Source organism: Loxodonta africana, unplaced genomic scaffold (genome assembly GCF_030014295.1).
Source record: "Loxodonta africana isolate mLoxAfr1 unplaced genomic scaffold, mLoxAfr1.hap2 scaffold_97, whole genome shotgun sequence".
In the NCBI taxonomy this organism is placed as follows: domain Eukaryota; kingdom Metazoa; phylum Chordata; class Mammalia; order Proboscidea; family Elephantidae; genus Loxodonta; species Loxodonta africana.
Genome location: NW_026975671.1, coordinates 39322 through 610347, shown reverse-complemented (window position 1 = coordinate 610347; position 571026 = coordinate 39322).

Here is a 571026-nt window from a genome sequence, read left to right as displayed (position 1 = left end):
TCTTCCTCACTGATCACCTGGTGGTTCATAATGTGCATGGGGTCAAGGTGCTTTCAGAGGGCAGGCAGAGAAGGGCTAGCAGCAGTCAAAGCCCACCTGGCCAGCAACCAATAGCTGGGATAGACAGTCTCCCACACCTCCTATCATTGTCACCCCCACCCCTACTACCCCACAACCATGGCTCTTCCTCATATGTCCCTTGGGGCATTGAAGGTGGCCTTTGTGCTCATCTGAGTTTCTTAAACGTGCATATTCATTTCTTACTTAAAATGTGATGCTTTTGGTCATTAGTTCTTCAAGTTTTCTTTTGTTCCTATTTTTGTTCCTATTTTGGTGTACTTGATGATGAGCCATAGGACATTTAAACAAACAAAAAATACTTGCCATCAAATTAATTCCTACTCATTCTGAATGTTGAGGACAGAGTATAACAACCCCATAGGATTTCCAAAGATGTAAATCTTTATGGAAGCAGACTGCAATCCTACTCTTGCAGAGCAGATGGTGGGTTCAAAGTACAGACCGCCCACTCTTTGGCCAAACCCAGAGCCACTGCCTTGCATTCTTCCTGCTTACTTTTTTTTCTATGACTGGAAAATTTTAATTTTCTGTCATTAAAAGTGTATTGATTCCTTTTTCTGCCTGCTCAAGTCTTCTGTTGAGACTCCCTATTAAAGTTTTCACTTTAGTAATTTTACTTTTTAGCTCCCAAAAGCTCCCTTTTGTATCTTCTATCACTTTACTAGTATTCCCATTTTATAGAATCACAGATTTTTTTTCTCTCTTTAGTTCTTCGTCCATATTTGCCTTTTGTCCTCTGAGCATATTTAAGAGTGCCTTTATTTTTCTAGTAAGTTCAATATCTGTATTTACTCAGAGTTCTATCAGTTTTGTCACTGTGAATTAGCATTCTTCCCTGTTGTTGTTGTTCTTATGCATTCCTTTGATATTGCTGAGTTTGAGCAGTTTTAGTATTAGCTCTGGGAAACAGAGTCTTTACGCTTCTACGCATTTGCCCTACTTGCTGTTGAGAGTTGCTTTATTCTTCCATTCTGTAACTTCTCCAAGCCTTTTTTTTTTTTTATCTTTTTATGTCATTATGTTACTGTTGAGAATATACACAGCAAAATATACAGCAATTCAATAGTTTCTGCATGTACAATTCAGAAGCATTGCTGCCAAGTGGATTCCAATTCACAGCGACCCTGTTGAACCAAGAATGACTGCCCCATAGGGTTTCCAAAGATGTCATCTTTATGGAAGCAGAGTGCCACATCTTTCTCTTGTGGAGCCGCTAGTAGGCTTGGACCGCCAGCCTTACAGTTATCAGCTGAGTGCTAAACCACTGAGACAGCTTGGTCCTTATATACAATTTAGTGACATTGATTACATTCAAGTCATGCAACTATTCACCCTCCTTTTCTGGCTTTTCCTCCCCCATTTACACAAACTCACTCTTCCCTTATTTTCCTATCTATTCTCAAGTTACTGTTGTCAGTTTGGTCCCATATGTTGTTGTTGTTGTTAGGTAGGCTCAAATCAGCTCCTATCCGAAGTGACCCCATGTACAACAAAACTGGTCTTCGGTCACCAGTGTTCAATGCATCATCTCTACTCTTCAGATGATCTCTAAGTTCAGGTGGGACATGCTCAAGGTCATATTTTGGCTCTCGTGGTCTTGTTCTGATTTTCTTCAGCTTCAGCTTGAACTTGCATATGAGCAATTGATGGTCTGCTCCACAGTCGGCTGCTGGCCTTGTTCTGATGGATGATATTGAGCTTTTCCATCATCTCTTTCCACACATGTAGTCAATTTGATTTCTGTGTGTTCCGTCTGGTGAGAACCATGTGTATAGTCACCATTTACGTTGGTGAAAGAAGGTATTTTCAATGAAGAAGTCATCGGTCTTGCAGAATTCTATCATTCGATCTCTGGCATTGTTTGTATCACCAAGGCCACATTTTCCAACTACTGATCCTTCTTCTTTGTTTCCAACTTACACATTCTAGTTGCCAGTAATTATCAATGCATCTTGATTGCATGTTCAAGCAATTTCAGACTGCTGCAGCTGATAAAAATCTACTATTTCTTCAACTTTGATCCTAGTGGTTGGTGGCGTATTAACTGGTCTTCCTTGTAGGTGTATGGATATTATCCCATCACTGACAGTGTTGTACTTCAGTAATAGATCTTGAAATGTTCTTTTTGACAATCAATACAACACTGTTCCTCTTCAAGTTGTCATTCCCTGAATAGTAGGCTATAAGGTTGTCCGATTCAAAATGGCCAATACCAGTCCATTTCAGCTCACTAATGTCTAGGATATTGATGTTTATGCATTCCATTTCATTTTTGACAATTTCAAATTTTCCTAGATTCATACTTGTACATTCCAAGTTCTGATTATTAATGGATGTTTCCAGCTGTTTCTTCTCATCTTGAGCTGTGCCACATCAGCAAATGAAGGTCCCGGAAGCTTTACTCCGTCCACAACATTAAGGTCAACTCTACTTTGTGGAGTCAGCTCTTCTCCAATCATCTTTTGAGTGCCTTCCAACCTGCGGGGCTCATCTTCCAGCACTATATCAGACAATGTTCCACTGCTATTCATAAGGTTTTCACTGGCTATTGTCTTTCAGAAGTAGACCGCCGGGTCCTTCTTCCTAGTCTGTCTTAGTCTGGAAGCTCAGCTGAAATCTGTCCTCCATGGGTGACCCTGCTGGTATCTGAATACCAGTGGCATAGCTTCCAGCATCACACCAACACGCGAACCCTGAAAAGTACAACAAACTGACAGACACGTGGGGTGCAAAAACCTAGAGTACAAAAACCAAAACGAAAGAACATACTCACCATTTCTCAAGCTGAAAGAATCGAAATGGATTGACTCAGTGGCTGCAACAATGGGCACAAGCACAACAACGATTGTGAGGATGGCACAGAATTGGAAGTGTTTCGTTCTATCACGCGTAAGTTATCTATGAAAAAAAAATTTTTTTTTTTTTTTTGTTATCTATGAGTCAGTATTAATTCGATGTGCCTAAAACCAAGTTGCACTTGTGAAAGATTGTATGGGGAAAATATTAAACGACACGATGCATCAAAAGAAGATGGAAGGAGTACACAGAGTCATTGTACCAAAAAGAACTTGTTGATGCTCAACCCTTTCAGGAAGTACCATGTGATCAAGAACCGAAGGTGTTGAAGGAAGAAGTCCAAGCTTCACTGGAGGCATTGGTAAAAACAAAAAAAACAAGACTCCAGGAATAGACAGAATACCAAGTGAGATGTTTCAAAAAATGGACCCAGACCTGGAAGCACTCACTCATTTACACCAAGAATTTGGGAGATGGGAACCTGGCCAATCAATGGGAAGAAATTGATATTTGTGCCCAATCCAGAGCGAGGTGATCCAACAGAATGCAGAAATTATCAAATAATACCATTACTATCACACACAAGTAGAATTTTGCTGAAGATCATTTGAAACCAAATGCAGTAGTACATCAACAAGGAACTGCCAGAAATTCAAGCTGGAGACAGAAGAGGACATGGAATGAGGGATATCATTGCTGATGTCAGATGGATCCTGGCTGAAAGCAGAGAATACCTAAAACATGTCTACCTGTGCTTTAATGACCATGCAAAGGCATTCAACTGTGTGGATCATAACAAATTATGAATAACAGTACGAAGAATGGGTATTCCACAACACTTAACTGTTTTGATGAGGAATCTACATAGACCAAGGTATGGTCATTCTAATAGCATGAGGGGATACTGCATAGTTTCAAATCAGGAAGGTGACTTAGGGTTGTATCCTTTCACCATACTTATTCAGTCTACACGCTGAACAAAAAATCCATGAAGCTGGACTATATGAAGAAGAAAGGGGCATCAGGATTCGAGGAGGACTTACTCACTACCAGTGATATGCAGATGACACAGCTTTGATGGCTGAAAGTGAACAGCACTTGAAACACTTACTCATAATATCAAAAACCACAGCCTTCAATATGGATTACAATTTAAAGAAAACAAAAACCCTCACAGTCAGACCAGGAAGCAATGTCATGATAGAAGGAGAAAAGATTGAATTTGTCAAGGATTTCATTTTACTTGGATTCACAATCAATACCCATGGAAGCAGCTATCAAGAAATCAAAAGAACTGTTGCACCAGGCAAATTTGTTGCAAAAGACCTCTTTAAAGTGTAAACAAGCAAATATGTCATTTAAGCTATAAAGTGCACATGACCCAAGCCATGGTTTTTTCAATCACCTCAGGTACATGCGAAAGCTGGACAAAGAATAAAGAAGACTGAACTGATGCATTTGAATTACAGTGTTGGCGAAAAATATAGAATATACTGTGGACCCCTAGAAGAAAGAACAAATCTATATTGGAAGAAGTAAAACACAGCCAGAATGCTCCTTAGAGGAAAGGATGGTGATACTTTGCCTCACGTGCTTACGATATATTATGAAGGGACCAGTCCTCGAAGAAGGACATCATATTTGGTAAAGTAGTTGTCATTGTTGTTAGGTGCCATCTAGTCAGTTCCAACTCATAGTGACCCTATATAAAACAGAACGAAACACGGCCTGATCCTGCCTGGACCTTTCCCATCCTCACAATTGTTGTTATGCTTAAGCCCATTGTTGGAGCCACTGTGTCAGTCTGTCTTGCTGGGAACCTCCCTCTTTTTCACAGACCTGTAAAGTAGGTGGTCAGTTAAAAAGAGGAATACCCTCAACAAGGTTGGTTGACACAGTTGCTGCAAAAGCAGGCTCAAGCATAACAACAATTGTGAGGATAACAAAGGCCCAGGCAGAGTTTGTAGGGTCTTTATGAATCAGAACCAACTCTAAGCATCTAACAACAACATTGCAAATGATACTGCTTACTTGATTTCCTTTTCTGATCTCTTATCGTTGCAGTACAGAAAACCCAAGTGATTGGTGTGTTGATCTTGTAGCCTGCCACCTTCCTTTGTTTTTCTATTTGTTTTAGCAGATTTGTTGTGAAACCTTTAGGGTTTTATATGCATGTTGGGTCATTTCCATACAGTTTTATGTCTTCTTTTCTACTTTGGATACATTTTTTCTTTCTGTCTTTCTTTCCTCCCTCCCTTCCCTCCTTTTTTTCTTTATTCTTACTGTGCTCACTAGGACTTCCAGAACAATATTGAATATAAGTTGTGATAGGGGCCATCCTTGTCTCATTCTCCTTACAAAGGGAAGTCTCTGGACTTTCTTCGTTGACTTTGATATTGTCTCTTGGTTTTTCATAGATGCCCTTAATCGCATTAATGCCATTTCCCCTCTATTTCTATTTTGTCAAAAGTTTTAATAAGGAAATGGTGTAGGGTTTTATTAAAATAATTTCCTACATATATTAAGATGATCATACAGTGTTTCTTTTTTTTCAGTGTGGTATATTACACTGATTGATGCTGAATGGTGAGCCAGCCTTGGATCCCTGGAATAAATACAATTTGATCGTGGTACAATTTTTTGTTGAATGTGCTATTGGATTCTGTTTGCTAAAATTTTGTTGAGAGTTTTTATGTTTATATTTATGAGGGATATTGGTTATAGTGTTCTTTTCTGGTGATGTCTTTGTCTGGCTTTGGTATCAGAGTCATGCTGGCTTAATAGAACAAGTGAAGAAACACTCCTTTCTGTCCTGTATTTAGGAAGAGTTTGAGTAGGATCAATGTCATTTCTTCTCTGAAGGTTTACTAAATCCTCCAGTGAGGCCATCTGGTCATCTGGTTTTTTTTTTTTTTTTTTTTTTTGCTCGTTGGGGAGAGCGAGGTGTTTGATGACAGATTGAATCTCCTCTTTTCTTATGGGTTATTGGATATTTTTTTTATTTGTGTGTATATGTGTGTTAGTAGCAGTAGGTTATGTTCTAGGTGTATGTGCATTTCATTTAAGCATTCCAGTTTGTTGAAATGTGACTTTTCATAGTATTCTCTTATGTTCCTTTTCATTTATCTATTGCAATGTCTCTATCTTCATTTCTTATTTTGGTTATTTGCATTTTCTCAGTTTTTTCGTTTCAGTCTAGGAAGTGGATTGCCTATTTTATTGATTCTTTAAAAGAACCAACTTCTGGTTTCATTGACTCTTTCAATTGTTTTTCTATTTTCAAGATCATTCATTTGTCCCAGGATCTTTATTATTTTCTTTTTTTCTGATATTTTGGTCTTTTTCTGATGTTCCCTTTCTATTTCTTCATGGTGGAGTTAAACCATCGATTTGGGATCCTCATTCATTCTTAATGTAATCACTCAATGCTAATAATTTCCCTCAGCAATTCCTTCAGTATGTCCTATAGGTTTCGGTATAGTGTATCTTCATTCTTGTTTAATTCTAATTTTTTTTTAATATCTCCTCTCTTTTCTTCTATAATCCTTTGTATCTTTAGTAGTGTGCTATTAATTTCCTTGTATTATCCAGCCCCTTTACTTCCCTGTTTTGGTTTCTAACTTCATTCTGTTGTAGTCTCAGAAGATGCTTTGTATGGTTTCAGTCTCTTTATGTTTATTAAAGTTTGCTTTGAACACTAAAATATTGTCTATATTGGAGAATAATCCTAGTTCATTGGAGAAGAATGTATGTAGAGCTGCTGCAGGGCAGAGTGTTCCATAAATGCCTGTTAGGTCCACTTGTTTAATAGTGGTAGTTAAGTCTCCTGTTTCTTCATTGATCTGCTTTGTAGCTCCTTCCATAACAGAAAATGCTGTATTAAAGTTTCCTACTATTGTAACTTTTCATACATTGGTAGCACAATCATTAAGAGCTTGGCTGCTAACCAAAACGTTGGCAGGTCGAACATACCCAACAGCTCTGCAAGAGAAAAGACAACCTATTTTATTAAAAATTTAGCCTTGGAAACTCTGTGGGGCAGTTCTACTCTGTCCTGTAGCATAGTTAGGAGCTGGGATTGATTCAACTGCACAAAACAACAACTATTATTGCACACCTTTCCATTCTCTGCTCAATTCTGTCAGAGATTGCTTCATATGTTTTGAGGCTCTGATGTTACATGTGTATTTGTAATTGTTATGCCTTCTTGAATTGACATAGTTATTCTTTTATCTTCTATAATATTAATTTAATGCTTAATTTTTCAGATATTATCACACCTGTTTTGTTTCGGTTGCTATTTGCATTGACCTTTTTTTTTTCCATGTTTCAGCTTTTAAACTATGTATATCCTTCTTCCTAAGGTGTAGAGAGCATGTAGATGTATCATGCTTTTTTTTTCCTTTGTGTGTGTGTGTTTTCTATTTTTTAAATTCATTCTGCCACTCTCCACCTCTTGATAGGAGTATTTAATCTATTTCCGGTCATGGTGATTATCAGTTTGGGTGGATTTACTTCTGCCATTTTGTTATACTTTTTTCTTCTTTTAATTTTTGTGAAATTTATAGTTTCTTTGTTCTTTACTTTCAGTGCTGAATTCTTTACAAACATGGGCATTTCTTCATCTTATTTATTATTTTCCTATGAGTCCTGAGACATTTTGTTTGCTTTATTATTTATTTTCAGGACTGATTTCTTTTTATTTACTTTTTTGTGCTTTCCATGAGATATGTATTTAACACCTCACATTTATAACAAACTGATGTATCTTGATAACACCTGAACTTCCCTAACACAAATAATTCCGTGTTGACACTCATCTTCCCTGTTCTTTAGGTGCTATTATCAATTACATCCTAGTCTCTTTGCTTTCCTGTACTATGAATGTAAACTATTTTATTGTTGTATGTATTTAGCTCCTATTTTCTGCATATAACTTTGCCTTAGTTAAGTATTCTCCACCCAAAAGTATCTTAGGTGTCATGTTTATACTGACAATGCTTTTGTGCATGTACCCCTTCAGGCTCTCTTTAGTGCCATTACCTTTCTTTGTGGAAGAGTCCTTTTAGTATTTCTTAAAGGGCTGATCTGGTGCTAACAAATTCCCTTAATTTTTGCTCATCTGAGAATGTCTTAATTTCTTCCTTGTTTCTGAATGATATTTTTGCTGTGTATATTATTCTTGCCTTTTTTTCTCTTTCTGCACTTTAAATATGTCATCCATCACTTTCTTGTCTCTGTGGTTTCTGAAGATATAACCAAAACCGATTGCCACTGAGTCAGTTTAGACTCATAGTGATCCTACAGGACAGAGTAGAACTGTCCCATAGGGATCCTAAGGAGCAAATGGTACATCTCAACTGCCAACTTTTGGACAGCGAAGCACTGTGCCATCAGGGTCCTTTATGAAGGTAAGTCAGAGCACTTACTTGGGACAATTTGTATATAACAGTTCTCTTTTCTCACTCTCTCCAAATATTCTCTTTGTTCTTGGTTCTTAGGAGTTTGGTTGTGAAATGCCTTGGTGCATTTCTTTTAGGTTTTATCTTAAATGTAGTTCACTGAGCTTCTTGGAGATTATATTTCCTTTCTTTTGTGATGTTTGGGAAGTATTCTGCCATTATTTCTTCAAAAAGCCTTTCTGGCCCTCTCACTCTCGTCTCTGCCTGGTGCACTCGTAATGCATAAGTTATTTTTCTTCATGGTCTCCCACATCTCTCTTAGGCTTTGTTTGTTTTCCTTCATTCCTTTTTTTTTTTTCCTGTTGCTCCTCAGACTAAGCTTTCTCAGTGTTCTGTCTTTATGTCCACTGGATGTCTTTGTTATTTCCATTCTACTTTTGTGTCCTGCCATTTTGCAGATCATCTCTTGACCTGTAAAATTGTATATATATATTTTTCAGTTTTCTATCTTATTAAAGTTCTTGTTTTTTCTTTTTTGTATTGTTTTTTCTGATTCCTTTTAGATCTTTTTCTGTACGTTTCATTATTTCTTTGAACATATATAATAATAACAACACAATCTTTGTTGAGTATTTCCATTATATGACCTTTCTCAGGGACAATTTATTTCCTCTTATTTTGGTCATTGTATGAGCTATGCTTTCCTGTGTCAACGTATGCTTCATTACTCACTGTTGTCTTTTAGACGTTGAGATGTACTGATTTATTTAATTTGTTTGATTAATAAACCAGGAGAGTGACTTCGTCCCCTTCTCTTTAGGTTTCTCTTCTTTCTCATTGTTTCTTCTGGAGGTTCAAAGAACCTTCCATCCTAGCTGTGGTCACTCAGCCATACTGTCCCTAGACAGCTTCCTTAGATGTCTTGGTCAAACTTATGTCAACCTTACCTCTTTGTTTTTTAGGCTGACAGTTCTACTCTTCTGTCTTGCATTTTGTTCTTTGTAAGCTGTCAGGTGACTGGTAGGTGTTTCCTAGTCTTTTCTCTGTTGTAACAGAAGGCCAGTGGTATTGGATCTCCCCATGTTCTAGCCAGGGGAATAGTTTTTGTTTTTCTATATCACAGCTAGAATGGCACATTACCTGCATCGGTTCCAGGGAGATACGTGGCCATGTCACCAGTCATCTCTATGTCATAGCAAATTGTCAACATACTCTGGAATATGCTGCACCCTAGGAAATGTATCAGACGTGTCTGGAGCTTTGGGATTTTCTGTTGTGCTGGAAGGGGCAAAGGTGGAGTTTCTTCTGACATTATACCGAAGAGATTTGCTTAAGGGACTGGAAGTGCCAGTTGGCTTGGTGTGGCACTCTGTCACAGATGCATAAGGTGAATTGGTTCAGGCTCCCACAGAAAGGCTGAGGCATAGAGCTAGGGACCCTTCTCACCATAGGCTATGTGGTGATGGGGGCAGTGCCCTTCAGACAGTAGCTTGTTGTGGGGCCCTATCATGTGAATAAGTACTACTGGCTAGCAGTGCAGTGCTGCCAGTGGTAGGTCCCTGGCTCATTGGAGTCCATTGCATGTGATAGAGGCATGGCTAAGAGGAGGCAATGCTGGAGGACGATGGGTAAAACTTGCAACTCTGGGGCCAAGGACCCTGATTCACTTCTGTGGCAGTGGGTAAGTGGGTACTAGGGTTTGCCTGAAGAGTTGCTCTCCTACTGCTGGTAAGTGATCCCAAGTACTAATCCTGGACTCTCCTACCAATACCCTCACCTCACATTTTGAGCACACACCCTCATTGTTCCTCCTATCCTGCGTCCCTCCTTAGGGGTATATTCTCTGCCATTCCTACCATCTGCTCATGTATTTTACCCAGGCCATTCCGCACCACTTTACTCTGCCTGTATTTTCCTGGAGTTCCTGGAACTCAATTCTGTGCTGCATTCAAGCATTACTCTCTGTCAGGTCTGGCCAACGGCAGTGTATGCCTTTCCCATCTTGTTAAACCTTTCCATGTCTGTTTATTCTGTATCTAGGTCTCAGTCTGAGTCTTCCATTTTGCTCCTGCCCTGGGTCTTGTTTCATTTGGAGATGCCACCAACAGCCTTCTTAAAATGGCCATACTAGCTGGGCTGGTGAGTAGAGCATGAAAGTTCTACACATATCCTCCCCACTGTCCCTGCTACCACTTTCACCTAATTTGTGAATCAGGCTAGTTCTCCAGTCCTTCCTTGGAGAGAGTTCTGAGATTGCCAAATTCATCAATCTTGTTTTTTTCCTCTCATTGTCTTAGGGGGGCGTGAGTGTACCATATTAACGCTGCCTGCTCACTGGAAGTCCTCTTTCTGACCCTTCTTATGTCATCCTTTCTTTATTCAAAATCTACTTCATTGCCATGAATTTTTATTTTCTTTCAGATTTCTGACAAATGGCTTCTACCAGTTTGTTTGTTTCCTGGAATTTTTGTTCAGGGAAGGAATGTGAAGCACTTACGTGAACTCCTCCTCAATTAAATTAAACTAATAATTCTCGGGTGTGGGAGGAATTCAGCATGCATAGTCATTTAGAGAGGAGATAAAGGTTAAAAGGCTTGTAGGTACCTATGACCAAGAACCTGTGGGATTGAAGGAAGAAATTGAAGCTACACGGCAGGTGTTGGTCAAAAACATAGGAACTGACAGAATACCCATGGAGATGCTTCAACAAATGAATGTGGTACTGAAAGCGCTCACAGTAACCTGGCCAATCTACTGGAAGACATCCATATTTGATACTATTCTAAAGAAAGGTGATCCAGCAGAGTGCAGAAATTATCAAAACAATACCATTAATATCACATGCAGGTAAAATTTTGCTGAAGATAAATTAAAAACGGTTGCAGCAGTATATCAATTGGGAACTTCCATAAATTCAGGTTGGATTCAGAAGAGGACACAGAAAAAGTGTTATCATTGCTGATGTCAGATGGGTCATGGCTGAAAGCAGAGAATACAGGAAAGATATCTACATGTGTTTTATTGGCTATGCAAAGGAATTCAATTTTGAGGATCAAAATGAATTATGGATAACATTGTGAACTATGGGGATTTTAGAACACTTAATTTTGCCGATATGGAACCGGTACATGTACCACGCATCATTTCTGAGGTAGAACAAGGGAATACTGTGTGGTATGCACCACGGTTGTATCCTTTCACCATACATACTCAATTTATATGCTGATCAATTAATGCGAGAAGCTGGAGTGTCTGAAGAAAAATCTGCCATCAGGACTGCAGGAAGACTCATTAATAATCTGAGAGAGGCAGATGATACAGCCTTGCTTACTGAAGGCAAAGTGGGCTTGAAGCACTTACTGATAAAGATCAAAGACTACAGCCTTCGGCATGGAATACACCCCAACATAGAGAAAAGAAAAATCCTTAAAACTGGGCCAACAAGCAACATCATGATAAACAGAGAAAAGGTGGAAGTTGTCAAGGATTTCATTTTACTTGGATACACCATCAGTGCCAGCAGTCAGGAAATCAAATGATGTATTGCACTGGGCAAATCTTCTGCAAAAAGACCGCTTTTAAGTGTTGAATAGCAAAGATGTTACCGTGAGGACTAAGGTGCACCTGACCCAAGCCATGATGTTTTCAATTGCCTCATAAGCGTTCAAAAGCTGGACAGTGAATAAGGAAGTCTGAAGAACAGCTGATGCCTTTGAGTTATGGTGTTGGGGAATATTATTGAATATACTATGAACTGCCAGAAGAACGAACAAATCTGTCTTGGGAGAAGTGCAGCCAGAATGTTCCTTGGAAGCAAGGATGGAAAGACTTCATCTCACACACTTTGTACATGTTATCTGAGGGGAAGAACATCATGTTTGGTAGAGGGTCAGCAAGAAAGAAGAAGGCCCTCGACCAAATGAATTAGCACAGTGTCTGCAAACAATGGATTCAAATATAGCAGCCATTGTGAGGATGGTGCAGAGATAGGCAGTGTTTCATTCTGTGGTACACAGAGTCACTATGAGTCAGAATGGACTAAATAGTACCAAACAGCAACAACAACAAAGATGATAGAGTTGGTTACATATCCTGTTATGTAATGTTCAACAAGTACTGCAATCAGACAGCTAGAAAACTTATCCAAGGGAAAATAAGAGGCCAAAGTTCATACCAGCAGGAGCCTGCATTAATATCATAGCAAGAAACAGGTCATGGTTATTGCAGCCAGGAGATTAGCATCTATATCCAACTGAAGAGGAACTCAAGATATGTATACTTGGAAATTAAATCCACATCCCAATAGGAACCCTGGTGGCACAGTGTCTAAGAGTTACAGCTGCTAACCAAAAGGTCGGCAGTTCAAATCCACCAAACGCTCCTTTGAAAACCATGTGGCAGTTCTACTCCTTCCTATAGAGTTGCTGTGCATCAGAAACCACTTGATGGCAATAGTAAGGGGCAGCAGTAAATACGGCATATTTATTACAGTCAAGAGGTTAGCACGCATGCCCAAAGAAAAACACGATGGGTTAAAACAAGCTCTAAGACTAAATATTTACCTAGAATATAGTAATAATATTAACGTCAAAGTTGTTACAGCCATAAAGTTAGCACTCATAGCCAGTGAAATAAATTCATAAAACCTGGAACTCATCCATATCCTAATATAAAGTGGGGCACAATTTTACAAACTCTACAAACAAGGAGAAAGGAGGTTAGGGTTCAAAGAATCATAAGCCTGAAATCATATTTTAGTAGGAGCTACATCATGCTGCTTAAAGCCAGGAAGCTACATTCACATACTAGAGAAGATCAGAGTTCATAAAGCCCTGGTCTGACTCAGATTGTGCTAAGAATTGTGTTACGGTTGCTATAAGCAGGTAAGTAGCAACCACGTTCACGGACAAAAACAGATTAGGGTTCATAAATCTAACAGCCTACATCCATATTCTAGTGAAAACAGCCCATGGTTCTCATGGCCAGGGAGCTAGAATCCATATCCTATGAAACGTAAAGACAGAGTTTAAAGAATCCACATCTGAGTAAAAACCTGAAACCGGATCTGAGTGTTAAAGAGGCCGTGGTTGTTAGAGTCAAGAAACTCACATGTTGGGAGCTGAAGGTCAGGGTTCCCTGAGCCAGAAAAATGCATCCATAGCCAAGGGAAAAGGGGGTCAGAGTAGGTACAGCCAGATAGGTAGTATTCATATTCATGATTAAAGACGGTCAGAGTCCATATGAGAGGAAATTTGCATTAATACCCTACTTAAAAAAAGACACATGCCTTGTGAGGGCTGGAAATTAGCGTCTATACCCAGAGAAACATGAAGGCAGGATTCATAGAGAAGAACCTTAATGTATGTACTGGTGAGGAAAAGGTCATTTTTAACAAAGCTAGAAAGAGACCATCCATAACCTTAAAATAATATCTATGTCTTTACTAAGATATTGACACCATACTAAGGATTATAGCATGACTGTTACAAAAAGGAAGTTACCAAGCATATCCAAGAGGAAAAAAGAATAACAAAAAAGATCAGGTTTCATAGAGCCAGGAGCTTGACCCATATTCCGGTAATGAAATAGTCAAAGGCGGTACAGTTAGAAAGCTAGCATCCTATTCAAGCAGACAAAAGGCCAGGGTTCACAGAGCTTGTTACATGCACATATTTTTTCATAAGAAATATGACGTGAGTGTTACAGCCAGAATCTGCTAATAGAGAAGTTCATGATCCATAGAACCAAGAGACTAAATCAACACCCTATTAAGTTATGGGGCATGGTTCTGGAAACTGGTCAGGTTCTGGAAACTGGTCAGAGTGGCTGGATGCAAGATCTGTGTTGAGTGTAATGAGAGGTAAGGCTGGATGCATACACAGATTTGAATGTTAAGAGTATAGCAAATTGGGTTTTAGATAAAGATAATATTGGGAGTAATTATCAAAAACACAGCTGGGTGTTTCTTTAAGACCCTTAAGGAGTCCCAGGGTGGTGAAAATGGTTAACACACTTGGCTGCTAATCAAAAGTTTGGAGGTTGGAGTCTGCCCAGAGGTACCTTGGAAGAAATGCCTGGCAAGATACTTCCAAAAACTCAGCCATTTAAAACCTCTGTGCTACACAGTTCTACTTGGAGTTGACTCCATGGCAAAAAAAAAAAAAAAAAGTCTCTAAAGGAAACCCTGGTGGCATAATGGTTAAGATCTATGGCTACTAACCAAAAGGTCAGCAGTTCCAATCCAACAGCCACTCCCTGGAATCCCTATGGATCAGTTTTAGTCTGTCCTATATGGTCGCTATGAGTCAGAATCTACTGGATGGCAGTGGGTTTTGGTTTTAAAGGATATATTTCAGTTAATAGAAAATTTCACTTTTGTGTAAAACCATGCACTACTAATGGTATAGGAATAAAGAGATCTATTCTGAAACATCGAAATCTTTGAATCAGCAATTGAAAAAGTTTTCTTTCAGATAATGGAGGAATTTTTATCTTACTTGGCGAAAAATTCTTATGTACACAAACATGAGGACTAAAATGATGAAAAATTCCAATTGAAATCAAGTACAAGTGGAGACAGACTAATTATGGGAAGCAAAAGACTTATAGCCACTAAAAGAATGCCTTTCCCCCACAGCCAAAGATGGGTTTTGGTCCCAGGAAAGATTCAAAGCTGGACAAGTACAGCCAATAATAACCTGGTATATGAGTCGGAATTGACTCGATGGCCACAGGTTTGGTTTTTTGAGTATATATGGGAGTCCCTGGGTGGTGCAAACGGTTAACATGCTTGGTTGCTGGCCCAAAGGTTGGAAGTTTGAGTCCACCCACAGATGCCTCAGAGGAAAGGCCTGGAGTTCTACTTCTGAAAAAATCAGCCACTGAAAACCCTATGGAGCACAGTTCTACTCTGACACACATAGGTTAGAGTTGACACCGTGACAACTTTATATTTTATAGATGATACAGATGAAGACCCATGGGTTAAATATCAAAAGCTAATTCTGATCTTGTGACTTAACGAACGGTGTTCTTCATTGAAACGAAAGTACTAAGAACTTCTTTGATTATTAATTTTAAAATGAAGGTGATCTCCAACAAAGAATGAAAAATCGCACTACCAGAATTCCACTGGAAAAATCAAATAACACAGAAAAAGCAAAAGGTATATTATACCAAAAAAAAAAACTCATTGCCCTTGAGTTGATCCCGACTCAGAGTAATGCTATAGGTTAGAGTCAAACTGCCCCATAGTGGTTACAAGAAACAGCTCGTGGATTCAAACTACCAACTTTTTGGTTGGCAGCCAAATGCTTAACCACTGCCCCATCAGTGCTAAAACAAAACTCTAGCTCAAAAAAAAAAAAAAGGACCAGATTCACTGGCTTGACAGAGACTGGAGATACCTTGAGAGTATGGCCCGCAGACACCCTTTCAGCTCAGTAATGAAATCATTCCTGAGGTTCACCCTTCAGCCAAAGAATGGACAGGCCCATAAAACAAAATGAGACTAAAGGGGCGCACCAGCCCTGGGGCAAGGACTAGAGGGCAGGAGGGGACAGGAAAGCTGGCAATAGGGAACCCAAGGTCGAAAATGGGAGAGTGTTGACATGTCATGGAGTCAGTAACCAATGTTACAAAACAATACGTATACTAATTGTTTAATGAGAAGCTAGTTTGTTTTATAAACATTCATCTAAAGTACACTAAGAAAAGGAAAAAAGAACAAGTGGTTTTCTTGGAGCCTACTTTTTCCCGTATCTGTTTTTGTATGCTGAATATATACGTGTTGTTATTGTTAGGCACAGTCTAGTCCATGTTGACTCAGGGTGATCCCATGTGATAGAGAAGTACTGCTCTGTAGGGTTTTCTAGGCTGTAATCTTTACAGGAGCAGATCCCCAGATCTTTGGCCAGCAGAGCCACAGGATGGGTTTGAACCGCCGACCTGTCAGTTAGCAGTGGAGCGCTTAGCCATTGTGCCACCAGAGCTCTTTGAATATAAACATACCTGTTGAGACAGAATCCATTCCACGGCAACGAGTTTGGTTTGGGTAGATTAAAGAGAATCGTTTAGCAAAGGCAGAAATTAACATTATCTGAATTCTGAAATGATGTGCTCAAAATCACCTACGCAATGTCCTTTCCAAAAAGCTCAAACGGAATCTAATCATGAGAAAGCCATGAAACAAATTCAGGGCAAAGGGCACTCTATGCAATAAGCAGCATGCACTCTTTACACTTGTCAAATATGTGAAACAAACAAACCCAAAAGCAGAGGGACAACTCCATATTAAAAGAGAAGAAAAAGACGTGTCACCCAAAGGACAGGCACATCGTTTACGGAGTCAGGGTTTTAGAAAAAACAAGCATAATGGGCCATTTTGACACGATGGAAAACTTTTAATATGAGAGGGTACATTAGAGGACATTATTGTGTCAATTTTGAAATATCTTAGACATGACAGTGATAATTTTACTATGGTTACGTAGGAGAATGTCTTTGTTATGAGGAGATGCACCCTGAAGGATTCAGTATTTAACATGTCTCGGTGCATTACTTTTAAATGATTCAGAAGTATGTATAAAACCCACTGCTGTTGAGTCTGTTCTGACTCCTAGTGACCCTATAGGAAAGCGCAGAACTGTCCCCTGGAATTTCCAAGGAGTGCCTGGTGGATTTGACTGCCAATCTTTTAGTTAGCAGCCATAGCTGTTAACCTCTACACTACCAGGGTTTCCTAAACCACTATGTATATGTGTATGTATGTATGCATATATATGTGTGTGTGTATACACACATATATACACAATGGTCCTTAGAAGAGAGGATGGTGAGACTTCATCCCAACTACTTTGGACATGCTGTCAGGAAGGACCAGTCCCTGGAGAAGGACATCCTGCTTGGTAAAGAAGAGAGGCAGCGAAAAAGAGGAAGCCCCTCCACAAGATGGATTGACACAGTGGCTGCAACAACGGGCTGAAGCATAACAACGGTTCTGATCATGGTGCAGGGCCAGGCAGTGTTTCATTCTGTTGTACATAGGGGTGCTATGAGTCAGAAATGACTCAACGGTACCTAACAACAACAACATTGAAATATATATATGATATATGCACTCTGGTAGTGCAATAGTTAAGGCCTTGGCTGCTAAATGAAAGGTTAGCAGTCAGAACCCACACAAGAGGCTCTGCGTGAGAAAGACCTGGCAATCTGCTGCTGTAAAGACTACAGCCTAGGAAGCCCTATGCGTCAGTTCTCCTAAGTCACATGGGATTGCTATGAGTCAGAGGACCTGGACAGCACTCAGAACAACAATGTGTGTGTGTGTGTGTGTGTATTTGCACATGGGGAGAGAGACAGAACACAAGCAAACCTCTGTGTTGTTAGTTGGTGTCTAGTCAGCTCTGACTCACGACAACCCTATGCACACTGCCCGGTCCTGCACCATCTTCATGATTGTCGGTCGGCTTGAGTCCATTGCTGTGACCACTGTGTATTCTGGTCGGCTTCCAGCCCGAGGGGCTCATCATCCAGTACTGTATAGGACAGTGTGCTGTTGGGATCCACAGGGTTTTCACTGGCTGCCTTTCAGAAGTAAATCGCCGGGTCTTTCTCCCTAGTCTTAGTCCAGCAGCTGCACTGAAAGCTCTCCACCATGGGCGACCCTACTGGTATTTGAAAGGCCCATGGGATTGCTTCCAGCATCTCAGCAGCATACAAGGCACTGTGGTACAACAAACTAATAAAGGAGACAAAAAAGGTAAAATATTAATAATTAGTGAATCTCCATGAAGGGTATACAGGTGTTCATGGTATTATTCTATTTTTCTCTAGGTTTGAATGTTTTTAATGGGCATTTGAGGGAGAAGTGAAACAGGCCTGACGCTAAATGAGGAAAACACAAGTAAAAGTTAGTAAATACTTCCTACAACAACCTTTCCCTGTCCAGCCATCAACTAGCCCCTGGGTTTTGCTTATCCCATTTGGTCTCTGTATTTTAATAGCATTGAAATTGCTTTGAGAGACAACAAATTTTTTTTTTTTTCCTGTCTCAATGATGTGACATAGTTTTTAAATCTCTGACAGTGGCTTTCAGCCCAGGAAATAACTAAATTTATGCAGAGCTAACTCCCATGAATTAGGTGGGCAATCCAAATGGTAGCATCACAGAGTAAGACAGAATAGAAAGTGAGTTGGAATATCAGACAGAGCCGGTGAGTTCAGGTCTACCTCACAGAGCCACAATCATGGCGCCCCCATGTGTGTCGGAGTAGAACTGAGCTCCCAAGGGTTTTTCAGTGGCTGATTTTTCGAAAGTAGGTTGCCAGGCCGTTCTTCCAAGGCACCTCTGGGTAGACTCCAAACTCCCGGGTTGCCGCTGAGCTTGTTAATTGTTTGTACTACCTGGGGACTCCATAGAGTTGATAGGCGTAACATATATTAGCAAAGTGGGAAATACTGTCTTTGTTAAAATCTAGACATTTTAAAGCTATAAGACTGATTCTTTTTTGTACATCATGTACTATCCTTTCAAAACAATTTCTACCAAAGGAGTTTAAGAAATAGTTTGAATGATGACATTAACATTGTGGAATAACACGGGTTCGTAGATTAGATCCATCAATTTTAAAGCGCTATATTAACCAATGAAACAGGTAACAGGCATTTATATAGGATTACATTTGTATGTTCATATGCAGTTAGGCACATAGTGATAAAAGCGTCAAGTGATATTCTAAAAGCTGCAAAAAAGTGGGACAAAGTCACGAAAAGGAATGAGATAAAATAAATAAGGACAAATTCTGATTCGTCAGGTGTAAAATGAAAACTGTAATTTCTAGCAGACAGATTCAGGCAGATGGTGGGATTTAAAATAGAAATTGGTTCATGGAAACTATTGGTGAGAACTGACTGGCTGAATAATCAAGAACTCTGAAAGAAAAAAAATCACTTTTGTGGTTGTTAGGCGCCATCAAGTTGGTCCCGACTTACGGGAACTATAAATATGACAGAGGAGAGCTGCCCCATAAGGATTCACAGGCTGCAATCTTTACAGGAGGAGATTGCCAGATCTTTTCCCTCTTGACGGCACTGGCTGGGTTCACACTATCAAGCTTTTGGTGAACAGCCAAACACTTAACTACTTGCACAAATACAACCGTCATCTTCATTAATGAGTTGCTTTTCCGAGAGTTATTTTGCTATAACCACCATTAATACCTCTATCCGTGAGGCTCAAGAACTTAATGGATTAACTTTTATTTTCTTGAGATATGAAAGATGAAACCAGACCCCTGGCCAGGGAGTAAATTCTGACTCATAGTGACTCTACAGGACAGAGTACAACTGCTCCATAGGGTTTCCAAGGCTGTCATCTTTATGGAAGCAGACTGCCACATCTTTCTTCTGTGGAGCAGCTGGTGGGTTCAGACCGCCAAATGTTTGCTTAGCAACCAAGCGCTGAGCCGCGAATCCACCAGCCTAATCTCTCTACGTTGTCGATCACATTGTGATTTTCAAAACCACGCCCCTAGCATCACTCTTGTCAATATCCACGCAGGTCTAACAGTATATTTTGTTAACTTTCCCTTCCATAATATCTTGCTTCACCCAGAGCCCATTCCAACTCATGGCACCCCCCATGTGTGTCTGAGTAGAACGGTGCTCCGTAGGGTTTTCAAACGCTGATTTTTTGGAAGTAGATCACCAGGCCTTTCTTCCAAGGTGCCCGTAGGTGGACTCGAACCTCCAACCTTTTGGATAGCAGCCCCAAGCTTGGAACCATTCAGGGACTCCTGGGTTTAAGTCAGCCCAAAAAACAAACCAACCAACCAGCCCAATGCCATGGAGTCAATTCTGACCTATGCTGATCCCATGGGGTTTCCAAGGCTGCAAATCTTTAAGGAAGCAGGCTGTCACATCTTTCTCTCATGGAGCCACTGATGGTTTTGAACCGCAGAACTTTTGGTTAGCAGTTGAGCACTTAACCACTGTGCAACCAGGGCCTCAAAGTCAACAGAGAGTAATTTCTACTAAATAAAATACATCGTTGAAGGGGAAACCACACAGACATCCAGCAGCAGATAAATGGATAAACAAAATGTGGTCTACCCATACAACAGAGTATTACCTGGCCATAAAAAGATCACAGTACTGAAACATACACAACGTAGAAGAACCTTGAAAACATAGTATTAACTGAAGGAAGGCAGTCCCAGAATACCACATACGGTCTTTTTCCACATATATGAAATGTCCAGAACAGGCAAATTTATAGAGACAGAAAGTAGTTTGTTACTGCTGGGTGCTGTGGAGTCAATTCTGACCCCATGTGTTACACAACAGAAGTGCCCCAGGGGGTTTCCCAGGCTGTAATCTTTATGGGAGCAGGTCACCAGGTCTGTCTTCCTCGGAGCTGCTGTGTGGGTTGGAACCCCCAACTTTTTGTTTAGCAGCTAAGCACTTAAGCAGGGCTCCCAGAAGATAGATCAGTGTTATGCTTATTGTTGGAAGCTGGGAGTCATGGGGTGATAATTAAAGGGTAAAAGGGTATGGGTTTCTTTTGGGGGTGATGAAACTGTGCCGAAATTGATTGTGGTGCTGGAAGTCCTATTAACGACCTACAATAGAGGGAGGACACAACCCAGCTTGATGGGGGAGGGGCCTCACGGTCGCGGAAGTGGTCTTGATGCTCCAAAGGGAACATGATGCGAGGAGCTTGGAAAGACGATGCTCCCAGGCACAACCATCAACGCGAGATTGCCTGCCCTTTGGTTTGCAGCAGCCTTTAGACACTACGGCACCAGGGTATCCAACTGAGGACGGAGAGACAAATGAATACCTCTGGAGGTAGGCACAGAAGAGAGGCGCCACCATGTGCCTGTAGGTGCAGCCTGGACCTCCTGCAGCGCTAATGACCAGGGTCCAGCCACGTTCCATCTGGAAGGCCAAGATGACCCCCTCTGTCCTGTGCAGGGCGCCCTCTGCAGGCTGGGGCCCGGTAGTGCAGAGGCAGCTCTGAGTGGGAGGTGGGATTGGTTCCCTTCAGGATAACCGCCTGGGGCAGGGCAAAGCTGGTTCCCGCCGGAAGTGTGCAGACTGTGCATAGCCGGGGTTAGGCACCCGCGCTCTGTATCCACCAGGGGGCGCTTCTTAGAAGAGCGGCTTACCCGGGCCAGGTCGGTCTACCATCCCCGTGACACCTGCCCCAGGGGCCACCAGACCCCATGGTGAGTGAGGCACGGCCTGGGGAAGGCCGGGCTGCCCCGGGACCTTGGGAGGACAGCGGCCTACGAAGTGGCCCTTTAGAGGGACAGTGTGCAGGGTGTCCTGGGGAGCAGTCCCCGGGGAGCTGTAGCGCCAAGGGGGAGCAGGTCGCAGCAGGTGCGCAGGGAAGGACGAGACGCCTGAAGAGGCCGCTGTCTTCTGTGGGGTGCTGGTAGAGGAGAGCGGTGCCGGGAGGGGGAGAGTGGGGGCGCAGGGGGAGGTGGTGGTGGCAGGGGTGGAACTCCGGAGGTGGAGGTCGTGGCCGTGGGAGACGCGCAGCAGCAGGAACAGGCGAAGTAGCAGGAGCACCTCGAAGAGCCCGAGCCCAAGCTGGCCCAGCCTTGGCCTGCACCCTGCAGCCTCGGGCGCTCCCGGGAGGTTGTTCAATAGAGCTGAACGCCAGAGCCAGCAGGGCCTACTTCCGCCTGCGGTGTAAGCTGTTGCAGAGTTGCAAGCCATACCTGGTCCGGAGAAGACTCATCACCCCGTGCATCCCCGGCTTCTGGGTCCAAGCAGTATCCATTCTGTGGCTGCGTCCCAACGGCCTCCAAGGGGTGCAGAGTGGGAGACAGGGCTAAGAGGTAGGAAAGGGGGGTGGGGCTGGTGAGAAGAGACTTGGAAGGGCACAGGTCAGGGCAAAGAGCCAAGACAAGTGGCCAAGAGACACTGGCCAGGGACTGCTAGTGAATCTTTAGGTTCTGTACTGAGCAGGGAAAAAGTTCCCGGGGAAGTAGGTACAGAGTCCACAGAAAGCAGAAGAATTGCTCAAAGACCGGGACACTGTCAGCAGCAGGAGTTACCCGACAGGCCAGATGCACACGGTAGGAGTTTTCGGCCAGCGTACAGCACAGAGGAGACAGAGCTCAGGAGTCTCAGGAGAGAGACTGCTTGTAAGCCTTCGGAGAGCTTCAGATGAGCGCAAAGGCCAACTTCAATGCCCCAAGGGACGTGTGAGGAAGAGCCATGGTTGTGGGGTAGTAGGGGTGGGTGTGGCAATGATAGGAGGTGTGGAAGACTGTCTATCCCAGCCACTGCTTGCTGGCCAGGTGGGCTTTGACTGCTGCTAGCCCTTCTCTCCCTGGCTTCTGAAAGCTCCTTGACCCCATGCAGATTATGAACCACCCCCAGATGTCAGCCCTGATCAGTGAGGAAGAGTAAGACATGCTCAGCTACATGATCAATTTGGAGGTCAGGCCGGGGTCAGGTGGGGAAGGGGTGTGGGAAAGGATTCATCCATGAAAACAGACAAGGGCAGGGCTCCCTGAAAGGCGAGTCACCTAAAAAGATGTTTTTGCTGTCCCCATCTACTCCTTTCTCCCTGGTGGAAAAGCTCATCCATCTTAATAACCAAATGCAAAAATCACATTTCACTTTCAGGGCAGCCCCTATTTTCGGAATGAAGGCATCATCAAAGAGTATGGCCTTAACATCACTGGTAAGAATGGCTTCCTTGATGGGTAGCGGAGAGTGTCAGTATGACGCAGCCCCTTCCCTACATTCTCCTTTTTCTCCAAGGTGTACACCATCTCACTCCACTCTACCCCAGTGGTTCCAGGACCGTGAACATGAGGCTTAGAGCTGCAGGCATCATGACAGCAGCCTCAACTTCTTCAACTGGTTCTCTGGTCTGAACTTCTCAGGGTATAACAGGGTTGCTGAGGTGGGCCTCTGTAGGTAGGGTCAGAAATGGCTTTGGTATGTTCCTAGCTGTGTTTTGAAATGAGGGCTGAACCTGGCATAATCTGTTCTTTTTCTACTATCAGATCAGTGAGGACCTATGCATTAATTCCCTAAAGTACCACCTGAGAGAGGAAGGAAACAGGAGAGGTACTGGAGAGAACAGGTGATGAGCAGGTGAGAATTTCATTCTGTTGTGCATGGATTTGCCCTGAGGTGGAAGGGACAGGAAGCCATCTATCGGTAACAACATGAAAAGTGGAGATTGAGTTACGAATCAAAAACTGATCCACAAAGAAAAGCCCAAGACCATATGGCTTCACAGATAGATTCTGCTAAACATTTAAGGAATTAGCACAAATCCTTCTAAAATGTTTCAGAAAACTGAAGAAGAGGGATCACTTCTCACCTCATTCCATGAGGCCAGCGTTCCTGTGAAAAAAGAGCATAGGAAGACATTGCTAGTAAATTAGTGACCACTTTATTTTATGCTTATGTAAATATAAAGTTATTTTGTGTTAAATTTTGAATCAGTTTTAAGTGCAAATGTTTTAATGATTTCCTTTCAGAGTGCATATTACTGGTGTGGAGAAATACACTGGACTTAGTTCATTTTGTTATTGTGTCCTACAATCTTAATTTACTATCTCTGATGCTTTTTATTTTTCTTTTTTATGATTTTTATACAATTTTTTAATTGTAAGTTTATATGTGGAAGGAGATAGTTTGTCACTTCCGATTTGATGCCATCTATATCTTGCTAAATTTCTCTGGCTAGAGCTTTGGGCGTACTGTTGAATACAAACGGCAAAAGCAGGCATCCTAGCTTTGTTCTTGGTACTAGTGGGGTGCTTCTAGTATTTCTCTATTGAATGTGATGCTAGTTTGGGCTTTTTAATAAATTTCCTTTTGCGGTTAAGCATCCTTCTAATTCTAGTTCGAGGGTTTTCATGATGAAAGCCTGTTGGGTTTTGTCCAGTTTGCTTCTGCACTGAGATGTTGTAAATTTGCCCTTCATTCTCCAATGTGCTGTATTATGTGTATGGATTTTTATGTATTCAGCCAACTTGTATGATGGGAATACCTTCTATTTGAACATGGAATATAATCCTGTAATTATCTGATGGATTTTGCTAGCATTCTCTTCAGGATTTTTGCAGGCATATCCATAAAACGTATTTCTCTGTAGTTGTCTTGTTGTTCCCCTACTGGAGTATTTTTCTAGCTTCGATATCAATGTAATGTTAGACTCATAGAATGAGATAGAAAGTGTTCTCTAAGGTAGTGCTTTTGGAAGACCTTTACTTTGCTTCCTCTCTTGGTGTTTTACTGTCTTTATCGCAGTGCAACTTTTAAGTTTTGTTATAACTTTTTTCTGCATTTTTCATTTTCCTTCTTTATGGTTTCCCTTCAAATTATGTTAACACCTTAAGTTTAGAAAACCTTCATCGTACCTTAATACTAATTTAGTTTTAGTACTATACAGTTGTCCATCTTTTGGGTATGTTGTTATTGTCACACATTACATCTGAACATAATGCAAGTCCAATACCATATGCATAATAATTGTTTTGTACAGTTTTCCTTAAATAATAAATGAGTCAAAAGAGTCATTTCAAAGGAACTACAACAAAATGGTTTTAAATCTTAATTCTATTTATTATGTATAATTTATGCATACATATGTGTATTACATGTGTGTACATATGTGTATTATAATTGCACTGTTATTATAAATATACTCATATAATTATACTTCAGTGTCTATTCTCATTTTTTAGCAGTTAGAATCTTTTCCCCACTCACTTTGTGCTGTCTTTGTCCATGTATTACACATATATTAATTTTGTCCATAGTGTAGGTTCAACAATGCATATCATTTCATATGTTTTGTTTTAAAAGAAGAGGATAAAGAAGGTAGCACACGCATTTTTAACGTATGCATTTTTAAGGTGACCTTTGTCTGTACTGAGTTACCCTTTTAGTCTTTCTCATTAGGGATGAGCTGGAGACAAATTCTCTCCATATTTCTTTAACTGGAAGTTTTTTAATTTGCAATCATTTTTTTAAATTATGCCTTTACCGGATAAAAGGTCCTTGGCTGACATTTTTGTTTCCTTTGATAACTTGGCAGATAGTATCCCTCTGCCTTCTAGCCTCATGTCTTTCTTCTTAGAGATCACCTTTTAATCTTACTGTGTTTCTGTTGTCAATGATGTATTTTTTCTTGCTGCTTTAGAGATTTTCAGGTTGTATTTAGCTTTTAGCATTTCTATTATGCTATTTTATGTTTATTTGTAGATCCCTGCATTTTACCTCCTGGGAAATATTGGAGCTTCCTAGATGTACAGGTTATTTTTTTATATACATTTCTGAACTGTATAGAAATTATTCCTTTTAATTCCTTCCTTCCTCCCCCTTTCCCTCTCATTCTCCCTCCCTCCCTCCCTCTTCTCACTGCTCTCCTTACATTATTCCCGTAACCCATTCAGTGGTGTCCTTAATGGTGCCCCATCTTTTTCTGAGACCTGGTTCATTTGTCGTCATTCTTTATACAGTGTACTTCAGATTGAATAACTTCTGTCAATCTAACTTTAAATTTTCTGGTTACTGGCAAATTATACCCATTGCAACTCTATAATTTCCATTTTAAAAAAGTTATTTATATCTCTGCATTAATATTCTTCGTTAACATGACAATCTCATCACAGCTTTCTTTGCCTTTTCATTCATGCTTTCCTGTAGTTCTGTGAAATTGTTCTCTGTTACAGTCAACTTTTTGTTGGTCTCACAGGCAGTTATTTTGCCTGCATTATTGCTGATATACGGGTCATACTTCAATGTTCCTTTACATGTCTCATGATTTTCTTTCTTTTTTTCATTGAGGAGGAACTAGTCATTTCAGATAGTGCTTTGTACTAACTCTGGATACTGTCCATTCCTTGGTAGCTTGTTATTGTTTGTTTATTTGTTCAGTAACTGAACGGAGTATTTTAGTGAAGTGTGTTCCTTGCCTAAAGCTGTAAGACTCTGATGTTCCTCCTCAGGGAGCCATAAGTTTGGGTAGGTCCACAGTGACTGTGGAATGACAGTTGTACTGGTAGGACTTTGTTTCACTCTTTTCCTGACAACACACCGCACGCTTCAGTAAGCTCTGATTCATAGTGACCTTATATGTAAAGGAATGAAACTCCTCTTCCTGAACCATCCTCACAATAGTTGCTATATTTGAACCCATTGTTGCAGACACTGTGTTAATCGATCTCACTCAGGGTCTCTCTCTATTTTGCTGACCATCTGCTTTCCCAAGTACGTTGTTCTTCTCCAGCGACCAGACCTTCCTTATGATGTGTCCAAACTTACTGAGATGAAGTTTTGCCGTGCTTGCTCCTTAGGAGAATTCTGGCTGCACCTCCTCGATACTAATTTGTTCACTTTTCTAGAAGTCGATGGTATATTCAACATTCTTTGCCGGACCTACAATTTCAATTCACTGGTTCCTTTTGGGTCTTCCTTTTTCATTGTTCACATTTTGTATGTATATGAGGCAACTGAAAACAACATGGCTTGGTCATTAGGCATCAATGTGACATTAAGGTACCATCTATATTATTTCAGATTTAAAGAGTTTTGTTTTTTTTTTTTTTTACCAAATACTTTCTCAGTGTGCTACTTTGATCTTGAGTGCCGCTTACATTGGCAGTAATAGTTAATCCAAGTAGAAGGAAATCCTTCGCAAATTCAATTCCTTCTCTGTTTATCAGGATGTTGGTTATTGGCCCAGTTGTGAGGATTTTGTTTTTCTTCGTGTCCAGGTGTAATCTGCACTGAAGACTGAGGTCTTTTATCTCTGCCAGTAAATGCTTCACTCATCTTCATTTTGACAAGGAAATTGAGTCATCTGAATGTTTGTAATATGCTGATGAGTCTTCTTCCAATCCTCATGTCACATTCTTCATGTAGGCCAGGTACTTTTATTATTTGCTGAGCATGCAGGGTGAATAATTAAGGTGAAAGGATGCAGTCTTATCACAAACCTTCTCCAGTTTTAAACCATGCAGTATCCCCATGTTCTGTTTGAACACAGGCCTCTTGTTCCATGTACAGTTTCCATACTATGAGTTCTGGAGTTCCCATTCTTCACAATGTTATCCATATATATATGTGTATTTTATGATCCACACAGCAAAATGCCTTTGCATAGTGGATGGAACAGAGAAATATCTTTTTAGTATTAACCTGCTTTCCTTAAGATCCATCAGACATCAGAAATCATATTTCTTGTTCCATATCCCCTTTTGAATCCATGTTGAACTTCTGGCAGTTCCTGGTCAGAGTACAGCTGAAGCTGTTTTGAATTATCCTCAGCAAAATTTTTCTAGAATGTAATAATAATGATATTGTTTAACAATTTTCTAATCGATCACCTTCCTTTGGAATGTGCACGAATATGGATCTCTTTTACCTGGGTGGCCTGATACCTGTCTCTCAAATAGCTTGACATAGACAAATAAACCCTTCCAGCATTTTATCTGCTTGCTGAAACATATTAAATGGTAATCCATCAATTCCTGGAGGCTTGTTTGCGTGAATTTCTCCCTTCAGTACCAGCAGTTTTTCCTCATATGCAACCTCCTGTTTGGATGAACATTGACCACGCCTCTTGGTACAGTGACTGTGTATTTCTGACATCCTTTTTGTTGCTTCTTGTACCATTCAGCTTTTTTCCCATGGAATACTTCAGTATTGCAACTTGAGTCTTCTTTTCTGTCTTTTCTTTTATAGAAATGTGAATTTTTTTTTTTTTACTCCAGGACTTTGCATGTTTTGGAGCCCTGGTGGCTGAGCAGTTAAGACTCTACTGCTAACCCAAAGGTTGGCATTTTGAATCCACCAGCCACTCCATGGAAACCATATGGAGCAGGTCTCATCTGTCCTATAAGAGCCGGAATTTACTCAATGGCAACAGGTTCTCACATTTCATTACACAGGAAAACCTGCAAAAGCCAGAACCTGGGAAAGACAGAAACTGTCACAGAAGGAACACTCAAATATTTTCCACTAAGATGAGCAAGAGAAAAGTGGTAAACTGCACCTCATTGATAGTCATAGCAGTCATCCTGTTCTCAAGTGGGAGACTCTCAGTCTTCTCCATTCAGTGTTATGCTGGCTGTTGGTTTTTTACAAAAGCACCTTATTCATCCTCAAGAATTTCCCATCTATGCATATACTGTTGACAATTTTTATTAGGAAAGGGTGTTGAATCTTATCAAATGCCTCTTCTCCATCTATTGAGGTGATCATATAGCTCTGTTACTTTGCTCTGTCATTGTGGTGTATTACATTGATAAATTATACAATGTTGAATCATCATGTGTACCTGCAATAAATCGAAACTGTTCATGGTGTATAATTCTTTTAATATGTTCCTGTTTTCTGCTCACCATTATTTTATTCAGAATTTTTTTGTGTATATTCATGAGGGGTACTGGTCTATTTTTTTGTTTTGTTTTGTTGTTTCCTTGCCTGGCTTTGAAATCTGGGTAATGTTTCCTTTATAGAATGACTTACGGAGTATTACTATGTGTTCTATAGTTTAGAAGAGTTTGAGGAAGAAGGTGTTGCTTTTTCTCTGAATAATTGGTAAAGTCCCCCAGGTAATTTTATTTGGTCCCATGATTTCTTGTTGCTGGAAGGTTTTAGCTTCATTCTCTTCTCTTATGAGTTTGTTGAGATTTTCTACCTCTTTTGTGTTAGCTTAGGTAGGTTATGTGTTTCTGGGAATCAACCCATTTTATTTACATTTTCAAATTTGTTGGAATACAACTTTTTATGGTGCTCCGTTGTCCTTTTTTATTTCCATTTTATCTGTTGTAATGTCTTCAGTTTCATTTCTTATTTTTGTTATTTGCATCCTCTGACTTTTGTCAGTTTAGCTGAAGATTTACAACTTTACTGACCTTTTCAAAGAACCAACTTTTGGCTTTGTTGATTTTCTCTGTTGTTCTCCTGTTCTCCATTAATTTGTTTCTGATTTGATTTCTGTTTACCTCAACTGAAATGCTTTTTCATCTCTGTCAAAAATTATTTGTCTCAGCGGGGTCAAGGTGACAGAATAGTGAGATGCTTCCTGTGGTCCCACATATAACAAAGACCTGAAAAAATAAGTGAATTGAATATCTGTCACAATCTGGGGGCCCTGATCATCATAGACAAAGTCGAGGAGTCAGGCTGAGCAATAGCGGGAAGAAGTGTCAGCCGTAAGGTATCCAGAACCCTGTGGGTTAAGTTGCCAGGCACATTCAGGCCAAATCAAACAGCAGCACTCGGGACTTGTTTCTCATGTCAGGCAGTGGAGAGTATGCAGAAACCTCCAGAGCTGAGGGGAAGCAGCACTGGACCTTTGAGAGTTAAGTGCAAGTGTATAACCTACTACATGGGGTCAAAATAGCCCCACCCCCTTCAGGACTTTGACAGCAGAGAAGTGCTAATTTCCACTCACCCAACCCCCTCCCAGCTCTGCTTCTACACCCGATCTGGGAGTATTCAACAAATGCCACCCCCCTAAGCCAGAACTGAGGGCTACCCTCATCAAAACCAGTCTTGCAGCTTCAGAAGAAAAAAATTGGCAAGCTCCCTAAACCTGGAACTCAGGATAGTCTGCCCAAACCACTCTTGTACTTCAAAAATAGATACACCCTGCCAAGCCAGGAACCCAGGGCAGGCACTGCCCCTTTGCCTCGGCACTGGCATAAGGGTGAGTCCATGAACTTACGACACCCTTCAACCCTGCCTAGACCTGTGTAGGGTGATTCAGCACTGCAGGTCCTCATTAATGCCACACCCCAAGCTGGGAACTCTACATCATTCACCCCTAAACCAGTCTAATGCTTTCAAAAATTGCCATGCTCCCTAAGCCAGAAACTCAGGACAGGCGCTATCCCTTTGCCTCAGCATTGGCATAAGGAGTCCATGGACCTGTAACACCCTTCATCTCTGCCTAGACCTGCGTGGGCTGATTCAACAGTGTAGGCCCTCATTAACATAGAACAACAGCGCATGTACCTGAAGCCTATTTTTACAGCAGAAACCAAGGGGGAGTTGCAGATTCATGACATTTGACATCACCCTGCCCATTAAGCAGGGTCCTCACCCACCCACATAAGAGGCCTGAAGCCTGGTGATATTGCCCATTCCATATAGCTATAAGCGACAGAGGCCAGGAATAAGTGGTGCCTCCCAGTGCTTTTTGCCAACGGCACTGGGTACCCAAAGTCCAGTTGCAAAACCCACCCACCTACACACTCTAGGGGACATGGATATGTCTTCCACCCAGGGAGTCAGGGACAGCTCTCAGCCCTGAGCCTTGCTGAGCACATAGGCTCCTACTGTAACCAGATGCCTTTACCCACTCCAAACACCCCTATATATCCCTGCCCATCTAGGACGTTAGGATAGAGTCTGCAACACATACTCGGTGACTGATGACCAGGACACCAGAGCTGAATCTGCACAAGAGACCTGAACGGACTCCTGAACTCACATACCTAGTGACAGAACCTGAAAGCTTCAAAGACACCAATAAGAAAAACAGCTCTCATGCCCAGCCAACTACTTGGACATATCAGAACAAATGAAAAAGCTAGGAAAGAGTAAGCAAACATACAATAAATAAATATAATAACTTATTGATGGCTCAGAGACTGGAGTCAATATCAAATCACATAAAGAACCAGGTCAGGATGGCTCCAGAAAGCGATCAAAGAGCCAGGAAATCTTCCCAGTCAAGAAAAGCTCTTAGAATTACCAGAGTTAGAATTCAAAAGTTTAATATTCATAGCTCTTGAAGAGATCAGGAAGGAAATTAGGCAAAACTCGGAATAACCCAAGGAACACCCAGAAAAAGCAATAGAGGAATTCAAGAAAGCAGTACAAGAACAGAACAAGAAATTTAACAGGCTGCTAGAAATCGTAGAGAAACAGCAACTACAATAAAATTTCTGAGTTAGAGTTAGACAACCCAACAGGAAGTCTCAGGAACAGAATTGAGGCAATGAAAGTCAGAATTAGTGAGACTGAAGATAAATGCCTTGAAACTAATTTATTTGAAGAAAAATTAAAGACTTTTTTAAAAAATGAAGAAACTGTAAGAATTATGTGAGACACCAACAAGAGAAAAGATTTAATAATGATTGTAGTACCAGAACGGGCAGTGAGAGGAAATAATAGGAAATGCAGAGAGAATTGTTAAAGATTTGCTGGCAGAAAACCTCCCTGATATTGTTAAAGATGAGAAGATATCTATCCAAGAAATTTATTGGACCACACTCAGATTGGATCCCAAAAGAAAGACACCAAATCATATTATAATCAAACTTGCCAAAAACAAAGATAAGACCGATTTTTAATAGTAGCTAGGGATAAACAAAAAGTCACCTACAAAGGAGAGTCAATAACAGAAAATGCTGACCACTCAGCAGAAACAATGCAAGCAAGAAAGTAATGGGATGACATATATAAACCCTTGATGGAAAAAAAAAAAAGTATCAGCAAGATTTTATATATCTAGCAAAACTGTCTTTCAGATGTGGTGGCAAAATTAGGACATTTTTAGATAAACAGAGGGTAAGGGAATTTGTAAAAACAGAACAAGTATTATAAGAAATATTAAAAGGAGTTCTTCGGCTAGAGAACCAAGAATATCAGACAACGACCCAAGGTTAGAACACAGGACACAACAACCAGGTATCAACCCAGATAGGTTAGTTGCAAAAATAAATCAAATTCAAAAGACTGAAAATAGGAAATAGTGACATCAATATGTAAATGATAACAACATTAAAACAGAAAAAGAGGGACTAAATACTGTAGTCATAGAACTTCAATATGGAGAGAATGGTAAGGTGATACTGAGAAGTAAAAACGACTCAACACAGAAAATTAAGTAGAACAAAGAAACTGTCAACACCACACACACACACACACACACACAAATCAAAATGATATCACTAAACTCAATCTATCAATGATTACACTGAATGCAAGTGGATTAAATGCACCAATAAAGAGACAGAGAGTGGCAGAATGGATAAAAAACATGACTGTTCTATATGCTGCCTACAAGAGTCACATCTTAGACTCACAGAGAAAAAAAAATATCAAAGATAGAAAAAAAAATATATATCAAATGAAAACTAAAAAAGCAGGAGTGGCAATATTAATCTCTGACAAAACAGACTTTAACATAAAATATACCACAAAAGACAAGGAAGGACATAATATATTGCTTAAAGAGTCACTACACCAGAAGGACTTAACAATAATAAATACATATACACCAATGATAGGGCCCTAAAATACATAAAACAAAATCTAACAGCATTGAAAAGAGAAACAGAAGCTCCACAATAATAGTAGGAGACTTCAACACACCACTTTTGGTGAAGGACAGGACATCTAGAAAGAAACTCAATAAAGACACGTAAGATCTAAACGCCACAAGCAATCAACTTGACCTGATAGACATATACAGAACACTCCACATAACAGCAGCCAATTATACATTTTTTCCAATGCACATGGAACATTGTCCAGAGTAGAACACATTTCAGGCCACAAAGCAAACCTTAACAGAATCCAAAACATCAAAATATTACAAAGCATCTTTTCTGACCAAAAAGCCATAAAAGTAGAAATCAGTGACAGAAGTAGCAAGGGGAAAAAAAATCGAATACATGGAAACTGAGCAACACCTTGCTCAAAAACTACTGGGTTGTGGAAGAAACCAGGGATGGAATAAAGAAATTCATAAAATCAAATGAGAATGAAAACAAATCTTACCAGAACATTTGGGACATAGCAAAAGCAGCACGTAGAGGTGAATTTTTTGAGACAGGCGATACCACAGCAGACTCAACTGAAATGAAAATTCTCAGAAAAATTATACTCCAACAAATTTGAAAACCAAAAGGAAATAGACAAATTTTAGAAATACAGATATAAGTAAATTAACACAAACCCAGGTAGAAAAACTAAATAAACCCAAAATAGGAGAGATTGAAGAGGTAATAAGTTCCTCCAAATCCCCCTCCCCCTCCAAAAAAAAAAAAAAGCCCTGGCCCTGATGGCTTCAGTGGAGAATTCTTCCAAACTTTTAGAGAAGAGTTAATACCAGTACTACTAAAGGTATTTCAGAACATGTACACAGAAGGAACACTCCCAAACACATTCTATGAAGCCAGCATAACCCTGAAGCCAAAGCCAGATAAAGACACCACAAAAAAAGAACATCACAGATCAATATCCCTCGTGAGTATAGACACCAAAATCTTCAACAAAATTCTAGCCAATAGAATACAATAATGTATATAAAAAAAATAATTCATCATGACCAAGTGAGATTCATATCAGGTTTGCAGGGATGGCTCAACATTAGAAAATCAATGTCGTCCATCACATAAATAAAAGAACCACATGATCTTATGAAATGATTCAGAAAAGGCATTTAACACAGTCTAATGAACATTCCTGATTTAAAAAAAAAAAAAATCAGCAAAATAGGAATTGAAGGGAAATTCCTTGACATAATAAAGGGCTCTTAATTTTTTTTTTTTTTTTTTTTATACAAAGCCAACTGCCAATATCAATCTAAATGGAGAGAGTCTGGAAACAGTCCTGTGAGAGCGATAACCAGACAAGGATGCCCTTTATCAGCACTGTTATCCAGCATTGTGCTGGAGGTCCTAGCCAGAGCAACAAGGCAAGAAAAAGAAATAAAGGGCATCTACATTGGTAAGGAGGAAATAAAAGTATCCCTATTCACAGATGATATGATTTTATACACAGAAAACCTCAAAGAATCCACGAGAAAACTATGGGAAGTAATAGATTTCAGCAAAGTATCAGGATTTAAGATAAATGTAGGAAAATAAGTAGGATTTCTCTATATGAACTAAGAAAAAAATTTTAAAAGAAAATCATGAAATGAATACCATTTACAGTAGCCCCCTAAGAGATAAAGTACTTAGGAATAAACCTACCCAGAGATGTAAAAGATGTATACAAAGAAAACTACAAGACACTATTGCAAGAAACCAAAAGAGACCTACATAAGTGGAAAAACATGTTGAGAGGAAGACTCAACATTGTGAAAATGTCCATTCTACCCAAAGCGATCTACAGATACGATGCAATCAGGATCCACATTCTAATGGCATTTTTTATCAGGATGGAGAAACAAATCACTAACAGCATATGGAAAGAGAAGAGGACCCAGATAAGTAAAGCATTATTGAAGAAGAGGAACAAAGTGGGAGGTCTCCCACTACCTGGCTTTAGAACCTGTTATACTTCCATGGTAATCAAAACAGCCTGGTATTGGTACAAGTACAGATACATAGACCAATTGAACAGAATTGAGAACCTAGACATAAATTCAGTCACCTATTAGCAGCTGATATTTGGCAAAGGCCCAAAGTCCGCTAAATGGGAAAATGTCTCTTTAACAAATGGTGCTGGCGTAATTGGATACCCATCTGCCAAAAAAAAAAAAAAAGAAACAAGACACATATCTTACACCACGTAAAAAACTAACTTAAAATGGATCAGACCTGAATATAAAATCTAAATGATAAAGATCATTGAAGAAAAATTAGAATACTAGGAGCCCTTATACATGGCATGAATAGTATACAAACCATAACTAACAATGCACAAACACCATACACACACACACAATACTATACTAAAGAAAAATAAAATCATTATTACACACAAAAACTTGTACGTGGATATTTATAGCCATGTTGTTCATAATAGACAAAAGGTAGATACAACCCAACTATCTATAAATGGTTGATTGAATAAACAAAATATGGTAGTATGATGCACTGATACATGGCACAACATGGGTGAATCTTGAAAATATGCTAAATTAAAGAAGCCAGTGACAAAAGACTGTATATTACTCCTTTTATATTAAATATATAGAATAGGCACATCTATAGGGACAGAAGGTAGTGCAAATGGTTTTCATTGTGCTCATGAGAAACCTTTCCATAGATTGAGGCAGTTGTTGGGCAGAACAAGGGGATACTGATTGGTTTAAAGTCAGGAAAGGTGTGCGTCAGGGTTGTATTCTTTTACCATACCTGTTTAATCTGTATGCTGAGGAAATAATCTGAGAAGCTGGACTATATGAGGAAGAATGGGGCGTCAGGACTGGAGGAAGACTCATTAACAACCTGCGTTATGCAGATGACACAACCTTGCTTGCTGAAAGTGAAGAGGACTTGAAGCACTTACTAATGAAGATCAAAGCCCACAGCCTTCAGTATGGATAGCACCTCAACATAAAGAAAACAAAAACCGTCATAACTGGACCAATAAGTAACATCATGATAAACGGAAATAAGATTGAAGTTGTCAAAGGATTTCATTTTCCTTGGATCCATAATGAACAGCCATGGAAGCAGCAGTCAAGAAATCAAAGGATGCATTGCACTAGGTAAATCTGCTGCAAAGGACCTCTTCAAAGTGTTGAAAAGGAAAGATGTCACCTTGAGGACTGTGTAGTGCCTGACCCAAGGCATGGTATTTTCAATCACATCATATGGATGTGAAATCTGGACAGTGAATAAGGAAGACCAAAGAAGAATTGATGCCTTTGAATTGTGGTATTGCTGAAGAATATTGAATATACCATGGACTGCCAAAAGAACGAACAAATCTGTCTTGGAAGAAGTAAAACCAGAATGCTCCTTAGAAGCAAGGATGGCCAAGACTGCATCTTACAAACCTTGGACATGTATCAGGAGGGATCAGTCCCTGGAGAAGGACATCATGCTTGGCAACTAACAGGGTCAGTGGAAAAGAGGAAGGCCCTCAAGGAGGTGGATTGACACAGTGGCTGCAACAATGAGCTCAAGCATAGCAATGATTGTAAGGATGGCACAGGACAGGGCAGTGTTTTGTTCTGATGTGCATAGGGTCGCTATGATTCGGAACCGAATTGGTGGCACCTAATAACAACAACTAAAGCTAAAGTTTCTTGTTTCTAACCCATGCCTTGTCTCTGCAGAAGAAAGGCCTGGCAATCTGCTTCTATAACAATTACAGCCAAGAAAACCCAACTCTGCACAGTTCTACTTTGAAATATTTGTGATTGTCAGGAGTCAGAATCCACACAATAGGGACAGAAAGTGGTTACTTTGAGCTGGGTGTGGGGATGGAACAATTGGTAGTTGAAATGTACATGTTTCTTTTTAACATGATTAAAATGACTCTAAAGTGGAACTGATAATATTTGTAGAGTCCTTGGGTGGTACAAATCTCTAATGTACTTGCTAACCATAAGGTTAACAATTTGTGTTCACCCTAGAGGTATGCGGGAAGAAGGGCTTTGTGATCTACTTCCAAAATATCAGCCATTGAAATCCCTATGGTGTCCTCTGACATACATGGGGTTGTGCTGAGTTGGGATGAGTGTTAGAGTACTGGTTTTGTCATGGCTGCACACATCTCTGAATATATTTAAAAAACTGAAATGTTCTTTATATATGAAATGTATAAATTACATCTCAATAACACTGCTAAAAATCAGTTGCACGTGTTTGTGTAGTTTTATTTCAAGGTCCTCTGTGCTGTTGTTTTGATTAGTGTACCCCGTCCTTCACAGATACCACACTGTTTGATTACTGTAGCTATTTAGGGAGCCTTGACTTTTGGATGTCACCACCCATTTGTCATCTTGTTGTATTATTACCTCATAAGCAATTTTGTTTTTCTTTCAAAAACAGCTGCAAATAGGGAAGTGTATACATCGGGGCCATTTGGACAGCTCAGTACACCTAAGGAAGCTTTGATGACAAAGGACATTTCTTCTCTGGTCTAACTTGCCTGTTGCTATTGATGCGTGCCTTTGAGTTGATTCTAATGTACGATGACCCCATGTGGTGGAGCAGAGCCGACCATAGGGATTCCTAGGCTGTAATCTGTATGGGAACAGATCTCCAGGACTTTTCTCCTGCAGAGCGGCTCTTGGGTTCAAATCGCCAGCCTTTTGTTTAGGCTCTGAGCACTTAGTGATCTATGTGTCAAAGATATTCTTGAGATTGTTCTAACTTCATGTGGGATGTGCTCAAGGTCATACTTTGGCTCTCACGGACTTGTTCTAATTTTCTTCACCTTCAATTTTGACTTATATGTATATATGAAGTAAGCCTTCCTAGCCCTGAACAGAGAATGTCTACTTAGTCCTTTTCTGATTTCTCTTAATCATAATTTACAATTTTATGTGTATAATCTTTCACTTTTCTGGTTAAATATATTCCTAGATACTTTAGTCTCTTAGATGCTATCATAAATGCTAGTTGCTTTATTTTTCCCCTTGCTGATACTGATGTGTAGAAACCTGAGTGATCTGTGTATATTGACAATGAACCCTGATACTTTGGTAAATTAATTTACTAGGTCTAATAGCTGTTGGGGTTTTTATGTACAGAATCCTATCTGTTTTCTTTCCTTCTCCATTTAAATACTTGTTTTTTGGTAGCCTAAAAGTCATTTGTATCTCCAGAATAATTTCAGATGATCACTGGTGATAGTGGATCTACCTGTAGTTACAACAGAATTCCCCTCCCCACCCGCCGCTGCAAAATATATATTGTAAATCCTAACCTCTGTAAGTTCTAAGGAAACCCTGGAGGCACAGTGGTTAAGAGCTACGGCTGCTAACCAAAAGGTTGGTGGTTCGAATCTACCGGGTGCTTCTCAGAAACCCTATGAGGCAGTCCTACTCTGTCCTATAAGTTCGCTATGAGTCAGAATCTAGTTGATGGCAAAGAGTTTGGGATTCTATAAATCTTAACCTCCATAATCCCATTTGGGAATGGGTTTTCTTTGTTATGTTAATGAGGAAGTGTGTCAGGTGTGCCTTAATTCAATCTCTTCTGATATACAATAGAGCCAGGAAGTAGAGGAAACACTGGAGGCATAGTGGTTAAGAGCTGCTACAGGAAAGTTCAGCATCTTGGATTCACCAGGCGCTCCTTGGAAACTCTGTGGGGCAGTTCTACTCTGTCCTATAGGGTTGCTATGAGTCAGAATCGACTGGACGGCAATGGGTTTGGGTTTTTTGTTTCAAAGGAAGTAGAGATGGGAGAAGTTAAATGCCATGCCACATGTAGATCACTGATGAGTAGAAAAGAGGCTAGGACACTCCCCTAGAAAACCCAGAGACAGGAAGCCTTCCACTACCTGGCACCCTGAATTTCTCACTCCCACCCTGCTTATTTTGAGAAAATACATTTCTGTTAATTAAACCCACCCTCTCATGTCATTTCTGTTATAGCAGCACTAGATATCTGAAACACTTGCCTTGCTCCTTGTCTTAAAAAGAAAAATATCAGTCTTTCTCCACTGAGCAGTATTTTTTTTTAAGCCTTTATTATATCGAGAAACTTCTCTTCTAATCCTATATTATTCAGTGTTTTTTAACATGGAAGAGTATTAAATTCCGTCAAGTGCCTTCTCTGTATCAGTTGAGATGATCCTGTGTTTCTTTTATTTTGCCCTATTAATGTTTGTTTTTTGTCATTTATTTCCTCCAATAATACCTTGTTTTGTGCTAAGCTGATTTTTTAAAGCTATTTTGATTCCCTTCGCCTTTCCTTTTATGTATATCTTTAGATACTTTTTGTGGCAACCTTAGAATTACATTTAACATCAAAACTTAAAACAATTTAGTTAGTATTGTTACTCACTTAACTTCAAAAGCATACAAAGCCTTGTTCCTATGCAGAACTATCCTGTCCCTCTTTTTTTTATTTTTACTGTTATCACAAATTACACTTTTATACATTGTGTGCCCATTAACTTACAATTTTATTTTTATTCCAGCATTTTAAATATGCTATCTAACTCTCTTCTTGCCTCTTTGGCTTTTGGTGAGAAATTGGATTTTAATTTTATTAAGATCCTTTGTAAGATGATTCACTTTTGTCTTACTGCTTTTAGAAGTCTCTCTTAAACTTTGCGTTTTTTCTTATTGTGCTTTAAGTGAAAGTTTACACTTGAAGTCAGTCTTTCATACAAAAACTCATACACACATTGTTATGTGACCCTAGTGGTTCTCGCTGTAATGTGACAGCAGCACAGTCCTCCTGTCTACCCTCTATTCACCATGTCTGTTCAGCCAGCTCCTGTCCCCTTCTGCCTTCTCATCCCCCCTCCTAACAGGAGCTGCCCATTATGTTTCATGTTTCTACTTGTGCCAAGAAGCACACTCTTCACCAGCATCATTTTATGTCTCATAGTCTAGTCTAATCTATGTCTGAAAAGTTGGCTTTGGGAATGGTTCTAGTTCTGGGCCAATGGAGAGTCCGGGGACAGGCCTCCTGGGGTCCTTCCAGTCAAGTCTGGTATTTTTACTAGAATTTGAGTTATGCACCCAACTTTTCTCCTGCGCCATCATGGACTCTCTGCTGTGTTCCCTGTCAGGTGGTCGGTGGCGGTAGCCCAGCACCATCTAGTTCTTCAGGTCTCAGGCTGATTGAGATTCTGGCTTATATGGCCCTTTCTATCTCTTGGGCTCATATTTTCCAAGGGACCTTGCTGGAAGGGCTCACCAGTCCTGATTTCTAATTTGTTCCTCTACAAAGTGGCCTTCATCAGAACATTGTCTAACTTTTCTTTTTGAAGGAAAGAAATATGATTATAACCTTAAAAGAACTCAGTAGACATTAAAATGCTGTATTATTAGAAGCTGGACTTTGCATTTTGCCTGAGGCAGACTTCTGCAGATCACAGCTAACAACACCCTCACTCTCCTCAGGTCTGGGGAAGGAAAGAACAATCAGGAAATCCACTTGTGCATTTCTTTGATGTATAAGATTTTCACTCTCCACATTCAGCTCTGGGTATACAGGGCAAGGTGTCCGGTTTCTCCTCTTGCCTCCATAATTTTGAAATGTTGCCTTGTTTTGCATTCTGCTACAAATGCCACTGGTGATGCAGCAGTTAAGTACTCGGCTCCTAACCAAAAGGCTGACAGTTCAAGCCCACCCAGCAGCTCCACAGGAGAAAAGACCTGGCGATCTGCTCCAGTAAAGATAACAGCCTTGAAGACCATATGGGGCAGCTCTATCATGCCCTGTAGTGTAGCTGTTACTTGGAATCAACTTGGCAGCACACACAACAACAACTTGAACTTCCAAGAGTTGGAAAAAAACAAAATGAAACAAACATTCCAGTGAATATTGAAATGGGTTGATTTATTCATTGGGTCAGCAATGCTCAAGGACAATCCTACATCGTAAAACAACAACTGTTTGGGCAAAGTTAATGAAACACCTGAGCACAGTGCAAAGAGAGTCACATTGTCTTTCTAGATTCAGTGTTTAGATCCTATATACATACCACAAAGATGGTATTCAGTGGAGATAATGGGAGTTTAGACCCCAAAGAACTCGAAATATGATCAGTGACAAACTTTGTATTAAAAGGGCCATTACCTTTACCATCAAGTTGATTCCAACTCATAGCAACTCTATAGCACAGAGTAGAACTGCTGTATAGGGTTTCCAAGGCTATAAGTTGTTACAGAAGCAGACCGCCACATCCTTCTCCTGTGGCTGGAACCACTGACCTTTCAGTTAGCAGCCGAGTGCTTAACCATGGTGCCACCAGGGCTCCTAGAAATGAATATTAGGAACGTAAAGTCCCCATCATGCTTACACGTGATGGGCTTTCTGAAGCGCTCAGATATATAGACCCAACTATGGTGAAACATTATTGATTACAGATTTATAAGGAAAAAAAAGAAGAACTGTAACTCAGACCTCTCTCTGCTGGCTACATGATGTATGGGCACATTCATCCACTCTGTCCTGTTCAGAGCTTTTGTCTGGAATATTAAGTTTTTCCCCTGCAATTGAGCAGTTCCAGAATTTTGTATTCTCCCAGAGTCAAATGCCTCATTCTTCTTAACTGGCTCATTAAGTCCCTCTAACGTTCCTTGTAAAATATGTTATTGCCTTACAGTTTTCTATCATAATTAACTATTAGGGTGACTTGGGAGCTCTAAGTATTCAAATTCATCGCTGCATCTGTGAATTGTATTTTGGAAAAACAGAATGTATGTAGAGAATATATATATATATACACACACACAAATGTGTGTGTGTGTGTGTGTGTGTGTGTGTATATCTACCTGGCCCCCACATATCTGTCAGTTTGTCATACTGTGGGGGCTTGTGTGTTGCTGTGATGCTGGAAGCTATGCCACCGGTGTTTAGATACCAGCAGGGTCACCCATGAAGGACAGGTTTCAGCTGAGCTTCCAGACTAAGATAGACTAAGAACAAGGACCCGGCAGTCTACTTCTGAAAAGCACTAGCCAGTGAAAGCCTTATAAATAGCAGCGCAACATTGTCTGATATAGTGCTGGAAGATGAGCCCCCCAGGTTGGAAGGCACTCAAGAGATGACTGGGGAAGAGCTGCCTCCTCAAAGTAGAGTCAGCCTTAATGACGTGGATGGAGTAAAGCTTTTGGGACCTTCATTTGCTGATGTGGCATGACTCAAAATAAGAAGAAACAGCTGCAAACTTCCATTAATAATTGGAACCTGGAATGTACAAATTATGAATCTAGGGAAATTGGAAATCATCAAAAATGAAATGGAATGCATAAACATTGATATCCTAGGCATTAGTGAGCTGAAATGGACTGGTATTGGCCATTTTGAATCAAACAATCATATATAGTCTACTATGCTGGGAATGACAACTTGAGGAGGAATGGTGTTGCATCCATTGTCAAAGAGAGCGTTTCAAGATCACACAAAGGAGGGTTATTCATGTCTATATGTACATTTCAGCATTTAAAAAATTTGTGTATTTGTCTGTGCCCTATTTTATGCAAATAATGCATGCTGTACTGTTTTTTCCCCCATGTGTCTGTCCGTTTGTCGTACTGTGGGGGCTTGTGTGTTGCTGTGATGCTGGAAGCTATGCCACCGGTGTTCAGATGCCAGCAGGGTCACCCATGGAGGACAGGTTTCAGCTGAGCTTCCAGGCTAAGGCAGACTAGGAAGAAGAACCCGGCAGTCTACTTCTGAAAAGCATTAGCCAGTGAAAACCTTATGAATAGCAGTGGAACATTGTCTGATACAGTGCTGGAAGATGAGCCCCGCAGGTTGGAAGGCACTCAAAAGATGACTGGGAAAGAGCTGCCTCCTCAAAGTAGAGTCGACCTTAAATACGTGGATGGAGTAAAGCTTTTGGGACCTTCATTTGCTGATGTGGCATGACTCCAAATGAGAAGAAACAGCTGCAAACATTCATTAATAATCAGAACCTGGAATGTACGATTCGTACGATTTGGAATGAAGAACAGAAAAGGACGATATGTCTGCTAATGAAATAAAATCACCTCTTTTTTTTTCAAACTTACATCATTAAAGTCACTAAGGAGTTACCTGATATTAATGAATGCTGTTATCCAGATTTTTTTTTTTTTTTGCACGAATGCATGAAATGATGCCATATTACCAAACAGGATTTGACCCTCCAGGGGTTTGCCCTTCATTATAAAACCCTTTTTAATCTCTTCCATGAAATACTAGACAAAAGAAATCCCAAAGGAAACCGCCATATGAATACGCATAGGACAAAACCCACTTACTGGATAAATTATGGACTTTGCATAATGAGTTGTTCAATAAATGGTTTAAAAGAAAAAAAAAAAAACCCACATGATCATTGTGATGGAATGTAAAGGAAAGAAGACAGGCTCTGATATCAGAGGACAGGCCATTTGTTGGATGTGAGAATTCGCCCCAGTCTCTCAACTTCACCCAACTTCAACGCCATTCCTGTAAAATGGATGTAACTCTGTAAGGGTGAAGATGAGATTACATCAGGCAGTGAGGCGTGAGTGGGCAGTGTGCACTGTGACCCATTCTGGAAACCTGCATTGTTGCACAATTTGAACCTTTCTCTTGCTCTTGTGGTATTTTCTAGATTCTTACGTTTTGTACTTATTAAGTTCAATTAATGAGGCAATGGTGTTTCCCTAGTAAAATTCTCTCCTTCCATGTGGGACACTTGGGCTCTATTCCCAGCCAGTGCACCTTATGCCCGGCTACCACCTGTCTGTCAGTGGAGGCTTGTGTATGGCTACAATGCTGAACGGGTTTCAGCGGAGCTTACAGACTAAGACAGACGAGGAAGAAATGCCTGGCAATCAATCTACTTCTGAAAATCAGCCAGTGAAAAACCTCTGGAGCACAATGGTCCGATCCACAACAGATCATGGGGATGGCCGTTAGTCGGGGTCAACTCTCCAGCAGCTAACAACAATACCACATTGAGTATTGTATTTCACTGTCCTGCTAGTACTAGATACTTGGCGAAGATGCTTATCTCATGCCTGGATGGCTCGTATTTGATAATGTTCTTTACCCTCCAGGAATGGACTGGTGAAATCTAAGTAGTCCATTCCAGGGTCAGTCATCAGGGCGTGCTTCTTGCTGTAAGGGTCTGCAGGAAACCCAGGTAGCAGGTTAGGGCAGCTAGGACACAGAGGACTTACACTGAACAAGATGTTGTTAGTTGCTATATCAGCGGCTCCAACTTATGGCAGCCCTTGTACAACAGAACGAAACATTGCCTGGTTCTGTGCCGTCTTCTAAAGGATCATTGGGGGCTCAGTAGTTAAGCACTTGGCTGCTAACTGACAGGTCAGCAGTTCAAACCCACAGAGCGGTTCCTTGGGAGAAAAGACCTGGCAATCTGCTTCTGTAGAGATTACAGCCTAGGAGAACCTGTGGGGCAGTTCTGCTCTGTCTCACATGGGGTCGCCATGAACGGAAATTGACTGGAGGGCAATGGGTTTGTTCTGGCGCCGTCTTCATGATGGGTGATAGGTTGCAGTTCACTGTGGTGGCTATTCTGTCTTTCCATCTCATGGATGGTTTCTCTCGTTTTTACTGACCCTCTACTTTACCAAATATGGTGTTTCTTTCTAGTGATTGACCTTTCCTGGTGGTGTCTCCAAAGTAAGCGAGACAAAGTCTTGCCATTCTTGCTGGCCTTAAAAAAATGAATAAACATTGTGTAGTGAAGTACTACCAATACGTATATCTGTTTGATATTAGAAAATTCCATTAATTTTTTTTACTTCTCAAAGTTTAAAAAAAATTAAAAACAAAAATTCTGAAATGAAGATGTTCTTTGCTAAAGAATAAAACCCTGGAAATATGGTAATTCTATTACTGATCCCTTAAAATTATAAAGGTTACGGTTCTCCCATTATGCTTTAGTTGATGTTTAGATTTTTCTTAACATTTTTCTTGCATTGTGTTCAGACAGGGTGATGGTTGGGGCTGATTAGTATTCGCTGGTCTTTCTTGAAGAATGAGCTCTGTGGTTTCCATTTGATATTTCGGGATAGATTCCACCTGAAAGAGGAAGACATGGTCAGGTATTCAAGGAGCAGCAGAAATGGCTAAATAAAACCCCTACTCTCATCCCTCTGATGATTCAATTCCACTGTGTTTAGATTAGTAAAAAGTTAAGCTTTTGTCCCTAACACACATGAATTAAATCTCCAAAGTTCTCAAATAAATTTGTTCAAGATGTGTTGGGAAAATACAGGCCCATTTATATCATGTGAAGTGTAGTTGATTTTATTTGTTTAAAAGCCACAATAAAAAATAGACAACATCTTGGAACCGGTAGGAGCAAGCATAAATGTGTCTGTTCATGAGCAAAGCAAGCTGAACACTGATCTCTAAGCCCCATGAGGTCAGGGAGAGTTTCTGTCTTGTTCTCTTCTGCACACAAAGCGTTGGCCTTGTAGATGAAGAAATGCTGAAATCAGTGAATAAACTCATCCAACACAGTGGAGACCATCCAAGCAATTCAGTTCAGGAGCTCCAGACCCTAATATCAGAGTCCCCGCCAGCATTTCAATACCCATTGCCAAGGAATAAATGCCTTGCGATATTACTGAATTTGAAAATTATTAGTAGTTTCAAATCTCGTTCACTCTGAACAATACTAGAACAGCTCAGTATCTATTAAGGCCGTTCACTCTGATAATAAATCACAGACGATAAAAACCACAGTCTGTAATGTGCCAGAGTGAACCTGATAAAATTCAACATCTATTCTGACTCAAAAATATGTAATACAATAGGATGATAGTTTGACTATAGAAGAAATAAGTATTTTCAGCCAAGAACCAGCACCTTAATTAATATGGAAATCTTAGAAAAATTCCTGTTAATGTCAGGTGTAAGGTAAGAACGCCTTCGGCCATTGCTGTGGCTTCACATTTTTCTGAAATTGCTAGTCAATTCAGCTGGACAAAAGGAAGAAAGAAGAAGGACAATTATTGAGGATATGAATGTATATGTGAAAAAATAATCAAGAGTATTATGTGAATCCTGTTAGAAACAAGAAGGCAACGTACTAATTTTACACATATAATGAACTCTGTTGTGTGCTCGTGGCAACCTGAAGTACAACAGGACAAAACGCTGCCTGGTCCTGCACCATCTCCATGATCGTTGGTGTGTCTGTGTCTGTCGTTGAGGCCTTTGTGTCAACTCCTCTCATTCAGGGTTTTCTCTCATTTTTGCTGACCCTCGTCTTCACCAAACGTAACGTCTTTTTCTAGCAATTGGTCTTTCCTGACGACATGTCCAAATTTAGCAAGGCGAAGTCCTGCCATCCTCACTTCTAAGGAGCATTCTGTTTGTACACTTTCTAATATATATATATATGCAAAGCAGTCCTAGAGCATGTATATAGATATAGATATGACCTCTGGTGATGCAGTAGTTAAGCGCTCATTTGCTAACTGAAAGGTCAGCAGTTTAAACCCACCAAGCTGCTCCGAGGGAGAAAGATGTGACTCTCTGCTTCTGTGAAGATTTACAGCCTTAGAAACCTATGGGGCAATTCTATTGTATCCTATAGAGCTGTAGCATTGCTAAGGGAGTGCAGGGGTGTGGATCACGCAAGGTGACACCGTCAGAGGGGGTGACACCAAAATGACTCTCTATAAAATATCCTGTAGTTGGTTATCATGACAAAACATTTTTCATCAGCCAAGCTTACAGGTGTCAATGTACCTACAAGGCTGCAACTCCATGCTGACTTACTTTTTGAACCTTCTAATGCACTCTGTTCAGAGCTGTCATTATTACCCAATTATACTTTGAACTGGAAACCCTGGTGGTGCCGTGGTTAAGAGCTATGGCTGCTAACTCAAAGGTCGGCAGTTGGAATCTACCAGGCGCTCCTTGGAAACTCTATGGTACATCTCTACTCTGTCCTATAGAGTCGCTAGGAGTTAGAACGCACTTGAAGGCAGTGGGTTTACAAGTGGTTTCATCTGTACGTGCTCTTGTATTCTTTGCTGCCGGTGTTTTTACAGTCACTGATTTTGTCAAATTTCCCAGTGTTTTAGCTACAATATTGTGGTAATTCGTATTTGTGAACCTATGTCAATAACTTTTTTGAGAATGAAGTAGTAATTAAAGGAAAAGAAGGAGTGATATATGGGAATTACGATTTACAAGTAACATTAGTACAAAAGCATGACTAAGGATTCTGCATGACCAGGTACAGGAGGAGGTCCATGGGGCAGGGGAGGTGACACCATGAGTTACAGCACTGGGTGAGCCCAACCCTAGTGACGCCACTGCTAAAGGGTGGCTATGAGTTGGAATAGACTCGACAGCAATGGATTTGGTGTTCTTTGTTTGAGGTATATATATACATACATATATCTATATGGAGCCCTGGTGGCACAACGGTTAAGCGCTCAGCTGTGACCAAAAGGTAAGTATTTTGGACCAGCCCAGCCACTCTGAGGGAGAAAATACCTGCCAGTCTGTACTTGTAAATATTACAGCAGAGAAAACACTATGGGGCAGTTGTATACAGTCACTATGAGTTGGAATCAACTAGATGGCCCACAACAACAATATACGTATGTGTATACGCATTTATAATATGATGCTATACAAGTTCATAGGTATTAAGTTTATCTGGAAAAACAAATATGAGAATTACTTTTAAAATTTCTAAAAAAGATAAGTAAGAAGGCGAGGCTAGGCCACTTGATGTTGAAACATGGTATCCAGTAATGTTTATAAAAGTTGAGTATGGGTTCATGAAAAAACCAGAAAACAAAACCTGTTGCCGTCAAGTGGATTCCAAGTTATTGTGACCATATAGCAGCTCTATATACAAAGTAGAACTGAGTATGGTTTTCTTGGATGTAATCTTTACAGAAGCAGGTTGCCAGGCCTTTCTTCTGTGAAGCCACTGGGAGGGCTCAAACTGTTAACCTTTAAGTTAGCAGCTGCTCACAAATTGCTTGCACAACCCAGGCTCCCATGGTGGGAGTCTAATGTTCTGTTAAAACCAAAACCAAACCCGTTGTCGTCGAGTCGATTCTAACTCACAGTGACCCTAGAGGACACAGAAGAACTGCCCCATAGAGTCTCCAAGGAGCAGCTGGTGGATTTGCACCGCCAACCTTTTGGTTAGCAGCCCAGCTCTTAACCACTGTGCCACCAGGGCTCCCCATGAAAAGATAGATCAATTGTCCTTATTGTTAGGTATCATCAAAGTGGCTCTGACTCATGACAACTCGATGCATAACAGAAGGAAACATTACCAAGTCCTCTGCCCTCCTCACAATCTTTGATTTGTTTGAGCTTATTCCTACATGAATAGACAGATTAATAGGAGAACATAAAATCATGAAATTGCCCCAGTACATATGAAAAGTTTTTTTTAATAAAAACAGCATTTCAAACCAATGTCAAACACACAAATCTCCCTGCGTATGGCATTGGGTCAATTAACTGAAGGTTTGAGGGGAAAAACAAAGACGAATATCTATCTCAGTCCTTCTAACAAAATAAATTGTACGTGTTTCAAAAATTAAAGTTCAAAAGGGTAAAAAGCACAGACTAGCAGAGGTCGGAAAATATTTCTTGAACAATCTCAGGGTATACAAGGCATTTCTAGCAAATCAGAAAGCAGGAAACTGTAAAGATTTATAAATTTGATGATATAGAAAAAATTCCTGTCCAAATAGCAGGGGAAGGCAAGAGAATAAAATAAGGCAAAACATCATATGCGAAGCCTTAATATGCCTGATGTTTACATAGTTTTTATAAGTTAATAAGGGGACAAGAATCCAACAGGGGGAAAAATGGACGAAGGATGTGAACAGATATTTTTACAAAAAGAGAAAAGTATATATATAGATACAGTTTGCTTATAGACGGATGAAAGGTTGCTCAGCCACGTTCATAATATTAAAAGGAAAATTAAAATAGTGAAAAAAAGTACTTTTAACCTGTTTTTCTTTGACAAAGCTCAAAAGATCTGAAAATAAATAATGTTTCTAAAAATGTGGGAAAAAGAGGTTCACTTGTAGAGGATACTGGTGGGGATGTAAACTGGTGCAACCTCTTTGGAAGGAAACTTGATCTAGCAATTCCAAATCTAAGTATGTATGCTACACGTCCATTCAAATACAGGCATGATGTCCAACAGACAAAAGTATTCTTTCCAGCGTTGTTCATAAAGGAAAAGACTAGGAACAAACCTCATGGCCGTAACTGGGGACTAGTTACATCAGCTATACTACACAGCATAAATAGGATTGTTTTGATGCTATCATCTATGCGTGTGCAACAGTGAGCTGAAAGAAAAAAAAGCTACAAAATAATGTATATAAATGTGCATAAATATCTAACATTTGTGAAAAAAGACGATGCTGCATATATGTATATTTATTCGTTGCCATCAAGTCCAATCCGATTCATAGCGACCCCAAAGGACAGAGTAGAACTGCCCCATAGAGTTTCCAAGGAGCGGCTGGTAGATTCCAACTGCCGACTTTTTGGTTACCAGCCAAAGGCTTATTAACCACTGTGTCACCAGGGCCTCATATATATGTATAGGTATAGGTGTAAGGAAAAGAGGAAGATGCTTAACGAAGTGGATTGACACAGTGATTACAACAATAAGCTCAAGCATAACGATGATTGTAAGGATGGCTCAGGACCAGGCAGTGTTTTGTTCTTTTGTGCGTACGGTCACTATGAGGCGGAACCGACTCAACGGCACCTAACAACAACAACAAAGGTATAGGTATAGGACTGAGGTATGTCCCACCCAAACCATGGTGTTTTCAGTCACCTCATAAGCATGTGGAAGCTGAACAATGAATAAGGAAGACCTAAGAAGAATTGACACCTTTGAATAATGATGTTGGGGAGGAATATTAAATATACCACGTACTGCCAGAAGAACGAACAAATCCATCTTGGAAGAAGTACATCCAGGATGCTCCTTAGAAGCAAGAATGGCAAGACTTCATCTCATATAGTTTGGGCATGTTATCAGGAGAGATCAATCCGTGGAGAAGGACATCATGCTTAGTAAAGTACTGGGTCAGATAAAAAAAGGAAGACAATCAACGAGATGGATTGACACAGTGGCTGCAACAATGGGCTCAAACAAGCATAGCAACAATCTTGAGGATGGCACTGGACCCAGCAGTGTTTTGTTCTGTTGTACATAGGGTCGCTATGAGTGAGAACTGCCTCAATGGCACCTAACAACAGGAACAACATGTATATATATGTATGCGTGTATGTTGTAAATGGCAACTCCATGTACAAATGAATGAAACAATGCCCAGTCCTGCGCCATCTTGGTGATCATCAGTATGTATGCTCGAGTTCATTGTTACAGCCACTGTATTTTTGTATCGGACAGCATTCTGTTGTGATCCATGGGATTTTCCTTGGCTGTTTTTCAGAAGCAGACCGTCAGGTCTTTCTTCCTAGTCTGTCTGAGTCTGGAAGCTCCACCGAAACCTGTCCACCGTGGGTGACCCTGCTGGTATTTGAAATACTGGTGGCATAGCTTCCAGCATCACAGCAACATGCCAGCCACCACAGTAAGACAAACAGACAAGTGGTGGATATGTATACATACACATCCACAAAAATACACACCTACAAACACATGTACACACAATAAGAATGTACGAATAATATGAAAATAGTTCTTGGTATAAGACAGAGTTTTATTCTTCATTGCATATCTCTTTTTCCTTTTGAGTCCCCCCACCCCACGTATGTGTATTGCTTTTGTTTTTCTAACTAAAAAGCAAGTTAAAAAAAAAACAAACTAAACGAAAGCCCAACATTTAAATAAAATATATTCAAGTCACCTTACTCCTATTATTATTCTGTTTTACATCTTTTTACTCAAAGTTACTCTCTTTGGAGAGCCAAACAAAAGCTGACAACCTCTGAGTTTTTTTTTTTTTCTCTTGCACATAAAAACAGATTACTTGCTGGATATAAACTAAAATTAATCTCAGTTTTGTCCTGAGTGCATTCATAATTTAAGATTTCTGCAACAAATTGGAAGACGTACTGGGAATTTGCTGAGCCTTAGGCTCACGTGCAGGGCTATCAGTTACTGTTGTGCATTGGATGTCCTGACATCTAGGTCAATAATAAGAGGAGTACCTTTTGAGAGAATGCTAGTTAAGCTACCCTTTCCTGACGTTCTTGTTTATCTCTTTCTCTTCCCATTGATGATCTATTTTTGCTTTATCTTTCCCATCCCATGATCATCTCCCTGAGCGTAGCGCCATAGCCAGCCTGTTGTCCTTGTTGTCATCAGTCACTGTCAAGTGGATTCCGACTCATGGCGACCCCATATGTGCAGAATAGAGCTGAGCTGCTCCATAGGTTTTCAAGGCTGTGACCTTTTGGGAGCAGATCCCAGGCCTGCTTCCAAGACACCTCTGAGTGGGTTTGAATAGCCAACCTTTGGGCTAATAGTTGATCACTGAGTTGTTTTCACAACCCAGGGACTCCTATAGCCAGTCCCCACCTAGTACTTTTGGGTATGTAATAGTTAATAAACATTTCCTTAATGATTAAAAAATAAATACATAAAACAATATTCTTGGTAATAATGATTGTTGTCATTAGTTGCTGTTGAGTTGGCTCCAATTCATAGTGACCCCATGCAGAATATAGTAAAACGTAGCCTTGTCCGGCGTTATATCACGACCACTGGTATGTTTGAGGTCATTGTTATAGCCACTGTGTATTTTGAGTGCCTTCCAATCTAGGGGGTTCATCTTCCAGCACTATATCAAACTATATTCTGTTACGGTCCTTGAGATTTTCACTGGGCTGCTTTTCTTTAGCAGGTCACCAGGTCTTCTTTCCTAGTCTGTCCTAATCTGGAAGTGTTGTTGAAATCTGTCTACCACGGGTGACCCTGCCTGTGTTTGAAATACTTGCTAGCATAGCTTCAAGCGTCACAGCAACGCTCAAACCACCAAAATAAGACAGACTGACAGACGGGTGGAGGAATAATGATTCCTGTTAAAAACCCATTGCCATCGAGTCGATTCTGCCTTATAGTGACCTTATAGACAGAGTAGAACTGCCACCATAGGGTTTCCAGTTTCCAAGGAGTGGCTGGTAGATTTGAGCTGCCGACGTTTTGGTTAGCAGCCATAGCTTGCCGCGTAGCTCTTAACCACTGCGCCACCAGGGCTCTGCAATAAAGGTTAGGAAGGGCTAAAATTAAAACTCAGCACTAGTTTGCAGGATTTTAGTAGTCCATGAAAAGATCACCTCTGTCTACTTTGGGTTCTGTGAAGACAGGCACTACAGAAATACAAAATAGTATTACCTCTGTCACTACAGCACCAACCTGTCAAACAGGCATCCCCACCACGCTCCTTGGGTACTAGACAGTCACTTAAAAGCGGCCACTTCCTGCCTGCCCTCCCTCTCCAAATACAGAGCCTTATGTCATAGCATTAAATGTCTGTGTGTTTTTAATACACTGACTCCATAAAGAGGCTCTGCTGATTGGGAAATTATAGAATTAAACCACCACACATGTCACTGGAATCTACATCAACTGCAGGCATGTGTGTGGCCTTTTTGCTGATGACATTCCCTGTGTGATTATTTTTAGAGTTCAGCAGCACTTGTTGGCTATGCCAAAACCAAGTGAGTGACAAATAGAAAGGTTGAAAATGCAGCCTAGTCAGGGATGAGGACGGTTTAGGCTCTGTGACAGTTCCATGTGTCTTGTATTTAGGTCATCTGTCACAATCACAAATCAGGTGACCTATTTCGCCTACATTTGGGTGATGGACAGTGGATGTCAGCTCATCCACGTGCGGCTGGATGATGAAGAAGGGAGAAGAGATTCAGGCAAAGCTTGGACGCGGGAGCAGAGTGGAACATCCTGGTATCGGAGACCAGATAGTCATGGCAGATAAGGTTGGATAATTCCATCGGCTCATGAGGACATTCAGGGTTAGGGAACTGGATTCTTCTTTTTTGTCCCTTTTGGTTTTGTTCTTATGGTTTTTTGTTATCAGAGACTTTTAAGAGCAGCACAGCAATGGTTCTCAGGAACCTACCCTTGCGGTGTGAGGCAGTGGTGATTCAGCAGTAAAACTGTCCCCCTTCCACATGGGAGACCCTGGTTTGATTCCTGGCTGATGCATCTCACTCACAGCCACCACTGGTCTGTCGGTGAAGGCTTGCGTGTTGCTAGGGAGCTAAACAGGTTTCAGCAGAGCTTCCAGACTAAGACAGACTAGGAAGAAAGGCCTGGAAATCTACTTCTGAAAATCAGCCAATGAGAAGCCTAATGATCACAAGGGTGTGATCCATGACTGATCATGAGGATGGCACAGGACCACGGGGACAGTGTCATTCCTTTGTGCATGGAGTCGCCATGAGTCAGGGGTAACAGAGGTCCCACGATAGCACTTTCAACATGAATTCAATTAGCACCCTTATCAGACTTGAAAACCAAGTTTGTTCTCACTTGAATTGAAGATATTACTAATAAAACCAAAAAAACCAAACCGGTTACCATCAAGTCGCTTCCAACTCATAGTGACTCTATAGGACAGAGTAGAACTGCCCTGTAGGGTTTCCGAGGAGCGGTTGCTGGATTTGAACTGCCCACAATTTGGTTAGTAGCCATAGCTCTTAACCATTACGCTACCAGGGCTCCATGTTACCAACAGGCAGTAACAAAATCTGTTTTATAAGAATCTCCAACCCATAAGTTTCCCACTCTCAGCTTGGTTGTTGCTGTTACTGTTGCCGTTGAGTTGATTCCATTTCATGTTGACCTGACATAACAGAGTGAAACTGCCCCACCGGGTTTCCTAGGCTGTAATCTTGACTTGGTAGTTTGTGATTAATTACCTGCTCAGAGCAAATTAGGTAATCTCACTAATACTAATTCAGCAACAGGAAAAAACAGAGAAATTCTAGAGTTTTGTCTCCATCTGCACTAGGGGACTAGGTTAGTATAGTTAAGCATTTTGATAGGTTTGAGGGATAAAATCAAAGGTCATTGTCTTAGGCTGGGTTCTCTGGAGAAGCAAAAGCAGTCACTGTCCATATACATGCAGAAAGAGATTTATGTCAAGGAGATGGCTCATGCGGTTGTAGAGGCTGGAAAGTCCCAAGTCTGTGGGTCAAGCTGGAGGATTCTCCTGACTTACACAGCTGCAGACTCTGGTGAAGCCAAGATCAGCCGGTCAGAGAGCAGGCCTCTGGCTCACAGCCTGTGAAGATCAACGAATCCGAAGATGGGCAGGTAAGCCGCTGGTTCAAGTCCCCAGAATCAAGGTCAGATGAAGAGGAGCCAGCTGCAGGATCCAGAGTGAGCAAATGCCAGGGAGCCTTGACATCTGTCTATGTTGGATGCAGGCCACATGCCCAGGGAAACTCTCTTTCAACTGTTGGCTACTCACACCAGATCCTATCATCGAGGTGATCACATTATATTAGTTCTCATCATGGAGGTGATTACATCATCACACGACTGCCAAACTACATCGTATCTGCCAAACCACTGAGAATCATGGCTCAGCCAAGTTGATACACAACCTTAACCATCGCAGTCAATATACATCCTTTTAATATTTTTATAGAGAAAAACTTACATCATTTGTGCCAACGAGAGATAAATCACTGGAGTGTAAAATCCTTAACAATTTTAAATCCTCAAATTTTTTCTCCATGTGAAAAGTGTCTCTTAAATTTATAAAATGATTTAAAAAAAATTCTGGTCATACTTCTTCAGGAATTTTTTTCCCCCTCTGAGACTTTAAAGCAAAAAACCAAACCCATTGGCCATGGAGTTAATTCTGACTCATGGCGACTCCATGTGTTATAGAGTAGAATTGATCTACAGGATTTTCTATGCTATAGTCTTCATGGAAGCAGATCTCCCAGTCTTTCTTCTGAGCTGCTGCAAATCACAAACCTTCAGGTTAAAAGTCAAGCACAGTAATTGTTTTTGTCACCCAGGGACTTCCTGAGCCTTTAAGAATGGGTTATTAACTAGAAGAATAAAGAAAGAGCATAGTGTGATGTCTTGGTTATCTAGTGCTGCTATAACAGAAATACCACAAGTGGATGGCTTTAACAAACAGAAATTTATTGTCTCACAGTTTGGTAGGCTAGAAGGCCAACCTCAGGGCACCAGTTCCAGGGGAAGGCTTTCTCTCTGTCAGCTCTGGAAGAAGGTCTCTGTCATCAATCTTCCCCTGATCTAGGATCTTCTCAGTGCAGGGAACTTGGGTTCAAAGGATGCTTGTTCTTCTCCTGGCTCTTGTTTCTTGGTTGTCTGGGTTCCCTGTGTCTCTCTACTTGCTTCTCTGTTTTATCTCTCAAAAGAGATTGGCTTAAGACGCAATCTAATCTTGTAGATCTCATCAGCGTAACTTCCGCTAAGTGTGTGGTTGATAGGAATTGACTTTAGGCCTTTCGCTTTTTCTTTTGAAAGCAAATTTACTTTATCAGCAAATGTCTCAGGACCCCTCTGTCTGATAGAACCCCAACTCCAGGTCACCATATTTTTTCCTCATGTTATATTCAAAACAGCCTTCAAGTCTTGGATTTGATGAGGCAGCCTTTTCACTACTATCTTAGTTATTTAGTGCTGCTATTACAGAAATACCACAAGTGGGTGGCTTTAAGAAAGAGAAATTAATGTTTTTACAGATTAGGAGGATAGAAGTCTGAATTTAGGGTGCCAGCTCCAGGGGAAGGCTTTCTTTCTCTGTCAGCTCTGGGGGAAGGTCCTTGTTATCAATCTTCCCCTGGTCTAGGAACTTCTCAGCACAGGGACCCAGGGGCCAAAGGACACACTCTGCTCCTGGCTCTTGTTTCTTGGTGGTATAACGTCCCCCTGTCTCTCTGCTCACTTCTGTCTTTTGTGCCTCAAAAGAGACTGATTTAAGACACAACTTGATCTTGTAGATTGAGTCCTACCTCATTAACATGGCTGCTTCTAACCCTGCCTCATTAACATCATAGAGATTAGGATTTACAACACATAGGAAAAACAAAATGGTGGACCATCACACAATACTGCGAGTCATGGCCTAGCAAGGCTGACATGCATTTTGGGGGATACAGTTTAATCCATGACAACTGTGTAACCCCAAATGCCTCTTTCTTGGTTTGCAGGAACCTTGGAGGTAAGTTAAATCCTGTGTATAGACTCAATTATGTACGCACTGTAAGATAAGGCTCTTTTTGCTTTCTGAGGGAATTGTTCATAAAGTTGGTGGCAATAACAACTCCTTTCTTCTCAGGGCAGGTTTACATCTTAGTGTTCCATGTAATGCACCGAGGAGAAGTGCCAATGGCAGCAGCTGAACACCCCATGAGCTGGAGAATTGGAGGCACTAGTGTCATAATCCCGATCGCTGTACAATATAGGTATAGGGGAGGCTTTCTGGAAAATGTTTGTGGTTTTAGCTTCGGTTCTCAAAAAGTGAATTTGGACTTGAACTTGGCCATGTGGCCAAGACATTGTAGTTCAGACATAAGCTGATCCTCCCTCTGTAGATTTTACTTCACATTACGTAGTGAAAAAGCTGCCTCATTGAAACCAACACTGGTAGGCTATTCTCAACATGGTGGCGGGGAGAAATGGTGGCCTGGAGTTGCGTTTCTGTCAGGAATGTGTCTCCCTTCTCATCCCTCCATTGGCCTAGATAATGTATCCATAAAGTGTTAAGTATTTCACAGTTCACAAAAATATTTTTTCCACATGCCCCTTGTCCCATGATCTTCACAACGGATCTGCGAGGAGGCAGGTGGAACGGATATTTGTGCACTTTGCACTGGAAGAGACAGTGTTTTGGAGGTTTCACACATGGCCAATGTCATGTGTGGACGTTAAGAAGCAGCAGTGGAATTGGAGTGGGATATTCTGACCTTCAATCACATGTTCTCCCCATGATGTGACTCCGTCTCTGTTGTTGTTGTTGTTAGGTGCTGTTGCGTTGGCTCTGACTCATAGCGACCCTAGGTACAACAGAACGAAACACTGCCTGGTCCTGCACCATCCTCACAATTGTCGTTATGCTTGAGCCCATTGTTGCAGCCACTGTGTCAGTCCATCTCTTTGAGGGTCTTCCTCTTTTTTGTGACCCTCTACTTTACCAAGCAGGATGTCTTTCTCCAGAAACTGGGTTAGATGTTATATAAGAAAGCAACCATGCTTGGGAAGAGGAGCAGAAATGCAGTAATTTAGAGGAACAGAATGGTTCCAGGCTGTCTTCATAATCTTTTATGCTTGAGTCCATTGTTACAACTCTTATGCCAATCCATCTCACTTAGAATCTCCCTCGATTTCACTGACCCTCTACCAGCCCAGAGGTACTTTTCTAGCAATTGGTTTTTTCAGATGACATGTCCAAAGTAAGCAAACCAAAGTCTCTTCGTCCTCAACTCTAAGGAACTTTCTGGTTGTATTTCTCCTTAGACAGATTTGTTGGTTCTTCTGGCAGTCCATGGTATATTCAATATTCCTCACCAATACCACAATTCAAATGTATCAATTCTTATGTCCTCCTTGTATGGAATCTGTTTCTCTGTACATCTCTTTTAATGCCACTGAGCAAGTGCATGGGTTCATTGATGTACCAAGGGATGTATATTTAGGTGATACATTGACCCAGTTCTCTTGCCATTAAGACTGAAAATATTTGTTTCCTTTATTATTGGGTAACAACACTAAATTGTAGTTGTCTTGGGTACCTGGTGTTGCTATAACAGAAATACCACATGTGGATGGCTTTAATAAACAGAACTTTATTCTCTTACGGTCCGGTAGGCTAGAAGTCCAAATTCAGGGCATCGGCACCAGGGGAAGTCTTTCTCTCTCTGTCGGCTCTGGAGGACGGTCCTTGTCATTAATCTTCCCCTGGTCAAAGAGCTGCTCAGGACAGGGACCTTGGGTCCAAAGGATGAGCTCTGCTCCTGGTGCTTCTCTCTCAGTGGTGTGAAGTTCCCCCGTCTCTCTGCTCACTTCTTTCTTTTGTATCTCAGAAGAGACTGGCTTAAGACGCTGTCTAATCTTGTAGATCTCCTCAATATAACTGCCACTAATCCACTTCGTTACATCACAGTGGTAGGATTTACAGCACATAGGGGAATCACGTCAGATGACAAAATGATAGTCAATCACACGATACTGGGAATCATGACCTAGCCAAGCTGACAGATATTTGGGGAGGCACAATTCAACCCATGACAGTGGTTCTAATTTTTTTGCTGTTAGTAAATTTTCTGAAGTATTTTTTCTCCCATTTTTCTGCTTCAAAAAATCTTTGCACTCTAAAATCTGGGATATTTTTGAAATTACAAAGGGATTCCTTAGGGAATAGCTTTACTTCAAAAGTGGAATTTTAGTTTTAATTAGTTAGTTATTAACTGGTTAATTTTCAAGGCAATCTGATTCCAAAATGCCATCCAAAATATGACCTCTGTATTTTTCAGTTTTCAAGGAGACTGTTTATAGGTAAATACATTCTTATCTAGAAAAACTTGGTGGGGTTCTCTAAAAATATTGGTTGTGTCTAATTTTTATTAACACATACAACTTCTAAGCACAGTTAAGAAATTAAAAAAAAATTGTAGTTGTCTAGATATTAATTCGCCAAAGTGTCCAGTTGATGGCTATGGATTGACTTTGTATAATAAAACTCTTTTTTTCCCCAGAATTCCACAACTAGAAATATACAAATTGTCGATATTCTATACTGTTAGCATTACATAGATTTTTAATACTCATATTAGAATTATTTGCCTATGAGCCAACAGTGAGGCTGTCTCAGGTTGACCATATATTGCATGGTGACTAGTTAAAAATATTTGATAATATGATTTTCTCTTCTACATAAATCGACATTAAAAATCCAGTCCAAGAGCTGGCATAGAGCTGCCATGGACACAAAGCTATTTTTATAATAAAGATAAAACCAGCATCATTGCTTCATAATGATGTTTTGAGAATGTTCTGAATAGAACTGAACACTCCATTGTTCTAAAAAACATTGAGGTTATTAACCAAAGACAGTCAATTAACCCTTTTATGGATAAATTATTATTTTTTTGGAATTTTCTGGTGATGCAAAGTTTTTTCCACTAATGGAATGAAAGCTGAATCATTGTTTGCTGGTAGTGTTTTTTTATTTGAAAAAGTGGGATGACAATTGCAAATGGGACATATTGGTCCCATAATACTATCTCTCTATGACACATGTGGTACATATTGGTCCAATGGGGCATTACACATCCTGGTTACACTTCAGCCATAAAAGATCTTAATCAGCTTTCCAAAAGTACACACAAAATGTTAAATAAACATTGCACTTGCTGCACATAATTGTTATCAATTTGATTTAGAGTGGACCATATCGATCCCATGTTCCATGATGCACATCGCACATGTGGGACCTATTGGTCCCATGGCCCCGGGAGTGCTTCACACACTGCATTCCCAAATGCCAGCAATGGTACCTTCCCAATAACACAAAGGAAATAGTACACATACTTGCAAGCTTTGTCTCACTGGACAGAAGCCAAAAGACACGAAAGTTTCACACAATCACTCCTCCGGGAAGCATCCCCTCATTCGAGTGGCTCTCGGCACTCAAATGTGGTGCAAATCAACTTCCTTGTCTTTTAGGCAATCGCACCAGTATGTGCCATGACACCAGAATGTACTAAAGTGGCTCAAATGCCTAGCATTAAACGTCCAATGGTGAAAACATGTAACAGGAGCATTATCCCTTGGTCCATGAAAGGGCTAAGGAAAAATTAAAAAGGAGACTCTATTTGGATTAATGAAGAAGGGAAAAGTCTCATTTTTTGGAAATTACATGATATCTGAAGCCTGACTGAGTTGATCTATAATATTTAATGAAAGCTGACATACCCAAAGCCTTGCAGTAGTAAACTCAAAGAATCACTAAAACAGAAATGGAGAGAAGAAACTCAACATTTTCACAATTCAGCTGGGACCTTTCCTGAATTATTTAGATATGTAGGCTAAATGGCAGAAAACCCCAAAGGCTGTTGCCCATGAGTGCTGTGATTTTTTTTTCCCAAAGACAATCTTAGAATTTCTCTCATTTAGTAGATTAATTTTTAATTGAGCTGTCAGTGGTTCACATCTTCAGGGATGCCGTATGAGGGTAGGTAGTATAGAAGAGTGTTTTAAGGTGCAGATGGTAAATACCAACTCTATTACTGTGATCGTTAAGGTTGTTTGTCACCTTGGCTGGGCCGTGATTCTCAGTGGTTTGGCAGTTACGATGCAGTTTGGCAGCTGTATGAGGATGACAGCTATACACATGGACTTTGCCAAATGGAACACACAGGAATCAAATGGACTATACCTTTAGAAAGAGACGATGGAAAAGCTCAATATCATCAGTCAGAATAGAAAGAGACGATGGAAGAGCTCAATATCATCAGTCAGAACAAGTACAGGCACTGACTGTGGAACAGACAATCAACTGCTCATGTGTAAGTTCAAGCTGAAACTGAAGAAAATCATTGCAAGTCCACGAGGACCACAATACGACCTTAAGTATATCCCACCGGAATTTAGAGACATCTCAAGAATAGATTTGATGTGTTGAACACTAATGACTGTAGACCAGATGAGTTGTGGAATGACATCAAGGACAGTCATACACGAAAAAAGCAAGAGGTCATTGAAAAGACAGGACAGAAAGAAAAGACCAAGATGGGTGTCAGAGGGGACTCTGAAACTTGCTCTCCAACATTGGGCAGCTAAAGGGAAAGGAAGAAATGATGAAGTAAAACAACTGAACAGATTTCAGAGGGCAGCTCGAGAAGACAAAGCAAAGTATTATAATGACACATGCAAAGACCTGGAGATAGAAAACCAAGAGGGAAGAACATGCTCGACGTTTCTCAAGCCAAAAGAACTGAAGAAAAATTTCAGGCCTCAAGTTGCAGTAGTGAAGGATTCCATGGGGAAAATATTAAACTACGCAGGAAGCATCAAAAGAAGATGGAAGAAATACATAAAGTCATTATACCAAAAAGAATTAATGCATATTCAACGATTTCAAGAGGTGGCATGTGATCAGGAACCGATGGTACTGACAGAAGCCCAAGCTGCTCTGAAGGCATTGGCAAAAAACAAGGCTCCAAGAATTGATGGAATATCAATTGAGATGTTTCAACAAACAGATGCAGCGCTGGAGGTGCACACTTGTCTATGCCAAGAAATGTAGAAGACAGCTTCCTGGCCAACCGACTGGAAGAGATCCATATTTATGCCTATTCTCAAGAAAGGTGATCTGACCAAATGTGAAAATTATCAAACAATATCATTAATATCATGCAAGCAAATTTTTTCTGAAGACTATTCAAAAGCGGCTGCAGCAGTATATCAACAGGGAACTACCAGAAATTCAGGCCAGATTCAGAAGAGGATGTGGAACTAGGGATATCACTGTTGTTGTCAGATGGGTCCTGGCTGAAAGCAGAGAATACCAGAAGGATGTTTACCTGTGTTTCATTGACTATGCAAAGGCAATCGACTGTGTGGATCATAACAAATTATGGATAACATTGCGAAGAAAGGGAATTCCAGAACACTAAATTGTGCTCATGAGGAACCTTTACATAGATGAAGAGGCAGTTGTTTGGACAGAACAAGGGGATACTGAGTGGTTTAAAGTCAGGAAAGGTGTGCGTCAGAGTTGTATCCTTTCACCATACTTATTCAATCTGTATGCCGAGCAAAGAATCCGAGAAGCTGGACTATGTGAAGAAGAACAGGGTATCAGGATTGGAGGAAGACTCATTAACAACCTGTGATAGCAGATGATACAACCTTGCTTGCTGAAAGTGAAGAGGACTTGAAGCACTTACTGATGAAGAACAAAGACCGCAGCCTTCAGTATGGATCACACGTCAACATAAAACAAAAATCCTCACAAGTGGACCAATAAGCAACATCATGGTAAACAGAGAAAAGGTTGATGTTGGCAATGATTTCATTTTACTTGGACCCACAATCAACACCCATGGAAACAGCAGTCAAGAAAACAAAAGATACATTACATTGGGCAAATCTGCTGCAAAAGACCTCTTTGAAGTGTTGAAAAGCAAAGATGTCACCTTGAAGACTAAGGTGGGCCTGACCTAAGCCGTGGTATTTTCAATTGCATTGTGCTTGCATGTGAAAGCCGGACAATGAATGAGGAAGACCAAAGAGGAATTGAAGACTTTGAATTGTGGTGTTGGCAAAAATATTGAATATAACATGGACTGCCAAAAGAACAAACAAATCTATCTTGGAAGAAGTACAACCAGAATGCTCCTTAGAAGCAAAGATGGCGAGACTGAATCTTAAATATTTTGGACATGTTGTCAGGAGGGATCAGTCCCTGGAGAAGGACATCATGCTTGGTAAAGTACAGGGTCAGTGGAAAAGAGGAAGGCCCTCAATGAGGTGGATTGGTACAGTGGCTGGAACAATGGGCTCAAGTGTAACAATTGTAAGGATGGTGAAGGACCAGGCAGTGTGTTTGGTTCTGTTGTGCATAGAGTCGCTGTGAGTTGGAACTGACCCGACTGTACCTAACAACAGAACAACAACAATGATGATGTGATCACCTCCATGATGAGATTTGATATCAAAGATAATCTAAGAATTTCTGTCATTTATTAGATTGGTTTTTAATTGAACTATCAGTGGTTTGTGTCTTCAGGGATGCTGTATGAGGGTAAGTAGTAGAGAAAATTGTTTTAGAGTGCAGACGGTAATTACCAACTCTATTGGTGTGATGGTTAAAGTTGTGTGTCACCTTGGCTGGTCCATGACTCTCAGTGGTTTGGCAGTTATGATGTAGTTGGGCAGTCGTACGATGATGTGATCACCTCCATGATGAGATTTGATATAACGTGATCACCTCCATGGTGGGATCTGCTGTGATCAGCTGATCAGTTGAAAGGGAGTTTCCTTGGGAATGTGGCCTGCACCCAGTGTAGGTAGACTTTCTGGCAAGGCTCAAGGTTTTTGCTCACTCTGGATCCTGCAGCTACCCCATTTTTGTCTGATCTCTGGTTCTTATGACTTGAGCTAGCAGGTTACCTGCTGTCTTGCCTGCTGATCTTGGCATTCACCAGTCTCTGCAGCCTGTGAACCAGAGCCCTGCTCTCTGTCCTTTCGGTGTTGGGTTTGCCAGCCCCTGCAGCTATGTGAATCAGGAGAAGCCTGTATCCTGGCCCATTAGACTTATGATAAGATTTGGCCAATGAAAAACATTGTTTTATGAAGTCAGTGAACAATGAATGAAATGCTGTTTAAATGCTGTCAGAAGAAGAACAAGTAAGCCAAGACTAGAAGCTGGGACAGAGATGGCTCGGTCTGAATACTATGCTGTGTCTGAATGGGAGGTGTAGAGTACAGACAGAAGACTAAACTTGGGGAGTACTGCCCCAGGGGTTAAGAGCTCGGCTGCTAACCAAAAGATCAGCTGTTCAAATCTATCAGCCACTCCTTTGAAACCGTATGTCGTATAGGGTCTCTACAAGTTGGAATCGATGGCCGCAGGTGTGTGTGTGTGTCTGTGTGCGTGTATGTGTGTGTGGGCTAGTTGCTGTGAAGTCATTTCCAACTCATTGTGACCCCATGTGTTTCAGAATAGAACCACATTCCATATGGTTTTCAATAGCTGATCTTTCAGAAGTAGATTGACAAGCCTTTCTTCCTAGGTGCCTTTGTGTGGATTTGAACCACCAATCTTCTGGTTAGCAGCTATCTCAGTTATCTAGTGCTGCTACAACAGAAATACCACAAGTGAATGTCTCTAATAAAGAGAAATTTATGCTGTCATAGTCCAGGAGGCTAGAAGTTCAAATTCAGGCTTTCTCTCTCTGTCACCGTATCATAAAATAACGATTGCAAGGCCACCTAACTCTATATAACCCAGCCCCTAACTGAGGATGAAAAACACAGGGTTATTAAAATTATTCTTTATAAACATATTAGGCTATGGAGGGCCAATAACATCTTGCAGAAGTTCTTAGGCTGCCTTTCATATATGACACCTGAGCTCCCACCAGGAGGATATTTGTGGTGATCAAATAATAAACCTGGTGTTGCTCCAGAAATTTAGAGAAAGGCAGTTGGCCTCCACCTTGCACAGAAATGAATCCTGATACTCAGCTCAGCTTCTGGTAAGGAATTAACCTTGGAAGTCATCCAGGATGTAAACTCAAGTTTTATTTTGACTACAGAGTGACTGCTTCCTAGTCATCGTCACCACCATCATCACCATTACCACTGTCATCATCCCCACTACCATCGTCATCACAATCATCATCATCACCACCATCACCATCATTATCACCATCATCCTCACCTTCATCATCACCATTATCACCACCATCACCATCACTATCATCACCATCATCATCTTTATGATTACCACCATTATGACCACCATTACCATCATCGTTACCATCATCAGTGCCATCATCATGACCTTCATCACCATCACCATTATCACAGCCATCACTATCATCATCACCACCATCATTATCACCATCATCATCACCACCACCAACTTCATCACCATTACCATTATCACCACCATCACCATCATCATTGTTACCATCATCACTGCCGTCATCATGACCTCCATCACCATCACCATTCTCACAACCATCACCATCATCACCATCATTTCCACCATCATCATCACCATCATCAACACCATCAATATCATCATCACCAATATCATTGTCATCAACACTTCCACCATCACTCGTCTGATCTTTCCTGTTGAGAAAGCATTTTCATGTGATTTCTTGTTAGATGTAAATGGCGTGGCTGATTTCTGTCTTCAAGAACAGTAGGTGAAATGGGCGGGAAACTTGAGACTGATTAACAGTGAACAAGAGTTAAGTGCTGGCTTAATTACAATATATAAACACTCAGGAGTTAATAAGGGAAAGTGCCTTAGCACTGAAGAAAAATGAAAGATGTTAGGAGCAAACTTCTCGGAGAAGTGAGACAGTAAAATGCATTTTGGCTTCTTTTAGACATGTCGGCGGAAAACAGCAATTACTAGAAAAGATGTCATGTTGGTAGAGGGTCAGCAGAAATAAGGGAAGCCTCTATGAGATGGGCTGACACAACAGCCACAAAAATGAGCCCGAACAGCGATGGGCTCAAACATACAAACAGTCATGAAAATGACGTGGGAGTGGGCATTTCGTTCTCTTCGTTGTGTATAAGGTCGCCCTGAGTCTGAGCTGACTCAACAGCAACTACCAGCAACAGGGCTCCCCTGAAAGCAGAAGGAACGGTTTGAGGGCGGGCCATTTACGTAGGAACGTGGTCTACGGAAGTAAGAGTCTAAGACACAGGGAGTGAGATGGAGAAGGGGGAACGGCCAGTACAAAGATGCTTCATCAGTGGTGCAAATGGTCAAGCCCTCAACTGCAATCTGAAAGGTTGGCGTTTCAAACCCCCCCCAGAGGATTCTGAGAAGACGGCCTGGTGACCTGCTTCTGAAAGTTGACAGCCACCGAAAACCTTATGGAGCAGTTGTACTCTGCACACACAGGGTCGCCATGAGTCATGTCCACCTGATGGTAGCTAACAACAACAACAGAAGACTGGGTCAATCCACTGGGGACCTTCGTAGCAACGTTTTGAAATGCATCTCAGAACTGTCCACCTGCGGCCCAAAGGGAGCAACGATGATCTCCTGACTCTTGTTGACCATCGGCCAAGGGAGACCTCATGTGTGTTTACAGCTGTATGATTTGAAGTTGCATATCCGTGAGTACAAAGCTGGCTTTGCAGATGTCTCATTTTGAGGTGTCATAGGAACCCCTAGGCAGGCAGAAGGAAAGGAACACTCTCCAATTGTACCCAAGTGAGTCACTGGGTGGCACAAATGCTTAAGGCACTCAGCTGCTAACTGGAAGGTTGGAGGTTCAAGGCCACCCAGAGGTGCCTCAAAAGAAAGGTCTGCAGGTCTACATGCAAAAAATCACCCATTGCAAACGCTATGGAGCACAGTTCTCCTCTGACACACATGGGGCCCACACGAATCGGAGGCAACTCTACGGCAGCTGGTAAAGCACCGTAGCTGTGGTGGCTGGAGTTGAGAGGATATTGAAGCAGTACACACAAGATTTCTAACACGACCACATTATAGAAGTATCCATTCCATTCTTTATTAATGATACTCTTTCAAAAAAATACATACTTTTTCTTAATGCCAGCGAGGGGGGAATTTAACTTCGTTTTTTCTTGACAGGCAACCTTAAGATAACTGCTTAGTCTCTTAAATGACGATGAAAAGATTTGTATTAATTGGAAGATTATAAATATAGCCAGACACTCATTTTATTATTTGCATATTCTACAGTCTACTTTTCAAATAAGCCTTAACAAAGTTGATACCGATTTTTAATAAATAAAACAAATTAACGCCTCACAACATTGGAGTTAGAGCTTTTGGAGCGGATTTTCTTTCTAGACTATTAATCTTTATTATTTTTTTTTAGGCTCTCTTTTCTTAGAGTTCAGATAAGAAATATGTCTTTAAATAATACGTGATTTTTGAAAGAAAAAAGACGTACATTTTAGAGCGAGAATTGCAGTTATGTGAGTGATGGGTAGCCTGATAATGTGTATGAAAAGGCAACTTACCTAAAATGTCAGATTGAGATTAAAGTAGTGGCTCTTAACCTTGGCTGTGTATTAGAATCGCCTGGAGTATTTTTGTTGTTGTTTTGTTGTTCAGGCCACATCCCAGAGATATTCCATCAGATGCTTCCCAACAGACCCCGATGTACAGCTAAGACTGAGAACTATTGGTCTAGAGAACTATTTCTCAGACTTTAATATGCATTGGAATCTCCCAGTTATCTTGTCAAAACGGAAGGTCTAATCTAGTTGATCTGAGGTTGGGGCTGAGATTCTGCATTTCTAACAAGCTCCAGTAATTCCTGTTGTTATGGGTTGAGTTGTGTCCACCCATAAAAATAGGTTGTGGTCCTAACTCCTGGTACCTGTGACCTGGTTTGGAAATGTGACCTTTGAAGATGTTATCAGTTAGGTTAGCATGAGGTCATACTGGGGTAAGGTGCGTCCCAATCCTGTATGATCAGTGTCCTTATAAAAGAGAAGATACACAGAGACAAGGGAGATAGCGGAAGGACACCGAGTGATGCTGCAGCTGAAAGCTGAGGAATGCCTGGGACCAGCAGACGTTAGGAGAGATAAGGGAGAGTTCCTGACCCAGAGCCCTCAGAAGGAATCTACACAGCCGATACCCTGACTCAGACTTCCACTTCAGAACTGAGAGACAATAAATTTCGTTCTTACGATCCACCCAGTTTGCAGTCTTTTGTTATGGTGGCCCTGGGAGGTTAACACACCCAAGCTGCTAGTCTGTGAACCACACCGGAGGAGCAAGGGCAAGTGCTTGGACAACTGACCACATGATTGTCTGATTGAAAATGGCCAATACCAGTCCATTTCAGCAGTCTGAATCCAGCAGCCACTTATTGGAAACCCTACGGGGCAGTTCTACACTGTCCTGTAGGGCTGCTATGAGTTGGAATCGACTCGATGGCAGTGGGTTTGTTTTTTTGGAAGGGGCTGAGTATTGCTGCTATTTTCACAAAAATAATCTTAAAGGTCTGCAATCCTTATTAAAGCAAGTCAGCTGGAATGTTCTCTAGTTGTTCTTCTCATCGTAAGAATATGCTTTATGGTTGGATACCATCATTTTAAATATTCATGCAACCTCAGTTTAAACTCAGCTAAAGAAGAGTTTCCTTGCCAGTAAATAAAGCATAAAGTCCAAAGGAAGCAGTCTGAATACAGACTGAACCAGTAAAGTCTTACCTCTTGAACACGAGTGGCTTCGGAAGTGTGTCCTTTCTCCATATCCTAGCTTTTGCTCTGTGGCATTCAGGCTCAGCTATTCCAGTGTGCTATGAATGGAAGCCTTTTACCCTGGCACACAGTATTGAAAATTTAGCAATTGACCCTGTGATCTGATTGACAGGCCTGCATCAACTGTCTGCAAAGTAGCTTAGTGGCGTTTATTTTTCCGTATAAAAACCAGAGGTATTGAAATGCGGCACAGCACAATTTACTCCAGCTTAGTGACAACTGATTAACTACTTGGGTCCAATTTAGAATAACTCATTTCTACTAGAGATAGCCCATAAATCTTAAATTGAAGAGGACACAAATCCCCAGTGCCTTCTAGAGAATGGAATTTACATCATTTCCCTGCAAAAGACTCTCTGAAAAGTATTTGCTATTTGGAAGGGGACAGTTGGTCGAAATTACATAAAACATAAAAAAAAAAAAAAAAGGATTTTCATGTTGCAACTGAACAAAGCTGAAATCAGGTGAATGATTAACTTAAATTTCTGAGTTTCTTGCCAAGAAAACAAGAAGACACTGAGGAACTTAACATTCCCACCGATCTCAAGGTATATACCGGATGTCCATGTCAGAAAGATAAGATTTTTTTTCTCCCCAATAAATTGAATCATTTGAAAAGGCCCTGTCTGTGACTTTGAGAAAATCGCTAAATGGGTTTGACTTTTTCAAAAACCCATTTGGCATACAGAGCGGGAGATGTGGCATGGCCTTTCTCAAAGAGATGCCTGTTCTTAACAAAAAATTATCTAATCTGTCTCCTGAGTTCGTTCATCTTTACTTGATTAAGAATATAATTGTTTTCCCTGCTCACTCAGAGTAAACTGTTTAAAGGCCCGCCGAATAAATAAATGTGGGTGTGTGTCTTATAGGAGCCAGAGGCAGGACACGGCTGGGAGAAAATCATGGAAAAAACAGGGCAAGGGGAGGCTGGGGACTCATCAGGAAGAGTGGGTAGTGGGAGGGAAGTGAAAAGACCAGCCGCATGATACCCAAAACCCATTGCTCTCAAGTCCATTCCGACTCCTAGCGACCCTATAGGACAGAGTAGAACTGCCCGGTAGAGTTTCCAAGGAGGGCCTGGTGGATTCAAACTGCCGACCCTTTGGTTAGCAGCCGTAGCGCTTAACCACCATGCAACCAGGGTTTCTAGCTGCATGATAATTGGAGCCGTATCATAGTCACATCCATTTATCTGTGAAAGACCCCCACAGGGGAGCGCCGTGTTATTGAACACTCATTCCGCTCCCCACTTCCGCCGATTGCTGTTGTGGTCGAAAATAAGAACTTAACCAAAATCTAATTCTTACTTTTGCTTTGCCTGTCCAAGGAAGGCTCAGACACCACCCTCCTGTCAGTGGAGGCTTGTGTGTTGCTGTGATGCTGAACAGGTTTCCAAGGAGCTTCAGACCAAGACAGACTAGGAAGAAAGACCTGGCAATCTGCTTCCAAAAATCAGCCAGTGAAACCCAATGGCCCAGTTCAAAACCAATCATGGGAATGGAGCAGGACCAGCCAGCGTTTTGTTTTGTTGTGTGTGGGGTCACCATGAGTCAGGGCCAACTCGACGGCAGCTAGCAACAACAAGAGCGTTTAAGGAAGAGAGATAAAAGATATGTAGTTGTCGTTGTGGGCTGCTGTCGAGTCATCCCCCGACTCATGGAGACCCCATGTAGAATAGAACTACTCCACCGCCTTCTCTTGGCTGTAATATTTACCAAAGCGGATCACCAGGCCTTCTTCCACAGAACCTATGAGCAAGTTCAAGTAGCCATTCTTTAAGTTTGCCAAAAAAAAAAAAAAACCATTGCCATTGAGTCAATTCTGACTCATAGCGACCCTATAGGACAGGGTAGAACTGCCCCATAGGGTTTCCAAGGAGTGCCTGGTACATTCAAACTGCCGACATTTTGGTCAGCGGCTGTAGCACTTAACCACTGAGCCACCAAGTTTCCTTTAAGTTAGCAGCTGATGGCAAATCATTTGTACCACTCAGGCTCCTCTGATAAAAGATAAGCCTTGTGTAATTATAGATAACAACTAGGTCCCATTTGGGAAAGCAAGCATGCAATTAAAACCTGAACTGTTACCTAGTGTTATAATGGAACAAGGGGATTATTGAAGGGCCAAATTTTTTTTTTTTTGTAATAGGAAGCATTTGCTTCCTTGTTACTTGCTTCACACTCCCATTTGGCTGCAGCCAGTATCTGCCCACATTTTCTTTCAGAAAGATGCCAAACAAACAAACAAACAAAACCCACTGCCATCAAGTCTATTCCAACTCATAGCTATCCTATAGGGCAGAGTAGAACTGACCCATAGGGTATCCAAGGCTGTAATCATTTTTTTTTTATTGTACTTCAGATGAAGGTTTACTGAACAAACTAGTTTCTCTTTAAACGGTTAGTACACACATTGTTGTATGACATTGGTTAACAACCCCACGAAATGTCAACACTCTCCCTCCTCAACCTTGGGTTCCCTACTACCAGCTTTCCTGTCCCCTCCTGCCTCCTAGTCCTTGCTCCTGGGCTGGTGTGCCCTTTAGTCTCATTTCGTTTTTTGGGCCTGTTCAATCTTTGGCTGAAGGGTGAACCTCAGGAGTGACTTCATTACTGAGCTACAAGAGTCACCAGGGGCCATACCCTCAGGGTTTCTCCAGTCTCTGGTCAGGCCAGTAAGTCTGGTCTTTTTTTGTGAGTTAGAATTTTGTTCTACATTTTCCTCCAGCTCTGTCTGGGACCATCTATTGTGATCCCTGTCAGAGCAGTTAGTGGTGGTAGCTGGGCACCATCTCGTTGTACTGGACTCAGTCTGGTGGAGGCCGTGGTAGATGCAAGACAGTAATCTTTACAGAAGCAGACTGCCACATCTTTCTCCTGAGGAGTGGCTGGTGGATTCGAACCGCCGACTTTTCAGATGGCAGCCAAGTGCTTAACCACTGTGCCATCAAGGCTCCTTCGAATAGCAAGCAAAGAGATAAACATTCTAGACAAACCAGCATCGCGTCTGCTTCTGTACCATGTCCGTCTTGGTGTGTTCCTCTTGCCTTCTGTTACTTAATGCTCTTTGCTCAGTAGCCAGTTGCTGTGGTTTATGAATATTAAGTTAAAGTCTTTGTGTGTGTGTGTCTGTGTGTGTGTTTCAAAGTCCCAGACAGAAGCCTCTTTCTTGTAGCTGCCCTTCTCAGCACCTGCCAGCCCCTGACCGTGGAGTGACGTGAACATCAGCATTCAGTGACCAGGACACAGGTAGCTCTCTGCGTCCCCCTCCGCCCCAGATCTCCTTCCAAGTAGCCAGAGCAGCAGAGCACACAATTCCAAACCTGCACGTCTTGCGCTCTCTGGCACGCACCATCCATCTGGAAAGAAATGCTGCCACCTCTGAGCATGCACAAAAAGAAAAAGGCAGCTGCGGGCTGGGTCCCCAGCCCCAATCAGCTGCCACCTATAAGTAACTCCCATCATCATCTCTTGGAGCACCGTAGAGAATCCATTAACCCATTGTTCACAGCTCAACATATTCTGTCTAAACGTGACCATATCAAAGCCCAGCGTGTTTCTTTGCAGTTTGGTGGTGAGTCATGGTCATGCATCGATGTTAAGTAAATTCTGCCGTGTATTGACATCTCTGTCAGATGCATTTCAATTACAGATCCTACAGAAAAGAGGAAAAGGTGAAGAGCCTGTTGGGCCTTCTTTAAGTGTTTTTATTACCTTGTGGTGAGCAGAACTTGGTCAGGTTTTTTAAAGACTCCCAAATAAGCCTTACAGAGCAGGCAGCTTTATCACAAGCACAACTCTTTGTACTTGGGCGTGGGGATTGACAGGGAGGGCTCTGTCCACCTTATCATCTTCCCAGGAGCGTGCTACAGAGGGTGAAGAAATGGGCAATGGGAGGAACGTAGTGGTGACTTTGATTTACGTCTTTGCCACCTCGCTTTGGCTAGGGAGCTCCCTAAAGATGGGTGGTCTGAACCCACTCGGTGGCATCGCCAAAGAAAAGGCCTGTTGATCTGCGCCCATTAAGACTACAGCCAAGAAATCCCTGTGGAGCACAGCTCTATTCTGGCACATACGGGGTCGCCACGAATAGGAATGGGCTCAGGGACAACTGACGACAACACCTTCAAGACAAACCCAGCGACGGAATCTCTACCTTTCAGTGGCAAACGGTCATAACCGGTGGCATTTTTCATCCAGGTTACAGGGGTGAAAGTTCATTCTATTTACATGATTTTCGTAAATTTTTTTCCGTCGCCCCCTCCCTTGAATCACAAACCAGATACGATGGAGTCAGATCTGACTCCCGGCATCGCTATGTGTGTCAGAGTAGAGCTGTGCTCCCTGGGGTTTTCCATGGCTGATTTTTCAGAGGTAGATCACCAGGCCTTCCTTCCGAGGTACCTCTGGGTACAATAACCAGGCCTTCCTACCGAGGTAACTCTGGATACAGTCACAAGGCCTTCCTTCCTAGGTACCTCTGGGTACAGTCACCAGGCCTTCCTTCCGAGGTACCGCTAAGTAGAGTCACCAGGCGTTCCTTCCGAAGTACCTCTGGGTACAGTCACCAGGCCTTCTTTGCGAGGTACCTCTGGGTACAGTCACCAGGACTTCCTTCCGGCGTACCTCTGGGTACAGTCACCAGACCTTCCTTCCGAGGTACTTCAGGGTACAGTCACCAGGCCCACCTTCCGAGGTACCTCTGGGTACAGTCACCAGGCTGTCCTTCCGAGGTACCTCTGGGTACAGTCTCCAGGCCTTCCTTCCGAGGTACCTCTGGTTACACTCACCAGGTCCTCCTTCCAACGTATCTCTGGGTACAGTCACCAGGCCTTCCTTCCGAGGCATCTCTGGGTACAGTCACCAGGCTTTCCTTCCGAGGTACCTCTGGGTACAGTCACCAGGCTTTCCTGCCGAGGCTCCTCTGGGTACAGTCACCAAGCCTTTCTTCCGAGGTACCTCTGGGTACAGTCACCAGACCTTCCTTCAGAGGTACCTCTGGGTAGAGTCACCAGGCCTTTATTCCGAGGTACCTCTGGGTACACTCACCAGGCCTTCCTTCTGAAGTACCTCTGGATACACTCACCAGGCCTTCCTTCTGACGTAACTCTGGGTACAGTCACCAGGCCTTTCTTTCGAGGTACCTCTGGGTACAGTCAGAAGGGCTTCCTTCTGAGTTACCTCTGGGTAGAGTTACCAGGCCTTCCTTCCGAGGTACCTCTGGGTACAGTCACGAGGCCTTCCTTCTAAAGTACCTCTGGGTACAGTCACCAGGCCATCCATCTGAGATAACTCTGGGTACAGTCACCAGGCCTTCCTTCCGAGATACCTCTGGGTACAGTCACCAGGCCTTCCTTCCGAGGTAACTCCAGGTACAATCACCAGGCCTTCCATCCGAGGTACCTCTGGGTACAGTCACAAGGCCTTCCTTCTAAAGTATCTCTGGGTAGAGTCACCAGGCCATCCTTCTGAGGTACCTCTGGGTACAGGCACCAGGCCTTCCTTCTGAGATACCTCTGGGTACAGTCACCAGGCCTTCCTTCTGCGGTACCTCTGAATGCAGTCACCAGGCCTTCCTTCCCAGGTACCTCTGAGTATGGTCATCAAGCCTTCCTTCCGAGGTACCTCTGGGTACGGTCAACAGGCCTTCCTTCCGAGGTACCTCTGGGTGCGGTCACCAGGCCTTCCTTCCCAGGTACATCTGGGTACAATCACCAGGCCTTCCTTCCGAGGTTTCTCTGGGTACAGTCACCAGGCCTTCCTTCCGAAGTACCTCTGGGTATAGTCACCAGGCCTTTCTTCTGAGGTAATTCTGGGTACAGTCACCAAGCCTTTCTTCTGAAGTACCTCTGGGTACACTCACCAGTCCTTCCTTCCGAGGTATTTTTGGGTACAGTCACCAGGCATTTCTTAAGAGGTAACTCTGGGTACACTCACCAGGCTTTCCTTCTGAAGTACCTCTGGATACAGTCACCAGGCCTTGCTTCTGAGGCACCTCTGGGTACAGTCACCAGGCCTTCCTTCTGAGGTACCTCTGGGTACAGTCACCAGGCCTTCCTTGGGAGTTACCCAGGGTACAGTCACCACGCCTTTCTTCCGAGGTACCTGTAGGTACAGTCATCAGGCCTTCCTTCTGAGGTATCTCTAGGTAAAGTCCCCAGGCCTTCCTTCCGAGGTACCTCTGAGTACAGTCACCAGACTTTCTTTCCGAGGTACCTCTGGGCGCAGTCACCAGGCCTTCCTTCCGAGGTAGCTTTGGATACAGTCACCAGGCCTTCTTTCCGAGGTAACTCTGGGTACACTCACCAGGCCTTTCTTACGAGGTACATCTGGGTATAGTCACAAGGCTTTCCTTCTGAGTTAGCTCTGGGTACAGTCACCAGGACTTCCTTCCGAGATACCTCTGGGTACAGTCACCAGGCCTTTCTTCCAAGGTACCTCTGGGTATAGTCACCAGGCCTTCCTTCTGAGGTACTTCTGGGTACAGTCACCAGGCCTTCCTGCCGAGGTACCTCTGGGTACAGTCACCAAGCTCTCCTTCTCAAGTACCTCTGGGTAGAGTCACAAGGCCTTCCTTCCGAGGTACCTCTGGGTACGGTCAACAGGCCTTCCTTCCGAGGTACCTCTGGGTGCGGTCACCAGGCCTTCCTTCCCAGGTACATCTGGGTACAATCACCAGGCCTTCCTTCCGAGGTACCTCTGGGTACAGTCACCAGGCCTTCCTTCTGAAGTACCTCTGGGTATAGTCACCAGGCCTTTCTTCTGAGGTACTGCTCGGTACAGTCACGAGGCCTGTCTTCTGAAGTACCTCTGGGTAGAGTCACCAAGCCGTCCTTCGAGGTATTTCTGGGTGAAGTCACCAGGAATTTCTTAAGAGGTAACTCTGGGTACAGTCACCAGGCTTTCCTTCTGTGGTACCTCTGGGTACAGTCACCAGGCCTTCCTTCCTAGACACCTCTGGGTACAGTCACCAGGCCTTCCTTCCCAGGTACCTCTGAGTACAGTCACCAGGCCTTTCTTCCGAGGTACGTCTGGGTACAGTCACCAGGCCTTCCTTCTGAGGTACTTCTGGGTACAATCGCCGGGCCTTCCTTCCGAGGTACCTCTGGGTGCACTCACCAGGCCTTTTTTCCGAGATAAATCTGGGTACAGTCAACAGGCCTTCCTTGGGAGTTACCTTGGGTACAGGCACCAGGGCTTTCTTCCAAGGTACGTTTGGGTACAGTCACCAGGCCTTCCTTCTGAGGTACTTCTGGGTACAATCGCCAGGCCTGCCTTCCGAGGTACCTCTGGGTGCACTCACCAGGCCTTTTTCCCGAGGTAACTCTGGGTACAGTCACCAGACCTTCCTTCTCAGGTACTTCTGGGTACAGTCACCAGGCCTTCCTTCCGAGGTACCTCTGGTTACAGTCACCAAACTCTCCTTCTCAGGTACCTCTGGGTAGAGTCACAAGGCCATCCTTCCGAGGTACCTCTCGATACAGTCACCAGGCCTTCCTTCCGAGGTACCTCTGGGTGCAGTCACCAGGCATTCCTTCCGAGGTTACTCTGGGTACAGTCACCAGGCCTTCCTTGGTAGTTACCCAGGGTACGATCACCACGCCTTTCTTCCGAGTTACCTGTAGGTACAGTCATCAGGCCTTCCTTCTGAGGTATCTCTGGGTAAAGTACCCAGGCCTTTCTTCCAAGGTACCTCTGAGTACAGTCACCAGACTTTCTTTACAAGGTACCTCTGGGCACAGTCACCAGGCCTTCCTTCCGAGGTACCTTTGGACACATTCACCAGGCCTTCTTTCCGAGGTAACTCTGGGTACACTCATCAGGCCTTTCTTACGAGGTTCATCTGGGTATAGTCACCAGGCTTTCCTTCTGAATTAACTCTGGGTACAGTCACCAGGCCTTCCTTCCGAGAAATCTCTGGGTACAGTCATCAGGCCTTTCTTCCGAGGTACTTCTGGGTACAGTCACCAGGCCTTTCTTCCGCGGTATCTCTGAGTACAGTCACCTGGCATTCCTTCTGCGGTATCTCTGGGTACAGTCACCAGGCCTTCCTTACCAGGTACCTCTGAGTACAGTCGCCGGGCCTTCCTTCCGAGGTACCTCTGGGCAGAGTAACCAGGCCTTCCTTCTAAAGTACCTCTGGGAGGAGCCTCCAGGGCATCCTTCTGAGGTACCTCTTGGTACAGCCACCAGGCCTTCCTTTTGAGATACCTCTCGATACAGTCACGAGGCAATCCTTCTGCAGTACCTCCGAGTACACTCACCAGGCCTTCTTCCAGGTACCTCTGTGTACAGTCACCAAGCCTTCCTTCCCAGGTACCTCTGGGTACGGTCAACAGGCCTTCCTTCCAAGGTACCTCTGGGTGCGGTCACCAGGCGTTCCTTCCAAGGTACCTCTGGGTGCGGTCACCAGGCGTTCCTTCCAAGGTACATCTGGGTACAATCACCAGGCCTTCCTTCCGAGGTACCTCTGGGTACAGTCACCAGGCTTTCCTTCGGAAGTACCTCTGGGTATAGTCACCAGGCCTTTCTTCTGAGGTACTGCTGGGTACAGTCACCACGCCTTTCTTCTGAAGTACCTCTGGGTAGAGTCACCAGGCCTTCCTTCCGAGGTATTTCTGGGTACAGTCACCAGGAATTTCTTCAGAGTTAACTCTGGGTACAGTCACCAGTCCTTCCTTATGAGGTACCTCTGGGTGCAGTCACCAGGACATCCTTCTGTGGTACCTCTGGATACAGTCACCAGGCCTTCCTTCCTAGGCAACTCTGGGTACAGTCACCAGGCCTTCTTTCTATGGTACCTCTAAGTACAGTCACCAGGCCTTTCTTCCGAGGTACTTCTTGGTACAGTCACCAGGCCTTTCTTCCGAGGTACCTCTGGGTACAGTCACCAGGCCTTTCTTCCGAGGTACCTCTGGGTACAGTCAAAAGGCCTTCCTTGGGAGTTACCCTGGGTACAGTCACCAGGGCTTTCTTCCGAGGTACGTCTGGGTACAGTCACCAGGCCTTCCTTCTGAGGTACTTCTGGGTACAGTCACCAGGCCTTCCTGCCGAGGTACCTCTGGGTACACTCACCAAGCTCTCCTTCTCAGGTGCCTCTCAGTACAGAAACAAGGCCTTCCTTCCGAGGTACCTCTGGGTACGGTCAACAGGCCTTCCTTCCGAGGTACCTCTGGGTGCGGTCACTAGGCCTCCTTCCCAGGTACATGTGGGTACAATCACCAGGCCTTCCTTCTGAAGCACCTCTGGGTATAGTCACCAGGCCTTTCTTCTGAGGAACTGCTGTGTACACTCACCACGCCTGTCTTCTGAAGTACCTCTGGGTAGAGTCACCAGGCCTTCCTTCCGAGGTATTTCTGGGTACAGTCACCAGGAATTTCTTAAGAGGAAACTCTGGGTACAGTCACCAGGCTTTCCTTCTCAGGTACCTCAGTGCACAGTCACCAGGCCTTCCTTCTGAGGTACCTCTGGGTACAGTCACCAGGCCTTTCTTCTGTGGTACCTCTGGGTACAGTCACCAGGCCTTCCTTCCTAGTCACCTCTGGGTACAGTCACAAGGCCTTCCTTCCGAGGTACCTCTGGAGACAGTCACCAGGCCTTCCTTCTGAGATAGCTCTGGGTACAGTCACCAGGGCTTCCTTCCGAGGTACCTCTGGGTACACTCAACAGGCCTTCCTTCTGAAGTACCTCTGGATACACTCACCAGACCTTCCTTCTGACGTAACTCTGGGTACACTCACCAGGCCTTTCTTTCGAGGTACCTCTGGGTACAGCCAGAAGGGCTTTCTTCTCAGTTACCTCTGGGTACACTTACCAGGCCTTCCCTCCGTGGTACCTCTGGGTACAGTCACCAGGCCTTCCTTCTAAAGTACCTCTGGGTACAGTCACCAGGCCTTTCTTCGGAGGTATGTCTGGGTAGTCACCAGGCCTTCCTTCCAAGGTACCTCTGGGTACAGTCACCAGGCCTTCCTTCCAAGGTACCTCTGGGTACAGTCACCAGGCCTTCCTTCCGTGGTGCCTCTGTGTACAGACACCAGGCCTTCCTTCTGAGGTACCTCTGTGTAGAGTCACCAGGTCTTGCTTCTGAGATACCTCTGGGTACAGTCACCGGGCCTTCCTTCCGAGGTACCTTTGGGTACAGTCTCTGGACCTTCCTTCCGAGGTACCTCTGGGTAAAGTCACTATGCCCTCCCTCCGAGATACCTCTGGGTACAGTCACCAGTCTTTCCTTCGGAGGTACCTCTGGGTATAGTCACCAGGCCATCCTTCCGAGGTACCTCTGGGTACACTCACCAGGCCTTTTTTCCGCGGTACCTCTGAGTACAGTCACCAGGCATTCCTTCTCAGGTACCTCTGGGTACAGTCACCAGGCCTTCCTTACGAGTTACTTCTGGGTACAGTCACCAGGCCTTCCTTCTGAGATACCCCTGGGTACAGTCACCAGGCCTTCCTTCTGCGGTACCTCCGAGTACTGTCACCAGGCCTTCCTTCCCAGGTACTTCTAAGTACCGTCACCAAGCATTTCTTTCGAGGTACCTCTGGGTACGGTCACCAGGCCTTCCTTCCGAGGCACTTCTGAGTTAAGCCACCAGGCTTTCCTTCCGAAGTACCTCTGGGTACAATCACCAGGCGCTCCTTCTGAGTTAGCTCTGGGTACAGTCACCAGGCCTTCCTTCTAAAGTACCTCTGGGTACAGTCACCAGGCCTTTCTTCGGAGGTATGTCTGGGTAGTCACCAGGCCTTCCTTCCAAGGTACCTCTGGGTACAGTCACCAGGCCTTCCTTCCAAGGTACCTCTGGGTACAGTCACCAGGCCTTCCTTCCGTGGTGCCTCTGTGTACAGTCACCTGGCCTTCCTTCTGAGGTACCTCTGGGTACAGTCACCAGGTCTTGCTTCTGAGATACCTCTGGGTACAGTCACCGGGCCTTCCTTCCGAGGTACCTTTGGGTACAGTCTCTGGACCTTCCTTCCGAGGTACCTCTGGGTAAAGTCACTATGCCCTCCCTCCGAGATACCTCTGGGTACAGTCACCAGTCTTTCCTTCGGAGGTACCTCTGGGTATAGTCACCAGGCCATCCTTCCGAGGTACCTCTGGGAACACTCACCAGGCCTTTTTTCCACGGTACCTCTGAGTACAGTCACCAGGCATTCCTTCTGAGGTACCTCTGGGTACAGTCACCAGGCCTTCCTTATGAGTTACTTCTGGGTACAGTCACCAGGCCTTCCTTCTGAGATACCCCTGGGTACAGTCACCAGGCCTTCCTTCTGCGGTACCTCCGAGTACTGTCACCAGGCCTTCCTTCCCAGGTACTTCTAAGTACCGTCACCAAGCATTTCTTTCGAGGTACCTCTGGGTACGGTCACCAGGCCTTCCTTCCGAGGCACTTCTGAGTTAAGCCACCAGGCTTTCCTTCCGAAGTACCTCTGGGTACAATCACCAGGCGCTCCTTCTGAGTTAGCTCTGGGTACAGTCACTAGGCCTTCCTTCCGAGGTACCCCTGGGTACAGTCACCAGGCCTTTCTTCCGAGGTACGTCTGGGTACAGTCTCCAGGCCTTCCTTCCGAAGTACCTGTGGGTACAGTCATCAGGACTAGTTTCCGAGGTACCTCTGGGTACACTCACCAGGCCGTTCTTACGAGGTACCTCTGGTTACAGTCTCCAGTCGTTCCTTCTGAGGTACCTATGGGTACAATCACCAGGCGTTCCTTCAGGGGTACCTCTGGGTACAGTCAAAGACCTTCCTTCTGAGGTTCATCTGGGTACAGTCACTCTGCCTTCTTTCTCAGTTCCCTCTGGGTACAGTCACCAGGCATTTCTTCCGAAGTCCCTCTGGATACAGTCACCAGGCCTTTCTTCCGAGGTCCCTCTGGATACAGTCAACGGCCTTCCTTCTGAGGTACCTCTGGGTACAGCACCCGGGCTTATTTCTGAGGTCCCTCTGGGTACAGTCACCAGGCCTTCCTTCCGAGGTACCTCTAGGTACAATCACCAGGCCTTCCTTCTGAGGTACCTCTGGGTACAGTCACGAGGTCTTTCTTCTGAGTTAGCTCTGGGTACAGTCACCAGGCCTTTCTTCCGAGGTACTTCTGTGTACAGTCACCAGGCCTTCCTTTCGGAGGTATCTCTAGGAACAATCACCAGGCCTTCCTTCTGAGGTACCTCTGGGTACAGTCACCAGGGATTCCTCCCGAGGTACCTCTGTTTAGAGTCACCAGGCATTTCTTCCGAGTTACCTCTGGGTACAGTCACCAGGCCTTCCTTCGGAGGTAACTCTGGCTACAGTCAGCAGGCCTTCCTTCCGAGGTACCTCTGGTTACAGTCACCAGGCTTTCCTTGGGAGTTACCCTGGGTACAGTCACCAATCCTTTCTTCCGAGTTATCTCTAGGTACAGTCACCAGGCCTTCCTTCCGACGTACCTCTGGGTACAGTCACCAGGCCTTCCTTCTGAGGTACCTCTGAGTACAGTCACCCGGCCTTTCTAAAGGGGTACGTCTGGGTAGAGTCATCAGGCCTTCCTTCTGAGGTACTTCTCGGAACAGTCACCAGGCCTTTCTTCCGAGGTACCTCTGGCTGAAGTCACCTGGCTTTCCTTGGGAGATACTCTGGGTACAGTCACCACGCCTCATTCGGACTTACCTCTAGGTACAGTCACCAGGCCTTCCTTCCGAGGTACCCCTGGGTACAGTAACAGGCCTTCATTCTCAGGTACGTCTGGTACAGTCACGAGGTATTTCTTCTGAGGTACCTCTGAGTACAGTCACCAGGCCTTCCGTTCCAGGTACCTCTGGGTACAGTCAGCAGGGCTTCCTTCCGAGGTACCTCTGGGTAGTGTCATCAGGCATTTCTTCCCAGGTATCTCTGGGTACACTCACCAGGCTTTCCTTCTGAGGTACCTATGGGTAGAGTCAACAGGCCTTCCTTCAGAGGTATCTCTGGGTACAGTCACACGACTTTCTTTCTGAGGTCCCTCTGGGAACAGTCTCTAGGCCTTTCTTCTGAGGTACCTCTGGGTACAGTCACCAGGCCTTTCTCACGAGGTACCTCTGGGTACAGTCACCAGGCATTCCTTCAGAGTTAGCTCTGGGTACAGTGACCAGGCCTTCCTTCCGAGGTACCTCTGGGTACAGTCATCATGCCTTCCTTCTGAGGTACCACTGGGTACAGTCACGAGGTTTTTCTTCTGGGGTACCTCTGAGTACAGTCACCAGGCCTTTCTTCGGAGGTACGTCTGGGTAGTCACCAGGCCTTCCTTCCAAGGTACCTCTGGGTAGAGTCACCAGGCCTTCCTTCCGTGGTGCCTCTGTTTACAGTCACCAGGCCTTCCTTCTGAGGTACCTCTGTGTAGAGTCACCAGGTCTTGCTTCTGAGATACCTCTGTGTACAGTCACCGGGCCTTTCTTCTGAGGTACCTTTGGGTGCAGTCTCTGGACCTTCCTTCCGAGGTACCTCTGGGTAAAGTCACTATGCCCTCCCTCCAAGATACCTCTAGGTACAGTCACCAGTCCTTCCTTCGGAGGTACGTCTGGATATAGTCACCAGGCCATCCTTCCGAAGTACCTCTGGGTACACTGACCAGGCCTTTTTTCCGTGGTACCTCTGAGTACAGTCACCAGGCATTCCTTCTGAGGTACCTCTGGGTACAGTCACCAGGCCTTCCTTACGAGTTACCTCTGGGTACAGTCACCAGGCCTTCCTTCTGCGGTACCTCCGAGTACTGTCACCAGGCCTTCCTTCCCAGGTACTTCTAAGTACCGTCACCAAGCATTTCTTTCGAGGTACCTCTGGGTACGATCACTAGGCCTTCCTCCGAGGCACTTCTGGGTTAAGCCACCAGGCTTTCCTTCCGAAGTACCTCTGGGTACAATCACCAGGCGCTCCTTCTGACTTAGCTCTGGGTACAGTCACTAGGCCTTCCTTCCGAGGTACCTCTGGGTACAGTCACCAGGCCTTTCTTCCGAGGTGCTTCTGTGTACAGTCGCCAGGCCTTCCTTCCGATGTACCTCTGACTACAGTCACCAGGCCTTTCTTCCGAGGTACGTCTGGGTACAGTCTCCAGGCCTTCCTTCCGAAGTACCTGTGGGTACAGTCATCAGGACTAGTTTCCGAGGTACCTCTGGGTACACTCACCAGGCCGTTCTTACGAGGTACCTCTGGTTACAGTCTCCAGTCGTTCCTTCTGAGGTACCTATGGGTACAATCACCAGGAGTTCCTTCAGGGGTACCTCTGGGTACAGTCAAAGGCCTTCCTTCTGAGGTTCATCTGGGTACAGTCACTCTGCCTTCTTTCTCAGTTCCCTCTGGGTACAGTCACCAGGCATTTCTTCCGAGGTCCCTCTGGATACAGTCACCAGGCCTTTCTTCCGAGGTCCCTCTGGATACAGTCAACGGCCTTCCTTCTGAGGTACCTCTGGGTACAGCACCCGGGCTTATTTCTGAGGTCCCACTGGGTACTGTCACCAGGCCTTCCTTCCGAGGTACCTCTAGGTACAATCACCAGGCCTTCCTTATGAGGTACCTCTGGGTACAGTCACTAGGGATTCCTCTCGAGGTACCTCTGTTTAGAGTCACCAGGCATTTCTTCCGCGTTACCTCTGGGTACAGTCACCAGGCCTTCCTTCGGAGGTAACTCTGGCTACAGTCAGCAGGCCTTCCTTTCGAGGTACCTCTGGTTACAGTCACCAGGCTTTCCTTGGGAGTTACCCTGGGTACAGTCACCACACCTTTCTTCCGAGTTATCTCTAGGTACAGTCACCAGGCCTTCCTTCCGACGTACCTCTGGGTACAGTCACCAGGCCTTCCTTCCGAGGTACCTCTGAGTACAGTCACCCAGCCTTTCTTAAGGGGTACGTCTGGGTAGAGTCATCAGGCCTTCCTTCTGAGGTACTTCTCGGAACAGTCACTAGGCGTTTCTTCCAAGGTACCTCTGGCTGAAGTCACCTGGCTTGCCTTCGGAGATACCCTGGGTACAGTCACCACGCCTCATTCGGACTTACCTCTAGGAACAGTCACCAGGCCTTCCTTCCGAGGTACCTCTGGGTACAGTCACCAGGCCTTCATTCTCAGGTACGTCTGGGTACAGTAACGAGGTATTTCTTCTGAGGTACCTCTGAGTACAGTCACCAGACCTTCCTTTCCAGGTACCTCTGGGTACAGTCAGCAGGGCTTCCTTCCGAGGTACCTCTGGGTAGTGTCATCAGGCATTTCTTCCCAGGTATCTCTGGGTACAGTCACCAGGCCTTCCTTCCGAGGTACATCTGGGTACAGTAACCAGGCATTCCTTCTGAGGTATCCCTGGGTAAAGTCCCCAGGCCTTCCTTCCGAGGTACCTCTGAATACAGTCACCAGGACTTTCTTCCGAAGTGCGTCTGGGTACAGTCACCAGGCCTTCCTTCCGAGGTACCTCTGGGTACAGTCACCGGGCCTTCCTTTCCAGGTACCTCTGGGTACAGTCACCTGGCCTTCCTTCCGAGGTCCCTCTGGGTAGAGTCAGCAGGCCTTCCTTCCGAGGTACCTCTGAGTACAGTCATCCGGCCTTTATTAAGGGGTACGTTTGGGTAGAGTCATCAGGCTTTCCTTCTGAGGAACTTCTCGTTACAGTCACCAGGCCTTCCTCCCGAGGTAACTCTGGTTACAGTCACCAGGCTTTCCGTGGGAATTACCCTGGGTACACTCACCACGCCTTTCCTACGAGTTACCTCTTGGTACAGTCACCAGGCCTTGCTTCTGAGGTACCTCTGGGTACAGTCACCAGGCCTTTCTTACGAGGTACCTCTGGGTACAGTCACCAGGCATTCCTTCAGAATTAGCTCTGGGTACAGTGACCAGGCCTTCCTTCCGAGGTACCTCTGGGTACAGTCACCAGGCCTTCCTTCTCAGGTACCTCTGGGTACAGTCACGAGGTATTTCTTCTGAGGTACCTCTGAGTACAGTCACCAGGACTTCCTTTCCAGGTACCTCTGGGTACAGTCAGCAGGGCTTCTTTCCGAGGTACCTCTGGGTAGTGTCATCAGGCATTTCTTCCCAGGTACCTCTGGGTACAGTCACCAGGCCTTCCTTCCGAGGTACCTCTGACTACAGTCACCAGGCCTTTCTTCCGAGGTACGTCTGGGTAGAGTCTCCAGGCCTTCCTTCCGAAGTACCTGTTGGTACTGTCATCAGGACTAGTTTCCGAGGTACCTCTGGGTGCACTCACCAGGCCGTTCTGCGAGGTACCTCTGGTTACAGTCTCCAGTCGTTCCTTCTGAGGTACGTATGGGTACAGTCACCAGGCGTTCCTTCAGAGGTACCTCTGGGTACAGTGAAAGGCCTTCCTTCTGAGGTACCTCTGGGTACAGTCACCCTGCCTTTTTTCTCAGTTCCCTCTGAGTACAGTCAGCAGGCCTTTCTTCCGAAGTCCCCCTGGGCACAGTCACCAGGCCTTTCTTACGAGGTCCCTTTGGGTACAGTCACCAGACTTTTCTTAGGAGGTACCTCTGGGTAGAGTCACCGCCCTTCCTTCTGAGGTACCTCTGGGTACAGTCACCCGGGATTATTTCTGAGGTCCCTCTAGGTACAGTCACCAGGCTTTTCTTCCGATCTACCTCTGGGTACAGTCACCAGGCCTTCCTTCCTAGTCACCTCTGGGTACAGTCACAAGGCCTTCCTTCCGAGGTACCTCTGGAGACAGTCACCAGGCCTTCCTTCTGAGATAGCTCTGGGTACAGTCACCAGGGCTTCCTTCCGAGGTACCTCTGGGTACACTCAACAGGCCTTCCTTCTGAAGTACCTCTGGATACACTCACCAGACCTTCCTTCTGACGTAACTCTGGGTACACTCACCAGGCCTTTCTTTCGAGGTACCTCTGGGTACAGTCAGAAGGGCTTTCTTCTCAGTTACCTCTGGGTACACTTACCAGGCCTTCCCTCCGTGGTACCTCTGGGTACAGTCACCAGGCCTTCCTTCTAAAGTACCTCTGGGTACAGTCACCAGGCCTTTCTTCGGAGGTATGTCTGGGTAGTCACCAGGCCTTCCTTCCAAGGTACCTCTGGGTACAGTCACCAGGCCTTCCTTCCAAGGTACCTCTGGGTACAGTCACCAGGCCTTCCTTCCGTGGTGCCTCTGTGTACAGACACCAGGCCTTCCTTCTGAGGTACCTCTGTGTAGAGTCACCAGGTCTTGCTTCTGAGATACCTCTGGGTACAGTCACCGGGCCTTCCTTCCGAGGTACCTTTGGGTACAGTCTCTGGACCTTCCTTCCGAGGTACCTCTGGGTAAAGTCACTATGCCCTCCCTCCGAGATACCTCTGGGTACAGTCACCAGTCTTTCCTTCGGAGGTACCTCTGGGTATAGTCACCAGGCCATCCTTCCGAGGTACCTCTGGGTACACTCACCAGGCCTTTTTTCCGCGGTACCTCTGAGTACAGTCACCAGGCATTCCTTCTCAGGTACCTCTGGGTACAGTCACCAGGCCTTCCTTACGAGTTACTTCTGGGTACAGTCACCAGGCCTTCCTTCTGAGATACCCCTGGGTACAGTCACCAGGCCTTCCTTCTGCGGTACCTCCGAGTACTGTCACCAGGCCTTCCTTCCCAGGTACTTCTAAGTACCGTCACCAAGCATTTCTTTCGAGGTACCTCTGGGTACGGTCACCAGGCCTTCCTTCCGAGGCACTTCTGAGTTAAGCCACCAGGCTTTCCTTCCGAAGTACCTCTGGGTACAATCACCAGGCGCTCCTTCTGAGTTAGCTCTGGGTACAGTCACCAGGCCTTCCTTCTAAAGTACCTCTGGGTACAGTCACCAGGCCTTTCTTCGGAGGTATGTCTGGGTAGTCACCAGGCCTTCCTTCCAAGGTACCTCTGGGTACAGTCACCAGGCCTTCCTTCCAAGGTACCTCTGGGTACAGTCACCAGGCCTTCCTTCCGTGGTGCCTCTGTGTACAGTCACCTGGCCTTCCTTCTGAGGTACCTCTGTGTAGAGTCACCAGGTCTTGCTTCTGAGATACCTCTGGGTACAGTCACCGGGCCTTCCTTCCGAGGTACCTTTGGGTACAGTCTCTGGACCTTCCTTCCGAGGTACCTCTGGGTAAAGTCACTATGCCCTCCCTCCGAGATACCTCTGGGTACAGTCACCAGTCTTTCCTTCGGAGGTACCTCTGGGTATAGTCACCAGGCCATCCTTCCGAGGTACCTCTGGGAACACTCACCAGGCCTTTTTTCCGCGGTACCTCTGAGTACAGTCACCAGGCATTCCTTCTGAGGTACCTCTGGGTACAGTCACCAGGCCTTCCTTATGAATTACTTCTGGGTACAGTCACCAGGCCTTCCTTCTGAGATACCCCTGGGTACAGTCACCAGGCCTTCCTTCTGCGGTACCTCCGAGTACTGTCACCAGGCCTTCCTTCCCAGGTACTTCTAAGTACCGTCACCAAGCATTTCTTTCGAGGTACCTCTGGGTACGGTCACCAGGCCTTCCTTCCGAGGCACTTCTGAGTTAAGCCACCAGGCTTTCCTTCCGAAGTACCTCTGGGTACAATCACCAGGCGCTCCTTCTGAGTTAGCTCTGGGTACAGTCACTAGGCCTTCCTTCCGAGGTACCCCTGGGTACAGTCACCAGGCCTTTCTTCCGAGGTACGTCTGGGTACAGTCTCCAGGCCTTCCTTCCGAAGTACCTGTGGGTACAGTCATCAGGACTAGTTTCCGAGGTACCTCTGGGTACACTCACCAGGCCGTTCTTACGAGGTACCTCTGGTTACAGTCTCCAGTCGTTCCTTCTGAGGTACCTATGGGTACAATCACCAGGCGTTCCTTCAGGGGTACCTCTGGGTACAGTCAAAGACCTTCCTTCTGAGGTTCATCTGGGTACAGTCACTCTGCCTTCTTTCTCAGTTCCCTCTGGGTACAGTCACCAGGCATTTCTTCCGAAGTCCCTCTGGATACAGTCACCAGGCCTTTCTTCCGAGGTCCCTCTGGATACAGTCAACGGCCTTCCTTCTGAGGTACCTCTGGGTACAGCACCCGGGCTTATTTCTGAGGTCCCTCTGGGTACAGTCACCAGGCCTTCCTTCCGAGGTACCTCTAGGTACAATCACCAGGCCTTCCTTCTGAGGTACCTCTGGGTACAGTCACGAGGTCTTTCTTCTGAGTTAGCTCTGGGTACAGTCACCAGGCCTTTCTTCCGAGGTACTTCTGTGTACAGTCACCAGGCCTTCCTTTCGGAGGTATCTCTAGGAACAATCACCAGGCCTTCCTTCTGAGGTACCTCTGGGTACAGTCACCAGGGATTCCTCCCGAGGTACCTCTGTTTAGAGTCACCAGGCATTTCTTCCGAGTTACCTCTGGGTACAGTCACCAGGCCTTCCTTCGGAGGTAACTCTGGCTACAGTCAGCAGGCCTTCCTTCCGAGGTACCTCTGGTTACAGTCACCAGGCTTTCCTTGGGAGTTACCCTGGGTACAGTCACCAATCCTTTCTTCCGAGTTATCTCTAGGTACAGTCACCAGGCCTTCCTTCCGACGTACCTCTGGGTACAGTCACCAGGCCTTCCTTCTGAGGTACCTCTGAGTACAGTCACCCGGCCTTTCTAAAGGGGTACGTCTGGGTAGAGTCATCAGGCCTTCCTTCTGAGGTACTTCTCGGAACAGCCACCAGGCCTTTCTTCCGAGGTACCTCTGGCTGAAGTCACCTGGCTTTCCTTGGGAGATACTCTGGGTACAGTCACCACGCCTCATTCGGACTTACCTCTAGGTACAGTCACCAGGCCTTCCTTCCGAGGTACCCCTGGGTACAGTAACAGGCCTTCATTCTCAGGTACGTCTGGTACAGTCACGAGGTATTTCTTCTGAGGTACCTCTGAGTACAGTCACCAGGCCTTCCGTTCCAGGTACCTCTGGGTACAGTCAGCAGGGCTTCCTTCCGAGGTATCTCTGGGTAGTGTCATCAGGCATTTCTTCCCAGGTATCTCTGGGTACACTCACCAGGCTTTCCTTCTGAGGTACCTATGGGTAGAGTCAACAGGCCTTCCTTCAGAGGTATCTCTGGGTACAGTCACACGACTTTCTTTCTGAGGTCCCTCTGGGAACAGTCTCTAGGCCTTTCTTCTGAGGTACCTCTGGGTACAGTCACCAGGCCTTTCTCACGAGGTACCTCTGTGTACAGTCACCAGGCATTCCTTCAGAGTTAGCTCTGGGTACAGTGACCAGGCCTTCCTTCCGAGGTACCTCTGGGTACAGTCATCATGCCTTCCTTCTGAGGTACCACTGGGTACAGTCACGAGGTTTTTCTTCTGGGGTACCTCTGAGTACAGTCACCAGGCCTTTCTTCGGAGGTACGTCTGGGTAGTCACCAGGCCTTCCTTCCAAGGTACCTCTGGGTAGAGTCACCAGGCCTTCCTTCCGTGGTGCCTCTGTTTACAGTCACCAGGCCTTCCTTCTGAGGTACCTCTGTGTAGAGTCACCAGGTCTTGCTTCTGAGATACCTCTGTGTACAGTCACCGGGCCTTTCTTCTGAGGTACCTTTGGGTGCAGTCTCTGGACCTTCCTTCCGAGGTACCTCTGGGTAAAGTCACTATGCCCTCCCTCCAAGATACCTCTAGGTACAGTCACCAGTCCTTCCTTCGGAGGTACGTCTGGATATAGTCACCAGGCCATCCTTCCGAAGTACCTCTGGGTACACTGACCAGGCCTTTTTTCCGTGGTACCTCTGAGTACAGTCACCAGGCATTCCTTCTGAGGTACCTCTGGGTACAGTCACCAGGCCTTCCTTACGAGTTACCTCTGGGTACAGTCACCAGGCCTTCCTTCTGCGGTACCTCCGAGTACTGTCACCAGGCCTTCCTTCCCAGGTACTTCTAAGTACCGTCACCAAGCATTTCTTTCGAGGTACCTCTGGGTACGATCACTAGGCCTTCCTCCGAGGCACTTCTGGGTTAAGCCACCAGGCTTTCCTTCCGAAGTACCTCTGGGTACAATCACCAGGCGCTCCTTCTGACTTAGCTCTGGGTACAGTCACTAGGCCTTCCTTCCGAGGTACCTCTGGGTACAGTCACCAGGCCTTTCTTCCGAGGTGCTTCTGTGTACAGTCGCCAGGCCTTCCTTCCGAGGTACCCCTGGGTACAGACACCAGGCCTTCCTTCCGAGGTACCTCTGACTACAGTCACCAGGCCTTTCTTCCGAGGTACGTCTGGGTACAGTCTCCAGGCCTTCCTTCCGAAGTACCTGTGGGTACAGTCATCAGGACTAGTTTCCGAGGTACCTCTGGGTACACTCACCAGGCCGTTCTTACGAGGTACCTCTGGTTACAGTCTCCAGTCGTTCCTTCTGAGGTACCTATGGGTACAATCACCAGGAGTTCCTTCAGGGGTACCTCTGGGTACAGTCAAAGGCCTTCCTTCTGAGGTTCATCTGGGTACAGTCACTCTGCCTTCTTTCTCAGTTCCCTCTGGGTACAGTCACCAGGCATTTCTTCCGAGGTCCCTCTGGATACAGTCACCAGGCCTTTCTTCCGAGGTCCCTCTGGATACAGTCAACGGCCTTCCTTCTGAGGTACCTCTGGGTACAGCACCCGGGCTTATTTCTGAGGTCCCACTGGGTACTGTCACCAGGCCTTCCTTCCGAGGTACCTCTAGGTACAATCACCAGGCCTTCCTTATGAGGTACCTCTGGGTACAGTCACTAGGGATTCCTCTCGAGGTACCTCTGTTTAGAGTCACCAGGCATTTCTTCCGCGTTACCTCTGGGTACAGTCACCAGGCCTTCCTTCGGAGGTAACTCTGGCTACAGTCAGCAGGCCTTCCTTTCGAGGTACCTCTGGTTACAGTCACCAGGCTTTCCTTGGGAGTTACCCTGGGTACAGTCACCACACCTTTCTTCCGAGTTATCTCTAGGTACAGTCACCAGGCCTTCCTTCCGACGTACCTCTGGGTACAGTCACCAGGCCTTCCTTCCGAGGTACCTCTGAGTACAGTCACCCAGCCTTTCTTAAGGGGTACGTCTGGGTAGAGTCATCAGGCCTTCCTTCTGAGGTACTTCTCGGAACAGTCACTAGGCCTTTCTTCCGAGGTACCTCTGGCTGAAGTCACCTGGCTTGCCTTCGGAGATACCCTGGGTACAGTCACCACGCCTCATTCGGACTTACCTCTAGGAACAGTCACCAGGCCTTCCTTCCGAGGTACCTCTGGGTACAGTCACCAGGCCTTCATTCTCAGGTACGTCTGGGTACAGTCACGAGGTATTTCTTCTGAGGTACCTCTGAGTACAGTCACCAGACCTTCCTTTCCAGGTACCTCTGGGTACAGTCAGCAGGGCTTCCTTCCGAGGTACCTCTGGGTAGTGTCATCAGGCATTTCTTCCCAGGTATCTCTGGGTACAGTCACCAGGCCTTCCTTCCGAGGTACATCTGGGTACAGTAACCAGGCATTCCTTCTGAGGTATCCCTGGGTAAAGTCCCCAGGCCTTCCTTCCGAGTTACCTCTGAATACAGTCACCAGGACTTTCTTCCGAAGTGCGTCTGGGTACAGTCACCAGGCCTTCCTTCCGAGGTACCTCTGGGTACAGTCACCGGGCCTTCCTTTCCAGGTACCTCTGGGTACAGTCACCTGGCCTTCCTTCCGAGGTCCCTCTGGGTAGAGTCAGCAGGCCTTCCTTCCGAGGTACCTCTGAGTACAGTCATCCGGCCTTTATTAAGGGGTAAGTTTGGGTAGAGTCATCAGGCTTTCCTTCTGAGGTACTTCTCGTTACAGTCACCAGGCCTTCCTCCCGAGGTAACTCTGGTTACAGTCACCAGGCTTTCCATGGGAATTACCCTGGGTACACTCACCACGCCTTTCCTACGAGTTACCTCTTGGTACAGTCACCAGGCCTTGCTTCTGAGGTACCTCTGGGTACAGTCACCAGGCCTTTCTTATGAGGTACCTCTGGGTACAGTCACCAGGAATTCCTTCAGAATTAGCTCTGGGTACAGTGACCAGGCCTTCCTTCCGAGGTACCTCTGGGTACAGTCACCAGGCCTTCCTTCTCAGGTACCTCTGGGTACAGTCACGAGGTATTTCTTCTGAGGTACCTCTGAGTACAGTCACCAGGACTTCCTTTCCAGGTACCTCTGGGTACAGTCAGCAGTTCTTCTTTCCGAGGTACCTCTGGGTAGTGTCATCAGGCATTTCTTCCCAGGTACCTCTGGGTACAGTCACCAGGCCTTCCTTCCGAGGTACCTCTGACTACAGTCACCAGGCCTTTCTTCCGAGGTACGTCTGGGTAGAGTCTCCAGGCCTTCCTTCCGAAGTACCTGTTGGTACTGTCATCAGGACTAGTTTCCGAGGTACCTCTGGGTGCACTCACCAGGCCGTTCTGCGAGGTACCTCTGGTTACAGTCTCCAGTCGTTCCTTCTGAGGTACGTATGGGTACAGTCACCAGGCGTTCCTTCAGAGGTACCTCTGGGTACAGTGAAAGGCCTTCCTTCTGAGGTACCTCTGGGTACAGTCACCCTGCCTTTTTTCTCAGTTCCCTCTGGGTACAGTCAGCAGGCCTTTCTTCCGAGGTCCCTCTGGGTACAGTCAACGGCCTTCCTTCTGAGGTACCTCTGGGTACAGCACCCGGGCTTATTTCTGAGGTCCCTCTGGGTACAGTCACCAGGCCTTTCTTAGGAGGTACCTCTGGGTACAGTCACCGCCCTTCCTTCTGAGGTACCTCTGGGTACAGTCACCCGGGATTATTTCTGAGGTCCCTCTAGGTACAGTCACCAGGCTTTTCTTCCGATCTACCTCTGGGTACAGTCACCAGACCTTCCCTCTGAGGTACCTTTGGATACAGTCACCAGCCCTTGTTTCCGAGGTAAGTCTGTGTACCCTCACCAGACCTTTCTTACGACGTACCTGCGGGTACAGTCACCAGGCTTTCCTTCTGAGTACGTACGGGTAGAGTCAACAGGCCTTCCTTCAGAGGTATCTCTGGGTACAGTCACACGGCCTTCTTTCTGAGGTCCCTCTGGGAACAGTCTCTAGGCCTTTCTTCTGAGGTACCTCTGGGTACAGTCACCAGGCCTTTCTCACGAAGTAACTCTGGGTACAGTCACCAGGCATTCCTTCAGAGTTAGCTTTGGGTACAGTGACCAGGCCTTCCTTCCGAGGTACCTCTGGGTACAGTCATCATGCCTTCCTTCTGAGGTACCACTGGGTACAGTCACGAGGTTTTTCTTCTGGGGTACCTCTGAGTACAGTCACCAGGCCTTTCTTCGGAGGTACGTCTGGGTACTCACCAGGCCTTCCTTCCAAGGTACCTCTGGGTAGAGTCACCAGGCCTTCCTTCCGTGGTGCCTCTGTGTACAGTCACCAGGCCTTCCTTCTGCGGTACCTCCGAGTACTGTCACCAGGCCTTCCTTCCCAGGTACTTCTAAGTACCGTCACCAAGCATTTCTTTCGAGGTACCTCTGGGTACGATCACCAGGCCTTCCTTCCGAGGCACTTCTGGGTTAAGCCACCAGGATTTCCTTCCGAAGTACCTCTGGGTACAATCACCAGGCGCTCCTTCTGACTTAACTCTGGGTACAGTCACTAGGCCTTCCTTCAGAGGTACCTCTGGGTACAGTCAACAGGCCTTTCTTCCGAGGTGCTTCTGTGTACAGTCACCAGGACTTCCTTCCGAGGTACCCTTGGGTACAGTCTCCAGGCCTTCCTTCCGAAGTACCTGTGGGTACAGTCATCAGGACTAGTTTCCGAGGTACCTCTGGGTACACTCACCAGGCCGTTCTTACGAGGTACCTCTGGTTACAGTCTCCAGTTGTTCCTTCTGAGGTGCCTATGGGTACAATCACCAGGCGTTCCTTCAGGGGTACCTCTGGGTACAGTCAAAGGCCTTCCTTCTGAGGTCCCTCTGGGTACAGTCACTCTGCCTTCTTTCTCAGTTCCCTCTGGGTACAGTCAGCAGGCCTTTCTTCCGAGGTCCCTCTGGGTACAGTCAACGGCCTTCCTTCTGAGGTACCTCTGGGTACAGCACCCGGGCTTATTTCTCAGGTCCCTCTGGGTACAGTCACCAGGCCTTCCTTCCGAGGTACCTCTAGGTACAATCACCAGGCCTTCCTTCTGAGGTACCTCTGGGTACAGTCACGAGGTCTTTCTTCTGAGTTAGCTCTGGGTACAGTCACCAGGCCTTTCTTCCGAGGTACTTCTGTGTACAGTCACCAGGCCTTCCTTTCGGAGGTATCTCTAGGAACAATCACCAGGCCTTCCTTCTGAGGTACCTCTGGGTACAGTCACCAGGGATTCCTCCCGAGGTACCTCTGTTTAGAGTCACCAGGCATTTCTTCCGAGTTACCTCTGGGTACAGTAACCAGGCCTTCCTTCGGAGGTAACTCTGGCTACAGTCAGCAGGCCTTCCTTCCGAGGTACCTCTGGTTAAAGTCACCAGGCTTTCCTTGGGAGTTACCCTGGGTACAGTCACCACTCCTTTCTTCCGAGTTATCTCTAGGTACAGTCACCAGGCCTTCCTTCCGACGTACCTCTGGGTACAGTCACCAGGCCTTCCTTCCGAGGTACCTCTGAGTACAGTCACCCGGCCTTTCTGAAGGAGTACGTCTGGGTAGAGTCATCAGGCCTTCCTTCTGAGGTACTTCTCGGAACAGTCAGCAGGCCTTTCTTCCGAGGTACCTCTGGCTGCAGTCACCTGGCTTTCGTTTGGAGATGCCCTGGGTACAGTCACCACGCCTCATTCGGACTTACCTGTAGGTACAGTCACCAGGCCTTCCTTCCGAGGTTCCCCTGGGTACAGTCACCAGGCCTTCCTTCTCAGGTACCTCTGGGTACAGTCACGAGGTATTTCTTCTGAGGTACCTCTGAGTACAGTCACCAGGCCTTCCTTCGGAGGTACCTCCGGGTATAGTCACCAGACCATCCTTCCGAGGTACATCTGGGTACACTCACCAGACCTTTTTCCGCGGTACCTCTGAGTACAGTCACCAGGCATTCCTTCTGAGGTACCTCTGGGTACAGTCACTAGGCCTTCCTTCCGAGGTACCTCTGGGTACAGTCACCATGCCTTCCTTCTGAGATACCTCTGGGTACAGTCAACAGGGCTTCCTTCTGCGGTACCTCCGAGTACAGTCACCAGGCCTTCCTTCCCAGGTACTTCTGAGTACCGTCACCAAGCATTTCTTCCGAGGTCCCTCTGGGTACGGTCCCCAGACCTTCCTTCCGACGTACCTCTGGGCGCGGTCACCAGGCCTTCCTTCCGAGGTACATCTGTGTACAGTCACCAGGCATTCCTTCTAAGTTATCTCTGGGTAAAGTCCCCAGGCTTTCCTTCTGCGGTACCTCTGAGTACAGTCACCAGAACTTTCTTCCGAGGTGCGCCTGGGTACACTCACCAGTCCTTCCTTCCGAGGAACCTCTCGGTGCAGTCACCAGGCCTTCCTTCCGAGGTAACTCTGGGTACAGTCACAAGACCTTCCCTCCGAGGTACCTCTGAGTACACTCACCAGGACTTTCTTCCGAGGTACGTCTGGGTACTGTCACCAGGCATTCCTTCTGCGGTACCTCGGAGTACAGTCACCAGGCCTTCCTTCCCAGGTACCTCTGAGTGCTGTCACCAAGCCTTCCTTCCGAGGTATCTCTGGGTACGCTCAACAGGCCTTCCTTCCGATGTACCTCTGGGTACAATCCCCAGGCCTTCCTTCCGAGGTACCTGTGGGTACAGTCACCAGGCATTCCTTCCGAAGTACCTCTGGGTATAGTCACCATGCCTTTCTTCTGAGGTGCTTCTTGGTACAGTCACCAGGTCTTTCTTCTGAAATATCGCCGGGTACAGTCACCAGCTGTTCCTTCCGAGGTATCTCTGTGTACAGTCACCAGGCATTTCTTAAGAGGGAACTCTGGGTACAATCACCAGGTTTTCATTCTGAGGTACCCCTGGGTACAGTCACCAGGCCTTCCATCTGAGGTTCCTGTGGGTACACCCACCAGGCCTTCCTTCTCAGGTAACTCTGGGTACAGTAACCAGGCCTTCCTTCCGTGGCCACTCTTAATACAGTCACCAGGCCTTTCTTCAGAGATACGTCTGGGTATAGTTACCAGGCCTTCCTTCCGAGGTACTTCTGGGTACAGTCACCAGGCCTTTCTTCCAAGGTACGTCTGGGTACGGTCACCAGGCCTTCCTTCCGAGGTACCTCTGGGAATGGTCACCAGGCCTTCCTTCCGATGTACCTCTGGGTATAGTCCCCAGGCCTTCCTTCCGAGGTACCTCTGAGTACAGTCATCAGGCTTTGTTTCCGAGGTACCTCTGGGTAGAGTCACCAGGCCTTCCTTCTAAAGTACCTCTGGGTAGACTCACCAGGCCATCCTTCTGAGGTACCACTGCGTACAGTCACCAGGCTTTCCTTCTGAGATACCTTTGGGTACAGTCACCAGGCGTTCCTTCAGAGGTGCCTCTGGGTACAGTCAAAGGCCTTCCTTCTCAGGTACCTCTGGGTACAGTCACCCGGCCTTCTTTCTCAGTTCCCTCTGGGTACAGTCACCAGGCCTTTCTTCCGAGGTCCCTTTGGGTACAGTCACCAGGCCTTTCTTAGGAGGTACCTCCGGGTACAGTCACCCGGGATTATTTCTGAGGTCCCTCTAGGTACAGTCACCAGGCTTTTCTTCCGATCTACCTCTGGGTACAGTCACCAGACCTTCCCTCTGAGGTACCTTTGGATACAGTCACCAGCCCTTGTTTCCGAGGTAAGTCTGTGTACCCTCACCAGGCCTTTCTTACGAGGTACCTCCGGGTACAGTCACCAGGCTTTCCTTCTGAGGTACCTATGGGTAGAGTCAACAGGCCTTCCTTCAGAGGTATCTCTGGGTACAGTCACACGGCCTTCTTTCTGAGGTCCCTCTGGGAACAGTCTCTAGGCCTTTCTTCTGAGGTACCTCTGGGTACAGTCACCAGGCATTCCTTCAGAGTTAGCTCTGGGTACAGTGACCAGGCCTTCCTTCCGAGGTACCTCTGGGTACAGTCATCATGCCTTCCTTCTGAGGTACCACTGGGTACAGTCACGAGGTTTTTCTTCTGGGGTACCTCTGAGTACAGTCACCAGGCCTTTCTTCGGAGGTACGTCTGGGTAGTCACCAGGCCTTCCTTCCAAGGTACCTCTGGGTAGAGTCACCAGGCCTTCCTTCTGAGGTACCTCTGTGTAGAGTCACCAGGTCTTGCTTCTGAGATACCTCTGGGTACAGTCACCGGGCCTTTCTTCCGAGGTACCTTTGGGTGCAGTCTCTGGACCTTCCTTCCGAGGTACCTCTGGGTAAAGTCACTATGCCCTCCCTCCGAGATACCTCTAGGTACAGTCACCAGTCCTTCCTTCGGAGGTACCTCTGGGTATAGTCACCAGGCCATCCTTCCGAAGTACCTCTGGGTACACTCACCAGGCCTTTTTTCCGTGGTACCTCTGAGTACAGTCACCAGGCATTCCTTCTGAGGTACCGCTGGGTACAGTCACACGGCCTTCTTTCTGAGGTCCCTCTGGGAACAGTCTCTAGGCCTTTCTTCTGAGGTACCTCTGGGTACAGTCAACAGGCCTTCCTTCAGAGGTATCTCTGGGTACAGTCACACGGCCTTCTTTCTGAGGTCCCTCTGGGAACAGTCTCTAGGCCTTTCTTCTGAGGTACCTCTGGGTACAATCTCCAGGCCTTCCTTCCGAAGTACCTGTGGGTACAGTCATCAGGACTAGTTTCCGAGGTACCTCTGGGTACACTCACCAGGCCGTTCTTACGAGGTACCTCTGGTTACAGTCTCCAGTCATTCCTTCTGAGGTACCTATGGGTACAATCACCAGGCGTTCCTTCAGGGGTACCTCTGCGTACAGTCAAAGGCCTTCCTTCTGAGGTCCCTCTGGGTACAGTCACTCTGCCTTCTTTCTCAGTTCCCTCTGGGTACAGTCAGCAGGCCTTTCTTCCGAGGTCCCTCTGGGTACAGTCAACGGCCTTCCTTCTGAGGTACCTCTGGGTACAGCACCCGGGCTTATTTCTGAGGTCCCTCTGGGTACAGTCACCAGGACTTCCTTCCGAGGTACCTCTAGGTACAATCACCAGGCCTTCCTTCTGAGGTACCTCTGGGTACAGTCACGAGGTCTTTCTTCTGAGTTAGCTCTGGGTACAGTCACCAGGCCTTTCTTCCGAGGTACTTCTGTGTACAGTCACCAGGCCTTCCTTTCGGAGGTATCTCTAGGAACAATCACCAGGCCTTCCTTCTGAGGTACCTCTGGGTACAGTCACCAGGGATTCCTCCCGAGGTACCTCTGTTTAGAGTCACCAGGCATTTCTTCCGAGTTACCTCTGGGTACAGTCACCAGGCCTTCCTTCGGAGGTAACTCTGGCTACAGTCAGCAGGCCTTCCTTCCGAGGTACCTCTGGTTACAGTCACCAGGCTTTCCTTTGGAGTTACCCTGGGTACAGTCACCACTCCTTTCTTCCGAATTATCTCTAGGTACAGTCACCAGGCCTTCCTTCCGACGTACCTGTGGGTACAGTCACCAGGCCTTCCTTCCGAGGTACCTCTGAGTACAGTCACCCGGCCTTTCTGAAGGGGTACGTCTGGGTAGAGTCATCAGGCCTTCCTTCTGAGGTACTTCTCGGAACAGTCAGCAGGCCTTTCTTCCGAGGTACCTCTGGCTGCAGTCACCTGGCTTTCCTTGGGAGATACCCTGGGTACAGTCACCACGCCTCTTTCGGAGTTACCTCTAGGTACAGTCACCAGGCCTTCCTTCCGAGGTACCTCTGGATACAGTCACCAGGCCTTCCTTTCCAGGTACCTCTGGGTACAGTCAGCAGGGCTTCCTTCCGAGGTACCTCTGGGTAGTGTCATCAGGCATTTCTTCCCAGGTATCTCTGGGTACAGTCACCAGGCCTTCCTTCCGAGGTACATCTGGGTACAGTCACCAGGACTTTCTTCCGAATGCGTCTGGGTACAGTCACCAGGCCTTCCTTCCGAGGTACCTCTGGGTACAATCACCGGGCCTTCCTTTCCAGGTACCTCTGGGTACAGTCACCTGGCCTTCCTTCCGAGGTCCCTCTGGGTAGAGTCAGCAGGCCTTCCTTCCGAGGTACCTCTGAGTACAGTCATCCGGCCTTTATTAAGGGGTACGTTTGGGTAGAGTCATCAGGCTTTCCTTCTGAGGTACTTCTCGTTACACTCACCAGGCCTTCCTTCCGAGGTAACTCTGGTTACAGTCACCAGGCTTTCCGTGGGAATTACCCTGGGTACACTCACCACACCTTTCCTACGAGTTACCTCTTGGTACAGTCACCAGGCCTTGCTTCTGAGGTACCTCTGGGTACAGTCACCAGGCCTTTCTTACGAGGTACCTCTGGGTACAGTCACCAGGCATTCCTTCAGAATTAGCTCTGGGTACAGTGACCAGGCCTTACTTCCGAGGTACCTCTGGGTACAGTCACCAGGCCTTCCTTCTCAGGTACCTCTGGGTACAGTCACGAGGTATTTCTTCTGAGGTATCTCTGAGTACAGTCACCAGGACTTCCTTTCCAGGTACCTCTGGGTACAGTCAGCAGGGCTTCTTTCCGAGGTACCTCTGGGTAGTGTCATCAGGCATTTCTTCCCAGGTACCTCTGGGTACAGTCACCAGGCCTTCCTTCCGAGGTACCTCTGACTACAGTCACCAGGCCTTTCTTCCGAGGTACGTCTGGGTACACTCTCCAGGCCTTCCTTCCGAAGTACCTGTTGGTACTGTCATCAGGACTAGTTTCCGAGGTACCTCTGGGTACACTCACCAGGCCGTTTTGCGAGGTACCTCTGGTTACAGTGTCCAGTCGTTCCTTCTGAGGTACCTATGGGTACAGTCACCAGGCGTTCCTTCAGAGGTACCTCTGGGTACAGTGAAAGGCCTTCCTTCTGAGGTACCTCTGGGTACAGTCACTCTGCCTTTTTTCTCAGTTCTCTCTGGGTACAGTCAGCAGGCCTTTCTTCCGAGGTCCCTCTGGGTACAGTCAACGGCCTTCCTTCTGAGGTACCTCTGGGTACAGCACCCGGGCTTATTTCTGAGGTCCCTCTGGGTACAGTCACCAGGCCTTCCTTCCGAGGTACCTCTGAGTGCTGTCACCAAGTCTTCCTTCCGAGGTACCTCTGGGTAAAGTCACTGGGCCTTCCCTCCGAGATTCCTCTGGGTACAGTCACCAGTCCTTCGTTCGGAGGTACCTCCGGGTATAGTCACCAGACCATCCTTCCGAGGTACATCTGGGTACACTCACCAGACCTTTTTCCGCGGTACCTCTGAGTACAGTCACCAGGCATTCCTTCTGAGGTACCTCTGGGTACAGTCACCAGGCCTTCCTTCCGAGGTACCTCTGGGTACAGTCACCACGCCTTCCTTCTGAGATACCTCTGGGTACAGTCAACAGGACTTCCTTCTGCGGTACTTCCGAGTACAGTCACCAGGCCTTCCTTCCCAGGTACTTCTGAGTACCGTCACCAAGCATTTCTTCCGAGGTCCCTCTGGGTACGGTCCCCAGACCTTCCTTCCGACGTACCTCTGGGCGCGGTCACCAGGCCTTCCTTCCGAGGTACATCTGTGTACAGTCACCAGGCATTCCTTCTAAGTTATCTCTGGGTAAAGTCCCCAGGCCTTCCTTCTGCGGTACCTCTGAGTACAGTCACCAGGACTTTCTTCCGAGGTGCGTCTGGGTACACTCACCAGGCCTTCCTTCCGAGGTACCCCTGGGTATAGTCACCAGGCCTTCCTTACGAGGTACCTCTGACTACAGTCACCAGGCCTTCCTTCCGAGGTACCTGTGACTACAGTCACCAGGCCATCCTTCCGAGGTACCTCTGGGTACACTCACCAGGCCTTTTTTCCGCGGTACCTCTGAGTACAGTCACCAGGCATTCCTTCTCAGGTACCTCTGGGTAGAGTCACCAGGCCTTCCTTACGAGTTACCTCTGGGTACAGTCACCAGGCCTTCCTTCTGAGATACCCCTGGGTACAGTCACCAGGCCTTCCTTCTGCGGTACCTCCGAGTACTGTCACCAGGCCTTCCTTCCCAGGTACTTCTAAGTACCGTCACCAAGCATTTCTTTCAAGGTACCTCTGGGTACGGTCACCAGGCCTTCATTCCGAAGCACTTCTCAGTTAAGCCACCAGGCTTTCCTTCCGAAGTACCTCTGGGTACAATCACCAGGCGCTACTTCTGAGTTAGCTCTGGGTACAGTCACTAGGCCTTCCTTCCGAGGTACCTCTGGGTACAGTCACCAGGCCTTCCTTCCGAGGTACCCCTGGGTACAGACACCAGGCCTTCCTTCCGAGGTACCTCTGACTACAGTCACCAGGCCTTTCTTCCGAGGTACGTCTAGGTACAGTCTCCAGGCCTTCCTTCCGAAGTACCTGTGGGTACAGTCATCAGGACTAGTTTCCGAGGTACCTCTGGGTACACTCACCAGGCCGTTCTTACGAGGTACCTCTGGTTACAGTCTCCAGTCGTTCCTTCTGAGGTACCTATGGGTACAATCACCAGGCATTCCTTCAGGGGTACCTCTGGGTACAGTCAAAGGCCTTCCTTCTGAGGTCCCTCTGGGTACAGTCACTCTGCCTTCTTTCTCAGTTCCCTCTGGGTACAGTCAGCAGGCCTTTCTTCCGAGGTCCCTCTGGGTACAGTCAACGGCCTTCCTTCTGAGGTACCTCTGGGTACAGCACCCGGGCTTATTTCTGAGGTCCCTCTGGGTACAGTCACCAGGCCTTCCTTCCGAGGTACCTCTAGGTACAATCACCAGGCCTTCCTTCTGAGGTACCTCTGGGTACAGTCACGAGGTCTTTCTTCTGAGTTTGGTCTGGGTACAGTCACCAGGCCTTTCTTCCGAGGTACTTCTGTGTACAGTCACCAGGCCTTCCTTTCGGAGGTATCTCTAGGAACAATCACCAGGCCTTCCTTCTGAGGTACCTCTGGGTACAGTCACCAGGGATTCCTCCCGAGGTACCTCTGTTTAGAGTCACCAGGCATTTCTTCTGAGTTACCTCTGGGTACAGTCACCAGGCCTTCCTTCGGAGGTAACTCTGGCTACAGTCAGCAGGCCTTCCTTCCGAGGTACCTCTGGTTACAGTCACCAGGCTTTCCTTGGGAGTTACCCTGGGTACAGTCACCACTCCTTTCTTCCGAGTTATCTCTAGGTACAGTCACCAGGCCTTCCTTCCGACGTACCTCTGGGTACAGTCACCAGGCCTTCCTTCCGAGGTACCTCTGAGTACAGTCACCCGGCCTTTCTGAAGGGGTACGTCTGGGTAGAGTCATCAGGCCTTCCTTCTGAGGTACTTCTCGGAACAGTCAGCAGGCCTTTCTTCCGAGGTACCTCTGGCTGCAGTCACCTGGCTTTCCTTGGGAGATGCCCTGGGTACAGTCACCACGCCTCATTCGGACTTACCTCTAGGTACAGTCACCAGGCCTTCCTTCCGAGGTTCCCCTGGGTACAGTCACCAGGCCTTCCTTCTCAGGTACTTCTGGGAACAGTCACGAGGTATTTCTTCTGAGGTTCCTCTGAGTACAGTCACCAGGCCTTCCTTCGGAGGTACCTCCGGGTATAGTCACCAGACCATCCTTCCGAGGTACATCTGGGTACACTCACCAGACCTTTTTCCGCGGTACCTCTGAGTACAGTCACCAGGCATTCCTTCTGAGGTACCTCTGGGTACAGTCACCAGGCCTTCCTTCCGAGGTACCTCTGGGTACAGTCACCATGCCTTCCTTCTGAGATACCTCTGGGTACAGTCAACAGGGCTTCCTTCTGCGGTACCTCCGAGTACAGTCACCAGGCCTTCCTTCCCAGGTACTTCTGAGTACCGTCACCAAGCATTTCTTCCGAGGTCCCTCTGGGTACGGTCCCCAGACCTTCCTTCCGACGTACCTCTGGGCGCGGTCACCAGGCCTTCCTTCCGAGGTACATCTGTGTACAGTCACCAGGCATTCCTTCTAAGTTATCTCTGGGTAAAGTCCCCAGGCCTTCCTTCTGCGGTACCTCTGAGTACAGTCACCACAACTTTCTTCCGAGGTGCGTCTGGGTACACTCACCAGGCCTTCCTTCCGAGGAACCTCTCGGTGCAGTCACCAGGCCTTCCTTCCTAGGTAACTCTGGGTACAGTCACAAGACCTTCCCTCCGAGGTACCTCTGAGTACACTCACCAGGACTTTCTTCCGAGGTACGTCTGGGTACTGTCACCAGGCATTCCTTCTGCGGTACCTCGGAGTACAGTCACCAGGCCTTCCTTCCCAGGTACCTCTGAGTGCTGTCACCAAGCCTTCCTTCCGAGGTATCTCTGGGTACTCTCAACAGGCCTTCCTTCCGATGTACCTCTGGGTACAATCCCCAGGCCTTCCTTCCGAGGTACCTGTGGGTACAGTCACCAGGCATTCCTTCCGAAGTACCTCTGGGTATAGTCACCATGCCTTTCTTCTGAGGTGCTTCTTGGTACAGTCACCAGGTCTTTCTTCTGAAGTATCGCCGGGTACAGTCACCAGCTGTTCCTTCCGAGGTATCTCTGTGTACAGTCACCAGGCATTTCTTAAGAGGGAACTCTGGGTACAATCACCAGGTTTTCATTCTGAGGTACCGCTGGGTACAGTCACCAGGCCTTCCATCTGAGGTTCCTGTGGGTACACCCACCAGGCCTTCCTTCTCAGGTAACTCTGGGTAGAGCAACCAGGCCTTCCTTCCGTGGTCACTCTTAATACAGTCACCAGGCCTTTCTTCAGAGATACGTCTGGGTATAGTTACCAGGCCTTCCTTCCGAGGTACTTCTGGGTACAGTCACCAGGCCTTTCTTCCAAGGTACGTCTGGGTACGGTCACCAGGCCTTCCTTCCGAGGTACCTCTGGGAATGGTCACCAGGCCTTCCTTCCGATGTACCTCTGGGTATAGTCCCCAGGCCTTCCTTCCGAGGTACCTCTGAGTACAGTCATCAGGCTTTGTTTCCGAGGTACCTCTGAGTAGAGTCACCAGGCCTTCCTTCTAAAGTACCTCTGGGTAGACTCACCAGGCCATCCTTCTGAGGTACCTCTGCGTACAGTCACCAGGCTTTCCTTCTGAGATACCTTTGGGTACAGTCACCAGGCGTTCCTTCAGAGGTACCTCTGGGTACAGTCAAAGGCCTTCCTTCTCAGGTACCTCTGGGTACAGTCACCCGGCCTTCTTTCTCAGTTCCCTCTGGGTACAGTCACCAGGCCTTTCTTCCGAGGTCCCTTTGGGTACAGTCACCAGGCCTTTCTTAGGAGGTACCTCCGGGTACAGTCACCCGGGATTATTTCTGAGGTCCCTCTAGGTACAGTCACCAGGCTTTTCTTCCGATCTACCTCTGGGTACAGTCACCAGACCTTCCCTCTGAGGTACCTTTGGATACAGTCACCAGCCCTTGTTTCCGAGGTAAGTCTGTGTACCCTCACCAGGCCTTTCTTACGAGGTACCTCCGGGTACAGTCACCAGGCTTTCCTTCTGAGGTACCTATGGGTAGAGTCAACAGGCCTTCCTTCAGAGGTATCTCTGGGTACAGTCACACGGCCTTCTTTCTGAGGTCCCTCTGGGAACAGTCTCTAGGCCTTTCTTCTGAGGTACCTCTGGGTACAGTCACCAGGCCTTTCTCACGAGGTACCTCTGGGTACAGTCACCAGGCATTCCTTCAGAGTTAGCTCTGGGTACAGTGACCAGGCCTTCCTTCCGAGGTACCTCTGGGTACAGTCATCATGCCTTCCTTCTGAGGTACCACTGGGTACAGTCACGAGGTTTTTCTTCTGGGGTACCTCTGAGTACAGTCACCAGGCCTTTCTTCGGAGGTACGTCTGGGTAGTCACCAGGCCTTCCTTCCAAGGTACCTCTGGGTAGAGTCACCAGGCCTTCCTTCTGAGGTACCTCTGTGTAGAGTCACCAGGTCTTGCTTCTGAGATACCTCTGGGTACAGTCACCGGGCCTTTCTTCCGAGGTACCTTTGGGTGCAGTCTCTGGACCTTCCTTCCGAGGTACCTCTGGGTAAAGTCACTATGCCCTCCCTCCGAGATACCTCTAGGTACAGTCACCTGTCCTTCCTTCGGAGGTACCTCTGGGTATAGTCACCAGGCCATCCTTCCGAAGTACATCTCGGTACACTCACCAGGCCTTTTTTCCGTGGTACCTCTGAGTACAGTCACCAGGCATTCCTTCTGAGGTACCTCTGGGTACAGTCACCAGGCCTTCCTTACGAGTTACCTCTGGGTACAGTCACCAGGCCTTCCTTCTGCGGTACCTCCGAGTACTGTCACCAGGCCTTCCTTCCCAGGTACTTCTAAGTACCGTCACCAAGCATTTCTTTCGAGGTACCTCTGGGTATGATCACCAGGCCTTCCTTTCGAGGCACTTCTGGGTTAAGCCACCAGGCTTTCCTTTCGAAGTACCTCTGGGTACAATCACCAGGCGCTCCTTCTGACTTAGCTCTGGGTACAGTCACTAGGACTTCCTTCCGAGGTACCTCTGGGTACAGTCACCAGGCCTTTCTTCCGAGGTGCTTCTGTGTACAGTCACCAGGCCTTCCTTCCGAGGTACCCCTGGGTACAGACACCAGGCCTTCCTTCCGAGGTACCTCTGACTACAGTCACCAGGCCTTTCTTCCGAGGTACGTCTGGGTACAGTCTCCAGGCCTTCCTTCCGAAGTACCTGTGGGTACAGTCATCAGGACTAGTTTCCGAGGTACCTCTGGGTACACTCACCAGGCCGTTCTTACGAGGTACCTCTGGTTACAGTCTCCAGTCGTTCCTTCTGAGGTACCTATGGGTACAATCACCAGGCGTTCCTTCAGGGGTACCTCTGGGTACAGTCAAAGGCCTTCCTTCTGAGGTCCCTCTGGGTACAGTCACTCTGCCTTCTTTCTCAGTTCCCTCTGGGTACAGTCAGCAGGCCTTTCTTCCGAGGTCCCTCTGGGTACAGTCAACGGCCTTCCTTCTGAGGTACCTCTGGGTACAGCACCCGGGCTTATTTCTGAGGTCCCTCTGGGTACAGTCAACAGGCCTTCCTTCCGAGGTACCTCTAGGTACAATCACCAGGCCTTCCTTCCGAGGTACCTCTGAGTACAGTCATCAGGCTTTGTTTCCGAGGTACCTCTGGGTAGAGTCACCAAGCCTTCCTTCTAAAGTACCTCTGGGTAGACTCACCAGGCCATCCTTCTGAGGTACCTGTGCGTACAGTCACCAGGCTTTCCTTCTGACATACCTTTGGGTACAGTCACCAGGCGTTCCTTCAGAGGTACCTCTGGGTACAGTCAAAGGCCTTCCTTCTCAGGTACCTCTGGGTACAGTCACCCGGCCTTCTTTCTCAGTTCCCTCTGGGTACAGTCACCAGGCCTTTCTTCCGAGGTCCCTTTGGGTACAGTCACCAGGCCTTTCTTAGGAGGTACCTCTGGGTACAGTCACCCGGGATTATTTCTGAGGTCCCTCTAGGTACAGTCACCAGGCTTTTCTTCCGATCTACCTCTGGGTACAGTCACCAGGCCTTCCTTCTCAGGTACCTCTGGGTACAGTCACGAGGTATTTCTTCTGAGGTACCTCTGAGTACAGTCACCAGGACTTCCTTTCCAGGTACCTCTGGGTACAGTCAGCAGGGCTTCTTTCCGAGGTACCTCTGGGTAGTGTCATCAGGCATTTCTTCCGAAGTACCTCTGGGTATAGTCACCATGCCTTTCTTCTGAGGTGCTTCTTGGTACAGTCACCAGGTCTTTCTTCTGAAATATCGCCCGGTACAGTCACCAGCTCTTCCTTCCGAGGTATCTCTGGGTACAGTCACCAGGCATTTCTTAAGAGGGAACTCTGGGTACAATCACCAGGTTTTCATTCTGAGGTACCGCTGGGTACAGTCACCAGGCCTTCCATCTGAGGTTCCTGTGGGTACACCCACCAGGCCTTCCTTCTCAGGTACCTCTGGGTACAGTAACCAGGCCTTCCTTCCGTGGCCACTCTTAATACAGTCACCAGGCCTTTCTTCAGAGATACGTCTGGGTATAGTTACCAGGCCTTCCTTCCGAGGTACTTCTGGGTACAGTCACCAGGCCTTTCTTCCAAGGTACGTCTGGGTACGGTCACCAGGCCTTCCTTCCGAGGTACCTCTGGGAATGGTCACCAGGCCTTCCTTCCGATGTACCTCTGGGTATAGTCCCCAGGCCTTCCTTCCGAGGTACCTCTGAGTACAGTCATCAGGCTTTGTTTCCGAGGTACCTCCGGGTAGAGTCACCACGCCTTCCTTCTAAGGTACCTCTGGGTAGACTCACCAGGCCATCCTTCTGAGGTACCTCTGCGTACAGTCACCAGGCTTTCCTTCTGAGATACCTTTGGGTACAGTCACCAGGCGTTCGTTCAGAGGTACCTCTGGGTACACTCAAAGGCCTTCTTTCTCAGGTACCTCTGGGTACAGTCTCCAGGCCTTCCTTCCGAAGTACCTGTGGGTACAGTCATCAGGACTAGTTTCCGAGGTACCTCTGGGTACACTCACCAGGCCGTTCTTACGAGGTACCTCTGGTTACAGTCTCCAGTCGTTCCTTCTGAGGTACCTATGGGTACAATCACCAGGCGTTCCTTCAGGGGTACCTCTGGGTACAGTCAAAGGCCTTCCTTCTGAGGTCCCTCTGGGTACAGTCACTCTGCCTTCTTTCTCAGTTCCCTCTGGGTACAGTCACCAGGCCTTTCTTCCGAGGTCCCTCTGGGTACAGTCAACGGCCTTCCTTCTGAGGTACCTCTGGGTACAGCACCCGGGCTTATTTCTGAGGTCTCTCTGGGTACAGTCACCAGGCCTTTCTTAGGAGGTACCTCTGGGTACAGTCACGAGGTCTTTCTTCTGAGTTAGCTCTGGGTACAGTCACCAGGCCTTTCTTCCGAGGTACTTCTGTGTACAGTCACCAGGCCTTCCTTTCGGAGGTATCTCTAGGAACAATCACCAGGCCTTCCTTCTGAGGTACCTCTGGGTACAGTCACCAGGGATTCCTCCCGAGGTACCTCTGTTTAGAGTCACCAGGCATTTCTTCCGAGTTACCTCTGGGTACAGTCACCAGGCCTTCCTTCGGAGGTAACTCTGGCTACAGTCAGCAGGCCTTCCTTCCGAGGTACCTCTGGTTACAGTCACCAGGCTTTCCTTGGGAGTTACCCTGGGTACAGTCACCACTCCTTTCTTCCGAGTTATCTCTAGGTACAGTTACCAGGCCTTCCTTCCGAGGTACCTGTGGGTACAGTCACCAGGCCTTTCTTCCGAGGTACCTCTGAGTACAGTCACCCGGCCTTTCTGAAGGGGTACGTCTGGGTAGAGTCATCAGGCCTTCCTTCTGAGGTACTTCTCGGAACAGTCAGCAGGCCTTTCTTCCGAGGTACCTCTGGCTGCAGTCACCTGGCTTTCCTTGGGAGATGCCCTGGGTACAGTCACCACGCCTCATTCGGACTTACCTCTAGGTACAGTCAGTAGGCCTTCCTTCCGAGGTACCCCTGGGTACAGTCACCAGGCCTTCCTCCTCAGGTACCTCTGGGTACAGTCACGAGGTATTTCTTCTGAGGTACCTCTGAGTACAGTCACCAGGCCTTCCTTCGGAGGTGCCTCCGGGTATAGTCACCAGACCATCCTTCCGAGGTACATCTGGGTACACTCACCAGACCTTTTTCCGCGGTACCTCTGAGTACAGTCACCAGGCATTCCTTCTGAGGTACCTCTGGGTACAGTCACCAGGCCTTCCTTCCGAGGTACCTCTGGGTACAGTCACCATGCCTTCCTTCTGAGATACCTCTGGGTACAGTCAACAGGGCTTCCTTCTGCGGTACCTCCGAGTACAGTCACCAGGAATTCCTTCCCAGGTACTTCTGAGTACCGTCACCAAGCATTTCTTCCGAGGTCCCTCTGGGTACGGTCCCCAGACCTTCCTTCCGACGTACCTCTGGGCGCGGTCACCAGGCCTTCCTTCCGAGGTAGATCTCTGTACAGTCACCAGGCATTCCTTCTAAGTTATCTCTGGGTAAAGTCCCCAGGCCTTCCTTCCGCGGTACCTCTGAGTACAGTCACCAAGACTTTCTTCCGAGGTGCGTCTGGGTACACTCACCAGGCCTTCCTTCCGAGGAACCTCTCGGTGCAGTCACCAGGCCTTCCTTCCGACGTAACTCTGGGTACAGTCACAAGACCTTCCCTCCGAGGTACCTCTGAGTACACTCACCAGGACTTTCTTCCGAGGTACGTCTGGGTACTGTCACCAGGCATTCCTTCTGCGGTACCTCGGAGTACAGTCACCAGGCCTTCCTTCCCAGGTACCTCTGAGTGCTGTCACCAAGCCTTCCTTCTGAGGTATCTCTGGGTACGCTCAACAGGCCTTCCTTCCGATGTACCTCTGGGTACAATCCCCAGGCCTTCCTTCCGAGATACCTGTGGGTACAGTCACCAGACATTCCTTCCGAAGTACCTCTGGGTGTAGTCACCATGCCTTTCTTCTGAGGTGCTTCTTGGTACAGTCACCAGGTCTTTCTTCTGAAATATCGCCCGGTACAGTCACCAGCTCTTCCTTCCGAGGTATCTCTGGGTACAGTCACCAGGCATTTCTTAAGAGGGAACTCTGGGTACAATCACCAGGTTTTCATTCTGAGGTACCGCTGGGTACAGTCACCAGGCCTTCCATCTGAGGTTCCTGTGGGTACACCCACCAGGCCTTCCTTCTCAGGTACCTCTGGGTACAGTAACCAGGCCTTCCTTCCGTGGCCACTCTTAATACAGTCACCAGGCCTTTCTTCAGAGATACGTCTGGGTATAGTTACCAGGCCTTCCTTCCGAGGTACTTCTGGGTACAGTCACCAGGCCTTTCTTCCAAGGTACGTCTGGGTACGGTCACCAGGCCTTCCTTCCGAGGTACCTCTGGGAATGGTCACCAGGCCTTCCTTCCGATGTACCTCTGGGTATAGTCCCCAGGCCTTCCTTCCGAGGTACCTCTGAGTACAGTCATCAGGCTTTGTTTCCGAGGTACCTCCGGGTAGAGTCACCAGGCCTTCCTTCTAAGGTACCTCTGGGTAGACTCACCAGGCCATCCTTCTGAGGTACCTCTGCGTACAGTCACCAGGCTTTCCTTCTGAGATACCTTTGGGTACAGTCACCAGGCGTTCGTTCAGAGGTACCTCTGGGTACACTCAAAGGCCTTCTTTCTCAGGTACCTCTGGGTACAGTCTCCAGGCCTTCCTTCCGAAGTACCTGTGGGTACAGTCATCAGGACTAGTTTCCGAGGTACCTCTGGGTACACTCACCAGGCCGTTCTTACGAGGTACCTCTGGTTACAGTCTCCAGTCGTTCCTTCTGAGGTACCTATGGGTACAATCACCAGGCGTTCCTTCAGGGGTACCTCTGGGTACAGTCAAAGGCCTTCCTTCTGAGGTCCCTCTGGGTACAGTCACTCTGCCTTCTTTCTCAGTTCCCTCTGGGTACAGTCACCAGGCCTTTCTTCTGAGGTCCCTCTGGGTACAGTCAACGGCCTTCCTTCTGAGGTACCTCTGGGTACAGCACCCGGGCTTATTTCTGAGGTCCCTCTGGGTACAGTCACCAGGCCTTTCTTCCGAGGTACCTCTGGGTACAGTCACCGCCCTTCCTTCTGAGGTACCTCTGGGTACAGTCACCCGGGATTATTTCTGAGGTCCCTCTAGGTACAGTCACCAGGCTTTTCTTCCGATCTACCTCTGGGTACAGTCACCAGACCTTCCCTCTGAGGTACCTTTGGATACAGTCACCAGCCCTTGTTTCCGAGGTAAGTCTGTGTACCCTCACCAGATCTTTCTTACGAGGTACCTGCGGGTACAGTCACCAGGTTTTCCTTCTGAGGTACCTATGGGTAGAGTCAACAGGCCTTCCTTCAGAGGTATCTCTGGGTACAGTCACACGGCCTTCTTTCTGAGGTCCCTCTGGGAACAGTCTCTAGGCCTTTCTTCTGAGGTACCTCTGGGTACAGTCACCAGGCCTTTCTCACGAGGTACCTCTGGGTACAGTCACCAGGCATTCCTTCAGAGTTAGCTCTGGGTACAGTGACCAGGCCTTCCTTCCGAGGTACCTCTGGGTACAGTCATCATGCCTTCCTTCTGAGGTACCACGGGGTACAGTCACGAGGTTTTTCTTCTGGGGTACCTCTGAGTACAGTCACCAGGCCTTTCTTCGGAGGTACGTCTGGGTAGTCACCAGGCCTTTCTTCCAAGGTACCTCTGGGTAGAGTCACCAGGCCTTCCTTCCGTGGTGCCTCTGTGTACAGTCACCCGGCCTTCCTTCTGAGGTACCTCTGTGTAGAGTCACCAGGTCTTGCTTCTGAGATACCTCTGGGTACAGTCACCGGGCCTTCCTTCCCAGGTACTTCTAAGTACCGTCACCAAGCATTTGTTTCGAGGTAACTCTGGGTACAGTCACTAGGCCTTCCTTCCGAGGTACCTCTGGGTACAGTCACCAGGACTTTCTTCTGAGGTTCTTCTGTGTACAGTCGCCAGGCTTTCCTTCCGAGCTACCCCTGGGTACAGTCACCAGGCCTTCCTTCTGAGGTATCTCTGACTACAGTCACCAGGCCTTTCTTCCGAGGTACGTCTGGGTACAGTCTCCAGGCCTTCCTTCCGAAGTACCTGTGGGTACAGTCATCAGGACTAGTTTCCGAGGTACCTCTGGGTACACTCACCAGGCTGTTCTTACGAGGTACCTCTGGTTACACTCACCAGGCGTTCCTTCAGAGGTACCTCTGGGTACAGTCAAAGGCCTTCCTTCTAAGGTACCTCGGTACAGTCACCCTGCCTTTTTTCTCAGTTCCCTCTGGGTACAGTCAGCAGGCCTTTCTTCCGAGGTCCTTCTGGGTACAGTCAACGGCCTTCCTTCTGAGGTACCTCTGGGTACAGCACCCGGGCTTGTTTCTGAGGTCCCTCTGGGTACAGTCACCAGGCCTTCCTTCCGAGGTACCTCTAGGTACAATCACCAGGCCTTCCTTCTGAGGTACCTCTGGGTACAGTCACGAGGTCTTTCTTCTGAGTTAGCTCTGGGTACAGTCACCAGGCCTTTCTTCCGAGGTACTTCTGTGTACAGTCACCAGGCCTTCCTTTCGGAGGTATCTCTAGGAACAATCACCAGGCCTTCCTTCTGAGGTACCTCTGGGTACAGTCACCAGGGATTCCTCCCGAGGTACCTCTGTTTAGAGTCACCAGGCATTTCTTCCGAGTTACCTCTGGGTACAGTCACCAGGCCTTCCTTCGGAGGTAACTCTGGCTACAGTCAGCAGGCCTTCCTTCCGAGGTACCTCTGGTTACAGTCACCAGGCTTTCCTTGGGAGTTACCCTGGGTACAGTCACCACTCCTTTCTTCCGAGTTATCTCTAGGTACAGTTACCAGGCCTTCCTTCCGAGGTACCTGTGGGTACAGTCAACAGGGCTTCCTTCTGCGGTACCTCCGAGTACAGTCACCAGGAATTCCTTCCCAGGTACTTCTGAGTACCGTCACCAAGCATTTCTTCCGAGGTCCCTCTTGGTACGGTCCCCAGACCTTCCTTCCGACGTACCTCTGGGCGCGGTCACCAGGCCTTCCTTCCGAGGTAGATCTCTGTACAGTCACCAGGCATTCCTTCTAAGTTATCTCTGGGTAAAGTCCCCAGGCCTTCCTTCCGCGGTACCTCTGAGTACAGTCACCAAGACTTTCTTCCGAGGTGCGTCTGGGTACACTCACCAGGCCTTCCTTCCCAGGAACCTCTCGGTGCAGTCACCAGGCCTTCCTTCCGAGGTAACTCTGGGTACAGTCACAAGACCTTCCCTCCGAGGTACCTCTGAGTACAGTCACCAGGACTTTCTTCCGAGGTACGTCTGGGTACTGTCACCAGGCATTCCTTCTGCGGTACCTCGGAGTACAGTCACCAGGCCTTCCTTCCCAGGTACCTCTGAGTGCTGTCACCAAGCCTTCCTTCCGAGGTATCTCTGGGTACGCTCAACAGGCCTTCCTTCCGATGTACCTCTGGGTACAATCCCCAGGCCTTCCTTCCGAGGTACCTGTGGGTACAGTCACCAGACATTCCTTCCGAAGTACCTCTGGGTGTAGTCACCATGCCTTTCTTCTGAGGTGCTTCTTGGTACAGTCACCAGGTCTTTCTTCTGAAATATCGCCCGGTACAGTCACCAGCTCTTCCTTCCGAGGTATCTCTGGGTACAGTCACCAGGCATTTCTTAAGAGGGAACTCTGGGTACAATCACCAGGTTTTCATTCTGAGGTACCGCTGGGTACAGTCACCAGGCCTTCCATCTGAGGTTCCTGTGGGTACACCCACCAGGCCTTCCTTCTCAGGTACCTCTGGGTACAGTAACCAGGCCTTCCTTCCGTGGCCACTCTTAATACAGTCACCAGGCCTTTCTTCAGAGATACGTCTGGGTATAGTTACCAGGCCTTCCTTCCGAGGTACTTCTGGGTACAGTCACCAGGCCTTTCTTCCAAGGTACGTCTGGGTACGGTCACCAGGCCTTCCTTCCGAGGTACCTCTGGGAATGGTCACCAGGCCTTCCTTCCGATGTACCTCTGGGTATAGTCCCCAGGCCTTCCTTCCGAGGTACCTCTGAGTACAGTCATTAGGCTTTGTTTCCGAGGTACCTCTGGGTAGACTCACCAGGCCATCCTTCTGAGGTACCTCTGCGTACAGTCACCAGGCTTTCCTTCTGAGATACCTTTGGGTACAGTCACCAGGCGTTCCTTCAAAGGTACCTCTGGGTACAGTCAAAGGCCTTCTTTCTCAGGTAACTCTGGGTACAGTTACCCGGCCTTCTTTCTCAGTTCCCTCTGGGTACAGTCACCAAGACTTTCTTCTGAGGTACTTCTGTGTACAGTCGCCAGGCCTTCCTTCCGAGGTGCTTCTGTGTACAGTCGCCAGGCCTTCCTTCCGAGGTACCCCTGGGTACAGACACCAGGCCTTCCTTCCGAGGTACCTCTGACTACAGTCACCAGGCCTTTCTTCCGAGGTACGTCTGGGTACAGTCTCCAGGCCTTCCTTCCGAAGTACCTGTGGGTACAGTCATCAGGACTAGTTTCCGAGGTACCTCTGGGTACACTCACCAGGCCGTTCTTACGAGGTACCTCTGGTTACAGTCTCCAGTCGTTCCTTCTGAGGTACCTATGGGTACAATCACCAGGCGTTCCTTCAGGGGTACCTCTGGGTACAGTCAGAGGCCTTCCTTCTGAGGTCCCTCTGGGTACAGTCACTCTGCCTTCTTTCTCAGTTCCCTCTGGGTACAGTCAGCAGGCCTTTCTTCCGAGGTCCCTCTGGGTACAGTCAACGGCCTTCCTTCTGAGGTACCTCTGGGTACAGCACCCGGGCTTATTTCTGAGGTCCCTCTGGGTACAGTCACCAGGCCTTCCTTCCGAGGTACCTCTGGGTACAGTCACGAGGTCTTTCTTCTGAGTTAGCTCTGGGTACAGTCACCAGGCCTTTCTTCCGAGGTACTTCTGTGTACAGTCACCAGGCCTTCCTTTCGGAGGTATCTCTAGGAACAATCACCAGGCCTTCCTTCTGAGGTACCTCTGGGTACAGTCACCAGGGATTCCTCCCGAGGTACCTCTGTTTAGAGTCACCAGGCATTTCTTCCGAGTTACCTCTGGGTACAGTCACCAGGCCTTCCTTCGGAGGTAACTCTGGCTACAGTCAGCAGGCCTTCCTTCCGAGGTACCTCTGGTTACAGTCACCAGGCTTTCCTTGGGAGTTACCCTGGGTACAGTCACCACCCCTTTCTTCCGAGTTATCTCTAGGTACAGTCACCAGGCCTTCCTTCCGACGTACCTCTGGGTACAGTCACCAGGCCTTCCTTCCGAGGTACCTCTGAGTACAGTCACCCGGCCTTTCTGAAGGGGTACGTCTGGGTAGAGTCATCAGGCCTTCCTTCTGAGGTACTTCTCGGAACAGTCAGCAGGCCTTTCTTCCGAGGTACCTCTGGCTGCAGTCACCTGGCTTTCCTTGGGAGATACCCTGGGTACAGTCACCACGCCTCTTTCGGAGTTACCTCTAGGTACAGTCACCAGGCCTTCGTTCCGAGGTACCCCTGGGTACAGTCACCAGGCCTTCCTTCTCAGGTACGTCTGGGTACAGTCACGAGGTATTTCTTCTGAGGTACCTCTGAGGACAGTCACCAGGCCTTCCTTTCCAGGTACCTCTGGGTACAGTCAGCAGGGCTTCCTTCCGAGGTACCTCTGGGTAGTGTCATCAGGCATTTCTTCCCAGGTATCTCTGGGTACAGTCACCAGGCCTTCCTTCCGAGGTACATCTGGGTAGAGTAACCAGGCATTCCTTCTAAGGTATCCCTGGGTAAAGTCCCCAGGCCTTCCTTTCGAGGTACCTCTGAATACAGTCACCAGGACTTTCTTCCGAAGTGCGTCTGGGTACAGTCACCAGGCCTTCCTTCCGAGGTACCTCTGGGTACAATCACCAGGCCTTCCTTTCCAGGTACCTCTGGGTACAGTCACCTGGCCTTCCTTCCGAGGTCCCTCTGGGTAGAGTCAGCAGGCCTTCCTTCCGAGGTACCTCTGAGTACAGTCATCCGGCCTTTATTAAGAGGTACGTCTGGGTAGAGTCATCAGGCCTTCCTTTTGAGGTACTTCACGGAACAGTCAGCAGGCCTTTCTTCCGAGGTACCTCTGGCTGCAGTCACCTGGCTTTCCTTGGGAGATGCCCTGGGTACAGTCACCACTCCTCATTCGGACTTACCTCTAGGTACAGTCACCAGGCCTTCCTTCCGAGGTTCCCCTGGGTACAGTCACCAGGCCTTCCTTCTCAGGTACCTCTGGGTACAGTCACGAGGTATTTCTTCTGAGGTACCTCTGAGTACAGTCACCAGGCCTTCCTTCGGAGGTACCTCCGGGTATAGTCACCAGACCATCCTTCCGAGGTACATCTGGGTACACTCACCAGACCTTTTTCCGCGGTACCTCTGAGTACAGTCACCAGGCATTCCTTCTGAGGTACCTCTGAGTACAGTCACCAGGCCTTGTTTCCTAGGTAAGTCTGTGTACCCTCACCAGACCTTTCTTACGACGTACCTGTGCGTACATTCATCAGGCTTTCCTTCTGAGGTACCTATGGGTAGAGTCAACAGGCCTTCCTTCAGAGGTATCTCTGGGTACAGTCACACGGCCTTCTTTCTGAGGTCCCTCTGGGAACAGTCTCTACGCCTTTCTTCTGAGGTACCTCTGGGTACAGTCATCAGGCCTTCCTCACGAGGTACCTCTGGGTACAGTCACCAGGCATTCCTTCAGAGTTAGCTCTGGGTACAGTGACCAGGCCTTCCTTCCGAGGTACCTCTGGTACAGTCATCATGCATTCCTTTTGAGGTACCTCTGGGTACAGTCATCATGCCTTCCTTCTGAGGTACCACTGGGTACAGTCACGAGGTTTTTCTTCTGGGGTACCTCTGAGTACAGTCACCAGGCCTTTCTTTGGAGGTACGTCTGGGTAGTCACCAGGCCTTCCTTCCAAGGTACCTCTGGGTGGAGTCACCAGGCCTTCCTTCTGAGGTACCTCTGTGTAGAGTCACCAGGTCTTGCTTCTGAGATACCTCTGGGTACAGTCACCGGGCCTTTCTTCCGAGGTACCTTTGGGTACAGTCTCTGGACCTTCCTTCCAAAGTACCTCTGGGTAAAGTCACTATGCCCTCCCTCCGAGATACCTCTGGGTACAGTCACCAGTCCTTCCTTCGGAGGTACGTCTGGGTATAGTCACCAGGCCATCCTTTCGAGGTACCTCTGGGTACACACACCAGGCCTTTTTTCCGCGGTACCTCTGAGTACAGTCGCCAGGCATTCCTTCTGAGCTACCTCTGGGTACAGTCACGAGGTCTTTCTTCTGAGTTAGCTCTGGGTACAGTCACCAGGCCTTGCTTCCGAGGTACCTCTGACTACAGTCACCAGGCCTTTCTTCCGAGGTACGTCTGGGTACAGTCTCCAGGCCTTCCTTCCGAAGTACCTGTTGGTACTGTCATCAGGACTAGTTTCCGAGGTACCTCTGGGTACACTCACCAGGCCGTTTTGCGAGGTACCTCTGGTTACAGTCTCCAGTCGTTCCTTCTGAGGTACCTCTGGGTACAGTCACCAGGCGTTCCTTCAGAGGTACCTCTGGGTACAGTGAAAGGCCTTCCTTCTGAGGTACCTCTGGGTACAGTCACCAGGCCTTCCTTACGAGTTACCTCTGGGTACAGTCACCAGGCCTTCCTTCTGAGATACACCTGGGTACAGTCACCAGGCCTTCCGTCTGCGGTACCTCCGAGTACTGTCACCAGGCCTTCCTTCCCAGGTACTTCTAAGTACCGTCACCAAGCATTTCTTTCGAGGTACCTCTGGGTACGGTCACCAGGCCTTCCTTCCGAGGCACTTCTGAGTTAAGCCACCAGACTTTCCTTCCGAAGTACCTCTGGGTACAATCACCAGGCGCTCCTTCTGAGTTAGCTCTGGGTACAGTCACTAGGCCTTCCTTCCGAGGTACCACTGGGTACAGTCACCAGGCCTTTCTTCCGAGGTGCGTCTGTGTACAGTCCCCAGGCCTTCCTTCCGAGGTACCCCTGGGTACAGTCACCAGGCCTTCCTTCCGAGGTACCTCTGACTACAGTCACCAGGCCTTTCTTCAGAGGTACGTCTGGGTACAGTCTCCAGGCCTTCCTTCCGAAGTACCTGTGGGTACAGTCATCAGGAATAGTTTCTGAGGTACCTCTGGGTACACTCACCAGGCCGTTCTTACGAGGTACCTCTGGTTACAGTCTCCAGTCGTTCCTTCTGAGGTACCTATGGGTACAATCACCAGGCGTTCCTTCAGGGGTACCTCTGGGTACAGTCAAAGGCCTTCCTTCTGGGGTCGCTCTGGGTACACTCACTCTGCCTTCTTTCTCAGTTCCCTCTGGGTACAGTCAACGGCCTTCCTTCTGAGGTACCTCTGGGTACAGCACCCGGGCTTATTTCTGAGGTCCCTCTGGGTACAGTCACCAGGCCTTCCTTCCGAGGTACCTCTAGGTACAATCACCAGGCCTTCCTTCTGAGGTACCTCTGGGTACAGTCACGAGGTCTTTCTTCTGAGTTAGCTCTGGGTACAGTCACCAGGCCTTTCTTCCGAGGTACTTCTGTGTACAGTCACCAGGCCTTCCTTCCGACGTACCTCTGGGTACAGTCACCAGGCCTTCCTTCCGAGGTACCTCTGAGTACAGTCACCCGGCCTTTCTGAAGGGGTACGTCTGGGTAGAGTCATCAGGCCTTCCTTCTGAGGTACTTCTCGGAACAGTCAGCAGGCCTTTCTTCCGAGGTACCTCTGGCTGCAGTCACCTGGCTTTCCTTGGGAGATACCCTGGGTACAGTCACCACGCCTCTTTCGGAGTTACCTCTAGGTACATTCACCAGGCCTTCCTTCCGAGGTACCCCTGGGTACAGTCACCAGGCCTTCCTTCTCCGGTAGGTCTGGGTACAGTCACGAGGTATTTCTTCTGAGGTACCTCTGAGGACAGTCACCAGGCCTTCCTTTCCAGGTACCTCTGGGTACAGACAGCAGGGCTTCCTTCCGAGGTACCTCTGGGTAGTGTCATCAGGCATTTCTTCCCAGGTATCTCTGGGTACAGTCACCAGGCCTTCCTTCCGAGGTACCTCTGGGTACAGTCACCAAGCCTTCCTTCTCAGGTACCTCTGGGTACAGTCACGAGGTGTTTCTTCTGAGGTACCTCTGAGTACAGTCACCAGGACTTCCTTCCAGGTACCTCTGGGTACAGTCAGCAGGGCTTCTTTCCGAGGTACCTCTGGGTAGTGTCATCAGGCATTTCTTCCCAGGTACCCCTAGGTACAGTCACCAGGCCTTCCTTCCGAGGTACCTCTGACTACAGTCACCAGGCCTTTCTTCCGAGGTACGTCTGGGTAGAGTCTCCAGGCCTTCCTTCCGAAGTACCTATTGGTACTGTCATCAGGACTAGTTTCCGAGGTACCTCTGGGTACACTCACCAGGCCGTTTTGCGAGGTACCTCTGGTTACAGTCTCCAGTCGTTCCTTCTGAGGTACCTCTGGGTACAGTCACCAGGCGTTCCTTCAGAGGTACCTCTGGGTACAGTGAAAGGCCTTCCTTCTGAGGTACCTCTGGGTACAGTCACCCTGCCTTTTTTCTCAGTTCCCTCTGGGTACAGTCAGCAGGCCTTTCTTCCGAGGTCCCTCTGGGTACAGTCAACGGCCTTCCTTCTGAGGTACCTCTGGGTACAGCACCCGGGCTTATTTCTGAGGTCCCTCTGGGTATAGTCACCAGGCCTTTCTTAGGAGGTACCTCTGGGTACAGTCACCGCCCTTCCTTCTGAGGTACCTCTGGGTACAGTCACCCGGGATTATTTCTGAGGTCCCTCTAGGTACAGTCACCAGGCTTTTCTTCCGATCTACCTCTGGGTACAGTCACCAGACCTTCCCTCTGAGGTACCTTTGGATACAGTCACCAGCCCTTGTTTCCGAGGTAAGTCTGTGTACCCTCACCAGACCTTTCTTACGACGTACCTGCGGGTACAGTCACCAGGCTTTCCTTCTGAGTACGTACGGGTAGAGTCAACAGGCCTTCCTTCAGAGGTATCTCTGGGTACAGTCACACGGCCTTCTTTCTGAGGTCCCTCTGGGAACAGTCTCTAGGCCTTCCTTCTGCGGTACCTCCGAGTACTGTCACCAGGCCTTCATTCCCAGGTCCTTCTAAGTACCGTCACCAAGCATTTCTTTCGAGGTACCTCTGGGTACGGTCACCAGGCCTTCCTTCCGAGGCACTTCTGAGTTAAGCCACCAGGCTTTCCTTCCGAAATACCTCTGGGTACAATCACCAGGCCCTCCTTCTGAGTTAGCTCTGGGTACAGTCACTAGGCCTTCCTTCCGAGGTACCTCTGGGTACAGTCACCAGGGCTTTCTTCCGAGGTGCTTCTGTGTACAGTCGCCAGGCCTTCCTTCCCAGCTACCCCTGGGTACAGTCACCAGGCCTTCCTTCCGAGGTACCTCTGACTACAGTCACCAGGCCTTTCTTCCGAGGTACGTCTGGGTACAGTCTCCAGGCCTTCCTTCCGAAGTACCTGTGGGTACAGTCATCAGGACTAGTTTCCGAGGTACCTCTGGGTACACTCACCAGGCCGTTCTTACGAGGTACCTCTGGTTACAGTCTCCAGTTGTTCCTTCTGAGGTGCCTATGGGTACAATCACCAGGCGTTCCTTCAGGGGTACCTCTGGGTACAGTCAAAGGCCTTCCTTCTGAGGTCCCTCTGGGTACAGTCACTCTGCCTTCTTTCTCAGTTCCCTCTGGGTACAGTCAGCAGGCCTTTCTTCCGAGGTCCCTCTGGGTACAGTCAACGGCCTTCCTTCTGAGGTACCTCTGGGTACAGCACCCGGGCTTATTTCTGAGGTCCCTCTGGGTACAGTCACCAGGCCTTCCTTCCGAGGTACCTCTAGGTACAATCACCAGGCCTTCCTTCTGAGGTACCTCTGGGTACAGTCACGAGGTCTTTCTTCTGAGTTAGCTCTGGGTACAGTCACCAGGCCTTTCTTCCGAGGTACTTCTGTGTACAGTCACCAGGCCTTCCTTTCGGAGGTATCTCTAGGAACAATCACCAGGCCTTCCTTCTGAGGTACCTCTGGGTACAGTCACCAGGGATTCCTCCCGAGGTACCTCTGTTTAGAGTCACCAGGCATTTCTTCCGAGTTACCTCTGGGTACAGTCACCAGGCCTTCCTTCGGAGGTAACTCTGGCTACAGTCAGCAGGCCTTCCTTCCGAGGTACCTCTGGTTACAGTCACCAGGCTTTCCTTGGGAGTTACCCTGGGTACAGTCACCACTCCTTTCTTCCGAGTTATCTCTAGGTACAGTCACCAGGCCTTCCTTCCGACGTACCTCTGGGTACAGTCACCAGGCCTTCCTTCCGAGGTACCTCTGAGTACAGTCACCCGGCCTTTTTGAAGGGGTACGTCTGGGTAGAGTCATCAGGCCTTCCTTCTGAGGTACTTCTCGGAACAGTCAGCAGGCCTTTCTTCCGAGGTACCTCTGGCTGCAGTCACCTGGCTTTCCTTGGGAGATACCCTGGGTAGAGTCACCACGCCTCTTTCGGAGTTACCTCTAGGTACAGTCACCAGGCCTTCCTTCCGAGGTACCTCTGGGTACAGTCACCTGGCCTTCCTTCCGAGGTCCCTCTGGGTAGAGTCAGCAGGCCTTCCTTCCGAGGTACCTCTGAGTACAGTCATACGGCCTTTATTAAGGGATACGTTTGGGTAGAGTCATCAGGCTTTCCTTCTGAGGAACTTCTCGTTACAGTCACCAGGCCTTCCTCGCGAGGTAACTCTGGTTACAGTCACCAGGCTTTCCGTGGGAATTACCCTGGGTACTCTCACCACGCCTTTCCTACGAGTTACCTCTTGGTACAGTCACCAGGCCTTGCTTCTGAGGTACATCTGGGTACAGTCACCAGGCCTTTCTTACGAGGTACCTCTGGGTACAGTCACCAGGCATTCCTTCAGAATTAGCTCTGGGTACAGTGACCAGGCCTTCCTTCCGAGGTACCTCTGGGTACAGTCACCAGGCCTTCCTTCTCAGGTACCTCTGGGTACAGTCACGAGGTATTTCTTCTGAGGTACCTCTGAGTGCAGTCACCAGGACTTCCTTCCAGGTACCTCTGGGTACAGTCACCGCCCTTCCTTCTGAGGTACCTCTGGGTACAGTCACCCGGGATTATTTCTGATGTCCCTCTAGGTACAGTCACCAGGCTTTTCTTCCGATCTACCTCTGGGTACAGTCACCAGACCTTCCCTCTGAGGTACCTTTGGATACAGTCACCAGCCCTTGTTTCCGAGGTAAGTCTGTGTACCCTCACCAGACCTTTCTTACGACGTACCTGCGGGTACAGTCACCAGGCTTTCCTTCTGAGTACGTACGGGTAGAGTCAACAGGCCTTCCTTCAGAGGTATCTCTGGGTACAGTCACACGGCCTTCTTTCTGAGGTCCCTCTGGGAACAGTCTCTAGGCCTTTCTTCTGAGGTACCTCTGGGTACAGTCACCAGGCCTTTCTCACGAAGTAACTCTGGGTACAGTCACCAGGCATTCCTTCAGAGTTAGCTCTGGGTACAGTGACCAGGCCTTCCTTCCGAGGTACCTCTGAGTACAGTCATCATGCCTTCCTTCTGAGGTACCACTGGGTACAGTCACGAGGTTTTTCTTCTGGGGTACCTCTGAGTACAGTCACCAGGCCTTTCTTCGGAGGTACGTCTGGGTAGTCACCAGGCCTTCCTTCCAAGGTACCTCTAGGTAGAGTTACCAGGCCTTCCTTCCGAGGTAGCTCTGGGTACACTCACCAGGCCTTTTTTCCACGGTACCTCTGAGTTCAGTCACCAGGCATTCCTTCTGAGGTACCTCTGGGTACAGTCACCAGGTCTTGCTTCTGAGATACCTCTGGGTACAGTCACCGGGCCTTCCTTCCGAGGTACCTTTGGGTACAGTCTCTGGACCTTCCTTCCGAGGTACCTCTGGGTAAAGTCACTATGCCCTCCCTCCGAGATACCTCTGGGTACAGTCACCAGTCCTTCCTTCGGAGGTACCTCTGGGTATAGTCACCAGGCCATCCTTCCGAGGTACCTCTGGGTACACTCACCAGGCCTTTTTTCCGCGGTACCTCTGAGTACAGTCACCAGGCATTCCTTCTCAGGTACCTCTGGGTACAGTCACCAGGCCTTCCTTCTGAGATACCCCTGGGTACAGTCACCAGGCCTTCCTTCTGCGGTACCTCCGAGTACTGTCACCAGGCCTTCCTTCCCAGGTACTTCTAAGTACCGTCACCAAGCATTTCTTTCGAGGTACCTCTGGGTACGGTCAACAGGCCTTCCTTCCGAGGCACTTCTGAGTTAAGCAACCAGGCTTTCCTTCCGAAGTACCTCTGGGTACAATCACCAGGCGCTCCTTCTGAGTTAGCTCTGGGTACAGCCACTAGGCCTTCCTTCAGAGGTACCTCTGGGTACACTCACCAGGCCTTTCTTCCGAGGTGCTTCTGTGTACAGTCGCCAGGCCTTCCTTCCAAGGTACCTCTGGGTAGAGTCACCAGACCTTCCTTCCGAGGTACCTCTGGGTACACTCACCAGGCCTTTTTTCCACGGTACCTCTGAGTACAGTCACCAGGCATTCCTTCTGAGGTACCTCTGGGTACAGTCACCAGGTCTTGCTTCTGAGATACCTCTGGGTACACTCACCGGGCCTTCCTTCCGAGGTACCTTTGGGTACAGTCTCTGGACCTTCCTTCCGAGGTACCTCTGGGTAAAGTCACTATGCCCTCCCTCCGAGATACCTCTGGGTACAGTCACCAGTCCTTCCTTCGGAGGTACCTCTGGGTATAGTCACCAGGCCATCCTTCCGAGGTACCTCTGGGTACACTCACCAGGCCTTTTCTCCGCGGTACCTCTGAGTACAGTCACCAGGCATTCCTTCTCAGGTACCTCTGGGTACAGTCGCCAGGCCTTCCTTCCCAGGTACCCCTGGGTACAGTCACCAGGCCTTCCTTCCGAGGTACCTCTGACTACAGTCACCAGGCCTTTCTTCCGAGGTACGTCTGGGTACAGTCTCCAGGCCTTCCTTCCGAAGTACCTGTGGGTACAGTCATCAGGACTAGTTTCCGAGGTACCTCTGGATACACTCACCAGGCCGTTCTTAAGAGGTACCTCTGGTTACAGTCTCCAGTCGTTCCTTCTGAGGTACCTATGGGTACAATCACCAGGCGTTCCTTCAGGGGTACCTCTGGGTACAGTCAAAGGCCTTCCTTCTGAGGTCCCTCTGGGTACAGTCACTCTGCCTTCTTTCTCAGTTCCCTCTGGGTACAGTCAGCAGGCCTTTCTTCCGAGGTCCCTCTGGGTACAGTCAACGGCCTTCCTTCTGAGGTACCTCTGGGTACAGCACCCGGGCTTATTTCTGAGGTCACTCTGGGTACAGTCACCAGGCCTTTCTTCCGAGGTACTTCTGTGTACAGTCACCAGGCCTTCCTTTCGGAGGTATCTCTAGGAACAATCACCAGGCCTTCCTTCCGAGGTACCCCTGGGTACAGTCACCAGGCCTTCCTTCTCAGGTACGTCTGGGTACAGTCACGAGGTATTTCTTCTGAGGTACCTCTGAGGACAGTCACCAGGCCTTCCTTTCCAGGTACCTCTGGGTACAGTCAGCAGGGCTTCCTTCCGAGGTACCTCTGGGTAGTGTCATCAGGCATTTCTTCCCAGGTATCTCTGGGTACAGTCACCAGGCCTTCCTTCCGAGGTACATCTGGGTACAGTAACCAGGCATTCCTTCTAAGGTATCCCTGGGTAAAGTCCCCAGGCCTTCCTTTCGAGGTACCTCTGAATACAGTCACCAGGACTTTCTTCCGAAGTGCGTCTGGGTAGAGTCACCAGGCCTTCCTTCCGAGGTACCTCTGGGTACAATCACCGGGCCTTCCTTTCCAGGTACCTCTGGGTACAGTCACCTGGCCTTCCTTCCGAGGTCCCTCTGGGTAGAGTCAGCAGGCCTTCCTTCCGAGGTACCTCTGAGTACAGTCATCCGGCCTTTATTAAGGGGTACGTTTGGGTAGAGTCATCAGGCTTTCCTTCTGAGGAACTTCTCGTTACACTCACCAGGCCTTCCTCCCGAGGTAACTCTGGTTACAGTCACCAGGCTTTCCGTGGGAATTACCCTGGGTACACTCACCACGCCTTTCCTACGAGTTACCTCTTGGTACAGTCACCAGGCCTTGCTTCTGAGGTACCTCTGGGTACAGTCACCAGGCCTTTCTTACGAGGTACCTCTGGGTACAGTCACCAGGCATTCCTTCAGAATTAGCTCTGGGTACAGTGACCAGGCCTTCCTTCCGAGGTACCTCTGGGTACAGTCACCAGGCCTTCCTTCTCAGGTACCTCTGGGTACAGTCACGAGGTATTTCTTCTGAGGTACCTCTGAGTACAGTCACCAGGACTTCCTTCCAGGTACCTCTGGGTACAGTCAGCAGGGCTTCTTTCCGAGGTACCTCTGGGTAGTGTCATCAGGCATTTCTTCCCAGGTACCTCTGGGTACAGTCACCAGGCCTTCCTTCCGAGGTACCTCTGACTACAGTCACCAGGCCTTTCTTCCGAGGTACGTCTGGGTAGAGTCTCCAGGCCTTCCTTCCGAAGTACCTGTGGGTACTGTCATCAGGACTAGTTTCCGAGGTACCTCTGGGTACACTCACCAGGCCGTTTTGCGAGGTACCTCTGGTTACAGTCTCCAGTCGTTCCTTCTGAGGTACCTCTGGGTACAGTCACCAGGCGTTCCTTCAGAGGTACCTCTGGGTACAGTGAAAGGCCTTCCTTCTGAGGTACCTCTGGGTACAGTCACCCTGCCTTTTTTCTCAGTTCCCTCTGGGTACAGTCAGCAGGCCTTTCTTCCGAGGTCCCTCTGGGTACAGTCAACGGCCTTCCTTCTGAGGTACCTCTGGGTACAGTCACCCGGGATTATTTCTGAGGTCCCTCTAGGTACAGTCACCAGGCTTTTCTTCCGATCTACCTCTGGGTACAGTCACCAGACCTTCCCTCTGAGGTACCTTTGGATACAGTCACCAGCCCTTGTTTCCGAGGTAAGTCTGTGTACCCTCACCAGACGTTTCTTACGACGTACCTGCGGGTACAGTCACCAGGCTTTCCTTCTGAGTACGTACGGGTAGAGTCAACAGGCCTTCCTTCAGAGGTATCTCTGGGTACAGTCACACGGCCTTCTTTCTGAGGTCCCTCTGGGAACAGTCTCTAGGCCTTTCTTCTGAGGTACCTCTGGGTACAGTCACCAGGCCTTTCTCACGAAGTAACTCTGGGTACAGTCACCAGGCATTCCTTCAGAGTTAGCTCTGGGTACAGTGACCAGGCCTTCCTTCCGAGGTACCTCTGAGTACAGTCATCATGCCTTCCTTCTGAGGTACCACTGGGTACAGTCACGAGGTTTTTCTTCTGGGGTACCTCTGAGTACAGTCACCAGGCCTTTCTTCGGAGGTACGTCTGGGTAGTCACCAGGCCTTCCTTCCAAGGTACCTCTGGGTAGAGTCACCAGGCCTTCCTTCCGAGGTACCTCTGGGTACACTCACCAGGCCTTTTTTCCGCGGTACCTCTGAGTACAGTCACCAGGCATTCCTTCTGAGGTACCTCTGGGTACAGTCACCAGGTCTTGCTTCTGAGATACCTCTGGGTACAGTCACCGGGCCTTCCTTCCGAGGTACCTTTGGGTACAGTCTCTGGACCTTCCTTCCGAGGTACCTCTGGGTAAAGTCACTATGCCCTCCCTCCGAGATACCTCTGGGTACAGTCACCAGTCCTTCCTTCGGAGGTACCTCTGGGTATAGTCACCAGGCCATCCTTCCGAGGTACCTCTGGGTACACTCACCAGGCCTTTTTTCCGCGGTACCTCTGAGTACAGTCACCAGGCATTCCTTCTCAGGTACCTCTGGGTACAGTCACCAGGCCTTCCTTCTGAGATACCCCTGGGTACAGTCACCAGGCCTTCCTTCTGCGGTACCTCCGAGTACTGTCACCAGGCCTTCCTTCCCAGGTACTTCTAAGTACCGTCACCAAGCATTTCTTTCGAGGTACCTCTGGGTACGGTCAACAGGCCTTCCTTCCGAGGCACTTCTGAGTTAAGCCACCAGGCTTTCCTTCCGAAGTACCTCTGGGTACAATCACCAGGCGCTCCTTCTGAGTTAGCTCTGGGTACAGCCACAAGGCCTTCCTTCAGAGGTACCTCCGGGTACACTCACCAGGCCTTTCTTCCGAGGTGCTTCTGTGTACAGTCGCCAGGCCTTCCTTCCAAGGTACCTCTGGGTAGAGTCACCAGACCTTCCTTCCGAGGTACCTCTGGGTACACTCACCAGGCCTTTTTTCCACGGTACCTCTGAGTACAGTCACCAGGCATTCCTTCTGAGGTACCTCTGGGTACAGTCACCAGGTCTTGCTTCTGAGATACCTCTGGGTACACTCACCGGGCCTTCCTTCCGAGGTACCTTTGGGTACAGTCTCTGGACCTTCCTTCCGAGGTACCTCTGGGTAAAGTCACTATGCCCTCCCTCCGAGATACCTCTGGGTACAGTCACCAGTCCTTCCTTCGGAGGTACCTCTGGGTATAGTCACCAGGCCATCCTTCCGAGGTACCTCTGGGTACACTCACCAGGCATTTTTTCCGCGGTACCTCTGAGTACAGTCACCAGGCATTCCTTCTCAGGTACCTCTGGGTACAGTCGCCAGGCCTTCCTTCCCAGGTACCCCTGGGTACAGTCACCAGGCCTTCCTTCCGAGGTACCTCTGACTACAGTCACCAGGCCTTTCTTCCGAGGTACGTCTGGGTACAGTCTCCAGGCCTTCCTTCCGAAGTACCTGTGGGTACAGTCATCAGGACTAGTTTCCGAGGTACCTCTGGGTACACTCACCAGGCCGTTCTTAAGAGGTACCTCTGGTTACAGTCTCCAGTCGTTCCTTCTGAGGTACGTATGGGTACAGTCACCAGGCGTTCCTTCAGAGGTACCTCTGGGTACAGTGAAAGGCCTTCCTTCTGAGGTACCTCTGGGTACAGTCACCCTGCCTTTTTTCTCAGTTCCCTCTGGGTACAGTCAGCAGGCCTTTCTTCCGAGGTCCCTCTGGGTACAGTCAACGGCCTTCCTTCTGAGGTACCTCTGGGTACAGCACCCGGGCTTATTTCTGAGGTCCCTCTGGGTACAGTCACCAGGCCTTTCTTAGGAGGTACCTCTGGGTACAGTCACCGCCCTTCCTTCTGAGGTACCTCTGGGTACAGTCACCCGGGATTATTTCTGAGGTCCCTCTAGGTACAGTCACCAGGCTTTTCTTCCGATCTACCTCTGGGTACAGTCACCAGACCTTCCCTCTGAGGTACCTTTGGATACAGTCACCAGCCCTTGTTTCCGAGGTAAGTCTGTGTACCCTCACCAGACCTTTCTTACGACGTACCTGCGGGTACAGTCACCAGGCTTTCCTTCTGAGTACGTACGGGTAGAGTCAACAGGCCTTCCTTCAGAGGTATCTCTGGGTACAGTCACACGGCCTTCTTTCTGAGGTCCCTCTGGGAACAGTCTCTAGGCCTTTCTTCTGAGGTACCTCTGGGTACAGTCACCAGGCCTTTCTCACGAAGTAACTCTGGGTACAGTCACCAGGCATTCCTTCAGAGTTAGCTCTGGGTACAGTGACCAGGCCTTCCTTCCGAGGTACCTCTGAGTACAGTCACCCGGCCTTTCTGAAGGGCTACGTCTGGGTAGAGTCATCAGGCCTTCCTTCTGAGGTACTTCTCGGAACAGTCAGCAGGCCTTTCTTCCGAGGTACCTCTGGCTGCAGTCACCTGGCTTTCCTTGGGAGATACCCTGGGTACAGTCACCACGCCTCTTTCGGAGTTACCTCTAGGTACAGTCACCAGGCCTTCGTTCCGAGGTACCCCTGGGTACAGTCACCAGGCCTTCCTTCTCAGGTACGTCTGGGTAGAGTCACGAGGTATTTCTTCTGAGGTACCTCTGAGGACAGTCACCAGGCCTTCCTTTCCAGGTACCTCTGGGTACAGTCAGCAGGGCTTCCTTCCGAGGTACCTCTGGGTAGTGTCATCAGGCATTTCTTCCCAGGTATCTCTGGGTACAGTCACCAGGCCTTCCTTCCGAGGTACATCTGGGTACAGTAACCAGGCATTCCTTCTAAGGTATCCCTGGGTAAAGTCCCCAGGCCTTCCTTCCGAGGTACCTCTGAATACAGTCACCAGGACTTTCTTCCGAAGTGCGTCTGGGTACAGTCACTAGGCCTTCCTTCCGAGGTACCTCTGGGTACAATCACCGGGCCTTCCTTTCCAGGTACCTCTGGGTACAGTCACCTGGCCTTCCTTCCGAGGTCCCTCTGGGTAGAGTCAGCAGGCCTTCCTTCCGAGGTACCTCTGAGTACAGTCATCCGGCCTTTATTAAGGGGTACGTTTGGGTAGAGTCATCAGGCTTTCCTTCTGAGGAACTTCTCGTTACAGTCACCAGGCCTTCCTCCCGAGGTAACTCTGGTTACAGTCACCAGGCTTTCCGTGGGAATTACCCTGGGTACACTCACCACGCCTTTCCTACGAGTTACCTCTTGGTACAGTCACCAGGCCTTGCTTCTGAGGTACCTCTGGGTACAGTCACCAGGCCTTTCTTACGAGGTACCTCTGGGTACAGTCAACAGGCATTCCTTCAGAATTAGCTCTGGGTACAGTGACCAGGCCTTCCTTCCGAGGTACCTCTGGGTACAGTCACCAGGCCTTCCTTCTCAGGTACCTCTGGGTACAGTCACGAGGTATTTCTTCTGAGGTACCTCTGAGTACAGTCACCAGGACTTTCTTTCCAGGTACCTCTGGGTACAGTCAGCAGGGCTTCTTTCCGAGGTACCTCTGGGTAGTGTCATCAGGCATTTCTTCCCAGGTACCTCTGGGTACAGTCACCAGGCCTTCCTTCCGAGGTACCTCTGACTACAGTCACCAGGCCTTTCTTCCGAGGTACGTCTGGGTACAGTCTCCAGGCCTTCCTTCCGAAGTACCTGTTGGTACTGTCATCAGGACTAGTTTCCGAGGTACCTCTGGGTACACTCACCAGGCCGTTTTGCGAGGTACCTCTGGTTACAGTCTCCAGTCGTTCCTTCTGAGGTACCTCTGGGTACAGTCACCAGGCGTTCCTTCAGAGGTACCTCTGGGTACAGTGAAAGGCCTTCCTTCTGAGGTACCTCTGGGTACAGTCACCCTGCCTTTTTTCTCAGTTCCCTCTGGGTACAGTCAGCAGGCCTTTCTTCCGAGGTCCCTCTGGGTACAGTCAACGGCCTTCCTTCTGAGGTACCTCTGGGTACAGCACCCGGGCTTATTTCTGAGGTCCCTCTGGGTACAGTCACCAGGCCTTTCTTAGGAGGTACCTCTGGGTACAGTCACCGCCCTTCCTTCTGAGGTACCTCTGGGTACAGTCACCCGGGATTATTTCTGAGGTCCCTCTAGGTACAGTCACCAGGCTTTTCTTCCGATCTACCTCTGGGTACAGTCACCAGACCTTCCCTCTGAGGTACCTTTGGATACAGTCACCAGCCCTTGTTTCCGAGGTAAGTCTGTGTACCCTCACCAGACCTTTCTTACGACGTACCTGCGGGTACAGTCACCAGGCTTTCCTTCTGAGTACGTACGGGTAGAGTCAACAGGCCTTCCTTCAGAGGTATCTCTGGGTACAGTCACACGGCCTTCTTTCTGAGGTCCCTCTGGGAACAGTCTCTAGGCCTTTCTTCTGAGGTACCTCTGGGTACAGTCACCAGGCCTTTCTCACGAAGTAACTCTGGGTACAGTCACCAGGCATTCCTTCAGAGTTAGCTCTGGGTACAGTGACCAGGCCTTCCTTCCGAGGTACCTCTGAGTACAGTCATCATGCCTTCCTTCTGAGGTACCACTGGGTACAGTCACGAGGTTTTCCTTCTGGGGTACCTCTGAGTACAGTCACCAGGCCTTTCTTCGGAGGTACGTCTGGGTAGTCACCAGGCCTTCCTTCCAAGGTACCTCTGGGTAGAGTCACCAGACCTTCCTTCCGAGGTACCTCTGGGTACACTCACCAGGCCTTTTTTCCACGGTACCTCTGAGTACAGTCACCAGGCATTCCTTCTGAGGTACCTCTGGGTACAGTCACCAGGTCTTGCTTCTGAGATACCTCTGGGTACAGTCCCCGGGCCTTTCTTCCGAGGTACCTTTGGGTACAGTCTCTGGACCTTCCTTCCGAGGTACCTCTGGGTAAAGTCACTATGCCCTCCCTCCGAGATACCTCTGGGTACAGTCACCAGTCCTTCCTTCGGAGGTACCTCTGGGTATAGTCACCAGGCCATCCTTCCGAGGTACCTCTGGGTACACTCACCAGGCCTTTTTTCCGCGGTACCTCTGAGTACAGTCACCAGGCATTCCTTCTCAGGTACCTCTGGGTACAGTCACCAGGCCTTCCTTACGAGTTACCTCTCGGTACAGTCACCAGGCCTTCCTTCTGAGATACCCCTGGGTACAGCCACCAGGCCTTCCTTCTGCGGTACCTCCGAGTACTGTCACCAGGCCTTCCTTCCCAGGTACTTCTAAGTACCGTCACCAAGCATTTCTTTCGAGGTACCTCTGGGTACGGTCACCAGGCCTTCCTTCCGAGGCACTTCTGAGTTAAGCCACCAGGCTTTCCTTCCGAAGTACCTCTGGGTACAATCACCAGGCGCTCCTTCTGAGTTAGCTCTGGGTACAGTCACTAGGCCTTCCTTCCGAGGTACCACTGGGTACAGTCACCAGGCATTTCTTCCGAGGTGCTTCTGTGTACAGTCGCCAGGCCTTCCTTCCCAGGTACCCCTGGGTACAGTCACCAGGCCTTCCTTCCGAGGTACCTCTGACTACAGTCACCAGGCCTTTCTTCCGAGGTACGTCTGGGTACAGTCTCCAGGCCTTCCTTCCGAAGTACCTGTGGGTACAGTCATCAGGACTAGTTTCCGAGGTACCTCTGGGTACACTCACCAGGCCGTTCTTACGAGGTACCTCTGGTTACAGTCTCCAGTCGTTCCTTCTGAGGTACCTATGGGTACAATCACCAGGCGTTCCTTCAGGGGTACCTCTGGGTACAGTCAAAGGCCTTCCTTCTGAGGTCCCTCTGGGTACAGTCACTCTGCCTTCTTTCTCAGTTCCCTCTGGGTACAGTCAGCAGGCCTTTCTTCCGAGGTCCCTCTGGGTACAGTCAACGGCCTTCCTTCTGAGGTACCTCTGGGTACAGCACCCGGGCTTATTTCTGAGGTCCCTCTGGGTACAGTCACCAGGCCTTCCTTCCGAGGTACCTCTAGGTACAATCACCAGGCCTTCCTTCTGAGGTACCTCTGGGTACAGTCACGAGGTCTTTCTTCTGAGTTAGCTCTGGGTACAGTCACCAGGCCTTTCTTCCGAGGTACTTCTGTGTACAGTCACCAGGCCTTCCTTTCGGAGGTATCTCTAGGAACAATCACCAGGCCTTCCTTCTGAGGTACCTCTGGGTACAGTCACCAGGGATTCCTCCCGAGGTACCTCTGTTTAGAGTCACCAGGCATTTCTTCCGAGTTACCTCTGGGTACAGTCACCAGGCCTTCCTTCGGAGGTAACTCTGGCTACAGTCAGCAGGCCTTCCTTCCGAGGTACCTCTGGTTACAGTCACCAGGCTTTCCTTGGGAGTTACCCTGGGTACAGTCACCACTCCTTTCTTCCGAGTTATCTCTAGGTACAGTCACCAGGCCTTCCTTCCGACGTACCTCTGGGTACAGTCACCAGGCCTTCCTTCCGAGGTACCTCTGAGTACAGTCACCCGGCCTTTCTGAAGGGGTACGTCTGGGTAGAGTCATCAGGCCTTCCTTCTGAGGTACTTCTCGGAACAGTCAGCAGGCCTTTCTTCCGAGGTACCTCTGGCTGCAGTCACCTGGCTTTCCTTGGGAGATACCCTGGGTACAGTCACCACGCCTCTTTCGGAGTTACCTCTAGGTACAGTCACCAGGCCTTCCTTCCGAGGTACCCCTGGGTACAGTCACCAGGCCTTCCTTCTCAGGTACGTCTGGGTACAGTCACGAGGTATTTCTTCTGAGGTACCTCTGAGGACAGTCACCAGGCCTTCCTTTCCAGGTTCCTCTGGGTACAGTCAGCAGGGCTTCCTTCCGAGGTACCTCTGGGTAGTGTCATCAGGCATTTCTTCCCAGGTATCTCTGGGTACAGTCACCAGGCCTTCCTTCCGAGGTACATCTGGGTAAAGTAACCAGGCATTCCTTCTAAGGTATCCCTGGGTAAAGTCCCCAGTCCTTCCTTCCGAGGTACCTCTGAGTACAGTCACCAGGACTTTCTTCCGAAGTGCGTCTGGGTACAGTCACCAGGCCTTCCTTCCGAGGTACCTCTGGGTACAATCACCGGGCCTTCCTTTCCAGGTACCTCTGGGTACAGTCACCTGGCCTTCCTTCCGAGGTCCCTCTGGGTAGAGTCAGCAGGCCTTCCTTCCGAGGTACCTCTGGGTACAATCACCGGGCCTTCCTTTCCAGGTACCTCTGGGTACAGTCACCTGGCCTTCCTTCCGAGGTTCCTCTGGGTAGAGTCAGCAGGCCTTCCTTCCGAGGTACCTCTGAGTACAGTCATCCGGCCTTTATTAAGGGGTACGTTTGGGTAGAGTCATCAGGCTTTCCTTCTGAGGAACTTCTCGTTACAGTCACCAGGCCTTCCTCCCGAGGTAACTCTGGTTACAGTCACCAGGCTTTCCGTGGGAATTACCCTGGGTACACTCACCACGCCTTTCCTACGAGTTACCTCTTGGTACAGTCACCAGGCCTTGCTTCTGAGGTACCTCTGGGTACAGTCACCAGGCCTTTCTTACGAGGTACCTCTGGGTGCAGTCACCAGGCATTCCTTCAGAATTAGCTCTGGGTACAGTGACCAGGCCTTCCTTCCGAGGTACCTCTGGGTACAGTCACCAAGCCTTCCTTCTCAGGTACCTCTGGGTACAGTCACGAGGTATTTCTTCTGAGGTACCTCTGAGTACAGTCACCAGGACTTCCTTTCCAGGTACCTCTGGGTACAGTCAGCAGGGCTTCTTTCCGAGATACCTCTGGGTAGTGTCATCAGGCATTTCTTCCCAGGTACCTCTGGGTACAGTCACCAGGCCTTCCTTCCGAGGTACCTCTGACTACAGTCACCAGGCCTTTCTTCCGAGGTACGTCTGGGTAGAGTCTCCAGGCCTTCCTTCCGAAGTACCTGTTGGTACTGTCATCAGGACTAGTTTCCGAGGTACCTCTGGGTACAGTCACCAGGCCGTTTTGCGAGGTACCTCTGGTTACAGTCTCCAGTCGTTCCTTCTGAGGTACCTCTGGGTACAGTCACCAGGCGTTCCTTCAGAGGTACCTCTGGGTACAGTGAAAGGCCTTCCTTCTGAGGTACCTCTGGGTACAGTCACCCTGCCTTTTTTCTCAGTTCCCTCTGGGTACAGTCAGCAGGCCTTTCTTCCGAGGTCCCTCTGGGTACAGTCAACGGCCTTCCTTCTGAGGTACCTCTGGGTACAGCACCCGGGCTTATTTCTGAGGTCCCTCTGGGTACAGTCACCAGGCCTTTCTTAGGAGGTACCTCTGGGTACAGTCACCGCCCTTCCTTCTGAGGTACCTCTGGGTACAGTCACCCGGGATTATTTCTGAGGTCCCTCTAGGTACAGTCACCAGGCTTTTCTTCCGATCTACCTCTGGGTACAGTCACCAGACCTTCCCTCTGAGGTACCTTTGGATACAGTCACCAGCCCTTGTTTCCGAGGTAAGTCTGTGTACCCTCACCAGACCTTTCTTACGACGTACCTGCGGGTACAGTCACCAGGCTTTCCTTCTGAGTACGTACGGGTAGAGTCAACAGGCCTTCCTTCAGAGGTATCTCTGGGTACAGTCACACGGCCTTCTTTCTGAGGTCCCTCTGGGAACAGTCTCTAGGCCTTTCTTCTGAGGTACCTCTGGGTACAGTCACCAGGCCTTTCTCACGAAGTAACTCTGGGTACAGTCACCAGGCATTCCTTCAGAGTTAGCTCTGGGTACAGTGACCAGGCCTTCCTTCCGAGGTACCTCTGAGTACAGTCACCCGGCCTTTCTGAAGGGGTACGTCTGGGTAGAGTCATCAGGCCTTCCTTCTCAGGTACGTCTGGGTACAGTCACGAGGTATTTCTTCTGAGGTACCTCTGAGGACAGTCACCAGGCCTTCCTTTCCAGGTACCTCTGGGTACAGTCAGCAGGGCTTCCTTCCGAGGTACCTCTGGGTAGTGTCATCAGGCATTTCTTCCCAGGTATCTCTGGGTACAGTCACCAGGCCTTCCTTCCGAGGTACATCTGGGTACAGTAACCAGGCATTCCTTCTAAGGTATCCCTGGGTAAAGTCCCCAGGCCTTCCTTCCGAGGTAGCTCTGAATACAGTCACCAGGACTTTCTTCCGAAGTGCGTCTGGGTACAGTCACCAGGCCTTCCTTCCGAGGTACCTCTGGGTACAATCACCGGGCCTTCCTTTCCAGGTACCTCTGGGTACAGTCACCTGGCCTTCCTTCCGAGGTCCCTCTGGGTAGAGTCAGCAGGCCTTCCTTCCGAGGTACCTCTGAGTACAGTCATCCGGCCTTTATTAAGGGGTACGTTTGGGTAGAGTCATCAGGCTTTTCTTCTGAGGAACTTATCGTTACAGTCACCAGGCCTTCCTCCCGAGGTAACTCTGGTTACAGTCACCAGGCTTTCCGTGGGAATTACCCTGGGTACACTCACCACGCCTCTCCTACGAGTTACCTCTTGGTACAGTCACCAGGCCTTGCTTCTGAGGTACCTCTGGGTACAGTCACCAGGCCTTTCTTACGAGGTACCTCTGGGTACAGTCACCAGGCATTCCTTCAGAATTAGCTCTGGGTACAGTCACCAGGCCTTCCTTCCGAGGTACCTCTGGGTACAGTCACCAGGCCTTCCTTCTCAGGTACCTCTGGGTACAGTCACGAGGTATTTCTTCTGAGGTACCTCTGAGTACAGTCACCAGGACTTCCTTTCCAGGTACCTCTGGGTACAGTCAGCAGGGCTTCTTTCCGAGGTACCTCTGGGTAGTGTCATCAGGCATTTCTTCCCAGGTACCTCTGGGTACAGTCACCAGGCCTTCCTTCCGAGGTACCTCTGACTACAGTCACCAGGCCTTTCTTCCGAGGTACGTCTGGGTAGAGTCTCCAGGCCTTCCTTCCGAAGTACCTGTTGGTACTGTCATCAGGACTAGTTTCCGAGGTACCTCTGGGTACACTCACCAGGCCGTTTTGCGAGGTACCTCTGGTTACAGTCTCCAGTCGTTCCTTCTGAGGTACCTCTGGGTACAGTCACCAGGCGTTCCTTCAGAGGTACCTCTGGGTACAGTGAAAGGCCTTCCTTCTGAGGTACCTCTGGGTACAGTCACCCTGCCTTTTTTCTCAGTTCCCTCTGGGTACAGTCAGCAGGCCTTTCTTCCGAGGTCCCTCTGGGTACAGTCAACGGCCTTCCTTCTGAGGTACCTCTGGGTACAGCACCCGGGCTTATTTCTGAGGTCCCTCTGGGTACAGTCACCAGGCCTTTCTTAGGAGGTACCTCTGGGTACAGTCACCCGGGATTATTTCTGAGGTCCCTCTAGGTACAGTCACCAGGCTTTTCTTCCGATCTACCTCTGGGTACAGTCACCAGACCTTCCCTCTGAGGTACCTTTGGATACAGTCACCAGCCCTTGTTTCCGAGGTAAGTCTGTGTACCCTCACCAGACCTTTCTTACGACGTACCTGCGGGTACAGTCACCAGGCTTTCCTTCTGAGGTACCTATGGGTAGAGTCAACAGGCCTTCCTTCAGAGGTATCTCCGGGTACAGTCACACGGCCTTCTTTCTGAGGTCCCTCTGGGAACAGTCTCTAGGCCTTTCTTCTGAGGTACCTCTGGGTACAGTCACCAGGCCGTTTTGCGAGGTACCTCTGGTTACAGTCTCCAGTCGTTCCTTCTGAGGTACCTCTGGGTACAGTCACCATGCGTTCCTTCAGAGGTACCTCTGTGTACAGTGAAAGGCCTTCCTTCTGAGGTACCTCTGGGTACAGTCACCCTGCCTTTTTTCTCAGTTCCCTCTGGGTACAGTCAGCAGGCCTTTCTTCCGAGGTCCCTCTGGGTACAGTCAACGGCCTTCCTTCTGAGGTACCTCTGGGTACAGCACCCGGGCTTATTTCTGAGGTCCCTCTGGGTACAGTCACCAGGCCTTTCTTAGGAGGTACCTCTGGGTACAGTCACCGCCCTTCCTTCTGAGGTACCTCTGGGTACAGTCACCCGGGATTATTTCTGAGGTCCCTCTAGGTACAGTCACCAGGCTTTTCTTCCGATCTACCTCTGGGTACAGTCACCAGACCTTCCCTCTGAGGTACCTTTGGATACAGTCACCAGCCCTTGTTTCCGAGGTAAGTCTGTGTACCCTCACCAGACCTTTCTTACGACGTACCTGCGGGTACAGTCACCAGGCTTTCCTTCTGAGTACGTACGGGTAGAGTCAACAGGCCTTCCTTCAGAGGTATCTCTGGGTACAGTCACACGGCCTTCTTTCTGAGGTCCCTCTGGGAACAGTCTCTAGGCCTTTCTTCTGAGGTACCTCTGGGTACAGTCACCAGGCCTTTCTCACGAAGTAACTCTGGGTACAGTCACCAGGCATTCCTTCAGAGTTAGCTCTGGGTACAGTGACCAGGCCTTCCTTCCGAGGTACCTCTGAGTACAGTCATCATGCCTTCCTTCTGAGGTACCACTGGGTACAGTCACGAGGTTTTTCTTCTGGGGTACCTCTGAGTACAGTCACCAGGCCTTTCTTCGGAGGTACGTCTGGGTAGTCACCAGGCCTTCCTTCCAAGGTACCTCTGGGTAGAGTCACCAGACCTTCCTTCCGAGGTACCTCTGGGTACACTCACCAGGCCTTTTTTCCACGGTACCTCTGAGTACAGTCACCAGGCATTCCTTCTGAGGTACCTCTGGGTACAGTCACCAGGTCTTGCTTCTGAGATACCTCTGGGTACAGTCACCGGGCCTTTCTTCCGAGGTACCTTTGGGTACAGTCTCTGGACCTTCCTTCCGAGGTACCTCTGGGTAAAGTCACTATGCCCTCCCTCCGAGATACCTCTGGGTACAGTCACCAGTCCTTCCTTCGGAGGTACCTCTGGGTATAGTCACCAGGCCATCTTTCCGAGGTACCTCTGGGTACACTCACCAGGCCTTTTTTCCGCGGTACGTCTGAGTACAGTCACCAGGCATTCCTTCTCAGGTACCTCTGGGTACAGTCACCAGGCCTTCCTTACGAGTTACCTCTGGGTACAGTCACCAGGCCTTCCTTCTGAGATACCCCTGGGTACAGTCACCAGGCCTTCCTTCTGCGGTACCTCCGAGTACTGTCACCAGTCCTTCCTTCCAAGGTACTTCTAAGTACCGTCACCAAGCATTTCTTTCGAGGTACCTCTGGGTACGGTCACCAGGCCTTCCTTCCGAGGCACTTCTGAGTTAAGCCACCAGGCTTTCCTTCCCAAGTACCTCTGGGTACAATCACCAGGCGCTCCTTCTGAGTTAGCTCTGGGTACAGTCACTAGGCCTTCCTTCCGAGGTACCACTGGGTACAGTCACCAGGCCTTTCTTCCGAGGTGCTTCTGTGTACAGTCGCCAGGCCTTCCTTCCCAGGTACCCCTGGGTACAGTCACCAGGCCTTCCTTCCGAGGTACCTCTGACTACAGTCACCAGGCCTTTCTTCCGAGGTACGTCTGGGTACAGTCTCCAGGCCTTCCTTCCGAAGTACCTGTGGGTACAGTCATCAGGACTAGTTTCCGAGGTACCTCTGGATACACTCACCAGGCCGTTCTTAAGAGGTACCTCTGGTTACAGTCTCCAGTCGTTCCTTCTGAGGTACCTATGGGTACAATCACCAGGCGTTCCTTCAGGGGTACCTCTGGGTACAGTCAAAGGCCTTCCTTCTGAGGTCCCTCTGGGTACAGTCACTCTGCCTTCTTTCTCAGTTCCCTCTGGGTACAGTCAGCAGGCCTTTCTTCCGAGGTCCCTCTGGGTACAGTCAACGGCCTTCCTTCTGAGGTACCTCTGGGTACAGCACCCGGGCTTATTTCTGAGGTCCCTCTGGGTACAGTCACCAGGCCTTCCTTCCGAGGTACCTCTAGGTACAATCACCAGGCCTTCCTTCTGAGGTAACTCTCGGTACAGTCACGAGGTCTTTCTTCTGAGTTAGCTCTGGGACAGTCACCAGGCCTTTCTTCCGAGGTACTTCTGTGTACAGTCACCAGGCCTTCCTTTCGGAGGTATCTCTAGGAACAATCACCAGGCCTTCCTTCTTAGGTACCTCTGGGTACAGTCACCAGGGATTCCTCCCGAGGTACCTCTGTTTAGAGTCACCAGGCATTTCTTCCGAGTTACCTCTGGGTACAGTCACCAGGCCTTCCTTCGGAGGTAACTCTGGCTACAGTCAGCAGGCCTTCCTTCCGAGGTACCTCTGGTTACAGTCACCAGGCTTTCCTTGGGAGTTACCCTGGGTACAGTCACCACTCCTTTCTTCCGAGTTATCTCTAGGTACAGTCACCAGGCCTTCCTTCCGACGTACCTCTGGGTACAGTCACCAGGCCTTCCTTCCGAGGTACCTCTGAGTACAGTCACCCGGTCTTTCTGAAGGCGTACGTCTGGGTAGAGTCATCGGGCCTTCCTTCTGAGGTGCTTCTCGGAACAGTCAGCAGGCCTTTCTTCCGAGGTACCTCTGGCTGCAGTCACCTGGCTTTCCTTGGGAGATACCCTGGGTACAGTCACCACGCCTCTTTCGGAGTTACCTCTAGGTACAGTCACCAGGCCTTCGTTCCGAGGTACCCCTGGGTACAGTCACCAGGCCTTCCTTCTCAGGTACGTCTGGGTACAGTCACGAGGTATTTCTTCTGAGGTACCTCTGAGGACAGTCACCAGGCCTTCCTTTCCAGGTACCTCTGGGTACAGTCAGCAGGGCTTCCTTCCGAGGTACCTCTGGGTAGTGTCATCAGGCATTTCTTCCCAGGTATCTCTGGGTACAGTCACCAGGCCTTCCTTCCGAGGTACATCTGGGTACAGTAACCAGGCATTCCTTCTAAGGTATCCCTGGGTAAAGTCCCCAGGCCTTCCTTCCGAGGTAGCTCTGAATACAGTCACCAGGACTTTCTTCCGAAGTGCGTCTGGGTACAGTCACCAGGCCTTCCTTCCGAGGTACCTCTGGGTACAATCACCGGGCCTTCCTTTCCAGGTACCTCTGGGTACAGTCACCTGGCCTTCCTTCCGAGGTCCCTCTGGGTAGAGTCAGCAGGCCTTCCTTCCGAGGTACCTCTGAGTACAGTCATCCGGCCTTTATTAAGGGGTACGTTTTGGTAGAGTCATCAGGCTTTTCTTCTGAGGAACTTCTCGTTACAGTCACCAGGCCTTCCTCCCGAGGTAACTCTGGTTACAGTCACCAGGCTTTCCGTGGGAATTACCCTGGGTACACTCACCACGCCTTTCCTACGAGTTACCTCTTGGTACAGTCACCAGGCCTTGCTTCTGAGGTACCTCTGGGTACAGTCACCAGGCCTTTCTTACGAGGTACCTCTGGGTACAGTCACCAGGCATTCCTTCAGAATTAGCTCTGGGTACAGTGACCAGGCCTTCCTTCCAAGGTACCTCTGGGTACAGTCACCAGGCCTTCCTTCTCAGGTACCTCTGGGTACAGTCACGAGGTATTTCTTCTGAGGTACCTCTGAGTACAGTCACCAGGACTTCCTTTCCAGGTACCTCTGGGTACAGTCAGCAGGGCTTCTTTCCGAGGTACCTCTGGGTAGTGTCATCAGGCATTTCTTCCCAGGTACCTCTGGGTACAGTCACCAGGCCTTCCTTCCGAGGTACCTCTGACTACAGTCACCAGGCCTTTCTTCCGAGGTACGTCTGGGTAGAGTCTCCAGGCCTTCCTTCCGAAGTACCTGTTGGTACTGTCATCAGGACTAGTTTCCGAGGTACCTCTGGGTACACTCACCAGGCCGTTTTGCGAGGTACCTCTGGTTACAGTCTCCAGTCGTTCCTTCTGAGGTACCTCTGGGTACAGTCACCAGGCGTTCCTTCAGAGGTACCTCTGGGTACAGTGAAAGGCCTTCCTTCTGAGGTACCTCTGGGTACAGTCACCCTGCCTTTTTTCTCAGTTCCCTCTGGGTACAGTCAGCAGGCCTTTCTTCCGAGGTCCCTCTGGGTACAGTCAACGGCCTTCCTTCTGAGGTACCTCTGGGTACAGCACCCGGGCTTATTTCTGAGGTCCCTCTGGGTACAGTCACCAGGCCTTTCTTAGGAGGTACCTCTGGGTACAGTCATCGCCCTTCCTTCTGAGGTACCTCTGGGTACAGTCACCCGGGATTATTTCTGAGGTCCCTCTAGGTACAGTCACCAGGCTTTTCTTCCGATCTACCTCTGGGTACAGTCACCAGACCTTCCCTCTGAGGTACCTTTGGATACAGTCACCAGCCCTTGTTTCCGAGGTAAGTCTGTGTACCCTCACCAGACCTTTCTTACGACGTACCTGCGGGTACAGTCACCAGGCTTTCCTTCTGAGTACGTACGGGTAGAGTCAACAGGCCTTCCTTCAGAGGTATCTCTGGGTACAGTCACACGGCCTTCTTTCTGAGGTCCCTCTGGGAACAGTCTCTAGGCCTTTCTTCTGAGGTACCTCTGGGTACAGTCACCAGGCCTTTCTCACGAAGTAACTCTGGGTACAGTCACCAGGCATTCCTTCAGAGTTAGCTCTGGGTACAGTGACCAGGCCTTCCTTCCGAGGTACCTCTGAGTACAGTCATCATGCCTTCCTTCTGAGGTACCACTGGGTACAGTCACGAGGTTTTCCTTCTGGGGTACCTCTGAGTACAGTCACCAGGCCTTTCTTCGGAGGTACGTCTGGGTAGTCACCAGGCCTTCCTTCCAAGGTACCTCTGGGTAGAGTCACCAGACCTTCCTTCCGAGGTACCTCTGGGTACACTCACCAGGCCTTTTTTCCACGGTACCTCTGAGTACAGTCACCAGGCATTCCTTCTGAGGTACCTCTGGGTACAGTCACCAGGTCTTGCTTCTGAGATACCTCTGGGTACAGTCCCCGGGCCTTTCTTCCGAGGTACCTTTGGGTACAGTCTCTGCACCTTCCTTCCGAGGTACCTCTGGGTAAAGTCACTATGCCCTCCCTCCGAGATACCTCTGGGTACAGTCACCAGTCCTTCCTTCGGAGGTACCTCTGGGTATAGTCACCAGGCCATCCTTCCGAGGTACCTCTGGGTACACTCACCAGGCCTTTTTTCTGCGGTACGTCTGAGTACAGTCACCAGGCATTCCTTCTCAGGTACCTCTGGGTACAGTCACCAGGCCTTCCTTACGAGTTACCTCTGGGTACAGTCACCAGGCCTTCCTTCTGAGATACCCCTGGGTACAGTCACCAGGCCTTCCTTCTGCGGTACCTCCGAGTACTGTCACCAGTCCTTCCTTCCCAGGTACTTCTAAGTACCGTCACCAAGCATTTCTTTCGAGGTACCTCTGGGTATGGTCACCAGGCCTTCCTTCCGAGGCACTTCTGAGTTAAGCCACCAGGCTTTCCTTCCCAAGTACCTCTGGGTACAATCACCAGGCGCTCCTTCTGAGTTAGCTCTGGGTACAGTCACTAGGCCTTCCTTCCGAGGTACCACTGGGTACAGTCACCAGGCCTTTCTTCCGAGGTGCTTCTGTGTACAGTCGCCAGGCCTTCCTTCCCAGGTACCCCTGGGTACAGTCACCAGGCCTTCCTTCCGAGGTACCTCTGACTACAGTCACCAGGCCTTTCTTCCGAGGTACGTCTGGGTACAGTCTCCAGGCCTTCCTTCCGAAGTACCTGTGGGTACAGTCATCAGGACTAGTTTCCGAGGTACCTCTGGATACACTCACCAGGCCGTTCTTAAGAGGTACCTCTGGTTACAGTCTCCAGTCGTTCCTTCTGAGGTACCTATGGGTACAATCACCAGGCGTTCCTTCAGGGGTACCTCTGCGTACAGTCAAAGGCCTTCCTTCTGAGGTCCCTCTGGGTACAGTCACTCTGCCTTCTTTCTCAGTTCCCTCTGGGTACAGTCAGCAGGCCTTTCTTCCGAGGTCCCTCTGGGTACAGTCAACGGCCTTCCTTCTGAGGTACCTCTGGGTACAGCACCCGGGCTTATTTCTGAGGTCCCTCTGGGTACAGTCACCAGGCCTTCCTTCCGAGGTACCTCTAGGTACAATCACCAGGCCTTCCTTCTGAGGTAACTCTCGGTACAGTCACGAGGTCTTTCTTCTGAGTTAGCTCTGGGTACAGTCACCAGGCCTTTCTTCCGAGGTACTTCTGTGTACAGTCGCCAGGCCTTCCTTCCCAGGTACCCCTGGGTACAGTCACCAGGCCTTCCTTCCGAGGTACCTCTGACTACAGTCACCAGGCCTTTCTTCCGAGGTACGTCTGGGTACAGTCTCCAGGCCTTCCTTCCGAAGTACCTGTGGGTACAGTCATCAGGACTAGTTTCCGAGGTACCTCTGGATACACTCACCAGGCCGTTCTTAAGAGGTACCTCTGGTTACAGTCTCCAGTCGTTCCTTCTGAGGTACCTATGGGTACAATCACCAGGCGTTCCTTCAGGGGTACCTCTGGGTACAGTCAAAGGCCTTCCTTCTGAGGTCCCTCTGGGTACAGTCACTCTGCCTTCTTTCTCAGTTCCCTCTGGGTACAGTCAGCAGGCCTTTCTTCCGAGGTCCCTCTGGGTACAGTCAACGGCCTTCCTTCTGAGGTACCTCTGGGTACAGCACCCGGGCTTATTTCTGAGGTCCCTCTGGGTACAGTCACCAGGCCTTCCTTCCGAGGTACCTCTAGGTACAATCACCAGGCCTTCCTTCTGAGGTACCTCTGGGTACAGTCACGAGGTCTTTCTTCTGAGTTAGCTCTGGGTACAGTCACCAGGCCTTTCTTCCGAGGTACTTCTGTGTACAGTCACCAGGCCTTCCTTTCGGAGGTATCTCTAGGAACAATCACCAGGCCTTCCTTCTGAGGTACCTCTGGGTACAGTCACCAGGGATTCCTCCCGAGGTACCTCTGTTTAGAGTCACCAGGCATTTCTTCCGAGTTACCTCTGGGTACAGTCACCAGGCCTTCCTTCGGAGGTAACTCTGGCTACAGTCAGCAGGCCTTCCTTCCGAGGTACCTCTGGTTACAGTCACCAGGCTTTCCTTGGGAGTTACCCTGGGTACAGTCACCACTCCTTTCTTCCGAGTTATCTCTAGGTACAGTCACCAGGCCTTCCTTCCGACGTACCTCTGGGTACAGTCACCAGGCCTTCCTTCCGAGGTACCTCTGAGTACAGTCACCCGGTCTTTCTGAAGGCGTATGTCTGGGTAGAGTCATCAGGCCTTCCTTCTGAGGTGCTTCTCGGAACAGTCAGCAGGCCTTTCTTCCGAGGTACCTCTGGCTGCAGTCACCTGGCTTTCCTTGGGAGATACCCTGGGTACAGTCACCACGCCTCTTTCGGAGTTACCTCTAGGTACAGTCACCAGGCCTTCGTTCCGAGGTACCCCTGGGTACAGTCACCAGGCCTTCCTTCTCAGGTACGTCTGGGTACAGTCACGAGGTATTTCTTCTGAGGTACCTCTGAGGACAGTCACCAGGCCTTCCTTTCCAGGTACCTCTGGGTACAGTCAGCAGGGCTTCCTTCCGAGGTACCTCTGGGTAGTGTCATCAGGCATTTCTTCCCAGGTATCTCTGGGTACAGTCACCAGGCCTTCCTTCCGAGGTACATCTGGGTACAGTAACCAGGCATTCCTTCTAAGGTATCCCTGGGTAAAGTCCCCAGGCCTTCCTTCCGAGGTAGCTCTGAATACAGTCACCAGGACTTTCTTCCGAAGTGCGTCTGGGTACAGTCACCAGGCCTTCCTTCCGAGGTACCTCTGGGTACAATCACCGGGCCTTCCTTTCCAGGTACCTCTGGGTACAGTCACCTGGCCTTCCTTCCGAGGTCCCTCTGGGTAGAGTCAGCAGGCCTTCCTTCCGAGGTACCTCTGAGTACAGTCATCCGGCCTTTATTAAGGGGTACGTTTGGGTAGAGTCATCAGGCTTTTCTTCTGAGGAACTTCTCGTTACAGTCACCAGGCCTTCCTCCCGAGGTAACTCTGGTTACAGTCACCAGGCTTTCCGTGGGAATTACCCTGGGTACACTCACCACGCCTTTCCTACGAGTTACCTCTTGGTACAGTCACCAGGCCTTGCTTCTGAGGTACCTCTGGGTACAGTCACCAGGCCTTTCTTACGAGGTACCTCTGGGTACAGTCACCAGGCATTCCTTCAGAATTAGCTCTGGGTACAGTGACCAGGCCTTCCTTCCGAGGTACCTCTGGGTACAGTCACCAGGCCTTCCTTCTCAGGTACCTCTGGGTACAGTCACGAGGTATTTCTTCTGAGGTACCTCTGAGTACAGTCACCAGGACTTCCTTTCCAGGTACCTCTGGGTACAGTCAGCAGGGCTTCTTTCCGAGGTACCTCTGGGTAGTGTCATCAGGCATTTCTTCCCAGGTACCTCTGGGTACAGTCACCAGGCCTTCCTTCCGAGGTACCTCTGACTACAGTCACCAGGCCTTTCTTCCGAGGTACGTCTGGGTAGAGTCTCCAGGCCTTCCTTCCGAAGTACCTGTTGGTACTGTCATCAGGACTAGTTTCCGAGGTACCTCTGGGTACACTCACCAGGCCGTTTTGCGAGGTACATCTGGTTACAGTCTCCAGTCGTTCCTTCTGAGGTACCTCTGGGTACAGTCACCAGGCATTCCTTCAGAGGTACCTCTGGGTACAGTGAAAGGCCTTCCTTCTGAGGTACCTCTGGGTACAGTCACCCTGCCTTTTTTCTCAGTTCCCTCTGGGTACAGTCAGCAGGCCTTTCTTCCGAGGTCCCTCTGGGTACAGTCAACGGCCTTCCTTCTGAGGTACCTCTGGGTACAGCACCCGGGCTTATTTCTGAGGTCCCTCTGGGTACAGTCACCAGGCCTTTCTTAGGAGGTACCTCTGGGTACAGTCACCGCCCTTCCTTCTGAGGTACCTCTGGGTACAGTCACCCGGGATTATTTCTGAGGTCCCTCTAGGTACAGTCACCAGGCTTTTCTTCCGATCTACCTCTGGGTACAGTCACCAGACCTTCCCTCTGAGGTACCTTTGGATACAGTCACCAGCCCTTGTTTCCGAGGTAAGTCTGTGTACCCTCACCAGACCTTTCTTACGACGTACCTGCGGGTACAGTCTCCAGGCTTTCCTTCTGAGTACGTACGGGTAGAGTCAACAGGCCTTCCTTCAGAGGTATCTCTGGGTACAGTCACACGGCCTTCTTTCTGAGGTCCCTCTGGGAACAGTCTCTAGGCCTTTCTTCTGAGGTACCTCTGGGTACAGTCACCAGGCCTTTCTCACGAAGTAACTCTGGGTACAGTCACCAGGCATTCCTTCAGAGTTAGCTCTGGGTACAGTGACCAGGCCTTCCTTCCGAGGTACCTCTGAGTACAGTCATCATGCCTTCCTTCTGAGGTACCACTGGGTACAGTCACGAGGTTTTTCTTCTGGGGTACCTCTGAGTACAGTCACCAGGCCTTTCTTCGGAGGTACGTCTGGGTAGTCACCAGGCCTTCCTTCCAAGGTACCTCTGGGTAGAGTCACCAGACCTTCCTTCCGAGGTACCTCTGGGTACACTCACCAGGCCTTTTTTCCACGGTACCTCTGAGTACAGTCACCAGGCATTCCTTCTGAGGTACCTCTGGGTACAGTCACCAGGTCTTGCTTCTGAGATACCTCTGGGTACACTCACCGGGCCTTCCTTCCGAGGTACCTTTGGGTACAGTCTCTGGACCTTCCTATCGAGGTACCTCTGGGTAAAGTCACTATGCCCTCCCTCCGAGATACCTCTGAGTACAGTCACCAGTCCTTCCTTCGGAGGTACCTCTGGGTATAGTCACCAGGCCATCCTTCCGAGGTACCTCTGGGTACACTCACCAGGCCTTTTTTCCGCGGTACCTCTGAGTACAGTCACCAGGCATTCCTTCTCAGGTACCTCTGGGTACAGTCATCAGGCCTTCCTTCTGAGATACCCCTGGGTACAGTCACCAGGCCTTCCTTCTGCGGTACCTCCGAGTACTGTCACCAGTCCTTCCTTCCAAGGTACTTCTAAGTACCGTCACCAAGCATTTCTTTCGAGGTACCTCTGGGTACGGTCACCAGGCCTTCCTTCCGAGGCACTTCTGAGTTAAGCCACCAGGCTTTCCTTCCCAAGTACCTCTGGGTACAATCACCAGGCGCTCCTTCTGAGTTAGCTCTGGGTACAGTCACTAGGCCTTCCTTCCGAGGTACCACTGGGTACAGTCACCAGGCCTTTCTTCCGAGGTGCTTCTGTGTACAGTCGCCAGGCCTTCCTTCCCAGGTACCCCTGGGTACAGTCACCAGGCCTTCCTTCCGAGGTACCTCTGACTACAGTCACCAGGCCTTTCTTCCGAGGTACGTCTGGGTACAGTCTCCAGGCCTTCCTTCCGAAGTACCTGTGGGTACAGTCATCAGGACTAGTTTCCGAGGTACCTCTGGATACACTCACCAGGCCGTTCTTAAGAGGTACCTCTGGTTACAGTCTCCAGTCGTTCCTTCTGAGGTACCTATGGGTACAATCACCAGGCGTTCCTTCAGGGGTACCTCTGGGTACAGTCAAAGGCCTTCCTTCTGAGGTCCCTCTGGGTACAGTCACTCTGCCTTCTTTCTCAGTTCCCTCTGGGTACAGTCAGCAGGCCTTTCTTCCGAGGTCCCTCTGGGTACAGTCAACGGCCTTCCTTCTGAGGTACCTCTGGGTACAGCACCCGGGCTTATTTCTGAGGTCCCTCTGGGTACAGTCACCAGGCCTTCCTTCCGAGGTACCTCTAGGTACAATCACCAGGCCTTCCTTCTGAGGTACCTCTGGGTACAGTCACGAGGTCTTTCTTCTGAGTTAGCTCTGGGTACAGTCACCAGGCCTTTCTTCCGAGGTACTTCTGTGTACAGTCACCAGGCCTTCCTTTCGGAGGTATCTCTAGGAACAATCACCAGGCCTTCCTTCTGAGGTACCTCTGGGTACAGTCACCAGGGATTCCTCCCGAGGTACCTCTGTTTAGAGTCACCAGGCATTTCTTCCGAGTTACCTCTGGGTACAGTCACCAGGCCTTCCTTCGGAGGTAACTCTGGCTACAGTCAGCAGGCCTTCCTTCCGAGGTACCTCTGGTTACAGTCACCAGGCTTTCCTTGGGAGTTACCCTGGGTACAGTCACCACTCCTTTCTTCCGAGTTATCTCTAGGTACAGTCACCAGGCCTTCCTTCCGACGTACCTCTGGGTACAGTCACCAGGCCTTCCTTCCGAGGTACCTCTGAGTACAGTCACCCGGTCTTTCTGAAGGCGTATGTCTGGGTAGAGTCATCAGGCCTTCCTTCTGAGGTGCTTCTCGGAACAGTCAGCAGGCCTTTCTTCCGAGGTACCTCTGGCTGCAGTCACCTGGCTTTCCTTGGGAGATACCCTGGGTACAGTCACCACGGCTCTTTCGGAGTTACCTCTAGGTACAGTCACCAGGCCTTCGTTCCGAGGTACCCCTGGGTACAGTCACCAGGCCTTCCTTCTCAGGTACGTCTGGGTACAGTCACGAGGTATTTCTTCTGAGGTACCTCTGAGGACAGTCACCAGGCCTTCCTTTCCAGGTACCTCTGGGTACAGTCAGCAGGGCTTCCTTCCGAGGTACCTCTGGGTAGTGTCATCAGGCATTTCTTCCCAGGTATCTCTGGGTACAGTCACCAGGCCTTCCTTCCGAGGTACATCTGGGTACAGTAACCAGGCATTCCTTCTAAGGTATCCCTGGGTAAAGTCCCCAGGCCTTCCTTCCGAGGTAGCTCTGAATACAGTCACCAGGACTTTCTTCCGAAGTGCGTCTGGGTACAGTCACCAGGCCTTCCTTCCGAGGTACCTCTGGGTACAATCACCGGGCCTTCCTTTCCAGGTACCTCTGGGTACAGTCACCTGGCCTTCCTTCCGAGGTCCCTCTGGGTAGAGTCAGCAGGCCTTCCTTCCGAGGTACCTCTGAGTACAGTCATCCGGCCTTTATTAAGGGGTACGTTTGGGTAGAGTCATCAGGCTTTTCTTCTGAGGAACTTCTCGTTACAGTCACCAGGCCTTCCTCCCGAGGTAACTCTGGTTACAGTCACCAGGCTTTCCGTGGGAATTACCCTGGGTACACTCACCACGCCTTTCCTACGAGTTACCTCTTGGTACAGTCACCAGGCCTTGCTTCTGAGGTACCTCTGGGTACAGTCACCAGGCCTTTCTTACGAGGTACCTCTGGGTACAGTCACCAGGCATTCCTTCAGAATTAGCTCTGGGTACAGTGACCAGGCCTTCCTTCCGAGGTACCTCTGGGTACAGTCACCAGGCCTTCCTTCTCAGGTACCTCTGGGTACAGTCACGAGGTATTTCTTCTGAGGTACCTCTGAGTACAGTCACCAGGACTTCCTTTCCAGGTACCTCTGGGTACAGTCAGCAGGGCTTCTTTCCGAGGTACCTCTGGGTAGTGTCATCAGGCATTTCTTCCCAGGTACCTCTGGGTACAGTCACCAGGCCTTCCTTCCGAGGTACCTCTGACTACAGTCACCAGGCCTTTCTTCCGAGGTACGTCTGGGTAGAGTCTCCAGGCCTTCCTTCCGAAGTACCTGTTGGTACTGTCATCAGGACTAGTTTCCGAGGTACCTCTGGGTACACTCACCAGGCCGTTTTGCGAGATACCTCTGGTTACAGTCTCCAGTCGTTCCTTCTGAGGTACCTCTGGGTACAGTCACCAGGCGTTCCTTCAGAGGTACCTCTGGGTACAGTGAAAGGCCTTCCTTCTGAGGTACCTCTGGGTACAGTCACTCTGCCTTCTTTCTCAGTTCCCTCTGGGTACAGTCAGCAGGCCTTTCTTCCGAGGTCCCTCTGGGTACAGTCACTCTGCCTTCTTTCTCAGTTCCCTCTGGGTACAGTCAGCAGGCCTTTCTTCCGAGGTCCCTCTGGGTACAGTCAACGGCCTTCCTTCTGAGGTACCTCTGGGTACAGCACCCGGGCTTATTTCTGAGGTCCCTCTGGGTACAGTCACCAGGCCTTTCTTAGGAGGTACCTCTGGGTACAGTCACCGCCCTTCCTTCTGAGGTACCTCTGGGTACAGTCACCCGGGATTATTTCTGAGGTCCCTCTAGGTACAGTCACCAGGCTTTTCTTCCGATCTACCTCTGGGTACAGTCACCAGACCTTCCCTCTGAGGTACCTTTGGATACAGTCACCAGCCCTTGTTTCCGAGGTAAGTCTGTGTACCCTCACCAGACCTTTCTTACGACGTACCTGCGGGTACAGTCACCAGGCTTTCCTTCTGAGTACGTACGGGTAGAGTCAACAGGCCTTCCTTCAGAGGTATCTCTGGGTACAGTCACACGGCCTTCTTTCTGAGGTCCCTCTGGGAACAGTCTCTAGGCCTTTCTTCTGAGGTACCTCTGGGTACAGTCACCAGGCCTTTCTCACGAAGTAACTCTGGGTACAGTCACCAGGCATTCCTTCAGAGTTAGCTCTGGGTACAGTGACCAGGCCTTCCTTCCGAGGTACCTCTGAGTACAGTCATCATGCCTTCCTTCTGAGGTACCACTGGGTACAGTCACGAGGTTTTTCTTCTGGGGTACCTCTGAGTACAGTCACCAGGCCTTTCTTCGGAGGAACGTCTGGGTAGTCACCAGGCCTTCCTTCCAAGGTACCTCTGGGTAGAGTCACCAGACCTTCCTTCCGAGGTACCTCTGGGTACACTCACCAGGCCTTTTTTCCACGGTACCTCTGAGTACAGTCACCAGGCATTCCTTCTGAGGTACCTCTGGGTACAGTCACCAGGTCTTGCTTCTGAGATACCTCTGGGTACACTCACCGGGCCTTCCTTCCGAGGTACCTTTGGGTACAGTCTCTGGACCTTCCTATCGAGGTACCTCTGGGTAAAGTCACTATGCCCTCCCTCCGAGATACCTCTGGGTACAGTCACCAGTCCTTCCTTCGGAGGTACCTCTGGGTATAGTCACCAGGCCATCCTTCCGAGGTACCTCTGGGTACACTCACCAGGCCTTTTTTCCGCGGTACCTCTGAGTACAGTCACCAGGCATTCCTTCTCAGGTACCTCTGGGTACAGTCATCAGGCCTTCCTTCTGAGATACCCCTGGGTACAGTCACCAGGCCTTCCTTCTGCGGTACCTCCGAGTACTGTCACCAGTCCTTCCTTCCAAGGTACTTCTAAGTACCGTCACCAAGCATTTCTTTCGAGGTACCTCTGGGTACGGTCACCAGGCCTTCCTTCCGAGGCACTTCTGAGTTAAGCCACCAGGCTTTCCTTCCCAAGTACCTCTGGGTACAATCACCAGGCGCTCCTTCTGAGTTAGCTCTGGGTACAGTCACTAGGCCTTCCTTCCGAGGTACCACTGGGTACAGTCACCAGGCCTTTCTTCCGAGGTGCTTCTGTGTACAGTCGCCAGGCCTTCCTTCCCAGGTACCCCTGGGTACAGTCACCAGGCCTTCCTTCCGAGGTACCTCTGACTACAGTCACCAGGCCTTTCTTCCGAGGTACGTCTGGGTACAGTCTCCAGGCCTTCCTTCCGAAGTACCTGTGGGTACAGTCATCAGGACTAGTTTCCGAGGTACCTCTGGATACACTCACCAGGCCGTTCTTAAGAGGTACCTCTGGTTACAGTCTCCAGTCGTTCCTTCTGAGGTACCTATGGGTACAATCACCAGGCGTTCCTTCAGGGGTACCTCTGGGTACAGTCAAAGGCCTTCCTTCTGAGGTCCCTCTGGGTACAGTCACTCTGCCTTCTTTCTCAGTTCCCTCTGGGTACAGTCAGCAGGCCTTTCTTCCGAGGTCCCTCTGGGTACAGTCAACGGCCTTCCTTCTGAGGTACCTCTGGGTACAGCACCCGGGCTTATTTCTGAGGTCCCTCTGGGTACAGTCACCAGGCCTTCCTTCCGAGGTACCTCTAGGTACAATCACCAGGCCTTCCTTCTGAGGTACCTCTGGGTACAGTCACGAGGTCTTTCTTCTGAGTTAGCTCTGGGTACAGTCACCAGGCCTTTCTTCCGAGGTACTTCTGTGTACAGTCACCAGGCCTTCCTTTCGGAGGTATCTCTAGGAACAATCACCAGGCCTTCCTTCTGAGGTACCTCTGGGTACAGTCACCAGGGATTCCTCCCGAGGTACCTCTGTTTAGAGTCACCAGGCATTTCTTCCGAGTTACCTCTGGGTACAGTCACCAGGCCTTCCTTCGGAGGTAACTCTGGCTACAGTCAGCAGGCCTTCCTTCCGAGGTACCTCTGGTTACAGTCACCAGGCTTTCCTTGGGAGTTACCCTGGGTACAGTCACCACTCCTTTCTTCCGAGTTATCTCTAGGTACAGTCACCAGGCCTTCCTTCCGACGTACCTCTGGGTACAGTCACCAGGCCTTCCTTCCGAGGTACCTCTGAGTACAGTCACCCGGCCTTTCTGAAGGGGTACGTCTGGGTAGAGTCATCAGGCCTTCCTTCTGAGGTACTTCTCGGAACAGTCAGCAGGCCTTTCTTCCGAGGTACCTCTGGCTGCAGTCACCTGGCTTTCCTTGGGAGATACCCTGGGTACAGTCACCACGCCTCTTTCGGAGTTACCTCTAGGTACAGTCACCAGGCCTTCGTTCCGAGGTACCCCTGGGTACAGTCACCAGGCCTTCCTTCTCAGGTACGTCTGGGTACAGTCACGAGGTATTTCTTCTGAGGTACCTCTGAGGACAGTCACCAGGCCTTCCTTTCCAGGTACCTCTGGGTACAGTCAGCAGGGCTTCCTTCCGAGGTACCTCTGGGTAGTGTCATCAGGCATTTCTTCCCAGGTATCTCTGGGTACAGTCACCAGGCCTTCCTTCCGAGGTACATCTGGGTACAGTAACCAGGCATTCCTTCTAAGGTATCCCTGGGTAAAGTCCCCAGGCCTTCCTTCCGAGGTAGCTCTGAATACAGTCACCAGGACTTTCTTCCGAAGTGCGTCTGGGTACAGTCACCAGGCCTTCCTTCCGAGGTACCTCTGGGTACAATCACCGGGCCTTCCTTTCCAGGTACCTCTGGGTACAGTCACCTGGCCTTCCTTCCGAGGTCCCTCTGGGTACAGTCACCAGGCCTTCCTTCCGAGGTACCTCTGGGTACAATCACCGGGCCTTCCTTTCCAGGTACCTCTGGGTACAGTCACCTGGCCTTCCTTCCGAGGTCCCTCTGGGTAGAGTCAGCAGGCCTTCCTTCCGAGGTACCTCTGAGTACAGTCATCCGGCCTTTATTAAGGGGTACGCTTGGGTAGAGTCATCAGGCTTTTCTTCTGAGGAACTTCTCGTTACAGTCACCAGGCCTTCCTCCCGAGGTAACTCTGGTTACAGTCACCAGGCTTTCCGTGGGAATTACCCTGGGTACACTCACCACGCCTTTCCTACGAGTTACCTCTTGGTACAGTCACCAGGCCTTGCTTCTGAGGTACCTCTGGGTACAGTCACCAGGCCTTCCTTCCGAGGTACCTCTGAGTACAGTCACCCGGCCTTTCTTAAGGGGTACGTCTGGGTAGAGTCATCAGGCCTTCCTTCTGAGGTACTTCTCGGAACAGTCACCAGGCCTTTCTTCCGAGGTACCTCTGGCTGCAGTCACCTGGCTTTCCTTGGGAGATACCCTGGGTACAGTCACCACGCCTCTTTCGGAGTTACCTCTAGGTATAGTCACCAGGCCTTCCTTCCGAGGTACCTCTGGGTACAGTAACAAGGCCTTCCTTTCCAGGTACCTCTGGATACAGTCAGCAGGGCTTCCTTCCGAGGGACCTCTGGGTAGTGTCATCAGGCATTTCTTCCCAGGTATCTCTGGGTACAGTCACCAGGCCTTCCTTCCGAGGTACCTCTGACTACAGTCACCAGGCCTTTCTTCCGAGGTACGTCTGGGTAGAGTCTCCAGGCCTTCCTTCCGAAGTACCTGTTGGTACTGTCATCAGGACTAGTTTCCGAGGTACCTCTGGGTACACTCACCAGGCCGTTTTGCGAGGTACCTCTGGTTACAGTCTCCAGTCGTTCCTTCTGAGGTACCTATGGGTACAGTCACCAGGCGTTCCTTCAGAGGTACCTCTGGGTACAGTGAAAGGCCTTCCTTCTGAGGTACCTCTGGGTACAGTCACTCTGCCTTTTTTCTCAGTTCTCTCTGGGTACAGTCAGCAGGCCTTTCTTCCGAGGTCCCTCTGGGTACAGTCAACGGCCTTCCTTCTGAGGTACCTCTGGGTACAGCACCCGGGCTTATTTCTGAGGTCCCTCTGGGTACAGTCACCAGGCCTTCCTTCCGAGGTACCTCTGAGTGCTGTCACCAAGTCTTCCTTCCGAGGTACCTCTGGGTAAAGTCACTGGGCCTTCCCTCCGAGATTCCTCTGGGTACAGTCACCAGTCCTTCGTTCGGAGGTACCTCCGGGTATAGTCACCAGACCATCCTTCCGAGGTACATCTGGGTACACTCACCAGACCTTTTTCCGCGGTACCTCTGAGTACAGTCACCAGTCATTCCTTCTGAGGTACCTCTGGGTACAGTCACCAGGCCTTCCTTCCGAGGTACCTCTGGGTACAGTCACCACGCCTTCCTTCTGAGATACCTCTGGGTACAGTCAACAGGACTTCCTTCTGCGGTACTTCCGAGTACAGTCACCAGGCCTTCCTTCCCAGGTACTTCTGAGTACCGTCACCAAGCATTTCTTCCGAGGTCCCTCTGGGTACGGTCCCCAGACCTTCCTTCCGACGTACCTCTGGGCGCGGTCACCAGGCCTTCCTTCCGAGGTACATCTGTGTACAGTCACCAGGCATTCCTTCTAAGTTATCTCTGGGTAAAGTCCCCAGGCTTTCCTTCTGCGGTACCTCTGAGTACAGTCACCAGGACTTTCTTCCGAGGTGCGTCTGGGTACACTCACCAGGCCTTCCTTCCGAGGTACCCCTGGGTATAGTCACCAGGCCTTCCTTACGAGGTACCTCTGACTACAGTCACCAGGCCTTCCTTCCGAGGTACCTGTGACTACAGTCACCAGGCCATCCTTCCGAGGTACCTCTGGGTACACTCACCAGGCCTTTTTTCCGCGGTACCTCTGAGAACAGTAACCAGGCATTCCTTCTCAGGTACCTCTGGGTACAGTCACCAGGCCTTCCTTCTGAGATAACCCTGGGTACAGTCACCAGGCCTTCCTTCTGCGGTACCTCCGAGTACTGTCACCAGGCCTTCCTTCCCAGGTACTTCTAAGTACCGTCACCAAGCATTTCTTTCAAGGTACCTCTGGGTACGGTCACCAGGCCTTCCTTCCGAAGCACTTCTCAGTTAAGCCACCAGGCTTTCCTTCCGAAGTACCTCTGGGTACAATCACCAGGCGCTCCTTCTGAGTTAGCTCTGGGTACAGTCACTAGGCCTTCCTTCCGAGGTACCTCTGGGTACAGTCACCAGGCCTTCCTTCCGAGGTACCTCTGGGTACAGACACCAGGCCTTCCTTCCGAGGTACCTCTGACTACAGTCACCAGGCCTTTCTTCCGAGGTACGTCTAGGTACAGTCTCCAGGCCTTCCTTCCGAAGTACCTGTGGGTACAGTCATCAGGACTAGTTTCCGAGGTACCTCTGGGTACACTCACCAGGCCGTTCTTACGAGGTACCTCTGGTTACAGTCTCCAGTCGTTCCTTCTGAGGTACCTATGGGTATAATCACCAGGCATTCCTTCAGGGGTACCTCTGGGTACAGTCAAAGGCCTTCCTTCTGAGGTCCCTCTGGGTACAGTCACTCTGCCTTCTTTCTCAGTTCCCTCTGGGTACAGTCAGCAGGCCTTTCTTCCGAGGTCCCTCTGGGTACAGTCAACGGCCTTCCTTCTGAGGTACCTCTGGGTACAGCACCCGGGCTTATTTCTGAGGTCCCTCTGGGTACAGTCACCAGGCCTTCCTTCCGAGGTACCTCTAGGTACAATCACCAGGCCTTCCTTCTGAGGTACCTCTGGGTACAGTCACGAGGTCTTTCTTCTGAGTTAGCTCTGGGTACAGTCACCAGGCCTTTCTTCCGAGGTACTTCTGTGTACAGTCACCAGGCCTTCCTTTCGGAGGTATCTCTAGGAACAATCACCAGGCCTTCCTTCTGAGGTACCTCTGGGTACAGTCACCAGGGATTCCTCCCGAGGTACCTCTGTTTAGAGTCACCAGGCATTTCTTCCGAGTTACCTCTGGGTACAGTCACCAGGCCTTCCTTCGGAGGTAACTCTGGCTACAGTCAGCAGGCCTTCCTTCCGAGGTACCTCTGGTTACAGTCACCAGGCTTTCCTTGGGAGTTACCCTGGGTACAGTCACCACTCCTTTCTTCCGAGTTATCTCTAGGTACAGTCACCAGGCCTTCCTTCCGACGTACCTCTGGGTACAGTCACCAGGCCTTCCTTCCGAGGTACCTCTGAGTACAGTCACCCGGCCTTTCTGAAGGGGTACGTCTGGGTAGAGTCATCAGGCCTTCCTTCTGAGGTACTTCTCGGAACAGTCAGCAGGCCTTTCTTCCGAGGTACCTCTGGCTGCAGTCACCTGGCTTTCCTTGGGAGATGCCCTGGGTACAGTCACCACGCCTCATTCGGACTTACCTCTAGGTACAGTCACCAGGCCTTCCTTCCGAGGTTCCCCTGGGTACAGTCACCAGGCCTTCCTTCTCAGGTACGTCTGGGTACAGTCACGAGGAATTTCTTCTGAGGTACCTCTGAGTACAGTCACCAGGCCTTCCTTCGGAGGTACCTCCGGGTATAGTCACCAGACCATCCTTCCGAGGTACATCTGGGTACACTCACCAGACCTTTTTCCGCGGTACCTCTGAGTACAGTCACCAGGCATTCCTTCTGAGGTACCTCTGGGTACAGTCACTAGGCCTTCCTTCCGAGGTACCTCTGGGTACAGTCACCATGCCTTCCTTCTGAGATACTTCTGGGTACAGTCAACAGGGCTTCCTTCTGCGGTACCTCCGAGTACAGTCACCAGGCCTTCCTTCCCAGGTACTTCTGAGTACCGTCACCAAGCATTTCTTCCGAGGTCCCTCTGGGTACGGTCCCCAGACCTTCCTTCCGACGTACCTCTGGGCGCGGTCACCAGGCCTTCCTTCCGAGGTACATCTGTGTACAGTCACCAGGCATTCCTTCTAAGTTATCTCTGGGTAAAGTCCCCAGGCCTTCCTTCTGCGGTACCTCTGAGTACAGTCACCAGAACTTTCTTCCGAGGTGCGCCTGGGTACACTCACCAGGCCTTCCTTCCGAGGAACCTCTCGGTGCAGTCACCAGGCCTTCCTTCCGAGGTAACTCTGGGTACAGTCACAAGACCTTCCCTCCGAGGTACCTCTGAGTACACTCACCAGGACTTTCTTCCGAGGTACGTCTGGGTACTGTCACCAGGCATTCCTTCTGCGGTACCTCGGAGTACAGTCACCAGGCCTTCCTTCCCAGGTACCTCTGAGTGCTGTCACCAAGCCTTCCTTCCGAGGTATCTCTGGGTACGCTCAACAGGCCTTCCTTCCGATGTACCTCTGGGTACAATCCCCAGGCCTTCCTTCCGAGGTACCTGTGGGTACAGTCACCAGGCATTCCTTCCGAAGTACCTCTGGGTATAGTCACCATGCCTTTCTTCTGAGGTGCTTCTTGGTACAGTCACCAGGTCTTTCTTCTGAAATATCGCCCGGTACAGTCACCAGCTCTTCCTTCCGAGGTATCTCTGTGTACAGTCACCAGGCATTTCTTAAGAGGGAACTCTGGGTACAATCACCAGGTTTTCATTCTGAGGTACCGCCGGGTACAGTCACCAGGCCTTCCATCTGAGGTTCCTGTGGGTACACCCACCAGGCCTTCCTTCTCAGGTAACTCTGGGTACAGTAACCAGGCCTTCCTTCCGTGGCCACTCTTAATACAGTCACCAGGCCTTTCTTCAGAGATACGTCTGGGTATAGTTACCAGGCCTTCCTTCCGAGGTACTTCTGGGTACAGTCACCAGGCCTTTCTTCCAAGGTACGTCTGGGTACGGTCACCAGGCCTTCCTTCCGAGGTACCTCTGGGAATGGTCACCAGGCCTTCCTTCCGATGTACCTCTGGGTATAGTCCCCAGGCCTTCCTTCCGAGGTACCTCTGAGTACAGTCATCAGGCTTTGTTTCCGAGGTACCTCTGGGTAGAGTCACCAGGCCTTCCTTCTAAAGTACCTCTGGGTAGACTCACCAGGCCATCCTTCTGAGGTACCACTGCGTACAGTCACCAGGCTTTCCTTCTGAGATACCTTTGGGTACAGTCACCAGGCGTTCCTTCAGAGGTACCTCTGGGTACAGTCAAAGGCCTTCCTTCTCAGGTACCTCTGGGTACAGTCACCCGGCCTTCTTTCTCAGTTCCCTCTGGGTACAGTCACCAGGCCTTTCTTCCGAGGTCCCTTTGGGTACAGTCACCAGGCCTTTCTTAGGAGGTACCTCCGGGTACAGTCACCCGGGATTATTTCTGAGGTCCCTCTAGGTACAGTCACCAGGCTTTTCTTCCGATCTACCTCTGGGTACAGTCACCAGACCTTCCCTCTGAGGTACCTTTGGATACAGTCACCAGCCCTTGTTTCCGAGGTAAGTCTGTGTACCCTCACCAGGCCTTTCTTACGAGGTACCTCCGGGTACAGTCACCAGGCTTTCCTTCTGAGGTACCTATGGGTAGAGTCAACAGGCCTTCCTTCAGAGGTATCTCTGGGTACAGTCACACGGCCTTCTTTCTGAGGTCCCTCTGGGAACAGTCTCTAGGCCTTTCTTCTGAGGTACCTCTGGGTACAGTCACCAGGCATTCCTTCAGAGTTAGCTCTGGGTACAGTGACCAGGCCTTCCTTCCGAGGTACCTCTGGGTACAGTCATCATGCCTTCCTTCTGAGGTACCACTGGGTACAGTCACGAGGTTTTTCTTCTGGGGTACCTCTGAGTACAGTCACCAGGCCTTTCTTCGGAGGTACGTCTGGGTAGTCACCAGGCCTTCCTTCCAAGGTACCTCTGGGTAGAGTCACCAGGCCTTCCTTCTGAGGTACCTCTGTGTAGAGTCACCAGGTCTTGCTTCTGAGATACCTCTGGGTACAGTCACCGGGCCTTTGTTCCGAGGTACCTTTGGGTGCAGTCTCTGGACCTTCCTTCCGAGGTACCTCTGGGTAAAGTCACTATGCCCTCCCTCCGAGATACCTCTAGGTACAGTCACCAGTCCTTCCTTCGGAGGTACCTCTGGGTATAGTCACCAGGCCATCCTTCCGAAGTACCTCTGGGTACACTCACCACGCATTTTTTCCGTGGTACCTCTGAGTACAGTCACCAGGCATTCCTTCTGAGGTACCGCTGGGTACAGTCACACGGCCTTCTTTCTGAGGTCCCTCTGGGAACAGTCTCTAGGCCTTTCTTCTGAGGTACCTCTGGGTACAGTCAACAGGCCTTTCTCACGAAGTAACTCTGGGTACAGTCACCAGGCATTCCTTCAGAGTTAGCTCTGGGTACAGTGACCAGGCCTTCCTTCCGAGGTACCTCTGAGTACAGTCATCATGCCTTCCTTCTGAGGTACCCCTGGGTATAGTCACCAGGCCTTCCTTACGAGGTACCTCTGACTACAGTCACCAGGCCTTCCTTCCGAGGTACCTGTGACTACAGTCACCAGGCCATCCTTCCAAGGTACCTCTGGGTACACTCACCAGGCCTTTTTTCCGCGGTACCTCTGAGTACAGTCACCAGGCATTCCTTCTCAGGTACCTCTGGGTACAGTCACCAGGCCTTCCTTACGAGTTACCTCTGGGTACAGTCACCAGGCCTTCCTTCTGCGGTACCTCCGAGTACTGTCACCAGGCCTTCCTTCCCAGGTACTTCTAAGTACCGTCACCAAGCATTTCTTTCAAGGTACCTCTGGGTACGGTCACCAGGCCTTCCTTCCGAAGCACTTCTCAGTTAAGCCACCAGGCTTTCCTTCCGAAGTACCTCTGGGTACAATCACCAGGCGCTCCTTCTGAGTTAGCTCTGGGTACAGTCACTAGGCCTTCCTTCCGAGGTACCTCTGGGTACAGTCACCAGGCCTTCCTTCCGAGGTACCCCTGGGTACAGACACCAGGCCTTCCTTCCGAGGTACCTCTGACTACAGTCACCAGGCCTTTCTTCCGAGGTACGTCTAGGTACAGTCTCCAGGCCTTCCTTCCGAAGTACCTGTGGGTAAAGTCATCAGGACTACTTTCCGAGGTACCTCTGGGTACACTCACCAGGCCGTTCTTACGAGGTACCTCTGGTTACAGTCTCCAGTCGTTCCTTCTGAGGTACCTATGGGTACAATCACCAGGCGTTCCTTCAGGGGTACCTCTGGGTACAGTCAAAGGCCTTCCTTCTGAGGTCCCTCTGGGTACAGTCACTCTGCCTTCTTTCTCAGTTCCCTCTGGGTACAGTCAGCAGGCCTTTCTTCCGAGGTCCCTCTGGGTACAGTCAACGGCCTTCCTTCTGAGGTACCTCTGGGTACAGCACCCGGGCTTATTTCTGAGGTCCCTCTGGGTACAGTCACCAGGCCTTCCTTCCGAGGTACCTCTAGGTACAATCACCAGGCCTTCCTTCTGAGGTACCTCTGGGTACAGTCACGAGGTCTTTCTTCTGAGTTAGCTCTGGGTACAGTCACCAGGCCTTTCTTCCGAGGTACTTCTGTGTACAGTCACCAGGCCTTCCTTTCAGAGGTATCTCTAGGAACAATCACCAGGCCTTCCTTCTGAGGTACCTCTGGGTACAGTCACCAGGGATTCCTCCCGAGGTACCTCTGTTTAGAGTCACCAGGCATTTCTTCTGAGTTACCTCTGGGTACAGTCACCAGGCCTTCCTTCGGAGGTAACTCTGGCTACAGTCAGCAGGCCTTCCTTCCGAGGTACCTCTGGTTACAGTCACCAGGCTTTCCTTGGGAGTTACCCTGGGTACAGTCACCACTCCTTTCTTCCGAGTTATCTCTAGGTACAGTCACCAGGTCTTCCTTCCGACGTACCTCTGGGTACAGTCACCAGGCCTTCCTTCCGAGGTACCTCTGAGTACAGTCACCCGGCCTTTCTGAAGGGGTACGTCTGGGTAGAGTCATCAGGCCTTCCTTCTGAGGTAATTCTCGGAACAGTCAGCAGGCTTTTCTTCCGAGGTACCTCTGGCTGCAGTCACCTGGCTTTCCTTGGGAGATGCCCTGGGTACAGTCACCACGCCTCATTCGGACTTACCTCTAGGTACAGTCACCAAGCCTTCCTTCCGAGGTTCCCCTGGGTACAGTCACCAGGCCTTCCTTTCGGAGGTATCTCTAGGAACAATCACCAGGCCTTCCTTCTGAGGTACCTCTGGGTACAGTCACCAGGGATTCCTCCCGAGGTACCTCTGTTTAGAGTCACCAGGCATTTCTTCCGAGTTACCTCTGGGTACAGTCACCAGGCCTTCCTTCGGAGGTAACTCTGGCTACAGTCAGCAGGCCTTCCTTCCGAGGTACCTCTGGTTACAGTCACCAGGCTTTCCTTGGGAGTTACCCTGGGTACAGTCACCACTCCTTTCTTCCGAGTTATCTCTAGGTACAGTCACCAGGCCTTCCTTCCGACGTACCTCTGGGTACAGTCACCAGGCCTTCCTTCCGAGGTACCTCTGGGTACAGTCACCCGGCCTTTCTGAAGGGGTACGTCTGGGTAGAGTCATCGGGCCTTCCTTCTGAGGTACTTCTCGGAACAGTCAGCAGGCCTTTCTTCCGAGGTACCTCTGGCTGCAGTCACCTGGCTTTCCTTGGGAGATGCCCTGGGTACAGTCACCACGCCTCATTCGGACTTACCTCTAGGTACAGTCACCAGGCCTTCCTTCCGAGGTTCCCCTGGGTACAGTCACCAGGCCTTCCTTCTCAGGTACCTCTGGGTACAGTCACGAGGTATTTCTTCTGAGGTACCTCTGAGTACAGTCACCAGGCCTTCCTTCGGAGGTACCTCCGGGTATAGTCACCAGACCATCCTTCCGAGGTACATCTGGGTACACTCACCAGACCTTTTTACGCGGTACCTCTGGGTACAGTCACCATGCCTTCCTTCTGAGATACCTCTGGGTACAGTCACTAGGCCTTCCTTCCGAGGTACCTCTGGGTACAGTCACCATGCCTTCCTTCTGAGATACCTCTGGGTACAGTCAACAGGGCTTCCTTCTGCGGTACCTCCGAGTACAGTCACCAGGCCTTCCTTCCCAGGTACTTCTGAGTACCGTCACCAAGCATTTCTTCCGAGGTCCCTCTGGGTACGGTCCCCAGACCTTCCTTCCGACGTACCTCTGGGCGCGGTCACCAGGCCTTCCTTCCGAGGTACATCTGTGTACAGTCACCAGGCATTCCTTCTAAGTTATCTCTGGGTAAAGTCCCCAGGCCTTCCTTCTGCGGTACCTCTGAGTACAGTCACCAGAACTTTCTTCCGAGGTGCGCCTGGGTACACTCACCAGGCCTTCCTTCCGAGGAACCTCTCGGTGCAGTCACCAGGCCTTCCTTCCGAGGTAACTCTGGGTACAGTCACAAGACCTTCCCTCCGAGGTACCTCTGAGTACACTCACCAGGACTTTCTTCCGAGGTACGTCTGGGTACTGTCACCAGGCATTCCTTCTGCGGTACCTCGGAGTACAGTCACCAGGCCTTCCTTCCCAGGTACCTCTGAGTGCTGTCACCAAGCCTTCCTTCCGAGGTATCTCTGGGTACGCTCAACAGGCCTTCCTTCCGATGTACCTCTGGGTACAATCCCCAGGCCTTCCTTCCGAGGTACCTGTGGGTACAGTCACCAGGCATTCCTTCCGAAGTACCTCTGGGTATAGTCACCATGCCTTTCTTCTGAGGTGCTTCTTGGTACAGTCACCAGGTCTTTCTTCTGAAGTATCGCCGGGTACAGTCACCAGCTGTTCCTTCCGAGGTATCTCTGTGTACAGTCACCAGGCATTTCTTAAGAGGGAACTCTGGGTACGATCACCAGGTTTTCATTCTGAGGTACCGCTGGGTACAGTCACCAGGCCTTCCATCTGAGGTTCCTGTGGGTACACCCACCAGGCCTTCCTTCTCAGGTAACTCTGGGTACAGTAACCAGGCCTTCCTTCCGTGGCCACTCTTAATACAGTCACCAGGCCTTTCTTCAGAGATACGTCTGGGTATAGTTACCAGGCCTTCCTTCCGAGGTACTTCTGGGTACAGTCACCAGGCCTTTCTTCCAAGGTACGTCTGGGTACGGTCACCAGGCCTTCCTTCCGAGGTACCTCTGGGAATGGTCACCAGGCCTTCCTTCCGATGTACCTCTGGGTATAGTCCCCAGGCCTTCCTTCCGAGGTACCTCTGAGTACAGTCATCAGGCTTTGTTTCCGAGGTACCTCTGGGTAGAGTCACCAGGCCTTCCTTCTAAAGTACCTCTGGGTAGACTCACCAGGCCATCCTTCTGAGGTACCTCTGCGTACAGTCACCAGGCTTTCCTTCTGAGATACCTTTGGGTACAGTCACCAGGCGTTCCTTCAGAGGTACCTCTGGGTACAGTCAAAGGCCTTCCTTCTCAGGTACCTCTGGGTACAGTCACCCGGCCTTCTTTCTCAGTTCCCTCTGGGTACAGTCACCAGGCATTTCTTCCGAGGTCCCTTTGGGTACAGTCACCAGGCCTTTCTTAGGAGGTGCCTCTGGGTACAGTCACTCGGGATTATTTCTGAGGTCCCTCTAGGTACAGTCACCAGGCTTTTCTTCCGATCTACCTCTGGGTACAGTCACCAGACCTTCCCTCTGAGGTACCTTTGGATACAGTCACCAGCCCTTGTTTCCGAGGTAAGTCTGTGTACCCTCACCAGACCTTTCTTACGAGGTACCTCCGGGTACAGTCACCAGGCTTTCCTTCTGAGGTAACTATGGGTAGAGTCAACAGGCCTTCCTTCAGAGGTATCTCTGGGTACAGTCACACGGCCTTCTTTCTGAGGTCCCTCTGGGAACAGTCTCTAGGCCTTTCTTCTGAGGTACCTCTGGGTACAGTCACCAGGCCTTTCTCACGAGGTACCTCTGGGTACAGTCACCAGGCATTCCTTCAGAGTTAGCTCTGGGTACAGTGACCAGGCCTTCCTTCCGAGGTACCTCTGAGTACAGTCATCATGCCTTCCTTCTGAGGTACCACTGGGTACAGTCACGAGGTTTTTCTTCTGGGGTACCTCTGAGTACAGTCACCCGGCCTTTCTGAAAGGGTACGTCTGGGTAGAGTCATCAGGCCTTCCTTCTGAGGTATTTCTCGGAACAGTCACCAGGCCTTTCTTCCGAGGTACCTCTGGCTGCAGTCACCTGGCTTTCCTTGGGAGATACCCTGGGTACAGTCACCATGCCTCTTTCGGAGTTACCTCTAGGTATAGTCACCAGGCCTTCCTTCCGAGGTACCTCTTGGTACAGTCACCAGGCCTTCCTTTCCAGGTACCTCTGGGTACAGTCAGCAGGGCTTCCTTCCGAGGTACCTCTGGGTAGTGTCATCAGGCATTTCTTCCCAGGTATCTCTGGGTACAGTCACCAGGCCTTCCTTCCGAGGTACATCTGGGTACAGTAACCAGGCATTCCTTCTAAGGTATCCCTGGGTAAAGTCCCCAGGCCTTCCCTTCGAGGTACCTCTGAGTACAGTCACCAGGACTTTCTTCCGAAGTGCGTCTGGGTACAGTCACCAGGCCTTCCTTCCAAGGTACCTCTGGGTACAGTCACCTGGCCTTCCTTCCGAGGTCCCTCTGGGTAGAGTCAGCAGGCCTTCCTTCCGAGGTACCTCTGAGTACAGTCATCCGGCCTTTATTAAGGGTACGTTTGGGTAGAGTCATCAGGCTTTCCTTCTGAGGTACTTCTTGTTACACTCACCAGGCCTTCCTCCCGAGGTAACTCTGGTTACAGTCACCAGGCTTTCCGTGGGAATTACCCTGGGTACACTCACCACACCTTTCCTACGACTTACCTCTTGGTACAGTCACCAGGCCTTGCTTCTGAGGTACCTCTGGGTACAGTCACCAGGCCTTTCTTACGAGATACCTCTGGGTACAGTCACCAGGCATTCCTTCAGAATTAGCTCTGGGTACAGTGACCAGGCCTTCCTTCCGAGATACCTCTGGGTACAGTCACCAGGCCTTCCTTCTCAGGTACCTCTGGGTACAGTCACGAGGTATTTCTTCTGAGGTATCTCTGAGTACAGTCACCAGGACTTCCTTTCCAGGTACCTGTGGGTACAGTCAGCAGGGCTTCTTTCCGAGGTACCTCTGGGTACATTCACCAGGCCTTCCTTTCCAGGTACCTCTGGGTACAGTCAGCAGGGCTTCTTTCCGAGGTACCTCTGGGTAGTGTCATCAGGCATTTCTTCCCAGGTACCTCTGTGTACAGTCTCCAGGCCTTCCTTCCGAAGTACCTGTTGGTACTGTCATCAGGACTAGTTTACGAGGTACCTCTGGGTACACTCACCAGGTCGTTTTGCGAGGTACCTCTGGTTACAGTCTCCAGTCGTTCCTTCTGAGGTACCTCTGGGTACAGTCACCAGGCGTTCCTTCAGAGGTACCTCTGGGTACAGTGAAAGGCCTTCCTTCTGAGGTACCTCTGGGTACAGTCACCCTGCCTTTTTTCTCAGTTCTCTCTGGGTACAGTCAGCAGGCCTTTCTTCCGAGGTCCCTCTGGGTACAGTCAACGGCCTTCCTTCTGAGGTACCTCTGGGTACAGCACCCGGGCTTATTTCTGAGGTCCCTCTGGGTACAGTCACCAGGCCTTCCTTCCGAGGTACCTCTAGGTACAATCACCAGGCCTTCCTTCTGAGGTACCTCTGGGTACAGTCACGAGGTCTTTCTTCTGAGTTAGCTCTGGGTACAGTCACCAGGCCTTTCTTCCGAGGTACTTCTGTGTACAGTCACCAGGCCTTCCTTTCGGAGGTATCTCTAGGAACAATCACCAGGCCTTCCTTCTGAGGTACCTCTGGGTACAGTCACCAGGGATTCCTCCCGAGGTACCTCTGTTTAGAGTCACCAGGCATTTCTTCCGAGTTACCTCTGGGTACAGTCACCAGGCCTTCCTTCGGAGGTAACTCTGGCTACAGTCAGCAGGCCTTCCTTCCGAGGTACCTCTGGTTACAGTCACCAGGCTTTCCTTGGGAGTTACCCTGGGTACAGTCACCACTCCTTTCTTCCGAGTTATCTCTAGGTACAGTCACCAGGCCTTCCTTCCGACGTACCTCTGGGTACAGTCACCAGGCCTTCCTTCCGAGGTACCTCTGAGTACAGTCACCCGGCCTTTCTGAAGGGGTACGTCTGGGTAGAGTCATCAGGCCTTCCTTCTGAGGTACTTCTCGAAACAGTCAGCAGGCCTTTCTTTCGAGGTACCTCTGGCTGCAGTCACCTGGCTTTCCTTGGGAGATGCCCTAGGTACAGTCACCACGCCTCATTCGGACTTACCTCTAGGTACAGTCACCAGGCCTTCGTTCCGAGGTTCCCCTGGGTACAGTCACCAGGCCTTCCTTCTCAGGTACTTCTGGGAACAGTCACGAGGTATTTCTTCTGAGGTACCTCTGAGTACTGTCACCAGGCCTTCCTTCGGAAGTACCTCCGGGTATAGTCACCAGACCATCCTTCCGAGGTACATCTGGGTACACTCACCAGACCTTTTTCCGCGGTACCTCTGAGTACAGTCACCAGGCATTCCTTCTGAGGTACCTCTGGGTACAGTCACCAGGCCTTCCTTCCGAGGTACCTCTGGGTACAGTCACCATGCCTTCCTTCTGAGATACCTCTGGGTACAGTCAACAGGGCTTCCTTCTGCGGTACTTCCGAGTACAGTCACCAGGCCTTCCTTCCCAGGTACTTCTGAGTACCGTCACCAAGCATTTCTTCCGAGGTCCCTCTGGGTACGGTCCCCAGACCTTCCTTCCGACGTACCTCTGGGCGCGGTCACGAGGCCTTCCTTCCGAGGTACATCTGTGTACAGTCACCAGGCATTCCTTCTAAGTTATCTCTGGGTAAAGTCCCCAGGCCTTCCTTCTGCGGTACCTCTGAGTACAGTCACCACAACTTTCTTCCGAGGTGCGTCTGGGTACACTCACCAGGCCTTCCTTCCGAGGAACCTCTCGGTGCAGTCACCAGGCCTTCCTTCCGAGGTAACTCTGGGTACAGTCACAAGACCTTCCCTCCGAGGTACCTCTGAGTACACTCACCAGGACTTTCTTCCGAGGTACGTCTGGGTACTGTCACCAGGCATTCCTTCTGCGGTACCTCGGAGTACAGTCACCAGGCCTTCCTTCCCAGGTACCTCTGAGTGCTGTCACCAAGCCTTCCTTCCGAGGTATCTCTGGGTACGCTCAACAGGCCTTCCTTCCGATGTACCTCTGGGTACAATCCCCAGGCCTTCCTTCCGAGGTACCTGTGGGTACAGTCACCAGGCATTCCTTCCGAAGTACCTCTGGGTATAGTCACCATGCCTTTCTTCTGAGGTGCTTCTTGGTACAGTCACCAGGTCTTTCTTCTGAAATATCGCCCGGTACAGTCACCAGCTCTTCCTTCCGAGGTATCTCTGGGTACAGTCACCAGGCATTTCTTAAGAGGGAACTCTGGGTACAATCACCAGGTTTTCATTCTGAGGTACCGCTGGGTACAGTCACCAGGCCTTCCATCTGAGGTTCCTGTGGGTACACCCACCAGGCCTTCCTTCTCAGGTAACTCTGGGTACAGTAACCAGGCCTTCCTTCCGTGGCCACTCTTAATACAGTCACCAGGCCTTTCTTCAGAGATACGTCTGGGTATAGTTACCAGGCCTTCCTTCCGAGGTACTTCTGGGTACAGTCACCAGGCCTTTCTTCCAAGGTACGTCTGGGTACGGTCACCAGGCCATCCTTCCGAGGTACCTCTGGGAATGGTCACCAGGCCTTCCTTCCGATGTACCTCTGGGTATAGTCCCCAGGCCTTCCTTCCGAGGTACCTCTGAGTACAGTCATCAGGCTTTGTTTCCGAAGTACCTCTGGGTAGAGTCACCAGGCCTTCCTTCTAAAGTACCTCTGGGTAGACTCACCAGGCCATCCTTCTGAGGTACCTCTGCGTACAGTCACCAGGCTTTCCTTCTGAGATACCTTTGGGTACAGTCACCAGGCGTTCCTTCAGAGGTACCTCTGGGTACAGTCAAAGGCCTTCCTTCTCAGGTACCTCTGGGTACAGTCACCCGGCCTTCTTTCTCAGTTCCCTCTGGGTACAGTCACCAGGCCTTTCTTAGGAGGTACCTCTGGGTACAGTTACCGCCCTTCCTTCTGAGGTACCTCTGGGTACAGTCACCAGGCATTCCTTCAGAGTTAGCTCTGGGTACAGTGACCAGGCCTTCCTTCCGAGGTACCTCTGGGTACAGTCATCAGGCTTTGTTTCCGAGGTACCTCTGGGTACAGTCACCAGGCCTTCCTTCTAAAGTACCTCTGGGTACACTCACCAGGCCATCCTTCTGAGGTACCACTGCGTACAGTCACCAGGCTTTCCTTCTGAGATACCTTTGGGTACAGTCACCAGGCGTTCCTTCAGAGGTACCTCTGGGTACAGTCAAAGGCCTTCCTTCTCAGGTACCTCTGGGTACAGTCACCCGGCCTTCTTTCTCAGTTCCCTCTGGGTACAGTCACCAGGCCTTTCTTCCGAGGTCCCTTTGGGTACAGTCACCAGGCCTTTCTTAGGAGGTACCTCCGGGTACAGTCACCCGGGATTATTTCTGAGGTCCCTCTAGGTACAGTCACCAGGCTTTTCTTCCGATCTACCTCTGGGTACAGTCACCAGACCTTCCCTCTGAGGTACCTTTGGATACAGTCACCAGCCCTTGTTTCCGAGGTAAGTCTGTGTACCCTCACCAGGCCTTTCTTACGAGGTACCTCCGGGTACAGTCACCAGGCTTTCCTTCTGAGGTACCTATGGGTAGAGTCAACAGGCCTTCCTTCAGAGGTATCTCTGGGTACAGTCACACGGCCTTCTTTCTGAGGTCCCTCTGGGAACAGTCTCTAGGCCTTTCTTCTGAGGTACCTCTGGGTATAGTCACCAGGCATTCCTTCAGAGTTAGCTCTGGGTACAGTGACCAGGCCTTCCTTCCGAGGTACCTCTGGGTACAGTCATCATGCCTTCCTTCTGAGGTACCACTGGGTACAGTCACGAGGTTTTTCTTCTGGGGTACCTCTGAGTACAGTCACCAGGCCTTTCTTCGGAGGTACGTCTGGGTAGTCACCAGGCCTTCCTTCCAAGGTACCTCTGGGTAGAGTCACCAGGCCTTCCTTCTGAGGTACCTCTGTGTAGAGTCACCAGGTCTTGCTTCTGAGATACCTCTGGGTACAGTCACCGGGCCTTTGTTCCGAGGTACCTTTGGGTGCAGTCTCTGGACCTTCCTTCCGAGGTACCTCTGGGTAAAGTCACTATGCCCTCCCTCCGAGATACCTCTGGGTACAGTCACCAGTCCTTCCTTCGGAGGTACCTCTGGGTATAGTCACCAGGCCATCCTTCCGAAGTACATCTGGGTACACTCACCAGGCCTTTTTTCCGTGGTACCTCTGAGTACAGTCACCAGGCATTCCTTCTGAGGTACCTCTGGGTACAGTCACCAGGCCTTCCTTACGAGTTACCTCTGGGTACAGTCACCAGGCCTTCCTTCTGCGGTACCTCCGAATACTGTCACCAGGCCTTCCTTCCCAGGTACTTCTAAGTACCGTCACCAAGCATTTCTTTCGAGGTACCTCTGGGTATGATCACCAGGCCTTCCTTTCGAGGTACTTCTGGGTTAAGCCACCAGGCTTTCCTTCCGAAGTACCTCTGGGTAAAATCACCAGGCGCTCCTTCTGACTTAGCTCTGGGTACAGTCACTAGGACTTCCTTCCGAGGTACCTCTGGGTACAGTCACCAGGCCTTTCTTCCGAGGTGCTTCTGTGTACAGTCACCAGGCCTTCCTTCCGAGGTACCCCTGGGTACAGACACCAGGCCTTCCTTCCGAGGTACCTCTGACTACAGTCACCAGGCCTTTCTTCCGAGGTACGTCTGGGTAGAGTCTCCAGGCCTTCCTTCCGAAGTACCTGTGGGTACAGTCATCAGGACTAGTTTCCGAGGTACCTCTGGGTACACTCACCAGGCCGTTCTTACGAGGTACCTCTGGTTACAGTCTCCAGTCGTTCCTTCTGAGGTACGTATGGGTACAATCACCAGGCGTTCCTTCAGGGGTACCTCTGGGTACAGTCTAAGGCCTTCCTTCTGAGGTCCCTCTGGGTACAGTCACTCTGCCTTCTTTCTCAGTTCCCTCTGGGTACAGTCACCAGGCCTTTCTTCCGAGGTCCCTCTGGGTACAGTCAACGGCCTTCCTTCTGAGGTACCTCTGGGTACAGCACCCGGGCTTATTTCTGAGGTCCCTCTGGGTACAGTCAACAGGCCTTCCTTCCGAGGTACCTCTAGGTACAATCACCAGGCCTTCCTTCCGAGGTACCTCTGAGTACAGTCATCAGGCTTTGTTTCCGAGGTACCTCTGGGTAGAGTCACCAGGCCTTCCTTCTAAAGTACCTCTGGGTAGACTCACCAGGCCATCCTTCTGAGGTACCTCTGCGTACAGTCACCAGGCTTTCCTTCTGAGATACCTTTGGGTACAGTCACCAGGCGTTCCTTCAGAGGTACCTCTGGGTACAGTCAAAGGCCTTCCTTCTCAGGTACCTCTGGGTACAGTCACCCTGCCTTTTTTCTCAGTTCCCTCTGGGTACAGTCAGCAGGCCTTTCTTCCGAGGTCCCTCTGGGTACAATCCCCAGGCCTTCCTTCCGAGGTACCTCTGGGTACAGTCACCAGACCTTCCTTCCCAGGTACCTCTGACTACAGTCACCAGGCCTTTCTTCCGAGGTACGTCTAGGTACAGTCTCCAGCCCTTCCTTCCGAAGTACCTGTGGGTACAGTCATCAGGACTAGTTTCCGAGGTACCTCTGGGTACACTCACCAGGCCGTTCTTACGAGGTACCTCTGGTTACAGTCTCCAGTTGTTCCTTCTGAGGTACCTATGGGTACAATCACCAGGCGTTCCTTCAGGGTTACCTCTGGGTACAGTCAAAGGCCTTCCTCATGAGGTCCCTCTGGGTACAGTCACTCTGCCTTCTTTCTCAGTTCCCTCTGGGTACAGTCAGCAGGCCTTTCTTCCGAGGTCCCTCTGGGTACAGTCAACGGCCTTCCTTCAGAGGTACCTCTGGGTACAGCACCCGGGCTTATTTCTGAGGTCCCTCTGGGTACAGTCACCAGGCCTTCCTTCCGAGGTACCTCTAGGTACAATCACCAGGCCTTCCTTCTGAGGTACCTCTGGGTACAGTCACGAGGTCTTTCTTCTGAGTTAGCTCTGGGTACAGTCACCAGGCCTTTCTTCCGAGGTACTTCTGTGTACAGTCACCAGGCCTTCCTTTCGGAGGTATCTCTAGGAACAATCACCAGGCCTTCCTTCTGAGGTACCTCTGGGTACAGTCACCAGGGATTCCTCCCGAGGTACCTCTGTTTAGAGTCACCAGGCATTTCTTCCGAGTTACCTCTGGGTACAGTCACCAGGCCTTCCTTCGGAGGTAACTCTGGCTACAGTCAGCAGGCCTTCCTTCCGAGGTACCTCTGGTTACAGTCACCAGGCTTTCCTTGGGAGTTACCCTGGGTACAGTCACCACCCCTTTCTTCCGAGTTATCTCTAGGTACAGTCACCAGGCCTTCCTTCCGAGGTACCTCTGAGTACAGTCACCCGGCCTTTCTGAAGGGGTACGTCTGGGTAGAGTCATCAGGCCTTCCTTCTGAGGTACTTCTCGGAACAGTCAGCAGGCCTTTCTTCCGAGGTACCTCTGGCTGCAGTCACCTGGCTTTCCTTGGGAGATACCCTGGGTACAGTCACCACGCCTCTTTCGGAGTTACCTCTAGGTACAGTCACCAGGCCTTCGTTCCGAGGTACCCCTGGGTACAGTCACCAGGCCTTCCTTCTCAGGTACGTCTGGGTACAGTCACGAGGTATTTCTTCTGAGGTACCTCTGAGGACAGTCACCAGGCCTTCCTTTCCAGGTACCTCTGGGTACAGTCAGCAGGGCTTCCTTCCGAGGTACCTCTGGGTAGTGTCATCAGGCATTTCTTCCCAGGTATCTCTGGGTACAGTCACCAGGCCTTCCTTCCGAGGTACATCTGGGTACAGTAACCAGGCATTCCTTCTAAGGTATCCCTGGGTAAAGTCCCCAGGCCTTCCTTTCGAGGTACCTCTGAATACAGTCACCAGGACTTTCTTCCGAAGTGCGTCTGGGTACAGTCACCAGGCCTTCCTTCCGAGGTACCTCTGGGTACAATCACCGGGCCTTCCTTTCCAGGTACCTCTGGGTACAGTCACCTGGCCTTCCTTCCGAGGTCCCTCTGGGTAGAGTCAGCAGGCCTTCCTTCCGAGGTACCTCTGAGTACAGTCATCCGGCCTTTATTAAGGGGTACGTTTGGGTAGAGTCATCAAGCTTTTCTTCTGAGGAACTTCTCGTTACAGTCACCAGGCCTTCCTTAGGAGGTACCTCTGGGTACAGTCACCGCCCTTCCCTCTGAGGTACCTCTGGGTACAGTCACCCGGGATTATTTCTGAGGTCCCTCTAGGTACAGTCACCAGGCTTTTCTTCCGATCTACCTCTGGGTACAGTCACCAGACCTTCCCTCTGAGGTACCTTTGGATACAGTCACCAGCCCTTGTTTCCGAGGTAAGTCTGTGTACACTCACCAGACCTTTCTTACGACGTACCTGCGGGTACAGTCACCAGGCTTTCCTTCTGAGTACGTACGGGTAGAGTCAACAGGCCTTCCTTCAGAGGTATCTCTGGGTACAGTCACACGGCCTTCTTTCTGAGGTCCCTCTGGGAACAGTCTCTAGGCCTTTCTTCTGAGGTACCTCTGGGTACAGTCACCAGGCCTTTCTCACGAAGTAACTCTGGGTACAGTCACCAGGCCTTCCTTCCGAGGTACCTCTGACTACAGTCACGAGGCCTTTCTTCCGAGGTACGTCTGGGTACAGTCTCCAGGCCTTCCTTCCGAAGTACCTGTTGGTACTGTCATCAAGACTAGTTTCCGAGGTACCTCTGGGTACACTCACCAGGCCGTTTTGCCAGGTACCTCTGGTTACAGTCTCCAGTCGTTCCTTCTGAGGTACCTATGGGTACAGTCACCAGGCGTTCCTTCAGAGGTACCTCTGGGTACAGTGAAAGGCCTTCCTTCTGAGGTACCTCTGGGTACAGTCACCCTGCCTTTTTTCTCAGTTCCCTCTGGGTACAGTCAGCAGGCCTTTCTTCCGAGGTCCCTCTGGGTACAGTCAACGGCCTTCCTTCAGAGGTACCTCTGGGTACAGCACCCGGGCTTATTTCTGAGGTCCCTCTTGGTACAGTCACCAGGCCTTTCTTAGGAGGTACCTCTGGGTACAGTCACCGCCCTTCCTTCTGAGGTACCTCTGGGTACAGTCACCCGGGATTATTTCTGAGGTCCCTCTAGGTACAGTCACCAGGCTTTTCTTCCGATCTACCTCTGGGTACAGTCACCAGACCTTCCCTCTGAGGTACCTTTGGATACAGTCACCAGCCCTTGTTTCCGAGGTAAGTCTGTGTACCCTCACCAGACCTTTCTTACGACGTACCTGCGGGTACAGTCACCAGGCTTTCCTTCTGAGGTACCTATGGGTAGAGTCAACAGGCCTTCCTTCAGAGGTATCTCTGGGTACAGTCACACGGCCTTCTTTCTGAGGTCCCTCTGGGAACAGTCTCTAGGCCTTTCTTCTGAGGTACCTCTGGGTACAGTCACCAGGCCTTTCTCACGAGGTACCTCTGGGTACAGTCACCAGGCATTCCTTCAGAGTTAGCTCTGGGTACAGTGACCAGGCCTTCCTTCCGAGGTACCTCTGGGTACAGTCATCATGCCTTCCTTCTGAGGTACCACTGGGTACAGTCACGAGGTTTTTCTTCTGGGGTACCTCTGAGTACAGTCACCAGGCCTTTCTTCGGAGGTACGTCTGGGTAGTCACCAGGCCTTCCTTCCAAGGTACCTCTGGGTAGAGTCACCAGACCTTCCTTCCGAGGTACCTCTGGGTACACTCACCAGGCCTTTTTTCCACGGTACCTCTGAGTACAGTCACCAGGCATTCCTTCTGAGGTACCTCTGGGTACAGTCACCAGGTCTTGCTTCTGAGATACCTCTGGGTACAGTCACCGGGCCTTTCTTCCGAGGTACCTTTGGGTACAGTCTCTGGACCTTCCTTCCGAGGTACCTCTGGGTAAAGTCACTATGCCCTCCCTCCGAGATACCTCTGGGTACAGTCACCAGTCCTTCCTTCGGAGGTACCTCTGGGTATAGTCACCAGGCCATCCTTCTGAGGTCCCTCTGGGTACAGTCACCCTGCCTTTTTTCTCAGTTCCCTCTGGGTACAGTCAGCAGGCCTTTCTTCCGAGGTCCCTCTTGGTACAGTCAACGGCGTTCCTTCTGAGGTACCTCTGGGTACAGCACCCGGGCTTATTTCTGAGGTCCCTCTGGGTACAGTCACCAGGCCTTCCTTCCGAGGTACCTCTAGGTACAATCACCAGGCCTTCCTTCTGAGGTACCTCTGGGTACAGTCACGAGGTCTTTCTTCTGAGTTAGCTCTGGGTACAGTCACCAGGCCTTTCTTCCGAGGTACTTCTGTGTACAGTCACCAGGCCTTCCTTTCGGAGGTATCTCTAGGAACAATCACCAGGCCTTCCTTCTGAGGTACCTCTGGGTACAGTCACCAGGGATTTCTCCCGAGGTACCTCTGTTTAGAGTCACCAGGCATTTCTTCCGAGTTACCTCTGGGTACAGTCACCAGGCCTTCCTTCGGAGGTAACTCTGGCTACAGTCAGCAGGCCTTCCTTCCGAGGTACCTCTGGTTACAGTCACCAGGCTTTCCTTGGGAGTTACCCTGGGTACAGTCACCACTCCTTTCTTCCGAGTTATCTCTAGGTACAGTCACCAGGCCTTCCTTCCGACGTACCTCTGGGTACAGTCACCAGGCCTTCCTTCCGAGGTACCTCTGAGTACAGTCACCCGGCCTTTCTGAAGGGGTACGTCTGGGTAGAGTCATCAGGCCTTCCTTCTGAGGTACTTCTCGGAACAGTCAGCAGGCCTTTCTTCTGAGGTACCTCTGGCTGCAGTCACCTGGCTTTCCTTGGGAGATGCCCTGGGTACAGTCACCACGCCTCATTCGGACTTACCTCTAGGTACAGTCACCAGGCCTTCCTTCCAAGGTTCCCCTGGGTACAGTCACCAGGCCTTCCTTCTCAGGTACCTCTGGGTACAGTCACGAGGTATTTCTTCTGAGGTACCTCTGAGTACAGTCACCAGGCCTTCCTTCGGAGGTACCTCCGGGTATAGTCACCAGACCATCCTTCCGAGGTACATCTGGGTACACTCACCAGACCTTTTTCCGCGGTACCTCTGAGTACAGTCACCAGGCATTCCTTCTGAGGTACCTCTGGGTACAGTCACTAGGCCTTCCTTCCGAGGTACCTCTGGGTACAGTCACCATGCCTTCCTTCTGAGATACCTCTGGGTACAGTCAACAGGGCTTCCTTCTGCGGTACCTCCGAGTACAGTCACCAGGCCTTCCTTCCCAGGTACTTCTGAGTACCATCACCAAGCATTTCTTCCGAGGTCCCTCTGGGTACGGTCCCCAGACCTTCCTTCCGACGTACCTCTGGGCGCGGTCACCAGGCCTTCCTTCCGAGGTACATCTGTGTACAGTCACCAGGCATTCCTTCTAAGTTATCTCTGGGTAAAGTCCCCAGGCTTTCCTTCTGCGGTACCTCTGAGTACAGTCACCAGAACTTTCTTCCGAGGTGCGCCTGGGTACACTCACCAGGCCTTCCTTCCGAGGAACCTCTCGGTGCAGTCACCAGGCCTTCCTTCCGACGTAACTCTGGGTACAGTCACAAGACCTTCCCTCCGAGGTACCTCTGAGTACACTCACCAGGACTTTCTTCCGAGGTACGTCTGGGTACTGTCACCAGGCATTCCTTCTGCGGTACCTCGGAGTACAGTCACCAGGCCTTCCTTCCCAGGTACCTCTGAGTGCTGTCACCAAGCCTTCCTTCCGAGGTATCTCTGGGTACGCTCAACAGGCCTTCCTTCCGATGTACCTCTGGGTACAATCCCCAGGCCTTCCTTCCGAGGTACCTGTGGGTACAGTCACCAGGCATTCCTTCCGAAGTACCTCTGGGTATAGTCACCATGCCTTTCTTCTGAGGTGCTTCTTGGTACAGTCACCAGGTCTTTCTTCTGAAATATCGCCGGGTACAGTCACCAGCTGTTCCTTCCGAGGTATCTCTGTGTACAGTCACCAGGCATTTCTTAAGAGGGAACTCTGGGTACAATCACCAGGTTTTCATTCTGAGGTACCGCTGGGTACAGTCACCAGGCCTTCCATCTGAGGTTCCTGTGGGTACACCCACCAGGCCTTCCTTCTCAGGTAACTCTGGGTACAGTAACCAGGCCTTCCTTCCGTGGCCACTCTTAATACAGTCACCAGGCCTTTCTTCAGAGATACGTCTGGGTATAGTTACCAGGCCTTCCTTCCGAGGTACTTCTGGGTACAGTCACCAGGCCTTTCTTCCAAGGTACGTCTGGGTACGGTCACCAGGCCTTCCTTCCGAGGTACCTCTGGGAATGGTCACCAGGCCTTCCTTCCGATGTACCTCTGGGTATAGTCCCCAGGCCTTCCTTCCGAGGTACCTCTGGCTGCAGTCACCTGGCTTCCCTGGGAGATACCCTGGGTACAGTCACCACGCCTCTTTCGGAGTTACCTCTAGGTATAGTCACCAGGCCTTCCTTCCGAGGTACCTCTGGGTACAGTAACCAGGCCTTCCTTTCCAGGTACCTCTGGGTACAGTCAGCAGGGCTTCCTTCCGAGGTACATCTGGGTACAGTAACCAGGCATTCCTTCTAAGGTATCCCTGGGTAAAGTCCCCAGGCCTTCCTTTCGAGGTACCTCTGAGTACAGTCACCCGGCCTTTCTAAAGGGGTACGTCTGGGTAGAGTCATCAGGCCTTCCTTCTGAGGTACTTCTCGGAACAGTCACCAGGCCTTTCTTCCGAGGTACCTCTGGCTGCAGTCACCTGGCTTTCCTTGGGAGATACCCTGGGTACAGTCACCACGCCTCTTTCGGAGTTACCTCTAGGTACAGTCACCAGGCCTTCGTTCCGAGGTACCCCTGGGTACAGTCACCAGGCCTTCCTTCTCAGGTACGTCTGGGTACAGTCACGAGGTATTTCTTCTGAGGTACCTCTGAGGACAGTCACCAGGCCTTCCTTTCCAGGTACCTCTGGGTACAGTCAGCAGGGCTTCCTTCCGAGGTACCTCTGGGTAGTGTCATCAGGCATTTCTTCCCAGGTATCTCTGGGTACAGTCACCAGGCCTTCCTTCCGAGGTACATCTGGGTACAGTAACCAGGCATTCCTTCTAAGGTATCCCTGGGTAAAGTCCCCAGGCCTTCCTTTCGAGGTACCTCTGAGTACAGTCACCAGGACTTTCTTCCGAATGCGTCTGGGTACAGTCACCAGGCCTTCCTTCCGAGGTACCTCTGGGTACAATCACCGGGCCTTCCTTTCCAGGTACCTCTGGGTACAGTCACCTGGCCTTCCTTCCGAGGTCCCTCTGGGTACAGTCAGCAGGCCTTCCTTCCGAGGTACCTCTGAGTACAGTCATCCGGCCTTTATTAAAGGGTACGTTTGGGTAGAGTCATCAGGCTTTCCTTCTGAGGTACTTCTCGTTACAGTCACCAGGCCTTCCTCCCGAGGTAACTCTGGTTACAGTCACCAGGCTTTCCGTGGGAATTACCCTGGGTACACTCACCACACCTTTCCTACGACTTAACTCTTGGTACAGTCACCAGGCCTTGCTTCTGAGGTACCTCTGGGTACAGTCACCAGGCCTTTCTGACGAGGTACCTCTGGGTACAGTCACCAGGCATTCCTTCAGAATTAGCTCTGGGTACAGTCACCAGGCCTTCCTTCCGAGGTACCTCTGGGTACAGTCACCAGGCCTTCCTTCTCAGGTACCTCTGGGTACAGTCACGAGGTATTTCTTCTGAGGTATCTCTGAGTACAGTCACCAGGACTTCCTTTCCAGGTACCTCTGGGTACAGTCAGCAGGGCTTCTTTCCGAGGTACCTCTGGGTAGTGTCATCAGGCATTTCTTCCCAGGTACCTCTGGGTACAGTCACCAGGCCTTCCTTCCGAGGTACCTCTGACTACAGTCACCAGGCCTTTCTTCCGAGGTACGTCTGGGTACAGTCTCCAGGCCTTCCTTCCGAAGTACCTATTGGTACTGTCATCAGGACTAGTTTCCGAGGTACCTCTGGGTACACTCACCAGGCCGTTTTGCGAGGTACCTCTGGTTACAGTCTCCAGTCGTTCCTTCTGAGGTACCTATGGGTACAGTCACCAGGCGTTCCTTCAGAGGTACCTCTGGGTACAGTGAAAGGCCTTCCTTCTGAGGTACCTCTGGGTACAGTCACCCTGCCTTTTTTCTCAGTTCTCTCTGGGTACAGTCAGCAGGCCTTTCTTCCGAGGTCCCTCTGGGTACAGTCAACGGCCTTCCTTCTGAGGTACCTCTGGGTACAGCACCCGGGCTTATTTCTGAGGTCCCTCTGGGTACAGTCACCAGGCCTTCCTTCCGAGGTACCTCTGAGTGCTGTCACCAAGTCTTCCTTCCGAGGTACCTCTGGGTAAAGTCACTAGGCCTTCCCTCCGAGATTCCTCCGGGTACAGTCACCAGTCCTTCGTTCGGAGGTACCTCCGGGTATAGTCACCAGACCATCCTTCCGAGGTACATCTGGGTACACTCACCAGACCTTTTTCCGCGGTACCTCTGAGTACAGTCACCAGGCATTCCTTCTGAGGTACCTCTGGGTACAGTCACCAGGCCTTCCTTCCGAGGTACCTCTGTGTACAGTCACCACGCCTTCCTTCTGAGATACCTCTGGGTACAGTCAACAGGGCTTCCTTCTGCGGTACTTCCGAGTACAGTCACCAGGCCTTCCTTCCCAGGTACTTCTGAGTACCGTCACCAAGCATTTCTTCCGAGGTCCCTCTGGGTACGGTCCCCAGACCTTCCTTCCGACGTACCTCTGGGCGCGGTCACCAGGCCTTCCTTCCGAGGTACATCTGTGTACAGTCACCAGGCATTCCTTCTAAGTTATCTCTGGGTAAAGTCCCCAGGCCTTCCTTCTGCGGTACCTCTGAGTACAGTCACCAGGACTTTCTTCCGAGGTGCGTCTGGGTACACTCACCAGGCCTTCCTTCGGAGGTAACCCTGGGTACAGTCACCAGGCCTTCCTTACGAGGTACCTCTGACTACAGTCACCAGGCCTTCCTTCCGAGGTACCTGTGACTACAGTCACCAGGCCATCCTTCCGAGGTACCTCTGGGTACACTCACCAGGCCTTTTTTCCGCGGTACCTCTGAGTACAGTCACCAGGCATTCCTTCTCAGGTACCTCTGGGTACAGTCACCAGGCCTTCCTTACGAGTTACCTCTGGGTACAGTCACCAGGCCTTCCTTCTGAGATACCCCTGGGTACAGTCACCAGGCCTTCCTTCTGCGGTACCTCCGAGTACTGTCACCAGGTCTTCCTTCCCAGGTACTTCTAAGTAGCGTCACCAAGCATTTCTTTCGAGGTACCTCTGGGTACGGTCACCAGGCCTTCCTTCCGAAGCACTTCTCAGTTAAGCCACCAGGGTTTCCTTCCGAAGTAACTCTGGGTAAAATCACCAGGTGCTCCTTCTGAGTTAGCTCTGGGTACAGTCACTAGGACTTCCTTCCGAGGTACCTCTGGGTACAGTCACCAGGCCTTTCTTCCGAGGTGCTTCTGTGTACAGTCGCCAGGCCTTCCTTCCGAGGTACCCCTGCGTACAGACACCAGGCCTTCCTTCCGAGGTACCTCTGACTACAGTCACCAGGCCTTTCTTCCGAGGTACGTCTGGGTACAGTCTCCAGGCCTTCCTTCCGAAGTACCTGTGGGTACAGTCATCAGGACTAGTTTCCGAGGTACCTCTGGGTACACTCACCAGGCCGTTCTTACGAGGTACCTCTGGTCAGTCTCCAGTCGTTCCTTCTGAGGTACCTATGGGTACAATCACCAGGCGTTCCTTCAGGGGTACCTCTGGGTACAGTCAAAGGCCTTCCTTCTGAGGTCCCTCTGGGTACAGTCACTCTGCCTTCTTTTTCAGTTCCCTCTGGGTACAGTCAGCAGGCCTTTCTTCCGAGGTCCCTCTGGGTACAGTCAACGGCCTTCCTTCTGAGGTACCTCTGGGTACAGCACCCGGGCTTATTTATGAGGTCCCTCTGGGTACAGTCACCAGGACTTCCTTCCGAGGTACCTCTAGGTACAATCACCAGGCCTTCCTTCTGAGGTAACTCTGAGTACAGTCACAAGGTCTTTCTTCTGAGTTAGCTCTGGGTACAGTCACCAGGCCTTTCTTCCGAGGTACTTCTGTGTACAGTCACCAGGCCTTCCTTTCGGAGGTATCTCTAGGAACAATCACCAGGCCTTCCTTCTGAGGTACCTCTGGGTACAGTCACCAGGGATTCCTCCCGAGGTACCTCTGTTTAGAGTCACCAGGCATTTCTTCCGAGTTACCTCTGGGTACAGTCACCAGGCCTTCCTTCGGAGGTAACTCTGGCTACAGTCAGCAGGCCTTCCTTCCGAGGTACCTCTGGTTACAGTCACCAGGCTTTCCTTGGGAGTTACCCTGGGTACAGTCACCACTCTTTTCTTCCGAGTTATCTCTAGGTACAGTCACCAGGCCTTCCTTCCGACGTACCTCTGGGTACAGTCACCAGGCCTTCCTTCCGAGGTACCTCTGAGTACAGTCACCCGGCCTTTCTTAAGGGGTACGTCTAGGTAGAGTCATCAGGCCTTCCTTCTGAGGTACTTCTCGGAACAGTCAGCAGGCCTTTCTTCCGAGGTACCTCTGGCTGCAGTCACCTGGCTTTCCTTGGGAGATGCCCTGGGTACAGTCACCACGCCTCATTCGGACTTACCTCTAGGTACAGTCACCAGGCCTTCCTTCCGAGGTTCCCCTGGGTACAGTCACCAGGCCTTCCTTCTCAGGTACCTCTGGGTACAGTCACGAGGTATTTCTTCTGAGGTACCTCTGAGTACAGTCACCAGGCCTTCCTTCGGAGGTACCTCCGGGTATAGTCACCAGACCATCCTTCCGAGGTACATCTGGGTACACTCACCAGACCTTTTTCCGCGGTACCTCTGAGTACAGTCACCAGGCATTCCTTCTGAGGTACCTCTGGGTACAGTCACTAGGCCTTCCTTCCGAGGTACCTCTGGGTACAGTCACCATGCCTTCCTTCTGAGATACCTCTGGGTACAGTCAACAGGGCTTCCTTCTGCGGTACCTCCGAGTACAGTCACCAGGCCTTCCTTCCCAGGTACTTCTGAGTACCGTCACCAAGCATTTCTTCCGAGGTCCCTCTGGGTACGGTCCCCAGACCTTCCTTCCGACGTACCTCTGGGCGCGGTCACCAGGCCTTCCTTCCGAGGTACATCTGTGTACAGTCACCAGGCATTCCTTCTAAGTTATCTCTGGGTAAAGTCCCCAGGCTTTCCTTCTGCGGTACCTCTGAGTACAGTCACCAGAACTTTCTTCCGAGGTGCGCCTGGGTACACTCACCAGGCCTTCCTTCCGAGGAACCTCTCGGTGCAGTCACCAGGCCTTCCTTCCGACGTAACTCTGGGTACAGTCACAAGACCTTCCCTCCGAGGTACCTCTGAGTACACTCACCAGGACTTTCTTCCGAGGTACGTCTGGGTACTGTCACCAGGCATTCCTTCTGCGGTACCTCGGAGTACAGTCACCAGGCCTTCCTTCCCAGGTACCTCTGAGTGCTGTCACCAAGCCTTCCTTCCGAGGTATCTCTGGGTACGCTCAACAGGCCTTCCTTCCGATGTACCTCTGGGTACAATCCCCAGGCCTTCCTTCCGAGATACCTGTGGGTACAGTCACCAGACATTCCTTCCGAAGTACCTCTGGGTGTAGTCACCATGCCTTTCTTCTGAGGTGCTTCTTGGTACAGTCACCAGGTCTTTCTTCTGAAATATCGCCCGGTACAGTCACCAGCTGTTCCTTCCGAGGTATCTCTGTGTACAGTCACCAGGCATTTCTTAAGAGGGAACTCTGGGTACAATCACCAGGTTTTCATTCTGAGGTACCGCTGGGTACAGTCACCAGGCCTTCCATCTGAGGTTCCTGTGGGTACACCCACCAGGCCTTCCTTCTCAGGTAACTCTGGGTACAGTAACCAGGCCTTCCTTCCGTGGCCACTCTTAATACAGTCACCAGGCCTTTCTTCAGAGATACGTCTGGGTATAGTTACCAGGCCTTCCTTCCGAGGTACTTCTGGGTACAGTCACCAGGCCTTTCTTCCAAGGTACGTCTGGGTACGGTCACCAGGCCTTCCTTCCGAGGTACCTCTTTGAATGGTCACCAGGCCTTCCTTGCGATGTACCTCTGGGTATAGTCCCCAGGCCTTCCTTCCGAGGTACCTCTGAGTACAGTCATCAGACTTTGTTTCCGAGGTACCTCTGGGTACAGTCACCAGGCCTTCCTTCTAAAGTACCTCTGGGTAGACTCACCAGGCCATCCTTCTGAGGTACCTCTGCGTACAGTCACCAGGCTTTCCTTCTGAGATACCTTTGGGTACAGTCACCAGGCGTTCCTTCAGAGGTACCTCTGGGTACAGTCAAAGGCCTTCCTTCTCAGGTACCTCTGGGTACAGTCACCCGGCCTTCTTTCTCAGTTCCCTCTGGGTACAGTCACCAGGCATTTCTTCCGAGGTCCCTTTGGGTACAGTCACCAGGCCTTTCTTAGGAGGTACCTCTGGGTACAGTCACCCGGGATTATTTCTGAGGTCCCTCTAGGTACAGTCACCAGGCTTTTCTTCCGATCTACCTCTGGGTACAGTCACCAGACCTTCCCTCTGAGGTACCTTTGGATACAGTCACCAGCCCTTGTTTCCGAGGTAAGTCTGTGTACCCTCACCAGACCTTTCTTACGACGTACCTGCGGGTACAGTCACCAGGCTTTCCTTCTGAGTACGTACGGGTAGAGTCAACAGGCCTTCCTTCAGAGGTATCTCTGGGTACAGTCACACGGCCTTCTTTCTGAGGTCCCTCTGGGAACAGTCTCTAGGCCTTTCTTCTGAGGTACCTCTGGGTACAGTCACCAGGCCTTTCTCACGAGGTAACTCTGGGTACAGTCACCAGGCATTCCTTCAGAGTTAGCTCTGGGTACAGTGACCAGGCCTTCCTTCCGAGGTACCTCTGGGTACAGTCATCATGCCTTCCTTCTGAGGTACCACTGGGTACAGTCACGAGGTTTTTCTTCTGGGGTACCTCTGAGTACAGTCACCCGGCCTTTCTGAAAGGGTACGTCTGGCTAAAGTCATCAGGCCTTCCTTCTGAGGTATTTCTCGGAACAGTCACCAGGCCTTTCTTCCGAGGTACCTCTGGCTGCAGTCACCTGGCTTTCCTTGGGAGATACCCTGGGTACAGTCACCATGCCTCTTTCGGAGTTACCTCTAGGTATAGTCACCAGGCCTTCCTTCCGAGGTACCTCTTGGTACAGTCACCAGGCCTTCCTTTCAAGGTACCTCTGGGTACAGTCAGCAGGGCTTCCTTCCGAGGTACCTCTGGGTAGTGTCATCAGGCATTTCTTCCCAGGTATCTCTGGGTACAGTCACCAGGCCTTCCTTCCGAGGTACATCTGGGTACAGTAACCAGGCATTCCTTCTAAGGTATCCCTGGGTAAAGTCCCCAGGCCTTCCCTTCGAGGTACCTCTGAGTACAGTCACCAGGACTTTCTTCCGAAGTGCGTGTGGGTACAGTCACTAGGCCTTCCTTCCAAGGTACCTCTGGGTACAGTCACCTGGCCTTCCTTCCGAGGTCCCTCTGGGTAGAGTCAGCAGGCCTTCCTTCCGAGGTACCTCTGCGTACAGTCATCCGGCCCTTATTAAGGGGTACGTTTGGGTAGAGTCATCAGGCTTTCCTTCTGAGGTACTTCTCGTTACACTCACCAGGCCTTCCTCCCGAGGTAACTCTGGTTACAGTCACCAGGCTTTCCGTGGGAATTACCCTGGGTACACTCACCACACCTTTCCTACGACTTACCTCTTGGTACAGTCACCAGGCCTTGCTTCTGAGGTACCTCTGGGTACAGTCACCAGGCCTTTCTTACGAGGTACCTCTGGGTACAGTCACCAGGCATTCCTTCAGAATTAGCTCTGGGTACAGTCACCAGGCCTTCCTTCCGAGGTACCTCTGGGTACAGTCACCAGGCCTTCCTTCTCAGGTACCTCTGGGTACAGTCACGAGGTATTTCTTCTGAGGTATCTCTGAGTACAGTCACCAGGACTTCCTTTCCAGGTACCTGTGGGTACAGTCAGCAGGGCTTCTTTCCGAGGTACCTCTGGGTAGTGTCATCAGGCATTTCTTCCCAGGTACCTCTGGGTACAGTCACCAGGCCTTCCTTCCGAGGTACCTCTGACTACAGTCACCAGGCCTTTCTTCCGAGGTACATCTGTGTACAGTCTCCAGGCCTTCCTTCCGAAGTACCTGTTGGTACTGTCATCAGGACTAGTTTCCGAGGTACCTCTGGGTACACTCACCAGGCCGTTTTGCGAGGTACCTCTGGTTACAGTCTCCAGTCGTTCCTTCTGAGGTACCTATGGGTACAGTCACCAGGCGTTCCTTCAGAGGTACCTCTGGGTACAGTGAAAGGCCTTCCTTCTGAGGTACCTCTGGGTACAGTCACCCTGCCTTTTTTCTCAGTTCTCTCTGGGTACAGTCAGCAGGCCTTTCTTCCGAGGTCCCTCTGGGTACAGTCAACGGCCTTCCTTCTGAGGTACCTCTGGGTACAGCACCCGGGCTTATTTCTGAGGTCCCTCTGGGTACAGTCACCAGGCCTTCCTTCCGAGGTACCTCTAGGTACAATCACCAGGCCTTCCTTCTGAGGTACCTCTGGTTACAGTCACCAGGCTTTCCTTGGGAGTTACCCTGGGTACAGTCACCACTCCTTTCTTCCGAGTTATCTCTAGGTACAGTTACCAGGCCTTCCTTCCGAGGTACCTGTGGGTACAGTCACCAGGCCTTTCTTCCGAGGTACCTCTGAGTACAGTCACCCTGCCTTTTTGAAGGGGTACGTCTGGGTAGAGTCATCAGGCCTTCCTTCTGAGGTACTTCTCGGAACAGTCAGCAGGCCTTTCTTCCGAGGTACCTCTGGCTGCAGTCACCTGGCTTTCCTTGGGAGATGCCCTGGGTACAGTCACCACGCCTCATTCGGACTTACCTCTAGGTACAGTCACCAGGCCTTCGTTCCGAGGTACCCCTGGGTACAGTCACCAGGCCTTCCTTCTCAAGTACCTCTGGGTACAGTCACGAGGTATTTCTTCTGAGGTACCTCTGAGTACAGTCACCAGGCCTTCCTTCGGAGGTACCTCCGGGTATAGTCACCAGACCATCCTTCCGAGGTACATCTGGGTACACTCACCAGACCTTTTTCCGCGGTACCTCTGAGTACAGTCACCAGGCATTCCTTCTGAGGTACCTCTGGGTACAGTCACCAGGCCTTCCTTCCGAGGTACCTCTGGGTACAGTCACCATTCCTTCCTTCTGAGATACCTCTGGGTACAGTCAACAGGGCTTCCTTCTGCGGTACCTCCGAGTACAGTCACCAGGAATTCCTTCCCAGGTACTTCTGAGTACCGTCACCAAGCATTTCTTCCGAGGTCCCTCTGGGTACGGTCCCCAGACCTTCCTTCCGACGTACCTCTGGGCGCGGTCACCAGGCCTTCCTTCCGAGGTACATCTGTGTACAGTCACCAGGCATTCCTTCTAAGTTATCTCTGGGTAAAGTCCCCAGGCCTTCCTTCCGCGGTACCTCTGAGTACAGTCACCAAGACTTTCTTCCGAGGTGCGTCTGGGTACACTCACCAGGCCTTCCTTCCCAGGAACCTCTCGGTGCAGTCACCAGGCCTTCCTTCCGACGTAACTCTGGGTACAGTCACAAGACCTTCCCTCCGAGGTACCTCTGAGTACACTCACCAGGACTTTCTTCCGAGGTACGTCTGGGTACTGTCACCAGGCATTCCTTCTGCGGTACCTCGGAGTACAGTCACCAGGCCTTCCTTCCCAGGTACCTCTGAGTGCTGTCACCAAGCCTTCCTTCCGAGGTATCTCTGGGTACGCTCAACAGGCCTTCCTTCCGATGTACCTCTGGGTACAATCCCCAGGCCTTCCTTCCGAGATACCTGTGGGTACAGTCACCAGACATTCCTTCCGAAGTACCTCTGGGTGTAGTCAGCATGCCTTTCTTCTGAGGTGCTTCTTGGTACAGTCACCAGGTCTTTCTTCTGAAATATCGCCGGGTACAGTCACCAGCTGTTCCTTCCGAGGTATCTCTGTGTACAGTCACCAGGCATTTCTTAAGAGGGAACTCTGGGTACAATCACCAGGTTTTCATTCTGAGGTACCGCTGGGTACAGTCACCAGGCCTTCCATCTGAGGTTCCTGTGGGTACACCCACCAGGCCTTCCTTCTCAGGTACCTCTGGGTACAGTAACCAGGCCTTCCTTCCGTGGCCACTCTTAATACAGTCACCAGGCCTTTCTTCAGAGATACGTCTAGGTATAGTTACCAGGGCTTCCTTCCGAGGTACTTCTGGGTACAGTCACCAGGCCTTTCTTCCAAGGTACGTCTGGGTACGGTCACCAGGCCTTCCTTCCGAGGTACCTCTGGGAATGGTCACCAGGCCTTCCTTCCGATGTACCTCTGGGTATAGTCCCCAGGCCTTCCTTCCGAGGTACCTCTGAGTACAGTCATCAGGCTTTGTTTCCGAGGTACCTCTGGGTAGACTCACCAGGCCATCCTTCTGAGGTACCTCTGCGTACAGTCACCAGGCTTTCCTTCTGAGATACCTTTGGGTACAGTCACCAGGCGTTCCTTCAGAGGTACCTCTGGGTACAGTCAAAGGCCTTCTTTCTCAGGTAACTCTGGGTACAGTTACCCGGCCTTCTTTCTCAGTTCCCTCTGGGTACAGTCACCAGGACTTTCTTCTGAGGTACTTCTGTGTACAGTCGCCAGGCCTTCCTTCCGAGGTGCTTCTGTGTACAGTCGCCAGGCCTTCCTTCCCAGCTACCCCTGGGTACAGTCACCAGGCCTTCCTTCCGAGGTACCTCTGACTACAGTCACCAGGCCTTTCTTCCGAGGTACGTCTGGGTACAGTCTCCAGGCCTTCCTTCCGAAGTACCTGTGGGTACAGTCATCAGGACTAGTTTCCGAGGTACCTCTGGGTACACTCACCAGGCCGTTCTTACGAGGTACCTCTGGTTACAGTCTCCAGTCGTTCCTTCTGAGGTACCTATGGGTACAATCACCAGGCGTTCCTTCAGGGGTACCTCTGGGTAGAGTCAAAGGCCTTCCTTCTGAGGTACCTCTGGGTACAGTCACCAGGCCTTCCTTCCGAGGTACCTCTAGGTACAATCACCAGGCCTTCCTTCTGAGGTACCTCTGGGTACAGTCACGAGGTCTTTCTTCTGAGTTAGCTCTGGGTACAGTCACCAGGCCTTTCTTCCGAGGTACTTCTGTGTACAGTCACCAGGCCTTCCTTTCGGAGGTATCTCTAGGAACAATCACCAGGCCTTCCTTCTGAGGTACCTCTGGGTACAGTCACCAGGGATTCCTCCCGAGGTACCTCTGTTTAGAGTCACCAGGCATTTCTTCCGAGTTACCTCTGGGTACAGTCACCAGGCCTTCCTTCGGAGGTAACTCTGGCTACAGTCAGCAGGCCTTCCTTTCGAGGTACCTCTGGTTACAGTCACCAGGCTTTCCTTGGGAGTTACCCTGGGTACAGTCACCACTCCTTTCTTCCGAGTTATCTCTAGGTACAGTCACCAGGCCTTCCTTCCGACGTACCTCTGGGTACAGTCACCAGGCCTTCCTTCCGAGGTACCTCTGAGTACAGTCACCCGGCCTTTCTGAAGGGGTACGTCTCGGTAGAGTCATCAGGCCTTCCTTCTGAGGTACTTCTCGGAACAGTCAGCAGGCCTTTCTTCCGAGGTACCTCTGGCTGCAGTCACCTGGCTTTCCTTGGGAGATGCCCTGGGTACAGTCACCACGCCTCATTCGGACTTACCTCTAGGTACAGTCACCAGGCCTTCCTTCCGAGGTTCCCCTGGGTACAGTCACCAGGCCTTCCTTCGGAGGTACCTCCGGGTATAGTCACCAGACCATCCTTCCGAGGTACATCTGGGTACACTCACCAGACCTTTTTCCGCGGTACCTCTGAGTACAGTCACCAGGCATTGCTTCTGAGGTACCTCTGGGTACAGTCACCAGGCCTTGTTTCCGAGGTAAGTCTGTGTACCCTCACCAGACCTTTCTTACGACGTACCTGTGCGTACATTCATCAGGCTTTCCTTCTGAGGTACCTATGGGTAGAGTCAACAGGCCTTCCTTCAGAGGTATCTCTGGGTACAGTCACACGGCCTTCTTTCTGAGGTCCCTCTGGGAACAGTCTCTAGGCCTTTCTTCTGAGGTACCTCTGGGTACAGTCATCAGGCCTTCCTCACGAGGTACCTCTGGGTACAGTCACCAGGCATTCCTTCAGAGTTATCTCTGGGTACAGTGACCAGGCCTTCCTTCCGAGGTACCTCTGGTACAGTCATCATGCATTCCTTTTGAGGTACCTCTGGGTACAGTCATCATGCCTTCCTTCTGAGGTACAACTGGGTACAGACACGAGGTTTTTCTTCTGGGGTACCTCTGAGTACAGTCACCAGGCCTTTCTTTGGAGGTACGTCTGGGTAGTCACCAGGCCTTCCTTCCAAGGTACCTCTGGGTGGATTCACCAGGCCTTCCTTCTGAGGTACCTCTGTGTAGAGTCACCAGGTCTTACTTCTGAGATAACTCTGGGTACAGTCACCGGGCCTTTCTTCCGAGGTACCTTTGGGTACAGTCTCTGGACCTTCCTTCCAAAGTACCTCTGGGTAAAGTCACTATGCCCTCCCTCCGAGATACCTCTGGGTACAGTCACCAGTCCTTCCTTCGGAGGTACGTCTGGGTATAGTCACCAGGCCATCCTTTCGAGGTACCTCTGGGTACACACACCAGGCCTTTTTTCCGCGGTACCTCTGAGTACAGTCGCCAGGCATTCCTTCTGAGCTACCTCTGGGTACAGTCACGAGGTCTTTCTTCTGAGTTAGCTCTGGGTACAGTCACCAGGCCTTTCTTCCGAGGTACCTCTGACTACAGTCACCAGGCCTTTCTTCCGAGGTACGTCTGGGTACAGTCTCCAGGCCTTCCTTCCGAAGTACCTGTTGGTACTGTCATCAGGACTAGTTTCCGAGGTACCTCTGGGTACACTCACCAGGCCGTTTTGCGAGGTACCTCTGGTTACAGTCTCCAGTCGTTCCTTCTGTGGTACCTATGGGTACAATCACCAGGCGTTCCTTCAGGGGTACCTCTGGGTACAGTGAAAGGCCTTCCTTCTGAGGTACCTCTGGGTACAGTCACCCTGCCTGTTTTCTCAGTTCCCTCTGGGTACAGTCAGCAGGCCTTTCTTCCGAGGTCCCTCTGGGTACAGTCAACGGCCTTCCTTCTGAGGTACCTCTGGGTACAGCACCCGGGCTTATTTCGGAGGTCCCTCTGGGTACAGTCACCAGGCCTTTCTTAGGAGGTACCTCTGGGTACAGTCACCGCCCTTCCTTCTGAGGTACCTCTGGGTACAGTCACCCGGGATTATTTCTGAGGTCCCTCTAGGTACAGTCACCAGGCTTTTCTTCCGATCTACCTCTGGGTACAGTCACCAGACCTTCCCTCTGAGGTACCTTTGGATACAGTCACCAGCCCTTGTTTCCGAGGTAAGTCTGTGTACCCTCACCAGACCTTTCTTACGACGTACCTGCGGGTACAGTCACCAGGCTTTCCTTCTGAGTACGTACGGGTAGAGTCAACAGGCCTTCCTTCAGAGGTATCTCTGGGTACAGTCACACGGCCTTCTTTCTGAGGTCCCTCTGGGAGCAGTCTCTAGGCCTTTCTTCTGAGGTACCTCTGGGTACAGTCACCAGGCCTTTCTCACGAAGTAACTCTGTGTACAGTCACCAGGCATTCCTTCAGAGTTAGCTCTGGGTACAGTGACCAGGCCTTCCTTCCGAGGTACCTCTGAGTACAGTCATCATGCCTTCCTTCTGAGGTACCACTGGGTACAGTCACGAGGTTTTTCTTCTGGGGTACCTCTGAGTACAGTCACCAGGCCTTTCTTCGGAGGTACGTCTGGGTAGTCACCAGGCCTTCCTTCCATGGTACCTCTGGGTAGAGTCACCAGGCCTGCCTTCCGAGGTACCTCTGGGTACACTCACCAGGCCTTTTTTCCGCCGTACCTCTGAGTACAGTCACCAGGCATTCCTACTGAGGTACCTCTGGGTACAGTCACCAGGTCTTGCTTCTGAGATACCTCTGGGTACAGTCACCGGGCCTTCCTTCCGAGGTACCTTTGGGTACAGTCTCTGGACCTTCCTTCCGAGGTACCTCTGGGTAAAATCTCTATGCCCTCCCTCCGAGATACCTCTGGGTACAGTCACCAGTCCTTCCTTCGGAGGTACCTCTGGGTATAGTCACCAGGCCATCCTTCCGAGGTACCTCTGGGTACACTCACCAGGCCTTTTTTCCGCGGTACCTCTGAGTACAGTCACCAGGCATTCCTTCTCAGGTACCTCTGGGTACAGTCACCAGGCCTTCCTTACGAGTTACCTCTGGGTACAGTCACCAGGCCTTCCTTCTGAGATACCCCTGGATACAGTCACCAGGCCTTCCTTCTGCGGTACCTCCGAGTACTGTCACCAGGCCTTCATTCCCAGGTCCTTCTAAGTACCGTCACCAAGCATTTCTTTCGAGGTACCTCTGGGTACGGTCACCAGGCCTTCCTTCCGAGGCACTTCTGAGTTAAGCCACCAGGCTTTCCTTCCGAAATACCTCTGGGTACAATCACCAGGCCCTCCTTCTGAGTTAGCTCTGGGTACAGTCACTAGGCCTTCCTTCCGAGGTACCTCTGGGTACAGTCACCAGGGCTTTCTTCCGAGGTGCTTCTGTGTACAGTCGCCAGGCCTTCCTTCCCAGCTACCCCTGGGTACAGTCACCAGGCCTTCCTTCCGAGGTACCTCTGACTACAGTCACCAGGCCTTTCTTCCGAGGTACGGCTGGGTACAGTCTCCAGGCCTTCCTTCCGAAGTACCTGTGGGTACAGTCATCAGGACTAGTTTCCGAGGTACCTCTGGGTACACTCACCAGGCCGTTCTTACGAGGTACCTCTGGTTACAGTCTCCAGTTGTTCCTTCTGAGGTGCCTATGGGTACAATCACCAGGCGTTCCTTCAGGGGTACCTCTGGGTACAGTCAAAGGCCTTCCTTCTGAGGTCCCTCTGGGTACAGTCACTCTGCCTTCTTTCTCAGTTCCCTCTGGGTACAGTCAGCAGGCCTTTCTTCCGAGGTCCCTCTGGGTACAGTCAACGGCCTTCCTTCTGAGGTACCTCTGGGTACAGCACCCGGGCTTATTTCTGAGGTCCCTCTGGGTACAGTCACCAGGCCTTCCTTCCGAGGTACCTCTAGGTACAATCACCAGGCCTTCCTTCTGAGGTACCTCTGGGTACAGTCACGAGGTCTTTCTTCTGAGTTAGCTCTGGGTACAGTCACCAGGCCTTTCTTCCGAGGTACTTCTGTGTACAGTCACCAGGCCTTCCTTTCGGAGGTATCTCTAGGAACAATCACCAGGCCTTCCTTCTGAGGTACCTCTGGGTACAGTCACCAGGGATTCCTCCCGAGGTACCTCTGTTTGGAGTCACCAGGCATTTCTTCCGAGTTACCTCTGGGTACAGTCACCAGGCCTTCCTTCGGAGGTAACTCTGGCTACAGTCAGCAGGCCTTCCTTCCGAGGTACCTCTGGTTACAGTCACCAGGCTTTCCTTGGGAGTTACCCTGGGTACAGTCACCACCCCTTTCTTCCGAGTTATCTCTAGGTACAGTCACCAGGCCTTCCTTCCGACGTACCTCTGGGTACAGTCACCAGGCCTTCCTTCCGAGGTACCTCTGAGTACAGTCACCCGGCCTTTCTGAAGGGGTACGTCTGGGTAGAGTCATCAGGCCTTCCTTCTGAGGTACTTCTCGGAACAGTCAGCAGGCCTTTCTTCCGAGGTACCTCTGGCTGCAGTCACCTGGCTTTCCTTGGGAGATACCCTGGGTACAGTCACCACGCCTCTTTCGGAGTTACCTCTAGGTAGAGTCACCAGGCCTTCGTTCCGAGGTACCCCTGGGTACAGTCACCAGGCCTTCCTTCTCAGGTACGTCTGGGTACAGTCACGAGGTATTTCTTCTGAGGTACCTCTGAGGACAGTCACCAGGCCTTCCTTTCCAGGTACCTCTGGGTACAGTCAGCAGGGCTTCCTTCCGAGGTACATCTGGGTACAGTAACCAGGCATTCCTTCTAAGGTATCCCTGGGTAAAGTCCCCAGGCCTTCCTTCCGAGTTACCTCTGAATACAGTCACCAGGACTTTCTTCCGAAGTGCGTCTGGGTACAGTCACGAGGCCTTCCTTCCGAGGTACCTCTGGGTACAATCACCGGGCCTTCCTTTCCAGGTACCTCTTGGTACAGTCACCTGGCCTTCCTTCCGAGGTCCCTCTGGGTAGAGTCAGCAGGCCTTCCTTCCGAGGTACCTCTGAGTACAGTCATACGGCCTTTATTAAGGGATACGTTTGGGTAGAGTCATCAGGCTTTCCTTCTGAGGAACTTCTCGTTACAGTCACCAGGCCTTCCTCCCGAGGTAACTCTGGTTACAGTCACCAGGCTTTCCGTGGGAATTACCCTGGGTACACTCACCACGCCTTTCCTACGACTTACCTCTTGGTACAGTCACCAGGCCTTGCTTCTGAGGTACCTCTGGGTACAGTCACCAGGCCTTTCTTACGAGGTACCTCTGGGTACAGTCACCAGGCATTCCTTCAGAATTAGCTCTGGGTACAGTGACCAGGCCTTCCTTCCGAGGTACCTCTGGGTACAGTCACCAGGCCTTCCTTCTCAGGTACCTCTGGGTACAGTCACGAGGTATTTCTGCTGAGGTACCTCTGAGTACAGTCACCAGGACTTCCTTTCCAGGTACCTCTGGGTACAGTCAGCAGGGCTTCTTTCCGAGGTACCTCTGGGTAGTGTCATCAGGCATTTCTTCCCAGGTACCTCTGGGTACAGTCACCAGGCCTTCCTTCCGAGGTACCTCTGACTACAGTCACCAGGCCTTTCTTCCGAGGTACGTCTGGGTAGAGTCTCCAGGCTTTCCTTCCGAAGTACCTGTTGGTACTGTCATCAGGACTAGTTTCCGAGGTACCTCTGGGTACACTCACCAGGCCGTTTTGCGAGGTACCTCTGGTTACAGTCTCCAGTCGTTCCTTCTGAGGTACCTATGGGTACAGTCACCAGGCGTTCCTTCAGAGGTACCTCTGGGTACAGTGAAAGGCCTTCCTTCTGAGGTACCTCTGGGTACAGTCACCCTGCCTTTTTTCTCAGTTCCCTCTGGGTACAGTCAGCAGGCCTTTCTTCCGAGGTCCCTCTGGGTACAGTCAACGGCCTTCCTTCTGAGGTACCTCTGGGTACAGCACCCGGGCTTATTTCTGAGGTCCCTCTGGGTACAGTCACCAGGCCTTCCTTCCGAGGTACCTCTAGGTACAATCACCAGGCCTTCCTTCTGAGGTACCTCTGGGTACAGTCACGAGGTCTTTCTTCTGAGTTAGCTCTGGGTACAGTCACCAGGCCTTTCTTCCGAGGTACTTCTGTGTACAGTCACCAGACCTTCCCTCTGAGGTACCTTTGGATACAGTCACCAGCCCTTGTTTCCGAGGTAAGTCTGTGTACCCTCACCAGACCTTTCTTACGACGTACCTGCGGGTACAGTCACCAGGCTTTCCTTCTGAGTACGTACGGGTAGAGTCAACAGGCCTTCCTTCAGAGGTATCTCTGGGTACAGTCACACGGCCTTCTTTCTGAGGTCCCTCTGGGAACAGTCTCTAGGCCTTTCTTCTGAGGTACCTCTGGATATAGTCACCAGGCCTTTCTCACGAAGTAACTCTGGGTACAGTCACCAGGCATTCCTTCAGAGTTAGCTCTGGGTACAGTGACCAGGCCTTCCTTCCGAGGTACCTCTGAGTACAGTCATCATGCCTTCCTTCTGAGGTACCACTGGGTACAGTCACGAGGTTTTTCTTCTGGGGTACCTCTGAGTGCAGTCACCAGGCCTTTCTTCAGAGGTACGTCTGGGTAGTCACCAGGCCTTCCTTCCAAGGTACCTCTGGGTACACTTTCCAGGCCTTTTTTCCGCGGTACCTCTGAGTACAGTCACCAGGCATTCCTTCTGAGGTACCTCTGGGTACACTCACCAGGCCTTTTTTCCGCGGTACCTCTGAGTACAGTCACCAGGCATTCCTTCTGAGGTACCTCTGGGTACAGTCACCAGGTCTTGCTTCTGAGATACCTCTGGGTACAGTCACCGGGCCTTCCTTCCGAGGTACCTTTGGGTACAGTCTCTGGACCTTCCTTCCGAGGTACCTCTGGGTAAAGTCACTATGCCCTCCCTCCGAGATACCTCTGGGTACAGTCACCAGTCCTTCCTTCGGAGGTACCTCTGGGTATAGTCACCAGGCCATCCTTCCGAGGTACCTCTGGGTACACTCACCAGGCCTTTTTTCCGCGGTACCTCTGAGTACAGTCACCAGGCATTCCTTCTCAGGTACCTCTGGGTACAGTCACCAGGCCTTCCTTACGAGTTACCTCTGGGTACAGTCACCAGGCCTTCCTTCTGAGATACCCCTGGGTACAGTCACCAGGCCTTCCTTCTGCGGTACCTCCGAGTACTGTCACCAGGCCTTCCTTCCCAGGTACTTCTAAGTACCGTCACCAAGCATTTCTTTCGAGGTACCTCTGGGTACGGTCACCAGGCCTTCCTTCCGAGGCACTTCTGAGTTAAGCCACCAGGCTTTCCTTCCGAAGTACCTCTGGGTACAATCACCAGGCGCTCCCTCTGAGTTAGCTCTGGGTACAGTCACTAGGCCTTCCTTCCGAGGTACCTCTGGGTACAGTCACCAGGCCTTTCTTCCGAAGTGCTTCTGTGTACAGTCGCTAGGCCTTCCTTCCGAAGTACCTCTGGGTACAATCACCAGGCGCTCCTTCTGAGTTAGCTCTATGTACAGTCACTAGGCCTTCCTTCCGACGTACCTCTGGGTTCAGTCACCAGGCCTACCTTCCGAGGTAACTCTGAGTACAGTCACCCGGCCTTTCTTAAGGAGTACGTCTGGGTAGAGTCATCAGGCCTTCCTTCTGAGGTACTTCTCGGAACAGTCAGCAGGCCTTTCTTCCGAGGTACCTCTGGGTACAGTCACCAGGGATTCCTCCCGAGGTACCTCTGTTTAGAGTCACCAGGCATTTCTTCCGAGTTACCTCTGGGTACAGTCACCAGGCCTTCCTTCGGAGGTAACTCTGGCTACAGTCAGCAGGCCTTCCTTCCGAGTTACCTCTGGTTACAGTCACCAGGCTTTCCTTGGGAGTTACCCTGGGTACAGTCACCACTCCTTTCTTCCGAGTTATCTCTAGGTACAGTCACCAGGCCTTCCTTCCGACGTACCTCTGGGTACAGTCACCAGGCCTTTCTTCCGAGGTACCTCTGAGTACAGTCACCCGGCCTTTCTGAAGGGGTACGTCTGGGTAGAGTCATCAGGCCTTCATTCTGAGGTACTTCTCGGAACAGTCAGCAGGCCTTTCTTCCGAGGTACCTCTGGCTGCAGTCACCTGGCTTTCCTTGGGAGATACCCTGGGTACAGTCACCACGCCTCTTTCGGAGTTACCTCTAGGTACAGTCACCAGGCCTTCCTTCCGAGGTACCCCTGGGTACAGTCACCAGGCCTTCCTTCTCAGGTACGTCTGGGTACAGTCACGAGGTATTTCTTCTGAGGTACCTCTGAGGACAGTCACCAGGCCTTCCTTTCCAGGTACCTCTGGGTACAGTCAGCAGGGCTTCCTTCCGAGGTACCTCTGGGTAGTGTCATCAGGCATTTCTTCCCAGGTATCTCTGGGTACAGTCACCAGGCCTTCCTTCCGAGGTACATCTGGGTACAGTAACCAGGCATTCCTTCTAAGGTATCCCTGGGTAAAGTCCCCAGGCCTTCCTTTCGAGGTACCTCTGAATACAGTCACCAGGACTTTCTTCCGAAGTGCGTCTGGGTACAGTCACCAGGCCTTCCTTCCGAGGTACCTCTGGGTACAATCACCGGGCCTTCCTTTCCAGGTACCTCTGGGTACAGTCACCTGGCCTTACTTCCGAGGTCCCTCTGGGTAGAGTCAGCAGGCCTTCCTTCCGAGGTACCTCTGAGTACAGTCATCCGGCATTTATTAAGGGGTACGTTTGGGTAGAGTCATCAGGCTTTCCTTCTGAGGAACTTCTGGTTACAATCACCAGGCCTTCCTTCCGAGGTAACTCTGGTTACAGTCACCAGGCTTTCCGTGGGAATTACCCTGGGTACACTCACCACGCCTTTCCTACGAGTTACCTCTTGGTACAGTCACCAGGCCTTGCTTCTGAGGTACCTCTGGGTACAGTCACCAGGCCTTTCTTACGAGGTACCTCTGGGTACAGTCACCAGGCATTCCTTCAGAATTAGCTCTGGGTACAGTCACCAGGCCTTCCTTCGAGGTACCTCTGAGTACAGTCACCAGGACTTCCTTTCCAGGTACCTCTGGGTACAGTCAGCAAGGCTTCTTTCCGAGGTAAATCTGGGTAGTGTCATCAGGCATTTCTTCCCAGGTACCTCTTGGTACAATCACCAGGCCTTCCTTCCGAGGTACCTCTGACTACAGTCACCAGGCCTTTCTTCCGAGGTATGTCTGGGTACAGTCTCCAGGCCTTCCTTCCGAAGTACCTGTTGGTACTGTCATCAGGACTACTTTCCGAGGTACCTCTGGGTACACTCACCAGGCCGTTTTGCGAGGTACCTCTGGTTACAGTCTCCAGTCGTTCCTTCTGAGGTACCTATGGGTACAGTCACCAGGCGTTCCTTCAGAGGTACCTCTGGGTACAGTGAAAGGCCTTCCTTCTGAGGTACCTCTGGGTACAGTCACCCTGCCTTTTTTCTCAGTTCCCTCTGGGTACAGTCAGCAGGCCTTTCTTCCGAGGTCCCTCTGGGTACAGTCAACGGCCTTCCTTCTGAGGTACCTCTGGGTACAGCACCCGGGCTTATTTCGGAGGTCCCTCTGGGTACAGTCACCAGGCCTTTCTTAGGAGGTACCTCTGGGTACAGTCACCGCCCTTCCTTCTGAGGTACCTCTGGGTACAGTCACCCGGGATTATTTCTGAGGTCCCTCTAGGTACAGTCACCAGGCTTTTCTTCCGATCTACCTCTGGGTACAGTCACCAGACCTTCCCTCTGAGGTACCTTTGGATACAGTCACCAGCCCTTGTTTCCGAGGTAAGTCTGTGTACCCTCACCAGACCTTTCTTACGACGTACCTGCGGGTACAGTCACCAGGCTTTCCTTCTGAGGTACCTATGGGTAGAGTCAACAGGCCTTCCTTCAGAGGTATCTCTGGGTACAGTCACACGGCCTTCTTTCTGAGGTCCCTCTGGGAACAGTCTCTAGGCCTTTCTTCTGAGGTACCTCTGGGTACAGTCACCAGGCCTTTCTCACGAGGTACCTCTGGGTACAGTCACCAGGCATTCCTTCAGAGTTAGCTCTGGGTACCGTGACCAGGCCTTCCTTCCGAGGTACCTCTGGGTACAGTCATCATGCCTTCCTTCTGAGGTACCACTGGGTACAGTCACGAGGTTTTTCTTCTGGGGTACCTCTGAGTACAGTCACCAGGCCTTTCTTCGGAGGTACGTCTGGGTAGTCACCAGGCCTTCCTTCCAAGGTACCTCTGGGTACACTCACCAGGCCTTTTTTCCGCGGTACCTCTGAGTACAGTCACCAGGCATTCCTTCTGAGGTACCTCTGGGTACAGTCACCAGGTCTTGCTTCTGAGATACCTCTGGGTACAGTCACCGGGCCTTCCTTCCGAGGTACCTTTGGGTACAGTCTCTGGACCTTCCTTCCGAGGTACCTCTGGGTAAAGTCACTATGCCCTCCCTCCGAGATACCTCTGGGTACAGTCACCAGTCCTTCCTTCGGAGGTACCTCTGGGTATAGTCACCAGGCCATCCTTCCGAGGTACCTCTGGGTACACTCACCAGGGCTTTTTTCCGCGGTACCTCTGAGTACAGTCACCAGGCATTCCTTCTCAGGTACCTCTGGGTACAGTCACCAGGCCTTCCTTACGAGTTACCTCTGGGTACAGTCACCAGGCCTTCCTTCTGAGATACACCTGGGTACAGTCACCAGGCCTTCCTTCTGCGGTACCTCCGAGTACTGTCACCAGGCCTTCCTTCCCAGGTACTTCTAAGTACCGTCACCAAGCATTTCTTTCGAGGTACCTCTGGGTACGGTCACCAGGCCTTCCTTCCGAGGCACTTCTGAGTTAAGCCACCAGACTTTCCTTCCGAAGTACCTCTGGGTACAATCACCAGGCGCTCCTTCTGAGTTAGCTCTGGGTACAGTCACTAGGCCTTCCTTCCGAGGTACCACTGGGTACAGTCACCAGGCCTTTCTTCCGAGGTGCTTCTGTGTACAGTCGCCAGGTCTTCCTTCTGAGGTACCCCTGGGTAGAGTCACCAGGCCTTCCTTCCGAGGTACCTCTGACTACAGTCACCAGGCCTTTCTTCAGAGGTACGTCTGGGTACAGTCTCCAGGCCTTCCTTCCGAAGTACCTGTGGGTACAGTCATCAGGACTAGTTTCCGAGGTACCTCTGGGTACACTCACCAGGCCGTTCTTAAGAGGTACCTCTGGTTACAGTCTCCAGTCGTTCCTTCTGAGGTACCTATGGGTACAATCACCAGGCGTTCCTTCAGGGGTACCTCTGGGTACAGTCAAAGGCCTTCCTTCTGGGGTCCCTCTGGGTACAGTCACTCTGCCTTCTTTCTCAGTTCCCTCTGGGTACAGTCACCAGGCCTTTCTTCCGAGGTCCCTCTGGGTACAGTCAACGGCCTTCCTTCTGAGGTACCTCTGGGTACAGCACCCGGGCTTATTTCTGAGGTCCCTCTGGGTACAGTCACCAGGCCTTCCTTCCGAGGTACCTCTAGGTACAATCACCAGGCCTTTCTTCCGAGGTACCTCTGAGTACAGTCACCCGGCCTTTCTGAAGGGGTACGTCTGGGTAGAGTCATCAGGCCTTCCTTCTGAGGTACTTCTCGGAACAGTCACCAGGCCTTTCTTCCGAGGTACCTCTGGCTGCAGTCACCTGGCTTTCCTTGGGAGATACCCTGGGTACAGTCACCACGCCTCTTTCGGAGTTACCTCTAGGTACAGTCACCAGGCCTTCCTTCCGAGGTACCCCTGGGTACAGTCACCAGGCCTTCCTTCTCAGGTACGTCTGGGTACAGTCACGAGGTATTTCTTCTGAGGTACCTCTGAGGACAGTCACCAGGCCTTCCTTTCCAGGTACCTCTGGGTACAGTCAGCAGGGCTTCCTTCCGAGGTACCTCTGGGTAGTGTCATCAGGCATTTCTTCCCAGGTATCTCTGGGTACAGTCACCAGGCCTTCCTTCCGAGGTACATCTGGGTACAGTAACCAGGCATTCCTTCTAAGGTATCCCTGGGTAAAGTCCCCAGGCCTTCCTTCCGAGGTACCTCTGAGTACATTCACCAGGCCTTCCTTCCGAGGTACCTCTGGGTACAATCACCGGGCCTTCCTTTCCAGGTACCTCTGGGTACAGTCACCTGGCCTTCCTTCCGAGGTCCCTCTGGGTAGAGTCAGCAGGCCTTCCTTCCGAGGTACCTCTGAGTACAGTCATACGGCCTTTATTAAGGGATACGTTTGGGTAGAGTCATCAGGCTTTCCTTCTGAGGAACTTCTCGTTACAGTCACCAGGCCTTCCTCCCGAGGTAACTCTGGTTACAGTCACCAGGCTTTCCGTGGGAATTACCCTGGGTACACTCACCACGCCTTTCCTACGAGTTACCTCTTGGTACAGTCACCAGGAATTGCTTCTGAGGTACCTCTGGGTACAGTCACCAGGCCTTTCTTACGAGGTACCTCTGGGTACAGTCACCAGGCATTCCTTCAGAATTAGCTCTGGGTACAGTGACCAGGCCTTCCTTCCGAGGTACCTCTGGGTACAGTCACCAGGCCTTCCTTCTCAGGTACCTCTGGGTACAGTCACGAGGTATTTCTTCTGAGGTACCTCTGAGTACAGTCACCAGGACTTCCTTCCAGGAACCTCTGGGTACAGTCAGCAGGGCTTCTTTCCGAGGTACCTCTGGGTAGTGTCATCAGGCATTTCTTCCCAGGTACCTCTGGGTACAGTCACCAGGCCTTCCTTCCGAGGTACCTCTGACTACAGTCACCAGGCCTTTCTTCCGAGGTACGTCTGGGTAGAGTCTCCAGGCCTTCCTTCCGAAGTACCTGTTGGTACTGTCATCAGGACTAGTTTCCGAGGTACCTCTGGGTACACTCACCAGGCCGTTTTGCGAGGTACCTCTGGTTACAGTCTCCAGTCGTTCCTTCTGAGGTACCTCTGGGTACAGTCACCAGGCCTTTCTCACGAGGTACCTCTGGGTACAGTCACCAGGCATTCCTTCAGAGTTAGCTCTGGGTACAGTGACCAGGCCTTCCTTCCGAGGTACCTCTGAGTACAGTCACCCGGCCTTTCTGAAGGGGTACGTCTGGGTAGAGTCATCATTCCTTCATTCTGAGGTACTTCTCGGAACAGTCAGCAGGCCTTTCTTCCGAGGTACCTCTGGCTGCAGTCACCTGGCTTTCCTTGGGAGATACCCTGGGTACAGTCACCACGCCTCTTTCGGAGTTACCTCTAGGTACAGTCACCAGGCCTTCGTTCCGAGGTACCCCTGGGTACAGTCACCAGGCCTTCCTTCTCAGGTACGTCTGGGTACAGTCACGAGGTATTTCTTCTGAGGTACCTCTGAGGACAGTCACCAGGCCTTCCTTTCCAGGTACCTCTGGGTACAGTCAGCAGGGCTTCCTTCCGAGGTACCTCTGGGTAGTGTCATCAGGCATTTCTTCCCAGGTATCTCTGGGTACAGTCACCAGGCCTTCCTTCCGAGGTACATCTGGGTAGAGTAACCAGGCATTCCTTCTAAGGTATCCCTGGGTAAAGTCCCCAGGCCTTCCTTTCGAGGTACCTCTGAATACAGTCACCAGGACTTTCTTCCGAAGTGCGTCTGGGTACAGTCACCAGGCCTTCCTTCCGAGATACCTCTGGGTACAATCACCAGGCCTTCCTTTCCAGGTACCTCTGGGTACAGTCACCTGGCCTTCCTTCCGAGGTCCCTCTGGGTAGAGTCAGCAGGCCTTCCTTCCGAGGTACCTCTGAGTACAGTCATCCGGCCTTTATTAAGGGGTACGTTTGGGGAGAGTCATCAGGCTTTCCTTCTGAGGAACTTCTCGTTACAGTCACCAGGCCTTCCTCCCGAGGTAACTCTGGTTACAGTCACCAGGCTTTCCGTGGGAATTACCCTGGGTACACTCACCACGCCTTTCCTACGAGTTACCTCTTGGTACAGTCACCAGGAATTGCTTCTGAGGTACCTCTGGGTACAGTCACCAGGCCTTTCTTACGAGGTACCTCTGGGTATAGTCACCAGGCCATCCTTCTGAGGTACCTCTGGGTACACTCACCAGGCCTTTTTTCCGCGGTACCTCTGAGTGCAGTCACCAGGCATTCCTTCTCAGGTACCTCTGGGTACAGTCACCAGGCCTTCCTTCTGAGATACCCCTGGGTACCGTCACCAGGCCTTCCTTCTGCGGTACCTCCGAGTACTGTCACCAGGCCTTCCTTCCCAGGTACTTCTAAGTACCGTCACCAAGCATTTCTTTCGAGGTACCTCTGGGTACGGTCACCAGGCCTTCCTTCCGAGGCACTTCTGAGTTAAGCCACCAGGCTTTCCTTCCGAAGTACCTCTGGGTACAATCACCAGGCGCTCCTTCTGAGTTAGCTCTGGGTACAGTCACTAGGCCTTCCTTCAGAGGTACCTCTGGGTACAGTCACCAGGCCTTTCTTCCGAGGTGCTTCTGTGTACAGTCGCCAGGCCTTCCTTCCAAGGTACCTCTGGGTAGAGTCACCAGACCTTCCTTCCGAGGTACCTCTGGGTACACTCACCAGGCCTTTTTTCCACGGTACCTCTGAGTACAGTCACCAGGCATTCCTTCTGAGGTACCTCTGGGTACAGTCACCAGGTCTTGCTTCTGAGATACCTCTGGGTACAGTCACCGGGCCTTCCTTCCGAGGTACCTTTGGGTACAGTCTCTGGACCTTCCTTCCGAGGTACCTCTGGGTAAAGTCATTATGCCCTCCCTCCGAGATACCTCTGGGTACAGTCACCAGTCCTTCCTTCGGAGGTACCTCTGGGTATAGTCACCAGGCCATCCTTCCGATGTACCTCTGGGTACACTCACCAGGCCTTTTTTCCGCGGTACCTCTGAGTACAGTCACCAGGCATTGCTTCTCAGGTACCTCTGGGTACAGTCACCAGGCCTTCCTTACGAGTTACCTCTGGGTACAGTCACCAGGCCTTCCTTCTGAGATACCCCTGGGTACAGTCACCAGGCCTTCCTTCTGCGGTACCTCCGAGTACTGTCACCAGGCCTTCCTTCCCAGGAACTTCTAAGTACCGTCACCAAGCATTTCTTTCGAGGTACCTCTGGTTACGGTCACCAGACCTTCCTTCCGAGGCACTTCTGAGTTAAGCCACCAGGCTTTCCTTCCGAAGTACCTCTGGGTACAATCACCAGGCGCTCCTTCTGAGTTAGCTCTGGGTACAGTCACTAGGCCTTCCTTCCGAGGTACCACTGGGTACAGTCACCAGGCATTTCATCCAAGGTGCTTCTGTGTACAGTCTCCAGGCCTTCCTTCCCAGGTACCCCTGGGTACAGTCACCAGGCCTTCCTTCCGAGGTACCTCTGACTACAGTCACCAGGCCTTTCTTCCGAGGTACGTCTGGGTACAGTCTCCAGGCCTTCCTTCCGAAGTACCTGTGGGTACAGTCATCAGGACTAGTTTCCGAGGTACCTCTGGGTACACTCACCAGGCCGTTCTTACGAGGTACCTCTGGTTACAGTCTCCAGTCGTTCCTTCTGAGGTACCTATGGGTACAATCACCAGGCGTTCCTTCAGGGGTGCCTCTGGGTACAGTCAAAGGCCTTCCTTCTGAGGTCCCTCTGGGTACAGTCACTCTGCCTTCTTTCTCAGTACCCTCTGGGTACAGTCAGCAGACCTTTCTTCCGAGGTCCCTCTGGGTACAGTCAACGGCCTTCCTTCTGAGGTACCTCTGGGTACAGCACCCGGGCTTATTTCTGAGGTCCCTCTGGGTACAGTCACCAGGCCTTCCTTCCGAGGTACCTCTAGGTACAATCACCAGGCCTTCCTTCTGAGGTACCTCTCGGTACAGTAACGAGGTCTTTCTTCTGAGTTAGCTCTGGGTACAGTCACCAGGCCTTTCTTCCGAGGTACTTCTGTGTACAGTCACCAGGCCTTCCTTTCGGAGGTATCTCTAGGAACAATCACCAGGCCTTCCTTCTGAGGTACCTCTGGGTACAGTCACCAGGGATTCCTCCCGAGGTACCTCTGTTTAGAGTCACCAGGCATTTCTTCCGAGTTACCTCTGGGTACAGTCACCAGGCCTTCCTTCGGAGGTAACTCTGGCTACAGTCAGCAGGCCTTCCTTCCGAGGTACCTCTGGTTACAGTCACCAGGCTTTCCTTGGGAGTTACCCTGGGTACAGTCACCACTCCTTTTTTCCGAGTTATCTCTAGGTACAGTCACCAGGCCTTCCTTCTGAGGTACCTCTGAGTAGAGTCACCCGGCCTTTCTGAAGGGGTACGTCTGGGTAGAGTCATCAGGCCTTTCTTCTCAGGTACTTCTCGGAACAGTCAGCAGGCCTTTCTTCCGAGGTACCTCTGGCTGCAGTCACCTGGCTTTCCTTGGGAGATACCCTGGGTACAGTCACCACGCCTCTTTCGGAGTTACCTCTAGGTACAGTCACCAGGCCTTCGTTCCGAGGTACCCCTGGGTACAGTCACCAGGCCTTCCTTCTCAGGTACGTCTGGGTACAGTCACGAGGTATTTCTTCTGAGGTACCTCTGAGGACAGTCACCAGGCCTTCCTTTCCAGGTACCTCTGGGTACAGTCAGCAGGGCTTCCTTCCGAGGTACCTCTGGGTAGTGTCATCAGGCACTTCTTCCCAGGTATCTCTGGGTACAGTCACCAGGCCTTCCTTCCGAGGTACATCTGGGTACAGTAACCAGGCATTCCTTCTAAGGTATCCCTGGGTAAAGTCCCCAGGCCTTCCTTTCGAGGTACCTCTGAATACAGTCACCAGGACTTTCTTCCGAAGTGCGTCTGGGTACAGTCACCAGGCCTTCCTTCCGAGGTACCTCTGGGTACAATCACCGGGCCTTCCTTTCCAGGTACCTCTGGGTACAGTCACCTGGCCTTCCTTCCGAGGTCCCTCTGGGTAGAGTCAGCAGGCCTTCCTTCCGAGGTACCTCTGAGTACAGTCATCCGGCCTTTATTAAGGGGTACGTTTGGGTAGAGTCATCAGGCTTTCCTTCTGAGGAACTTCTCGTTACAGTCACCAGGCCTTCCTCCCGAGGTAACTCTGGTTACAGTCACCAGGCTTTCCGTGGGAATTACCCTGGGTACACTCACCACGCCTTTCCTACGAGTTACCTCTTGGTACAGTCACCAGGCCTTGCTTCTGAGGTACCTCTGGGTACAGTCACTAGGCCTTTCTTACGAGGTACCTCTGGGTACAGTCACCAGGCATTCCTTCAGAATTAGCTCTGGGTACAGTGACCAGGCCTTCCTTCCGAGGTACCTCTGGGTACAGTCACCAGGCCTTCCTTCTCAGGTACCTCTGGGTACAGTCACGAGGTATTTCTTCTGAGGTACCTCTGAGTACAGTCACCAGGACTTCCTTTCCAGGTACCTCTGGGTACAGTCAGCAGGGCTTCTTTCCGAGGTACCTCTGGGTAGTGTCATCAGGCATTTCTTCCCAGGTACCTCTGGGTACAGTCACCAGGCCTTCCTTCCGAGGTACCTCTGACTACAGTCACCAGGCCTTTCTTCCGAGGTACGTCTGGGTAGAGTCTCCAGGCCTTCCTTCCGAAGTACCTGTTGGTACTGTCATCAGGACTACTTTCCGAGGTACCTCTGGGTACACTCACCAGGCCGTTTTGCGAGGTACCTCTGGTTACAGTCTCCAGTCGTTCCTTCTGAGGTACCTATGGGTACAGTCACCAGGCGTTCCTTCAGAGGTACCTCTGGGTACAGTGAAAGGCCTTCCTTCTGAGGTACCTCTGGGTACAGTCACCCTGCCTTTTTTCTCAGTTCCCTCTGGGTACAGTCAGCAGGCCTTTCTTCCGAGGTCCCTCTGGGTACAGTCAACGGCCTTCCTTCTGAGGTACCTCTGGGTACAGCACCCGGGCTTATTTCTGAGGTCCCTCTGGGTACAGTCACCAGGCCTTTCTTAGGAGGTACCTCTGGGTACAGTCACCGCCCTTCCTTCTGAGGTACCTCTGGGTACAGTCACCCGGGATTATTTCTGAGGTCCCTCTAGGTACAGTCACCACGCTTTTCTTCCGATCTATCTCTGGGTACAGTCACCAGACCTTCCCTCTGAGGTACCTTTGGATACAGTCACCAGCCCTTGTTTCCGAGGTAAGTCTGTGTACCCTCACCAGGCCTTTCTTACGAGGTACCTCCGGGTACAGTCACCAGGCTTTCCTTCTGAGGTACCTATGGGTAGAGTCAACAGGCCTTCCTTCAGAGGTATCTCTGGGTACAGTCACACGGCCTTCTTTCTGAGGTCCCTCTGGGAACAGTCTCTAGGCCTTTCTTCTGAGGTACCTCTGGGTACAGTCACCAGGCCTTTCTCACGAGGTACCTCTGGGTACAGTCACCAGGCATTCCTTCAGAGTTAGCTCTGGGTACAGTGACCAGGCCTTCCTTCCGAGGTACCTCTGGGTACAGTCATCATGCCTTCCTTCTGAGGTACCACTGGGTACAGTCACGAGGTTTTTCTTCTGGGGTACCTCTGAGTACAGTCACCAGGCCTTTCTTCGGAGGTACGTCTGGGTAGTCACCAGGCCTTCCTTCCAAGGTACCTCTGGGTACAGTCACCAGGCCTTCCTTCCGTGGTGTCTCTGTGTACAGTCACGGGGCCTTTCTTCCGAGGTACCTTTGGGTACAGTCTCTGGACCTTCCTTCCGAGGTACCTCTGGGTAAAGTCACTATGCCCTCCCTCCGAGATACCTCTGGGTACAGTCACCAGTCTTTCCTTCGGGGGTACCTCTGGGTATAGTCACCAGGCCATCCTTCCGAGGTACCTCTGGGTACACTCACCAGGCCTTTTTTCCGCGGTACCTCTGAGTACAGTCACCAGGCATTCCTTCTCAGGTACCTCTGGGTACAGTCACCAGGCCTTCCTTACGAGTTACCTCTGGGTACAGTCACCAGGCCTTCCTTCTGCGGTACCTCCGAGTACTGTCACCAGGCCTTCCTTCCCAGGTACTTCTAAGTACCGTCACCAAGCATTTCTTTCGAGGTACCTCTGGGTACGGTCACCAGGCCTTCCTTCCGAGGCACTTCTGAGTTAAGCCACCAGGCTTTCCTTCCGAAGTACCTCTGGGTACAATCACCAGGCGCTCCTTCTGATTTAGCTCTGGGTACAGTCACTAGGCCTTCCTTCAGAGGTACCTCTGGGTACAGTCACCAGGCCTTTCTTCCGAGGTGCTTCTGTGTACAGTCGCCAGGCCTTCCTTCCAAGGTACCTCTGGGTAGAGTCACCAGACCTTCCTTCCGAGGTACCTCTGGGTACACTCACCAGGCCTTTTTTCCACGGTACCTCTGAGTACAGTCACCAGGCATTCCTTCTGAGGTACCTCTGGGTACAGTCACCAGGTCTTGCTTCTGAGATACCTCTGGGTACAGTCACCGGGCCTTCCTTCCGAGGTACCTTTGGGTACAGTCTCTGGACCTTCCTTCCGAGGTACCTCTGGGTAAAGTCATTATGCCCTCCCTCCGAGATACCTCTGGGTACAGTCACCAGTCCTTCCTTCGGAGGTACCTCTGGGTATAGTCACCAGGCCATCCTTCCGATGTACCTCTGGGTACACTCACCAGGCCTTTTTTCCGCGGTACCTCTGAGTACAGTCACCAGGCATTGCTTCTCAGGTACCTCTGGGTACAGTCACCAGGCCTTCCTTACGAGTTACCTCTGGGTACAGTCACCAGGCCTTCCTTCTGAGATACCCCTGGGTACAGTCACCAGGCCTTCCTTCTGCGGTACCTCCGAGTACTGTCACCAGGCCTTCCTTCCCAGGAACTTCTAAGTACCGTCACCAAGCATTTCTTTCGAGGTACCTCTGGTTACGGTCACCAGACCTTCCTTCCGAGGCACTTCTGAGTTAAGCCACCAGGCTTTCCTTCCGAAGTACCTCTGGGTACAATCACCAGGCGCTCCTTCTGAGTTAGCTCTGGGTACAGTCACTAGGCCTTCCTTCCGAGGTACCACTGGGTACAGTCACCAGGCATTTCATCCAAGGTGCTTCTGTGTACAGTCTCCAGGCCTTCCTTCCCAGGTACCCCTGGGTACAGTCACCAGGCCTTCCTTCCGAGGTACCTCTGACTACAGTCACCAGGCCTTTCTTCCGAGGTACGTCTGGGTACAGTCTCCAGGCCTTCCTTCCGAAGTACCTGTGGGTACAGTCATCAGGACTAGTTTCCGAGGTACCTCTGGGTACACTCACCAGGCCGTTCTTACGAGGTACCTCTGGTTACAGTCTCCAGTCGTTCCTTCTGAGGTACCTATGGGTACAATCACCAGGCGTTCCTTCAGGGGTGCCTCTGGGTACAGTCAAAGGCCTTCCTTCTGAGGTCCCTCTGGGTACAGTCACTCTGCCTTCTTTCTCAGTTCCCTCTGGGTACAGTCAGCAGACCTTTCTTCCGAGGTCCCTCTGGGTACAGTCAACGGCCTTCCTTCTGAGGTACCTCTGGGTACAGCACCCGGGCTTATTTCTGAGGTCCCTCTGGGTACAGTCACCAGGCCTTCCTTCCGAGGTACCTCTAGGTACAATCACCAGGCCTTCCTTCTGAGGTACCTCTCGGTACAGTAACGAGGTCTTTCTTCTGATTTAGCTCTGGGTACAGTCACCAGGCCTTTCTTCCGAGGTACTTCTGTGTACAGTCACCAGGCCTTCCTTTCGGAGGTATCTCTAGGAACAATCACCAGGCCTTCCTTCTGAGGTACCTCTGGGTACAGTCACCAGGGATTCCTCCCGAGGTACCTCTGTTTAGAGTCACCAGGCATTTCTTCCGAGTTACCTCTGGGTACAGTCACCAGGCCTTCCTTCGGAGGTAACTCTGGCTACAGTCAGCAGGCCTTCCTTCCGAGGTACCTCTGGTTACAGTCACCAGGCTTTCCTTGGGAGTTACCCTGGGTACAGTCACCACTCCTTTTTTCCGAGTTATCTCTAGGTACAGTCACCAGGCCTTCCTTCTGAGGTACCTCTGAGTAGAGTCACCCGGCCTTTCTGAAGGGGTACGTCTGGGTAGAGTCATCAGGCCTTTCTTCTCAGGTACTTCTCGGAACAGTCAGCAGGCCTTTCTTCCGAGGTACCTCTGGCTGCAGTCACCTGGCTTTCCTTGGGAGATACCCTGGGTACAGTCACCACGCCTCTTTCGGAGTTACCTCTAGGTACAGTCACCAGGCCTTCGTTCCGAGGTACCCCTGGGTACAGTCACCAGGCCTTCCTTCTCAGGTACGTCTGGGTACAGTCACGAGGTATTTCTTCTGAGGTACCTCTGAGGACAGTCACCAGGCCTTCCTTTCCAGGTACCTCTGGGTACAGTCAGCAGGGCTTCCTTCCGAGGTACCTCTGGGTAGTGTCATCAGGCACTTCTTCCCAGGTATCTCTGGGTACAGTCACCAGGCCTTCCTTCCGAGGTACATCTGGGTACAGTAACCAGGCATTCCTTCTAAGGTATCCCTGGGTAAAGTCCCCAGGCCTTCCTTTCGAGGTACCTCTGAATACAGTCACCAGGACTTTCTTCCGAAGTGCGTCTGGGTACAGTCACCAGGCCTTCCTTCCGAGGTACCTCTGGGTACAATCACCGGGCCTTCCTTTCCAGGTACCTCTGGGTACAGTCACCTGGCCTTCCTTCCGAGGTCCCTCTGGGTAGAGTCAGCAGGCCTTCCTTCCGAGGTACCTCTGAGTACAGTCATCCGGCCTTTATTAAGGGGTACGTTTGGGTAGAGTCATCAGGCTTTCCTTCTGAGGAACTTCTCGTTACAGTCACCAGGCCTTCCTCCCGAGGTAACTCTGGTTACAGTCACCAGGCTTTCCGTGGGAATTACCCTGGGTACACTCACCACGCCTTTCCTACGAGTTACCTCTTGGTACAGTCACCAGGCCTTGCTTCTGAGGTACCTCTGGGTACAGTCACTAGGCCTTTCTTACGAGGTACCTCTGGGTACAGTCACCAGGCATTCCTTCAGAATTAGCTCTGGGTACAGTGACCAGGCCTTCCTTCCGAGGTACCTCTGGGTACAGTCACCAGGCCTTCCTTCTCAGGTACCTCTGGGTACAGTCACGAGGTATTTCTTCTGAGGTACCTCTGAGTACAGTCACCAGGACTTCCTTTCCAGGTACCTCTGGGTACAGTCAGCAGGGCTTCTTTCCGAGGTACCTCTGGGTAGTGTCATCAGGCATTTCTTCCCAGGTACCTCTGGGTACAGTCACCAGGCCTTCCTTCCGAGGTACCTCTGACTACAGTCACCAGGCCTTTCTTCCGAGGTATGTCTGGGTACAGTCTCCAGGCCTTCCTTCCGAAGTACCTGTTGGTACTGTCATCAGGACTACTTTCCGAGGTACCTCTGGGTACACTCACCAGGCCGTTTTGCGAGGTACCTCTGGTTACAGTCTCCAGTCGTTCCTTCTGAGGTACCTATGGGTACAGTCACCAGGCGTTCCTTCAGAGGTACCTCTGGGTACAGTGAAAGGCCTTCCTTCTGAGGTACCTCTGGGTACAGTCACCCTGCCTTTTTTCTCAGTTCCCTCTGGGTACAGTCAGCAGGCCTTTCTTCCGAGGTCCCTCTGGGTACAGTCAACGGCCTTCCTTCTGAGGTACCTCTGGGTACAGCACCCGGGCTTATTTCTGAGGTCCCTCTGGGTACAGTCACCAGGCCTTTCTTAGGAGGTACCTCTGGGTACAGTCACCGCCCTTCCTTCTGAGGTACCTCTGGGTACAGTCACCCGGGATTATTTCTGAGGTCCCTCTAGGTACAGTCACCACGCTTTTCTTCCGATCTATCTCTGGGTACAGTCACCAGACCTTCCCTCTGAGGTACCTTTGGATACAGTCACCAGCCCTTGTTTCCGAGGTAAGTCTGTGTACCCTCACCAGGCCTTTCTTACGAGGTACCTCCGGGTACAGTCACCAGGCTTTCCTTCTGAGGTACCTATGGGTAGAGTCAACAGGCCTTCCTTCAGAGGTATCTCTGGGTACAGTCACACGGCCTTCTTTCTGAGGTCCCTCTGGGAACAGTCTCTAGGCCTTTCTTCTGAGGTACCTCTGGGTACAGTCACCAGGCCTTTCTCACGAGGTACCTCTGGGTACAGTCACCAGGCATTCCTTCAGAGTTAGCTCTGGGTACAGTGACCAGGCCTTCCTTCCGAGGTACCTCTGGGTACAGTCATCATGCCTTCCTTCTGAGGTACCACTGGGTACAGTCACGAGGTTTTTCTTCTGGGGTACCTCTGAGTACAGTCACCAGGCCTTTCTTCGGAGGTACGTCTGGGTAGTCACCAGGCCTTCCTTCCAAGGTACCTCTGGGTACAGTCACCAGGCCTTCCTTCCGTGGTGTCTCTGTGTACAGTCACGGGGCCTTTCTTCCGAGGTACCTTTGGGTACAGTCTCTGGACCTTCCTTCCGAGGTACCTCTGGGTAAAGTCACTATGCCCTCCCTCCGAGATACCTCTGGGTACAGTCACCAGTCTTTCCTTCGGGGGTACCTCTGGGTATAGTCACCAGGCCATCCTTCCGAGGTACCTCTGGGTACACTCACCAGGCCTTTTTTCCGCGGTACCTCTGAGTACAGTCACCAGGCATTCCTTCTCAGGTACCTCTGGGTACAGTCACCAGGCCTTCCTTACGAGTTACCTCTGGGTACAGTCACCAGGCCTTCCTTCTGAGATACCCCTGGGTACAGTCACCAGGCCTTCCTTCTGCGGTACCTCCGAGTACTGTCACCAGGCCTTCCTTCCCAGGTACTTCTAAGTACCGTCACCAAGCATTTCTTTCGAGGTACCTCTGGGTACGGTCACCAGGCCTTCCTTCCGAGGCACTTCTGAGTTAAGCCACCAGGCTTTCCTTCTGAGTACGTACGGGTAGAGTCAACAGGCCTTCCTTCAGAGGTATCTCTGGGTACAGTCACACGGCCTTCTTTCTGAGGTCCCTCTGGGAACAGTCTCCAGGCCTTTCTTCTGAGGTACCTCTGGGTACAGTCACCAGGCCTTTCTCACGAAGTAACTCTGGGTACAGTCACCAGGCATTCCTTCAGAGTTAGCTCTGGGTACAGTGACCAGGCCTTCCTTCCGAGGTACCTCTGAGTACAGTCATCATGCCTTCCTTCTGAGGTACCACTGGGTACAGTCACGAGGTTTTTCTTCTGGGGTATCTCTGAGTACAGTCACCAGGCCTTTCTTCGGAGGTACGTCTGGGTAGTCACCAGGCCTTCCTTCCAAGGTACCTCTGGGTACAGTCACCAGGCCTTCCTTCCGAGGTACCTCTGGGTACACTCACCAGGCCTTTTTTTCGCGGTACCTCTGAATACAGTCACCAGGCATTCCTTCTGAGGTACCTCTGGGTACAGTCACCAGGTCTTGCTTCTGAGATACCTCTGGGTACAGTCACCGGGCCTTCCTTCCGAGGTACCTTTGGGTACAGTCTCTGGACCTTCCTTCCGAGGTACCTCTGGGTAAAGTCACTATGCCCTCCCTCCGAGATACCTCTGGGTACAGTCACCAATCCTTCCTTCGGAGGTACCTCTGGGTATAGTCACCAGGCCATCCTTCCGAGGTACCTCTGGGTACACTCACCAGGCCTTTTTTCCGCGGTACCTCTGAGTACAGTCACCAGGCATTCCTTCTCAGGTACCTCTGGGTACAGTCACCAGGCCTTCCTTCTGAGATACCCCTGGGTACAGTCACCAGGCCTTCCTTCTGCGGTACCTCCGAGTACTGTCACCAGGCCTTCCTTCCCAGGTACTTCTAAGTACCGTCACCAAGCATTTCTTTCGAGGTACCTCTGGGTACGGTCACCAGGCCTTCCTTCCGAGGCACTTCTGAGTTAAGCCACCAGGCTTTCCTTCCGAAGTACCTCTGGGTACAATCACCAGGCGCTCCTTCTGAGTTAGCTCTGGGTACAGTCACTAGGCCTTCCTTCCGAGGTACCACTGGGTACAGTCACCAGGCCTTTCTTCCGAGGTGCTTCTGTGTACATTCGCCAGGCCTTCCTTCCGAGGTACCCCTGGGTACAGTCACCAGGCCTTCCTTCCGAGGTACCTATGACTACAGTCACCAGGCCTTTCTTCCAAGGTACGTCTGGGTACAGTCTCCAGGCCTTCCTTCCGAAGTACCTGTGGGTACAGTCATCAGGACTAGTTTCCGAGGTACCTCTGGGTACACTCACCAGGCCGTTCTTACGAGGTACCTCTGGTTACAGTCTCCAGTCGTTCCTTCTGAGGTACCTATGGGTACAATCACCAGGCGTTCCTTCAGGGGTACCTCTGGGTACAGTCAAAGGTCTTCCTTCTGAGGTCCCTCTGGGTACAGTCACTCTGCCTTCTTTCTCAGTTCCCTCTGGGTACAGTCAGCAGGCCTTTCTTCCGAGGTCCCTCTGGGTACAGTCAACGGCCTTCCTTCTGAGGTACCTCTGGGTACAGCACCCGGGCTTATTTCTGAGGTCCCTCTGGGTACAGTCACCAGGCCTTCCTTCCGAGGTACCTCTAGGTACAATCACCAGGCCTTCCTTCTGAGGTACCTCTGGGTACAGTCACGAGGTCTTTCTTCTGAGTTAGCTCTGGGTACAGTCACCAGGCCTTTCTTCCGAGGTACTTCTGTGTACAGTCACCAGGCCTTCCTTTCGGAGGTATCTCTAGGAACAATCACCAGGCCTTCCTTCTGAGGTACCTCTGGGTACAGTCACCAGGGATTCCTCCCGAGGTACCTCTGTTTAGAGTCACCAGGCATTTCTTCCGAGTTATCTCTGGGTACAGTCACCAGGCCTTCCTTCGGAGGTAACTCTGGCTACAGTCAGCAGGCCTTCCTTCCGAGGTACCTCTGGTTACAGTCAGCAGGCTTTCCTTGGGAGTTACCCTGGGTACAGTCACCACCCCTTTCTTCCGAGTTATCTCTAGGTACAGTCACCAGGCCTTCCTTCCGACGTACCTCTGGGTACAGTCACCAGGCCTTCCTTCCGAGGTACCTCTGAGTACAGTCACCCGGCCTTTCTGAAGGGGTACGTCTGGGTAGAGTCATCAGGCCTTCCTTCTGAGGTACTTCTCGGAACAGTCAGCAGGCCTTTCTTCCGAGGTACCTCTGGCTGCAGTCACCTGGCTTTCCTTGGGAGATACCCTGGGTACAGTCACCACGCCTCTTTCGGAGTTACCTCTAGGTACAGTCACCAGGCCTTCGTTCCGAGGTACCCCTGGGTACAGTCACCAGGCCTTCCTTCTCAGGTACGTCTGGGTACAGTCACGAGGTATTTCTTCTGAGGTACCTCTGAGGACAGTCACCAGGCCTTCCTTTCCAGGTACCTCTGGGTACAGTCAGCAGGGCTTCCTTCCGAGGTACCTCTGGGTAGTGTCATCAGGCATTTCTTCCCAGGTATCTCTGGGCACAGTCACCAGGCCTTCCTTCCGAGGTACATCTGGGTACAGTAACCAGGCATTCCTTCTAAGGTAACCCTGGGTAAAGTCTCCAGGCCTTCCTTCCGAGGTACCTCTGAGTACAGTCACCAGGACTTTCTTCCGAAGTGCGTCTGGGTACAGTCACCAGGCCTTCCTTCCGAGGTACCTCTGGGTACAATCACCGGGCCTTCCTTTCCAGGTACCTCTGGGTACAGTCACCTGGCCTTCCTTCCGAGGTCCCTCTGGGTAGAGTCAGCAGGCCTTCCTTCCGAGGTACCTCTGAGTACAGTCATCCGGCCTTTATTAAGGGGTACGTTTGGGTAGAGTCATCAGGCTTTCCTTCTGAGGAACTTCTCGTTACAGTCACCAGGCCTTCCTCCCGAGGTAACTCTGGTTACAGTCACCAGGCTTTCCGTGGGAATTACCCTGGGTACACTCACCACGCCTTTCCTACGAGTTACCTCTTGGTACAGTCACCAGGCCTTGCTTCTGAGGTACCTCTGGGTACAGTCACCAGGCCTTTCTTACGAGGTACCTCTGGGTACAGTCACGAGGTATTTCTTCTGAGGTATCTCTGAGTACAGTCACCAGGACTTCCTTTCCAGGTACCTCTGGGTACAGTCAGCAGGGCTTCTTTCCGAGGTACCTCTGGGTAGTGTCATCAGGCATTTCTTCCCAGGTACCTCTGGGTACAGTCACCAGGCCTTCCTTCCGAGGTACCTCTGACTACAGTCACCAGGCCTTTCTTCCGAGGTACGTCTGGGTAGAGTCTCCAGGCCTTCCTTCCGAAGTACCTGTTGGTACTGTCATCAGGACTACTTTCCGAGGTACCTCTGGGTACACTCACCAGGCCGTTTTGCGAGGTACCTCTGGTTAAAGTCTCCAGTCGTTCCTTCTGAGGTACCTATGGGTACAGTCACCAGGCGTTCCTTCAGAGGTACCTCTGGGTACAGTGAAAGGCCTTCCTTCTGAGGTACCTCTGGGTACAGTCACTCTGCCTTTTTTCTCAGTTCTCTCTGGGTACAGTCAGCAGGCCTTTCTTCCGAGGTCCCTCTGGGTACAGTCAACGGCCTTCCTTCTGAGGTACCTCTGGGTACAGCACCCGGGCTTATTTCTGAGGTCCCTCTGGGTACAGTCACCAGGCCTTCCTTCCGAGGTACCTCTGAGTGCTGTCACCAAGTCTTCCTTCCGAGGTACCTCTGGGTAAAGTCACTGGGCCTTCCCTCCGAGATTCCTCTGGGTACAGTCACCAGTCCTTCGTTCGGAGGTACCTCCGGGTATAGTCACCAGACCATCCTTCCGAGGTACATCTGGGTACACTCACCAGACCTTTTTCCGCGGTACCTCTGAGTACAGTCACCAGGCATTCCTTCTGAGGTACCTCTGGGTACAGTCACTAGGCCTTCCTTCCGAGGTACCCCTGGGTATAGTCACCAGGCCTTCCTTACGAGGTACCTCTGACTACAGTCACCAGGCCTTCCTTCCGAGGTACCTGTGACTACAGTCACCAGGCCATCCTTCCGAGGTACCTCTGGGTACACTCACCAGGCCTTTTTTCCACGGTACCTCTGAGTACAGTCACCAGGCATTCCTTCTCAGGTACCTCTGGGTACAGTCACCAGGCCTTCCTTACGAGTTACCTCTGGGTACAGTCACCAGGCCTTCCTTCTGAGATAACCCTGGGTACAGTCACCAGGCCTTCCTTCTGCGGTACCTCCAAGTACTGTCACCAGGCCTTCCTTCCCAGGTACTTCTAAGTACCGTCACCAAGCATTTCTTTCAAGGTACCTCTGGGTACGGTCACCAGGCCTTCCTTCCGAAGCACTTCTCAGTTAAGCCACCAGGCTTTCCTTCCGAAGTACCTCTGGGTACAATCACCAGGCGCTCCTTCCGAGTTAGCTCTGGGTACAGTCACTAGGCCTTCCTTCCGAGGTACCTCTGGGTACAGTCACCAGGCCTTCCTTCCGAGGTACCCCTGGGTACAGACACCAGGCCTTCCTTCCGAGGTACCTCTGACTACAGTCACCAGGCCTTTCTTCCGAGGTACGTCTAGGTACAGTCTCCACGCCTTCCTTACGAAGTACCTGTGGGTACAGTCATCAGGACTAGTTTCCGAGGTACCTCTGGGTACACTCACCAGGCCGTTCTTACGAGGTACCTCTGGTTATAGTCTCCAGTCGTTCCTTCTGAGGTACCTATGGGTACAATCACCAGGCGTTCCTTCAGGGGTACCTCTGGGTACAGTCAAAGGTCTTCCTTCTGAGGTCCCTCTGGGTACAGTCACTCTGCCTTCTTTCTCAGTTCCCTCTGGGTACAGTCAGCAGGCCTTTCTTCCGAGGTCCCTCTGGGTACAGTCAACGGCCTTCCTTCTGAGGTACCTCTGGGTACAGCACCCGGGCTTATTTCTGAGGTCCCTCTGGGTACAGTCACCAGGCCTTCCTTCCGAGGTACCTCTAGGTACAATCACCAGGCCTTCCTTCTGAGGTACCTCTGGGTACAGTCACGAGGTCTTTCTTCTGAGTTAGCTCTGGGTACAGTCACCAGGCCTTTCTTCCGAGGTACTTCTGTGTACAGTCACCAGGCCTTCCTTTCGGAGGTATCTCTAGGAACAATCACCAGGCCTTCCTTCTGAGGTACCTCTGGGTACAGTCACCAGGGATTCCTCCCGAGGTACCTCTGTTTAGAGTCACCAGGCATTTCTTCCGAGTTACCTCTGGGTACAGTCACCAGGCCTTCCTTCGGAGGTAACTCTGGCTACAGTCAGCAGGCTTTCCTTCCGAGGTACCTCTGGTTACAGTCACCAGGCTTTCCTTGGGAGTTACCCTGGGTACAGTCACCACTCCTTTCTTCCGAGTTATCTCTAGGTACAGTCACCAGGCCTTCCTTCCGACGTACCTCTGGGTACAGTCACCAGGCCTTCCTTCCGAGGTACCTCTGAGTACAGTCACCCGGCCTTTCTGAAGGGGTACGTCTGGGTAGAGTCATCAGGCCTTCCTTCTGAGGTACTTCTCGGAACAGTCAGTAGGCCTTTCTTCCGAGGTACCTCTGGCTGCAGTCACCTGGCTTTCCTTGGGAGATGCCCTGGGTACAGTCACCACGCCTCATTCGGACTTACCTCTAGGTACAGTCACCAGGCCTTCCTTCCGAGGTTCCCCTGGGTACAGTCACCAGGCCTTCCTTCTCAGGTACCTCTGGGTACAGTCACGAGGTATTTCTTCTGATGTACCTCTGAGTACAGTCACCAGGCCTTCCTTCGGAGGTACCTCCGGGTATAGTCACCAGACCATCCTTCCGAGGTACATCTGGGTACACTCACCAGACCTTTTTCCGCGGTACCTCTGAGTACAGTCACCAGGCATTCCTTCTGAGGTACCTCTGGGTACAGTCACTAGGCCTTCCTTCCGAGGTACCTCTGGGTACAGTCACCATGCCTTCCTTCTGAGATACCTCTGGGTACAGTCAACAGGGCTTCCTTCTGCGGTACCTCCGAGTACAGTCACCAGGCCTTCCTTCCCAGGTAGTTCTGAGTACCGTCACCAAGCATTTCTTCCGAGGTCCCTCTGGGTACGGTCCCCAGACCTTCCTTCCGACGTACCTCTGGGCGCGGTCACCAGGCCTTCCTTCCGAGGTACATCTGTGTACAGTCACCAGGCATTCCTTCTAAGTTATCTCTGGGTAAAGTCCCCAGGCCTTCCTTCTGCGGTACCTCTGAGTACAGTCACCAGAACTTTCTTCCGAGGTGCGCCTGGGTACACTCACCAGGCCTTCCTTCCGAGGAACCTCTCGGTGCAGTCACCAGGCCTTCCTTCCGAGGTAACTCTGGGTACAGTCACAAGACCTTCCCTCCGAGGTACCTCTGAGTACACTCACCAGGACTTTCTTCCGAGGTACGTCTGGGTACTGTCACCAGGCATTCCTTCTGCGGTACCTCGGAGTACAGTCACCAGGCCTTCCTTCCCAGGTACCTCTGAGTGCTGTCACCAAGCCTTCCTTCCGAGGTATCTCTGGGTACGCTCAACAGGCCTTCCTTCCGATGTACCTCTGGGTACAATCCCCAGGCCTTCCTTCCGAGGTACCTGTGGGTACAGTCACCAGGCATTCCTTCCGAAGTACCTCTGGGTATAGTCACCATGCCTTTCTTCTGAGGTGCTTCTTGGTACAGTCACCAGGTCTTTCTTCTGAAATATCGCCGGGTACAGTCACCAGCTCTTCCTTCCGAGGTATCTCTGTGTACAGTCACCAGGCATTTCTTAAGAGGGAACTCTGGGTACGATCACCAGGTTTTCATTCTGAGGTACCGCTGGGTACAGTCACCAGGCCTTCCATCTGAGGTTCCTGTGGGTACACCCACCAGGCCTTCCTTCTCAGGTAACTCTGGGTACAGTAACCAGGCCTTCCTTCCGTGGCCACTCTTAATACAGTCACCAGGCCTTTCTTCAGAGATACGTCTGGGTATAGTTACCAGGCCTTCCTTCCGAGGTACTTCTGGGTACAGTCACCAGGCCTTTCTTCCAAGGTACGTCTGGGTACGGTCACCAGGCCTTCCTTCCGAGGTGCCTCTGGGAATGGTCACCAGGCCTTCCTTCCGATGTACCTCTGGGTATAGTCCCCAGGCCTTCCTTCCGAGGTACCTCTGAGTACAGTCATCAGGCTTTGTTTCCGAGGTACCTCTGGGTAGAGTCACCAGGCCTTCCTTCTAAAGTACCTCTGGGTAGACTCACCAGGCCATCCTTCTGAGGTACCACTGCGTACAGTCACCAGGCTTTCCTTCTGAGATACCTTTGGGTACAGTCACCAGGCGTTCCTTCAGAGGTACCTCTGGGTACAGTCAAAGGCCTTCCTTCTCAGGTACCTCTGGGTACAGTCACCCGGCCTTCTTTCTCAGTTCCCTCTGGGTACAGTCACCAGGCCTTTCTTCCGAGGTCCCTTTGGGTACAGTCACCAGGCCTTTCTTAGGAGGTACCTCCGGGTACAGTCACCCGGGATTATTTCTGAGGTCCCTCTAGGTACAGTCACCAGGCTTTTCTTCCGATCTACCTCTGGGTACAGTCACCAGACCTTCCCTCTGAGGTACCTTTGGATACAGTCACCAGCCCTTGTTTCCGAGGTAAGTCTGTGTACCCTCACCAGGCCTTTCTTACGAGGTACCTCCGGGTACAGTCACCAGGCTTTCCTTCTGAGGTACCTATGGGTAGAGTCAACAGGCCTTCCTTCAGAGGTATCTCTGGGTACAGTCACACGGCCTTCTTTCTGAGGTCCCTCTGGGAACAGTCTCTAGGCCTTTCTTCTGAGGTACCTCTGGGTACAGTCACCAGGCGTTCCTTCAGAGTTAGCTCTGGGTACAGTGACCAGGCCTTCCTTCCGAGGTACCTCTGGGTACAGTCATCATGCCTTCCTTCTGAGGTACCACTGGGTACAGTCACGAGGTTTTTCTTCTGGGGTACCTCTGAGTACAGTCACCAGGCCTTTCTTCGGAGGTACGTCTGGGTAGTCACCAGGCCTTCCTTCCAAGGTACCTCTGGGTACAGTAACCAGGCCTTCCTTCCGAGGTACCTCTGGGTAGTGTCATCAGGCATTTCTTCCCAGGTATCTCTGGGTACAGTCACCAGGCCTTCCTTCCGAGGTACATCTGGGTACAGTAACCAGGCATTCCTTCTAAGGTATCCCTGGGTAAAGTCCCCAGGCCTTCCTTTCGAGGTACCTCTGAATACAGTCACCAGGACTTTCTTCCGAAGTGCGTCTGGGTACAGTCACTAGGCCTTCCTTCCGAGGTACCTCTGGGTACAATCACCGGGCCTTCCTTTCCAGGTACCTCTCGGTACAGTCACCTGGCCTTCCTTCCGAGGTCCCTCTGGGTAGAGTCAGCAGGCCTTCCTTCCGAGGTACCTCTGAGTACAGTCATCCGGCCTTTATTAAGGGGTACGTTTGGGTAGAGTCATCAGGCTTTCCTTCTGAGGAACTTCACGTTACAGTCAACAGGCCTTCCTCCCGAGGTAACTCTGGTTACAGTCACCAGGCTTTCCGTGGGATTTACCCTGGGTACACTCACCACGCCTTTCCTACGACTTACCTCTTGGTACAGTCACCAGGCCTTGCTTCTGAGGTACCTCTGGGTACAGTCACCAGGCCTTTCTTACGAGGTACCTCTGGGTACAGTCACCAGGCATTCCTTCAGAATTAGCTCTGGGTACAGTGACCAGGCATTCCTTCCGAGGTACCTCTGGGTACAGTCACCAGGCCTTCCTTCTCAGGTACCTCTGGGTACAGTCACGAGGTATTTCTTCTGAGGTACCTCTGAGTACAGTCACCAGGACTTCCTTTCCAGGTACCTCTGGGTACAGTCAGCAGGGCTTCTTTCCGAGGTACCTCTGGGTAGTGTCATCAGGCATTTCTTCCCAGGTACCTCTGGGTACAGTCACCAGGCCTTTCTTCCGAGGTACCTCTGACTACAGTCACCAGGCCTTTCTTCCGAGGTACGTCTGGGTAGAGTCTCCAGGCCTTCCTTCCGAAGTACCTGTTGGTACTGTCATCAGGACTACTTTCCGAGGTACCTCTGGGTACACTCACCAGGCCGTTTTGCGAGGTACCTCTGGTTACAGTCTCCAGTCGTTCCTTCTGAGGTACCTCTGGGTACAGTCACCAGGCGTTCCTTCAGAGGTACCTCTGGGTACAGTGAAAGGCCTTCCTTCTGAGGTACCTCTGGGTACAGTCACCCTGCCTTTTTTCTCAGTTCCCTCTGGGTACAGTCAGCAGGCCTTTCTTCCGAGGTCCCTCTGGGTACAGTCAATGGCCTTCCTTCTGAGGTACCTCTGGGTACAGCACCCGGGCTTATTTCTGAGGTCCCTCTGGGTACAGTCACCAGGCCTTTCTTAGGAGGTACCTCTGGGTACAGTCACCGCCCTTCCTTCTGAGGTACCTCTGGGTACAGTCACCCGGGATTATTTCTGAGGTCCCTCTAGGTACAGTCACCAGGCTTTTCTTCCGATCTACCTCTGGGTACAGTCACCAGACCTTCCCTCTGAGGTACCTTTGGATACAGTCACCAGCTCTTGTTTCCGAGGTAAGTCTGTGTACCCTCACCAGACCTTTCTTACGACGTACCTGCGGGTACAGTCACCAGGCTTTCCTTCTGAGTACGTACGGGTAGAGTCAACAGGCCTTCCTTCAGAGGTATCTCTGGGTACAGTCACATGGCCTTCTTTCTGAGGTCCCTCTGGGAACAGTCTCTAGGCCTTTCTTCTGAGGTACCTCTGGGTACAGTCACCAGGCTTTTCTCACGAAGTAACTCTGGGTACAGTCACCAGGCATTCCTTCAGAGTTAGCTCTGGGTACAGTGACCAGGCCTTCCTTCCGAGGTACCTCTGAGTACAGTCATCATGCCTTCCTTCTGAGGTACCACTGGGTACAGTCACGAGGTTTTTCTTCTGGGGTACCTCTGAGTACAGTCACCAGGCCTTTCTTCGGAGGTACGTCTGGGTAGTCACCAGGCCTTCCTTCCGAGGTACCTCTGGGTACACTCACCAGGCCTTTTTTCCACGGTACCTCTGAGTACAGTCACCAGGCATTCCTTCTGAGGTACCTCTGGGTACAGTCACCAGGTCTTGCTTCTGAGATACCTCTGGGTACAGTCACCGGGCCTTTCTTCCGAGGTACCTTTGGGTACAGTCTCTGGACCTTCCTTCCGAGGTACCTCTGGGTAAAGTCACTATGCCCTCCCTCCGAGATACCTCTGGGTACAGTCACCAGTCCTTCCTTCGGAGGTACCTCTGGGTATAGTCACCAGGCCATCCTTCCGAGGTACCTCTGGGTACACTCACCAGGCCTTTTTTCCGCGGTACCTCTGAGTACAGTCACCAGGCATTCCTTCTCAGGTACCTCTGGGTACAGTCACCAGGCCTTCCTTACGAGTTACCTCTGGGTACAGTCACCAGGCCTTCCTTCTGAGATACCCCTGGGTACAGTCACCAGGCCTTCCTTCTGCGGTACCTCCGAGTACTGTCACCAGTCCTTCCTTCCCAGGTACATCTAAGTACCGTCACCAAGCATTTCTTTCGAGGTACCTCTGGGTACGGTCACCAGGCCTTCCTTCCGAGGCACTTCTGAGTTAAGCCACCAGGCTTTCCTTCCGAAGTACCTCTGGGTACAATCACCAGGCGCTCCTTCTGAGTTAGCTCTGGGTACAGTCACTAGGCCTTCCTTCCGAGGTACCACTGGGTACAGTCACCAGGCCTTTCTTCCGAGGTGCTTCTGTGTACAGTCGCCAGGCCTTCCTTCCCAGGTACCCCTGGGTACAGTCACCAGGCCTTCCTTCCGAGGTACCTCTGACTACAGTCACCAGGCCTTTCTTCCTAGGTACGTCTGGGTACAGTCTCCAGGCCTTCCTTCCGAAGTACCTGTGGGTACAGTCATCAGGACTAGTTTCCGAGGTACCTCTGGATACACTCACCAGGCCGTTCTTAAGAGGTACCTCTGGTTACAGTCTCCAGTCGTTCCTTCTGAGGTACCTATGGGTACAATCACCAGGCGTTCCTTCAGGGGTACCTCTGGGTACAGTCAAAGGCCTTCCTTCTGAGGTCCCTCTGGGTACAGTCACTCTGCCTTCTTTCTCAGTTCCCTCTGGGTACAGTCAGCAGGCCTTTCTTCCGAGGTCCCTCTGGGTACAGTCAACGGCCTTCCTTCTGAGGTACCTCTGGGTACAGCACCCGGGCTTATTTCTGAGGTCCCTCTGGGTACAGTCACCAGGCCTTCCTTCCGAGGTACCTCTAGGTACAATCACCAGGCCTTCCTTCTGAGGTACCTGTGGGTACAGTCACGAGGTCTTTCTTCTGAGTTAGCTCTGGGTACAGTCACCAGGCCTTTCTTCCGAGGTACTTCTGTGTACAGTCACCAGGCCTTCCTTTCGGAGGTATCTCTAGGAACAATCACCAGGCCTTCCTTCTGAGGTACCTCTGGGTACAGTCACCAGGGATTCCTCCCGAGGTACCTCTGTTTAGAGTCACCAGGCATTTCTTCCGAGTTACCTCTGGGTACAGTCACCAGGCCTTCCTTCGGAGGTAACTCTGGCTACAGTCAGCAGGCCTTCCTTCCGAGGTACCTCTGGTTACAGTCACCAGGCTTTCCTTGGGAGTTACCCTGGGTACAGTCACCACTCCTTTCTTCCGAGTTATCTCTAGGTACAGTCACCAGGCCTTCCTTCCGACGTACCTCTGAGTACAGTCACCCGGTCTTTCTGAAGGGGTACGTCTGGGTAGAGTCATCAGGCCTTCCTTCTGAGGTGCTTCTCGGAACAGTCAGCAGGCCTTTCTTCCGAGGTACCTCTGGCTGCAGTCACCTGGCTTTCCTTGGGAGATACCCTGGGTACAGTCACCACGCCTCTTTCGGAGTTACCTCTAGGTACAGTCACCAGGCCTTCGTTCCGAGGTACCCCTGGGTACAGTCACCAGGCCTTCCTTCTCAGGTACGTCTGGGTACAGTCACGAGGTATTTCTTCTGAGGTACCTCTGAGGACAGTCACCAGGCCTTCCTTTCCAGGTACCTCTGGGTACAGTCAGCAGGGCTTCCTTCCGAGGTACCTCTGGGTAGTGTCATCAGGCATTTCTTCCCAGGTATCTCTGGGCACAGTCACCAGGCCTTCCTTCCGAGGTACATCTGGGTACAGTAACCAGGCATTCCTTCTAAGGTATCCCTGGGTAAAGTCCCCAGGCCTTCCTTCCGAGGTACCTCTGAATACAGTCACCAGGACTTTCTTCCGAAGTGCGTCTGGGTACAGTCACCAGGCCTTCCTTCCGAGGTACCTCTGGGTACAATCACCGGGCCTTCCTTTCCAGGTACCTCTGGGTACAGTCACCTGGCCTTCCTTCCGAGGTCCCTCTGGGTAGAGTCAGCAGGCCTTCCTTCCGAGGTACCTCTGAGTACAGTCATCCGGCCTTTATTAAGAGGTACGTTTGGGTAGAGTCATCAGGCTTTTCTTCTGAGGAACTTCTCGTTACAGTCAACAGGCCTTCCTCCCGAGGTAACTCTGGTTACAGTCACCAGGCTTTCCGTGGGAATTACCCTGGGTACACTCACCACGCCTTTCCTACGACTTACCTCTTGGTACAGTCACCAGGCCTTGCTTCTGAGGTACCTCTGGGTACAGTCACCAGGCCTTTCTTACGAGGTACCTCTGGGTACAGTCACCAGGCATTCCTTCAGAATTAGCTCTGGGTACAGTCACCAGGCCTTCCTTCCGAGGTACCTCTGGGTACAGTCACCAGGCCTTCCTTCTCAGGTACCTCTGGGTACAGTCACGAGGTATTTCTTCTGAGGTACCTCTGAGTACAGTCACCAGGACTTCCTTTCCAGGTACCTCTGGGTACAGTCAGCAGGGCTTCTTTCCGAGGTACCTCTGGGTAGTGTCATCAGGCATTTCTTCCCAGGTACCTCTGGGTACAGTCACCAGGCCTTTCTTCCGAGGTACCTCTGACTACAGTCACCAGGCCTTTCTTCCGAGGTACGTCTGGGTAGAGTCTCCAGGCCTTCCTTCCGACGTACCTGTTGGTACTGTCATCAGGACTACTTTCCGAGGTACCTCTGGGTACACTCACCAGGCCGTTTTGCGAGGTACCTCTGGTTACAGTCTCCAGTCGTTCCTTCTGAGGTACCTCTGGGTACAGTCACCAGGCGTTCCTTCAGAGGTACCTCTGGGTACAGTGAAAGGCCTTCCTTCTGAGGTACCTCTGGGTACAGTCACCCTGCCTTTTTTCTCAGTTGCCTCTATGTACAGTCAGCAGGCCTTTCTTCCGAGGTCCCTCTGGGTACAGTCAACGGCCTTCCTTCTGAGGTACCTCTGGGTACAGCACCCGGGCTTATTTCTGAGGTCCCTCTGGGTACAGTCACCAGGCCTTCCTTCAGAATTAGCTCTGGGTACAGTGGCCAGGCCTTCCTTCCGAGGTACCTCTGGGTACAGTCACCAGGCCTTCCTTCTCAGGTACCTCTGGGTACAGTCACGAGGTATTTCTTCTGAGGTACCTCTGAGTACAGTCACCAGGACTTCCTTTCCAGGTACCTCTGGGTACAGTCAGCAGGGCTTCTTTCCGAGGTACCTCTGGGTAGTGTCATCAGGCATTTCTTCCCAGGTACGTCTGGGTACAGTCACCAGGCCTTTCTTCCGAGGTACCTCTGACTACAGTCACCAGGCCTTTCTTCCGAGGTACGTCTGAGTAGAGTCTCCAGGCCTTCCTTCCGAAGTACCTGTTGGTACTGTCATCAGGACTACTTTCCGAGGTACCTCTGGGTACACTCACCAGGCCGTTTTGCGAGGTACCTCTGGTTACAGTCTCCAGTCGTTCCTTCTGAGGTACCTCTGGGTACAGTCACCAGGCGTTCCTTCAGAGGTACCTCTGGGTACAGTGAAAGGCCTTCCTTCTGAGGTACCTCTGGGTACAGTCACCCTGCCTTTTTTCTCAGTTCCCTCTGGGTACAGTCAGCAGGCCTTTCTTCCGAGGTCCCTCTGGGTACAGTCAACGGCCTTCCTTCTGAGGTACCTCTGGGTACAGCACCCGGGCTTATTTCTGAGGTCCCTCTGGGTACAGTCACCAGGCCTTCCTTCCGAGGTACCTCTAGGTACAATCACCAGGCCTTCCTTCTGAGGTACCTCTCGGTACAGTCACGAGGTCTTTCTTCTGAGTTAGCTCTGGGTACAGTCACCAGGCCTTTCTTCCGAGGTACTTCTGTGTACAGTCACCAGGCCTTCCTTTCGGAGGTATCTCTAGGAACAATCACCAGGCCTTCCTTCTGAGGTACCTCTGGGTACAGTCACCAGGGATTCCTCCCGAGGTACCTCTGTTTAGAGTCACCAGGCATTTCTTCCGAGTTACCTCTGGGTACAGTCACCAGGCCTTCCTTCGGAGGTAACTCTGGCTACAGTCAGCAGGCCTTCCTTCCGAGGTACCTCTGGTTACAGTCACCAGGCTTTCCTTGGGAGTTACCCTGGGTACAGTCACCACTCCTTTCTTCCGAGTTATCTCTAGGTACAGTCACCAGGCCTTCCTTCCGACGTACCTCTGGGTACAGTCACCAGGCCTTCCTTCCGAGGTACCTCTGAGTACAGTCACCCGGCCTTTCTGAAGGGGTACGTCTGGGTAGAGTCATCAGGCCTTCCTTCTGAGGTACTTCTCGGAACAGTCAGCAGGCCTTTCTTCCGAGGTACCTCTGGCTGCAGTCACCTGGCTTTCCTTGGGAGATACCCTGGGTACAGTCACCACGCCTCATTCGGACTTACCTCTAGGTACAGTCACCAGGCCTTCCTTCCGAGGTTCCCCTGGGTACAGTCACCAGGCCTTCCTTCTCAGGTACCTCTGGGTACAGTCACGAGGTATTTCTTCTGATGTACCTCTGAGTACAGTCACCAGGCCTTCCTTCGGAGGTACCTCCGGGTATAGTCACCAGACCATCCTTCCGAGGTACATCTGGGTACACTCACCAGACCTTTTTCCGCGGTACCTCTGAGTACAGTCACCAGGCATTCCTTCTGAGGTACCTCTGGGTACAGTCACTAGGCCTTCCTTCCGAGGTACCTCTGGGTACAGTCACCATGCCTTCCTTCTGAGATACCTCTGGGTACAGTCAACAGGGCTTCCTTCTGCGGTACCTCCGAGTACAGTCACCAGGCCTTCCTTCCCAGGTACTTCTGAGTACCGTCACCAAGCATTTCTTCCGAGGTCCCTCTGGGTACGGTCCCCAGACCTTCCTTCCGACGTACCTCTGGGCGCGGTCACCAGGCCTTCCTTCCGAGGTACATCTGTGTACAGTCACCAGGCATTCCTTCTAAGTTATCTCTGGGTAAAGTCCCCAGGCCTTCCTTCTGCGGTACCTCTGAGTACAGTCACCAGAACTTTCTTCCGAGGTGCGCCTGGGTACACTCACCAGGCCTTCCTTCCGAGGAACCTCTCGGTGCAGTCACCAGGCCTTCCTTCCGAGGTAACTCTGGGTACAGTCACAAGACCTTCCCTCCGAGGTACCTCTGAGTACACTCACCAGGACTTTCTTCCGAGGTACGTCTGGGTACTGTCACCAGGCATTCCTTCTGCGGTACCTCGGAGTACAGTCACCAGGCCTTCCTTCCCAGGTACCTCTGAGTGCTGTCACCAAGCCTTCCTTCCGAGGTATCTCTGGGTACGCTCAACAGGCCTTCCTTCCGATGTACCTCTGGGTACAATCCCCAGGCCTTCCTTCCGAGGTACCTGTGGGTACAGTCACCAGGCATTCCTTCCGAAGTACCTCTGGGTATAGTCACCATGCCTTTCTTCTGAGGTGCTTCTTGGTACAGTCACCAGGTCTTTCTTCTGAAATATCGCCCGGTACAGTCACCAGCTCTTCCTTCCGAGGTATCTCTGTGTACAGTCACCAGGCATTTCTTAAGAGGGAACTCTGGGTACAATCACCAGGTTTTCATTCTGAGGTACCGCTGGGTACAGTCACCAGGCCTTCCATCTGAGGTTCCTGTGGGTACACCCACCAGGCCTTCCTTCTCAGGTAACTCTGGGTACAGTAACCAGGCCTTCCTTCCGTGGCCACTCTTAATACAGTCACCAGGCCTTTCTTCAGAGATACGTCTGGGTATAGTTACCAGGCCTTCCTTCCGAGGTACTTCTGGGTACAGTCACCAGGCCTTTCTTCCAAGGTACGTCTGGGTACGGTCACCAGGCCTTCCTTCCGAGGTGCCTCTGGGAATGGTCACCAGGCCTTCCTTCCGATGTACCTCTGGGTATAGTCCCCAGGCCTTCCTTCCGAGGTACCTCTGAGTACAGTCATCAGGCTTTGTTTCCGAGGTACCTCTGGGTAGAGTCACCAGGCCTTCCTTCTAAAGTACCTCTGGGTAGACTCACCAGGCCATCCTTCTGAGGTACCACTGCGTACAGTCACCAGGCTTTCCTTCTGAGATACCTTTGGGTACAGTCACCAGGCGTTCCTTCAGAGGTACCTCTGGGTACAGTCAAAGGCCTTCCTTCTCAGGTACCTCTGGGTACAGTCACCCGGCCTTCTTTCTCAGTTCCCTCTGGGTACAGTCACCAGGCCTTTCTTCCGAGGTCCCTTTGGGTACAGTCACCAGGCCTTTCTTAGGAGGTACATCCGGGTACAGTCACCCGGGATTATTTCTGAGGTCCCTCTAGGTACAGTCACCAGGCTTTTCTTCCGATCTACCTCTGGGTACAGTCACCAGACCTTCCCTCTGAGGTACCTTTGGATACAGTCACCAGCCCTTGTTTTCGAGGTAAGTCTGTGTACCCTCACCAGGCCTTTCTTACGAGGTACCTGCGGGTACAGTCACCAGGCTTTCCTTCTGAGGTACCTATGGGTAGAGTCAACAGGCCTTCCTTCAGAGGTATCTCTGGGTACAGTCACACGGCCTTCTTTCTGAGGTCCCTCTGGGAACAGTCTCTAGGCCTTTCTTCTGAGGTACCTCTGGGTACAGTCACCAGGCATTCCTTCAGAGTTAGCTCTGGGTACAGTGACCAGGCCTTCCTTCCGAGGTACCTCTGGGTACAGTCATCAGGCTTTGTTTCCGAGGTACCTCTGGGTACAGTCACCAGGCCTTCCTTCTAAAGTACCTCTGGGTACACTCACCAGGCCATCCTTCTGAGGTACCACTGCGTACAGTCACCAGGCTTTCCTTCTGAGATACCTTTGGGTACAGTCACCAGGCGTTCCTTCAGAGGTACCTCTGGGTACAGTCAAAGGCCTTCCTTCTCAGGTACCTCTGGGTACAGTCACCCGGCCTTCTTTCTCAGTTCCCTCTGGGTACAGTCACCAGGCCTTTCTTCCGAGGTCCCTTTGGGTACAGTCACCAGGCCTTTCTTAGGAGGTACCTCCGGGTACAGTCACCCGGGATTATTTCTGAGGTCCCTCTAGGTACAGTCACCAGGCTTTTCTTCCGATCTACCTCTGGGTACAGTCACCAGACCTTCCCTCTGAGGTACCTTTGGATACAGTCACCAGCCCTTGTTTCCGAGGTAAGTCTGTGTACCCTCACCAGGCCTTTCTTACGAGGTACCTCCGGGTACAGTCACCAGGCTTTCCTTCTGAGGTACCTATGGGTAGAGTCAACAGGCCTTCCTTCAGAGGTATCTCTGGGTACAGTCACACGGCCTTCTTTCTGAGGTCCCTCTGGGAACAGTCTCTAGGCCTTTCTTCTGAGGTACCTCTGGGTACAGTCACCAGGCATTCCTTCAGAGTTAGCTCTGGGTACAGTGACCAGGCCTTCCTTCCGAGGTACCTCTGGGTACAGTCATCATGCCTTCCTTCTGAGGTACCACTGGGTACAGTCACGAGGTTTTTCTTCTGGGGTACCTCTGAGTACAGTCACCAGGCCTTTCTTCGGAGGTACGTCTGGGTAGTCACCAGGCCTTCCTTCCAAGGTACCTCTGGGTACAGTAACCAGGCCTTCCTTCCGTGGTGCCTCTGTGTACAGTCACGGGGCCTTTCTTCCGAGGTACCTTTGGGTACAGTCTCTGGACCTTCCTTCCGAGGTACCTCTGGGTAGTGTCATCAGGCATTTCTTCCCAGGTATCTCTGGGCACAGTCACCAGGCCTTCCTTCCGAGGTACATCTGGGTACAGTAACCAGGCATTCCTTCTAAGGTATCCCTGGGTAAAGTCCCCAGGCCTTCCTTTCGAGGTACCTCTGAATACAGTCACCAGGACTTTCTTCCGAAGTGCGTCTGGGTACAGTCACCAGGCCTTCCTTCCGAGGTACCTCTGGGTACAATCACCGGGCCTTCCTTTCCAGGTACCTCTCGGTACAGTCACCTGGCCTTCCTTCCGAGGTCCCTCTGGGTAGAGTCAGCAGGCCTTCCTTCCGAGGTACCTCTGAGTACAGTCATCCGGCCTTTATTAAGGGGTACGTTTGGGTAGAGTCATCAGGCTTTCCTTCTGAGGAACTTCTCGTTACAGTCAACAGGCCTTCCTCCCGAGGTAACTCTGGTTACAGTCACCAGGCTTTCCGTGGGAATTACCCTGGGTACACTCACCACGCCTTTCCTACGACTTACCTCTTGGTACAGTCACCAGGCCTTGCTTCTGAGGTACCTCTGGGTACAGTCACCAGGCCTTTCTTACGAGGTACCTCTGGGTACAGTCACCAGGCATTCCTTCAGAATTAGCTCTGGGTACAGTGACCAGGCCTTCCTTCCGAGGTACCTCTGGGTACAGTCACCAGGCCTTCCTTCTCAGGTACCTCTGGGTACAGTCACGAGGTATTTCTTCTGAGGTACCTCTGAGTACAGTCACCAGGACTTCCTTTCCAGGTACCTCTGGGTACAGTCAGCAGGGCTTCTTTCCGAGGTACCTCTGGGTAGTGTCATCAGGCATTTCTTCCCAGGTACCTCTGGGTACAGTCACCAGGCCTTCCTTCCGAGGTACCTCTGACTACAGTCACCAGGCCTTTCTTCCGAGGTACGTCTGGGTAGAGTCTCCAGGCCTTCCTTCCGAAGTACCTGTTGGTACTGTCATCAGGACTACTTTCCGAGGTACCTCTGGGTACACTCACCAGGCCGTTTTGCGAGGTACCTCTGGTTACAGTCTCCAGTCGTTCCTTCTGAGGTACCTCTGGGTACAGTCACCAGGCGTTCCTTCAGAGGTACCTCTGGGTACAGTGAAAGGCCTTCCTTCTGAGGTACCTCTGGGTACAGTCACCCTGCCTTTTTTCTCAGTTCCCTCTGGGTACAGTCAGCAGGCCTTTCTTCCGAGGTCCCTCTGGGTACAGTCAACGGCCTTCCTTCTGAGGTACCTCTGGGTACAGCACCCGGGCTTATTTCTGAGGTCCCTCTGGGTACAGTCACCAGGCCTTTCTTAGGAGGTACCTCTGGGTACAGTCACCGCCCTTCCTTCTGAGGTACCTCTGGGTACAGTCACCCGGGATTATTTCTGAGGTCCCTCTAGGTACAGTCACCACGCTTTTCTTCCGATCTACCTCTGGGTACAGTCACCAGACCTTCCCTCTGAGGTACCTTTGGATACAGTCACCAGCCCTTGTTTCCGAGGTAAGTCTGTGTACCCTCACCAGACCTTTCTTACGACGTACCTGCGGGTACAGTCACCAGGCTTTCCTTCTGAGTACGTACGGGTAGAGTCAACAGGCCTTCCTTCAGAGGTATCTCTGGGTACAGTCACACGGCCTTCTTTCTGAGGTCCCTCTGGGAACAGTCTCTAGGCCTTTCTTCTGAGGTACCTCTGGGTACAGTCACCAGGCCTTTCTCACGAAGTAACTCTGGGTACAGTCACCAGGCATTCCTTCAGAGTTAGCTCTGGGTACAGTGACCAGGCCTTCCTTCCGAGGTACCTCTGAGTACAGTCATCATGCCTTCCTTCTGAGGTACCACTGGGTACAGTCACGAGGTTTTTCTTCTGGGGTACCTCTGAGTACAGTCACCAGGCCTTTCTTCGGAGGTACGTCTGGGTAGTCACCAGGCCTTCCTTCCAAGGTACCTCTGGGTAGAGTCACCAGACCTTCCTTCCGAGGTACCTCTGGGTACACTCACCAGGCCTTTTTTCCACGGTACCTCTGAGTACAGTCACCAGGCATTCCTTCTGAGGTACCTCTGGGTACAGTCACCAGGTCTTGCTTCTGAGATACCTCTGGGTACAGTCACCGGGCCTTTCTTCCGAGGTACCTTTGGGTACAGTCTCTGGACCTTCCTTCCGAGGTACCTCTGGGTAAAGTCACTATGCCCTCCTTCCGAGATACCTCTGGGTACAGTCACCAGTCCTTCCTTCGGAGGTACCTCTGGGTATAGTCACCAGGCCATCCTTCCGAGGTACCTCTGGGTACACTCACCAGGCCTTTTTTCCGCGGTACCTCTGAGTACAGTCACCAGGCATTCCTTCTCAGGTACCTCTGGGTACAGTCACCAGGCCTTCCTTCTGAGATACCCCTGGGTACAGTCACCAGGCCTTCCTTCTGCGGTACCTCCGAGTACTGTCACCAGTCCTTCCTTCCCAGGTACTTCTAAGTACCGTCACCAAGCATTTCTTTCGAGGTACCTCTGGGTACGGTCACCAGGCCTTCCTTCCGAGGCACTTCTGAGTTAAGCCACCAGGCTTTCCTTCCGAAGTACCTCTGGGTACAATCACCAGGCGCTCCTTCTGAGTTAGCTCTGGGTACAGTCACTAGGCCTTCCTTCCGATGTACCACTGGGTACAGTCACCAGGCCTTTCTTCCGAGGTGCTTCTGTGTACAGTCGCCAGGCCTTCCTTCCCAGGTACCCCTGGGTACAGTCACCAGGCCTTCCTTCCGAGGTACCTCTGACTACAGTCACCAGGCCTTTCTTCCTAGGTACGTCTGGGTACAGTCTCCAGGCCTTCCTTCCGAAGTACCTGTGGGTACAGTCATCAGGACTAGTTTCCGAGGTACCTCTGGATACACTCACCAGGCCGTTCTTAAGAGGTACCTCTGGTTACAGTCTCCAGTCGTTCCTTCTGAGGTACCTATGGGTACAATCACCAGGCGTTCCTTCAGGGGTACCTCTGGGTACAGTCAAAGGCCTTCCTTCTGAGGTCCCTCTGGGTACAGTCACTCTGCCTTCTTTCTCAGTTCCCTCTGGGTACAGTCAGCAGGCCTTTCTTCCGAGGTCCCTCTGGGTACAGTCAACGGCCTTCCTTCTGAGGTACCTCTGGGTACAGCACCCGGGCTTATTTCTGAGGTCCCTCTGGGTACAGTCACCAGGCCTTTCTTAGGAGATACCTCTGGGTACAGTCACCGCCCTTCCTTCTGAGGTACCTCTGGGTACAGTCACCCGGGATTATTTCTGAGGTCCCTCTAGGTACAGTCACCACGCTTTTCTTCCCTTCTACCTCTGGGTACAGTCACCAGACCTTCCCTCTGAGGTACCTTTGGATACAGTCACCAGCCCTTGTTTCCGAGGTAAGTCTGTGTACCCTCACCAGACCTTTCTTACGACGTACCTGCGGGTACAGTCACCAGGCTTTCCTTCTGAGGTACCTATGGGTAGAGTCAACAGGCCTTCCTTCAGAGGTATCTCTGGGTACAGTCACACGGCCTTCTTTCTGAGGTCCCTCTGGGAACAGTCTCTAGGCCTTTCTTCTGAGGTACCTCTGGGTACAGTCACCAGGCCTTTCTCACGAGGTACCTCTGGGTACAGTCACCAGGCATTCCTTCAGAGTTAGCTCTGGGTACAGTGACCAGGCCTTCCTTCCGAGGTACCTCTGGGTACAGTCATCATGCCTTCCTTCTGAGGTACCACTGGGTACAGTCACGAGGTTTTTCTTCTGGGGTACCTCTGAGTACAGTCACCAGGCCTTTCTTCGGAGGTACGTCTGGGTAGTCACCAGGCCTTCCTTCCAAGGTACCTCTGGGTAGAGTCACCAGGCCTTCCTTCCGTGGTGCCTCTGTGTACAGTCACGGGGTCTTTCTTCCGAGGTACCTTTGGGTACAGTCTCTGGACCTTCCTTCCGAGGTACCTCTGGGTAAAGTCACTATGCCCTCCCTCCGAGATACCTCTGGGTACAGTCACCAGTCTTTCCTTCGGAGGTACCTCTGGGTATAGTCCCCAGGCCATCCTTCCGAGGTACCTCTGGGTACACTCACCAGGCCTTTTTTCCGCGGTACCTCTGAGTACAGTTACCAGGCATTCCTTCTGAGGTACCTCTGGGTACACTCACCAGGCCTTCCTTACGAGTTACCTCTGGGTACAGTCACCAGGCCTTCCTTCTGAGATACCCCTGGGTACAGTCACCAGGCCTTCCTTCTGCGGTACCTCCGAGTACTGTCACCAGGCCTTCCTTCCCAGGTACTTCTAAGTACCGTCACCAAGCATTTCTTTCGAGATACCTCTGGGTACGGTCACCAGGCCTTCCTGCCGAGGCACTTCTGAGTTAAGCCACCAGGCTTTCCTTCCGAAGTACCTCTGGGTACAATCACCAGGCGCTCCTTCTGAGTTAGCTCTGGGTACAGTCACTAGGCCTTCCTTCCGAGGTACCACTGGGTACAGTCACCAGGCCTTTCTTCCGAGGTGCTTCTGTGTACAGTCGCCAGGCCTTCCTTCCCAGGTACCCCTGGGTACAGTCACCAGGCCTTCCTTCCGAGGTACCTCTGACTACAGTCACCAGGCCTTCCTTCCGAGGTAACTCTGGGTACAGTCACAAGACCTTCCCTCCGAGGTACCTCTGAGTACACTCACCAGGACTTTCTTCCGAGGTACGTCTGGGTACTGTCACCAGGCATTCCTTCTGCGGTACCTCGGAGTACAGTCACCAGGCCTTCCTTCCCAGGTACCTCTGAGTGCTGTCACCAAGCCTTCCTTCCGAGGTATCTCTGGGTACGCTCAACAGGCCTTCCTTCCGATGTACCTCTGGGTACAATCCCCAGGCCTTCCTTCCGAGGTACCTGTGGGTACAGTCACCAGGCATTTCTTCCGAAGTACCTCTGGGTATAGTCACCATGCCTTTCTTCTGAGGTGCTTCTTGGTACAGTCACCAGGTCTTTCTTCTGAAATATCGCCCGGTACAGTCACCAGCTCTTCCTTCCGAGGTATCTCTGTGTACAGTCACCAGGCATTTCTTAAGAGGGAACTCTGGGTACAATCACCAGGTTTTCATTCTGAGGTACCGCTGGGTACAGTCACCAGGCCTTCCATCTGAGGTTCCTGTGGGTACACCCACCAGGCCTTCCTTCTCAGGTAACTCTGGGTACAGTAACCAGGCCTTCCTTCCGTGGCCACTCTTAATACAGTCACCAGGCCTTTCTTCAGAGATACGTCTGGGTATAGTTACCAGGCCTTCCTTCCGAGGTACTTCTGGGTACAGTCACCAGGCCTTTCTTCCAAGGTACGTCTGGGTACGGTCACCAGGCCTTCCTTCCGAGGTGCCTCTGGGAATGGTCACCAGGCCTTCCTTCCGATGTACCTCTGGGTATAGTCCCCAGGCCTTCCTTCCGAGGTACCTCTGAGTACAGTCATCAGGCTTTGTTTCCGAGGTACCTCTGGGTAGAGTCACCAGGCCTTCCTTCTAAAGTACCTCTGGGTACACTCACCAGGCCATCCTTCTGAGGTACCACTGCGTACAGTCACCAGGCTTTCCTTCTGAGATACCTTTGGGTACAGTCACCAGGCGTTCCTTCAGAGGTACCTCTGGGTACAGTCAAAGGCCTTCCTTCTCAGGTACCTCTGGGTACAGTCACCCGGCCTTCTTTCTCAGTTCCCTCTGGGTACAGTCACCAGGCCTTTCTTCCGAGGTCCCTTTGGGTACAGTCACCAGGCCTTTCTTAGGAGGTACATCCGGGTACAGTCACCCGGGATTATTTCTGAGGTCCCTCTAGGTACAGTCACCAGGCTTTTCTTCCGATCTACCTCTGGGTACAGTCACCAGACCTTCCCTCTGAGGTACCTTTGGATACAGTCACCAGCCCTTGTTTTCGAGGTAAGTCTGTGTACCCTCACCAGGCCTTTCTTAGGAGGTACCTGCGGGTACAGTCACCAGGCTTTCCTTCTGAGGTACCTATGGGTAGAGTCAACAGGCCTTCCTTCAGAGGTATCTCTGGGTACAGTCACACGGCCTTCTTTCTGAGGTCCCTCTGGGAACAGTCTCTAGGCCTTTCTTCTGAGGTACCTCTGGGTACAGTCACCAGGCATTCCTTCAGAGTTAGCTCTGGGTACAGTGACCAGGCCTTCCTTCCGAGGTACCTCTGGGTACAGTCATCAGGCTTTGTTTCCGAGGTACCTCTGGGTACAGTCACCAGGCCTTCCTTCTAAAGTACCTCTGGGTACACTCACCAGGCCATCCTTCTGAGGTACCACTGCGTACAGTCACCAGGCTTTCCTTCTGAGATACCTTTGGGTACAGTCACCAGGCGTTCCTTCAGAGGTACCTCTGGGTACAGTCAAAGGCCTTCCTTCTCAGGTACCTCTGGGTACAGTCACCCGGCCTTCTTTCTCAGTTCCCTCTGGGTACAGTCACCAGGCCTTTCTTCCGAGGTCCCTTTGGGTACAGTCACCAGGCCTTTCTTAGGAGGTACCTCCGGGTACAGTCACCCGGGATTATTTCTGAGGTCCCTCTAGGTACAGTCACCAGGCTTTTCTTCCGATCTACCTCTGGGTACAGTCACCAGACCTTCCCTCTGAGGTACCTTTGGATACAGTCACCAGCCCTTGTTTCCGAGGTAAGTCTGTGTACCCTCACCAGGCCTTTCTTACGAGGTACCTCCGGGTACAGTCACCAGGCTTTCCTTCTGAGGTACCTATGGGTAGAGTCAACAGGCCTTCCTTCAGAGGTATCTCTGGGTACAGTCACACGGCCTTCTTTCTGAGGTCCCTCTGGGAACAGTCTCTAGGCCTTTCTTCTGAGGTACCTCTGGGTACAGTCACCAGGCATTCCTTCAGAGTTAGCTCTGGGTACAGTGACCAGGCCTTCCTTCCGAGGTACCTCTGGGTACAGTCATCATGCCTTCCTTCTGAGGTACCACTGGGTACAGTCACGAGGTTTTTCTTCTGGGGTACCTCTGAGTACAGTCACCAGGCCTTTCTTCGGAGGTACGTCTGGGTAGTCACCAGGCCTTCCTTCCAAGGTACCTCTGGGTACAGTCACCAGGCCTTCCTTCCGTGGTGCCTCTGTGTACAGTCACGGGGCCTTTCTTCCGAGGTACCTTTGGGTACAGTCTCTGGACCTTCCTTCCGAGGTACCTCTGGGTAGTGTCATCAGGCATTTCTTCCCAGGTATCTCTGGGCACAGTCACCAGGCCTTCCTTCCGAGGTACATCTGGGTACAGTAACCAGGCATTCCTTCTAAGGTATCCCTGGGTAAAGTCCCCAGGCCTTCCTTTCGAGGTACCTCTGAATACAGTCACCAGGACTTTCTTCCGAAGTGCGTCTGGGTACAGTCACCAGGCCTTCCTTCCGAGGTACCTCTGGGTACAATCACCGGGCCTTCCTTTCCAGGTACCTCTCGGTACAGTCACCTGGCCTTCCTTCCGAGGTCCCTCTGGGTAGAGTCAGCAGGCCTTCCTTCCGAGGTACCTCTGAGTACAGTCATCCGGCCTTTATTAAGGGGTACGTTTGGGTAGAGTCATCAGGCTTTCCTTCTGAGGAACTTCTCGTTACAGTCAACAGGCCTTCCTCCCGAGGTAACTCTGGTTACAGTCACCAGGCTTTCCGTGGGAATTACCCTGGGTACACTCACCACGCCTTTCCTACGACTTACCTCTTGGTACAGTCACCAGGCCTTGCTTCTGAGGTACCTCTGGGTACAGTCACCAGGCCTTTCTTACGAGGTACCTCTGGGTACAGTCACCAGGCATTCCTTCAGAATTAGCTCTGGGTACAGTGACCAGGCCTTCCTTCCGAGGTACCTCTGGGTACAGTCACCAGGCCTTCCTTCTCAGGTACCTCTGGGTACAGTCACGAGGTATTTCTTCTGAGGTACCTCTGAGTACAGTCACCAGGACTTCCTTTCCAGGTACCTCTGGGTACAGTCAGCAGGGCTTCTTTCCGAGGTACCTCTGGGTAGTGTCATCAGGCATTTCTTCCCAGGTACCTCTGGGTACAGTCACCAGGCCTTCCTTCCGAGGTACCTCTGACTACAGTCACCAGGCCTTTCTTCCGAGGTACGTCTGGGTAGAGTCTCCAGGCCTTCCTTCCGAAGTACCTGTTGGTACTGTCATCAGGACTACTTTCCGAGGTACCTCTGGGTACACTCACCAGGCCGTTTTGCGAGGTACCTCTGGTTACAGTCTCCAGTCGTTCCTTCTGAGGTACCTCTGGGTACAGTCACCAGGCGTTCCTTCAGAGGTACCTCTGGGTACAGTGAAAGGCCTTCCTTCTGAGGTACCTCTGGGTACAGTCACCCTGCCTTTTTTCTCAGTTCCCTCTGGGTACAGTCAGCAGGCCTTTCTTCCGAGGTCCCTCTGGGTACAGTCAACGGCCTTCCTTCTGAGGTACCTCTGGGTACAGCACCCGGGCTTATTTCTGAGGTCCCTCTGGGTACAGTCACCAGGCCTTTCTTAGGAGGTACCTCTGGGTACAGTCACCGCCCTTCCTTCTGAGGTACCTCTGGGTACAGTCACCCGGGATTATTTCTGAGGTCCCTCTAGGTACAGTCACCACGCTTTTCTTCCGATCTACCTCTGGGTACAGTCACCAGACCTTCCCTCTGAGGTACCTTTGGATACAGTCACCAGCCCTTGTTTCCGAGGTAAGTCTGTGTACCCTCACCAGACCTTTCTTACGACGTACCTGCGGGTACAGTCACCAGGCTTTCCTTCTGAGTACGTACGGGTAGAGTCAACAGGCCTTCCTTCAGAGGTATCTCTGGGTACAGTCACACGGCCTTCTTTCTGAGGTCCCTCTGGGAACAGTCTCTAGGCCTTTCTTCTGAGGTACCTCTGGGTACAGTCACCAGGCCTTTCTCACGAAGTAACTCTGGGTACAGTCACCAGGCATTCCTTCAGAGTTAGCTCTGGGTACAGTGACCAGGCCTTCCTTCCGAGGTACCTCTGAGTACAGTCATCATGCCTTCCTTCTGAGGTACCACTGGGTACAGTCACGAGGTTTTTCTTCTGGGGTACCTCTGAGTACAGTCACCAGGCCTTTCTTCGGAGGTACGTCTGGGTAGTCACCAGGCCTTCCTTCCAAGGTACCTCTGGGTAGAGTCACCAGACCTTCCTTCCGAGGTACCTCTGGGTACACTCACCAGGCCTTTTTTCCACGGTACCTCTGAGTACAGTCACCAGGCATTCCTTCTGAGGTACCTCTGGGTACAGTCACCAGGTCTTGCTTCTGAGATACCTCTGGGTACAGTCACCGGGCCTTTCTTCCGAGGTACCTTTGGGTACAGTCTCTGGACCTTCCTTCCGAGGTACCTCTGGGTAAAGTCACTATGCCCTCCTTCCGAGATACCTCTGGGTACAGTCACCAGTCCTTCCTTCGGAGGTACCTCTGGGTATAGTCACCAGGCCATCCTTCCGAGGTACCTCTGGGTACACTCACCAGGCCTTTTTTCCGCGGTACCTCTGAGTACAGTCACCAGGCATTCCTTCTCAGGTACCTCTGGGTACAGTCACCAGGCCTTCCTTCTGAGATACCCCTGGGTACAGTCACCAGGCCTTCCTTCTGCGGTACCTCCGAGTACTGTCACCAGTCCTTCCTTCCCAGGTACTTCTAAGTACCGTCACCAAGCATTTCTTTCGAGGTACCTCTGGGTACGGTCACCAGGCCTTCCTTCCGAGGCACTTCTGAGTTAAGCCACCAGGCTTTCCTTCCGAAGTACCTCTGGGTACAATCACCAGGCGCTCCTTCTGAGTTAGCTCTGGGTACAGTCACTAGGCCTTCCTTCCGAGGTACCACTGGGTACAGTCACCAGGCCTTTCTTCCGAGGTGCTTCTGTGTACAGTCGCCAGGCCTTCCTTCCCAGGTACCCCTGGGTACAGTCACCAGGCCTTCCTTCCGAGGTACCTCTGACTACAGTCACCAGGCCTTCCTTCCGAGGTAACTCTGGGTACAGTCACAAGACCTTCCCTCCGAGGTACCTCTGAGTACACTCACCAGGACTTTCTTCCGAGGTACGTCTGGGTACTGTCACCAGGCATTCCTTCTGCGGTACCTCGGAGTACAGTCACCAGGCCTTCCTTCCCAGGTACCTCTGAGTGCTGTCACCAAGCCTTCCTTCCGAGGTATCTCTGGGTACGCTCAACAGGCCTTCCTTCCGATGTACCTCTGGGTACAATCCCCAGGCCTTCCTTCCGAGGTACCTGTGGGTACAGTCACCAGGCATTTCTTCCGAAGTACCTCTGGGTATAGTCACCATGCCTTTCTTCTGAGGTGCTTCTTGGTACAGTCACCAGGTCTTTCTTCTGAAATATCGCCCGGTACAGTCACCAGCTCTTCCTTCCGAGGTATCTCTGTGTACAGTCACCAGGCATTTCTTAAGAGGGAACTCTGGGTACAATCACCAGGTTTTCATTCTGAGGTACCGCTGGGTACAGTCACCAGGCCTTCCATCTGAGGTTCCTGTGGGTACACCCACCAGGCCTTCCTTCTCAGGTAACTCTGGGTACAGTAACCAGGCCTTCCTTCCGTGGCCACTCTTAATACAGTCACCAGGCCTTTCTTCAGAGATACGTCTGGGTATAGTTACCAGGCCTTCCTTCCGAGGTACTTCTGGGTACAGTCACCAGGCCTTTCTTCCAAGGTACGTCTGGGTACGGTCACCAGGCCTTCCTTCCGAGGTGCCTCTGGGAATGGTCACCAGGCCTTCCTTCCGATGTACCTCTGGGTATAGTCCCCAGGCCTTCCTTCCGAGGTACCTCTGAGTACAGTCATCAGGCTTTGTTTCCGAGGTACCTCTGGGTAGAGTCACCAGGCCTTCCTTCTAAAGTACCTCTGGGTAGACTCACCAGGCCATCCTTCTGAGGTACCACTGCGTACAGTCACCAGGCTTTCCTTCTGAGATACCTTTGGGTACAGTCACCAGGCGTTCCTTCAGAGGTACCTCTGGGTACAGTCAAAGGCCTTCCTTCTCAGGTACCTCTGGGTACAGTCACCCGGCCTTCTTTCTCAGTTCCCTCTGGGTACAGTCACCAGGCCTTTCTTCCGAGGTCCCTTTGGGTACAGTCACCAGGCCTTTCTTAGGAGGTACATCCGGGTACAGTCACCCGGGATTATTTCTGAGGTCCCTCTAGGTACAGTCACCAGGCTTTTCTTCCGATCTACCTCTGGGTACAGTCACCAGACCTTCCCTCTGAGGTACCTTTGGATACAGTCACCAGCCCTTGTTTTCGAGGTAAGTCTGTGTACCCTCACCAGGCCTTTCTTACGAGGTACCTGCGGGTACAGTCACCAGGCTTTCCTTCTGAGGTACCTATGGGTAGAGTCAACAGGCCTTCCTTCAGAGGTATCTCTGGGTACAGTCACACGGCCTTCTTTCTGAGGTCCCTCTGGGAACAGTCTCTAGGCCTTTCTTCTGAGGTACCTCTGGGTACAGTCACCAGGCATTCCTTCAGAGTTAGCTCTGGGTACAGTGACCAGGCCTTCCTTCCGAGGTACCTCTGGGTACAGTCATCAGGCTTTGTTTCCGAGGTACCTCTGGGTACAGTCACCAGGCCTTCCTTCTAAAGTACCTCTGGGTACACTCACCAGGCCATCCTTCTGAGGTACCACTGCGTACAGTCACCAGGCTTTCCTTCTGAGATACCTTTGGGTACAGTCACCAGGCGTTCCTTCAGAGGTACCTCTGGGTACAGTCAAAGGCCTTCCTTCTCAGGTACCTCTGGGTACAGTCACCCGGCCTTCTTTCTCAGTTCCCTCTGGGTACAGTCACCAGGCCTTTCTTCCGAGGTCCCTTTGGGTACAGTCACCAGGCCTTTCTTAGGAGGTACCTCCGGGTACAGTCACCCGGGATTATTTCTGAGGTCCCTCTAGGTACAGTCACCAGGCTTTTCTTCCGATCTACCTCTGGGTACAGTCACCAGACCTTCCCTCTGAGGTACCTTTGGATACAGTCACCAGCCCTTGTTTCCGAGGTAAGTCTGTGTACCCTCACCAGGCCTTTCTTACGAGGTACCTCCGGGTACAGTCACCAGGCTTTCCTTCTGAGGTACCTATGGGTAGAGTCAACAGGCCTTCCTTCAGAGGTATCTCTGGGTACAGTCACACGGCCTTCTTTCTGAGGTCCCTCTGGGAACAGTCTCTAGGCCTTTCTTCTGAGGTACCTCTGGGTACAGTCACCAGGCATTCCTTCAGAGTTAGCTCTGGGTACAGTGACCAGGCCTTCCTTCCGAGGTACCTCTGGGTACAGTCATCATGCCTTCCTTCTGAGGTACCACTGGGTACAGTCACGAGGTTTTTCTTCTGGGGTACCTCTGAGTACAGTCACCAGGCCTTTCTTCGGAGGTACGTCTGGGTAGTCACCAGGCCTTCCTTCCAAGGTACCTCTGGGTACAGTAACCAGGCCTTCCTTCCGTGGTGCCTCTGTGTACAGTCACGGGGCCTTTCTTCCGAGGTACCTTTGGGTACAGTCTCTGGACCTTCCTTCCGAGGTACCTCTGGGTAGTGTCATCAGGCATTTCTTCCCAGGTATCTCTGGGCACAGTCACCAGGCCTTCCTTCCGAGGTACATCTGGGTACAGTAACCAGGCATTCCTTCTAAGGTATCCCTGGGTAAAGTCCCCAGGCCTTCCTTTCGAGGTACCTCTGAATACAGTCACCAGGACTTTCTTCCGAAGTGCGTCTGGGTACAGTCACCAGGCCTTCCTTCCGAGGTACCTCTGGGTACAATCACCGGGCCTTCCTTTCCAGGTACCTCTCGGTACAGTCACCTGGCCTTCCTTCCGAGGTCCCTCTGGGTAGAGTCAGCAGGCCTTCCTTCCGAGGTACCTCTGAGTACAGTCATCCGGCCTTTATTAAGGGGTACGTTTGGGTAGAGTCATCAGGCTTTCCTTCTGAGGAACTTCTCGTTACAGTCAACAGGCCTTCCTCCCGAGGTAACTCTGGTTACAGTCACCAGGCTTTCCGTGGGAATTACCCTGGGTACACTCACCACGCCTTTCCTACGACTTACCTCTTGGTACAGTCACCAGGCCTTGCTTCTGAGGTACCTCTGGGTACAGTCACCAGGCCTTTCTTACGAGGTACCTCTGGGTACAGTCACCAGGCATTCCTTCAGAATTAGCTCTGGGTACAGTGACCAGGCCTTCCTTCCGAGGTACCTCTGGGTACAGTCACCAGGCCTTCCTTCTCAGGTACCTCTGGGTACAGTCACGAGGTATTTCTTCTGAGGTACCTCTGAGTACAGTCACCAGGACTTCCTTTCCAGGTACCTCTGGGTACAGTCAGCAGGGCTTCTTTCCGAGGTACCTCTGGGTAGTGTCATCAGGCATTTCTTCCCAGGTACCTCTGGGTACAGTCACCAGGCCTTCCTTCCGAGGTACCTCTGACTACAGTCACCAGGCCTTTCTTCCGAGGTACGTCTGGGTAGAGTCTCCAGGCCTTCCTTCCGAAGTACCTGTTGGTACTGTCATCAGGACTACTTTCCGAGGTACCTCTGGGTACACTCACCAGGCCGTTTTGCGAGGTACCTCTGGTTACAGTCTCCAGTCGTTCCTTCTGAGGTACCTCTGGGTACAGTCACCAGGCGTTCCTTCAGAGGTACCTCTGGGTACAGTGAAAGGCCTTCCTTCTGAGGTACCTCTGGGTACAGTCACCCTGCCTTTTTTCTCAGTTCCCTCTGGGTACAGTCAGCAGGCCTTTCTTCCGAGGTCCCTCTGGGTACAGTCAACGGCCTTCCTTCTGAGGTACCTCTGGGTACAGCACCCGGGCTTATTTCTGAGGTCCCTCTGGGTACAGTCACCAGGCCTTTCTTAGGAGGTACCTCTGGGTACAGTCACCGCCCTTCCTTCTGAGGTACCTCTGGGTACAGTCACCCGGGATTATTTCTGAGGTCCCTCTAGGTACAGTCACCACGCTTTTCTTCCGATCTACCTCTGGGTACAGTCACCAGACCTTCCCTCTGAGGTACCTTTGGATACAGTCACCAGCCCTTGTTTCCGAGGTAAGTCTGTGTACCCTCACCAGACCTTTCTTACGACGTACCTGCGGGTACAGTCACCAGGCTTTCCTTCTGAGTACGTACGGGTAGAGTCAACAGGCCTTCCTTCAGAGGTATCTCTGGGTACAGTCACACGGCCTTCTTTCTGAGGTCCCTCTGGGAACAGTCTCTAGGCCTTTCTTCTGAGGTACCTCTGGGTACAGTCACCAGGCCTTTCTCACGAAGTAACTCTGGGTACAGTCACCAGGCATTCCTTCAGAGTTAGCTCTGGGTACAGTGACCAGGCCTTCCTTCCGAGGTACCTCTGAGTACAGTCATCATGCCTTCCTTCTGAGGTACCACTGGGTACAGTCACGAGGTTTTTCTTCTGGGGTACCTCTGAGTACAGTCACCAGGCCTTTCTTCGGAGGTACGTCTGGGTAGTCACCAGGCCTTCCTTCCAAGGTACCTCTGGGTAGAGTCACCAGACCTTCCTTCCGAGGTACCTCTGGGTACACTCACCAGGCCTTTTTTCCACGGTACCTCTGAGTACAGTCACCAGGCATTCCTTCTGAGGTACCTCTGGGTACAGTCACCAGGTCTTGCTTCTGAGATACCTCTGGGTACAGTCACCGGGCCTTTCTTCCGAGGTACCTTTGGGTACAGTCTCTGGACCTTCCTTCCGAGGTACCTCTGGGTAAAGTCACTATGCCCTCCTTCCGAGATACCTCTGGGTACAGTCACCAGTCCTTCCTTCGGAGGTACCTCTGGGTATAGTCACCAGGCCATCCTTCCGAGGTACCTCTGGGTACACTCACCAGGCCTTTTTTCCGCGGTACCTCTGAGTACAGTCACCAGGCATTCCTTCTCAGGTACCTCTGGGTACAGTCACCAGGCCTTCCTTCTGAGATACCCCTGGGTACAGTCACCAGGCCTTCCTTCTGCGGTACCTCCGAGTACTGTCACCAGTCCTTCCTTCCCAGGTACTTCTAAGTACCGTCACCAAGCATTTCTTTCGAGGTACCTCTGGGTACGGTCACCAGGCCTTCCTTCCGAGGCACTTCTGAGTTAAGCCACCAGGCTTTCCTTCCGAAGTACCTCTGGGTACAATCACCAGGCGCTCCTTCTGAGTTAGCTCTGGGTACAGTCACTAGGCCTTCCTTCCGATGTACCACTGGGTACAGTCACCAGGCCTTTCTTCCGAGGTGCTTCTGTGTACAGTCGCCAGGCCTTCCTTCCCAGGTACCCCTGGGTACAGTCACCAGGCCTTCCTTCCGAGGTACCTCTGACTACAGTCACCAGGCCTTTCTTCCTAGGTACGTCTGGGTACAGTCTCCAGGCCTTCCTTCCGAAGTACCTGTGGGTACAGTCATCAGGACTAGTTTCCGAGGTACCTCTGGATACACTCACCAGGCCGTTCTTAAGAGGTACCTCTGGTTACAGTCTCCAGTCGTTCCTTCTGAGGTACCTATGGGTACAATCACCAGGCGTTCCTTCAGGGGTACCTCTGGGTACAGTCAAAGGCCTTCCTTCTGAGGTCCCTCTGGGTACAGTCACTCTGCCTTCTTTCTCAGTTCCCTCTGGGTACAGTCAGCAGGCCTTTCTTCCGAGGTCCCTCTGGGTACAGTCAACGGCCTTCCTTCTGAGGTACCTCTGGGTACAGCACCCGGGCTTATTTCTGAGGTCCCTCTGGGTACAGTCACCAGGCCTTTCTTAGGAGATACCTCTGGGTACAGTCACCGCCCTTCCTTCTGAGGTACCTCTGGGTACAGTCACCCGGGATTATTTCTGAGGTCCCTCTAGGTACAGTCACCACGCTTTTCTTCCCTTCTACCTCTGGGTACAGTCACCAGACCTTCCCTCTGAGGTACCTTTGGATACAGTCACCAGCCCTTGTTTCCGAGGTAAGTCTGTGTACCCTCACCAGACCTTTCTTACGACGTACCTGCGGGTACAGTCACCAGGCTTTCCTTCTGAGGTACCTATGGGTAGAGTCAACAGGCCTTCCTTCAGAGGTATCTCTGGGTACAGTCACACGGCCTTCTTTCTGAGGTCCCTCTGGGAACAGTCTCTAGGCCTTTCTTCTGAGGTACCTCTGGGTACAGTCACCAGGCCTTTCTCACGAGGTACCTCTGGGTACAGTCACCAGGCATTCCTTCAGAGTTAGCTCTGGGTACAGTGACCAGGCCTTCCTTCCGAGGTACCTCTGGGTACAGTCATCATGCCTTCCTTCTGAGGTACCACTGGGTACAGTCACGAGGTTTTTCTTCTGGGGTACCTCTGAGTACAGTCACCAGGCCTTTCTTCGGAGGTACGTCTGGGTAGTCACCAGGCCTTCCTTCCAAGGTACCTCTGGGTAGAGTCACCAGGCCTTCCTTCCGTGGTGCCTCTGTGTACAGTCACGGGGTCTTTCTTCCGAGGTACCTTTGGGTACAGTCTCTGGACCTTCCTTCCGAGGTACCTCTGGGTAAAGTCACTATGCCCTCCCTCCGAGATACCTCTGGGTACAGTCACCAGTCTTTCCTTCGGAGGTACCTCTGGGTATAGTCCCCAGGCCATCCTTCCGAGGTACCTCTGGGTACACTCACCAGGCCTTTTTTCCGCGGTACCTCTGAGTACAGTTACCAGGCATTCCTTCTGAGGTACCTCTGGGTACACTCACCAGGCCTTCCTTACGAGTTACCTCTGGGTACAGTCACCAGGCCTTCCTTCTGAGATACCCCTGGGTACAGTCACCAGGCCTTCCTTCTGCGGTACCTCCGAGTACTGTCACCAGGCCTTCCTTCCCAGGTACTTCTAAGTACCGTCACCAAGCATTTCTTTCGAGATACCTCTGGGTACGGTCACCAGGCCTTCCTGCCGAGGCACTTCTGAGTTAAGCCACCAGGCTTTCCTTCCGAAGTACCTCTGGGTACAATCACCAGGCGCTCCTTCTGAGTTAGCTCTGGGTACAGTCACTAGGCCTTCCTTCCGAGGTACCACTGGGTACAGTCACCAGGCCTTTCTTCCGAGGTGCTTCTGTGTACAGTCGCCAGGCCTTCCTTCCCAGGTACCCCTGGGTACAGTCACCAGGCCTTCCTTCCGAGGTACCTCTGACTACAGTCACCAGGCCTTCCTTCCGAGGTAACTCTGGGTACAGTCACAAGACCTTCCCTCCGAGGTACCTCTGAGTACACTCACCAGGACTTTCTTCCGAGGTACGTCTGGGTACTGTCACCAGGCATTCCTTCTGCGGTACCTCGGAGTACAGTCACCAGGCCTTCCTTCCCAGGTACCTCTGAGTGCTGTCACCAAGCCTTCCTTCCGAGGTATCTCTGGGTACGCTCAACAGGCCTTCCTTCCGATGTACCTCTGGGTACAATCCCCAGGCCTTCCTTCCGAGGTACCTGTGGGTACAGTCACCAGGCATTTCTTCCGAAGTACCTCTGGGTATAGTCACCATGCCTTTCTTCTGAGGTGCTTCTTGGTACAGTCACCAGGTCTTTCTTCTGAAATATCGCCCGGTACAGTCACCAGCTCTTCCTTCCGAGGTATCTCTGTGTACAGTCACCAGGCATTTCTTAAGAGGGAACTCTGGGTACAATCACCAGGTTTTCATTCTGAGGTACCGCTGGGTACAGTCACCAGGCCTTCCATCTGAGGTTCCTGTGGGTACACCCACCAGGCCTTCCTTCTCAGGTAACTCTGGGTACAGTAACCAGGCCTTCCTTCCGTGGCCACTCTTAATACAGTCACCAGGCCTTTCTTCAGAGATACGTCTGGGTATAGTTACCAGGCCTTCCTTCCGAGGTACTTCTGGGTACAGTCACCAGGCCTTTCTTCCAAGGTACGTCTGGGTACGGTCACCAGGCCTTCCTTCCGAGGTGCCTCTGGGAATGGTCACCAGGCCTTCCTTCCGATGTACCTCTGGGTATAGTCCCCAGGCCTTCCTTCCGAGGTACCTCTGAGTACAGTCATCAGGCTTTGTTTCCGAGGTACCTCTGGGTAGAGTCACCAGGCCTTCCTTCTAAAGTACCTCTGGGTAGACTCACCAGGCCATCCTTCTGAGGTACCACTGCGTACAGTCACCAGGCTTTCCTTCTGAGATACCTTTGGGTACAGTCACCAGGCGTTCCTTCAGAGGTACCTCTGGGTACAGTCAAAGGCCTTCCTTCTCAGGTACCTCTGGGTACAGTCACCCGGCCTTCTTTCTCAGTTCCCTCTGGGTACAGTCACCAGGCCTTTCTTCCGAGGTCCCTTTGGGTACAGTCACCAGGCCTTTCTTAGGAGGTACATCCGGGTACAGTCACCCGGGATTATTTCTGAGGTCCCTCTAGGTACAGTCACCAGGCTTTTCTTCCGATCTACCTCTGGGTACAGTCACCAGACCTTCCCTCTGAGGTACCTTTGGATACAGTCACCAGCCCTTGTTTCCGAGGTAAGTCTGTGTACCCTCACCAGGCCTTTCTTACGAGGTACCTGCGGGTACAGTCACCAGGCTTTCCTTCTGAGGTACCTATGGGTAGAGTCAACAGGCCTTCCTTCAGAGGTATCTCTGGGTACAGTCACACGGCCTTCTTTCTGAGGTCCCTCTGGGAACAGTCTCTAGGCCTTTCTTCTGAGGTACCTCTGGGTACAGTCACCAGGCATTCCTTCAGAGTTAGCTCTGGGTACAGTGACCAGGCCTTCCTTCCGAGGTACCTCTGGGTACAGTCATCAGGCTTTGTTTCCGAGGTACCTCTGGGTACAGTCACCAGGCCTTCCTTCTAAAGTACCTCTGGGTACACTCACCAGGCCATCCTTCTGAGGTACCACTGCGTACAGTCACCAGGCTTTCCTTCTGAGATACCTTTGGGTACAGTCACCAGGCGTTCCTTCAGAGGTACCTCTGGGTACAGTCAAAGGCCTTCCTTCTCAGGTACCTCTGGGTACAGTCACCCGGCCTTCTTTCTCAGTTCCCTCTGGGTACAGTCACCAGGCCTTTCTTCCGAGGTCCCTTTGGGTACAGTCACCAGGCCTTTCTTAGGAGGTACCTCCGGGTACAGTCACCCGGGATTATTTCTGAGGTCCCTCTAGGTACAGTCACCAGGCTTTTCTTCCGATCTACCTCTGGGTACAGTCACCAGACCTTCCCTCTGAGGTACCTTTGGATACAGTCACCAGCCCTTGTTTCCGAGGTAAGTCTGTGTACCCTCACCAGGCCTTTCTTACGAGGTACCTCCGGGTACAGTCACCAGGCTTTCCTTCTGAGGTACCTATGGGTAGAGTCAACAGGCCTTCCTTCAGAGGTATCTCTGGGTACAGTCACACGGCCTTCTTTCTGAGGTCCCTCTGGGAACAGTCTCTAGGCCTTTCTTCTGAGGTACCTCTGGGTACAGTCACCAGGCATTCCTTCAGAGTTAGCTCTGGGTACAGTGACCAGGCCTTCCTTCCGAGGTACCTCTGGGTACAGTCATCATGCCTTCCTTCTGAGGTACCACTGGGTACAGTCACGAGGTTTTTCTTCTGGGGTACCTCTGAGTACAGTCACCAGGCCTTTCTTCGGAGGTACGTCTGGGTAGTCACCAGGCCTTCCTTCCAAGGTACCTCTGGGTACAGTAACCAGGCCTTCCTTCCGTGGTGCCTCTGTGTACAGTCACGGGGCCTTTCTTCCGAGGTACCTTTGGGTACAGTCTCTGGACCTTCCTTCCGAGGTACCTCTGGGTAGTGTCATCAGGCATTTCTTCCCAGGTATCTCTGGGCACAGTCACCAGGCCTTCCTTCCGAGGTACATCTGGGTACAGTAACCAGGCATTCCTTCTAAGGTATCCCTGGGTAAAGTCCCCAGGCCTTCCTTTCGAGGTACCTCTGAATACAGTCACCAGGACTTTCTTCCGAAGTGCGTCTGGGTACAGTCACCAGGCCTTCCTTCCGAGGTACCTCTGGGTACAATCACCGGGCCTTCCTTTCCAGGTACCTCTCGGTACAGTCACCTGGCCTTCCTTCCGAGGTACCTCTGGGTAGAGTCAGCAGGCCTTCCTTCCGAGGTACCTCTGAGTACAGTCATCCGGCCTTTATTAAGGGGTACGTTTGGGTAGAGTCATCAGGCTTTCCTTCTGAGGAACTTCTCGTTACAGTCAACAGGCCTTCCTCCCGAGGTAACTCTGGTTACAGTCACCAGGCTTTCCGTGGGAATTACCCTGGGTACACTCACCACGCCTTTCCTACGACTTACCTCTTGGTACAGTCACCAGGCCTTGCTTCTGAGGTACCTCTGGGTACAGTCACCAGGCCTTTCTTACGAGGTACCTCTGGGTACAGTCACCAGGCATTCCTTCAGAATTAGCTCTGGGTACAGTGACCAGGCCTTCCTTCCGAGGTACCTCTGGGTACAGTCACCAGGCCTTCCTTCTCAGGTACCTCTGGGTACAGTCACGAGGTATTTCTTCTGAGGTACCTCTGAGTACAGTCACCAGGACTTCCTTTCCAGGTACCTCTGGGTACAGTCAGCAGGGCTTCTTTCCGAGGTACCTCTGGGTAGTGTCATCAGGCATTTCTTCCCAGGTACCTCTGGGTACAGTCACCAGGCCTTCCTTCCGAGGTACCTCTGACTACAGTCACCAGGCCTTTCTTCCGAGGTACGTCTGGGTAGAGTCTCCAGGCCTTCCTTCCGAAGTACCTGTTGGTACTGTCATCAGGACTACTTTCCGAGGTACCTCTGGGTACACTCACCAGGCCGTTTTGCGAGGTACCTCTGGTTACAGTCTCCAGTCGTTCCTTCTGAGGTACCTCTGGGTACAGTCACCAGGCGTTCCTTCAGAGGTACCTCTGGGTACAGTGAAAGGCCTTCCTTCTGAGGTACCTCTGGGTACAGTCACCCTGCCTTTTTTCTCAGTTCCCTCTGGGTACAGTCAGCAGGCCTTTCTTCCGAGGTCCCTCTGGGTACAGTCAACGGCCTTCCTTCTGAGGTACCTCTGGGTACAGCACCCGGGCTTATTTCTGAGGTCCCTCTGGGTACAGTCACCAGGCCTTTCTTAGGAGGTACCTCTGGGTACAGTCACCGCCCTTCCTTCTGAGGTACCTCTGGGTACAGTCACCCGGGATTATTTCTGAGGTCCCTCTAGGTACAGTCACCACGCTTTTCTTCCGATCTACCTCTGGGTACAGTCACCAGACCTTCCCTCTGAGGTACCTTTGGATACAGTCACCAGCCCTTGTTTCCGAGGTAAGTCTGTGTACCCTCACCAGACCTTTCTTACGACGTACCTGCGGGTACAGTCACCAGGCTTTCCTTCTGAGTACGTACGGGTAGAGTCAACAGGCCTTCCTTCAGAGGTATCTCTGGGTACAGTCACACGGCCTTCTTTCTGAGGTCCCTCTGGGAACAGTCTCTAGGCCTTTCTTCTGAGGTACCTCTGGGTACAGTCACCAGGCCTTTCTCACGAAGTAACTCTGGGTACAGTCACCAGGCATTCCTTCAGAGTTAGCTCTGGGTACAGTGACCAGGCCTTCCTTCCGAGGTACCTCTGAGTACAGTCATCATGCCTTCCTTCTGAGGTACCACTGGGTACAGTCACGAGGTTTTTCTTCTGGGGTACCTCTGAGTACAGTCACCAGGCCTTTCTTCGGAGGTACGTCTGGGTAGTCACCAGGCCTTCCTTCCAAGGTACCTCTGGGTAGAGTCACCAGACCTTCCTTCCGAGGTACCTCTGGGTACACTCACCAGGCCTTTTTTCCACGGTACCTCTGAGTACAGTCACCAGGCATTCCTTCTGAGGTACCTCTGGGTACAGTCACCAGGTCTTGCTTCTGAGATACCTCTGGGTACAGTCACCGGGCCTTTCTTCCGAGGTACCTTTGGGTACAGTCTCTGGACCTTCCTTCCGAGGTACCTCTGGGTAAAGTCACTATGCCCTCCTTCCGAGATACCTCTGGGTACAGTCACCAGTCCTTCCTTCGGAGGTACCTCTGGGTATAGTCACCAGGCCATCCTTCCGAGGTACCTCTGGGTACACTCACCAGGCCTTTTTTCCGCGGTACCTCTGAGTACAGTCACCAGGCATTCCTTCTCAGGTACCTCTGGGTACAGTCACCAGGCCTTCCTTCTGAGATACCCCTGGGTACAGTCACCAGGCCTTCCTTCTGCGGTACCTCCGAGTACTGTCACCAGTCCTTCCTTCCCAGGTACTTCTAAGTACCGTCACCAAGCATTTCTTTCGAGGTACCTCTGGGTACGGTCACCAGGCCTTCCTTCCGAGGCACTTCTGAGTTAAGCCACCAGGCTTTCCTTCCGAAGTACCTCTGGGTACAATCACCAGGCGCTCCTTCTGAGTTAGCTCTGGGTACAGTCACTAGGCCTTCCTTCCGATGTACCACTGGGTACAGTCACCAGGCCTTTCTTCCGAGGTGCTTCTGTGTACAGTCGCCAGGCCTTCCTTCCCAGGTACCCCTGGGTACAGTCACCAGGCCTTCCTTCCGAGGTACCTCTGACTACAGTCACCAGGCCTTTCTTCCTAGGTACGTCTGGGTACAGTCTCCAGGCCTTCCTTCCGAAGTACCTGTGGGTACAGTCATCAGGACTAGTTTCCGAGGTACCTCTGGATACACTCACCAGGCCGTTCTTAAGAGGTACCTCTGGTTACAGTCTCCAGTCGTTCCTTCTGAGGTACCTATGGGTACAATCACCAGGCGTTCCTTCAGGGGTACCTCTGGGTACAGTCAAAGGCCTTCCTTCTGAGGTCCCTCTGGGTACAGTCACTCTGCCTTCTTTCTCAGTTCCCTCTGGGTACAGTCAGCAGGCCTTTCTTCCGAGGTCCCTCTGGGTACAGTCAACGGCCTTCCTTCTGAGGTACCTCTGGGTACAGCACCCGGGCTTATTTCTGAGGTCCCTCTGGGTACAGTCACCAGGCCTTTCTTAGGAGATACCTCTGGGTACAGTCACCGCCCTTCCTTCTGAGGTACCTCTGGGTACAGTCACCCGGGATTATTTCTGAGGTCCCTCTAGGTACAGTCACCACGCTTTTCTTCCCTTCTACCTCTGGGTACAGTCACCAGACCTTCCCTCTGAGGTACCTTTGGATACAGTCACCAGCCCTTGTTTCCGAGGTAAGTCTGTGTACCCTCACCAGACCTTTCTTACGACGTACCTGCGGGTACAGTCACCAGGCTTTCCTTCTGAGGTACCTATGGGTAGAGTCAACAGGCCTTCCTTCAGAGGTATCTCTGGGTACAGTCACACGGCCTTCTTTCTGAGGTCCCTCTGGGAACAGTCTCTAGGCCTTTCTTCTGAGGTACCTCTGGGTACAGTCACCAGGCCTTTCTCACGAGGTACCTCTGGGTACAGTCACCAGGCATTCCTTCAGAGTTAGCTCTGGGTACAGTGACCAGGCCTTCCTTCCGAGGTACCTCTGGGTACAGTCATCATGCCTTCCTTCTGAGGTACCACTGGGTACAGTCACGAGGTTTTTCTTCTGGGGTACCTCTGAGTACAGTCACCAGGCCTTTCTTCGGAGGTACGTCTGGGTAGTCACCAGGCCTTCCTTCCAAGGTACCTCTGGGTAGAGTCACCAGGCCTTCCTTCCGTGGTGCCTCTGTGTACAGTCACGGGGTCTTTCTTCCGAGGTACCTTTGGGTACAGTCTCTGGACCTTCCTTCCGAGGTACCTCTGGGTAAAGTCACTATGCCCTCCCTCCGAGATACCTCTGGGTACAGTCACCAGTCTTTCCTTCGGAGGTACCTCTGGGTATAGTCCCCAGGCCATCCTTCCGAGGTACCTCTGGGTACACTCACCAGGCCTTTTTTCCGCGGTACCTCTGAGTACAGTTACCAGGCATTCCTTCTGAGGTACCTCTGGGTACACTCACCAGGCCTTCCTTACGAGTTACCTCTGGGTACAGTCACCAGGCCTTCCTTCTGAGATACCCCTGGGTACAGTCACCAGGCCTTCCTTCTGCGGTACCTCCGAGTACTGTCACCAGGCCTTCCTTCCCAGGTACTTCTAAGTACCGTCACCAAGCATTTCTTTCGAGATACCTCTGGGTACGGTCACCAGGCCTTCCTGCCGAGGCACTTCTGAGTTAAGCCACCAGGCTTTCCTTCCGAAGTACCTCTGGGTACAATCACCAGGCGCTCCTTCTGAGTTAGCTCTGGGTACAGTCACTAGGCCTTCCTTCCGAGGTACCACTGGGTACAGTCACCAGGCCTTTCTTCCGAGGTGCTTCTGTGTACAGTCGCCAGGCCTTCCTTCCCAGGTACCCCTGGGTACAGTCACCAGGCCTTCCTTCCGAGGTACCTCTGACTACAGTCACCAGGCCTTTCTTCCGAGGTACGTCTGGGTACAGTCTCCAGGCCTTCCTTCCGAAGTACCTGTGGGTACAGTCATCAGGACTAGTTTCCGAGGTACCTCTGGATACACTCACCAGGCCGTTCTTAAGAGGTACCTCTGGTTACAGTCTCCAGTCGTTCCTTCTGAGGTACCTATGGGTACAATCACCAGGCGTTCCTTCAGGGGTACCTCTGGGTACAGTCAAAGGCCTTCCTTCTGAGGTCCTTCTGGGTACAGTCACTCTGCCTTCTTTCTCTGTTCCCTCTGGGTACAGTCAGCAGGCCTTTCTTCCGAGGTCCCTCTGGGTACAGTCAACGGCCTTCCTTCTGAGGTACCTCTGGGTACAGCACCCGGGCTTGTTTCTGAGGTCCCTCTGGGTACAGTCACCAGGCCTTCCTTCCGAGGTACCTCTAGGTACAATCACCAGGCCTTCCTTCTGAGGTACCTCTGGGTACAGTCACGAGGTCTTTCTTCTGAGTTAGCTCTGGGTACAGTCACCAGGCCTTTCTTCCGAGGTACTTCTGTGTACAGTCACCAGGCCTTCCTTTCGGAGGTATCTCTAGGAACAATCACCAGGCCTTCCTTCTGAGGTACCTCTGGGTACAGTCACCAGGGATTCCTCCCGAGGTACCTCTGTTTAGAGTCACCAGGCATTTCTTCCGAGTTACCTCTGGGTACAGTCACCAGGCCTTCCTTCGGAGGTAACTCTGGCTACAGTCAGCAGGCCTTCCTTCCGAGGTACCTCTGGTTACAGTCACCAGGCTTTCCTTGGGAGTTACCCTGGGTACAGTCACCACCCCTTTCTTCCGAGTTATCTCTAGGTACAGTCACCAGGCCTTCCTTCCGACGTACCTCTGGGTACAGTCACCAGGCCTTCCTTCCGAGGTACCTCTGAGTAGAGTCACCCGGCCTTTCTGAAGGGGTACGTCTGGGTAGAGTCATCAGGCCTTCCTTCTGAGGTACTTCTCGGAACAGTCAGCAGGCCTTTCTTCCGAGGTACCTCTGGCTGCAGTCACCTGGCTTTCCTTGGGAGATACCCTGGGTACAGTCACCACGCCTCTTTCGGAGTTACCTCTAGGTACAGTCACCAGGCCTTCCTTCCGAGGTACCCCTGGGTACAGTCACCAGGCCTTCCTTCTCAGGTACGTCTGGGTACAGTCACGAGGTATTTCTTCTGAGGTACCTCTGAGGACAGTCACCAGGCCTTCCTTTCCAGGTACCTCTGGGTACAGTCAGCAGGGCTTCCTTCCGAGGTACCTCTGGGTAGTGTCATCAGGCATTTCTTCCCAGGTATCTCTGGGTACAGTCACCAGGCCTTCCTTCCGAGGTACATCTGGGTACAGTAACCAGGCATTCCTTCTAAGGTATCCCTGGGTAAAGTCCCCAGGCCTTCCTTTCGAGGTACCTCTGAATACAGTCACCAGGACTTTCTTCCGAAGTGCGTCTGGGTACAGTCACCAGGCCTTCCTTCCGAGGTACCTCTGGGTACAATCACCGGGCCTTCCTTTCCAGGTACCTCTGGGTACAGTCACCTGGCCTTCCTTCCGAGGTCCCTCTGGGTAGAGTCAGCAGGCCTTCCTTCCGAGGTACCTCTGAGTACAGTCATCCGGCCTTTATTAAGGGGTACGTTTGGGTAGAGTCAGCAGGCTTTCCTTCTGAGGAACTTCTCGTTACAGTCACCAGGCCTTCCTCCCGAGGTAACTCTGGTTACAGTCACCAGGCTTTCCGTGGGAATTACCCTGGGTACACTCACCACGCCTTTCCTACGACTTACCTCTTGGTACAGTCACCAGGCCTTGCTTCTGAGGTACCTCTGGGTACAGTCACCAGGCCTTTCTTACGAGGTACCTCTGGGTACAGTCACCAGGCATTCCTTCAGAATTAGCTCTGGGTACAGTGACCAGGCCTTCCTTCCGAGGTACCTCTGGGTACAGTCACCAGGCCTTCCTTCTCAGGTACCTCTGGGTACAGTCACGAGGTATTTCTTCTGAGGTACCTCTGAGTACAGTCACCAGGACTTCCTTTCCAGGTACCTCTGGGTACAGTCAGCAGGGCTTCTTTCCGAGGTACCTCTGGGTAGTGTCATCAGGCATTTCTTCCCAGGTACCTCTGGGTACAGTCACCAGGCCTTCCTTCCGAGGTACCTCTGACTACAGTCACCAGGCCTTTCTTCCGAGGTACGTCTGGGTAGAGTCTCCAGGCCTTCCTTCCGAAGTACCTGTTGGTACTGTCATCAGGACTACTTTCCGAGGTACCTCTGGGTACACTCACCAGGCCGTTTTGCGAGGTACCTCTGGTTACAGTCTCCAGTCGTTCCTTCTGAGGTACCTCTGGGTACAGTCACCAGGCGTTCCTTCAGAGGTACCTCTGGGTACAGTGAAAGGCCTTCCTTCTGAGGTACCTCTGGGTACAGTCACCCTGCCTTTTTTCTCAGTTCCCTCTGGGTACAGTCAGCAGGCCTTTCTTCCGAGGTCCCTCTGGGTACAGTCAACGGCCTTCCTTCTGAGGTACCTCTGGGTACAGCACCCGGGCTTATTTCTGAGGTCCCTCTGGGTACAGTCACCAGGCCTTTCTTAGGAGGTACCTCTGGGTACAGTCACCGCCCTTCCTTCTGAGGTACCTCTGGGTACAGTCACCCGGGATTATTTCTGAGGTCCCTCTAGGTACAGTCACCACGCTTTTCTTCCGATCTACCTCTGGGTACAGTCACCAGACCTTCCCTCTGAGGTACCTTTGGATACAGTCACCAGCCCTTGTTTCCGAGGTAAGTCTGTGTACCCTCACCAGACCTTTCTTACGACGTACCTGCGGGTACAGTCACCAGGCTTTCCTTCTGAGTACGTACGGGTAGAGTCAACAGGCCTTCCTTCAGAGGTATCTCTGGGTACAGTCACACGGCCTTCTTTCTGAGGTCCCTCTGGGAACAGTCTCTAGGCCTTTCTTCTGAGGTACCTCTGGGTACAGTCACCAGGCCTTTCTCACGAAGTAACTCTGGGTACAGTCACCAGGCATTCCTTCAGAGTTAGCTCTGGGTACAGTGACCAGGCCTTCCTTCCGAGGTACCTCTGAGTACAGTCATCATGCCTTCCTTCTGAGGTACCACTGGGTACAGTCACGAGGTTTTTCTTCTGGGGTACCTCTGAGTACAGTCACCAGGCCTTTCTTCGGAGGTACGTCTGGGTAGTCACCAGGCCTTCCTTTCGGAGGTATCTCTAGGAACAATCACCAGGCCTTCCTTCTGAGGTACCTCTGGGTACAGTCACCAGGGATTCCTCCCGAGGTACCTCTGTTTAGAGTCACCAGGCATTTCTTCCGAGTTACCTCTGGGTACAGTCACCAGGCCTTCCTTCGGAGGTAACTCTGGCTACAGTCAGCAGGCCTTCCTTCCGAGGTACCTCTGGTTACAGTCACCAGGCTTTCCTTGGGAGTTACCCTGGGTACAGTCACCACTCCTTTCTTCCGAGTTATCTCTAGGTACAGTCACCAGGCCTTCCTTCCGACGTACCTCTGGGTACAGTCACCAGGCCTTCCTTCCGAGGTACCTCTGAGTACAGTCACCCGGCCTTTCTGAAGGGGTACGTCTGGGTAGAGTCATCAGGCCTTCCTTCTGAGGTACTTCTCGGAACAGTCACCAGGCCTTTCTTCCGAGGTACCTCTGGCTGCAGTCACCTGGCTTTCCTTGGGAGATACCCTGGGTACAGTCACCACGCCTCTTTCGGAGTTACCTCTAGGTACAGTCACCAGGCCTTCCTTCCGAGGTACCCCTGGGTACAGTCACCAGGCCTTCCTTCTCAGGTACGTCTGGGTACAGTCACGAGGTATTTCCTCTGAGGTACCTCTGGGTACACTCACCAGGCCTTTTTTCCACGGTACCTCTGAGTACAGTCACCAGGCATTCCTTCTGAGGTACCTCTGGGTACAGTCACCAGGTCTTGCTTCTGAGATACCTCTGGGTACAGTCACCGGGCCTTTCTTCCGAGGTACCTTTGGGTACAGTCTCTGGACCTTCCTTCCGAGGTACCTCTGGGTAAAGTCACTATGCCCTCCTTCCGAGATACCTCTGGGTACAGTCACCAGTCCTTCCTTCGGAGGTACCTCTGGGTATAGTCACCAGGCCATCCTTCCGAGGTACCTCTGGGTACACTCACCAGGCCTTTTTTCCGCGGTACCTCTGAGTACAGTCACCAGGCATTCCTTCTCAGGTACCTCTGGGTACAGTCACCAGGCCTTCCTTCTGAGATACCCCTGGGTACAGTCACCAGGCCTTCCTTCTGCGGTACCTCCGAGTACTGTCACCAGTCCTTCCTTCCCAGGTACTTCTAAGTACCGTCACCAAGCATTTCTTTCGAGGTACCTCTGGGTACGGTCACCAGGCCTTCCTTCCGAGGCACTTCTGAGTTAAGCCACCAGGCTTTCCTTCCGAAGTACCTCTGGGTACAATCACCAGGCGCTCCTTCTGAGTTAGCTCTGGGTACAGTCACTAGGCCTTCCTTCCGATGTACCACTGGGTACAGTCACCAGGCCTTTCTTCCGAGGTGCTTCTGTGTACAGTCGCCAGGCCTTCCTTCCCAGGTACCCCTGGGTACAGTCACCAGGCCTTCCTTCCGAGGTACCTCTGACTACAGTCACCAGGCCTTTCTTCCTAGGTACGTCTGGGTACAGTCTCCAGGCCTTCCTTCCGAAGTACCTGTGGGTACAGTCATCAGGACTAGTTTCCGAGGTACCTCTGGATACACTCACCAGGCCGTTCTTAAGAGGTACCTCTGGTTACAGTCTCCAGTCGTTCCTTCTGAGGTACCTATGGGTACAATCACCAGGCGTTCCTTCAGGGGTACCTCTGGGTACAGTCAAAGGCCTTCCTTCTGAGGTCCCTCTGGGTACAGTCACTCTGCCTTCTTTCTCAGTTCCCTCTGGGTACAGTCAGCAGGCCTTTCTTCCGAGGTCCCTCTGGGCACAGTCAACGGCCTTCCTTCTGAGGTACCTCTGGGTACAGCACCCGGGCTTATTTCTGAGGTCCCTCTGGGTACAGTCACCAGGCCTTTCTTAGGAGATACCTCTGGGTACAGTCACCGCCCTTCCTTCTGAGGTACCTCTGGGTACAGTCACCCGGGATTATTTCTGAGGTCCCTCTAGGTACAGTCACCACGCTTTTCTTCCCTTCTACCTCTGGGTACAGTCACCAGACCTTCCCTCTGAGGTACCTTTGGATACAGTCACCAGCCCTTGTTTCCGAGGTAAGTCTGTGTACCCTCACCAGACCTTTCTTACGACGTACCTGCGGGTACAGTCACCAGGCTTTCCTTCTGAGGTACCTATGGGTAGAGTCAACAGGCCTTCCTTCAGAGGTATCTCTGGGTACAGTCACACGGCCTTCTTTCTGAGGTCCCTCTGGGAACAGTCTCTAGGCCTTTCTTCTGAGGTACCTCTGGGTACAGTCACCAGGCCTTTCTCACGAGGTACCTCTGGGTACAGTCACCAGGCATTCCTTCAGAGTTAGCTCTGGGTACAGTGACCAGGCCTTCCTTCCGAGGTACCTCTGGGTACAGTCATCATGCCTTCCTTCTGAGGTACCACTGGGTACAGTCACGAGGTTTTTCTTCTGGGGTACCTCTGAGTACAGTCACCAGGCCTTTCTTCGGAGGTACGTCTGGGTAGTCACCAGGCCTTCCTTCCAAGGTACCTCTGGGTAGAGTCACCAGGCCTTCCTTCCGTGGTGCCTCTGTGTACAGTCACGGGGTCTTTCTTCCGAGGTACCTTTGGGTACAGTCTCTGGACCTTCCTTCCGAGGTACCTCTGGGTAAAGTCACTATGCCCTCCCTCCGAGATACCTCTGGGTACAGTCACCAGTCTTTCCTTCGGAGGTACCTCTGGGTATAGTCCCCAGGCCATCCTTCCGAGGTACCTCTGGGTACACTCACCAGGCCTTTTTTCCGCGGTACCTCTGAGTACAGTTACCAGGCATTCCTTCTGAGGTACCTCTGGGTACACTCACCAGGCCTTCCTTACGAGTTACCTCTGGGTACAGTCACCAGGCCTTCCTTCTGAGATACCCCTGGGTACAGTCACCAGGCCTTCCTTCTGCGGTACCTCCGAGTACTGTCACCAGGCCTTCCTTCCCAGGTACTTCTAAGTACCGTCACCAAGCATTTCTTTCGAGATACCTCTGGGTACGGTCACCAGGCCTTCCTGCCGAGGCACTTCTGAGTTAAGCCACCAGGCTTTCCTTCCGAAGTACCTCTGGGTACAATCACCAGGCGCTCCTTCTGAGTTAGCTCTGGGTACAGTCACTAGGCCTTCCTTCCGAGGTACCACTGGGTACAGTCACCAGGCCTTTCTTCCGAGGTGCTTCTGTGTACAGTCGCCAGGCCTTCCTTCCCAGGTACCCCTGGGTACAGTCACCAGGCCTTCCTTCCGAGGTACCTCTGACTACAGTCACCAGGCCTTTCTTCCGAGGTACGTCTGGGTACAGTCTCCAGGCCTTCCTTCCGAAGTACCTGTGGGTACAGTCATCAGGACTAGTTTCCGAGGTACCTCTGGATACACTCACCAGGCCGTTCTTAAGAGGTACCTCTGGTTACAGTCTCCAGTCGTTCCTTCTGAGGTACCTATGGGTACAATCACCAGGCGTTCCTTCAGGGGTACCTCTGGGTACAGTCAAAGGCCTTCCTTCTGAGGTCCTTCTGGGTACAGTCACTCTGCCTTCTTTCTCTGTTCCCTCTGGGTACAGTCAGCAGGCCTTTCTTCCGAGGTCCCTCTGGGTACAGTCAACGGCCTTCCTTCTGAGGTACCTCTGGGTACAGCACCCGGGCTTGTTTCTGAGGTCCCTCTGGGTACAGTCACCAGGCCTTCCTTCCGAGGTACCTCTAGGTACAATCACCAGGCCTTCCTTCTGAGGTACCTCTGGGTACAGTCACGAGGTCTTTCTTCTGAGTTAGCTCTGGGTACAGTCACCAGGCCTTTCTTCCGAGGTACTTCTGTGTACAGTCACCAGGCCTTCCTTTCGGAGGTATCTCTAGGAACAATCACCAGGCCTTCCTTCTGAGGTACCTCTGGGTACAGTCACCAGGGATTCCTCCCGAGGTACCTCTGTTTAGAGTCACCAGGCATTTCTTCCGAGTTACCTCTGGGTACAGTCACCAGGCCTTCCTTCGGAGGTAACTCTGGCTACAGTCAGCAGGCCTTCCTTCCGAGGTACCTCTGGTTACAGTCACCAGGCTTTCCTTGGGAGTTACCCTGGGTACAGTCACCACCCCTTTCTTCCGAGTTATCTCTAGGTACAGTCACCAGGCCTTCCTTCCGACGTACCTCTGGGTACAGTCACCAGGCCTTCCTTCCGAGGTACCTCTGAGTACAGTCACCCGGCCTTTCTGAAGGGGTACGTCTGGGTAGAGTCATCAGGCCTTCCTTCTGAGGTACTTCTCGGAACAGTCAGCAGGCCTTTCTTCCGAGGTACCTCTGGCTGCAGTCACCTGGCTTTCCTTGGGAGATACCCTGGGTACAGTCACCACGCCTCTTTCGGAGTTACCTCTAGGTACAGTCACCAGGCCTTCCTTCCGAGGTACCCCTGGGTACAGTCACCAGGCCTTCCTTCTCAGGTACGTCTGGGTACAGTCACGAGGTATTTCTTCTGAGGTACCTCTGAGGACAGTCACCAGGCCTTCCTTTCCAGGTACCTCTGGGTACAGTCAGCAGGGCTTCCTTCTGAGGTACCTCTGGGTAGTGTCATCAGGCATTTCTTCCCAGGTATCTCTGGGTACAGTCACCAGGCCTTCCTTCCGAGGTACATCTGGGTACAGTAACCAGGCATTCCTTCTAAGGTATCCCTGGGTAAAGTCCCCAGGCCTTCCTTTCGAGGTACCTCTGAATACAGTCACCAGGACTTTCTTCCGAAGTGCGTCTGGGTACAGTCACCAGGCCTTCCTTCCGAGGTACCTCTGGGTACAATCACCGGGCCTTCCTTTCCAGGTACCTCTGGGTACAGTCACCTGGCCTTCCTTCCGAGGTCCCTCTGGGTAGAGTCAGCAGGCCTTCCTTCCGAGGTACCTCTGAGTACAGTCATCCGGCCTTTATTAAGGGGTACGTTTGGGTAGAGTCAGCAGGCTTTCCTTCTGAGGAACTTCTCGTTACAGTCACCAGGCCTTCCTCCCGAGGTAACTCTGGTTACAGTCACCAGGCTTTCTGTGGGAATTACCGGGGGTACACTCACCACGCCTTTCCTACGAGTTACCTCTTGGTACAGTCACCAGGCCTTGCTTCTGAGTTACCTCTGGGTACAGTCACCAGGCCTTTCTTACGAGGTACCTCTGGGTACAGTCACCAGGCATTCCTTCAGAATTAGCTCTGGGTACAGTGACCAGGCCTTCCTTCCGAGGTACCTCTGGGTACAGTCACCAGGCCTTCCTTCTCAGGTACCTCTGGGTACAGTCACGAGGTATTTCTTCTGAGGTACCTCTGAGTACAGTCACCAGGACTTCCTTTCCAGGTACCTCTGGGTACAGTCAGCAGGGCTTCTTTCCGAGGTACCTCTGGGTAGTGTCATCAGGCATTTCTTCCCAGGTACCTCTGGGTACAGTCACCAGGCCTTCCTTCCGAGGTACCTCTGACTACAGTCACCAGGCCTTTTTTCCGAGGTACGTCTGGGTACAGTCTCCAGGCCTTCCTTCCGAAGTACCTGTTGGTACTGTCATCAGGACTAGTTTCCGAGGTACCTCTGGGTACACTCACCAGGCCGTTTTGCGAGGTACCTCTGGTTACAATCTCCAGTCGTTCCTTCTGAGGTACCTCTGGGTACAGTCACCAGGCGTTCCTTCAGAGGTACCTCTGGGTACAGTGAAAGGCCTTCCTTCTGAGGTACCTCTGGGTACAGTCACCCTGCCTTTTTTCTCAGTTCCCTCTGGGTACAGTCAGCAGGCCTTTCTTCCGAGGTCCCTCTGGGTATAGTCAACGTCCTTCCTTCTGAGGTACCTCTGGGTACAGCACCCGGGCTTATTTCTGAGGTCCCTCTGGGTACAATCACCAGGCCTTTCTTAGGAGATACCTCTGGGTACAGTCACCGCCCTTCCTTCTGAGGTACCTCTGGGTACAGTCACCCGGGATTATTTCTGAGGTCCCTCTAGGTACAGTCACCAGGCTTTTCTTCCGATCTACCTCTGGGTACAGTCACCAGACCTTCCCTCTGAGGTACCTTTGGATACAGTCACCAGCCCTTGTTTCCGAGGTAAGTCTGTGTACCCTCACCAGACCTTTCTTACGACGTACCTGCGGGTACAGTCACCAGGCTTTCCTTCTGAGGTACCTATGGGTAGAGTCAACAGGCCTTCCTTCAGAGGTATCTCTGGGTACAGTCACACGGCCTTCTTTCTGAGGTCCCTCTGGGAACAGTCTCTAGGCCTTTCTTCTGAGGTACCTCTGGGTACAGTCACCAGGCATTCCTTCAGAGTTAGCTCTGGGTACAGTGACCAGGCCTTCCTTCCGAGGTACCTCTGGGTACAGTCATCATGCCTTCCTTCTGAGGTACCACTGGGTACAGTCACGAGGTTTTTCTTCTGGGGTACCTCTGAGTACAGTCACCAGGCCTTTCTTCGGAGGTACGTCTGGGTACAGTCTCCAGGCCTTCCTTCCGAAGTACCTGTGGGTACAGTCATCAGGACTAGTTTCCGAGGTACCTCTGGGTACACTCACCAGGCCGTTCTTAAGAGGTACCTCTGGTTACAGTCTCCAGTCGTTCCTTCTGAGGTACCTATGGGTACAATCACCAGGCGTTCCTTCAGGGGTACCTCTGGGTACAGTCAAAGGCCTTCCTTCTGAGGTCCTTCTGGGTACAGTCACTCTGCCTTCTTTCTCTGTTCCCTCTGGGTACAGTCAGCAGGCCTTCCTTCCGAGGTACCTCTGGTTACAGTCACCAGGCTTTCCTTGGGAGTTACCCTGGGTACAGTCACCACCCCTTTCTTCCGAGTTATCTCTAGGTACAGTCACCAGGCCTTCCTTCCGAGATACCTCTGAGTACAGTCACCAGGCCTTCCTTTCGGAGGTATCTCTAGGAACAATCACCAGGCCTTCCTTCTCAGGTACCTCTGGGTACAGTAACCAGGCCTTCCTTCCGTGGCCACTCTTAATACAGTCACCAGGCCTTCCTTCAGAGATACGTCTTGGTATAGTTAACAGGCCTTCCTTCCGAGGTTCTTCTGGGTAGAGTCACCAGGCCTTTCTTCCAAGGTACCTCTGACTACAGTCACCAGGCCTTCCTTCCGAGGTACCTCTGGGAATGGTAACCAGGCCTTCCTTCCGATGTTCCTCTGGGAATAGTCCCCAGGCCTTCCTTCCGAGGTACCTCTGACTACAGTCACCAGGCCTTTCTTCCGAGGTACGTCTAGGTACAGTCTCCAGGCCTTCCTTCCGAAGTACCTGTATGTACAGTCATCAGGACTAGTTTCCGAGGTACCTCTGGGTACACTCACCAGGCCGTTCTTAAGAGGTACCTCTGGTTACAGTCTCCAGTCGTTCCCTCTGAGGTACCTATGGGTACAATCACCAGGCGTTCCTTCAGGGGTACCTCTGGGTACAGTCAAAGGCCTTCCTTCTGAGGTCCCTCTGGGTACAGTCACTCTGCCTTCTTTCTCAGTTCCCTCTGGGTACAGTCAGCAGGCCTTTCTTCCGAGGTCCCTCTGGGTACAGTCAACGGCCTTCCTTCTGAGGTACCTCTGGGTACAGCACCCGGGCTTATTTCTGAGGTCCCTCTGGGTACAGTCACCAGGCCTTCCTTCCGAGGTACCTCTAGGTACAATCACCAGGCCTTCCTTCTGAGGTACCTCTGGGTACAGTCACGAGGTCTTTCTTCTGAGTTAGCTCTGGGTACAGTCACCAGGCCTTTCTTCCGAGGTACTTCTGTGTACAGTCACCAGGCCTTCCTTTCGGAGGTATCTCTAGGAACAATCACCAGGCCTTCCTTCTGAGGTACCTCTGGGTACAGTCACCAGGGATTCCTCCCGAGGTACCTCTGTTTAGAGTCACCAGGCATTTCTTCCGAGTTACCTCTGGGTACAGTCACCAGGCCTTCCTTCGGAGGTAACTCTGGCTACAGTCAGCAGGCCTTCCTTCCGAGGTACCTCTGGTTACAGTCACCAGGCTTTCCTTGGGAGTTACCCTGGGTACAGTCACCACTCCTTTCTTCCGAGTTATCTCTAGGTACAGTCACCAGGCCTTCCTTCCGACGTACCTCTGGGTACAGTCACCAGGCCTTCCTTCCGAGGTACCTCTGAGTACAGTCACCCGGCCTTTCTGAAGGGGTACGTCTGGGTAGAGTCATCAGGCCTTCCTTCTGAGGTACTTCTCGGAACAGTCACCAGGCCTTTCTTCCGAGGTACCTCTGGCTGCAGTCACCTGGCTTTCCTTGGGAGATACCCTGGGTACAGTCACCACGCCTCTTTCGGAGTTACCTCTAGGTACAGTCACCAGGCCTTCCTTCCGAGGTACCCCTGGGTACAGTCACCAGGCCTTCCTTCTCAGGTACGTCTGGGTACAGTCACGAGGTATTTCCTCTGAGGTACCTCTGGGTACACTCACCAGGCCTTTTTTCCACGGTACCTCTGAGTACAGTCACCAGGCATTCCTTCTGAGGTACCTCTGGGTACAGTCACCAGGTCTTGCTTCTGAGATACCTCTGGGTACAGTCACCGGGCCTTTCTTCCGAGGTACCTTTGGGTACAGTCTCTGGACCTTCCTTCCGAGGTACCTCTGGGTAAAGTCACTATGCCCTCCTTCCGAGATACCTCTGGGTACAGTCACCAGTCCTTCCTTCGGAGGTACCTCTGGGTATAGTCACCAGGCCATCCTTCCGAGGTACCTCTGGGTACACTCACCAGGCCTTTTTTCCGCGGTACCTCTGAGTACAGTTTCCAGGCATTCCTTCTCAGGTACCTCTGGGTACAGTCACCAGGCCTTCCTTCTGAGATACCCCTGGGTACAGTCACCAGGCCTTCCTTCTGCGGTACCTCCGAGTACTGTCACCAGTCCTTCCTTCCCAGGTACTTCTAAGTACCGTCACCAAGCATTTCTTTCGAGGTACCTCTGGGTACGGTCACCAGGCCTTCCTTCCGAGGCACTTCTGAGTTAAGCCACCAGGCTTTCCTTCCGAAGTACCTCTGGGTACAATCACCAGGCGCTCCTTCTGAGTTAGCTCTGGGTACAGTCACTAGGCCTTCCTTCCGATGTACCACTGGGTACAGTCACCAGGCCTTTCTTCCGAGGTGCTTCTGTGTACAGTCGCCAGGCCTTCCTTCCCAGGTACCCCTGGGTACAGTCACCAGGCCTTCCTTCCGAGGTACCTCTGACTACAGTCACCAGGCCTTTCTTCCTAGGTACGTCTGGGTACAGTCTCCAGGCCTTCCTTCCGAAGTACCTGTGGGTACAGTCATCAGGACTAGTTTCCGAGGTACCTCTGGATACACTCACCAGGCCGTTCTTAAGAGGTACCTCTGGTTACAGTCTCCAGTCGTTCCTTCTGAGGTACCTATGGGTACAATCACCAGGCGTTCCTTCAGGGGTACCTCTGGGTACAGTCAAAGGCCTTCCTTCTGAGGTCCCTCTGGGTACAGTCACTCTGCCTTCTTTCTCAGTTCCCTCTGGGTACAGTCAGCAGGCCTTTCTTCCGAGGTCCCTCTGGGCACAGTCAACGGCCTTCCTTCTGAGGTACCTCTGGGTACAGCACCCGGGCTTATTTCTGAGGTCCCTCTGGGTACAGTCACCAGGCCTTTCTTAGGAGATACCTCTGGGTACAGTCACCGCCCTTCCTTCTGAGGTACCTCTGGGTACAGTCACCCGGGATTATTTCTGAGGTCCCTCTAGGTACAGTCACCACGCTTTTCTTCCCTTCTACCTCTGGGTACAGTCACCAGACCTTCCCTCTGAGGTACCTTTGGATACAGTCACCAGCCCTTGTTTCCGAGGTAAGTCTGTGTACCCTCACCAGACCTTTCTTACGACGTACCTGCGGGTACAGTCACCAGGCTTTCCTTCTGAGGTACCTATGGGTAGAGTCAACAGGCCTTCCTTCAGAGGTATCTCTGGGTACAGTCACACGGCCTTCTTTCTGAGGTCCCTCTGGGAACAGTCTCTAGGCCTTTCTTCTGAGGTACCTCTGGGTACAGTCACCAGGCCTTTCTCACGAGGTACCTCTGGGTACAGTCACCAGGCATTCCTTCAGAGTTAGCTCTGGGTACAGTGACCAGGCCTTCCTTCCGAGGTACCTCTGGGTACAGTCATCATGCCTTCCTTCTGAGGTACCACTGGGTACAGTCACGAGGTTTTTCTTCTGGGGTACCTCTGAGTACAGTCACCAGGCCTTTCTTCGGAGGTACGTCTGGGTAGTCACCAGGCCTTCCTTCCAAGGTACCTCTGGGTAGAGTCACCAGGCCTTCCTTCCGTGGTGCCTCTGTGTACAGTCACGGGGTCTTTCTTCCGAGGTACCTTTGGGTACAGTCTCTGGACCTTCCTTCCGAGGTACCTCTGGGTAAAGTCACTATGCCCTCCCTCCGAGATACCTCTGGGTACAGTCACCAGTCTTTCCTTCGGAGGTACCTCTGGGTATAGTCCCCAGGCCATCCTTCCGAGGTACCTCTGGGTACACTCACCAGGCCTTTTTTCCGCGGTACCTCTGAGTACAGTTACCAGGCATTCCTTCTGAGGTACCTCTGGGTACACTCACCAGGCCTTCCTTACGAGTTACCTCTGGGTACAGTCACCAGGCCTTCCTTCTGAGATACCCCTGGGTACAGTCACCAGGCCTTCCTTCTGCGGTACCTCCGAGTACTGTCACCAGGCCTTCCTTCCCAGGTACTTCTAAGTACCGTCACCAAGCATTTCTTTCGAGATACCTCTGGGTACGGTCACCAGGCCTTCCTGCCGAGGCACTTCTGAGTTAAGCCACCAGGCTTTCCTTCCGAAGTACCTCTGGGTACAATCACCAGGCGCTCCTTCTGAGTTAGCTCTGGGTACAGTCACTAGGCCTTCCTTCCGAGGTACCACTGGGTACAGTCACCAGGCCTTTCTTCCGAGGTGCTTCTGTGTACAGTCGCCAGGCCTTCCTTCCCAGGTACCCCTGGGTACAGTCACCAGGCCTTCCTTCCGAGGTACCTCTGACTACAGTCACCAGGCCTTTCTTCCGAGGTACGTCTGGGTACAGTCTCCAGGCCTTCCTTCCGAAGTACCTGTGGGTACAGTCATCAGGACTAGTTTCCGAGGTACCTCTGGATACACTCACCAGGCCGTTCTTAAGAGGTACCTCTGGTTACAGTCTCCAGTCGTTCCTTCTGAGGTACCTATGGGTACAATCACCAGGCGTTCCTTCAGGGGTACCTCTGGGTACAGTCAAAGGCCTTCCTTCTGAGGTCCTTCTGGGTACAGTCACTCTGCCTTCTTTCTCTGTTCCCTCTGGGTACAGTCAGCAGGCCTTTCTTCCGAGGTCCCTCTGGGTACAGTCAACGGCCTTCCTTCTGAGGTACCTCTGGGTACAGCACCCGGGCTTGTTTCTGAGGTCCCTCTGGGTACAGTCACCAGGCCTTCCTTCCGAGGTACCTCTAGGTACAATCACCAGGCCTTCCTTCTGAGGTACCTCTGGGTACAGTCACGAGGTCTTTCTTCTGAGTTAGCTCTGGGTACAGTCACCAGGCCTTTCTTCCGAGGTACTTCTGTGTACAGTCACCAGGCCTTCCTTTCGGAGGTATCTCTAGGAACAATCACCAGGCCTTCCTTCTGAGGTACCTCTGGGTACAGTCACCAGGGATTCCTCCCGAGGTACCTCTGTTTAGAGTCACCAGGCATTTCTTCCGAGTTACCTCTGGGTACAGTCACCAGGCCTTCCTTCGGAGGTAACTCTGGCTACAGTCAGCAGGCCTTCCTTCCGAGGTACCTCTGGTTACAGTCACCAGGCTTTCCTTGGGAGTTACCCTGGGTACAGTCACCACCCCTTTCTTCCGAGTTATCTCTAGGTACAGTCACCAGGCCTTCCTTCCGACGTACCTCTGGGTACAGTCACCAGGCCTTCCTTCCGAGGTACCTCTGAGTACAGTCACCCGGCCTTTCTGAAGGGGTACGTCTGGGTAGAGTCATCAGGCCTTCCTTCTGAGGTACTTCTCGGAACAGTCAGCAGGCCTTTCTTCCGAGGTACCTCTGGCTGCAGTCACCTGGCTTTCCTTGGGAGATACCCTGGGTACAGTCACCACGCCTCTTTCGGAGTTACCTCTAGGTACAGTCACCAGGCCTTCCTTCCGAGGTACCCCTGGGTACAGTCACCAGGCCTTCCTTCTCAGGTACGTCTGGGTACAGTCACGAGGTATTTCTTCTGAGGTACCTCTGAGGACAGTCACCAGGCCTTCCTTTCCAGGTACCTCTGGGTACAGTCAGCAGGGCTTCCTTCCGAGGTACCTCTGGGTAGTGTCATCAGGCATTTCTTCCCAGGTATCTCTGGGTACAGTCACCAGGCCTTCCTTCCGAGGTACATCTGGGTACAGTAACCAGGCATTCCTTCTAAGGTATCCCTGGGTAAAGTCCCCAGGCCTTCCTTTCGAGGTACCTCTGAATACAGTCACCAGGACTTTCTTCCGAAGTGCGTCTGGGTACAGTCACCAGGCCTTCCTTCCGAGGTACCTCTGGGTACAATCACCGGGCCTTCCTTTCCAGGTACCTCTGGGTACAGTCACCTGGCCTTCCTTCCGAGGTCCCTCTGGGTAGAGTCAGCAGGCCTTCCTTCCGAGGTACCTCTGAGTACAGTCATCCGGCCTTTATTAAGGGGTACGTTTGGGTAGAGTCAGCAGGCTTTCCTTCTGAGGAACTTCTCGTTACAGTCACCAGGCCTTCCTCCCGAGGTAACTCTGGTTACAGTCACCAGGCTTTCTGCGGGAATTACCGGGGGTACACTCACCACGCCTTTCCTACGAGTTACCTCTTGGTACAGTCACCAGGCCTTGCTTCTGAGTTACCTCTGGGTACAGTCACCAGGCCTTTCTTACGAGGTACCTCTGGGTACAGTCACCAGGCATTCCTTCAGAATTAGCTCTGGGTACAGTGACCAGGCCTTCCTTCCGAGGTACCTCTGGGTACAGTCACCAGGCCTTCCTTCTCAGGTACCTCTGGGTACAGTCACGAGGTATTTCTTCTGAGGTACCTCTGAGTACAGTCACCAGGACTTCCTTTCCAGGTACCTCTGGGTACAGTCAGCAGGGCTTCTTTCCGAGGTACCTCTGGGTAGTGTCATCAGGCATTTCTTCCCAGGTACCTCTGGGTACAGTCACCAGGCCTTCCTTCCGAGGTACCTCTGACTACAGTCACCAGGCCTTTTTTCCGAGGTACGTCTGGGTACAGTCTCCAGGCCTTCCTTCCGAAGTACCTGTTGGTACTGTCATCAGGACTAGTTTCCGAGGTACCTCTGGGTACACTCACCAGGCCGTTTTGCGAGGTACCTCTGGTTACAATCTCCAGTCGTTCCTTCTGAGGTACCTCTGGGTACAGTCACCAGGCGTTCCTTCAGAGGTACCTCTGGGTACAGTGAAAGGCCTTCCTTCTGAGGTACCTCTGGGTACAGTCACCCTGCCTTTTTTCTCAGTTCCCTCTGGGTACAGTCAGCAGGCCTTTCTTCCGAGGTCCCTCTGGGTATAGTCAACGTCCTTCCTTCTGAGGTACCTCTGGGTACAGCACCCGGGCTTATTTCTGAGGTCCCTCTGGGTACAATCACCAGGCCTTTCTTAGGAGATACCTCTGGGTACAGTCACCGCCCTTCCTTCTGAGGTACCTCTGGGTACAGTCACCCGGGATTATTTCTGAGGTCCCTCTAGGTACAGTCACCAGGCTTTTCTTCCGATCTACCTCTGGGTACAGTCACCAGACCTTCCCTCTGAGGTACCTTTGGATACAGTCACCAGCCCTTGTTTCCGAGGTAAGTCTGTGTACCCTCACCAGACCTTTCTTACGACGTACCTGCGGGTACAGTCACCAGGCTTTCCTTCTGAGGTACCTATGGGTAGAGTCAACAGGCCTTCCTTCAGAGGTATCTCTGGGTACAGTCACACGGCCTTCTTTCTGAGGTCCCTCTGGGAACAGTCTCTAGGCCTTTCTTCTGAGGTACCTCTGGGTACAGTCACCAGGCATTCCTTCAGAGTTAGCTCTGGGTACAGTGACCAGGCCTTCCTTCCGAGGTACCTCTGGGTACAGTCATCATGCCTTCCTTCTGAGGTACCACTGGGTACAGTCACGAGGTTTTTCTTCTGGGGTACCTCTGAGTACAGTCACCAGGCCTTTCTTCGGAGGTACGTCTGGGTAGTCACCAGGCCTTCCTTCCAAGGTACCTCTGGGTACAGTCACCAGGCCTTCCTTCCGTGGTGCCTCTGTGTACAGTCACGGGGCCTTTCTTCCGAGGTACCTTTGGGTACAGTCTCTGGACCTTCCTTCCGAGGTACCTCTGGGTAAAATCACTATGCCCTCCCTCCGAGATACCTCTGGGTACAGTCACCAGTCTTTCCTTCGGAGGTACCTCTGGGTATAGTCACCAGGCCATCCTTCCGAGGTACCTCTGGGTACACTCACCAGGCCTTTTTTCCGCGGTACCTCTGAGTACAGTTACCAGGCATTCCTTCTGAGGTACCTCTGGGTACAGTCACCAGGCCTTCCTTACGAGTTACCTCTGGGTACAGTCACCAGGCCTTCCTTCTGAGATACCCCTGGGTACAGTCACCAGGCCTTCCTTCTGCGGTACCTCCGAGTACTTTCACCAGGCCTTCCTTCCCAGGTACTTCTAAGTACCGTCACCAAGCATTTCTTTCGAGGTACCTCTGGGTACGGTCACCAGGCCTTCCTTCCGAGGCACTTCTGAGTTAAGCCACCAGGCTTTCCTTCCCAAGTACCTCTGGGTACAATCACCAGGCGCTCCTTCTGAGTTAGCTCTGGGTACAGTCACTAGGCCTTCCTTCCGAGGTACCACTGGGTACAGTCACCAGGCCTTTCTTCCGAGGTGCTTCTGTGTACAGTCACCAGGCCTTCCTTCCTAGGTACCCCTGGGTACAGTCACCAGGCCTTCCTTCCGAGGTACCTCTGACTACAGTCACCAGGCCTTTCTTCCGAGGTACGTCTGGGTACAGTCTCCAGGCCTTCCTTCCGAAGTACCTGTGGGTACAGTCATCAGGACTAGTTTCCGAGGTACCTCTGGGTACACTCACCAGGCCGTTCTTAAGAGGTACCTCTGGTTACAGTCTCCAGTCGTTCCTTCTGAGGTACCTATGGGTACAATCACCAGGCGTTCCTTCAGGGGTACCTCTGGGTACAGTCAAAGGCCTTCCTTCTGAGGTCCTTCTGGGTACAGTCACTCTGCCTTCTTTCTCTGTTCCCTCTGGGTACAGTCAGCAGGCCTTCCTTCCGAGGTACCTCTGGTTACAGTCACCAGGCTTTCCTTGGGAGTTACCCTGGGTACAGTCACCACCCCTTTCTTCCGAGTTATCTCTAGGTACAGTCACCAGGCCTTCCTTCCGAGATACCTCTGAGTACAGTCACCAGGCCTTCCTTTCGGAGGTATCTCTAGGAACAATCACCAGGCCTTCCTTCTCAGGTACCTCTGGGTACAGTAACCAGGCCTTCCTTCCGTGGCCACTCTTAATACAGTCACCAGGCCTTCCTTCAGAGATACGTCTTGGTATAGTTAACAGGCCTTCCTTCCGAGGTTCTTCTGGGTAGAGTCACCAGGCCTTTCTTCCAAGGTACCTCTGACTACAGTCACCAGGCCTTCCTTCCGAGGTACCTCTGGGAATGGTAACCAGGCCTTCCTTCCGATGTTCCTCTGGGAATAGTCCCCAGGCCTTCCTTCCGAGGTACCTCTGACTACAGTCACCAGGCCTTTCTTCCGAGGTACGTCTAGGTACAGTCTCCAGGCCTTCCTTCCGAAGTACCTGTATGTACAGTCATCAGGACTAGTTTCCGAGGTACCTCTGGGTACACTCACCAGGCCGTTCTTAAGAGGTACCTCTGGTTACAGTCTCCAGTCGTTCCCTCTGAGGTACCTATGGGTACAATCACCAGGCGTTCCTTCAGGGGTACCTCTGGGTACAGTCAAAGGCCTTCCTTCTGAGGTCCCTCTGGGTACAGTCACTCTGCCTTCTTTCTCAGTTCCCTCTGGGTACAGTCAGCAGGCCTTTCTTCCGAGGTCCCTCTGGGTACAGTCAACGGCCTTCCTTCTGAGGTACCTCTGGGTACAGCACCCGGGCTTATTTCTGAGGTCCCTCTGGGTACAGTCACCAGGCCTTCCTTCCGAGGTACCTCTAGGTACAATCACCAGGCCTTCCTTCTGAGGTACCTCTGGGTACAGTCACGAGGTCTTTCTTCTGAGTTAGCTCTGGGTACAGTCACCAGGCCTTTCTTCCGAGGTACTTCTGTGTACAGTCACCAGGCCTTCCTTTCGGAGGTATCTCTAGGAACAATCACCAGGCCTTCCTTCTGAGGTACCTCTGGGTACAGTCACCAGGGATTCCTCCCGAGGTACCTCTGTTTAGAGTCACCAGGCATTTCTTCCGAGTTACCTCTGGGTACAGTCACCAGGCCTTCCTTCGGAGGTAACTCTGGCTACAGTCAGCAGGCCTTCCTTCCGAGGTACCTCTGGTTACAGTCACCAGGCTTTCCTTGGGAGTTACCCTGGGTACAGTCACCACTCCTTTCTTCCGAGTTATCTCTAGGTACAGTCACCAGGCCTTCCTTCCGACGTACCTCTGGGTACAGTCACCAGGCCTTCCTTCCGAGGTACCTCTGAGTACAGTCACCCGGCCTTTCTGAAGGGGTACGTCTGGGTAGAGTCATCAGGCCTTCCTTCTGAGGTACTTCTCGGAACAGTCACCAGGCCTTTCTTCCGAGGTACCTCTGGCTGCAGTCACCTGGCTTTCCTTGGGAGATACCCTGGGTACAGTCACCACGCCTCTTTCGGAGTTACCTCTAGGTACAGTCACCAGGCCTTCCTTCCGAGGTACCCCTGGGTACAGTCACCAGGCCTTCCTTCTCAGGTACGTCTGGGTACAGTCACGAGGTATTTCTTCTGAGGTACCTCTGAGGACAGTCACCAGGCCTTCCTTTCCAGGTACCTCTGGGTACAGTCAGCAGGGCTTCCTTCCGAGGTACCTCTGGGTAGTGTCATCAGGCATTTCTTCCCAGGTATCTCTGGGTACAGTCACCAGGCCTTCCTTCCGAGGTACATCTGGGTACAGTAACCAGGCATTCCTTCTAAGGTATCCCTGGGTAAAGTCCCCAGGCCTTCCTTCCGAGGTACCTCTGAGTACAGTCACCAGGACTTTCTTATGAAGTGCGTCTGGGTACAGTCACCAGGCCTTCCTTCCGAGGTACCTCTGGGTACAATCACCGGGCCTTCCTTTCCAGGTACCTCTGGGTACAGTCACCTGGCCTTCCTTCCGAGGTCCCTCTGGGTAGAGTCAGCAGGTCTTCCTTCCGAGGTACCTCTGAGTACAGTCATCCGGACTTTATTAAGGGGTACGTTTGGGTAGAGTCATCAGGCTTTCCTTCTGAGGTACTTCTCGTTACAGTCACCAGGCCTTCCTCCCGAGGTAACTCTGGTTACAGTCACCAGGCTTTCCGTGGGAATTACCGTGGGTACACTCACCACGCCTTTCCTACGAGTTACCTCTTGGTACAGTCACCAGGCCTTGCTTCTGAGGTACCTCTGGGTACAGTCACCAGGCCTTTCTTACGAGGTACCTCTGGGTACAGTCACCAGGCATTCCTTCAGAATTAGCTCTGGGTACAGTGACCAGGCCTTCCTTCCGAGGTACCTCTGGGTACAGTCACCAGGCCTTCCTTCTCAGGTACCTCTGGGTACAGTCACGAGGTATTTCTTCTGAGGTACCTCTGAGTACAGTCACCAGGACTTCCTTTCCAGGTACCTCTGGGTACAGTCAGCAGGGCTTCTTTCCGAGGTACCTCTGGGTAGTGTCATCAGACATTTCTTCCCAGGTACCTCTGGGTACAGTCACCAGGCCTTCCTTCCGGGGTACCTCTGACTACAGTCACCAGGCCTTTCTTCCGAGGTACGTCTGGGTACAGTCTCCAGGCCTTCCTTCCGAAGTACCTGTTGGTACTGTCATCAGGACTAGTTTCCGAGGTACCTCTGGGTACAGTCACCAGGCCGTTTTGCGAGGTACCTCTGGTTACAGTCTCCAGTCGTTCCTTCTGAGGTACCTCTGGGTACAGTCACCAGGCGTTCCTTCAGAGGTACCTCTGGGTACAGTGAAAGGCCTTCCTTCTGAGGTACCTCTGGGTACAGTCACCCTGCCTTTTTTCTCAGTTCCCTCTGGGTACAGTCAGCAGGCCTTTCTTCCGAGGTCCCTCTTGGTACAGTCAACGGCCTTCCTTCTGAGGTACCTCTGGGTACAGCACCCGGGCTTATTTCTGAGGTCCCTCTGGGTACAGTCACCAGGCCTTTCTTAGGAGGTACCTCTGGGTACAGTCACCGCCCTTCCTTCTGAGGTACCTCTGGGTACAGTCACCCGGGATTATTTCTGAGGTCCCTCTAGGTACAGTCACCACGCTTTTCTTCCGATCTACCTCTGGGTACAGTCACCAGACCTTCCCTCTGAGGTACCTTTGGATACAGTCACCAGCCCTTGTTTCCGAGGTAAGTCTGTGTACCCTCACCAGACCTTTCTTACGACGTACCTGCGGGTACAGTCACCAGGCTTTCCTTCTGAGGTACCTATGGGTAGAGTCAACAGGCCTTCCTTCAGAGGTATCTCCGGGTACAGTCACACGGCCTTCTTTCTGAGGTCCCTCTGGGAACAGTCTCTAGGCCTTTCTTCTGAGGTACCTCTGGGTACAGTCACCAGGCCTTTCTCACGAGGTACCTCTGCGTACAGTCACCAGGCATTCCTTCAGAGTTAGCTCTGGGTACCGTGACCAGGCCTTCCTTCCGAGGTACCTCTGGGTACAGTCATCATGCCTTCCTTCTGAGGTACCACTGGGTACAGTCACGAGGTTTTTCTTCTGGGGTACCTCTGAGTACAGTCACCAGGCCTTTCTTCGGAGGTACGTCTGGGTAGTCACCAGGCCTTCCTTCTGAGGTACCTCTGGGTACAGTCAATAGGCCCTCCCTCCGAGATACCTCTGGGTACAGTCACCAGTCCTTCCTTCGGAGGTACCTCTGGGTATAGTCACCAGGCCTTCCTTCCGAGGTACCTCTGGGTACACTCACCAGGCCTTTTTTCCGCGGTACCTCTGAGTACAGTCACCAGGCATTCCTTCTGAGGTACCTCTGGGTACAGTCACCAGGCCTTCCTTACGAGTTACCACTGAGTACAGTCACCAGGCCTTCCTTCTGAGATACCCCTGGGTACAGTCACCAGGCCTTCCTTCTGCGGTACCTCCGAGTACTGTCACCAGGCCTTCCTTCCCAGGTACTTCTAAGTACCGTCACCAAGCATTTCTTTCGAGGTACCTCTGGGTACGGTCACCAGGCCTTCCTTCCGAGGCACTTCTGAGTTAAGCCACCAGGCTTTCCTTCCGAAGTACTTCTGGGTACAATCACCAGGCGCTCCTTCTGAGTTAGCTCTGGGTACAGTCACTAGGCCTTCCTTCCGAGGGACCTCTGGGTACAGTCACCAGGCCTTTCTTCCGAGGTGCTTCTGTGTACAGTCGCCAGGCCTTCCTTCCGAGATACCCCTGGGTACAGTCACCAGGCGTTCCTTCCGAGGTATCTCTGACTACAGTCACCAGGCCTTTCTTCCGATATACGTCTAGGTACAGTCTCCAGGCCTTCCTTCCGAAGTACCTGTGGGTACAGTCATCAGGACTAGTTTCCGAGGTACCTCTGGGTACACTCACCAGGCCGTTCTTACGAGGTACCTCTGGTTACAGTCTCCAGTCGTTCCTTCTGAGGTACCTATGGGTACAATCACCAGGCGTTCCTTCACGGGTACCTCTGGGTACAGTCAAAGGCCTTCCTTCTGAGGTCTCTCTGGGTACAGTCACTCTGCCATCTTTCTCAGTTCCCTCTGGGTACAGTCAGCAGGCCTTTCTTCCGAGGTCCCTCTGGGTACAGTCACCGGCCTTCCTTCTGAGGTACCTCTGAGTAGAGTTACCCGGCCTTCTTTCTGAGGTACCTCTGGGTACAGCACGCGGGCTTATTTCTGAGGTCCCTCTGGGTACAGTCACCAGGCCTTCCTTCCGAGTTACCTCTAGGTACAATCACCAGGCCTTCCTTCTGAGGTACCTCTGGGTACAGCACACAGGCTTATTTCTGAGGTCCCTCTGGGTACAGTCACCAGGCCTTCCTTCCGAGGTACCTCTAGGTACAATCACCAGGCCTTCCTTCTGAGGTACCTCTGGGTACAGTCACGAGGTCTTTCTTCTGAGTTAGCTCTGGGTACAGTCACCAGGCCTTTCTTCCGAGGTACTTCTGTGTACAGTCACCAGGCCTTCCTTTCGGAGATATCTCTAGGAACAATCACCAGGCCTTCCTTCTGAGGTCCCTCTGGGTACAGTCACCAGGGATTCCTCCCGAGGTACCTCTGTTTAGAGTCACCAGGCATTTCTTCCGAGGTCCCCCTGGGTACAGTCAACGGCCTTCCTTCTGAGGTACCTCTGGGTACAGCACCCGGGCTTATTTCTGAGGTCCCTCTGGGTACAGTCACCAGGCCTTCCTTCCGAGGTACCTCTAGGTACAATCACCAGGCCTTCCTTCTGAGGTACCTCTGGGTACAGTCACGAGGTCTTTCTTCTGAGTTAGCTCTGGGTACAGTCACCAGGCCTTTCTTCCGAGGTACTTCTGTGTACAGTCACCAGGCCTTCCTTTCGGAGATATCTCTAGGAACAATCACCAGGCCTTCCTTCTGAGGTACCTCTGGGTACAGTCACCAGGCCTTCCTTCGGAGGTAACTCTGGCTACATTCAGCAGGCCTTCCTTCCGAGGTACCTCTGGGTACAGTCACCAGGCCTTCCTTCCGAGGTACCTCTGGGTACAATCACCGGGCCTTCCTTTCCAGGTACCTCTGGGTACAGTCACCTGGCCTTCCTTCCGAGGTCCCTCTGGGTAGAGTCAGCAGGCCTTCCTTCCGAGGTACCTCTGAGTACAGTCATCTGGACTTTATTAAGGGGTACGTTTGGGTAGAGTCATCAGGCTTTCCTTCTGAGGAACTTCTCGTTACAGTCACCAGGCCTTCCTCCCGAGGTAACTCTGGTTACAGTCACCAGGCTTTCCGTGGGAATTACCCTGGGTACACTCACCACGCCTTTCCTACGAGTTACCTCTTGGTACAGTCACCAGGCCTTGCTTCTGAGGTACCTCTGGGTACAGTCACCAGGCCTTTCTTACGAGGTACCTCTGGGTACAGTCACCAGGCATTCCTTCAGAATTAGCTCTGGGTACAGTGACCAGGCCTTCCTTCCGAGGTACCTCTGGGTACAGTCACCAGGCCTTCCTTCTCAGGTACGTCTGGGTACAGTCACGAGGTATTTCTTCTGAGGTACCTCTGAGTACAGTCACCAGGACTTCCTTTCGAGGTACCTCTGGGTACAGTCCGCAGGGCTTCTTTCCGAGGTACCTCTGGGTAGTGTCATCAGGCATTTCTTCCCAGGTACCTCTGGGTACAGTCAGCAGGACTTCCTTCCGAGGTACCTCTGACTACAGTCACCAGGCCTTTCTTCCGAGGTACGTCTGGGTACAGTCTCCAGGCCTTCCTTCCGAAGTACCTGTTGGTACTGTCATCAGGACTAGTATCCGAGGTACCTCTGGGTACACTCACCAGGCCGTTTTGCGAGGTACCTCTGGTTACAGTCTCCAGTCGTTCCTTCTGAGGTACCTCTGGGTACAGTCACCAGGCGTTCCTTCAGAGGTACCTCTGGGTACAGTGAAAGGCCTTCCTTCTGAGGTACCTCTGGGTACAGTCACCCTGCCTTTTTTCTCAGTTCCCTCTGGGTACAGTCAGCAGGCCTTTCTTCCGAGGTCCCTCTGGGTACAGTCAACGGCCTTCCTTCTGAGGTACTTCTGGGTACAGTCACCAGGCCTTCCTTCCGAGGTACCTCTAGGTACAATCACCAGGCCTTCCTTCTGAGGTACCTCTGGGTACAGTCACGAGGTCTTTCTTCTGAGTTAGCTCTGGGTACAGTCACCAGGCCTTTCTTCCGAGGTACTTCTGTGTACAGTCACCAGGCCTTCCTTTCGGAGGTATCTCTGGGAACAGTCACCAGGCCTTCCTTCTGAGGTACCTGTGGGTACAGTCACCAGGGATTCCTCCCGAGGTACCTCTGTTTAGAGTCACCAGGCATTTCTTCCGAGTTACCTCTGGGTACAGTCACCAGGCCTTCCTTCGGAGGTAACTCTGGCTACAGTCAGCAGGCCTTTCTTCTGAGGTACCTCTGGTTACAGTCACCAGGCTTTCCTGGGAGTTACCCTGGGTACAGTCACCACCCCTTTCTTCCGAGTTATCTCTAGGTACAGTCACCAGGCCTTCCTTCCGACGTAACTCTGGGTACAGTCACCAGGCCTTTCTTCCGAGGTACCTCTGAGTACAGTCACCCGGCCTTTCTTAAGGAGTACGTCTGGGTAGAGTCATCAGGCCTTCCTTCTGAGGTACTTCTCGGAACAGTCAGCAGGCCTTTCTTCCGAGGTACCTCTGGCTGCAGTCACCTGGCTTTCCTTGGGAGATACCCTGGGTACAGTCACCACGCCTCTTTCGGAGTTACCTCTAGGTACAGTCACCAGGCCTTCCTTCCGAGGTACCCCTGGGTACAGTCACCAGGCCTTCCTTCTCAGGTACGTCTGGGTAGAGTCACGAGGTATTTCTTCTGAGGTACCTCTGAGGACAGTCACCAGGCCTTCCTTTCCAGGTACCTCTGGGTACAGTCAGCAGGGCTTCCTTCCGAGGTACCTCTGGGTAGTGTCATCAGGCATTTCTTCCCAGGTATCTCTGGGTACAGTCACCAGGCCTTCCTTCCGAGGTACATCTGGGTACAGTAACCAGGCATTCCTTCTAAGGTATCCCTGGGTAAAGTCCCCAGGCCTTCCTTCCGAGGTACCTCTGAATACAGTCACCAGGACTTTCTTCCGAAGTGCGTCTGGGTACAGTCACCAGGCCTTCCTTCCGAGGTACCTCTGGGTACAATCACCGGGCCTTCCTTTCCAGGTACCTCTGGGTACAGTCACCTGGCCTTCCTTCCGAGGTCCCTCTGGGTAGAGTCAGCAGGCCTTCCTTCCGAGGTACCTCTGAGTACAGTCATCCGGACTTTATTAAGGGGTACGTTTGGGTAGAGTCATCAGGCTTTCCTTCTGAGGAACTTCTCGTTACAGTCACCAGGCCTTCCTCCCGAGGTAACTCTGGTTACAGTCACCAGGCTTTCCGTGGGAATTACCCTGGGTACACTCACCACGCCTTTCCTACGAGTTACCTCTTGGTACAGTCACCAGGCCTTGCTTCTGAGGTACCTCTGGGTACAGTCACCAGGCCTTTCTTACGAGGTACCTCTGGGTACAGTCACCAGGCATTCCTTCAGAATTAGCTCTGGGTACAGTGACCAGGCCTTCCTTCCGAGGTACCTCTGGGTACAGTCACCAGGCCTTCCTTCTCAGGTACGTCTGGGTACAGTCACGAGGTCTTTCTTCTGAGGTACCTCTGAGTACAGTCACCAGGACTTCCTTTCCAGGTACCTCTGGGTACAGTCAGCAGGGCTTCCTTCCGAGGTACCTCTGACTACAGTCACCAGGCCTTTCTTCCGAGGTACGTCTGGGTACAGTCTCCAGGCCTTCCTTCCGAAGTACCTGTTGGTACTGTCATCAGGACTACTTTCCGAGGTACCTCTGGGTACACTCACCAGGCCGTTTTGCGAGGTACCTCTTGTTACAGTCTCCAGTCGTTCCTTCTGAGGTACCTATGGGTACAGTCACCAGGCGTTCCTTCAGAGGTACCTCTGGGTACAGTGAAAGGCCTTCCTTCTGAGGTACCTCTGGGTACAGTCACCCTGCCTTTTTTCTCAGTTCCCTCTGGGTACAGTCAGCAGGCCTTTCTTCCGAGGTCCCTCTGGGTACAGTCAACGGCCTTCCTTCTGAGGTACCTCTGGGTACAGCACCCGGGCTTATTTCTGAGGTCCCTCTGGGTACAGTCACCAGGCCTTTCTTAGGAGGTACCTCTGGGTACAGTCACCGCCCTTCCTTCTGAGGTACCTCTGGGTACAGTCACCCGGGATTATTTCTGAGGTCCCTCTAGGTACAGTCACCAGGCTTTTCTTCCGATCTACCTCTGGGTACAGTCACCAGACCTTCCCTCTGAGGTACCTTTGGATATAGTCACCAGCCCTTGTTTCCGAGGTAAGTCTGTGTACCCTCACCAGGCCTTTCTTACGAGGTACCTGCGGGTACAGTCACCAGGCTTTCCTTCTGAGGTACCTATGGGTAGAGTCAACAGGCCTTCCTTCAGAGGTATCTCTGGGTACAGTCACACGGTCTTCTTTCTGAGGTCCCTCTGGGAACAGTCTCTAGGCCTTTCTTCTGAGGTCCCTCTGGGTACAGTCACTCTGCCTTCTTTCTCAGTTCCCTCTGGGTACAGTCAGCAGGCCTTTCTTCCGAGGTCCCTCTGGGTACAGTCAACGGCCTTCCTTCTGAGGTACCTCTGGGTACAGCACCCGGGCTTATTTCTGAGGTCCCTCTGGGTACAGTCACCAGGCCTTCCTTCCGAGGTAACTCTAGGTACAATCACCAGGCCTTCCTTCTGAGGTACCTCTGGGTACAGTCACGAGGTCTTTCTTCTGAGTTAGCTCTGGGTACAGTCACCAGGCCTTTCTTCCGAGGTACTTCTGTGTACAGTCACCAGGCCTTCCTTCCGAGGTACCTCTAGGTACAATCACCAGGCCTTCCTTCTGAGGTACCTCTGGGTACAGTCACCAGGGATTCCTCCCGAGGTACCTCTGTTTAGAGTCACCAGGCATTTCTTCCGAGGTCCCTCTGGATACAGTCAACGGCCTTCCTTCTGAGGTACCTCTGGGTAGAGCACCCGGGCTTATTTCTGAGGTCCCTCTGGGTACAGTCACCAGGCCTTCCTTCCGAGGTACCTCTAGGTACAATCACCAGGCCTTCCTTCTGAGGTATCTCTGGGTACAGTCACGAGGTCTTTCTTCTGAGTTAGCTCAGGGTACAGTCGCCAGGCCTTTCTTCCGAGGTACTTCTGTGTACAGTCACCAGGCCTTCCTTTCGGAGATATCTCTAGGAACAATCACCAGGCCTTCCTTCTGAGGTACCTCTGGGTACTCTCACCAGGCCTTCCTTCGGAGGTATCTCTGGCTACAGTCAGCAGGCCTTCCTTCCGAGGTACCTCTGGGTACAGTCACCAGGCCTTCCTCCGAGGTACCTCTAGGTACAATCACCAGACCTTCCTTCTGAGGTACCTCTGTGTACAGTCACCCGGCCTTCCTTCCGAGATACCCCTGGGTACAGTCACCAGGCCTTCCTTCTCAGGTACGTCTGGGTACAGTCACGAGGTATTTCTTCTGAGGTACCTCTGAGGACAGTCACCAGGCCTTCCTTTCCAGGTACCTCTGGGTACAGTCAGCAGGGCTTCCTTCCGAGGTTCCTCTGGGTAGTGTCATCAGGCATTTCTTCCCAGGTATCTCTGGGTACAGTCACCAGGCCTTCCTTCCGAGGTACATCTGGGTACAGTAACCAGGCATTCCTTCTAAGGTATCCCTGGGTAAAGTCCCCAGGCCTTCCTTCCGAGGTACCTCTGAATACAGTCACCAGGACTTTCTTCCGAAGTGCGTCTGGGTACAGTCACCAGGCCTTCCTTCCGAGGTACCTCTGGGTACAATCACCGGGCCTTCCTTTCCAGGTACCTCTGGGTACAGTCACCTGGCCTTCCTTCCGAGGTCCCTCTGGGTAGAGTCAGCAGGCCTTCCTTCCGAGGTACCTCTGAGTACAGTCATCTGGACTTTATTAAGGGGTACGTTTGGGTAGAGTCATCAGGCTTTCCTTCTGAGGAACTTCTCGTTACAGTCACCAGGCCTTCCTCCCGAGGTAACTCTGGTTACAGTCACCAGGCTTTCCGTGGGAATTACCCTGGGTACACTCACCACGCCTTTCCTACGAGTTACCTCTTGGTACAGTCACCAGGCCTTGCTTCTGAGGTACCTCTGGGTACAGTCACCAGGCCTTTCTTACGAGGTACCTCTGGGTACAGTCACCAGGCATTCCTTCAGAATTAGCTCTGGGTACAGTGACCAGGCCTTCCTTCCGAGGTACCTCTGGGTACAGTGACCAGGCCTTCCTTCCGAGGTACCTCTGGGTACAGTCACCAGGACTTCCTTTCCAGGTACCTCTGGGTACAGTCAGCAGGGCTTCTTTCCGAGGTACCTCTGGGTAGTGACATCAGGCATTTCTTCCCAGATACCTCTGGGTACAGTCACCAGGCCTTCCTTCCGAGGTACCTCTGACTACAGTCACCAGGCCTTTCTTCCGAGGTACATCTGGGTACAGTCTCCAGGCCTTCCTTCCGAAGTACCTGTTGGTACTGTCATCAGGACTAGTTTCCGAGGTACCTCTGGGTACACTCACCAGGCCGTTTTGCGAGGTACCTCTGGTTACAGTCTCCAGTCGTTCCTTCTGAGGTACCTATGGGTACAGTCACCAGGCGTTCCTTCAGAGGTACCTCTGGGTACAGTGAATGGCCTTCCTTCTGAGGTACCTCTGGGTACAGTCACCCTGCCTTTTTTCTCAGTTCCCTCTGGGTACAGTCAGCAGGCCTTTCTTCCGAGGTCCCTGTGGGTACAGTCAACGGCCTTCCTTCTGAGGTACCTCTGGGTACAGCACCCGGGCTTATTTCAGAGGTCCCTCTGGGTACAGTCACCAGGCCTTCCTTCCGAGGTACCTCTGAGTGCTGTCACCAATCTTCCTTCCGAGGTACCTCTGGGTAAAGTCACTAGGCCTTTCCTCCGAGATACCTCTTTGTACAGTCACCAGTCCTTACTTCGGAGGTGCCTCCGGGTATAGTCACCAGACCATTCTTCCGAGGTACAGCTGGGTACACTCACCAGACCTTTTTCCGCGGTACCTCTGAGTACAGTCACCAGTCATTCCTTCGGAGGTACCTCTGGGTACAGTCACCAGGCCTTCCTTCCGAGGTACCTCTGGGTACAGTCACCCCGCCTTCCTTCTGAGATACCTCTGGGTACAGTCAACAGGTCTTCCTTCTGCGGTACTTCCGAGTACAGTCACCAGGCCTTCCTTCCCAGGTACTTCTGAGTACCGTCACCAAGCATTTCTTCCGAGGTCCCTCTGGGTACGGTCCCCAGACCTTCCTTCCGACGTACCTCTGGGCGCGGTCACCAGGCCTTCCTTCCGAGGTACATCTGTGTACATTCACCAGGCATTCCTTCTAAGTTATCTCTGGGTAAATTCCCCAGGCCTTCCTTCCGCTGTACCTCTGAGTACAGTCACCAGGACTTTCTTCCGAGGTGCGTCTGTGTACACTCACCAGGCTTTCCTTCCGAGGTACCTCTAGGTACAATCACCAGGCCTTCCTTCTGAGGTACCTCTGGGTACAGTCACGAGGTCTTTCTTCTGAGTTAGCTCTGGGTACAGTCACCAGGCCTTTCTTCCGAGGTACTTCTGTGTACAGTCACCAGGCCTTCCTTTCGGAGGTATCTCTAGGAACAATCACCAGGCCTTCCTTCTGAGGTACCTCTGGGTACAGTCACCAGGGATTCCTCCCGAGGTACCTCTGTTTAGAGTCACCAGGCATTTCTTCCGAGTTACCTCTGGGTACAGTCACCAGGCCTTCCTTCGGAGGTAACTCTGGCTACAGTCAGCAGGCCTTCCTTCCGAGGTACCTCTGGTTACAGTCACCAGGCTTTCCTTGGGAGTTACCCTGGGTACAGTCACCACTCCTTTCTTCCGAGTTATCTCTAGGTACAGTCACCAGGCCTTCCTTCCGACGTACCTCTGGGTACAGTCACCAGGCCTTCCTTCCGAGGTACCTCTGGGTACAATCACCGGGCCTTCCTTTCCAGGTACCTCTGGGTACAGTCACCTGGCCTTCCTTCCGAGGTCCCTCTGGGTAGAGTCAGCAGGCCTTCCTTCCGAGGTACCTCTGAGTACAGTCATCCGGCCTTTATTAAGGGGTACGTTTGGGTAGAGTCATCAGGCTTTCCTTCTGAGGAACTTCTCGTTACAGTCAACAGGCCTTCCTCCCGAGGTAACTCTGGTTACAGTCACCAGGCTTTCCGTGGGAATTACCCTGGGTACACTCACCACGCCTTTCCTACGAGTTACCTCTTGGTACAGTCACCAGGCCTTGCTTCTGAGGTACCTCTGGGTACAGTCACCAGGCCTTTCTTACGAGGTACCTCTGGGTACAGTCACCAGGCATTCCTTCAGAATTAGCTCTGGGTACAGTGACCAGGCCTTCCTTCCGAGGTACCTCTGGGTACACTCACCAGGCCGTTTTGCGAGGTACCTCTGGTTACAGTCTCCAGTCGTTCCTTCTGAGGTACCTATGGGTACAGTCACCAGGCGTTCCTTCAGAGGTACCTCTGGGTACAGTGAAAGGCCTTCCTTCTGAGGTACCTCTGGGTACAGTCACCCTGCCTTTTTTCTCAGTTCCCTCTGGGTACAGTCAGCAGGCCTTTCTTCCGAGGTCCCTCTGGGTACAGTCAACGGCCTTCCTTCTGAGGTACCTCTGGGTACAGCACCCGGGCTTATTTCGGAGGTCCCTCTGGGTACAGTCACCAGGCCTTTCTTAGGAGGTACCTCTGGGTACAGTCACCGCCCTTCCTTCTGAGGTACCTCTGGGTACAGTCACCCGGGATTATTTCTGAGGTCCCTCTAGGTACAGTCACCACGCTTTTCTTCCGATCTACCTCTGGGTACAGTCACCAGACCTTCCCTCTGAGGTACCTTTGGATACAGTCACCAGCCCTTGTTTCCGAGGTAAGTCTGTGTACCCTCACCAGGCCTTTCTTACGAGGTACCTGCGGGTACAGTCACCAGGCTTTCCTTCTCAGGTACCTATGGGTAGAGTCAACAGGCCTTCCTTCAGAGGTATCTCTGGGTACAGTCACACGGCCTTCTTTCTGAGGTCCCTCTAGGAACAGTCTCTAGGCCTTTCTTCTGAGGTCCCTCTGGGTACAGTCACTCTGCCTTCTTTCTCAGTTCCCTCTGGGTACAGTCAGCAGGCCTTTCTTCCGAGGTCCCTCTGGGTACAGTCAACGGCCTTCCTTCTGAGGTACCTCTGGGTACAGCTCCCGGGCTTATTTCTGAGGTCCCTCTGGGTACAGTCACCAGGCCTTCCTTCCGAGGTACCTCTAGGTACAATCACCAGGCCTTCCTTCTGAGGTACCTCTGGGTACAGTCACGAGGTCTTTCTTCTGAGTTAGGTCTGGGTACAGTCACCAGGCCTTTCTTCCGAGGTACTTCTGTGTACAGTCACCAGGCCTTCCTTTCGGAGGTATCTCTAGGAACAATCACCAGGCCTTCCTTCTGAGGTACCTCTGGGTACAGTCACCAGGGATTCCTCCCGAGGTACCTCTGTTTAGAGTCACCAGGCATTTCTTCCGAGTTACCTCTGGGTACAGTCACCAGGCCTTCCTTCGGAGGTAACTCTGGCTACAGTCAGCAGGCCTTCCTTCCGAGGTACCTCTGGTTACAGTCACCAGGCTTTCCTTGGGAGTTACCCTGGGTACAGTCACCACTCCTTTCTTCCGAGTTATCTCTAGGTACAGTCACCAGGCCTTCCTTCCGACGTACCTCTGGGTACAGTCACCAGGCCTTCCTTCCGAGGTACCTCTAGGTACAATCACCAGGCCTTCCTTCCGAGGTCCCTCTGGGTCGAGTCAGCAGGCCTTCCTTCCGAGGTACCTCTGAGTACAGTCATCCGGCCTTTATTAAGGGGTACGTTTGGGTAGAGTCATCAGGCTTTCCTTCTGAGGAACTTCTCGTTACAGTCACCAGGCCTTCCTCCCGAGGTAACTCTGGTTACAGTCACCAGGCTTTCCGTGGGAATTACCCTGGGTACACTCACCACGCCTTTCCTACGAGTTACCTCTTGGTACAGTCACCAGGCCTTGCTTCTGAGGTACCTCTGGGTACAGTCACCAGGCCTTTCTTACGAGGTACCTCTGGGTACAGTCACCAGGCATTCCTTCAGAATTAGCTCTGGGTACAGTGACCAGGCCTTCCTTCCGAGGTACCTCTGGGTACAGTCACCAGGCCTTCCTTCTCAGGTACCTCTGGGTACAGTCACGAGGTATTTCTTCTGAGGTACCTCTGAGTACAGTCACCAGGACTTCCTTTCCAGGTACCTCTGGGTACAGTCAGCAGGGCTTCTTTCCGAGGTACCTCTGGGTAGTGTCATCAGGCATTTCTTCCCAGGTACCTCTGGGTACAGTCACCAGGCCTTCCTTCCGAGGTACCTCTGACTACAGTCACCAGGCCTTTCTTCCGAAGTACCTGTTGGTACTGTCATCAGGACTAGTTTCCGAGGTACCTCTGGGTACACTCACCAGGCCGTTTTGCGAGGTACCTCTGGTTACAGTCTCCAGTCGTTCCTTCTGAGGTACCTATGGGTACAGTCACCAGGCGTTCCTTCAGAGGTACCTCTGGGTACAGTGAAAGGCCTTCCTTCTGAGGTACCTCTGGGTACAGTCACCCTGCCTTTTTTCTCAGTTCCCTCAGGGTACAGTCAGCAGGCCTTTCTTCCGAGGTCCCTCTGGGTACAGTCAACGGCCTTCCTTCTGAGGTACCTCTGGGTACAGCACCCGGGCTTATTTCGGAGGTCCCTCTGGGTACAGTCACCAGGCCTTTCTTAGGAGGTACCTCTGGGTACAGTCACCGCCCTTCCTTCTGAGGTACCTCTGGGTACAGTCACCCGGGATTATTTCTGAGGTCCCTCTAGGTACAGTCACCAGGCTTTTCTTCCGATCTACCTCTGGGTACAGTCACCAGACCTTCCCTCTGAGGTACCTTTGGATACAGTCACCAGCCCTTGTTTCCGAGGTAAGTCTGTGTACCCTCACCAGACCTTTCTTACGAGGTACCTGCGGGTACAGTCACCAGGCTTTCCTTCTGAGGTACCTATGGGTAGAGTCAACAGGCCTTCCTTCAGAGGTATCTCTGGGTACAGTCACACGGCCTTCTTTCTCAGGTCCCTCTAGGAACAGTCTCTAGGCCTTTCTTCTGAGGTCCCTCTGGGTACAGTCACTCTGCCTTCTTTCTCAGTTCCCTCTGGGTACAGTCAACGGCCTTCCTTCTGAGGTACCTCTGGGTACAGCACCCGGGCTTATTTCTGAGGTCCCTCTGGGTACAGTCACCAGGCCTTCCTTCCGAGGTACCTCTAGGTACAATCACCAGGCCTTCCTTCTGAGGTACCTCTGGGTACAGTCCCGAGGTCTTTCTTCTGAGTTAGCTCTGGGTACAGTCACCAGGCCTTTCTTCCGAGGTACTTCTGTGTACAGTCACCAGGCCTTCCTTTCGGAGATATCTCTAGGAACAATCACCAGGCCTTCCTTCTGAGGTACCTCTGGGTACAGTCACCAGGGATTCCTCCCGAGGTACCTCTGTTTAGAGTCACCAGGCATTTCTTCCGAGGTCCCTCTGGATACAGTCAACGGCCTTCCTTCTGAGGTACCTCTGGGTAGAGCACCCGGGCTTATTTCTGAGGTCCCTCTGGGTACAGTCACCAGGCCTTTCTTCCGAGGTACCTCTAGGTACAATCACCAGGCCTTCCTTCTGAGGTACCTCTGGGTACAGCACCCGGGCTTATTTCTGAGGTCCCTCTGGGTACAGTCACCAGGCCTTCCTTCCGAGGTACCTCTAGGTACAATCACCAGGCCTTCCTTCTGAGGTTTCTCTGGGTACAGTCACGAGGTCTTTATTCTGAGTTAGCTCAGGGTACAGTCACCAGGCCTTCCTTTCGGAGATATCTCTAGGAACAATCACCAGGCCTTCCTTCTGAGGTACCTCTGGGTTCACTCACCAGGCCTTCCTTCGGAGGTATCTCTGGCTACAGTCAGCAGGCCTTCCTTCCGAGGTACCTCTGGGTACAGTCACCAGGCCTTCCTTCCGAGGTACCTCTAGGTACAATCACCAGGCCTTCCTTCTGAGGTACCTCTGTGTACAGTCACCCGGCCTTCCTTCCGAGATACCCCTGGGTACAGTCACCAGGCCTTCCTTCTCAGGTACGTCTGGGTACAGTCACGAGGTATTTCTTCTGAGGTACCTCTGAGGACAGTCACCAGGCCTTCCTTTCCAGGTACCTCTGGGTACAGTCAGCAGGGCTTCCTTCCGAGGTTCCTCTGGGTAGTGTCATCAGGCATTTCTTCCCAGGTATCTCTGGGTACAGTCACCAGGCCTTCCTTCCGAGGTACATCTGGGTACAGTAACCAGGCATTCCTTCTAAGGTATCCCTGGGTAAAGTCCCCAGGCCTTCCTTTCGAGGTACCTCTGAATACAGTCACCAGGACTTTCTTCCGAAGTGCGTCTGGGTACAGTCACCAGGCCTTCCTTCCGAGGTACCTCTGGGTACAATCACCGGGCCTTCCTTTCCAGGTACCTCTGGGTAGAGTCAGCAGGCCTTCCTTCCGAGGTACCTCTGAGTACAGTCATCCGGCCTTTATTAAGGGGTACGTTTGGGTAGAGTCATCAGGCTTTCCTTCTGAGGAACTTCTCGTTACAGTCACCAGGCCTTCCTATCGAGGTAACTCTGGTTACAGTCACCAGGCTTTCCGTGGGAATTACCCTGGGTACACTCACCAAGCCTTTCCTACGAGTTACCTCTTGGTACAGTCACCAGGCCTTGCTTCTGAGGTACCTCTGGGTACAGTCACCAGGCCTTTCTTACGAGGTACCTCTGGGTACAGTCAACAGGCATTCCTTCAGAATTAGCTCTGGGTACAGTGACCAGGCCTTCCTTCCGAGGTACCTCTGGGTACAGTGACCAGGCCTTCCTTCCGAGGTACCTCTGGGTACAGTCACCAGGACTTCCTTTCCAGGTACCTCTGGGTACAGTCAGCAGGGCTTCTTTCCGAGGTACCTCTGGGTAGTGACATCAGGCATTTCTTCCCAGATACCTCTGGGTACAGTCACCAGGCCTTCCTTCCGAGGTACCTCTGACTACAGTCACCAGGCCTTTCTTCCGAGGTACATCTGGGTACAGTCTCCAGGCCTTCCTTCCGAAGTACCTGTTGGTACTGTCATCAGGACTAGTTTCCGAGTTACCTCTGGGTACACTCACCAGGCCGTTTTGCGAGGTACCTCTGGTTACAGTCTCCAGTCATTCCTTCTGAGGTACCTATGGGTACAGTCACCACGCGTTCCTTCAGAGGTACCTCTGGGTACAGTGAAAGGCCTTCCTTCTGAGGTACCTCTGGGTACAGTCACCCTGCCTTTTTTCTCAGTTCCCTCTGGGTACAGTCAGCAGGCCTTTCTTCCGAGGTCCCTCTGGGTACAGTCAACGGCCTTCCTTCTGAGGTACCTCTGGGTACAGCACCCGGGCTTATTTCTGAGGTCCCTCTGGGTACAGTCACCAGGCCTTTCTTAGGAGGTACCTCTGGGTACAGTAACCAGTCATTCCTTCTGAGGTACCTCTGGGTACAGTCACCAGGCCTTTCTTAGGAGGTACCTCTGGGTACAGTCACCGCCCTTCCTTCTGAGGTACCTCTGGGTACAGTCACCCGGGATTATTTCTGAGGTCCCTCTAGGTACAGTCACCAGGCTTTTCTTCCGATCTACCTCTGGGTACAGTCACCAGACCTTCCCTCTGAGGTACCTTTGGATACAGTCACCAGCCCTTGTTTCCGAGGTAAGTCTGTGTACCCTCACCAGACCTTTCTTACGAGGTACCTGCGGGTACAGTCACCATGCTTTCCTTCTGAGGTACCTATGGGTAGAGTCAACAGGCCTTCCTTCAGAGGTATCTCTGGGTACAGTCACACGGCCTTCTTTCTGAGGTCCCTCTAGGAACAGTCTCTAGGCCTTCCTTCTGAGGTCCCTCTGGGTACAGTCACCCTGCCTTTTTTCTCCGTTCCCTCAGGGTACAGTCAGCAGGCCTTTCTTCCGAGGTCCCTCTGGGTACAGTCAACGGCCTTCCTTCTGAGGTACTTCTGGGTACAGTCACCAGGCCTTCCTTCGGAGGTATCTCTGGCTACAGTCAGCAGGCCTTCCTTCCGAGGTACCTCTGGGTACAGTCACCATGCCTTCCTTCCGAGGTACCTCTAGGTACAATCACCAGGCCTTCCTTCTGAGGTACCTCTGGGTACAGTCACGAGGTCTTTCTTCTGAGTTAGCTCTGGGTACAGTCACCAGGCCTTTCTTCCGAGGTACTTCTGTGTACGGTCACCAGGCCTTCCTTTCGGAGGTATCTCTAGGAACAATCACCAGGCCTTCCTTCTGAGGTACCTCTGGGTACAGTCACCAGGGATTCCTCCCGAGGTACCTCTGTTTAGAGCCACCAGGCATTTCTTCCGAGTTACCTCTGGGTACAGTCACCAGGCCTTCCTTCCGAGGTAACTCTGGCTACAGTCAGCAGGCCTTTCTTCCGAGGTACCTCTGGTTACAGTCACCAGGCTTTCCTGGGAGTTACCCTGGGTACAGTCACCACCCCTTTCTTCCGAGTTATCTCTAGGTACAGTCACCAGGCCTTCCTTCCGACGTACCTCTGGGTACAGTCACCAGGCCTTTCTTCCGAGGTACCTCTGAGTACAGTCACCCGGCCTTTCTGAAGGGGTACGTCTGGGTAGAGTCATCAGGCCTTCCTTCTGAGGTACTTCTCGGAACAGTCAGCAGGCCTTTCTTCCGAGGTACCTCTGGCTGCAGTCACCTGGCTTTCCTTGGGAGATACCCTGGGTACAGTCACCACGCCTCTTTCGGAGTTACCTCTAGGTACAGTCACCAGGCCTTCGTTCCGAGGTACCCCTGGGTACAGTCACCAGGCCTTCCTTCTCAGGTACGTCTGGGTACAGTCACGAGGTATTTCTTCTAAGGTACCTCTGAGGACAGTCACCAGGCCTTCCTTTCCAGGTACCTCTGGGTACAGTCAGCAGGGCTTCCTTCCGAGGTACCTCTGGGTAGTGTCATCATGCATTTCTTCCCAGGTATCTCTGGGTACAGTCACCAGGCCTTCCTTCCGAGGTACATCTGGGTACAGTAACCAGGCATTCCTTCTAAGGTATCCCTGGGTAAAGTCCCCAGGCCTTCCTTCCGAGGTACCTCTGAATACAGTCACCAGGACTTTCTTCCGAAGTGCGTCTGGGTACAGTCACCAGGCCTTCCTTCCGAGGTACCGCTGGGTACAATCACCGGGCCTTCCTTTCCAGGTACCTCTGGGTACAGTCACCTGGCCTTCCTTCCGAGGTCCCTCTGGGTAGAGTCAGCAGGCCTTCCTTCCGAGGTACCTCTGAGTACAGTCATCCGGCCTTTATTAAGGGGTACGTTTGGGTAGAGTCATCAGGCTTTCCTTCTGAGGAACTTCTCGTTACAGTCACCAGGCCTTCCTATCGAGGTAACTCTGGTTACAGTCACCAGGCTTTCCGTGGGAATTACCCTGGGTACACTCACCACGCCTTTCCTACGACTTACCTCTTGGTACAGTCACCAGGCCTTGCTTCTCAGGTACCTCTGGGTACAGTCACCAGGCCTTTCTTACGAGGTACCTCTGGGTACAGTCACCAGGCATTCCTTCAGAATTAGCTCTGGGTACAGTGACCAGGCCTTCCTTCCGAGGTACCTCTGGGTACAGTCACGAGGTATTTCTTCTGAGGTACCTGTGAGTACAGTCACCAGGACTTCCTTTCGAGGTACCTCTGGGTACAGTCAGCAGGGCTTCTTTCCGAGGTACCTCTGGGTAGTGTCATCAGACATTTCTTCCCAGGTACCTCTGGGTACAGTCACCAGGCCTTTCTTCCGAGGTACGTCTGGGTAGAGTCTCCAGGCCTTCCTTCCGAAGTACCTGTTGGTACTGTCATCAGGACTAGTTTCTGAGGTACCTCTGGATACACTCACCAGGCCGTTTTGCGAGGTACCTCTGGTTACAGTCTCCAGTCGTTCCTTCTGAGGTACCTATGGGTACAGTCACCAGGCGTTCCTTCAGAGGTACCTCTGGGTACAGTGAAAGGCCTTCCTTCTGAGGTACCTCTGGGTACAGTCACCCTGCCTTTTTTCTCAGTTCCCTCTGGGTACAGTCAGCAGGCCTTTCTTCCGAGGTCCCTGTGGGTACAGTCAACGGCCTTCCTTCTGAGGTACCTCTGGGTACAGCACCCGGGCTTATTTCTGAGGTCCCGCTGGGTACAGTCACCAGGCCTTCCTTCCGAGGTACCTCTGAGTGCTGTCACCAAGTCTTCCTTCCGAGGTACCTCTGGGTAAAGTCACTAGGCCTTTCCTCCGAGATACCTCTGGGTACAGTCACCAGTCCTTCCTTCGGAGGTGCCTCCGGGTATAGTCACCAGACTTCCGAGGTACAGCTGGGTACACTCACCAGACCTTTTTCCGCGGTACCTCTGAGTACAGTCACCAGGCATTCCTTCTGAGGTACCTCTGGGTACAGTCACCAGGCCTTCCTTCCGAGGTACCTCTGGGTACAGTCACCCCGCCTTCCTTCTGAGATACCTCTGGGTACAGTCAACAGGGCTTCCTTCTGCGGTACTTCCGAGTACAGTCACCAGGCCTTCCTTCCCAGGTACTTCTGAGTACCGTCACCAAGCATTTCTTCCGAGGTCCCTCTGGGTACGGTCCCCAGATCTTCCTTCCGACGTACCTCTGGGCGCGGTCACCAGGCCTTCCTTCCGAGGTAGATCTGTGTACAGTCACCAGGCATTCCTTCTAAGTTATCTCTGGGTAAAGTCCCCAGGCCTTCCTTCCGCGGTACCTCTGAGTACAGTCACCAGGACTTTCTTCCGAGGTGCGTCTGTGTACACTCACCAGGCTTTCCTTCCGAGGTACCTCTAGGTACAATCACCAGGCCTTCCTTCTGAGGTACCTCTGGGTACAGCACCCGGGCTTGTTTCTGAGGTCCCTCTGGGTACAGTCACCAGGCCTTCCTTCCGAGGTACCTCTAGGTACAATCACCAGGCCTTCCTTCTGAGGTACCTCTGGGTACAGTCACGAGGTCTTTCTTCTGAGTTAGCTCTGGGTACAGTCACCAGGCCTTTCTTCCGAGGTCCCTCTGGGTACAGTCAACGGCCTTCCTTCTGAGGTACCTCTGGGTACAGCACCCGGGCTTATTTCTGAGGTCCCTCTGTGTACAGTCACCAGGCCTTCCTTCCGAGGTACCTCTAGGTACAATCACCAGGCCTTCCTTCTGAGGTACCTCTGGGTACAGTCACGAGGTCTTTCTTCTGAGTTAGCTCTGGGTACAGTCACCAGGCCTTTCTTCCGAGGTACTTCTGTGTACAGTCACCAGGCCTTCCTTTCGGAGGTATCTCTAGGAACAATCACCAGGCCTTCCTTCTGAGGTACCTCTGGGTACAGTCACCAGGGATTCCTCCCGAGGTACCTCTGTTTAGAGTCACCAGGCATTTCTTCCGAGTTACCTCTGGATACAGTCACCAGGCCTTCCTTCGGAGGTAACTCTGGCTACAGTCAGCAGGCCTTCCTTCCGAGGTACCTCTGGTTACAGTCACCAGGCTTTCCTTGGGAGTTACCCTGGGTACAGTCACCACTCCTTTCTTCCGAGTTATCTCTAGGTACAGTCACCAGGCCTTCCTTCCGACGTACCTCTGGGTACAGTCACCAGGCCTTCCTTCTGAGGTCCCTCTGCGTAGAGTCAGCAGGCCTTCCTTCCGAGGTTCCTCTGAGTACAGTCATCCGGCCTTTATTAAGGGGTACGTTTGGGTAGAGTCATCAGGCTTTCCTTCTGAGGAACTTCTCGTTACAGTCACCAGGCCTTCCTCCCGAGGTAACTCTGGCTACAGTCACCAGGCTTTCCGTGGGAATTACCCTGGGTACACTCACCACGCCTTTCCTACGAGTTGCCTCTTGGTACAGTCCCCAGGCCTTGCTTCTGAGGTACTTCTCGGAACAGTCACCAGGCCTTTCTTCCGAGGTACCTCTGGCTGCAGTCACCTGGCTTTCCTTGGGAGATACCCTGGGTACAGTCACCACGCCTCTTTCGGAGTTACCTCTAGGTACAGTCACCAGGCCTTCCTTCCGAGGTACCCCTGGGTACAGTCACCAGGCCTTCCTTCTCAGGTACGTCTGGGTACAGTCACGAGGTATTTCTTCTGAGGTACCTCTGAAGACAGTCACCAGGCCTTCCTTTCCAGGTACCTCTGGGTACAGTCAGCAGGGCTTCCTTCCGAGGTACCTCTGGGTAGTGTCATCAGGCATTTCTTCCCAGGTATCTCTGGGCACAGTCACCAGGCCTTCCTTCCGAGGTACATCTGGGTACAGTAACCAGGCATTCCTTCTAAGGTATCCCTGGGTAAAGTCCCCAGGCCTTCCTTCCGAGGTACCTCTGAATACAGTCACCAGGACTTTCTTCCGAAGTGCGTCTGGGTACAGTCACCAGGCCTTCCTTCCGAGGTACCTCTGGGTACAATCACCGGGCCTTCCTTTCCAGGTACCTCTGGGTACAGTCACCTGGCCTTCCTTCCGAGGTCCCTCTGGGTAGAGTCAGCAGGCCTTCCTTCCGAGGTACCTCTGAGTACAGTCATCCGGCCTTTATTAAGGGGTACGTTTGGGTAGAGTCATCTGGCTTTCCTTCTGAGGAACTTCTCGTTACAGTCACCAGGCCTTCCTCCCGAGGTAACTCTGGTTACAGTCACCAGGCTTTCCGTGGGAATTACCCTGGGTACACTCACCACGCCTTTCCTACGACTTACCTCTTGGTACAGTCACCAGGCCTTGCTTCTGAGGTACCTCTGGGTACAGTCACCAGGCCTTTCTTACGAGGTACCTCTGGGTACAGTCACCAGGCATTCCTTCAGAATTAGCTCTGGGTACAGTGACCAGGCCTTCCTTCCGAGGTACCTCTGGGTACAGTCACGAGGTATTTCTTCTGAGGTACCTGTGAGTACAGTCACCAGGACTTCCTTTCGAGGTACCTCTGGGTACAGTAAGCAGGGCTTCTTTCCGAGGTACCTCTGGGTAGTGTCATCAGACATTTCTTCCCAGGTACCTCTGGGTACAGTCACCAGGCCTTCCTTCCGAGGTACCTCTGACTACAGTCACCAGGCCTTTCTTCCGAGGTACGTCTGGGTAGAGTCTCCAGGCCTTCCTTCCGAAGTACCTGTTGGTACTGTCATCAGGACTAGTTTCCGAGGTACCTCTGGGTACACTCACCAGGCCGTTTTGCGAGGTACCTCTGGTTACAGTCTCCAGTCGTTCCTTCTGAGGTACCTATGGGTACAGTCACCAGGCGTTCCTTCAGAGGTACCTCTGGGTACAGTGAAAGGCCTTCCTTCTGAGGTACCTCTGGGTACAGTCACCCTGCCTTTTTTCTCAGTTCCCTCTGGGTACAGTCAGCAGGCCTTTCTTCCGAGGTCCCTGTGGGTACAGTCAACGGCCTTCCTTCTGAGGTACCTCTGGGTACAGCACCCGGGCTTATTTCTGAGGTCCCTCTGGGTACAGTCACCAGGCCTTCCTTCCGAGGTACCTCTGAGTGCTGTCACCAAGTCTTCCTTCCGAGGTACCTCTGGGTAAAGTCACTAGGCCTTTCCTCCGAGATACCTCTGGGTACAGTCACCAGTCCTTCCTTCGGAGGTGCCTCCGGGTATAGTCACCAGACCATTCTTCCGAGGTACAGCTGGGTACACTCACCAGACCTTTTTCCGCGGTACCTCTGAGTACAGTCACCAGGCATTCCTTCTGAGGTACCTCTGGGTACAGTCACCAGGCCTTCCTTCCGAGGTACCTCTGGGTACAGTCACCCCGCCTTCCTTCTGAGATACCTCTTGGTACAGCACCCGGGCTTGTTTCTGAGGTCCCTCTGGGTACAGTCACCAGGCCTTCCTTCCGAGGTACCTCTAGGTACAATCACCAGGCCTTCCTTCTGAGGTACCTCTGGGTACAGTCACGAGGTCTTTCTTCTGAGTTAGCTCTGGGTACAGTCACCAGGCCTTTCTTCCGAGGTCCCTCTGGGTACAGTCAACGGCCTTCCTTCTGAGGTACCTCTGGGTACAGCACCCGGGCTTATTTCTGAGGTCCCTCTGTGTACAGTCACCAGGCCTTCCTTCCGAGGTACCTCTAGGTACAATCACCAGGCCTTCCTTCTGAGGTACCTCTGGGTACAGTCACGAGGTCTTTCTTCTGAGTTAGCTCTGGGTACAGTCACCAGGCCTTTCTTCCGAGGTACTTCTGTGTACAGTCACCAGGCCTTCCTTTCGGAGGTATCTCTAGGAACAATCACCAGGCCTTCCTTCTGAGGTACCTGTGGGTACAGTCACCAGGGATTCCTCCCGAGGTACCTCTGTTTAGAGTCACCAGGCATTTCTTCCGAGTTACCTCTGGGTACAGTCACCAGGCCTTCCTTCGGAGGTAACTCTGGCTACAGTCAGCAGGCCTTCCTTCCGAGGTACCTCTGGTTACACTCACCAGGCTTTCCTTGGGAGTTACCCTGGGTACAGTCACCACTCCTTTCTTCCGAGTTATCTCTAGGTACAGTCACCAGGCCTTCCTTCCGACGTACCTCTGGGTACAGTCACCAGGCCTTCCTTCCGAGGTACCTCTGGGTACAATCACCGGGCCTTCCTTTCCAGGTACCTCTGGGTACAGTCACCTGGCCTTCCTTCCGAGGTCCCTCTGGGTAGAGTCAGCAGGCCTTCCTTCCGAGGTACCTCTGAGTACAGTCATCCGGCCTTTATTAAGGGGTACGTTTGGGTAGAGTCATCAGGCTTTCCTTCTGAGGAACTTCTCGTTACAGTCAACAGGCCTTCCTCCCGAGGTAACTCTGGTTACAGTCACCAGGCTTTCCGTGGGAATTACCCTGGGTACACTCACCACGCCTTTCCTACGAGTTACCTCTTGGTACAGTCACCAGGCCTTGCTTCTGAGGTACCTCTGGGTACAGTCACCAGGCCTTTCTTACGAGGTACCTCTGGGTACAGTCACCAGGCATTCCTTCAGAATTAGCTCTGGGTACAGTGACCAGGCCTTCCTTCCGAGGTACCTCTGGGTACAGTCACCAGGCCTTCCTTCTCAGGTACCTCTGGGTACACTCACCAGGCCGTTTTGCGAGGTACCTCTGGTTACAGTCTCCAGTCGTTCCTTCTGAGGTACCTATGGGTACAGTCACCAGGCGTTCCTTCAGAGGTACCTCTGGGTACAGTGAAAGGCCTTCCTTCTGAGGTACCTCTGGGTACAGTCACCCTGCCTTTTTTCTCAGTTCCCTCTGGGTACAGTCAGCAGGCCTTTCTTCCGAGGTCCCTCTGGGTACAGTCAACGGCCTTCCTTCTGAGGTACCTCTGGGTACAGCACCCGGGCTTATTTCTGAGGTCCCTCTGGGTACAGTCACCAGGCCTTTCTTAGGAGGTACCTCTGGGTACAGTCACCGCCCTTCCTTCTGAGGTACCTCTGGGTACAGTCACCCGGGATTATTTCTGAGGTCCCTCTAGGTACAGTCACCAGGCTTTTCTTCCGATCTACCTCTGGGTACAGTCACCAGACCTTCCCTCTGAGGTACCTTTGGATACAGTCACCAGCCCTTGTTTCCGAGGTAAGTCTGTGTACCCTCACCAGACCTTTCTTACGACGTACCTGCGGGTACAGTCACCAGGCTTTTCTTCCGATCTACCTCTGGGTACAGTCACCAGACCTTCCCTCTGAGGTACCTTTGGATACAGTCACCAGCCCTTGTTTCCGAGGTAAGTCTGTGTACCCTCACCAGACCTTTCTTACGAGGTACCTGCGGGTACAGTCACCATGCTTTCCTTCTGAGGTACCTATGGGTAGAGTCAACAGGCCTTCCTTCAGAGGTATCTCTGGGTACAGTCACACGGCCTTCTTTCTCAGGTCCCTCTAGGAACAGTCTCTAGGCCTTTCTTCTGAGGTCCCTCTGGGTACAGTCACTCTGCCTTCTTTCTCAGTTCCCTCTGGGTACAGTCAACGGCCTTCCTTCTGAGGTACCTCTGGGTACAGCACCCGGGCTTATTTCTGAGGTCCCTCTGGGTACAGTCACCAGGCCTTCCTTCCGAGGTACCTCTAGGTACAATCACCAGGCCTTCCTTCTGAGGTACCTCTGGGTACAGTCCCGAGGTCTTTCTTCTGAGTTAGCTCTGGGTACAGTCACCAGGCCTTTCTTCCGAGGTACTTCTGTGTACAGTCACCAGGCCTTCCTTTCGGAGATATCTCTAGGAACAATCACCAGGCCTTCCTTCTGAGGTACCTCTGGGTACAGTCACCAGGGATTCCTCCCGAGGTACCTCTGTTTAGAGTCACCAGGCATTTCTTCCGAGGTCCCTCTGGATACAGTCAACGGCCTTCCTTCTGAGGTACCTCTGGGTAGAGCACCCGGGCTTATTTCTGAGGTCCCTCTGGGTACAGTCACCAGGCCTTTCTTCCGAGGTACCTCTAGGTACAATCACCAGGCCTTCCTTCTGAGGTACCTCTGGGTACAGCACCCGGGCTTATTTCTGAGGTCCCTCTGGGTACAGTCACCAGGCCTTCCTTCCGAGGTACCTCTAGGTACAATCACCAGGCCTTCCTTCTGAGGTTTCTCTGGGTACAGTCACGAGGTCTTTCTTCTGAGTTAGCTCAGGGTACAGTCACCAGGCCTTCCTTTCGGAGATATCTCTAGGAACAATCACCAGGCCTTCCTTCTGAGGTACCTCTGGGTACACTCACCAGGCCTTCCTTCGGAGGTATCTCTGGCTACAGTCAGCAGGCCTTCCTTCCGAGGTACCTCTGGGTACAGTCACCAGGCCTTCCTTCCGAGGTACCTCTAGGTACAATCACCAGGCCTTCCTTCTGAGGTACCTCTGTGTACAGTCACCCGGCCTTCCTTCCGAGATACCCCTGGGTACAGTCACCAGGCCTTCCTTCTCAGGTACGTCTGGGTACAGTCACGAGGTATTTCTTCTGAGGTACCTCTGAGGACAGTCACCAGGCCTTCCTTTCCAGGTACCTCTGGGTACAGTCAGCAGGGCTTCCTTCCGAGGTTCCTCTGGGTAGTGTCATCAGGCATTTCTTCCCAGGTATCTCTGGGTACAGTCACCAGGCCTTCCTTCCGAGGTACATCTGGGTACAGTAACCAGGCATTCCTTCTAAGGTATCCCTGGGTAAAGTCCCCAGGCCTTCCTTTCGAGGTACCTCTGAATACAGTCACCAGGACTTTCTTCCGAAGTGCGTCTGGGTACAGTCACCAGGCCTTCCTTCCGAGGTACCTCTGGGTACAATCACCGGGCCTTCCTTTCCAGGTACCTCTGGGTAGAGTCAGCAGGCCTTCCTTCCGAGGTACCTCTGAGTACAGTCATCCGGCCTTTATTAAGGGGTACGTTTGGGTAGAGTCATCAGGCTTTCCTTCTGAGGAACTTCTCGTTACAGTCACCAGGCCTTCCTATCGAGGTAACTCTGGTTACAGTCACCAGGCTTTCCGTGGGAATTACCCTGGGTACACTCACCAAGCCTTTCCTACGAGTTACCTCTTGGTACAGTCACCAGGCCTTGCTTCTGAGGTACCTCTGGGTACAGTCACCAGGCCTTTCTTACGAGGTACCTCTGGGTACAGTCACCAGGCATTCCTTCAGAATTAGCTCTGGGTACAGTGACCAGGCCTTCCTTCCGAGGTACCTCTGGGTACAGTGACCAGGCCTTCCTTCCGAGGTACCTCTGGGTACAGTCACCAGGACTTCCTTTCCAGGTACCTCTGGGTACAGTCAGCAGGGCTTCTTTCCGAGGTACCTCTGGGTAGTGACATCAGGCATTTCTTCCCAGATACCTCTGGGTACAGTCACCAGGCCTTCCTTCCGAGGTACCTCTGACTACAGTCACCAGGCCTTTCTTCCGAGGTACATCTGGGTACAGTCTCCAGGCCTTCCTTCCGAAGTACCTGTTGGTACTGTCATCAGGACTAGTTTCCGAGTTACCTCTGGGTACACTCACCAGGCCGTTTTGCGAGGTACCTCTGGTTACAGTCTCCAGTCATTCCTTCTGAGGTACCTATGGGTACAGTCACCACGCGTTCCTTCAGAGGTACCTCTGGGTACAGTGAAAGGCCTTCCTTCTGAGGTACCTCTGGGTACAGTCACCCTGCCTTTTTTCTCAGTTCCCTCTGGGTACAGTCAGCAGGCCTTTCTTCCGAGGTCCCTCTGGGTACAGTCAACGGCCTTCCTTCTGAGGTACCTCTGGGTACAGCACCCGGGCTTATTTCTGAGGTCCCTCTGGGTACAGTCACCAGGCCTTTCTTAGGAGGTACCTCTGGGTACAGTAACCAGTCATTCCTTCTGAGGTACCTCTGGGTACAGTCACCAGGCCTTTCTTAGGAGGTACCTCTGGGTACAGTCACCGCCCTTCCTTCTGAGGTACCTCTGGGTACAGTCACCCGGGATTATTTCTGAGGTCCCTCTAGGTACAGTCACCAGGCTTTTCTTCCGATCTACCTCTGGGTACAGTCACCAGACCTTCCCTCTGAGGTACCTTTGGATACAGTCACCAGCCCTTGTTTCCGAGGTAAGTCTGTGTACCCTCACCAGACCTTTCTTACGAGGTACCTGCGGGTACAGTCACCAGGCTTTCCTTCTGAGGTACCTATGGGTAGAGTCAACAGGCCTTCCTTCAGAGGTATCTCTGGGTACAGTCACACGGCCTTCTTTCTGAGGTCCCTCTAGGAACAGTCTCTAGGCCTTCCTTCTGAGGTCCCTCTGGGTACAGTCACCCTGCCTTTTTTCTCCGTTCCCTCAGGGTACAGTCAGCAGGCCTTTCTTCCGAGGTCCCTCTGGGTACAGTCAACGGCCTTCCTTCTGAGGTACTTCTGGGTACAGTCACCAGGCCTTCCTTCGGAGGTATCTCTGGCTACAGTCAGCAGGCCTTCCTTCCGAGGTACCTCTGGGTACAGTCACCATGCCTTCCTTCCGAGGTACCTCTAGGTACAATCACCAGGCCTTCCTTCTGAGGTACCTCTGGGTACAGTCACGAGGTCTTTCTTCTGAGTTAGCTCTGGGTACAGTCACCAGGCCTTTCTTCCGAGGTACTTCTGTGTACGGTCACCAGGCCTTCCTTTCGGAGGTATCTCTAGGAACAATCACCAGGCCTTCCTTCTGAGGTACCTCTGGGTACAGTCACCAGGGATTCCTCCCGAGGTACCTCTGTTTAGAGCCACCAGGCATTTCTTCCGAGTTACCTCTGGGTACAGTCACCAGGCCTTCCTTCCGAGGTAACTCTGGCTACAGTCAGCAGGCCTTTCTTCCGAGGTACCTCTGGTTACAGTCACCAGGCTTTCCTGGGAGTTACCCTGGGTACAGTCACCACCCCTTTCTTCCGAGTTATCTCTAGGTACAGTCACCAGGCCTTCCTTCCGACGTACCTCTGGGTACAGTCACCAGGCCTTTCTTCCGAGGTACCTCTGAGTACAGTCACCCGGCCATTCTGAAGGGGTACGTCTGGGTAGAGTCATCAGGCCTTCCTTCTGAGGTACTTCTCGGAACAGTCAGCAGGCCTTTCTTCCGAGGTACCTCTGGCTGCAGTCACCTGGCTTTCCTTGGGAGATACCCTGGATACAGTCACCACGCCTCTTTCGGAGTTACCTCTAGGTACAGTCACCAGGCCTTCGTTCCGAGGTACCCCTGGGTACAGTCACCAGGCCTTCCTTCTCAGGTACGTCTGGGTACAGTCACGAGGTATTTCTTCTAAGGTACCTCTGAGGACAGTCACCAGGCCTTCCTTTCCAGGTACCTCTGGGTACAGTCAGCAGGGCTTCCTTCCGAGGTACCTCTGGGTAGTGTCATCATGCATTTCTTCCCAGGTATCTCTGGGTACAGTCACCAGGCCTTCCTTCCGAGGTACATCTGGGTACAGTAACCAGGCATTCCTTCTAAGGTATCCCTGGGTAAAGTCCCCAGGCCTTCCTTCCGAGGTACCTCTGAATACAGTCACCAGGACTTTCTTCCGAAGTGCGTCTGGGTACAGTCACCAGGCCTTCCTTCCGAGGTACCGCTGGGTACAATCACCGGGCCTTCCTTTCCAGGTACCTCTGGGTACAGTCACCTGGCCTTCCTTCCGAGGTCCCTCTGGGTAGAGTCAGCAGGCCTTCCTTCCGAGGTACCTCTGAGTACAGTCATCCGGCCTTTATTAAGGGGTACGTTTGGGTAGAGTCATCAGGCTTTCCTTCTGAGGAACTTCTCGTTACAGTCACCAGGCCTTCCTCCCGAGGTAACTCTGGTTACAGTCACCAGGCTTTCCGTGGGAATTACCCTGGGTACACTCACCACGCCTTTCCTACGACTTACCTCTTGGTACAGTCACCAGGCCTTGCTTCTCAGGTACCTCTGGGTACAGTCACCAGGCCTTTCTTACGAGGTACCTCTGGGTACAGTCACCAGGCATTCCTTCAGAATTAGCTCTGGGTACAGTGACCAGGCCTTCCTTCCGAGGTACCTCTGGGTACAGTCACGAGGTATTTCTTCTGAGGTACCTGTGAGTACAGTCACCAGGACTTCCTTTCGAGGTACCTCTGGGTACAGTCAGCAGGGCTTCTTTCCGAGGTACCTCTGGGTAGTGTCATCAGACATTTCTTCCCAGGTACCTCTGGGTACAGTCACCAGGCCTTCCTTCCGAGGTACCTCTGACTACAGTCACCAGGCCTTTCTTCCGAGGTACGTCTGGGTAGAGTCTCCAGGCCTTCCTTCCGAAGTACCTGTTGGTACTGTCATCAGGACTAGTTTCCGAGGTACCTCTGGATACACTCACCAGGCCGTTTTGCGAGGTACCTCTGGTTACAGTCTCCAGTCGTTCCTTCTGAGGTACCTATGGGTACAGTCACCAGGCGTTCCTTCAGAGGTACCTCTGGGTACAGTGAAAGGCCTTCCTTCTGAGGTACCTCTGGGTACAGTCACCCTGCCTTTTTTCTCAGTTCCCTCTGGGTACAGTCAGCAGGCCTTTCTTCCGAGGTCCCTCTGGGTACAGTCAACGGCCTTCCTTCTGAGGTACCTCTGGGTACAGCACCCGGGCTTATTTCTGAGGTCCCGCTGGGTACAGTCACCAGGCCTTCCTTCCGAGGTACCTCTGAGTGCTGTCACCAAGTCTTCCTTCCGAGGTACCTCTGGGTAAAGTCACTAGGCCTTTCCTCCGAGATACCTCTGGGTACAGTCACCAGTCCTTCCTTCGGAGGTGCCTCCGGGTATAGTCACCAGACTTCCGAGGTACAGCTGGGTACACTCACCAGACCTTTTTCCGCGGTACCTCTGAGTACAGTCACCAGGCATTCCTTCTGAGGTACCTCTGGGTACAGTCACCAGGCCTTCCTTCCGAGGTACCTCTGGGTACAGTCACCCCGCCTTCCTTCTGAGATACCTCTGGGTACAGTCAACAGGGCTTCCTTCTGCGGTACTTCCGAGTACAGTCACCAGGCCTTCCTTCCCAGGTACTTCTGAGTACCGTCACCAAGCATTTCTTCCGAGGTCCCTCTGGGTACGGTCCCCAGATCTTCCTTCCGACGTACCTCTGGGCGCGGTCACCAGGCCTTCCTTCCGAGGTAGATCTGTGTACAGTCACCAGGCATTCCTTCTAAGTTATCTCTGGGTAAAGTCCCCAGGCCTTCCTTCCGCGGTACCTCTGAGTACAGTCACCAGGACTTTCTTCCGAGGTGCGTCTGTGTACACTCACCAGGCTTTCCTTCCGAGGTACCTCTAGGTACAATCACCAGGCCTTCCTTCTGAGGTACCTCTGGGTACAGCACCCGGGCTTGTTTCTGAGGTCCCTCTGGGTACAGTCACCAGGCCTTCCTTCCGAGGTACCTCTAGGTACAATCACCAGGCCTTCCTTCTGAGGTACCTCTGGGTACAGTCACGAGGTCTTTCTTCTGAGTTAGCTCTGGGTACAGTCACCAGGCCTTTCTTCCGAGGTCCCTCTGGGTACAGTCAACGGCCTTCCTTCTGAGGTACCTCTGGGTACAGCACCCGGGCTTATTTCTGAGGTCCCTCTGTGTACAGTCACCAGGCCTTCCTTCCGAGGTACCTCTAGGTACAATCACCAGGCCTTCCTTCTGAGGTACCTCTGGGTACAGTCACGAGGTCTTTCTTCTGAGTTAGCTCTGGGTACAGTCACCAGGCCTTTCTTCCGAGGTACTTCTGTGTACAGTCACCAGGCCTTCCTTTCGGAGGTATCTCTAGGAACAATCACCAGGCCTTCCTTCTGAGGTACCTCTGGGTACAGTCACCAGGGATTCCTCCCGAGGTACCTCTGTTTAGAGTCACCAGGCATTTCTTCCGAGTTACCTCTGGATACAGTCACCAGGCCTTCCTTCGGAGGTAACTCTGGCTACAGTCAGCAGGCCTTCCTTCCGAGGTACCTCTGGTTACAGTCACCAGGCTTTCCTTGGGAGTTACCCTGGGTACAGTCACCACTCCTTTCTTCCGAGTTATCTCTAGGTACAGTCACCAGGCCTTCCTTCCGACGTACCTCTGGGTACAGTCACCAGGCCTTCCTTCTGAGGTCCCTCTGCGTAGAGTCAGCAGGCCTTCCTTCCGAGGTTCCTCTGAGTACAGTCATCCGGCCTTTATTAAGGGGTACGTTTGGGTAGAGTCATCAGGCTTTCCTTCTGAGGAACTTCTCGTTACAGTCACCAGGCCTTCCTCCCGAGGTAACTCTGGCTACAGTCACCAGGCTTTCCGTGGGAATTACCCTGGGTACACTCACCACGCCTTTCCTACGAGTTGCCTCTTGGTACAGTCCCCAGGCCTTGCTTCTGAGGTACTTCTCGGAACAGTCACCAGGCCTTTCTTCCGAGGTACCTCTGGCTGCAGTCACCTGGCTTTCCTTGGGAGATACCCTGGGTACAGTCACCACGCCTCTTTCGGAGTTACCTCTAGGTACAGTCACCAGGCCTTCCTTCCGAGGTACCCCTGGGTACAGTCACCAGGCCTTCCTTCTCAGGTACGTCTGGGTACAGTCACGAGGTATTTCTTCTGAGGTACCTCTGAAGACAGTCACCAGGCCTTCCTTTCCAGGTACCTCTGGGTACAGTCAGCAGGGCTTCCTTCCGAGGTACCTCTGGGTAGTGTCATCAGGCATTTCTTCCCAGGTATCTCTGGGCACAGTCACCAGGCCTTCCTTCCGAGGTACCTCTCGGTACAGTAACCAGGCATTCCTTCTAAGGTATCCCTGGGTAAAGTCCCCAGGCCTTCCTTCCGAGGTACCTCTGAATACAGTCACCAGGACTTTCTTCCGAAGTGCGTCTGGGTACAGTCACCAGGCCTTCCTTCCGAGGTACCTCTGGGTACAATCACCGGGCCTTCCTTTCCAGGTACCTCTGGGTACAGTGACCAGGCCTTCCTTCCGAGGTACCTCTGGGTACAGTCACGAGGTATTTCTTCTGAGGTACCTCTGAGTACAGTCACCAGGACTTCCTTTCGAGGTACCTCTGGGTACAGTAAGCAGGGCTTCTTTCCGAGGTACCTCTGGGTAGTGTCATCAGACATTTCTTCCCAGGTACCTCTGGGTACAGTCACCAGGCCTTCCTTCCGAGGTACCTCTGACTACAGTCACCAGGCCTTTCTTCCGAGGTACGTCTGGGTAGAGTCTCCAGGCCTTCCTTCCGAAGTACCTGTTGGTACTGTCATCAGGACTAGTTTCCGAGGTACCTCTGGGTACACTCACCAGGCCGTTTTGCGAGGTACCTCTGGTTACAGTCTCCAGTCGTTCCTTCTGAGGTACCTATGGGTACAGTCACCAGGCGTTCCTTCAGAGGTACCTCTGGGTACAGTGAAAGGCCTTCCTTCTGAGGTACCTCTGGGTACAGTCACCCTGCCTTTTTTCTCAGTTCCCTCTGGGTACAGTCAGCAGGCCTTTCTTCCGAGGTCCCTCTGGGTACAGTCAACGGCCTTCCTTCTGAGGTACCTCTGGGTACAGCACCCGGGCTTATTTCTGAGGTCCCTCTGGGTACAGTCACCAGGCCTTCCTTCCGAGGTACCTCTGAGTGCTGTCACCAAGTCTTCCTTCCGAGGTACCTCTGGGTAAAGTCACTAGGCCTTTCCTCCGAGATACCTCTGGGTACAGTCACCAGTCCTTCCTTCGGAGGTGCCTCCGGGTATAGTCACCAGACCATTCTTCCGAGGTACAGCTGGGTACACTCACCAGACCTTTTTCCGCGGTACCTCTGAGTACAGTCACCAGGCATTCCTTCTGAGGTACCTCTGGGTACAGTCACCAGGCCTTCCTTCCGAGGTACCTCTGGGTACAGTCACCCCGCCTTCCTTCTGAGATACCTCTTGGTACAGCACCCGGGCTTGTTTCTGAGGTCCCTCTGGGTACAGTCACCAGGCCTTCCTTCCGAGGTACCTCTAGGTACAATCACCAGGCCTTCCTTCTGAGGTACCTCTGGGTACAGTCACGAGGTCTTTCTTCTGAGTTAGCTCTGGGTACAGTCACCAGGCCTTTCTTCCGAGGTCCCTCTGGGTACATTCAACGGCCTTCCTTCTGAGGTACCTCTGGGTACAGCACCCGGGCTTATTTCTGAGGTCCCTCTGTGTACAGTCACCAGGCCTTCCTTCCGAGGTACCTCTAGGTACAATCACCAGGCCTTCCTTCTGAGGTACCTCTGGGTACAGTCACGAGGTCTTTCTTCTGAGTTAGCTCTGGGTACAGTCACCAGGCCTTTCTTCCGAGGTACTTCTGTGTACAGTCACCAGGCCTTCCTTTCGGAGGTATCTCTAGGAACAATCACCAGGCCTTCCTTCTGAGGTACCTCTGGGTACAGTCACCAGGGATTCCTCCCGAGGTACCTCTGTTTAGAGTCACCAGGCATTTCTTCCGAGTTACCTCTGGGTACAGTCACCAGGCTTTCCTTGGGAGTTACCCTGGGTACAGTCACCACTCCTTTCTTCCGAGTTATCTCTAGGTACAGTCACCAGGCCTTCCTTCCGACGTACCTCTGGGTACAGTCACCAGGCCTTCCTTCTGAGGTCCCTCTGCGTAGAGTCAGCAGGCCTTCCTTCCGAGGTACCTCTGAGTACAGTCATCCGGCCTTTATTAAGGGGTTCGTTTGGGTAGAGTCATCAGGCTTTCCTTCTGAGGAACTTCTCGTTACAGTCACCAGGCCTTCCTCCCGAGGTAACTCTGGTTACAGTCACCAGGCTTTCCGTGGGAATTACCCTGGGTACACTCACCACGCCTTTCCTACGAGTTGCCTCTTGGTACAGTCCCCAGGCCTTGCTTCTGAGGTACTTCTCGGAACAGTCACCAGGCCTTTCTTCCGAGGTACCTCTGGCTGCAGTCACCTGGCTTTCCTTGGGAGATACCCTGGGTACAGTCACCACGCCTCTTTCGGAGTTACCTCTAGGTACAGTCACCAGGCCTTCCTTCCGAGGTACCCCTGGGTACAGTCACCAGGCCTTCCTTCTCAGGTACGTCTGGGTACAGTCACGAGGTATTTCTTCTGAGGTACCTCTGAGGACAGTCACCAGGCCTTCCTTTCCAGGTACCTCTGGGTACAGTCAGCAGGGCTTCCTTCCGAGGTTCCTCTGGGTAGTGTCATCAGGCATTTCTTCCCAGGTATCTCTGGGTACAGTCACCAGGCCTTCCTTCCGAGGTACATCTGGGTACAGTAACCAGGCATTCCTTCTAAGGTATCCCTGGGTAAAGTCCCCAGGCCTTCCTTTCGAGGTACCTCTGAATACAGTCACCAGGACTTTCTTCCGAAGTGCGTCTGGGTACAGTCACCAGGCCTTCCTTCCGAGGTACCTCTGGGTACAATCACCGGGCCTTCCTTTCCAGGTACCTCTGGGTAGAGTCAGCAGGCCTTCCTTCCGAGGTACCTCTGAGTACAGTCATCCGGCCTTTATTAAGGGGTACGTTTGGGTAGAGTCATCAGGCTTTCCTTCTGAGGAACTTCTCGTTACAGTCAACAGGCCTTCCTCCCGAGGTAACTCTGGTTACAGTCACCAGGCTTTCCGTGGGAATTACCCTGGGTACACTCACCACGCCTTTCCTACGACTTACCTCTTGGTACAGTCACCAGGCCTTGCTTCTGAGGTACCTCTGGGTACAGTCACCAGGCCTTTCTTACGAGGTACCTCTGGGTACAGTCACCAGGCATTCCTTCAGAATTAGCTCTGGGTACAGTGACCAGGCCTTCCTTCCGAGGTACCTCTGGGTACAGTCACCAGGCCTTCCTTCTCAGGTACCTCTGGGTACAGTCACGAGGTATTTCTTCTGAGGTACCTCTGAGTACAGTCACCAGGACTTCCTTTCCAGGTACCTCTGGGTACAGTCAGCAGGGCTTCTTTCCGAGGTACCTCTGGGTAGTGTCATCAGGCATTTCTTCCCAGGTACCTCTGGGTACAGTCACCAGGCCTTCCTTCCGAGGTACCTCTGACTACAGTCACCAGGCCTTTCTTCCGAGGTACGTCTGGGTACAGTCTCCAGGCCTTCCTTCCGAAGTACCTGTTGGTACTGTCATCAGGACTAGTTTCCGAGGTACCTCTGGGTACACTCACCAGGCCGTTTTGCGAGGTACCTCTGGTTACAGTCTCCAGTCGTTCCTTCTGAGGTACCTCTGGGTGCAGTAACCAGGCGTTCCTTCAGAGGTACCTCTGGGTACAGTGAAAGGCCTTCCTTCTGAGGTACCTCTGGGTACAGTCACCCTGCCTTTTTTCTCAGTTCCCTCTGGGTACAGTCAGCAGGCCTTCTTCCGAGGTCCCTCTGGGTACAGTCAACGGCCTTCCTTCTGAGGTACCTCTGGGTACAGTCACCCGGGATTATTTCTGAGGTCCCTCTGGGTATAGTCACCAGGCCTTCCTTCCGAGGTACCTCTGAGTGATGTCACCAAGTCTTCCTTCCGAGGTACCTCTGGGTAAAGTCACTAGGCCTTCCCTCCGATCTACCTCTGGGTACAGTCACCAGTCCTTCCTTCGGAGGTACCTCCGGGTATAGTCACCAGACCATCCTTCCGAGGTACATCTGGGTACACTCACCAGACCTTTTTCCGCGGTACCTCTGAGTACAGTCACCAGGCATTCCTTCTGAGGTACCTCTGGGTACAGTCACCAGGCCTTCCTTCCGAGGTACCTCTGGGTACAGTCACCCCGCCTTCCTTCTGAGATACCTCTGGGTACAGTCAACAGGGCTTGCTTCTGCGGTACTTCCGAGTACCGTCACCAGGCCTTCCTTCCCAGGTACTTCTGAGTACCGTCACCAAGCATTTCTTCCGAGGTCCCTCTGGGTACGGTCCCCAGAGCTTCCTTCCGACGTACCTCTGGGCGCGGTCACCAGGCCTTCCTTCCGAGGTACATCTGTGTACAGTCACCAGGCATTCCTTCTAAGTTATCTCTGGGTAAAGTCCCCAGGCCTTCCTTCTGCGGTACCTCTGAGTACAGTCACCAGGACTTTCTTCCGAGGTGCTTCTGTGTACACTCACCAGGCCTTCCTTCCGAGGAACCTCTCGGTGCAGTCACCAGGCCTTCCTTCTGAGGTAACTCTGGGTACAGTCACAAGACCTTCCCTCCGAGGTACCTCTGAGTACACTCACCAGGACTTTCTTCCGAGGTACGTCTGGGTACTGTCACCAGGCATTCCTTCTGCGGTACCTCGGAGTACAGTCACCAGGCCTTCCTTCCCAGGTACCTCTGAGTGCTGTCACCAAGCCTTCCTTCCGAGGTATCTCTGGGTACGCTCAACAGGCCATCCTTCCGAGGTACCTCTGGGTACAATCCCCAGGCCTTCCTTCCGAGGTACCTGTGGGTACAGTCACCAGGCATTCCTTCCGAAGTACCTCTGGGTATAGTCACCATGCCTTTCTTCTGAGGTGCTTCTTGGTACAGTCACCAGGTCTTTCTTCTGAAATATCGCCCGGTACAGTCACCAGCTCTTCCTTCCGAGGTATCTCTGTGTACAGTCACCAGGCATTTCTTAAGAGGGAACTCTGGGTACAATCACCAGGTTTTCATTCTGAGGTACCGCTGGGTACAGTCACCAGGCCTTCCATCTGAGGTTCCTGTGGGTACACCCACCAGGCCTTCCTTCTCAGGTACCTCTGGGTACAGTAACCAGGCCTTCCTTCCGTGGCCACTCTTAATACAGTCACCAGGCCTTTCTTCAGAGATACGTCTGGGTATAGTTACTAGGCCTTCCTTCTGAGGTACTTCTGGGTACAGTCACCAGGCCTTTCTTCCAAGGTACCTCTGGGAATGGTCACCAGGCCATCCTTCCGATGTACCTCTGGGTATAGTCCCCAGGCCTTCATTCGGAGGTACCTCTGAGTACAGTCATCAGGCTTTGTTTCCGAGGTACCTCTGGGTAGAGTCACCAGGCCTTCCTGCTAAAGTACCTCTGGGTAGACTCACCAGGCCATCCTTCTGAGCTACCTCTGCGTACAGTCACCTGGCTTTCCTTCTGAGGTACCTTTGGGTACAGTCACCAGGCGTTCCTTAAGAGGTACCTCTGGGTACAGTCAAAGGCCTTCTTTCTCAGGTACCTCTGGGTACAGTCACCAGGCCTTTCTTAGGAGGTACCTCTGGGTACAGTTACCGCCCTTCCTTCTGAGGTACCTCTGGGTACAATCACCAGGCGCTCCTTCTGAGTTAGCTCTGGGTACAGTCACTAGGCCTTCCTTCCGAGGTACCTCTGGGTACAGTCACCAGGCCTTTCTTGCGAGGTGCTTCTGTGTAGAGTCGCCAGGCCTTCCTTCCGAGGTACCTCTGACTACAGTCACCAGGCCTTTCTTCAGAGGTACGTCTGGGTACAGTCTCCAGGCCTTCCTTCCGAAGTACCTGTGGGTACAGTCATCAGGACTAGTTTCCGAGGTACCTCTGGGTACACTCACCAGGCCGTTCTTACGAGGTACCTCTGGTTACAGTCTCCAGTCGTTCCTTCTGAGGTACCTATGGGTACAATTACCAGGCGTTCCTTCAGGGGTACCTCTGGGTACAGTCAAAGGCCTTCCTTCTGAGGTCCCTCTGGGTACAGTCACTCTGCCTTCTTTCTCAGTTCTCTCTGGGTACAGTCAGCAGGCCTTTCTTCCGAGGTCCCTCTGGGTACAGTCAACGGCCTTCCTTCTGAGGTACCTCTGGGTACAGCACCCGGGCTTATTTCTGAGGTCCCTCTGGGTACAGTCACCAGGCCTTCCTTCCGAGGTACCTCTAGGTACAATCACCAGGCCTTCCTTCTGAGGTACCTCTGGGTACAGTCCCGAGGTCTTTCTTCTGAGTTAGCTCTGGGTACAGTCACCAGGCCTTTCTTCCGAGGTACTTCTGTGTACAGTCACCAGGCATTCCTTTCGGAGGTATCTCTAGGAACAATCACCAGGCCTTCCTTCTGAGGTACCTCTGGGTACAGTCACCAGGGATTCCTCCCGAGGTACCTCTGTTTAGAGTCACCAGGCATTTCTTCCGAGTTACCTCTGGGTACAGTCACCAGACCTTCCTTCGGAGGTAACTCTGGCTACAGTCAGCAGGCCTTCCTTCCGAGGTACCTCTGGTTACAGTCACCAGGCTTTCCTTGGGAGTTACCCTGGGTACAGTCACCACTCCTTTCTTCCGAGTTATCTCTAGGTACAGTCACCAGGCCTTCCTTCCGAGGTACATCTGGGTACAGTAACCAGGCATTCCTTCTAAGGTATCCCTGGGTAAAGTCCCCAGGCCTTCCTTCCGAGGTACCTCTGAATACAGTCACCAGGACTTTCTTCCGAAGTGCGTCTGGGTACAGTCACCAGGCCTTCCTTCCGAGGTACCTCTGGGTACAATCACCGGGCCTTCCTTTCCAGGTACCTCTGGGTACAGTCACCTGGCCTTCCTTTCGAGGTCCCTCTGGGTAGAGTCAGCAGGCCTTCCTTCCGAGGTACCTCTGAGTACAGTCATCCGGCCTTTATTAAGGGGTACGTTTGGATAGAGTCATCAGGCTTTCCTTCTGAGGAACTTCTCGTTACAGTCACCAGGCCTTCCTCCCGAGGTAACTCTGGTTACAGTCACCAGGCTTTCCGTGGGAATTACCCTGGGTACACTCACCACGCCTTTCCTACGACTTACCTCTTGGTACAGTCACCAGGCCTTGCTTCTGAGGTACCTCTGGGTACAGTCACCAGGCCTTTCTTACGAGGTACCTCTGGGTACAGTCACCAGGCATTCCTTCAGAATTAGCTCTGGGTACAGTGACCAGGCCTTCCTTCCGAGGTACCTCTGGGTACAGTCACCAGGCCTTCCTTCTCAGGTACCTCTGGGTACAGTCACGAGGTATTTCTTCTGAGGTACCTCTGAGTACAGTCACCAGGACTTCCTTTCCAGGTACCTCTGGGTACAGTCAGCAGGGCTTCTTTCCGAGGTACCTCTGGGTAGTGTCATCAGGCATTTCCTCCCAGGTACCTCTGGGTACAGTCACCAGGCCTTCCTTCCGAGGTACCTCTGACTACAGTCACCAGGCCTTTCTTCCGAGGTACGTCTGGGTAGAGTCTCCAGGCCTTCCTTCCGAAGTACCTGTTGGTACTGTCATCAGGACTAGTTTCCGAGGTACCTCTGGGTACACTCACCAGGCCGTTTTGCGAGGTACCTCTGGTTACAGTCTCCAGTCGTTCCTTCTGAGGTACCTCTGGGTACAGTCACCAGGCGTTCCTTCAGAGGTACCTCTGGGTACAGTGAAAGGCCTTCCTTCTGAGGTACCTCTGGGTACAGTCACCCTGCCTTTTTTCTCAGTTCCCTCAGGGTACAGTCAGCAGGCCTTTCTTCCGAGGTCCCTCTGGGTACACTCAACGGCCTTCCTTCTGAGGTACCTCTGGGTACAGCACCCGGGCTTATTTCTGAGGTCCCTCTGGGTACAGTCACCAGGCCTTTCTTAGGAGGTACCTCTGGGTACAGTCACCGCCCTTCCTTCTGAGGTACCTCTGGGTACAGTCACCCGGGATTATTTCTGAGGTCCCTCTGGGTATAGTCACCAGGCCTTCCTTCCGAGGTACCTCTGAGTGATGTCACCAAGTCTTCCTTCCGAGGTACCTCTGGGTAAAGTCACTAGGCCTTCCCTCCGATCTACCTCTAGGTACAGTCACCAGTCCTTCCTTCGGAGGTACCTCCGGGTATAGTCACCAGACCATCCTTCCGAGGTACATCTGGGTACACTCACCAGACCTTTTTCCGCGGTACCTCTGAGTACAGTCACCAGGCATTCCTTCTGAGGTACCTCTGGGTACAGTCACCAGGCCTTCCTTCCGAGGTACCTCTGGGTACAGTCACCCCGCCTTCCTTCTGAGATACCTCTGGGTACAGTCAACAGGGCTTGCTTCTGCGTTACTTCCGAGTACCGTCACCAGGCCTTCCTTCCCAGGTACTTCTGAGTACCGTCACCAAGCATTTCTTCCGAGGTCCCTCTGGGTACGGTCCCCAGACCTTCCTTCCGACGTACCTCTGGGCGCGGTCACCAGGCCTTCCTTCCGAGGTACATCTGTGTACAGTCACCAGGCATTCCTTCTAAGTTATCTCTGGGTAAAGTCCCCAGGCCTTCCTTCCGCGGTACCTCTGAGTACAGTCACCAGGACTTTCTTCCGAGGTGCGTCTGTGTACACTCACCAGGCCTTCCTTCCGAGGAACCTCTCGGTGCAGTCACCAGGCCTTCCTTCTGAGGTAACTCTGGGTACAGTCACAAGACCTTCCCTCCGAGGTACCTCTGAGTACACTCACCAGGACTTTCTTCCGAGGTACGTCTGGGTACTGTCACCAGGCATTCCTTCTGCGGTACCTCGGAGTACAGTCACCAGGCCTTCCTTCCCAGGTACCTCTGAGTGCTGTCACCAAGCCTTCCTTCCGAGGTATCTCTGGGTACGCTCAACAGGCCTTCCTTCCGATGTACCTCTGGGTACAATCCCCAGGCCTTCCTTCCGAGGTATCTGTGGGTACAGTCACCAGGCATTTCTTCCGAGTTACCTCTGGGTACAGTCACCAGGCCTTCCTTCGGAGGTAACTCTGGCTACAGTCAGCAGGCCTTCCTTCCGAGGTACCTCTGGGTACAGTAACCAGGCCTTCCTTCCGAGGTATCTCTGTGTACAGTCACCAGGCATTTCTTAAGAGGGAACTCTGGGTACAATCACCAGGTTTTCATTCTGAGGTACCGCTGGGTACAGTCACCAGGCCTTCCATCTGAGGTTCCTGTGGGTACACCCACCAGGCCTTCCTTCTCAGGTACCTCTGGGTACAGTAACCAGGCCTTCCTTCCGTGGCCACTCTTAATACAGTCACCAGGCCTTTCTTCAGAGATACGTCTGGGTATAGTTACCAGGCCTTCCTTCCGAGGTACTTCTGGGTACAGTCACCAGGCCTTTCTTCCAAGGTACGTCTGGGTACGGTCACCAGGCCTTCCTTCCGAGGTACCTCTGGGAATGGTCACCAGGCCTTCCTTGCGATGTACCTCTGGGTATAGTCCCCAGGCCTTCATTCGGAGGTACCTCTGAGTACAGTCATCAGGCTTTGTTTCCGAGGTACCTCTGGGTAGAGTCACCAGGCCTTCCTGCTAAAGTACCTCTGGGTAGACTCACCAGGCCATCCTTCTGAGCTACCTCTGCGTACAGTCACCAGGCTTTCCTTCTGAGGTACCTTTGGGTACAGTCACCAGGCGTTCCTTAAGAGGTACCTCTGGGTACAGTCAAAGGCCTTCTTTCTCAGTTCCCTCTGGTTACAGTCACCAGGCTTTCCTTGGGAGTTTTCCTGGGTACAGTCACCAGTCCTTTCTTCCGAGTTATCTCTAGGTACAGGCACCAGGCCTTCCTTCCGACGTACCTCTGGGTACAGTCACCAGGCCTTTCTTCCGAGGTACCTCTGAGTACAGTCACCCGGCCTTTCTTAAGGGCTACGTCTGGGTAGAGTCATCAGGCCTTCCTGCTGAGGTACTTCTCGGAACAGTCACCAGGCCTTTCTTCCGAGGTACCTCTCGCTGCAGTCACCTGGCTTTCCTTGCGAGATACCCTGGGTACAGTCACCACGCCTCTTTCGGAGTTACCTCTAGGTACAGTCACCCGGCCTTCCTTCCGAGGTACCCCTGGGTACAGTCACCAGGCCTTCCTTCTCAGGTACGTCTGGGTACAGTCACGAGGTATTTCTTCTGAGGTACCTCTGAGGACAGTCACCAGGCCTTCCTTTCCAGGTACCTCTGGGTACAGTCAGCAGGGCTTCCTTCCGAGGTACCTCTGGGTAGTGTCATCAGGCATTTCTTCCGAGGTATCTCTGGGTACAGTCACCAGGCCTTCCTTCCGAGGTACATCTGGGTACAGTAACCAGGCATTCCTTCTAAGGTATCCCTGGGTAAAGTCCCCAGGCCTTCCTTCCGAGGTACCTCTGAATACAGTCACCAGGACTTTCCTCCGATGTGCGTCTGGGTACAGTCACCAGGCCTTCCTTCCGAGGTACCTCTGGGTACAATCACCGGGCCTTCCTTTCCAGGTACCTCTGGGTACAGTCACCTGGCCTTCCTTCCGAGGTCCCTCTGGGTAGAGTCAGCAGGCCTTCCTTCCGAGGTACCTCTGAGTACAGTCATCCGGCCTTTATTAAGGGGTACGTTTGGGTAGAGTCATCAGGCTTTCCTTCTGAGGAACTTCTCGTTACAGTCACCAGGCCTTCCTCCCGAGGTAACTCTGGTTACAGTCACCAGGCTTTCCGTGGGAATTCCCTGGGTACACTCACCACGCCTTTCCTACGAGTTACCTCTTGGTAGTCACCAGGCTTTGCTTCCGAGGTACCTCTGGGTACAGTCACCAGGCCTTTCTTACGAGGTACCTCTGGGTACAGTCACCAGGCATTCCTTCAGAATTAGCTCTGGGTACAGTGACCAGGCCTTCCTTCCGAGGTACGTCTGGGTACAGTCACCAGGCCTTCCTTCTCAGATAACTCTGGGTACAGTCACCAGGCATTCCTTCAGAATTAGCTCTGGGTACAGTGACCAGGCCTTCCTTCCGAGGTACCTCTGGGTAGAGTCAGCAGGCCTTCCTTCCGAGGTACCTTTGAGTACAGTCATCCGGCCTTCCTTCTCAGGTACCTCTGGGTACAGTCACGAGGTATTTCTTCTGAGGTAACTCTGAGTACAGTCACCAGGACTTCCTTTCCAGGTACCTCTGGGTACAGTCCACAGGGCTTCTTTCCGAGGTACCTCTGGGTAGTGTCATCAGGCATTTCTTCCCAGGTACCTCTGGGTACAGTCACCAGGCCTTCCTTCCGAGGTACCTCTGACTACAGTCACCAGGCCTTTCTTCCGAGGTACGTCTGGGTACAGTCTCCAGGCCTTCCTTCCGAAGTACCTGTTGGTACTGTCATCAGGACTAGTTTCCGAGGTACCTCTGGGTACACTCACCAGGCCGTTTTGCGAGGTACCTCTGGTTACAGTCTCCAGTCGTTCCTTCTGAGGTACCTCTGGGTGCAGTAACCAGGCGTTCCTTCAGAGGTACCTCTGGGTACAGTGAAAGGCCTTCCTTCTGAGGTACCTCTGGGTACAGTCACTCTGCCTTTTTTCTCAGTTCCCTCTGGGTACAGTCAGCAGGCCTTCTTCCGAGGTCCCTCTGGGTACAGTCAACGGCCTTCCTTCTGAGGTACCTCTGGGTACAGTCACCCGGGATTATTTCTGAGGTCCCTCTGGGTATAGTCACCAGGCCTTCCTTCCGAGGTACCTCTGAGTGATGTCACCAAGTCTTCCTTCCGAGGTACCTCTGGGTAAAGTCACTAGGCCTTCCCTCCGATCTACCTCTGGGTACAGTCACCAGTCCTTCCTTCGGAGGTACCTCCGGGTATAGTCACCAGACCATCCTTCCGAGGTACATCTGGGTACACTCACCAGACCTTTTTCCGCGGTACCTCTGAGTACAGTCACCAGGCATTCCTTCTGAGGTACCTCTGGGTACAGTCACCAGGCCTTCCTTCCGAGGTACCTCTAGGTACAATCACCAGGCCTTCCTTCTGAGGTACCTCTGGGTACAGTCACGAGGTCTTTCTTCTGAGTTAGCTCTGGGTACAGTCACCAGGCCTTTCTTCCGAGGTACTTCTGTGTACGGTCACCAGGCCTTCCTTTCGGAGGTATCTCTAGGAACAATCACCAGGCCTTCCTTCTGAGGTACCTCTGGGTACAGTCACCAGGGATTCCTCCCGAGGTACCTCTGTTTAGAGCCACCAGGCATTTCTTCCGAGTTACCTCTGGGTACAGTCACCAGGCCTTCCTTCCGAGGTAACTCTGGCTACAGTCAGCAGGCCTTTCTTCCGAGGTACCTCTGGTTACAGTCACCAGGCTTTCCTGGGAGTTACCCTGGGTACAGTCACCACCCCTTTCTTCCGAGTTATCTCTAGGTACAGTCACCAGGCCTTCCTTCCGACGTACCTCTGGGTACAGTCACCAGGCCTTTCTTCCGAGGTACCTCTGAGTACAGTCACCCGGCCTTTCTGAAGGGGTACGTCTGGGTAGAGTCATCAGGCCTTCCTTCTGAGGTACTTCTCGGAACAGTCAGCAGGCCTTTCTTCCGAGGTACCTCTGGCTGCAGTCACCTGGCTTTCCTTGGGAGATACCCTGGGTACAGTCACCACGCCTCTTTCGGAGTTACCTCTAGGTACAGTCACCAGGCCTTCGTTCCGAGGTACCCCTGGGTACAGTCACCAGGCCTTCCTTCTCAGGTACGTCTGGGTACAGTCACGAGGTATTTCTTCTGAGGTACCTCTGAGGACAGTCACCAGGCCTTCCTTTCCAGGTACCTCTGGGTACAGTCAGCAGGGCTTCCTTCCGAGGTACCTCTGGGTAGTGTCATCAGGCATTTCTTCCCAGGTATCTCTGGGCACAGTCACCAGGCCTTCCTTCCGAGGTACATCTGGGTACAGTAACCAGGCATTCCTTCTAAGGTATCCCTGGGTAAAGTCCCCAGGCCTTCCTTCCGAGGTACCTCTGAATACAGTCACCAGGACTTTCTTCCGAAGTGCGTCTGGGTACAGTCACCAGGCCTTCCTTCCGAGGTACCGCTGGGTACAATCACCGGGCCTTCCTTTCCAGGTACCTCTGGGTACAGTCACCTGGCCTTCCTTCCGAGGTCCCTCTGGGTAGAGTCAGCAGGCCTTCCTTCCGAGGTACCTCTGAGTACAGTCATCCGGCCTTTATTAAGGGGTACGTTTGGGTAGAGTCATCAGGCTTTCCTTCTGAGGAACTTCTCGTTACAGTCAACAGGCCTTCCTCCCGAGGTAACTCTGGTTACAGTCACCAGGCTTTCCGTGGGAATTACCCTGGGTACACTCACCACGCCTTTCCTACGACTTACCTCTTGGTACAGTCACCAGGCCTTGCTTCTCAGGTACCTCTGGGTACAGTCACCAGGCCTTTCTTACGAGGTACCTCTGGGTACAGTCACCAGGCATTCCTTCAGAATTAGCTCTGGGTACAGTGACCAGGCCTTCCTTCCGAGGTACCTCTGGGTACAGTCACGAGGTATTTCTTCTGAGGTACCTCTGAGTACAGTCACCAGGACTTCCTTTCGAGGTACCTCTGGGTACAGTCAGCAGGGCTTCTTTCCGAGGTACCTCTGGGTAGTGTCATCAGACATTTCTTCCCAGGTACCTCTGGGTACAGTCACCAGGCCTTCCTTCCGAGGTACGTCTGGGTAGAGTCTCCAGGCCTTCCTTCCGAAGTACCTGTTGGTACTGTCATCAGGACTAGTTTCCGAGGTACCTCTGGATACACTCACCAGGCCGTTTTGCGAGGTACCTCTGGTTACAGTCTCCAGTCGTTCCTTCTGAGGTACCTATGGGTACAGTCACCAGGCGTTCCTTCAGAGGTACCTCTGGGTACAGTGAAAGGCCTTCCTTCTGAGGTACCTCTGGGTACAGTCACCCTGCCTTTTTTCTCAGTTCCCTCTGGGTACAGTCAGCAGGCCTTTCTTCCGAGGTCCCTCTGGGTACAGTCAACGGCCTTCCTTCTGAGGTACCTCTGGGTACAGCACCCGGGCTTATTTCTGAGGTCCCGCTGGGTACAGTCACCAGGCCTTCCTTCCGAGGTACCTCTGAGTGCTGTCACCAAGTCTTCCTTCCGAGGTACCTCTGGGTAAAGTCACTAGGCCTTTCCTCCGAGATACCTCTGGGTACAGTCACCAGTCCTTCCTTCGGAGGTGCCTCCGGGTATAGTCACCAGACTTCCGAGGTACAGCTGGGTACACTCACCAGACCTTTTTCCGCGGTACCTCTGAGTACAGTCACCAGGCATTCCTTCTGAGGTACCTCTGGGTACAGTCACCAGGCCTTCCTTCCGAGGTACCTCTGGGTACAGTCACCCCGCCTTCCTTCTGAGATACCTCTGGGTACAGTCAACAGGGCTTCCTTCTGCGGTACTTCCGAGTACAGTCACCAGGCCTTCCTTCCCAGGTACTTCTGAGTACCGTCACCAAGCATTTCTTCCGAGGTCCCTCTGGGTACGGTCCCCAGATCTTCCTTCCGACGTACCTCTGGGCGCGGTCACCAGGCCTTCCTTCCGAGGTAGATCTGTGTACAGTCACCAGGCATTCCTTCTAAGTTATCTCTGGGTAAAGTCCCCAGGCCTTCCTTCCGCGGTACCTCTGAGTACAGTCACCAGGACTTTCTTCCGAGGTGCGTCTGTGTACACTCACCAGGCTTTCCTTCCGAGGTACCTCTAGGTACAATCACCAGGCCTTCCTTCTGAGGTACCTCTGGGTACAGCACCCGGGCTTGTTTCTGAGGTCCCTCTGGGTACAGTCACCAGGCCTTCCTTCCGAGGTACCTCTAGGTACAATCACCAGGCCTTCCTTCTGAGGTACCTCTGGGTACAGTCACGAGGTCTTTCTTCTGAGTTAGCTCTGGGTACAGTCACCAGGCCTTTCTTCCGAGGTCCCTCTGGGTACAGTCAACGGCCTTCCTTCTGAGGTACCTCTGGGTACAGCACCCGGGCTTATTTCTGAGGTCCCTCTGTGTACAGTCACCAGGCCTTCCTTCCGAGGTACCTCTAGGTACAATCACCAGGCCTTCCTTCTGAGGTACCTCTGGGTACAGTCACGAGGTCTTTCTTCTGAGTTAGCTCTGGGTACAGTCACCAGGCCTTTCTTCCGAGGTACTTCTGTGTACAGTCACCAGGCCTTCCTTTCGGAGGTATCTCTAGGAACAATCACCAGGCCTTCCTTCTGAGGTACCTCTGGGTACAGTCACCAGGGATTCCTCCCGAGGTACCTCTGTTTAGAGTCACCAGGCATTTCTTCCGAGTTACCTCTGGGTACAGTCACCAGGCCTTCCTTCGGAGGTAACTCTGGCTACAGTCAGCAGGCCTTCCTTCCGAGGTACCTCTGGTTACAGTCACCAGGCTTTCCTTGGGAGTTACCCTGGGTACAGTCACCACTCCTTTCTTCCGAGTTATCTCTAGGTACAGTCACCAGGCCTTCCTTCCGACGTACCTCTGGGTACAGTCACCAGGCCTTCCTTCTGAGGTCCCTCTGCGTAGAGTCAGAAGGCCTTCCTTCCGAGGTACCTCTGAGTACAGTCATCCGGCCTTTATTAAGGGGTACGTTTGGGTAGAGTCATCAGGCTTTCCTTCTGAGGAACTTCTCGTTACAGTCACCAGGCCTTCCTCCCGAGGTAACTCTGGTTACAGTCACCAGGCTTTCCGTGGGAATTACCCTGGGTACACTCACCACGCCTTTCCTACGAGTTGCCTCTTGGTACAGTCCCCAGGCCTTGCTTCTGAGGTACTTCTCGGAACAGTCACCAGGCCTTTCTTCCGAGGTACCTCTGGCTGCAGTCACCTGGCTTTCCTTGGGAGATACCCTGGGTACAGTCACCACGCCTCTTTCGGAGTTACCTCTAGGTACAGTCACCAGGCCTTCCTTCTCAGGTACGTCTGGGTACAGTCACGAGGTATTTCTTCTGAGGTACCTCTGAAGACAGTCACCAGGCCTTCCTTTCCAGGTACCTCTGGGTACAGTCAGCAGGGCTTCCTTCCGAGGTACCTCTGGGTAGTGTCATCAGGCATTTCTTCCCAGGTATCTCTGGGCACAGTCACCAGGCCTTTCTCACGAGGTACCTCTGGGTACAGTCACCAGGCATTCCTTCAGAGTTAGCTCTGGGTACAGTCACCAGGCCTTCCTTCCCAGGTACTTCTAAGTACCGTCACCAAGCATTTCTTTCGAGGTACCTCTGGGTATGGTCACCAGGCCTTCCTTCCGAGGCACTTCTGAGTTAAGCCACCAGGCTTTCCTTCCGAAGTACCTCTGGGTACAATCACCAGGCGCTCCTTCTGAGTTAGTCTGGGTACAGTCACTAGGCCTTCCTTCCGAGGTACCACTGGGTACAGTAACCAGGCCTTTCTTCCGAGGTGCTTCTGTGTACAGTCGCCAGGCCTTCCTTCCGAGGTACCCCTGGGTGCAGTCACCAGGCCTTCCTTCCGATGTACCTCTGACTACAGTCACCAGGCCTTTCTTCCGATGTACGTCTGGGTACAGTCTTCAGGCCTTCCTTCCGAAGTACCTGTGGGTACAGTCATCAGTACTAGTTTCCGAGGTACCTCTGGGTACACTCACCAGGCCGTTCTTACGGGGTACCTCTGGGTACAGTCTCCAGTCTTTCCTTCTGAGGTACTTTTGGGTACAGTCACCAGGCCTTCCGTAAGAGGTACCTCTGGGTACACTCAAAGGCCTTCCTTCTGAGGTACCTCTGGGTACAATCACCGGGCCTTCCTTTCCAGGTACCTCTGGGTACAGTCACCTGGCCTTCCTTCCAAGGTCCCTCTGGGTAGAGTCAGCAGGCCTTCCTTCCGAGGTACCTCTGAGTACAGTCATCCGGCCTTCATTAAGGGGTACGTTTGGGTAGAGTCATCAGGCTTTCCTTCTGAGGAACTTCTCGTTACAGTCACCAGGCCTTCCTCCCGAGGTAACTCTGGTTACAGTCACCAGGCTTTCCGTGGGAACTCCCTGGGTACACTCACCACGTCTTTCCTACGAGTTACCTCTTGGTACAGTCACCAGGCCTTGCTTCTGAGGTACCTCTGGGTACAGTCACCAGGTCTTTCTTACGAGGTACCTCTGGGTACAGTCACCAGGCATTCCTTCAGAATTAGCTCTGGGTACAGTGACCAGGCCTTCCTTCCGAGGTACCTCTGGGTACAGTCACCAGGCCTTCCTTCTCAGGTACCTCTGGGTACAGTTACGAGGTATTTCTTCTGAGGTACCTCTGAGTACAGTCACCAGGACTTCCTTTCCAGGTACCTCTGGGTACAGTCAGCTGGGCTTCCTTCCGAGGTACCTCTGGGTAGTGTCATCAGGCATTTCTTCCCAGGTACCTCTGGGTACAGTCACCAGGCCTTCCTTCCGAGGTACCTCTGACTACAGTCACCAGGCCTTTCTTCCGAGGTACGTCTGAGTACAGTCTCCAGGCCTTCCTTCCGAAGTACCTGTTGGTAGTGTCATCAGGACTAGTTTCCGAGGTACCTCTGGGTACACTCACCAGGCCATTTTGCGAGGTACCTCTGGTTACAATCTCCAGTCGTTCCTTCTGAGGTACCTATGGGTACAGTCACCAGGCGTCCCTTCAGAGGTACCTCTGGGTACAGTGAAAGGCCATCCTTCTGAGGTACCTCTGCGTACAGTCACCAGGCTTTCCTTCTGAGATACCTTTGGGTACAGTCACCAGGCGTTCCTTCAGAGGTACCTCTGGGTACAGTCAAAGGCCTTCTTTCTCAGGTACCTCTGGGTACAGTCACCCGGCCTTCTTTCTCAGTTCCCTCTGGGTACAGTCACCAGGCCTTTCTGCTGAGGTCCGTCTGGGTACAGTCACCGGCCTTCCTTCTGAGTTACCTCTGAGTAGAGTCACCCGGCCTTCTTTCTGAGGTACCTCTTCGTACAGTCACCAGGTCTTCCTTCTGCGGTATTTCTGAGTAAAGTCCCCAGGCCTTCCTTCCGAGGTACCTCTGAGTACAGTCCCCAGGACTTCTTTCCGAGGTACCTCTTGGTACACTCACCAGGCCGTTCTTACGAGGTACCTCTGGGTACAGTCTCCAGTTGTTCCTTCTGAGGTACCTATGGGTACAGTCACCAGGCCTTCCTTCAGGGGTACATCTGGGTACAGTCAAAGGCCTTCCTTCTGAGGTACCTTTGGGTAGAGTCACCAGGCCTTCTCTCCGAGGTACCTCTGGGTACAGACACCAGGCCTTCCTTCAGAGGTACCTCTGGGTACAGTTAAATGCCTTGCTTCTGAAGTACCTCTGGGTACAGTCATCCGACATTGTTTCTCAATTCCCTCTGGCTACAGTCACCAGGCCTTTCTTCCGAGGTCCCCCTGGGCACAGTCACCAGGCCTTTCTTACGAGGTACCTCTGGATACAGTCACCAGGCCTTCCTTCTGATTTATCTCTGGGTACAATCACCAGGCCTTTCTTCCGAGGTACCTCTGGGTACAGTCACCAGGCCTTCCTTCTGAGGTACTTGTCGGTACACTCACCAGGCCTTACTTCCGAGGTACCTCTGGTTACAGTCACCAGGCCTTTCCTACGAGGTATCTCTGGGTACAATCACCAGGGCTTCCTTCTGAGTTAGCTCTGGGCACAGTCACTAGGCCTTCCTTCCGAGGTACCTCTGGGTAGAGTCAAAAGGCATTTCTTCCAAGGTAACTCTGGGTAGAGTCACCAGGCCTTTCTTACGAGGTAACTCTGGGTACAGTCACCGGCTTTCCTTCTGAGGTACCTCTGGGTACACTCACCCGGGCTTATTTCTGAGGTCCCTCTGGGTGCAGTCACTAGGCCGTTCTTCCGAGCTGTCTCTGTGTACAGTCACCAGGACTTTCTTAGGAGGTACCTCTGGGTACAGTAACCATGCCTTTCTTCCCAGGTACCTTTGGGTACAGTCACCAGGCCTTTCTTCCGAGGTACCCCTGGATACAGTTACCATGCCTTCTTTCCGAGTAACCTCTGGGTACACTCACCGTCCTTTCTAACGAGGTACCTCTGGGTACAGTCACCATTCTTTCCTTCTCAGGTACCTATGGGTACAGTCACCAGGCCTTTCTTCAGAGGTACCTCTGTGTACCGTCCCCGGCCTTCCTTTGAGGTACCTCCGGGTACAGTCACCTGGCCTTCTTTCTGAGGTCCCTCTGGGTACAGTCACCAGGGCGCTCTCCAAGGTACCTCTGGTTACAGTCAGCAGGCCTTCCTTCTGAGTTAGCTCTGGGTACAGTCACCAGGCCTTCCTTCTGAGGCACCTCTGGGTATAGCCACCAGGCCTTCGTTCTGAGGTATCTCTGGGTAAAGTCCCCAGGCCTTCCTTCCGAGGTACCTCTGAGTACAGTCACCAGGCGTTTCTTCCGAGGTACGTCTGGATACAGTCTCCAGGCCTTCCTTCCGAGGTACCTCTGGGTACAGTCATCAGGACTTGTTTCCGAGGTACCTCTGGGAACACTCACCAGGCCGTTCTTACGAGGTAACTCTGGTTACAGTCTCCAGTCGTTCCTTCTGAGGTACCTATGGGTACAGTCACCAGGCCTTCCTTCAGAGGTACCTCTGGGTACAGTCAAAGGCCTTCCTTCTGAGGTACATCTGGGTACATTCACCAGGCCTTCCTTCTGAGGTACCTGTGCGTACAGTCACTAGGTCTTTCTTCTGAGGTACCTCTGAGTACATTCACCAGGCATTCCTTTCGAGGTAGCTCTGGGTACACTCACCAGGGCTTCTTTCCGCGGTACCTCTGTTTAGAGTCACCAGGGCTTCTTTCCGAGGTACCTCTGTTTAGAGTCACCAGGCATTTCTTCTGAGCTAACTCTGGGTTCAGTCACCAGGCCTTCCTTCCCAGGTACCTCTGGCTACAGTCACCAGGCCTTCCTTTCGAGGTACTTCTGGGTAGAGTCACCGGCCTTCCTTCTGAGGTACCTATGGGTACAGTCACATGGCCTTCTTTCTCAGGACCCTCTGGGTACAGTCACCAGGGTTTTCTCTGAGGTACCTCTGGGTACAGTCTCCAGGCCTTCCTTCCGAGGTACCTCTGGGTACAGTCATCAGGACTTGTTTCTGAGGTATCTCTGGTTACACTCACCAGGCCGTTCTTACGAGGTACCTCTGCTTACAGTCTCCAGTCGTTCCCTCTGAGGTACCTATGAGTACAGTCAAAGGCCTTTCTTCTGAGGTACCTCTGGGTACAGTCACACGGCCTTCTTTCTCAGTTCCCTTTGGGTACAGTCACCAGGCCTTTCTGCCGAGGTCCCTCTGGGTACAGTAACCGGCCTTCCTTCTGCGGTACCTCTGAGTAGAGTCACCCGGGCTTCTTTCTGAGGTACCTCTGGGTACAGTCACCAGGCCTTCCTTCAGGGGTACCTCTGGGTACAGTCAAAGGCCTTCCTTCTGAGGTACCTCTGGGTACAGTCATCCGGCCTTCTTTCTCAGTTCCCTGTGGGTACAGTCACCAGGCCTTTCTTCCGAGGTCCCCCTGGGCACAGTCACCAGGCCTTTCTAACGACGTACCTCTGGGTACAGTCACCAGGCCTTTCTTCCGAGGTACCTCTGGGTACAGTCACCAGACTTTTCTGCCGAGGACCCTCTGGGTACAGTCACCGATCTTCCTTCTGAGGCACCTCTGAGTAGAGTCACCCGGCCTTCTTTCTGACGTAACTCTGGGTACGGTCACCAGGCCTTCCTTCTGCGGTATCTCTGAGTAAAGTCCCCAGGCTTTCCTTCCGAGGTACCTCTGAGTACAGTCACCAGGACTTCTTTCCGAGGTACCTCTGGGTACACTCTCCAGGCCGTTCCTACGAGGTACCTCTGGGTACAGTCTCCAGTCTTTCCTTCTGAGGTACCTTTGGATACAGTCACCAGGCCTTCCTTAAGAGGTACCTCTGGGTACACTCAAAGGCCTTCCTTCTGAGGTACCTCTGGGTAAAGTCCCCAGACCTTCCTTCGGAGGTACCTCTGAGTACAGTCACCACGCCTTTCTTCCGAGGTACGTCTGGGTACAATCTCCAGGCCTTCTTTCCGAGGTACCTCTGGGTACACTCACCAGTCCGTTCTTAGGAGGTACCTCTGGTTACAGTCTCCAGTTGTTCCTTCTGAGGTACCTATGGATACAGTCACCAGGCCTTCCTTCAGGGGTACCTCTGGCTACAGTCAAAGGCCTTCCTTCTGAGGTACCTCTGGGTACAGTCACCAGGCCTTCTCTCCCAGGTACCTCTGGGTACAGTCACCAGGCCTTCCTTCAGAGGTACCTCTGGGTACAGTAAAAGGCCTTCCTTCTGAGGTACCTCTGCGTACAGTCATCCGGCCTTCTTTCTCAGTTCCCTCTGGGTAGTCACCAGGCCTTCCTTCTGAGGTACCTGTGCGTACAGTCACTAGGTCTTTCTTCTGAGGTACCTCTGAGTACATTCACCAGGCATTCCTTTCGAGGTAGCTCTGGGTACACTCACCAGGGCTTCTTTCCGCGGTACCTCTGTTTAGAGTCACCAGGGCTTCTTTCCGAGGTACCTCTGTTTAGAGTCACCAGGCATTTCTTCCGAGCTAACTCTGGGTTCAGTCACCAGGCCTTCCTTCCCAGGTACCTCTGGCTACAGTCACCAGGCCTTCCTTTCGAGGTACTTCTGGGTAGAGTCACCGGCCTTCCTTCTGAGGTACCTATGGGTACAGTCACATGGCCTTCTTTCTCAGGACCCTCTGGGTACAGTCACCAGGGTTTTCTCTGAGGTACCTCTGGGTACAGTCTCCAGGCCTTCCTTCCGAGGTACCTCTGGGTACAGTCATCAAGACTTGTTTCCGAGGTATCTCTGGGTACACTCACCAGGCCGTTCTTACGAGGTACCTCTGCTTACAGTCTCCAGTCGTTCCCTCTGAGGTACCTATGAGTACAGTCACCAGGCCTTCCTTCAGGGGTACCTCTGGGTACAGTCAAAGGCCTTCCTTCTGAGGTACCTCTGGGTACAGTCAAAGGCCTTCCTTCTGAGGTACCTCTGGGTACAGTCATCCGGCCTTCTTTCTCAGTTCCCTCTGGGTACAGTCACCAGGCCTTTCTGCCGAGGTCCCCCTGGGAACAGTCACCAGGCCTTTCTGACCAGGTACCTCTGGGTACAGTCACCAGGCCTTCCTTCTGATTTATCTCTGGGTACAGGCACCAGGCCTTTCTTCCGAGGTACCTCTGGGTACAGTCACCAGGCTTTTCTGCCGAGGACCCTCTGGGTACAGTCACCGACCTTCCTTCTGAGGTACCTCTGAGTAGAGTCACCCGGCCTTCTTTCTGACGTACCTCTGGGTACAGTCACCAGGCCTTCCTTCTGCGGTATCTCTGAGTAAAGTCCCCAGGCTTTCCTTCCGAGGTACCTCTGAGTACAGTCACCAGGACTTCTTTCCGAGGTACGTCTGGGTACACTCACCAGGCCGTTCTTACGGGTTACCTCTGGGTACAGTCTCCAGTCTTTCCTTCTGAGGTACCTTTGGGTACAGTCACCAGGCCTTCCGTAAGAGGTACCTCTGGGTACACTCAAAGGCCTTCCTTCTGAGGTACCTCTGGGTAAAGTCCCCAGGCCTTCTTCGGAGGTACCTCTGAGTACAGTCACCACGCCTTTCTTCCGAGGTACGTCTGGGTACAATCTCCAGGCCTTCCTTCCGAGGTACCTCTGGGTACAGTCTTCAGGACTTGTTTCCGAGGTACCTCTGGGTACACTCACCAGGCCGTTCTTAGGAGGTACCTCTGGTTACACTCTCCAGTTGTTCCTTCTGAGGTACCTATGGATACAGTCACCAGGCCTTCCTTCAGGGGTACCTCTGGCTACAGTCAAAGGCCTTCCTTCTGAGGTACCTCTGGGTACAGTCACCAGGCCTTCTCTCCGAGGTACCTGTGGGTACAGTCACCAGGCCTTCCTTCAGAGGTACCTCTGGGTACAGTAAAAGGCCTTCCTTCTGAGGTACCTCTGCGTACAGTCATCCGGCCTTCTTTCTCGTTTCCCTCTGGGTAGTCACCAGGCCTTTCTTCCGAGGTACCCCTGGGTACAGTCACCAGGCCTTTCTTACGAGGTACCTCTGGGTACAGTCACCAGGCCTTCCTTCTGATTTATCTCTGGGTACAGTCACCAGGCCTTTCTTCCGAGATACCTCTGGGTACAGTCTCCAGGCCTTCCTTCCGAGGTACCTCTGGGTAAAATCATCAGGACTTGTTTCCGAGGTATCTCTGGGTACACTCACCTGGCCGTTCTTACGATGTACCTCTGCTTACAGTCTCCAGTCGTTCCTTTTGAGGTACCTATGGGTACAGTCAAAAACCTTCCTTCTGAGGTACTTCTGGGTACAGTCACCAGGCCTTCTCTCCGAGGTACCTCTGGGTACAGTCACCAGGCCTTCCTTCTGATTTATCTCTGGGTACAGTCACCAGGCCTTTCTTCCGAGGTACCTCTGGGTATAGTCACCAGGCCTTTCTGCCGAGGTCCCTCTGGGTACAGTCACCGGCCTTCCTTCTCAGGTACCGCTGAGTAGAGTCACCCGGCTTTCTTTCTGAGGTACCTTTGTGTACAGTCACCAGGCCTTCCTTCTGTGGTATCTCTGAGTAAAGTCCCCAGGCCTTCCTTCCGAGGTACATCTGAGTACAGTCACCAGGACTTCTTTCCGAGGTACGTCTGGGTACACTCACCAGGCCTTTCTTACGAGGTACCTCTGGGTACAGTCTCCAGTCTTTCCTTCTGAGGTACCTTTGGGTACAGTCACCAGGCCTTCCATAAGAGGTACCTCTGGGTACACTCAAAGGCCTTCCTTCTGAGGTACCTCTGGGTAAAGTCCCCAGGCCTTCCTTCGGAGGTACCTCTGAGTACAGTCACCACACCTTTCTTCCGAGGTACGTCTGGGTACAATCTCCAGGCCTTCCTTCCGAGGTACCTCTGGGTAGAGTCTAAAGGTCTCTTTTCCGAGGTACCTTTGGGTACAGTCACTAGGGCTTTCTTCCGAGGTACCTCTGGGTAGAGTCAAAAGGCATTTCTTCCAAGGTAACTCTGGGTAGAGTCACCAGGCCTTTCTTACGAGGTAACTCTGGGTACAGTCACCGGCTTTCCTTCTGAGGTACCTCTGGGTACACTCACCCAGGCTTATTTCTGAGGTCCCTCTGGGTGCAGTCACTAGGCCGTTCTTCCGAGCTGCCTGTGTGTACAGTCACCAGGACTTTCTTAGGAGGTACCTCTGGGTACAATAACCATGCCTTTCTTCCCAGGTACCTTTGGGTACAGTCACCAGGCCTTTCTTCCGAGGTACCCCTGGATACAGTTACCATGCCTTCTTTCCGAGTAACCTCTGGGTACAGTCACCGTCCTTTCTAACGAGGTACCTCTGGGTACAGTCACCATTCTTTCCTTCTCAGGTACCTATGGGTACAGTCACCAGGCCTTTCTTCAGAGGTACCTCTGTGTACCGTCCCCGGCCTTCCTTTGAGGTACCTCCGGGTACAGTCACCTGGCCTTCTTTCTGGGGTCCCTCTGGGTACAGTCACCAGGGCGCTCTCCAAGGTACCTCTGGTTACAGTCAGCAGGCCTTCCTTCTGAGTTAGATCTGGGTACAGTCACCAGGCCTTCCTTCTGAGGCACCTCTGGGTATAGCCACCAGGCCTTCCTTCTGAGGTATCTCTGGGTAAAGTCCCCAGGCCTTCCTTCCGAGGTACCTCTGAGTACAGTCTCCAGGCGTTTCTTCCGAAGTACGTCTGGGTACAGTCTCCAGGCCTTCCTTCCGAGGTAACTCTGGGTACAGTCATCAGGACTTGTTTCCGAGGTACCTCTGGGAACACTCACCAGGCCGTTCTTACGAGCTAACTCTGGTTACAGTCTCCAGTCGTTCCTTCTGAGGTACCTATGGGTACAGTCACCAGGCCTTCCTTCAGAGGTACCTCTGGGTACACTCAAAGGCCTTCCTTCTGAGGTACATCTGGGTACATTCACCAGGCCTTCCTTCTGAGGTACCTCTGGGTACAGTCACCAGGGCTTCTTTCCGCGGTACCTCTGTTTAGAGTCACCAGGGCTTCTTTCCGAGGTACCTCTGTTTAGAGTCACCAGGCATTTCTTCCGAGCTAACTCTGGGTTCAGTCACCAGGCCTTCCTTCCCAGGTACCTCTGGCTACAGTCACCAGGCCTTCCTTTCGAGGTACTTCTGGGTAGAGTCACCGGCCTTCCTTCTGAGGTACCTATGGGTACAGTCACATGGCCTTCTTTCTCAGGACCCTCTGGGTACAGTCACCAGGGTTTTCTCTGAGGTACCTCTGGGTACAGTCTCCAGGCCTTCCTTCCGAGGTACCTCTGGGTACAGTCATCAGGACTTGTTTCCGAGGTATCTGTGGGTACACTCACCAGGCCGTTCTTACGAGGTACCTCTGCTTACAGTCTCCAGTCGTTCCCTCTGAGGTACCTATGAGTACAGTCACCAGGCCTTCCTTCAGGGGTACCTCTGGGTACAGTCTCCAGGCCTTCCTTCCGAGGTACCTCTGGGTACAGTCATCAGGATTTGTTTCCGAGGTATCTCTGGGTACACTCACCAGGCCTTTTTTCCGCGGTACCTCTGAATACAGTCACCAGGCCTTCCTTACGAGTTACCTCTGGGTACAGTCACCACGCCTTCCTTCTGAGATACCCCTGGGTACAGTCACCAGGCCTTCCTTCTGCGGTACCTCGGAGAACTGTCACCAGGCCTTCCTTCCCAGGTACTTCTAAGTACCGTCACCAAGCATTTCTTTCGAGGTACATCTGGGTACGGTCACCAGGCCTTCCTTCCGAGGTACCTCTGGGTACAGTCACCCTGCCTTCTTTCTGAGGTCCCTCTGGGTACAGTCACCAGTCCTTTCTTCCGATCTACTTCTGGGAACAGTCACTAGGCTTTCCTTTTGAGGTACCTATGGGTATAGTCACCAGTCCTTTCTTTCGAGTTACTTCTGGGTACTGTCACGAGATCTTCCTTCTGAGGTACCTCTGAGTACAGTCACCAGGTTTTTCTTCCGAGGTACGTCGGGGTAGTCACCAGGCCTTCCTTCCGTGTTACCTCTATGTACAGTCACCAGGCCTTCCTTTTGAGGTGCCTCTGGGTACAGTCCTCAGGCCTTTCTTCCAAACTACCTCTGGGTACAGTCACCAGGCCTTTCTTCCGAGGTACGTCTGGGTACAGTCTCCAGGCCTTCCTTCCGAAGTACCTGTTGGTACTGTCATCAGGACTAGTTTCCGAGATACCTCTGGGTACACTCACCAGGCCGTTTTGCGAGGTACCTCTGGTTACAGTCTCCAGTCGTTCCTTCTGAGGTACCTCTGGGTACAGTCACCAGGCGTTCCTTCAGAGGTACCTCTGGGTACAGTGAAAGGCCTTCCTTCTGAGGTACCTCTGGGTACAGTCACCCTGCCTTTTTTCTCAGTTCCCTCTGGGTACAGTCAGCAGGCCTTTCTTCCGAGGTCCCTCTGGGTACAGTCAACGGCCTTCCTTCTGAGGTACCTCTGGGTACAGCACCCGGGCTTATTTCTGAGGTCCCTCTGGGTACAGTCACCAGGCCTTCCTTCCGAGGTACCTCTGGGTACAGTCACGAGGTCTTTCTTCTGAGTTAGCTCTGGGTACAGTCACCAGGCCATTCTTCCGAGGTACTTCTGTGTACAGTCACCAGGCCTTCCTTTCGGAGGTATCTCTAGGAACAATCACCAGGCCTTCCTTCTGAGGTACCTCTGGGTACAGGCACCAGGGATTCCTCCCGAGGTACCTCTGTTTAGAGTCACCAGGCATTTCTTCCGAGTTACCTCTGGGTACAGTCACCAGGCCTTCCTTCGGAGGTAACTCTGGCTACAGTCAGCAGGCCTTCCTTCGGAGGTAACTCTGGCTACAGTCACCAGGCCTTCCTTCGGAGTTAACTCTGGTTACAGTCACCAGGCTTTCCGTGGGAATTACCCTGGGTGCACTCACCACGCCTTTCCTACGAGTTACCTCTTGGTACAGTCACCAGGCCTTGCTTCTGAGGTACCTCTGGGTACAGTCACCAGGCCTTTCTTACGAGGTACCTCTGGGTACAGTCACCAGGCATTCCTTCAGAATTAGCTCTGGGTACAGTGACCAGGCCTTCCTTCCGAGGTACCTCTGGGTACAGTCACCAGGCCTTCCTTCTCAGGTACCTCTGGGTACAGTCACGAGGTATTTCTTCTGAGGTACCTCTGAGTACAGTCACCAGGACTTCCTTTCCAGGTACCTCTGGGTACAGTCAGCAGGGCTTCTTTCCGAGGTACCTCTGGGTAGTGTCATCAGGCATTTCTTCCCAGGTACCTCTGGGTACAGTCACCAGGCCTTCCTTCCGAGGTACCTCTGACTACAGTCACCAGGCCTTTCTTCCGAGGTACGTCTGGGTACAGTCTCCAGGCCTTCCTTCCGAAGTACCTGTTGGTACTGTCATCAGGACTAGTTTCCGAGGTACCTCTGGGTACACTCACCAGGCCGTTTTGCGAGGTACCTCTGGTTACAGTCTCCAGTCGTTCCTTCTGAGGTACCTCTGGGTACAGTCACCAGGCGTTCCTTCAGAGGTACCTCTGGGTACAGTGAAAGGCCTTCCTTCTGAGGTACCTCTGGGTACAGTCACCCTGCCTTTTTTCTCAGTTCCTTCTGGGTACAGTCAGCAGGCCTTTCTTCCGAGGTCCCTCTGGGTACAGTCAACGGCCTTCCTTCTGAGGTACCTCTGGGTACAGCACCCGGGCTTATTTCTGAGGTCCCTCTGGGTACAGTCACCAGGCCTTCCTTCCGAGGTACCTCTAGGTACAATCACCAGGCCTTCCTTCTGAGGTACCTCTGGGTACAGTCACGAGGTCTTTCTTCTGAGTTAGCTCTGGGTAGAGTCACCAGACCTTCCTTTCGGAGGTATCTCTAGGAACAATCACCAGGCCTTCCTTCTGAGGTACCTCTGGGTACAGTCACCAGGGATTCCTCCCGAGGTACCTCTGTTTAGAGTCACCAGGCATTTCTTCCGAGTTACCTCTGGGTACAGTCACCAGGCCTTCCTTCGGAGGTAACTCTGGCTACAGTCAGCAGGCCTTCCTTCCGAGGTACCTCTGGTTACAGTCACCAGGCTTTCCTTGGGAGTTACCCTGGGTACAGTCACCACTCCTTTCTTCCGAATTATCTCTAGGTACAGTCACCAGGCCTTCCTTCCGACGTACCTCTGGGTACAGTCACCAGGCCTTTCTTACGAGGTACCTCTGAGTACAGTCACCAGGACTTTCTTCCGAGGTGCGTCTGGGTACACTCACCAGGCCTTCCTTCCGAGGAACCTGTCGGTGCAGTCACCAGGCCTTCCTTCTGAGGTAACTCTGGGTACAGTCACAAGACCTTCCCTCCGAGGTACCTCTGAGTACACTCACCAGGACTTTCTTCCGAGGTACGTCTGGGTACTGTCACCAGGCATTCCTTCTGCGGTACCTCGGAGTACAGTCACCAGGCCTTCCTTCCCAGGTACCTCTGAGTGCTGTCACAAAGCCTTCCTTCCGAGGTATCTCTGGGTACGCTCAACAGGCCTTCCTTCCGATGTACCTCTGGGTACAATCCCCAGGCCTTCCTTCCGAGGTATCTGTGGGTACAGTCACCAGGCATTTCTTCCGAGTTACCTCTGGGTACAGTCACCAGGCCTTCCTTCGGAGGTAACTCTGGCTACAGTCAGCAGGCCTTCCTTCCGAGGTACCTCTGGGTACAGTAACCAGGCCTTCCTTCCGAGGTACCTCTAGGTACAATCACCAGGCCTTCCTTCTGAGGTACCTCTGGGTACAGTCACGAGGTCTTTCTTCTGAGTTAGCTCTGGGTACAGTCACCAGGCCTTTCTTCCGAGGTACTTCTGTGTACAGTCACCAGGCCTTCCTTTCGGAGGTATCTCTAGGAACAATCACCAGGCCTTCCTTCTGAGGTAAATCTGGGTACAGTCACCAGGGATTCCTCCCGAGGTACCTCTGTTTAGAGTCACCAGGCATTTCTTCCGAGTTACCTCTGGGTACAGTCACCAGGCCTTCCTTCGAAGGTAACTCTGGCTACAGTCAGCAGGTCTTCCTTCCGAGGTACCTCTGGCTGCAGTCACCTGGCTTTCCTTGGGAGATACCCTGGGTACAGTCACCACGACTCTTTCGCAGTTACCTCTAGGTACAGTCACCAGGCCTTCGTTCCGAGGTACCCCTGGGTACAGTCACCAGGCCTTCCTTCTCAGGTACGTCTGGGTACAGTCACGAGGTATTTCTTCTGAGGTACCTCTGAGGACAGTCACCAGGCCTTCCTTTCCAGGTACCTCTGGGTACAGTCAGCAGGGCTTCCTTCCGAGGTACCTCTGGGTAGTGTCATCAGGCATTTCTTCCCAGGTATCTCTGCGTACAGTCACCAGGCCTTCCTTCCGAGGTACATCTGGGTACAGTAACCAGGCATTCCTTCTAAGGTATCCCTGGGTAAAGTCCCCAGGCCTTCCTTCCGAGGTACCTCTGAATACAGTCACCAGGACTTTCTTCCGAAGTGTGTCTGGGTACAGTCACCAGGCCTTCCTTCCGAGGTACCTCTGGGTACAATCACCGGGCCTTCCTTTCCAGGTACCTCTGGGTACAGTCACCTGGCCTTCCTTCCGAGGTCCCTCTGGGTAGAGTCAGCAGGCCTTCCTTCCGAGGTACCTCTGAGTACAGTCATCCGGCCTTTATTAAGGGGTACGTTTGGGTAGAGTCATCAGGCTTTCCTTCTGAGGAACTTCTCGTTACAGTCACCAGGCCTTCCTCCCGAGGTAACTCTGGTTACAGTCACCAGGCTTTCCGTGGGAATTACCCTGGGTACACTCACCACGCCTTTCCTACGACTTACCTCTTGGTACAGTGACCAGGCCTTCCTTCCGAGGTACCTCTGGGTACAGTCACCAGGCCTTCCTTCTCAGGTACCTCTGGGTAGAGTCCGCAGGGCTTCTTTCCGAGGTACCGCTGGGTAGTGTCATCAGGCATTTCTTCCCAGGTACCTCTGGGTACAGTCACCAGGCCTTCCTTCCGAGGTACCTCTGACTACAGTCACCAGGCCTTTCTTCCGAGGTACGTCTGGGTACAGTCTCCAGGCCTTCCTTCCGAAGTACCTGTTGGTACTGTCATCAGGACTAGTTTCCGAGGTACCTCTGGGTACAGTCACCCGGGATTATTTCTGAGGTCCCTCTAGGTACAGTCACCAGGCTTTTCTTCCGATCTACCTCTGGGTACAGTCACCAGACCTTCCCTCTGAGGTAACTTTGGATACAGTCACCAGCCCTTGTTTCCGAGGTAAGTCTGTGTACCCTCACCAGGCCTTTCTTACGAGGTACCTCCGGGTACAGTCACCAGGCTTTCCTTCTGAGGTACCTATGGGTTTAGTCAACAGGCCTTCCTTTAGAGGTATCTCTGGGTACAGTCACACGGCCTTCTTTCTGAGGTCCCTCTGGGAACAGTCTCTAGGCCTTTCTTCTGAGGTACCTCTGGGTACAGTCACCAGGGCTTTCTCACGAGGTACCTCTGGGTACAGTCACCAGGCATTCCTTCAGAGTTAGCTCTGGGTACAGTGACCAGGCCTTCCTTCCGAGTTACCTCTGGGTACAGTCATCATGCCTTCCTTCTGAGGTACCACTGGGTACACTCACGAGGGTTTTCTTCTGGGGTACCTCTGAGTACAGTCACCAGGCCTTTCTTCGGAGGTACGTCTGGGTAGTCACCAGGCCTTCCTTCCAAGGTAACTCTGGGTATAGTCTCATCAGGCCTTTCTTACGAGGTAACTCTGGGTACAGTCACCGGCTTTCCTTCTGAGGTACCTCTGGGTACACTCACCTGGGCTTATTTCTGAGGTCCCTCTGAGTACAGTCACCAGGCATTCCTTCTGAGGTACCTCTGGGTACAGTCACCAGCCCTTGTTTCCGAGGTAAGTCTGTGTACTCTCAGCAGGCCTTTCTTACGAGGTACCTCTGGGTACAGTCACCAGGCATTCCTTCAGAGTTAGCTCTGGGTACAGTGACCAGGCCTTCCTTCCGAGGTACCTCTGGTTACAGTCATCATGACTTCCTTCTGAGGTACCACTGGGTACAGTCACGAGGTTTTTCTTCTGGGGTACCTCTGAGTACAGTCACCAGGCCTTTCTTCGGAGGTACGTCTCGGTAGTCACCAGGCCTTCCTTCCAAGGTACCTCTGGGTAGAGTCATCAGGCCTTCCTTCCGTGGTGCCTCTGTGTACAGTCACCAGGCCTTCCTTCTGAGGTACCTCTGTGTAGAGTCACCAGGTCTTGCTTCTGAGATACCTCTGGGTACAGTCACCGGGCCTTCCTTCCGAGGTACCTTTGGGTACAGTCTCTGGACCTTCCTTCCGAGGTAACTCTGGGTAAAGTCACTACGCCCTCCTTCCGAGATACCTCTGGGTACAGTCACCAGTCATTCCTTCGGAGGTACCTCTGGGTATAGTCACCATGCCATCCTTCCGAGGTACCTCTGGATACACTCACCAGGCCTTTTTTCCGCGGTACCTCTGAGTACAGTCACCAGGCATTCCTTCTGAGGTACCCCTGGGTATAGTCACCAGGCCTTCCTTCTGAGATACCTCCGAGTACTGTCACCAGGCCTTCCTTCCCAGTACTTCTAAGTACCGTCACCAAGCATTTCTTTCGAGGTACCTCTGGGTACGGTCACCAGGCCTTCCTTCCGAGGCACTTCTGAATTAAGCCACCAGGCTTTCCTTCCGAAGTACCTCTGGGTACAATCACCAGGCGCTCCTTCTGAGTTAGCTCTGGGTACAGTCACTAGGCCTTACTTCCGAGGTACCTCTGGGTACAGTCACCAGGCCTTTCTTCCGAGGTGCTTCTGTGTACAGTCGCCAGGCCTTCCTTCCGAGGTACCCATGGGTACAGTCACCAGGCCTTCCTTCCGAGGTACCTCTGACTACAGTCACCAGGCCTTTCTTCCGAGGTACGTCTGGGTACAGTCTCCAGGCCTTCCTTCCGAGGAACCTGTGGGTACAGTCATCAGGACTAGTTTCCGAGGTACCTCTGGGTACACTCACCAGGCCGTTCTTACGAGGTACCTCTGGTTACAGTCTCCAGTCGTTCCTTTTGAGGTACCTATGGGTACAATCACCAGGCGTTCCTTCAGGAGTACCTCTGGGTACAGTCAAAAGCCTTCCTTCTGAGGTCCCTCTGGGTACAGTCACTCTGCCTTCTTTCTCAGTTCCCTCTGGGTACAGTCACCAGGCCTTCCTTCCGACGTACCTCTGGGTACAGTCACCAGGCCTTCCTTCCGAGGTACCTCGGAGTACAGTCACCCGGCCTTTCTTAAGGGGTAAGTCTGTGTAGAGTCATCAGGCCTTCCTTCTGAGGTACTTATCGGAACAGTCACCAGGCCTTTCTTCCGAGGTACCTCTGGCTGCAGTCACCTGGCTTTCCTTTTGAGATACCCTGGGTACAGTCACCACGCCTCTTTCGGAGTTACCTCTAGGTACAGTCACCAGGCCTTCGTTCCGAGGTACCCCTGGGTACAGTTACCAGGCCTTCCTTCTCAGGTACGTCTGGGTACAGTCACGAGGTATTTCTTCTGAGGTACCTCTGAGGACAGTCACCAGGCCTTCCTTTCCAGGTACCTCTGGGTACAGTCAGCAGGGCTTCCTTCCGAGGTACCTCTGGGTACAATCACCGGGCCTTCCTTTCCAGGTACCTCTGGGTACAGTCACCTGGCCTTCCTTCCGAGGTCCCTCTGGGTACAGTCAGCAGGCCTTCCTTCCGAGGTTCCTCTGAGTACAGTCATCTGGCCTTTATTAAGGGGTACGTTTGGGTAGAGTCATCAGGCTTTTCTTCTGAGGAACTTCTCGTTACAGTCACCAGGCCTTCCTCCCGAGGTAACTCTGGTTACAGTCACCAGGCTTTCCGTGGGATTTACCCTGGGTACACTCACCATGCCTTTCCTACGAGTTACCTCTTGGTACAGTCACCAGGCCTTGCTTCTGAGGTACCTCTGGGTACAGTCACCAGGTCTTTCTTACGAGGTACCTCTGGGTACAGTCACCAGGCATTCCTTCAGAATTAGCTCTGGGTACAGTGACCAGGCCTTTCTTCCGAGGTACGTCTGGGTACAGTCTCCAGGCCTTCCTTCCGAAGTACCTGTTGGTACTGTCATCAGGACTAGTTTCCGAGGTACCTCTGGGTACACTCACCAGGCCGTTTTGCGAGGTACCTCTGGTTACAGTCTCCAGTCGTTCCTTCTGAGGTACCTCTGGGTACAGTCACCAGGCGTTCCTTCAGAGGTACCTCTGGGTACAGTGAAAGGCCATCCTTCTGAGGTACCTCTGCGTACAGTCACCAGGCTTTCCTTCTGAGATACCTTTGGGTACAGTCACCAGGCGTTCCTTCAGAGGTACCTCTGGGTACAGTCAAAGGCCTTCTTTCTCAGGTACCTCTGGGTACAGTCACCCGGCCTTCTTTCTCAGTTCCCTCTGGGTACAGTCACCAGGCCTTTCTGCTGAGGTCCGTCTGGGTAGAGTTACCGGCCTTCCTTCTGAGGTACCTCTGAGTAGAGTCACCCGGCCTTCTTTCTGAGGTACCTCTGGGTACAGTCACCAGGCCTTCCTTCTGCGGTATCTCTGAGTAAAGTCCCCAGGCCTTCCTTCCGAGGTACCTCTGAGTACAGTCACCAGGATTTCTTTCCGAGGTACCTCTGCGTACACTCACCAGGCCGTTCTTACGAGGTACCTCTGGGTACAGTCTCCAGTTGTTCCTTCTGAGGTACCTATGGGTACAGTCAAATGCCTTGCTTCTGAAGTACCTCTTGGTACAGTCATCCGGCCTTCTTTCTCAGTTCCCTCTGGGTACATTCACCAGGCCTTTCTTCCGAGGTCCCCCTGGGCACAGTCACCAGGCCTTTCTGACGAGGTACCGCTGGATACAGTCACCAGGCCTTCCTTCTGATTTATCTCTGGGTACAGTCACCAGGCCTTCCTTCTGAGTTAGCTCTGGGCACAGTCACTAGGCCTTCCTTCCGAGGAACCTCTGGGTACAGTCACCAGGTCTTCCTTCTGAGGTACTTGTCGGTACACTCACCAGGCCTTACTTCCGAGGTACCTCTGGTTACAGTCACCAGGCCTTTCCTACGAGGTATCTCTGGGTACAATCACCAGGCCTTCCTTCTGAGTTAGCTCTGGGCACAGTCACTAGGCCTTCCTTCCGAGGTACCTCTGGGTAGAGTCAAAAGGCATTTCTTCCAGGGTAACTCTGGGTATAGTCTCACCAGGCCTTTCTTACGAGGTATCTCTGGGTACAGTCACCGGCTTTCCTTCTGAGGTACCTCTGGGTACACTCACCTGGGCTTATTTCTGAGGTCCCTCTGGGTGCAGTCACTAGGCCGTTCTTCCGAGCTGCCTGTGTGTACAGTCACCAGGACTTTCTTAGGAGGTACCTCTGGGAACAGTAACCAGGCCTTTCTTCCCAGGTACCTTTGGGTACAGTCACCAGGCCTTTCTTCCGAGGTACCCCTGGATACAGTTACCATGCCTTCCTTTCGAGTAACGTCTGGGTACACTCACCGTACTTTCTAACGAGGTACCTCTGGGTACAGTCACCATTCTTTCCTTCTCAGGTACCTATGGGTACAGTCACCAGGCCTTTCTTCAGAGGTACCTCTGTGTACCGCCCCCGGCCTTCCTTTGAGGTACCTCCGGGTACAGTCACCTGGCCTTCTTTCTGAGGTCCCTCTGGGTACAGTCACCAGGGCACTCTCCGAGGTACCTCTGGTTACAGTCACCAGGCCTTCCTTCTGAGTTAGCTCTGGGTACAGTCACCAGGCCTTTCCTACGAGGTATCTCTGGGTACAGTCACCAGGCCTTCCTTCTGAGTTAGCTCTGGGTACAGTCACCAGGCCTTCCTTCTGAGGCACCTCTGGGTATAGCCACCAGGCCTTCCTTCTGAAGTATCTCTGGGTACAGTCTCCAGGCCTTGCTTCCGAGGTACCTCTGGGTACAGTCATCAGGACTTGTTTCCGAGGTACCTCTGGGAACACTCACCATGCCGTTCTTACGAGGTAACTCTGGTTACAGTCTCCAGTCGTTCCTTCTGAGGTACCTATGGGTACACTCACCAGGTCTTCCTTCAGAGGTACCTCTGGGTACAGTCAAAGGCCTTCCTTCTGAGGTACATCTGGGTACATTCACCAGGCCTTCCTTCTGAGGTACCTGTGCGTACAGTCACTAGGTCTTTCTACTGAGGTACCTCTGAGTACATTAACCAGGCATTCCTTTCGAGGTACCTCTGGGTACATTCACCAGGGCTTCTTTCCGAGGTACCTCTGTTTAGAGTCACCAGGCATTTCTTCCGAGCTAACTCTGGGTACAGTCACCAGGCCTTCCTTCCCAGGTACCTCTGTGTACAGTCACCAGGCTTTCCTTGGGAGTTACCCTGGGTACCATCACCTCGCCTTTCTTCCGAGTTACCTCTAGGTATAGTCACCAGGCCTTCCTTCCGAGGTACCTCTGGGTACACTCACCGGCCTTCCTTCTGAGGTACCTCTGGGTACAGTCACACGGCCTTCTTTCTCAGTTCCCTGTGGGTACAGTCACCAGGCCTTTCTGCCGAGGTCCCTCTGGGTACAGTCACCGGCCTTCCTTTTGAGGTACCTCTGAGTAGAGTTACCCGGCCTTCTTTCTGAGGTACCTCTGGGTACAGTCACCAGGCCTTCCTTCCGAGGTACCTCTGGGTACACTCACCGGCCTTCCTTCCCAGGTACCTCTGGCTACAGTCACCAGGCCTTCCTTTCGAGGTACTTCTGGGTACAGTCACCGGCCTTCCTTCTGAGGTACCTATGGGTACAGTCACATTGCCTTCTTTCTGAGGACCCTCTGGGTACAGTCACCAGGGTTTTCTCTGAGGTACCTCTTGGTACAGTCTCCAGGCCTTCCTTCCGAGGTACCTCTGGGTACAGTCATCAGGCCTTCCTTCTGAGGAAACTCTGGGTACAGTCACCCGGCCTTCCTTCCGAGGTACCTCTGGGTACAGTCACCAGGCCTTTCTTCCCGAGGTACCTCAGGGTACAGTCACCAGGCCTTCCTTCTGAGTTAGCTCTGGGTACAGTCCCCCAGCCTTCCTTCTGAGGTACCTCTGGGTACAGTCACGAGGTCTTTCTTCTGAGGTTCCTCTGCGTACAGTCACCAGGCCTTCCTTCCGGGTTGCCTCTGGGTACAGTCACCAGGCCTTCCTTCCGAGGTACCTCTGGATACAATCACCAGGCCTTTCTTACGAGTTACCTCTGGGTACAGTCACAAGGGTTTTCTTCTGAGGTACCTATGGCTACAGTCACCATGCCTTCCTTCAGAGGTACCTCTGGGTACAATCACCGGCTTTCCTTCTGAGATACTTCTGGGTACAGTCACTCGGCCTTCTTTCTGAGGTCCCTCTTGGTACAGTCACCACGCCTTTCTTCAGAGATACCTCTGGGTGCAGTCACCAGGTATTTCTTACGAGGTACCTCTGGGTGCAGTCACCAGGCTTAACTTCTGAGGTACTTGGGTACTGTCACCAGGCATTGCTTCCGAGGTCCCTCTGGGTACAGCACCAAGTCTTCCTTCTGAGGTCTCTCTGGGTACAGACACGAGGTCTTTCTTCCGAGGTACCTCTGGGTACAGTCACTAGGCCTTTTTTCCGAGGTACTTCTGGGTACAGTCACCAGGCCTTCCTTCCGAGGTGCCTCTGGGTACACTCAGCAGGCCTTCCTTCCAAGGTACCTCTGAGTAGAGTCTCTAGACCCTCCTTCTGAGTTACCTCTGGGAAGAGTCATCAGGCCTTCCTTCTGAGGTACCTCTGCGTATAGGCAGCGAGTCTTCCTTCTGAGGTAACTCTGGGTACAGTCACCAGGCCTTCCTTCCGAGGTATCTCTGGATACAGCCACCAGGCTTTTCTTACAAGGTATCTCTGTGTACAGTCACCAGAACTTCCTTCCAAGGTACCTCTGGGTACAGTCATCAGGTCTTCCTTCCGAAGTACCTCTGGGTACAGTCACCGGGCCTTTGTTTCGAGGTAAATCTGGGTACACTCACCAAGCCTTCTTTTCGAGGCACCTCTGGGTACAGTCACCATCGCTTCCTTCCGATGTACCTCTGGGTAGAGTCACCAGGCATTCCTTCCGAGGTACCTCTGGGTACAGTCAGCATCACTTCCTTCCGAGGTACCTCTGGGGACAGTCACCCGGCCTTCTTTCTGAGGTCCCTCTGGGTACAGTCACCAGGCTTTTTCCCGAGCTAACTCTGGGTACAGTCCCCAGGACTTTCTAACGAGGTACCTCTAGGTACAGTCACCAGGCCTTCCTTCCGAGGTACCTCTGGGTACAGTCACCACGTGTTTCTTCCGAGGTACTTCTGGGTACAGTCACCAGGCCTTCCTTCCGAGCTACCTCTGGGTACAATCACCAGGCCTTCCTTCTGAGGTCACAATGGGTACAGTCACGAGGTCTTTCTTCTGAGGTACCTCTTAGTACAGTCACCAGGCATTTCTTCCGATATACATCTGGGTAGTCACCAGGCTTTCCTTCCGGGGTACATCTCGGTACAGTTACCAGGCCTTCCTTCCGAGGTACCTCTGGGTACAGTCCCCCAGCCTTCCTTCTGAGATACCTCTGGGTACAGTCAACAGGGCTTGCTTCTGCGTTACTTCCGAGTACCGTCACCAGGCCTTCCTTCCCAGGTACTTCTGAGTACCGTCACCAAGCATTTCTTCCGAGGTCCCTCTGGGTACGGTCCCCAGACCTTCCTTCCGACGTACCTCTGGGCGCGGTCACCAGGCCTTCCTTCCGAGGTACATCTGTGTACAGTCACCAGGCATTCCTTCTAAGTTATCTCTGGGTAAAGTCCCCAGGCCTTCCTTCCGCGGTACCTCTGAGTACAGTCACCAGGACTTTCTTCCGAGGTGCGTCTGTGTACACTCACCAGGCCTTCCTTCCGAGGAACCTCTCGGTGCAGTCACCAGGCCTTCCTTCTGAGGTAACTCTGGGTACAGTCACAAGACCTTCCCTCCGAGGTACCTCTGAGTACACTCACCAGGACTTTCTTCCGAGGTACGTCTGGGTACTGTCACCAGGCATTCCTTCTGCGGTACCTCGGAGTACAGTCACCAGGCCTTCCTTCCCAGGTACCTCTGAGTGCTGTCACCAAGCCTTCCTTCCGAGGTATCTCTGGGTACGCTCAACAGGCCTTCCTTCCGATGTACCTCTGGGTACAATCCCCAGGCCTTCCTTCCGAGGTATCTGTGGGTACAGTCACCAGGCATTTCTTCCGAGTTACCTCTGGGTACAGTCACCAGGCCTTCCTTCGGAGGTAACTCTGGCTACAGTCAGCAGGCCTTCCTTCCGAGGTACCTCTGGGTACAGTAACCAGGCCTTCCTTCCGAGGTACCTCTAGGTACAATCACCAGGCCTTCCTTCTGAGGTACCTCTGGGTACAGTCACGAGGTCTTTCTTCTGAGTTAGCTCTGGGTACAGTCACCAGGCCTTTCTTCCGAGGTACTTCTGTGTACAGTCACCAGGCCTTCCTTTCGGAGGTATCTCTAGGAACAATCACCAGGCCTTCCTTCTGAGGTAAATCTGGGTACAGTCACCAGGGATTCCTCCCGAGGTACCTCTGTTTAGAGTCACCAGGCATTTCTTCCGAGTTATCTCTGGGTACAGTCACCAGGCCTTCCTTCGAAGGTAACTCTGGCTACAGTCAGCAGGTCTTCCTTCCGAGGTACCTCTGGCTGCAGTCACCTGGCTTTCCTTGGGAGATACCCTGGGTACAGTCACCACGACTCTTTCGCAGTTACCTCTAGGTACAGTCACCAGGCCTTCGTTCCGAGGTACCCCTGGGTACAGTCACCAGGCCTTCCTTCTCAGGTACGTCTGGGTACAGTCACGAGGTATTTCTTCTGAGGTACCTCTGAGGACAGTCACCAGGCCTTCCTTTCCAGGTACCTCTGGGTACAGTCAGCAGGGCTTCCTTCCGAGGTACCTCTGGGTAGTGTCATCAGGCATTTCTTCCCAGGTATCTCTGCGTACAGTCACCAGGCCTTCCTTCCGAGGTACATCTGGGTACAGTAACCAGGCATTCCTTCTAAGGTATCCCTGGGTAAAGTCCCCAGGCCTTCCTTCCGAGGTACCTCTGAATACAGTCACCAGGACTTTCTTCCGAAGTGCGTCTGGGTACAGTCACCAGGCCTTCCTTCCGAGGTACCTCTGGGTACAATCACCGGGCCTTCCTTTCCAGGTACCTCTGGGTACAGTCACCTGGCCTTCCTTCCGAGGTCCCTCTGGGTAGAGTCAGCAGGCCTTCCTTCCGAGGTACCTCTGAGTACAGTCATCCGGCCTTTATTAAGGGGTACGTTTGGGTAGAGTCATCAGGCTTTCCTTCTGAGGAACTTCTCGTTACAGTCACCAGGCCTTCCTCCCGAGGTAACTCTGGTTACAGTCACCAGGCTTTCCGTGGGAATTACCCTGGGTACACTCACCACGCCTTTCCTACGAGTTACCTCTTGGTACAGTCACCAGGCCTTGCTTCTGAGGTACCTCTGGGTACAGTCACCAGGCCTTTCTTACGAGGTACCTCTGGGTACAGTCACCAGGCATTCCTTCAGAATTAGCTCTGGGTACAGTGACCAGGCCGTCCTTCCGAGGTACCTCTGGGTACAGTCACCAGGCCTTCCTTCTCAGGTACCTCTGGGTACAGTCCGCAGGGCTTCTTTCCGAGGTACCGCTGGGTAGTGTCATCAGGCATTTCTTCCCAGGTACCTCTGGGTACAGTCACCAGGCCTTCCTTCCGAGGTACCTCTGACTACAGTCACCAGGCCTTTCTTCCGAGGTACGTCTGGGTACAGTCTCCAGGCCTTCCTTCCGAAGTACCTGTTGGTACTGTCATCAGGACTAGTTTCCGAGGTACCTCTGGGTACACTCACCAGGCCGTTTTGCGAGGTACCTCTGGTTACAGTCTCCAGTCGTTCCTTCTGAGGTACCTCTGGGTACAGTCACCAGGCGTTCCTTCAGAGGTACCTCTGGGTACAGTGAAAGGCCATCCTTCTGAGGTATCTCTGCGTACAGTCATCGGGCTTTCCTTCTGAGATACCTTTGGGTACAGTCACCAGGCGTTCCTTAAGAGGTACCTCTGGGTACAGTCAAAGGCCTTCTTTCTCAGGTACCTCTGGGTACAGTCACCCGGCCTTCTTTCTCAATTCCCTCTGGGTACAGTCACCAGGCCTTTCTTCCGAGGTCCCTTTGGGTACAGTCATCAGGCCTTTCTTAGGAGGTACCTCTGGGTACAGTCACTGCCCTTCTTTCTGAGGTACCTCTGGGTACAGTCACCCGGGATTATTTCTGAGGTCCCTCTAGGTACAGTCACCAGGCTTTTCTTCCGATCTACCTCTGGGTACAGTCACCAGACCTTCCCTCTGAGGTAACTTTGGATACAGTCACCAGCCCTTGTTTCCGAGGTAAGTCTGTGTACCCTCACCAGGCCTTTCTTACGAGGTACCTCCGGGTACAGTCACCAGGCTTTCCTTCTGAGGTACCTATGGGTTTAGTCAACAGGCCTTCCTTTAGAGGTATCTCTGGGTACAGTCACACGGCCTTCTTTCTGAGGTCCCTCTGGGAACAGTCTCTAGGCCTTTCTTCTGAGGTACCTCTGGGTACAGTCACCAGGGCTTTCTCACGAGGTACCTCTGGGTACAGTCACCAGGCATTCCTTCAGAGTTAGCTCTGGGTACAGTGACCAGGCCTTCCTTCCGAGTTACCTCTGGGTACAGTCATCATGCCTTCCTTCTGAGGTACCACTGGGTACACTCACGAGGTTTTTCTTCTGGGGTACCTCTGAGTACAGTCACCAGGCCTTTCTTCGGAGGTACGTCTCGGTAGTCACCAGGCCTTCCTTCCAAGGTAACTCTGGGTATAGTCTCATCAGGCCTTTCTTACGAGGTAACTCTGGGTACAGTCACCGGCTTTCCTTCTGAGGTACCTCTGGGTACACTCACCTGGGCTTATTTCTGAGGTCCCTCTGAGTACAGTCACCAGGCATTCCTTCTGAGGTACCTCTGGGTACAGTCACCAGCCCTTGTTTCCGAGGTAAGTCTGTGTACTCTCAGCAGGCCTTTCTTACGAGGTACCTCTGGGTACAGTCACCAGGCATTCCTTCAGAGTTAGCTCTGGGTACAGTGACCAGGCCTTCCTTCCGAGGTACCTCTGGTTACAGTCATCATGACTTCCTTCTGAGGTACCACTGGGTACAGTCACGAGGTTTTTCTTCTGGGGTACCTCTGAGTACAGTCACCAGGCCTTTCTTCGGAGGTACGTCTCGGTAGTCACCAGGCCTTCCTTCCAAGGTACCTCTGGGTAGAGTCATCAGGCCTTCCTTCCGTGGTGCCTCTGTGTACAGTCACCAGGCCTTCCTTCTGAGGTACCTCTGTGTAGAGTCACCAGGTCTTGCTTCTGAGATACCTCTGGGTACAGTCACCGGGCCTTCCTTCCGAGGTACCTTTGGGTACAGTCTCTGGACCTTCCTTCCGAGGTAACTCTGGGTAAAGTCACTATGCCCTCCTTCCAAGATACCTCTGGGTACAGTCACCAGTCATTCCTTCGGAGGTACCTCTGGGTATAGTCACCAGGCCATCCTTCCGAGGTACCTCTGGATACACTCACCAGGCCTTTTTTCCGCGGTACCTCTGAGTACAGTCACCAGGCATTCCTTCTGAGGTACCTCTGGGTACAGTCACCAGGCCTTCCTTCTGAGATACCCCTGGGTATAGTCACCAGGCCTTCCTTCTGAGATACCTCCGAGTACTGTCACCAGGCCTTCCTTCCCAGTACTTCTAAGTACCGTCACCAAGCATTTCTTTCGAGGTACCTCTGGGTACGGTCACCAGGCCTTCCTTCCGAGGCACTTCTGAATTAAGCCACCAGGCTTTCCTTCCGAAGTACCTCTGGGTACAATCACCAGGCGCTCCTTCTGAGTTAGCTCTGGGTACAGTCACCAGGCCTTTCTTCCGAGGTGCTTCTGTGTACAGTCGCCAGGCCTTCCTTCCGAGGTACCCATGGGTACAGTCACCAGGCCTTCCTTCCGAGGTACCTCTGACTACAGTCACCAGGCCTTTCTTCCGAGGTACGTCTGGGTACAGTCTCCAGGCCTTCCTTCCGAGGAACCTGTGGGTACAGTCATCAGGACTAGTTTCCGAGGTACCTCTGGGTACACTCACCAGGCCGTTCTTACGAGGTACCTCTGGTTACAGTCTCCAGTCGTTCCTTTTGAGGTACCTATGGGTACAATCACTAGGCGTTCCTTCAGGAGTACCTCTGGGTACAGTCAAAAGCCTTCCTTCTGAGGTCCCTCTGGGTACAGTCACTCTGCCTTCTTTCTCAGTTCCCTCTGGGTACAGTCACCAGGCCTTCCTTCCGAGGTACCTCTGACTACAGTCACCAGGCCTTTCTTCCGAGGTACGTCTGGGTACAGTCTCCAGGCCTTCCTTCCGAGGAACCTGTGGGTACAGTCATCAGGACTAGTTTCCGAGGTACCTCTGGGTACACTCACCAGGCCGTTCTTACGAGGTACCTCTGGTTACAGTCTCCAGTCGTTCCTTTTGAGGTACCTATGGGTACAATCACCAGGCGTTCCTTCAGGAGTACCTCTGGGTACAGTCAAAAGCCTTCCTTCTGAGGTCCCTCTGGGTACAGTCACTCTGCCTTCTTTCTCAGTTCCCTCTGGGTACAGTCACCAGGCCTTCCTTCCGACGTACCTCTGGGTACAGTCACCAGGCCTTCCTTCCGAGGTACCTCGGAGTACAGTCACCCGGCCTTTCTTAAGGGGTACGTCTGGGTAGAGTCATCAGGCCTTCCTTCTGAGGTACTTCTCGGAACAGTCACCAGGCCTTTCTTCCGAGGTACCTCTGGCTGCAGTCACCTGGCTTTCCTTGGGAGATACCCTGGGTACAGTCACCACGCCTCTTTCGGAGTTACCTCTAGGTACAGTCACCAGGCCTTCGTTCCGAGGTACCCCTGGGTACAGTTACCAGGCCTTCCTTCTCAGGTACGTCTGGGTACAGTCACGAGGTATTTCTTCTGAGGTACCTCTGAGGACAGTCACCAGGCCTTCCTTTCCAGGTACCTCTGGGTACAGTCAGCAGGGCTTCCTTCCGAGGTACCTCTGGGTACAATCACCGGGCCTTCCTTTCCAGGTACCTCTGGGTACAGTCACCTGGCCTTCCTTCCGAGGTCCCTCTGGGTAGAGTCAGCAGGCCTTCCTTCCGAGGTTCCTCTGAGTACAGTCATCTGGCCTTTATTAAGGGGTACGTTTGGGTAGAGTCATCAGGCTTTTCTTCTGAGGAACTTCTCGTTACAGTCACCAGGCCTTCCTCCCGAGGTAACTCTGGTTACAGTCACCAGGCTTTCCGTGGGATTTACCCTGGGTACACTCACCATGCCTTTCCTACGAGTTACCTCTTGGTACAGTCACCAGGCCTTGCTTCTGAGGTACCTCTGGGTACAGTCACCAGGTCTTTCTTACGAGGTACCTCTGGGTACAGTCACCAGGCATTCCTTCAGAATTAGCTCTGGGTACAGTGACCAGGCCTTTCTTCCGAGGTACGTCTGGGTACAGTCTCCAGGCCTTCCTTCCGAAGTACCTGTTGGTACTGTCATCAGGACTAGTTTCCGAGGTACCTCTGGGTACACTCACCAGGCCGTTTTGCGAGGTACCTCTGGTTACAGTCTCCAGTCGTTCCTTCTGAGGTACCTCTGGGTACAGTCACCAGGCGTTCCTTCAGAGGTACCTCTGGGTACAGTGAAAGGCCATCCTTCTGAGGTACCTCTGCGTACAGTCACCAGGCTTTCCTTCTGAGATACCTTTGGGTACAGTCACCAGGCGTTCCTTCAGAGGTACCTCTGGGTACAGTCAAAGGCCTTCTTTCTCAGGTACCTCTGGGTACAGTCACCCGGCCTTCTTTCTCAGTTCCCTCTGGGTACAGTCACCAGGCCTTTCTGCTGAGGTCCGTCTGGGTAGAGTTACCGGCCTTCCTTCTGAGGTACCTCTGAGTAGAGTCACCCGGCCTTCTTTCTGAGGTACCTCTGGGTACAGTCACCAGGCCTTCCTTCTGCGGTATCTCTGAGTAAAGTCCCCAGGCCTTCCTTCCGAGGTACCTCTGAGTACAGTCACCAGGATTTCTTTCCGAGGTACCTCTGCGTACACTCACCAGGCCGTTCTTACGAGGTACCTCTGGGTACAGTCTCCAGTTGTTCCTTCTGAGGTACCTATGGGTACAGTCAAATGCCTTGCTTCTGAAGTACCTCTTGGTACAGTCATCCGGCCTTCTTTCTCAGTTCCCTCTGGGTACAGTCACCAGGCCTTTCTTCCGAGGTCCCCCTGGGCACAGTCACCAGGCCTTTCTGACGAGGTACCGCTGGATACAGTCACCAGGCCTTCCTTCTGATTTATCTCTGGGTACAGTCACCAGGCCTTCCTTCTGAGTTAGCTCTGGGCACAGTCACTAGGCCTTCCTTCCGAGGAACCTCTGGGTACAGTCACCAGGTCTTCCTTCTGAGGTACTTGTCGGTACACTCACCAGGCCTTACTTCCGAGGTACCTCTGGTTACAGTCACCAGGCCTTTCCTACGAGGTATCTCTGGGTACAATCACCAGGCCTTCCTTCTGAGTTAGCTCTGGGCACAGTCACTAGGCCTTCCTTCCGAGGTACCTCTGGGTAGAGTCAAAAGGCATTTCTTCCAGGGTAACTCTGGGTATAGTCTCACCAGGCCTTTCTTACGAGGTATCTCTGGGTACAGTCACCGGCTTTCCTTCTGAGGTACCTCTGGGTACACTCACCTGGGCTTATTTCTGAGGTCCCTCTGGGTGCAGTCACTAGGCCGTTCTTCCGAGCTGCCTGTGTGTACAGTCACCAGGACTTTCTTAGGAGGTACCTCTGGGAACAGTAACCAGGCCTTTCTTCCCAGGTACCTTTGGGTACAGTCACCAGGCCTTTCTTCCGAGGTACCCCTGGATACAGTTACCATGCCTTCCTTTCGAGTAACGTCTGGGTACACTCACCGTCCTTTCTAACGAGGTACCTCTGGGTACAGTCACCATTCTTTCCTTCTCAGGTACCTATGGGTACAGTCACCAGGCCTTTCTTCAGAGGTACCTCTGTGTACCGTCCCCGGCCTTCCTTTGAGGTACCTCCGGGTACAGTCACCTGGCCTTCTTTCTGAGGTCCCTCTGGGTACAGTCACCAGGGCACTCTCCGAGGTACCTCTGGTTACAGTCACCAGGCCTTCCTTCTGAGTTAGCTCTGGGTACAGTCACCAGGCCTTTCCTACGAGGTATCTCTGGGTACAGTCACCAGGCCTTCCTTCTGAGTTAGCTCTGGGTACAGTCACCAGGCCTTCCTTCTGAGGCACCTCTGGGTATAGCCACCAGGCCTTCCTTCTGAAGTATCTCTGGGTACAGTCTCCAGGCCTTGCTTCCGAGGTACCTCTGGGTACAGTCATCAGGACTTGTTTCCGAGGTACCTCTGGGAACACTCACCATGCCGTTCTTACGAGGTAACTCTGGTTACAGTCTCCAGTCGTTCCTTCTGAGGTACCTATGGGTACACTCACCAGGTCTTCCTTCAGAGGTACCTCTGGGTACAGTCAAAGGCCTTCCTTCTGAGGTACATCTGGGTACATTCACCAGGCCTTCCTTCTGAGGTACCTGTGCGTACAGTCACTAGGTCTTTCTACTGAGGTACCTCTGAGTACATTAACCAGGCATTCCTTTCGAGGTACCTCTGGGTACATTCACCAGGGCTTCTTTCCGAGGTACCTCTGTTTAGAGTCACCAGGCATTTCTTCCGAGCTAACTCTGGGTACAGTCACCAGGCCTTCCTTCCCAGGTACCTCTGTGTACAGTCACCAGGCTTTCCTTGGGAGTTACCCTGGGTACCATCACCTCGCCTTTCTTCCGAGTTACCTCTAGGTATAGTCACCAGGCCTTCCTTCCGAGGTACCTCTGGGTACACTCACCGGCCTTCCTTCTGAGGTACCTCTGGGTACAGTCACACGGCCTTCTTTCTCAGTTCCCTGTGGGTACAGTCACCAGGCCTTTCTGCCGAGGTCCCTCTGGGTACAGTCACCGGCCTTCCTTTTGAGGTACCTCTGAGTAGAGTTACCCGGCCTTCTTTCTGAGGTACCTCTGGGTACAGTCACCAGGCCTTCCTTCCGAGGTACCTCTGGGTACACTCACCGGCCTTCCTTCCCAGGTACCTCTGGCTACAGTCACCAGGCCTTCCTTTCGAGGTACTTCTGGGTACAGTCACCGGCCTTCCTTCTGAGGTACCTATGGGTACAGTCACATTGCCTTCTTTCTGAGGACCCTCTGGGTACAGTCACCAGGGTTTTCTCTGAGGTACCTCTTGGTACAGTCTCCAGGCCTTCCTTCCGAGGTACCTCTGGGTACAGTCATCAGGCCTTCCTTCTGAGGAAACTCTGGGTACAGTCCCCCGGCCTTCCTTCCGAGGTACCTCTGGGTACAGTCACCAGGCCTTTCTTCCGAGGTACCTCAGGGTACAGTCACCAGGCCTTCCTTCTGAGTTAGCTCTGGGTACAGTCCCCCAGCCTTCCTTCTGAGGTACCTCTGGGTACAGTCACGAGGTCTTTCTTCTGAGGTTCCTCTGCGTACAGTCACCAGGCCTTCCTTCCGGGTTGCCTCTGGGTACAGTCACCAGGCCTTCCTTCCGAGGTACCTCTGGATACAATCACCAGGCCTTTCTTACGAGTTACCTCTGGGTACAGTCACAAGGGTTTTCTTCTGAGGTACCTATGGCTACAGTCACCATGCCTTCCTTCAGAGGTACCTCTGGGTACAATCACCGGCTTTCCTTCTGAGATACTTCTGGGTACAGTCACTCGGCCTTCTTTCTGAGGTCCCTCTTGGTACAGTCACCACGCCTTTCTTCAGAGATACCTCTGGGTGCAGTCACCAGGTATTTCTTACGAGGTACCTCTGGGTGCAGTCACCAGGCTTAACTTCTGAGGTACTTGGGTACTGTCACCAGGCATTGCTTCCGAGGTCCCTCTGGGTACAGCACCAAGTCTTCCTTCTGAGGTCTCTCTGGGTACAGACACGAGGTCTTTCTTCCGAGGTACCTCTGGGTACAGTCACTAGGCCTTTTTTCCGAGGTACTTCTGGGTACAGTCACCAGGCCTTCCTTCCGAGGTGCCTCTGGGTACACTCAGCAGGCCTTCCTTCCAAGGTACCTCTGAGTAGAGTCTCTAGACCCTCCTTCTGAGTTACCTCTGGGAAGAGTCATCAGGGCTTCCTTCTGAGGTACCTCTGCGTATAGGCAGCGAGTCTTCCTTCTGAGGTAACTCTGGGTACAGTCACCAGGCCTTCCTTCCGAGGTATCTCTGGATACAGCCACCAGGCTTTTCTTACAAGGTATCTCTGTGTACAGTCACCAGGACTTCCTTCCAAGGTACCTCTGGGTACAGTCATCAGGTCTTCCTTCCGAAGTACCTCTGGGTACAGTCACCGGGCCTTTGTTTCGAGGTAAATCTGGGTACACTCACCAAGCCTTCTTTTCGAGGCACCTCTGGGTACAGTCACCATCGCTTCCTTCCGATGTACCTCTGGGTAGAGTCACCAGGCATTCCTTCCGAGGTACCTCTGGGTACAGTCAGCATCACTTCCTTCCGAGGTACCTCTGGGGACAGTCACCCGGCCTTCTTTCTGAGGTCCCTCTGGGTACAGTCACCAGGCTTTTTCCCGAGCTAACTCTGGGTACAGTCCCCAGGACTTTCTAACGAGGTACCTCTAGGTACAGTCACCAGGCCTTCCTTCCGAGGTACCTCTGGGTACAGTCACCACGTGTTTCTTCCGAGGTACTTCTGGGTACAGTCACCAGGCCTTCCTTCCGAGCTACCTCTGGGTACAATCACCAGGCCTTCCTTCTGAGGTCACAATGGGTACAGTCACGAGGTCTTTCTTCTGAGGTACCTCTTAGTACAGTCACCAGGCATTTCTTCCGATATACATCTGGGTAGTCACCAGGCTTTCCTTCCGGGGTACATCTCGGTACAGTTACCAGGCCTTCCTTCCGAGGTACCTCTGGGTACAGTCACCAGGCCTTCGTCCGAGGCACTAATGTGTACAGTCACCAGGTCTTCCTTCCAATGTACCTCTGGGTACAGTCATCACGCCTTCCTTCCGATCTACCTCTGGGTACAATCACCAAGCTTTCTTTCTGAGGTACCTCTGAGTACACTCATGAGGTCTTCCTTCCGAGGTACCTCTGGGTACAAGCACCAGGCCTCCTTCTAAGTTAGCTCTGGGTACAGTCCCCCAGCCTTCCTTCCGAGGTATTAATGAGTACAGTTACCAGGCCTTCCTTCTGAGGTACCTCTGGGTACAGTCACGAGTTCTTTCTTCTGAGTTCCTCTGCGTACAGTCACCAGGACTTCCTTCCGGGTTGCCTCTGGGTACAGTCACCCGGCCTTCCTTCCGAGGTACCTTTGGGTACAGTCACCAGGCCTTCCTTCCGAGGTACCTATGGGTACAGTCACCAGGCCTTCCTTTCAGAGGTACTTCTGGGGACAGTCACCAGGCCTTCTTTTCGAGTTACCTCTGGGTACAGTCACCATCGCTTTCTTCCGATGTACCTCTGGGTAGAGTCACCAGGCCTTCCATCCGAGGTACCTCTGGGTACAGTCATCATCACTTCATTCCGAGGTACCTCTGGGGACAGTCACCCGGCCTTCTTTGTGAGGTCCCTCTGGGTACAGTCACCAGGCCTTTCTTCCGAGGTACGTCTGGGTAGTCACCAGGCCTTCCTTCCGTGTTACCTCTATGTACAGTCACCAGGCCTTCCTTTTGAGGTGCCTCTGGGTACAGTAACCAGGCCTTCCTTCACACGTACCTCTGGGTCCAGTCACCTGGCCTTCCTTCCTAGGTGCCTCTGGGTACAGTCACCGGGCCTTCATTCCGAGGTACCTCTGGGTACAGTCACCAGGCCTTTGTTCCGATGTACCTCTGGGTACAGTCACCAGGCTTTTCTTAAGAGGTACCTCTGGGTACACTCACGAGGCTTTCTTTCTGAGTTAGCTCTGTGTACAGTCACCAGGCCTTCCTTCCGAGGTACCTCTGGGTAGAGTCAAAAGGCTTTTCTTCCGAGGTACCTCTGCGTATAGTTACTAGGCCTTTATTCCGAGGTACGCCGGGGTGCCGTCACCAGGCCTTACTTCCGATGTACCTCTGGGTAAAATAACCAGGCCTTCCGTCTGAGCTACCTCTGGGTACAGACACGAGGTCTTTCTTCCGAGGTACCTCTGGGTACAGTCACCAGGCCTTCCTTCCGAGGTGCCTCTGGGTACACTCAGCAGGCCTTCCTCCCGAGGTACTTCTGTGTACAGTCACCAGGCCTTCCTTCCGAGGTACCTCTGGGTACAGTCACCAAGCTTTCCTTCCAAAGTACCTCTGGGTGCAGTCACCAGGCATTTCTTACGAGGTACCTCTGGGTGCAGTCACCAGGCTTAACTTCTGAGGTACTTGGGTACTGTCACCAGGCATTCCTTCCGAGGTCCCTCTGGGTACAGTCACCAGGCCTCACCAGATACCTCGGGTTACAGTCACCAGTCCTTCCTTCTGAGGTACCTCTGGGTACAGTCACTATGCTTTCCTTCTGAAATACCTATGGGTACAGTCACCAGTCCTTTCTTCTGAGTTACTTCTGGGTACTGTCACGAGGTCTTTCTTGTGAAGTACCTCTGAGTACAGTCACCAGGCCTTTCTTCCGAGGTACGTCGGGGTAGTCACCAGGCCTTCCTTCGGTGTTACCTCTATGTACAGTCACCAGGCCTTCTTTTTGAGGTGCCTCTGGGTACAGTCACCAGGCCTTCCTTCACACGTACCTCTGGGTACACTCACAACGCCTTCCTTCCGAGGTACTTCTGGGTACGATCACTGTGCCTTCCTTCCGAGGTACCTCTGGGTACAATCACCAGGCCTTACTTCTGAGGTACCTCTGGATACAGTCACGAGGTCTTTCTTCTGAGGTACCTCTGAGTACAGTCACCAGGCCTTTCTTCCGATGTACTTCTGCGTACTCACCAGGCCTTCCTTCCGAGGTACCTCTGGGTACAGTCACCAGGCCTTCGTCCGAGGCACTAATGTGTACAGTCACCAGGCCTTCCTTCCGATATACCTCTGGGTACAGTCACCAGGCCTTCCTTCCGATGTACCTCTGGGTACAATCACCAGGCCTTCTTTCTGAGGTACCTCTACGTACACTCACGAGGTCTTTCTTCTGAGGTACCTCTGAGTACAGTGATCAGGCATTTCTTCCTAGGTATGTCGGAGAACTCACCAGGCATTCCTTCCGAGGTACCTCTGGGTACAATCACCAGGCCTTCCTTCCGTGGTACCTCTGTGTACAGTCACCTGGAGTATCTTCGGAGTTACGCCTGGGCATAGTCACCAGGCCTTCCTTCTGAGGTACCTATGGGTACAGTCACCAGAACTTCCTTCAGAGGTACCTCTGGGTACAGTCACCAGATCTTCCTTCTGATGTACCTCGGGGTAGAGTCATCAAGCCTTCCTTCTGAGGTACCTCTGCGTAAAGGCAGCGGGTCTTCCTATTGAGGTACCTTTGGGTACAGTCACCAGGCTTTCCTTCCGAGGCATCTCTCGGTACAGTCACCAGGCATTTCTTACGAGGTACCTCTGCGTACATTCACCAGGCTCTCCTTCTGAGGTACCTTCAGTACTGTCACCAGGCATTCCATCCGAGGTACCTCTGGGTACAGTCACCAGGCCTTCCTTCCGAGGCACCTCTGGGTACACCCACTAGGCCTTCCTTCTGAGGTAACTCTGGGTACAGTCACCCGGCCTTCCTTCCGAGGTACCTCTGGGTACAATCACCGGGCCTTCTTTCCGAGGTACCTCTGGGTACAGTCACCATCGCTTCCTTCCGAGATAACTCTGGGTAGAGTCACCAGGCCTTCCTTCCGAGGTACCTTTGTGTACCGTCACCAGGAATTTCTTCCGAGATAACTCTGGGTAGAGTGACGAGGTCTTTCTTCTGAGGTACCTCTGAGTACAGTCACCAGGCCTTTTTTCTGAGGTACTTCTGGGTAGTGACCAGGCCTTCCTTCCGAGTTACCTCTGGGTACAGTTACCAGGCCTCCTTCCGAGGTACCTCTGGGCACAGGCACCAGGCCTCCTTCTGAGATACCTCTGGGTACAGTCACCAGGCCTTTCTTCTGAGCTAACTCTGGGCAGTCACCAAGCCCTTCTTACTAGGTAACTCTGGGTACAGTCACCAGGCCTTCCTTCTGAGTTAGCTCTGGGTAAAGTCCCCCAGCGTTACTTCTGAGGTAGTAATGAGTACAGTTACCAGGCCTTCCTTCCCAGGTACCTCTGGGTACAGTCACCATCACTTCCTTCCGAGGTATCTCTGGGGACAGTCACCCGGCCTTCATTCTGAGGTCCGTCTGGGTACAGTCACCAGGTTTTTCCCGAGCTAACTCTGGGTACAGTCACCAGGACTTTCTTACGAGGTACCTCTAGGTACAGTCATCAGGCCTTCCTTCCGAGGTACCTCTGGGTACAGTCACCAGACCTTTCTTCCGAGGTACTTCTGGGTACAGTCACCAGGCCTTCCTTCCGAGGTACCTCTGGGTACAATTACCAGGCCTTCCTTCTGAGGTCACAATGGGTACAGTTACGAGGTCTTCCTTCTGAGGTACCTCTGAGTACAGTCACCAGACCTTTTTTCCGATGTACTTCTGGGTAGTCACCAGGCCTTTCTTCCGAGGTACTTCTCGGTACAGTCACCAGGCCTTCCTTCCGAGGTACCCCTGGATACAGTTACCATGCCTTCTTTCCGAGTAACCGCTGGGTACACTCACCGTCCTTTCTAACGAGGTACCTCTGGGTACAGTCACCATTCTTTCCTTCTCAGGTACCTATGGGTACAGTCACCAGGCCTTCCTTCAGAGGTACCTCTGTGTACCGCCCCCGGCCTTCCTTCTGAGGTACCAGGACCTGACCTTCTTTCTGAGGTCCCTCTGGGTACAGTCACCAGGCCTTCTTTCTGAGTTAGCTCTGGATACAGTCACCAGGCCTTCCTTTCAAGTTAGCTCTGGGTACAGTCACCAGGCCTTCCTTCCGAGGTACCTATGGGTACAGTCATAAGGACTTGTTTCCGAGGTACCTCTGGGTATACTCACCATGCCATTCTTACGAGGTACCTCTGCTTACAGTCTCCAGACGTTCCTTCTGAGGTACCTATGGGTACAGTCACACGGCCTTCTTTCTCAGTTCCCTCTGGGTACAGTCACCAGGCCTTTCTGCCGAGGTCCCTCTGCGTACAGTCACCGGCCTTCCTTCTTTGATACCTCTGAGTAGAGTTACCCGGCCTTCTTTCTGAGGTACCTCTTGGTACAGTCACCAGGCCTTCCTTCTGCGGTATCTCTGAGTAAAGTCCCCAGGCCTTCCTTCCGAGGTACCTCTGAGTACAGTCACCAGGATTTCTTTCCGAGGTACGTCTGGGTACACTCACCAGGTCGTTCTTACGAGGTACCTGTGGGTACAGTCTCCAGTCTTTCCTTCTGAGGTACCTTTGGGTACAGTCACCAGGCCTTCCTTTTGAAGTACCTCTGGGTACAATCACCAGGCCTTCTTTCTGAGGTACCTCTGAGTACACTCACGAGGTCTTTCTTCTGACGTACCTCTGAGTACAGTGACCAGGCCTTTCTTCCTAGGTACGTCTGAGTAGTCACCAGGCATTCCTTCCGAGGTACCTCTGGCTACAGTCACCAGGCCTAACTTCCGTGGTACCTCTGTGTACAGTCACCTGGAGTTTCTTCGAAAATACGCCTGGGTATAGTCACCAGGGTTTCCTTCTGAGGTACCTATGGGTACAGTCACCAGAACTTCCTGCAGAGGTACCTCTGGGTACAGTCACCTGCCTTCCTTCTGAGGTACCTATGGGTACAGTCACCAGATCTTCCTTCTGATGTACCTCTGGGTAGAGTCATCAGGCCTTCCTTCTCAGGTACCTTTGCCTAAAGGCACCGGGTCTTCCTATTGAGGTATCTTTGGGTACAGTCACCAGGCCTTCCTTCCGAGGCATCTCTCGGTACAGTCACCAGGCATTTCTTACCAGGTACCTCTGCGTACATTCACCAGGCTTTCCTTCTGAGGTACCTTGAGTACTGTCACCAGGCATTCCATCCGAGGTACTTCTGGGTACAGTCACCAGGACTTCCTTCCGAGGCACCTCTGGGTACACCCACCAGGCCTTTCTTCTGAGGTAACTCTGGGTACACCCACCAGGCCTTCCTTCTGAGGTAACTCTGGGTAGAGTCACCAGGCCTTCCCTCCGAGGTACCTCTGTGTACAGTCACCAGGAATTCCTTCTGAGGTACCTCTGGGTACAGTGACGAGGTCTTTCTTCTGAGGTACCTCTGAGTACAGTCACCAGGCCTTTTTTCTGAGGTACTTCTGGGTAGTGACCAGGCCTTCCTTCCGAGGTACCTATCGGTACAGTCACCAGGCCTTCCTTCCGAGATAACTCTGGGTACAGTTACCAGGCCTCCTTTTGAGGTACCTCTGGGTACAGTCACCAGGCCTCCTTTTGAGGTACCTCTGTGTACAGTCACCAGGCCTCCTTCTGAGGTACCTCTGGGTACAGTCACCAGGCCTTCCTTCCGAGGTAACTCTGGGTACAGTCACCAGGCTTTCTTCTGAGCTAACTCTGGGCACAGTCACCACGCCTTTCTTACGAGGTACCTCTGGGTACAGTCACCAGGCCTTCCTTCTGAGTTACCTCTGGGTACAGTCCCCCAGACTTTCTTCCGAGTTACTAATGAGTACAGTCACCAGGCCTTCCTTCCGAGGTATCTCTGGATACAATCACCAGGACTTCTTTCCGAGGTACCTCTGGGTACACTGACCAAGCCTTTCTTACGAGTTACCTCTGGGTACAGTCACCAGGGTTTCCTTCTGAGGTACCTATGGGTACGTCACCAGGCCTTCCTTCAGAGGTATCTCTGGGTATAGTCACCGGGTTTCCTTCTGAGGTACTTCTGGGTACAGTCACCCGGCCTTCTTTCTGAGGTCCCTCTGGGTACAGTTAGCACGCCTTTCTTCCGAGATACCTCTGGGTGCAGTCAGCAGGCATTTCTTACGCGGTACCCCTGGATACAGTCACCAGGCTTATCTTCTGAGGTACTTGGCTACAGTCACCAGGCATTCCTTCCGAGGTCCCTCTGAGTACAGTCACCACGCCTTTCTTCCGAGACACCTCTGGTTACAGTCACCAGGCCTTCCTTCCGAGGTACCGCTGGGTACAATCACCAGGTCTTCCTTCTGAGGTCTCTCTGGGTACAGACACGAGGTCTTTCTTCCGAGGTACCTCTGGGTACAGTCACTAGGCCTTTTTTCCGAGGTACTTCTGGGTACAGTCACCAGGCCTTCCTTCCGAGGTGCCTCTGGGTACACTCAGCAGGGCTTCCTCCCGAGGTAATTCTGAGTAGAGTCTCCAGACCTTCCTTCTGAGTTACCTCTGGAAAGAGTCATCAGGCCTTCCTTCTGATGTACCTCTGCGTATAGGCAGCGGGTCTTCCTTCTGAGGTAACTCTGGGTACAGTCACCAGGCCTTCTTTCCCAGGTATCTCTGGGTACAGACACCAGGCATTTCTTACGAGGTATCTCTGGGTACAGTCACCAGGACTTCCTTCCAAGGTACCTCTGGGTACAGTCATCAGGCCTTCCTTCCGAAGTACCTCTGGGTAGAGTCACCGGGCCTTTCTTTCGAGGTACCTCTGGGTACACTCACCAGGCCTTCTTTTCGAGGTACCTCTGGGTACAGTCACCATCGCTTCCTTCCGATGTACCTCTGGGTAGAGTCACCAGGCCTTCCTTCCGAGGTACCTCTGGGTACAGTCACCATCACTTCCTTCCGAGGTACCTCTGGGGACAGTCACCCGGCTTTCTTTCTGAGAACCCTCTGAGTACAGTCACCAGGCTTTTCCCGAGCTAACTCTGGGTACAGTCACCAGGCCTTCCTTCCGAGGTACTTCTGGATACCTTCACCAGCCCTTCCTTCCGAGGTACCTCTGGGTACAATTACCAGGCCTTCCTTCTGAGCTCACAATGGGTACAGTCACGAGGTCTTCCTTCTGAGGTACCTCTGAGTACAGTCACCAGGCCTTTCTTCCGAGGTACCTCTCGGTACAGTCACCAGGCCTTCCTTCCGAGGTACCTCTGGGTACAGTCACTAGGCTTTCGTCCGAGGCACTAATGTGTACACTCACCAGGCCTTCCCTCCGATGTACCTCTGCGTACAGTCACCAGGCCTTCCTTCTGATGTACCTCTGTGTACAATCACCAGGCCTTCTTTCTAAGGTACCTCTGAGTACACTCAAGAGGTCTTTCTTCTGAGGTACCTCTGAGTACAGCCACCAAGCCTTCCTTCCGAGGTCCCTCTGGGTACAGTCACCAGGCCTTCCTTCCGTGGTACCGCTGAGTACAGTCAGCTGGCCTTTTGTCCGAGGCACGCCTGGGTACAGTCACCAGGCTTCCTTTTGGGGTACTTCTCTGTACAGCCACCAGGCCTTCCTGCCGAGGTCCCTCTTGGTACAGTCACCAGGCCTTTCTTACCAGGTATCTTTGGGTACAGTCACCAGGCCTTTCTTCCGAGGTACCCCTGGATACAGTTACCATGCCTTCTTTCCGAGTAACCTCTGGGTACACTCACCGTCCTTTCTAACGAGGTACCTCTGGGTACAGTCACCATTCTTTCCTTCTCAGGTACCTATGGGTACAGTCACCAGGCATTCCTTCAGAGGTACCTCTGTGTACCGCCCCCGGCCTTCCTTCTGAGGTACCTCCGGGTACAGTCACCTGGCCTTCTTTCTGAGGTCGCTCTGGGTACAGTCACCTGGCCTTCCTTCTGAGTTAGCTCTGGGTACAATCACCAGGCCTTCCTTTCGAGTTAGCTCTGGGTACAGTCACCAGGCCTTCCTTCCGAGGCACCTCTGGGTATAGCCACCAGGTCTTCCTTCTGAGGTATCTCTGAGTAAAATCCCCAGGCCTTCCTTCCGAGGTGCCTCTGAGTACAGTCACAAGGCCTTTCTTCCGAGGTACGTCTGGGTACAGTCTCCAGGCCTTCCTTCCGAGGTACCTATGGGTACAGTCATAAGGACTTGTTTCCGAGGTACCTCTGGGTATACTCACCATGCCATTCTTACGAGGTACCTCTGGTTACAGTCTCCAGTCGTTCCTTCTGAGGTACCTATGGGTACAGTCACCAGGCCTTCCTTCAGAGGTACCTCTGAGTACAGTGAAAGTCCTTCCTTCTGAGGTACATCTGGGTACAATCAACAGGCCTTCCTTCTGAGGTACCTGTGCGGACAGTCACTATGTCTTTCTTCTGAGGTACCTCTGAGTACAGTCACCAGGCATTCCTTTCGAGGTAGCTCTGGGTACAGTCACCAGGGCTTCTTTCCGAGGTACCTCTGTTTAGAGTCACCAGGCATTTCTTCCGAGCTAACTCTGGGTACAGTCACCAGGCCTTCCTTCCCAGGTACCTCTGTGTACAGTCACCAGGCTTTCCTTGGGAGTTACCCTGGGTACAGTCACCAAGCCTTTCTTGCGAGTTACCTCTAGGTGTAGTCACCAGGCCTTCCTTCCTAGGTACCTCTGGGTACAGTCACCCGGCCTTGTTTCTGAGGTACCTCTGGGTACAGTCATTAGGACTTGTTTCCGAGGTATCTCTGGGTACACCCCCAGGCCGTTCTTACGAGGTACCTCTGCTTACAGTCTCCAGTCGTTCCTTCTGAGGTACCTATGGGTACAGTCAAAGGCCTTCCTTCTGAGGTATCTCTGGGTACAGTCACACGGCCTTCTTTCTCAGTTCCCTCTGGGCACAGTCACCAGGCCTTTCTTACGAGGTACCTCTGGGTACAGTCACCAGGCCTTCCTTCTGATTTATCTCTGGGTACAGTCACCAGGCCTTCCTTCCGAGGTACCTCTGTGTACAGTCACCAGGCATTTCTACCGAGGTCCCTCTGGGAAGAGTCACCAGGTCTTTCTTACGAGGTAACTCTGGGTACAGTCACCGGCTTTCCTTCTGAGGTACCTCTGGGTACACTCACCCGGGCTTATTTCTGAGGTCCCTCTGGGTGCAGTCCCCAGGCCTTTCTTACGAGCTGCCTCTGGGTACAGTTACCAGGCCTTTCCTCCGAGCTAACTCTGGAACAGTCAACAGGCCTTCCTTTCGAGGTACGTCTGGGTAGTCACCAGGCATTCCTTCCGAGGTATCTCTGGGTACGCTCACCAGGCCTTCATTCCGAGGAACCTCTGGTTACAGTCACCAGGCCTTCGTCCGAGGTACTAATGTGTACACTCACTAGGCCTTCATTCCGAGGAACCTCTGGGTACAGTCACCAGGTCTTCCTTCCGAGGTACCTATGGGCACAGTCAACAGGCCGTCCTTCTGACGTATCTCTGGGTACACTCACCAGGCCTTCATTCCGAGGAACCTCTGTGTACAGTCACCAGGTCTTCCCTCTGAGGTACCTCTGGGCACATTCAACAGGACGTCCTTCTGAGGTACCTCCGTGTACAGTCACCAGGCCTTCTTTCTGAGGTCCCTCTGGGTACAGTCACCAGGGCTTTCTCCGAGGTACCTCTGGGTACATGTACGGGTCTTCGTTCTGAGGTACCTCTGGGTACAGTCAACAGGCCTTCCATCCGAGGTATTTCTGGGTACACTCACCAGGCATTTCTTACAAGTTACCTCTGGGTACAGTCACCAGGCTTTCCTTCTGAGTTAACTCTGGGTACAGTCAACAGGCCTTCCTTCCGACGTTCCTGTGGGTACAGTCACCAGGCCTTCCTTAAGAGGTACCTCTGGGTACACTCAAAGGCCTTCCTTCTGAGGTACCTCTGGGTAAAGTCCCCAGGCCTTCTTCGGAGGTACCTTGAGTACAGTCACCACGCCTTTCTTCCGAGGTACGTCTGGGTACAATCTCCAGGCCTTCCTTCCGAGGTACCTCTGGGTACAGTCATCAGGACTTGTTTCCGAGGTACCTCTGGGTACACTCACCAGGCCGTTCTTAGGAGGTACCTCTGGTTACAGTCTCCAATTGGTCCTTCTGAGGTAGCTATTGGTACAGTCACCAGGCCTTCCTTCACGGGTACCTCTGGGTACAGTCAAAGGCCTTCCTTCTGAGGTACCTCTGGGTACAGTCACCAGGCCTTCCTTCAGAGGTACCTCTGGGTACAGTCAAAGGCCTTCCTTCTGAGGTACCTCTGCGGACAGTCATCCGGCCTTCTTTCCCAGTTCCTTCTGGGTACAGTCACCAGTCCTTTCTTCCGAGGTCCCACTGGGCACAGTCACCAGGCGTTTCTTACGAGGTACCTCTGGGTACAGTCACCAGGCCTTCCTTCTGATTTATCTCTGGGTACAGTCACCAGGCCTTTCTTCCGAGGTACCTCTGGGTACAGTCACCAGGCATTTCTACCGAGGTCCCTCTGGGAAGAGTCACCAGGTCTTTCTTACGAGGTAACTCTGGGTACAGTCACCGGCTTTCCTTCTGAGGTACCTCTGGGTACACTCACCCGGGCTTATTTCTGAGGTCCCTCTGGGTGCAGTCCCCAGGCCGTTCTTACGAGCTGCCTCTGGGTACAGTTACCAGGCCTTTCCTCCGAGCTAACTCTGGAACAGTCAACAGGCCTTCCTTCCGAGGTACGTCTGGGTAGTCACCAGGCATTCCTTCCGAGGTATCTCTGGGTACACTCACCAGGCCTTCATTCCGAGGAACCTCTGGGTACAGTCACCAGGTCTTCCTTCCGAGGTACCTCTGGGCACAGTCAACAGGCCGTCCTGACGTATCTCTGGGTACACTCACCAGGCCTTCATCCCGAGGAACCTCTGTGTACAGTCACCAGGTCTTCCCTCTGAGGTACCTCTGGGCACAGTCACCAGGCCTTCTTTCTGAGGTCCCTCTGGGTACAGTCACCAGGGCTTTCTCCGAGGTACCTCTGGGTACATGTACGGGTCTTCGTTCTGAGGTACCTCTGGGTACAGTCAACAGGCCTTCCTTCCGAAGTATCTCTGGGTACACTCACCAGGCATTTCTTACAAGGTACCTCTGGGTACAGTCACCAGGCCTTCCTTCTGAGTTAACTCTGGGTACAGTCAACAGGCCTTCCTTCCGACGTTCCTGTGGGTACAGTCAGCAGGCCTTCCTTCTGATGTACCTCTTGGTACAGTCACCAGGCCTTTCTTCCGAGGTACCTCTGGGTACAGTCTCAAGGCCTTCCTTCCGAAGTACCTCTGGGTACAGAGATTAGGACTTTTTTCCGAGGTACCTCTGGGTAAACTAACCAGGCCGTACTTACGAGGTACCTCTGGTTACAGTCTCCAGTCGTTCCTTCTGAGGTACCTATGGGTACAGTCACCAGGCCTTCCTTCATGGGTAGCTCTGGGTACAGTCAAAGGCCTTCCTTCTGAGGTACCTCTGGGTACAGTCACCAGGCCTTCTCTCCGAGGTACCTCTGGGTACAGTCACCAGGCCTTCCTTCAGAGGTACCTCTGGGTACAGTGAAAGGCCTTCCTTCTGAGGTACCTCTGGGTACAGTCATCCGGCCTTCTTTCTCAGTTCCCTCTGGGTAGTCACCAGGCCTTTCTTCCGAGGTCCCCCTGGGTATAGTCACCAGGCCTTTCTTACGAGGTACCTCTGAGTACAGTCACCAGGCCTTCCTTCAGATTTATCTCTGGGTACAGTCACCAGGCCTTTCTTCCGAGGTACCTCTGGGTACAGTCTCCAGGCCTTCCTTCCGAAGTACCTCCGGGTACAGTCATTACGACTTTTTTCCGAGTTACCTCTGGGTAAACTCACCAGGCCGTTCTTACGAGGTACCTCTGGTTACAGTCTCCAGTGGTTCCTTCCAAGGTACCTATGGGTACAGTCACCAGGCCTTCCTTCCGAGGCACCTCTGGGTATAGCCACCAGGCCTTCCTTCTGAGGTATCTCTGGGTAAAATCCCCAGGCCTTCATTCCGAGGTGCCTCTGAGTACAGTCACCACGCCTTTCTTCCGAGGTACGTCTGGGTACAGTCACCAGGCCTTCCTTCCGAGGTACCTCTGCGTACAGTCATCAGGACTTGTTTCCGAGGTACCTCTGGGTATACTCACCATGCTGTTCTTACGAGGTACCTCTGGTTACAGTCTCCAGTCGTTCCTTCTAAGGTACCTATGGGTACAGTCACCAGGCCTTCCTTCAGAGGTACCTCTGGGTACAGTCAAAGGCCTTCCTTCTGAGGTACATCTGGGTACAATCAACAGGCCTTCCTTCTGAGGTACCTGTGCGAACAGTCACTAGGTCTTTCTTCTGAGGTACCTCTGGGTACAGTCACCAGGCATTCCTTTCGAGGTAGCTCTGGGTACATTTACCAGGGCTTCTTTCCGAGGTACCTCTGTTTAGAGTCACCAGGCATTTCTTCGGAGATAACTCTGGGTACAGTCACCACGCCTTCCTTCCCAGGTACCTCTGTGTACAGTCACCAGGCTTTCCTTGGGAGTTACCCTGGGTACCATCACCACGCCTTTCTTCCGAGTTACCTCTAGGTATAGTCACCAGGCCTTCCTTCCGAGGTACCTCTGGGTACAGTCACCGGCCTTCCTTCTGAGGTACCTCTGGGTACAGTCTCACGGCCTTCTTTCTCAGTTCCCTGTGGGTACAGTCACCAGGCCTTTCTGCCGAGGTCCCTCTAGGTAGAGTCACCGGCCTTCCTTCTGAGGTACCTCTGAGTAGAGTTACCCGGCCTTCTTTCTGAGGTACCTCTTCGTACAGTCACCAGGCCTTCCTTCTGCGGTATCTCTGAGTAAAGTTCCCAGGCTTTCCTTCCGAGGTACCTCTGAGTACAGTCACCAGGACTTCTTTCCGAGATATGTCTGGGTACACTCACCAGGTCGTTCTTACGAGGTATCTCTGGGTACAGTCTCCAGTCTTTCCTTCTGAGGTACCTTTGGGTACAGTCACCAGGCCTTCCTTCAAAGGTACCTCTGGGTACACTCAAAGGCCTTCCTTCTGAGGTATCTCTGGGTAAAGTCCCCAGGCCTTCTTCGGAGGTACCTCTGAGTACAGTCACCACGCCTTTCTTCCGAGGTACGTCTGGGTACAATCTCCAGGCCTTCCTTCCGAGGTACGTCTGGGTACAATCTCCAGGCCTTCCTTCCGAGGTACCTCTGGGTACAGTCTTCAGGACTTTTTTCCGAGGTACCTCTGGGTACACTCACCAGGCCGTTCTTAGGAGGTACCTCTGGTTACAGTCTCCAGTTGTTCCTTCTGAGGTACCTATGGGTACAGTCACCAGGCCTTCCTTCAGGGGTACCTCTGGGTACAGTCAAAGGCCTTCCTTCTGAGGTAACTCTGGGTACAGTCAAAGGCCTTCCTTCTGAGGTACCTCTGCGTACAGTCATCCGGCCTTCTTTCTCAGTTCCCTCTGGGTACAGTCACCAGGCCTTCCTTCAGAGGTACCTCTGGGTACAGTCAAAGGCCTTCCTTCTGAGGTACGTCTGCGTACAGTCATCCGGCCTTCTTTCTCAGTTCCCTCTGGGTACAGTCACCAGGCCTTTCTTCCGAGGTCTCCCTGGGCACAGTCACCAGGCCTTTCTTACGAGGTACCTCTGTGTACAGTCACCAGGTCTTCCCTCTCAGGTACCTCTGGGCACAGTCAACAGGCCGTCCTTCTGAGGTAAATGCGGGTACAGTCACCAGGCCTTCTTTCTGAGGTCCCTCTGGGTAGAGTCCCCAGGGCTTTCTCCGAGGTACCTCTGAGTACATGTACGGGTCTTCGTTCTGAGGTACCTCTGGGTACAGTCAACAGGCCTTCCTTCCGAGGTATCTCTGGGTACACTCACCAGGCATTTCTTACAAGGTACCTCTGGGTACAGTCACCAGGCCTTCCTTCTGAGTTAACTCTGGGTACAGTCAACAGGACTTCCTTGCGACGTTCCTGTGGGTACAGTCAGCAGGCCTTCCTTCTGATGTACCTCTTGGTACAGTCACCAGGCCTTTCTTCCGAGGTACCTCTGGGTATACTCACCATGCCGTTCTTACGAGGTACCTCTGGTTACAGTCTCCAGTAGTTCCTTCTGAGGTACCTATGGGTACAGTCACCAGGCCTTCCTTCATGGGTAGCTCTGGGTACAGTCAAAGGCCTTCCTTGTGAGGTACCTCTGGGTACAGTCTCCAGGCCTTCTTCCGAGGTACCTCTGTGTACCGTACCAGGCTTTCCTTCCCAGGTGCCTCTGGGTAGGGTCACTAATCCTTAATTCCGAGGTACGATTCGGTACAGCCACCAGGCCTTCCTTCTGACGTATTTCGGGGTACAGTCAACAGGCCTTCCTTCCGTGGTACCTCTGGGTACAGTCACCAAGCCTTCCTTCCGAGGCATCTCTGGGTACAGTCACCAGGCCTGCCTTCCGAGGTACCTCTGGGTACAGTCACCAGGCCTTCCTTCTGTGGTACCTCTGAGTACAGTCACCTGGCCTTTTGTCCGAAGCACGCCTGGGTACAGTCACCAGGCCTTCCTTTTGAGGTCCTTCTCTGTACATCCACCAGGCCTTCCTGCCGAGGTCCCTCTGGGTACAGTCACCAGGCTTTCTTCCCAGGTACCTTTGGGTACAGTCACCAGGCCTTTCTTTCGAGGTACCCCTGGATACAGTTACCATGCCTTCTTTCCGAGTAACCTGTGGGTACACTCACGGTCCTTTCTAACGAGGTACCTCTGGGTACAGTCACCATTCTTTCCTTCTCAGGTACCTATGGGTACAGTCACCAGGCCTTCCTTCAGAGGTACCTCTGTGTACCGCCCCCGGCCTTCCTTCTGAGGTACCTCCGGGTATAGTCACCTGGCCTTCTTTCTGAGGTCCCTCTGGGTACAGTCACGAGGCCTTCCTTCTGAGTTAACTCTGGGTACAGTCACCAGGCCTTCCTTTCGAGTTAGCTCTGGGTACAGTCACCAGGCCTTCCTTCCGAGGCACCTCTGGCTATAGCCACCAGGCCTTCCTTCTGAGGTATCTCTGGGTAAAATCCCCAGGCCTTCCTTCCGAGGTGCCTCTGAGTACAGTCACCACGCCTTTCTTCCGAGGTATGTCGGGGTACAGTCACCAGGCCTTCCGTGCGAGGTACCTCTGGGTACAGTCATCAGGACTTGTTTCCGAGGTACCTCTGGGTATACTCACCATGCCGTTCTTACGAGGTACCTCTGGTTACAGTCTCCAGTCGTTCCTTCTGAGGTACCTATGGGTACAGTCACCAGGCCTTCCTTCACAGTTACCTCTGGGTACAGTCAAAGGCCTTCCTTCTGAGGTACATCTGGTTACAATCACCAGGCCTTCCTTCTGAGGTATCTGTGCGAACAATCACTAGGTCTTTCTTCTGAGGTACCTCTGGGTACAGTCACCAGGCATTCCTTTCGAGGTACCTCTGGTTACATTCACCAGGGCTACTTTCCGAGGTACCTCTGTTTAAAGTCACCAGGCATTTCTTCCGAGCTAACTCTGGGTACAGTCACCAGGCCTTCCTTCCCAGGTACCTCTGTGTACAGTCACCAGGCTTTCCTTGGGAGTTACCCTGGGTACAGTCACCACGCCTTTCTTCCAAGTTACCTCTAGGTATAGTCACCAGGCCTTCCTTCCGAGGTACCTCTGGGTACAGTCACCGGCCTTCCTTCTGAGGTACCTCTGGGTACAGTCACACGGCCTTCTTTCTCAGTTCCCTCTGGGTACAGTCACCAGGCCTTTCTGCCGAGGTCCCTCTGGGTACAGTCACCAGCCTTCCTTCTGAGGTACCTCTGAATAGAGTTACCCGGCCTTCTTTCTGAGGTACCTCTGGGTACAGTCACCAGGCCTTCCTTCTGCGGTATCTCTGAGTAAAGTCCCCAGGCCTTCCTTCCGAGGTACCTCTGAGTACAGTCACCAGGACTTCTTTTCGAGGTACGTCAGCGTACAGTCAATAGGACTTTTTTCCGAGGTACCTCTGGGTAAACTCACCAGGCCGTACTTACGAGGTACCTCTGGTTACAGTCTCCAGTCGTTCCTTCTGAGGTACCTATGGGTACAGTCACCAGGCCTTCCTTCATGGGTAGCTCTGGGTACAGTCAAAGGCCTTCCTTGTGAGGTACCTCTGGGTACAGTCTCCAGGCCTTCTTCCGAGGTACCTCTGTGTACCGTACCAGGCTTTCCTTCCCAGGTGCCTCTGGGTAGGGTCACTAATCCTTAATTCCGAGGTACGATTCGGTACAGCCACCAGGCCTTCCTTCTGACGTACTTCGGGTACAGTCAACAGGCCTTCCTTCCGAGGCATCTCTGGGTACAATCACCAGGCATTTCTTACAAGGTAACTCTGGGTGCAGTCACCAGGCCTTCCTTCCGTGGTACCTCTGGGTACAGTCACCAAGCCTTCCTTCCGAGGCGTCTCTGGGTACAGTCACCAGGCCTGCCTTCCGAGGTACCTCTGGGTACAGTCACCAGGCCTTCCTTCTGTGGTACCTCTGAGTACAGTCACCTGGCCTTTTGTCCGAGGCACGCCTGGGTACAGTCACCAGGCCTTCCTTTTGAGGTCCTTCTCTGTACAGCCACCAGGCCTTCCTGCCGAGGTCCCTCTGGGTACAGTCACCAAGGTTTCTTCCCAGGTACCTTTGGGTACAGTCACCAGGCCTTTCTTCCGAGGTACCCCTGGATACATTTACCATGCCTTCTTTCCGAGTAACCTGTGGGTACACTCACCGTCCTTTCTAACGAGGTACCTCTGGGTACAGTCACCATTCTTTCCTTCTCAGGTACCTATGGGTACAGTCACCAGGCCTTCCTTCAGAGGTACCTCTGTGTACCGCCCCCGGCCTTCCTTCTGAGGTACCTCCGGGTACAGTCACCAGGCCTTCCTTCTGAGTTAACTCTGGGTACAGTCCCCAGGCCTTCCTTCCGAGGCACCTCTGGGTATAGCCACCAGGCCTTCCTTCTGAGGTATCTCTGAGTAAAATCCCCAGGCCTTCATTCCGAGGTGCCTCTGAGTACAGTCACCAGGCCTTTCTTCCGAGGTACGTCTGGGTAGAGTCTCCAGGCCTTCCTTCCGAGGTACCTCTGGGTACAGTCATCAGGACTTGTTTCCGAGGTACCTCTGGGTATACTCACCATGCCGTTCTTACGAGGTACCTCTGGTTACAGTCTCCTATTGTTCCTTCTGAGGTAGCTATGTGTACAGTCACCAGGCCTTCCTTCAGGGGTACCTCTGGCTACAGTCAAAGGCCTTCCTTCTGAGGTACCTCTGGGTACAGTCACCAGGCCTTCTCTCCGAGGTACCTCTGGGTACAGTCACCAGGCCTTCCTTCAGAGGTACCTCTGGGTACAGTCAAAGGCCTTCCTTCTGAGGTACCTCTGCGGACAGTCATCCGGCCTTCTTTCTCAGTTCCCTCTGGGTACAGTCACCAGGCCTTTCTTCCGAGGTCCCCCTGGGCACAGTCACCAGGCGTTTCTTACGAGGTAACTCTGGGTACAGTCACCAGGCCTTCCTTCTGATTTATCTCTGGGTACAGTCACCAGGCCTTTCTTCCGAGGTACCTCTGGGTACAGTCACCAGGCATTTCTGCCGAGGTCCCTCTGGGAAGAGTCACCAGGTCTTTCTTACGAGGTAACTCTGGGTACAGTCACCGGCTTTCCTTCTGAGGTACCTCTGGGTACACTCACCTGGGCTTATTTCTGAGGTCCCTCTGGGTGCAGTCCCCAGGCCGTTCTTACGAGCTGCCTCTGGGTACAGTTACCAGGCCTTTCCTCCGAGCTAACTCTGGAACAGTCAACAGGCCTTCCTTCCGAGGTATGTCTGGGTAGTCACCAGGCATTCCTTCCGAGGTATCTCTGGGTACACTCACCAGGCCTTCATTCCGAGGAACCTCTGGGTACAGTCACCAGGTCTTCCTTCCGAGGTACCTCTGGGCACAGTCAACAGGCCGTCCTGACGTATCTCTGGGTACACTCACCAGGCCTTCATTCCGAGGAACCTCTGTGTACAGTCACCAGGTCTTCCCTCTGAGGTACCTCTGGGCACAGTCACCAGGCCTTCTCTCCGAGGTACCTCTGGGTACAGTCACCAGGCCTTTCTTCCGAGATACCTCTGGGTACAGTCACCAGGCATTTCTACCGAGGTCCCTCTGGGAAGAGTCACCAGGTCTTTCTTACGAGGTAACTCTGGGTACAGTCACCGGCTTTCCTTCTGAGGTACCTCTGGGTACACTCACCCGGGCTTATTTCTGAGGTCCCTCTGGGTGCAGTCCCCAGGCCGTTCTTACGAGCTGCCTCTGGGTACAGTTACCAGGCCTTTCCTCCGAGCTAACTCTGGAACAGTCAACAGGCCTTCCTTCCGAGGTACGTCTGGGTAGTCACCAGGCATTCCTTCCGAGGTATCTCTGGGTACACTCACCAGGCCTTCATTCCGAGGAACCTCTGGGTACAGTCACCAGGTCTTCCTTCCGAGGTACCTCTGGGCACAGTCAACAGGCCGTCCTGACGTATCTCTGGGTACACTCACCAGGCCTTCATTCCGAGGAACCTCTGTGTACAGTCACCAGGTCTTCCCTCTGAGGTACCTCTGGGCACAGTCAACAGGCCGTCCTTCTGAGGTAAATGCGGGTACAGTCACCAGGCCTGCTTTCTGAGGTCCCTCTGGGTACAGTCACCAGGGCTTTCTCCGAGGTACCTCTGGGTACATGTACGGGTCTTCGTTCTGAGGTACCTCTGGGTACAGTCAACAGGCCTTCCTTCCGAGGTATCTCTGGGTACACTCACCAGGCATTTCTTACAAGGTACCTCTGGGTACAGTCACCAGGCCTTCCTTCTGAGTTAACTCTGGGTACAGTCAACAGGCCTTCCTTCCGACGTTCCTGTGGGTACAGTCACCAGGCCTTCCTTCTGATGTACCTCTTGGTACAGTCACCAGGCCTTTCTTCCGAGGTACCTCTGGGTACAGTCTCCAGGCCTTCCTTCCGAAGTACCTCTGGGTACAGAGATTAGGACTTTTTTCCGAGGTACCTCTGGGTAAACTAACCAGGCCGTACTTACGAGGTACCTCTGGTTACAGTCTCCAGTCGTTCCTTCTGAGGTACCTATGGGTACAGTCACCAGGCCTTCCTTCATGGGTAGCTCTGGGTACAGTCAAAGGCCTTCCTTCTGAGGTACCTCTGGGTACAGTCACCAGGCCTTCTCTCCGAGGTACCTCTGGGTACAGTCACCAGGCCTTCCTTCACAGGTACCTCTGGGTACAGTGAAAGGCCTTCCTTCTGAGGGACCTCTGGGTACAGTCATCCGGCCTTCTTTCTCAGTTCCCTCTGGGTAGTCACCAGGCCTTTCTTCCGAGGTCCCCCTGGGTATAGTCACCAGGCCTTTCTTACGAGGTACCTCTGAGTACAGTCACCAGGCCTTCCTTCAGATTTATCTCTGGGTACAGTCACCAGGCCTTTCTTCCGAGGTACCTCTGGGTACAGTCTCCAGGCCTTCCTTCCGAAGTACCTCCGGGTACAGTCGTTACGACTTTTTTCCGAGGTACCTCTGGGTAAACTCACCAGGCCGTTCTTACGAGGTACCTCTGGTTACAGTCTCCAGTGGTTCCTTCCAAGGTACCTATGGGTACAGTCACCAGGCCTTCCTTCCGAGGCACCTCTGGGTATAGCCACCAGGCCTTCCTTCTGAGGTATCTCTGGGTAAAATCCCCAGGCCTTCATTCCGAGGTGCCTCTGAGTACAGTCACCACGCCTTTCTTCCGAGGTACGTCTGGGTACAGTCACCAGGCCTTCCTTCCGAGGTACCTCTGCGTACAGTCATCAGGACTTGTTTCCGAGGTACCTCTGGGTATACTCACCATGCTGTTCTTACGAGGTACCTCTGGTTACAGTCTCCAGTCGTTCCTTCTGAGGTACCTATGGGTACAGTCACCAGGCCTTCCTTCACAGGTACCTCTGGGTACAGTCAAAGGCCTTCCTTCTGAGGTACATCTGGGTACAATCAACAGGCCTTCCTTCTGAGGTACCTGTGCGAACAGTCACTAGGTCTTTCTTCTGAGGTACCTCTGGGTACAGTCACCAGGCATTCCTTTCGAGGTAGCTCTGGGTACATTCACCAGGGCTTCTTTCCGAGGTACCTCTGTTTAGAGTCACCAGGCATTTCTTCGGAGATAACTCTGGGTACAGTCACCAGGCCTTCCTTCCCAGGTACCTCTGTGTACAGTCACCAGGCTTTCCTTGGGAGTTACCCTGGGTACCATCACCACGCCTTTCTTCCGAGTTACCTCTAGGTATAGTCACCAGGCCTTCCTTCCGAGGTACCTCTGGGTACAGTCACCGGCCTTCCTTCTGAGGTACCTCTGGGTACAGTCACACGGCCTTCTTTCTCAGTTCCCTGTGGGTACAGTCACCAGGCCTTTCTGCCGAGGTCCCTCTAGGTACAGTCACCGGCCTTCCTTCTGAGGTACCTCTGAGTAGAGTTACCCGGCCTTCTTTCTGAGGTACCTCTTCGTACAGTCACCAGGCCTTCCTTCTGCGGTATCTCTGAGTAAAGTCCCCAGGCCTTCCTTCCGAGGTACCTCTGAGTACAGTCACCAGGACTTCTTTCCGAGGTACGTCTGGGTACACTCACCAGGTCGTTCTTACGAGGTACCTCTGGGTACAGTCTCCAGTCTTTCCTTCTGAGGTACCTTTGGGTACAGTCACCAGGCCTTCCTTCAGAGGTACCTCTGGGTACACTCAAAGGCCTTCCTTCTGAGGTACCTCTGGGTACAGTCTCCAGTCTTTCCTACTGAGGTACCTCTGGGTAAGTCCCGAGGCCTTCTTCGGAGGTACCTCTGAGTACAGTCACCACGCCTTTCTTCCGAGCTACGTCTGGGTACAATCTGCAGGCCTTCCTTCCGAGGTACCTCTGGGTACAGTCATCAGGACTTCCTTCTGATTTATCTCTGGGTACAGTCACCAGGCCTTTCTTCCGAGGTACCTCTAGGTACACTCACCAGGCCGTTCTTAGGAGGTACCTCTGGTTACAGTCTCCTATTGTTCCTTCTGAGGTAGCTATGTGTACAGTCACCAGGCCTTCGTTCAGGGGTACCTCTGGGTACAGTCAAAGGCCTTCCTTCTGACTTACCTCTGGGTACAGTCACCAGGCCTTCTCTCCGAGGTACCTCTGGGTACAGTCACCAGGCCTTCCTTCAGAGGTACCTCTGGGTACAGTCAAAGGCCTTCCTTCTGAGGTACCTCTGCGGACAGTCATCCGGCCTTCTTTCTCAGTTCCCTCTGGGTACAGTCACCAGGCCTTTCTTCCGAGGTCTCCCTGGGCACAGTCACCAGGCCTTTCTTACGAGGTAACTCTGGGTACAGTCACCAGGCCTTCCTTCTGATTTATCTCTGGGTACAGTCACCAGGCCTTTCTTCCGAGGTACCTCTGGGTACAGTCACCAGGCATTTCTACCGAGGTCCCTCTGGGAAGAGTCACCAGGTCTTTCTTACGAGGTAACTCTGGGTACAGTCACCGGCTTTCCTTCTGAGGTACCTCTGGGTACACTCACCCGGGCTTATTTCTGAGGTCCCTCTGGGTGCAGTCCCCAGGCCGTTCTTACGAGCTGCCTCTGGGTACAGTTACCAGGCCTTTCCTCCGAGCTAACTCTGGAACAGTCAACAGGCCTTCCTTCCGAGGTACGTCTGGGTAGTCACCAGGCATTCCTTCCGAGGTATCTCTGGGTACACTCACCAGGCCTTCATTCCGAGGAACCTCTGGGTACAGTCACCAGGTCTTCCTTCCGAGGTACCTCTGGGCACAGTCAACAGGCCGTCCTGACGTATCTCTGGGTACACTCACCAGGCCTTCATTCCGAGGAACCTCTGTGTACAGTCACCAGGTCTTCCCTCTGAGGTACCTCTGGGCACAGTCAACAGGCCGTCCTTCTGAGGTAAATGCGGGTACAGTCACCAGGCCTGCTTTCTGAGGTCCCTCTGGGTACAGTCACCAGGGCTTTCTCCGAGGTACCTCTGGGTACATGTACGGGTCTTCGTTCTGAGGTACCTCTGGGTACAGTCAACAGGCCTTCCTTCCGAGGTATCTCTGGGTACACTCACCAGGCATTTCTTACAAGGTACCTCTGGGTACAGTCACCAGGCCTTCCTTCTGAGTTAACTCTGGGTACAGTCAACAGGCCTTCCTTCCGACGTTCCTGTGGGTACAGTCACCAGGCCTTCCTTCTGATGTACCTCTTGGTACAGTCACCAGGCCTTTCTTCCGAGGTACCTCTGGGTACAGTCTCCAGGCCTTCCTTCCGAAGTACCTCTGGGTACAGAGATTAGGACTTTTTTCCGAGGTACCTCGGGGTAAACTAACCAGGCCGTACTTACGAGGTACCTCTGGTTACAGTCTCCAGTCGTTCCTTCTGAGGTACCTATGGGTACAGTCACCAGGCCTTCCTTCATGGGTAGCGCTGGGTACAGTCAAAGGCCTTCCTTCTGAGGTACCTCTGGGTACAGTCACCAGGCCTTCTCTCCGAGGTGCCTCTGGGTACAGTCACCAGGCCTTCCTTCAGAGGTACCTCTGGGTACAGTGAAAGGCCTTCCTTCTGAGGGACCTCTGGGTACAGTCATCCGGCCTTCTTTCTCAGTTCCCTCTGGGTAGTCACCAGGCCTTTCTTCCGAGGTCCCCCTGGGTATAGTCACCAGGCCTTTCTTACGAGGTACCTCTGAGTACAGTCACCAGGCCTTCCTTCAGATTTATCTCTGGGTACAGTCACCAGGCCTTTCTTCCGAGGTACCTCTGGGTACAGTCTCCAGGCCTTCCTTCCGAAGTACCTCCGGGTACAGTCATTACGACTTTTTTCCGAGGTACCTCTGGGTAAACTCACCAGGCCGTTCTTACGAGGTACCTCTGGTTACAGTCTCCAGTCGTTCCTTCCAAGGTACCTATGGGTGCAGTCACCAGGCCTTCCTTCCGAGGCACCTCTGGGTATAGCCACCAGGCCTTCCTTCTGAGGTATCTCTGGGTCAAATCCCCAGGCCTTCATTCCGAGGTGCCTCTGAGTACAGTCACCACGCCTTTCTTCCGAGGTACGTCTGGGTACAGTCACCAGGCCTTCCTTCCGAGGTACCTCTGCGTACAGTCATCAGGACTTGTTTCCGAGGTACCTCTGGGTATACTCACCATGCTGTTCTTACGAGGTACCTCTGGTTACAGTCTCCAGTCGTTCCTTCTGAGGTACCTATGGGTACAGTCACCAGGCCTTCCTTCACAGGTACCTCTGGGTACAGTCAAAGGCCTTCCTTCTGAGGTACATCTGGGTACAATCAACAGGCCTTCCTTCTGAGGTACCTGTGCGAACAGTCACTAGGTCTTTCTTCTGAGGTACCTCTGGGTACAGTCACCAGGCATTCCTTTCGAGGTAGCTCTGGGTACATTCACCAGGGCTTCTTTCCGAGGTACCTCTGTTTAGAGTCACCAGGCATTTCTTCGGAGATAACTCTGGGTACAGTCACCACGCCTTCCTTCCCAGGTACCTCTGTGTACAGTCACCAGGCTTTCCTTGGGAGTTACCCTGGGTACCATCACCACGCCTTTCTTCCGAGTTACCTCTAGGTATAGTCACCAGGCCTTCCTTCCGAGGTACCTCTGGGTACAGTCACCGGCCTTCCTTCTGAGGTACCTCTGGGTACAGTCACACGGCCTTCTTTCTCAGTTCCCTCTGGGTACAGTCACCAGGCCTTTCTGCCGAGGTCCCTCTAGGTACAGTCACCGGCCTTCCTTCTGAGGTACCTCTGAGTAGAGTTACCCGGCCTTCTTTCTGAGGTACCTCTTCGTACAGTCACCAGGCCTTCCTTCTGCGGTATCTCTGAGTAAAGTCCCCAGGCCTTCCTTCCGAGGTACCTCTGAGTACAGTCACCAGGACTTCTTTCCGAGGTACGTCTGGGTACACTCACCAGGTCGTTCTTACGAGGTACCTCTGGGTACAGTCTCCAGTCTTTCCTTCTGAGGTACCTTTGGGTACAGTCACCAGGCCTTCCTTCAGAGGTACCTCTGGGTACACTCAAAGGCCTTCCTTCTGAGGTACCTCTGGGTACAGTCTCCAGTCTTTCCTACTGAGGTACCTCTGGGTAAGTCCCGAGGCCTTCTTCGGAGGTACCTCTGAGTACAGTCACCACGCCTTTCTTCCGAGCTACGTCTGGGTACAATCTGCAGGCCTTCCTTCCGAGGTACCTCTGGGTACAGTCATCAGGACTTCCTTCTGATTTATCTCTGGGTACAGTCACCAGGCCTTTCTTCCGAGGTACCTCTAGGTACACTCACCGGGCCGTTCTTAGGAGGTACCTCTGGTTACAGTCTCCTATTGTTCCTTCTGAGGTAGCTATGTGTACAGTCACCAGGCCTTCCTTCAGGGGTACCTCTGGGTACAGTCAAAGGCCTTCCTTCTGACTTACCTCTGGGTACAGTCACCAGGCCTTCCTTCAGAGGTACCTCTGGGTACAGTCAAAGGCCTTCCTTCTGAGGTACCTCTGCGGACAGTCATCCGGCCTTCTTTCTCAGTTCCCTCTGGGTACAGTCACCAGGCCTTTCTTCCGAGGTCTCCCTGGGCACAGTCACCAGGCCTTTCTTACGAGGTAACTCTGGGTACAGTCACCAGGCCTTCCTTCTGATTTATCTCTGGGTACAGTCACCAGGCCTTTCTTCCGAGGTACCTCTGGGTACAGTCACCAGGCATTTCTACCGAGGTCCCTCTGGGAAGAGTCACCAGGTCTTTCTTACGAGGTAACTCTGGGTACAGTCACCGGCTTTCCTTCTGAGGTACCTCTGGGTACACTCACCCGGGCTTATTTCTGAGGTCCCTCTGGGTGCAGTCCCCAGGCCGTTCTTACGAGCTGCCTCTGGGTACAGTTACCAGGCCTTTCCTCCGAGCTAACTCTGGAACAGTCAACAGGCCTTCCTTCCGAGGTACGTCTGGGTAGTCACCAGGCATTCCTTCCGAGGTATCTCTGGGTACACTCACCAGGCCTTCATTCCGAGGAACCTCTGGGTACAGTCACCAGGTCTTCCTTCCGAGGTACCTCTGGGCACAGTCAACAGGCCGTCCTGACGTATCTCTGGGTACACTCACCAGGCCTTCATTCCGAGGAACCTCTGTGTACAGTCACCAGGTCTTCCCTCTGAGGTACCTCTGGGCACAGTCAACAGGCCGTCCTTCTGAGGTAAATGCGGGTACAGTCACCAGGCCTGCTTTCTGAGGTCCCTCGGGTACAGTCACCAGGGCTTTCTCCGAGGTACCTCTGGGTACATGTACGGGTCTTCGTTCTGAGGTACCTCTGGGTACAGTCAACAGGCCTTCCTTCCGAGGTATCTCTGGGTACACTCACCAGGCATTTCTTACAAGGTACCTCTGGGTACAGTCACCAGGCCTTCCTTCTGAGTTAACTCTGGGTACAGTCAACAGGCCTTCCTTCCGACGTTCCTGTGGGTACAGTCACCAGGCCTTCCTTCTGATGTACCTCTTGGTACAGTCACCAGGCCTTTCTTCCGAGGTACCTCTGGGTACAGTCTCCAGGCCTTCCTTCCGAAGTACCTCTGGGTACAGAGATTAGGACTTTTTTCCGAGGTACCTCGGGGTAAACTAACCAGGCCGTACTTACGAGGTACCTCTGGTTACAGTCTCCAGTCGTTCCTTCTGAGGTACCTATGGGTACAGTCACCAGGCCTTCCTTCATGGGTAGCTCTGGGTACAGTCAAAGGCCTTCCTTCTGAGGTACCTCTGGGTACAGTCACCAGGCCTTCTCTCCGAGGTGCCTCTGGGTACAGTCACCAGGCCTTCCTTCAGAGGTACCTCTGGGTACAGTGAAAGGCCTTCCTTCTGAGGGACCTCTGGGTACAGTCATCCGGCCTTCTTTCTCAGTTCCCTCTGGGTAGTCACCAGGCCTTTCTTCCGAGGTCCCCCTGGGTATAGTCACCAGGCCTTTCTTACGAGGTACCTCTGAGTACAGTCACCAGGCCTTCCTTCAGATTTATCTCTGGGTACAGTCACCAGGCCTTTCTTCCGAGGTACCTCTGGGTACAGTCTCCAGGCCTTCCTTCCGAAGTACCTCCGGGTACAGTCATTACGACTTTTTTCCGAGGTACCTCTGGGTAAACTCACCAGGCCGTTCTTACGAGGTACCTCTGGTTACAGTCTCCAGTCGTTCCTTCCAAGGTACCTATGGGTGCAGTCACCAGGCCTTCCTTCCGAGGCACCTCTGGGTATAGCCACCAGGCCTTCCTTCTGAGGTATCTCTGGGTAAAATCCCCAGGCCTTCATTCCGAGGTGCCTCTGAGTACAGTCACCACGCCTTTCTTCCGAGGTACGTCTGGGTACAGTCACCAGGCCTTCCTTCCGAGGTACCTCTGGGTACAGTCATCAGGACTTGTTTCCGAGGTACCTCTGGGTATACTCACCATGCTGTTCTTACGAGGTACCTCTGGTTACAGTCTCCAGTCGTTCCTTCTGAGGTACCTATGGGTACAGTCACCAGGCCTTCCTTCACAGGTACCTCTGGGTACAGTCAAAGGCCTTCCTTCTGAGGTACATCTGGGTACAATCAACAGGCCTTCCTTCTGAGGTACCTGTGCGAACAGTCACTAGGTCTTTCTTCTGAGGTACCTCTGGGTACAGTCACCAGGCATTCCTTTCGAGGTAGCTCTGGGTACATTCACCAGGGCTTCTTTCCGAGGTACCTCTGTTTAGAGTCACCAGGCATTTCTTCGGAGATAACTCTGGGTACAGTCACCAGGCCTTCCTTCCCAGGTACCTCTGTGTACAGTCACCAGGCTTTCCTTGGGAGTTACCCTGGGTACCATCACCACGCCTTTCTTCCGAGTTACCTCTAGGTATAGTCACCAGGCCTTCCTTCCGAGGTACCTCTGGGTACAGTCACCGGCCTTCCTTCTGAGGTACCTCTGGGTACAGTCACACGGCCTTCTTTCTCAGTTCCCTCTGGGTACAGTCACCAGGCCTTTCTGCCGAGGTCCCTCTAGGTAGAGTCACCGGCCTTCCTTCTGAGGTACCTCTGAGTAGAGTTACCCGGCCTTCTTTCTGAGGTACCTCTTCGTACAGTCACCAGGCCTTCCTTCTGCGGTATCTCTGAGTAAAGTCCCCAGGCCTTCCTTCCGAGGTACCTCTGAGTACAGTCACCAGGACTTCTTTCCGAGGTACGTCTGGGTACACTCACCAGGTCGTTCTTACGAGGTACCTCTGGGTACAGTCTCCAGTCTTTCCTTCTGAGGTACCATTGGGTACAGTCACCAGGCCTTCCTTCAGAGGTACCTCTGGGTACACTCAAAGGCTTCCTACTGAGGTACCTCTGGGTAAGTCCCGAGGCCTTCTTCGGAGGTACCTCTGAGTACAGTCACCACGCCTTTCTTCCGAGCTACGTCTGGGTACAATCTCCAGGCCTTCCTTCCGAGGTACCTCTGGGTACAGTCATCAGGACTTCCTTCTGATTTATCTCTGGGTACAGTCACCAGGCCTTTCTTCCGAGGTACCTCTGGGTACACTCACCAGGCCGTTCTTAGGAGGTACCTCTGGTTACAGTCTCCTATTCTTCCTTCTGAGGTAGCTATGTGTACAGTCACCAGGCCTTCCTTCAGGGGTACCTCTGGGTACAGTCAAAGGCCTTCCTTCTGAGGTACCTCTGGGTACAGAGATTAGGACTTTTTTCCGAGGTACCTCTGGGTAAACTAACCAGGCCGTACTTACGAGGTACCTCTGGTTACAGTCTCCAGTCGTTCCTTCTGAGGTACCTATGGGTACAGTCACCAGGCCTTCCTTCATGGGTAGCTCTGGGTACAGTCAAAGGCCTTCCTTCTGAGGTACCTCTGGGTACAGTCACCAGGCCTTCTCTCCGAGGTACCTCTGGGTACAGTGAAAGGCCTTCCTTCTGAGGTACCTCTGGGTACAGTCATCCGGCCTTCTTTCTCAGTTCCCTCTGGGTAGTCACCAGGCCTTTCTTCCGAGGTCCCCCTGGGTATAGTCACCAGGCCTTTCTTACGAGGTACCTCTGAGTACAGTCACCAGGCCTTCCTTCAGATTTATCTCTGGGTACAGTCACCAGGCCTTTCTTCCGAGGTACCTCTGGGTACAGTCTCCAGGCCTTCCTTCCGAAGTACCTCCGGGTACAGTCGTTACGACTTTTTTCCGAGGTACCTCTGGGTAAACTCACCAGGCCGTTCTTACGAGGTACCTCTGGTTACAGTCTCCAGTGGTTCCTTCCAAGGTACCTATGGGTACAGTCACCAGGCCTTCCTTCCGAGGCACCTCTGGGTATAGCCACCAGGCCTTCCTTCTGAGGTATCTCTGGGTAAAATCCCCAGGCCTTCATTCCGAGGTGCCTCTGAGTACAGTCACCACGCCTTTCTTCCGAGGTACGTCTGGGTACAGTCACCAGGCCTTCCTTCCGAGGTACCTCTGCGTACAGTCATCAGGACTTGTTTCCGAGGTACCTCTGGGTATACTCACCATGCTGTTCTTACGAGGTACCTCTGGTTACAGTCTCCAGTCGTTCCTTCTGAGGTACCTATGGGTACAGTCACCAGGCCTTCCTTCACAGGTACCTCTGGGTACAGTCAAAGGCCTTCCTTCTGAGGTACATCTGGGTACAATCAACAGGCCTTCCTTCTGAGGTACCTGTGCGAACAGTCACTAGGTCTTTCTTCTGAGGTACCTCTGGGTACAGTCACCAGGCATTCCTTTCGAGGTAGCTCTGGGTACATTCACCAGGGCTTCTTTCCGAGGTACCTCTGTTTAGAGTCACCAGGCATTTCTTCGGAGATAACTCTGGGTACAGTCACCACGCCTTCCTTCCCAGGTACCTCTGTGTACAGTCACCAGGCTTTCCTTGGGAGTTACCCTGGGTACCATCACCACGCCTTTCTTCCGAGTTACCTCTAGGTATAGTCACCAGGCCTTCCTTCCGAGGTACCTCTGGGTACAGTCACCGGCCTTCCTTCTGAGGTACCTCTGGGTACAGTCACACGGCCTTCTTTCTCAGTTCCCTCTGGGTACAGTCACCAGGCCTTTCTGCCGAGGTCCCTCTAGGTACAGTCACCGGCCTTCCTTCTGAGGTACCTCTGAGTAGAGTTACCCGGCCTTCTTTCTGAGGTACCTCTTCGTACAGTCACCAGGCCTTCCTTCTGCGGTATCTCTGAGTAAAGTCCCCAGGCCTTCCTTCCGAGGTACCTCTGAGTACAGTCACCAGGACTTCTTTCCGAGGTACCCCTGGGTACAGTCACCAGGCCTTCCTTCCGAGGTACCTCTGACTACAGTCACCAGGCCTTTCTTCCGAGGTACGTCTGGGTACAGTCTCCAGGCCTTCCTTCCGAAGTACCTGTGGGTACAGTCATCAGGACTAGTTTCCGAGGTACCTCTGGGTACACTCACCAGGCCGTTCTTAAGATGTACCTCTGGTTACAGTCTCCAGTCGTTCCTTCTGAGGTACCTATGGGTACAATCACCAGGCGTTCCTTCAGGGGTACCTCTGGGTACAGTCAAAGGCCTTCCTTCTGAGGTCCCTCTGGGTACAGTCACTCTGCCTTCTTTCTCAGTTCCCTCTGGGTACAGTCAGCAGGCCTTTCTTCCGAGGTCCCTCTGGGTACAGTCAACGGCCTTCCTTCTGAGGTACCTCTGGGTACAGCACCCGGGCTTATTTCTGAGGTCCCTCTGGGTACAGTCACCAGGCCTTCCTTCCGAGGTACCTCTAGGTACAATCACCAGGCCTTCCTTCTTAGGTACCTCTGGGTACAGTCACGAGGCCTTTCTTCCGAGGTACCTCTGGGTACAGTCACCGGCCTTCCTTCTGAGGTACCTCTGGGTACAGTCACACGGCCTTCTTTCTCAGTTCCCTCTGGGTACAGTCACCAGGCCTTTCTGCCGAGGTCCCTCTAGGTACAGTCACCGGCCTTCCTTCTGAGGTACCTCTGAGTAGAGTTACCCGGCCTTCTTTCTGAGGTACCTCTTCGTACAGTCACCAGGCCTTCCTTCTGCGGTATCTCTGAGTAAAGTCCCCAGGCCTTCCTTCCGAGGTACCTCTGAGTACAGTCACCAGGACTTCTTTCCGAGGTACGTCTGGGTACACTCACCAGGTCGTTCTTACGAGGTACCTCTGGGTACAGTCTCCAGTCTTTCCTTCTGAGGTACCTTTGGGTACAGTCACCATGCCTTCCTTCAGAGGTACCTCTGGGTACACTCAAAGGCCTTCCTTCTGAGGTACCTCTGGGTACAGTCTCCAGTCTTTCCTACTGAGGTACCTCTGGGTAAGTCCCGAGGCCTTCTTCGGAGGTACCTCTGAGTACAGTCACCACGCCTTTCTTCCGAGCTACGTCTGGGTACAATCTGCAGGCCTTCCTTCCGAGGTACCTCTGGGTACAGTCATCAGGACTTCCTTCTGATTTATCTCTGGGTACAGTCACCAGGCCTTTCTTCCGAGGTACCTCTAGGTACACTCACCGGGCCGTTCTTAGGAGGTACCTCTGGTTACAGTCTCCTATTGTTCCTTCTGAGGTAGCTATGTGTACAGTCACCAGGCCTTCGTTCAGGGGTACCTCTGGGTACAGTCAAAGGCCTTCCTTCTGACTTACCTCTGGGTACAGTCACCAGGCCTTCTCTCCGAGGTACCTCTGGGTACAGTCACCAGGCCTTCCTTCAGAGGTACCTCTGGGTACAGTCAAAGGCCTTCCTTCTGAGGTACCTCTGCGGACAGTCATCCGGCCTTCTTTCTCAGTTCCCTCTGGGTACAGTCACCAGGCCTTTCTTCCGAGGTCTCCCTGGGCACAGTCACCAGGCCTTTCTTACGAGGTAACTCTGGGTACAGTCACCAGGCCTTCCTTCTGATTTATCTCTGGGTACAGTCACCAGGCCTTTCTTCCGAGGTACCTCTGGGTACAGTCACCAGGCATTTCTACCGAGGTCCCTCTGGGAAGAGTCACCAGGTCTTTCTTACGAGGTAACTCTGGGTACAGTCACCGGCTTTCCTTCTGAGGTACCTCTGGGTACACTCACCCGGGCTTATTTCTGAGGTCCCTCTGGGTGCAGTCCCCAGGCCGTTCTTACGAGCTGCCTCTGGGTACAGTTACCAGGCCTTTCCTCCGAGCTAACTCTGGAACAGTCAACAGGCCTTCCTTCCGAGGTACGTCTGGGTAGTCACCAGGCATTCCTTCCGAGGTATCTCTGGGTACACTCACCAGGCCTTCATTCCGAGGAACCTCTGGGTACAGTCACCAGGTCTTCCTTCCGAGGTACCTCTGGGCACAGTCAACAGGCCGTCCTGACGTATCTCTGGGTACACTCACCAGGCCTTCATTCCGAGGAACCTCTGTGTACAGTCACCAGGTCTTCCCTCTGAGGTACCTCTGGGCACAGTCAACAGGCCGTCCTTCTGAGGTAAATGCGGGTACAGTCACCAGGCCTGCTTTCTGAGGTCCCTCGGGTACAGTCACCAGGGCTTTCTCCGAGGTACCTCTGGGTACATGTACGGGTCTTCGTTCTGAGGTACCTCTGGGTACAGTCAACAGGCCTTCCTTCCGAGGTATCTCTGGGTACACTCACCAGGCATTTCTTACAAGGTACCTCTGGGTACAGTCACCAGGCCTTCCTTCTGAGTTAACTCTGGGTACAGTCAACAGGCCTTCCTTCCGACGTTCCTGTGGGTACAGTCACCAGGCCTTCCTTCTGATGTACCTCTTGGTACAGTCACCAGGCCTTTCTTCCAAGGTACCTCTGGGTACAGTCTCCAGGCCTTCCTTCCGAAGTACCTCTGGGTACAGAGATTAGGACTTTTTTCCGAGGTACCTCGGGGTAAACTAACCAGGCCGTACTTACGAGGTACCTCTGGTTACAGTCTCCAGTCGTTCCTTCTGAGGTACCTATGGGTACAGTCACCAGGCCTTCCTTCATGGGTAGCTCTGGGTACAGTCAAAGGCCTTCCTTCTGAGGTACCTCTGGGTACAGTCACCAGGCCTTCTCTCCGAGGTGCCTCTGGGTACAGTCACCAGGCCTTCCTTCAGAGGTACCTCTGGGTACAGTGAAAGGCCTTCCTTCTGAGGGACCTCTGGGTACAGTCATCCGGCCTTCTTTCTCAGTTCCCTCTGGGTAGTCACCAGGCCTTTCTTCCGAGGTCCCCCTGGGTATAGTCACCAGGCCTTTCTTACGAGGTACCTCTGAGTACAGTCACCAGGCCTTCCTTCAGATTTATCTCTGGGTACAGTCACCAGGCCTTTCTTCCGAGGTACCTCTGGGTACAGTCTCCAGGCCTTCCTTCCGAAGTACCTCCGGGTACAGTCATTACGACTTTTTTCCGAGGTACCTCTGGGTAAACTCACCAGGCCGTTCTTACGAGGTACCTCTGGTTACAGTCTCCAGTCGTTCCTTCCAAGGTACCTATGGGTGCAGTCACCAGGCCTTCCTTCCGAGGCACCTCTGGGTATAGCCACCAGGCCTTCCTTCTGAGGTATCTCTGGGTAAAATCCCCAGGCCTTCATTCCGAGGTGCCTCTGAGTACAGTCACCACGCCTTTCTTCCGAGGTACGTCTGGGTACAGTCACCAGGCCTTCCTTCCGAGGTACCTCTGGGTACAGTCATCAGGACTTGTTTCCGAGGTACCTCTGGGTATACTCACCATGCTGTTCTTACGAGGTACCTCTGGTTACAGTCTCCAGTCGTTCCTTCTGAGGTACCTATGGGTACAGTCACCAGGCGTTCCTTCACAGGTACCTCTGGGTACAGTCAAAGGCCTTCCTTCTGAGGTACATCTGGGTACAATCACCAGGCCTTCCTTCTGAGGTACCTGTGCGAACAGTCACTAGGTCTTTCTTCTGAGGTACCTCTGGGTACAGTCACCAGGCATTCCTTTCGAGGTAGCTCTGGGTACATTCACCAGGGCTTCTTTCCGAGGTACCTCTGTTTAGAGTCACCAGGCATTTCTTCGGAGATAACTCTGGGTACAGTCACCAGGCCTTCCTTCCCAGGTACCTCTGTGTACAGTCACCAGGCTTTCCTTGGGAGTTACCCTGGGTACCATCACCACGCCTTTCTTCCGAGTTACCTCTAGGTATAGTCACCAGGCCTTCCTTCCGAGGTACCTCTGGGTACAGTCACCGGCCTTCCTTCTGAGGTACCTCTGGGTACAGTCACACGGCCTTCTTTCTCAGTTCCCTCTGGGTACAGTCACCAGGCCTTTCTGCCGAGGTCCCTCTAGGTAGAGTCACCGGCCTTCCTTCTGAGGTACCTCTGAGTAGAGTTACCCGGCCTTCTTTCTGAGGTACCTCTTCGTACAGTCACCAGGCCTTCCTTCTGCGGTATCTCTGAGTAAAGTCCCCAGGCCTTCCTTCCGAGGTACCTCTGAGTACAGTCACCAGGACTTCTTTCCGAGGTACGTCTGGGTACACTCACCAGGTCGTTCTTACGAGGTACCTCTGGGTACAGTCTCCAGTCTTTCCTTCTGAGGTACCATTGGGTACAGTCAACAGGCCTTCCTTCAGAGGTACCTCTGGGTACACTCAAAGGCTTCCTACTGAGGTACCTCTGGGTAAGTCCCGAGGCCTTCTTCGGAGGTACCTCTGAGTACAGTCACCACGCCTTTCTTCCGAGCTACGTCTGGGTACAATCTCCAGGCCTTCCTTCCGAGGTACCTCTGGGTACAGTCATCAGGACTTCCTTCTGATTTATCTCTGGGTACAGTCACCAGGCCTTTCTTCCGAGGTACCTCTGGGTACACTCACCAGGCCGTTCTTAGGAGGTACCTCTGGTTACAGTCTCCTATTGTTCCTTCTGAGGTAGCTATGTGTACAGTCACCAGGCCTTCCTTCAGGGGTACCTCTGGGTACAGTCAAAGGCCTTCCTTCTGAGGTACCTCGGGGTACAGTCACCAGGCCTTCTCTCCGAGGTACCTCTGGGTACAGTCACCAGGCCTTCCTTCAGAGGTACCTCTGGGTACAGTCAAAGGCCTTCCTTCCGAGGTACCTCTGCGTACAGTCATCCGGCCTTCTTTCTCAGTTCCCTCTGGGTACAGTCACCAGGCCTTTCTTCCGAGGTCCCCCTGGGCACAGTCACCAGGCCTTTCTTACGAGGTACCTCTGGGTACAGTCACCAGGCCTTCCTTCTGACTTATCTCTGGGTACAGTCACCAGGCCTTTCTTCCGAGGTACCTCTGGGTACAGTCACCAGGCATTTCTACCGAGGTCCCTCTGGGAAGAGTCACCAGGTCTTTCTTACGAGGTAACTCTGGGTACAGTCACCGGCTTTCCTTCTGAGGTACCTCTGGGTACACTCACCCGGGCTTATTTCTGAGGTCCCTCTGGGTGCAGTCCCCAGGCCGTTCTTACGAGCTGCCTCTGGGTACAGTTACCAGGCCTTTCCTCCGAGCTAACTCTGGAACAGTCAACAGGCCTTCCTTCCGAGGTACGTCTGGGTAGTCACCAGGCATTCCTTCCGAGGTATCTCTGGGTACACTCACCAGGCCTTCATTCCGAGGAACCTCTGGGTACAGTCACCAGGTCTTCCTTCCGAGGTACCTCTGGGCACAGTCAACAGGCCGTCCTGACGTATCTCTGGGTACACTCACCAGGCCTTCATTCCGAGGAACCTCTGTGTACAGTCACCAGGTCTTCCCTCTGAGGTACCTCTGGGCACAGTCAACAGGCCGTCCTTCTGAGGTACCTCCGGGTACAGTCACCAGGCCTTCTTTCTGAGGTCCCTCTGGGTACAGTCACCAGGGCTTTCTCCGAGGTACCTCTGGGTACATGTACGGGTCTTCGTTCTGAGGTACCTCTGGGTACAGTCAACAGGCCTTCCTTCCGACGTTCCTGTGGGTACAGTCACCAGGCCTTCCTTCTGATGTACCTCTTGGTACAGTCACCAGGCCTTTCTTCCGAGATACCTCTGGGTACAGTCTGCAGGCTTTCCTTCCGAAGTACCTCTGGGTACAGAGATTAGGACTTTTTTCCGAGGTACCTCTGGGTAAACTAACCAGGCCGTACTTACGAGGTACCTCTGGTTACAGTCTCCAGTCGTTCCTTCTGAGGTACCTATGGGTACAGTCACCAGGCCTTCCTTCATGGGTAGCTCTGGGTACAGTCAAAGGCCTTCCTTCTGAGGTACCTCTGGGTACAGTCACCAGGCCTTCCTTCAGAGGTACCTCTGGGTACAGTGAAAGGCCTTCCTTCTGAGGTACCTCTGGGTACAGTCATCCGGCCTTCTTTCTCAGTTCCCTCTGGGTAGTCACCAGGCCTTTCTTCCGAGGTCCCCCTGGGTATAGTCACCAGGCCTTTCTTACGAGGTACCTCTGGGTACAGTCTCCAGGCCTTCCTTCCGAAGTACCTCCGGGTACAGTCATTACGACTTTTTTCCGAGGTACCTCTGGGTAAACTCACCAGGCCGTTCTTACGAGGTACCTCTGGTTACAGTCTCCAGTGGTTCCTTCCAAGGTACCTATGGGTACAGGCACCAGGCCTTCCTTCCGAGGCACCTCTGGGTATAGCCACCAGGCCTTCCTTCTGAGGTATCTCTGGGTAAAATCCCCAGGCCTTCATTCCGAGGTGCCTCTGAGTACAGTCACCACGCCTTTCTTCCGAGGTACGTCTGGGTACAGTCACCAGGCCTTCCTTCCGAGGTACCTCTGGGTACAGTCATCAGGACTTGTTTCCGAGGTACCTCTGGGTACAGTCACCAGGCATTTCTACCGAGGTCCCTCTGGGAAGAGTCACCAGGTCTTTCTTACGAGGTAACTCTGGGTACAGTCACCGGCTTTCCTTCTGAGGTACCTCTGGGTACACTCACCCGGGCTTATTTCTGAGGTCCCTCTGGGTGCAGTCCCCAGGCCGTTCTTACGAGCTGCCTCTGGGTACAGTTACCAGGCCTTTCCTCCGAGCTAACTCTGGAACAGTCAACAGGCCTTCCTTCCGAGGTACGTCTGGGTAGTCACCAGGCATTCCTTCCGAGGTATCTCTGGGTACACTCACCAGGCCTTCATTCCGAGGAACCTCTGGGTACAGTCACCAGGTCTTCCTTCCGAGGTACCTCTGGGCACAGTTAACAGGCCGTCCTGACGTATCTCTGGGTACACTCACCAGGCCTTCATTCCGAGGAACCTCTGTGTACAGTCACCAGGTCTTCCCTCTGAGGTACCTCTGGGCACAGTCAACAGGCCGTCCTTCTGAGGTACCTCCGGGTACAGTCACCAGGCCTTCTTTCTGAGGTCCCTCTGGGTACAGTCACCAGGGCTTTCTCCGAGGTACCTCTGGGTACATGTACGGGTCTTCGTTCTGAGGTACCTCTGGGTACAGTCAACAGGCCTTCCTTCCGACGTTCCTGTGGGTACAGTCACCAGGCCTTCCTTCTGATGTACCTCTTGGTACAGTCACCAGGCCTTTCTTCCGAGGTACCTCTGGGTACAGTCTCCAGGCTTTCCTTCCGAAGTACCTCTGGGTACAGAGATTAGGACTTTTTTCCGAGGTACCTCTGGGTAAACTAACCAGGCCGTACTTACGAGGTACCTCTGGTTACAGTCTCCAGTCGTTCCTTCTGAGGTACCTATGGGTACAGTCACCAGGCCTTCCTTCATGGGTAGCTCTGGGTACAGTCAAAGGCCTTCCTTCTGAGGTACCTCTGGGTACAGTCACCAGGCCTTCCTTCAGAGGTACCTCTGGGTACAGTGAAAGGCCTTCCTTCTGAGGTACCTCTGGGTACAGTCATCCGGCCTTCTTTCTCAGTTCCCTCTGGGTAGTCACCAGGCCTTTCTTCCGAGGTCCCCCTGGGTATAGTCACCAGGCCTTTCTTACGAGGTACCTCTGGGTACAGTCTCCAGGCCTTCCTTCCGAAGTACCTCCGGGTACAGTCATTACGACTTTTTTCCGAGGTACCTCTGGGTAAACTCACCAGGCCGTTCTTACGAGGTACCTCTGGTTACAGTCTCCAGTGGTTCCTTCCAAGGTACCTATGGGTACAGTCACCAGGCCTTCCTTCCGAGGCACATCTGGGTATAGCCACCAAGCCTTCCTTCTGAGGTATCTCTGGGTAAAATCCCCAGGCCTTCATTCCGAGGTGCCTCTGAGTACAGTCACCACGCCTTTCTTCCGAGGTACGTCTGGGTACAGTCACCAGGCCTTCCTTCCGAGGTACCTCTGGGTACAGTCATCAGGACTTGTTTCCGAGGTACCTCTGGGTATACTCACCATGCTGTTCTTACGAGGTACCTCTGGTTACAGTCTCCCGTCGTTCCTTCTGAGGTACCTATGGGTACAGTCACCAGGCCTTCCTTCAGAGGTACCTCTGGGTACAGTCAAAGGCCTTCCTTCTGAGGTACATCTGGGTACAATCACCAGGCCTTCCTTCTGAGGTACCTGTGCGAACAGTCACTAGGTCTTTCTTCTGAGGTACCTCTGGGTACAGTCACCAGGCATTCCTTTCGAGGTAGCTCTGGGTACATTCACCTGGGCTTCTTTCCGAGGTACCTCTGTTTAGAGTCACCAGGCATTTCTTCGGAGATAACTCTGGGTACAGTCACCAGGCCTTCCTTCCCAGGTACCTCTGTGTACAGTCACCAGGCTTTCCTTGGGAGTTACCCTGGGTACCATCACGACGCCTTTCTTCCGAGTTACCTCTAGGTATAGTCACCAGGCCTTCCTTCCGAGGTACCTCTGGGTACAGTCACACGGCTTTCTTTCTCAGTTCCCTCTGGGTACAGTCACCAGGCCTTTCTGCCGAGGTCCCTCTAGGTAGAGTCACCGGCCTTCCTTCTGAGGTACCTCTGAGTAGAGTTACCCGGCCTTCTTTCTGAGGTACCTCTTCGTACAGTCACCAGGCCTTCCTTCTGCGGTATCTCTGAGTAAAGTCCCCAGGCCTTCCTTCCGAGGTACCTCTGAGTACAGTCACCAGGACTTCTTTCCGAGGTACGTCTGGGTACACTCACCAGGTCGTTCTTACGAGGTAAATCTGGGTACAGTCTCCAGTCTTTCCTTCTGAGGTACCTTTGGGTACAGTCACCAGGCCTTCCTTCAGAGGTACCTCTGGGTACACTCAAATCCTTCCTTCTGAGGTACCTCTGGGTAAGTCCCGAGGCCTTCTTCGGAGGTACCTCTGAGTACAGTCACCACGCCTTTCTTCCGAGGTACGTCTGGGTACAATCTCCAGGCCTTCCTTCCGAGGTACCTCTGGGTACAGGCATCAGGCCTTGTTTCCGAGGTACCTTTGGGTACACTCACCAGGCCGTTCTTAGGAGGTACCTCTGGTTACAGTCTCCAGTTGTTCCTTCTGAGGTACCTATGGGTCAAGTCACCAGGCCTCCTTCAGGGGTACCTCTGGGTACAGTCAAAGGCCTTCCTTCTGAGGTACCTCTGGGTACAGTCACCAGGCCTTCCTTCAGAGGTACCTCTGGGTACACTCACCAGGCATTTCTTACAAGGTACATCTGGGTACAGTCACCAGGCCTTCCTTCTGAGTTAACTCTGGGTACAGTCAACAGGCCTTCCTTCCGACGTTCCTGTAGGTACAGTCACCAGGCCTTCCTTCTGATGTACCTCTTGGTACAGTCACCAGGCCTTTCTTCCGAGGTACCTCTGGGTACAGTCTCCAGGCCTTCCTTCCGAAGTACCTCTGGGTACAGTCATTAGGACTTTTTTCCGAGGTACCTCTGGGTAAACTCACCAGGCCGTACTTACGAGGTACCTCTGGTTACAGTCTCCAGTCGTTCCTTCTGAGGTACCTATGGGTACAGTCACCAGGCCTTCCTTCATGGGTAGCTCTGGGTACAGTCAAAGGCCTTCCTTGTGAGGTACCTCTGGGTACAGTCTCCAGGCCTTCTTCCGAGGTACCTCTGTGTACCGTACCAGGCTTTCCTTCCCAGGTGCCTCTGGGTAGGGTCACTAATCCTTAATTCCGAGGTACGATTCGGTACAGCCACCAGGCCTTCCTTCTGACGTACTTCGGGGTACAGTCAACAGGCCTTCCTTCCGAGGCATCTCTGTGTACAATCACCAGGCATTTCTTACAAGCTAACTCTGTGTGCAGTCACCAGGCCTTCCTTCCGTGGTACCTCTGGGTACAGGCACCAAGCCTTCCTTCCGAGGCATCTCTGGGTACAGTCACCAGGCCTGCCTTCCGAGGTACCTCTGGGTACAGTCACCAGGCCTTCCTTCTGTGGTACCTCTGAGTACAGTCACCTGGCCTTTTGTCCGAGGCACGCCTGGGTACAGTCAGCAGGCCTTCCTTTTGAGGTCCTTCTCTGTACAGCCACCAGGCCTTCCTGCCGAGGTCCCTCTGGGTACAGTCACCAGGCTTTCTTCCCAGGTACCTTTGGGTACAGTCACCAGGCCTTTCTTCCGAGGTACCCCTGGATACAGTTACCATGCCTTCTTTCCGAGTAACCTCTGGGTACACTCACCGTCCTTTCTAACGAGGTACCTCTGGGTACAGTCACCATTCTTTCCTTCTCAGGTACCTATGGGTACAGTCACCAGGCCTTCCTTCAGAGGTACCTCTGTGTACAGCCCCCGGCCTTCCTTCTGAGGTACCTCCGGGTACAGTCACCTGGCCTTCTATCTGAGGTCCCTCCGGGTACAGTCACCAGGCCTTCCTTCTGAGTTAACTCTGGGTATAGTCACCAGGCCTTCCTTTCGAGTTAGCTCTGGGTACAGTCACCAGGCCTTCCTTCCGAGGCACCTCTGGGTATAGCCACCAGGCCTTCCTTCTGAGGTATCGCTGAGTAAAATCCCCAGGCCTTCATTCCGAGGTGCCTCTGAGTACAGTCACCAGGCATTCCTTCCGAGGTACCTCTGGGTACAGTCATCAGGACTTGTTTCCGAGGTACCTCTGGGTATACTCACCATGCCGTTCTTACGAGGTACCTCTGGTTACAGTCTCCAGTCGTTCCTTCTGAGGTAACTATGGGTACAGTCACCAGGCCTTCCTTCAGAGGTACCTCTGGGTACAGTCAAATGCCTTCCTCCTGAGGTACATCTGGGTACAATCAACAGGCCTTCCTTCTGAGGTACCTGTGCGAACAGTCACTAGGTCTTTCTTCTGAGGTACCTCTGGGTACAGTCACCAGGCATTCCTTTCGAGGTAGCTCTGGGTACATTCACCAGGGCTTCTTTCCGAGGTACCTCTGTTTAGAGTCACCAGGCATTTCTTCGGAGATAACTCTGGGTACAGTCACCACGCCTTCCTTCCCAGGTACCTCTGTGTACAGTCACCAGGCTTTCCTTGGGAGTTACCCTGGGTACCATCACCACGCCTTTCTTCCGAGTTACCTCTAGGTATAGTCACCAGGCCTTCCTTCCGAGGTACCTCTGGGTACAGTCACCGGCCTTCCTTCTGAGGTACCTCTGGGTACAGTCACACGGCCTTCTTTCTCAGTTCCCTCTGGGTACAGTCACCAGGCCTTTCTGCCGAGGTCCCTCTAGGTAGAGTCACCGGCCTTCCTTCTGAGGTACCTCTGAGTAGAGTTACCCGGCCTTCTTTCTGAGGTACCTCTTCGTACAGTCACCAGGCCTTCCTTCTGCGGTATCTCTGAGTAAAGTCCCCAGGCCTTCCTTCCGAGGTACCTCTGAGTACAGTCACCAGGACTTCTTTCCGAGGTACCCCTGGGTACAGTCACCAGGCCTTCCTTCCGAGGTACCTCTGACTACAGTCACCAGGCCTTTCTTCCGAGGTACGTCTGGGTACAGTCTCCAGGCCTTCCTTCCGAAGTACCTGTGGGTACAGTCATCAGGACTAGTTTCCGAGGTACCTCTGGGTACACTCACCAGGCCGTTCTTACGAGGTACCTCTGGTTACAGTCTCCAGTCGTTCCTTCTGAGGTACCTATGGGTACAATCACCAGGCGTTCCTTCAGGGGTACCTCTGGGTACAGTCAAAGGCCTTCCTTCTGAGGTCCCTCTGGGTACAGTCACTCTGTCTTCTTTCTCAGTTCCCTCTGGGTACAGTCAGCAGGCCTTTCTTCCGAGGTCCCTCTGGGTACAGTCAACGGCCTTCCTTCTGAGGTACCTCTGGGTACAGCACCCGGGCTTATTTCTGAGGTCCCTCTGGGTACAGTCACCAGGCCTTCCTTCCGAGGTACCTCTAGGTACAATCACCAGGCCTTCCTTCTTAGGTACCTCTGGGTACAGTCACGAGGACTTTCTTCTGAGTTAGCTCTGGGTACAGTCACCAGACCTTTCTTCCGAGGTACTTCTGTGTACAGTCACCAGGCCTTCCTTTCGGAGGTATCTCTAGGAACAATCACCAGGCCTTCCTTCTGAGGTACCTCTGGGTACAGTCACCAGGGATTCCTCCCGAGGTACCTCTGTTTAGAGTCACCAGGCATTTCTTCCGAGGTAACTCTGGGTACAGTCACCTGGCCTTCTTTCTGTGGACCCTCTGGGCACAGTCACCAGGGTTTTCTCTGAGGTACCTCTGGGTACAGCCTCCGGGCCTTCCTTCCGAGGTACCTCTCGGTACAGTCATCAGGACTTGTTTCTGAGGTATCTCTGGGTACACTCACCAGGCCGTTCTTACGAGGTACCTCTGCTTACAGTCTCCAGTCGTTCCTTCTGAGGTACCTATGGGTACAGTCAAAGGCCTTCCTTCTGAGGTACCTCTGGGTACAGTCACACGGCCTTCTTTCTCAGTTCCCTCTGGGTACAGTCACCAGGCCTTTCTGCCGAGGTCCCTCTGGGTACAGTCACCGGCCTTCCTTTTGAGGTACCTCTGAGTAGAGTTACCCGGCCTTCTTTCTGAGGTGCCTCTGGGTACCGTCACCAGACCTTCCTTCTGCGGTATCTCTGAGTAAAGTCTTCAGGCCTTCCTTCTGAGGTACATCTGAGTACAGTCACCAGGACTTCTTTCCGAGGTACGTCTGGGTACACTCACCAGGCCGTTCTTACGAGGTACCTCTGGGTACAGTCTCCAGTCTTTCCTTCTGAGGTACCTTTGGGTACAGTCACCAGGTCTTCCTTAAGAGGTACCTCTGGGTACACTCAAAGGCCTTTCTTCTGAGGTACCTCTGGGTAAAGTCCCCAGGCCTTCTTCGGAGGTACCTCTGAGTACAGTCACCACGCCTTTCTTCCGAGGTACGTCTGGGTACAATCTCCAGGCCTTCCTTCCGAGGTACCTCTGGGTACAGTCATTAGGACTTGTTTCCGAGGTATCTCTGGGTACACTCACCAGGCCGTTCTTACGAGGTACCTCTGCTTGCAGTCTCCAGTCGTTCCTTCTGAGGTATCTATGGGTACAGTCAAAGGCCTTCCTCTGAGGTCCCTCTGGGTACAGTCACCGGCCTTCCTTTTGAGGTACCTCTGAGTAGAGTTACCCGGCCTTCTTTCGGAGGTACCTCTGGGTACAGTCACCAGGCCTTCCTTCTGCGGTATCTCTCAGTAAAGTCCCCAGGCCTTCCTTCTCAGGTACATCTGAGTACAGTCACCAGGACTTCTTTCCGAGGTACGTCTGGGTACACTCACCAGGTCGTTCTTACGAGGTACCTCTGGGTACAGTCTCCACTCTTTCCTTCTGTGGTACCTTTGGGTACAGTCACCAGGACTTCCTTAAGAGGTACCTCTGGGTACACTCAAAGGCCTTCCTTCTGAGGTACCTCTGGGTGAAGTCCCCAGACCTTCCTTCGGAGGTACCTCTGAGTACAGTCACCACGCCTTTCTTCCGAGGTACGTCTGGGTACAATCTGCAGGTCTTCCTTTCGAGGTACCTCTGGGTACACTCACCAGGCCGTCCTTAGGAGGTACTTCCGGTTACAGTCTCCAGTTGTTCCTTCTAAGGTACCTATGGGTGCAGTCACCAGGCCTTCCTTCAGGGGTACCTCTGGGTACAGTCAAAGGCCTTCCTTCTGAGGTACCTCTGGATACAGTCACCAGGCCTTCTCTCCGAGGTACCTCTGGGTACAGTCACCAGGCCTAGCTTCAGAGGTACCTCTGGGTACAGTCATCAGGCCTTTTTTCCGAGGTACCTTTGGGTACACTCACCAGGCCGTTCTTAGGAGGTACCTCTGGTTACAGTCTCCAGTTGTTCCTTCTGAGGTACCTATGGGTCAAGTCACCAGGCCTTCCTTCAGGGGTACCTCTGGGTACAGTCAAAGGCCTTCCTTCTGAGGTACCTCTGGGTACAGTCACCAGGCCTTCCTTCAGAGGTACCTCTGGGTACACTCACCAGGCATTTCTTACAAGGTACCTCTGGGTACAGTCACCAGGCCTTCCTTCTGATGTACCTCTTGGTACAGTCACCAGGCCTTTCTTCCGAGGTACCTCTGGGTACAGTCTCCAGGCCTTCCTTCCGAAGTACCTCTGGGTACAGTCATTAGGACTTTTTTCCGAGGTACCTCTGGGTAAACTCACCAGGCCGTACTTACGAGGTACCTCTGGTTACAGTCTCCAGTCGTTCCTTCTGAGGTACCTATGGGTACAGTCACCAGGCCTTCCTTCATGGGTAGCTCTGGGTACAGTCAAAGGCCTTCCTTGTGAGGTACCTCTGGGTACAGTCTCCAGGCCTTCTTCCGAGGTACCTCTGTGTACCGTACCAGGCTTTCCTTCCCAGGTGCCTCTGGGTAGGGTCACTAATCCTTAATTCCGAGGTACGATTCGGTACAGCCACCAGGCCTTCCTTCTGACGTACTTCGGGGTACAGTCAACAGGCCTTCCTTCCGAGGCATCTCTGGGTACAATCACCAGGCATTTCTTACAAGGTAACTCTGGGTGCAGTCACCAGGCCTTCCTTCCGTGGTACCTCTGGGTACAGGCACCAAGCCTTCCTTCCGAGGCATCTCTGGGTACAGTCACCAGGCCTTCCTTCTGTGGTACCTCTGAGTACAGTCACCTGGCCTTTTGTCCGAGGCACGCCTGGGTACAGTCACCAGGCCTTCCTTTTGAGGTCCTTCTCTGTACAGCCACCAGGCCTTCCTGCCGAGGTCCCTCTGAGTACAGTCACCAGGCTTTCTTCCCAGGTACCTTTGGGTACAGTCACCAGGACTTTCTTCCGAGGTACCCCTGGATACCGTTACCATGCCTTCTTTCCGAGTCACCTCTGGGTACACTCACCGTCCTTTCTAACGAGGTACCTCTGGGTACAGTCACCATTCTTTCCTTCTCAGGTACCTATGGGTACAGTCACCAGGCCTTCCTTCAGAGGTACCTCTGTGTACAGCCCCCGGCCTTCCTTCGGAGGTACCTCCGGGTACAGTCACCTGGCCTTCTATCTGAGGTCCCTCCGGATACAGTCACCAGGCCTTCCTTCTGAGTTAACTCTGGGTATAGTCACCAGGCCTTCCTTTCGAGTTAGCTCTGGGTACAGTCACCAGGCCTTCCTTCCGAGGCACCTCTGGGTATAGCCACCAGGCCTTCCTTCTGAGGTATCTCTGAGTAAAATCCCCAGGCCTTCATTCCGAGGTGCCTCTGAGTACAGTCACCAGGCATTCCTTCCGAGGTACCTCTGGGTACAGTCATCAGGACTTGTTTCCGAGGTACCTCTGGGTATACTCACCATGCCGTTCTTACGAGGTACCTCTGGTTACAGTCTCCAGTCGTTCCTTCTGAGGTAACTATGGGTACAGTCACCAGGCCTTCCTTCAGAGGTACCTCTGGGTACAGTCAAAGGCCTTCCTCCTGAGGTACATCTGGGTACAATCACCAGGCCTTCCTTCTGAGGTACCTGTGCGAACAGTCACTAGGTCTTTCTTCTGAGGTACCTCTGAGTACAGTCACCAGGCATTCCTTTCGAGGTAGCTCTGGGTACATTCACCAGGGCTTCTTTCCGAGGTACCTCTGTTTAGAGTCACCAGGCATTTCTTCCGAGGTAACTCTGGGTACAGTCACCTGGCCTTCTTTCTGTGGACCCTCTGGGCACAGTCACCAGGGTTTTCTCTGAGGTACCTCTGGGTACAGCCTCCAGGCCTTCCTTCCGAGGTACCTCTGGGTACAGTCATCAGGACTTGTTTCTGAGGTATCTCTGGGTACACTCACCAGGCCGTTCTTACGAGGTACCTCTGCTTACAGTCTCCAGTCTTTCCTTCTGAGGTACCTATGGGTACAGTCAAAGGCCTTCCTTCTGAGGTACCTCTGGGTACAGTCACACGGCCTTCTTTCTCAGTTCCCTCTGGGTACAGTCACCAGGCCTTTCTGCCGAGGTCCCTCTGGGTACAGTCACCGGCCTTCCTTTTGAGGTACCTCTGAGTAGAGTTACCCGGCCTTCTTTCTGAGGTACCTCTGGGTACCGTCACCAGACCTTCCTTCTGCGGTATCTCTGAGTAAAGTCTTCAGGCCTTCCTTCTGAGGTACATCTCAGTACAGTCACCAGGACTTCTTTCCGAGGTACGTCTGGGTACACTCACCAGGCCGTTCTTACGAGGTACCTCTGGGTACAGTCTCCAGTCTTTCCTTCTGAGGTACCTTTGGGTACAGTCACCAGGTCTTCCTTAAGAGGTACCTCTGGGTACACTCAAAGGCCTTTCTTCTGAGGTACCTCTGGGTAAAGTCCCCAGGCCTTCTTCGGAGGTACCTCTGAGTACAGTCACCACGCCTTTCTTCCGAGGTACGTCTGGGTACAATCTCCAGGCCTTCCTTCCGAGGTACCTCTGGGTACAGTCATTAGGACTTGTTTCCGAGGTATCTCTGGGTACACTCACCATGCTGTTCTTACGAGGTACCTCTGGTTACAGTCTCCAGTTGTTCCTTCTGAGGTACCTATGGGTACAGTCACCAGGCCTTCCTTCAGGGGTACCTCTGGGTACAGTCAAAGGCCTTCCTTCGGAGGTACCTCTGGGTACAGTCACCAGGCCTTCTCTCCGAGGTACCTCTGGGTACACTCACCAGACCTTCCTTCAGAGGTACCTCTGGGTACAGTCAAAGGCCTTCCTTCTGAGGTACCTCTGGGTACAGTCATCCGGCCTTCTTTCTCAGTTCCCTCTGGGTAGTCACCAGGCCTTTCTTCCGAGGTCCCCCTGGGTATAGTCACCAGGCCTTTCTTACGAGGTACCTCTGAGTACAGTCACCAGGCCTTCCTTCAGATTTATCTCTGGGTACAGTCACCAGGCCTTTCTTCCGAGGTACCTCTGGGTACAGTCTCCAGGTCTCCCTCCGAAGTACCTCCGGGTACAGTCATTACGACTTTTTTCCGAGGTACCTCTGGGTAAACTCACCAGGCCGTTCTTACGAGGTACCTCTGGTTACAGTCTCCAGTGGTTCCTTCCAAGGTACCTATGGGTACAGTCACCAGGCCTTCCTTCCGAGGTACCTCTGGGTACAGTCATCAGGACTTGTTTCCGAGGTACCTCTGGGTATACTCACCATGCTGTTCTTACGAGGTACCTCTGGTTACAGTCTCCAGTCGTTCCTTCTGAGGTACCTATGGGTACAGTCACCAGGGCTTTCTTCAGCGGTACCTCTGGGTACAGTCAAAGGCCTTCCTTCTGAGGTACATCTGGGTACAATCACCAGGCCTTCCTTCTGATGTACCTGTGCGAACAGTCACTAGGTCTTTCTTCTGAGGTACCTCTGGGTACAGTCACCAGGCATTCCTTTCGAGGTACCTCTGGTTACATTCACCAGGGCTTCTTTCCGAGGTACCTCTGTTTAGAGTCACCAGGCATTTCTTCCGAGCTAACTCTGGGTACAGTCACCAGGCCTTCCTTCCCAGGTACCTCTGTGTACAGTCACCAGGCTTTCCTTGGGAGTTACCCTGGGTACCATCACCACGCCTTTCTTCCGAGTTACCTCTAGGTATAGTCACCAGGCCTTCCTTCCGAGGTACCTCTGGGTACAGTCAACGGCCTTCCTTCTGAGGTACCTCTGGGTAGAGTCACCAGGACTTCTTTCCGAGGTACGTCTGGGTACACTCACCAGGTCGTTCTTACGAGGTACCTCTGGGTACAGTCTCCAGTCTTTCCTTCTGAGGTACCTTTGGGTACAGTCACCAGGCCTTCCTTCAGAGGTACCTCTGGGTACACTCAAAGGCCTTCCTTCTGAGGTACCTCTGGGTAAAGTCCCCAGGCCTTCTTCGGAGGTACCTCTGAGTACAGTCACCACGCCTTTCTTGCGAGGTACGTCTGGGTACAATCTCCAGGCCTTCCTTCCGAGGTACCTCTGGGTACAGTCATCAGGACTTCCTTCTGATTTATCTCTGGGTACAGTCACCAGGCCTTTCTTCCGAGGTACCTCTGGGTACACTCACCAGGCCGTTCTTAGGAGGTACCTCTGGTTACAGTCTCCTATTGTTCCTTCTGAGGTAGCTATGTGTACAGTCACGAGGCCTTCCTTCAGGGGTACCTCTGGGTACAGTCAAAGGCCTTCCTTCTGAGGTACCTCTGGGTACAGTCAAAGGCCTTCCTTCCGAGATACCTCTGGGTACAGTCATTAGGACTTTTTTCCGAGGTACCTCTGGGTATACTCACCATGCTCTTCTTAGGAGGTACCTCTGGTTACAGTCTCCAGTCGTTCCTTCTGAGGTACCTATGGGTACAGTCACCAGGGCTTCTTTCCGAGGTCCCTCTGGGTACAGTCACCAGGGCTTTCTCCGAGGTACCTCTAGGTACATGTACGGGTCTTCGTTCTGAGGTACCTCTGGGTAGAGTCAACAGGCATTCCTTCCGAGGTATCTCTGGGTACACTCACCAGGCATTTCTTACAAGGTCCCTCTGGGTACAGTCACCGGCCTTCCTTCTGAGGTACCTCTGAATAGAGTTACCCGGCCTTCTTTCTGAGGTACCTCTGGGTACCGTCACCAGACCTTCCTTCTGCGATATCTCTGAGTAAAGTCTTCAGGCCTTCCTTCTGAGGTACATCTGAGTACAGTCACCAGGACTTCTTTCCGAGGTACGTCTGGGTACACTCACCAGGCCGTTCTTACGAGGTACCTCTGGGTACAGTCTCCAGTCTTTCCTTCTGAGGTACCTTTGGGTACAGTCACCAGGTCTTCCTTAAAGGTACCTCTGGGTACACTCAAAGGCCTTTCTTCTGAGGTACCTCTGGGTAAAGTCCCCAGGCCTTCTTCGGAGGTACCTCTGAGTACAGTCACCACGCCTTTCTTCCGAGGTACGTCTGGGTACAATCTCCAGGCCTTCCTTCCGAGGTACCTCTGGGTACAGTCATTAGGACTTGTTTCCGAGGTATCTCTGGGTACACTCACCAGGCCGTTCTTACGAGGTACCTCTGCTTGCAGTCTCCAGTCGTTCCTTCTGAGGTATCTATGGGTACAGTCAAAGGCCTTCCTTCTGAGGTCCCTCTGGGTACAGTCACCGGCCTTCCTTTTGAGGTACCTCTGAGTAGAGTTACCCGGCCTTCTTTCGGAGGTACCTCTGGGTACAGTCACCAGGCCTTCCTTCTGCGGTATCTCTCAGTAAAGTCCCCAGGCCTTCCTTCTCAGGTACATCTGAGTACAGTCACCAGGACTTCTTTCCGAGGTACGTCTGGGTACACTCACCAGGTCGTTCTTACGAGGTACCTCTGGGTACAGTCTCCACTCTTTCCTTCTGTGGTACCTTTGGGTACAGTCACCAGGCCTTCCTTCTGATGTACCTCTTGGTACAGTCACCAGGCCTTTCTTCCGAGGTACCTCTGGGTACAGTCTCCAGGCCTTCCTTCCGAAGTACCTCTGGGTACAGAGATTAGGACTTTTTTCCGAGGTACCTCGGGGTAAACTAACCAGGCCGTACTTACGAGGTACCTCTGGTTACAGTCTCCAGTCGTTCCTTCTGAGGTACCTATGGGTACAGTCACCAGGCCTTCCTTCATGGGTAGCTCTGGGTACAGTCAAAGGCCTTCCTTCTGAGGTACCTCTGGGTACAGTCACCAGGCCTTCTCTCCGAGGTGCCTCTGGGTACAGTCACCAGGCCTTCCTTCACAGGTACCTCTGGGTACAGTGAAAGGCCTTCCTTCTGAGGGACCTCTGGGTACAGTCATCCGGCCTTCTTTCTCAGTTCCCTCTGGGTAGTCACCAGGCCTTTCTTCCGAGGTCCCCCTGGGTATAGTCACCAGGCCTTTCTTACGAGGTACCTCTGAGTACAGTCACCAGGCCTTCCTTCAGATTTATCTCTGGGTACAGTCACCAGGCCTTTCTTCCGAGGTACCTCTGGGTACAGTCTCCAGGCCTTCCTTCCGAAGTACCTCCGGGTACAGTCATTACGACTTTTTTCCGAGGTACCTCTGGGTAAACTCACCAGGCCGTTCTTACGAGGTACCTCTGGTTACAGTCTCCAGTCGTTCCTTCCAAGGTACCTATGGGTGCAGTCACCAGGCCTTCCTTCCGAGGCACCTCTGGGTATAGCCACCAGGCCTTCCTTCTGAGGTATCTCTGGGTAAAATCCCCAGGCCTTCATTCCGAGGTGCCTCTGAGTACAGTCACCACGCCTTTCTTCCGAGGTACGTCTGGGTACAGTCACCAGGCCTTCCTTCCGAGGTACCTCTGGGTACAGTCATCAGGACTTGTTTCCGAGGTACCTCTGGGTATACTCACCATGCTGTTCTTACGAGGTACCTCTGGTTACAGTCTCCAGTCGTTCCTTCTGAGGTACCTATGGGTACAGTCACCAGGCCTTCCTTCACAGGTACCTCTGGGTACAGTCAAAGGCCTTCCTTCTGAGGTACATCTGGGTACAATCACCAGGCCTTCCTTCTGAGGTACCTGTGCGAACAGTCACTAGGTCTTTCTTCTGAGGTACCTCTGGGTACAGTCACCAGGCATTCCTTTCGAGGTAGCTCTGGGTACATTCACCAGGGCTTCTTTCCGAGGTACCTCTGTTTAGAGTCACCAGGCATTTCTTCGGAGATAACTCTGGGTACAGTCACCACGCCTTCCTTCCCAGGTACCTCTGTGTACAGTCACCAGGCTTTCCTTGGGAGTTACCCTGGGTACCATCACCACGCCTTTCTTCCGAGTTACCTCTAGGTATAGTCACCAGGCCTTCCTTCCGAGGTACCTCTGGGTACAGTCACCGGCCTTCCTTCTGAGGTACCTCTGGGTACAGTCACACGGCCTTCTTTCTCAGTTCCCTCTGGGTACAGTCACCAGGCCTTTCTGCCGAGGTCCCTCTAGGTAGAGTCACCGGCCTTCCTTCTGAGGTACCTCTGAGTAGAGTTACCCGGCCTTCTTTCTGAGGTACCTCTTCGTACAGTCACCAGGCCTTCCTTCTGCGGTATCTCTGAGTAAAGTTCCCAGGCCTTCCTTCCGAGGTACCTCTGAGTACAGTCACCAGGACTTCTTTCCGAGGTACGTCTGGGTACACTCACCAGGTCGTTCTTACGAGGTACCTCTGGGTACAGTCTCCAGTCTTTCCTTCTGAGGTACCATTGGGTACAGTCACCAGGCCTTCCTTCAGAGGTACCTCTGGGTACACTCAAAGGCTTCCTACTGAGGTACCTCTGGGTAAGTCCCGAGGCCTTCTTCGGAGGTACCTCTGAGTACAGTCACCACGCCTTTCTTCCGAGCTACGTCTGGGTACAATCTCCAGGCCTTCCTTCCGAGGTACCTCTGGGTACAGTCATCAGGACTTCCTTCTGATTTATCTCTGGGTACAGTCACCAGGCCTTTCTTCCGAGGTACCTCTGGGTACACTCACCAGGCCGTTCTTAGGAGGTACCTCTGGTTACAGTCTCCTATTGTTCCTTCTGAGGTAGCTATGTGTACAGTCACCAGGCCTTCCTTCAGGGGTACCTCTGGGTACAGTCAAAGGCCTTCCTTCTGAGGTACCTCTGGGTACAGTCTCCAGGCCTTCCTTCCGAAGTACCTCTGGGTACAGAGATTAGGACTTTTTTCCGAGGTACCTCTGGGTAAACTAACCAGGCCGTACTTACGAGGTACCTCTGGTTACAGTCTCCAGTCGTTCCTTCTGAGGTACCTATGGGTACAGTCACCAGGCCTTCCTTCATGGGTAGCTCTGGGTACAGTCAAAGGCCTTCCTTCTGAGGTACCTCTGGGTACAGTCACCAGGCCTTCTCTCCGAGGTACCTCTGGGTACAGTCACCAGGCCTTCCTTCACAGGTACCTCTGGGTACAGTGAAAGGCCTTCCTTCTGAGGTACCTCTGGGTACAGTCATCTGGCCTTCTTTCTCAGTTCCCTCTGGGTAGTCACCAGGCCTTTCTTCCGAGGTCCCCCTGGGTATAGTCACCAGGCCTTTCTTACGAGGTACCTCTGAGTACAGTCACCAGGCCTTCCTTCAGATTTATCTCTGGGTACAGTCACCAGGCCTTTCTTCCGAGGTACCTCTGGGTACAGTCTCCAGGCCTTCCTTCCGAAGTACCTCCGGGTACAGTCATTACGACTTTTTTCCGAGGTACCTCTGGGTAAACTCACCAGGCCGTTCTTACGAGGTACCTCTGGTTACAGTCTCCAGTCGTTCCTTCCAAGGTACCTATGGGTGCAGTCACCAGGCCTTCCTTCCGAGGCACCTCTGGGTATAGCCACCAGGCCTTCCTTCTGAGGTATCTCTGGGTAAAATCCCCAGGCCTTCATTCCGAGGTGCCTCTGAGTACAGTCACCACGCCTTTCTTCCGAGGTACGTCTGGGTACAGTCACCAGGCCTTCCTTCCGAGGTACCTCTGGGTACAGTCATCAGGACTTGTTTCCGAGGTACCTCTGGGTATACTCACCATGCTGTTCTTACGAGGTACCTCTGGTTACAGTCTCCAGTCGTTCCTTCTGAGGTACCTATGGGTACAGTCACCAGGCCTTCCTTCACAGGTACCTCTGGGTACAGTCAAAGGCCTTCCTTCTGAGGTACATCTGGGTACAATCACCAGGCCTTCCTTCTGAGGTACCTGTGCGAACAGTCACTAGGTCTTTCTTCTGAGGTACCTCTGGGTACAGTCACCAGGCATTCCTTTCGAGGTAGCTCTGGGTACATTCACCAGGGCTTCTTTCCGAGGTACCTCTGTTTAGAGTCACCAGGCATTTCTTCGGAGATAACTCTGGGTACAGTCACCACGCCTTCCTTCCCAGGTACCTCTGTGTACAGTCACCAGGCTTTCCTTGGGAGTTACCCTGGGTACCATCACCACGCCTTTCTTCCGAGTTACCTCTAGGTATAGTCACCAGGCCTTCCTTCCGAGGTACCTCTGGGTACAGTCACCGGCCTTCCTTCTGAGGTACCTCTGGGTACAGTCACACGGCCTTCTTTCTCAGTTCCCTCTGGGTACAGTCACCAGGCCTTTCTGCCGAGGTCCCTCTAGGTAGAGTCACCGGCCTTCCTTCTGAGGTACCTCTGAGTAGAGTTACCCGGCCTTCTTTCTGAGGTACCTCTTCGTACAGTCACCAGGCCTTCCTTCTGCGGTATCTCTGAGTAAAGTTCCCAGGCCTTCCTTCCGAGGTACCCCTGAGTACAGTCACCAGGACTTCTTTCCGAGGTACGTCTGGGTACACTCACCAGGTCGTTCTTACGAGGTACCTCTGGGTACAGTCTCCAGTCTTTCCTTCTGAGGTACCATTGGGTACAGTCACCAGGCCTTCCTTCAGAGGTACCTCTGGGTACACTCAAAGGCTTCCTACTGAGGTACCTCTGGGTAAGTCCCGAGGCCTTCTTCGGAGGTACCTCTGAGTACAGTCACCACGCCTTTCTTCCGAGCTACGTCTGGGTACAATCTCCAGGCCTTCCTTCCGAGGTACCTCTGGGTACAGTCATCAGGACTTCCTTCTGATTTATCTCTGGGTACAGTCACCAGGCCTTTCTTCCGAGGTACCTCTGGGTACACTCACCAGGCCGTTCTTAGGAGGTACCTCTGGTTACAGTCTCCTATTGTTCCTTCTGAGGTAGCTATGTGTACAGTCACCAGGCCTTCCTTCAGGGGTACCTCTGGGTACAGTCAAAGGCCTTCCTTCTGAGGTACCTCTGGGTACAGTCTCCAGGCCTTCCTTCCGAAGTACCTCTGGGTACAGAGATTAGGACTTTTTTCCGAGGTACCTCTGGGTAAACTAACCAGGCCGTACTTACGAGGTACCTCTGGTTACAGTCTCCAGTCGTTCCTTCTGAGGTACCTATGGGTACAGTCACCAGGCCTTCCTTCATGGGTAGCTCTGGGTACAGTCAAAGGCCTTCCTTCTGAGGTACCTCTGGGTACAGTCACCAGGCCTTCTCTCCGAGGTACCTCTGGGTACAGTCACCAGGCCTTCCTTCACAGGTACCTCTGGGTACAGTGAAAGGCCTTCCTTCTGAGGTACCTCTGGGTACAGTCATCCGGCCTTCTTTCTCAGTTCCCTCTGGGTAGTCACCAGGCCTTTCTTCCGAGGTCCCCCTGGGTATAGTCACCAGGCCTTTCTTACGAGGTACCTCTGAGTACAGTCACCAGGCCTTCCTTCAGATTTATCTCTGGGTACAGTCACCAGGCCTTTCTTCCGAGGTACCTCTGGGTACAGTCTCCAGGCCTTCCTTCCGAAGTACCTCCGGGTACAGTCGTTACGACTTTTTTCCGAGGTACCTCTGGGTAAACTCACCAGGCCGTTCTTACGAGGTACCTCTGGTTACAGTCTCCAGTGGTTCCTTCCAAGGTACCTATGGGTACAGTCACCAGGCCTTCCTTCCGAGGCACCTCTGGGTATAGCCACCAGGCCTTCCTTCTGAGGTATCTCTGGGTAAAATCCCCAGGCCTTCATTCCGAGGTGCCTCTGAGTACAGTCACCACGCCTTTCTTCCGAGGTACGTCTGTGTACAGTCACCAGGCCTTCCTTCCGAGGTACCTCTGCGTACAGTCATCAGGACTTGTTTCCGAGGTACCTCTGGGTATACTCACCATGCTGTTCTTACGAGGTACCTCTGGTTACAGTCTCCAGTCGTTCCTTCTGAGGTACCTATGGGTACAGTCACCAGGCCTTCCTTCAGAGGTACCTCTGGGTACAGTCAAAGGCCTTCCTTCTGAGGTACATCTGGGTACAATCACCAGGCCTTCCTTCTGAGGTACCTGTGCGAACAGTCACTAGGTCTTTCTTCTGAGGTACCTCTGGGTACAGTCACCAGGCATTCCTTTCGAGGTAGCTCTGGGTACATTCACCAGGGCTTCTTTCCGAGGTACCTCTGTTTAGAGTCACCAGGCATTTCTTCGGAGATAACTCTGGGTACAGTCACCACGCCTTCCTTCCCAGGTACCTCTGTGTACAGTCACCAGGCTTTCCTTGGGAGTTACCCTGGGTACCATCACCACGCCTTTCTTCCGAGTTACCTCTAGGTATAGTCACCAGGCCTTCTTTCCGAGGTACCTCTGGGTACAGTCACCGGCCTTCCTTCTGAGGTACCTCTGGGTACAGTCACACGGCCTTCTTTCTCAGTTCCCTCTGGGTACAGTCACCAGGCCTTTCTGCCGAGGTCCCTCTAGGTACAGTCACCGGCCTTCCTTCTGAGGTACCTCTGAGTAGAGTTACCCGGCCTTCTTTCTGAGGTACCTCTTCGTACAGTCACCAGGCCTTCCTTCTGCGGTATCTCTGAGTAAAGTCCCCAGGCCTTCCTTCCGAGGTACCTCTGAGTACAGTCACCAGGACTTCTTTCCGAGGTACGTCTGGGTACACTCACCAGGTCGTTCTTACGAGGTACCTCTGGGTACAGTCTCCAGTCTTTCCTTCTGAGGTACCTTTGGGTACAGTCACCAGGCCTTCCTTAAGAGGTACCTCTGGGTACACTCAAAGGCCTTCCTTCTGAGGTACCTCTGGGTAAGTCCCGAGGCCTTCTTCGGAGGTACCTCTGAGTACAGTCACCACGCCTTTCTTCCGAGCTACGTCTGGGTACAATCTCCAGGCCTTCCTTCCCAGGTACCTCTGTGTACAGTCACCAGGCTTTCCTTGGGAGTTACCCTGGGTACCATCACCACGCCTTTCTTCCGAGTTACCTCTAGGTATAGTCACCAGGCCTTCCTTCCGAGGTACCTCTGGGTACAGTCAACGGCCTTCCTTCTGAGGTACCTCTGGGTAGAGTCACCAGGACTTCTTTCCGAGGTACGTCTGGGTACACTCACCAGGTCGTTCTTACGAGGTACCTCTGGGTACAGTCTCCAGTCTTTCCTTCTGAGGTACCTTTGGGTACAGTCACCAGGCCTTCCTTCAGAGGTACCTCTGGGTACACTCAAAGGCCTTCCTTCTGAGGTACCTCTGGGTAAAGTCCCCAGGCCTTCTTCGGAGGTACCTCTGAGTACAGTCACCACGCCTTTCTTGCGAGGTACGTCTGGGTACAATCTCCAGGCCTTCCTTCCGAGGTACCTCTGGGTACAGTCATCAGGACTTCCTTCTGATTTATCTCTGGGTACAGTCACCAGGCCTTTCTTCCGAGGTACCTCTGGGTACACTCACCAGGCCGTTCTTAGGAGGTACCTCTGGTTACAGTCTCCTATTGTTCCTTCTGAGGTAGCTATGTGTACAGTCACGAGGCCTTCCTTCAGGGGTACCTCTGGGTACAGTCAAAGGCCTTCCTTCTCAGGTACCTCTGGGTACAGTCAAAGGCCTTCCTTCCGAGATACCTCTGGGTACAGTCATTAGGACTTTTTTCCGAGGTACCTCTGGGTATACTCACCATGCTCTTCTTAGGAGGTACCTCTGGTTACAGTCTCCAGTCGTTCCTTCTGAGGTACCTATGGGTACAGTCACCAGGGCTTCTTTCCGAGGTCCCTCTGGGTACAGTCACCAGGGCTTTCTCCGAGGTACCTCTAGGTACATGTACGGGTCTTCGTTCTGAGGTACCTCTGGGTAGAGTCAACAGGCATTCCTTCCGAGGTATCTCTGGGTACACTCACCAGGCATTTCTTACAAGGTCCCTCTGGGTACAGTCACCGGCCTTCCTTCTGAGGTACCTCTGAATAGAGTTACCCGGCCTTCTTTCTGAGGTACCTCTGGGTACCGTCACCAGACCTTCCTTCTGCGATATCTCTGAGTAAAGTCTTCAGGCCTTCCTTCTGAGGTACATCTGAGTACAGTCACCAGGACTTCTTTCCGAGGTACGTCTGGGTACACTCACCAGGCCGTTCTTACGAGGTACCTCTGGGTACAGTCTCCAGTCTTTCCTTCTGAGGTACCTTTGGGTACAGTCACCAGGTCTTCCTTAAAGGTACCTCTGGGTACACTCAAAGGCCTTTCTTCTGAGGTACCTCTGGGTAAAGTCCCCAGGCCTTCTTCGGAGGTACCTCTGAGTACAGTCACCACGCCTTTCTTCCGAGGTACGTCTGGGTACAATCTCCAGGCCTTCCTTCCGAGGTACCTCTGGGTACAGTCATTAGGACTTGTTTCCGAGGTATCTCTGGGTACACTCACCAGGCCGTTCTTACGAGGTACCTCTGCTTGCAGTCTCCAGTCGTTCCTTCTGAGGTATCTATGGGTACAGTCAAAGGCCTTCCTTCTGAGGTCCCTCTGGGTACAGTCACCGGCCTTCCTTTTGAGGTACCTCTGAGTAGAGTTACCCGGCCTTCTTTCGGAGGTACCTCTGGGTACAGTCACCAGGCCTTCCTTCTGCGGTATCTCTCAGTAAAGTCCCCAGGCCTTCCTTCTCAGGTACATCTGAGTACAGTCACCAGGACTTCTTTCCGAGGTACGTCTGGGTACACTCACCAGGTCGTTCTTACGAGGTACCTCTGGGTACAGTCTCCACTCTTTCCTTCTGTGGTACCTTTGGGTACAGTCACCAGGCCTTCCTTCTGATGTACCTCTTGGTACAGTCACCAGGCCTTTCTTCCGAGGTACCTCTGGGTACAGTCTCCAGGCCTTCCTTCCGAAGTACCTCTGGGTACAGAGATTAGGACTTTTTTCCGAGGTACCTCGGGGTAAACTAACCAGGCCGTACTTACGAGGTACCTCTGGTTACAGTCTCCAGTCGTTCCTTCTGAGGTACCTATGGGTACAGTCACCAGGCCTTCCTTCATGGGTAGCTCTGGGTACAGTCAAAGGCCTTCCTTCTGAGGTACCTCTGGGTACAGTCACCAGGCCTTCTCTCCGAGGTGCCTCTGGGTACAGTCACCAGGCCTTCCTTCACAGGTACCTCTGGGTACAGTGAAAGGCCTTCCTTCTGAGGGACCTCTGGGTACAGTCATCCGGCCTTCTTTCTCAGTTCCCTCTGGGTAGTCACCAGGCCTTTCTTCCGAGGTCCCCCTGGGTATAGTCACCAGGCCTTTCTTACGAGGTACCTCTGAGTACAGTCACCAGGCCTTCCTTCAGATTTATCTCTGGGTACAGTCACCAGGCCTTTCTTCCGAGGTACCTCTGGGTACAGTCTCCAGGCCTTCCTTCCGAAGTACCTCCGGGTACAGTCATTACGACTTTTTTCCGAGGTACCTCTGGGTAAACTCACCAGGCCGTTCTTACGAGGTACCTCTGGTTACAGTCTCCAGTCGTTCCTTCCAAGGTACCTATGGGTGCAGTCACCAGGCCTTCCTTCCGAGGCACCTCTGGGTATAGCCACCAGGCCTTCCTTCTGAGGTATCTCTGGGTAAAATCCCCAGGCCTTCATTCCGAGGTGCCTCTGAGTACAGTCACCACGCCTTTCTTCCGAGGTACGTCTGGGTACAGTCACCAGGCCTTCCTTCCGAGGTACCTCTGGGTACAGTCATCAGGACTTGTTTCCGAGGTACCTCTGGGTATACTCACCATGCTGTTCTTACGAGGTACCTCTGGTTACAGTCTCCAGTCGTTCCTTCTGAGGTACCTATGGGTACAGTCACCAGGCCTTCCTTCACAGGTACCTCTGGGTACAGTCAAAGGCCTTCCTTCTGAGGTACATCTGGGTACAATCACCAGGCCTTCCTTCTGAGGTACCTGTGCGAACAGTCACTAGGTCTTTCTTCTGAGGTACCTCTGGGTACAGTCACCAGGCATTCCTTTCGAGGTAGCTCTGGGTACATTCACCAGGGCTTCTTTCCGAGGTACCTCTGTTTAGAGTCACCAGGCATTTCTTCGGAGATAACTCTGGGTACAGTCACCAGGCCTTCCTTCCCAGGTACCTCTGTGTACAGTCACCAGGCTTTCCTTGGGAGTTACCCTGGGTACCATCACCACGCCTTTCTTCCGAGTTACCTCTAGGTATAGTCACCAGGCCTTCCTTCCGAGGTACCTCTGGGTACAGTCACCGGCCTTCCTTCTGAGGTACCTCTGGGTACAGTCACACGGCCTTCTTTCTCAGTTCCCTCTGGGTACAGTCACCAGGCCTTTCTGCCGAGGTCCCTCTAGGTAGAGTCACCGGCCTTCCTTCTGAGGTACCTCTGAGTAGAGTTACCCGGCCTTCTTTCTGAGGTACCTCTTCGTACAGTCACCAGGCCTTCCTTCTGCGGTATCTCTGAGTAAAGTCCCCAGGCCTTCCTTCCGAGGTACCTCTGAGTACAGTCACCAGGACTTCTTTCCGAGGTACGTCTGGGTACACTCACCAGGTCGTTCTTACGAGGTACCTCTGGGTACAGTCTCCAGTCTTTCCTTCTGAGGTACCATTGGGTACAGTCACCAGGCCTTCCTTCAGAGGTACCTCTGGGTACACTCAAAGGCTTCCTACTGAGGTACCTCTGGGTAAGTCCCGAGGCCTTCTTCGGAGGTACCTCTGAGTACAGTCACCACGCCTTTCTTCCGAGCTACGTCTGGGTACAATCTCCAGGCCTTCCTTCCGAGGTACCTCTGGGTACAGTCATCAGGACTTCCTTCTGATTTATCTCTGGGTACAGTCACCAGGCCTTTCTTCCGAGGTACCTCTGGGTACACTCACCAGGCCGTTCTTAGGAGGTACCTCTGGTTACAGTCTCCTATTGTTCCTTCTGAGGTAGCTATGTCTACAGTCACCAGGCCTTCCTTCAGGGGTACCTCTGGGTACAGTCAAAGGCCTTCCTTCTGAGGTACCTCTGGGTACAGTCTCCAGGCCTTCCTTCCGAAGTACCTCTGGGTACAGAGATTAGGACTTTTTTCCGAGGTACCTCTGGGTAAACTAACCAGGCCGTACTTACGAGGTACCTCTGGTTACAGTCTCCAGTCGTTCCTTCTGAGGTACCTATGGGTACAGTCACCAGGCCTTCCTTCATGGGTAGCTCTGGGTACAGTCAAAGGCCTTCCTTCTGAGGTACCTCTGGGTACAGTCACCAGGCCTTCTCTCCGAGGTACCTCTGGGTACAGTCACCAGGCCTTCCTTCAGAGGTACCTCTGGGTACAGTGAAAGGCCTTCCTTCTGAGGTACCTCTGGGTACAGTCATCCGGCCTTCTTTCTCAGTTCCCTCTGGGTAGTCACCAGGCCTTTCTTCCGAGGTCCCCCTGGGTATAGTCACCAGGCCTTTCTTACGAGGTACCTCTGAGTACAGTCACCAGGCCTTCCTTCAGATTTATCTCTGGGTACAGTCACCAGGCCTTTCTTCCGAGGTACCTCTGGGTACAGTCTCCAGGCCTTCCTTCCGAAGTACCTCCGGGTACAGTCGTTACGACTTTTTTCCGAGGTACCTCTGGGTAAACTCACCAGGCCGTTCTTACGAGGTACCTCTGGTTACAGTCTCCAGTGGTTCCTTCCAAGGTACCTATGGGTACAGTCACCAGGCCTTCCTTCCGAGGCACCTCTGGGTATAGCCACCAGGCCTTCCTTCTGAGGTATCTCTGGGTAAAATCCCCAGGCCTTCATTCCGAGGTGCCTCTGAGTACAGTCACCACGCCTTTCTTCCGAGGTACGTCTGGGTACAGTCACCAGGCCTTCCTTCCGAGGTACCTCTGCGTACAGTCATCAGGACTTGTTTCCGAGGTACCTCTGGGTATACTCACCATGCTGTTCTTACGAGGTACCTCTGGTTACAGTCTCCAGTCGTTCCTTCTGAGGTACCTATGGGTACAGTCACCAGGCCTTCCTTCACAGGTACCTCTGGGTACAGTCAAAGGCCTTCCTTCTGAGGTACATCTGGGTACAATCAACAGGCCTTCCTTCTGAGGTACCTGTGCGAACAGTCACTAGGTCTTTCTTCTGAGGTACCTCTGGGTACAGTCACCAGGCATTCCTTTCGAGGTAGCTCTGGGTACATTCACCAGGGCTTCTTTCCGAGGTACCTCTGTTTAGAGTCACCAGGCATTTCTTCGGAGATAACTCTGGGTACAGTCACCACGCCTTCCTTCCCAGGTACCTCTGTGTACAGTCACCAGGCTTTCCTTGGGAGTTACCCTGGGTACCATCACCACGCCTTTCTTCCGAGTTACCTCTAGGTATAGTCACCAGGCCTTCCTTCCGAGGTACCTCTGGGTACAGTCACCGGCCTTCCTTCTGAGGTACCTCTGGGTACAGTCACACGGCCTTCTTTCTCAGTTCCCTCTGGGTACAGTCACCAGGCCTTTCTGCCGAGGTCCCTCTAGGTAGAGTCACCGGCCTTCCTTCTGAGGTACCTCTGAGTAGAGTTACCCGGCCTTCTTTCTGAGGTACCTCTTCGTACAGTCACCAGGCCTTCCTTCTGCGGTATCTCTGAGTAAAGTCCCCAGGCCTTCCTTCCGAGGTACCTCTGAGTACAGTCACCAGGACTTCTTTCCGAGGTACGTCTGGGTACACTCACCAGGTCGTTCTTACGAGGTACCTCTGGGTACAGTCTCCAGTCTTTCCTTCTGAGGTACCTTTGGGTACAGTCACCAGGCCTTCCTTCAGAGGTACCTCTGGGTACACTCAAAGGCCTTCCTTCTGAGGTACCTCTGGGTACAGTCTCCAGTCTTTCCTACTGAGGTACCTCTGGGTAAGTCCCGAGGCCTTCTTCGGAGGTACCTCTGAGTACAGTCACCACGCCTTTCTTCCGAGCTACGTCTGGGTACAATCTGCAGGCCTTCCTTCCGAGGTACCTCTGGGTACAGTCATCAGGACTTCCTTCTGATTTATCTCTGGGTACAGTCACCAGGCCTTTCTTCCGAGGTACCTCTAGGTACACTCACCAGGCCGTTCTTAGGAGGTACCTCTGGTTACAGTCTCCTATTGTTCCTTCTGAGGTAGCTATGTGTACAGTCACCAGGCCTTCCTTCAGGGGTACCTCTGGGTACAGTCAAAGGCCTTCCTTCTGACTTACCTCTGGGTACAGTCACCAGGCCTTCTCTCCGAGGTACCTCTGGGTACAGTCACCAGGCCTTCCTTCAGAGGTACCTCTGGGTACAGTCAAAGGCCTTCCTTCTGAGGTACCTCTGCGGACAGTCATCCGGCCTTCTTTCTCAGTTCCCTCTGGGTACAGTCACCAGGCCTTTCTTCCGAGGTCTCCCTGGGCACAGTCACCAGGCCTTTCTTACGAGGTAACTCTGGGTACAGTCACCAGGCCTTCCTTCTGATTTATCTCTGGGTACAGTCACCAGGCCTTTCTTCCGAGGTACCTCTGGGTACAGTCACCAGGCATTTCTACCGAGGTCCCTCTGGGAAGAGTCACCAGGTCTTTCTTACGAGGTAACTCTGGGTACAGTCACCGGCTTTCCTTCTGAGGTACCTCTGGGTACACTCACCCGGGCTTATTTCTGAGGTCCCTCTGGGTGCAGTCCCCAGGCCGTTCTTACGAGCTGCCTCTGGGTACAGTTACCAGGCCTTTCCTCCGAGCTAACTCTGGAACAGTCAACAGGCCTTCCTTCCGAGGTACGTCTGGGTAGTCACCAGGCATTCCTTCCGAGGTATCTCTGGGTACACTCACCAGGCCTTCATTCCGAGGAACCTCTGGGTACAGTCACCAGGTCTTCCTTCCGAGGTACCTCTGGGCACAGTCAACAGGCCGTCCTGACGTATCTCTGGGTACACTCACCAGGCCTTCATTCCGAGGAACCTCTGTGTACAGTCACCAGGTCTTCCCTCTGAGGTACCTCTGGGCACAGTCAACAGGCCGTCCTTCTGAGGTAAATGCGGGTACAGTCACCAGGCCTGCTTTCTGAGGTCCCTCGGGTACAGTCACCAGGGCTTTCTCCGAGGTACCTCTGGGTACATGTACGGGTCTTCGTTCTGAGGTACCTCTGGGTACAGTCAACAGGCCTTCCTTCCGAGGTATCTCTGGGTACACTCACCAGGCATTTCTTACAAGGTACCTCTGGGTACAGTCACCAGGCCTTCCTTCTGAGTTAACTCTGGGTACAGTCAACAGGCCTTCCTTCCGACGTTCCTGTGGGTACAGTCACCAGGCCTTCCTTCTGATGTACCTCTTGGTACAGTCACCAGGCCTTTCTTCCGAGGTACCTCTGGGTACAGTCTCCAGGCCTTCCTTCCGAAGTACCTCTGGGTACAGAGATTAGGACTTTTTTCCGAGGTACCTCGGGGTAAACTAACCAGGCCGTACTTACGAGGTACCTCTGGTTACAGTCTCCAGTCGTTCCTTCTGAGGTACCTATGGGTACAGTCACCAGGCCTTCCTTCATGGGTAGCTCTGGGTACAGTCAAAGGCCTTCCTTCTGAGGTACCTCTGGGTACAGTCACCAGGCCTTCTCTCCGAGGTGCCTCTGGGTACAGTCACCAGGCCTTCCTTCACAGGTACCTCTGGGTACAGTGAAAGGCCTTCCTTCTGAGGGACCTCTGGGTACAGTCATCCGGCCTTCTTTCTCAGTTCCCTCTGGGTAGTCACCAGGCCTTTCTTCCGAGGTCCCCCTGGGTATAGTCACCAGGCCTTTCTTACGAGGTACCTCTGAGTACAGTCACCAGGCCTTCCTTCAGATTTATCTCTGGGTACAGTCACCAGGCCTTTCTTCCGAGGTACCTCTGGGTACAGTCTCCAGGCCTTCCTTCCGAAGTACCTCCGGGTACAGTCATTACGACTTTTTTCCGAGGTACCTCTGGGTAAACTCACCAGGCCGTTCTTACGAGGTACCTCTGGTTACAGTCTCCAGTCGTTCCTTCCAAGGTACCTATGGGTGCAGTCACCAGGCCTTCCTTCCGAGGCACCTCTGGGTATAGCCACCAGGCCTTCCTTCTGAGGTATCTCTGGGTAAAATCCCCAGGCCTTCATTCCGAGGTGCCTCTGAGTACAGTCACCACGCCTTTCTTCCGAGGTACGTCTGGGTACAGTCACCAGGCCTTCCTTCCGAGGTACCTCTGGGTACAGTCATCAGGACTTGTTTCCGAGGTACCTCTGGGTATACTCACCATGCTGTTCTTACGAGGTACCTCTGGTTACAGTCTCCAGTCGTTCCTTCTGAGGTACCTATGGGTACAGTCACCAGGCCTTCCTTCACAGGTACCTCTGGGTACAGTCAAAGGCCTTCCTTCTGAGGTACATCTGGGTACAATCAACAGGCCTTCCTTCTGAGGTACCTGTGCGAACAGTCACTAGGTCTTTCTTCTGAGGTACCTCTGGGTACAGTCACCAGGCATTCCTTTCGAGGTAGCTCTGGGTACATTCACCAGGGCTTCTTTCCGAGGTACCTCTGTTTAGAGTCACCAGGCATTTCTTCGGAGATAACTCTGGGTACAGTCACCAGGCCTTCCTTCCCAGGTACCTCTGTGTACAGTCACCAGGCTTTCCTTGGGAGTTACCCTGGGTACCATCACCACGCCTTTCTTCCGAGTTACCTCTAGGTATAGTCACCAGGCCTTCCTTCCGAGGTACCTCTGTGTACAGTCACCAGGCTTTCCTTGGGAGTTACCCTGGGTACCATCACCACGCCTTTCTTCCGAGTTACCTCTAGGTATAGTCACCAGGCCTTCCTTCCGAGGTACCTCTGGGTACAGTCACCGGCCTTCCTTCTGAGGTACCTCTGAGTAGAGTTACCCGGCCTTCTTTCTGAGGTACCTCTTCGTACAGTCACCAGGCCTTCCTTCTGCGGTATCTCTGAGTAAAGTCCCCAGGCCTTCCTTCCGAGGTACCTCTGAGTACAGTCACCAGGACTTCTTTCCGAGGTACGTCTGGGTACACTCACCAGGTCGTTCTTACGAGGTACCTCTGGGTACAGTCTCCAGTCTTTCCTTCTGAGGTACCATTGGGTACAGTCACCAGGCCTTCCTTCAGAGGTACCTCTGGGTACACTCAAAGGCTTCCTACTGAGGTACCTCTGGGTAAGTCCCGAGGCCTTCTTCGGAGGTACCTCTGAGTACAGTCACCACGCCTTTCTTCCGAGCTACGTCTGGGTACAATCTCCAGGCCTTCCTTCCCAGGTACCTCTGGGTACAGTCATCAGGACTTCCTTCTGATTTATCTCTGGGTACAGTCACCAGGCCTTTCTTCCGAGGTACCTCTGGGTACACTCACCAGGCCGTTCTTAGGAGGTACCTCTGGTTACAGTCTCCTATTGTTCCTTCTGAGGTAGCTATGTGTACAGTCACCAGGCCTTCCTTCAGGGGTACCTCTGGGTACAGTCAAAGGCCTTCCTTCTGAGGTACCTCTGGGTACAGTCACCAGGCCTTCTCTCCGAGGTACCTCTGGGTACAGTCACCAGGCCTTCCTTCAGAGGTACCTCTGGGTACAGTCAAAGGCCTTCCTTCCGAGGTACCTCTGCGTACAGTCATCCGGCCTTCTTTCTCAGTTCCCTCTGGGTACAGTCACCAGGCCTTTCTTCCGAGGTCCCCCTGGGCACAGTCACCAGGCCTTTCTTACGAGGTACCTCTGGGTACAGTCACCAGGCCTTCCTTCTGACTTATCTCTGGGTACAGTCACCAGGCCTTTCTTCCGAGGTACCTCTGGGTACAGTCACCAGGCATTTCTACCGAGGTCCCTCTGGGAAGAGTCACCAGGTCTTTCTTACGAGGTAACTCTGGGTACAGTCACCGGCTTTCCTTCTGAGGTACCTCTGGGTACACTCACCCGGGCTTATTTCTGAGGTCCCTCTGGGTGCAGTCCCCAGGCCGTTCTTACGAGCTGCCTCTGGGTACAGTTACCAGGCCTTTCCTCCGAGCTAACTCTGGAACAGTCAACAGGCCTTCCTTCCGAGGTACGTCTGGGTAGTCACCAGGCATTCCTTCCGAGGTATCTCTGGGTACACTCACCAGGCCTTCATTCCGAGGAACCTCTGTGTACAGTCACCAGGTCTTCCCTCTGAGGTACCTCTGGGCACAGTCAAGAGGCCGTCCTTCTGAGGTACCTCCGGGTACAGTCACCAGGCCTTCTTTCTGAGGTCCCTCTGGGTACAGTCACCAGGGCTTTCTCCGAGGTACCTCTGGGTACATGTACGGGTCTTCGTTCTGAGGTACCTCTGGGTACAGTCAACAGGCCTTCCTTCCGACGTTCCTGTGGATACAGTCACCAGGCCTTCCTTCTGATGTACCTCTTGGTACAGTCACCAGGCCTTTCTTCCGAGGTACCTCTGGGTACAGTCTGCAGGCTTTCCTCCCGAAGTACCTCTGGGTACAGAGATTAGGACTTTTTTCCGAGGTACCTCTGGGTAAACTAACCAGGCCGTACTTACGAGGTACCTCTGGTTACAGTCTCCAGTCGTTCCTTCTGAGGTACCTATGGGTACAGTCACCAGGCCTTCCTTCATGGGTAGCTCTGGGTACAGTCAAAGGCCTTCCTTCTGAGGTACCTCTGGGTACAGTCACCAGGCCTTCCTTCAGAGGTACCTCAGGGTACAGTGAAAGGCCTTCCTTCTGAGGTACCTCTGGGTACAGTCATCCGGCCTTCTTTCTCAGTTCCCTCTGGGTAGTCACCAGGCCTTTCTTCCGAGGTCCCCCTGGGTATAGTCACCAGGCCTTTCTTACGAGGTACCTCTGGGTACAGTCTCCAGGCCTTCCTTCCGAAGTACCTCCGGGTACAGTCATTACGACTTTTTTCCGAGGTACCTCTGGGTAAACTCACCAGGCCGTTCTTACGAGGTACCTCTGGTTACAGTCTCCAGTGGTTCCTTCCAAGGTACCTATGGGTACAGTCACCAGGCCTTCCTTCCGAGGCACCTCTGGGTATAGCCACCAGGCCTTCCTTCTGAGGTATCTCTGGGTAAAATCCCCAGGCCTTCATTCCGAGGTGCCTCTGAGTACAGTCACCACGCCTTTCTTCCGAGGTACGTCTGGGTACAGTCACCAGGCCTTCCTTCCGAGGTACCTCTGGGTACAGTCATCAGGACTTGTTTCCGAGGTACCTCTGGGTATACTCACCATGCTGTTCTTACGAGGTACCTCTGGTTACAGTCTCCCGTCGTTCCTTCTGAGGTACCTATGGGTACAGTCACCAGGCCTTCCTTCAGAGGTACCTCTGGGTACAGTCAAAGGCCTTCCTTCTGAGGTACATCTGGGTACAATCACCAGGCCTTCCTTCTGAGGTACCTGTGCGAACAGTCACTAGGTCTTTCTTCTGAGGTACCTCTGGGTACAGTCACCAGGCATTCCTTTCGAGGTAGCTCTGGGTACATTCACCTGGGCTTCTTTCCGAGGTACCTCTGTTTAGAGTCACCAGGCATTTCTTCGGAGATAACTCTGGGTACAGTCACCACGCCTTCCTTCCCAGGTACCTCTGTGTACAGTCACCAGGCTTTCCTTGGGAGTTACCCTGGGTACCATCACGACGCCTTTCTTCCGAGTTACCTCTAGGTATAGTCACCAGGCCTTCCTTCCGAGGTACCTCTGGGTACAGTCACACGGCTTTCTTTCTCAGTTCCCTGTGGGTACAGTCACCAGGCCTTTCTGCCGAGGTCCCTCTAGGTACAGTCACCGGCCTTCCTTCTGAGGTACCTCTGAGTAGAGTTACCCGGCCTTCTTTCTGAGGTACCTCTTCGTACAGTCACCAGGCCTTCCTTCTGCGGTATCTCTGAGTAAAGTCCCCAGGCCTTCCTTCCGAGGTACCTCTGAGTACAGTCACCAGGACTTCTTTCCGAGGTACGTCTGGGTACACTCACCAGGTCGTTCTTACGAGGTAAATCTGGGTACAGTCTCCAGTCTTTCCTTCTGAGGTACCTTTGGGTACAGTCACCAGGCCTTCCTTCAGAGGTACCTCTGGGTACACTCAAATCCTTCCTTCTGAGGTACCTCTGGGTAAGTCCCGAGGCCTTCTTCGGAGGTACCTCTGAGTACAGTCACCACGCCTTTCTTCCGAGGTACGTCTGGGTACAATCTCCAGGCCTTCCTTCCGAGGTACCTCTGGTACAGTCATCAGGCCTTGTTTCCGAGGTACCTTTGGGTACACTCACCAGGCCGTTCTTAGGAGGTACCTCTGGTTACAGTCTCCAGTTGTTCCTTCTGAGGTACCTATGGGTCAAGTCACCAGGCCTCCTTCAGGGGTACCTCTGGGTACAGTCAAAGGCCTTCCTTCTGAGGTACCTCTGGGTACAGTCACCAGGCCTTTCTTCCGAGGTACCTCTGGGTACACTCACCAGGCATTTCTTACAAGGTACATCTGGGTACAGTCACCAGGCCTTCCTTCTGAGTTAACTCTGGGTACAGTCAACAGGCCTTCCTTCCGACGTTCCTGTAGGTACAGTCACCAGGCCTTCCTTCTGATGTACCTCTTGGTACAGTCACCAGGCCTTTCTTCCGAGGTACCTCTGGGTACAGTCATCAGGACTTGTTTCCGAGGTACCTCTGGGTATACTCACCATGCTGTTCTTACGAGGTACCTCTGGTTACAGTCTCCAGTCGTTCCTTCTGAGGTACCTATGGGTACAGTCACCAGGCCTTCCTTCACAGGTACCTCTGGGTACAGTCAAAGGCCTTCCTTCTGAGGTACATCTGGGTACAATCAACAGGCCTTCCTTCTGAGGTACCTGTGCGAACAGTCACTAGGTCTTTCTTCTGAGGTACCTCTGGGTACAGTCACCAGGCATTCCTTTCGAGGTAGCTCTGGGTACATTCACCAGGGCTTCTTTCCGAGGTACCTCTGTTTAGAGTCACCAGGCATTTCTTCGGAGATAACTCTGGGTACAGTCACCAGGCCTTCCTTCCCAGTTACCTCTGTGTACAGTCACCAGGCTTTCCTTGGGAGTTACCCTGGGTACCATCACCACGCCTTTCTTCCGAGTTACCTCTAGGTATAGTCACCAGGCCTTCCTTCCGAGGTACCTCTGTGTACAGTCACCAGGCTTTCCTTGGGAGTTACCCTGGGTACCATCACCACGCCTTTCTTCCGAGTTACCTCTAGGTATAGTCACCAGGCCTTCCTTCCGAGGTACCTCTGGGTACAGTCACCGGCCTTCCTTCTGAGGTACCTCTGAGTAGAGTTACCCGGCCTTCTTTCTGAGGTACCTCTTCGTACAGTCACCAGGCCTTCCTTCTGCGGTATCTCTGAGTAAAGTCCCCAGGCCTTCCTTCCGAGGTACCTCTGAGTACAGTCACCAGGACTTCTTTCCGAGGTACGTCTGGGTACACTCACCAGGTCGTTCTTACGAGGTACCTCTGGGTACAGTCTCCAGTCTTTCCTTCTGAGGTACCATTGGGTACAGTCACCAGGCCTTCCTTCAGAGGTACCTCTGGGTACACTCAAAGGCTTCCTACTGAGGTACCTCTGGGTAAGTCCCGAGGCCTTCTTCGGAGGTACCTCTGAGTACAGTCACCACGCCTTTCTTCCGAGCTACGTCTGGGTACAATCTCCAGGCCTTCCTTCCGAGGTACCTCTGGGTACAGTCATCAGGACTTCCTTCTGATTTATCTCTGGGTACAGTCACCAGGCCTTTCTTCCGAGGTACCTCTGGGTACACTCACCAGGCCGTTCTTAGGAGGTACCTCTGGTTACAGTCTCCTATTGTTCCTTCTGAGGTAGCTATGTGTACAGTCACCAGGCCTTCCTTCAGGGGTACCTCTGGGTACAGTCAAAGGCCTTCCTTCTGAGGTACCTCTGGGTACAGTCACCAGGCCTTCTCTCCGAGGTACCTCTGGGTACAGTCACCAGGCCTTCCTTCAGAGGTACCTCTGGGTACAGTCAAAGGCCTTCCTTCCGAGGTACCTCTGCGTACAGTCATCCGGCCTTCTTTCTCAGTTCCCTCTGGGTACAGTCACCAGGCCTTTCTTCCGAGGTCCCCCTGGGCACAGTCACCAGGCCTTTCTTACGAGGTACCTCTGGGTACAGTCACCAGGCCTTCCTTCTGACTTATCTCTGGGTACAGTCACCAGGCCTTTCTTCCGAGGTACCTCTGGGTACAGTCACCAGGCATTTCTACCGAGGTCCCTCTGGGAAGAGTCACCAGGTCTTTCTTACGAGGTAACTCTGGGTACAGTCACCGGCTTTCCTTCTGAGGTACCTCTGGGTACACTCACCCGGGCTTATTTCTGAGGTCCCTCTGGGTGCAGTCCCCAGGCCGTTCTTACGAGCTGCCTCTGGGTACAGTTACCAGGCCTTTCCTCCGAGCTAACTCTGGAACAGTCAACAGGCCTTCCTTCCGAGGTACGTCTGGGTAGTCACCAGGCATTCCTTCCGAGGTATCTCTGGGTACACTCACCAGGCCTTCATTCCGAGGAACCTCTGGGTACAGTCACCAGGTCTTCCTTCCGAGGTACCTCTGGGCACAGTTAACAGGCCGTCCTGACGTATCTCTGGGTACACTCACCAGGCCTTCATTCCGAGGAACCTCTGTGTACAGTCACCAGGTCTTCCCTCTGAGGTACCTCTGGGCACAGTCAACAGGCCGTCCTTCTGAGGTACCTCCGGGTACAGTCACCAGGCCTTCTTTCTGAGGTCCCTCTGGGTACAGTCACCAGGGCTTTCTCCGAAGTACCTCTGGGTACATGTACGGGTCTTCGTTCTGAGGTACCTCTGGGTACAGTCAACAGGCCTTCCTTCCGACGTTCCTGTGGGTACAGTCACCAGGCCTTCCTTCTGATGTACCTCTTGGTACAGTCACCAGGCCTTTCTTCCGAGGTACCTCTGGGTACAGTCTGCAGGCTTTCCTTCCGAAGTACCTCTGGGTACAGAGATTAGGACTTTTTTCCGAGGTACCTCTGGGTAAACTAACCAGGCCGTACTTACGAGGTACCTCTGGTTACAGTCTCCAGTCGTTCCTTCTGAGGTACCTATGGGTACAGTCACCAGGCCTTCCTTCATGGGTAGCTCTGGGTACAGTCAAAGGCCTTCCTTCTGAGGTACCTCTGGGTACAGTCACCAGGCCTTCCTTCAGAGGTACCTCTGGGTACAGTGAAAGGCCTTCCTTCTGAGGTACCTCTGGGTACAGTCATCCGGCCTTCTTTCTCAGTTCCCTCTGGGTAGTCACCAGGCCTTTCTTCCGAGGTCCCCCTGGGTATAGTCACCAGGCCTTTCTTACGAGGTACCTCTGGGTACAGTCTCCAGGCCTTCCTTCCGAAGTACCTCCGGTTACAGTCATTACGACTTTTTTCCGAGGTACCTCTGGGTAAACTCACCAGGCCGTTCTTACGAGGTACCTCTGGTTACAGTCTCCAGTGGTTCCTTCCAAGGTACCTATGGGTACAGTCACCAGGCCTTCCTTCCGAGGCACCTCTGGGTATAGCCACCAGGCCTTCCTTCTGAGGTATCTCTGGGTAAAATCCCCAGGCCTTCATTCCGAGGTGCCTCTGAGTACAGTCACCACGCCTTTCTTCCGAGGTACGTCTGGGTACAGTCACCAGGCCTTCCTTCCGAGGTACCTCTGGGTACAGTCATCAGGACTTGTTTCCGAGGTACCTCTGGGTATACTCACCATGCTGTTCTTACGAGGTACCTCTGGTTACAGTCTCCCGTCGTTCCTTCTGAGGTACCTATGGGTACAGTCACCAGGCCTTCCTTCAGAGGTACCTCTGGGTACAGTCAAAGGCCTTCCTTCTGAGGTACATCTGGGTACAATCACCAGGCCTTCCTTCTGAGGTACCTGTGCGAACAGTCACTAGGTCTTTCTTCTGAGGTACCTCTGGGTACAGTCACCAGGCATTCCTTTCGAGGTAGCTCTGGGTACATTCACCTGGGCTTCTTTCCGAGGTACCTCTGTTTAGAGTCACCAGGCATTTCTTCGGAGATAACTCTGGGTACAGTCACCACGCCTTCCTTCCCAGGTACCTCTGTGTACAGTCACCAGGCTTTCCTTGGGAGTTACCCTGGGTACCATCACGACGCCTTTCTTCCGAGTTACCTCTAGGTATAGTCACCAGGCCTTCCTTCCGAGGTACCTCTGGGTACAGTCACACGGCTTTCTTTCTCAGTTCCCTCTGGGTACAGTCACCAGGCCTTTCTGCCGAGGTCCCTCTAGGTACAGTCACCGGCCTTCCTTCTGAGGTATCTCTGAGTAGAGTTACCCGGCCTTCTTTCTGAGGTACCTCTGGGTACAGTCACCAGGCCTTCCTTCTGCGGTATCTCTGAGTAAAGTCCCCAGGCCTTCCTTCCGAGGTACCTCTGAGTACAGTCACCAGGACTTCTTTCCGAGGTACGTCTGGGTACACTCACCAGGTCGTTCTTAGGAGGTACCTCTGGTTACAGTCTCCAGTTGTTCCTTCTGAGGTACCTATGGGTACAGTCACCAGGCCTTCCTTCAGGGGTACCTCTGGGTGGAGTCAAAGGCCTTCCTTCTGAGGTACCTCTGGGTACAGTCAAAGGCCTTCTCTCCGGGGTCTCTCTGGGTACAGTCACCAGGCCTTCCTTCAGAGGTACCTCTGGGTACAGTCAAAGGCCTTCCTTCTGAGGTACCTCTGGGTACAGTCACCAGGCCTTCCTTCTGCGGTATCTCTGAGTAAAGTCCCCAGGCCTTCCTTCCGAGGTACCTCTGAGTACAGTCACCAGGACTTCTTTCCGAGGTACGTCTGGGTACACTCACCAGGTCGTTCTTACGAGGTAAATCTGGGTACAGTCTCCAGTCTTTCCTTCTGAGGTACCTTTGGGTACAGTCACCAGGCCTTCCTTCAGAGGTACCTCTGGGTACACTCAAATCCTTCCTTCTGAGGTACCTCTGTGTAAGTCCCGAGGCCTTCTTCGGAGGTACCTCTGAGTACAGTCACCACGCCTTTCTTCCGAGGTACGTCTGGGTACAATCTCCAGGCCTTCCTTCCGAGGTACCTCTGGGTACAGTCATCAGGCCTTGTTTCCGAGGTACCTTTGGGTACACTCACCAGGCCGTTCTTAGGAGGTACCTCTGGTTACAGTCTCCAGTTGTTCCTTCTGAGGTACCTATGGGTCAAGTCACCAGGCCTCCTTCAGGGGTACCTCTGGGTACAGTCAAAGGCCTTCCTTCTGAGGTACCTCTGGGTACAGTCACCAGGCCTTCCTTCAGAGGTACCTCTGGGTACACTCACCAGGCATTTCTTACAAGGTACATCTGGGTACAGTCACCAGGCCTTCCTTCTGAGTTAACTCTGGGTACAGTCAACAGGCCTTCCTTCCGACGTTCCTGTAGGTACAGTCACCAGGCCTTCCTTCTGATGTACCTCTTGGTACAGTCACCAGGCCTTTCTTCCGAGGTACCTCTGGGTACAGTCTCCAGGCCTTCCTTCCGAAGTACCTGTGGGTACAGTCATTAGGACTTTTTTCCGAGGTACCTCTGGGTAAACTCACCAGGCCGTACTTACGAGGTACCTCTGGTTACAGTCTCCAGTCGTTCCTTCTGAGGTACCTATGGGTACAGTCACCAGGCCTTCCTTCATGGGTAGCTCTGGGTACAGTCAAAGGCCTTCCTTGTGAGGTACCTCTGGGTACAGTCTCCAGGCCTTCTTCCGAGGTACCTCTGTGTACCGTACCAGGCTTTACTTCCCAGGTGCCTCTGGGTAGGGTCACTAATCCTTAATTCCGAGGTACGATTCGGTACAGCCACCAGGCCTTCCTTCTGACGTACTTCGGGGTACAGTCAACAGGCCTTCCTTCCGAGGCATCTCTGGGTACAATCACCAGGCATTTCTTACAAGGTAACTCTGTGTGCAGTCACCAGGCCTTCCTTCCGTGGTACCTCTGGGTACAGGCACCAAGCCTTCCTTCCGAGGCATCTCTGGGTACAGTCACCAGGCCTGCCTTCCGAGGTACCTCTGGGTACAGTGACCAGGCCTTCCTTCTGTGGTACCTCTGAGTACAGTCACCTGGCCTTTTGTCCGAGGCACGCCTGGGTACAGTCACCAGGCCTTCCTTTTGAGGTCCTTCTCTGTACAGCCACCAGGCCTTCCTGCCGAGGTCCCTCTGGGTACAGTCACCAGGCTTTCTTCCCAGGTACCTTTGGGTACAGTCACCAGGCCTTTCTTCCGAGGTACCCCTGGATACAGTTACCATGCCTTCTTTCCGAGTAACCTCTGGGTACACTCACCGTCCTTTCTAACGAGGTACCTCTGGGTACAGTCACCATTCTTTCCTTCTCAGGTACCTATGGGTACAGTCACCAGGCCTTCCTTCAGAGGTACCTCTGTGTACAGCCCCCGGCCTTCCTTCTGAGGTACCTCCGGGTACAGTCACCTGGCCTTCTATCTGAGGTCCCTCCGGGTACAGTCACCAGGCCTTCCTTCTGAGTTAACTCTGGGTATAGTCACCAGGCCTTCCTTTCGAGTTAGCTCTGGGTACAGTCACCAGGCCTTCCTTCCGAGGCACCTCTGGGTATAGCCACCAGGCCTTCCTTCTGAGGTATCTCTGAGTAAAATCCCCAGGCCTTCATTCCGAGGTGCCTCTGAGTACAGTCACCAGGCATTCCTTCCGAGGTACCTCTGGGTACAGTCATCAGGACTTGTTTCCGAGGTACCTCTGGGTATACTCACCATGCCGTTCTTACGAGGTACCTCTGGTTACAGTCTCCAGTCGTTCCTTCTGAGGTAACTATGGGTACAGTCACCAGGCCTTCCTTCAGAGGTACCTCTGGGTACAGTCAAATGCCTTCCTCCTGAGGTACATCTGGGTACAATCAACAGGCCTTCCTTCTGAGGTACCTGTGCGAACAGTCACTAGGTCTTTCTTCTGAGGTACCTCTGGGTACAGTCACCAGGCATTCCTTTCGAGGTAGCTCTGGGTACATTCACCAGGGCTTCTTTCCGAGGTACCTCTGTTTAGAGTCACCAGGCATTTCTTCGGAGATAACTCTGGGTACAGTCACCACGCCTTCCTTCCCAGGTACCTCTGTGTACAGTCACCAGGCTTTCCTTGGGAGTTACCCTGGGTACCATCACCACGCCTTTCTTCCGAGTTACCTCTAGGTATAGTCACCAGGCCTTCCTTCCGAGGTACCTCTGGGTACAGTCACCGGCCTTCCTTCTGAGGTACCTCTGGGTACAGTCACACGGCCTTCTTTCTCAGTTCCCTCTGGGTACAGTCACCAGGCCTTTCTGCCGAGGTCCCTCTAGGTACAGTCACCGGCCTTCCTTCTGAGGTACCTCTGAGTAGAGTTACCCGGCCTTCTTTCTGAGGTACCTCTTCGTACAGTCACCAGGCCTTCCTTCTGCGGTATCTCTGAGTAAAGTCCCCAGGCCTTCCTTCCGAGGTACCTCTGAGTACAGTCACCAGGACTTCTTTCCGAGGTACCCCTGGGTACAGTCACCAGGCCTTCCTTCCGAGGTACCTCTGACTACAGTCACCAGGCCTTTCTTCCGAGGTACGTCTGGGTACAGTCTCCAGGCCTTCCTTCCGAAGTACCTGTGGGTACAGTCATCAGGACTAGTTTCCGAGGTACCTCTGGGTACACTCACCAGGCCGTTCTTAAGAGGTACCTCTGGTTACAGTCTCCAGTCGTTCCTTCTGAGGTACCTATGGGTACAATCACCAGGCGTTCCTTCAGGGGTACCTCTGGGTACAGTCAAAGGCCTTCCTTCTGAGGTCCCTCTGGGTACAGTCACTCTGCCTTCTTTCTCAGTTCCCTCTGGGTACAGTCAGCAGGCCTTTCTTCCGAGGTCCCTCTGGGTACAGTCAACGGCCTTCCTTCTGAGGTACCTCTGGGTACAGCACCCGGGCTTATTTCTGAGGTCCCTCTGGGTACAGTCACCAGGCCTTCCTTCCGAGGTACCTCTAGGTACAATCACCAGGCCTTCCTTCTTAGGTACCTCTGGGTACAGTCACGAGGTCTTTCTTCTGAGTTAGCTCTGGGTACAGTCACCAGGCCTTTCTTCCGAGGTACTTCTGTGTACAGTCACCAGGCCTTCCTTTCGGAGGTATCTCTAGGAACAATCACCAGGCCTTCCTTCTGAGGTACCTCTGGGTACAGTCACCAGGGATTCCTCCCGAGGTACCTCTGTTTAGAGTCACCAGGCATTTCTTCCGAGGTAACTCTGGGTACAGTCACCTGGCCTTCTTTCTGTGGACCCTCTGGGCACAGTCACCAGGTTTTTCTCTGAGGTACCTCTGGGTACAGCCTCCGGGCCTTCCTTCTGAGGTACCTCTCGGTACAGTCATCAGGACTTGTTTCTGAGGTATCTCTGGGTACACTCACCAGGCCGTTCTTACGAGGTACCTCTGCTTACAGTCTCCAGTCGTTCCTTCTGAGGTACCTATGGGTACAGTCAAAGGCCTTCCTTCTGAGGTACCTCTGGGTACAGTCACACGGCCTTCTTTCTCAGTTCCCTCTGGGTACAGTCACCAGGCCTTTCTGCCGAGGTCCCTCTGGGTACAGTCACCGGCCTTCCTTTTGAGGTACCTCTGAGTAGAGTTACCCGGCCTTCTTTCTGAGGTGCCTCTGGGTACCGTCACCAGACCTTCCTTCTGCGGTATCTCTGAGTAAAGTCTTCAGGCCTTCCTTCTGAGGTACATCTGAGTACAGTCACCAGGACTTCTTTCCGAGGTACGTCTGGGTACACTCACCAGGCCGTTCTTACGAGGTACCTCTGGGTACAGTCTCCAGTCTTTCCTTCTGAGGTACCTTTGGGTACAGTCACCAGGTCTTCCTTAAGAGGTACCTCTGGGTACACTCAAAGGCCTTTCTTCTGAGGTACCTCTGGGTAAAGTCCCCAGGCCTTCTTCGGAGGTACCTCTGAGTACAGTCACCACGCCTTTCTTCCGAGGTACGTCTGGGTACAATCTCCAGGCCTTCCTTCCGAGGTACCTCTGGGTACAGTCATTAGGACTTGTTTCCGAGGTATCTCTGGGTACACTCACCAGGCCGTTCTTACGAGGTACCTCTGCTTGCAGTCTCCAGTCGTTCCTTCTGAGGTATCTATGGGTACAGTCAAAGGCCTTCCTTCTGAGGTCCCTCTGGGTACAGTCACCGGCCTTCCTTTTGAGGTACCTCTGAGTAGAGTTACCCGGCCTTCTTTCGGAGGTACCTCTGGGTACAGTCACCAGGCCTTCCTTCTGCGGTATCTCTCAGTAAAGTCCCCAGGCCTTCCTTCTCAGGTACATCTGAGTACAGTCACCAGGACTTCTTTCCGAGGTACGTCTGGGTACACTCACCAGGTCGTTCTTACGAGGTACCTCTGGGTACAGTCTCCAGTCTTTCCTTCTGAGGTACCTTTGGGTACAGTCACCAGGACTTCCTTAAGAGGTACCTCTGGGTACACTCAAAGGCCTTCCTTCTGAGGTACCTCTGGGTGAAGTCCCCAGACCTTCCTTCGGAGGTACCTCTGAGTACAGTCACCACGCCTTTCTTCCGAGGTACGTCTGGGTACAATCTGCAGGTCTTCCTTTCGAGGTACCTCTGGGTACACTCACCAGGCCGTCCTTAGGAGGTACTTCCGGTTACAGTCTCCAGTTGTTCCTTCTAAGGTACCTATGGGTGCAGTCACCAGGCCTTCCTTCAGGGGTACCTCTGGGTACAGTCAAAGGCCTTCCTTCTGAGGTACCTCTGGATACAGTCACCAGGCCTTCTCTCCGAGGTACCTCTGGGTACAGTCACCAGGCCTAGCTTCAGAGGTACCTCTGGGTACAGTCATCAGGCCTTTTTTCCGAGGTACCTTTGGGTACACTCACCAGGCCGTTCTTAGGAGGTACCTCTGGTTACAGTCTCCAGTTGTTCCTTCTGAGGTACCTATGGGTCAAGTCACCAGGCCTTCCTTCAGGGGTACCTCTGGGTACAGTCAAAGGCCTTCCTTCTGAGGTACCTCTGGGTACAGTCACCAGGCCTTCCTTCAGAGGTACCTCTGGGTACACTCACCAGGCATTTCTTACAAGGTACCTCTGGGTACAGTCACCAGGCCTTCCTTCTGATGTACCTCTTGGTACAGTCACCAGGCCTTTCTTCCGAGGTACCTCTGGGTACAGTCTCCAGGCCTTCCTTCCGAAGTACCTCTGGGTACAGTCATTAGGACTTTTTTCCGAGGTACCTCTGGGTAAACTCACCAGGCCGTACTTACGAGGTACCTCTGGTTACAGTCTCCAGTCGTTCCTTCTGAGGTACCTATGGGTACAGTCACCAGGCCTTCCTTCATGGGTAGCTCTGGGTACAGTCAAAGGCCTTCCTTGTGAGGTACCTCTGGGTACAGTCTCCAGGCCTTCTTCCGAGGTACCTCTGTGTACCGTACCAGGCTTTCCTTCCCAGGTGCCTCTGGGTAGGGTCACTAATCCTTAATTCCGAGGTACGATTCGGTACAGCCACCAGGCCTTCCTTCTGACGTACTTCGGGGTACAGTCAACAGGCCTTCCTTCCGAGGCATCTCTGGGTACAATCACCAGGCATTTCTTACAAGGTAACTCTGGGTGCAGTCACCAGGCCTTCCTTCCGTGGTACCTCTGGGTACAGGCACCAAGCCTTCCTTCCGAGGCATCTCTGGGTACAGTCACCAGGCCTTCCTTCTGTGGTACCTCTGAGTACAGTCACCTGGCCTTTTGTCCGAGGCACGCCTGGGTACAGTCACCAGGCCTTCCTTTTGAGGTCCTTCTCTGTACAGCCACCAGGCCTTCCTGCCGAGGTCCCTCTGAGTACAGTCACCAGGCTTTCTTCCCAGGTACCTTTGGGTACAGTCACCAGGACTTTCTTCCGAGGTACCCCTGGATACCGTTACCATGCCTTCTTTCCGAGTCACCTCTGGGTACACTCACCGTCCTTTCTAACGAGGTACCTCTGGGTACAGTCACCATTCTTTCCTTCTCAGGTACCTATGGGTACAGTCACCAGGCCTTCCTTCAGAGGTACCTCTGTGTACAGCCCCCGGCCTTCCTTCGGAGGTACCTCCGGGTACAGTCACCTGGCCTTCTATCTGAGGTCCCTCCGGATACAGTCACCAGGCCTTCCTTCTGAGTTAACTCTGGGTATAGTCACCAGGCCTTCCTTTCGAGTTAGCTCTGGGTACAGTCACCAGGCCTTCCTTCCGAGGCACCTCTGGGTATAGCCACCAGGCCTTCCTTCTGAGGTATCTCTGAGTAAAATCCCCAGGCCTTCATTCCGAGGTGCCTCTGAGTACAGTCACCAGGCATTCCTTCCGAGGTACCTCTGGGTACAGTCATCAGGACTTGTTTCCGAGGTACCTCTGGGTATACTCACCATGCCGTTCTTACGAGGTACCTCTGGTTACAGTCTCCAGTCGTTCCTTCTGAGGTAACTATGGGTACAGTCACCAGGCCTTCCTTCAGAGGTACCTCTGGGTACAGTCAAAGGCCTTCCTCCTGAGGTACATCTGGGTACAATCACCAGGCCTTCCTTCTGAGGTACCTGTGCGAACAGTCACTAGGTCTTTCTTCTGAGGTACCTCTGAGTACAGTCACCAGGCATTCCTTTCGAGGTAGCTCTGGGTACATTCACCAGGGCTTCTTTCCGAGGTACCTCTGTTTAGAGTCACCAGGCATTTCTTCCGAGGTAACTCTGGGTACAGTCACCTGGCCTTCTTTCTGTGGACCCTCTGGGCACAGTCACCAGGGTTTTCTCTGAGGTACCTCTGGGTACAGCCTCCAGGCCTTCCTTCCGAGGTACCTCTGGGTACAGTCATCAGGACTTGTTTCTGAGGTATCTCTGGGTACACTCACCAGGCCGTTCTTACGAGGTACCTCTGCTTACAGTCTCCAGTCGTTCCTTCTGAGGTACCTATGGGTACAGTCAAAGGCCTTCCTTCTGAGGTACCTCTGGGTACAGTCACACGGCCTTCTTTCTCAGTTCCCTCTGGGTACAGTCACCAGGCCTTTCTGCCGAGGTCCCTCTGGGTACAGTCACCGGCCTTCCTTTTGAGGTACCTCTGAGTAGAGTTACCCGGCCTTCTTTCTGAGGTACCTCTGGGTACCGTCACCAGACCTTCCTTCTGCGGTATCTCTGAGTAAAGTCTTCAGGCCTTCCTTCTGAGGTACATCTCAGTACAGTCACCAGGACTTCTTTCCGAGGTACGTCTGGGTACACTCACCAGGTCGTTCTTACGAGGTACCTCTGGGTACAGTCTCCAGTCTTTCCTTCTGAGGTACCTTTGGGTACAGTCACCAGGTCTTCCTTAAGAGGTACCTCTGGGTACACTCAAAGGCCTTTCTTCTGAGGTACCTCTGGGTAAAGTCCCCAGGCCTTCTTCGGAGGTACCTCTGAGTACAGTCACCAGGCCTTTCTTCCGAGGTACCTCTGGGTACAGTCTCAAGGCCTTCCTTCCGAAGTACCTCTGGGTACAGAGATTAGGACTTTTTTCCGAGGTACCTCTGGGTAAACTAACCAGGCCGTACTTACGAGGTACCTCTGGTTACAGTCTCCAGTCGTTCCTTCTGAGGTACCTATGGGTACAGTCACCAGGCCTTCCTTCATGGGTAGCTCTGGGTACAGTCAAAGGCCTTCCTTCTGAGGTACCTCTGGGTACAGTCACCAGGCCTTCTCTCCGAGGTACCTCTGGGTACAGTCACCAGGCCTTCCTTCAGAGGTACCTCTGGGTACAGTGAAAGGCCTTCCTTCTGAGGTACCTCTGGGTACAGTCATCCGGCCTTCTTTCTCAGTTCCCTCTGGGTAGTCACCAGGCCTTTCTTCCGAGGTCCCCCTGGGTATAGTCACCAGGCCTTTCTTACGAGGTACCTCTGAGTACAGTCACCAGGCCTTCCTTCAGATTTATCTCTGGGTACAGTCACCAGGCCTTTCTTCCGAGGTACCTCTGGGTACAGTCTCCAGGCCTTCCTTCCGAAGTACCTCCGGGTACAGTCATTACGACTTTTTTCCGAGTTACCTCTGGGTAAACTCACCAGGCCGTTCTTACGAGGTACCTCTGGTTACAGTCTCCAGTGGTTCCTTCCAAGGTACCTATGGGTACAGTCACCAGGCCTTCCTTCCGAGGCACCTCTGGGTATAGCCACCAGGCCTTCCTTCTGAGGTATCTCTGGGTAAAATCCCCAGGCCTTCATTCCGAGGTGCCTCTGAGTACAGTCACCACGCCTTTCTTCCGAGGTACGTCTGGGTACAGTCACCAGGCCTTCCTTCCGAGGTACCTCTGGGTACAGTCATCAGGACTTGTTTCCGAGGTACCTCTGGGTATACTCACCATGCTGTTCTTACGAGGTACCTCTGGTTACAGTCTCCAGTCGTTCCTTCTAAGGTACCTATGGGTACAGTCACCAGGCCTTCCTTCAGAGGTACCTCTGGGTACAGTCAAAGGCCTTCCTTCTGAGGTACATCTGGGTACAATCAACAGGCCTTCCTTCTGAGGTACCTGTGCGAACAGTCACTAGGTCTTTCTTCTGAGGTACCTCTGGGTACAGTCACCAGGCATTCCTTTCGAGGTAGCTCTGGGTACATTTACCAGGGCTTCTTTCCGAGGTACCTCTGTTTAGAGTCACCAGGCATTTCTTCGGAGATAACTCTGGGTACAGTCACCACGCCTTCCTTCCCAGGTACCTCTGTGTACAGTCACCAGGCTTTCCTTGGGAGTTACCCTGGGTACCATCACCACGCCTTTCTTCCGAGTTACCTCTAGGTATAGTCACCAGGCCTTCCTTCCGAGGTACCTCTGGGTACAGTCACCGGCCTTCCTTCTGAGGTACCTCTGGGTACAGTCTCACGGCCTTCTTTCTCAGTTCCCTGTGGGTACAGTCACCAGGCCTTTCTGCCGAGGTCCCTCTAGGTAGAGTCACCGGCCTTCCTTCTGAGGTACCTCTGAGTAGAGTTACCCGGCCTTCTTTCTGAGGTACCTCTTCGTACAGTCACCAGGCCTTCCTTCTGCGGTATCTCTGAGTAAAGTTCCCAGGCTTTCCTTCCGAGGTACCTCTGAGTACAGTCACCAGGACTTCTTTCCGAGATATGTCTGGGTACACTCACCAGGTCGTTCTTACGAGGTATCTCTGGGTACAGTCTCCAGTCTTTCCTTCTGAGGTACCTTTGGGTACAGTCACCAGGCCTTCCTTCAAAGGTACCTCTGGGTACACTCAAAGGCCTTCCTTCTGAGGTATCTCTGGGTAAAGTCCCCAGGCCTTCTTCGGAGGTACCTCTGAGTACAGTCACCACGCCTTTCTTCCGAGGTACGTCTGGGTACAATCTCCAGGCCTTCCTTCCGAGGTACCTCTGGGTACAGTCTTCAGGACTTTTTTCCGAGGTACCTCTGGGTACACTCACCAGGCCGTTCTTAGGAGGTACCTCTGGTTACAGTCTCCAGTTGTTCCTTCTGAGGTACCTATGGGTACAGTCACCAGGCCTTCCTTCAGGGGTACCTCTGGGTACAGTCAAAGGCCTTCCTTCTGAGGTAACTCTGGGTACAGTCACCAGGCCTTCTCTCCGAGGTACCTCTGGGTACAGTCACCAGGCCTTCCTTCCGTGGTACCGCTGAGTACAGTCACCTGGCCTTTTGTCCGAGGCACGCCTGGGTACAGTCACCAAGCCTTCCTGCCGAGGTCCCTCTGGGTACAGTCACCAGGCCTTTCTTCCGAGGTACCCCTGGATACAGTTACCATGACTTCTTTCCGAGTAACCTCTGGGTACACTCACCGTCCTTTCTAACGAGGTACCTCTGGGTACAGTCACCATTCTTTCCTTCTCAGGTACCTATGGGTACAGTCACCAGGCCTTCCTTCTGAGGTACCTGTGCGAACAGTCACTAGGTCTTTCTTCTGAGGTACCTCTGAGTACAGTCACCAGGCATTCCTTTCGAGGTATCTCTGGGTACAGTCACCAGGGCTTCTTTCCGAGGTACCTCTGTTTAGAGTCATCAGGCATTTCTTCCGAGCTAACTCTGGGTACAGTCACCAGGTCTTCCATCCCAGGTACCTCTGGCTACAGTCCCAGGCCTTCTTTCCGAGGTACCTCTGTGTACAGTCACCAGGCTTTCCTTGGGAGTTACCCTGGGTACACTCACCACGCCTTTCTTCCGAGTTACCTCTAGGTATAGTCACCAGGTCTTCCTTCCTAGGTACCTCTGGGTAGAGTCACCGGCCATCCTTCTGAGGTACCTCTGGGTACAGTCACCCGGCCTTCTTTCTGAGGACCATCTGGGTTCAGTCACCAGGGTTTTCTCTGAGGTACCTCTGGGTACAGTCTCCAGGCCTTCCTTCCGAGGTACCTCTGGGTACAGTCATCAGGACTTGTTTCCGAGGTATCTCTGGGTACACCCCCAGGCCGTTCTTACGAGGTACCTCTGCTTACAGTCTCCAGTCGTTCCTTCTGAGGTACCTATGGGTACAGTCAAAGGCCTTCCTTCTGAGGTACCTCTGGGTACAGTCACACGGCCTTCTTTCTCAGTTCCCTCTGGGTACAGTCACCAGGCCTTTCTGCCGAGGTCCCTCTGGGTACAGTCACCGGCCTTCCTTCTGAGGTACCTCTGAGTAGAGTTACCCGGCCTTCTTTCTGAGGTACCTCTTGGTACAGTCACCAGGCCTTCCTTCTGCGGTATCTCTGAGTAAAGTCCCCAGGCCTTCCTTCCGAGGTACCTCTGAGTACAGTCACCAGGACTTCTTTCCGAGGTACGTCTGGGTACACTCACCAGGCCGTTCTTACGAGGTACCTCTGGGTACAGTCTCCAGTCTTTCCTTCTGAGGTACGTTTGGGTACAGTCACCATGACTTCCCTCAGAGGTACCTCTGGGTAAAGTCCCGAGGCCTTCTTCGGAGGTACCTCTGAGTACAGTCACCACGCCTTTCTTCCGAGGTACGTCTGGGTACAATCTCCAGGCCTTCCTTCCGAGGTTCCTCTGGGTATAGTCATCAGGACTTGTTTCCGAGGTAACTCTGGGTACACTCACCAGGCCGTTCTTAGGAGGTACCTCTGGTTACAGTCTCCAGTTGTTCCTTCTGAGGTACCTATGGGTACAGTCACCAGGCCTTCCTTCAGGGGTACCTCTGGGTACAGTCAAAGGCCTTCCTTGTGAGGTACCTCTGGGTACAGTCACCAGGCCTTCTCTCCGAGGTACCTCTGGGTACAGTCACCAGGCCTTCCTTCAGAGGTACCTCTGGGTACAGTCAAAGGCCTTCCTTCTGAGGTACCTCTGCGGACAGTCATCCGGCCTTCTTTCTCAGTTCCCTCTGCGTACAGTCACCAGGCCTTTCTTCCGAGGTCTCCCTGGGCACAGTCACCAGGCCTTTCTTCCGAGGTACCTCTGGGTACAGTCACCAGGCCTTCCTTCTGATTTATCTCTGGGTACAGTCACCAGGCCTTTCTTCCGAGGTACCTCTGGGTACAGTCACCAGGCATTTCTGCCGAGGTCCCTCTGGGAAGAGTCACCAGGTCTTTCTTACGAGGTAACTCTGGGTACAGTCACCGGCTTTCCTTCTGAGGTACCTCTGGGTACACTCACCCGGGCTTATTTCTGAGGTCCCTCTGGGTGCAGTCCCCAGGCCTTTCTTACGAGCTGCCTCTGGGTACAGTTACCAGGCCTTTCCTCCGAGCTAACTCTGGAACAGTCAACAGGCCTTCCTTTCGAGGTACGTCTGGGTAGTCACCAGGCATTCCTTCCGAGGTATCTCTGGGTACACTCACCAGGCCTTCATTCCGAGGAACCTCTGGTTACAGTCACCAGGCCTTCGTCCGAGGTACTAATGTGTACACTCACTAGGCCTTCATTCCGAGGAACCTCTGGGTACAGTCACCAGGTCTTCCTTCCGAGGTACCTATGGGCACAGTCAACAGGCCGTCCTTCTGACGTATCTCTGGGTACACTCACCAGGCCTTCTTTCTGAGGTCCCTCTGGGTACAGTCACCAGGGCTTTCTCCGAGGTACCTCTGGGTACATGTACGGGTCTTCGTTCTGAGGTACCTCTGGGTACAGTCAACAGGCCTTCCTTCCGAAGTATCTCTGGGTACACTCACCAGGCATTTCTTACAAGGTACCTCTGGGTACAGTCACCAGGCCTTCCTTCTGAGTTAACTCTGGGTACAGTCAACAGGCCTTCCTTCCGACGTTCCTGTGGGTACAGTCAGCAGGCCTTCCTTCTGATGTACCTCTTGGTACAGTCACCAGGCCTTTCTTCCGAGGTACCTCTGGGTACAGTCTCCAGGCTTTCCTTCCGAAGTACCTCTGGGTACAGAGATTAGGACTTTTTTCCGAGGTACCTCTGGGTAAACTAACCAGGCCGTACTTACGAGGTACCTCTGGTTACAGTCTCCAGTCGTTCCTTCTGAGGTACCTATGGGTACAGTCACCAGGCCTTCCTTCATGGGTAGCTCTGGGTACAGTCAAAGGCCTTCCTTCTGAGGTACCTCTGGGTACAGTCACCAGGCCTTCTCTCCGAGGTACCTCTGGGTACAGTCACCAGGCCTTCCTTCACAGGTACCTCTGGGTACAGTGAAAGGCCTTCCTTCTGAGGTACCTCTGGGTACAGTCATCCGGCCTTCTTTCTCAGTTCCCTCTGGGTAGTCACCAGGCCTTTCTTCCGAGGTCCCCCTGGGTATAGTCACCAGGCCTTTCTTACGAGGTACCTCTGAGTACAGTCACCAGGCCTTCCTTCAGATTTATCTCTGGGTACAGTCACCAGGCCTTTCTTCCGAGGTACCTCTGGGTACAGTCTCCAGGCCTTCCTTCCGAAGTACCTCCGGGTACAGTCATTACGACTTTTTTCCGAGTTACCTCTGGGTAAACTCACCAGGCCGTTCTTACGAGGTACCTCTGGTTACAGTCTCCAGTGGTTCCTTCCAAGGTACCTATGGGTACAGTCACCAGGCCTTCCTTCCGAGGCACCTCTGGGTATAGCCACCAGGCCTTCCTTCTGAGGTATCTCTGGGTAAAATCCCCAGGCCTTCATTCCGAGGTGCCTCTGAGTACAGTCACCACGCCTTTCTTCCGAGGTACGTCTGGGTACAGTCACCAGGCCTTCCTTCCGAGGTACCTCTGGGTACAGTCATCAGGACTTGTTTCCGAGGTACCTCTGGGTATACTCACCATGCTGTTCTTACGAGGTACCTCTGGTTACAGTCTCCAGTCGTTCCTTCTAAGGTACCTATGGGTACAGTCACCAGGCCTTCCTTCAGAGGTACCTCTGGGTACAGTCAAAGGCCTTCCTTCTGAGGTACATCTGGGTACAATCAACAGGCCTTCCTTCTGAGGTACCTGTGCGAACAGTCACTAGGTCTTTCTTCTGAGGTACCTCTGGGTACAGTCACCAGGCATTCCTTTCGAGGTAGCTCTGGGTACATTTACCAGGGCTTCTTTCCGAGGTACCTCTGTTTAGAGTCACCAGGCATTTCTTCGGAGATAACTCTGGGTACAGTCACCACGCCTTCCTTCCCAGGTACCTCTGTGTACAGTCACCAGGCTTTCCTTGGGAGTTACCCTGGGTACCATCACCACGCCTTTCTTCCGAGTTACCTCTAGGTATAGTCACCAGGCCTTCCTTCCGAGGTACCTCTGGGTACAGTCACCGGCCTTCCTTCTGAGGTACCTCTGGGTACAGTCTCACGGCCTTCTTTCTCAGTTCCCTGTGGGTACAGTCACCAGGCCTTTCTGCCGAGGTCCCTCTAGGTAGAGTCACCGGCCTTCCTTCTGAGGTACCTCTGAGTAGAGTTACCCGGCCTTCTTTCTGAGGTACCTCTTCGTACAGTCACCAGGCCTTCCTTCTGCGGTATCTCTGAGTAAAGTTCCCAGGCTTTCCTTCCGAGGTACCTCTGAGTACAGTCACCAGGACTTCTTTCCGAGATATGTCTGGGTACACTCACCAGGTCGTTCTTACGAGGTATCTCTGGGTACAGTCTCCAGTCTTTCCTTCTGAGGTACCTTTGGGTACAGTCACCAGGCCTTCCTTCAAAGGTACCTCTGGGTACACTCAAAGGCCTTCCTTCTGAGGTATCTCTGGGTAAAGTCCCCAGGCCTTCTTCGGAGGTACCTCTGAGTACAGTCACCACGCCTTTCTTCCGAGGTACGTCTGGGTACAATCTCCAGGCCTTCCTTCCGAGGTACCTCTGGGTACAGTCTTCAGGACTTTTTTCCGAGGTACCTCTGGGTACACTCACCAGGCCGTTCTTAGGAGGTACCTCTGGTTACAGTCTCCAGTTGTTCCTTCTGAGGTACCTATGGGTACAGTCACCAGGCCTTCCTTCAGGGGTACCTCTGGGTACAGTCAAAGGCCTTCCTTCTGAGGTAACTCTGGGTACAGTCACCAGGCCTTCTCTCCGAGGTACCTCTGGGTACAGTCACCAGGCCTTCCTTCAGAGGTACCTCTGGGTACAGTCAAAGGCCTTCCTTCTGAGGTACCTCTGCGTACAGTCATCCGGCCTTCTTTCTCAGTTCCCTCTGGGTACAGTCACCAGGCCTTCCTTCAGAGGTACCTCTGGGTACAGTCAAAGGCCTTCCTTCTGAGGTACCTCTGCGTACAGTCATCCGGCCTTCTTTCTCAGTTCCCTCTGGGTACAGTCACCAGGCCTTTCTTACGAGGTACCTCTGTGTACAGTCACCAGGTCTTCCCTCTCAGGTACCTCTGGGCACAGTCAACAGGCCGTCCTTCTGAGGTACCTCCGGGTACAGTCACCAGGCCTTCTTTCTGAGGTCCCTCTGGGTAGAGTCCCCAGGGCTTTCTCCGAGGTACCTCTGAGTACATGTACGGGTCTTCGTTCTGAGGTACCTCTGGGTACAGTCAACAGGCCTTCCTTCCGAGGTATCTCTGGGTACACTCACCAGGCATTTCTTACAAGGTACCTCTGGGTACAGTCACCAGGCCTTCCTTCTGAGTTAACTCTGGGTACAGTCAACAGGACTTCCTTGCGACGTTCCTGTGGGTACAGTCAGCAGGCCTTCCTTCTGATGTACCTCTTGGTACAGTCACCAGGCCTTTCTTCCGAGGTACCTCTGGGTATACTCACCATGCCGTTCTTACGAGGTACCTCTGGTTACAGTCTCCAGTAGTTCCTTCTGAGGTACCTATGGGTACAGTCACCAGGCCTTCCTTCATGGGTAGCTCTGGGTACAGTCAAAGGCCTTCCTTGTGAGGTACCTCTGGGTACAGTCTCCAGGCCTTCTTCCGAGGTACCTCTGTGTACCGTACCAGGCTTTCCTTCCCAGGTGCCTCTGGGTAGGGTCACTAATCCTTAATTCCGAGGTACGATTCGGTACAGCCACCAGGCCTTCCTTCTGACGTACTTCGGGTACAGTCAACAGGCCTTCCTTCCGAGGCATCTCTGGGTACAATCACCAGGCATTTCTTACAAGGTAACTCTGGGTGCAGTCACCAGGCCTTCCTTCCGTGGTACCTCTGGGTACAGTCACCAAGCCTTCCTTCCGAGGCATCTCTGGGTACAGTCACCAGGCCTGCCTTCTGAGGTACCTCTGGGTACAGTGACCAGGCCTTCCTTCTGTGGTACCTCTGAGTACAGTCACCTGGCCTTTTGTCCGAGGCACGCCTGGGTACAGTCACCAGGCCTTCCTTTTGAGGTCCTTCTCTGTACAGCCACCAGGCCTTCCTGCCGAGGTCCCTCTGGGTACAGACACCAAGCTTTCTTCCCAGGTACCTTTGGGTACAGTCACCAGGCCTTTCTTCCGAGGTACCCCTGGATACATTTACCATGCCTTCTTTCCGAGTAACCTGTGGGTACACTCACCGTCCTTTCTAACGAGGTACCTCTGGGTACAGTCACCATTCTTTCCTTCTCAGGTACCTATGGGTACAGTCACCAGGCCTTCCTTCAGAGGTACCTCTGTGTACCGCCCCCGGCCTTCCTTCTGAGGTACCTCCGGGTACAGTCACCTGGCCTTCTTTCTGAGGTCCCTCCGGGTACAGTCACCAGGCCTTCCTTCTGAGTTAACTCTGGGTACAGTCCCCAGGCCTTCCTTCCGAGGCACCTCTGGGTATAGCCACCAGGCCTTCCTTCTGAGGTATCTCTGAGTAAAATCCCCAGGCCTTCATTCCGAGGTGCCTCTGAGTACAGTCACCAGGCCTTTCTTCCGAGGTACGTCTGGGTAGAGTCTCCAGGCCTTCCTTCCGAGGTACCTCTGGGTACAGTCATCAGGACTTGTTTCCGAGGTACCTCTGGGTATACTCACCATGCCGTTCTTACGAGGTACCTCTGGTTACAGTCTCCAGTCGTTCCTTCTGAGGTAACTATGGGTACAGTCACCAGGCCTTCCTTCAGGGGTACCTCTGGCTACAGTCAAAGGCCTTCCTTCTGAGGTACCTCTGGGTACAGTCACCAGGCCTTCTCTCCGAGGTACCTCTGGGTACACTCACCAGGCCTTCCTTCAGAGGTACCTCTGGGTACAGTCAAAGGCCTTCCTTCTGAGGTACATCTGGGTACAATCACCAGGCCTTCCTTCTGAGGTACCTGTGCGAACAGTCACTAGGTCTTTCTTCTGAGGTGCCTCTGGATACAGTCACCAGGCATTCCTTTCGAGGTACCTCTGGTGACATTCACCAGGGCTTCTTTCCGAGGTACCTCTGTTTAGAGTCACCAGGCATTTCTTCCGAGCTAACTCTGAGTACAGTCACCAGGCCTTCCTTCCCAGGTACCTCTGTGTACAGTCACCAGGCTTTCCTTGGGAGTTACCCTGGGTACCATCACCACGCCTTTCTTCCGAGTTACCTCTACGTATAGTCACCAGGCCTTCCTTCCGAGGTACCTCTGGGTACAGTCACCAGGCATTTCTACCGAGGTCCCTCTGGGAAGAGTCACCAGGTCTTTCTTACGAGGTAACTCTGGGTACAGTCACCGGCTTTCCTTCTGAGGTACCTCTGGGTACACTCACCCGGGCTTATTTCTGAGGTCCCTCTGGGTGCAGTCACCAGGCCGTTCTTACGAGCTGCCTCTGGGTACAGTTACCAGGCCTTTCCTCCGAGCTAACTCTGGAACAGTCAACAGGCCTTCCTTCCGAGGTACGTCTGGGTAGTCACCAGGCATTCCTTCCGAGGTATCTCTGGGTACACTCACCAGGCCTTCATTCCGAGGAACCTCTGGGTACAGTCACCAGGTCTTCCTTCCGAGGTACCTATGGGCACAGTCAACAGGCCGTCCTGACGTATCTCTGGGTACACTCACCAGGCCTTCATCCCGAGGAACCTCTGTGTACAGTCACCAGGTCTTCCCTCTGAGGTACCTCTGGGCACAGTCACCAGGCCTTCTTTCTGAGGTCCCTCTGGGTACAGTCACCAGGGCTTTCTCCGAGGTACCTCTGGGTACATGTACGGGTCTTCGTTCTGAGGTACCTCTGGGTACAGTCACCAGGCCTTCCTTCTGAGTTAACTCTGGGTACAGTCAGCAGGCCTTCCTTCTGATGTACCTCTTGGTACAGTCACCAGGCCTTTCTTCCGAGGTACCTCTGGGTACAGTCTCCAGGCTTTCCTTCCGAAGTACCTCTGGGTACAGAGATTAGGACTTTTTTCCGAGGTACCTCTGGGTAAACTAACCAGGCCGTACTTACGAGGTACCTCTGGTTACAGTCTCCAGTCGTTCCTTCTGAGGTACCTATGGGTACAGTCACCAGGCCTTCCTTCATGGGTAGCTCTGGGTACAGTCAAAGGCCTTCCTTCTGAGGTACCTCTGGGTACAGTCACCAGGCCTTCTCTCCGAGGTACCTCTGGGTACAGTCACCAGGCCTTCCTTCACAGGTACCTCTGGGTACAGTGAAAGGCCTTCCTTTGAGGTACCTCTGGGTACAGTCATCCGGCCTTCTTTCTCAGTTCCCTCTGGGTAGTCACCAGGCCTTTCTTCCGAGGTCCCCCTGGGTATAGTCACCAGGCCTTTCTTACGAGGTACCTCTGAGTACAGTCACCAGGCCTTCCTTCAGATTTATCTCTGGGTACAGTCACCAGGCCTTTCTTCCGAGGTACCTCTGGGTACAGTCTCCAGGCCTTCCTTCCGAAGTACCTCCGGGTACAGTCATTACGACTTTTTTCCGAGTTACCTCTGGGTAAACTCACCAGGCCGTTCTTACGAGGTACCTCTGGTTACAGTCTCCAGTGGTTCCTTCCAAGGTACCTATGGGTACAGTCACCAGGCCTTCCTTCCGAGGCACCTCTGGGTATAGCCACCAGGCCTTCCTTCTGAGGTATCTCTGGGTAAAATCCCCAGGCCTTCATTCCGAGGTGCCTCTGAGTACAGTCACCACGCCTTTCTTCCGAGGTACGTCTGGGTACAGTCACCAGGCATTCCTTCCGAGGTACCTCTGGGTACAGTCATCAGGACTTGTTTCCGAGGTACCTCTGGGTATACTCACCATGCTGTTCTTACGAGGTACCTCTGGTTACAGTCTCCAGTCGTTCCTTCTGAGGTACCTATGGGTACAGTCACCAGGCCTTCCTTCAGAGGTACCTCTGGGTACAGTCAAAGGCCTTCCTTCTGAGGTACATCTGGGTACAATCACCAGGCCTTCCTTCTGAGGTACCTGTGCGAACAGTCACTAGGTCTTTCTTCTGAGGTACCTCTGGGTACAGTCACCAGGCATTCCTTTCGAGGTAGCTCTGGGTACATTCACCAGGGCTTCTTTCCGAGGTACCTCTGTTTAGAGTCACCAGGCATTTCTTCGGAGATAACTCTGGGTACAGTCACCACGCCTTCCTTCCCAGGTACCTCTGTGTACAGTCACCAGGCTTTCCTTGGGAGTTACCCTGGGTACCATCACCACGCCTTTCTTCCGAGTTACCTCTAGGTATAGTCACCAGGCCTTCCTTCCGAGGTACCTCTGGGTACAGTCACCGGCCTTCCTTCCGAGGTACCTCTGGGTACAGTCATCAGGACTTGTTTCCGAGGTACCTCTGGGTATACTCACCATGCTGTTCTTACGAGGTACCTCTGGTTACAGTCTCCAGTCGTTCCTTCTGAGGTACCTATGGGTACAGTCACCAGGCCTTCCTTCAGAGGTACCTCTGGGTACAGTCAAAGGCCTTCCTTCTGAGGTACATCTGGGTACAATCAACAGGCCTTCCTTCTGAGGTACCTGTGCGAACAGTCACTAGGTCTTTCTTCTGAGGTACCTCTGGGTACAGTCACCAGGCATTCCTTTCGAGGTAGCTCTGGGTACATTCACCAGGGCTTCTTTCCGAGGTACCTCTGTTTAGAGTCACCAGGCATTTCTTCGGAGATAACTCTGGGTACAGTCACCACGCCTTCCTTCCCAGGTACCTCTGTGTACAGTCACCAGGCTTTCCTTGGGAGTTACCCTGGGTACCATCACCACGCCTTTCTTCCGAGTTACCTCTAGGTATAGTCACCAGGCCTTCCTTCCGAGGTACCTCTGGGTACAGTCACCGGCCTTCCTTCTGAGGTACCTCTGGGTACAGTCACACGGCCTTCTTTCTCAGTTCCCTCTGGGTACAGTCACCAGGCCTTTCTGCCGAGGTCCCTCTAGGTAGAGTCACCGGCCTTCCTTCTGAGGTACCTCTGAGTAGAGTTACCCGGCCTTCTTTCTGAGGTACCTCTTCGTACAGTCACCAGGCCTTCCTTCTGCGGTATCTCTGAGTAAAGTCCCCAGGCCTTCCTTCCGAGGTACCTCTGAGTACAGTCACCAGGACTTCTTTCCGAGGTACGTCTGGGTACACTCACCAGGTCGTTCTTACGAGGTACCTCTGGGTACAGTCTCCAGTCTTTCCTTCTGAGGTACCTTTGGGTACAGTCACCAGGCCTTCCTTAAGAGGTACCTCTGGGTACACTCAAAGGCCTTCCTTCTGAGGTACCTCTGGGTAAGTCCCGAGGCCTTCTTCGGAGGTACCTCTGAGTACAGTCACCACGCCTTTCTTCCGAGCTACGTCTGGGTACAATCTCCAGGCCTTCCTTCCGAAGTACCTCTGGGTACAGTCATCAGGACTTCCTTCTGATTTATCTCTGGGTACAGTCACCAGGCCTTTCTTCCGAGGTTCCTCTGGGTACACTCACCAGGCCGTTCTTAGGAGGTACCTCTGGTTACAGTCTCCTATTGTTCCTTCTGAGGTAGCTATGTGTACAGTCACCAGGCCTTCCTTCAGGGGTACCTCTGGGTACAGTCAAAGGCCTTCCTTCTGAGGTACCTCTGGGTACAGTCACCAGGCCTTCTCTCCGAGGTACCTCTGGGTACAGTCACCAGGCCTTCCTTCAGAGGTACCTCTGGGTACAGTCAAAGGCCTTCCTTCTGAGGTACCTCTGCGGACAGTCATCCGGCCTTCTTTCTCAGTTCCCTCTGGGTACAGTCACCAGGCCTTTCTTCCGAGGTCCCCCTGGGCACAGTCACCAGGCGTTTCTTACGAGGTACCTCTGGGTACAGTCACCAGGCCTTCCTTCTGATTTATCTCTCGGTACAGTCACCAGGCCTTTCTTCCGAGGTACCTCTGGGTACAGTCACCAGGCATTTCTACCGAGGTCCCTCTGGGAAGAGTCACCAGGTCTTTCTTACGAGGTAACTCTGGGTACAGTCACCAGCTTTCCTTCTGAGGTACCTCTGGGTACACTCACCTGGGCTTATTTCTGAGGTCCCTCTGGGTGCAGTCCCCAGGCCGTTCTTACGAGCTGCCTCTGGGTACAGTTACCAGGCCTTTCCTCCGAGCTAACTCTGGAACAGTCAACAGGCCTTCCTTCCGAGGTATGTCTGGGTAGTCACCAGGCATTCCTTCCGAGGTATCTCTGGGTACACTCACCAGGCCTTCATTCCGAGGAACCTCTGGGTACAGTCACCAGGTCTTCCTTCCGAGGTACCTCTGGGCACAGTCAACAGGCCGTCCTGACGTATCTCTGGGTACACTCACCAGGCCTTCATTCCGAGGAACCTCTGTGTACAGTCACCAGGTCTTCCCTCTGAGGTACCTCTGGGCACAGTCAACAGGCCGTCCTTCTGAGGTAAATGCGGGTACAGTCACCAGGCCTGCTTTCTGAGGTCCCTCTGGGTACAGTCACCAGGGCTTTCTCCGAGGTACCTCTGGGTACATGTACGGGTCTTTGTTCTGAGGTACCTCTGGGTACAGTCAACAGGCCTTCCTTCCGAGGTATCTCTGGGTACACTCACCAGGCATTTCTTACAAGGTACCTCTGGGTACAGTCACCAGGCCTTCCTTCTGAGTTAACTCTGGGTACAGTCAACAGGCCTTCCTTCCGACGTTCCTGTGGGTACAGTCACCAGGCCTTCCTTCTGATGTACCTCTTGGTACAGTCACCAGGCCTTTCTTCCGAGGTACCTCTGGGTACAGTCTCCAGGCCTTCCTTCCGAAGTACCTCTGGGTACAGAGATTAGGACTTTTTTCCGAGGTACCTCTGGGTAAACTAACCAGGCCGTACTTACGAGGTACCTCTGGTTACAGTCTCCAGTCGTTCCTTCTGAGGTACCTATGGGTACAGTCACCAGGCCTTCCTTCATGGGTAGCTCTGGGTACAGTCAAAGGCCTTCCTTCTGAGGTACCTCTGGGTACAGTCACCAGGCCTTCTCTCCGAGGTACCTCTGGGTACAGTCACCAGGCCTTCCTTCACAGGTACCTCTGGGTACAGTGAAAGGCCTTCCTTCTGAGGTACCTCTGGGTACAGTCATCCGGCCTTCTTTCTCAGTTCCCTCTGGGTAGTCACCAGGCCTTTCTTCCGAGGTCCCCCTGGGTATAGTCACCAGGCCTTTCTTACGAGGTACCTCTGAGTACAGTCACCAGGCCTTCCTTCAGATTTATCTCTGGGTACAGTCACCAGGCCTTTCTTCCGAGGTACCTCTGGGTACAGTCTCCAGGCCTTCCTTCCGAAGTACCTCCGGGTACAGTCGTTACGACTTTTTTCCGAGGTACCTCTGGGTAAACTCACCAGGCCGTTCTTACGAGGTACCTCTGGTTACAGTCTCCAGTGGTTCCTTCCAAGGTACCTATGGGTACAGTCACCAGGCCTTCCTTCCGAGGCACCTCTGGGTATAGCCACCAGGCCTTCCTTCTGAGGTATCTCTGGGTAAAATCCCCAGGCCTTCATTCCGAGGTGCCTCTGAGTACAGTCACCACGCCTTTCTTCCGAGGTACGTCTGGGTACAGTCACCAGGCCTTCCTTCCGAGGTACCTCTGGGTACAGTCATCAGGACTTGTTTCCGAGGTACCTCTGGGTATACTCACCATGCTGTTCTTACGAGGTACCTCTGATTACAGTCTCCAGTCGTTCCTTCTGAGGTACCTATGGGTACAGTCACCAGGCCTTCCTTCAGAGGTACCTCTGGGTACAGTCAAAGGCCTTCCTTCTGAGGTACATCTGGGTACAATCAACAGGCCTTCCTTCTGAGGTACCTGTGCGAACAGTCACTAGGTCTTTCTTCTGAGGTACCTCTGGGTACAGTCACCAGGCATTCCTTTCGAGGTAGCTCTGGGTACATTCACCAGGGCTTCTTTCCGAGGTACCTCTGTTTAGAGTCACCAGGCATTTCTTCGGAGATAACTCTGGGTACAGTCACCACGCCTTCCTTCCCAGGTACCTCTGTGTACAGTCACCAGGCTTTCCTTGGGAGTTACCCTGGGTACCATCACCACGCCTTTCTTCCGAGTTACCTCTAGGTATAGTCACCAGGCCTTCCTTCCGAGGTACCTCTGGGTACAGTCACCGGCCTTCCTTCTGAGGTACCTCTGGGTACAGTCACACGGCCTTCTTTCTCAGTTCCCTCTGGGTACAGTCACCAGGCCTTTCTGCCGAGGTCCCTCTAGGTAGAGTCACCGGCCTTCCTTCTGAGGTACCTCTGAGTAGAGTTACCCGGCCTTCTTTCTGAGGTACCTCTTCGTACAGTCACCAGGCCTTCCTTCTGCGGTATCTCTGAGTAAAGTCCCCAGGCCTTCCTTCCGAGGTACCTCTGAGTACAGTCACCAGGACTTCTTTCCGAGGTACGTCTGGGTACACTCACCAGGTCGTTCTTACGAGGTACCTCTGGGTACAGTCTCCAGTCTTTCCTTCTGAGGTACCTTTGGGTACAGTCACCAGGCCTTCCTTCAGAGGTACCTCTGGGTACACTCAAAGGCCTTCCTTCTGAGGTACCTCTGGGTACAGTCTCCAGTCTTTCCTACTGAGGTACCTCTGGGTAAGTCCCGAGGCCTTCTTCGGAGGTACCTCTGAGTACAGTCACCACGCCTTTCTTCCGAGCTACGTCTGGGTACAATCTGCAGGCCTTCCTTCCGAGGTACCTCTGGGTACAGTCATCAGGACTTCCTTCTGATTTATCTCTGGGTACAGTCACCAGGCCTTTCTTCCGAGGTACCTCTAGGTACACTCACCAGGCCGTTCTTAGGAGGTACCTCTGGTTACAGTCTCCTATTGTTCCTTCTGAGGTAGCTATGTGTACAGTCACCAGGCCTTCCTTCAGGGGTACCTCTGGGTACAGTCAAAGGCCTTCCTTCTGACTTACCTCTGGGTACAGTCACCAGGCCTTCTCTCCGAGGTACCTCTGGGTACAGTCACCAGGCCTTCCTTCAGAGGTACCTCTGGGTACAGTCAAAGGCCTTCCTTCTGAGGTACCTCTGCGGACAGTCATCCGGCCTTCTTTCTCAGTTCCCTCTGGGTACAGTCACCAGGCCTTTCTTCCGAGGTCTCCCTGGGCACAGTCACCAGGCCTTTCTTACGAGGTAACTCTGGGTACAGTCACCAGGCCTTCCTTCTGATTTATCTCTGGGTACAGTCACCAGGCCTTTCTTCCGAGGTACCTCTGGGTACAGTCACCAGGCATTTCTACCGAGGTCCCTCTGGGAAGAGTCACCAGGTCTTTCTTACGAGGTAACTCTGGGTACAGTCACCGGCTTTCCTTCTGAGGTACCTCTGGGTACACTCACCCGGGCTTATTTCTGAGGTCCCTCTGGGTGCAGTCCCCAGGCCGTTCTTACGAGCTGCCTCTGGGTACAGTTACCAGGCCTTTCCTCCGAGCTAACTCTGGAACAGTCAACAGGCCTTCCTTCCGAGGTACGTCTGGGTAGTCACCAGGCATTCCTTCCGAGGTATCTCTGGGTACACTCACCAGGCCTTCATTCCGAGGAACCTCTGGGTACAGTCACCAGGTCTTCCTTCCGAGGTACCTCTGGGCACAGTCAACAGGCCGTCCTGACGTATCTCTGGGTACACTCACCAGGCCTTCATTCCGAGGAACCTCTGTGTACAGTCACCAGGTCTTCCCTCTGAGGTACCTCTGGGCACAGTCAACAGGCCGTCCTTCTGAGGTAAATGCGGGTACAGTCACCAGGCCTGCTTTCTGAGGTCCCTCTGGGTACAGTCACCAGGGCTTTCTCCGAGGTACCTCTGGGTACATGTACGGGTCTTCGTTCTGAGGTACCTCTGGGTACAGTCAACAGGCCTTCCTTCCGAGGTATCTCTGGGTACACTCACCAGGCATTTCTTACAAGGTACCTCTGGGTACAGTCACCAGGCCTTCCTTCTGAGTTAACTCTGGGTACAGTCAACAGGCCTTCCTTCCGACGTTCCTGTGGGTACAGTCACCAGGCCTTCCTTCTGATGTACCTCTTGGTACAGTCACCAGGCCTTTCTTCCGAGGTACCTCTGGGTACAGTCTCCAGGCCTTCCTTCCGAAGTACCTCTGGGTACAGAGATTAGGACTTTTTTCCGAGGTACCTCGGGGTAAACTAACCAGGCCGTACTTACGAGGTACCTCTGGTTACAGTCTCCAGTCGTTCCTTCTGAGGTACCTATGGGTACAGTCACCAGGCCTTCCTTCATGGGTAGCTCTGGGTACAGTCAAAGGCCTTCCTTCTGAGGTACCTCTGGGTACAGTCACCAGGCCTTCTCTCCGAGGTGCCTCTGGGTACAGTCACCAGGCCTTCCTTCAGAGGTACCTCTGGGTACAGTGAAAGGCCTTCCTTCTGAGGGACCTCTGGGTACAGTCATCCGGCCTTCTTTCTCAGTTCCCTCTGGGTAGTCACCAGGCCTTTCTTCCGAGGTCCCCCTGGGTATAGTCACCAGGCCTTTCTTACGAGGTACCTCTGAGTACAGTCACCAGGCCTTCCTTCAGATTTATCTCTGGGTACAGTCACCAGGCCTTTCTTCCGAGGTACCTCTGGGTACAGTCTCCAGGCCTTCCTTCCGAAGTACCTCCGGGTACAGTCATTACGACTTTTTTCCGAGGTACCTCTGGGTAAACTCACCAGGCCGTTCTTACGAGGTACCTCTGGTTACAGTCTCCAGTCGTTCCTTCCAAGGTACCTATGGGTGCAGTCACCAGGCCTTCCTTCCGAGGCACCTCTGGGTATAGCCACCAGGCCTTCCTTCTGAGGTATCTCTGGGTAAAATCCCCAGGCCTTCATTCCGAGGTGCCTCTGAGTACAGTCACCACGCCTTTCTTCCGAGGTACGTCTGGGTACAGTCACCAGGCCTTCCTTCCGAGGTACCTCTGGGTACAGTCATCAGGACTTGTTTCCGAGGTACCTCTGGGTATACTCACCATGCTGTTCTTACGAGGTACCTCTGGTTACAGTCTCCAGTCGTTCCTTCTGAGGTACCTATGGGTACAGTCACCAGGCCTTCCTTCACAGGTACCTCTGGGTACAGTCAAAGGCCTTCCTTCTGAGGTACATCTGGGTACAATCACCAGGCCTTCCTTCTGAGGTACCTGTGCGAACAGTCACTAGGTCTTTCTTCTGAGGTACCTCTGGGTACAGTCACCAGGCATTCCTTTCGAGGTACCTCTGGGTACATTCACCAGGGCTTCTTTCCGAGGTACCTCTGTTTAGAGTCACCAGGCATTTCTTCGGAGATAACTCTGGGTACAGTCACCAGGCCTTCCTTCCCAGGTACCTCTGTGTACAGTCACCAGGCTTTCCTTGGGAGTTACCCTGGGTACCATCACCACGCCTTTCTTCCGAGTTACCTCTAGGTATAGTCACCAGGCCTTCCTTCCGAGGTACCTCTGGGTACAGTCACCGGCCTTCCTTCTGAGGTACCTCTGGGTACAGTCACACGGCCTTCTTTCTCAGTTCCCTCTGGGTACAGTCACCAGGCCTTTCTGCCGAGGTCCCTCTAGGTAGAGTCACCGGCCTTCCTTCTGAGGTACCTCTGAGTAGAGTTACCCGGCCTTCTTTCTGAGGTACCTCTTCGTACAGTCACCAGGCCTTCCTTCTGCGGTATCTCTGAGTAAAGTCCCCAGGCCTTCCTTCCGAGGTACCTCTGAGTACAGTCACCAGGACTTCTTTCCGAGGTACGTCTGGGTACACTCACCAGGTCGTTCTTACGAGGTACCTCTGGGTACAGTCTCCAGTCTTTCCTTCTGAGGTACCATTGGGTACAGTCACCAGGCCTTCCTTCAGAGGTACCTCTGGGTACACTCAAAGGCTTCCTACTGAGGTACCTCTGGGTAAGTCCCGAGGCCTTCTTCGGAGGTACCTCTGAGTACAGTCACCACGCCTTTCTTCCGAGCTACGTCTGGGTACAATCTCCAGGCCTTCCTTCCGAGGTACCTCTGGGTACAGTCATCAGGACTTCCTTCTGATTTATCTCTGGGTACAGTCACCAGGCCTTTCTTCCGAGGTACCTCTGGGTACACTCACCAGGCCGTTCTTAGGAGGTACCTCTGGTTACAGTCTCCTATTGTTCCTTCTGAGGTAGCTATGTGTACAGTCACCAGGCCTTCCTTCAGGGGTACCTCTGGGTACAGTCAAAGGCCTTCCTTCTGAGGTACCTCTGGGTACAGTCACCAGGCCTTCTCTCCGAGGTACCTCTGGGTACAGTCACCAGGCCTTCCTTCAGAGGTACCTCTGGGTACAGTCAAAGGCCTTCCTTCCGAGGTACCTCTGCGTACAGTCATCCGGCCTTCTTTCTCAGTTCCCTCTGGGTACAGTCACCAGGCCTTTCTTCCGAGGTCCCCCTGGGCACAGTCACCAGGCCTTTCTTACGAGGTACCTCTGGGTACAGTCACCAGGCCTTCCTTCTGACTTATCTCTGGGTACAGTCACCAGGCCTTTCTTCCGAGGTACCTCTGGGTACAGTCACCAGGCATTTCTACCGAGGTCCCTCTGGGAAGAGTCACCAGGTCTTTCTTACGAGGTAACTCTGGGTACAGTCACCGGCTTTCCTTCTGAGGTACCTCTGGGTACACTCACCCGGGCTTATTTCTGAGGTCCCTCTGGGTGCAGTCCCCAGGCCGTTCTTACGAGCTGCCTCTGGGTACAGTTACCAGGCCTTTCCTCCGAGCTAACTCTGGAACAGTCAACAGGCCTTCCTTCCGAGGTACGTCTGGGTAGTCACCAGGCATTCCTTCCGAGGTATCTCTGGGTACACTCACCAGGCCTTCATTCCGAGGAACCTCTGGGTACAGTCACCAGGTCTTCCTTCCGAGGTACCTCTGGGCACAGTCAACAGGCCGTCCTGACGTATCTCTGGGTACACTCACCAGGCCTTCATTCCGAAGAACCTCTGTGTACAGTCACCAGGTCTTCCCTCTGAGGTACCTCTGGGCACAGTCAACAGGCCGTCCTTCTGAGGTACCTCCGGGTACAGTCACCAGGCCTTCTTTCTGAGGTCCCTCTGGGTACAGTCACCAGGGCTTTCTCCGAGGTACCTCTGGGTACATGTACGGGTCTTCGTTCTGAGGTACCTCTGGGTACAGTCAACAGGCCTTCCTTCCGACGTTCCTGTGGGTACAGTCACCAGGCCTTCCTTCTGATGTACCTCTGGGTACAGTCACCAGGCCTTTCTTCCGAGGTACCTCTGGGTACAGTCTCCAGGCTTTCCTTCCGAAGTACCTCTGGGTACAGAGATTAGGACTTTTTTCCGAGGTACCTCTGGGTAAACTAACCAGGCCGTACTTACGAGGTACCTCTGGTTACAGTCTCCAGTCGTTCCTTCTGAGGTACCTATGGGTACAGTCACCAGGCCTTCCTTCATGGGTAGCTCTGGGTACAGTCAAAGGCCTTCCTTCTGAGGTACCTCTGGGTACAGTCACCAGGCCTTCCTTCAGAGGTACCTCAGGGTACAGTGAAAGGCCTTCCTTCTGAGGTACCTCTGGGTACAGTCATCCGGCCTTCTTTCTCAGTTCCCTCTGGGTAGTCACCAGGCCTTTCTTCCGAGGTCCCCCTGGGTATAGTCACCAGGCCTTTCTTACGAGGTACCTCTGGGTACAGTCTCCAGGCCTTCCTTCCGAAGTACCTCCGGGTACAGTCATTACGACATTTTTCCGAGGTACCTCTGGGTAAACTCACCAGGCCGTTCTTACGAGGTACCTCTGGTTACAGTCTCCAGTGGTTCCTTCCAAGGTACCTATGGGTACAGTCACCAGGCCTTCCTTCCGAGGCACCTCTGGGTATAGCCACCAGGCCTTCCTTCTGAGGTATCTCTGGGTAAAATCCCCAGGCCTTCATTCCGAGGTGCCTCTGAGTACAGTCACCACGCCTTTCTTCCGAGGTACGTCTGGGTACAGTCACCAGGCCTTCCTTCCGAGGTACCTCTGGGTACAGTCATCAGGACTTGTTTCCGAGGTACCTCTGGGTATACTCACCATGCTGTTCTTACGAGGTACCTCTGGTTACAGTCTCCCGTCGTTCCTTCTGAGGTACCTATGGGTACAGTCACCAGGCCTTCCTTCAGAGGTACCTCTGGGTACAGTCAAAGGCCTTCCTTCTGAGGTACATCTGGGTACAATCACCAGGCCTTCCTTCTGAGGTACCTGTGCGAACAGTCACTAGGTCTTTCTTCTGAGGTACCTCTGGGTACAGTCACCAGGCATTCCTTTCGAGGTAGCTCTGGGTACATTCACCTGGGCTTCTTTCCGAGGTACCTCTGTTTAGAGTCACCAGGCATTTCTTCGGAGATAACTCTGGGTACAGTCACCACGCCTTCCTTCCCAGGTACCTCTGTGTACAGTCACCAGGCTTTCCTTGGGAGTTACCCTGGGTACCATCACGACGCCTTTCTTCCGAGTTACCTCTAGGTATAGTCACCAGGCCTTCCTTCCGAGGTACCTCTGGGTACAGTCACACGGCTTTCTTTCTCAGTTCCCTCTGGGTACAGTCACCAGGCCTTTCTGCCGAGGTCCCTCTAGGTAAAGTCACCGGCCTTCCTTCTGAGGTACCTCTGAGTAGAGTTACCCGGCCTTCTTTCTGAGGTACCTCTTCGTACAGTCACCAGGCCTTCCTTCTGCGGTATCTCTGAGTAAAGTCCCCAGGCCTTCCTTCCGAGGTACCTCTGAGTACAGTCACCAGGACTTCTTTCCGAGGTACGTCTGGGTACACTCACCAGGTCGTTCTTACGAGGTAAATCTGGGTACAGTCTCCAGTCTTTCCTTCTGAGGTACCTTTGGGTACAGTCACCAGGCCTTCCTTCAGAGGTACCTCTGGGTACACTCAAATCCTTCCTTCTGAGGTACCTCTGGGTAAGTCCCGAGGCCTTCTTCGGAGGTACCTCTGAGTACAGTCACCACGCCTTTCTTCCGAGGTACGTCTGGGTACAATCTCCAGGCCTTCCTTCCGAGGTACCTCTGGGTACAGGCATCAGGCCTTGTTTCCGAGGTACCTTTGGGTACACTCACCAGGCCGTTCTTAGGAGGTACCTCTGGTTACAGTCTCCAGTTGTTCCTTCTGAGGTACCTATGGGTCAAGTCACCAGGCCTCCTTCAGGGGTACCTCTGGGTACAGTCAAAGGCCTTCCTTCTGAGGTACCTCTGGGTACAGTCACCAGGCCTTCCTTCAGAGGTACCTCTGGGTACACTCACCAGGCATTTCTTACAAGGTACATCTGGGTACAGTCACCAGGCCTTCCTTCTGAGTTAACTCTGGGTACAGTCAACAGGCCTTCCTTCCGACGTTCCTGTAGGTACAGTCACCAGGCCTTCCTTCTGATGTACCTCTTGGTACAGTCACCAGGCCTTTCTTCCGAGGTACCTCTGGGTACAGTCTCCAGGCCTTCCTTCCGAAGTACCTCTGGGTACAGTCATTAGGACTTTTTTCCGAGGTACCTCTGGGTAAACTCACCAGGCCGTACTTACGAGGTACCTCTGGTTACAGTCTCCAGTCGTTCCTTCTGAGGTACCTATGGGTACAGTCACCAGGCCTTCCTTCATGGGTAGCTCTGGGTACAGTCAAAGGCCTTCCTTGTGAGGTACCTCTGGGTACAGTCTCCAGGCCTTCTTCCGAGGTACCTCTGTGTACCGTACCAGGCTTTCCTTCCCAGGTGCCTCTGGGTAGGGTCACTAATCCTTAATTCCGAGGTACGATTCGGTACAGCCACCAGGCCTTCCTTCTGACGTACTTCGGGGTACAGTCAACAGGCCTTCCTTCCGAGGCATCTCTGTGTACAATCACCAGGCATTTCTTACAAGGTAACTCTGTGTGCAGTCACCAGGCCTTCCTTCCGTGGTACCTCTGGGTACAGGCACCAAGCCTTCCTTCCGAGGCATCTCTGGGTACAGTCACCAGGCCTGCCTTCCGAGGTACCTCTGGGTACAGTGACCAGGCCTTCCTTCTGTGGTACCTCTGAGTACAGTCACCTGGCCTTTTGTCCGAGGCACGCCTGGGTACAGTCACCAGGCCTTCCTTTTGAGGTCCTTCTCTGTACAGCCACCAGGCCTTCCTGCCGAGGTCCCTCTGGGTACAGTCACCAGGCTTTCTTCCCAGGTACCTTTGGGTACAGTCACCAGGCCTTTCTTCCGAGGTACCCCTGGATACAGTTACCATGCCTTCTTTCCGAGTAACCTCTGGGTACACTCACCGTCCTTTCTAACGAGGTACCTCTGGGTACAGTCACCATTCTTTCCTTCTCAGGTACCTATGGGTACAGTCACCAGGCCTTCCTTCAGAGGTACCTCTGTGTACAGCCCCCGGCCTTCCTTCTGAGGTACCTCCGGGTACAGTCACCTGGCCTTCTATCTGAGGTCCCTCCGGGTACAGTCACCAGGCCTTCCTTCTGAGTTAACTCTGGGTATAGTCACCAGGCCTTCCTTTCGAGTTAGCTCTGGGTACAGTCACCAGGCCTTCCTTCCGAGGCACCTCTGGGTATAGCCACCAGGCCTTCCTTCTGAGGTATCTCTGAGTAAAATCCCCAGGCCTTCATTCCGAGGTGCCTCTGAGTACAGTCACCAGGCATTCCTTCCGAGGTACCTCTGGGTACAGTCATCAGGACTTGTTTCCGAGGTACCTCTGGGTATACTCACCATGCCGTTCTTACGAGGTACCTCTGGTTACAGTCTCCAGTCGTTCCTTCTGAGGTAACTATGGGTACAGTCACCAGGCCTTCCTTCAGAGGTACCTCTGGGTACAGTCAAATGCCTTCCTCCTGAGGTACATCTGGGTACAATCAACAGGCCTTCCTTCTGAGGTACCTGTGCGAACAGTCACTAGGTCTTTCTTCTGAGGTACCTCTGGGTACAGTCACCAGGCATTCCTTTCGAGGTAGCTCTGGGTACATTCACCAGGGCTTCTTTCCGAGGTACCTCTGTTTAGAGTCACCAGGCATTTCTTCGGAGATAACTCTGGGTACAGTCACCAGGCCTTCCTTCCCAGGTACCTCTGTGTACAGTCACCAGGCTTTCCTTGGGAGTTACCCTGGGTACCATCACCACGCCTTTCTTCCGAGTTACCTCTAGGTATAGTCACCAGGCCTTCCTTCCGAGGTACCTCTGAGTAGAGTTACCCGGCCTTCTTTCTGAGGTACCTCTTCGTACAGTCACCAGGCCTTCCTTCTGCGGTATCTCTGAGTAAAGTCCCCAGGCCTTCCTTCCGAGGTACCTCTGAGTACAGTCACCAGGACTTCTTTCCGAGGTACCCCTGGGTACAGTCACCAGGCCTTCCTTCCGAGGTACCTCTGACTACAGTCACCAGGCCTTTCTTCCGAGGTACGTCTGGGTACAGTCTCCAGGCCTTCCTTCCGAAGTACCTGTGGGTACAGTCATCAGGACTAGTTTCCGAGGTACCTCTGGGTACACTCACCAGGCCGTTCTTACGAGGTACCTCTGGTTACAGTCTAAAGTCGTTCCTTCTGAGGTACCTATGGGTACAATCACCAGGCGTTCCTTCAGGGGTACCTCTGGGTACAGTCAAAGGCCTTCCTTCTGAGGTCCCTCTGGGTACAGTCACTCTGCCTTCTTTCTCAGTTCCCTCTGGGTACAGTCAGCAGGCCTTTCTTCCGAGGTCCCTCTGGGTACAGTCAACGGCCTTCCTTCTGAGGTACCTCTGGGTACAGCACCCGGGCTTATTTCTGAGGTCCCTCTGGTTACAGTCACCAGGCCTTCCTTCCGAGGTACCTCTAGGTACAATCACCAGGCCTTCCTTCTTAGGTACCTCTGGGTACAGTCACGAGGTCTTTCTTCTGAGTTAGCTCTGGGTACAGTCACCAGGCCTTTCTTCCGAGGTACTTCTGTGTACAGTCACCAGGCCTTCCTTTCGGAGGTATCTCTAGGAACAATCACCAGGCCTTCCTTCTGAGGTACCTCTGGGTACAGTCACCAGGGATTCCTCCCGAGGTACCTCTGTTTAGAGTCACCAGGCATTTCTTCCGAGGTAACTCTGGGTACAGTCACCTGGCCTTCTTTCTGTGGACCCTCTGGGCACAGTCACCAGGGTTTTCTCTGAGGTACCTCTGGGTACAGCCTCCAGGCCTTCCTTCCGAGGTACCTCTGGGTACAGTCATCAGGACTTGTTTCTGAGGTATCTCTGGGTACACTCACCAGGCCGTTCTTACGAGGTACCTCTGCTTACAGTCTCCAGTCGTTCCTTCTGAGGTACCTATGGGTACAGTCAAAGGCCTTCCTTCTGAGGTACCTCTGGGTACAGTCACACGGCCTTCTTTCTCAGTTCCCTCTGGGTACAGTCACCAGGCCTTTCTGCCGAGGTCCCTCTGGGTACAGTCACCGGCCTTCCTTTTGAGGTACCTCTGAGTAGAGTTACCCGGCCTTCTTTCTGAGGTGCCTCTGGGTACCGTCACCAGACCTTCCTTCTGCGGTATCTCTGAGTAAAGTCTTCAGGCCTTCCTTCTGAGGTACATCTGAGTACAGTCACCAGGACTTCTTTCCGAGGTACGTCTGGGTACACTCACCAGGCCGTTCTTACGAGGTACCTCTGGGTACAGTCTCCAGTCTTTCCTTCTGAGGTACCTTTGGGTACAGTCACCAGGTCTTCCTTAAGAGGTACCTCTGGGTACACTCAAAGGCCTTTCTTCTGAGGTACCTCTGGGTAAAGTCCCCAGGCCTTCTTCGGAGGTACCTCTGAGTACAGTCACCACGCCTTTCTTCCGAGGTACGTCTGGGTACAATCTCCAGGCCTTCCTTCCGAGGTACCTCTGGGTACAGTCATTAGGACTTGTTTCCGAGGTATCTCTGGGTACACTCACCAGGCCGTTCTTACGAGGTACCTCTGCTTGCAGTCTCCAGTCGTTCCTTCTGAGGTATCTATGGGTACAGTCAAAGGCCTTCCTTCTGAGGTCCCTCTGGGTACAGTCACCGGCCTTCCTTTTGAGGTACCTCTGAGTAGAGTTACCCGGCCTTCTTTCGGAGGTACCTCTGGGTACAGTCACCAGGCCTTCCTTCTGCGGTATCTCTCAGTAAAGTCCCCAGGCCTTCCTTCTCAGGTACATCTGAGTACAGTCACCAGGACTTCTTTCCGAGGTACGTCTGGGTACACTCACCAGGTCGTTCTTACGAGGTACCTCTGGGTACAGTCTCCACTCTTTCCTTCTGTGGTACCTTTGGGTACAGTCACCAGGACTTCCTTAAGAGGTACCTCTGGGTACACTCAAAGGCCTTCCTTCTGAGGTACCTCTGGGTGAAGTCCCCAGACCTTCCTTCGGAGGTACCTCTGAGTACAGTCACCACGCCTTTCTTCCGAGGTACGTCTGGGTACAATCTGCAGGTCTTCCTTTCGAGGTACCTCTGGGTACACTCACCAGGCCGTCCTTAGGAGGTACTTCCGGTTACAGTCTCCAGTTGTTCCTTCTAAGGTACCTATGGGTGCAGTCACCAGGCCTTCCTTCAGGGGTACCTCTGGGTACAGTCAAAGGCCTTCCTTCTGAGGTACCTCTGGATACAGTCACCAGGCCTTCTCTCCGAGGTACCTCTGGGTACAGTCACCAGGCCTACCTTCAGAGGTACCTCTGGGTACAGTCATCAGGCCTTTTTTCCGAGGTACCTTTGGGTACACTCACCAGGCCGTTCTTAGGAGGTACCTCTGGTTACAGTCTCCAGTTGTTCCTTCTGAGGTACCTATGGGTCAAGTCACCAGGCCTTCCTTCAGGGGTACCTCTGGGTACAGTCAAAGGCCTTCCTTCTGAGGTACCTCTGGGTACAGTCACCAGGCCTTCCTTCAGAGGTACCTCTGGGTACACTCACCAGGCATTTCTTACAAGGTACCTCTGGGTACAGTCACCAGGCCTTCCTTCTGATGTACCTCTTGGTACAGTCACCAGGCCTTTCTTCCGAGGTACCTCTGGGTACAGTCTCCAGGCCTTCCTTCCGAAGTACCTCTGGGTACAGTCATTAGGACTTTTTTCCGAGGTACCTCTGGGTAAACTCACCAGGCCGTACTTACGAGGTACCTCTGGTTACAGTCTCCAGTCGTTCCTTCTGAGGTACCTATGGGTACAGTCACCAGGCCTTCCTTCATGGGTAGCTCTGGGTACAGTCAAAGGCCTTCCTTGTGAGGTACCTCTGGGTACAGTCTCCAGGCCTTCTTCCGAGGTACCTCTGTGTACCGTACCAGGCTTTCCTTCCCAGGTGCCTCTGGGTAGGGTCACTAATCCTTAATTCCGAGGTACGATTCGGTACAGCCACCAGGCCTTCCTTCTGACGTACTTCGGGGTACAGTCAACAGGCCTTCCTTCCGAGGCATCTCTGGGTACAATCACCAGGCATTTCTTACAAGGTAACTCTGGGTGCAGTCACCAGGCCTTCCTTCCGTGGTACCTCTGGGTACAGGCACCAAGCCTTCCTTCCGAGGCATCTCTGGGTACAGTCACCAAGCCTTCCTTCTGTGGTACCTCTGAGTACAGTCACCTGGCCTTTTGTCCGAGGCACGCCTGGGTACAGTCACCAGGCCTTCCTTTTGAGGTCCTTCTCTGTACAGCCACCAGGCCTTCCTGCCGAGGTCCCTCTGAGTACAGTCACCAGGCTTTCTTCCCAGGTACCTTTGGGTACAGTCACCAGGACTTTCTTCCGAGGTACCCCTGGATACCGTTACCATGCCTTCTTTCCGAGTCACCTCTGGGTACACTCACCGTCCTTTCTAACGAGGTACCTCTGGGTACAGTCACCATTCTTTCCTTCTCAGGTACCTATGGGTACAGTCACCAGGCCTTCCTTCAGAGCTACCTCTGTGTACAGCCCCCGGCCTTCCTTCGGAGGTACCTCCGGGTACAGTCACCTGGCCTTCTATCTGAGGTCCCTCCGGATACAGTCACCAGGCCTTCCTTCTGAGTTAACTCTGGGTATAGTCACCAGGCCTTCCTTTCGAGTTAGCTCTGGGTACAGTCACCAGGCCTTCCTTCCGAGGCACCTCTGGGTATAGCCACCAGGCCTTCCTTCTGAGGTATCTCTGAGTAAAATCCCCAGGCCTTCATTCCGAGGTGCCTCTGAGTACAGTCACCAGGCATTCCTTCCGAGGTACCTCTGGGTACAGTCATCAGGACTTGTTTCCGAGGTACCTCTGGGTATACTCACCATGCCGTTCTTACGAGGTACCTCTGGTTACAGTCTCCAGTCGTTCCTTCTGAGGTAACTATGGGTACAGTCACCAGGCCTTCCTTCAGAGGTACCTCTGGGTACAGTCAAAGGCCTTCCTCCTGAGGTACATCTGGGTACAATCACCAGGCCTTCCTTCTGAGGTACCTGTGCGAACAGTCACTAGGTCTTTCTTCTGAGGTACCTCTGAGTACAGTCACCAGGCATTCCTTTCGAGGTAGCTCTGGGTACATTCACCAGGGCTTCTTTCCGAGGTACCTCTGTTTAGAGTCACCAGGCATTTCTTCCGAGGTAACTCTGGGTACAGTCACCTGGCCTTCTTTCTGTGGACCCTCTGGGCACAGTCACCAGGGTTTTCTCTGAGGTACCTCTGGGTACAGCCTCCAGGCCTTCCTTCCGAGGTACCTCTGGGTACAGTCATCAGGACTTGTTTCTGAGGTATCTCTGGGTACACTCACCAGGCCGTTCTTACGAGGTACCTCTGCTTACAGTCTCCAGTCGTTCCTTCTGAGGTACCTATGGGTACAGTCAAAGGCCTTCCTTCTGAGGTACCTCTGGGTACAGTCACACGGCCTTCTTTCTCAGTTCCCTCTGGGTACAGTCACCAGGCCTTTCTGCCGAGGTCCCTCTGGGTACAGTCACCGGCCTTCCTTTTGAGGTACCTCTGAGTAGAGTTACCCGGCCTTCTTTCTGAGGTACCTCTGGGTACCGTCACCAGACCTTCCTTCTGCGGTATCTCTGAGTAAAGACTTCAGGCCTTCCTTCTGAGGTACATCTCAGTACAGTCACCAGGACTTCTTTCCGAGGTACGTCTGGGTACACTCACCAGGCCGTTCTTACGAGGTACCTCTGGGTACAGTCTCCAGTCTTTCCTTCTGAGGTACCTTTGGGTACAGTCACCAGGTCTTCCTTAAGAGGTACCTCTGGGTACACTCAAAGGCCTTTCTTCTGAGGTACCTCTGGGTAAAGTCCCCAGGCCTTCTTCGGAGGTACCTCTGAGTACAGTCACGACGCCTTTCTTCCGAGGTACGTCTGGGTACAATCTCCAGGCCTTCCTTCCGAGGTACCTCTGGGTACAGTCATTAGGACTTGTTTCCGAGGTATCTCTGGGTACACTCACCATGCTGTTCTTACGAGGTACCTCTGGTTACAGTCTCCAGTTGTTCCTTCTGAGGTACCTATGGGTACAGTCACCAGGCCTTCCTTCAGGGGTACCTCTGGGTACAGTCAAAGGCCTTCCTTCGGAGGTACCTCTGGGTACAGTCACCAGGCCTTCTCTCCGAGGTACCTCTGGGTACACTCACCAGACCTTCCTTCAGAGGTACCTCTGGGTACAGTCAAAGGCCTTCCTTCTGAGGTACCTCTGGGTACAGTCATCCGGCCTTCTTTCTCAGTTCCCTCTGGGTAGTCACCAGGCCTTTCTTCCGAGGTCCCCCTGGGTATAGTCACCAGGCCTTTCTTACGAGGTACCTCTGAGTACAGTCACCAGGCCTTCCTTCAGATTTATCTCTGGGTACAGTCACCAGGCCTTTCTTCCGAGGTACCTCTGGGTACAGTCTCCAGGTCTCCCTCCGAAGTACCTCCGGGTACAGTCATTACGACTTTTTTCCGAGGTACCTCTGGGTAAACTCACCAGGCCGTTCTTACGAGGTACCTCTGGTTACAGTCTCCAGTGGTTCCTTCCAAGGTACCTATGGGTACAGTCACCAGGCCTTCCTTCCGAGGTACCTCTGGGTACAGTCATCAGGACTTGTTTCCGAGGTACCTCTGGGTATACTCACCATGCTGTTCTTACGAGGTACCTCTGGTTACAGTCTCCAGTCGTTCCTTCTGAGGTACCTATGGGTACAGTCACCAGGGCTTTCTTCAGCGGTACCTCTGGGTACAGTCAAAGGCCTTCCTTCTGAGGTACATCTGGGTACAATCACCAGGCCTTCCTTCTGATGTACCTGTGCGAACAGTCACTAGGTCTTTCTTCTGAGGTACCTCTGGGTACAGTCACCAGGCATTCCTTTCGAGGTACCTCTGGTTACATTCACCAGGGCTTCTTTCCGAGGTACCTCTGTTTAGAGTCACCAGGCATTTCTTCCGAGCTAACTCTGGGTACAGTCACCAGGCCTTCCTTCCCAGGTACCTCTGTGTACAGTCACCAGGCTTTCCTTGGGAGTTACCCTGGGTACCATCACCACGCCTTTCTTCCGAGTTACCTCTAGGTATAGTCACCAGGCCTTCCTTCCGAGGTACCTCTGGGTACAGTCAACGGCCTTCCTTCTGAGGTACCTCTGGGTAGAGTCACCAGGACTTCTTTCCGAGGTACGTCTGGGTACACTCACCAGGTCGTTCTTACGAGGTACCTCTGGGTACAGTCTCCAGTCTTTCCTTCTGAGGTACCTTTGGGTACAGTCACCAGGCCTTCCTTCAGAGGTACCTCTGGGTACACTCAAAGGCCTTCCTTCTGAGGTACCTCTGGGTAAAGTCCCCAGGCCTTCTTCGGAGGTACCTCTGAGTACAGTCACCACGCCTTTCTTGCGAGGTACGTCTGGGTACAATCTCCAGGCCTTCCTTCCGAGGTACCTCTGGGTACAGTCATCAGGACTTCCTTCTGATTTATCTCTGGGTACAGTCACCAGGCCTTTCTTCCGAGGTACCTCTGGGTACACTCACCAGGCCGTTCTTAGGAGGTACCTCTGGTTACAGTCTCCTATTGTTCCTTCTGAGGTAGCTATGTGTACAGTCACGAGGCCTTCCTTCAGGGGTACCTCTGGGTACAGTCAAAGGCCTTCCTTCTCAGGTACCTCTGGGTACAGTCAAAGGCCTTCCTTCCGAGATACCTCTGGGTACAGTCATTAGGACTTTTTTCCGAGGTACCTCTGGGTATACTCACCATGCTCTTCTTAGGAGGTACCTCTGGTTACAGTCTCCAGTCGTTCCTTCTGAGGTACCTATGGGTACAGTCACCAGGGCTTCTTTCCGAGGTCCCTCTGGGTACAGTCACCAGGGCTTTCTCCAAGGTACCTCTAGGTACATGTACAGGTCTTCGTTCTGAGGTACCTCTGGGTAGAGTCAACAGGCATTCCTTCCGAGGTATCTCTGGGTACACTCACCAGGCATTTCTTACAAGGTCCCTCTGGGTACAGTCACCGGCCTTCCTTCTGAGGTACCTCTGAATAGAGTTACCCGGCCTTCTTTCTGAGGTACCTCTGGGTACCGTCACCAGACCTTCCTTCTGCGATATCTCTGAGTAAAGTCTTCAGGCCTTCCTTCTGAGGTACATCTGAGTACAGTCACCAGGACTTCTTTCCGAGGTACGTCTGGGTACACTCACCAGGCCGTTCTTACGAGGTACCTCTGGGTACAGTCTCCAGTCTTTCCTTCTGAGGTACCTTTGGGTACAGTCACCAGGTCTTCCTTAAAGGTACCTCTGGGTACACTCAAAGGCCTTTCTTCTGAGGTACCTCTGGGTAAAGTCCCCAGGCCTTCTTCGGAGGTACCTCTGAGTACAGTCACCACGCCTTTCTTCCGAGGTACGTCTGGGTACAATCTCCAGGCCTTCCTTCCGAGGTACCTCTGGGTACAGTCATTAGGACTTGTTTCCGAGGTATCTCTGGGTACACTCACCAGGCCGTTCTTACGAGGTACCTCTGCTTGCAGTCTCCAGTCGTTCCTTCTGAGGTATCTATGGGTACAGTCAAAGGCCTTCCTTCTGAGGTCCCTCTGGGTACAGTCACCGGCCTTCCTTCTGAGGTACCTCTGAGTAGAGTTACCCGGCCTTCTTTCGGAGGTACCTCTGGGTACAGTCACCAGGCCTTCCTTCTGCGGTATCTCTCAGTAAAGTCCCCAGGCCTTCCTTCTCAGGTACATCTGAGTACAGTCACCAGGACTTCTTTCCGAGGTACGTCTGGGTACACTCACCAGGTCGTTCTTACGAGGTACCTCTGGGTACAGTCTCCACTCTTTCCTTCTGTGGTACCTTTGGGTACAGTCACCAGGACTTCCTTAAGAGGTACCTCTGGGTACACTCAAAGGCCTTCCTTCTGAGGTACCTCTGGGTGAAGTCCCCAGACCTTCCTTCGGAGGTACCTCTGAGTACAGTCACCACGCCTTTCTTCCGAGGTACGTCTGGGTACAATCTGCAGGTCTTCCTTTCGATGTACCTCTGGGTACACTCACCAGGCCGTCCTTAGGAGGTACTTCCGGTTACAGTCTCCAGTTGTTCCTTCTGAGGTACCTATGGGTGCAGTCACCAGGCCTTCCTTCAGGGGTACCTCTGGGTACAGTCAAAGGCCTTCCTTCTGAGGTACCTCTGGGTACAGTCACCAGGCCTTCTCTCCGAGGTACCTCTGGGTACACTCACCAGACCTTCCTTCAGAGGTACCTCTGGGTACAGTCAAAGGCCTTCCTTCTGAGGTACCTCTGGGTACAGTCATCCGGCCTTCTTTCTCAGTTCCCTCTGGGTAGTCACCAGGCCTTTCTTCCGAGGTCCCCCTGGGTATAGTCACCAGGCCTTTCTTACGAGGTACCTCTGAGTACAGTCATCAGGCCTTCCTTCAGATTTATCTCTGGGTACAGTCACCAGGCCTTTCTTCCGAGGTACCTCTGGGTACAGTCTCCAGGTCTCCCTCCGAAGTATCTCCGGGTACAGTCATTACGACTTTTTTCCGAGGTACCTCTGGGTAAACTCACCAGGCCGTTCTTACGAGGTACCTCTGGTTACAGTCTCCAGTGGTTCCTTCCAAGGTACCTATGGGTACAGTCACCAGGCCTTCCTTCCGAGGCACCTCTGGGTATAGCCACCAGGCCTTCCTTCTGAGATATCTCTTTGTAAAATCCCCAGGCCTTCATTCCGAGGTGCCTCTGAGTACAGTCACCACGCCTTTCTTCCGAGGTACGTCTGGGTACAGTCACCAGGCCTTCCTTCCGAGGTACCTCTGGGTACAGTCATCAGGACTTGTTTCCGAGGTACCTCTGGGTATACTCACCATGCTGTTCTTACGAGGTACCTCTGGTTACAGTCTCCAGTCGTTCCTTCTGAGGTACCTATGGGTACAGTCACCAGGGCTTTCTTCAGCGGTACCTCTGGGTACAGTCAAAGGCCTTCCTTCTGAGGTACATCTGGGTACAATCACCAGGCCTTCCTTCTGATGTACCTGTGCGAACAGTCACTAGGTCTTTCTTCTGAGGTACCTCTGGGTACAGTCACCAGGCATTCCTTTCGAGGTACCTCTGGTTACATTCACCAGGGCTTCTTTCCGAGGTACCTCTGTTTAGAGTCACCAGGCATTTCTTCCGAGCTAACTCTGGGTACAGTCACCACGCCTTCCTTCCCAGGTACCTCTGTGTACAGTCACCAGGCTTTCCTTGGGAGTTACCCTGGGTACCATCACCACGCCTTTCTTCCGAGTTACCTCTAGGTATAGTCACCAGGCCTTCCTTCCGAGGTACCTCTGGGTACAGTGAAAGGCCTTCCTTCTGAGGTACCTCTGGGTACAGTCATCCGGCCTTCTTTCTCAGTTCCCTCTGGGTAGTCACCAGGCCTTTCTTCCGAGGTCCCCCTGGGTATAGTCACCAGGCCTTTCTTACGAGGTACCTCTGAGTACAGTCACCAGGCCTTCCTTCAGATTTATCTCTGGGTACAGTCACCAGGCCTTTCTTCCGAGGTACCTCTGGGTACAGTCTCCAGGTCTCCCTCCGAAGTACCTCCGGGTACAGTCATTACGACTTTTTTCCGAGGTACCTCTGGGTAAACTCACCAGGCCGTTCTTACGAGGTACCTCTGGTTACAGTCTCCAGTGGTTCCTTCCAAGGTACCTATGGGTACAGTCACCAGGCCTTCCTTCCGAGGTACCTCTGGGTACAGTCATCAGGACTTGTTTCCGAGGTACCTCTGGGTATACTCACCATGCTGTTCTTACGAGGTACCTCTGGTTACAGTCTCCAGTCGTTCCTTCTGAGGTACCTATGGGTACAGTCACCAGGGCTTTCTTCAGCGGTACCTCTGGGTACAGTCAAAGGCCTTCCTTCTGAGGTACATCTGGGTACAATCACCAGGCCTTCCTTCTGATGTACCTGTGCGAACAGTCACTAGGTCTTTCTTCTGAGGTACCTCTGGGTACAGTCACCAGGCATTCCTTTCGAGGTACCTCTGGTTACATTCACCAGGGCTTCTTTCCGAGGTACCTCTGTTTAGAGTCACCAGGCATTTCTTCCGAGCTAACTCTGGGTACAGTCACCAGGCCTTCCTTCCCAGGTACCTCTGTGTACAGTCACCAGGCTTTCCTTGGGAGTTACCCTGGGTACCATCACCACGCCTTTCTTCCGAGTTACCTCTAGGTATAGTCACCAGGCCTTCCTTCCGAGGTACCTCTGGGTACAGTCAACGGCCTTCCTTCTGAGGTACCTCTGGGTAGAGTCACCAGGACTTCTTTCCGAGGTACGTCTGGGTACACTCACCAGGTCGTTCTTACGAGGTACCTCTGGGTACAGTCTCCAGTCTTTCCTTCTGAGGTACCTTTGGGTACAGTCACCAGGCCTTCCTTCAGAGGTACCTCTGGGTACACTCAAAGGCCTTCCTTCTGAGGTACCTCTGGGTAAAGTCCCCAGGCCTTCTTCGGAGGTACCTCTGAGTACAGTCACCACGCCTTTCTTGCGAGGTACGTCTGGGTACAATCTCCAGGCCTTCCTTCCGAGGTACCTCTGGGTACAGTCATCAGGACTTCCTTCTGATTTATCTCTGGGTACAGTCACCAGGCCTTTCTTCCGAGGTACCTCTGGGTACACTCACCAGGCCGTTCTTAGGAGGTACCTCTGGTTACAGTCTCCTATTGTTCCTTCTGAGGTAGCTATGTGTACAGTCACGAGGCCTTCCTTCAGGGGTACCTCTGGGTACAGTCAAAGGCCTTCCTTCTCAGGTACCTCTGGGTACAGTCAAAGGCCTTCCTTCCGAGATACCTCTGGGTACAGTCATTAGGACTTTTTTCCGAGGTACCTCTGGGTATACTCACCATGCTCTTCTTAGGAGGTACCTCTGGTTACAGTCTCCAGTCGTTCCTTCTGAGGTACCTATGGGTACAGTCACCAGGGCTTCTTTCCGAGGTCCCTCTGGGTACAGTCACCAGGGCTTTCTCCAAGGTACCTCTAGGTACATGTACAGGTCTTCGTTCTGAGGTACCTCTGGGTAGAGTCAACAGGCATTCCTTCCGAGGTATCTCTGGGTACACTCACCAGGCATTTCTTACAAGGTCCCTCTGGGTACAGTCACCGGCCTTCCTTCTGAGGTACCTCTGAATAGAGTTACCCGGCCTTCTTTCTGAGGTACCTCTGGGTACCGTCACCAGACCTTCCTTCTGCGATATCTCTGAGTAAAGTCTTCAGGCCTTCCTTCTGAGGTACATCTGAGTACAGTCACCAGGACTTCTTTCCGAGGTACGTCTGGGTACACTCACCAGGCCGTTCTTACGAGGTACCTCTGGGTACAGTCTCCAGTCTTTCCTTCTGAGGTACCTTTGGGTACAGTCACCAGGTCTTCCTTAAAGGTACCTCTGGGTACACTCAAAGGCCTTTCTTCTGAGGTACCTCTGGGTAAAGTCCCCAGGCCTTCTTCGGAGGTACCTCTGAGTACAGTCACCACGCCTTTCTTCCGAGGTACGTCTGGGTACAATCTCCAGGCCTTCCTTCCGAGGTACCTCTGGGTACAGTCATTAGGACTTGTTTCCGAGGTATCTCTGGGTACACTCACCAGGCCGTTCTTACGAGGTACCTCTGCTTGCAGTCTCCAGTCGTTCCTTCTGAGGTATCTATGGGTACAGTCAAAGGCCTTCCTTCTGAGGTCCCTCTGGGTACAGTCACCGGCCTTCCTTCTGAGGTACCTCTGAGTAGAGTTACCCGGCCTTCTTTCGGAGGTACCTCTGGGTACAGTCACCAGGCCTTCCTTCTGCGGTATCTCTCAGTAAAGTCCCCAGGCCTTCCTTCTCAGGTACATCTGAGTACAGTCACCAGGACTTCTTTCCGAGGTACGTCTGGGTACACTCACCAGGTCGTTCTTACGAGGTACCTCTGGGTACAGTCTCCACTCTTTCCTTCTGTGGTACCTTTGGGTACAGTCACCAGGACTTCCTTAAGAGGTACCTCTGGGTACACTCAAAGGCCTTCCTTCTGAGGTACCTCTGGGTGAAGTCCCCAGACCTTCCTTCGGAGGTACCTCTGAGTACAGTCACCACGCCTTTCTTCCGAGGTACGTCTGGGTACAATCTGCAGGTCTTCCTTTCGATGTACCTCTGGGTACACTCACCAGGCCGTCCTTAGGAGGTACTTCCGGTTACAGTCTCCAGTTGTTCCTTCTGAGGTACCTATGGGTGCAGTCACCAGGCCTTCCTTCAGGGGTACCTCTGGGTACAGTCAAAGGCCTTCCTTCTGAGGTACCTCTGGGTACAGTCACCAGGCCTTCTCTCCGAGGTACCTCTGGGTACACTCACCAGACCTTCCTTCAGAGGTACCTCTGGGTACAGTCAAAGGCCTTCCTTCTGAGGTACCTCTGGGTACAGTCATCCGGCCTTCTTTCTCAGTTCCCTCTGGGTAGTCACCAGGCCTTTCTTCCGAGGTCCCCCTGGGTATAGTCACCAGGCCTTTCTTACGAGGTACCTCTGAGTACAGTCATCAGGCCTTCCTTCAGATTTATCTCTGGGTACAGTCACCAGGCCTTTCTTCCGAGGTACCTCTGGGTACAGTCTCCAGGTCTCCCTCCGAAGTATCTCCGGGTACAGTCATTACGACTTTTTTCCGAGGTACCTCTGGGTAAACTCACCAGGCCGTTCTTACGAGGTACCTCTGGTTACAGTCTCCAGTGGTTCCTTCCAAGGTACCTATGGGTACAGTCACCAGGCCTTCCTTCCGAGGCACCTCTGGGTATAGCCACCAGGCCTTCCTTCTGAGATATCTCTTTGTAAAATCCCCAGGCCTTCATTCCGAGGTGCCTCTGAGTACAGTCACCACGCCTTTCTTCCGAGGTACGTCTGGGTACAGTCACCAGGCCTTCCTTCCGAGGTACCTCTGGGTACAGTCATCAGGACTTGTTTCCGAGGTACCTCTGGGTATACTCACCATGCTGTTCTTACGAGGTACCTCTGGTTACAGTCTCCAGTCGTTCCTTCTGAGGTACCTATGGGTACAGTCACCAGGGCTTTCTTCAGCGGTACCTCTGGGTACAGTCAAAGGCCTTCCTTCTGAGGTACATCTGGGTACAATCACCAGGCCTTCCTTCTGATGTACCTGTGCGAACAGTCACTAGGTCTTTCTTCTGAGGTACCTCTGGGTACAGTCACCAGGCATTCCTTTCGAGGTACCTCTGGTTACATTCACCAGGGCTTCTTTCCGAGGTACCTCTGTTTAGAGTCACCAGGCATTTCTTCCGAGCTAACTCTGGGTACAGTCACCACGCCTTCCTTCCCAGGTACCTCTGTGTACAGTCACCAGGCTTTCCTTGGGAGTTACCCTGGGTACCATCACCACGCCTTTCTTCCGAGTTACCTCTAGGTATAGTCACCAGGCCTTCCTTCCGAGGTACCTCTGGGTACAGTGAAAGGCCTTCCTTCTGAGGTACCTCTGGGTACAGTCATCCGGCCTTCTTTCTCAGTTCCCTCTGGGTAGTCACCAGGCCTTTCTTCCGAGGTCCCCCTGGGTATAGTCACCAGGCCTTTCTTACGAGGTACCTCTGAGTACAGTCACCAGGCCTTCCTTCAGATTTATCTCTGGGTACAGTCACCAGGCCTTTCTTCCGAGGTACCTCTGGGTACAGTCTCCAGGTCTCCCTCCGAAGTACCTCCGGGTACAGTCATTACGACTTTTTTCCGAGGTACCTCTGGGTAAACTCACCAGGCCGTTCTTACGAGGTACCTCTGGTTACAGTCTCCAGTGGTTCCTTCCAAGGTACCTATGGGTACAGTCACCAGGCCTTCCTTCCGAGGTACCTCTGGGTACAGTCATCAGGACTTGTTTCCGAGGTACCTCTGGGTATACTCACCATGCTGTTCTTACGAGGTACCTCTGGTTACAGTCTCCAGTCGTTCCTTCTGAGGTACCTATGGGTACAGTCACCAGGGCTTTCTTCAGCGGTACCTCTGGGTACAGTCAAAGGCCTTCCTTCTGAGGTACATCTGGGTACAATCACCAGGCCTTCCTTCTGATGTACCTGTGCGAACAGTCACTAGGTCTTTCTTCTGAGGTACCTCTGGGTACAGTCACCAGGCATTCCTTTCGAGGTACCTCTGGTTACATTCACCAGGGCTTCTTTCCGAGGTACCTCTGTTTAGAGTCACCAGGCATTTCTTCCGAGCTAACTCTGGGTACAGTCACCAGGCCTTCCTTCCCAGGTACCTCTGTGTACAGTCACCAGGCTTTCCTTGGGAGTTACCCTGGGTACCATCACCACGCCTTTCTTCCGAGTTACCTCTAGGTATAGTCACCAGGCCTTCCTTCCGAGGTACCTCTGGGTACAGTCAACGGCCTTCCTTCTGAGGTACCTCTGGGTAGAGTCACCAGGACTTCTTTCCGAGGTACGTCTGGGTACACTCACCAGGTCGTTCTTACGAGGTACCTCTGGGTACAGTCTCCAGTCTTTCCTTCTGAGGTACCTTTGGGTACAGTCACCAGGCCTTCCTTCAGAGGTACCTCTGGGTACACTCAAAGGCCTTCCTTCTGAGGTACCTCTGGGTAAAGTCCCCAGGCCTTCTTCGGAGGTACCTCTGAGTACAGTCACCACGCCTTTCTTGCGAGGTACGTCTGGGTACAATCTCCAGGCCTTCCTTCCGAGGTACCTCTGGGTACAGTCATCAGGACTTCCTTCTGATTTATCTCTGGGTACAGTCACCAGGCCTTTCTTCCGAGGTACCTCTGGGTACACTCACCAGGCCGTTCTTAGGAGGTACCTCTGGTTACAGTCTCCTATTGTTCCTTCTGAGGTAGCTATGTGTACAGTCACGAGGCCTTCCTTCAGGGGTACCTCTGGGTACAGTCAAAGGCCTTCCTTCTCAGGTACCTCTGGGTACAGTCAAAGGCCTTCCTTCCGAGATACCTCTGGGTACAGTCATTAGGACTTTTTTCCGAGGTACCTCTGGGTATACTCACCATGCTCTTCTTAGGAGGTACCTCTGGTTACAGTCTCCAGTCGTTCCTTCTGAGGTACCTATGGGTACAGTCACCAGGGCTTCTTTCCGAGGTCCCTCTGGGTACAGTCACCAGGGCTTTCTCCGAGGTACCTCTAGGTACATGTACGGGTCTTCGTTCTGAGGTACCTCTGGGTAGAGTCAACAGGCATTCCTTCCGAGGTATCTCTGGGTACACTCACCAGGCATTTCTTACAAGGTCCCTCTGGGTACAGTCACCGGCCTTCCTTCTGAGGTACCTCTGAATAGAGTTACCCGGCCTTCTTTCTGAGGTACCTCTGGGTACCGTCACCAGACCTTCCTTCTGCGATATCTCTGAGTAAAGTCTTCAGGCCTTCCTTCTGAGGTACATCTGAGTACAGTCACCAGGACTTCTTTCCGAGGTACGTCTGGGTACACTCACCAGGCCGTTCTTACGAGGTACCTCTGGGTACAGTCTCCAGTCTTTCCTTCTGAGGTACCTTTGGGTACAGTCACCAGGTCTTCCTTAAAGGTACCTCTGGGTACACTCAAAGGCCTTTCTTCTGAGGTACCTCTGGGTAAAGTCCCCAGGCCTTCTTCGGAGGTACCTCTGAGTACAGTCACCACGCCTTTCTTCCGAGGTACGTCTGGGTACAATCTCCAGGCCTTCCTTCCGAGGTACCTCTGGGTACAGTCATCAGGCCTTGTTTCCGAGGTACCTCTGGGTACACTCACCAGGCCGTTCTTAGGAGGTACCTCTGGTTACAGTCTCCAGTTGTTCCTTCTGAGGTACCTATGGGTACAGTCACCAAGCCTTCCTTCAGGGGTACCTCTGGGTACAGTCAAAGGCCTTCCTTCTGAGGTACCTCTGGGTACAGTCACCAGGCCTTTCTTCCGAGGTACCTCTGTGTACAGTACCAGGCTTTCCTTCCCAGGTGCCTCTGGGTAGGGTCACTTATCCTTAATTCCGAGGTACGATTCGGTACAGTCACCAGGCCTTCCTTCTGACGTACTTCGGGGTACAGTCAACAGGCCTTCCTTCTGAGGCATCTCTGGGTACAATCACCAGGCATTTCTTACAAGATAACTCTGGGTGCAGTCACCAGGCCTTCCTTCCGTGGTACCTCTGGGTACAGTCACCAGGCCTTTATTCTGTGGTACCTCTGGGTACAGTCACCAGGCCTTCCTTCCCACGTATCTCTGGGTACAGTCACCATGTTTCTTCCTAAGTACCTCTGGGTACAGTCACTGGGTCTTTCTTCCGAGGAACCTCTGGGTACAGTCATTAGGCCTTCCTTCCGACGTACCTCTGGGTATAGTCACCAGGCCTTCCTTCTGAGGTACCTCTGGGTACAGCCACCAGGCCTTCCTTCTTAGGTACCTCTGGGCACAGTCACCAGGCCTTCCTTCTGAAGTACTTCTGGGGAGAGTCACGAGGTCTTTCTTTTGAGGTACCTCTGAGTATAGTACAAGGGCTTCCTTTTCAGGTACCTCTGGGTAGAGTCACCAGACCTTTCTTCCGAGGTACCTCTGGGTACACTCACCAGGCCGTTCTTACGAGGTACCTCCGGTTACAGTCTCCAGACGTTCCTTCTGAGGTACCTCTGGGTACAGTCACCCGGCCTTCTTTCTCAGTTCCCTTTGGGTACAGTCACCAGGCCTTTCTTCCCAGGTCCCTCTGGGTAGAGTCACCAGGCCATTCTTACGAGGTAACTCTGGGTACAGTCACGGGCTTTCCTTCTGAGGTACCTCTGGGTACACTCACCCGGGCTTATTTCTGAGGTCCCTCTGCGTGCAGTCACCAGGCTTCCTTCTGAGGTACCTCTGGGTACAGTCACCAGGCCTTCCTTCAGGGGTACCTCTGGGTACAGTCAAAGGCCTTCCTTCTGAGGTACCTCTGGGTACAGTCACCAGGCCTTCCTTCAGGAGTACCTCTGGGTACAGTCACCAGGCCTTTCTTACGAGGTACCTCTGGGTACAATCACCAGGCCTTCCTTCTGAGTTAGCTCTGGGTACAGTCACCAAGCCTTCCTTCCGTGGCATCTCTGGGTACAGTCACCAGGCGTGCCTTCCGAGGTACCTCTGGGTACAGTTACCAGGCCTTCCTTCCGTGGTACCGCTGAGTACAGTCACCTGGCCTTTTGTCCGAGGCACGCCTAAATACAGTCACCAAGCCTTCCTGCCGAGGTCCCTCTGGGTACAGTCACCAGGCCTTTCTTTCCAGGTACCCCTGGATACAGTTACCATGACTTCTTTCCGAGTAACCTCTGGGTACACTCACCGTCCTTTCTAACGAGGTACCTCTGGGTACAGTCACCATTCTTTCCTTCTCAGGTACCTATGGGTACAGTCACCAGGCCTTCCTTCAGAGATACCTCTGTGTACCGCCCCCGGCCTTCCTTCTGAGGTACCTCCGGGTACAGTCACCTGGCCTTCTTTCTGAGGTCCCTCTGGGTACAGTCACCAGGGCTCTCTCCGAGGTACCTCTGGTTACAGTCAACGGCCTTCCTTCTGAGTTAGCTCTGGGTACAGTCACCAGGCCTTCCTTTCGAGTTAGCTCTGGGTACAGTCACCAGGCCTTCCTTCCAAGGCACCTCTGGGTATAGCCACCATCCCTTCCTTCTGAGGTCTCTCCGGGTAAAGTCCCCAGGCCTTCCTTCCGAGGTACCTCTGAGGACAGTCACCAGGCCTTTCTTCCGAGGTACGTCTGGGTACAGTCTCCAGGCCTTCCTTCCGAGGTACCTCTGCGTACAGTCATCAGGACTTGTTTCCGAGGTACCTCTGGGTACACTCACCATGCCGTTCTTACGAGGTAACTCTGGTTACAGTCTCCAGTCATTCCTTCTGAGGTACCTATGGGTACAGTCACCAGGCCTTCCTTCAGAGGTACCTCTGGGTACAGTCAAAGGCCTTCCTACTGAGGTATATCTGGGTACATTCACCAGGCCTTCCTTCTGAGGTACCTGTGCGTACAGTCACTAGGTCTTTCTTCTGAGGTACCTCTGAGTACAGTCACCAGGCATTCCTTTCGAGGTACCTCTGGGTACATTCACCAGGGCTTCTTTCCGAGGTACCTCTGTTTAGAGTCACCAGGCATTTCTTCCGAGCTAACTCTGGGTACAGTCACCAGGCCTTCCTTCCCAGGTACCTCTGTGTACAGTCACCAGGCTTTCCTTGGGAGTTACCCTGGGTACAGTCACCACACCTTTCTTCCGAGTTACCTCTAGGTATAGTCACCAGGCCTTCCTTCCGAGGTACCTCTGGGTACAGTCACCGGCCTTCCTTCTGAGGTACCTATGGGTACAGTCACCTGGCCTTCTTTCTGTGGACCCTCTGGGCACAGTCACCAGGGTTTTCTCTGAGGTACCTCTGGGTACAGTCTCCAGGCCTTCCTTCCGAGGTACCTCTGGATACAGTCATCAGGACTTGTTTCCGAGGTATCTCTGGGTACACTCACCAAGCCGTTCTTACGAGATACCTCTGCTTACAGTCTCCAGTCGTTCCTTCTGTGGTACCTATGGGTACAGTCAAAGGCCTTCCTTCTGAGGTACCTCTGGGTACAGTCACCAGGCCTTCCTTCCGTGGTACCGCTGAGTACAGTCACCTGGCCTTTTGTCCGAGACACGCCTGGGTACAGTCACCAGGCCTTCCTTTTGAGGTACTTCTCTGTACAGCCACCAGGCCTTCCTGCCGAGGTCCCTCTGGGCACTGTCACCAGGCCTTTCTTCCCAGGTACCCCTGGATACAGTTACCATGACTTCTTTCCGAGTAACCTCTGGGTACACTCACCGTCCTTTCTAACGAGGTACCTCTGGGTACAGTCACCATTCTTTCTTTCTCAGGTACCTATGGGTACAGTCACCAGGCCTTCCTTCTGAGGTAACTGTGCGTACAGTCACTAGGTCTTTCTTCTGAGGTACCTCTGAGTACAGTCACCACGCCTTTCTTCCGAGGTACGTCTGGGTACAGTCTCCAGGCCTTCCTTCCGAAGTACCTCTGGGTACAGTCATTAGGACTTTTTTCCGAGGTACCTCTGGGTAAACTCACCAGGCCTTTCTTCCGAGGTACCTCTGTTTACAGTCTCCAGGCGTTCCTTCCAAGGTACCTATGGATACAGTCACCAGGCCTCCTTCAGGGGTACCTCTGAGTACAGTCAAAGGCCTTCCTTCTGAGGTACCTCTCGGTACAGTCTCCAGGCCTTTCTTCCGAAGTACCTCTGTGTACAGTACCAGGCTTTCCTTCCCAGGTGCCTCTGGGTAGGGTCACTTATCCTTAATTCCGAGGTACAATTCGGTACAGTCACCAGGCCTTCCTTCTGACGTACTTCGGGGTACAGTCAACAGGCCTTCCTTCCGAGGCATCTCTGGGTACAATCACCAGGCATTTCTTACAAGATAACTCTGGGTGCAGTCACCAGGCCTTCCTTCCGTGGTACCTCTGGGTACAGTCACCAGGCCTTCATTCTGTGGTACCTCTGGGTACAGTCACCAGGCCTTCCTTCCCACGTATCTCTGGGTACAGTCACCATGCCTTCCTTCCGAAGTACCTCTGGGTACAGTCACTGGGCCTTTCTTCCGAGGAACCTCTGGGTACAGTCATTAGGCCTTCCTTCCGACGTACCTCTGGGTATAGTCACCAGGCCTTCCTTCTGAGGTACCTCTGGGTACAGCCACCAGGCCTTCCTTCTGAGGTACCTCTGGGCACAGTCACCAGGCCTTCCTTCTGAAGTACTTCTGGGGAGAGTCACGAGGTCTTTCTTTTGAGGTACCTCTGAGTATAGTACAAGGGCTTCCTTTCCAGGTACCTCTGGGTAGAGTCACCAGACCTTTCTTCCGAGGTACCTCTGGGTACACTCACCAGGCCGTTCTTACGAGGTACCTCCGGTTACAGTCTCCAGTCGTTCCTTCTGAGGTACCTCTGGGTACAGTCACCCGGCCTTCTTTCTCAGTTCCCTTTGGGTACAGTCACCAGGCCTTTCTTCCCAGGTCCCTCTGGGTAGAGTCACCAGGCCATTCTTACGAGGTAACTCTGGGTACAGTCACCGGCTTTCCTTCTGAGGTACCTCTGGGTACACTCACCCGGGCTTATTTCTGAGGTCCCTCTGGGTGCAGTCACCAGGCCTTCCTTCTGAGGTACCTCTGGGTACAGTCACCAGGCCTTCTCTCCGAGGTACCTCTGGGTACAGACACCAGGCCTTCCTTCAGAGGTACCTCTGGGTACAGTCAAAGGCCTTCCTTCTGAAGTACCTCTGGGTACAGTCATCAGGCCTTCTTTCTCAGTTCCCTCTGGGTACAGTCACCAGGCCTTTCTTCCGAGGTCCCCGTGGGCACAGTCACCAGGCCTTTCTTACGAGGTACCTCTGGATACAGTCACCAGGCCTTCCTTCTGATTTATCTCTGGGTACAGTCACCAGGCCTTTCTTCCAAGGTACCTCTGGGTACAGTCACCAGGCCTTCCTTCCTAGGAACCTCTGGGTACAGTCACCAGGTCTTCTTTCTGAGGTACTTGTCTGTACCCTCACCAGGCCTTACTTCCAAGGTAACTCTGGTTACAGTCACCAGGCCTTTCCTACGAGGTATCTCTGGGTACAATCACCAGGCCTTCCTTCTGATTTAGCTCTGGGTACAGTCACTAGGCGTTCCTTCCCAGGTACCTCTGGGTAGAGTCAAAAGGCATTTCTTCCAAGGTACCTCTGGGTAGAGTCACCAGGCCTTTCTTACGAGGTAACTCTGGGTACACTCACCCGGGCTTATTACTGAGGTCACTCTGTGTGCAGTCACTAGGCCGTTCTTCCGAGCTGCCTCTGGGTACAGTCACCAGGCCTTTCTTACGAGGTACCTCTGGGTACAATCACCAGGCCTTCCTTCTGAGTTAGCTCTGGGTACAGTCACCAAGCCTTCCTTGCGAGGTATCTCTGGGTACAGTCACCAGGCCTGCCTTCCGAAGTACCTCTGGGTACAGTCACCAGGCCTTCCTTCCGTGGTACCGCTGAGTACAGTCACCTGGCCTTTTGTCCGAGGCACGCCTGGGTACAGTCACCAAGCCTTCCTGCCGAGGTCCCTCTGGGTACAGTCACCAGGCCTTTCTTCCGAGGTACCCCTGGATACAGTTACCATGACTTCTTTCCGAGTAACCTCTGGGTACACTCACCGTCCTTTCTAACGAGGTACCTCTGGGTACAGTCACCATTCTTTCCTTCTCAGGTACCTATGGGTACAGTCACCAGGCCTTCCTTCAGAGGTACCTCTGTGTACCGCCTCCAGCCTTCCTTCTGAGGTACCTCCGGGTACAGTCACCTGGCCTTCTTTCTGAGGTCCCTCTGGGTACAGTCACCAGGGCTCTCTCCGAGGTACCTCTGGTTACAGTCACCAGGCCTTCCTTCTGAGTTAGATCTGGGTACAGTCACCAGGCCTTCCTTTCGAGTTAGCTGTGGGTACAGTCACCAGGTCTTCCTTCCAAGGCACCTCTGGGTATAGTCACCAGGCCTTCCTTCTGAGGTATCTCTGGGTAAAGTCCCCAGGCCTTCCTTCCGAGGTACCTCTGAGTACAGTCACCAGGCCTTTCTTCCGAGGTACGTCTGGGTAGAGTCTCCAGGCCTTCATTCCGAGGTACCTCTGGGTACAGTCATCAGGACTTGTTTCCGAGGTACCTCTGGGTATACACCATGCCGTTCTTACGAGGTAACTCTGGTTACAGTCTCCAGTCGTTCCTTCTGAGGTACCTATGGGTACAGTCACCAGGCCTTTCTTACGAGGTACCTCTGTGTACAGTCACCAGGCTTTCCTTGGGAGTTACCCTGGGTACAGTCACCACGCCTTTCTTCCGAGTTACCTCTAGGTATAGTCACCAGGCCTTCCTTCCGAGGTACCTCTGGGTACAGTCACCGGCCTTCCTTCTGAGGTACCTATGGGTACAGTCACCTGGCCTTCTTTCTGTGGACCCTCTGGGCACAGTCACCAGGGTTTTCTCTGAGGTACCTCTGGGTACAGTCTCCAGGCCTTCCTTCCGAGGTACCTCTGGGTACAGTCATCAGGACTTGTTTCTGAGGTATCTTTGGGTACACTCACCAGGCTGTTCTTAGAGGTACCTCTGTTTACAGTCTCCAGTCGTTCCTTCTGAGGTACCTATGGGTACAGTCAGAGGCCTTCCTTCTGAGGTACCTCTGAGTAGAGTTACCCGGCCTTCTTTCTGAGGTACCTCTGGGTACAGTCACTAGGCCATTCTTCCGAGCTGCCTCTGGGTACAGTCACCAGGCCTTTCTTACGAGGTACCTCTGTGTACAGTCACCAGGGTTTCCTTGGGAGTTACCCTGGGTACAGTCACCACGCCTTTCTTCCGAATTACCTCTAGGTATAGTCACCAGGCCTTCCTTCCGAGGTACCTCTGGGTACAGTCACCGGCCTTCCTTCTGAGGTACCTATGGGTACAGTCACCTGGCCTTCTTTCTGTGGACCCTCTGGGCACAGTCACCAGGGTTTTCTCTGAGGTACCTCTGGGTACAGTCTCCAGGCCTTCCTTCCGAGGTACCTCTGGGTACAGTCATCAGGACTTGTTTCTGAGGTATCTTTGGGTACACTCACCAGGCTGTTCTTAGAGGTACCTCTGTTTACAGTCTCCAGTCGTTCCTTCTGAGGTACCTATGGGTACAGTCAAAGGCCTTCCTTCTGAGGTACCTCTGAGTAGAGTTACCCGGCCTTCTTTCTGAGGTACCTCTGGGTACAGTCACTAGGCCATTCTTCCGAGCTGCCTCTGGGTACAGTCACCAGGCCTTTCTTACGAGGTACCTCTGGGTACAATCACCAGGCCTTCCTTCAGGGGTACCTCTGGGTACAGTCAAAGGCCTTCCTTCTGAGGTACCTCTGGGTACAGTCATCCGGCCTTCTTTCTCTGTTCCCTCTGGGTACAGTCACCAGGCCTTTCTTCCGAGGTCCCCGTGGGCATAGTCACCAGGCCTTTCTTACGAGGTACCTCTGGATACAGTCACCAAGCCTTCCTTCTGATTTATCTGTGGGTTCAGTCACCAGGCCTTTCTTCCAGGGTACCTCTGAGTACAGTCACCAGGCCTTCCTTCCGAGGAAACTCTGGGTACAGTCACCAGGTCTTCCTTCTGAGGTACTTGTCTGTACCCTCACCAGGCCTTACTTCCGAGGTAACTCTGGTTACAGTCACCAGGCCTTTCCTACGAGGTATCTCTGGGTACAATCACCAGGCCTTCCTTCTGATTTAGCTCTGGGTACAGTCACTAGGCCTTCCTTCCGAGGTACCTCTGGGTAGAGTCAAAAGGCATTTCTTCCAAGGTACCTCTGGGTAGAGTCACCAGGCCTTTCTTACGAGGTAACTCTGGGTACAGTCACCGGCTTTCCTTCTGAGGTACCTCTGGGTACACTCACCCGGGCTTATTTCTGAGGTCCCTCTGGGTGCAGTCACTAGGCCATTCTTCCGAGCTGCCTCTGGGTACAGTCACCAGGCCTTTCTTCCCAGGTCCCTCTGGGTAGAGTCACCAGGCCATTCTTACGAGGTAACTCTGGGTACAGTCACGGGCTTTCCTTCTGAGGTACCTCTGGGTACACTCACCCGGGCTTATTTCTGAGGTCCCTCTGCGTGCAGTCACCAGGCCTTCCTTCTGAGGTACCTCTGGGTACAGTCACCAGGCCTTCCTTCAGGGGTACCTCTGGGTACAGTCAAAGGCCTTCCTTCTGAGGTACCTCTGGGTACAGTCACCAGGCCTTCCTTCAGGAGTACCTCTGGGTACAGTCACCAGGCCTTTCTTACGAGGTACCTCTGGGTACAATCACCAGGCCTTCCTTCTGAGTTAGCTCTGGGTACAGTCACCAAGCCTTCCTTCCGTGGCATCTCTGGGTACAGTCACCAGGCGTGCCTTCCGAGGTACCTCTGGGTACAGTTACCAGGCCTTCCTTCCGTGGTACCGCTGAGTACAGTCACCTGGCCTTTTGTCCGAGGCACGCCTAAATACAGTCACCAAGCCTTCCTGCCGAGGTCCCTCTGGGTACAGTCACCAGGCCTTTCTTTCCAGGTACCCCTGGATACAGTTACCATGACTTCTTTCCGAGTAACCTCTGGGTACACTCACCGTCCTTTCTAACGAGGTACCTCTGGGTACAGTCACCATTCTTTCCTTCTCAGGTACCTATGGGTACAGTCACCAGGCCTTCCTTCAGAGATACCTCTGTGTACCGCCCCCGGCCTTCCTTCTGAGGTACCTCCGGGTACAGTCACCTGGCCTTCTTTCTGAGGTCCCTCTGGGTACAGTCACCAGGGCTCTCTCCGAGGTACCTCTGGTTACAGTCAACGGCCTTCCTTCTGAGTTAGCTCTGGGTACAGTCACCAGGCCTTCCTTTCGAGTTAGCTCTGGGTACAGTCACCAGGCCTTCCTTCCAAGGCACCTCTGGGTATAGCCACCATCCCTTCCTTCTGAGGTCTCTCCGGGTAAAGTCCCCAGGCCTTCCTTCCGAGGTACCTCTGAGGACAGTCACCAGGCCTTTCTTCCGAGGTACGTCTGGGTACAGTCTCCAGGCCTTCCTTCCGAGGTACCTCTGCGTACAGTCATCAGGACTTGTTTCCGAGGTACCTCTGGGTACACTCACCATGCCGTTCTTACGAGGTAACTCTGGTTACAGTCTCCAGTCATTCCTTCTGAGGTACCTATGGGTACAGTCACCAGGCCTTCCTTCAGAGGTACCTCTGGGTACAGTCAAAGGCCTTCCTACTGAGGTATATCTGGGTACATTCACCAGGCCTTCCTTCTGAGGTACCTGTGCGTACAGTCACTAGGTCTTTCTTCTGAGGTACCTCTGAGTACAGTCACCAGGCATTCCTTTCGAGGTACCTCTGGGTACATTCACCAGGGCTTCTTTCCGAGGTACCTCTGTTTAGAGTCACCAGGCATTTCTTCCGAGCTAACTCTGGGTACAGTCACCAGGCCTTCCTTCCCAGGTACCTCTGTGTACAGTCACCAGGCTTTCCTTGGGAGTTACCCTGGGTACAGTCACCACACCTTTCTTCCGAGTTACCTCTAGGTATAGTCACCAGGCCTTCCTTCCGAGGTACCTCTGGGTACAGTCACCGGCCTTCCTTCTGAGGTACCTATGGGTACAGTCACCTGGCCTTCTTTCTGTGGACCCTCTGGGCACAGTCACCAGGGTTTTCTCTGAGGTACCTCTGGGTACAGTCTCCAGGCCTTCCTTCCGAGGTACCTCTGGATACAGTCATCAGGACTTGTTTCCGAGGTATCTCTGGGTACACTCACCAAGCCGTTCTTACGAGATACCTCTGCTTACAGTCTCCAGTCGTTCCTTCTGTGGTACCTATGGGTACAGTCAAAGGCCTTCCTTCTGAGGTACCTCTGGGTACAGTCACCAGGCCTTCCTTCCGTGGTACCGCTGAGTACAGTCACCTGGCCTTTTGTCCGAGACACGCCTGGGTACAGTCACCAGGCCTTCCTTTTGAGGTACTTCTCTGTACAGCCACCAGGCCTTCCTGCCGAGGTCCCTCTGGGCACTGTCACCAGGCCTTTCTTCCCAGGTACCCCTGGATACAGTTACCATGACTTCTTTCCGAGTAACCTCTGGGTACACTCACCGTCCTTTCTAACGAGGTACCTCTGGGTACAGTCACCATTCTTTCTTTCTCAGGTACCTATGGGTACAGTCACCAGGCCTTCCTTCTGAGGTAACTGTGCGTACAGTCACTAGGTCTTTCTTCTGAGGTACCTCTGAGTACAGTCACCACGCCTTTCTTCCGAGGTACGTCTGGGTACAGTCTCCAGGCCTTCCTTCCGAAGTACCTCTGGGTACAGTCATTAGGACTTTTTTCCGAGGTACCTCTGGGTAAACTCACCAGGCCTTTCTTCCGAGGTACCTCTGTTTACAGTCTCCAGGCGTTCCTTCCAAGGTACCTATGGATACAGTCACCAGGCCTCCTTCAGGGGTACCTCTGAGTACAGTCAAAGGCCTTCCTTCTGAGGTACCTCTCGGTACAGTCTCCAGGCCTTTCTTCCGAAGTACCTCTGTGTACAGTACCAGGCTTTCCTTCCCAGGTGCCTCTGGGTAGGGTCACTTATCCTTAATTCCGAGGTACAATTCGGTACAGTCACCAGGCCTTCCTTCTGACGTACTTCGGGGTACAGTCAACAGGCCTTCCTTCCGAGGCATCTCTGGGTACAATCACCAGGCATTTCTTACAAGATAACTCTGGGTGCAGTCACCAGGCCTTCCTTCCGTGGTACCTCTGGGTACAGTCACCAGGCCTTCATTCTGTGGTACCTCTGGGTACAGTCACCAGGCCTTCCTTCCCACGTATCTCTGGGTACAGTCACCATGCCTTCCTTCCGAAGTACCTCTGGGTACAGTCACTGGGCCTTTCTTCCGAGGAACCTCTGGGTACAGTCATTAGGCCTTCCTTCCGACGTACCTCTGGGTATAGTCACCAGGCCTTCCTTCTGAGGTACCTCTGGGTACAGCCACCAGGCCTTCCTTCTGAGGTACCTCTGGGCACAGTCACCAGGCCTTCCTTCTGAAGTACTTCTGGGGAGAGTCACGAGGTCTTTCTTTTGAGGTACCTCTGAGTATAGTACAAGGGCTTCCTTTCCAGGTACCTCTGGGTAGAGTCACCAGACCTTTCTTCCGAGGTACCTCTGGGTACACTCACCAGGCCGTTCTTACGAGGTACCTCCGGTTACAGTCTCCAGTCGTTCCTTCTGAGGTACCTCTGGGTACAGTCACCCGGCCTTCTTTCTCAGTTCCCTTTGGGTACAGTCACCAGGCCTTTCTTCCCAGGTCCCTCTGGGTAGAGTCACCAGGCCATTCTTACGAGGTAACTCTGGGTACAGTCACCGGCTTTCCTTCTGAGGTACCTCTGGGTACACTCACCCGGGCTTATTTCTGAGGTCCCTCTGGGTGCAGTCACCAGGCCTTCCTTCTGAGGTACCTCTGGGTACAGTCACCAGGCCTTCTCTCCGAGGTACCTCTGGGTACAGACACCAGGCCTTCCTTCAGAGGTACCTCTGGGTACAGTCAAAGGCCTTCCTTCTGAAGTACCTCTGGGTACAGTCATCAGGCCTTCTTTCTCAGTTCCCTCTGGGTACAGTCACCAGGCCTTTCTTCCGAGGTCCCCGTGGGCACAGTCACCAGGCCTTTCTTACGAGGTACCTCTGGATACAGTCACCAGGCCTTCCTTCTGATTTATCTCTGGGTACAGTCACCAGGCCTTTCTTCCAAGGTACCTCTGGGTACAGTCACCAGGCCTTCCTTCCTAGGAACCTCTGGGTACAGTCACCAGGTCTTCTTTCTGAGGTACTTGTCTGTACCCTCACCAGGCCTTACTTCCAAGGTAACTCTGGTTACAGTCACCAGGCCTTTCCTACGAGGTATCTCTGGGTACAATCACCAGGCCTTCCTTCTGATTTAGCTCTGGGTACAGTCACTAGGCGTTCCTTCCCAGGTACCTCTGGGTAGAGTCAAAAGGCATTTCTTCCAAGGTACCTCTGGGTAGAGTCACCAGGCCTTTCTTACGAGGTAACTCTGGGTACACTCACCCGGGCTTATTACTGAGGTCACTCTGTGTGCAGTCACTAGGCCGTTCTTCCGAGCTGCCTCTGGGTACAGTCACCAGGCCTTTCTTACGAGGTACCTCTGGGTACAATCACCAGGCCTTCCTTCTGAGTTAGCTCTGGGTACAGTCACCAAGCCTTCCTTGCGAGGTATCTCTGGGTACAGTCACCAGGCCTGCCTTCCGAAGTACCTATGGGTACAGTCACCAGGCCTTCCTTCTGAGGTACCTGTGCGTACAGTCACTAGGTCTTTCTTCTGAGGTACCTCTGAGTACAGTCACCAGGCATTCCTTTCGAGGTACCTCTGGGTACATTCACCAGGGCTTCTTTCCGAGGTACCTCTGTTTAGAGTCACCAGGCATTTCTTCCGAGCTAACTCTGGGTACAGTCACCATTCCTTCCTTCCCAGGTACCTCTGTGTACAGTCACCAGGCTTTCCTTGGGAGTTACCCTGGGTACAGTCACCACGCCTTTCCTCCGAGTTACCTCTAGGTATAGTCACCAGGCCTTCCTTCCGAGGCACCTCTGGGTACAGTCACCGGCCTTCCTTCTGAGGTACCTATGGGTACAGTCACCTGGCCTTCTTTCTGTGGACCCTCTGGGCACAGTCACCAGGGTTTTCTCTGAGGTACCTCTGGGTACAGTCTCCAGGCCTTCCTTCCGAGGTACCTCTGGGTACAGTCATCAGGACTTGTTTCCGAGGTATCTCTGGGTACACTCACCAGGCCGTTCTTACGAGGTACCTCTGCTTACAGTCTCCAGTCGTTCCTTCTGAGGTACCTATGGGTACAGTCAAAGGCCTTCCTTCTGAGGTACCTCTGGGTACAGTCACACGGCCTTCTTTCTCAGTTCCCTCTGGGTACAGTCACCAGGCCTTTCTGCCGAGGTCCCTCTGGGTACAGTCACCGGCCTTCCTTCTGAGGTACCTCTGAGTAGAGTTACCCGGCCTTCTTTCTGAGGTACCTCTGGGTACAGTCACCAGGCCTTCCTTTTGCGGTATCTCTGAGTGAAGTCCCCAGGCCTTCCTTCTCAGGTACATCTGAGTACAGTCACCAGGACTTCTTTCCGAGGTACGTCTGGGTACACTCACCAGGTCGTTCTTACGAGGTACCTCTGGGTACAGTCTCCAGTCTTTCCTTCTGAGGTACCTTTGGGTACAGTCACCAGGACTTCCTTAAGAGGTACCTCTGGGTACACTCAAAGGCCTTCCTTCTGAGGTACCTCTCGGTGAAGTCCCCAGACCTTCCTTCGGAGATACCTCTGAGTACAGTCACCACGCCTTTCTTCCGAGGTACTTCTGGGTACAGTCATCAGGCCTTGTTTCCGAGGTAACTCTGGGTACAGTCACCAGGCCGTTCTTAGGAGGTACCTCTGGTTACAGTCTCCAGTTGTTCCTTCTGAGGTACCTATGGGTACAGTCACCAGGCCTTCCTTCAGGGGTACCTCTGGGTGGAGTCAAAGGCCTTCCTTCTGAGGTACCTCTGGGTACAGTCATCCGGCCTTCTTTCTCTGTTCCCTCTGGGTACAGTCACCAGGCCTTTCTTCCGAGGTCCCCGTGGGCATAGTCACCAGGCCTTTCTTACGAGGTACCTCTGGATACAGTCACCAAGCCTTCCTTCTGATTTATCTGTGGGTTCAGTCACCAAGCCTTTCTTCCAGGGTACCTCTGAGTACAGTCACCAGGCCTTCCTTCCGAGGAAACTCTGGGTACAGTCACCAGGTCTTCCTTCTGAGGTACTTGTCTGTACCCTCACCAGGCCTTACTTCCGAGGTAACTCTGGTTACAGTCACCAGGCCTTTCCTACGAGGTATCTCTGGGTACAATCACCAGGCCTTCCTTCTGATTTAGCTCTGGGTACAGTCACTAGGCCTTCCTTCCGAGGTACCTCTGGGTAGAGTCAAAAGGCATTTCTTCCAAGGTACCTCTGGGTAGAGTCACCAGGCCTTTCTTACGAGGTAACTCTGGGTACAGTCACCGGCTTTCCTTCTGAGGTACCTCTGGGTACACTCACCCGGGCTTATTTCTGAGGTCCCTCTGGGTGCAGTCACTAGGCCATTCTTCCGAGCTGCCTCTGGGTACAGTCACCGGGCCTTTCTTACGAGGTACCTCTGGGTACAATCACCAGGCCTTCCTTCTGAGTTAGCTCTGGGTACAGTCACCAAGCCTTCCTTCCGAGGCATCTCTGGGTACAGTCACCAGGCCTGCCTTCCGAGGTACCTCTGGGTACAGTCACCAGGCCTGACTTCCGTGGTACCTCTGAGTACAGTTACCTGGCCTTTTGTCCGAGGCACGCCTGGGTACAGTCACCAGGCCTTCCTTTTGAGGTACTTCTCTGTACAGCCACCAGGCCTTCCTGCCGAGGTCCCTCTGGGTACAGTCACCAGGCCTTTCTTCCCAGGTACCCCTGGATACAGTTACCATGACTTCTTTCCGAGTAACCTCTGGGTACACTCACCGTCCTTTCTAACGAGGTACCTCTGGGTACAGTCACCATTCTTTCCTTCTCAGGTACCTATGGGTACAGTCACCAGGCCTTCCTTCAGAGGTACCTCTGTGTACCGCCCCCGGCCTTCCTTCTGAGGTACCTCCGGGTACAGTCACCTGGCCTTCTTTCTGAGGTCCCTCTGGGTACAGTCACCAGGGCTCTCTCCGAGGTACCTCTGGTTACAGTCACCAGGCCTTCCTTCTGAGTTAGCTCTGGGTACAGTCACCAGGCCTTCCTTTCGAGTTAGCTGTGGGTACAGTCACCAGGCCTTCCTTCCAAGGCACCTCTGGGTATAGCCACCAGGCCTTCCTTCTGAGGTATCTCTGGGTAAAGTCCCCAGGCCTTCCTTCCGAGGTACCGCTGAGTACAGTCATTAGGACTTTTTTCCAAGGTACCTCTGGGTAAACTCACCAGGCCGTTCTTACGAGCTACCTCTGGTTACAGTCTCCAGTCGTTCCTTCTGAGGTACCTATGGGTACAGTCACCAGGCCTTCCTTCATGGGTAGCTCTGGGTACAGTCAAAGGCCTTCCTTGTGAGGTACCTCTGGGTACAGTCTCCAGGCCTTCTTCCGAGGTACCTCTGTGTACCGTACCAGGCTTTCCTTCCCAGGTGCCTCTGGGTAGGGTCACTAATCCTTAATTCCGAGGTACGATTCGGTACAGCCACCAGGCCTTCCTTCTGACGTACTTCGGGGTACAGTCAACAGGCCTTCCTTCAGAGGCATCTCTGGGTACAATCACCAGGCATTTCTTACAAGGTAACTCTGGGTGCAGTCACCAGGCCTTCCTTCCGTGGTACCTCTGGGTACAGGCACCAAGCCTTCCTTCCGAGGCATCTCTGGGTACAGTCACCAGGCCTTCCTTCTGTGGTACCTCTGAGTACAGTCACCTGGCCTTTTGTCCGAGGCACGCCTGGGTACAGTCACCAGGCCTTCCTTTTGAGGTCCTTCTCTGTACAGCCACCAGGCCTTCCTGCCGAGGTCCCTCTGGGTACAGTCACCAGGCTTTCTTCCCAGGTACCTTTGGGTACAGTCACCAGGCCTTTCTTCCGAGGTACCCCTGGATACAGTTACCATGCCTTCTTTCCGAGTAACCTCTGGGTACACTCACCGTCCTTTCTAACGAAGTACCTCTGGGTACAGTCACCAGTCTTTCCTTCTCAGGTACCTATGGGTACAGTCACCAGGCCTTCCTTCAGAGGTACCTCTGTGTACCGCCCCCGGCCTTCCTTCTGAGGTCCCTCCGGGTACAGTCACCTGGCCTTCCTTCTGAGTTAACTCTGGGTATAGCCACCAGGCCTTCCTTCTGAGGTATCTCTGAGTAAAATCCCCAGGCCTTCATTCCGAGGTGCCTCTGAGTACAGTCACCAGGCCTTTCTTCGGAGGTACCTCTGGGTACAGTCTCCAGGCCTTCCTTCCGAGGTACCTCTGGGTACAGTCATCAGGACTTGTTTCCGAGGTACCTCTGGGTATACTCACCGTGCCGTTCTTACGAGGTACCTCTGGTTACAGTCTCCAGTCGTTCCTTCTGAGGTAACTATGGGTACAGTCACCAGGCGTTCCTTCAGAGGTACCTCTGGGTACAGTCAAAGGCCTTCCTTCTGAGGTACATCTGGGTACAGTCACCTGGCCTTCTTTCTGTGGACCCTCTGGGGACAGTCACCAGGGTTTTCTCTGAGGTACCTCTGGGTACAGTCTCCAGGCCTTCCTTCCAAGGTACCTCTGGGTACAGTCATCAGGACTTGTTTCCGAGGTATCTCTGGGTACACTCACCAGGCCGTTCTTACGAGGTACCTCTGCTTACAGTCTCCAGTCGTTCCTTCTGAGGTACCTATGGGTACAGTCAAAGGCCTTCCTTCTGAGGTACCTCTGGGTACAGTCACACGGCCTTCTTTCTCAGTTCCCTCTGGGTACAGTCACCAGGCCTTTCTGCCGAGGTCCCTCTGGGTACAGTCACCGGCCTTCCTTCTGAGGTACCTCTGAGTAGAGTTACCCGGCCTTCTTTCTGAGGTACCTCTGGGTACAGTCACCAGGCCTTCCTTTTGCGGTATCTCTGAGTAAAGTCCCCAGGCCTTCCTTCTCAGGTACATCTGAGTACAGTCACCAGGACTTCTTTCCGAGGTACGTCTGGGTACACTCACCAGGTCGTTCTTACGAGGTACCTCTGGGTACAGTCTCCAGTCTTTCCTTCTGAGGTACCTTTGGGTACAGTCACCAGGACTTCCTTAAGAGGTACCTCTGGGTACACTCAAAGGCCTTCCTTCTGAGGTACCTCTCGGTGAAGTCCCCCGACCTTCCTTCGGAGGTACCTCTGAGTACAGTCACCACGCCTGTCTTCCGAGGTACGTCTGGGTACAATCTGCAGGTCTTCCTTCCAAGGTACATCTGGGTACAGTTATCAGGCCTTGTTTCCGAGGTACCTCTGGGTACACTCACACGGCCGTTCTTAGGAGATACCTCTTCATACAGTCTCCAGTTGTTCCTTCTGAGGTACCTATGGGTACAGTCACCAGGCCTTCCTTCAGGGGTACCTCTGGCTACAGTCAATGGCCTTCCTTCTGAGGTACCTCTGGGTACAGTCACCAGGCCTTCTCTCCGAGGTATCTCCGGGTACAGTCACCAGGCCTTCCTTCAGAGGTACCTCTGGGTACAGTCAAAGGCCTTCCTTCAGAGGTACCTCTGCGTACAGTCATCCGGCTTTCTTTCTTAGTTCCCTCTGGGTAGTCACCAAGCCTTTCTTCCGAGGTCCCCCTTGTTACAGTCACCAGGCCTTTCTTACGAGGTACCTCTGGGTACAGTCTCCAGGCCTTCCTTCCGAAGTACCTCTGGGTACAGTCATTAGGACTTTTTTCCGAGGTACCTCTGGGTAAACTCACCAGGCCGTTCTTCCGAGGTACCTCTGGTTACAGTCTCCAGTCGTTCCTTCCAAGGTACCTATGGGTACAGTCACCAGGCCTTCCTGCCGAGACACCTCTGGGTATAGTCACCAGGCCTTCCTTCTGAGGTATCTCTGGGTAAAATCCCCAAGCCTTCCTTCCGAGGTGCCCCTGAGTACAGTCACCACGCCTTTCTTCCGAGGTACGTCTGGGTACAGTCATCAGGCCTTGTTTCCGAGGTAACTCTGGGTACACTCACCAGGTCGTTCTTAGGAGGTACCTCTGGTTACAGTCTCCAGTTGTTCCTTCTGAGGTACCTATGGGTACAGTCACCAGGCCTTCCTTCAGGGGTACCTCTGGGTGGAGTCAAAGGCCTTCCTTCTGAGGTACCTCTGGGTACAGTCAAAGGCCTTCTCTCCGGGGTCTCTCTGGGTACAGTCACCAGGCCTTCCTTCAGAGGTACCTCTGGGTACAGTCAAAGGCCTTCCTTCTGAGGTACCTCTGGGTACAGTCACCAGGCCTTCCTTCTGCGGTATCTCTGAGTAAAGTCCCCAGGCCTTCCTTCCGAGGTACCTCTGAGTACAGTCACCAGGACTTCTTTCCGAGGTAACTCTGGGTGCAGTCACCAGTCCGTTCTTACGAGCTGCCTCTGGGTACAGTTACCAGGCCTTTCCTCCGAGCTAACTCTGGAACAGTCAACAGGCCTTCCTTCCGAGGTACGTCTGGGTAGTCACCAGGCATTCCTTCCGAAGTATCTCTGGGTACACTCACCAGGCCTTCATTCCGAGGAACCTCTGGGTACAGTCACCAGGTCTTCCTTCCGAGGTACCTATGGGCACAGTCAACAGGCCGTCCTTCTGACGTATCTCTGGGTACACTCACCAGGCCTTCATTCCGAGGAACCTCTGTGTACAGTCACCAGGTCTTCCCTCTGATGTACCTCTGGGCACAGTCAACAGGCCGTCCTTCTGAGGTACCTCCGGGTACAGTCACCAGGCCTTCTTTCTGAGGTCCCTCTGGGTACAGTCACCAGGGCTTTCTCCGAGGTACCTCTGGGTACATGTACGGGTCTACGTTCTGAGGTACCTCTGGGTAGAGTCAACAGGCATTCCTTCCGAGGTATCTCTGGGTACACTCACCAGGCATTTCTTACAAGGTACCTCTGGGTACAGTCACCGGCCTTCCTTCTGAGGTACCTATGGGTACAGTCACCTGGCCTTTTTTCTGTGGACCCTCTGGGCACATTCACCAGGGTTTTCTCTGAGGTACCTCTGGGTACAGTCTCCAGGCCTTCCTTCCGAGGTACCTCTGGGTACAGTCATCAGGACTTGTTTCCGAGGTATCTCTGGGTACACTCACCAGGCCGTTCTTACGAGGTACCTCTGCTTACAGTCTCCAGTCGTTCCTTCTGAGGTACCTATGGGTACAGTCAAAGGCCTTCCTTCTGAGGTACCTCTGGGTACAGTCACACGGCCTTCTTTCTCAGTTCCCTCTGGGTACAGTCACCAGGCCTTTCTGCCGAGGTCCCTCTGGGTACAGTCACCGGCCTTCCTTCTGAGGTACCTCTGAGTAGAGTTACCCGGCCTTCTTTCTGAGGTACCTCTGTGTACAGTCACCAGGCCTTCCTTCTGCGGTATCTCTGAGTAAAGTCCCCAGGCCTTCCTTCTGAGGTACATCTGAGTACAGTCACCAGGAATTCTTTCCGAGGTACGTCTGGGTACACTCACCAGGTCGTTCTTACGAGGTACCTCTGGGTACAGTCTCCAGTCTTTCCTTCTGAGGTACCTTTGGGTACAGTCACCAGGACTTCCTTAAGAGGTACCTCTGGGTACACACAAAGGCCTTCCTTCTGAGGTACCTCTGGGTGAAGTCCCCAGACCTTCCTTCGGAGGTACCTCTGAGTACAGTCACCACGCCTTTCTTCCGAGGTACGTCTGGGTACAATCTGCAGGTCTTCCTTCCGAGGTACCTCTGGGTACAGTCATCAGGCCTTGTTTCCGAGGTACCTCTGGGTACACTCACCAGGCCGTTCTTAGGAGGTACCTCTGGTTACAGTCTCCAGTTGTTCCTTCTGAGGTACCTATGGGTACAGTCACCAGGCCTTCCTTCAGGGGTACCTCTGGCTACAGTCAAAGGCCTTCCTTCTGAGGAACCTCTGGGTACAGTCACCAGGCCTTCCTTCTGATTTGTCTCTGGGTACAGTCACCAGGCCTTTCTTCCGAGGTACCTCTGGGTACAGTCACCAGGCATTTCTGCCGAGGTCCCTCTGGGAAGAGTCACCAGGTCTTTCTTACGAGGTAACTCTGGGTACAGTCACCGGCTTTCCTTCTGAGGTACCTCTGGGTACACTCACCCGGGCTTATTTCTGAGGTCCCTCTGGGTGCAGTCACCAGGCCGTTCTTACGAGCTGCCTCTGGGTACAGTTACCAGGCCTTTCCTCCGAGCTAACTCTGGAACAGTCAACAGGCCTTCCTTCCGAGGTACGTCTGGGTAGTCACCAGGCATTCCTTCCGAGGTATCTCTGGGTACACTCACCAGGCCTTCATTCCGAGGAACCTCTGGGTACAGTCACCAGGTCTTCCTTCCAAGGTACCTATGGGCACAGTCAACAGGCCGTCCTTCTGACGTATCTCTGGGTACAGTCACCAGGCCTTCATTCCGAGGAACCTCTGTGTACAGTCACCAGGTCTTCCCTCTGATGTACCTCTGGGGACAGTCAACAGGCCGTCCTTCTGAGGTACCTCCGGGTACAGTCACCAGTCCTTCTTTCTGAGATCCCTCTGGGTACAGTCACTAGGGCTTTCTACGAGGTACCTCTGGGTACATGTACGGGTCTTCTTTCTGAGGTACCTCTGGGTACAGTCACCAGGCCTTCCTTCTGCGGTATCTCTGAGTAAAGTCCCCAGGCCTTCCTTCTGAGGTACATCTGAGTACAGTCACCAGGAATTCTTTCCGAGGTACGTCTGGGTACACTCACCAGGTCGTTCTTACGAGGTACCTCTGGGTACAGTCTCCAGTCTTTCCTTCTGAGGTACCTTTGGGTACAGTCACCAGGACTTCCTTAAGAGGTACCTCTGGGTGAAGTCCCCAGACCTTCCTTCGGAGGTACCTCTGAGTACAGTCACCACGCCTTTCTTCCGAGGTACGTCTGGGTACAATCTGCAGGTCTTCCTTCCGAGGTACCTCTGGGTACAGTCATCAGGCCTTGTTTCCGAGGTACCTCTGGGTACACTCACCAGGCCGTTCTTAGGAGGTACCTCTGGTTACAGTCTCCAGTCTTTCCTTCTGAGGTACCTATGGGTACAGTCACCAGGCCTTCCTTCAGGGGTACCTCTGGGTACAGTCAAAGGCCTTCCTTCTGAGGTACCTCTGGGTGAAGTCCCCAGACCTTCCTTCGGAGGTACCTCTGAGTACAGTCACCACGCCTTTCTTCCGAGGTACGTCTGGGTACAATCTGCAGGTCTTCCTTCCGAGGTACCTCTGGGTACAGTCATCAGGCCTTGTTTCCGAGGTACCTCTGGGTACACTCACCAGGCCGTTCTTAGGAGGTACCTCTGGTTACAGTCTCCAGTTGTTCCTTCTGAGGTACCTATGGGTACAGTCACCAGGCCTTCCTTCAGGGGTACCTCTGGGTACAGTCAAAGGCCTTCCTTCTGAGGTACCTCTGGGTACAGTCATCCGGCCTTCTTTCTCTGTTCCCTCTGGGTACAGTCACCAGGCCTTTCTTCCGAGGTCCCCGTGGGCATAGTCACCAGGCCTTTCTTACGAGGTACCTCTGGATACAGTCACCAAGCCTTCCTTCTGATTTATCTGTGGGTTCAGTCACCAGGCCTTTCTTCCAGGGTACCTCTGAGTACAGTCACCAGGCCTTCCTTCCGAGGGAACTCTGGGTACAGTCACCAGGTCTTCCTTCTGAGGTACTTGTCTGTACCCTCACCAGGCCTTACTTCCGAGGTAACTCTGGTTACAGTCACCAGGCCTTTCCTACGAGGTATCTCTGGGTACAATCACCAGGCCTTCCTTCTGATTTAGCTCTGGGTACAGTCACTAGGCCTTCCTTCCGAGGTACCTCTGGGTAGAGTCAAAAGGCATTTCTTCCAAGGTACCTCTGGGTAGAGTCACCAGGCCTTTCTTACGAGGTAACTCTGGGTACAGTCACCGGCTTTCCTTCTGAGGTACCTCTGGGTACACTCACCCGGGCTTATTTCTGAGGTCCCTCTGGGTGCAGTCACTAGGCCATTCTTCTGAGCTGCCTCTGGGTACAGTCACCAGGCCTTTCTTACGAGGTACCTCTGGGTACAATCACCAGGCCTTCCTTCTGAGTTAGCTCTGGGTACAGTCACCAAGCCTTCCTTCCGAGGCATCTCTGGGTACAGTCACCAGGCCTGCCTTCCGAGGTACCTCTGGGTACAGTCACCAGGCCTGACTTCCGTGGTACCGCTGAGTACAGTCACCTGGCCTTTTGTCCGAGGCACGCCTGGGTACAGTCACCAGGCCTTCCTTTTGAGGTCCTTCTCTGTACAGCCACCAGGCCTTCCTGCCGAGGTCCCTCTGGGTACAGTCACCAGGCCTTTCTTCCCAGGTACCCCTGGATACAATTACCATGACTTCTTTCCGAGTAACCTCTGGGTACACTCACCGTCCTTTCTAACGAGGTACCTCTGGGTACAGTCACCATTCTTTCCTTCTCAGGTACCTATGGGTACAGTCACCAGGCCTTCCTTCAGAGGTACCTCTGTGTACCGCCCCCGGCCTTCCTTCTGAGGTCCCTCCGGGTACAGTCACCTGGCCTTCCTTCTGAGTTAACTCTGGGTACAGTCACCAGGCCTTCCTTTCGAGTTAGCTCTGTGTACAGTCACCAGGCCTTCCTTCCGAGGCACCTCTGGGTATAGCCACCAGGCCTTCCTTCTGAGGTATCTCTGAGTAAAATCCCCAGGCCTTCATTCCGAGGTGCCTCTGAGTACACTCACCAGGCCTTTCTTCGGAGGTACGTCTGGGTACAGTCTCCAGGCCTTCCTTCCGAGGTACCTCTGGGTACAGTCATCAGGACTTGTTTCCGAGGTACCTCTGGGTATACTCACCGTGCCGTTCTTACGAGGTACCTCTGGTTACAGTCTCCAGTCGTTCCTTCTGAGGTAACTATGGGTACAGTCACCAGGCCTTCCTTCAGAGGTACCTCTGGGTACAGTCAAAGGCCTTCCTTCTGAGGTACATCTGGGTACAGTCACCTGGCCTTCTTTCTGTGGACCCTCTGGGGACAGTCACCAGGGTTTTCTCTGAGGTACCTCTGGGTACAGCCTCCAGGCCTTCCTTCCGAGGTACCTCTGGGTACAGTCATCAGGACTTGTTTCCGAGGTATCTCTGGGTACACTCACCAGGCCGTTCTTACGAGGTACCTCTGCTTACAGTCTCCAGTCGTTCCTTCTGAGGTACCTATGGGTACAGTCAAAGGCCTTCCTTCTGAGGTACCTCTGGGTACAGTCACACGGCCTTCTTTCTCAGTTCCCTCTGGGTACAGTCACCAGGCCTTTCTGCCGAGGTCCCTCTGGGTACAGTCACCGGCCTTCCTTCTGAGGTACCTCTGAGTAGAGTTACCCGGCCTTCTTTCTGAGGTACCTCTGGGTACCGTCACCAGACCTTCCTTCTGCGGTATCTCTGAGTAAAGTCTTCAGGCCTTCCTTCTCAGGTACATCTGAGTACAGTCACCAGGACTTCTTTCCGAGGTACGTCTGGGTACACTCACCAGGTCGTTCTTACGAGGTACCTCTGGGTACAGTCTCCAGTCTTTCCTTCTGAGGTACCTTTGGGTACAGTCACCAGGACTTCCTTAAGAGGTACCTCTGGGTACACTCAAAGGCCTTCCTTCTGAGGTACCTCTCGGTGAAGTCCCCCGACCTTCCTTCGGAGGTACCTCTGAGTACAGTCACCACGCCTGTCTTCCGAGGTACGTCTGGGTACAATCTGCAGGTCTTCCTTCCAAGGTACATCTGGGTACAGTTATCAGGCCTTGTTTCCGAGGTACCTCTGGGTACACTCACACGGCCGTTCTTAGGAGATACCTCTTCATACAGTCTCCAGTTGTTCCTTCTGAGGTACCTATGGGTACAGTCACCAGGCCTTCCTTCAGGGGTACCTCTGGCTACAGTCAATGGCCTTCCTTCTGAGGTACCTCTGGGTACAGTCACCAGGCCTTCTCTCCGAGGTATCTCCGGGTACAGTCACCAGGCCTTCCTTCAGAGGTACCTCTGGGTACAGTCAAAGGCCTTCCTTCAGAGGTACCTCTGCGTACAGTCATCCGGCTTTCTTTCTTAGTTCCCTCTGGGTAGTCACCAAGCCTTTCTTCCGAGGTCCCCCTTGTTACAGTCACCAGGCCTTTCTTACGAGGTACCTCTGGGTACAGTCTCCAGGCCTTCCTTCCGAAGTACCTCTGGGTACAGTCATTAGGACTTTTTTCCGAGGTACCTCTGGGTAAACTCACCAGGCCGTTCTTCCGAGGTACCTCTGGTTACAGTCTCCAGTCGTTCCTTCCAAGGTACCTATGGGTACAGTCACCAGGCCTTCCTGCCGAGACACCTCTGGGTATAGTCACCAGGCCTTCCTTCTGAGGTATCTCTGGGTAAAATCCCCAAGCCTTCCTTCCGAGGTGCCCCTGAGTACAGTCACCACGCCTTTCTTCCGAGGTACGTCTGGGTACAGTCATCAGGCCTTGTTTCCGAGGTAACTCTGGGTACACTCACCAGGTCGTTCTTAGGAGGTACCTCTGGTTACAGTCTCCAGTTGTTCCTTCTGAGGTACCTATGGGTACAGTCACCAGGCCTTCCTTCAGGGGTACCTCTGGGTGGAGTCAAAGGCCTTCCTTCTGAGGTACCTCTGGGTACAGTCAAAGGCCTTCTCTCCGGGGTCTCTCTGGGTACAGTCACCAGGCCTTCCTTCAGAGGTACCTCTGGGTACAGTCAAAGGCCTTCCTTCTGAGGTACCTCTGGGTACAGTCACCAGGCCTTCCTTCTGCGGTATCTCTGAGTAAAGTCCCCAGGCCTTCCTTCCGAGGTACCTCTGAGTACAGTCACCAGGACTTCTTTCCGAGGTAACTCTGGGTGCAGTCACCAGTCCGTTCTTACGAGCTGCCTCTGGGTACAGTTACCAGGCCTTTCCTCCGAGCTAACTCTGGAACAGTCAACAGGCCTTCCTTCCGAGGTACGTCTGGGTAGTCACCAGGCATTCCTTCCGAGGTATCTCTGGGTACACTCACCAGGCCTTCATTCCGAGGAACCTCTGGGTACAGTCACCAGGTCTTCCTTCCGAGGTACCTATGGGCACAGTCAACAGGCCGTCCTTCTGACGTATCTCTGGGTACACTCACCAGGCCTTCATTCCGAGGAACCTCTGTGTACAGTCACCAGGTCTTCCCTCTGATGTACCTCTGGGCACAGTCAACAGGCCGTCCTTCTGAGGTACCTCCGGGTACAGTCACCAGGCCTTCTTTCTGAGGTCCCTCTGGGTACAGTCACCAGGGCTTTCTCCGAGGTACCTCTAGGTACATGTACGGGTCTTCGTTCTGAGGTACCTCTGGGTAGAGTCAACAGGCATTCCTTCCGAGGTATCTCTGGGTACACTCACCAGGCATTTCTTACAAGGTACCTCTGGGTACAGTCACCGGCCTTCCTTCTGAGGTACCTATGGGTACAGTCACCTGGCCTTTTTTCTGTGGACCCTCTGGGCACATTCACCAGGGTTTTCTCTGAGGTACCTCTGGGTACAGTCTCCAGGCCTTCCTTCCGAGGTACCTCTGGGTACAGTCATCAGGACTTGTTTCCGAGGTATCTCTGGGTACACTCACCAGGCCGTTCTTACGAGGTACCTCTGCTTACAGTCTCCAGTCGTTCCTTCTGAGGTACCTCTGGGTACAGTCACCAGGCCTTCCTTCTGCGGTATCTCTGAGTAAAGTCCCCAGGCCTTCCTTCCGAGGTACCTCTGAGTACAGTCACCAGGACTTCTTTCCGAGGTAACTCTGGGTGCAGTCACCAGGCCGTTCTTACGAGCTGCCTCTGGGTACAGTTACCAGGCCTTTCCTCCGAGCTAACTCTGGAACAGTCAACAGGCCTTCCTTCCGAGGTACGTCTGGGTAGTCACCAGGCATTCCTTCCGAGGTATCTCTGGGTACACTCACCAGGCCTTCATTCCGAGGAACCTCTGTGTACAGTCACCAGGTCTTCCCACTGATGTACCTCTGGGCACAGTCAACAGGCCGTCCTTCTGAGGTACCTCCGGGTACAGTCACCAGGCCTTCTTTCTGAGGTCCCTCTGGGTACAGTCACCAGGGCTTTCTCCGAGGTACCTCTGGGTACATGTACGGGTCTTCGTTCTGAGGTACCTCTGGGTAGAGTCAACAGGCATTCCTTCCGAGGTATCTCTGGGTACACTCACCAGGCATTTCTTACAAGGTACCTCTGGGTACAGTCACCGGCCTTCCTTCTGAGGTACCTATGGGTACAGTCACCTGGCCTTTTTTCTGTGGACCCGCTGGGCACATTCACCAGGGTTTTCTCTGAGGTACCTCTGGGTACAGTCTCCAGGCCTTCCTTCCGAGGTACCTCTGGGTACAGTCATCAGGACTTGTTTCCGAGGTATCTCTGGGTACACTCACCAGGCCGTTCTTACGAGGTACCTCTGCTTACAGTCTCCAGTCGTTCCTTCTGAGGTACCTATGGGTACAGTCAAAGGCCTTCCTTCTGAGGTACCTCTGGGTACAGTCACACGGCCTTCTTTCTCAGTTCCCTCTGGGTACAGTCACCAGGCCTTTCTGCCGAGGTCCCTCTGGGTACAGTCACCGGCCTTCCTTCTGAGGTACCTCTGAGTAGAGTTACCCGGCCTTCTTTCTGAGGTACCTCTGTGTACAGTCACCAGGCCTTCCTTCTGTGGTATCTCTGAGTAAAGTCCCCAGGCCTTCCTTCTCAGGTACATCTGAGTACAGTCACCAGGACTTCTTTCCGAGGTACGTCTGGGTACACTCACCAGGTCGTTCTTACGAGGTACCTCTGGGTACAGTCTCCAGTCTTTCCTTCTGAGGTACCTTTGGGTACAGTCACCAGGACTTCCTTAAGAGGTACCTCTGGGTACACACAAAGGCCTTCCTTCTGAGGTACCTCTGGGTGAAGTCCCCAGACCTTCCTTCGGAGGTACCTCTGAGTACAGTCACCACGCCTTTCTTCCGAGGTACGTCTGGGTACAATCTGCAGGTCTTCCTTCCGAGGTACCTCTGGGTACAGTCATCAGGCCTTGTTTCCGAGGTACCTCTGGGTACACTCACCAGGCCGTTCTTAGGAGGTACCTCTGGTTACAGTCTCCAGTTGTTCCTTCTGAGGTACCTATGGGTACAGTCACCAGGCCTTCCTTCAGGGGTACCTCTGGCTACAGTCAAAGGCCTTCCTTCTGAGGTACCTCTGGGTACAGTCACCAGGCCTTCTCTCCGAGGTCCCTCTGGGTACAGTCACCAGGCCTTCCTTCAGAGGTACCTCTGGGTACACTCACCAGGCATTTCTTACAAGGTACCTCTGGGTACAGTCACCAGGCCTTCCTTCTGAGTTAACTCTGGGTACAGTCAACAGGCCTTCCTTCCGACGTTCCTGTAGGTACAGTCACCAGGCCTTCCTTCTGATGTACCTCTTGGTACAGTCACCAGGCCTTTCTTCCGAGGTACCTCTGGGTACAGTCTCCAGGCCTTCCTTCCGAAGTACCTCTGGGTACAGTCATTAGGACTTTTTTCCGAGGTACCTCTGGGTAAACTCACCAGGCCGTTCTTACGAGGTACCTCTGGTTACAGTCTCCAGTCGTTCCTTCTGAGGTACCTATGGGTACAGTCACCAGGCCTTCCTTCATGGGTAGCTCTGGGTACAGTCAAAGGCCTTCCTTGTGAAGTACCTCTGGGTACAGTCTCCAGGCCTTCTTCCGAGGTACCTCTGTGTACCGTACCAGGCTTTCCTTCCCAGGTGCCTCTGGGTAGGGTCACTAATCCTTAATTCCGAGGTACGATTCGGTACAGCCACCAGGCCTTCCTTCTGATGTACTTCGGGGTACAGTCAACAGGCCTTCCTTCCGAGGCATCTCTGGGTACAATCACCAGGCATTTCTTACAAGGTAACTCTGGGTGCATTCACCAGGCCTTCCTTCCGTGGTAACTCTGGGTACAGTCACCAAGCCTTCCTTCCGAGGCATCTCTGGGTACAGTCACCAGGCCTGCCTTCCGAGGTACCTCTGGGTACAGTCACCAGGCCTTCCTTCTGTGGTACCTCTGAGTACAGTAACCTGGCCTTTTGTCCGAGGCACGCCTGGGGACAGTCACCAGGCCTTCCTTTTGAGGTCCTTCTCTGTACAGCCACCAGGCCTTCCTGCCGAGGTCCCTCTGGGTACAGTCACCAGGCTTTCTTCCCAGGTACCTTTGGGTACAGTCACCAAGCCTTTCTTCCGAGGTACCCCTGGATACAGTTACCATGCCTTCTTTACGAGTAACCACTGGGTATACTCACCGTCCTTTCTAACGAGGTACCTCTGGGTACAGTCACCATTCTTTCCTTCTCAGGTACCTATGGGTACAGTCACCAGGCCTTCCTTCAGAGGTACCTCTGTGTACCGCCCCCAGCCTTCCTTCTGAGGTCCCTCCGGGTACAGTCACCTGGCCTTCTTTCTGAGGTCCCTCCGGGTACAGTCACCAGGCCTTCCTTCTGAGTTAACTCTGGGTACAGTCACCAGGCCTTCCTTTCGAGTTAGCTCTGGGTACAGTCACCAGGCCTTCCTTCCGAGGCACCTCTGGGTATAGCCACCAGACCTTCCTTCTGAGGTATCTCTGAGTAAAATCCCCAGGCCTTCATTCCGAGGTGCCTTTGAGTACAGTCACCAGGCCTTTCTTCCGAGGTACGTCTGGGTAGAGTCTCCAGGCCTTCCTTCCGAGGTACCTCTGGGTACAGTCATCAGGACTTGTTTCCGAGGTACCTCTGGGTATACTCACCATGCCGTTCTTACGAGGTACCTCTGGTTACAGTCTCCAGTCGTTCCTTCTGAGGTAACTATGGGTACAGTCACCAGGCCTTCCTTCACAGGTACCTCTGGGTACAGTCAAAGGCCTTCCTTCTGAGGTACATCTGGGTACAATCACCAGGCCTTCCTTCTGAGGTACCTGTGCGAACAGTCACTAGGTCTTTCTTCTGAGGTACCTCTGAGTACAGTCACCAGGCATTCCTTTCGAGGTACCTCTGGGTACATTCACCAGGGATTCTTTCCGAGGTACCTCTGTTTAGAGTCACCAGGCATTTCTTCCGAGCTAACTCTGGGTACAGTCACCTGGCCTTCTTTCTGTGGATCCTCTGGGCACAGTCACTAGGGTTTTCTCTGAGGTACCTCTGGGTACAGCCTCCAGGCCTTCCTTCCGAGGTACCTCTGGGTACAGTCATCAGGACTTGTTTCCGAGGTATCTCTGGGTACACTCACCAGGCGGTTCTTACGAGGTACCTCTGCTTACAGTCTCCAGTCTTTCCTTCTGAGGTACCTATGGGTACAGTCAAAGGCCTTCCTTCTGAGGTACCTCTGAGTACAGTCACACGGACTTCTTTCTCAGTTCCCTCTGGGTACAGTCACCAGGCCTTTCTGCCGAGATCACTCTGGGTACAGTCACCGGCCTTCCTTCTGAGGTACCTCTGAATAGAGTTACCCGGCCTTCTTTCTGAGGTACCTCTGGGTACCGTCACCAGACCTTCCCTCTGCGGTATCTCTGAGTAAAGTCCCCAGGCCTTCCTTCTGAGGTACATCTGAGTACAGTCACCAGGACTTCTTTCCGAGGTACGTCTGGGTACACTCACCAGGTCGTTCTTACGAGGTACCTCTGGGTACAGTCTCCAGTCTTTCCTTCTGAGGTACCTTTGGGTACAGTCACCAGGACTTCCTTAAGAGGCACCTCTGGGTACACACAAAGGCCTTCCTTCTGAGGTACCTCTGGGTGAAGTCCCCAGACCTTCCTTCAGAGGTACTTCTGAGTACAGTCACCACGCCTTTCTTCCGAGGTACGTCTGGGTACAATCTGCAGGTCTTCCTTCCGAGGTACCTCTGGGTACAGTCATCAGGCCTTGTTTCCGAGGTACCTCTGGGTACACTCACCAGGCCGTTCTTAGGAGGTACCTCTGGTTACAGTCTCCAGTTGTTCCTTCTGAGGTACCTATGGGTACAGTCACCAGGCCTTCCTTCAGGGGTACCTCTGGCTACAGTCAAAGGCCTTCCTTCTGAGGTACCTCTGGGTACAGTCACCAGGCCTTCTCTCCGAGATACCTCTGGGTACACTCACCAGACCTTCCTTCAGAGGTATCTCTGGGTACAGTCAAAGGCCTTCCTTCTGAGGTACCTCTGCGTACAGTCATCCGGCCTTCTTTCTCAGTTCCCTCTGGGTAGTCACCAGGCCTTTCTTCCGAGGTCCCCCTGGGTACAGTCACCACGCCTTTCTTACGAGGTACCTCTGAGTACAGTCACCAGGCCTTCCTTCAGATTTATCTCTGGGTACAGGCACCAGGCCTTCCTTCCGCGGTCCCCCTGGGTACAGTCACCTGGCCTTTCCTCCGAGGTACCTCTGGGTACAGTCTCCAGGCCTTCCTTCCGAAGTACCTCTGGGTACAGTCACCAGGCCTTCCTTCACAGGTACCTCTGGGTACAGTCAAAGGCCTTCCTTCTGAGGTACATCTGGGTACAATCACCAGGCCTTCCTTCTGAGGTACCTGTGCGAACAGTCACTAGGTCTTTCTTCTGAGGTACCTCTGAGTACAGTCACCACGCCTTTCTTCCGAGGTACGTCTGGGTACAATATGCAGGTCTTCCTTCCGAGGTACCTCTGGGTACAGTCACCAGGCCTTCTCTCCGAGGTCCCTCTGGGTACAGTCACCAGGCTTTCTTCCCAGGTACCTTTGGGTACAGTCACCAGGCCTTTCTTCCGAGGTACCCCTGGATACAGTTACCATGCCTTCTTTCCGAGTAACCTCTGGGTACACTCACCGTCCTTTCTAACGAGGTACCTCTGGGTACAGTCACCATTCTTTCCTTCTCAGGTACCTATGGGTACAGTCACCAGGCCTTCCTTCAGAGGTACCTCTGTGTACCGCCCCCGGCCTTCCTTCTGAGGTACCTCCGGGTACAGTCACCTGGCCTTCTTTCTGAGGTCCCTCCGGGTACAGTCACCAGGCCTTCCTTCTGAGTTAACTCTGGGTACAGTCAACAGGCCTTCCTTCAGAGGTACCTCTGGGTACAGTCAAAGGCCTTCCTTCTGAGGTACATCTGGGTACAATCACCAGGCCTTCCTTCTGAGGTACCTGTGCGAACAGTCACTAGGTCTTTCTTCTGAGGTTTCTCTGGGTACCGTCACCAGGCATTCCTTTGGAGGTACCTCTGGTTACATTCACCAGGGCTTTTTTCCGAGGTACCTCTGTTTAGAGTCACCAGGCATTTCTTCCGAGCTAACTCTGGGTACAGTCACCTGGCCTTCCTTCCCAGGTACCTCTCTGTACAGTCACCAGGCTTTCCTTGGGAGTTACCCTGGGTACCATCACCATGCCTTTCTTCCGAGTTACCTCTAGGTATAGTCACCAGGCCTTCCTTCCGAGGTACCTCTGGGTACAGTCACCGGCCTTCCTTCTGAGGTACCTATGGGTACAGTCACACGGCCTTCTTTCTCAGTTCCCTCTGGGTACAGTCACCAGGCCTTTCTGCCGAGGTCCCTCTGGGTACAGTCACCGGCCTTCCTTCTGAAGTACCTCTGAGTAGAGTTACCCGGCCTTCTTTCTGAGGTACCTCTGGGTACCGTCACCAGGCCTTCCTTCTGCGGTATCTCTGAGTAAAGTCCCCAGGCCTTCCTTCTGAGGTACATCTGAGTACAGTCACCAGGACTTCTTTCCGAGGTACGACTGGGTACACTCACCAGGTCGTTCTTACGAGGTACCTCTGGGTAGAGTCTCCAGTCTTTCCTTCAGAGGTACCTTTGGGTACAGTCACCAGGACTTCCTTAAGAGGTACCTCTGGGTACACTCAAAGGCCTTCCTTCTGAGGTACCTCTGGGTAAAGTCCCCAGGCCTTCTTCGGAGGTACCTCTGAGTACAGTCACCACGCCTTTCTTCCGAGGTAGGTCTGGGTACAGTATCCAGGCCTTCCTTCTCAGGTACCTCTGGGTACAGTCATCAGGACTTGTTTCCGAGGTAACTCTGGGTACACTCACCATGCCGTTCTTAGGAGGTACCTCTGGTTACAGTCTCCAATTGTTCCTTCTGAGGTAGCTATGGGTACAGTCACCAGGCCTTTCTTCAGGGGTACCTCTGAGTACAGTCACCAGGCCTTCTCTCCGAGGTACCTCTGGGTACAGTCACCAGGCCTTCCTTCAGAGGTACCTCTGGGTACAGTCAAAGGCCTTCCTTCTGAGGTACCTCTGCGTACAGTCAACCGGCCTCCTTTCTCAGTTCCCTCCTTGTACAGTCACCAGGCCTTTCTTCCGAGGTCTCCCTGGGCACAGTTACCAGGCCGTTCTTACGAGGTACCTCTGGGTACAGTCACCAGGCCTTCCTTCTGATTTATCTCTGGGTACAGTCACCAGGCCTTTCTTCCGAGGTACCTCTGGGTACAGACACCAGGCATTTCTGCCGAGGTCCCTCTGGGAAGAGTCACCAGGTCTTTCTTACTAGGTAACTCTGGGTACAGTCACCGGCTTTTCTTCTGAGGTACCTCTGGGTACACTCACCCGGGCTTATTTCTGAGGTCCCTCTGGGTGCAGTCACCAGGCCTTCCTTCTGCGGTATCTCTGAGTAAAGTCCCCAGGCCTTCCTTCCGAGGTACCTCTGGGTACAGTCACCGGCCTTCCTTCCGAGGTACCTATGGGTACAGTCACCTGGCCTTCTTTCTGAGGACCCTCTGGGTACAGTCACCAGGGTTTTCTCTGAGGTACCTCTGGGTACAATCTCCAGGCCTTCCTTCCGAGATACCTCTGGGTACAGTCATCAGGACTTGTTTCGAGGTACCTCTGGGTACACTCACCAGGCTGTTCTTAGGAGGTACCTCTGGTTACAGTCTCCAGTTGTTCCTTCTGAGGTACCTATGGGTACAGTCACCAGGCTTTCCTTCAGAGGTACCTCTGGGTACAGTCAAAGGCCTTCCTTCTGAGGTATATCTGGGTACATTCACCAGGCCTTCCTTCTGACGTACCTGTGCGTACAGTCACTAGGTCTTTCCTCTGAGGTACCTCTGAGTACAGTCACCAGGCATTCCTTTCGAGGTACCTCTGGGTACATTCACCAGGGCTTCTTTCCGAGGTACCTCTGTTTAGAGTCACAAGGCATTTCTCCCGAGCTAACTCTGGGTACAGTCACCAGGACTTCCATCCCAGGTACCTGTGGCTACAGTCACCAGGCCTTCCTTCCGAGGTACCTCTGTGTACAGTCAACAGGCTTTCCTTGGGAGTTACCCTGGGTACAGTCACCACGCCTTTCTTCCGAGTTACCACTAGGTATAGTCACCAGGCATGCCTTTCGAGGTACCTCTGGGTACAGTCACCAGGGCTTCTTTCCGAGGTACCTCTGTTTAGAGTCACCAGGCATTTCTTCCGAGCTAACTCTGGGTACAGTCACCAGGCCTTCCTTCCCAGGTACCTCTGTGTACAGTCACCAGGCTTTCCTTGGGAGTTACCCTGGGTACAGTCACAACACCTTTCTTCCGAGTTACCTCTAGGTATAGTCACCAGGCCTTCCTTCCGAGGTACCTCTGGGTACAGTCACCTGGCCTTCCTTCTGAGGTACCTATGGGTACAGTCACCTGGCCTTCTTTCTGAGGTACCTATGGGTACAGTCACCTGGCCTTCTTTCTGAGGACCCTCTGGGCACAGTCACCAGGGTTTTCTCTGAGGTACCTCTGGGTACAATCTCCAGGCCTTCCTTCCGAGATACCTCTGGGTACAGTCATCAGGACTTGTTTCCGAGGTATCTGTGGGTACACTCACCAGGCCGTTCTTACGATGTACCTCTGCTTACAGTCTCCAGTCGTTCCTTCTGAGGTACCTATGGGTACAGTCAAAGGCCTTCCTTCTGAGGTAACTCTGGGTACAGTCACACGGCCTTCTTTCTCAGTTCCCTCTGGGTACAGTCACCAGGCCTTTTTTTACCGAGGTCCCTCTGGGTGCAGTCACCGGCCTTCCTTCTGAGGTACCTCTGAGTAGAGTCACCCGGCCTTCTTTCTGAGGTACCTCTGGGTACAGTCCCCAGGCCTTCCTTCTGCGGTATCTCTGAGTAAAGTCCCCAGGCCTTCCTTCCGAGGTACCTCTGAGTACAGTCACCAGGACTTCTTTCCGAGGTACCTCTGGGTACACTCACCAGGTCGTCCTTACGAGGTACCTCTGGGTACAGTCTCCAGGCTTTCCTTCTGAGGTACCTTTGGGTACAGTCACCAGGCCTTCGTTAAGAGGTACCTCTGGGTACACTCAAAGGCCTTCTTTCTGAGGTACCTCTGGGTAAAGTCCCCAGGCCTTCCTTCGGAGGTACTTCTGAGTACAGTCACCACGCCTGTCTTCCGAGGTACGTCTGGGTAGTAACCAGGCCTTCCTTCCGAGGTACCTCTGGGTACAGTCACCAGGCCTTCGTTCCGATGTACCTCTGGGTACAGTCACCAGGCTTTTCTTAAGAGGTACCTCTGGGTACAGTCACGAGGCTTTCCTTCTGAGTTAGCTCTGGGTACAGTCACCAGGCCTTCCTTCCGAGGTACCTCTGGGTAGAGTCAAAAGGCCTTTCTTCCGAGGTACATCTGGTTACAGTCACTAGGCCTTTCTTCCGAGGTACTTCGGGATGCAGTCACCAGGCCTTCCTTCCGATGTACCTCTGGGTACAATCACCAGGCCTTCCGTCTGAGGTACCTCTGGGTACAGACACGAGGCCTTCCTTCTGAGGTACTTCTGGGTAAAGTCACCAGGTCTTCCTTCCGAGGTGCCTCTGGGTACAGTCATCAGGACTTGTTTCCGAGGTATCTCTGGGTACACTCACCAGGCCGTTCTTACGATGTACCTCTGCTTACAGTCTCCAGTCGTTCCTTCTGAGGTACCTATGGGTACAGTCAAAGGCCTTCCTTCTGAGGTAACTCTGGGTACAGTCACACGGCCTTCTTTCTCAGTTCCCTCTGGGTACAGTCACCAGGCCTTTTTTTACCGAGGTCCCTCTGGGTGCAGTCACCGGCCTTCCTTCTGAGGTACCTCTGAGTAGAGTCACCCGGCCTTCTTTCTGAGGTACCTCTGGGTACAGTCCCCAGGCCTTCCTTCTGCGGTATCTCTGAGTAAAGTCCCCAGGCCTTCCTTCCGAGGTACCTCTGAGTACAGTCACCAGGACTTCTTTCCGAGGTACCTCTGGGTACACTCACCAGGTCGTCCTTACGAGGTACCTCTGGGTACAGTCTCCAGGCTTTCCTTCTGAGGTACCTTTGGGTACAGTCACCAGGCCTTCGTTAAGAGGTACCTCTGGGTACACTCAAAGGCCTTCTTTCTGAGGTACCTCTGGGTAAAGTCCAGAGGCCTTCCTTCCGAGGTACCTCTGGGTAGAGTCAAAAGGCCTTTCTTCCGAGGTACCTCTGCGTACAGTCACTAGGCCTTTCTTCCGCGGTACTTCGCTGTGCAGTCACCACGCCTTCCTTCCAATGTACCTCTGGTTACAATCACCAGGCCTTCCGTCTGAGGTACCTCTGGGTACAGACACGAGGTCTTTCTTCCGAGGTACTTCTGGGTACAGTTATCAGGCCTTCCTTCCGAGGTGCCTCTGGGTACACTCAGCAGGCCTTCCTCCCGAGGTACCTCTGAGTACAGTCACCAGACCTTCCTTCTGAGTTACCTCTGGGTAGAGTCATCAGGCCTACCTTTTGAGGTACCTCTGCATACAGGCAGTGGGTCTTCCTTCTGAGGTAACTCTGGGTACAGTCACCAGGCCTTTCTTTCGAGGTACCTCTGGGTACAGTCATCAGGCCTTCCTTCTGAGGTACCTCTGGGCACAGTCACCAGGCCTTCCTTCTGAAGTACTTCTGGGGAGAGTCACGAGGTCTTTCTTTTGAGGTACCTCTGAGTACAGTCACAAGGCCTTTCTTCCGAGGTACATCTGGGTAGTCACCAGGCCTTCCTTCCTAGGTGCCTCTGGGTACAGTCACCAAGGTTTCCTTCCAAAGTACCTCTGGATGCAGTCACCAGACATATCTTACGGGGTACCTCTGGGTACAGTCACCAGGCTTAACTTCTAAGGTACTTATGTACTGTCACCAGGCATTCCTTCCGAGGTACCTCTGGGTACAGTCACCAGGCCTTTCTTCCGAGGTACTTCTGGTTACCGTCACCAGGCCTTCCTTCAGAGGTACCTCTGGGTACAGTCACTAGGCCTTTTTTCCGAGGTACTTCTGGGTACAGTCACCAGGTCTTCCTTCCGAGGTACTTCTGGGTACAGTCACCAGGCCTTCCTTCCGAGGTGCCTCTGGGTGCAGTCAAAAGGCATTTCTTACGAGGTACCTTTGGGTACAGTCACCAGGCTTAACTTCTGAGGTACTTGGGTACTGTCACCAGCCATTCTTTCCGAGGTACCTCTGGGTACAGTCACCAGGCCTTTCTTCTGAGCTAACTCTGGGCACAGTCACCAGGCCATTCTTACGAGGTACCTCTGGTTACAGTCACTAGACCTTTCTTCCGAGGTACGTCTAGGTACAGTCACCAGGCCTTCCTTCCTAGGTGCCTCTTGGTACACTCAGCAGGCCTTCCTCCAGAGGTATCTCTGAGTGCAGTCACCAGACCTTCGTTCTGAATTACCTCTGGGTAGTCATCAGGCCTGCCTTCTGAGGTACCTCTGCGTACAGGCAGCGGGTCTTCTTTCTGAGGTAACTCTGGGTACAGTCACCCGGCCTTCCTTCCCATGTAACTCTGGTTACAGTCACCAGGCCTTTCTTCCGAGGTATCTCTGGGTACAGCCACCAGGCATTTCTTGCGAGGTATCTCTGGATACAGTCACCAGACCTTCCTTCTGAAGTACCTCTGGGTACAGTCATCACGCCTTTCTTCCAAGGTACCTCTGGGTGAAGTCATCAGGCCTTCCTTCCGAAGTACCTCTGGGTACAGTCACCAGGCCTTCTTTTCGAGTTACCTCTGGGTACAGTCACCATCGCTTCCTTCCGATGTACCTCTGGGTAGAGTCACCAGGCCTTCCTTCCGAGGTACCTCTGGGTACAGTCACCATCACTTCCTTCCGAGGTACCTCTGGGGACAGTCACCCGGCCTTCTTTCTGAGGTCCCTCTGGGTACAGTCACCAGGCTTTTCTTACGAGGTAAGTCTGAGTAGTCACCAGGCCTTCCTTCTGTATTACCTCTATGTACAGTCACCAGGCCTTCCTTTTGAGGTGTCTCTGGGTACAGTCACCAAGCCTTCCTTCACACGTACCTCTGGGGACAGTCACCAGGCCTTCCTTCCGAAGTACCTCTGGGTACAGTCACCGGGTCTTTCTTCCAAAGTACCTCTGGGTATAGGCACCGGGCCTTCCTTTCGAGGTACCTCTGGGTACAGTCACCAGGGATTTCTTCTGGGGTACCTCTGGGTACAGTCACCAGGCCTTCATTCCGAGGTACCTCTAGGTACAGTCAGCAGGATTTTCTTAAGAGGTACCTCTGGGTACACTCACGAGGCTTTCTTTCTGAGTTAGCTCTGTGTACAGTCACCAGGCCTTCCTTCCGAGGTACCTCTGGGTAGAGTCAAAAGGCCTTTCTTCCGAGGTACCTCTGCGTACAGTCACTAGGCCTTTCTTCCGAGGTACTTCGCGGTGCAGTCACCAGGCCTTACTTCCAATGTACCTCTGGGTAAAATAATCAGGCCTTCCGTCTGAGCTACCTCTGGGTACAGACACGAGGTCTTTCTTCCGAGGTACCTCTGGGTACAGTCTCTAGGCCTTTCTTCCGAGGTACCTCTGGGTACAGTCATCAGGCCTTCCTTCCGAGGTTCCTCTGGGTACACTCAGCAGGCCTTCCTCCCGAGGTACTTCTGAGTACAGTCACCAGGCCTTCCTTCCGAGGTACCTCTGGGTACAGTTACCAAGCTTTCTTTCCAGGGTACCTCTGGGTGCAGTCACCAGGCATTTCTTACGAGGTACCTCCTGGTAGAGTCACCAGGCTTAACTTCTGAGGTACTTGGGTATTGTCACCAGGCATTCCTTCCGAGGTCCCTCTGGGTACAGTCACCACGCCTTTCTTCCGAGATACCTCTGGTTCCAGTCACCAGGCCTTCCTTCCGAGGTACCTCTGGGTACAATCACCAGGTTTTCCTTCTGAGGTCTCTCTGGGTACAGACACGAGGTATTTCTTCCGAGGTACCTCTGGGTACAGTCACTAGGCCTTCCTTCCGAGGTACCTCTGTGTACAGTCACCAGGCCTCCCTTCCGATGTACCTCTGGGTACAATCACCAGGCCTTCTTTCTGAGGTACCTCTGAGTACACTCATGAGGTCTTCCTTCCGAGGTACCTCTGGGTACAGTCATCAGGCCTTGTTTTCGAGGTACCTCTGGGTACACTCACCAGGCCGTTCTTAGGAGGTACCTCTGGTTACAGTCTCCAGTTGTTCTTTCTGAGGTACCTATGGGTACAGTCACCAGGCCTTCCTTCAGGGGTACCTCCGGGTACAGTCAAAGGCCTTTCTTCTCAGGTACCTCTGGGTACAGTCACGAGGCCTTCCTTCCGAGGAACCTCTGGTTACAGGCACCAGGTCTTCCTTCTGAGGTACTTGTCCGTACCCTCACCAGGCCTTACTTCTGAGGTACCTCTGGTTACAGTCACCAGGTCTCTCCTACGAGGTATCTCTGGGTACAATCACCAGGCCTTCCTTTGAGTTAGCTCTGGGTACAGTCACTAGGCCTTCCTTCCGACGTACCTCTTGGTAGAGTCAAAAGGCATTTTTTCCGAGGTACCTCTGGGTAGAGTCACCAGGTCTTCCTTCCACGGAACCTCTAGGTACAATCACCAGGCCTTCCTTCTCAGGTACCTCTGGGTACAGTCACCAGGTCTTCCTTCCGAGGTACCTCTGGGTACAGTCATTAGGCCTTCCTTCTGAGGTACCTCTGCGTACAGGCACCGGGTCTTCTTTCTGAGGTACCTCTGGGTACAGTCAACAGGCCTTCCTGCGGAGGTATCTCTGGGTACAGTGACCAGGCATTTCTTAGGAGGTACCGCTGGGTACAGTCACCAGGCCTTCCTTCTGAGGTACCTCTGGGTACAGTCAACAGGCCTTCCTTCCGAGGTACCTCTGGGTACCGTCACCTGGCCTTCCTTCCGACGTACCTCTGGGTAAAGTCACCGGGCCTTCCTTCTGATGTACCTCTGTGTAGAGTCACCAGGCCTTCCTTCCGCGGTAACTCCGAGTACAATCACCTGGTCTTTCTTCCGAGGCACGCTTGGGTACAGTCACCAGACCTTCCTTTTTAGTTACTTCTGGGTACTGTCACCAGGCCTTTCTTCTGAGGTCCCTCTGGGTAGAGTCACCAGGCCTTTCTTACGAGGTAACTCTCGGTACAGTCACCGGCTTTCCTTCTGAGGTACCTCTGGGTACACTCACCCGGGCTTATTTCTGAGGTCCCTCTGGGTGCAGTCACCAGGCCGTTCTTCCGAGATGCCTCTGGGTACAGTTACCAGGCCTTTCCTCCAAGCTAACTCTGGAACAGTCAACAGGCCTTCCTTCCGAGGTACGTCTGGGTAGTCACCAGGTCTTCTTTCCGGGGTAACTCTCGGTACAGTCAAAAGGCCTTCCTTCCGAGGTAAATCTGGGTACAGTCACCAGGCCTCCTTCCGAGGTACCTCTGGGTACAGTCACCCGGTCTTCTTTCTGAGGTCCCTCTGGGTACAGTCACCAGGGCTTTCTTCTGAGCTAACTCTGGGCACAGTCACCAGGCCTTTCTTACGAGGTACCTCTGGGTACAGTCAGCAGGCCTGTCTTCCGAGGCACTAATGAGTACAGTCACCAGGCCTTCCTTCCGAGGTACCTCTGGTTACAATCACCAGGTCTTCCTTCTGAGGTATCTCTGGGTACAGTCTCTAGGTCTTTCTTCTGAGGTTCCTCTGCGTTCAGTCACCAGGCCTTCCTTCCGGGTTACCTCTGGGTACAGTCACCAGGCCTTCCTTCCGAGGTACTTTTGGGTACAGTCACCAGGCCTTCCTTCAGAGTTACCTCTGGGTACAGTCACCAGACCTTACTTTCGAGGTACCTCTGGGTACAGTTACCAGTCCTTTCTTCCGAGTTACTTCTGGTACTGTCACGAGGTCTTTCTTCTCAGGTACCTATGAGTACAGTCACCAGGCCTTTCTTCCGAGGTACGTCTGGGTAGTCACCAGGCCTTCCTTCCGTGTTACCTCTGGGTACAGTCACCAGGCCTTCCTTGGGATTTACCCTGGGTACAGTCACCACGCCTTTCTTCCCAGTTACCACTAGGTACAGTCACCAGACCTTCATTCTGAGGTATCTCTGGGTAAAGTTCCCAAGCCTTCTTTCCGAGGTACCACTGAGTACAGTCACCAGGACTTCTTTCCGAGGTACCTTTGGGTACAGTCACCAGGGATTCCTTCTGAAGTACCTCTGGGTAGAGTCATCAGGCCTTCCTTCTGAGGTACCTCTGCGTACAGGAAGCGGGTCTTCCTACTGAGGTAACTCTGGGTACAGTCACCAGGCCTTCCTTCTGAGTGAGCTCTGAGTACAGTCACCAGGCCTTTCTTCCGAGGTACGTCCGGGTAGTAAACAGGCCTTCCTTCCGAGGTACATCTAGGTACAGTCACCAGGCCTTCCTTCTGAGGTACCTCTGCGTACAGGCACCGGGTCTTCTTTCTGAGGTACCTCTGGGTACAGTCAACAGGCCTTCCTGCGGAGGTATCTCTGGGTACAGTGACCAGGCATTTCTTAGGAGGTACCGCTGGGTACAGTCACCAGGCCTTCCTTCTGAGGTACCTCTGGGTACAGTCAACAGGCCTTCCTTCCGAGGTACCTCTGGGTACAGTCACCTGGCCTTCCTTCCGACGTACCTCTGGGTAAAGTCACCGGGCCTTCCTTCTGATGTACCTCTGTGTAGAGTCACCAGGCCTTCCTTCCGCGGTAACTCCGAGTACAATCACCTGGCCTTTCTTCCGAGGCACGCTTGGGTACAGTCACCAGACCTTCCTTTTTAGTTACTTCTGGGTACTGTCACCAGGCCTTTCTTCCGAGGTCCCTCTGGGTAGAGTCACCAGGCCTTTCTTACGAGGTAACTCTCGGTACAGTCACCGGCTTTCCTTCTGAGGTACCTCTGGGTACACTCACCCGGGCTTATTTCTGAGGTCCTTCTGGGTGCAGTCACCAGGCCGTTCTTCCGAGATGCCTCTGGGTACAGTTACCAGGCCTTTCCTCCGAGCTAACTCTGGAACAGTCAACAGGCCTTCCTTCCGAGGTACGTCTGGGTAGTCACCAGGCCTTCCTTCCGTGTTACCTCTGGGTACAGTCACCAGGCCTTCCTTGGGATTTACCCTGGGTACAGTCACCACGCCTTTCTTCCCAGTTACCACTAGGTACAGTCACCAGACCTTCATTCTGAGGTATCTCTGGGTAAAGTTCCCAAGCCTTCTTTCCGAGGTACCACTGAGTACAGTCACCAGGACTTCTTTCCGAGGTACCTTTGGGTACAGTCACCAGGCCTTGCTTCCGAGATACCTCTGGGTGCAGTCATCAGGCCTTTCTTACGAGGTACCTCTGGGTAAAGTCACCAGGCTTTCCTTCTGAGGTACCTATGGGTGCAGTCACCAGAACTTCCTTCAGAGGTACCGCTGGGTACAGTCACCGGCCTTCCTTCTGAGGTACCTCTGGGTACAGTCACCCGGCCTTCTTTCTGCGGTCCCTCTGGGTACAGTCACCAGGCCTTTCTTACGAGGTACCTCTGGGAACAGTCACCAGGCTTTCCTTCTGAGGTACCTTGGGTACTGTCACCAAGCACTCCTTCCGAGGTACCTCTGGGTACAGTCACCAGGCCTTCCTTCAGGGGTACCTCTGGGTACAGTCAAAGGCCTTCCTTCTGAGGTACCTGTGGGTACAGTCACCAGGCCTTCCTTCAGGGGTACCTCTGGGTACAGTCACTAGGCCTTCATTCCGAGGTACCTCTGGGTGCAGTCACCAGGCCTTAGTTTCAATGTACCTCTGGGTACAGTCACCAGGCTTTTCTTCAGAGGTACCTCTGGGTACAGTCACGAGGCTTTCCGTCTGAGTTAGCTCTGGGTACAGTCACCAGGCCTCCTTCCAAGGTACCTCTGGGTAGAGTCTAACGGTCTTTTTTCCGAGGTACCTCTGGGTACAGTCACTAGGCCTTTCTTCCGAGGTACTTCTGGGTACAGTCACCAGGCCTTCCTTCCGAGGTGCCACTGAGTACAGTCAGCAGGCCTTCCTCCCGAGGTACCTCTGAGTACAGTCACCAGACCTTCCTTCTGAGGTACCTCTGGGTAGAGTCAGCAGGCCTTCCTTCTGAGGTACCTCTGCCTACAGGCACCGGGTTTTCCTTCTGAGGAAACTCTGGGTACAGTCACCAGGCCTTCCTTCCCACGTACCGCTGGTTACAGTCACCAGGCCTTTTCCGAGGTATTTCTGGTATAGCCACCAGGCATTTCTTACGATGTACCTCTGGGTACAGTCACCAGGACTTCCTTCCAAGGTACCTCTGGGTACAGTCATCGGCCTTCCTTTCGAAGTACCTCTGGGTACAGTTACCGGGCCTTTCCTCCGAGGTACCTCTGGGAACACTCACCAGGCCTTCTTTTCGAGGTACCTCTGGGTACAGTCACCATCGCTTCCTTCCGATGTACCTCTGGGTAGAGTCACCAGGCCTTCCTTCCGAGGTACCTCTGGGTACAGTCACCATCATTTCCTTCCGAGGTACCTCTGGGGACAGTCACCCGGCCTTCTTTCTGAGGTCCCTCTGGGTACAGTCACTCGGCCTTTCTTCCGAGGTACGTCTGGGTAGTCACCAGGCCTTCCTTCTGTGTTAACTCTATGTACAGTCACCACGCCTTCCTTTTGAGGTGCCTCTGGGTACAGTCACCAGGCCTTCCTTCTGAGTGAGCTCTGAGTACAGTCACCAGGCCTTTCTTCCGAGGTACGTCCGGGTAGTAAACAGGCCTTCCTTCCGAGGTACATCTAGGTACAGTCACCAGGCCTTCCTTCTGAGGTACCTCTGCGTACAGGCACCGGGTCTTCTTTCTGAGGTACCTCTGGGTACAGTCAACAGGCCTTCCTGCGGAGGTATCTCTGGGTACAGTGACCAGGCATTTCTTAGGAGGTACCGCTGGGTACAGTCACCAGGCCTTCCTTCTGAGGTACCTCTGGGTACAGTCAACAGGCCTTCCTTCCGAGGTACCTCTGGGTACAGTCACCTGGCCTTCCTTCCGACGTACCTCTGGGTAAAGTCACCGGGCCTTCCTTCTGATGTACCTCTGTGTAGAGTCACCAGGCCTTCCTTCCGCGGTAACTCCGAGTACAATCACCTGGCCTTTCTTCCGAGGCACGCTTGGGTACAGTCACCAGACCTTCCTTTTTAGTTACTTCTGGGTACTGTCACCAGGCCTTTCTTCCGAGGTCCCTCTGGGTAGAGTCACCAGGCCTTTCTTACGAGGTAACTCTCGGTACAGTCACCGGCTTTCCTTCTGAGGTACCTCTGGGTACACTCACCCGGGCTTATTTCTGAGGTCCTTCTGGGTGCAGTCACCAGGCCGTTCTTCCGAGATGCCTCTGGGTACAGTTACCAGGCCTTTCCTCCGAGCTAACTCTGGAACAGTCAACAGGCCTTCCTTCCGAGGTACGTCTGGGTAGTCACCAGGCCTTCCTTCCGTGTTACCTCTGGGTACAGTCACCAGGCCTTCCTTGGGATTTACCCTGGGTACAGTCACCACGCCTTTCTTCCCAGTTACCACTAGGTACAGTCACCAGACCTTCATTCTGAGGTATCTCTGGGTAAAGTTCCCAAGCCTTCTTTCCGAGGTACCACTGAGTACAGTCACCAGGACTTCTTTCCGAGGTACCTTTGGGTACAGTCACCAGGCCTTGCTTCCGAGATACCTCTGGGTGCAGTCATCAGGCCTTTCTTACGAGGTACCTCTGGGTAAAGTCACCAGACTTTCCTTCTGAGGTACCTATGGGTGCAGTCACCAGAACTTCCTTCAGAGGTACCGCTGGGTACAGTCACCGGCCTTCCTTCTGAGGTACCTCTGGGTACAGTCACCCGGCCTTCTTTCTGCGGTCCCTCTGGGTACAGTCACCAGGCCTTTCTTACGAGGTACCTCTGGGAACAGTCACCAGGCTTTCCTTCTGAGGTACCTTGGGTACTGTCACCAAGCACTCCTTCCGAGGTACCTCTGGGTACAGTCACCAGGCCTTCCTTCAGGGGTACCTCTGGGTACAGTCAAAGGCCTTCCTTCTGAGGTACCTGTGGGTACAGTCACCAGGCCTTCCTTCAGGGGTACCTCTGGGTACAGTCACTAGGCCTTCATTCCGAGGTACCTCTGGGTGCAGTCACCAGGCCTTAGTTTCAATGTACCTCTGGGTACAGTCGCCAGGCTTTTCTTCAGAGGTACCTCTGGGTACAGTCACGAGGCTTTCCGTCTGAGTTAGCTCTGGGTACAGTCACCAGGCCTTCCTTCAGAGGTACCTCTGGGTACAGTCACCAGACCTTCCTTTCGACGTACCTCTGGGTACAGTTACCAGTCCTTTCTTCCGAGTTACTTCTGGTACTGTCACGAGGTCTTTCTTCTCAGGTACCTATGAGTAGAGTCACCAGGCCTTTCTTCCGAGGTACGTCCGGGTAGTCACCAGGCCTTCCTTCCGTGTTACCTCTGTGTACAGTCACCAGGCCTTCCTTGGGATTGACCCTGGGTACAGTCACCACGCCTTTCTTCCTAGTTACCACTAGGTACAGTCACCAGACCTTCATTCTGTGGAATCTCTGGGTAAAGTTCCCAAGCCTTTTTTCCGAGGTACCTCTGAGTACAGTCACCAGGACTTCTTTCCGAGGTACCTTTGGGTACAGTCACCAGGCCTTGCTTCCGAGATACCTCTGGGTGCAGTCATCAGGCCTTTCTTACGAGGTACCTTTGGGTACAGTCACCAGGCTTTCCTTCTGAGGTACCTATGGGTGCAGTCACCAGAACTTCCTTCAGGGGTACCTCTGGGTACAGTCACTGGCCTTCCTTCTGAGGTACCTCTGGGTACAGTCACCGGCCTTCCTTCTGAGGTACCTCTGGGTACAGTCACTGGCCTTCCTTCTGAGGTACCTCTGGGTACAGTCACCCAGCCTTCTTTCTGCGGTCCCTCTGGGTACAGTCACCAGGCCTTTCTTACGAGGTACCTCTGGGAACAGTCACCAGGCCTTCCTTCTGAGGTACCTTGGGTACTGTCACCAAGCACTCCTTCCGAGGTACCTCTGGGTACAGAAACCAGGCCTTCCTTCTTAGGTAACTCTGGGTACAGACACCAGGCCTTTCTTTCGCGGTATCTCTGGGTACAGTCAGGAGGACTTCCCTGTGAGTTACCTCTGGGTAGAGTCACCGGCCTTCCTTCTAAGGTCCCTCTGGGTACAGTCATCAGGCCTTCCTTCTCAGTTAGCTCTGGGTACAGTCAAAAGGCCTTTCTTCCAATGTACCTCTGGGTACTGTCACCAGGACTTCTTTCTGAGGCACTTCTGGGTACAGTCACCAGACCTTCCTTCTGAGGTACCTCTGGGTACCGTCACCAGGTCTTCCTTCTGAGGTACTTCTGGGTACTGTCACCAGGCCTTCCTTCCGAGGCATCTGTGGGTACAGTCACCAGGCATTTCTTACGAGGTACCTCTGGGTACATTCACCAGCCTTTCCTTCTTAGGTACCTTGAGTACTGTCACCAGGTTTCCTTCCCAGGTACCTCTGGGTACAGTCACCAGGCCTTCCTTCTGAGGTACCTCTGAGTACAGTCACCAGGACTACCTTCTAATGTACATCTGGGTACGGTCACAAGGCCTTCCTTCCGACGTACCTCTGGGTACAGTCACTAGGCCTTTCTTCCGAAGTACTTCTGGGTACCGTCACCAGGCCTTCATTCCGAGGTACATCTGGGGAAAATCTCCGGGCCTTCCTTCTGAGGTACCTCTGGGTACAGTGACGAAGTCTTTCTTCCCAGGTATCTCTGGGTACAGTCACCAGGCCTTCCTTCCGAGGTAAATCTGGCTACAGTCACCAGGCCTCCTTCCAAGGTACCTCTGGGTACATTCACCCGGTCTTCTTTCTGAGGTCCCTCTGGGTACAGTCACCAGGCCTTTCTTCTGAGCTAACTCTGGGCACAGTCACTAGGCCTTTCTTCCGAAGTACCTCTGGGTACAGTCACCGGGTCATTCCTCCTAAGTACCTCTGGGTACAATCACCGGGTCATTCTTCCAAAGTACCTCTGGGTACAGTCACCGGGCCTTCCTTTTGAGGTACCTCTGGGTACAGTCACCGGTTTTTCCTTCCGAGGTACCTGTGTGTATATTCACCAGACTTTCCTTCCGAAGTAACTCTGGGTACAGTCACCAGTCCTTTCTTCCGAGCTATATTTGGGTACAGTCACTAGACTTTCCTTCTGAGGTACCTATGGGTACAGTCACCAGTCCTTTCTTCCGAGTTACTTCTGGGTACTGTCACGAGGTCTTTCTTCTGAGGTACCTCTGAGTACAGTCACCATGGCTTCCTTTTGAGGTGCCTCTGGGTACAGTCACCAGGCCTTCCTTCACTCGTACCTCTCGGTACAGTCACCAGGGATTCCTTCTGAAGTACCTCGGGCTAGAGTCATCAGGCCTTCCATCTGAGGTACCTCTGCGTACAGGAAGCGGGTCTTTCTACTGAGGTACCTCTGGGTACAGACACCAGGCCTTCCTTCTGAGTGAGCTCTGAGTACAGTCACCAGGCCTTTCTTCCGAGGTACGTCTGGGTAGTAACCAGGCCTTCCTTCCGAGGTACCTCTGGGTACAGTCACCAGGCCTTCGTTCCGATGTACCTCTGGGTACAGTCACCAGGCTTTTCTTAAGAGGTACCTCTGGGTACAGTCACGAGGCTTTCCTTCTGAGTTAGCTCTGGGTACAGTCACCAGGCCTTCCTTCCGAGGTACCTCTGGGTAGAGTCAAAAGGCCTTTCTTCCGAGGTACATCTGGTTACAGTCACTAGGCCTTTCTTCCGAGGTACTTCGGGATGCAGTCACCAGGCCTTCCTTCCGATGTACCTCTGGGTACAATCACCAGGCCTTCCGTCTGAGGTACCTCTGGGTACAGACACGAGGCCTTCCTTCTGAGGTACTTCTGGGTAAAGTCACCAGGTCTTCCTTCCGAGGTGCCTCTGGGTACAGTCATCAGGACTTGTTTCCGAGGTATCTCTGGGTACACTCACCAGGCCGTTCTTACGATGTACCTCTGCTTACAGTCTCCAGTCGTTCCTTCTGAGGTACCTATGGGTACAGTCAAAGGCCTTCCTTCTGAGGTAACTCTGGGTACAGTCACACGGCCTTCTTTCTCAGTTCCCTCTGGGTACAGTCACCAGGCCTTTTTTTACCGAGGTCCCTCTGGGTGCAGTCACCGGCCTTCCTTCTGAGGTACCTCTGAGTAGAGTCACCCGGCCTTCTTTCTGAGGTACCTCTGGGTACAGTCCCCAGGCCTTCCTTCTGCGGTATCTCTGAGTAAAGTCCCCAGGCCTTCCTTCCGAGGTACCTCTGAGTACAGTCACCAGGACTTCTTTCCGAGGTACCTCTGGGTACACTCACCAGGTCGTCCTTACGAGGTACCTCTGGGTACAGTCTCCAGGCTTTCCTTCTGAGGTACCTTTGGGTACAGTCACCAGGCCTTCGTTAAGAGGTACCTCTGGGTACACTCAAAGGCCTTCTTTCTGAGGTACCTCTGGGTAAAGTCCAGAGGCCTTCCTTCCGAGGTACCTCTGGGTAGAGTCAAAAGGCCTTTCTTCCGAGGTACCTCTGCGTACAGTCACTAGGCCTTTCTTCCGCGGTACTTCGCTGTGCAGTCACCACGCCTTCCTTCCAATGTACCTCTGGTTACAATCACCAGGCCTTCCGTCTGAGGTACCTCTGGGTACAGACACGAGGTCTTTCTTCCGAGGTACTTCTGGGTACAGTCATCAGGCCTTCCTTCCGAGGTGCCTCTGGGTACACTCAGCAGGCCTTCCTCCCGAGGTACCTCTGAGTACAGTCACCAGACCTTCCTTCTGAGTTACCTCTGGGTAGAGTCATCAGGCCTACCTTTTGAGGTACCTCTGCATACAGGCAGTGGGTCTTCCTTCTGAGGTAACTCTGGGTACAGTCACCAGGCCTTTCTTTCGAGGTACCTCTGGGTACAGTCATCAGGCCTTCCTTCTGAGGTACCTCTGGGCACAGTCACCAGGCCTTCCTTCTGAAGTACTTCTGGGGAGAGTCACGAGGTCTTTCTTTTGAGGTACCTCTGAGTACAGTCACAAGGCCTTTCTTCCGAGGTACATCTGGGTAGTCACCAGGCCTTCCTTCCTAGGTGCCTCTGGGTACAGTCACCAAGGTTTTCTTCCAAAGTACCTCTGGATGCAGTCACCAGACATATCTTACGGGGTACCTCTGGGTACAGTCACCAGGCTTAACTTCTAAGGTACTTATGTACTGTCACCAGGCATTCCTTCCGAGGTACCTCTGGGTACAGTCACCAGGCCTTTCTTCCGAGGTACTTCTGGTTACCGTCACCAGGCCTTCCTTCAGAGGTACCTCTGGGTACAGTCACTAGGCCTTTTTTCCGAGGTACTTCTGGGTACAGTCACCAGGTCTTCCTTCCGAGGTACTTCTGGGTACAGTCACCAGGCCTTCCTTCCGAGGTGCCTCTGGGTGCAGTCAAAAGGCATTTCTTACGAGGTACCTTTGGGTACAGTCACCAGGCTTAACTTCTGAGGTACTTGGGTACTGTCACCAGCCATTCTTTCCGAGGTACCTCTGGGTACAGTCACCAGGCCTTTCTTCTGAGCTAACTCTGGGCACAGTCACCAGGCCATTCTTACGAGGTACCTCTGGTTACAGTCACTAGACCTTTCTTCCGAGGTACGTCTAGGTACAGTCACCAGGCCTTCCTTCCTAGGTGCCTCTTGGTACACTCAGCAGGCCTTCCTCCAGAGGTATCTCTGAGTACAGTCACCAGACCTTCGTTCTGAATTACCTCTGGGTAGAGTCATCAGGCCTGCCTTCTGAGGTACCTCTGCGTACAGGCAGCGGGTCTTCTTTCTGAGGTAACTCTGGGTACAGTCACCCGGCGTTCCTTCCCATGTAACTCTGGTTACAGTCACCAGGCCTTTCTTCCGAGGTATCTCTGGGTACAGCCACCAGGCATTTCTTACGAGGTATCTCTGGATACAGTCACCAGACCTTCCTTCTGAAGTACCTCTGGGTACAGTCATCACGCCTTTCTTCCAAGGTACCTCTGGGTGCAGTCATCAGGCCTTCCTTCCGAAGTACCTCTGGGTACAGTCACCGGGTCTTTCTTCCAAAGTACCTCTGGGTATAGGCACCGGGCCTTCCTTTCGAGGTACCTCTGGGTACAGTCACCAGGGATTTCTTCTGGGGTACCTCTGGGTACAGTCACCAGGCCTTCATTCCGAGGTACCTCTGGGTACAGTCAGCAGGATTTTCTTAAGAGGTACCTCTGGGTACACTCACGAGGCTTTCTTTCTGAGTTAGCTCTGTGTACAGTCACCAGGCCTTCCTTCCGAGGTACCTCTGGGTAGAGTCAAAAGGCCTTTCTTCCGAGGTACCTCTGCGTACAGTCACTAGGCCTTTCTTCCGAGGTACTTCGCGGTGCAGTCACCAGGCCTTACTTCCAATGTACCTCTGGGTAAAATAATCAGGCCTTCCGTCTGAGCTACCTCTGGGTACAGACACGAGGTCTTTCTTCCGAGGTACCTCTGGGTACAGTCTCTAGGCCTTTCTTCCGAGGTACCTCTGGGTACAGTCACCAGGCCTTCCTTCCGAGGTTCCTCTGGGTACACTCAGCAGGCCTTCCTCCCGAGGTACTTCTGAGTACAGTCACCAGGCCTTCCTTCCGAGGTACCTCTGGGTACAGTTACCAAGCTTTCTTTCCAGGGTACCTCTGGGTGCAGTCACCAGGCATTTCTTACGAGGTACCTCCTGGTGGAGTCACCAGGCTTAACTTCTGAGGTACTTGGGTATTGTCACCAGGCATTCCTTCCGAGGTCCCTCTGGGTACAGTCACCACGCCTTTCTTCCGAGATACCTCTGGTTCCAGTCACCAGGCCTTCCTTCCGAGGTACCTCTGGGTACAATCACCAGGTTTTCCTTCTGAGGTCTCTCTGGGTACAGACACGAGGTCTTTCTTCCGAGGTACCTCTGGGTACAGTCACTAGGCCTTCCTTCCGAGGTACCTCTGTGTACAGTCACCAGGCCTCCCTTCCGATGTACCTCTGGGTACAATCACCAGGCCTTCTTTCTGAGGTACCTCTGAGTACACTCATGAGGTCTTCCTTCCGAGGTACCTCTGGGTACAGTCATCAGGCCTTGTTTTCGAGGTACCTCTGGGTACACTCACCAGGCCGTTCTTAGGAGGTACCTCTGGTTACAGTCTCCAGTTGTTCTTTCTGAGGTACCTATGGGTACAGTCACCAGGCCTTCCTTCAGGGGTACCTCTGGGTACAGTCAAAGGCCTTCCTTCTGAGGTACCTCTGGGTACAGTCATCAGGCCTTCTCTCCGAGGTACCTCTGGGTACAGTCACGAGGCCTTCCTTCCGAGGAACCTCTGGTTACAGGCACCAGGTCTTCCTTCTGAGGTACTTGTCCGTACCCTCACCAGGCCTTACTTCTGAGGTACCTCTGGTTACAGTCACCAGGCCTCTCCTACGAGGTATCTCTGGGTACAATCACCAGGCCTTCCTTTGAGTTAGCTCTGGGTACAGTCACTAGGCCTTCCTTCCGACGTACCTCTTGGTAGAGTCAAAAGGCATTTTTTCCGAGGTACCTCTGGGTAGAGTCACCAGGTCTTCCTTCCACGGAACCTCTAGGTACAATCACCAGGCCTTCCTTCTCAGGTACCTCTGGGTACAGTCACCAGGTCTTCCTTCCGAGGTACCTCTGGGTACAGTCATTAGGCCTTCCTTCTGAGGTACCTCTGCGTACAGGCACCGGGTCTTCTTTCTGAGGTACCTCTGGGTACAGTCAACAGGCCTTCCTGCGGAGGTATCTCTGGGTACAGTGACCAGGCATTTCTTAGGAGGTACCGCTGGGTACAGTCACCAGGCCTTCCTTCTGAGGTACCTCTGGGTACAGTCAACAGGCCTTCCTTCCGAGGTACCTCTGGGTACCGTCACCTGGCCTTCCTTCCGACGTACCTCTGGGTAAAGTCACCGGGCCTTCCTTCTGATGTACCTCTGTGTAGAGTCACCAGGCCTTCCTTCCGCGGTAACTCCGAGTACAATCACCTGGCCTTTCTTCCGAGGCACGCTTGGGTACAGTCACCAGACCTTCCTTTTTAGTTACTTCTGGGTACTGTCACCAGGCCTTTCTTCTGAGGTCCCTCTGGGTAGAGTCACCAGGCCTTTCTTACGAGGTAACTCTCGGTACAGTCACCGGCTTTCCTTCTGAGGTACCTCTGGGTACACTCACCCGGGCTTATTTCTGAGGTCCCTCTGGGTGCAGTCACCAGGCCGTTCTTCCGAGATGCCTCTGGGTACAGTTACCAGGCCTTTCCTCCAAGCTAACTCTGGAACAGTCAACAGGCCTTCCTTCCGAGGTACGTCTGGGTAGTCACCAGGTCTTCTTTCCGGGGTAACTCTCGGTACAGTCAAAAGGCCTTCCTTCCGAGGTAAATCTGGGTACAGTCACCAGGCCTCCTTCCGAGGTACCTCTGGGTACAGTCACCCGGTCTTCTTTCTGAGGTCCCTCTGGGTACAGTCACCAGGGCTTTCTTCTGAGCTAACTCTGGGCACAGTCACCAGGCCTTTCTTACGAGGTACCTCTGGGTACAGTCAGCAGGCCTGTCTTCCGAGGCACTAATGAGTACAGTCACCAGGCCTTCCTTCCGAGGTACCTCTGGTTACAATCACCAGGTCTTCCTTCTGAGGTATCTCTGGGTACAGTCTCTAGGTCTTTCTTCTGAGGTTCCTCTGCGTTCAGTCACCAGGCCTTCCTTCCGGGTTACCTCTGGGTACAGTCACCAGGCCTTCCTTCCGAGGTACTTTTGGGTACAGTCACCAGGCCTTCCTTCAGAGTTACCTCTGGGTACAGTCACCAGACCTTACTTTCGAGGTACCTCTGGGTACAGTTACCAGTCCTTTCTTCCGAGTTACTTCTGGTACTGTCACGAGGTCTTTCTTCTCAGGTACCTATGAGTACAGTCACCAGGCCTTTCTTCCGAGGTACGTCTGGGTAGTCACCAGGCCTTCCTTCCGTGTTACCTCTGGGTACAGTCACCAGGCCTTCCTTGGGATTTACCCTGGGTACAGTCACCACGCCTTTCTTCCCAGTTACCACTAGGTACAGTCACCAGACCTTCATTCTGAGGTATCTCTGGGTAAAGTTCCCAAGCCTTCTTTCCGAGGTACCACTGAGTACAGTCACCAGGACTTCTTTCCGAGGTACCTTTGGGTACAGTCACCAGGGATTCCTTCTGAAGTACCTCTGGGTAGAGTCATCAGGCCTTCCTTCTGAGGTACCTCTGCGTACAGGAAGCGGGTCTTCCTACTGAGGTAACTCTGGGTACAGTCACCAGGCCTTCCTTCTGAGTGAGCTCTGAGTACAGTCACCAGGCCTTTCTTCCGAGGTACGTCCGGGTAGTAAACAGGCCTTCCTTCCGAGGTACATCTAGGTACAGTCACCAGGCCTTCCTTCTGAGGTACCTCTGCGTACAGGCACCGGGTCTTCTTTCTGAGGTACCTCTGGGTACAGTCAACAGGCCTTCCTGCGGAGGTATCTCTGGGTACAGTGACCAGGCATTTCTTAGGAGGTACCGCTGGGTACAGTCACCAGGCCTTCCTTCTGAGGTACCTCTGGGTACAGTCAACAGGCCTTCCTTCCGAGGTACCTCTGGGTACAGTCACCTGGCCTTCCTTCCGACGTACCTCTGGGTAAAGTCACCGGGCCTTCCTTCTGATGTACCTCTGTGTAGAGTCACCAGGCCTTCCTTCCGCGGTAACTCCGAGTACAATCACCTGGCCTTTCTTCCGAGGCACGCTTGGGTACAGTCACCAGACCTTCCTTTTTAGTTACTTCTGGGTACTGTCACCAGGCCTTTCTTCCGAGGTCCCTCTGGGTAGAGTCACCAGGCCTTTCTTACGAGGTAACTCTCGGTACAGTCACCGGCTTTCCTTCTGAGGTACCTCTGGGTACACTCACCCGGGCTTATTTCTGAGGTCCTTCTGGGTGCAGTCACCAGGCCGTTCTTCCGAGATGCCTCTGGGTACAGTTACCAGGCCTTTCCTCCGAGCTAACTCTGGAACAGTCAACAGGCCTTCCTTCCGAGGTACGTCTGGGTAGTCACCAGGCCTTCCTTCCGTGTTACCTCTGGGTACAGTCACCAGGCCTTCCTTGGGATTTACCCTGGGTACAGTCACCACGCCTTTCTTCCCAGTTACCACTAGGTACAGTCACCAGACCTTCATTCTGAGGTATCTCTGGGTAAAGTTCCCAAGCCTTCTTTCCGAGGTACCACTGAGTACAGTCACCAGGACTTCTTTCCGAGGTACCTTTGGGTACAGTCACCAGGCCTTGCTTCCGAGATACCTCTGGGTGCAGTCATCAGGCCTTTCTTACGAGGTACCTCTGGGTAAAGTCACCAGGCTTTCCTTCTGAGGTACCTATGGGTGCAGTCACCAGAACTTCCTTCAGAGGTACCGCTGGGTACAGTCACCGGCCTTCCTTCTGAGGTACCTCTGGGTACAGTCACCCGGCCTTCTTTCTGCGGTCCCTCTGGGTACAGTCACCAGGCCTTTCTTACGAGGTACCTCTGGGAACAGTCACCAGGCTTTCCTTCTGAGGTACCTTGGGTACTGTCACCAAGCACTCCTTCCGAGGTACCTCTGGGTACAGTCACCAGGCCTTCCTTCAGGGGTACCTCTGGGTACAGTCAAAGGCCTTCCTTCTGAGGTACCTGTGGGTACAGTCACCAGGCCTTCCTTCAGGGGTACCTCTGGGTACAGTCACTAGGCCTTCATTCCGAGGTACCTCTGGGTGCAGTCACCAGGCCTTAGTTTCAATGTACCTCTGGGTACAGTCGCCAGGCTTTTCTTCAGAGGTACCTCTGGGTACAGTCACGAGGCTTTCCGTCTGAGTTAGCTCTGGGTACAGTCACCAGGCCTCCTTCCGAGGTACCTCTGGGTAGAGTCTAACGGTCTTTTTTCCGAGGTACCTCTGGGTACAGTCACTAGGCCTTTCTTCCGAGGTACTTCTGGGTACAGTCACCAGGCCTTCCTTCCGAGGTGCCACTGAGTACAGTCAGCAGGCCTTCCTCCCGAGGTACCTCTGAGTACAGTCACCAGACCTTCCTTCTGAGGTACCTCTGGGTAGAGTCAGCAGGCCTTCCTTCTGAGGTACCTCTGCCTACAGGCACCGGGTTTTCCTTCTGAGGAAACTCTGGGTACAGTCACCAGGCCTTCCTTCCCACGTACCGCTGGTTACAGTCACCAGGCCTTTTCCGAGGTATTTCTGGTATAGCCACCAGGCATTTCTTACGATGTACCTCTGGGTACAGTCACCAGGACTTCCTTCCAAGGTACCTCTGGGTACAGTCATCGGCCTTCCTTTCGAAGTACCTCTGGGTACAGTTACCGGGCCTTTCCTCCGAGGTACCTCTGGGAACACTCACCAGGCCTTCTTTTCGAGGTACCTCTGGGTACAGTCACCATCGCTTCCTTCCGATGTACCTCTGGGTAGAGTCACCAGGCCTTCCTTCCGAGGTACCTCTGGGTACAGTCACCATCATTTCCTTCCGAGGTACCTCTGGGGACAGTCACCCGGCCTTCTTTCTGAGGTCCCTCTGGGTACAGTCACTCGGCCTTTCTTCCGAGGTACGTCTGGGTAGTCACCAGGCCTTCCTTCTGTGTTAACTCTATGTACAGTCACCACGCCTTCCTTTTGAGGTGCCTCTGGGTACAGTCACCAGGCCTTCCTTTACACGTACGTCTGGGTACAGTCACCAGGCCTTCCTTCCGAAGTACCTCTGGGTACAGTCACCGGGTCTTTCTTCCAAAGTACCTCTGCGTATAGGCACCGGGCCTTCCTTTCGAGGTACCTCTGGGTACAGTCACCAGGCTTAACTTCTCAGGTACTTGGGTTCTGTCACCAGGCATTCCTTCCAAGGTACCTCTGGGTACAGTCACCAGGCCTTTCTTCTGAGCTAACTCTGGGCACAGTCACCAGGCCATTCTTACGAGGTACCTCTGGATACAGCCACTAGAACTTTCTTCCGAGGTACTTCTGGGTACAGTCATCAGGCCTTCCTTCCTAGGTGCCTCTGGGTACACTCAGCAGGCCTTCCTCCCGAGGTATCTCTGAGTACAGTCACCAGACCTTCTTTCTGAATTACCTCTGGGTAGAGTCATCAGGCCTTCCTTCCCATGTAACTCTGGTTACAGTCACCAGGCCTTTCTTCCGGGGTATCTCTGGGTACAGCCACCAGGCATTTATTACGAGGTGTCTCTGGATACAGGCACCAGGACTTCCTTCCAAGGTACCTCTGGGTACACTCACCAGGCCTTGTTTTCGAGGTACCTCTTGGTACAGTCACCATCGCTTCCTTCCGAGGTACCTCTGCGAAGAGTCACCAGGCCTTCCTTCCGAGGTACCTCTGGGTACAGTCACCCGGCCTTCTTTCTGAGGTCCCTCTGGGTACAGTCACCACTCCATTCTTCCGAGCTACCTCTGGGAACAGTCACTAGGCTTTCCTTCTGAGATTTCTATGGGTACAGTCTCCAGTCCTTTCTTCCGAGTTACTTCTGGGTACTGTCACGAGGTCTTTCTTCTGAGGTACCTCTGAGTACAGTCACCAGGCCTTTCTTCCGAGGTACGTCGGGGTAGTCACCAGGCCTTCCTTCCGTGTTACCTCTATGTACAGTCACCAGGCATTCCTTTTGAGGTGCCTCTGGGTACAGTCACAAGGCCTTCCTTCACACGTACCTCTGGGTACAGTCACCAGGCCTTCCTTCCGAAGTACCTCTGAGTACAGTCACCGGGTCTTTCTTCCAAAGTACCTCTGGGTACACTCACCGGGCCTTCCCTTCGAGGTACCTCTGGGTACAGTCACCAGGGATTCCTTCTGAAGTACCTCTGGGTAGAGTCATCAGGCCTTCCTTCTGAGGTACCTCTGCGTACAGGAAGCGGGTCTTCCTACTGAGGTAACTCTGGGTACAGTCACCAGGCCTTCCTTCTGAGTGAGCTCTGAGTACAGTCACCAGGCCTTTCTTCCGAGGTACGTCTGGGTAGTAAACAGGCCTTCCTTCCGAGGTACATCTAGGTACAGTCACCAGGCCTTCCTTCCTAGGTGCCTCTGGGTACAGTCACCAAGCCTTCCTTCCGAGGTACCTCTGGGTACAGTCACCAGGCCTTCATTCCGAGGTATCTCTGGGTACAGTCACCAGGCTTTTCTTAAGAGGTACCTCTGGGTACAGTCACAAGGCTTTCCTTCTGAGTTAGCTCTGGGTACAGTCACCAGGCCTTCCTTCCGAGGTACCTCTGGGTAGAGTCAAAAGGCCTTTCTTCCGAGGTACCTCTGCGTACAGTCACTAGGCCTTTCTTCCGAGGTCTTTCGGGGTGCAGTCACCAGGCCTTCCTTCCGATGTACCTCTGGGAACAATCACCAGGCCTTCCGTCTGAGGTACCTCTGGGTACAGACACGAGGTCTTTCTTCCGAGGTACTTCTGGGTACAGTCCCCAGGCCTTCCTTCCGTGGTACCTCTGGGTACAGTCACCAGGCCTTCCTTCCGAGGTACCTCTGGGTACAGTCACCAGGCCTTCCTTCCCACCTACCTCTGGGTACAGTCACCAGGCCTTCCTTCCGAAGTACCTCTGCATACAGTCACTGGGTCTTTCTTCCGAGGTAACTCTGGGTACAGTCATTAGGCCTTCTTTCCGACGTACCTCTGGGTACAGTCACCGGGCCTTCCTTCTGAGGTACCTCTGTGTACCGTCACCAGGCATTTCTTACGAGGTACCTCTGGATACAGTCACCAGGCCTTCCTTCTGAAGTAACTCTGGGTACAGTCAACAGGCCTTCCTTCTGAGGTAGCTCTGGGTACAGTCACCAGGCCTTCCTTCAGATGTAACTCTGGGTGCAGTAACTAGGCTGTCCTTCCCAGGTACCTCTGATTACAGTCACCAGGCCTTCCTTCCGAGGTATCTCTGGGTACAGTCACCAGGCTTTCCTTTCCAGGTACCTCTGGGTGCAGTCACCAGTCCTTCCTTCTGAGGTGCCTCTGGTACAGTCACACAGCCTTGTTTCTGAGGTCCCTCTGGGTACAGTAACCAGGCCTTTCTTCCGAGGTACGTCTGGGTAGTCACCAGGCATTCCTTCCGAGGTACCTGTGGGTACAGTCTCCAGGCCTTCCTTCCGAGGTACGTCTGGGTACAGTCATTAGGCCTTCCTTTTGAGGTCCCTCTGCGTACAGGCACCGGAACTTCCTTCTGATGTACCTCTGGGTAGAGTCAAAAGGCCTTTCTTCCGAGGTACCTCTGCGTGCAGTCACTAGGTCTTTCTTCCGAGGTACTTCGGGGTGCAGTCACCAGGCCTTCCTTCCGAGGTACCTCTGGGTACAGTCACCAGGCCTTCACTCTGAGGTACCTCTGGGTACAGTCACCGGGCCTTCATTCCGATGTACCTCTGGGTACAGTCACCAGGCTTTTCTTAAGAGGTACCTCTGGGTACAGTCACGAGGTTTTCCTTCTGAGTTAGCTCTGGGTACAGTGACCAGGCCTTCCTTCCGAGTTTCCTCTGGGTAGAGTCAAAAGGCCTTTCTTCCGAGGCACATCTGGGGCAGTCACTAGGCCATTCTTCCAAGGTACGTCTGGGTAGTCACCAGGCCTTCCTTCCGTGTTACGTCTATGTACAGTCACCAGGCCTTCCTTTTGAGGTGCTTCTGGGTACAGTTACCAGGCCTTCCTTCACACGTACCTCTGGGGAGAGTCACCAGGCTTTCCTTCCGAAGTACCTCTGGGTACAGTCACCCGGCCTTCCTTTCGAGGTACCTCTGGGTACAGTCACCAGGGATTCCTTCTGAGGTACCTCTGGGTAGAGTCATCAGGCCTTCCTTCCGAGGTACCTCTGCGTACAGGAAGTGGGTCTTCCTACTGAGGTAACTCTGGGTACAGTCACCAGGCCTTCCTTCTGAGTTAGCTCTGAGTACAGTCACCAGGCCTTTCTTCCGAGGAATGTCTTCGTAGTCACCAGGCCTTCCTTCCGAGGTACATCTAGGTACAGTCACCAAGCCTTCCTTCCTAGGTGCCTCTGGGTACAGTCACCAAGCCTTCCTTCCGAGGTACCTCTGGGCAAAGTCACCAGGCCTTCCTTCCGAGGTACCTCTGGGTACAATCACCAGGCCTTCCTTCTGAAGTCACAATGGGTACAGTCACGAGGTCTTCTTTCTGAGGTACCTCTGAGTACAGTCAGCAGGCCTTTCTTCCGAGGTAAGTCTGGGTAGTCACCAGGCATTCCTTCCGAGGTACCTCTGGGACAATCACCAGGTTTTCCTTCCGTGGTACTTCTGAGTAGAATCACCTGGCATTTCTTCTGATGTACGCCTGTGTACAGTCACCAGGCCTTCCTTCTGAGGTACTTTTGGGTACAGTCACCAGGCCTTCCTTCCGAGGTACTTCTGCGTACAATCATCAGGCCTTCTTTCTGAGGTCTCTCTGGGTACAGACACGAGGTCTTTCTTCCGAGGAACCTCTGCGTACAGTCACTAGGCCTTTTTTCCGAGGTACCTCTGGGTACAGTCACCAGGCCTTCCTTCCGAGGTAACTCTGGGTACAGTCACCAGCCCTTTCTTCTGAGCTAACTCTGGGCACAGTCACCAGGCCTTTCTTATGAGGTACCTCTGGGTACAGTCACTAGGCCTTCCTTATGAGTTAGCTCTGGGTACAGTCCCCCAGCCTTCCTTCCGAGGTACTAATCAGTAAAGTCACCAGGCCTTTCTTACGAGTTACCTCTTGGTACCGTCACCAGGCCTCCTTCTGAGATACCTCTGGGTACAGTCACCAGGCCTTCCTTCCGAGGTATCTCTGGATACAATCACCAGGACTTCTTTCCGAGGTACCTCTGGGTACACTCACCAAGGCTTTCTTACAAGTTTCCTCTGGGTACAGTCACCAGGGTTTCCCTCGGAGATAGCTATGGATACGTCACCAGGCCTTCCTTCAGAGGTATCTCTGGGTACAGTCACCAGCTTTCCTTCTGAGGTACTTCTGGGTACAGTCACCCGGCCTTCTTTCTGAGGTCCCTCTGGGTACAGTCACCACGCCTTTCTTCCGAGATAACTCTGGGTGCAGTCACCAGGCATTTCTTACTAGGTACCTCTGGGTACAATCACCAAGTCTTCCTTCTGAGGTCTCTCTGGGTACAGACACGAGGTCTTTCTTCCGAGGTACCTCTGGGTACAGTCACCAGGCCTTCCTTCCGAGGTGCCTCTGGGTACACTCAGCAGGCCTTCCTCCCGAGGTACCTCTGAGTAGAGTCTCCAGACCTTCCTTCTGAGTTACCTCTGGGAAGAGTCATCAGGCCTTCCTTCTGAGGTACTTCTGGGTATAGGCAGCGGGTCTTCCTTCTGAGGTAACTCTGGGTACAGTCACCAGACCTTCCTTCCGAGGTATCTCTGGGTACAGCCACCAGGACTTCCTTCCAAGGTACCTCTGGGTACAGTCATCAGGCCTTCTTTTCGAGGTACCCCTGGGTACAGTCACCATCGCTTCCTTCCGATGTACCTCTGGGTAGAGTCACCAGGCCTTCCTTCCGAGGTGCCTCTGGGTACACTCAGCAGGCCTTCCTCCCGAGGTACCTCTGAGTAGAGTCTCCAGACCTTCCTTCTGACTTACCTCTGGGAAGAGTCATCAGGCCTTCCTTCTCAGGTACTTCTGGGTATAGGCAGCGGGTCTTCCTTCTGAGGTAACTCTGGGTACAGTCACCAGGCCTTCCTTCCGAGGTATCTCTGGGTACAGCCACCAGGCTTTTCTTAAGAGGTATCTCTGGGTACAGTCACCAGGACTTCCTTCCAAGGTACCTCTGGGTACAGTCATCAGGCCTTCCTTCCGAAGTACCTCTGGGTACAGTCACCGGGCCTTTCTTTCGAGGTATCTCTGGGTACACTCACCAGGCCTTCTTTTCGAGGTACCCCTGGGTACAGTCACCATCGCTTCCTTCCGATGTACCTCTGGGTAGAGTCACCAGGCCTTCCTTCCGAGGTACCTCTGGGTAGAGTCACCATCACTTCCTTCCGAGGTACCTCTGGGAACAGTCACCCGGCCTTCTTTCTGATGTCCCTCTGGGTACAGTCACCAGGCCATTCTTCCGAGGTACATCTGGGTAGTCACCCGGCATTCCTTCCATGTTACCTCTATGTACAGTCACCAGGCCTTCCTTTTCAGATGCCTCTGGGTACAGTCACCACGCCTTTCTTCCGAGATATCTCTGGGTGCAGTCACTAGGCATTTCTTACGAGGTACCTCTGGGTACAGTCACCAGGCCTAACTTCTGAGGTACTTCGGTACTGTCACCAGGCATTCCTTCCGAGGTCCATCTGGGTACAGTCACCACGCCTTTCTTCCGAGATACCTCTGGGTACAATCACCAGGTCTTCCTTCTGAGGTCTCTCTGGGTACAGACACGACGTCTTTCTTCCGAGGTACCTCTGGGTACAGTCACTAGGCCTTTTTTCCGAAGTACTTCTGGGTACAGTCACCAGGCCTTCCTTCCGAGGTGCCTCTGGGTACACTCAGCAGGCCTTCCTCCCGAGGTACCTCTGAGTAGAGTCTCCAGACCTTCCTTCTGAGTTACGTCTGGGAAGAGTCATCAGGCCTTCCTTCTGTGGTACTTCTGCGTATAGGCAGCGGGTCTTCCTTCTGAGGTAACTCTGGGTACAGTCACCAGGCCTTCCCTCCGAAGTCCTCTGGGTACAGTCACCGGGCCTTTCTTTCGAGGTATCTCTGGGTACACTCACCAGGCCTTCTTTTCGAGGTACCTCTGGGTACAGTCACCATCGCTTCCTTCCGATGGACTTCGGGGTAGAGTCACCAGGCCTTCTTTCTGAGGTCCCTCTGGGTACAGTCACCAGGCTTTTTCCCGAGATAACTCTGGGTACAGTCACCAGGACTTTCTTACGAGGTACCTCTAGGTACAGTCACCAGGCCTTCCTTCCGAGGTACCTCTGGGTACAAGCACCAGGCCTTCCTTCTGAGGTACCTCTGGGTACAGTCACGAGGTCTTTCTTCTGAGGTTCCTCTGCGTACAGTCACCAGGCCTTCCTTCCAGGTTGTCTCTGGGTACAGTCACCAGGCCTTCCTTCCGGGTTACCTCTGGGTACAGTCACCAGGCCTTCCTTCCGAGTTTCCTCTGGGTAGAGTCAAAAGGCCTTTCTTCCGAGGCACATCTGGGGCAGTCACTAGGCCATTCTTCCAAGGTACGTCTGGGTAGTCACCAGGCCTTCCTTCCGTGTTACGTCTATGTACAGTCACCAGGCCTTCCTTTTGAGGTGCTTCTGGGTACAGTTACCAGGCCTTCCTTCACACGTACCTCTGGGGAGAGTCACCAGGCTTTCCTTCCGAAGTACCTCTGGGTACAGTCACCCGGCCTTCCTTTCGAGGTACCTCTGGGTACAGTCACCAGGGATTCCTTCTGAGGTACCTCTGGGTAGAGTCATCAGGCCTTCCTTCCGAGGTACCTCTGCGTACAGGAAGTGGGTCTTCCTACTGAGGTAACTCTGGGTACAGTCACCAGGCCTTCCTTCTGAGTTAGCTCTGAGTACAGTCACCAGGCCTTTCTTCCGAGGAATGTCTTCGTAGTCACCAGGCCTTCCTTCCGAGGTACATCTAGGTACAGTCACCAAGCCTTCCTTCCTAGGTGCCTCTGGGTACAGTCACCAAGCCTTCCTTCCGAGGTACCTCTGGGCAAAGTCACCAGGCCTTCCTTCCGAGGTACCTCTGGGTACAATCACCAGGCCTTCCTTCTGAAGTCACAATGGGTACAGTCACGAGGTCTTCTTTCTGAGGTACCTCTGAGTACAGTCAGCAGGCCTTTCTTCCGAGGTAAGTCTGGGTAGTCACCAGGCATTCCTTCCGAGGTACCTCTGGGACAATCACCAGGTTTTCCTTCCGTGGTACTTCTGAGTAGAATCACCTGGCATTTCTTCTGATGTACGCCTGTGTACAGTCACCAGGCCTTCCTTCTGAGGTACTTTTGGGTACAGTCACCAGGCCTTCCTTCCGAGGTACTTCTGCGTACAATCATCAGGCCTTCTTTCTGAGGTCTCTCTGGGTACAGACACGAGGTCTTTCTTCCGAGGAACCTCTGCGTACAGTCACTAGGCCTTTTTTCCGAGGTACCTCTGGGTACAGTCACCAGGCCTTCCTTCCGAGGTAACTCTGGGTACAGTCACCAGCCCTTTCTTCTGAGCTAACTCTGGGCACAGTCACCAGGCCTTTCTTATGAGGTACCTCTGGGTACAGTCACTAGGCCTTCCTTATGAGTTAGCTCTGGGTACAGTCCCCCAGCCTTCCTTCCGAGGTACTAATCAGTAAAGTCACCAGGCCTTTCTTACGAGTTACCTCTTGGTACCGTCACCAGGCCTCCTTCTGAGATACCTCTGGGTACAGTCACCAGGCCTTCCTTCCGAGGTATCTCTGGATACAATCACCAGGACTTCTTTCCGAGGTACCTCTGGGTACACTCACCAAGGCTTTCTTACAAGTTTCCTCTGGGTACAGTCACCAGGGTTTCCCTCGGAGATAGCTATGGATACGTCACCAGGCCTTCCTTCAGAGGTATCTCTGGGTACAGTCACCAGCTTTCCTTCTGAGGTACTTCTGGGTACAGTCACCCGGCCTTCTTTCTGAGGTCCCTCTGGGTACAGTCACCACGCCTTTCTTCCGAGATAACTCTGGGTGCAGTCACCAGGCATTTCTTACTAGGTACCTCTGGGTACAATCACCAAGTCTTCCTTCTGAGGTCTCTCTGGGTACAGACACGAGGTCTTTCTTCCGAGGTACCTCTGGGTACAGTCACCAGGCCTTCCTTCCGAGGTGCCTCTGGGTACACTCAGCAGGCCTTCCTCCCGAGGTACCTCTGAGTAGAGTCTCCAGACCTTCCTTCTGAGTTACCTCTGGGAAGAGTCATCAGGCCTTCCTTCTGAGGTACTTCTGGGTATAGGCAGCGGGTCTTCCTTCTGAGGTAACTCTGGGTACAGTCACCAGACCTTCCTTCCGAGGTATCTCTGGGTACAGCCACCAGGACTTCCTTCCAAGGTACCTCTGGGTACAGTCATCAGGCCTTCTTTTCGAGGTACCCCTGGGTACAGTCACCATCGCTTCCTTCCGATGTACCTCTGGGTAGAGTCACCAGGCCTTCCTTCCGAGGTGCCTCTGGGTACACTCAGCAGGCCTTCCTCCCGAGGTACCTCTGAGTAGAGTCTCCAGACCTTCCTTCTGACTTACCTCTGGGAAGAGTCATCAGGCCTTCCTTCTCAGGTACTTCTGGGTATAGGCAGCGGGTCTTCCTTCTGAGGTAACTCTGGGTACAGTCACCAGGCCTTCCTTCCGAGGTATCTCTGGGTACAGCCACCAGGCTTTTCTTAAGAGGTATCTCTGGGTACAGTCACCAGGACTTCCTTCCAAGGTACCTCTGGGTACAGTCATCAGGCCTTCCTTCCGAAGTACCTCTGGGTACAGTCACCGGGCCTTTCTTTCGAGGTATCTCTGGGTACACTCACCAGGCCTTCTTTTCGAGGTACCCCTGGGTACAGTCACCATCGCTTCCTTCCGATGTACCTCTGGGTAGAGTCACCAGGCCTTCCTTCCGAGGTACCTCTGGGTAGAGTCACCATCACTTCCTTCCGAGGTACCTCTGGGAACAGTCACCCGGCCTTCTTTCTGATGTCCCTCTGGGTACAGTCACCAGGCCATTCTTCCGAGGTACATCTGGGTAGTCACCCGGCATTCCTTCCATGTTACCTCTATGTACAGTCACCAGGCCTTCCTTTTCAGGTGCCTCTGGGTACAGTCACCACGCCTTTCTTCCGAGATATCTCTGGGTGCAGTCACTAGGCATTTCTTACGAGGTACCTCTGGGTACAGTCACCAGGCCTAACTTCTGAGGTACTTCGGTACTGTCACCAGGCATTCCTTCCGAGGTCCATCTGGGTACAGTCACCACGCCTTTCTTCCGAGATACCTCTGGGTACAATCACCAGGTCTTCCTTCTGAGGTCTCTCTGGGTACAGACACGACGTCTTTCTTCCGAGGTACCTCTGGGTACAGTCACTAGGCCTTTTTTCCGAAGTACTTCTGGGTACAGTCACCAGGCCTTCCTTCCGAGGTGCCTCTGGGTACACTCAGCAGGCCTTCCTCCCGAGGTACCTCTGAGTAGAGTCTCCAGACCTTCCTTCTGAGTTACGTCTGGGAAGAGTCATCAGGCCTTCCTTCTGTGGTACTTCTGCGTATAGGCAGCGGGTCTTCCTTCTGAGGTAACTCTGGGTACAGTCACCAGGCCTTCCCTCCGAAGTCCTCTGGGTACAGTCACCGGGCCTTTCTTTCGAGGTATCTCTGGGTACACTCACCAGGCCTTCTTTTCGAGGTACCTCTGGGTACAGTCACCATCGCTTCCTTCCGATGGACTTCGGGGTAGAGTCACCAGGCCTTCTTTCTGAGGTCCCTCTGGGTACAGTCACCAGGCTTTTTCCCGAGATAACTCTGGGTACAGTCACCAGGACTTTCTTACGAGGTACCTCTAGGTACAGTCACCAGGCCTTCCTTCCGAGGTACCTCTGGGTACAAGCACCAGGCCTTCCTTCTGAGGTACCTCTGGGTACAGTCACGAGGTCTTTCTTCTGAGGTTCCTCTGCGTACAGTCACCAGGCCTTCCTTCCAGGTTGTCTCTGGGTACAGTCACCAGGCCTTCCTTCCGGGTTACCTCTGGGTACAGTCACCAGGCCTTCCTTCCGAGTTTCCTCTGGGTAGAGTCAAAAGGCCTTTCTTCCGAGGCACATCTGGGGCAGTCACTAGGCCATTCTTCCAAGGTACGTCTGGGTAGTCACCAGGCCTTCCTTCCGTGTTACGTCTATGTACAGTCACCAGGCCTTCCTTTTGAGGTGCTTCTGGGTACAGTTACCAGGCCTTCCTTCACACGTACCTCTGGGGAGAGTCACCAGGCTTTCCTTCCGAAGTACCTCTGGGTACAGTCACCCGGCCTTCCTTTCGAGGTACCTCTGGGTACAGTCACCAGGGATTCCTTCTGAGGTACCTCTGGGTAGAGTCATCAGGCCTTCCTTCCGAGGTACCTCTGCGTACAGGAAGTGGGTCTTCCTACTGAGGTAACTCTGGGTACAGTCACCAGGCCTTCCTTCTGAGTTAGCTCTGAGTACAGTCACCAGGCCTTTCTTCCGAGGAATGTCTTCGTAGTCACCAGGCCTTCCTTCCGAGGTACATCTAGGTACAGTCACCAAGCCTTCCTTCCTAGGTGCCTCTGGGTACAGTCACCAAGCCTTCCTTCCGAGGTACCTCTGGGCAAAGTCACCAGGCCTTCCTTCCGAGGTACCTCTGGGTACAATCACCAGGCCTTCCTTCTGAAGTCACAATGGGTACAGTCACGAGGTCTTCTTTCTGAGGTACCTCTGAGTACAGTCAGCAGGCCTTTCTTCCGAGGTAAGTCTGGGTAGTCACCAGGCATTCCTTCCGAGGTACCTCTGGGACAATCACCAGGTTTTCCTTCCGTGGTACTTCTGAGTAGAATCACCTGGCATTTCTTCTGATGTACGCCTGTGTACAGTCACCAGGCCTTCCTTCTGAGGTACTTTTGGGTACAGTCACCAGGCCTTCCTTCCGAGGTACTTCTGCGTACAATCATCAGGCCTTCTTTCTGAGGTCTCTCTGGGTACAGACACGAGGTCTTTCTTCCGAGGAACCTCTGCGTACAGTCACTAGGCCTTTTTTCCGAGGTACCTCTGGGTACAGTCACCAGGCCTTCCTTCCGAGGTAACTCTGGGTACAGTCACCAGCCCTTTCTTCTGAGCTAACTCTGGGCACAGTCACCAGGCCTTTCTTATGAGGTACCTCTGGGTACAGTCACTAGGCCTTCCTTATGAGTTAGCTCTGGGTACAGTCCCCCAGCCTTCCTTCCGAGGTACTAATCAGTAAAGTCACCAGGCCTTTCTTACGAGTTACCTCTTGGTACCGTCACCAGGCCTCCTTCTGAGATACCTCTGGGTACAGTCACCAGGCCTTCCTTCCGAGGTATCTCTGGATACAATCACCAGGACTTCTTTCCGAGGTACCTCTGGGTACACTCACCAAGGCTTTCTTACAAGTTTCCTCTGGGTACAGTCACCAGGGTTTCCCTCGGAGATAGCTATGGATACGTCACCAGGCCTTCCTTCAGAGGTATCTCTGGGTACAGTCACCAGCTTTCCTTCTGAGGTACTTCTGGGTACAGTCACCCGGCCTTCTTTCTGAGGTCCCTCTGGGTACAGTCACCACGCCTTTCTTCCGAGATAACTCTGGGTGCAGTCACCAGGCATTTCTTACTAGGTACCTCTGGGTACAATCACCAAGTCTTCCTTCTGAGGTCTCTCTGGGTACAGACACGAGGTCTTTCTTCCGAGGTACCTCTGGGTACAGTCACCAGGCCTTCCTTCCGAGGTGCCTCTGGGTACACTCAGCAGGCCTTCCTCCCGAGGTACCTCTGAGTAGAGTCTCCAGACCTTCCTTCTGAGTTACCTCTGGGAAGAGTCATCAGGCCTTCCTTCTGAGGTACTTCTGGGTATAGGCAGCGGGTCTTCCTTCTGAGGTAACTCTGGGTACAGTCACCAGACCTTCCTTCCGAGGTATCTCTGGGTACAGCCACCAGGACTTCCTTCCAAGGTACCTCTGGGTACAGTCATCAGGCCTTCTTTTCGAGGTACCCCTGGGTACAGTCACCATCGCTTCCTTCCGATGTACCTCTGGGTAGAGTCACCAGGCCTTCCTTCCGAGGTGCCTCTGGGTACACTCAGCAGGCCTTCCTCCCGAGGTACCTCTGAGTAGAGTCTCCAGACCTTCCTTCTGACTTACCTCTGGGAAGAGTCATCAGGCCTTCCTTCTCAGGTACTTCTGCGTATAGGCAGCGGGTCTTCCTTCTGAGGTAACTCTGGGTACAGTCACCAGGCCTTCCTTCCGAGGTATCTCTGGGTACAGCCACCAGGCTTTTCTTAAGAGGTATCTCTGGGTACAGTCACCAGGACTTCCTTCCAAGGTACCTCTGGGTACAGTCATCAGGCCTTCCTTCCGAAGTACCTCTGGGTACAGTCACCGGGCCTTTCTTTCGAGGTATCTCTGGGTACACTCACCAGGCCTTCTTTTCGAGGTACCCCTGGGTACAGTCACCATCGCTTCCTTCCGATGTACCTCTGGGTAGAGTCACCAGGCCTTCCTTCCGAGGTACCTCTGGGTAGAGTCACCATCACTTCCTTCCGAGGTACCTCTGGGAACAGTCACCCGGCCTTCTTTCTGATGTCCCTCTGGGTACAGTCACCAGGCCATTCTTCCGAGGTACATCTGGGTAGTCACCCGGCATTCCTTCCATGTTACCTCTATGTACAGTCACCAGGCCTTCCTTTTCAGGTGCCTCTGGGTACAGTCACCACGCCTTTCTTCCGAGATATCTCTGGGTGCAGTCACTAGGCATTTCTTACGAGGTACCTCTAGGTACAGTCACCAGGCCTTCCTTCCGAGGTACCTCTGGGTACAAGCACCAGGCCTTCCTTCTGAGGTACCTCTGGGTACAGTCACGAGGTCTTTCTTCTGAGGTTCCTCTGCGTACAGTCACCAGGCCTTCCTTCCAGGTTGTCTCTGGGTACAGTCACCATCGCTTCCTTCCGATGTACCTCTGGGTAGAGTCACCAGGCCTTCCTTCCGAGGTGCCTCTGGGTACAAGCACCAGGCCTTCCTTCTGAGGTACCTCTGGGTACAGTCACGAGGTCTTTCTTCTGAGGTTCCTCTGCGTACAGTCACCAGGCCTTCCTTCCAGGTTGTCTCTGGGTACAGTCACCATCGCTTCCTTCCGATGTACCTCTGGGTACAGTCAGCGGACCTTTCTTCCGAGGTAACTCTGGGTACACTCACCAGGCCTTCTTTTCGAGGTACCTCTGGGTACAAGCACCAGGCCTTCTATCTGAGGTCTCTCTGGGTACAGACACGAGGTCTTTCTTCCGAGGAAACTCTGGGTACAGTCACTAGGCATTTTTTCCGAGGTACCTCTGGGTACTGTCACCAGGCCTTCCTTCCGAGGTGCCTCTGGGTACACTCAGCAGGCCTTCTTCCCAAAGTATCCCTGAGTGCAGTCACCAGACCTTCGTTCTGAATTACCTCTGGGTAGAGTCATCAGGCCTTCCTTCTGAGGTACCTCTGCGTACAGGCAGCGGGTCTTCCTTCTGAGGTAACTCTGGCTACAGTCACCCAGCTTTCCTTCCCTTGTAACTCTGGTTACAGTCACCAGGCCTTCCTTCCGAAGTACCTCTGGGTACAGTCAGCGGACCTTTCTTCCGAGGTAACTCTGGGTACACTCACCAGGCCTTCTTTTCTAGGTACCTCTGGGTACAGTCATCATCGCTTCCTTCCGAGGTACCTCTGCGAAGAGTCAACAGGCCTTCCTTCAGAGGTACCTCTGGGTACAGGCAGCGGGCCTTCTTTCTGAGGTCCGTCTGGGTACAGTCACCAAGCCTTTCTTACGAGTTACCTCTGGGTACAGTCACCAGGCCTTCCTTCCGAGGTAACTCTGGGTACAGTCACCAGGCCTTTCTTCTGAGCTAACTCTGGGCACAGTCACCAGGCCTTTCTTATGAGGTACCTCTGGGTACAGTCACTAGGCCTTCCTTATGAGTTAGCTCTGGGTACAGTCCCCTAGCCTTCCTTCTGAGGTACTAATGAGTACAGTCACCAGGTCTTTCTTACGAGTTACCTCTTGGTACCGTCACCAGGCCTCCTTCTGAGATACCTCTGGGTACAGTCACCAGGCCTTCCTTCCGAGGTATCTCTGGGTACAGCCACCAGGCTTTTCTTAAGAGGTATCTCTGGGTACAGTCACCAGGACTTCCTTCCAAGGTACCTCTGGGTACAGTCATCAGGCCTTCCTTCCGAAGTACCTCTGGGTACAGTCACCGGGCCTTTCTTTCGAGGTATCTCTGGGTACACTCACCAGGCCTTCTTTTCGAGGTACCTCTGGGTACAGTCACCATCGCTTCCTTCCGATGTACCTCTGGGTAGAGTCACCAGGCCTTCCTTCCGAGGTACCTCTGGGGACAGTCACCCGGCCTTCTTTCTGAGGTCCCTCTGGGTACAGTCACCAGGCCATTCTTCCGAGGTACATCTGGGTAGTCACCCGGCATTCCTTCCGTGTTACCTCTATTTACAGTCACCAGGCCTTCCTTTTGAGGTGCCTCTGGGTACAGTCACCAGGCCTTCGTTCACACGTACCTCTGGGGAGAGTCACCGGGCCTTCCTTCCGAAGTACCTCTGGGTACAGTCACCCGGCCTTCCTTTCGAGGTAACTCTGGGTACAGTCACCAGGGATTCCTTCTGAGGTACCTCTGGGTAGAGTCATCAGGCCTTCCTTCCGAGGTACCTCTGCGTACAGGAAGTGGTCTTCCTACTGAGGTAACTCGGGTACAGTCACGAGGCCTTCCTTCTGAGTTAGCTCTGAGTACAGTCACCAGGCCTTTCTTCCGAGGAATGTCTGGGTAGTCACCAGGCCTTCCTTCCGAGATACATCTTGCTACAGTCACCAGGCCTTCCTTCCTAGGTGCCTCTGGTACAGTCACCAAGCCTTCCTTCCGAGGTACCTCTGGGTAAAGTCACCAGGCATTCCTTCCGAGGTACCTCTGGGTACAATCACCAGGCCTTCCTTCTGAGGTCACAATGGGTACAGTCACGAGGTCTTCTTTCTGAGGTACGTCTGAGTACAGTCACCAGGCCTTTCTTCCGAGGTAAGTCTGGGTAGTCACCAGGTATTCCTCCCGAGGTACCTCTGGGACAATCACCAGGTTTTCCTTCCGTGGTACTTCTGAGTAGAATCACCTGGCATTTCTTCTGATGAACGCCTGTGTACAGTCACCAGGCCTTCCTTCCGAGGTATCTCTTGGTACACTCACCAGGCCTTTCTTCCGAGGTACCTCTGGGTACGATCACCAGGCCTTCCTTCCGAGGTACCTCTGTGTACAATCACCAGGCCTTCTTTCTGAGGTCTCTCTGGGTACAGACACGAGGTCTTTCTTCCGAGGAACCTCTGGGTACAGTCACTAGGCCTTTTTTCCGAGGTACTTCTGAGTACAGTCACCAGGCCTTCCTTCCGAGGAGCCTCTGGGTACACTCAGCAGGCCTTCTTCCCAAGGTATCCCTGAGTACAGTCACCAGACCTTCGTTCTGAATTACCTCTGGGTAGAGTCATCAGGCCTTCCTTCTGAGGTAGCTCTGCGTATAGGCAGCGGGTCTTCCTTCTGAGGTAACTCTGGGTACAGTCACCCGGCTTTCCTTCCCATGTAACTCTGGTTACAGTCACCAGGCCTTTCTTCCGAGGTATCTCTGGGTACAACCACCAGGCATTTCTTAAGAGGTATCTCTGGGTACAGTCACCAGGACTTCCTTCCTAGGTACCTCTGGGTACAGTCACCAGGCCTTCCTTCCGAAGTACCTCTGGGTACAGTCAGCGGACGTTTCTTCCGAGTTAACTCTGGGTACACTCACCAGGCCTTCTTTTCGAGGTACCTCTGTGTACAGTCATCATCGCTTCCTTCCGAGGTACCTCTGCGAACAGTCACCAGGCCTTCCTTCCGAGGTACCTCTGGGTACAGTCGCCCGGCCTTCTTTCTTAGGTCCCTCTGGGTACAGTCACCACGCCTTTCTTACGAGTTACCTCTAGGTACAGTCACCAGGCCTTCCTTCCGAGGTAACTCTGGGTACAGTCACCAGGCCTTTCTTCTGAGCTAACTCTGGGCACAGTTACCAGGCCTTTCTTACGAGGTACCTCTTGGTACAGTCACCAGGCCTCCTTCTGAGATACCTCTGGGTTCAGTCACCAGGCCTTCGATCCGAGGTATCTCTGGATACAATCACCAGGACTTCTTTCCGAGGTACCTCTGGGTACACTCACCAAGCCTTTCTTACGAGTTACCCCTGGGTACAGTCACCAGGCCTTCCTTCAGAGGTACCTCTGGGTACAGTCACCCGGCCTTCTTTCTTAGGTCCCTCTGGGTACAGTCACCACGCCTTTCTTCCGAGATACCTCTGGGTGCAGTCACCGGGCATTTCTTACGTGGTACCTCTGGGTACAGTCACCAGGCTTAACTTCTGAGGTACTTGGGTACTGTCACCAGGCATTCCTTCCGAGGTCCCTCTGAGTACAGTCACCACACCTTTCTTCCGAGATACCTCTGGTTACAGTCACCAGGCCTTCCTTCCAAGGTACTTCTGGGTACAGTCACCCGGCCTTCTTTCTGAGGTCCCTCTGGGTACAGTCACCAGGCTTTTTCCCGAGATAACTCTGGGTACAGTCACCAGGACTTTCTTACGAGGTACCTCTAGGTACAGTCACCAGGCCTTCCTTCCGAGGTACCTCTGGGTACAGTCACCAGGCCTTTCTTCCGAGGTACTTCTGGGTACAGTCACCAGGCCTTCATTCCGAGGTACCTCTGGGTACAATTACCAGGCCTTCCTTCTGAGGTCACAATGGGTACAGTCACCAGGCCTTCCTGCCGAGGTAACTCTGGGCACAGTCACCAGGCCTTTCTTACTAGGTACCTCTGGGTACAGTCACCAGGCCTTCCTTCTGAGTTAGCTCTGGGTACAGTCCCCCAGCCTTCCTTCCGAGGTACTAATGAGTACAGTTACCAGGCCTTCCTTCCGAGGTACCTCTGGGTACAAGCACCAGGCCTTCCTTCTGAGGTACCTCTGGGTACAGTCACGAGGTCTTTCTTCTGAGGTTCCTCTGCGTACAGTCACCAGGCCTTCCTTCTGGGTTGCCTCTGGGTACAGTCACCAGGCCTTCCTTCCGGGTTGCCTCTGGGTACAGTCACCAGGCCTCCTTCCGAGGTACCTCTGGATACTATCACCAGGCCTTCTTTCCGAGGTACCTCTGGGTACACTCACCAAGCCTTTCTTACGAGTTACCTCTGGGTACAGTCACCAGGATTTCCTTCGGAGGTACCTATGGGTACAGTCACCAGGCCTTCCTTTAGAGGTACCTCTGGGTACAGTAACCGGCCTTCCTTCTGAGGTACTTCTGGGTACAGTCACCACTCCTTTCTTCCGAGATACCTCTGGGTACAATCACCAGGTCTTCCTTCTGAGGTCTCTCTGGGTACAGACACGAGGTCTTTCTTCCGAGGTACCTCTGGGTACAGTCACTAGTCCTTTTTTCCGAGGTACTTCTGGGTACAGTCACCAGGCCTTCCTTCCGAGCTGCCTCTGGGTACACTCAGCATGCCTTCCTGTGGAGGTACCTCTGAGTACAGTCACCAGACCTTCCTTCTGAGTTACCTCTGGGAAGAGTCATCAGGCCTTCCTTCTGAGGTACCTCTGCGTATAGGCAGCGGGTCTTCCTTTTGAGGTAACTCTGGGTACAGTCACCAGGCCTTCCTTCCCACGTAACTCTGGTTACAGTCACCAGGCCTTTCTTCTGAGGTATCTCTGGGTACAGCCACCAGGCATTTCTTACGAGGTATCTCTAGGTACAGTCACCAGGCCTTCCTTCCGAGGTGCCTCTGGGTAAAGTCACCAGGCATTCCTTCCGAGGTACCTCTGGGTACGATCACCAGGCCTTCCTTCCGAGGTACCTCTGGGTACAATCACCAGGCCTTCTTTCTGAGGTCTCTCTGAGTACAGACACGAGGTCTTTCTTCCGAGGAACCTCTGGGTACAGTCACTAGACCTTTTTTCCGAGGTTCCTCTGGGTACAGTCACCAGGCCTTCCTTCCGAGGTGCCTCTGGGTACACTCAGCAGGCCTTCTTCCCAAGGTATCCCTGAGTACATTCACCAGACCTTCGTTCTGAATTACCTCTGGGTAGAGTCATCAGGCCTTCCTTCTGAGGTAGCTCTGCGTATAGGCAGCGGGTCTTCCTTCTGAGGTAACTCTGGGTACAGTCACCAGGCCTTCCTTCTGAATTAGCTCTGAGTACAGTCACCAGGCCTTTCTTCCGAGGAATGTCTGGGTAGTCACCAGGCCTTCCTTCCGAGGTACATCTAGCTACAGTCACCAGGCCTTCCTTCCTAGGTGCCTCTGGGTACAGTCACCAAGCCTTCCTTCCGAGGTACCTCTGGGTAAATTCACCAGGCATTCCTTCCGAGGTACCTCTGGGTACAATCACCAGGCCTTCCTTCTGAGGTCACAATCGGTACAGTCACGAGGTCTTCTTTCTGAGGTACGTCTGAGTACAGTCACCAGGCCTTTCTTCCGAGGTAAGTCTGGGTAGTCACCAGGCATTCCTTCCGAGGTACCTCTGGGACAATCACCAGGTTTTCCTTCCGTGGTACTTCTGAGTAGAATCACCTGGCATTTCTTCTGATGTACGCCTGTGTACAGTCACCAGGCCTTCCTTCTGAGGTACTTTTGGGTACAGTCACCAGGCCTTTCTTCCGAGGTACCTCTGAGTACGATCACCAGGGCTTCCTTCCGAGGTACCTCTGGGTACAATCACCAGGCCTTCTTTCTGAGGTCTCTCTGGGTACAGACACGAGGTCTTTCTTCCGAGGAACCTCTGGGTACAGTCACTAGGCCTTTTATCCGAGGTACTTCTGGGTACAGTCACCAGGCCTTCCTTCCGAGGTGCCTCTGGGTACACTCAGCAGGCCTTCTTCCCAAGGTATCCCTGAGTACAGTCACCAGACCTTCGTTCTGAATTACTTCTGGGTAGAGTCATCAGGCCTTCCTTCTGAGGAAGCTCTGCGTATAGGCAGCGGGTCTTCCTTCTGAGGTAACTCTGGGTACAGTCACCAAGCCTTTCTTACGAGGTATCTCTGGGTACAGCCACCAGGCATTTCTTAAGAGTTATCTCTGGGTACAGTCACCAGGACTTCCTTCCTAGGTACCTCTGGGTACAGTTACCAGGCCTTCCTTCGAAGTACCTCTGGGTACAGTCAGCGGACCTTTCTTCCGAGGTAACTCTGGGTACACTCACCAGGCCTTCTTTTCGAGGTACCTCTGGGTACAGTCAACATCACTTCCTTCCGAGGTACCTCTGCGAAGAGTCACGAGGCCTTCCTTCCGAGGTACCTCTGGGTACAGTCGCCCGGCCTTCTTTCTGAGGTCCCTCTGGGTACAGTCACCAAGCCTTTCTTACGAGTTACCTCTGGGTACAGTCACCAGGCCTTCCTTCCGAGGTAACTCTGGGTACAGTCACCAGGCCTTTCTTCTGAGCTAACTCTGGGCACAGTCATGACGCCTTTCTTCCGAGATACCTCTGGGTGCAGTCACCAGGCATTTCTTACGAGGTACCTCTGGGTACAGTCACCAGGCTTAACTTCTGAGGACTTGGGTACTGTCACCAGGCATTCCTTCCGAGGTCCCTCTGAGTACAGTCACCACACCTTTCTTCCGAGATACCTCTTGTTACAGTCACCAGGCCTTCCTTCCGAGGTACTTCTGGGTACAGTCTCCAGGCCTTCCTTCCTAGGTACCTCTGGGTACAGTTACCAGGCCTTCCTTCCGAAGTACCTCTGGGTACAGTCAGCGGACCTTTCTTCCGAGGTAACTCTGGGTACACTCACCAGGCCTTCTTTTCGAGGTACCTCTGGGTACAGTCACCAGGCCTTCCTTCCGAGGTACCTCTGGGTACAGTCACCAGGCCTTCCTTCCGAGGTACCTCTGGGTACAGTCGCTCGTCCTTCTTTCTGAGGTCCGTCTGGGTACAGTCACCAAGCCTTTCTTACGAGTTACCTCTGGGTACAGTCACCAGGCCTTCCTTCCGAGGTAACTCTGGGTACAGTCACCAGGCCTTTCTTCTGAGCTAACTCTGGGCACAGTCACCAGGCCTTTCTTACGAGGTACCTCTGGGTACAGTCACTAGGCCTTCCTTCTGAGTTAGCTCTGGGTACAGTCCCCCAGCCTTCCTTCCGAGGTACTAATCAGTAAAGTCACCAGGCCTTTCTTACGAGTTACCTCTTGGTACCGTCACCAGGCCTCCTTCTGAGATACCTCTGGGTTCAGTCACCAGGCCTTCGATCCGAGGTATCTCTGGATACAATCACCAGGACTTCTTTCCGAGGTACCTCTGGGTACACTCACCAAGCCTTTCTTACGAGTTACCCCTGGGTACAGTCACCAGGCCTTCCTTCAGAGGTACCTCTGGGTACAGTCACCCGGCCTTCTTTCTTAGGTCCCTCTGGGTACAGTCACCACGCCTTTCTTCCGAGATACCTCTGGGTGCAGTCACCGGGCATTTCTTACGTGGTACCTCTGGGTACAGTCACCAGGCTTAACTTCTGAGGTACTTGGGTACTGTCACCAGGCATTCCTTCCGAGGTCCCTCTGAGTACAGTCACCACACCTTTCTTCCGAGATACCTCTGGTTACAGTCACCAGGCCTTCCTTCCAAGGTACTTCTGGGTACAGTCACCCGGCCTTCTTTCTGAGGTCCCTCTGGGTACAGTCACCAGGCTTTTTCCCGAGATAACTCTGGGTACAGTCACCAGGACTTTCTTACGAGGTACCTCTAGGTACAGTCACCAGGCCTTCCTTCCGAGGTACCTCTGGGTACAGTCACCAGGCCTTTCTTCCGAGGTACTTCTGGGTACAGTCACCAGGCCTTCATTCCGAGGTACCTCTGGGTACAATTACCAGGCCTTCCTTCTGAGGTCACAATGGGTACAGTCACCAGGCCTTCCTGCCGAGGTAACTCTGGGCACAGTCACCAGGCCTTTCTTACTAGGTACCTCTGGGTACAGTCACCAGGCCTTCCTTCTGAGTTAGCTCTGGGTACAGTCCCCCAGCCTTCCTTCCGAGGTACTAATGAGTACAGTTACCAGGCCTTCCTTCCGAGGTACCTCTGGGTACAAGCACCAGGCCTTCCTTCTGAGGTACCTCTGGGTACAGTCACGAGGTCTTTCTTCTGAGGTTCCTCTGCGTACAGTCACCAGGCCTTCCTTCTGGGTTGCCTCTGGGTACAGTCACCAGGCCTTCCTTCCGGGTTGCCTCTGGGTACAGTCACCAGGCCTCCTTCCGAGGTACCTCTGGATACTATCACCAGGCCTTCTTTCCGAGGTACCTCTGGGTACACTCACCAAGCCTTTCTTACGAGTTACCTCTGGGTACAGTCACCAGGATTTCCTTCGGAGGTACCTATGGGTACAGTCACCAGGCCTTCCTTTAGAGGTACCTCTGGGTACAGTAACCGGCCTTCCTTCTGAGGTACTTCTGGGTACAGTCACCACTCCTTTCTTCCGAGATACCTCTGGGTACAATCACCAGGTCTTCCTTCTGAGGTCTCTCTGGGTACAGACACGAGGTCTTTCTTCCGAGGTACCTCTGGGTACAGTCACTAGTCCTTTTTTCCGAGGTACTTCTGGGTACAGTCACCAGGCCTTCCTTCCGAGCTGCCTCTGGGTACACTCAGCATGCCTTCCTGTGGAGGTACCTCTGAGTACAGTCACCAGACCTTCCTTCTGAGTTACCTCTGGGAAGAGTCATCAGGCCTTCCTTCTGAGGTACCTCTGCGTATAGGCAGCGGGTCTTCCTTTTGAGGTAACTCTGGGTACAGTCACCAGGCCTTCCTTCCCACGTAACTCTGGTTACAGTCACCAGGCCTTTCTTCTGAGGTATCTCTGGGTACAGCCACCAGGCATTTCTTACGAGGTATCTCTAGGTACAGTCACCAGGCCTTCCTTCCGAGGTGCCTCTGGGTAAAGTCACCAGGCATTCCTTCCGAGGTACCTCTGGGTACGATCACCAGGCCTTCCTTCCGAGGTACCTCTGGGTACAATCACCAGGCCTTCTTTCTGAGGTCTCTCTGAGTACAGACACGAGGTCTTTCTTCCGAGGAACCTCTGGGTACAGTCACTAGACCTTTTTTCCGAGGTTCCTCTGGGTACAGTCACCAGGCCTTCCTTCCGAGGTGCCTCTGGGTACACTCAGCAGGCCTTCTTCCCAAGGTATCCCTGAGTACATTCACCAGACCTTCGTTCTGAATTACCTCTGGGTAGAGTCATCAGGCCTTCCTTCTGAGGTAGCTCTGCGTATAGGCAGCGGGTCTTCCTTCTGAGGGAACTCTGGGTACAGTCACCAGGCCTTCCTTCTGAATTAGCTCTGAGTACAGTCACCAGGCCTTTCTTCCGAGGAATGTCTGGGTAGTCACCAGGCCTTCCTTCCGAGGTACATCTAGCTACAGTCACCAGGCCTTCCTTCCTAGGTGCCTCTGGGTACAGTCACCAAGCCTTCCTTCCGAGGTACCTCTGGGTAAATTCACCAGGCATTCCTTCCGAGGTACCTCTGGGTACAATCACCAGGCCTTCCTTCTGAGGTCACAATCGGTACAGTCACGAGGTCTTCTTTCTGAGGTACGTCTGAGTACAGTCACCAGGCCTTTCTTCCGAGGTAAGTCTGGGTAGTCACCAGGCATTCCTTCCGAGGTACCTCTGGGACAATCACCAGGTTTTCCTTCCGTGGTACTTCTGAGTAGAATCACCTGGCATTTCTTCTGATGTACGCCTGTGTACAGTCACCAGGCCTTCCTTCTGAGGTACTTTTGGGTACAGTCACCAGGCCTTTCTTCCGAGGTACCTCTGAGTACGATCACCAGGGCTTCCTTCCGAGGTACCTCTGGGTACAATCACCAGGCCTTCTTTCTGAGGTCTCTCTGGGTACAGACACGAGGTCTTTCTTCCGAGGAACCTCTGGGTACAGTCACTAGGCCTTTTATCCGAGGTACTTCTGGGTACAGTCACCAGGCCTTCCTTCCGAGGTGCCTCTGGGTACACTCAGCAGGCCTTCTTCCCAAGGTATCCCTGAGTACAGTCACCAGACCTTCGTTCTGAATTACTTCTGGGTAGAGTCATCAGGCCTTCCTTCTGAGGAAGCTCTGCGTATAGGCAGCGGGTCTTCCTTCTGAGGTAACTCTGGGTACAGTCACCAAGCCTTTCTTACGAGGTATCTCTGGGTACAGCCACCAGGCATTTCTTAAGAGTTATCTCTGGGTACAGTCACCAGGACTTCCTTCCTAGGTACCTCTGGGTACAGTTACCAGGCCTTCCTTCGAAGTACCTCTGGGTACAGTCAGCGGACCTTTCTTCCGAGGTAACTCTGGGTACACTCACCAGGCCTTCTTTTCGAGGTACCTCTGGGTACAGTCAACATCACTTCCTTCCGAGGTACCTCTGCGAAGAGTCACGAGGCCTTCCTTCCGAGGTACCTCTGGGTACAGTCGCCCGGCCTTCTTTCTGAGGTCCCTCTGGGTACAGTCACCAAGCCTTTCTTACGAGTTACCTCTGGGTACAGTCACCAGGCCTTCCTTCCGAGGTAACTCTGGGTACAGTCACCAGGCCTTTCTTCTGAGCTAACTCTGGGCACAGTCATGACGCCTTTCTTCCGAGATACCTCTGGGTGCAGTCACCAGGCATTTCTTACGAGGTACCTCTGGGTACAGTCACCAGGCTTAACTTCTGAGGACTTGGGTACTGTCACCAGGCATTCCTTCCGAGGTCCCTCTGAGTACAGTCACCACACCTTTCTTCCGAGATACCTCTTGTTACAGTCACCAGGCCTTCCTTCCGAGGTACTTCTGGGTACAGTCTCCAGGCCTTCCTTCCTAGGTACCTCTGGGTACAGTTACCAGGCCTTCCTTCCGAAGTACCTCTGGGTACAGTCAGCGGACCTTTCTTCCGAGGTAACTCTGGGTACACTCACCAGGCCTTCTTTTCGAGGTACCTCTGGGTACAGTCACCAGGCCTTCCTTCCGAGGTACCTCTGGGTACAGTCACCAGGCCTTCCTTCCGAGGTACCTCTGGGTACAGTCGCTCGTCCTTCTTTCTGAGGTCCGTCTGGGTACAGTCACCAAGCCTTTCTTACGAGTTACCTCTGGGTACAGTCACCAGGCCTTCCTTCCGAGGTAACTCTGGGTACAGTCACCAGGCCTTTCTTCTGAGCTAACTCTGGGCACAGTCACCAGGCCTTTCTTACGAGGTACCTCTGGGTACAGTCACTAGGCCTTCCTTCTGAGTTAGCTCTGGGTACAGTCCCCCAGCCTTCCTTCCGAGGTACTAATCAGTAAAGTCACCAGGCCTTTCTTACGAGTTACCTCTTGGTACCGTCACCAGGCCTCCTTCTGAGATACCTCTGGGTACAGTCACCAGGCCTTCCTTTTGAGGTATCTCTGGATACAATCACCAGGACTTCTTTCCGAGGTACCTCTGGGTACACTCACCAAGCCTTTCTTACGATTTAACTCTGGGTACCGTCACCAGGGTTTCCTTCGGAGGTATCTATGGGTACGTCACCAGGCCTTCATTCAGAGGTACCTCTGGGTACAGTCGCCCGGCCTTCTTCCTGAGGTCCCTCTGGGTACAGTCACCAAGGCTTTCTTACGAGTTACCTCTGGGTACAGTCACCAGGCCTTCCTTCCGCGGTAACTCTGGGTACAGTCACCAGGCCTTTCTTCTGAGCTAACTCTGGGCACAGTCACCAGGCCTTTCTTACGAGGTACCTCTGGGTACAGTCACTAGGCCTTCCTTCTGAGTTAGCTCTGGGTACAGTCCCCTAGACTTCCTTCCGAGGTACTAATGAGTACAGTCACCGGGCCTTTCTTACGAGTTACCTCTTGGTACAGTCACCAGGCCTCCTTCTGAGATACTCTGGGTACAGTCACCAGGCCTTCCTTCCGAGGTATCTCTGGATACAATCACCAGGACTTCTTTCCGAGGTACCTCTGGGTACACTCACCAAGCCTTTCTTACGAGTTACCTCTGGGTACCGTCACCAGGGCTTCCTTCGGAGGTACCTATGGGTACGTCACCAGGCCTTCCTTCCGGGTTGCCTCTGGGTACAGTCACCAGGCCTTCCTTCCGAGGTACCTCTGGATACTTTCACCAGGTCTTCTTTCCGAGGTACCTCTGGGTACACTCACCAAGCCTTTCTTACGATTTAACTCTGGGTACCGTCACCAGGGTTTCCTTCGGAGGTATCTATGGGTACGTCACCAGGCCTTCATTCAGAGGTACCTCTGGGTACAGTCGCCCGGCCTTCTTCCTGAGGTCCCTCTGGGTACAGTCACCAAGGCTTTCTTACGAGTTACCTCTGGGTACAGTCACCAGGCCTTCCTTCCGAGGTAACTCTGGGTACAGTCACCAGGCCTTTCTTCTGAGCTAACTCTGGGCACAGTCACCAGGCCTTTCTTACGAGGTACCTCTGGGTACAGTCACTAGGCCTTCCTTCTGAGTTAGCTCTGGGTACAGTCCCCTAGACTTCCTTCCGAGGTACTAATGAGTACAGTCACCGGGCCTTTCTTACGAGTTACCTCTTGGTACAGTCACCAGGCCTCCTTCTGAGATACTCTGGGTACAGTCACCAGGCCTTCCTTCCGAGGTATCTCTGGATACAATCACCAGGACTTCTTTCCGAGGTACCTCTGGGTACACTCACCAAGCCTTTCTTACGAGTTACCTCTGGGTACCGTCACCAGGGCTTCCTTCGGAGGTACCTATGGGTACGTCACCAGGCCTTCCTTCCGGGTTGCCTCTGGGTACAGTCACCAGGCCTTCCTTCCGAGGTACCTCTGGATACTTTCACCAGGTCTTCTTTCCGAGGTACCTCTGGGTACACTCACCAAGCCTTTCTTACGAGTTACCTCTGGGTACAGTCACCAGGGTTTCCTTCTGAGGTATCTATGGGTACAGTCACCAGGCCTTCCTTCAGAGGTACCTCTGGTTACAGTCACCAGGCCTTCCTTCTGAGGTACTTCTGGGTACAGTCACCCGGCCATCTTTCTGAGGTCCTTCTGGGTACAGTCACCACGCTTTTCTTCCGAGATACCTCTGGGTGCAGTCACCAGGCATTTCTTACGAGGTACCTCTGGGTACGGTCACCAGGCTTAACTTCTGAGGTACTTGGGTACTGTCACCAGGCATTCCTTCCGAGGTCTCTCTGGGTACAGTCACCACGCCTTTCTTCCGAGATACCTCTGGGTACAATCACCAGGTCTTCCTTCTGAGGTCTCTCTGGGTACAGACACGAGGTCTTTCTTCCGAGGTACCTCTGGGTACAGTCACTAGTCCTTTTTTCCGAGGCACTTCTGGGTACATCACCAGGCCTTCCTTCCGAGGTGCCTCTGGGTACACTCAGCAGGCCTTCCTCCGGAGGTACCTCTGAGTACAGTCACCAGACCTTCCTTCTGAGTTACCTCTGGGAAGAGTCATCAAGCCTTCCTTCTGAGGTACCTCTGCGTATAGGCAGCGGGTCTTCCTTTTGAGGTAACTCTGGGTACAGTCACCAGGCCTTTCTTCCGAGGTATCTCTGGGTACAGCCTCCAGGCATTTCTTCCGAGGTATCTCTGGGTACAGTCACCAGGACTTCCTTCCAAGGTACCTCTGGGTACAGTCACTGGGCCTTTCTTCTGAGGTACCTCTGGGTACACTCACCAGGCCTTCTTTTCGAGGTACCTCTGGGTACAGTCACCATCGCTTCCTTCCGATGTACCTCTGGGTAGAGTCACCAGGCCTTCCTTCGGAGGTACCTCTGGGTACAGTCACCATCACTTCCTTCCGAGGTACCTCTGGGGACAGTCACCTGGCCTTCTTTCTGAGGTCCCTCTGGGTACAGTCACCAGGCCTTCCTTCTGAGTTAGCTCTGGGTACAGTCCCCCAGCCTTCCTTCCGAGGTACTAATGAGTACAGTTACCAGGCCTTCCTTCCGAGGTACCTCTGGGTACAAGCACCAGGCCTTCCTTCTGAGGTACCTCTGGGTACAGTCACGAGGTCTTTCTTCTGAGGTTCCTCTGCGTACAGTCACCAGGCCTTCCTTCTGGGTTGCCTCTGGGTACAGTCACCAGGCCTTCCTTCCGGGTTGCCTCTGGGTACAGTCACCAGGCCTCCTTCCGAGGTACCTCTGGATACTATCACCAGGCCTTCTTTCCGAGGTACCTCTGGGTACACTCACCAAGCCTTTCTTACGAGTTACCTCTGGGTACAGTCACCAGGATTTCCTTCGGAGATACCTATGGGTTACAGTCACCAGGCCTTCCTTTAGAGGTACCTCTGGGTACAGTAACCGGCCTTCCTTCTGAGGTACTTCTGGGTACAGTCACCACTCCTTTCTTCCGAGATACCTCTGGGTACAATCACCAGGTCTTCCTTCTGAGGTCTCTCTGGGTACAGACACGAGGTCTTTCTTCCGAGGTACCTCTGGGTACAGTCACTAGTCCTTTTTTCCGAGGTACTTCTGGGTACAGTCACCAGGCCTTCCTTCCGAGCTGCCTCTGGGTACACTCAGCATGCCTTCCTGTGGAGGTACCTCTGAGTACAGTCACCAGACCTTCCTTCTGAGTTACCTCTGGGAAGAGTCATCAGGCCTTCCTTCTGAGGTACCTCTGCGTATAGGCAGCGGGTCTTCCTTTTGAGGTAACTCTGGGTACAGTCACCAGGCCTTCCTTCCCACGTAACTCTGGTTACAGTCACCAGGCCTTTCTTCTGAGGTATCTCTGGGTACAGCCACCAGGCATTTCTTACGAGGTATCTCTAGGTACAGTCACCAGGCCTTCCTTCCGAGGTGCCTCTGGGTAAAGTCACCAGGCATTCCTTCCGAGGTACCTCTGGGTACGATCACCAGGCCTTCCTTCCGAGGTACCTCTGGGTACAATCACCAGGCCTTCTTTCTGAGGTCTCTCTGAGTACAGACACGAGGTCTTTCTTCCGAGGAACCTCTGGGTACAGTCACTAGACCTTTTTTCCGAGGTTCCTCTGGGTACAGTCACCAGGCCTTCCTTCCGAGGTGCCTCTGGGTACACTCAGCAGGCCTTCTTCCCAAGGTATCCCTGAGTACATTCACCAGACCTTCGTTCTGAATTACCTCTGGGTAGAGTCATCAGGCCTTCCTTCTGAGGTAGCTCTGCGTATAGGCAGCGGGTCTTCCTTCTGAGGGAACTCTGGGTACAGTCACCAGGCCTTCCTTCTGAATTAGCTCTGAGTACAGTCACCAGGCCTTTCTTCCGAGGAATGTCTGGGTAGTCACCAGGCCTTCCTTCCGAGGTACATCTAGCTACAGTCACCAGGCCTTCCTTCCTAGGTGCCTCTGGGTACAGTCACCAAGCCTTCCTTCCGAGGTACCTCTGGGTAAATTCACCAGGCATTCCTTCCGAGGTACCTCTGGGTACAATCACCAGGCCTTCCTTCTGAGGTCACAATCGGTACAGTCACGAGGTCTTCTTTCTGAGGTACGTCTGAGTACAGTCACCAGGCCTTTCTTCCGAGGTAAGTCTGGGTAGTCACCAGGCATTCCTTCCGAGGTACCTCTGGGACAATCACTAGGTTTTCCTTCCGTGGTACTTCTGAGTAGAATCACCTGGCATTTCTTCTGATGTACGCCTGTGTACAGTCACCAGGCCTTCCTTCTGAGGTACTTTTGGGTACAGTCACCAGGCCTTTCTTCCGAGGTACCTCTGAGTACGATCACCAGGGCTTCCTTCCGAGGTACCTCTGGGTACAATCACCAGGCCTTCTTTCTGAGGTCTCTCTGGGTACAGACACGAGGTCTTTCTTCCGAGGAACCTCTGGGTACAGTCACTAGGCCTTTTATCCGAGGTACTTCTGGGTACAGTCACCAGGCCTTCCTTCCGAGGTGCCTCTGGGTACACTCAGCAGGCCTTCTTCCCAAGGTATCCCTGAGTACAGTCACCAGACCTTCGTTCTGAATTACTTCTGGGTAGAGTCATCAGGCCTTCCTTCTGAGGAAGCTCTGCGTATAGGCAGCGGGTCTTCCTTCTGAGGTAACTCTGGGTACAGTCACCAAGCCTTTCTTACGAGGTATCTCTGGGTACAGCCACCAGGCATTTCTTAAGAGTTATCTCTGGGTACAGTCACCAGGACTTCCTTCCTAGGTACCTCTGGGTACAGTTACCAGGCCTTCCTTCGAAGTACCTCTGGGTACAGTCAGCGGACCTTTCTTCCGAGGTAACTCTGGGTACACTCACCAGGCCTTCTTTTCGAGGTACCTCTGGGTACAGTCAACATCACTTCCTTCCGAGGTACCTCTGCGAAGAGTCACGAGGCCTTCCTTCCGAGGTACCTCTGGGTACAGTCGCCCGGCCTTCTTTCTGAGGTCCCTCTGGGTACAGTCACCAAGCCTTTCTTACGAGTTACCTCTGGGTACAGTCACCAGGCCTTCCTTCCGAGGTAACTCTGGGTACAGTCACCAGGCCTTTCTTCTCAGCTAACTCTGGGCACAGTCATGACGCCTTTCTTCCGAGATACCTCTGGGTGCAGTCACCAGGCATTTCTTACGAGGTACCTCTGGGTACAGTCACCAGGCTTAACTTCTGAGGACTTGGGTACTGTCACCAGGCATTCCTTCCGAGGTCCCTCTGAGTACAGTCACCACACCTTTCTTCCGAGATACCTCTTGTTACAGTCACCAGGCCTTCCTTCCGAGGTACTTCTGGGTACAGTCTCCAGGCCTTCCTTCCTAGGTACCTCTGGGTACAGTTACCAGGCCTTCCTTCCGAAGTACCTCTGGGTACAGTCAGCGGACCTTTCTTCCGAGGTAACTCTGGGTACACTCACCAGGCCTTCTTTTCGAGGTACCTCTGGGTACAGTCACCAGGCCTTCCTTCCGAGGTACCTCTGGGTACAGTCACCAGGCCTTCCTTCCGAGGTACCTCTGGGTACAGTCGCTCGTCCTTCTTTCTGAGGTCCGTCTGGGTACAGTCACCAAGCCTTTCTTACGAGTTACCTCTGGGTACAGTCACCAGGCCTTCCTTCCGAGGTAACTCTGGGTACAGTCACCAGGCCTTTCTTCTGAGCTAACTCTGGGCACAGTCACCAGGCCTTTCTTACGAGGTACCTCTGGGTACAGTCACTAGGCCTTCCTTCTGAGTTAGCTCTGGGTACAGTCCCCCAGCCTTCCTTCCGAGGTACTAATCAGTAAAGTCACCAGGCCTTTCTTACGAGTTACCTCTTGGTACCGTCACCAGGCCTCCTTCTGAGATACCTCTGGGTACAGTCACCAGGCCTTCCTTTTGAGGTATCTCTGGATACAATCACCAGGACTTCTTTCCGAGGTACCTCTGGGTACACTCACCAAGCCTTTCTTACGATTTAACTCTGGGTACCGTCACCAGGGTTTCCTTCGGAGGTATCTATGGGTACGTCACCAGGCCTTCATTCAGAGGTACCTCTGGGTACAGTCGCCCGGCCTTCTTCCTGAGGTCCCTCTGGGTACAGTCACCAAGGCTTTCTTACGAGTTACCTCTGGGTACAGTCACCAGGCCTTCCTTCCGCGGTAACTCTGGGTACAGTCACCAGGCCTTTCTTCTGAGCTAACTCTGGGCACAGTCACCAGGCCTTTCTTACGAGGTACCTCTGGGTACAGTCACTAGGCCTTCCTTCTGAGTTAGCTCTGGGTACAGTCCCCTAGACTTCCTTCCGAGGTACTAATGAGTACAGTCACCGGGCCTTTCTTACGAGTTACCTCTTGGTACAGTCACCAGGCCTCCTTCTGAGATACTCTGGGTACAGTCACCAGGCCTTCCTTCCGAGGTATCTCTGGATACAATCACCAGGACTTCTTTCCGAGGTACCTCTGGGTACACTCACCAAGCCTTTCTTACGAGTTACCTCTGGGTACCGTCACCAGGGCTTCCTTCGGAGGTACCTATGGGTACGTCACCAGGCCTTCCTTCCGGGTTGCCTCTGGGTACAGTCACCAGGCCTTCCTTCCGAGGTACCTCTGGATACTTTCACCAGGTCTTCTTTCCGAGGTACCTCTGGGTACACTCACCAAGCCTTTCTTACGATTTAACTCTGGGTACCGTCACCAGGGTTTCCTTCGGAGGTATCTATGGGTACGTCACCAGGCCTTCATTCAGAGGTACCTCTGGGTACAGTCGCCCGGCCTTCTTCCTGAGGTCCCTCTGGGTACAGTCACCAAGGCTTTCTTACGAGTTACCTCTGGGTACAGTCACCAGGCCTTCCTTCCGAGGTAACTCTGGGTACAGTCACCAGGCCTTTCTTCTGAGCTAACTCTGGGCACAGTCACCAGGCCTTTCTTACGAGGTACCTCTGGGTACAGTCACTAGGCCTTCCTTCTGAGTTAGCTCTGGGTACAGTCCCCTAGACTTCCTTCCGAGGTACTAATGAGTACAGTCACCGGGCCTTTCTTACGAGTTACCTCTTGGTACAGTCACCAGGCCTCCTTCTGAGATACTCTGGGTACAGTCACCAGGCCTTCCTTCCGAGGTATCTCTGGATACAATCACCAGGACTTCTTTCCGAGGTACCTCTGGGTACACTCACCAAGCCTTTCTTACGAGTTACCTCTGGGTACCGTCACCAGGGCTTCCTTCGGAGGTACCTATGGGTACGTCACCAGGCCTTCCTTCCGGGTTGCCTCTGGGTACAGTCACCAGGCCTTCCTTCCGAGGTACCTCTGGATACTTTCACCAGGTCTTCTTTCCGAGGTACCTCTGGGTACACTCACCAAGCCTTTCTTACGAGTTACCTCTGGGTACAGTCACCAGGGTTTCCTTCTGAGGTATCTATGGGTACAGTCACCAGGCCTTCCTTCAGAGGTACCTCTGGTTACAGTCACCAGGCCTTCCTTCTGAGGTACTTCTGGGTACAGTCACCCGGCCATCTTTCTGAGGTCCTTCTGGGTACAGTCACCACGCTTTTCTTCCGAGATACCTCTGGGTGCAGTCACCAGGCATTTCTTACGAGGTACCTCTGGGTACGGTCACCAGGCTTAACTTCTGAGGTACTTGGGTACTGTCACCAGGCATTCCTTCCGAGGTCTCTCTGGGTACAGTCACCACGCCTTTCTTCCGAGATACCTCTGGGTACAATCACCAGGTCTTCCTTCTGAGGTCTCTCTGGGTACAGACACGAGGTCTTTCTTCCGAGGTACCTCTGGGTACAGTCACTAGTCCTTTTTTCCGAGGCACTTCTGGGTACATCACCAGGCCTTCCTTCCGAGGTGCCTCTGGGTACACTCAGCAGGCCTTCCTCCGGAGGTACCTCTGAGTACAGTCACCAGACCTTCCTTCTGAGTTACCTCTGGGAAGAGTCATCAAGCCTTCCTTCTGAGGTACCTCTGCGTATAGGCAGCGGGTCTTCCTTTTGAGGTAACTCTGGGTACAGTCACCAGGCCTTTCTTCCGAGGTATCTCTGGGTACAGCCTCCAGGCATTTCTTCCGAGGTATCTCTGGGTACAGTCACCAGGACTTCCTTCCAAGGTACCTCTGGGTACAGTCACTGGGCCTTTCTTCTGAGGTACCTCTGGGTACACTCACCAGGCCTTCTTTTCGAGGTACCTCTGGGTACAGTCACCATCGCTTCCTTCCGATGTACCTCTGGGTAGAGTCACCAGGCCTTCCTTCGGAGGTACCTCTGGGTACAGTCACCATCACTTCCTTCCGAGGTACCTCTGGGGACAGTCACCTGGCCTTCTTTCTGAGGTCCCTCTGGGTACAGTCACCAGGCCTTCCTTCTGAGTTAGCTCTGGGTACAGTCCCCCAGCCTTCCTTCCGAGGTACTAATGAGTACAGTTACCAGGCCTTCCTTCCGAGGTACCTCTGGGTACAAGCACCAGGCCTTCCTTCTGAGGTACCTCTGGGTACAGTCACGAGGTCTTTCTTCTGAGGTTCCTCTGCGTACAGTCACCAGGCCTTCCTTCTGGGTTGCCTCTGGGTACAGTCACCAGGCCTTCCTTCCGGGTTGCCTCTGGGTACAGTCACCAGGCCTCCTTCCGAGGTACCTCTGGATACTATCACCAGGCCTTCTTTCCGAGGTACCTCTGGGTACACTCACCAAGCCTTTCTTACGAGTTACCTCTGGGTACAGTCACCAGGATTTCCTTCGGAGGTACCTATGGGTTACAGTCACCAGGCCTTCCTTTAGAGGTACCTCTGGGTACAGTAACCGGCCTTCCTTCTGAGGTACTTCTGGGTACAGTCACCACTCCTTTCTTCCGAGATACCTCTGGGTACAATCACCAGGTCTTCCTTCTGAGGTCTCTCTGGGTACAGACACGAGGTCTTTCTTCCGAGGTACCTCTGGGTACAGTCACTAGTCCTTTTTTCCGAGGTACTTCTGGGTACAGTCACCAGGCCTTCCTTCCGAGCTGCCTCTGGGTACACTCAGCATGCCTTCCTGTGGAGGTACCTCTGAGTACAGTCACCAGACCTTCCTTCTGAGTTACCTCTGGGAAGAGTCATCAGGCCTTCCTTCTGAGGTACCTCTGCGTATAGGCAGCGGGTCTTCCTTTTGAGGTAACTCTGGGTACAGTCACCAGGCCTTCCTTCCCACGTAACTCTGGTTACAGTCACCAGGCCTTTCTTCTGAGGTATCTCTGGGTACAGCCACCAGGCATTTCTTACGAGGTATCTCTAGGTACAGTCACCAGGCCTTCCTTCCGAGGTGCCTCTGGGTAAAGTCACCAGGCATTCCTTCCGAGGTACCTCTGGGTACGATCACCAGGCCTTCCTTCCGAGGTACCTCTGGGTACAATCACCAGGCCTTCTTTCTGAGGTCTCTCTGAGTACAGACACGAGGTCTTTCTTCCGAGGAACCTCTGGGTACAGTCACTAGACCTTTTTTCCGAGGTTCCTCTGGGTACAGTCACCAGGCCTTCCTTCCGAGGTGCCTCTGGGTACACTCAGCAGGCCTTCTTCCCAAGGTATCCCTGAGTACATTCACCAGACCTTCGTTCTGAATTACCTCTGGGTAGAGTCATCAGGCCTTCCTTCTGAGGTAGCTCTGCGTATAGGCAGCGGGTCTTCCTTCTGAGGGAACTCTGGGTACAGTCACCAGGCCTTCCTTCTGAATTAGCTCTGAGTACAGTCACCAGGCCTTTCTTCCGAGGAATGTCTGGGTAGTCACCAGGCCTTCCTTCCGAGGTACATCTAGCTACAGTCACCAGGCCTTCCTTCCTAGGTGCCTCTGGGTACAGTCACCAAGCCTTCCTTCCGAGGTACCTCTGGGTAAATTCACCAGGCATTCCTTCCGAGGTACCTCTGGGTACAATCACCAGGCCTTCCTTCTGAGGTCACAATCGGTACAGTCACGAGGTCTTCTTTCTGAGGTACGTCTGAGTACAGTCACCAGGCCTTTCTTCCGAGGTAAGTCTGGGTAGTCACCAGGCATTCCTTCCGAGGTACCTCTGGGACAATCACCAGGTTTTCCTTCCGTGGTACTTCTGAGTAGAATCACCTGGCATTTCTTCTGATGTACGCCTGTGTACAGTCACCAGGCCTTCCTTCTGAGGTACTTTTGGGTACAGTCACCAGGCCTTTCTTCCGAGGTACCTCTGAGTACGATCACCAGGGCTTCCTTCCGAGGTACCTCTGGGTACAATCACCAGGCCTTCTTTCTGAGGTCTCTCTGGGTACAGACACGAGGTCTTTCTTCCGAGGAACCTCTGGGTACAGTCACTAGGCCTTTTATCCGAGGTACTTCTGGGTACAGTCACCAGGCCTTCCTTCCGAGGTGCCTCTGGGTACACTCAGCAGGCCTTCTTCCCAAGGTATCCCTGAGTACAGTCACCAGACCTTCGTTCTGAATTACTTCTGGGTAGAGTCATCAGGCCTTCCTTCTGAGGAAGCTCTGCGTATAGGCAGCGGGTCTTCCTTCTGAGGTAACTCTGGGTACAGTCACCAAGCCTTTCTTACGAGGTATCTCTGGGTACAGCCACCAGGCATTTCTTAAGAGTTATCTCTGGGTACAGTCACCAGGACTTCCTTCCTAGGTACCTCTGGGTACAGTTACCAGGCCTTCCTTCGAAGTACCTCTGGGTACAGTCAGCGGACCTTTCTTCCGAGGTAACTCTGGGTACACTCACCAGGCCTTCTTTTCGAGGTACCTCTGGGTACAGTCAACATCACTTCCTTCCGAGGTACCTCTGCGAAGAGTCACGAGGCCTTCCTTCCGAGGTACCTCTGGGTACAGTCGCCCGGCCTTCTTTCTGAGGTCCCTCTGGGTACAGTCACCAAGCCTTTCTTACGAGTTACCTCTGGGTACAGTCACCAGGCCTTCCTTCCGAGGTAACTCTGGGTACAGTCACCAGGCCTTTCTTCTCAGCTAACTCTGGGCACAGTCATGACGCCTTTCTTCCGAGATACCTCTGGGTGCAGTCACCAGGCATTTCTTACGAGGTACCTCTGGGTACAGTCACCAGGCTTAACTTCTGAGGACTTGGGTACTGTCACCAGGCATTCCTTCCGAGGTCCCTCTGAGTACAGTCACCACACCTTTCTTCCGAGATACCTCTTGTTACAGTCACCAGGCCTTCCTTCCGAGGTACTTCTGGGTACAGTCTCCAGGCCTTCCTTCCTAGGTACCTCTGGGTACAGTTACCAGGCCTTCCTTCCGAAGTACCTCTGGGTACAGTCAGCGGACCTTTCTTCCGAGGTAACTCTGGGTACACTCACCAGGCCTTCTTTTCGAGGTACCTCTGGGTACAGTCACCAGGCCTTCCTTCCGAGGTACCTCTGGGTACAGTCACCAGGCCTTCCTTCCGAGGTACCTCTGGGTACAGTCGCTCGTCCTTCTTTCTGAGGTCCGTCTGGGTACAGTCACCAAGCCTTTCTTACGAGTTACCTCTGGGTACAGTCACCAGGCCTTCCTTCCGAGGTAACTCTGGGTACAGTCACCAGGCCTTTCTTCTGAGCTAACTCTGGGCACAGTCACCAGGCCTTTCTTACGAGGTACCTCTGGGTACAGTCACTAGGCCTTCCTTCTGAGTTAGCTCTGGGTACAGTCCCCCAGCCTTCCTTCCGAGGTACTAATCAGTAAAGTCACCAGGCCTTTCTTACGAGTTACCTCTTGGTACCGTCACCAGGCCTCCTTCTGAGATACCTCTGGGTACAGTCACCAGGCCTTCGATCCGAGGTACCTCTGGGTACACTCACCAAGCCTTTCTTACGAGTTACCTCTGGGTACAGTCACCAGGATTTCCTTCGGAGGTACCTATGGGTTACAGTCACCAGGCCTTCCTTTAGAGGTACCTCTGGGTACAGTAACCGGCCTTCCTTCTGAGGTACTTCTGGGTACAGTCACCACTCCTTTCTTCCGAGATACCTCTGGGTACAATCACCAGGTCTTCCTTCTGAGGTCTCTCTGGGTACAGACACGAGGTCTTTCTTCCGAGGTACCTCTGGGTACAGTCACTAGTCCTTTTTTCCGAGGTACTTCTGGGTACAGTCACCAGGCCTTCCTTCCGAGCTGCCTCTGGGTACACTCAGCATGCCTTCCTGTGGAGGTACCTCTGAGTACAGTCACCAGACCTTCCTTCTGAGTTACCTCTGGGAAGAGTCATCAGGCCTTCCTTCTGAGGTACCTCTGCGTATAGGCAGCGGGTCTTCCTTTTGAGGTAACTCTGGGTACAGTCACCAGGCCTTCCTTCCCACGTAACTCTGGTTACAGTCACCAGGCCTTTCTTCTGAGGTATCTCTGGGTACAGCCACCAGGCATTTCTTACGAGGTATCTCTAGGTACAGTCACCAGGCCTTCCTTCCGAGGTGCCTCTGGGTAAAGTCACCAGGCATTCCTTCCGAGGTACCTCTGGGTACGATCACCAGGCCTTCCTTCCGAGGTACCTCTGGGTACAATCACCAGGCCTTCTTTCTGAGGTCTCTCTGAGTACAGACACGAGGTCTTTCTTCCGAGGAACCTCTGGGTACAGTCACTAGACCTTTTTTCCGAGGTTCCTCTGGGTACAGTCACCAGGCCTTCCTTCCGAGGTGCCTCTGGGTACACTCAGCAGGCCTTCTTCCCAAGGTATCCCTGAGTACATTCACCAGACCTTCGTTCTGAATTACCTCTGGGTAGAGTCATCAGGCCTTCCTTCTGAGGTAGCTCTGCGTATAGGCAGCGGGTCTTCCTTCTGAGGGAACTCTGGGTACAGTCACCAGGCCTTCCTTCTGAATTAGCTCTGAGTACAGTCACCAGGCCTTTCTTCCGAGGAATGTCTGGGTAGTCACCAGGCCTTCCTTCCGAGGTACATCTAGCTACAGTCACCAGGCCTTCCTTCCTAGGTGCCTCTGGGTACAGTCACCAAGCCTTCCTTCCGAGGTACCTCTGGGTAAATTCACCAGGCATTCCTTCCGAGGTACCTCTGGGTACAATCACCAGGCCTTCCTTCTGAGGTCACAATCGGTACAGTCACGAGGTCTTCTTTCTGAGGTACGTCTGAGTACAGTCACCAGGCCTTTCTTCCGAGGTAAGTCTGGGTAGTCACCAGGCATTCCTTCCGAGGTACCTCTGGGACAATCACCAGGCCTTCCTTCCGAGGTACCTCTGGGTACAGTCGCTCGTCCTTCTTTCTGAGGTCCGTCTGGGTACAGTCACCAAGCCTTTCTTACGAGTTACCTCTGGGTACAGTCACCAGGCCTTCCTTCCGAGGTAACTCTGGGTACAGTCACCAGGCCTTTCTTCTGAGCTAACTCTGGGCACAGTCACCAGGCCTTTCTTACGAGGTACCTCTGGGTACAGTCACTAGGCCTTCCTTCTGAGTTAGCTCTGGGTACAGTCCCCCAGCCTTCCTTCCGAGGTACTAATCAGTAAAGTCACCAGGCCTTTCTTACGAGTTACCTCTTGGTACCGTCACCAGGCCTCCTTCTGAGATACCTCTGGGTACAGTCACCAGGCCTTCCTTTTGAGGTATCTCTGGATACAATCACCAGGACTTCTTTCCGAGGTACCTCTGGGTACACTCACCAAGCCTTTCTTACGATTTAACTCTGGGTACCGTCACCAGGGTTTCCTTCGGAGGTATCTATGGGTACGTCACCAGGCCTTCATTCAGAGGTACCTCTGGGTACAGTCGCCCGGCCTTCTTCCTGAGGTCCCTCTGGGTACAGTCACCAAGGCTTTCTTACGAGTTACCTCTGGGTACAGTCACCAGGCCTTCCTTCCGCGGTAACTCTGGGTACAGTCACCAGGCCTTTCTTCTGAGCTAACTCTGGGCACAGTCACCAGGCCTTTCTTACGAGGTACCTCTGGGTACAGTCACTAGGCCTTCCTTCTGAGTTAGCTCTGGGTACAGTCCCCTAGACTTCCTTCCGAGGTACTAATGAGTACAGTCACCGGGCCTTTCTTACGAGTTACCTCTTGGTACAGTCACCAGGCCTCCTTCTGAGATACTCTGGGTACAGTCACCAGGCCTTCCTTCCGAGGTATCTCTGGATACAATCACCAGGACTTCTTTCCGAGGTACCTCTGGGTACACTCACCAAGCCTTTCTTACGAGTTACCTCTGGGTACCGTCACCAGGGCTTCCTTCGGAGGTACCTATGGGTACGTCACCAGGCCTTCCTTCCGGGTTGCCTCTGGGTACAGTCACCAGGCCTTCCTTCCGAGGTACCTCTGGATACTTTCACCAGGTCTTCTTTCCGAGGTACCTCTGGGTACACTCACCAAGCCTTTCTTACGATTTAACTCTGGGTACCGTCACCAGGGTTTCCTTCGGAGGTATCTATGGGTACGTCACCAGGCCTTCATTCAGAGGTACCTCTGGGTACAGTCGCCCGGCCTTCTTCCTGAGGTCCCTCTGGGTACAGTCACCAAGGCTTTCTTACGAGTTACCTCTGGGTACAGTCACCAGGCCTTCCTTCCGAGGTAACTCTGGGTACAGTCACCAGGCCTTTCTTCTGAGCTAACTCTGGGCACAGTCACCAGGCCTTTCTTACGAGGTACCTCTGGGTACAGTCACTAGGCCTTCCTTCTGAGTTAGCTCTGGGTACAGTCCCCTAGACTTCCTTCCGAGGTACTAATGAGTACAGTCACCGGGCCTTTCTTACGAGTTACCTCTTGGTACAGTCACCAGGCCTCCTTCTGAGATACTCTGGGTACAGTCACCAGGCCTTCCTTCCGAGGTATCTCTGGATACAATCACCAGGACTTCTTTCCGAGGTACCTCTGGGTACACTCACCAAGCCTTTCTTACGAGTTACCTCTGGGTACCGTCACCAGGGCTTCCTTCGGAGGTACCTATGGGTACGTCACCAGGCCTTCCTTCCGGGTTGCCTCTGGGTACAGTCACCAGGCCTTCCTTCCGAGGTACCTCTGGATACTTTCACCAGGTCTTCTTTCCGAGGTACCTCTGGGTACACTCACCAAGCCTTTCTTACGAGTTACCTCTGGGTACAGTCACCAGGGTTTCCTTCTGAGGTATCTATGGGTACAGTCACCAGGCCTTCCTTCAGAGGTACCTCTGGTTACAGTCACCAGGCCTTCCTTCTGAGGTACTTCTGGGTACAGTCACCCGGCCATCTTTCTGAGGTCCTTCTGGGTACAGTCACCACGCTTTTCTTCCGAGATACCTCTGGGTGCAGTCACCAGGCATTTCTTACGAGGTACCTCTGGGTACGGTCACCAGGCTTAACTTCTGAGGTACTTGGGTACTGTCACCAGGCATTCCTTCCGAGGTCTCTCTGGGTACAGTCACCACGCCTTTCTTCCGAGATACCTCTGGGTACAATCACCAGGTCTTCCTTCTGAGGTCTCTCTGGGTACAGACACGAGGTCTTTCTTCCGAGGTACCTCTGGGTACAGTCACTAGTCCTTTTTTCCGAGGCACTTCTGGGTACATCACCAGGCCTTCCTTCCGAGGTGCCTCTGGGTACACTCAGCAGGCCTTCCTCCGGAGGTACCTCTGAGTACAGTCACCAGACCTTCCTTCTGAGTTACCTCTGGGAAGAGTCATCAAGCCTTCCTTCTGAGGTACCTCTGCGTATAGGCAGCGGGTCTTCCTTTTGAGGTAACTCTGGGTACAGTCACCAGGCCTTTCTTCCGAGGTATCTCTGGGTACAGCCTCCAGGCATTTCTTCCGAGGTATCTCTGGGTACAGTCACCAGGACTTCCTTCCAAGGTACCTCTGGGTACAGTCACTGGGCCTTTCTTCTGAGGTACCTCTGGGTACACTCACCAGGCCTTCTTTTCGAGGTACCTCTGGGTACAGTCACCATCGCTTCCTTCCGATGTACCTCTGGGTAGAGTCACCAGGCCTTCCTTCGGAGGTACCTCTGGGTACAGTCACCATCACTTCCTTCCGAGGTACCTCTGGGGACAGTCACCTGGCCTTCTTTCTGAGGTCCCTCTGGGTACAGTCACCAGGCCTTCCTTCTGAGTTAGCTCTGGGTACAGTCCCCCAGCCTTCCTTCCGAGGTACTAATGAGTACAGTTACCAGGCCTTCCTTCCGAGGTACCTCTGGGTACAAGCACCAGGCCTTCCTTCTGAGGTACCTCTGGGTACAGTCACGAGGTCTTTCTTCTGAGGTTCCTCTGCGTACAGTCACCAGGCCTTCCTTCTGGGTTGCCTCTGGGTACAGTCACCAGGCCTTCCTTCCGGGTTGCCTCTGGGTACAGTCACCAGGCCTCCTTCCGAGGTACCTCTGGATACTATCACCAGGCCTTCTTTCCGAGGTACCTCTGGGTACACTCACCAAGCCTTTCTTACGAGTTACCTCTGGGTACAGTCACCAGGATTTCCTTCGGAGGTACCTATGGGTTACAGTCACCAGGCCTTCCTTTAGAGGTACCTCTGGGTACAGTAACCGGCCTTCCTTCTGAGGTACTTCTGGGTACAGTCACCACTCCTTTCTTCCGAGATACCTCTGGGTACAATCACCAGGTCTTCCTTCTGAGGTCTCTCTGGGTACAGACACGAGGTCTTTCTTCCGAGGTACCTCTGGGTACAGTCACTAGTCCTTTTTTCCGAGGTACTTCTGGGTACAGTCACCAGGCCTTCCTTCCGAGCTGCCTCTGGGTACACTCAGCATGCCTTCCTGTGGAGGTACCTCTGAGTACAGTCACCAGACCTTCCTTCTGAGTTACCTCTGGGAAGAGTCATCAGGCCTTCCTTCTGAGGTACCTCTGCGTATAGGCAGCGGGTCTTCCTTTTGAGGTAACTCTGGGTACAGTCACCAGGCCTTCCTTCCCACGTAACTCTGGTTACAGTCACCAGGCCTTTCTTCTGAGGTATCTCTGGGTACAGCCACCAGGCATTTCTTACGAGGTATCTCTAGGTACAGTCACCAGGCCTTCCTTCCGAGGTGCCTCTGGGTAAAGTCACCAGGCATTCCTTCCGAGGTACCTCTGGGTACGATCACCAGGCCTTCCTTCCGAGGTACCTCTGGGTACAATCACCAGGCCTTCTTTCTGAGGTCTCTCTGAGTACAGACACGAGGTCTTTCTTCCGAGGAACCTCTGGGTACAGTCACTAGACCTTTTTTCCGAGGTTCCTCTGGGTACAGTCACCAGGCCTTCCTTCCGAGGTGCCTCTGGGTACACTCAGCAGGCCTTCTTCCCAAGGTATCCCTGAGTACATTCACCAGACCTTCGTTCTGAATTACCTCTGGGTAGAGTCATCAGGCCTTCCTTCTGAGGTAGCTCTGCGTATAGGCAGCGGGTCTTCCTTCTGAGGTAACTCTGGGTACAGTCACCAGGCCTTCCTTCTGAATTAGCTCTGAGTACAGTCACCAGGCCTTTCTTCCGAGGAATGTCTGGGTAGTCACCAGGCCTTCCTTCCGAGGTACATCTAGCTACAGTCACCAGGCCTTCCTTCCTAGGTGCCTCTGGGTACAGTCACCAAGCCTTCCTTCCGAGGTACCTCTGGGTAAATTCACCAGGCATTCCTTCCGAGGTACCTCTGGGTACAATCACCAGGCCTTCCTTCTGAGGTCACAATCGGTACAGTCACGAGGTCTTCTTTCTGAGGTACGTCTGAGTACAGTCACCAGGCCTTTCTTCCGAGGTAAGTCTGGGTAGTCACCAGGCATTCCTTCCGAGGTACCTCTGGGACAATCACCAGGTTTTCCTTCCGTGGTACTTCTGAGTAGAATCACCTGGCATTTCTTCTGATGTACGCCTGTGTACAGTCACCAGGCCTTCCTTCTGAGGTACTTTTGGGTACAGTCACCAGGCCTTTCTTCCGAGGTACCTCTGAGTACGATCACCAGGGCTTCCTTCCGAGGTACCTCTGGGTACAATCACCAGGCCTTCTTTCTGAGGTCTCTCTGGGTACAGACACGAGGTCTTTCTTCCGAGGAACCTCTGGGTACAGTCACTAGGCCTTTTATCCGAGGTACTTCTGGGTACAGTCACCAGGCCTTCCTTCCGAGGTGCCTCTGGGTACACTCAGCAGGCCTTCTTCCCAAGGTATCCCTGAGTACAGTCACCAGACCTTCGTTCTGAATTACTTCTGGGTAGAGTCATCAGGCCTTCCTTCTGAGGAAGCTCTGCGTATAGGCAGCGGGTCTTCCTTCTGAGGTAACTCTGGGTACAGTCACCAAGCCTTTCTTACGAGGTATCTCTGGGTACAGCCACCAGGCATTTCTTAAGAGTTATCTCTGGGTACAGTCACCAGGACTTCCTTCCTAGGTACCTCTGGGTACAGTTACCAGGCCTTCCTTCGAAGTACCTCTGGGTACAGTCAGCGGACCTTTCTTCCGAGGTAACTCTGGGTACACTCACCAGGCCTTCTTTTCGAGGTACCTCTGGGTACAGTCAACATCACTTCCTTCCGAGGTACCTCTGCGAAGAGTCACGAGGCCTTCCTTCCGAGGTACCTCTGGGTACAGTCGCCCGGCCTTCTTTCTGAGGTCCCTCTGGGTACAGTCACCAAGCCTTTCTTACGAGTTACCTCTGGGTACAGTCACCAGGCCTTCCTTCCGAGGTAACTCTGGGTACAGTCACCAGGCCTTTCTTCTCAGCTAACTCTGGGCACAGTCATGACGCCTTTCTTCCGAGATACCTCTGGGTGCAGTCACCAGGCATTTCTTACGAGGTACCTCTGGGTACAGTCACCAGGCTTAACTTCTGAGGACTTGGGTACTGTCACCAGGCATTCCTTCCGAGGTCCCTCTGAGTACAGTCACCACACCTTTCTTCCGAGATACCTCTTGTTACAGTCACCAGGCCTTCCTTCCGAGGTACTTCTGGGTACAGTCTCCAGGCCTTCCTTCCTAGGTACCTCTGGGTACAGTTACCAGGCCTTCCTTCCGAAGTACCTCTGGGTACAGTCAGCGGACCTTTCTTCCGAGGTAACTCTGGGTACACTCACCAGGCCTTCTTTTCGAGGTACCTCTGGGTACAGTCACCAGGCCTTCCTTCCGAGGTACCTCTGGGTACAGTCACCAGGCCTTCCTTCCGAGGTACCTCTGGGTACAGTCGCTCGTCCTTCTTTCTGAGGTCCGTCTGGGTACAGTCACCAAGCCTTTCTTACGAGTTACCTCTGGGTACAGTCACCAGGCCTTCCTTCCGAGGTAACTCTGGGTACAGTCACCAGGCCTTTCTTCTGAGCTAACTCTGGGCACAGTCACCAGGCCTTTCTTACGAGGTACCTCTGGGTACAGTCACTAGGCCTTCCTTCTGAGTTAGCTCTGGGTACAGTCCCCCAGCCTTCCTTCCGAGGTACTAATCAGTAAAGTCACCAGGCCTTTCTTACGAGTTACCTCTTGGTACCGTCACCAGGCCTCCTTCTGAGATACCTCTGGGTACAGTCACCAGGCCTTCCTTTTGAGGTATCTCTGGATACAATCACCAGGACTTCTTTCCGAGGTACCTCTGGGTACACTCACCAAGCCTTTCTTACGATTTAACTCTGGGTACCGTCACCAGGGTTTCCTTCGGAGGTATCTATGGGTACGTCACCAGGCCTTCATTCAGAGGTACCTCTGGGTACAGTCGCCCGGCCTTCTTCCTGAGGTCCCTCTGGGTACAGTCACCAAGGCTTTCTTACGAGTTACCTCTGGGTACAGTCACCAGGCCTTCCTTCCGAGGTAACTCTGGGTACAGTCACCAGGCCTTTCTTCTGAGCTAACTCTGGGCACAGTCACCAGGCCTTTCTTACGAGGTACCTCTGGGTACAGTCACTAGGCCTTCCTTCTGAGTTAGCTCTGGGTACAGTCCCCTAGACTTCCTTCCGAGGTACTAATGAGTACAGTCACCGGGCCTTTCTTACGAGTTACCTCTTGGTACAGTCACCAGGCCTCCTTCTGAGATACTCTGGGTACAGTCACCAGGCCTTCCTTCCGAGGTATCTCTGGATACAATCACCAGGACTTCTTTCCGAGGTACCTCTGGGTACACTCACCAAGCCTTTCTTACGAGTTACCTCTGGGTACCGTCACCAGGGCTTCCTTCGGAGGTACCTATGGGTACGTCACCAGGCCTTCCTTCCGGGTTGCCTCTGGGTACAGTCACCAGGCCTTCCTTCCGAGGTACCTCTGGATACTTTCACCAGGTCTTCTTTCCGAGGTACCTCTGGGTACACTCACCAAGCCTTTCTTACGAGTTACCTCTGGGTACAGTCACCAGGGTTTCCTTCTGAGGTATCTATGGGTACAGTCACCAGGCCTTCCTTCAGAGGTACCTCTGGTTACAGTCACCAGGCCTTCCTTCTGAGGTACTTCTGGGTACAGTCACCCGGCCATCTTTCTGAGGTCCTTCTGGGTACAGTCACCACGCTTTTCTTCCGAGATACCTCTGGGTGCAGTCACCAGGCATTTCTTACGAGGTACCTCTGGGTACGGTCACCAGGCTTAACTTCTGAGGTACTTGGGTACTGTCACCAGGCATTCCTTCCGAGGTCTCTCTGGGTACAGTCACCACGCCTTTCTTCCGAGATACCTCTGGGTACAATCACCAGGTCTTCCTTCTGAGGTCTCTCTGGGTACAGACACGAGGTCTTTCTTCCGAGGTACCTCTGGGTACAGTCACTAGTCCTTTTTTCCGAGGCACTTCTGGGTACATCACCAGGCCTTCCTTCCGAGGTGCCTCTGGGTACACTCAGCAGGCCTTCCTCCGGAGGTACCTCTGAGTACAGTCACCAGACCTTCCTTCTGAGTTACCTCTGGGAAGAGTCATCAAGCCTTCCTTCTGAGGTACCTCTGCGTATAGGCAGCGGGTCTTCCTTTTGAGGTAACTCTGGGTACAGTCACCAGGCCTTTCTTCCGAGGTATCTCTGGGTACAGCCTCCAGGCATTTCTTCCGAGGTATCTCTGGGTACAGTCACCAGGACTTCCTTCCAAGG